This window comes from Meleagris gallopavo, chromosome 4, assembly GCF_905368555.1.
Source record: "Meleagris gallopavo chromosome 4, MGAL_WU_HG_1.1, whole genome shotgun sequence".
In the NCBI taxonomy this organism is placed as follows: Eukaryota; Metazoa; Chordata; class Aves; order Galliformes; family Phasianidae; genus Meleagris; species Meleagris gallopavo.
Genome location: NC_139407.1, coordinates 42,567,037 through 43,143,752, shown reverse-complemented (window position 1 = coordinate 43,143,752; position 576,716 = coordinate 42,567,037). Strand labels below are relative to the sequence as shown.

At 37.7% G+C, this 576,716-nt stretch overlaps 14 protein-coding genes and 1 long non-coding RNA gene across 51 annotated transcripts; 7 read left to right on the top strand and 8 right to left on the bottom strand.

The window, feature by feature from the left end:
* Nucleotides 1–43,016: 43,016 nt before the first annotated feature.
* On the bottom strand, nucleotides 43,017–47,969 carry FGF20 (fibroblast growth factor 20). The gene is made up of 3 exons (XM_085221916.1): nucleotides 47,394–47,969; nucleotides 45,241–45,344; nucleotides 43,017–44,607 (listed from the first exon to the last, which is right to left on the bottom strand). Exons 1-3 carry the CDS (start codon nucleotides 47,845–47,847, stop codon nucleotides 44,362–44,364), a joined length of 804 nt encoding a protein of 267 aa, XP_085078042.1. The 5' UTR covers nucleotides 47,848–47,969; the 3' UTR covers nucleotides 43,017–44,361.
* Nucleotides 47,970–53,628: 5,659 nt separating this feature from the next.
* On the top strand, nucleotides 53,629–102,202 carry MICU3 (mitochondrial calcium uptake 3). Of its 7 annotated transcripts, none has more exons than XR_014883136.1 (15): nucleotides 53,629–53,997; nucleotides 64,145–64,298; nucleotides 68,438–68,469; nucleotides 69,269–69,347; nucleotides 72,979–73,026; nucleotides 74,205–74,287; nucleotides 77,532–77,603; nucleotides 78,432–78,470; nucleotides 80,534–80,629; nucleotides 84,844–84,944; nucleotides 86,553–86,724; nucleotides 89,822–89,930; nucleotides 90,852–91,009; nucleotides 99,347–99,490; nucleotides 99,691–102,202. XR_014883136.1 is itself a non-coding variant. In XM_085223079.1 (15 exons), exons 1-14 carry the CDS (start codon nucleotides 53,713–53,715, stop codon nucleotides 93,899–93,901), a joined length of 1,497 nt encoding a protein of 498 aa, XP_085079205.1. In that variant the 5' UTR covers nucleotides 53,629–53,712; the 3' UTR covers nucleotides 93,902–93,907; nucleotides 99,691–102,202. The 7 variants fall into 7 exon arrangements, 6 of the variants coding, with proteins under 6 accessions (XP_085079205.1, XP_085079206.1, XP_085079203.1 ...); XM_085223079.1 differs by lacking the exon at nucleotides 99,347–99,490 and adding an exon at nucleotides 93,833–93,907; XM_085223080.1 differs by lacking the exon at nucleotides 99,691–102,202 and adding an exon at nucleotides 93,833–93,907 and having other exon boundaries at nucleotides 99,347–99,491.
* An 8,285-nt stretch (nucleotides 102,203–110,487) lies between these two features.
* On the top strand, nucleotides 110,488–144,102 carry ZDHHC2 (zDHHC palmitoyltransferase 2). 3 transcript variants are annotated; one of them, XM_085223071.1, is made up of 13 exons: nucleotides 110,488–110,754; nucleotides 121,473–121,499; nucleotides 124,457–124,551; nucleotides 127,529–127,649; nucleotides 128,532–128,601; nucleotides 130,086–130,118; nucleotides 133,481–133,601; nucleotides 133,900–134,032; nucleotides 135,353–135,479; nucleotides 135,673–135,765; nucleotides 136,938–137,047; nucleotides 138,159–138,236; nucleotides 140,699–144,102. In XM_085223071.1, the coding sequence occupies exons 1-12, from the start codon at nucleotides 110,577–110,579 to the stop codon at nucleotides 138,197–138,199; spliced, it is 1,149 nt and encodes a 382-aa protein (XP_085079197.1). In that variant the 5' UTR covers nucleotides 110,488–110,576; the 3' UTR covers nucleotides 138,200–138,236; nucleotides 140,699–144,102. The 3 variants fall into 3 exon arrangements, with proteins under 3 accessions (XP_085079197.1, XP_085079198.1, XP_085079199.1); XM_085223073.1 differs by lacking the exon at nucleotides 110,488–110,754 and adding an exon at nucleotides 118,332–118,518; XM_085223072.1 differs by lacking the exon at nucleotides 121,473–121,499.
* Nucleotides 144,103–149,640: 5,538 nt separating this feature from the next.
* Nucleotides 149,641–170,402, bottom strand: CNOT7 (CCR4-NOT transcription complex subunit 7). Of its 2 annotated transcripts, none has more exons than XM_085223076.1 (7): nucleotides 170,385–170,402; nucleotides 169,242–169,444; nucleotides 168,742–168,935; nucleotides 165,982–166,143; nucleotides 158,135–158,279; nucleotides 153,610–153,720; nucleotides 149,641–151,366 (listed from the first exon to the last, which is right to left on the bottom strand). In XM_085223076.1, exons 2-7 carry the CDS (start codon nucleotides 169,356–169,358, stop codon nucleotides 151,238–151,240), a joined length of 858 nt encoding a protein of 285 aa, XP_085079202.1. In that variant the 5' UTR covers nucleotides 169,359–169,444; nucleotides 170,385–170,402; the 3' UTR covers nucleotides 149,641–151,237. The 2 variants fall into 2 exon arrangements, with proteins under 2 accessions (XP_085079202.1, XP_085079201.1); XM_085223075.1 differs by lacking the exon at nucleotides 170,385–170,402 and adding an exon at nucleotides 170,223–170,363.
* Nucleotides 170,403–170,479: 77 nt separating this feature from the next.
* VPS37A (VPS37A subunit of ESCRT-I) lies at nucleotides 170,480–183,094 on the top strand. 2 transcript variants are annotated; one of them, XR_014883135.1, is made up of 12 exons: nucleotides 170,480–170,757; nucleotides 173,468–173,542; nucleotides 174,404–174,518; nucleotides 175,391–175,491; nucleotides 176,370–176,586; nucleotides 177,617–177,687; nucleotides 179,752–179,879; nucleotides 179,972–180,030; nucleotides 180,117–180,185; nucleotides 181,241–181,432; nucleotides 182,070–182,150; nucleotides 182,363–183,094. XR_014883135.1 is itself a non-coding variant. In XM_085223070.1 (12 exons), exons 1-11 carry the CDS (start codon nucleotides 170,630–170,632, stop codon nucleotides 182,148–182,150), a joined length of 1,188 nt encoding a protein of 395 aa, XP_085079196.1. In that variant the 5' UTR covers nucleotides 170,485–170,629; the 3' UTR covers nucleotides 182,363–183,094. The 2 variants fall into 2 exon arrangements, 1 of the variants encoding a protein (XP_085079196.1); XM_085223070.1 differs by having other exon boundaries at nucleotides 170,485–170,757; nucleotides 181,241–181,384.
* A 4,358-nt stretch (nucleotides 183,095–187,452) lies between these two features.
* Nucleotides 187,453–229,708, bottom strand: MTMR7 (myotubularin related protein 7). Of its 2 annotated transcripts, XM_085223068.1 has the most exons (14): nucleotides 229,382–229,708; nucleotides 214,566–214,688; nucleotides 213,701–213,863; nucleotides 211,819–211,976; nucleotides 209,935–210,063; nucleotides 207,414–207,548; nucleotides 203,120–203,252; nucleotides 198,882–198,991; nucleotides 195,919–196,044; nucleotides 195,182–195,231; nucleotides 193,584–193,784; nucleotides 192,552–192,692; nucleotides 190,587–190,713; nucleotides 187,453–190,134 (listed from the first exon to the last, which is right to left on the bottom strand). In XM_085223068.1, the coding sequence occupies exons 1-14, from the start codon at nucleotides 229,403–229,405 to the stop codon at nucleotides 189,775–189,777; spliced, it is 1,980 nt and encodes a 659-aa protein (XP_085079194.1). In that variant the 5' UTR covers nucleotides 229,406–229,708; the 3' UTR covers nucleotides 187,453–189,774. The 2 variants fall into 2 exon arrangements, with proteins under 2 accessions (XP_085079194.1, XP_085079195.1); XM_085223069.1 differs by lacking the exon at nucleotides 195,919–196,044 and having other exon boundaries at nucleotides 229,382–229,703.
* Nucleotides 229,709–248,209: 18,501 nt separating this feature from the next.
* SLC7A2 (solute carrier family 7 member 2) lies at nucleotides 248,210–291,586 on the top strand. 3 transcript variants are annotated; one of them, XM_085223061.1, is made up of 12 exons: nucleotides 248,210–248,342; nucleotides 271,692–272,079; nucleotides 273,164–273,319; nucleotides 275,092–275,257; nucleotides 275,811–275,947; nucleotides 276,416–276,638; nucleotides 279,780–279,916; nucleotides 282,829–282,931; nucleotides 283,600–283,799; nucleotides 284,067–284,233; nucleotides 285,192–285,300; nucleotides 286,010–291,586. In XM_085223061.1, exons 2-12 carry the CDS (start codon nucleotides 271,707–271,709, stop codon nucleotides 286,195–286,197), a joined length of 1,959 nt encoding a protein of 652 aa, XP_085079187.1. In that variant the 5' UTR covers nucleotides 248,210–248,342; nucleotides 271,692–271,706; the 3' UTR covers nucleotides 286,198–291,586. The 3 variants fall into 3 exon arrangements, with proteins under 3 accessions (XP_085079187.1, XP_085079185.1, XP_085079186.1); XM_085223059.1 differs by lacking the exon at nucleotides 279,780–279,916 and adding an exon at nucleotides 279,240–279,379; XM_085223060.1 differs by lacking the exons at nucleotides 248,210–248,342; nucleotides 279,780–279,916 and adding exons at nucleotides 266,916–267,043; nucleotides 279,240–279,379.
* A 1,748-nt stretch (nucleotides 291,587–293,334) lies between these two features.
* On the top strand, nucleotides 293,335–313,083 carry PDGFRL (platelet derived growth factor receptor like). The gene is made up of 6 exons (XM_085223065.1): nucleotides 293,335–293,667; nucleotides 300,983–301,277; nucleotides 307,832–307,983; nucleotides 309,263–309,556; nucleotides 309,876–310,015; nucleotides 312,325–313,083. Exons 1-6 carry the CDS (start codon nucleotides 293,613–293,615, stop codon nucleotides 312,511–312,513), a joined length of 1,125 nt encoding a protein of 374 aa, XP_085079191.1. The 5' UTR covers nucleotides 293,335–293,612; the 3' UTR covers nucleotides 312,514–313,083.
* A 3,317-nt stretch (nucleotides 313,084–316,400) lies between these two features.
* MTUS1 (microtubule associated scaffold protein 1) lies at nucleotides 316,401–428,409 on the bottom strand. Of its 4 annotated transcripts, none has more exons than XM_085223056.1 (16): nucleotides 428,023–428,409; nucleotides 397,803–400,016; nucleotides 395,393–395,591; nucleotides 384,413–384,595; nucleotides 379,852–379,983; nucleotides 377,709–377,813; nucleotides 376,385–376,432; nucleotides 344,714–344,931; nucleotides 333,485–333,551; nucleotides 325,395–325,609; nucleotides 324,759–324,864; nucleotides 323,697–323,770; nucleotides 323,499–323,594; nucleotides 320,808–320,924; nucleotides 319,444–319,541; nucleotides 316,401–318,623 (listed from the first exon to the last, which is right to left on the bottom strand). In XM_085223056.1, exons 2-16 carry the CDS (start codon nucleotides 399,855–399,857, stop codon nucleotides 318,407–318,409), a joined length of 3,930 nt encoding a protein of 1,309 aa, XP_085079182.1. In that variant the 5' UTR covers nucleotides 399,858–400,016; nucleotides 428,023–428,409; the 3' UTR covers nucleotides 316,401–318,406. The 4 variants fall into 4 exon arrangements, with proteins under 4 accessions (XP_085079182.1, XP_085079181.1, XP_085079183.1 ...); XM_085223055.1 differs by lacking the exon at nucleotides 428,023–428,409 and adding an exon at nucleotides 427,813–427,952; XM_085223057.1 differs by lacking the exon at nucleotides 428,023–428,409 and adding an exon at nucleotides 427,813–427,952 and having other exon boundaries at nucleotides 395,393–395,588.
* Nucleotides 427,822–453,913, top strand: LOC109367352 (uncharacterized). Of its 3 annotated transcripts, XR_014883134.1 has the most exons (4): nucleotides 427,898–428,116; nucleotides 429,263–429,415; nucleotides 432,132–432,198; nucleotides 452,114–453,913. It is a non-coding gene; the product is annotated as an uncharacterized LOC109367352 (long non-coding RNA). The 3 variants fall into 3 exon arrangements; XR_014883132.1 differs by having other exon boundaries at nucleotides 427,822–428,116; nucleotides 429,263–432,198; XR_014883133.1 differs by having other exon boundaries at nucleotides 429,263–452,251; nucleotides 453,313–453,913.
* On the bottom strand, nucleotides 441,107–467,949 carry FGL1 (fibrinogen like 1). Of its 4 annotated transcripts, none has more exons than XR_014883131.1 (9): nucleotides 461,069–461,221; nucleotides 458,312–458,387; nucleotides 453,907–454,087; nucleotides 450,280–450,439; nucleotides 449,576–449,673; nucleotides 448,339–448,427; nucleotides 447,602–447,789; nucleotides 443,482–443,891; nucleotides 441,107–442,908 (listed from the first exon to the last, which is right to left on the bottom strand). XR_014883131.1 is itself a non-coding variant. In XM_085223066.1 (9 exons), exons 3-9 carry the CDS (start codon nucleotides 458,375–458,377, stop codon nucleotides 443,732–443,734), a joined length of 942 nt encoding a protein of 313 aa, XP_085079192.1. In that variant the 5' UTR covers nucleotides 458,378–458,387; nucleotides 466,971–467,023; nucleotides 467,753–467,949; the 3' UTR covers nucleotides 441,107–443,731. The 4 variants fall into 4 exon arrangements, 3 of the variants coding, with proteins under 3 accessions (XP_085079192.1, XP_085079193.1, XP_003205837.2); XM_085223066.1 differs by lacking the exon at nucleotides 461,069–461,221 and adding exons at nucleotides 466,971–467,023; nucleotides 467,753–467,949 and having other exon boundaries at nucleotides 441,107–443,891; XM_085223067.1 differs by lacking the exon at nucleotides 461,069–461,221 and adding exons at nucleotides 466,971–467,020; nucleotides 467,753–467,949 and having other exon boundaries at nucleotides 441,107–443,891.
* Nucleotides 467,950–468,203: 254 nt separating this feature from the next.
* On the top strand, nucleotides 468,204–506,278 carry PCM1 (pericentriolar material 1). Of its 15 annotated transcripts, none has more exons than XM_085223043.1 (40): nucleotides 468,204–468,346; nucleotides 472,458–472,587; nucleotides 473,124–473,369; nucleotides 474,387–474,659; nucleotides 475,225–475,395; nucleotides 478,683–478,860; nucleotides 480,082–480,191; nucleotides 480,485–480,701; nucleotides 481,925–482,123; nucleotides 482,400–482,576; nucleotides 483,274–483,431; nucleotides 483,643–483,857; nucleotides 485,444–485,595; nucleotides 485,677–485,806; nucleotides 486,480–486,611; nucleotides 487,205–487,395; nucleotides 487,892–488,086; nucleotides 488,635–488,857; nucleotides 488,968–489,113; nucleotides 489,996–490,186; nucleotides 491,138–491,315; nucleotides 491,980–492,335; nucleotides 492,819–492,977; nucleotides 493,729–493,785; nucleotides 494,960–495,132; nucleotides 495,213–495,341; nucleotides 495,828–495,948; nucleotides 496,239–496,376; nucleotides 496,617–496,750; nucleotides 497,479–497,613; nucleotides 497,778–497,975; nucleotides 499,613–499,672; nucleotides 500,951–500,992; nucleotides 501,672–501,810; nucleotides 502,372–502,520; nucleotides 502,830–502,905; nucleotides 503,598–503,851; nucleotides 504,053–504,145; nucleotides 504,262–504,385; nucleotides 505,951–506,278. In XM_085223043.1, exons 2-40 carry the CDS (start codon nucleotides 472,492–472,494, stop codon nucleotides 505,974–505,976), a joined length of 6,141 nt encoding a protein of 2,046 aa, XP_085079169.1. In that variant the 5' UTR covers nucleotides 468,204–468,346; nucleotides 472,458–472,491; the 3' UTR covers nucleotides 505,977–506,278. The 15 variants fall into 15 exon arrangements, with proteins under 15 accessions (XP_085079169.1, XP_085079173.1, XP_085079166.1 ...); XM_085223047.1 differs by having other exon boundaries at nucleotides 487,889–488,086; nucleotides 503,694–503,851; XM_085223040.1 differs by having other exon boundaries at nucleotides 487,889–488,086.
* A 1,917-nt stretch (nucleotides 506,279–508,195) lies between these two features.
* On the bottom strand, nucleotides 508,196–523,294 carry LOC100550389 (general transcription factor IIE subunit 1-like). 2 transcript variants are annotated; one of them, XM_010710151.4, is made up of 5 exons: nucleotides 520,214–523,294; nucleotides 513,419–513,880; nucleotides 511,891–512,092; nucleotides 511,147–511,373; nucleotides 508,196–510,777 (listed from the first exon to the last, which is right to left on the bottom strand). In XM_010710151.4, the coding sequence occupies exons 2-5, from the start codon at nucleotides 513,867–513,869 to the stop codon at nucleotides 510,386–510,388; spliced, it is 1,272 nt and encodes a 423-aa protein (XP_010708453.1). In that variant the 5' UTR covers nucleotides 513,870–513,880; nucleotides 520,214–523,294; the 3' UTR covers nucleotides 508,196–510,385. The 2 variants fall into 2 exon arrangements, with proteins under 2 accessions (XP_010708453.1, XP_085079190.1); XM_085223064.1 differs by having other exon boundaries at nucleotides 513,419–523,294.
* Nucleotides 523,295–523,449: 155 nt separating this feature from the next.
* ASAH1 (N-acylsphingosine amidohydrolase 1) lies at nucleotides 523,450–538,782 on the bottom strand. The gene is made up of 14 exons (XM_085223063.1): nucleotides 538,604–538,782; nucleotides 533,980–534,026; nucleotides 533,710–533,800; nucleotides 532,816–532,902; nucleotides 531,819–531,897; nucleotides 530,888–530,962; nucleotides 530,039–530,084; nucleotides 528,489–528,633; nucleotides 527,263–527,317; nucleotides 526,993–527,074; nucleotides 526,282–526,413; nucleotides 525,953–526,076; nucleotides 525,373–525,429; nucleotides 523,450–524,296 (listed from the first exon to the last, which is right to left on the bottom strand). Exons 1-14 carry the CDS (start codon nucleotides 538,766–538,768, stop codon nucleotides 524,207–524,209), a joined length of 1,275 nt encoding a protein of 424 aa, XP_085079189.1. The 5' UTR covers nucleotides 538,769–538,782; the 3' UTR covers nucleotides 523,450–524,206.
* Nucleotides 538,783–544,275: 5,493 nt separating this feature from the next.
* FRG1 (FSHD region gene 1) lies at nucleotides 544,276–552,130 on the bottom strand. The gene is made up of 9 exons (XM_003205790.5): nucleotides 551,978–552,130; nucleotides 551,797–551,864; nucleotides 549,728–549,850; nucleotides 548,753–548,810; nucleotides 548,454–548,568; nucleotides 547,969–548,073; nucleotides 547,139–547,230; nucleotides 546,051–546,161; nucleotides 544,276–545,163 (listed from the first exon to the last, which is right to left on the bottom strand). Exons 1-9 carry the CDS (start codon nucleotides 552,037–552,039, stop codon nucleotides 545,127–545,129), a joined length of 771 nt encoding a protein of 256 aa, XP_003205838.1. The 5' UTR covers nucleotides 552,040–552,130; the 3' UTR covers nucleotides 544,276–545,126.
* Between the last annotated feature and the right edge of the window lie 24,586 nt (nucleotides 552,131–576,716).

Here is a 576,716-nt window from a genome sequence, read left to right as displayed (position 1 = left end):
AAGGTTTCCTACATTCCTAATTTGTCTTAGGGATAGTAGAGGAGAAAAAAGTTTCATTTTGCATTCCATTCACAGTGCTGGATACAAAGGATGCAGGTTGTTGCACAAATGCTAATTGAGCGATTCCCTGGAAAAGCAGCCCCTGCAGCTCACATCATCCACTTATCTTGATGAGAAGAGGCATTTAGACTGTTCCTTAAATAAGATGTCACTGTAGCAAAGTTAGCAAAAAGCTCTTGAATCTTAATAGAAAAATGTACATTTGTAAACTGTCATGTTAAAAATATACTAGATATATATTCACATAAATTATGTCTCTGTACTTGATTTTTCACTGTGAAATGTAAAACATGCTGACAAATTCTGTTTCTTAGGAGAGGTAGCCTGTGTATACTAGGGTCCTGATGCTGTTTTCACTGAATCTCAGAAGAGATGTCCATTTGATTAAAACGAGACATGCAGAATTTCAGGGGAAGGCAAGGCAGTTCAGTAAAAGGGAACCAGGATAGCCAGGCTTATAAGACTTAGTTAAGTGCTTAAACTGTTGTAGAATCAGGCCAAGAGCCACAGGATATAGAAAGTAAACTGCAGCAAAAGGCTCCAGTAGCTACAGTTATAGACAGAGTAAAATAAATACTAAGATTTTGCACATTCCAACAGCAAAAAAGAAGAGTTTAACTGCTTCTAACACAAGGAGTCACTGGCACTAGGGATGTATACTTTCTAGAGCAGGAAAATTTGGAGGTAATAATGTTACCAACACAATGACTTTCCCTACTATCAGCAGACTTCCGATTCCAAACTTTAATTCAGTTCAATATAAGTGTGATGTGCCATGCCATACAACTTCCTTGTTTCTGAGGACTCTGTCCAAAAATGAGAATGCTGCTTTTATATTTTTTTTTTTTTCTCATAAAATCATAGAATGGCCTGGGTTGAAAAGGACCACAGTGACCATCTAGTTCCAACCTCCCTGCTATATGCAGGGTCGCCAACCATTAGACAAGGCTGCCCAGAGTCACATCCAGCCTGGCCTTGAATGCCTCCAGGGATGGGGCATCCACAACCTCCTTGGGCAACCTGTTCCAGTGCGTTACCACCCTCTGGTGAAAAACTTCCTCCTAATATCTAACCTAAATCTCCCCTGTCTCGGTTTAAGACCACTCCCCCTTGTCCTGTCACTATCCACCCTTGTAAACAGCCGTTCCCCCTCCTGTTTATAAGCTCCCTTAAGTACTGGAAGGCCGCAATGAGGTCTCCCCGAAGCCTTCTCTTCTCCAAGCTAAACAAACCCAGTTCTCTCAATAGGTGCTCCTATTTTCCTATTTTCCTATTTTGTCAAATAACTAATTGCTGGAACTCAAAGACAGCTTGGAGTAATTTATTTTTTTGCTATAGTGAAGCATGGAATTGATATTACTCTCAAAACATGTACATCATCTACCAACTGATGTAAGCATATAAAAAAAACCTAAAAAAACCTAATTTCTTAAAAACCATTTTGATATAACACTGCAAGGGTCTGATTTTTTTCATAGAGTGCAAGGATATAGGGCTGTTCATGCCTGAAACTAGCATTTTCTCAGGATAAGTATTTTTTATGAAACTTCAGCTACATCAATTATAGCCATCCAGCAACATGAATATAACAATATTTTCTTTTCCTATCTCTCTGCCTCTTTATATGTACATTCACATATATGTCTCCAAGACAAAATATATATGCATCTCACACATGCCATTTTTTTCAGTTATCCTATCATCTCTAGACTTTGAAATGAGTGCTATAAACTTGGTATGGGAAATCCAGTATGACATACAGATGTCTCATAACCACAATGGAAATTCACTAAACTCTGAAAAATCAGAAGACAAGGGAAATCATTTTAGTGATCTACAACATACATTTGTTATCATTTAGCCACTACAAAGAACACCATGAAGTTATGCAAGAGAGCTAAGCCAGTCAGTTTACACACAAGAAAGTGGCACCAAATCCCATTCTTGCTGACTATAAAATGGAAACTGGGGATGTAAAACACTGTATGGGTCCTTATTAGAGTAGATGTAGATTTTGAGTTGTCATTTTTTGCATTTAACATTTCTGACCTAATGTCAGAATACTGTAGCTCAATTACTCTTTTTAGAACCAACTACAGGCTTAGAACTGGGCTGAAATAAGGTAGATCAAGATTGCCTGTGCAAATTGACGTTACTGACGCACATAAGAAACATGAAACTATTTGATGCACCCTGTGATTATTATCCATTTTATATCCATTCTCCAGTTTAAGTTCATGCTTGAACTTCTCATTTGATCAAGTAAATTATTTTCTCATAAGAGCTAGATGCTAATTTTAGGTAAACACATTTAATTTATCAATTTATATTGTAATAAATATATTTATATTGTAATATATAATAGGAAAATACATATAGGAAAATATATAATAGGAAAAATAACTCCATTATTTACTAGGGTTGTTGAATCCTTGGCTAGTCCTAATGCAAGACAGCTACTGACTTTTCAGGGGAAGATACCATTCAACAAGGCAAGATCAAGTCACAAGAATGTGACTACAGCTATCTACAGACCTAAATACCAATTTCTACCCTTTCATTTTCACTGAAGCTTTGAAGTAAATACGAAAGGAGCCAGAACTGAGAAAATTACCTGAGAACTGAAACATTTTTGACATAAGTCTCAAATGCAGTTCAAGTCTCTTATATTTTTTTCTTTGTTGATCTAGTTTTGTTTCATCTCAGAATGTGAATGATGTTAGTGATGATGGAAAGATTGGACAGCTGGCCTCAGTTCCCCATTTTGGATACAGATAGAAGTACTGTGAGAAGCTTCAGAGCCTGTGCAGCAGAAACTTTTAACTATTTCTTGCTGAAGAAATTGTGCAACAGGAATATTTCTTTTCCACTACTTCAGCAGGGCTAAAAGAGCTCCTCTCTAAGTGGAAAGGCTGTAATTTCAAACCCATGTGCATCAAATGTACTGAATTTGTTGGGTGAGAATTTCATGCTTTTTTTGCATGAAATTCTCAGATCTCCTTACTTCCTTAAGGCCCAGGAAAAAGTTGCTGATCAATCCCTTCTTTGATCCACTTGCTAAACATAGAAGAAAACACGTGAGTTCTTCATGTTTTTTTTTAAAGATAACCAAGAAGAGTATAAAAGGAAGTCAGACTTAGAAGTCAAACCAATTACTTATTTCAAGTATCATCCCCTAGAAAACAGCTTTTAACTGCCCCTCATCACCCACGTGATTGTTTCCCCTATTAAACTACTTTCAATTACAATGCAGTTAGGGATAAGGGATTGTACTAAGTCTGGACTTTCATGTTTTCTGCCTGAAAATCTTTAAAGTACTGAGGTATAAAATATATAAGAAGTCAATTTACATTTTCCACTACCAAAATATCAGTTCTCAGGGAGGTAATTGTAGACACATTTTGGTTTCCTCTGTTCCATTTGCATAACAAGGAAATGAAAAATAATCCTAAAAAAAAACAAAAGCATCAACTATGATTTATTATGATTCAGATAGAAACATTAGTAAGTTTCTGTGACATCTTTCTCATCTAGCTCCTTTTTATAATGTTACTTCTGAAGCCAATTGGGCAGGTGCATGGTATTCAGCCTCATAGTGTGATAGCAAACAAGATCCAGAGTATGTGAGCAGATACTGTAAGCCAACACTGACAGACAGAAACTTAAAAGGGATTAAAAAAAAACCCTTTACTTGCTCACAGTGGCCTCTTGCAGTCAGCATCTAAGGGCCAGACACATACAGTTTGATAGAGTGAAGAATGAAATCTGTATTCTTTCATTTCTTCATGATGCCAACATCTGACATGGCAAGCATTCTGAGATTGTGATAGAGCCTTTTCCCAAGCAGCATGTTAATCATACTTCAAAAGAGGTGTGACTTTTTTTTAAAACATGCACAATTAAATATATACATGCTTGCCACCAATACTTTGTCCATACAATGTATGTGCATTGTGCTCTTATTTTGAATTACCATCAAATCGGTGATCTCCTAGAAACCTTTATCCAGCAACAATGCAAACCCAGAAGACCAGTTTCAAGAAAAGTACTGTAGAACTATAGAAGAATACGGAGAATGACTGACAGCAAATGGGTGAATTAGCATATTGGAGATCTTCATTGTCCCTGGAAGGAAGAGGTCCTTGCCACATGAAGGATCAGACTAGGAAAGAAAGTCACATGAAAAACAGAAGCCAGGCCCAAAGACAGAAGGAACTGAAATACTGTATCTCCACAATACAGCATCCAAGGGCATACACTTCATAAGATGCCTAAAACTAAAGCTAAACATCATAGGAGTTGTTTTCCATCTGGTCTACAAAACAAAGCTGTTTATCTATTCTATAAATTCTAGATGAGTTTTGACTTATTAAATTGGCAGCACAGCAGGTTCACTGATGCTTGCCAATGCACTTATCATTAAATCTGCTTAGTGGGATACATAAAAATATAACCTTATACAGCTATATAACAGCTTGTGTAAAAACAGAGCAGAACCAACTCCAAAACATTTCTCAATAGTAATTGATCTTAATTTTTTATATATAGAAATAGTAAGTTTTAAGATCAAATGTGTTTCTGAATAGAAATCAAATACAACATAATCAGTGAAGGACTTTTCCTGTAATTTCTGTCTTAAGATAATACAATTACAATAGATCTTATTCATTGTGGATCTATTCCAGACAGCTGTAAGTGCTCTAAATCCACAGACATTTTCTGTAGAATAAAAGACTTAAATTAGAGTTGACCTATTCTTGAATAAAAGGCAATCTAATATGAAATCCAGACATTTTGATATAAATTAATATAAATATTCAATGCATATTTTAAAACCACATACACATTGAAAATAGCTATTTTAGCAGTCATCTTGAGCAAATTTGCATTTCCCCAATTTTTGCATTCAGGTTTTTTTGCAACGAACATTTTGGTGGTTACCGATTTGATGGTAATTCAAAATAAGAGCACAATGCACATACGTTGTATGGGCAAAGTATTGGTGGCAAGCATGTATATATTTAATTGTGCACATGTTTGAAAAAAAAAGTCACACCTCTTTTGAAGTATGATTAAATCTCTAGGAGTCCTGTTTTTTCTCTCACTTCAGTTCAAACTTATCTGGCAATAAATTTGACCTCTTCACTTCTTTGTCTTTTCTTCTTTACTATGTACAGTTCTACCCCCTACCTATTCCTTGTTCCTTCAAACATTAAGTCATCTTAGTCTGATTTTGTGGATGCAATTTCGCTTTATAACTTTATTTTCTGCCATATCATATTATTCCTGTCATACAGTGTTGCCTATTGCAATGTTTAGTAACAAAAAATTTCACTAAGAAGAATCCTGAGAAATAGATAATGTAGTATTTCTGATCTAACGCAATTTTTTATCATGTTGACTGATGGCCTGCAGCAGCAGCAGCCTACAGCAAAAATAAGTACATAATTATTCACTCATGAACAGCTCAGCATTTCTTATGTAAGTTGTGTTTCATAAATGATAGATTTACATTTTATCAGCTAAGGCTCATTTGCCTAATACTTTCTTTACCGAATTTGTGCCTGTTTGTATTCCTTGTCTGAGCTGAACTTCACTGCTTGTATTAACAGCCTCGATATGACAAAATAACTAAGACTTTGCCTTCCTGTAGGTGTTTACATTCATTTGATAAGGAAAAGCACGCTAAATACCTATGTTAACATAAGCAGGTGCTAAAGAGGGCCAAAATTCCTAATCATAACTGCCAGTACAGACAAAAAGAAATTATAGGAGATAACTTATGGCCAGAGGGAATAATTTTTTCAAATTCTCAGTGCGTCCTCTTTTTCCTAGTCTTAGAATCATAGAATAGATTGAGTTGGAAGGGACTTAGAGATCATCTTGTTCCAAACCCCTTGCCATGGGCAAGGGCATGTCCCACTAGACCAGATTTATCAAAGCCCCATCAAACCTTGCCTTGAGTACCTGTAGGGAGGGGATACACACAACCTCTCTGGATAACCTGTCCCAGCATCACATTAACCTCAGAGTAGAAGAATTTCTTCCTAATATCTAGCCTAAGTCTATTCTCTTCCAATTTATAGCCCCTTGTCTATTGCTATATGCCCTTGCAAAATGTCCATCTCCAGCTTTCATGTACGCCCCTTTCAGGTACTAGAATTCCACTATATAGTCACCCCCCAGGAGCCTTCTCTACTCCAGGCTGAACAAACCCAACTCTCTCAGCCTGTCCTTGCAGGGGAGATGCTCCAGTCCTCAGATCATCTTTGTGGACCTGCTCCAATGTCTCGGCATCCTTCTTATGTTGGGTGCCCCAGAACTGGACGTATATTCCAGGTAGGGTCTCACAAGTGCAGAATAGATGGGCAGAATTGCCTCAATTGACTTGCTGGCTGTGCTTCTCTTGATGCAATCCAGGATCTGGTTGGCCTTCTGGACTACTAGCGCACATTGCCAACCCATGTTGAGTTTCTCCTTAACAAAAATATGGTATGCTGTAAAACTTATTTTTGTGCACTGTGGCAGGCTGCTAAAGCTAAAATGCAGTAGTCAATAGTACAAGCTTCAGCCTATAAGAATAATTCCAGTCTTCTGCTATGTTATTTGAAAGATGACTACTGTAAAATAGATTTATTTCCATGGAACAAATGGGCCTTGCAGGCCCAAAGTTACAGTAAGTTGCACAGAAGTGTATAGTAAATCACTCCAAAGGAAGCAACTGAGGACAGTCAATTCAATTAAATAAGGCTCTGTTAAATCTTCACAAACTCAAATTAGCATTGCTGGCACTGCTATTAGATTTTGTAACTAATTTCAGATCTTGTATTACTCTCGTGCCCTTGAAAATAAAACTGCATCAAAGTCCAAAGCTCTAAATGTGAATTTAAACGTTCACAGACTGCTCAATTAGTAGCTGACTTAAAAATAAACACCTAGCCTCCAAGCTTTTGCTTGAACTGGGTGTGCTCCAAATTAGGAGTTCTTGTTAAGCTGACTCTAATTATCTGGGAATCAAAGCTTCTTTGTTATAAAGGATATCCCTCATTTGAAACCTGAAGTTTACAGAATAAGAATTTTCTTTGAATAGATTAGTGGATTTATCAAGCAAAATTATTTAAATATTTTTTGCATTACTTTCAGTTTAGCTTTTCTGAGTCTTCTTCCAGTCCTTCACCAGAAGTTGGCAACTGCCCTCTGCAGTGCCCACGGGTATGGATTCCTGCTGTTGTCCTTGTGACTATATATTGCAATCAGGCAATACATCATGTAATTTCACTGATTCATCTGAAAATTAACCTTGCAACAATGGTAACTGAAAAATAAGCTTCAAAAACTCTCTAACTGCTCATGGGAGGTGGCAGGCATGTGTAGCTTAGAGATAAACAGTAGAACTGTTCATTTCAATGACAGCCTGAGATTTGTCAGCTGAAGATGTTTCTCAGGGTGCAGTTGTAGGCTGATATGAGTACTGATCTCTAAAATTAATGCATGTCCTATCTTCTTATACCCATTCTTGAAACGCATTTATTAACCTCAGGTAAAATCTTGCATAGATTGCAGCAATCAAAAATTAGGATTATTAAAAAAAAGGGATTTCTATTACAGGTGTCATCTGAATTATCTATTTCTAAAATGGTTTCAAAAATGTTATGCTTACATTTGAACTAAAAGCAAATCAAGAAAACAATCAGGCACATAAAGAATCCTAAACAAAAATTCCAGTTGACTTTGTTAACATGCATCATCCTGGTTTTATCTGGATGTCAGCTATATGATCAGATACATAGGAATTATGTAAATTCACTCATTGATTGAATAAATATTCCCATCTCAGAAGAATTCCAAATGTAATCTGGAAGGTCTATTTTAAAAATTCTAGTGGCATTTCTCAAGAAAATAAGAATCAAAAGCTTTGGAAATGTGCTAAAAGGCAAAGTTCTACTAGTATGAGTACTATATTGTATTATGGAGTGAGTGTTATACTGACTTCTAAATTCTCTCTCTAAAGAGAAATGAATTTAACACTAGCTTCAAATGTGCAAAATGAGCCTCATACATCTTAGAGCTAAAGAATAAATACCGAGGAACAGAATTCCTTTCACTGACTTGTATTGCCACAACTACATAAAATTCCATTTAAGAGTTGCCAACAGAAAAATATTATCTCTTTCTCCCAATGGTGTTTTATAGCAGTTCTTAAAAATGGAAACATATCTGTCTCTAACCTATATATTATTTCCCGTGTTGTCATGAGGAAGCATGAAAATGGATGACTATATATCGCGCTGAAGTTTCCTACCTCCTGCATGTGAGTAATAACATCTTTTGGCCCTGATTTACGGACTGTTACCCCAAGGAATCCCTGCAAATGAAATGAAGGTGTTTTTTTTTTTCAAAGACATTTATTGCACAACCTGCTTATTTTCCTGGTTTGTAATTTTCTTGAATACTTGTGTTCACATGCATAGAAATGTATCTGATATGGAAAAAAAATATGGCTGTTAAATATTGTATATGGTAAGCTAAGTATGGAATAATTTCTATAAGACCATTTCCTGTTCTCGCACAATTCTTATTAACAGAATTGAAACTTTCTGTGGAGTTCAAATGTATGTAGAGGGAAATCAAATCCACTGGACAGAGAATATATTCAGTTCTGACAACTTCCAAAAAAATATTGTATTTTAAGTACTCAGAAAACCCTGAAAAAATATGACTGTAAGCAGATAAGTGCCTTTATAAAACAATACAGTATTTGGCACACATACACCAAAATAAATTCAAGAATAGAAATAGTACTTTATAAGAGCTGAATCTGGAAATGAACTAGTAGAAAACATTTGAAAAAACTAGTCTTGCATCAGGAAACTGGTCAAATTAGAATAGCCATTAAAAAAATGTTTGCAATTCTGCAACTGCAAAACCTGCCTTGATTAGAAGTAAATTGAATAAACACAAGAATGGTTAAGACATGCACATTCACTGGAACCTGCAAACAATATGACAAAAATTTGGAAAGCTGTGCATTGCATCGTTCATCTAATATGATAACTCAGAAATACTATTATACTATCAGTATAATCTAAAGCTACCATTCTGAAACTAATACCTCATATAAGGCTGAGTATCATTAACAAAACTCTTCTTAATAAAGAAAAAGCAGTTTGGAAAAAAACAACACAGAATTGTTGACAGAGTATTATTTTAACAGAATTCAAGGTTTGATTCATTTAAATATCCTAAATGCTGAATTAAAATCACACAATTTTTTTCCAAGTTTTCAAAGCCTTATGACTCCTTCTTCAAATCCTTGTCAAATAAAATTATTTGAATACTTGACAATTAAGAAAGAGAGCATGAGGTAAAAGAAAAAAATGATATAAAACTGAATTGAGCAAAGGCTACCCCAAAGATGCCGGTTTTCATATTTCATTTTCAAATCTCCATTTTCCTTTATTTTTCTGAAATTGATGTAAAATGTTCATCGTTGTTGTACTGCTGTTAAATCCACTGGCTTAAGCATGAAACTAAATCAGTTCAGAAAGGATAAATATGCCTTTTCTCACCCTTCACCAGTGTTAAATCTGGAACATTAATGTAGATACTTTCTTCCGTTCTTTGCCTTTCAAGATATGAGTCTTAAAATAACTCTGTATAAATAAGAACAAGACTAATAATGCTGTTTTACTTCATAATAACCAGCAAATATTCTTACAACTATAATAAATGTGGGCCTTCTGTTAAGTTCTGTCTTTGAAGAGAATTTCTGTCTTGGAGAGAATTTAGTCTTCAAAGGAGGTTGCAACAAATTGGCTTTTTGTTCATTTTAGAACAGTAAATTTAACACTATGGGGAATTATTAACAGTTAAAAAATGGTTGAGCATATCTTATAGATTCATTAAATCTGAAGTGTTGAACCTTGTTATTTCAAAGAATCAGCAAAAGAAAGGTTCTGAGAAGGACACTTTGGCAGTAATTGACCAAACAACATTATATGAAATGGCAGGAAACCAGCACCTGGCAACAAGCCAGCTTCTAAAGTTTTCATCAGCTGTTTTAATCACCAAAGATTATTATTCCAGTTTTAAGAAGCTTATGTGATTTATCTCCATGGGTTTGACAAAAGAAAGTCAGCAGTCATTTTGAAAGAGGCACTGCTATTTTGCTCTCTGATATTTTAGACTGTTGGGAAGTAGTATAATTCATGTGATATACTCTGTGAAATCCCTACATTCCTGATTGTATAATCTCAACAGAAAAGCTCTAAGTGATGATGCCCACATAAACTGTGTGTGAGAGATGAGACATAATGCAAGACCAGTGTTCCTCATTCTTTTCTACAACATGTAATTACACATTACGGAAATGTACAAGAATCTGAGAATGAAAAAGAGCCTCAGTCCTCATCTGAGAGAGGTTAAAAGAAACAAACACCTTCTCAGTAGACATTTATTCCTATTTTGAAAGCTTAACGCAAAGAGCTAGTTTCAAAAATGCTTGTAACATAGAAATAACTGGTGCCTTTGTGCTACGGAATACATTAGATTATGTGAAATACATTCATTGTGACAGACGCCACGTGTTGGCCACAGAATAGATACCACGTAGGTCTAAAAATGCAGGATGATCACACTTCTGTTGCAACTGGCTTGAACCCTGCCCTGATAGACCATCCTGATTTCACCCCTCAGGATTTCTAGAAGGATGAGACAGCCTCCTCCTGGCACACTAAATCTTCTCTTTGTCCCAATTAAGTGATACTAATGGTGATGACAACGACTCTGACGCAAATAAAGCCTTCACGTGTCTTCACTTGTATTCTCAAGGCAAACAGCCGTCTCTACAGTCTAGTAAATAATAAATTCCCTAGGATAGGAGATTTTCCATACTAGCGTAGTACATTTTTCACAGACAAAGATAAATGAAAACAAGAGTAAAGGAAGTATTCCACTTAAAGCTTAATCTTATTATCTGATTTAGAGTCCTGAAATATTATATTTTGATACCAATAAGCTGCATAGAAAAATCAGTGTATTGACTTTTGGAGTCATAAGTTCTCCCTAGGCAATCTCTGGTATTCATTTTCTAGCCCAGCAATTTAGAGGATGAATTTGTCCAAATTTTTACAAATGGCCTTAATGACTTAGGAATGTAGTTTGAAGAATGGAGGTTTCAGAGTAAAGCTCTCATACTGAATAGGAGAATGTCAAGTTTTCCATTTTAGCAAGACTGTGGGGATGAAGGCATATGGAAGTCAGGGAGGTGATATAGGAGAACCAGTAGGGTTTCACGAAGAGCAAATCCTGCTTGAACAATCTAATGGTGTTCTATGATGGTGTCACTGCATCAGTGGACAAGGGAAGAGCTACTCATGTCATCTATCTGGACTTCAGTAAGGCCCTTATGCACAGTACCCTGCAACATCCTTCTCTGCAAATTGGAAAGATATGGATTTGATGGGTGAACTGTTCAACTGTTCTTTGATTTATGTACAAAACTGATCCACATTCTTAAAGGAAATGGAGAATGAATAACTAGAAGCTTGGCCTTCCGTATTAACCATCTTTCTGACAAAAGCTAATTACTATACTAATTGTAATTAGAGACCAAGAACTATCTTCAATTTCCTTCAGGAAAAGTTAGCCATCTACTGTTTACAAAGTAGGCAATGGTAAAGAAGATTCCTTCTTGTTTTATTCACTGTTAACAGGAGGTGTAGTGGCAGAAATTTTCTAAGCCTTTTGACATTCTTCCAAAGGACAAGTTTATGTTGCTAAATACTAATGAATTAGTTATGGATTTTTTGTTCCTGGACATGAAGCATCACCGGTAAGCAGTGATGTAAAGTTTAAGTTTATTAATAAATAGCAGATTTAGGGAATTACTAACACTAGTTAAAATGACCTTACTGGCTTTTTTGCTGCTTCTTCCTTCCATCAAGTACTAAGTTTTCCTCACTGGCATTTAATTTTTCATAAAGGAACTATGTTACTGTAATTACATTTCCATCCCCCAAAACACTAGGCTTCAACTTAACAAGAGAGCTTAAATGTAAATTTAATTCAATTAACATTTATCCTTTTTTTTTTTAATGATATCAAGTCTGAAATGAGTAATTAAAACATATTAACATTCTGCTAGTAGCTGCTATTTAACAGAAAGTAATTTGCTTGAGATAGTTTGAGATGAAACAGTGCAAATTCATGTACAAAGGACATAATTTCTATTTTTAAAACTGTAAAAGTTTTCTTGTATACATCAATGTACTACAATTTGTTTTCATTACTTTCACATCTGATCTCTCACAACCATAATCATCTAGAATTACTATTAAACATGCACATGTTTTTAAATGAGGATAATCTTACTTCATTTTGAAGTAGATAGGGCTAGACATTAAAGTCTGCACGAATAGCCAATTTCCTATTAGGACTGAAGCAAGCTACCTGTCCTCTGAGGCTCTGATTTTCCAGCTGTCATCTTTCCCAGCATTTGGGCAATGAAGGAATCTTTTGTTCTACTGAAAAGTGGCACATTGTTCCCTGCTCAGGTTCCCAGAGCAAAAAGTATAAGGCAGTACAATGAGCTTCTCTTCGAACTGGATTAATGTGGTGGTTTTTTTTGTTTTTTTTTTTGTTTTTTATGTAACATTTTTCACTGACTGAAACTTTACTTGTTAAGGTGAAGATATTTAAGGTTGGTGTTAAGGTGTTGTATTTAAGATCTTGTGATACATTATAAAGACTTCTAAATATTTTTAAATGAAAATTAGTCTTTAAGCCCAAAATAATCTCTTTATAAACATGGTTATAGCAGTAAACTCAATGGCTTTATTTTTCTCTAGCTATCTTCACATTTTGTTTATTTCAACAATAATATATCAGGCTATTTTCAGACATTTCCAAAACACTGTTTAACTACTTTTATTTATTATACTTACTAAACTGAAATCCTAAGCCTGTGAGTTTTTTTGGTTTGTTTCCTCTAAACTTCTTCAGAATTATTTTATAAACTTTTAATATACTTTTTTAATCTGTCCAGTTACAGGAAGGGGTTTTCTCACCACCTCTAAGTCAGTATGACGTTCATGAAACAAAAAGAACTATAAAAGTCAATTGATAGGCTGTGGAAGAAATTCCTTTTGAAATGCTCTGTCTTAATTTTTTCCATTCTTGGGTACGTGTTCAGCTTTCTTCAAGATTTTGTGAGGCAGAACATTCTAAAGGTAGAGTTTTTCCTCAGGAGCAACTTCCTTCATTCTCAAGGGAGAGAACATTTCAAAGCAGAGATTTAGTAGACGAATAAAGTAGCATCGTATCAAGGGGTTGAAAACGTGTAACTCATGCAAAAACTGACAGTGATTCTGCATTAGCATTTCTGCTTGGGTCAGGAACATACTTTCGGTGCAAATTTCTTAAAATTTCTCAATTAATATGTTCTGCTTTGCCCTCAGAGTTGTTTCAGACCACACAAAATGGATCCCTTTAGATGAAACTAAACCAGGAGATATGCATCTTTTTAATTTTAACAATGGTCAACGTGCTCCAATCACTAATAGGCATGTAGAATAGGAGACCAGAATACAGCTAGTCTGAAATAAAAGCTCTAAAACATTGGTAAATCTCTAAATGCTGTCAAACTGAAGCTAATCCTGAAAGCAAAAACCTGACATTTGTTAAAGATATAGTTAGTAGAAGCAGAGTTAAGAATAAGCCACCTCTACTTCTTTTCTATCTGGCTGCTACTTTCTCCTGAAAGAATCATTACTCCCCTCAGACCTGGGGTCTGATCACGCAAGGATTACGTGGGCTGCTGTGCTGACCTGAAACACAGCTCTCAGAAGCTGAGGGATAGACTTCATTCTGCCAAAAGGAACGCTGAAGCAACACAACAAGCAAATGAGAGCTACACCTATGAAGCCTAGGATATTCTGGAAGTGCTATCTACATTTTATCAGAAGGCACACAAGCAAGGAACAGCCTGTGGACCAAAGTTGCTTAAAGCCCTTTATCTCATTTCCATCCTACTGAACTCCATGTGAACAGGTGCACACAGTCTGCATTAAAATGTGTTGTATGCAAAAGCACTTGCAATATAAGTTCTAGTTAAATGTAAGCCATCAGTTGGGACTGTAAATAGAAGTAGGGTGAAATAAATCATGTTTAGTTAATGTATTCTGAATAAAATATTAAAAATAACATTTGTAGTTATCAGCAGGCCTTGGTGAGTTGTTCTTAATTGTTAATACATGCATTTCTTAGCTGCAGATTGATCATACGGTCCTCATCATCATTGCTTTGCCCATTTTGTCCCAGAAAATAGCACAGTGTGTGGTGTATGTAAAGCAATCAGTTCAAAGTAGCAGTGCATTCATCCTGATTTCAGTCACTTGAAAACAAAAATTCTATCTACTTCATTTTATCAGACTTCCCCTCTGCTGCTCTCTGTTGCACAGAAACAAAATAGAACAGAATACTGACAGAAAGATTAAACCTCTGCTGCCATAACACCAACATCCCCCTCTGATGCTGTGGGCCAGTGTAACAGAACAAGAAGGATTACTTCTGAAGAAGCACTTGTTCTTTCTCTCTCTTGAAAAAGACATCATTTTTACTGGTTTTATCCCATATTGTATATTTGACCTGGTTTCGTTTTTACCAGATATTTAGCATTATACTCATGGGTTCTTTTTGTTTGGGATATCATATATGTAAATTAGAAACAATCCCAAGTAACAAAAATAACCTACATGGCTGCAGTTAATAAGTTTCACTAAGAAATATATTAATATCACAAAAGAGAGCTCAGGTTTTATGAAGATGGCATCAATTTAACAAATGATCTGGGAGCTGCTTAGAGATTTTTCAAAAGCTGTCAATTACCTGTGTTGTTTTGTTGTTTGTTTTAAAAAAGTGCTGCAGTTCTCTGTATATCCTCAAGGTGTAGCATTTTCACAGTTCATGGGGCAGCTATCAGGTATCTGGCTGTCACCACTGAAACACTGTGTACAACACTACAGACTGCTTAGCAATAACTTGCATCTGAGCAGCGCAAGCAATTTCAGATGATGCATAGATGCTTTCTATCAACATGGAATCTCGCCCCACATCTGTAAATAACCCTCTAATTTCAGGGTGGGTTAACCAAGCCCATTTGTTTTATTTTTATTTTTAACTTCAGAATTATTATTTATAAAAGCAACCCCATCAAAGTATATTCACAGAATTTATAATACTCTTCTGAATATATTGCTGGTTCAGATTTTGTGAAGTAATACTGTAGTGGCTTTCCTAATAATTTATTTAATGCTAGTTTGCAGATGTATGACATATGCTATCTGAGAAACTAAAAAAAAAAACATCTTGATTTTGCCAATCTTCTTTACACAATATCTCACACTAGAAGAATAACCTTGTTTTCCAGAGAGAAGAAATGAATCATAGAGGTTAAGGAAGATAAATATTTTTAGGTGTCCTCTAATTTCATGTGACTGAGTGTTTGGATACCTAAATGAGACCTCAGCGTATTGTTCTCTTTCTGTAATTAGATGCATACACACAGTGCACTTTGCTAAATCAAACCTGATTAAACATGCAATGCATTTCTTATTTACATTAATTACTAAAAGTACATTACTTCCAGTTGGGTCTTGTGGGGAAAGAAGTGTAGCACTCTATTCTTTCTCTTAAAGATCCAGATTTTTAGATGGAAATTGTGAGCAATTTGACAGATGTGAATTTATTTTTGCTAATTAATTTCATGGCTAGCCAAGTTGCAGAAAAAAAATTGTTTAAAAGTTGTATAGTAACAAAAGCTAATGCAGTATGTGTATCTTCCTGACAACCAATAACACCTTCTGTTTTTGTTGCTTTTTTTTTCCCCAATTATTAGTAATGTCAACCATTAAGAACTTTTTTTTTTTTTTTAATTGGTGGACAAAATTACTTAAAGAAGTTAAAGAAATCCCACAGTATACTGCTCTTCTATTGAAAGATCCTAAGGGATACATTACACCCAGCCCATCCATACTCTGTACCAGGGCCTGAGAGTGATAATGTTTCAGTAATGTTTTATGCAAATACGTAATATCACAGGTAACTGTTCTATGCAAATTCTCCACACACATTAATATTTCCCTCGAGCTTGGATCTCGTTTCCAGTTAAACCAACTTTTACTGTTTGTACAGTCAGAATGATTCTTTTACTTCAGAAAGTGTCGTGTAATTTTTATACTTCTTCATGATATAACAAATGAATGACAGTTTTAATACAATCCTAATATCATCATTGGTACAAATGGAACAAAGTTGGATCATAACTGAATTGATGTAAGGTTCTTGGTGAGGTTCTCTGTAAACAAAATTCTGATTCTCGTGAAGGAGACTAATCAGAGCTCATCCTGCATACATATTCACCTTCCCCACACATACGTGACTGCTTATAGCAATTAATAAAGAAAAAAAAAATTAATCCATGATAGATAGAACTATAGATTTACAAAATGAAAATGGAGCAAGATTATGACTTTTCCATGGCAATATAGCAACTGTAACACTGCAGTATAAAACTGGATGCTGTTCTGAGAGAGTCCAATCACAGATAGCGAATTACCTTTATAAATGAAAGATAAATAATCTTACAGTGGGTCAGTCCTTTTCAGTTTGTGTTTATATTTATTTTTTTTTTTTTTAGAGTGGTATGAAATCCAAGTAGCTTGAGAAACTAACTTGATTCTAGGCAATATTATATTAATCATCGATAAATCATTTTAGAAGTCCGACGTTCATTTTCTACTACCTAAGCACACTCCTCAATTTCTCCTTTGCATTCTGTGTTCTTAAAAAATATTAATTTGACTACAAGAAATAATTTACTGGAGAAATGACCTAGTGAAATAGAAATGAAATGTGATATGCACATATCAATGAAATCATCTTGGTTTTATGATGGAAAAAAATGAAAATGGATGAAAATTTCTAATTGCAATATTGTTTTTCTATGCTTACAGTCTCAAGTGAGATACTTTTCTAGAAAGGTTACTGGAATTTTATTCATAAGAGAGGCATTACCAAGGGTAATACATGCCAGTAGTTTCCAAAGTATTACGTTTTGATGTAAGTTTTTTCGTATAAGATTTTCAAGGCCAGGTTGGATGAGGTCAGTCTGATCTAGTAGATGGCAACACTATCCATGGCAGAGGGGCTGAAACTAGACAATCTTTAAAGTTCATTCCAACCAAGCCACTCTATGATTCTATGGTTCTATTATTTGTTTTTACTTACATCAACTGAGATGTGTGTTTTTCCACAGTGAGAAAAGTTTAGTTCAAGTTCCAAGGACATAATTAGCGCTGAAGTAAGCTAAACTTCAGAGTAAACATACAAATTCAAGTGCTTCATCCAGGCTGAATCCTTAGTTACAAGCTGGGTCATGTTGCCATTCATACTGGAGCTACAATTCCCCAGATAGCCAGTTTGGGCACTGTTAAGATTATACTGTAGCTCCTGTCTAGAAGCATACTTCTGTTTTCTTCATAAAATTCAGATAGCGGGTAGTATATCTCATCTGAAAATAGCATAACCACTTTTTCATATTATTTAAGTTCTGAGTTTTTTGTGATTTCTAGTAGAAGAGAATTCATAGATGTTGCACTTTTATATAATTGATAACAGTATTTCTGGTTGTTAGAAAAAAAATATTCCCCATTATTCCTCTCATTTTCAATTCTTTTTGCATCACTACACAGAAATATTTTCAACTTCAGGAAAACATGCCAGAAATATTAATTGAATTTTCAATTGGTTTTAAGAACACACAATTAAAATGTTAAGCTTTCAAGAGCATTTGCACCAGACTGTAACATGTAAAAATCATACTATTGATTTTAGTGGTTAGTAATTCTCACCACAGTGTAAATATTTGTGCTTTTAATGAATCATTTTCATACTTGAAAAGCATCACTGGCCTGAATATGGTATGCTAACAAAAATCTCAACTGAAATATGATAGACAAAATAGGAATGACAGAGTTGAGAAAACAGTTAAATGCTGAGTGGAATCAAACAAATTTATTACACTATAGCTGGAAGAGTGTCTAAATACAATTTTATTTAAATACATACAGCTTCTAGACAGAGTCTAGTGCTTTTCTTCAACAATTTCAGGCTTAATAAGCTATCTTTTCTTAATGATCTTAGGAAACTCTACCAAGGACCAGCAGTTCTGCATTAAACATCTCTGGTTTACTTAAAACTTAAACATTGTGCAGATAGCTGCAGTAATGGCTATCTCAGCTGACCTACCAGTAACCCCTGTTTTGACCTGTACGAATCACCCTCTCTTTAGAGGGCAAGAATTTATTTCAATTATGGGGCTAGCTGACCCATCTGTTCCAATGGAAAAGTTTCAGGTAGAAAACATATCCAAGTCTTGCCTGGGTTTTTACAAGCCAAGTTTCTTTGATAATTTGATTCTGCAACAGTCTTGATTACCATTTTCTCAGGAGAAAAGGGGAAAAAAAAGAAAAAAAAGAAAAAAAGAAAAAAAACAAAGTTAGTGTAATAATTTGAGCCATCTAACTTGAAAAAGTATGTTTTTCAATTGTCAGTAGAAGAGAGAACTGCAGTTGAGATGTTATGTTATACTTCCCCACAGAATTCTTCTAACTGAACATCTCTGAAAATCCTGTATCCTATGATTTGTACTATTTGCAGAATTCGTTACCAGAATATAGTTAAAACATATAAACATCTTTTCTTCAAAAGATAGCAGATTCCTTACTGTGTCAAGAAGAACGTTCCCTTTTGCAGCAGTGTCATTTTGACCAAATGAAATTCATAGCCAGTCAAGATCAAAAATTTTATAAAGTGCTAAATAGACAAAGATACTTATAAAATACATATTAAAGAGAAATCATCATAAAATGGTTTGGGCTGGAAGGGACCTCAAGCATCATCAACTTCCAACCCTCTGCACAGGCATAGTTGCCGGCTGCTGGATCAAGTACTAGATCAGATTGCCCAGGCCCCATCCAACCTGGACTAAGCACCTCCAGGGAAGAGGCGTCCTCAGCCTCTCAGGGCAACCCATTCCATCATCTCCCCACCCTTTCAGTAAAAAAAAAAAAAAAAAAAAAACACACAAACACACACAACAACAACAACCTCCAACTCTTTTACTTCTCAGTAAAATAAACTCATGAGTAACAATACCAGCAAGTCTGGTGTTACATTTCTTGATGTCTAACAATGCAACCTTATTGGAAAATAAGTGTTTTGCAGGCAAGAAATTAATATATTACTCCCAAAATTGGCAAATAGAGGTAAATATACCTGCTCTTGGAAGTATTAAAAAAAAAAAAAAACATTTTTGTTTAAAAAACCAATAGACTAAAGCTCCCTAATATTTACCTAGTAAGTGTTATGATAGTATCTTGGCAAAACATGATTCCCCTGCTGTCTTTTAGACGAGGTGTCTGGAAGCATAAATATGTTGCATGCTGTGCAGGAGGGATAGTGAGGCAGAGGATGTAAAACTGCCCATTTCTTACAGCAGTTTTGTGCCTTGGTCAAAAAAAAAAAAAAAAAGCCAACCAAAAATGCATTTCAGAGTACTCTGTGACCCTTCTGAGTTTCAAAACCAAATCCAAAATGCACATATTTCTTTGCTTCAAGGCCCTATATGCTACTCATCCTTTAACTGAGGTACTTCATTTACCATTACTTTAAGTAATAAAGTTCCTACTTGTGTAGAACAAACTTCTCATACACATGACAACTGTTAGGAAGACTTACGTGTATTCTTAGTTTTACAAAGGACTGCTCAATCTCTATGAAGGGCTGCTTTCTGACATATGTACTTTAAAGGAAGTGAATTCCTATTACAATGAAAACACACTGGTTGTCAAGAACTAGGACAATGAGTTGGTGTCTTCATTACCCCAGAAATAAAGAACTAGTACTGTGCCAAACAAATGGTTTCTCTTCCAAAGCAAACTGAGCAAATACCCTTACTTTTATTAATAGAAGATGACATGGTATCACTTTCTTCTCTAGACTTGCTCAGCACTGTGGTCATTAGGATAATTAATTTTTACATAAGATGTTTCATACATGAATACAGCAGGTTTCGATTTTACTTATAAATCAAGTCAGACTCTTTTTTTTTCCCCCCTTACATTATCTCAGATTCAAAGGCGTTTAGGGGACTTTTTATTGCTCCAGAAATAGACTATCACTGAAGAGACCATGACTCATGTCTTCCTTACCATAAACTGTCTTATTATATATAATATGATTAAATCCTTCATATTTCCCCCATAATAAAATCTTTAAAATTGTTTTTTCCTCAAACTTCTGTAGTAACTGGGAAATGGGAATGGCTACGTATTCTCAGATACTTTGAGAGATCTTTGTTATCAAATCAGCAACTATAACATGTTTTTGTCCTCCCTCACCCAAGATTATTTTTGAAAATTTCCCTCCTTTATTATCTATACTTCCAGTTATTTTTTTAGCTGGCCCATGCTTTAATATGTTCTATTTCATAAGTGGTTTCCTACCCCATAACACCACTCCAACAATTTAACAAGAAATTAGTCCTGGCTTGTTACCATACAGGCTGCTACCTCTGAACCATTAGGAGAAAAGAGATCAAAGCACATTATATATTGCAACAATTAAACCACACGTACTATGGTAGTATTCATCCAAAAGATGAATGTAATAATTTGTTTTGTTTATTTTGCAAGCTACTTTGTAAGTTTTGTTTCTGCAGATAACACATGTAAAAATGCATTTAAATAATTTCACATGCTTTGTGATACAAAAGGTTGATATGATGAAAGTGTTTCTTTAATTCATTAACACAACTGCTAAGCATTTTATGAATAATGATGTAACTTGGGCAGCATGATACAGAGATTTGATATTGTGGTTTTTGCATTTGAAGGATACAAGGGTCTTCTGATGCTCTCAATCGTATAAATATTTTTTTTGCTTTCATTTCCATAGAATGTAGAGTGGAATGCAAATTAGATGGCAGTAAAATTTTTTAATGTCATCGTTCTATGTGGATACATAAATCTCACTGAAATGCTACAACGAAACCCAATGGATGTTTGTTTATGGTTTTGGAGTTTTTTTGCAGGTATAACAAAACACTTGCCAAAGATAATCTGAAGTGATCAACCACAAAAACCACTCATTAGATATTAACAATGTAAAGGTAAATAACTTATGCACCTGCCTTTGAAATTGACAGTATAAGAACATGGGTGATTACTGTATGAGGCCTGAAAAATTTACACTAAATATTTACTGTTAACTGTTAAACCTGAATGTTACATAGTTTCCCAGTATTCAGTAAACAAACTGTTTTATAATGTTTATAATTATAAAACAAAATGTTTTATAATTGCAAGCATATTGGATATGTTTATCATCTAGCAGTAGGAAGTTTATAAACAGAAATTGAAATTGAATAATGATTGAAAATTATTCACAAGTGCATTGAGGATTACTATTAAAACTTAGATCTGGAGGCAGCCCTGTACTACAGAAAGAGGTAGAAAAAGATCAATTTCATTTTTGTCAAAATTTCATCATAATTTACATAAACTTCCTTGTTTAAGGGCATAAATATTATCCATTGGACTGAAATATATGAAATGATTTAAAAGGTATAATAACAAGAAATATTTATTACAACACATTGCTCAGACACGTGCAAACAAAAATTCTCTTTTTGAAACTAGTTTTCAAAGTTCCCTGTTTTCTGCCATACTAGCTATTTTGGAAGTTTGTTTAGGAGTTTAGGATAAAGTCAGAAGTAAATTCTGTAGCTCTAGGATCTTTTCAGCTGCTCACTGAAGTATCATTGTAGGGGAAATATGTTCCAGGTGCTTCTGTTCTGTTCTGCTCTCTGTCTATTCTCTGCTCCCAGATTGACTGAAGTGAGTAGCAGCATTTAAAATCTTTAACCTTTAGACAGTCCTAAAAGCATTCCACATCCTCCTAAACATCACATAAGCCAACGTAGTCTTACACACACTAGACCCATAGCCACATCTGATTTCCGGCAAGCAGATCCTAGCTTGGAGGCTTTGATAGACTGTTAGAAATGACAAGGAAAACAATATAAATGCTGCACATAGATTAGCAGATCATTATTAGCCCTTTGCACACTAAAAGTAAAACCTCCTTGATCCTAGACTATAAAAAGCCTTCTGAAGCATTTTCAGCTTCTCTTTGATTCTTAGCCCAAGCTTTAATTTTCTCACAGTGCTGAAGCTCTGGGTTTCATTAGGGATATCATCTCAAATTCCTTTGTGCCTCTACTTGTTTGGAAGTGTTACTTCCACCCTCTCCTATGAATACTATGTCAAAAGTTAAACAATGATATCAAAATGCTTCAAACAATGTCTGTTAATGATCATTGTTTGGGGTTTTTGGTTTTGGTTTTTTTCCACATCTCATACAATTTAGTTTTAACATTCCTTTGTAATGTAACAAATTATTATGATTTATCATAAAACAAAGATTTGTTATCACATTAGCCTCAATTTCTTCCAAAGTTTCTATATTTTGATGCATTTCCAGCTCGTTCGTCCCTTGATGGAAGGTTATCTTTGGTTCAGTATTACTTTTGATTTGTGTTAATTGTGAATTCCATTTGTGCAAACAAAAGCAGAAAGATTCATTCCTTGCAAATGTGCACTTAATTAAAAATATTATGCATTTTTATATTCTTAGTACCTTTAAATTACTGTTTATATGTAATGTCAGAAAAAGAAATCGGATGTGCAACCTATTATTTAGGTTGTCTGATACCCTAATATGAAATAACTATATGCTAAGCATACAATACTACTACTGTATATTGAGAAAAGCTCAAAATAACCAATCAAACTCCAGAATTCCAAATTTTCAGAGCTACTTTACAGTACTAATAAAACAATGATGAAAACTCTCTGGCTTTCCTTGACTTTCGATCATCAGAACATCTACTAATCCATCGACAGGTTTCTGACAGTTCAGTCTCTGAGTTTCTACTTACTATCTCACCAAACCCTAGATGTTGAACTATGAATTTCTTCTAGTGTTAGAAAGTATTAATCATCCTTCCATAATCTAGAAAGAGTCAGGAGGGTAGGAAAAGAGAAATACAAGAACACTGCAGTCCACACTGATAGCAAGGAAGGGAGAAGGTAGTTTAGATTCTCAGTCTGATTTTAAAGACTTGAACCAGACAGAAGATTTTTAGCGGAGAAGAACAGGATGAGAAAACAAAGAGCACTACTCTTCGTAAGGATAATAAACATATTGAGATACTTCTTGCTTGAGATAGCTGTACTGTAAATGCAAAAAATAATTCTCAATGAAATTTTGCCTTGAAAATATGCCTTTATACTAAATATTGTTTCTTGAAATCTTCAGTTTCAAAGATACGATTTGTTAAAATATACTGCTTGCTATGATCAGGACTGAACATGTGTAATGTATTTAAAAAAAAAAAAAAAAGAGTAATTTCCATGATATTATTATTGCTCATGGTTAAGTTTGAATCTGAAGATATTTTAAATCTTTATTTGTCTTTTGGGAATGAACAGTTTCTGGAAGAGCACAGCTATTTCTGAGAATAAATTTAAATAACAACAACAACAACAACAACATTTCTCTGAGAAGTTCTGTGCTTGTAGCTTCAAGAAAACGTACAACAAAAAAAATGAAATGGTTTAGGTAATAGTCATGGTGTGAGATGCACCATTTTCTCAGTCTGAAAAATTCTTATTACAGCAATTAAATTGTAAGCCTTTTAAAGACATATTTTCAGTGGTTGATCAAGATTTCCATAATTCCACCTTACTGAGAAGACAGGTACCCAAAGATGCAAGGACAAAATAGGACTTTTTTTTATAATTGCTACAGCTAATTGCTTAATTATTTGTCACAAGACCCTAGAGTTGAAAGCAAAATAATGGTTTCTCCTGTCCTCAAGTGCCTTCCAGCTGGCTCCCAGAGGAGGAAGGAAAGCAGAAGAGTGACAAGCATGGACAGACAGGTTACAAGTTTGAGAGTGTTTGCAAAAAGAGAAAATTGAGGATTGAGTTCTAGAGTTAGGGAAACATAAGGGCTCAACAAGAAACTTTGATTCATTTTACAGAGTTTTTTTAATTTGGAAAGATATTGAGGAACCAGTGGGCTGGTTAAGACACATACAGAGAGGGAACATGGTGAAAAACTCTATAAGTATTAAGGGACCTACAGCCATGGGGAAAGAGTGAGAAACCAAAAAAATAGGTAGAAAAACAGGGTCAAAGTAACTTCAAATAATAATAAATATTTTCTTTAAAAAAAAAAGAAGTATAATGCCAGAAAAAGAATACAGGGAAAAGCTTAGGAATATTAACATGGGAAAAGAAGCCCAAGGCTGAGAATAGAAGGGTAGCACAATCATGGTTTTTGTTGTTTGGTTTTTGAGATTTTGTTGGGAGGGTTTTTTTTTTGTTTTTTTGTTTGTTTGTTTGTTTTTTTGAAGAGGTGGGGAAGGAAAAGGAGATGATAGCCTACTGCAATAAATCACTAAAGGTAATACTACCTTGGTACTGATTCCCATAAACAGAAACATCCTACTATGCTTCTATTTATTGTCTTAAATTGAGGCGGCATATATGAGGTCAGGGTAAGAAAAAAAAAAAATGCATGAAGCCAACAGTCCAGGTTTCACCTGATAAAACATTTTTGAGGTGAGTAGCTATTTATTTAATTGGGAAGATACATCTAAAATATGTTAGAAAGTGAGAAAGTACGATATTTGGGCTTTCAGAAGAATAGAACTGAAAGAACTATATTTGTCCATACTAGCTTAAGCCCCTGTTTCCTTGTATTTAATTCTCTACACAAGGTGAATAGAGCCCTAGATCAGGTTTGGGCTGTATAACAGAGGAACCTGTTGGCTGCTGTACCTTCCCTTTTAGAAATGATTAGAAAGTTCAAACTACAAGATATTTCAGAAAAAGAAAGAGTATTGATGGAGCTGAACACCTTTCTGGCATACTTGATTTGTCTTTATATTTTCATTTGACACAGTTACATGCCCAGTAAGAAACCTTATATGCATGAAAGAGTTCAGTGCTTGCTAACTTCATTTGCATTGTGTACAGAATGTTTTATAGTATATAAATATTACAATATAAAAATATATATATACACATATTTCTGAAAAATCGTTCCACGTGTCTCAGCCTCGGCATCCAAAAAGTGACACATCCTTAACCTTACACTCAAATTCTACCACTGCAGAAACTGGTTGTTGGAAACGTACTTTCAAAAGGATAATAAGTTCAGGAGCAACCATAAGGAAATTAACTAGTGTGATAAGAGAACCAGAGAATTTCCCAGAAAAAGAAAATGAACGCTTCTGCAGACAGTTAAAATTTTGGATGGCGTAACATAAATAAGACCTAAGGCTAAACCACATAGTGAACAGGATGAAAAGAGATGTTGGATAACTATTATGCACTCTGTAAGCCAGAGGTCTCATGGGAGAAAAAAAACTGTGTGTGATTGTGTAATTAAAGATTATATCATAACACATATGAATAGGATAATGAAATAAGATTAGGCAGGAAACATGCATTCCCATCTGTCATTCTTTCCCAACTTTTAATGTTAGTAAACCTATTATTCCAAATGCTTATGGGTTTTGTACAGTGATAGCAGTTAGAAATAATTTTAAAAGAGATAAAGATTACTATTTGCTCTATAAGAAAAACCTAGTTAGCTTTGTTGTTACAAATAAAAAAGAATATCATTCCATAAATTAAATAGGTTCAGAACACTCACACATAGCTGAATACACCTGTAAACGCATCAAAGAATTTTCATATTGCAGTTCTGTCTTACCTATATTTCTCTTCTCTGCAATGTTGAATGAAGGAATTGAAGAACAGATCAGACTGTAAGTCACTGGGAAACTCACTGCTAACCAGCACTTAGAAATCTAAAATGCAATCAGATCCTCATTACCCTCAGCTGTGTTTTTTATTAGTAGCCCTTAGATCACTTTAGGAGCTGCAAATGTTATGCCCTAGTTTTCCATATTTTCAGATACTGAATTTATTCAGTCTTTAAATCTGGAATGTGATTCATTGTAGTTGTTTCTCAGCATCAGCAATTCAGAAAATTTTCCTAAATATTTGTGATCAGAACTAAGTGTAACAGAATAATTTTAGACCTTTTTTTGAGCAAAAGAATCCTTAAAAAAAAAACTAGCAGTGAAATGGAAGTAGTGATTTCTATCAAAACTCTGGTCAGGGCTACAATAACCATAAGATAAAACAGTATTCGCCTTTTGGAACCTGAGCTCAGTCTTAAAATTTTCTAATGCACTTTTACTGAAAGATAATGAAGTCATTCCGTGTCAGTCATGTTCAGACATGAAAGTAATTCAGAGCACAGCATTTGCAGCTTTCAGTTTACGTTTCACAGGGCAATAAAACATTTTGCTAATAGAGAACAATTGTTAAACTCTCCTGATTATCAGAGGAGAGGGAGGATTCCCAAATGGATTTCAACAGCAGACATTAAATCGGCAGCTGGTCAACATTACCAAAATGAATAATGAAGTACCAGTAAGGCCTGAATGCATTCTAGAGAAGCTCTGATGTACCAAGGTGACTTCTCTGTTATAAAAAGTGATCCCTTCAGTGTCACCGACCTGATGATAAAATAGATTTTCAGTGAAGTAGTGAAGTAGTATCATGAAAACACAGAATTACTAGTAGTAGCTACTAAAAGGATTTTAAAAGGGAAATGAATCATAAATAAAATCTGCTTTTTCCATGGCCAAGTCCAGTATTACTGTGATGAGATAATGCAGTAAACGTCAGAAGAAAATGACAGAAAATCAAGTTCAATTCCTCCAAGCATTTTGAGTTTAAGATATAGCTAATAAAATCTTCCACATACACGGTAACATTTGGGTTGATAATTTGTCAAGACTACAGGATTGGTTTTGAGTGCAAATAAATTTCTTTACATAAGATACATAACAGTTTTCCATTCAGCTCTGTGGCACAGAGAGAGAGTTATACAACATGAATTTGCATAAGGATATGCTACTGTGTTTTGCAGAAACAGCTTTAAAAACACAGTGATAATCCAAATTTCTGCTCTATTATGATCAAGCACAGCAGTACTTGGTGTGCTGTCTTTTAATGTATATGAAAGAGTTTGATTGTTAAAGAGAAGTAAAAACCGGTTGTGTGGAACAGCTGCAAATATGCACATTATGCTATTGAAAGCATTATTTCAAAAAAGGGAATGTACCTAGGTGTTAAAGAACAGAATGCCTGGCAGAAAAATATCCCTATTTTCTTCTTGCTGATAAAATATAAGAAAGTGTAACTACTGCTTACAAAAGCTGTTGGGATGTGTCTAGTGTCAAAGTCAATAAGCTATCTGGAATTCATTCAGAAAAAAAAAAAAAAAAAAAAAAGGAAGATTCCCTAGTTAGCACAACTTTGCTCCAGGTGCCTGGGAAAGAAAGTAAGTGTTTTGTTTCCATTTTATGTTACTCAGGCATGTCAGAATGCTGTCCTGAAAACTCTTTCCACCAACAGGCCAATAACTGCAATGCAAATAAGAAAAATTCCTTAGCAATTGGTCTGGGAGCAAATGGAAGGGATCATTTGGGGTATTTTTGGTGGTGGTCGTGATGGGTGTTTTTGTTGCTGTTGTATTTTGACAATTCTAATTATCAGACTAGTTCAAACAATTTCAGGCAGGTTTCTTTAGGAAAATAGACTGGTCTTAAATAATAAAAAAAAATTGCATATGTGAAGGATGTTAGAATTAGATTATCTTTTTGTATATTTCAGTTTGTTCTCTAGTAACACACTGATAATTCAACTAAAAATGAATCCCTATCATAAAGCAGAAATATTCTCCATTTGGTGAGCGCATCTATCAGATTTTCCACCAGTTTTAGACACCAATTCTTATTAGTTCAGAAATGTACAATAGGCATTAAATGCATATACTATATTTGCTGATTTATTTCTCACTGTTTATTGCACATTTCTCTAAGGGCCAGCTTACTGTCCTTTACCTCCTCATTACCATTGTTTTGTAAATAAAATACTGATGTAATATAAACTATTGAGTTAAAAAGGACCTCCACCTCTTAGATTGACAGGTAGAGCTGTGCTAGCATTATTAAACTTAAGACTGATAAAAAATAAATTCTGTTTTCTACTATTTAGCCTAAACAACAAAGCAAGGGGGGTTTTCCTACAGATTTAACGTGAAAGTCCCCAGATGACAAACACAAAAGCCTAGATATCAAACAGGATGAAAATGTTGATGTTCAACACCTGCACTGCATGAGGGCCAAGAAGTAAGCTACAGAGTTTGCTAACCAACACACCTGCCTGACAGTGTACTTTTTAACTCTTTCCTCTTCCATCTTAAATTCCTTACTTAAAGTAGGAGAGGATTCTAATAGAACAATGCAATCAAAAGGGATGTTATGGCCCAGTTTTAAAGCAGAATGTACATTCTGCCTTATTGTCCAGATGTCCCATGTGAACATCTTATTTGTATTAAAAGGCTATTGAACCTGACAGGCTTGATTCATGCCTACAAAATTATGAGCGAAAAAAAAAGTCATATGAGCTATATGGAACTGTTTACTATGCCTATCAAAATGTTTATTTTAATATGTTATTGTATCCAATAATCTGACCAGATGTTTGCTGCTTAAAAAAAAGAGCGATCTAATCTTTCTCTTTTGAAGGTGCTGCTGTAAGATGGTTAAAGGACATCTATGTACAGCTGATCTCAGGTATGTACCAAAACTACTTTTGCAGTCTGTAATCACTGAATATTCGTTCTAAAGTGCTTGGGACTTATGTGTAATGACATAAAAGCATGAACAGGGCCAATACTGCAACAGTTATTAAATGCTGTTATTCTTGAATCCTTCAAAAAGAAGAACATTTGAAAGCTTTCTTTCTTATTTAATTAATGCTAAAAATGAATGTGAAGATATTATGTCCTCCATCACTTCTAACATAATACACACAGGCTAATTTCTGTTGTGGACAAGGAGCATTTGCCCAAATATCTGGCTGAAAACTGGTGTAACTATGATTTTATATGTAATTGCAGATTGATGATGGCTTATGCTTTCTTCACCATTCCATGTAGAAACCATTCTGGTATCTTCAGCTATTGCCTGGAAAGTCATAAATTAATTCAAATCAGCAATCATGTACAAGAGCAAAATGGGATACTGCATACATAAGATACTTCTGCCTCATTCAGCAGAAGGCTGAGGCAGAAACTGTGGACTCCATTTGGTTCAGCTATGGCTGTGTATGCTATGTGTTTTCCCCACATCCTGCTACTCCAGGGTATGATCAATCCAATACAGCAGCAGCAGGGTCTTTGACATTGTTGGCAGGATGAAGAGCAGGTGATATTTTGAAGCTTAAAAAGATGTGGCCCTATTTAGCACGTAGTACCAGGAATTCTGGTTGGTTTGAATGAGAGGCTTGTTTGCATTTTTTTTCATATTTGCCTTCGTTTTAGGAAAAAAACTTGAAGAGCACTCAAAAGTGATAAGAAAACTGAGGCTTGAATCCCATGCAGTTGTTGTTACATGATTTAGATTTGTATATCCTTGTACTAGTTACAATGAAATACAGAGAATTTTTTGATGTTTTGCAAAATCATTGTTAGTCAACCTTGCATCTTTTCTCCATAAAATTAGTGTACACAATGTTGAGTTCTGGAAAATGGTACCTCGAAGTTACATGGCCTAAGAGAACAACAGTGCAAGAAACCTTGTTCCTTTAAAAGGGTAGCAGAGGTAAATATGTATTTATAAAACAAGCAAGTGCACTCTAGGAGCTAAATGTTCAGAGTTAAAATGCACTCAAGTGACTCCAGAGCAGATAGAGCTTAGCTTTTCAGAAGTCAAACCAGGAATCCTGCCTAGAGTCCCCCAGAAGGAATGAATTGATCAGAGTTTTAGCAGAACACCTGCTGTCAAACAGAACAAGGACAAATGTGGAAGTTAAAGATATCTGGTGGAAGATGCTGATTTCAGTCCTCCTTTCTTACAGAGTGTATTTGATAGAAACTCCTCAAATTTTTTGAGCATTGACAAATCAAAAAATGTTTTTCACGTCTCACAATCCCAGGGGCAAGGACACGTACAATTTTAATGCCTTTACTTGACCAAATAAGTTTCAAATTTTGGCATGGTTCCAGCAATATTCATTTCTTGTTACAAAAGAAAATTACCTTCCCTAACATTTGACAACACTTGTATGGAATACAGAAGAGTGGTAAACAGTATTTCTCTTGGCCTGCCATCTCCAAGCTCATCCTTTTAACCTCCATTTGAACTTTTGCAGTAGTTAAAATGTAGATTGATTCTTTAAACAGAGCTAAAATCTACTGACAGGGTTGGAGTAAAGGTTTGACCACACTAACAGGTTTTAGTGTCTGATACTTTTGATAATCTGGCTCTGTGTGTCACAGGTCTCTCTGAGCGGATTCCATCTGTCCCATAAAATTATTCATTGAAACATACCCCAGCCCTTTGATCTTCCTTGTGTGAAGATTCTCATGTTCCATAAAATCAACAAGGTGTTCTCATTCACTGAAAAGCCAGATCTTGGACTTGTTGATTGGTGAGACTACAATGTTTGTTAGTGTGCGTATCTTTCCCCTCCTTGTTTCTGTCAAGGTTCAGTGACCCCAATAACAGAAGTGAATATCAAAGTCTTTGTTATTATGACATAAACAAGCCTTTGGCCATGTAAGCATAATATCAACTAAGTCTGCAAATTCATTATTGCCCTCTGCGCTAGAATACACTATAGCAAATTAATAGAATTGTCAGTAATGTTATTTGTTTGTCTGTAGCGAAATGTTTCAACAACTATAGGTGTTCTTCATGATGGAGTTTATTCTGTAAACATGGTGCTTAATAGGATTACTTGAGATTGGTATTGCTATAGTGGAAAGCAGGTTGTTTCGTTGTTTTATTTAGTGTTTTTGTTGTTGTTGTTGTTGTTGTGTTGTTTTTTTTAAATAAAACACAAGTTAATATTTAGAAATAAAAATTAGCACATTTTTAGGTCTCATTATCAAGACTGAAAGCCCATTGTCACTCTTGTGACTACCCAAGATATCTACACTCAGACATTCATCTATCTGATACATCTGAAAAGGAACCTGAAGGCATAGGCTCTCACAGCACCAAGAGCCAACTCAGACCCCCATGAGACCCCAGAGTCATCACAATGGGAGATATTCCAACCAGGGCTGGCCTCCAACTGTTTTAGTAAATGAAGAACTGACAGTCTTCAGGGGACCCATTCATCCTGTCTTAGCATCCATCTGGTAGAGTTGCAGTATGTGAGTACTTCCATGCAAACAGAGTTAGGACAGGATTTTTCCTTAGTGAATTAAGTTCATTCAGGAACTACACTGCATAGCTGCAAATAGATGCAAATAGATATAGGTGTCTCTATACCTTCATCCCCAAAGCTCATTTGTGTCCAAATTTGCAAAAATAGCATCTGGCATTGTAAACGCAGCCAAAGACAGTCTGACATCCAGAAAAAAAAAATCTGTTTTTTTTGAAATGAAACTTCATTTACTACGTTATTTACTACATTTGTTTAGGTCACAGTTTCATTTAAAGAACATTTGCTACATACAAGCCTTTTGCCAGTCACTTACCATATCATCAGTTAATTATAACATTAGTGTTATGATGAACAAAAGTCCTTCTCCTATTATTGTAAATGCCATTAATGTTGAAGTTGTATTAAGTATTATACCACCTGCTTCCAGAAATATGACAAAACTTTTCTACATTTTCATGCAATTTACAGTTATCTCATTAGATGGCAGTGTAACATTCAAAACAGGAGTTTTATTCTTTCAAATACATGAGTATTTAATTCTCACTGAGAACATGAATGGTCAGTGATAAATATAATCATCTTCTAAAGGTAAAGTTACTTTCACGTTTTGGAACGTTCCAATCTATTTCCTGGAAATAAATCTTCAAATTAAATGTTGTGTTGATAACTGAATCAAGATTTTTTTTCTGTGAAAAATGTGTGCTATAATTTTTAATAAATAAGATATTATTTACTGTCAGTTAAATGCAAGACCCTAGTCAAAGACATTTGTGTTGTACAACTCAATATGTTGAATGGAACAGTGATTTTAAACAATGTTTATGTCTTCTTGATCCTGCTGAGAATCAACTCAGCTGCAGATAGAAGTTGAGAAATACATTAGTATGTTGCTCCCAGCAGCAAGAACCTGTGCAATTCTGGAAATCTAGAGAATTGTGTATGATTTGAGAATTAAATGGAGGTGCTTATTCCTGCTTCACAGCACTGGCCAATTTCCTTCAACATAATATGATTTGTGCTGCTACAATGTGCAGACTTGATATCTTACTTTTCAGATCTTGTTTTTCTAGAATGCAAAGCAATCTGAGGACATTTTTTCTCCTAATTCCTTTATACACTTTTTGTCCTGTATCTCTGTAACTACCAAGGAGGATGCCATGGTTTTATGATTTTGGAAGATGGAGCATTAAAATAATTAAAAACTTCCGCACTAAGGGACACTAAACCTGAGAAAGATAATACATGGTAAAAGCTATCTTACAGAATGTTGGACTACAGCGATACTATAAAAATGTCAGCTCATTTCCCAGGAGCATTCGAAAAAACAAAACCAAGGAAAATGATAGGAATTCTTACTTACAATACAAAACAAACAAAAAAACCCTCATCCTCATGTCTCTGAATATATATGATATATGCATATATATTGAATATATGTGATATATGCATATAGTAGATTTAGTTTAATCACCAATGACAAAAAGAATGAAAAAAAGTAAAAGCTTGTAATAAAGATGCACAAAGGTATTTATTCCAACTCAGATGAGAAATGCTAAACCCCTTCCACATGAAAAAGAAGTTAAAATGAGAAGACATTGTTCACTGTATTTTACAGTTTATGAAACTGAAATTCTGTGGAGAAAGAGAAAGAAAGATTGGAAGGAAAGAAGGACTGTGGGACAGAAGGGAAAGAGAAAGAGAGAGGAAAGCAAGAGAGACATTTCAACAGTGTAATTAGACATGATACTCACTGCCATAAGCAATGTTATGTATTAAAATACACAAGTTCAGAAAAGTATAGATAAATCTGTTGAAGACAAAGAACATATAAATACAAACAACTAAATAGAAATGCATCACCTCAGGTTCAGGAAATCCTTGAGCTAGAAGAAACTGTAGGATGAAAGAGTGGTGCTGGGGAAATATTACTGTTTTCTTGTCCTGTTCTCTTCTTATTCTCCTCACATCTGCCATTGGGCAATTGAATCCATTTGATAGGACATTAAGATTGACTGATGCATCCTTTGGTACCACTGCTAACAGGAAAAACAACTGATCAGATTTGTTCATGCTTTGTTTATGTTTCTGTTCATGATTCTGCATCTGAGACGAAGAAACCTAATTTCCACCTACAAAGTGCTTTCAGCATTTTGAGTCAATCCACTCATGCAGATCTATACTTTTTTTTTTTTTTTTTTAAATCAATAGAGTTTCAGAATTGCTGGAGGAAAATGATGGAAAAGGATCACACTAATCTCACTAGTCTTCAGCATTTCTTTACTGTCAGCAATTCTGATAACAGCAGAACATGCATTGGGAAAAAATCGTTCCCAGCTAAAAATGCTTTACATTAATGTGCATGCCTTCAGCAAGATCACTGATGTCCTGTTTCTTTCAGTTATTCTTTTCAAGGTTACAGAACTAGTATTCCAGGTGCGTGATAAGATCAGCATCCTCTTTAATCTTCTACTGTCCTTCAGTGCGCAGACTCCTTCTCTGGAAATATTCAAGACCCGCCTGGACTCCTACTTGTGCAACCTGGTGTAGGAAATCTGCTTTGGGAGGGGTGTTGGACTTGATGATCTCTGGAGGTCCCTTCCAACCCCTACGATTCTGTGGCTCTGTGATTCTGTGACTTCTTAGGCACTAAGCTAAAGTAGACTGCTTTTGTCTCTCTGTATTCCTTGAGGGATTTCTTTTTTTCAAATACTGTCCTATGTGATGAGCATTTTAAGAAGCTCTGGTTCTTTAAAATTCCATCTATTCTGCTGGAAGGTCATGTTATCAAAATGCAATGTCCTTCACTGGCATTTACCCAGAAAGCCTGGAAAGCGCTGCTATGACAGGTAAAGTTCTAAGGCTTCAGCAGCTATTTAGCAAAACCCTGTTTCAGACTACTGGTTGGTTTTCTCTGGTTTCTCTGGTAGAAATGTTTTACTGCTTCCCTGTCTTGGTTCTTACCACATTTAAAATGGCATGATTATTTCCTCCTTATTTTTCTTTTCAAACTATTAAGATTATAGAATTCTCATAATTTAATTTTCTGCTCCACTTTATCAGCAAGATACTCTGTTCCAGGAAATTGGAAACCATCAAATCAATGTTACCATTAGGCCCTTGGGAACAGGAAGACTATACATAATGTTGTAGATTGACATAAGTCTGCAATAAACAAAATAAAAGAATGCAGTGAAAATAATAAAACTTGGCAACAATAACATGTAAAAAATTACTGATTTGCAATATGTTCCAGTGTTTTTTCATCTACATATCAATTAACTGTTTTTTTTTTTCCCATGATAGCAGACATAGAACGTTTTTAATGAGGTCTTTGAAAATGAAATCCAGAATTATTATTACTGTAGTAGCAATAAGGTATTGCAGATTATGTTTTCTGAGTTTGTTAAGATGCATTACAGGTGGCTGGAGTTCCCATTGCACCTGAAGCACCAATGGCTCCACAGTGTGTGTGGATCATGCCTTCATCTGGAAACAACTTCTGGCAAAATTTGTTTTCTCATTGGACATAATCAGATATTAATTCTTACTGAAACATAGCATTGCCACATCCACATTTACTAACATATTAATGTTTCGAGTTAAAAATATATGTATTTGAACAGAATATTTTGTGAAAATATTAGAAGAATATTTATGCGATACAGAAGCAATAAAGAATTAAAGGAATTTTAGAAGTACAAATTGTAAACGTGAAAAACTACAGGGATAAATCTCAGCATGTAACTAATATTACATTTTATCCGCGAGCAAATGCTTGAGATCAGGAAAAATACATATTACAAAAGCTTAAATTTTTGTGTCATCTTGTGTCTTTTGTGTCATCTTGGTGACCAAAAAAAAAAAAAGCCACTAAAACGGTTACTACCATAGAATCATAGAATGGCTTGTGTTGGAAGAGACCTCAAAGATCATCCAGTTCCAGCTCCACTACTGTGGGCAAGGTTGCCACACTAGTGACCTGAGATCAGACTTCAACACCTGCACAAACAAAGTATCTGCAACCACTCTGGGCAGCCTGTTCCAAATTTTATATTGATCAGTATTCTCTATCTGATAAATTCATGTTTCCCATACAGTTTTCAGGCATGAGAAAACCCCCTCTCTGTTTGCCAGTAAACCCCCTTGTCTATCTGTTCAGTTGGCGAGTAAAGCATCGAGTACTCGGAGGAATGGGAGCTGGACCACACAGGGCCTTGGGTGCCACAGTTCAGAGAAAATGGAAAGTGGTGTAATTGTACTGACTGTTTTTGAAAGAAGAAAGCCCATGTGCCTTTTAAGGACAGACAGCCAATGAGATTTGCTTCAGAGTAGACAGTTTCTGATCCTGTTCCCCAGCTCCATCACCCAGGGCTAAATGCTGGTAGAGCAGTTTGATCTCTGGCTGCTGTCGCTGCTGGCTGCACACACACCTTTGCTGCTCAGCACAGTGTCAAGCACTCGGCTGTATTTCACACCTTTGCTTTGTCAATATCATCTGCATCTCTAAAGCCTTCATTGGAAAGGAACACCATTTGTGCAAAGCAGAAATGGGGCTAGGAACTGCTCCGTCCTGTTACTCTCAGTTTAGCCCATCCTGTTATTCTCAGTTCTCTGGACCACATAGCAATTCTCTCTTAGGAAAAGAAAAGCAGAAATGTTAGACAATTGCTGAATTAATTAGCTAATTATTCCTGTGTATTTCCAGAAAACTTATAAGTATCCCTGTGAGCTGTTATATCTATTTCTGTCAGGTAGCATGCAAAATAAATCTTATCCATCATAAGTCTGTAACAAAATATATTCATCTGTAATATCATTACACAGTTATGGATTTTTTACAGAAAAGCAAAACACCAGACAATTTCCTTCTCTTTTTTTAAGCAACCTGCAGGAGAACTTGAACAACAACAACAACAATATGAATTTCAAATAAACCCCAAGATCAAAAATCTCTCTCTTTTGGTTATTTTTACTTTGCAATCAGATCTCTTATGCTGATTTGTATAGGTTGCCTATAAGAGATAATGCACAAAAGTCTGTCTTCAGATCTCTGATAGGAAATCCCCACTGCAGCAATAAATATTCTATCTGCAGCAGGCAATTGGCAAGCTACCTTGATCATGATAGTCCCTGGCTGACAATCACACAAAAGTGAGACCAGAAAGTATATCTTAAATGTTTCAGCATTTGGATTTTCCTAACTGCTCCTTTCAAGTTCTTTATGAACAACTTGTATATAGATCAAAACATGCTAATTTCATCATTGCTGGCCAGCATCATAAAAGAACCATGTGAAAACATATGGGCACACTCACCAACCTTTTAAGCAACAAAATTGTTCATAGAACTATTGAAGTTTCTCCATAAGATAAAAGAGCTTTGCTGTTTTGAAACAATAGTACCTCTTTTTTTTTAATATGAAAACATGTGAGAGTGCTATCTGTCATTTATTATCTGTCACTTTTTCATTTAAAATACTGTCAAGAGACTGCCTGAATATGTAAAGACAACAAGAGCTAGTGCAGTGCAAAGCCAAATAGGTTTAGTTCTTCACACTGAATGCAGTGCTAAATTCCCCACAGCACAAATATACAGGGAAGCAATATCTGGTTATGAGATGTAACTTATTTTTCTCTCTTTTACATTAATGGGCTGCAAAGGATTTCAGAGATACTCAGGGAAAGAAAATGCCAAAGAATGGCCAAAAGTATGTGAGAGGGGGTAAGAGCATTAGGAAAAGACAGACTCATCATATGAAAAATTTTCATCAGAGTAGATGGAATGGCTAAGGTAAACTCCGCTAATAACCTGTTATTAGATCAATTTAACTTTTCAAGGTATATATTCCACAAATAAAACAAACAAAAAATATCTACATATTCTTTATTATGATTGTTTGCTTAACATCATCATCAGAACAGCTGAGAACACTTTGCATAGCTAAGATTAGCAGATACATTCCCAGATAAAAGAACTTACTTCCTCAGTATGGTAAACCTGTGGAGTTAACTGAGGTTGTAAGCCACAAAACCACAATTAATACACAAAGGTTGTTATCTTAGATTCGATTTTTAATGACAAATCAAATGCAATGTGGTGCTTGCAGTGGTACTTGAATACAGCCATGAGTCATTTCTAGGGACAATTTCATACTTCACAGTGTTCAGTGCTCACAAAACTGACTTCAATAAACTTAATGATTTTGGGACAGATACCCACGGAACCATGACTTAGAAGAGAAAGTGTGAGAAAGTACGGTGCCAAACAGGGTTTGTAGTTTAGCACTCAGCAGTTTCTATGTATACATGAAGGTAATTTCACAGAACTGAGAGTATTCGCTGACTACTTTGTAGACTGTTAAGCACTGGGTTCTGGTTCACTAAGGTCAGTTTGGACAAAGCAGTCATCACAGCAAAATCTGACTGCTTACTCAAAGATGAATAGGACAGTAAGAAAAGCAGAAAATATTTTGAATTAACTGTAAAAAGCAAAATTAAGAGCAGCTAAAGCAGTTTTCATACAAAAGAATATTCAAGTCTATCTTTTAAAAACTGCAGTTCTGTAAGTTTGGCAAAGAAGACCAGCAGCATAACATAGCTCTGAAGACTATGACAATGAGTTTCCTGAAAAGGAAGAACCACCATTTGACATTTAAAAAAAAAAAAAAAACAGTTCTAAATTGTATCTGGAACATAGTAGGCTAGAAGCATACATCTACATCATAGTGTTTAAGGTTACCAAAGGGATTGACCATTTTAATATGTACCTTCTGCAGCAGGTTAAATTTCTAAAGTTACAAGACTTCTCTACATTCGTTAAGCTTAACAATTAGGAGCTATTTTCCCCTCAGAGGTAGTGAAACCGAAGTATAAAGACTTTAATACGTAGTACCAAAGTTGAGTAGAGGAATGGGCAGAACAAAAAGCAGTGTAGCTCTGAATTTTAATGCTATCACTAAATTATGTGACTATCCAGAAGAACAACAATAGAATTTTGGTCAGCTGAAACTAAGGAGTTTCCATCTGGACTTCAAAACCTGATAACTCACATGAGCCGTACAATCTCTAGTAAGGAAGGCACTGTGAAAATCTCAGAGCACATCTCAGTGTTCTAATAGTTCTGAAAATATTCCCTTCCATATCAATTTCACCTCTGTTTTGTTCATTGCAAGTTCCATCCAACTGGCTTGCATCCATAACTCTACTAGAAAAGAAAATTATGTTTTCCAGCTGCATCAGAATAGAAGACACAGAATTGGCACTATTGGAATATTGATGACTTGATAGCCAATATGATCCTACCCAGAAACTTCAGCACAATGAGAGGGTCAGTCAACTGTTAAAAATTTAGGAGTAAACAGTTTCCTATCACTTCTGATACCTCAGCCATGTACAGATTAAACTTCTTTAAAGCAAATCTACCCACCTTGAGATCCCCAGTCATGTCAGCGGCTCCTTTTATCAACTTAACTTAGAGATGGCTGGAAGATCTATCTCACGAACAATAAAAACATGAAGTTGTTTCCTGAAGGACTCAACTACTGAGACTTATTTCCAGGAGCAAAAAAGACACTGGTCTCTGAAAAGTATGTTTTGCAGATATATGCTAGAGTAGATCTGCATATATAAAAAGATGTGATTTGGGAGGCAAATGAGAGTTCACTTGGGCTTTATTCGTATACCCAGTTAAAATCCACGAAATTAGTATGTGATTTGGGTGATTTTAAGCTTTAAGAAAGCATATTCCTATAACCATACAAAAAATCATAATTCAACAATCTTATAATTCAATATTCCTATAATCATACAAAATATATCAAGACTTTACAACAGAAAGTTGTTGTTGACTTCACTCTCAAAAGATTACCTTTCTCACACTTAAACTCCTTTCTCTATGAACTGCATTTACTAAAGATTTGCTATAAAAAGAGAACAGTACCACTGCACTTTCAACCTGTTTGAAATATCGAGAGCAAGTGTCACCACAGATCTAACTCTGTATTTTCTCTTTCTCCTGAACTTCCAGAATGGTTCTAGTGTCTGATCATGTTGCAGATGAAATAGTTATTTTGGCAAGCTGCCAACCAATTTCTGTTTGAAACTTAATATCTTTCCAAATGGCAGTAGGAGTAACTGTTTGACCTCTTCCTTTTTTTTTTTTTTCCTTCTTTCTTTCTTTTTTTTTAATCTTCTTTATTATTATTATTTGTGTACAATTTATTTGTAACATTGCCGTGGTTGAGTGTGTTCCACCTGAGAAGATTTTATAACTTTCTGGTTTTTAGTCCAGGAATCTCTGACTACTAAGAATCCATGGAGGACCATAAAAACTACGGAGAAAACGAAACAAAACAAAACAAAACAAATAAACAGAAACTTATTTTAAGATAGTGCCATGAATGAAACTTTTCTGATTAATCTCTTGATTATATATATCAATTTCAAAATGTGTTCTTCCTCTCTCTTCAGCAATGTTTTTATCATCTGGTACAGAGGAAGCCACATATACACCCAGATGTATACTATCATCAAGCACACTAACAGCTACAACTTCACCACAGTAGCTGAATATATTACTGGGGGAAAAAAAAGAAAAGAAAAGAAAAAAAAAAAAAAAGCATCTAATTATGGTATCTGTGAAGTTAATAGTTTTCCTCACATTTTTAGCAAAAGGAGCAACTGAGAAGATTTCCAGAAGGCATTCTACTGCGAATGTTCACTTCGCTATGTTAAGGCAATAATGAAAATATATTTACAGTGACTAGAAACGTCTTACCTCCATTTAGTTCATGGCTGTACGGAAAAAAAGAAGTATGGAAAACCTAATGGCTGGTAGTGGCATAACTAGAGCCACCATAGTGTAGTCCAAATATGATTACATAAACTTTAATTAAAAAAAAAAAATCATATCCATAACTCATACAGTTTCTGTTAAAGAGAATCTTTGCTTAATCCGTGCTTAAGTGAATCTTTAGAAAGGTACTGAAGAAAGATTGGATGGCTATGAAAATTACTTGACAAAGCACATTAAGAAATGAAAATTGTTGTCAATAAAAGCTACAATGAAAATGCACTTGTTAAATGGCTTTTACCCATCAGCAAGTAAATTCTGCAAAAACCTGGAGTGCTGGCAGAGCACATGGCCATCACAGTGATTCAAACTTTCAGATAAAAGCAGTGAAGCCAGCTGTCACATCTGTGCATGAGAAGTAGTACCCATAAGCTTATGGCAGAAAACATGAAGATACAGACTCAACCAAAGTGCTCCATGCAAATATGAATGGTTCAGACCAATGAAATAGCTGTGCTTTCAGAAAAGCAGTGCACTTTTTCCAGTTACATCAGCTCATATAATAAAAAAATACCCAATTCCAGTGGCACTTGTGTTCTATCTGAGCTAGATGACTACCACAAAAGCTTTAATGACTGTTAGAAATTCTAAATTCTGCATTCTGATCAAGAATACGAAGATTAATAAAAGTAATAAGTTCACTTCAAATATGCTCCTAAGTGGAACTCATACCTGGACTTCAGAAAACTTCATATGTGGCTAGTAGTAGTTATTTCTGACAGAACTTGGAAAAGAGAGCAGCAAAAAACAAAATGTATAAAGAAACATAGAACTGGCATGGAGCACCCAATTCCCAGCTACTTCTGAGACCAAAAGACCAAATGTTTTACAGTTCCTATGAGAACCAGTGGGAAGGAAAGGGGAGCTGCACCTGCTACATAAGCTATGTAACCGCCTTGAACTGTTCCTCCTTGGGAAAAATGGAAAAGTAGAAACAGGGCAGACAGGGCAGGGACTTATTTCAACATATAACATGTCCCCTTAAATCTGTGAGAAGTCTGCCTTTACAGATTTCTTCGAACTTTTAACAATGCTGCTTCTTTCAGCTTACTCTATTCATAACATTAGAACAGCCCTTGACTTTCAAATTGATAGTTACTGCAAAATAAAATTTGTTGCGAAGTAGGCCAATAATTCTTCTGGTTAAATAAAACCAAACTCTCTATCTTTATCCATTTGGGCACCCTTCATTCTCAAACTGAAAAAAAAAACAACCAGACATTAACTTCATGTGAAGATCATGATGGGAAGAACATAACAGAAAGTAGGAAATGCTACAAACAAAATGGGAAAATGCATTATATTACTTCAGTGGAAATATGCCAGTACTGCAAAAGGAGGCTGTGACAGCCTTCCAGTACTCTGAAAGTTTTACAAATTCATTTTTCACCACAGTGCTTGCCACACAATATTTTGATCAAGGGTTATTGGCATATATCTCAAGTTGCAGTGGGATAAGTAAATGACCAGCATACATCACTTTCCTCCTTCACTGGTATACTGTCTAGCTGTTGGGATGCAGAAGTTTCAATGGAAGACTGTCCACCACTTAAAGCTATCCTCAATTACCATTCTACACCGTACCACTTCTGTGAAGAAAGATGTGCAATAAAAATAATGATTAATACAATTTTGCTATCTTCAAAGTACTTTTGAGGTAGTTACATTAAGAGATAATTGCTAATCTAAAGAACGATGACTATTTTATTGGTATGAGTTGAACACTGAGCACATTTGCCAGAAATGATGAGGGTTATCTCCTGAGCAGCAGCCAGGAGTTTGTTACTCAACTTATATGCAAAAAAGTATTTTTTTTTTTAACTTGCAGAGGAAAATTTAAGCTATTTAAAGTATATGCTTTTGTCTTTGCTTGCTGATCAATTATTAACAAGACTCAGAGTCACCCCAAAATGGTACTTGAAACACATTACAACATTGTTTTAGTAAACTGCATGTACTCAGTAGATCTTCCACTACCTGTTTTTCAGAACATTTTAACAAAACCTTTACCCTTTACACATCATTAGCCATGAAGTGTTAAAACATTTTTCTCCGTATCTGCAATCAATATCTATTTAGCAGAAAGTAAAGTGATTTCATGCATATGCTCATCCACTTCTCATTATAGATTGGAAGAGGTTCTGGTATGGTAATGGCTTTAGTAAGAGCATTATATGCTGGAAAATGTGTTTTGTTAATATCTTTATTTGATATAAATGATGCACATGCAGTACTTGAACCGTACTGAACTCAAATGAGTTACTTTGAACTGGAGTCTGTCAGGAGGGCTGGCACCTGAAACCTGAGAGTAACTCTGGCAAAACACACATCTGGCTGCCCTCTCCAGGTCTGCCTTTCCTCCAGTCCCTTTCCTGAACCCATCTTTTCTGTGGAGGTGCCAGCCATCTGACAGCAGGCTACAGCAGAGCTAGGTCTAAATTATACGGAGTCTGTCATCAGCCCTTAGTAGTCTCACAGAGTGGAGGCTCACCTGTCAGTCAGCATGCTAAGAAGTTTATGCTTCAGAACCAACAGTCCTAAATTAAATTAGCACACTATACTTCTATAGCTATCACTAGCATGGAGTTAGAGCTTGTCTGCATCCAGGCAGTATTTACACATAAACTGATGTTCAGATTATTCCCTAAATTAAGAATTAGGCTAAAATAGTAATCTCCGCAGGTCACCTGTACTCAGGAGAGAAACAGCATTCACTCACATGAAGTTATCCATTCAGCAATATCAGTCTTCTTACTCACTTACTGTTTCCCCTTAAAATTATTGACCTTTAGTTAAAACATTTTATACAGTCATGAGAATCCTACAAGAAAACTTGATGCTATGCAGAGGATTCTAGTCATCTAGTCATTTGTGTGTTAGTAAAGATAATAGCAGTCAGCAGAAAAAAAAAAAAAAAAAAAAAAGAAAAAGTAAGAAAAAAAGAAAACAAGTGTGATCTAATCTAAATCAAGATCTTGAGAGCTACTACTACTACTTGTTCTTTCAAGGTAACTGTAAAACACTTCATTATTGTTTCAGGTTTGCACTATTGCAATATAGTGCACAAAGAGACTCTTAACTTAAAAATGACAGTAAACCAAATAAAGTGAAATCATTTTTAATTCCCTTTTTCAAATGTGCATTTGAATTCAATACAGATCTGTGAGGCACTTTCATAGGTCAAAAAAAAAACAAACAAAAACCAAACAACAACTGAATATTCTTTCCAAAACAAGGTTAGTCATAAGGCTATATTTTGTGCTCATACCATTGCTTTATCTGTAACTAATAGACAATGAAATCTGAATATTCAGGTTTGAGATGCAGTGTCATGCCATTTTTGTATCATGACACTACTGTGAAAGTATTGGCACTGTAAATGATTTCTCATTGGGGTTAGGGGCTTGTATTCTCTTCATATCCCAGTAAAAAATAAACTCTGTAATAAATAAATATATAAAATAAATATATGCTATCTGAAGTTGTATAAATAGGTCCATCCAGAAGAAAAGTTCCAGCTCTGACTATGATGCACTGACATCTAAAGTCCATCACTGAAATGAAGCCACCAAAACTTTGCATGCAGTTCAAGATAATTGGTGTTTTGTTTTTCTTTTTTAACTGTATTACAGTTTATTTATCTTTATTTCTTCCAGCCATTGTTGGATCCACATGATGTAAGTAGGTTTTTTTTTTTTTTTTTTTGATAATTTATGGGCCATAAGTAGTCCAGACAAAAATCACCAAGAGTTTATAATTTTGAAGAAAGTCACACTCCAACTTCCCTCTTGTTACTGGTTGCTACACAGTTCAGCAAGTTTGAAGGAGGCTGGTCAGCAGTTAGTATTAAGGCTTTGTCTCCTAAATGCAAACTTTGGAAAATAGAGGTCTATCCATCACAGAGTAGCTTCTTCAAATCTCTTGTGCCAGTATTGTCATTTGAAAACAAGCAAGACGAAATAACAGTGGTTTGATTTTCTTTCCAAATGTCCCTCTCTCCTCAGCTGTATCCTAGCACATCTTTATACAGTTCTGGAACTCTTTCAGGATCCACAGGTCTGGGCAGGAAATGCGTGAACTTCTGGTGCCTTTTGGACCTTGCTCCATCTCTGGGAGTACCATCTTTGTTAAGTGCTACAAAGTATCGCCGCCCAGAATCTCCATGTTTGTACACGTTGGAGGAGTAAGTGTTATACCAGTTTTCCTCAAACTGTTCCCTGAAGATGCACTCAGAAGTTAGTTTCTCCTACACAAAGGAAGAGCATAGAAAAATAAGTCAAGGTATTACTATATACAAGAGCACACTTACAAAAGAAAATGATAAACAAGATGTCTTAATGTCTTAGGCTTGTCCTGCCTGTTAACAAAACAAATCCAAGAGGAGTATATAGACCTGACACGGAGTCTAGAAGCTTAACTTGTCCTTTATTCTTCTAAAAACTGGACCTGCACATACCCAAATTTGGATTTAAACACATTATATAACACACTAGCCAAGAAGTCACTACTTATTTACAATTTAACTAAAATTCAATTGATCCACAGTAATTTACTGAGTAGATCTAGAGATAAGACCCGCATGGGTTCTTTGTGGTATGTTACTATTCAGATTTTAAGCAGGAGGACAGGACTAGTCACAACAAAAGGAATATTGTCACTTGTTTTCATTTTGTGGGGATGATGCACTCTGTGCATTGCACAAAAGAAAGCTACCTTCACCTCAGTTTCTAAACTATGTGGTCTAGCTTAAGTGCAAGCAGTATGTCAACAGGTCAACCATTCCATATTTGTTCAGATCACTGATTTTTAGTGCTTGCATAGCCCTAACAAATGAATCAAAATCTCAACATGTAGAAGCTGACATGAAAGCAATACTTACAGAGCCATAGAGTTCTCCCTTCTCATTCATTCCAAGGTAAAGGCCACTGTCTACGCCTCTTATGCTGACCAGTCCCACTGCTACACTGATGAATTCAAGGATACCTGATAGCCAAGAAAAAAACAAAAAAGAGAGAGAAAAGATTATTTTAATTCAACTTGTGACAAAAATGAATAAAATCATTTTTAAAATATATGTGGAAAATGTGTAAATAATGTGGCCTACTTTTTCTGAAATTTCTACTACCGTATGGAAACATATACAATGTTCACATGAAAGCAGGCTGAGAAGCCTCATCCAGGTAAAAGAATCCTGCTTTATTTGAAGAAGCCTTTTTTTTTTTTTTTTTCACCCTTAATTTTAATGATGAAAGGTTTTCATTCATCACTCAGGCTAAAACCTTTGGTACTATGTGGCTGCAATCTATAATGATTAGATGCTGTTTGCCAAGTTGCCTGCTCAAACATCAGGAGATAGCTTTGGATTACCTGAAAATATACTTTACTTTCTCTATAGCATTATCTTAAAAAAACACTTCTATTACTAGACCATTTGAATAGAAATCAAAGTACAGATGGAAATTTTATATAACAGAATCTACAGGAAAAAAAGAAAGGGTGGGGGGTGGTAAAAAGTATTTGCCAGAGCTCTTATCTAGCTATATGGGTCCACACCTCTTGACGCAACCTGCTATCTTCAGTGCCAGCTTTTTGTGTGCATGAAATACGGTACTTATTTGGTTGTGTTTGAATTATAGCATTACTTATACTACATTTTCCCCAAAACGTAATACACGTTAACAATACAAAGTATTCAGGAGATGAGGCACTATTTGAAGCCTGCAGTTTGGCAAGTGTGTGCCAGCCCACTTAACCAATTGATATGCACAGATTACAGTGCATATAAAACATGAAAGAAAGGAGACGTGTGAACCAGCTTTTTGGAGTTGTTAACAATGTAAACAAAGCCTCAGAAATAAGCTGCTCTGGAATCATACCTAAGATTTTGCTGCAGATAGAGTGGCAAAATTACAAATCAGTTTTTAAAAAATCTCCACCTAGGGAAAGTGATTTTAATACCATATTTGCTTTTGACCACATCTTTTTGTCTATTGTTACTGTAGTAACGATCACTCTCTCATTCAGTACCATTTTTCACTGCAAGGCAGATGGACTGCACAATAATTTAAGATGTTGTGAATTTTAATTGAGGTTTGGCAGGTTTTTTATTTACCTCACCAAGGACCAAAGAGCATAAATCCTTTACAAAGAGTGATCATTAAAAAAAAAATCTCTATTGCACATAAATCATCCTCGTGTTCCAGTTCCTAAAGCACAGAGCCCCATAAAAGAGGTGGAGGTGTTTTGTCTCTCTAGTATCATTTTCAAAGCCACTCTTTTTCTAAGCTCTAATAAGCAGGTGATTCAGCCACAAAGCAACCACATCAGACAAACCTGCACAGAACGGTGGTAGAATAAAGGAAGAACATTTCTAAAAAGCCTAAATGTTTGATCTGAGGCTAGTTGTTTTTTTTTTCTTTTTAAACACAGCCTTATTTCATGTTTACATGCTGTAGGAAATCTCCCTTCTGAGAAGAGCCCTACTTGACTGCTGCTCTTCTACTTCTGAAAACATCCACGTGTTATAAAAGCAATTAAGAGCCATTCCAGCAGATAGTTTTGGCTGTGGGGAGGATGATAGGAAGCTCTTTAATCAGCTTTTTATGACTGCTGAATCAACACACACCCAAACTTAAGCGCAGTTGACAACGGCAGGTTTGTTCAGATGCTTTATTCCTACAATTAGTCCTTACGATTTACTCTTAAATCACAGGAAACATTCATATTTTGGGGCTCAACACCTCGTTTTGGTTTACTGACAGAGAGAGCAACGAGAAGTACTCCTGGTACTCTACTTTGTCCTTCTGTACCACAAAGCAGCCTCATGCCACAAAAGGGCCACTATGAATACATTATCCTACCAAGACTCTAAGCACCCCAGAAACGAGCACAGAAAGTTAGGTCCCATTCTCACCTGTCCCCTTAAGCCCTCTACCCACAGACAGGGCAAGACACCCTGCAGGGGCTTGGCAAGGCACCCACCCTCCTGCACTCTCGGACATCCCGAGCCCCGCGCTCCCCCCCACCACCTACCGAACAGGCTGTGGTCCTGGCGGGTGCCGCGCACGCTGCCGTCGGGCAGGATCTGCAGGTGGAAGCCGGTGCGGCAGTAGAGCTGCCGTCGCCGCAGGATGCCCTGCAAGTGAGCCAGCTCCGCCGCCGCCGCCGCCCGCTCCGCGGGACCCCGCTGTTCCCCCAGCAGCGCCGGGCGCTCCCCAGCGGGCGGCAGTAGGAAGTGGGCGCCCACCGGTTGCCCCAGACCGTCCAGGCCGCTCAGGAGGGCCCCCACCTCGGCCAGCGGAGCCATGGGGGCGCGGAGCGAGCGGACTAGGACGCGTCGGCGGGCGGCTGCCGGCCTCTCCCGGCGGGCATGTGGGGCTTCGCGGCCGGGCCCCAAGCATGGGGAGCCAAGCCGATGCGAGGCAGAGCGGCGGGTGGTGTTTATACGCCCCGCGTGTATATATATATACGGCGGTCCCCCTGACATATGCTAATGAAGCCCTCCGCGGGGAGGCCGCGTTTGAAATTGTAAACCCGCTCCCCCTCACCTCGCACCTTCTTCCCATCTGCCCGGCGGCGGGGAGGGAGCGAGGGAACGGAGGGAGGGAGCAGCGAGCGCCGGGAGCCTGCAGCCCGGGATGCGCCTCACGCGCAGGTATACGCGAACCTATGCGCCCGTGTATGCAGACGGGCACGGCGCTGGGCGGTGCGGAGGGCACCGGGACCGGCACCAGAACCTGGCTGGGGTGCGCGGGCTGCGCACCGCGGGACAGGTGCAAGGAGAGGCGGGGGGGGGAAGCGGGTGAAAGGGCGTTACCTGAGGGCGAGGCCTGCCCAGACACACATGAAAGGAAAGAAGCACAAAGATCTGACAGTTCTACTCCCTGTTTCTGAAACGCTAATAAAATGCACAGCGTTACCCTTGCCTTTTATCACTTCAGTTACAAGGAGGGGAATTTTTAAAGAAATTGGCATAGTCAGGGAGGTGCTTTCCCCTCTGCAAATTTTCCCTCATACTTAATTTATTAACGTGACACGAAGCTGATCTATAGCGGTTGGGTATCAGTCTTTAGAAATATTAATGGACAGGAACGTGGTTTGGGAGAAATGTTTTTGAAGCCTGCAGACATGAAGGAAAAAGGACCAAGAGATGGCTCAATCCATCCATCCGTGCTGGGGCCCTGCAGCAGGGTCATTACCAGCACCAGGGAGCACCACAAAGCAACAATAATGCCATGTCCTGATGGGTCCCTGGTGTCTTTCTGTAGTTTTGAAACAATCTAGGGTCTTGCTGTCCTCTTGCAGCTAGAGCTTGTGCATTTTTTTCACTCAAAGCAAAATGGTTCACACATGCAAATATGTTCAATATTAGCATTGATAAAGCAATGGTGTATTGATCCTAAAAGCTTGACTGTTGCATACCTTGCTGCTTTTTCTTTAATATCTAATGACTTCTGGAGCTCAAACTACATGACCCGTCTTAGAATTTGCTATGTAAAGCAGTTCTTGCTGCTTAAGAGCAACATTAAAGCAAAGGTTTAGAATATAAAACGCAAAGATCTTTCACAGTTAATTCTTTCAGAAATTTGAGAGAGCTACTTGGCATTCTAAGGTTTCATTCAAACAAAAAAGTTGCAGAGAATCATGAAAGATTAGTTCTTCGGTCTTGCTCCGTGGTCCTTTCAGTCGCAGTCTGAATCTGAGAGATCAAATGGATTCGACTGCTTAGCTTTATTTGCTGTGGAGAGTATAGGGCTAATTAATTGGCAGGTGCTTTAAAGCAGGTAATGCTACACCTTTTCATCATTGCAGTCCTAAGTACTGCCCCTGTGTGCACCTGAATTATAAAAAGGCTGCTTTAAAGCAAGTGATTTACTGTGGAGGGACTTAAAACTAAAAAAAGCTAACGCAAAATACAATGATCAGATAAATCACCTCAGAAGAGAGAGAGCAGGCAGACCTGCTCTGAAGGCAGTTACAGGTAGATGTTATATTATTTTACCTTCAGATAACAGAAGCCTGTCATGTGGTGGGACCCAAAAATCTACCATCATCGAGATTTCAAAGCACATCTGTGTAAACATTATCACATCAGTGTAAAACATCAACCAATGAGCTTTCTCTTTGAACCAAATCTACTTAATTGCAGTGCTAAATCAAAGAAATAGATCAAAGTTGGATAATCTATATGGCACCTATTTCTCAAGTAGCCTGCACACTGATTACTCAACTATACCTAAAACGTTTGAAACAAGCATCAAGCAATTTTATTGACATGATGGGCAGGTCAAGATCAAACTGCAATTAGTTCATCACAGCTGCTGTTGCAGGACATGCAATTGGATGGTACTGCTATATACAGGAGATATATTCTCCTGAGCCAAAAGGTGCCCATTATAGAAAGTGCTACCAGGTCCCGGTGGGTCTTTCTATATCCTACCAAGAGTAGAGGGCTCTTCTGGTCAGATGACACTGCTGTCCCCAGCTGTGAAGGATTTTTTTGAGAAATACATCCTTATCTGCCACTGCTGGAAGGTCCTTATGACTGAGGTTTTCCTGTTATATAGTGGAAACATTTAAAGTTGAGTGGAAAACATAACGTCGATCTTTTCTGAGTGGAGTCTTTAATGTCTGGGCAGTAACCGGTTAGCTGTTTTAAAAAGTAACAGAAAAGAAATGAAAAGATAAGATTTTTTTCTGCTGTTTGCATTAGTCATGTGACAGGAAAAGGTAGCACTGTAGCACTGGTGCTTTTCTTTCTTTCTTTCTTTTTTTTTTTTTTTTTTTTGGTTCCTTCTGAGACTATGCCATGGGAAGTTAAATAATTTTGAAGAGTTTTTAGAAGAGTGCATTATTGAACATAAAGCATACATTACAATCTAATCAACACTACGTATACTTCCTAGGGGCTGCACTTTCAGTGTCATTGAACAAATACACGTGTGGTGAAGTTCTTATTTCCACAGCAAGTAGTGGGGGCTTCTAAAGACAATATAATTTCTGTATACTAGCTAAGAATGGCATATTGTTAGAGGCAACACGTGGTGGCTACCAAGGGATCAGAGAAAGCAACTGAGTGAAACCTTTGATATGTGGGCTGTAGATACATATGTGTATGTAGAAAGAGATCTATGTATCTATCAAGTTGGTCAGAAAAAATTGTTAGCTGTAAACTTCATTGTGCAACATGTTATGCCATTACTAATTTTAGGACTCCCTTATAACAGTGCTGTACAAGCCATAAACTTGTACTCATACCATAAAATAACAACTAGGAGAAAGAAGGAGTGCAGGTCATGAGTATATGAGAAAGCAAGCACTAGGAAGAACAAAATCCACTCAGCATAACAGAAAGAAATGTGTCCAACTGGAGATATCTGTGTATCATGTTAATTTCCAGGTTATTCATAATTCTACCATTCTGTGATTCCTATATTTAGACAGGAAAACATGGCCAGCTAATTTCAACAAGGACAGAACACAGAGAACTACACTACACATGCATAGCGAAAAAATCTCTGAGAAGGTAAAATTAATGCTGAAAAAATACAAATTTCTTACAGAAGTGCAACTTTTCCTGCCCTTTCATTGTTTGTTTGGGGGTTTTGATATGAGTATATATATCCTTAAGGATTTTTAAGACTCATTATGACATTGCCTATGTTTTTGTAGATAAAGGTGGATAACTCCCTCTTAAGTGGAATGGGATATAGAAGCTAAGTAGTGAGCTACCTAGGTAGTGAGAAATCTTTATGTCCAGTTACATTCACTGAGAATGGGCATTATCCATATATTCCAATTAAATATCTAATTTGGAAGCTTTTATATCATCAGTTCTCTCAGCAGATCACTAAACTAAGATTTACTTATATGTGATGGCTTCTGAACCCATGCACATAGGATGTGCAGACAGCTTACTGTTTTTGACTTACTGCCCAAATAAATTGCACTCTTGTTCCTAAGCAAACGCCTCACCGGAGAAGCTTTGACTAACATGCTCGGACGTAAGTAGTTACAGATGTTTATTGGGTTTTTTGAAGTGAAAAAAAGATTAGCCTAAGGGTGTTATTGAAAAGTCATTAAATTGTGGCTAACCAATTTCAGAGAAACAATGTCATCGGGGAGATTACTCACAGTTCTCATCTATACTTTCAAGTAACTCATCACTCATTTGGCTAACAGACTTACTTAGGGACATTACATTGACCAAAAGTGATTTCTTTTCCAGAAATGGATTAGATGTCATCTCTTCAGGTAGCTGTCTTTCTAGACCTATCTCTGAGATAATTCAGCCTTGGACATGCTTGCAATTGTATGAACTGTCAGATTGCCCGTTGTCAAACACAGTTCTCCTGTGATACAATATGGTAATTACTGAAGTTTTTCTTAGAAATTTTACTAAATTTATTAAATGAGGTGTAGTTCTCATATTTTCTGAAATATCTGTATATGATTACATAACAAATTCATATCTTATTCACAGTAACATACAAAGACAGCAAAGACCTAGGAAAACAAAAACAAAAACAAAAACAGTACAACTGACTGAAGCTTGGGAAGAGTATACTTACAACAAAAGACAAAAAAAAAAAAAAAAAAAAAACGAAGCTGCAACTGACCCTGGGAAAAAAACTCCTTAGGACTTGAAATGTCTGCATGCAACTTATGAAATTTCCACACAGCATAGCGGCAATGCATACTGTGCTATGGAGAATGATGTGTCATGAAATGCTTGACAAGGTCCTTGCCCATCAGCCTTAGCTAGGGACAAAACAACTTCTTATCAGCGACTCTTTTTCAGTACTTGGATATGCTCAGGGCCATCCATGGCTAAGAATATTTAGCAGAAGTGAGGCTGCATGCATTCTGTCTGTGGTTTTCTTTGGGAGCTGATGGGAAGGCCTCAAAGCAGTGTTACAGAAGGGTGGGAGAAACTGAAGTCTGGAGTTACTTCGAAAGGAATGGGATATATGCTTGAAAAGTGGGTAGGGCAATCCCACTTTTCTGGGAACCTGAGGAACAGAGAGAAGTATTGGAGGGAAAGGTTAGATGGATGCAGGAAGGCAGAAGTTTCTAGGGAATCAAGTAGTTAAATTGAGTCCCAGCTAAACAGTGTGATAAACAACCAAAGAAAAGGGACATTACCTGGCTCAGTCAACCTTGCTCAGTGAAAGTATTCTTTGCTGGCTAGTTTCTTAGCTCTCTGCTTCACATTTCATCTGCAGATACTGTGCCTCTTGCAACCAAGTACCTCCTATGGACATTTTATAGTACAGATCCAAAAATACTGGACACTTTGTCAGCTTCCAATAAATTTAAAAAATGATGACTTAGTATAACAGATGTTGGTATCACATGCAACACTACTTCATTTTGGTTTATGTGAAGTGTCTCACATTATTTTAAGTTTCAGCAGACTACAAACCTTTGTATATCTGCACTAAGATTTTTCAAGATTTGCAATCAGATCAGGACATCGGTAATTTTAAGGGACTGATGGACTCCCAGGAATCTTCATTCTAGTTAGTATAACTAAGATCATTGAATGTTTTTGATTCAGCAGTAAAACAGCGAACAATTATGATGCTATTGTCACCTCTTCAGGTTTACGGCCCAAGTGAGGTATATTCAGGAGTTCTTTCCTCCTTAAAGATATTGGTTTCAGGGTTCTACTGGGGTGTATTCCCAGGTCATCCGGGAAGACCTCTGAAGTGTAACTACGAAAACAAAAGGGAAGGTTATGGAACGAGCTCCCCAGGGCAGTGGGCATGGCCCCAAGCTGCTAGAGTTTAAGCAGCATGTGGACAACACTCTGACATAGGGTTTGAAATTCGGGTGGTGCTGTGTGGAGCCAGGAGTTGGACTTGATGATCCCTGTTAGTCCCTTCTAACTCGGGATGTTCTGTGTTTCCATGGCTCTATGCCATAAGGCACACATACGAGCTCAGTCCCCACTCACGGCAGTTTCCACACATGGCCCAACAACTTTGGCTTAGCCTACCCAGACTCGGGCTGACACGAGTCTCCTCACTCGGTCTGACAGCCTCTGATCCCACCGACTTGCTCAGAGCCCACCACTGCCAGAAAGCACCTGGCTGCCAGCTGCTGCCTTGCTTTGAGGCCGCCCCTCAGGCACCAGGACCACTGCAGAAGCTGTGACCGCCGCGCTGCCGCTGCGCTGCCAGAGGAGGCAGGGGAACATCTGGGCAGCGCTCCGGTCCGAGGTACCGGCGGGCGGAGGCGGGGACTGGCGGGGGCTCTCCCTTCCCCACCCCTTCCCCGTTTCTCGCGAGGTTTTCTTCGGTCGCCGGCGGTGGTTGTGTCCGCCTGTCACCGGGGCGGAGCGGCGGCCATGGCCGCCCTGCGTACCCTCGTGCGGTGGCGCCGCCGCTTGGGCTCCGCACCTAGCGCCCCGCCGGCGCGGAGGCTGTGGGCCGGCGGCGGGGCCGAGCCGGCCGGGCCGAGCAGGTGGCGGCGGGAGCTGGGCTGGGCTGCGGGGGCGGCTCTCGCCGGCTACGCGGGCTATCAGCTGTCCGAGCGGCGGCGGCGGGAGTCCTCCCGGCAGCCGGCAGCCGCCGAGGCGGGCGGAGCTCGGGCGCTGCTCCCCATCCCCGTGGCGGCCGCTGCTAAGGAGACGGTAGGTGTGTGCGCGCCGCGCCCTGCCCGCCCCGCGGCCTCGCTCCGTGCCGCGCCCGGAGCTCATCCCGGGGCGGCGCGGGACCCCGGGGTGCTGCCAGCCGTGTTCGAGCGCGGATAGAGGAACGCCGTCCCTCTTCCTCCCCTGCCTGTCATCCGGCATGGAGCCGGTCCGCTCTCAGAAGGAGGGGCTGCCGGACCGCTGGACGTAGCGGGGCTGCCGGCGCCTGCGGGCTTTGCCTGCGCTGCGGGAGCGTCAGTGCTGTGCGCGCTGTTCTCTGCCTCCGGAGCTCCTCGCCTTTATTTTTATCGTAACGTAGGGTGGAACCCTGCTGGTAGCACAGAACCTATGCGTTCTGTTACTTGCGCTTAGAACAGTTATCTTTTTAATATCAGACAGTCAGTCTTGCAGAAGGTTTGTGCAGGGCTTTGTGGGAAGCAGCAGTGTCGGTAAGGTGTGCTGTGCTAAGGCTGGGCTGCTTCAGCAGAAGCGGTGCCTGGCCGGCCTGGTAACTCAAAATAGTGGTGTGAACTTGGAAATTTTCAAGTAGGGAGAAACTCTAGCACAGTGCTGTTCTTAGCAAACGATAATCATTTTGTTTGTTTTTAATTATTATTTTTATTATATGTGTCATATTTTTTAAAAAGTCAAGAGCGAAGATTAGTTGATCTCCAAGGATGACATCTTCTCAGAGTGCTTATCGGTGTTGCACACCGCCTGCTTTCTCAACATCAGATTTGTTACGTGTGGGAAGAGGCTCAGTGTTTTTGCAGTGGAGGCCTTGTGCGGTTAATGCCTCAGATTGCTAGCCAAGGGCAGCTTCTGTGGGCAGTATTGCTCCTAAAGGAGAGGTGAACCAGGTACTTTTGACTGAGCATTTGTTGTTTTGAGTGTGCTGCTAGGGCTCAGAGAACCTAACAAACTCTTTCAGTCTTTCATGCTGTTTTGATTGGACAAAACACTAATTCATTTGATTTATCCAGTCTTAAGTTTTCAACTTTTTTCGAGGGAAACAGCTATTGCATCCTAAAATAGCCACTAAGTTTAGTGTGAAATGTAATTAGGAATTTTCACTGACAAAATTTACAAAATGTTGAAGTTGTCAGAAGTTTTAGAAGTCAGAATTAGCACTAGATTTGAAGCAGTGTGTAAAATAAAATGCATCTTTTGTGTGTACTCTAAATGTTTTTGAATGCTATGTAGCTGAATGTGAAGCAGGAGGAAAAAAAGTTACATATGTTCATATGCAGAATAACTGTAATTAATTTGGTTTTCAGTTTGAATAACAAAAATATTTGAAGAAGTAGGTTGAGATGTACCCACTCAGTTTGTGTAGCCAGACTAAATGCACAAAGACTGACATCTTGAAATACTTGACTTTATGTTACAGCTTTTTTTTTTTTTTTTGAATGATCTCACTGATTTCTGAAAATTGGAGATTTGAGTGCCCAGTATTCCTGAAAAAGCATCCTTTCAATTCCTTTTCCACTAAAGACAAGGATCAAATAGCTGAAGACTTCTTGGGTTGAGTTAGTGATTTCCTCTCCTTTTTTTTTTTTTTTTTTTTTTTAAATTATTGATTATGTGATGCAGAAGGATTTGTGTGGCAGTGAAGATCAAAGTTTGATACTGCATCTATCTGTTAGAGATACAAAGAGTTTTCTGACCATGAGATTCATCTGCCATCTGTACTCCATTTATGATTACCCTGCAGATCTGTGGTGTCTTTCACTGCAGGCTTCTAAAATACCTCCAGAGGTGACATCTCAAGGAAGAAAAGATGCAAATATTGTGTTCAAATTGCACTGAATGGTATTCATGATATTGTGCAATGGTAATATGCTGCTCCTCATTTTCTCTCTACTCAGATGATTTTTCCAGATGCCTTTTACTTGGATCACTGGAAGAAGCAGCTGATATCACTGCTCTAGTGAGTGACAGTAGCTGCTAGAAGGAATTACAGCGAATGATTTTTGCTCCACCTCTGGGACTCCATATGGCAGATAGAAATGCAGAAGCAAATTGGCTAACAAAATGAGTGCTGTTGGGTGAAAAAATCTTTCTGAAACATTAATGTTGGATAACTGAATTTGTAATGGTGCACAGTGAATTTGTAAGTGAAAACAGTATAATAATGCATTCAGATATTCAATTACTTGTAATTCTCTTGACTGCTTTTGATGTTTAAAATAGATAGGGATGAGACAGCCATAGCTAGTCTTTAATTCACGTGTCTTCCTTATTTCTTGAGCTGGCTTTTTGTGGAAATGTAATAAGCAGAATGACCTTGGTGTTTCATCTAGGCAGCTCCAGCAGACAGCAGAATAGGTTTCTGGTCATCCTAGACACTGAAAAGGATGTATGCATGTTTGTTTTTAACCCACTTTGTTTTGACGTAAAAGAACAGCTTTCTTTTTGGAGGCCATCTGCCTCCAAATAATGTTCATGTGGCCATGTGGTAAAGTATTTTGAGCAGGCAAATCTTATGCAGGTAGTGTATATGCTTGTTTGACCAAGTAGATTATTGGAGGTATTATGGTAGAGAGTAAGATTTGCCACAGATGCAGCATGAACCTAAGCTGTCTCTAAGATTCTTTTTTCCCCACATAGTTTTCTAAGAATAATATCAGTCCTGAGGACCAGGGGGCTTATATGTAATTACATGGAGTAAAATCTTGGATATTCTAAAGAGCAATGGTTTTATTGTTGTATTTGTTACCAAAGTCCACAAAGCCTTCCACTTAATTTCCAGTTAACTCCTATGTGACATTTCAAAACAGAAGTAAAATTCTGCACTCAAACAGACAGAAAGATTCAGTGAAGACTGGAAGAGCTACTTTGCAGGTATGGAGATGCTTATTCAGAACAGAAACTTTTTGAAAGAACTGTTATTTTGATACAGATTTTCTGTACTGCGATATTGACCCAAGAAGTGTGCTGATCCTGAAGATTTCAGACAACATACTTCTCATGAAGCCTTTACCTTGTCAGGACAGCTGTGTACCATGCTTTTTCACCAAAATATAACGGTATCAGAAAAACACAATCCAGTGTCAGAATATTTGTCTTCCACTTCCTTGCTTTCATATTCCTTGCTTCCACTTTCATTTCTATAGTTTACTAATATTTTCTTGGAAATACCAACGACATATTTAGCATCCCCAAAGAGATCTTTTTTGTAACTGTGTTGTCATTCCATAAAGATAGCAAATGCCAGGTCCAGACTTCATGAAACAGCCTCTAAGAATCGCTTACTTCAGAGGTGATTTAGAAATCTAAAAAACGGTTGAGGAGAGACAGGTACAGAGAATTTACTTTATCAGGTTTCCTGAAGGCACACTTCATTTCCAGGAGAAGCTGCATGCTTTGGATGTTTCTAGAGGCTTTTCTTTCCCTTCTACCTCAGCAGTAGTGTCAAACTGTCTGAGAAAGTACTCAAAAGGTCAGGTTTATTTGTAGCAGCGCATTTCTGAGTGGATTGCATCATATATTTCCAACACTGTCAAATGAAAACCAAGATGTTAACTCCAAAAAATAAGACAAATTCCCTTAGGGAGCAGGCTGTTTTGCCTGCTCTAAGAGATGCATTAAGGATCGTTTTCACAAGGATCACTTGTAGTTAACTGTTTTCCATACACATTGTGTGTTTCATGCAGCAGGTCAATTGCCAAATGTGGAAAAGTGGTTGGCTCTTTGGCTGATGTTGTCTGAAGCTCCTCACTGTGTAATCACCCTGATGAGGCTAGTGCTTGCCAGCCAGCTGCAGCAAGACTTGTGTTGAAGGAAAAGGCATGTTTATCTCTTGGCATTACTTCTGTTTTCCTTAAGACGTTAAAAAGGTATGCTGTATGTTTGGGATACTGCATGTTTCAGTCTTGCAGGCAGCAAAACATATGGACCTGTACAGCAAAATGTATATAATAACTGAAATTTCTGGAAGAACTTCTGGAAGAATTTCTGGAGTTTGAGTAAGTTGCATGTCAGACTCATGTAAGAGGGACTGTTGGAGAATATCTGAGTGAAGTATTTATTTTGGAAGATTTCAAGAGTCGCTTGATTCTTGTGCTTATGGATAAACACCGTTACCCCAAGAATTTCCTGTAACAGTATTTTATTTGAAAAGGGCCGTTTTCTCAACATTTAAAACACAGCTTCCTATGCTTATAAATATTTTAATATAATAATGTTCTTATCTCAGAGAAGAGGGATCAACTAACAGAATTGGTGGTTGTTCTACATCTAAGTACTCTACTAGAAATATAATTTCTGTAAGCATCAAAACAGTTTTGTCTTCTTCTGGGATTTTCCCACACTGGGAACATGATGTTTAACCTTTTGGCCACCCAGCATGAAAACAAAACTGTGCTACTTTTATCTACATGGGAGCATATTAAATAAGCCTCAAGTCAAATCTAAGTGAAGGAAGTTAGGAACAGCAGTGCTTTGAAAGCCTTTTTATTTTAATAATTTGCACAGGTTCTCATTGATGGAAGACAGATTACTTGCAAGCAAAATTCAAAGAAACGCACTCACTTGAAATAAATTACTTAAAGATTAATCTGCTGTAACATAACATACTTTTGACTGCAAGCAAAGGTACTTTTAATAGCAAATATTGGCTTTAAAATAGGTTCACCTTCATGTCAGTTGGACAAAAGCAAAAGAACACTAATTTGACTTGGAATACATCAAACTGGTGGTTTTTTTGTGGTACTGCTGGAGCTATTTGCTTCATATATATGCATACTCAGTATGTATATTTTTATCTGTTTGTAAAATATTTTGCATTAGTTGTAGATATTCTTAGGATCTGAGTATTGGAGTATTATTCTGGGGTTTGATAATAGATTCTTTGGAATTTTATTTTATATTTTTTTTCCAAACAGTAAATCCTATATCTGGTGTTTGAGCTTGTCTCTGTGGAAAAGTTAAATCTTTGGCCACAGAGTAAAACTTCTGAATTTCTTAACTAGATGTGAGACCAACACTGGGCAAAGAGTGTTTCTGTTGTGTTTTTTAGTAAAAAAGGTAATTATGCAATATTATTTCTTCTACATCTTACTTCTACTGAACCTTAGCAGTATAATTACCATTTACCAATATTTTCAAGTTTGAGGTCATAGCTACTGCAACGTTTTAATTGATTTGATGTCACTGTGTGAGCTCATGTCTTGCATTAGGCCATCTTACAGCAGCAGAGTTACTGCATGGATTTCACTGTTAGGCCATACGGGTTAATACATATTGTGCCAAATTCAGACAGATCAGAGATCTGACATAAGAGAGCCAGTAAGGCAGATATGGGACCAGAAATGGAGATTCAGCCATGCTTTAAGGAAGTGTGAGTAGTATGTGGAAATCTTTGGTCAGAGCACTGGACTTTCATGGCTGTTTGTCATCTCTCTACTGGTGGTTAGTACGTGAAAGATGAACCAAAAATGGGAATGGGTTTTAGACAGCAATTTTGCTTGATAGAAAGCCTCACTTTCATTTCTGCTGTGATTAAATGGAGAAAATACGGATGGATATTACTCTAAAAGAGGTGCTGCAAGGAGTTTGTTCAAAGCTGATTGACATCAGAATGTTGGGTGACCATAACGAAGATTGACCTTCTGAAGGACTGCTGCTCTGTGAGATGTGGTGGCATTGCTCTTACTTTATCTCCTCTAAATGTGACGCTTCTAGAAAATTGATCTTGGGAATTATATGAAATCTTTGAAATTATCATGTTTTCATTTGCATAATGAATTTGAAACTTTGGATGCCTTTAGCAGATACTTCATGCTGTTTGTAATATGTTTGTAGCAGAAACTGTCAGTGGAAGGCATGTATAATTGAAGCATGATACTTCCATTCGGAGAAGTACCTTGTCAAAATTAGTTTGGTCTTCAGCTTATCAAAACATGGTAAATAAAAATTAAATTGATGTTAAAATGGACTTCTGGAATATGTTTCCCATTGTATCCTTTGTCTGGTGCTGGTTTGTGTGAAAGTCATTTAATTCGTTTTAGGAAGTGCTTTTGAATATCTCTGTATATGTAGGCATGCGTACGTACTTTTATATGAAGGGAATGAACAGCAAGAAATTAGGCCAAGGCAAATTTGTTTGGCTTTTTTTTTTTTTTTTTTTTTCCTTGGCTGATATAAATTAAGCTGTAATCTATCTGGTCCTGATTCTGACGAAGGCAGGTGGAAGCTGGGACTGTACATAGCAGCATTTGAAAATGCTGCTGTTGGATTGGCACTGTGCTTGAGAAAAGGCATAACATAAGGTGTGGGAGGACAAAAACCAAGCAATGAGAGACTGAATTGGAAAGAGGAAAGGCAGAAGGATGTGAGCTATGAGCTGTTTGATTACAACTCTCAGTGTGTAGGTTTTTGTGAGACTGTGAAGAAGATAATGCATTGTTTGTGAGAGCTCTCAGGCCCCTCTTGCCCCATTATGTCCATTTCTTTTATGAAGGTGGAAGGATGGGAATTAATGGCCATCAGCTACATTCTTGTTCTTTCCTGCTAGTTCAGTGAAGCAGGTTGGTATACGTGTGCAGATAAACAGGAGCTGACCTGCTACTTGTAAGATATTACTGCTGTTGGGAGGTGCATGACACTCTGCTTGAAGGAAGTGATTGTGTCCAGTTTTCCAAAGGTAACATGATATGAGATCCTTGTACTTATTAGGAAAGTCTGCTAAGAGGATTATAAATAGAAGCATAGAAAAATTTCTTCTGTTTCTCAAAGATATGTACTTTCAAGAAAGTTTTTGAAGACTTGGTGATTACAGAGAGCTTTAGTCTATTTGAATTTTTAAGAGCTTATCCAGAAGTTGGAATCCTATTGAATGATGTTCACTCCTTCGCCAACAGTACCTTCCCTTAGGTACTCAGTGTCTGCTTTCTGTGTCTTGTTCTTGTGTCTATTAGATTTGATAATAGTGCTGCTATATACAAGATTGCCTAACCTGAACATAAATGTGAAATAAATTAATTGGGAGAAAATCATGATATCGCTAAAATTCTCATACTTGCCTTGCTGAATTATGATTCCCCCAGCGTTGGGAAGAACACTGAGGACATATTTTGTAATTGTGTTGAGAAGAATTCCTTAAATGAACGCTTGGAAAGATAGGGATGGAGGTAATAAATTAGAATGTCTTGACTTTTTAATTAGCATATTAAGAAGCTCATAGTAATTACAGAGTCTATGCAAGACGAAGTTGCTATAAGTTTCATGAATGAATAACAGGAAATTGGGGAAAAAAATAGTAGTATTCCTGTAGATGGTTTTACTTAGCAGTTAGCTAAAGCTCGTACCTGGGGTCTTCGGCAGCCAAACCCTGCTTAACCTCAACTTGAACATTTTATATATGAGTCAGTGATCTAATACAGAAAGTTAAGTATACATTTTTTTTGAGTCCATGTTAGATCAGTAGCATAAACAGCTTGTTCTGATTCTTTATTTTGAAACTAGAAAGTTGAAGGTACTGGTGTTTTTATTCATCAGAATAAAAATATACTGAAGCCTGTAGTTTCCTTATCATGCTAACCTAGAGTAGGTGCAGGTTGCTGCTGGAAGAAGTGTCATGCTTTCATGATTTTCTATCAGTATTCCACATCATAACATCATGCAGTGCACTGGGAGTTAGAGTTAATGCTTAGTCCTGTGGATTGTTGATCTTTCTGGTCTCTTGGTCTCAGAAGAGAAGAATGAACCACAACTTCCAGAATACTTCATTTTTCTGTTTCCATTTTTCTGTTTGGAGGGAAAGATAAAATGAACTGGGAGTCATGAGACTTCCCTCTCTGCTCTCTGGTTGTTTTGCCAACAGTGTTAGAGTAAGGACTTTGGTTTCATAACTCTCTCTTTTGCATTTTATTTGATTTATTAGCTTCAATTTCAGTAGTATTATATTGTGTTATCTCACATTCTGCTGCTATATGTAGTAAATTAAGTTGTTTTTTTTCTTTTTTTTCTTTAGTTTGTTGCTGCCACTTTCTTTTGTCCAGGCCCATCTCCCTACCTTTTTCCTTTCCACCTCCTCCCTTTCCTAGGACGTAGGTCTGTGGGTCCCTTTGCCCCCTGGTCACAGCCGAACCATATATTTTCTTTTCTGTAATCTGTAAATTGCTGTGTTTTGGAACTAATACTCTTCTTGTTGGATAGACTGAGTAATGTATCTGTCTAAAAATAGCACCACCAAAACAAAAGTTTGTCAGACATATCCAATTCCCTTGTCCAGTTTGACACTTAGCAAGTAGAGGATACAAGTGCCAAAGCAAAGGCATAGAGGGTATTGAGTGGTATGGCTTATTTTGGTGGCTGGCCAGTATTCGTATTGAGTTACAGTGACACTTATCTAGAGCGTAAAATACTTGCATTGTTATATAGCCAGAGGGGAAATGTAGATCGGCTAAAATGAAGCAAAAACTATGAGTTTGGAGTACTTAAATGAATTAAGTTTTAATATGTTTTAATTCCATGTTTGCAGTATGATGGTTTATATTAGCATAGAGTACTTCAGGTATGTTAAAGTATGTCTTTAACATATTCTCCAAGTACTTACAGTCATCAAAAAGTGAGATGATGTTTCTTGAATGATGCATGATCTGCAGAGTCACCCAATTATGCATGACTGATTATGGCTGATTACAATTGATTACAAGTACTGTACGTGTAACATGGCCTTGAAGCAGTGTCTTCTCTGAAAGCTGGCTTTGCAGAGATACTGCCTTATTATTTATGCTTACAACCTGCATTTATTCAAAAGCATGTTTGTGATAGCAATAAAATAACATATATATCAAAAATAAGATAGATTATTAACCTTCAAATACAGGGGTAATCAATTATCTTGCTACAACTCTGCTGAAACAATTAAGTTGTGTAAATCCCACATGAAGGCATAGCTTGAATGCCACTGGACTGCAGAAGGATCAGTAAGACCATATTCAAACAGCGAGATAGCACATGAATGTTTTGACTTGCAAATGGGTATGTCAGAAGAGAATTCTTTGAGGTTGTTTTATTTTTTTTTGGGGGGGGGGGGGGGGGGGGGGGGGGTTGTTTTGTCTTGCCTCTAAGGATAGAGCAGCCTTCCAGTGCCTAAAGGAACCTACAGTAGAGATGGGGAGACTCTTTATCAAGGAGTGTAGTGATAGAACAAGTGATAATGGCTTTAAACTAAAAGAGAGGGTTCTCTAAAAACACGAAAAACATTTAGATATTTTCTTAGTGAAAAGACAAATAGATATTAGTTAAGTTATTGCTACCATTTGCCTCTTTTTTGCTAATTTTGATACATGAAGTATTTTACATATACTGTATAAAATGACAAGAATAATGATGACAATGGCAGAATGGTTATTTCACTGGTAAGATGCTGCATTCTTCTTTTTACATACTGTGAGAAATTACCTGTGTCATTGCTTGTCCTTTTCTGAATCAGTTTGGTTTTGATATTTTTCATTTCTGTTAAAATAAATACATAAATAAAATTAAGAAACGTGCATTTTCTTCAAGTTCTTGATTCTGCAAAGGAGCTTGCCAGCTTGTGAGCTGTAGAAAATTTTCAGTTAGTGGTAACATATTTTCTGTTTAAATCTTTGACAGTATCAAATAAAGATGTAACAATTGAGAGTTAGTTTTGTACTACCAAGCTTACAAATAGCCAGTGCGTAGCTTTGATTGCAGTGGATACTTGAAACAGTAGTAATCACAGAAGGTTTGCACTGGGGAGTACTGTGGAGATTTTTTGCCTATTACCATCAACAGCTGTGCTCTACATGAAGAAGCAATTAAAAAGTATTTTATTTTCTTTTGGAAATATGAGACCACAAATAATTTTAACAGAGTCTAACAGAGTCTTTTTAAGTTACATAGATTTTTTGAGTTAGCGTTACTTTCTTTTCTATGAACCTAAGTTTTTGTTTGTTTTAAGACCATGAGCTTAGCTTATGTGATGACTTGCTAAAATTGTGGAAGAGTGAAAATGATAGTGGTGACATCCTCACTTAAGCTCTTATTGAATGGATAGTATTTGGATGGATTTGACTTAATGGATTATCATTTTTTAATTTAGAGTTTCTTTGTAGGGAATGGCAGTGGCAATTGTAAGATGATATATTTAAACTGTTTCCTTCTGTCCTTGAAGGTTACAGAAAACAGATCAGACCTTGAAGATTTACACCTTTACGCAACACCTCGGGAGCAGCGGTTTCGTAGGTTTGCCAGTTTAGAATTTGAAGGACAGCTGTATATGACTCCATATGACTTCATTCAGGCTGTCACAAATGATGAACCGAAACGTAAGCAGAAGTTCTATATTGATAAAATTTCTGTGGACATGATGGTAATGTATGTTATTTTTCCATTTGTTTTTGATTACTACTGTTGTTTGTGATTGGTATGTAAAGATGCTCAGTCTTCACCTTTTATTTTTCATGGTATTTAAATGCATATAGTCAGCATCCTGATAGTTATTACTTTGTGAATTGTTTTCCCCCCAAAGTCGTTAGATAAATGTTCTTGTCTTAGAGGTCACACACAGCTCAATAGGTGTGAAAGGCAAGTTCATTTTTACCTTTTGCTTTTGGCTACAGTTCTGGATTCTTTCCAAGCAGGACAGTTGTGCTGCAAAATTTCCTTCCTTTGTGAACTTTATGTGAAAAGCAGGCAAGAAACCTAAATAATTAAGAATAATGTTATTTTATAGTTTTATAGCTTTTGCCATTCTAAATCATCATCAGTATCATTTGTTTTTTGTTGTTGTTTTGTTGGTTGAGTTTTGGTTTTGGTGTTCTGTTGTTTTGAGGTTTTGTGTGTTTTGTTTTGTTCTGTTTTTTTGTTTTGTTTTGTTTTCCACTACAGAGATTCTACAAGCATATCAAGGTATTCTAAATAACATACTTTGAGTAGGAGTTTCAGTCCTCAGGGGATCCACTTTCTACATTTAAAATTAGACAGAGGCTGCCCTATGTATCAATCAAGTTTAATGAAAAATAAACTATCAACTTTAGCTCACTTAATCAGTTTATTTTGCTTTAAATATCAAAGAGTGACCAAATAGAAAGGTGAATATTATAACCTGTTGCTGATCTTGTTTGATTTCTGGGCCCTCAGGCTTTTAGTGCATTGGTAGCAGCATACAACTTCTGAGAAAAGTGAGTAATCTTTGCTCAGATGTGACATATATAATACCTCATTGCAGATTTAGGGAAGAAAACTAATATATAGAGAACAGTCAAAAGAAGGTAAATCAGTCAGAGGAGAGGTTAAAGCTTCTACAGATTTTTTTCCCTTTATTTTCTTAGCTGTAATGAAACAGGAAATATTTCAGCTGATTGTGTCAGTAATCAAAACTCCCTTGACTTTTAACTGAAGATATAATCGCTTTTTGTAATAGTGAAGACAGAAGATAGAGCTTAGATGGTGAAAATTTGAAAAACTAAAACTCCTACCAGGAAGCGAATCTTCATTCTCCTTTTTGTTCACCAGTTGAAACAGAGAAGGTAGATCTCTTTTCACAGACACTAATGTAATTACATGTCAGCACTTCATAACTACTTCTTCAGCCCAAATCCCCAGGTGATCCTTTTTCTGTGACCAGGGAGTTGGGCTTCACCAGCTTTTCCCCAGTCCATCTCATAGCAAAGCCATGTATGGTTATGGAGCATTTGTGGCATGTACTGGATATCAGTTAAAAAAGCACTTCAGCTCAATTTTATGACAGTGTATGAGTGGTAGACTAGTAAGACTTTTCCACACTGATTAAATTTAGGCTTCCTCGTCCCTCCTTCAGATTTAAAAATAATAATAATTTTAAAAGTGTTAAGATCTCAAGAGTATTCTGTGTGTGTCTTGTCAGAGGAGAAAAGATAAGGAGCTCAAGCAGTGAGGAACCCTTCTGAGTTCAATGTAGAAGACCTGGCTTAGATAAAAGTCTTTCCCAGGCATCCAGTTAATCTCTGAGACTGAAGGCAAAACTAACCTGTATGCCTTGAAGTTTTGTATGCAAGTAGCAGAGATTACATGACAGAAATGATTAAGGGATGGTGTAAGAGGCAGTAACTAAGTAGAAGGAGATGACTTCATTATGGTGGAAATCATATTATCTGAGTTACTTCGGCAGAACTGGGCTGAATTTTGGGCAAAAGGCTGACAAATAAGAAGTAATAAATGAAGTAAACAGCCTGCAGGTGTTGCCACTTACAGATTCTGATCTTTGAATATTTAGTTTTAATTTTTGTACTGCTTTGTCAGTTTGGGCAAGTCTCACTTATCTGTCTTGCTCTGTTGAAGGTAGCAAGTTTAAATGAAGTATTTTTTTCTGAATAAAATAACACATTTTGTATTTTTGAATCATTTTAGTCTTGTTTTTAATGATAAATAATTGGATCCATGCAAGCCAACATATTAAAATATCTATATATTGCAATTAAAAAGAACATACACTTGGACTTCTTAAGGATTAAGACTAGAAAGCAAAATCACCCTTTGAAGAATAGTAATAGTAGCTCTTTATGTCCGCTTTGTAGAAAAGCTAATAATACTAGACCTGAATAAGATCTGTGATGGGGTGAATGCATCTATTGTGATTGATTTACTTTGGAGATAGAGTCAACTCTACAAAAGTCAAGAGGGCATTCACTTCCTTTTTTGATTAAACACTAACTAATATGGTAAGAGTACATTTTTCTTTTATAATGTACAACTTTCGACTCTGGGCAGCTGTTATAATGACACAGAGTAAATGGTATAATTAGCTTATTGCTGATGACTTCATAGTAAAGATTATCATTAGGGAAAAATTGTATTTTTTCCCTAATGTGGGTAAATTTTCTGTACCTCTTGTGGTGTTGAAGTACCTCTTACATTTCAGGTTTTTTTATATTTGTACAACTGCAAGAGAAATCTATTTTTCCCTAATCATGCTTGATAAGTTTTTTTTTTTTATCATCTGAATATGTATTTGTACATTTAGAAAGCCAGTTAAAAGAAAAGGAAATATATTTTGTTCCTTTTAACTCTTGGTAGATATTAAAAGAAAAAAAAAAAAAAACTAGCCTGATACTGAGCTGTAAAAAGTATGCATGTAGATGGAATATTTGTAGAATATGTATGTAGATAGAATGTCTGGAAGGACAAATCTAGGTATAAACATATGGGAAATTATCTGATTAGAAAGCTAGATATATTTATTTTTATGGTAGACATAAACACAAAGCAATTAATATGGTGAAGGAGGTTACTTTATTTGGTTTTATTTAGTATTTTGAGACAAGGCTTTAATTAATAGTAAATAATCAAACTGAAAAGTATGTAAAATGCTGTTAGTCGATAGTATGTTGTTACTTGGTATAGTACACCGTAGTAGGGGTAGGATTTGCAAACACTCTTAGTGGTATTACTGGGATGTAAAACTGCAATTTCAGACACTTTCTAACTATGAACTAGTTAGTGAATGGCATCTGTCTCATGACTGTTATTTAAAGAAGCATGGGGGCCATCATAAGAAAGGGATTTCTAATTCTACAGCTTGTTTTGCTCTGTAATAATGAGCCTTTATCAACCAAGAAGTTATGCATTTTACCACATAGCACACAGCTTTTTGTACTTTTGTGAATTTTCATATTCACAGTGCTTTAATTTAATACTGCAAAGATTTGAGAGGTTGGAGATAAATCTCAGGTTCTGCATTATTGCATGTTTCTGGACAGCGGTTTTCAAATGCCAGTGTATTCATCTGCTCCTGGATATTTCATTTTAAGGCTTTATGAAAAATATCAGCTCACTCTTATCCATTATCAGCTTTCAGTTCTGATAAGCAATTCCTGTTCTGAAACTTTCAGATTCTTTGTGAAAATTTCTTAGAAAAAATAGAGCTTGACAGCAGCTATAACAGCAAGCATGAATCTGAGTGATTAGGAGTGGCTAAAAGGAGCCCTAGCTTCTGGTGATGTTTAAAGGATTTTTTTTTTCCTACATTTTCTTTGGAATGTACAAATAGTGAAGTAGGGACAGGAATCTACGTCTCCCCTATGATTTGAATAATACTGCTGTTACTAAATGATAGTTCAGACTGTTGATGCCACAGGTTAACCAAATGCATTCTATTTCCTGTTTAATGCTTTAATAGTTTGTTATGGAGGTAGAAAATATTATCTCACTGAACTGGATTTTGATAAAAACTATTCATCTAAATTGATTCTTGACAATTAGGAATTCATGTATGTGTTATGCTACTTGCTTTTTTAATAACATAATAAAAATTTTTTGGAACCAGGCTGTAGCTTCAATCTGAATGCAGTAGGGAAAATACCTTTTTTTTTTTTTTTTTTTTTTTTTTTTTTAAATAGAAAATGGGGTATGAATGCATTATAATTGTAATGACACCGCATTAGACATAAAAAAATTCAGTTATACCAAACTTTGTTTTTTGTTGCAGGCACTAAAAAGTGGCGATCCCTTTCCAAGCAGGTAAGTAATAATTCCTATGTTATCTTATAACCATGCATTTTCATGATGTGAACTTAGAGTGGCAGAAAAAAGCGAGTTTTTAACATTTATTAAAAAAAGAAGTTTTAATTTCTTACTTTTCTGTCACTTTAGACACATTTGAATCTAGAATATCAATCAGGCACAGCTGCTCAAGCATGTTGTGTTGGATTTACTGACTTCCTCAAACCTCCGTCAGTTTCTTCCTCAGCTCGTATCTGACTGAGTTTCTTTATTGTCTAAGTGTAGCAGCTGAAATACTAATGCCATTCTGTACCTTTTGTGGTATTAAAGTGCCTCTTAAGTTTCTGGTTTTTTTATATTTGTACAACTGCAAGAGAACTGTGTCTGTGTCCCTGTATCGAGAGTAAAGTATATTCTTATTCGTGGGTGAAGTTTGCTTTGGTTCAGGTCAAGTATCTTTAAAGAACATAAAATGTATTTGCTGCTGAAGTTACTCACTGCTGCACATGTTCACTGAAGCCAAGGATGAGTCTCCTGCCTGGACTTCAGTAAGATTTTGATAAAAGTTCTATGTGTCTTTCCAATTCTGTAAACAATATTCGTGTGAGTTTTCTCAGATGAGCAATTTTTGGATTAATCATATATGCAAAATTTGAGTACTTCTCAAAGTCAGTATGCTAAACTGAAATTAAATTAAATTGCAGAGTGGCAAGCATTTCCTTTCATATTGATTTCCTAGCACTTACTCATAATCCACTAATGTCATTGTTTAATCATTTAAATACATGTCAATATTTTTCTAATTTTATTTTTTTAGGAATTGAATCAGATCCTTATGGAGACACCACCAGTTTGGAAAGGGTCATCCAAACTTTTCCGTAATCTTAATGAGAAAGGTGAGGAATAAGAATTTATTACTAATATGCAAAGGAACTTCTTCACAGTGAGGGTGATGGAGCACTGGACCAGGCTACCCAAGGAGGTTGTAAATTCTTATTCTTCGGAGATATTCAAGACCCATGTGAAAGCCTACCTGTGCAGCCTGTTGTAGGGGCCCTGCTTTGCAGGGGGTTGGACTTTATGATCTATGGAGATCCCTTCCAGACCCTACAATTTGGTGATTTTCCTGAACCAAATTGTCGTATGTATTAATTATTGATGCTGAAGTAGTGTTGTGCTTTAACCTGAGTCACGTCTTCAAAAAGATAATTGTCTTGTTTTTTACATTTTACTGAATAGAGACGTTCCCTTTAATCTCTGCAATGTTTTAATCATGTCAGCTTACAACTAACGTCTTTAAGTGAATTGGTATTTTAGAATACATTAGACTGATTTTGACTATTTCACGTTATTTGTTCCAATTAAAAATTATATGTAGAATGTAGACAGAATATTCCAATAAAGACACTAAATGTCTTCACTTTTTTTAATTGGTGCAATGATGTGGTTATTTTAAAGACACTAATGGCCCTGATATAATTGAATAAATACCTTTTTTGAAACAGTTTCAGAAATACTGTATATTCATGTAAAGTCAGAAGATTAAGGTTTTGTTAGCCTTTAAAATTCTTACTATTGATAAAGGAAGAGCCACACTTTGGGTTTCATCTTTTCATTTATTTATTCTCTTCCTTATTGTGATTTATCACTTCAAAAAGCTGTAATAGTTTGTGTATGAATATTCAAAAGCTGTTTATAATAAATAAACCACATATTCTTTTGCTTATTTTCATTATGGCAAAGGACTATTGAAAATTTCAAAAGCAACCACAAGTAATTGCTATAAGGAAAAACAATATAGATGTATAAAATATTCATACCAGCAAAAAAATTCCAAACAAATGTGTGCGTTTATTTGATGCATCTGTTTCACAGAGACACAGAATTGCAGAGGTTGGAAGGTACCTGTAGAGATTGAGTTCAACCCCAGACTACATCTTAAGACTGTTAATGGAGTCAATAAGCCCCTACTCTCAGAGCAGCTCACAGGCTTGAATTTCATGAATTTCTAATTGTAAACTGTGCTTAACCCTTTCTGCCTTGAAGGAAACTCTGCAGCCAGTGCTACAGAGAGACACAGATACTGGCATATGTTTGCATTGTATTTCTTTGCTCTAGGCTGATGTCAGAACAGTTCAATCTTGAAATATTAATTAAATAAAAATTCAACTTCAGATTCTGTTAAGTCAATACATAATTAGTTAAAAGCAAGTCTGTAATAAAACATCTCCAAAATATAGTCTTGATTCAACAATACTTAAGTTTTATGTTAGTGAAATTTGACAGAAGCTGATAGAATTAAGAGGATCAAAACTAGTGTAATAAAGTTAGTGCTTGCATTGGTTTTCAGTACACTTTACAAAGCAAGTTAATTGTTACATTATCTATAAAATGCAATATTTTATATCTAATACAATAGATGAGAAGTCCTTCATAAAGTCATTTAGTAAGTTGGTGAAAGGAATGAGGATAGAATTCAAGTCTCCTTCGTTCTGATTTAATTTCATTACAGAATGGCATGAGTGCTCCCAGATTAATCTTACTCATTTTCTTTAAAACATGCACGTTTTAATATGAAGCAAGTAGTAAAGACCTATATCAATGTATTTTGCCATAGATTTATTTGAATTAGTTGCACTGCACAAATTTATGCCAGCTGTCCTTAGGTCTTGCTATGTTTTACTCTTGAATGACCTTCTATTCTTTCAGATCTTGGTATAAGCTTTTCTTTCTGTTCAATTGAAATTACAGAGCCTCTCTCCCATAACAGTCAGTGCAGTCAACCAGAACTATCTGTCTACAGCTACCATATACCAGTACAAACAAAAGGAGAGAATGCTTTCAAGGCTTTTTGTATTGCTCTCTTCATGCCTGTGGTGGATGATCTGACAATTGCATTTCCTTCCTCTGTTTTGCAACAAAGAAAGTGTCATCAAACAAACAAAAAATCATTTTTTTACATTTATTGTATAGACAATGACTGTCTATTGAAGAATGTCTTATATCACTGAATGAGGACCAGTGAGGTGTCTAATTTCTTGATAGGTGCTTGTCCAAACAGACTTCAGTAGGTATTGTCAAAGAATTTCTGCAAAGTACTGTATGAATTCTAGCTACATATTGATACACTGCTGTGTTATTGGAGAACATAAATGAAGAAGTAACTGGGGTGAGTTTTACCACTGTTCTTAAAATCTTCAGTGCAAAGCTGGAAAGGCAGAAAGTCCTTGTGAATATTATTAAAATAAATAATTAACTTGGACTTTTTGTGCTATAAATATTATTTTTAAAAGTTTCTTAATTTGACAGCTTTTGAAGTACGGAAATTAAATTTGTTGAATAATTGTGAAATCCATATAGATAATACAGTGTCTAAGGTTAAATTATATGTGTTTGAGTGGGGAAAAAAAAATCATAATACTATTTACATTGCTTTCTCTGGATATAATGCCTCCTATTTATTTTTGTGAAAACCACAACAACTACAAAGAGCACAATAGCACTAGTTTACAGAGCAAATTCTCAGCTACAAAACACTGTTTTTCAACGTAGTCACCAACATTAGCTATGCATTTTCACCAGCAAAGAATAAGAGCCTGCATGCCATGCTGATGTCATGGGCATCATATTTTGAACTTGATTTGGAAAAAACAGCCAGTAACTGCAGGATTCTGCAACATTATCTTTACACCCAAGAGCTAGGGGAGGGGAAGCAGTATGGCTCGTACAGTACTGGACATGCTGTTTGAATATTGACTTCAGTTCTATCTTAAATTTTGCCTTCTTTATTTCTGAAAAGAAGCGCTATTCAATACTGTGACTGCCTAGTGACATCTAACAAAGGATGAAAAGTTTAGACAGAAGACCCTTATGGGTCTTTTGAACATGGAATACAATAGCACAGATTCCTTTAGGCTTTAAACACATTTAATAGAATCTACATATTTGTTTAATAAGAGCTTTAGTAAAAATTACAGGTGATTATTGTGAAGGTGTGCATATAAAGAGAATTCAAAAGAACAAGCTGTGCTTTCATCAGTAATATTAGGCCAAGCCTTCAATTAACATAGGACATGCTCCTACAAAGCACATAGTAAAAATCAAGAGCTGTTTTCAAACAGTATGCATCAGGAGGAAGTACTGTTCAAGTTTTCAGAATAAATGTTCTCATGCTGCTAGAGTGTTGTCAGTCATTATTGGTGAGGTTTTCAGAGAGTCAAATAAACCATGAATCTAATCAGCTTCTCTTTAGTGAGCTATTCTCCACTGACTGTAGTTGTTATTTTGCCTTACTTACCGTACTTACCACCAAGAATACTCAAAGGTAAACTAAAAAGACCAACAGACAACAGAAAAAAGAACCTAAATACATCAATATTTTAGTCAGCTAATGCAAACAAAAAAGAATTTGCATATCCACATGTATGAAAGTGCTCGTTCTTATACATAGATTTAATACATTTGAGTTTAAGATGTGAAGACGATGTAAAACTAATATAACATCATTTTTTCTATTGATGTTTTCAGGTGTGATATCTTACACAGAATATTTATTCCTCTTATGTATTTTAACAAGTAAGTATTTGAAGGAAAGGCAAACAAAAATCCTTCCTTAGAAATTTTTAAGCTCTGAATATATTGCTGTGCATTAGAATATTGTTTTTTGTTCTCTCCTGCGTATTTCAGTATGGAAAAGATGTATCTTTGTTTGTTTGAACCTCTCCTGTCCTACAGGAATCTTGTGTTATGCTTTACGTCATTTATTCTTTAAAACACCTCTTACTGACTGTTGAGAAGGTTGAGGTTAAAACCCTGTTAAGAGCCCAAGTTTATTTTCTTATATTCCAATAAAATTTTTAGTTGTCTATCCTGAATGTACTGAATTTACTGTTCATAAAGGACATTGAATATATGGAGAAGAGAAAACATGCATCATTATTGTATTATTTTACATCCTTCTATGTAAAGGATGATATCAATGACACAGTGATGTCAATAACATCTATTTTATTTTAGAAAATCTGTCAAACTGATTTCAATACTTGTGAAACAGAGCAGGAACTTTACGCTCAACCCTTACAATCCATAGTTGCTGCATTAATTCTTCTATCGTTTCCATGTTGTCTGGACTAAATTTGGGCATAATTCATCCATCTTGCAAAGCATGTTGTCCAAAGACTTCACATATGTTTGCCATCAGAGTCCACATGTTTATGAACTGATTTAAAATTTTAAGCTGATCTCAAATTTTTGTGACTTGACACATATAAACAAGAAATTTGAGTCTGTTTCAAAGTATCATTTGTTTTGACATGTTTTTGCAAAAAAAAAAAAAAAACTTTTTCAAAATGTCTTTTGAAAACTCTTTGTTTTCATAGAAAGTTTATTTCTGCAACTTTATTATATTAAAAAAAAAAAAACAGCCAACAAAACATACCTGTAATCATGAGCTAATGATTTCTATCCACTGCTGAACCACCACTACTTCTAAGTATTTTTCTTGGATTTTTCATATTCTGTTTCTACTGTATAATCTGTGACTTTGTGACCATCCTTTACATTTTCATAATATTAATAATATTTTATATTGATGTTATGACTTGCATTTACTCTGTACACAAATTTACTAATTTAAACTAGCTGAGGATGTTTGTTTGTTTGTTTTTATAAAAGATGCTGTATAATTTCTTAGGGTTTCATACATGTGTTTTTTTCCAATTAATGAAGAAATAATTATTTTTGTTTTTTGGCAGAGCCACATGCAGGTTTTAGAATTGCTTTCAACATGTTTGATACTGATGGCAATGAAATGGTGGACAAAAAGGAATTCTTAGTGGTACGTATAACTTCAGTGTTTGAACCTTTTAATGTTTTTATATAATCTTGAAATTCAGTTTTTGTTGTGATTGAGACACGTGATGATGGCAAATGTAGTTTTGATATTTCTTTAGAAATTAACTTTTAAAGATTCTTGGTTAGTGGTTTACACAGGTTTTCTGAAGACAGCACAAGGCCTTTATTTTCTACTGAGTAAGTACAGACAATTTCTGTATTGTTTCCAACTCAAGCTATGTGGCTTAGTCCAGGTAACCTGTGCTAACCTAAAGAATGTGGAAACTTGGAAGAAACTGTTCTTAATGCACTGCATTTTCCTCAGTTCTCCTTTTCAAGAATTTACAACCAAGTGAGTGAGATCTGAGGTCAGGAACACTTGTTTTTTTTTTGGCATAGCTCCATTAGAATAGGTTTCCTTTACTTTGGAAGCTGTCACTTCCTGCAAAGTATGGCTTGCAAATCATTTTTTCTCTTATAATATTAAATGTACATTTGTTTCTATTTGCTTATTCCTGGAAAATTGAATCAGGAGCCTTTGCCTTCCAGAATCCTCTGCTGAAAATGAGATCAGGGAAATAAGTGCGTAAAAGAGGGAAGTAAGAACACTTCAGAATGGATATTTACATCTGTCTTTCTAGGTGTGCTTTTATAGTCCTGTTTCCTGGATAGAGCAAAGGAAGATTTTCAAACATTAGACTTACTGATTTCCTCCTAACACCATATTAAACAAATTTGTGTAGTAGATTAAACCTGACTCTAATTCTGCTGGATTAGTGTGTCAGAAAGAAAGACAAAAGAAAGACTGTAAGTAGAGGATGTCTGTGTAAAGAAAAGTAAATATGAAAATGAAAGTTGTGTCAGTGATGCTCCAGCTCAGATATAGCTAGCTGCAGGGTATATGTTTGTCATCTGTACTCACAGTCCATGGCTCACAGTCCATGTGAGTCCATGCATAATCTCCAATGTACTTGGAAGCAGGAGACTGTAAACGTAGCCGTATGAACTTTATGTAGCATTTGCAAAATACTTCTTTGATGACAATCAGCTATCATAAATTTGGAAGTCAAGGTAATACTTTCTAGGGAATGGTGTAGAGACCATCTGTTACACGAATCGCAAGAAAAAGCGTACATATAATAAGGAGCTGCAAAATACTCATTGTTTTCTGATAAAAGCTTTAGTGGTTTTGTAAACTAATTCCTCACGTGTTTGTGCTTTTCTCTTTGCTTATGTCATAAGGGTGAGGTCAGGGAACAGAAGGATTGTGTTCCCTTGTTACAGGAGATCTTTGGTTTGCTGCTTTCGGCAGTCAATCTCATCCATAGGAACAATGTTCCTATGAAAGTGCTCCTAGATCCTTTCACATTTGGTTTTCTACTCACTGGTATCCTATAGCACTCATTCTGAACAAAAGATCCATTTCTAGAAGTTTAGCAAGTGCTTTAATGATGAATGCAACAGAATCCTACTCTCTTTGCTCCAGTGGCAGGGAAAATACATCCAAGGATGCATTGCTTTTTTCCCTTGATATTTTCTTTTTTTTTTTTTTTTTTTTTTTTTTTTTTTTAGTTTTTCAGTTACTGCCACTCTTCTCTTTTTCTCTTTCACTTGATGGCTTGTCACTTCACTTTTCACTAGGTATTTTCTTTCTGCTTCTGTCTTTTAATTTACTTTTCTTCTTTCTACAGTTTTAGGTTGCAAACTAATATTCTGTAATATTCTAGGCCACCTAGGTAAATATCCTCTCATGATTCTCCTGGTCAGTGTGCATTGCAGTAGTTTGTGCCTGTAAGTTTGCAAAAAACATGAAAAGACAGGCCAAGATCTGTAAATCGATCCTCTACTTAAAAATAGGTACAGTGACAAGCATGATATTGTGGTGTGTGTTTGCACTACAGACAATTTATAAAGATATGGAAATCCATAAAATATTATTTTCAAAAGCATTTGCACTTCAGTCTCTAAATGCTGCATTCATTTGGTTTTTCACTGTCATACCTCAGCAGTAGCTTGCTGATCCCTTTATCTTAGTTATCTACTGTCTCTGAAATATTTTATTCAATTGAATTTGGAAAAATTTTTTTCAGAGTTTTTCAACAGATTGCATTTTACTGATCACGTTCTGATCCATGAGGATCTCTGTATGCATGTGTTTTTATCTCGTGGTAGGTAGAATTCAGTCTTTTTTTCAGCAACTGCCACAGTTGTGCAATTAAGTTACGATTATTTGCACACCATGATATTTGGTTCTGAAAATACCATATTCTGGATGGAACAAATTTTCAGCCGTAGTGCATGCTCTCTTTGGCTCATTTTGTGATTAGCACATGCTAGAAGTGGCAGTATAACATTTTCTGATGCAGTTTTTGAAAAGCTGAAATTCACTGGTAGATGTCATCAGAGTACCATCAGAGTAGTGCTCTGTCTGCTGTGAAAAATAAATAACGATACACTTTTTTCTAATGGTTTGGAAATATTTAAAAGTATTACTGTAAACAAAAGCATTTAAAGACTATGGATACTTAAAAAGATAAGTACAGATCATAACATGAAGACTGTGATTTCCAAAAATAAACGTGTATTTTTTAAATCCTGTGTTTGAGGTTGCCTCAGAAGTCACTTTTAAAGTTCTTAATATAAAGAGATTTGGAAAAGAAGTATTTTACAGGACTCGAAAGTCTTCTTTGAACAGACTTGAAAAAACAAAGGTACTTGATAAATTACTCTTGAGGAGTAGTTTGTTGCTGCTTACAGAGAATGTTTCGCCCCCACCAGGTGTTTCCACTCCATGCTTGTGCCAGCAGGAGTAAGAACTGATCTGTCTAGAAACTAACATGTAAAAAGGATTGATCCAGCTGACTGCTTAGCAGCACAGCTGTATTAAATAGTACCTGACAACAAAGGATGTGCTTAGAGGAGGTGGAAAAGGCTGGAACTCCCCCTTTTTGTAGGCCAGTACAGATGTAGTTTGGCTAAAATACAAAGCTAAAGGGGATGTTCTGAGTATTGTGCTTCCAAATAGAGTTAGCTTTATTTTGTGAAAAACAAAATCCTTTTGCTTCTCTGTGTTACATTTAAGATGAGAGAAGGAACATGAAGGCACAAATGTAAACAAAAAAGCGTAATTGATATTTTACTAAAGAACTGCATTTTCGTACTGCATGTTATTTTACCTATGGAGAATGACTGCCTTGTATGTAAAATAGTCCAAAAGCTATACAAGAACAAAATTATTTGTTTTGTAGCTACAGGAGATTTTCAGGAAAAAAAATGAGAAGAGAGAAAGAAAAGGAGATGAAGAAAAACGTACAATGTTGGTAAGTAAAATTAGAGTAGTTGCAGCTGGTAGTCAAATTTGTTATCTTTAGGGCAGTGATGTATTGTGCTCACTTATCACTTTTCTTTTTTGAAACAAATTCTTATCATAAGAAGAACAGTTACTGCAGTTGTTGGGAAAATACTGAAGAGGTTCATAGAAAACAGAGTTTTAGAATATTCTATTATGTCTAAGGACAGTAGCATGGATTCCATTTGGAATCTATAAATTTAAGAAAACTGAGTAGTAATGGCTTTAATGGTTAGACTTTATATTCATAATTATTTTTATATTAAATGTCGTTTGTTACCAATGCCAAATATTTTTAGTTATTATTATGTGAATAGTTTTTTTGTGGAACGTTAAATGCTCATTTAATGTCAAATTTGTGTCTAGCGTGTGCGTGAGAAAGGTAAGTCAGAAACAGACAAGATTGTGGTTTGTCTGGATGATGGCAGCAGTGGCAGAAACTTTTACTGATGTACAAATTTCTGTCCAGTTTCTGTCAAATCCACAGCAGAAAAATAACAAATGTTCCTTTGAGATTTTCACATGTACAGCAAAAATTTTTCAGTTTTGGAAAAAGTAATGATTACAAAATGAAACATTCCACCTGACAATGTTCTATTCAACTGTCTACTTCTGTTTAAAAATTTAAAGAATAAGATGAAAAAGAAACCATTTTCTATCCACTGTCACCTTAAAAATAAGTTTTAAAATCTGATATTATGTAAAATATATCCTAACTTATTCTGTTGTCTTTATTTTTTCTTTCTGTCTTCACACTGACATGTGATACTTGGCTTGGCGCATTTTTGCTGTATGTCAGCGTATTCAACTTTATGGATATCATACTCCTACTAACAGTGTATGTACTTTAAATATTTTTAATTTATGCAGTCTTCACCAGTGAATTGAAATAGTATGCTTTAAGGATATTTACTGCATTTTTCCTTTTCATCAAGTCAAGTACTAATTAGTACTTGACAAGTACTAATTACAACTGGCAAGAGAGAAAATGGATCCTCGGGTTTTTTGAAAGTCTTCAACAGAAAAGTAGTTTCCTTTTCAGTTTCTGTTGATGATCTGCAGAGCAGAAGATACTGTAGACCAAGAAAGTGCAGCTTTAAACTGTCTGGGAAATGGCATAAGTGATGCTTTAGGCCCTTTTCCTCATCTGTGAAAACTTTTGTAATTAGTTGAGAAGTGTCAAGACTTAGCAAAAAAATGCATGCAGTGCAGATTCCAGTGGTTTAAATATTTTTGTATTCTTGTTTGCTTAGGTTTATTGTTTGAAGTCATTTTCTGGTGCATACTGCAGTTGTTGTTAAGACTAGTTCTGCATGTGTTGCATGAATGCTTTTACTAGCCAAGTACCAACTGAAACATGATAATGATGATGAGATGCATGTAATGAAAATATGCATGCCTTAAAATACTAATTCTACTGGCTAAAAATAACAAGTTTAGCAAAGACTTAAGATAAATATATTACAGAATTGTATGCATAACAAAGGAAAGTGTTGTTCCTACCCGTGGCTTAGAAGATGTAAAAGGGATAAGTGTTAGAGAGAAACTGAAGCCCTAAGGGCCTGATCCTGTACACACTGAAATAAACCAATTTTTTTATTTGAGCAATTTAGAACTGAATATATATACTAAGCAAGGGCATAATTCCCAGTAGCTTGTCATATTTCTTTGATGATAATTCACAGAAGAGTTGAATGGAACTGGATAGAGGAGAAAGTAAATAACAACTTCTAGAAGCAGCAGGCAAGTTTAAAAAATACGTTCCAGCAAATATTTTGCAACCAAGACTTCACTTCTCAATGTATATTATTATTTCTATTTTATAAAGTTACAAATTGACTTGGTGCGGAAATATCGCTTGCCTCTGTAGTACTGAACTTTATTGAAAAAAAAAATGTAAATTATATAATCAGTCATATACATATTCATTTATTTATATATGTAAAATACTGCTGAGACAAATTAGTTTGTGACAGTCCCATATGTACTGAGCCCCACTGCATTATTAAAAGCTCTTAAATAATTCCTTTGCTCATGTAAATATATCACTAGTGGAAATATGGCAGGTGTATTGAAGACCTGTTACGTGAGGTATTGTTCTGAAGAACATTAAGGGAAAATGGAAGAGTAGAAATCATACTATATTTCAACTATCTAGAGAATTCCATATATTTATATGTTTGGCATTGAATGAAATACACAGACAGTAAACCTTCAACTCAATGCTAATGGTATTTTTCATGATAATGATATATTACACATTTCTCAGCAGTCCAGAGCAAAATGGTAATCATTTTTTCCTTTGGAGAGACTATATGTTTATTTTTCATTTAAAGAAAGTAACTTAGTTCATTAGATGCACACAGTGTTTTCTTGATATGTATGTTACAATTAAAGTTGGGCTTATTAGGTTTGATTTTTAATTTTCCTCGTTGTTATAAAGATGTCATCCTAATGATTCTGAGAAATTAATTTAGTATATCTTGCTGAATACTGGCTTTTATATTTTGACCAATAAGGAAATAAATTTAATATCATAAGAAGGTAATACATTTTGGCAAAACAAATGTATGAGGAAAAAAACAACGGCAAAATATTAAATTTAGATGGACATTTTCATATGTACTTATAAAAATATAATTCTGATATGAGCTTTCTCTAATTTGTTTTGTTTGGGAAGATGGGGTCAGGTTATACATTTTGGCACAATATGAGCTGCAATATGAGTAAAAATCAAATCTCTTTAATAGACCAGTATTCTGTTGTACAAAGTGATATAAATGATGTAGAAATTTCCTTTTGTTGGAGCAAAAGAATTGAGCCATGTTTCTGAGGATCATTTAGAGAAGATTTTAAAGTCTGTTACCTGTTATTTTATTATCCTTCTTGAAACTTCTGCAGGTTCTTAAAACAGAAGGAGAGGACCTTGTCCCCAGAAGCTACTGGGATACTTTGAGACGTAGCACAAGCCAAGCTCTCTTTTCAGACCTTGCGGAGGTATAAGGCAACCTCTGTCTCTGGTCCATAAACATATTGCTATTTTATTTATTTTTCTTCTCATTATTTTCTTATTCTATGTGTTTTGTTTCTTTTCTTCATTATACTTCTTTTTTAAAATCTGAATGTTCTCAGATGTAATGGATTTGGTTCTGTGCAGTACAATAACTCAAAGCTGTTACTCCAAGTAAAGATAAAGTTGTCTTTTGAAAGAGTTGGAAAATCAACTCTTCAGTCATTATTGTAAGGAAACATTTCCTAACAGTGATACTATTTCATGGGGAGGGCAGTCATTCAGGAAACCTTTGTCATTTAGGCTTGTTCCAGCGATGAGACAACAATGAGAGTTGCAGCCTCTTAAGCATTTAATCTTTAGGCCCTTACTGTACTCTTTAATGTATGTTATCCAAGCTTATCCTCACAAAAATAGTTACCCATTGGATTGAAACAGAAATGTTTACAGTATAACGTGACATATATTTGTCAATCTTTTTGAATATTACAGAATCATTATGGAGCACTAGCGATATCCCTGAGCTGCCTAATTCATTTCCATAGTTCTTTGAGTTCTGTTAAGATTCTTGTTTCATGACCTGTTTTGGAATAACTAAAGTGGATATGAAGACTAGATATGCCTTGTATGGTGAAGTTGATTGCTTATCTAAATGTGGCACTGAAGGATATACAGCAATCTCTTCACTGAGTGTCAAGTGTCTTCTCTTAAGGCGCACGCTTCATAAGCAGGATCATAATGAGAGAAAACATGGAACTAAAAGAAAAACCTCCAGGGTAAAACAGTTCTGTCCTTTGCTTTATAAGCAATGTATGTTTCACATTAAAAGCAATTAGTGTCCCTGTTGTTTCTCTTCAGAAAATATTTTATAATCTGAGGACTTATATGAACCTTGTCTAAATTCCAAGCTAAATTTTCTTATAGCCCCTTTACACCAGTCTGTCATTACTTAATTTCAGTAGGGCTTTTTTGTATTCTTTGGTGTTAATCTTCTTCGTTATGGTTATGTCTATAAACACGATCATAGCTCTCAGTTTTTGTTATTGTAGGCTAAACAAAACAAGGTCATTGATTGTTCTCTTAAGATAGAACGTATATATTCCGGGTATCAAATGCATTTTCTTTGTATCCCTCTCAGCTAGAATTTGTTAGTTTTTGCAACATAAATAAATAAATAACCTGAATCTAGTGATAAAGAACTCAATTTTAAACCAATATTTACAGTAATAATTCATAATAATGCATTAATAATCCTCCAGTAAACTAGAATAGCTGATTTTTCTTTCCTTGCTTTTAAATTGATGAGCTCCCGGACTATTAATCTATTTATTAGTCCTTATTTAAGCCACCTAATATTAGAGTCCAGAGCATCAGTGCTCTGTCTGTTGAGCTAAGGGAGACAGAGAGAAGAGAGAGGGACTCTCATTTCATCGGCTATTTAAGGAACTTGGGGAAACGAATTTTCTGAATTGTCTTTATTCTTAATCTATAGCTGACATGAATTCAGTCCCAAGTATAAATGGCCTTATACTTGGTAATCTCTACAGGGCTTTGATTTGGAGATAATTTTTACACTGAATGCCTCCGACTGATGTCTGTAAATTAAAATGTCATTGAAGCTTAATAAAAGCTATGTTAAACATTGGTTTAAGTTGTTTGTAAAGTGTATAACAGGTCTTTCAGCTCACTTATAAATGATTTTATGAAGCAAAATCTTAAGTCCTTCATTTGCTCCACTGAGAATTTCTCACTTCTCACCACAAGTCTTTATCTTTTAAGTTTGAGCCAGCTGGCTTTCATCCATATTCTTATCTCTCCCAGGTACTCTCATCTCAGTGATTCTGTAGCCATCTGTACTGAGTAGCCTAAACCTAGCTGACACTGGAGTCTGTGTTGTTTCGTAGCTTTTTTAGAAGGTCTTGTCTAAGTTGAAAAAGAGAGTAAATATGGTTTGCTGTTGTGAGAATCAACTTACAAGATCTTTCTAGGAAAAAAAAAAAAGGTTGGTCTTCGCATTCAGTTTTTTTGCAAGGGCAGTTTACAGTATTGATTCTACTACCTAATTTAGCAACTACACCATCATGTTGGAATATTCCATTTACTACTGAATATGGCTTGTAAATTTGTTCTTAAGTTGCTGACTAAAACTGGAAATGAGTAAGGTTGTGATAACTATTGAAAAACCAAGGACTTGCAGTAAGAAAACTCTCATTATTTAAAGCATAATATTCATATTTCATTCTTAGAATATGGTTCTGCAAGTGAACCATCACTCATGAGCTTAAATTAAATTTAGTAGACCTTTAATCAAAAATGTGAATTTCACAGAATACAAAATCAAACAGGCTTTTATTCTTATTTAAAAGACTTTAAAATATACTTGATCAAAATAGTCTCATGTTTTTATATATGCAAGCAGGTGTGGTGTGGTCTTTTCATTTTCACTGATGTAAAGTAGAAAACTTATTATTAACAATAAACAATAGCTTTAAATGACTAAAGCTTTTTCATTTGCCCTTAAGAGAGAGAATTTATATAGTGCTATCAAGGCAAATAATGAGATAGTTTTCAGTTGTCTGCAGTTCTATGCAGCAGTACAGAGGGTTGAGTTTCTGGGCTGAAGTTTTTAGGGTTTTTTGTTGTTCTTTTACTGAGGCTGACCAAATGGGAATTGTTTAAAAAAAAAAAAAAAAAAGAAAGAAAACACACACACACACACAAAAAAAAACACACACAAAAAATCCTTATGCATTGTATGTGTTAAACATATCAGTGAATGCAGCGTAAGATGAAAGATGAAAGGCTGTAATTTAACATTTGATATCTTTTCAGTGTACTTGAGTGAAATTGTTTGAGTGTACTTAGAGATTTAATTGCTTAAAAGACATAAGAAATCAGGGTATCTGTGCGTCAGTGTCTTGTGTCCTGTAGTATAGGATAACAATATTAAAAGATAAATAGTGATAAGTTTTCTGAATTGATTTGCTCACTGTCTTAATTGAAGAACTTGAAATCTCTCTCTGTATATATCCTATGTCATCCTATTTCTCCCTGGAGAAGAATATGAGAATAAGGAGGAAGCTGAAGTAATTGAAATACAATCTTGAGAATCCCAAACTGATGATAGTATAGTACAGAAAAGTTTTTCTCTTATTTCTTTAGCTCTTGGATCTTAAAAGGAAAATGTGTTGTTAGTGCCTCATATTTTTTCTTATTGTCCATAACTACGTACTTTTAATGGTAGAATACTATGGCTTGTTTAAGACCCTTATTTTACTGACTAATTTTTTTAGCTATTCAATATCTGAAGAGTCTTTGTAAAAGAGGTAAGATCAATGCATATACATCGATGCTGTAGGGATATTTATATAGTAAAAAAGTTAAATGCACGCATATAATAGTCATGTGGTTACAAATGCTCAAAATTTGTTTTTTCTACTCTTACAAGTCTGCGTGTTCAAAGTTGATATTTATTAAGGAAAAAGTATTGCTACACATTAAAAAATAATAGTAATTGATGTCTGATGCAGAGACAATGTACTTTTAGGAATATTTTTAGGTGAATGAATTAAAAAAACTACTCTATGGATTTATTTATTTATTTTTATATTTCTTTGGCTTTTAATATATTTGACAGTAAGATTTGAACAGTAGTCATCTGCTGTTTATGATAATGAATCAAATAAAGTACACCTTATTGAGAACTCATGGAATATAAAGTCCCATAGTTAGTATAAAATAAGATATAAAATACAAGAAAATATAAGATTATATGAAGTAAGTTTTTAAATATCTTTATATTTGCCCAGTAGAAAGAAGGGGAGATTTTGTGCAAAGGGAGTTATTCTTGTGATTTATCTCAACTGATTAGATCAGTTTTTTCCTTAGGGGTTTATGGGTTTTTTATGCTTTTTTTTTTTTTAATTCATTGCAGCATCCATGATATTAGGTTGTTGTTCTAAAGTGTTTTCTACTGAATGCAATTAACAGCTCAATGCTATTTTGTGTGGGAAAATGCTATTTTATATGATTAAATTAATTTAACAAACTTTAATACTAAAATCTTTTTAAACACTATGAACATGAAGCATAAAATCTTTTTATAGAAAGATCTATTGTGTTGGTAGACATTTCAAATTATCATTCTGTAACTAATCCAGTCATGTTCTTTGATACTTTTTTTTTAATTCTAATATTTAAGCGTACTGATGATATTGCAAGTTCACTGTCAGATACAACACTGCTTGTACACTTTTTTGGCAAGAAAGGAAAAGCTGAACTGAACTTCGAAGATTTTTATAGGTAAGTCTCAATTTTATGAATTACTTTTAAAGAAATGCATGATTGTTCTAATTAATGTGTAGTATATTACCATACACATAATTTATGCATTCATATATATAATGTATATAGGATATAAATTTTATTTTCCCCTTGTGCTGCACATAGAGTAATATAATAAAAGCAACAATGAGACAGAGGTATGGTCTGTTGTTTGGTGGTCCTGTGTCAAGCCATGAGAATGATCCCTCAATGATTCCTGTGGGTTCTTTCCAACATGGAATATTCAGTGATTATGTGATTGTATAGTAAAAAGCCCTGCACCAATGCTGCTTCCTATGTACCAATATCTATTGTCTTTATAGTTTATTTTATCTGTATGATTTAATTAATCAGATGTTTGGGAAATATTTTCCCTTAATATCATGTATGTTACAAAGAATATATGGCTTTTCATACTGTAGAAAAAAACATGGATTGTCGAGGGAAATCATGATGTTGTGAGTTCAAAACAAAAAACAGAAAATAGTGTTTTTTTCATGAAATCTAGTTACAGTGCCCATTTATCACCAGAATGTACTATGAATGCCACGGAGGTCAAAACCTACTAGTCATATTCACAGAAGAAGATCCATCAAGTTTTATTCAATGCTACTTTTCCAGGTGAAAAAAAATCTACGAACTGGAGGCTCAGGGAAATACTGAGCTTTCCTTACACTTTTTCATAGGTATCCTTTTGATTTGAGATGATTTTATTTCTTAAAAGTCAAGTTTGTATTAAGAAGTAGCGTTACTTCTTAATATAAACACTGCCCTCTACAGTGTTGAGAGGGCAGGTACTTTGGGAACCTGTAAGAGGGAAGTGGTATAGGTTGTGGTTGACAGTCAGTGGATTTAAGCTCCAGGCCAGTACCGTGACCAGAGAAACTACTTTTGTCATTGGTAATATAGCTAGGACATAAAGCAGGATCAGGGAAGTTATATTTCCTTTTATATATAGTTGTAACCAGCTGTTTTGTTCATTAACCAGATTTGGTGTCCAGAATTTACCAAATATGTTGTTAAATTAAAAAGATTTCATAGAAATGTCATAAGATTAGTGAAGTGTTGAAAAGAAAATAGGTGAGATTGAAAGGCTGGAAGAGCTGGCTCATCCTATTTAGGTTGTTAAAGAAAGAAAAATAAGATTAATCTCAATCTTAGTTAAATAAATGGGGAATAGATTTGGCAAAATTACCAACTCAATGGTATTTTCTGTCTAGCACATAAAATTAAAAATTTCAATATAAAATTAAAATTATAAATTAAAATATTAGAAATTTTCAGTGACCCACTGAAAACATTTAAGCAAACACAAGCTGGAAATTACGTAATCCTTACATTTGTAATTTATTTTCATCCTTGCTAAAACTCTTCATCTCTGAGTTAAGATCGTTGCATTGATTTGAAATTACGTCAATATGGGAATGGATGAAATTAACAAATGTACATTAGTGCTACAAAAAGGGAAATAATTTGTATCATACTGTTTGGCTTTGTGTTTTACAATTCTTTTAATGGACATGCTTATACAAGAATTGTAAAAATATAAAACTTTATTGATTTTCCATATTCATGTTTATGCTTCAGATTTATGGATAACCTACAAACTGAAGTTTTAGAAATAGAATTCCTTTCCTATTCTAACGGGATGAACACTATCAGTGAGGAAGATTTTGCACATATTCTTTTGAGATATACCAATGTAGAAAATACATCAAGTTACTTGGAAAACATGCGCTGCAGGATTCCTGAAGAAAAGGTAAGTGTTTAACTAGGTGACTTGGTTCAGCTGAGACAGAGTTGATTTTCTTCATGACATCTGATGTGATGTTATGTTTTGGTTTTACAAGAAAAACAGTGTTGATAACGCACCCAAGTTTTAGTTGTTGCTGAGCAATGCTGTGGAGAGCCAAGGATGTTTCAGTTTTTCAGTTTCTTATGCTGTCCTGCCAGCAAGGGAGCTGGCTGAGTGCAAGGAGCTGGGAGGGTACAGAACCAGGGACAGCTGGCATAAACTGGCCAAAGGGATATTCCATACCATATGACATCACGTGAAAAAAATAAAAAATAAAAAATAAAAATAATAATAAAAAAAAAACCGGAAATGGAGGGGTGTTGGCTGGGGAGGCTGCTGCTGCCTGGGGACACACTAGGTATTGTTGGCAGGAGGTGAGCAGTTTTTGTGCATCTCGTTTTGTCTGTTTGTATGCATACATATGTGTGTATGTGTACATACATGCATATATGTATACGTGCATATATATGTGTATACACTCCCACACTGAGAGATGGGGAGTGAATGAAAGGTGGTGTGGTGTTTAGCTACTTGCTGGGTGAAACCACGCTAGGACAGTAGTGGGCCACAGCATTTTGTCCCAGTGTTATCAAGATGGAAACATAACCTTGCTGGACTGAAATTCTGAGATTCTGTCACTGATTTCTATGGCACCAGGAATTTATTCTATTCATAATCTGTGCATTTTACATTTTTCGGGTTAATTGCTGACTAAAAAGTAGAACAGTAAAGAACATTAATTATGTATGTAATTTAGTTCGTTATGTGATTTAGTAATATTTTTAAGCTTTATATTACATACCAGTTCAGTTTAAATGACAAAAAAAATAAGACTCAAACAAACAAACAAAAAATATTCTAGCAATGAGGTATTTGAAAAATCCTCTTTCCCCTACTTCTCTTTTATATTGCCACCTGAGTAACATCTTTTCAGAAATAACATTGACACGCTTTATCTGGCTGTATTTATCTGTATTATAGTCTTAACAGTGGATCACTTTATATAGTTATTGATGGCTGTGCGGTTCTTATTAATGATTGGGGAATTGAAAGAGAATGCAGAACTGTCTCTTTTGTACCTGATTAGATTTAAAAGTATGATTGGGAACAGAGTCCCTGCTTACTGACCCTCTCTGAGTTGCCAGTCTAGCTGTTGAGGAGCTCAATTCTAAGTACTCTGTAAAAGGACTGCACAGCTTTTAATATATAAAGCCAAGACTGTGCAACGGAAATGGTATAAAGCTGTTTTTTTCATGGTTCCTTGTTGTATTTTGTTTAACATTAAAATTAAGAAGTATAAAAATGTATGTATAAAAACCTGGAAAAGTCTTGTATAGCAAGAATTAAAAAATAATGGCAGTCATTAGATAAACATCGCTTGAATGATAAATCTTACTACAGTTAAGTACAAATATAGACAGTTTCTTTTAAACATGTCTTCCAATACCACTGTTCCAATACCAAGTCTTCCACATTAGTTTCCTCTTCTTGATCTCTAGTGGGCTCATCAGTTAAGAGTAACTTTCAGTGCTTTGCCACTTGATTAGAAGCTTGCTTATGTTGCATTCTGGAAATATCCTGGCACTTTACCACTGCCATATATCTAAATGTCATATGCTGTACATCTATTAATTAAAATAGGACATTGCCCTTTTTCATAATGCCATATCACTGTTTTGGTGAAAGTATTGTCAGTGCAGTGGAAAAAGTTAATTTCTGTGGCAACCATCTTCCTTGAGAATGGGACTTTGCCTCGCATTGCCATAGAGGCATTGCTCATATGTTTGTGCCTTTTTGCACTTGAAATAGCATTGTAATTCCAACATTATAAAATTACTACTTTTTTTGGTATATTGATATTCTGCAAGACTAATATAAACCAGGGGATTCCATTTGAAAGAAAATGGGTCCAGCCTGTTAAATAATAAACAGCTACTTTCACAACTGGCAGTGTTAATCTTTCATAGTGCTCTGTGTAGCAATCTCTAAAGAAACATAACAATCACTTGGCATACGTGTAGTCGTGTTAAAATGTTCAGTTGGCATGCTGCCTGCTAACTGTATGTTTTCTTCTTTTTGCTAACTGGATGCCAAGCATCTAGTGATTCCTTCTGGCACCTGAAATTAGTACAAATACCAGCTCCTAAAGAAATTTCATGAATTTTAACATAATTTGTGCATTAATATAATGGTTTTCTCTAGTAAAACACGATCTGTCCAAATAATAAAATAAAAAATAAATAAACCACATCCATTTTTATGTACAAAGAATGGGAAAGGATGAGATTACTACCATTCTAGCATTAATTCAGTCCTGGCTTAATCCAAAGTCTCTGTTTAAGGTTCTTTCAATATTGATACAGCAGTAAATTATCATGTCTTTGGATTAGTAGCTAAGACAAAAGAAAAGAAGAACAAATACCACAAGGAAAGGGAAAAAAAAATGCTCATTTAAGAGCTTTGCACTTTTATAGAAGAAATTTTGAATTCTGGTCGAAATTGAATTTTTTTTTTTTTTTTTTTAATTGAAGAGGCCCTGCAATATAAGACTTAAGAGCATCAACTGAAGAGATCTATGTGGCTAAATCTGGATGTGTAAAACCTTCTCCTTAGAATTTAGTGCTTACCCTAGGTCATATTTATTAATTCCACATACTTTTGTGAGTGCACATACACATCAATAGCAGTGGTTTGTAGTGGTTCTCATTAGTAGGCATTGCTATATGTATACAGACCTAGACTCATTCTCAGTGTTAATTGGCACGTCCTAATAATCCTCATGGAATTTTTAAGATAGCCCTAAGTAATAGAGAAATATTTCTGACTGTATTTTCAATAAGAATTTGCTATTCACTGTAGTGGAAAATAGGAAAGACATCTTTCATTCTTTACAAGATCCAATTCTGTACTTCACTGACTTTAGTACGAACATGTTTATTTCAAGGATTGTAGTATCTGTTCACAAATGAAGTAGATTTATGTAGAAACAAGGTTTGTTTATTCCCTTGTTGTCACTACTGATACTTTTAATCATGCTAATACACATTCTTTTCTTCATTAGGGTATCACCTTTGATGAATTTAGATCATTTTTCCAGTTCTTGAACAACCTAGAAGACTTTACAATTGCAATGCAAATGTATAATTTTGCAAGTCGTTCCATAGGTCAAGGTAAGTATTTATAAAAAGTCAGATAATTTTAGACAATTTTTTTGACAAAGATACAGAGCTGTTGACTAAAATAGAGAGGAAGATGTCTTTTCATTCCTAGTTTGTACTTCTAGCATCTCGGGTAAAATTCTGAAAAGGCTAGGACTCTTGCTTAGAGAGAAGTCTCAGTCTTAACAGATACAGTAAAGCCTTATAAAGTCATGTGAGTGCTGGATAAGCTGAATGCAGGACAGTTTGACATCAAATCTTGCAGTACAAGAGTTAAGAGGCAATTGGTGACACTAGTAAGAGATCAGCTTAAAGTGAGGGCATCTTTTCATAGTGGGTCTCTGAACCTTACTGTTCAGAAGTTTGTAGAAGGAAACAGATTCAGAAGGTTGAAAGAGGGACTGATTTTTTCACAAATCAGTAAGTGGGAATTGAAAGGTGTGTGCCAACTGAAATCCTTAATGCATAGGGGTGTGCAGATTGAAGTGGTCAAGCTTGTGTACTCACCCCAAGTAGCATCTCAGTGAGTCTGACACATTAGCACCAGTGTAGCCCTACCTCACGGGGCTTTACTAATTAAATATATGGTTTTCTGTGTTCTATTTCCTAAGTTCTGTTTCTTTTGTTCTGTCAGTTAAGTAAATGCCATCAGCATAAATGTAATGTAAGTTTAATTATAATAAGATTTTCTGGTTTTATGATTAGATACAGTGTAGTATATCTGCTGCTGTCTTCCATACAAAATATTTGATATTGCGTGCATTATTTTATAATAGCTGAGAACTACTTGTCTTAGACTCATGAAATTCAATTCTGTTTTTCAAATTTTGTTATTTTAATGCATAAGTGTGAAAACTTAGTTTAAAGGATTTCTTGGATTTCAAAGTTTAAATTTCTGTGTTTATTTTTTCTTCTGATGTTTTCTTTATGTAGATGAATTCAAGCGTGCTGTTTATGTAGCCACAGGTGTAAAGCTTTCACCACATTTGGTGAACACAGTATTCAAGATTTTTGATGTCGACAGAGATGACCAATTGAGTTACAAAGAGTTTATCGGCATTATGAAAGATAGACTTAATCGAGGGTTTAGGGTAAGGATTTTAACTTTTATATTAATTGATTTTACTGCTTACTACTTCTTATTTTGATCTGTGGATATGTTGCAAACCAATGGTTCTCCTAAAGCAGTCTGTAAGATAAATACCTTCTGGCATTCTTGGTTATTTTTTTAATCAAAAAGTAATACAAAGAACACATAACATATAGTACATTAATCAAACAGAGATGATCAATTCACTGCATACTGTATTCTGTCATTTCTTCTGTATTGTGCAACTCATAGATTGGCATTAAGAGCTCTGACAAGGATACTGATAACAGCTGGGTTATTTTCAGGGAAGAAAGAATTTGTCTTCTAAATTGGTTCTGCTGAAAAACACTACATTCTGGTTCAAAGTTGCTTTGATAACTTAACCCTGTATCTATCATTTTAAGTTGCAAGAAGTTCAAAGGCAGAGAATTACTTGCAGAAACTGTTCATAAGGAGCTTGTGTACAACTTTTTCCTTTAGGTGAATGTATAGGCCTTGCTGCCATCTTCAGGTTCAGTTTAGGAAACTGTATAGAAGCAGAGGGAAAAAAAAAGTATGAACAACAAAAGTCATAGTTCTTTGTCCATATAACAGCTGTTAACACTTTTAATCAAATGCAAAGTGCTGTTCTTACCTACAGCTTAACCTGCTAGCTAGACATAAATCTTGAACTTTGATTTTTCCAAAAGGAAAATCATAGAAATGATAATTTCTATAATTCACATTTCAGTATATTACTTCTGTAATGTAATTTTAGTGACACAAAATTAGCTTTCTACATGTAATTTTAAAACTTTCCATGCTGTTGAGTCTATTTAGATTACTTTTTTTTTTTTAATATTATAATCTAATTTAAAAGTGTGGGTAACAACCACTGCATTTGTGATGAGCTTATTTTCTTGTTGGTCCGCAAATCCTTTTATTATCGTGTGAGAATGATAATTGTTTCATAACTGTTTCAAGATGTTCAGCTATATGTTTTAATTGTTTCCCAATTGTAAATGTGCCACTGTATGTTAATTTAACCAGGACACAGTCTGCTTACTAAGCAATTATTGTAAATGTTTTACATGTTTTTTACTCCACAAAATGCATGAAAGAGATCACATATAGTCCCTGAGAATCTATGTCATCCAATACTATTTAAACTTATGCATGTATATTACTTTTGCCTTGGCCTCTTTAAAATATTCTAGTGAACTCCATAAAAAGCTGTGGAGAATTCACAAGGATGTGTGGATGAGTAGCACTTTCCTTCATAAATCATGTCTAGTTTTATTTAGATTCTAGATATCTCCTGGATTGTGGAGAAGGAGATACGATTTAATCCTATTGTTCAGTGACCAGGAATACCATATTCAATTTTGTTTTTCCTAAACATACCAACAGTCAGGCTTTTTTGATTATTCAGAGATCATTCTTTAGTATTCCAAGACAGCTACGGTACTGAACTTACCAATTGTCATTTCAAGTAAGATTTTCTCACACAAAGCTGATTTTTCTGGGAGTGTGTAGTGGCCTGTGAAATGAAAACTGTAAAAATCCTCCTTTTTATTTTAATAACACCTTTCTCCACCCATCTAGTTTTAGAATGAGGACTAGAGAAGACACAGTAACTTTTTGCCCAGAACTAATTTGTGGAAAGTGTCATTAATTGCATCCTGTTGTTTGTACATGAAAAATTGTAGAATATCTAGTGTGGCTAAAATAAGCAAAAGTTTACTTTTTAGCTCCTACATTGTGGTGGGCTCAAACACTGTCTTGTGCTAAATCAAAACTAACATATCACTAACAAATCTTTGTTAATAACTATGTTTTGAATCTGTATTAAGATTTGGTCAGTTATGTTATACAGATGAAAGAACATTCTTTCCATTTGTGCAGTAGATTTTAGTAACATGGAAATTTTTGCCTTGGCAGAATTTAACCTTTTTATGAAGTGTAAATGCCTGATTTTAATATTAAGTAACTTACAATTATTGTCTGCTCAGATCAGTGTAGTTCCTGGGTACCATTCTAAAAAATTCTAAAAATAACAGATTATAATAGATCTGTAATTTGAAGTAATTCAACTTTTTAAATGGTTTTATTAAAATGTTTGCCCAGAAGAACCTTGAGATAATTACAGATTTCACTAAGACCATGTGTTATAGAAAAGGACATTTTGTAATGATATACTAAGGAAAAGATACTTAAAGCAAAAGTAAAGTGTTACACAGGTGTGGTGAAACTGGGATTCTAAAAGATCTGCATCCTATTTGTCCTATTTAAAAGCATCGCCATAAATTTATAAACTTGAAGAGAATCAAGTACTGCCCCTTACAAGAGCATCATAAATATTCATTTTAACATATACCTGTGATTTGAAGTATGTTTTGAGAAAATAAATGTCTTCAGGAGTTTATTTGAAAAAAATTCTCTTTTGGAAATGCAGTATCATAACCTGAAACTTTGCTTGGTGTTTTGAAACAAACTGGTATATTAAGCTGCCATCAAGTGGTCAGTCAGAGTATTGCCGTAAACTTGCAGAAATATGCAGAAATGATTTGCTGATTGGTTTAATTTTTTATTTTTTTTTTTTTCAGTTTAAACATATGTAAATAGATTCCCTTTCCATTACAAATTTCTTTTTCTTACCTGAAAGATTCGGACCATAATGACTAAGTGATAACCATTTTACCCAGAACCTACTATACTGTTTCTTCTAGATATTTGTCATTTAAAGCCATTTTTTGTATTTTCATGATACTGTTGTCTTATGCTTATCTCTGGCTGCCTTCACGTGTTGTCTGCACTGCGCACTTCTCCATCTTCTGCTCCACAGGGCTACAAACCTATACAGAGGTATACTACTTTCAAATCCTGCGTGAGGAAGGAACTCTATAGCAGATAAATTACGGTATGTGTTAGCTGCCCAGTCTGAGTGTGCTGGCATGCTTGCAGGAATGGCTGAATGTTAAACTGTTGCTGCTTTGTTTCCCATTTCAGAATTCAAGAGTAGGTTATCTGATCGTAAGCAATGTAGCAGCTCAAAATGTTGTGTTATGTTTTTGACTGAAGTGTTAGGATTTTATTCTGGAGTTGACAATAATTCATGCTGTCAGTGTTTTGTGAGCCAAGTGCAATTCTGTGCTATGTTTAGGATAGGGAAAAGTATTCTTATGTAGTTTTTGTTGTTTTTTTTCTGTCTGTCCTGTGACCATCTTTTCAGTAATTTCTGAACTACTTCTAGCTAATAAATATTTACCAGTGAAGATTGGAAAAGCAGGTTTTTCTCCTTGAGAGACTGTTAGTAATTGGATTCTACTTTGATGTATACAGATGCTTCCAAAAGCAGTAATGTTTTTGCATTTTGCATTTTGCATTTTTTCTACAGCAGCTCTTTTAAAAACAGGCACTGTGACCACACATGACCGCCTTGGCTGTTTCTGTATATCCACCATGTGAATATTCAAATTAAAATGTATTGTGAAGTATAAAAACTACAGTGTGGATATTTTAGGGTCACATTGCGAAACTATCAGTCACACTGTAGATGCAGCAGAAATGTATCAGTAGACACTTGGATATTAAACTCCCTTACATAAAGCAAGAGTTGGCTACTTTGCAGTTTACAGTTTTGGCGCCAGCACTTTTTTCCTCATTATAGGCTTTGCAGCAGTTTCTGTGAAGTCTGTTGAAAGTTAATGTAGGTCCCATGTTTATCAATGGGAGGGAACAAAGTGAATAGGCCAGAGCAGCCAGTGCATCTCATGTGCTTTTGACCCAGATAGTTTTGACTGCAGGTTCCCCAAATGTCTTAAATTCTGAGCTTACGCTCAGATTCTGAGTATTAGGTTCAGACTTCTTGTCTAATAACCATCTTTAAATGCCTCTAGTTTAAGTCTTTCTTCTCTAACTTCGAAAAGCAGGTAGTCTAGCTATACTCAGCTGGATTTTCTTGGATCCTATTTATCTGAGGTGATGGCTCTAAGGATGAGAGGTGTTTTTCTTTTGTTGATCTCTGTGTAAGGTGGGTAAGAGGGAGGCAATGTATCTAAACCATTGTTCCATTTCCATAGTATAGCATGCCATGTATCCCAAGCAGCCATCTTTGGAAGTCTTCATACTATTTTTTCTAGAAATTCTCATATACTTTGAACAGGATGATGTTTTGAAAAACAGCAGTAAAGATAGCTTGGGTTATATCATGTCTATGTGCCTGATTTGTCTTCACAGAACAAGACAAGAATTCCACTTCATCTGCATACATTATACTGCTACCTAGAAAAAAAAAAAAGATAGTATTAGTATTTCTTTATTTTCATTACCTAATAATATGTGATCAGTATAACCTAAATATTGAGGCATTGTACTAACACACAAGGAATAAAAAAGAAAATCTGATCTTAACAAACAGAACATCTTGTTTCTCAGTTTGATTAATGGATGACTAATGAAATAGTTAAAACAACATTTTAGTAATCCGACTTAACAATCACATAAGAGGAAATTAATGGCTTCAGATAAATTTTTGAAATAAACTTTTGACTCTTACAGAATTTTCTTTCTTCCTTTCCCACATCTTTAAAACTCATAGCATTATCGAGGTTGGAAAAGACCTTCAAGATTACAAAGTCCCTCTGAGTTCCCACTAATTCTGCTATTTGTTAGGTTGGGGTATTTTTACATTGCCAGGTACAGTCTGCATTGTAATTACATATTATATGTTGTTTAAACTGGAAACTTTTCAAGATAATGAACAGCTCTGGCAGGAAATTGTCAAAATATTGTATGGCCATGATGCTTTCCTAATAATTTCAGTGAATAATATGTGAGTGACTGGAGCAAAATGGAGTGACATGAAAAAATCCAATGTCTAATCATCAAGTATAATAAAATCAGCTTGGTGTCAAAAAGAGAGACTGTGATAAAAGCATAAAGTTCAAATGCCTAAACACCTTGACAAAGACCTGAATTTAGGCAATAAATTAATTCATTTGCCTGTTGAGATGCAATGAATTGGATAAATATTTAAATAAATTTATACAAATGAGCACACACAAAGAGATTTATAGTAGGAGATTTTGTCACTCTGCATAATACACAGTTATTTTCAAGGAAAATTTTTTAAATTGAATAATGTTATGTCTACAGTATGTGCTGGGAGACAGCACAGAGAAACCAAATTAATTGAGTGCTCTAGCATGGTTACAGGCAGCCTTACAGGCAGTAGTATAGAGGTGGCTAATTAATTTAACCTGCTCTTCTTCTTCCCGCTTGTAGCTCTCTTGGGTGCAGTAACAAGAATGCTTCTAGTATGTATCTGGTACCTATCAGATACCTGTTCCTTTTTCAGTGAAGAATGCAGTGTAAGCCTCTCTATATATATAAAACTCCTTCTTCCCTGCGGATATGTTTGTCAGCTACTGCTCATCACTTGAGCAACTGCTCCTTGTCTCTTGTGATGAATTACATTAACATATCCTGTTAGCTATTCTGAGTTGTTTAAAATGATACATAGTTTATAATATTATTTTTTTTCAAATTTGCTGTTAATATTTCTTAAAGTTTCTAGCAAATGTCGGTTAATGGAAATGGAAACTTAAAGCTAAAGCATGAGAAGTTATATCCTTTCTATGGTAAACTTAGAACTGATGAAAGAGATTAAGATAGTTGGCATGCTTATCACTGATTACACTGTAGTTTGAATTGGCACACTGAAATGGTGTAAAATAGTACATTGCACTCAGTGTCGTGTATCTCCACATTGCACTAATGCTGTTTACTTCAAAGCGTATAGAATGCTATACCCTTATAATAAATAATTAAAATCTGTCCTTGGGGATCAACTATACAAGCTTGGTGTGGTCCAAGCAGCTGACAATATTCTTGCAAAGCTTGTTTTCCTACATTGATCTTGCTACAGGGCACAGAACCTGACTTGGGATCAGCAGTTACTCTCCTATAGGGAGAACATGGAAATTAGCAGGGAACTGACAAACAGAATTGAGAAGAGAACTCTGCTTTGAGAGTTTTAAGAAAAGGTTATCCAAGAGAAGATTATTAAGCACCTCTTCTACCGGAGATAGGCTGAAAGAGTTGAGGATCTTCAGACTGGAGAAGAGAAGGCTCCAAGACCTTGTAGCAGCCTTCTAGTACCTGATGGAGGTCTGCAGAAAAGCTGAGGAGGGACTTTTTATAAGGACATGTAGCAATAGGATGAGCTTTAAACTGAAGGAGGAAAGGTTTAGACTAGATATCAGAAAGAAGTTCATTGTTGTGAAGGTGGTGAGATGCTGGAACAGGTTGCCCAGCAAAGTTGCGGACAGCCCGTCCGTGAAGGCATTCAAGGCCAGGCTGGATGGAGCATCCTGATCTAGTGGGGAGGTATCCCTGCCGGTAGCAAGAGGGTTGGAACTAGATAATCTTAAAGATCCCTTCCAACCTAAGCCATACTATGATTCTACGAAGACATTTTTAACAGAGCCCTTTCAGAGGTGATTTCTAAAGCAGGATGTAAGAAGCCAACCTCAGTAGGAATTCCAGTCCATTTAGAAGTACTATTTGCTAAACTATTTATGTGTTCACTAACTGTAATAGAGATTTAACGTAATTCCATTTTTGCTGACTTTTACGTTACTAAAGATAAGTATTCTGTCATAATTGTAAAGAAGTTGAGATGTATATCCCAACACATTCTTGAATATTTTAAGATTTTTGCATTACAATAACTGTTTGCTAGATAGTCTTAATTCTGTTGATTTTCTAAATCTTCAATAAGTTCTTTTAGGCAGTAATAAAATAATAATAATTAAAATCAAAAGGTTAGGAAGGGGACTACTGGGGAAGAAAATCTCATTTTGAGAAAGATGTGGAAGACTTTAGCATGAATTTAGAACCTCATTTGAATTTCAACAGTAAACTGCTATCTTGTGTCTTCTGCTATGTCTTGTGGTTAGTAATATGAAAGCTTTTCATTTCCATATTTCTCTAATATGCGATAGTTGAATACATCTATCAGAAAAAAAGAAGTGACAGCTTCTTTGTTTTTATTTAAACTTAATTAATCTCTGAAATAGATGAAGAGAGAAAAGTGTGATAGCCACATCTTACTCATCTTCAAATATGACTGGAAGTTACAGAACTCAGACTTTTGATGCTAAAAGTGACTAGTTCCTTAAGAACATATCTGGATACAGTGGTAGAAAAATGTTCCAGTGGAATGTGAAAATATCAGCGAATGTCAGCAATGTGTTACTTCTGTAGGTTTAGTACACGGAGAATAGACACAATAATGACACATACCTTTAGAAGTAAATGAACAGTTCATGTGGTTCAGTGTTTCTTTTACTGATTTTCACAAGTATTCTTCTGAACTTATTTAATAAAATAAAAAGGAAATGCGTATCTTAGAGCAGTGATTAATCAACTGGATGTGTTTTTGTTAAATAACACACTGCATTTTGCAAGTTATGCATTTTTAATAAAATTGATCATAAATCTCAACTGAATTACATTCTTGTAAGTATTGTTTCTAATATTTCATTTGATGCTAGTTATATAGTGTGATTAGATTGCTTTCTGAATATTTACAACTTCTGCATAATATTCTGTGTTTTTAATTATACAAGATGAGTAATAAGAATATATGGAATGTAGGCTTCATTCTGTAATAGTTACTTTTAATATACTGTGTTGACATAGTCTTTTAAGCAACTTCACACAGCTTAACCAAAACCAGCTATTAGGCAATCTTTCACCTTGACGCTGTAACCATTTGCCTCCAGATACTGATAGATTACAACATAAAATTATTTGTAAATAATTTATCTACAACAAGCAGGCTGCTTTGGAGTGATGTACATAATTTCTATTCCTTCCTTATCCTGTTTCTTGTTCTAATATTTAATCCTGCTCCATCTTTGTGTATGTGCTATCAAAAAGTGTGGCATAATGGGAGAAATAAGGAGATCCGGTGATTCTTACAGACAGCATACAGCCTAGTGAGACTCCCAGGCCAGGTGTGGGCCGTTATTTCTCTCTATTCAGTGTTCGCTTATCCATAGAATCACAGAATGACCTTAAAGCTTAGCTAATGCCGAGCACTCTGCCATGGGCAGAGACGCTTTCCAGTAGATTAGATTGCCACAGGCCCCATCTTGGCCTTGAACACTTGTAGGGATGAGGCATCTGTAACCACAGCGCTTAATGTTATTGAGTTCCAATGCAGTTTAGGATTTAAGGTGACCTAGTGCAAAGAAGTATTCATATAGTCTACCTAGATTTTATTTGGCTTTTCATGATGCCTCAGTTTCATGAACATCAGTAATTTTCTATTTTCTTTATTTTGTGCTAGAGGCGAACTTCTTACTGCAATGTCAACACAGAGAAGGAAGAAACAAAACTATACAGAGTAGGACATACTTGAATGAAGAGGAAGCTCTCTTAAAGCTTTTGATATAAATAGGCTTTTTGTTGAGTGCTAATTGTGTGCTGTGAGGTGAGGATGTATTTTTAAAACCTACCCTACATATAGATTTATAGACCTTATTTTAAGTACTTCTGGGCCACTGAAGTATTTGATCTTCCATGATTTTAATACTAAAACATATATCAAGTCTGTATGAGTTCGAGTAAAATTTAATGTATTATTTAGTGAAAAATATCTTTTTCCAATTGCATGTTCTTCACTTTTCACAGGAGAGTCCCAAGTATGGTTGGAAGGAATATTACTCTTGTGTGATGACTGTAACCAGTGAACATCTCAGAGATCTATGGAAACAATTTCGGAGACGAGATATGCTGAGATAGAGAAAGCAGGATTATGTGCCCTGGTTAGAACTATATTTATTCCTATAAACTCTGGTTGAAGAACAGGCTAACGCACGTAGATCGTGAATCTTCCAGTTGCAGTAGAAAGCAAAGGACTGCTTCTCCACTAAAAGTATAGAATTCGTACAACCACTTTTCAGTATGTATTTCATTTAAATGACAAGCTGTATTCTGATTGGCACAAGTCTTTTTCATAAGAATGCATTTTGAATATTTGTTGTTATTTTGAGATATGTTTCTCACATAAAGGAAAACAAAAATAAGTATTACCCCCGACTTAGCAAACATTTCTGCAATGGAGAGAAACTGCCTATATCAACTTACACTGTGAATTTGCTTTCAGAAGAACACTACTAGATGTTTGTGCTAAATTGGGAATTAAAATGTTTTATGTCGCAAATTACATATGAATTGAATGTATAAACTACTCTTGGAAGTTAACAAAGCTGTTATGGTAAAATTATTGATTATAATGTGAAAGATAGGTATTTACCTAAGAGAGGTACTGTATGAACTATAATGTTCAGATTTTCTAAGTCTTATTATTATCTTTATTAATCTAATCCTTTAAAAATTGTACTGATTTTAAGATGTCTTATGCGTAGTATGTTGAAAGGAAGTAAAAATATTCAAATTCCTATTAAGTAGCACACCTTATAATATTTATTATAAACCTTATTTCCATGTGTATATTCACTTACATATTTCTGGTAGAGTAAAATTGTGTTTCTTGTGAATAGTGCACTTTTATATGAAGACGTGGCATTGAGTAGAAATTATAGTTGTCTAATTCACTACTCTGGAATGCAGCATCTGAGAAATAAACAACTCGTGTTTGTGCCAAATTAAAAAGCAAAACAAAATATGAGTGCATGCAGCAGCACAGAGCAATACTTACTAATATTTAAATATTTCAGATCAAATACTAGATATAAATTAGGCCGTACTAAGGTGATGGAGACTACAGGCAGTCAGTAGCCACTTTACCTTTCATGCCCTGTATGTTTAGATAATAATGAAATAGTCATAAAAACATTGTTACATTTGGGTTTTCCTTTTAATTTTTTTCTTTGCTACTCTGCAGCAGTATTTTTTCCTTACTCCCTTTCAAGGTGACTATTATAAAGAAACATGAACACAATTTTTATATTGTTATTGAAAAGGTGGGCTGGATGCTAAATACATCTATATTTGTATAGGAACAATCTATGCCTAGAAATATTTCAAACTGAACACACTGTGGGGAACCTGCTTTAGCATGGGGCTTAGACTCAATGATGATCTCCAGGGATCCTTCCAACCTCTACAGTTTGTGAAATCTTTTATTACTCCAAATGATTATAAGCAAACTTTTTGAAATTATGTTTAGTGCACATCGTTCAAATATCATCTTATATCACATGCAAATAGAATATATAGCATCCATGTAAGTACAGCTGTGTTCAGAAATACTTAATAATTGTAACAATTATCTGTTTAAAAATCAAAACAAAATGAAAAGCAGAATGTTCTTTAAGAACTTTCCCTCTAGAAAGAAAAAAAAGTGCTAATTAGAAGTGCTAATTAGTCTTTTTAAATGTAGCTTTAAAGAAAAAGTGAGTTCAGAAAGCTTTTGAAGCTCACTATTTTAATTTACATTTCACTATAAATACTAAATTTCCACTCTGACCTCCTTAAACTACTGACAATATGAAAAGAATCAGAAAATATTTGTATAGGGGTTCTTGAATTGGTACAGCAGGACACGGATAAGATATAATCCCTGTCTTTGATTTAGGGAATCATAAGTATTCAATGTATCATCTTGGTACGCAGATCTGTCTCACTGCTTCTTGTCAGTGCAAGTAAAACCCAGTTTGCTACTTCAGTGATGAAGGACAGAAATGGGAAGAAGGATAGGGAGTTATTGAAGGAGATCCCCTCATTCCTCTTCAGTCTTTACTGCCCTCTCACCAGTGATCCTCCTGCTGGAATAGGCAGAGTAGCACCATCATCATTTGTCTCCTTCCTTACCGTAGGCAACAGTGCATTTTGCTTTTATGGCTGGCTTGAGACAATTTTGTCATTTTTCTATATGTTTCCTAACTGTAGCCACAGAGTATAAAGTAGAATGTGAAAAATGTCAGATTAGTTTTTAATAATATTTTTTTCATATTTAATAATAATAATAATATATGTAATGTAGAATATGAATATGTATTTTATTTCAAAATAAATGCACTTGAAACTAATCTTCATTGCAGTATATATTATTAAAATTGCATGTTGTTGGTCATATGGCCTGCTTTCCTATACTTATTTGGTCTCCTATTTTCCACCTAACAGTGGAAACTTTGTTTACCAAACAGTCTCAAATAAATGGTCTGTCATGTTCTGGGGACATGTCTGGAGTTCTTTTGCCAGTAACTGTTTCAAACTAATACTTGTAGAAGAAGAAACATCAGACCAAAATCTGACTATTCAAAAAATGAACCTAAAGCAAAACTATAGCAATACCATGTCTGAACTCCCCTTAAAGTTGAGCCAGAGCTAATATGTTTTCTAATGTATGTGATGTCTGAACGTACCATATTTTCCCCAATATTTGAAAGTCCATGAAAGCTTCTGTTTGGCAGCCTGAAGCTGTCAGCAGGTGGTGCCCTTGCATAGATCAAGTTCTTCTTATGCACAAAAATATAATTAAATACATGGGGTGTATGTTAATCCTGAATGGGTAGTGTTAATTCTTTACCACTACCTTGACTTAAAAATTCCTCCCACAGGAGAACATTACTGTTAACTAGAAGAGCTGCATAGAAAACATTAGTACTCACTTGAAAATTGTAATTTAAAATACCTCTTATATATATGTAAACACGCATAGAAACAGCAGCACATTAAACATATTTGAGTTCAAGTAAAATGTTTCTATTAAATCTAAGCAAATAAGCTATTACTTTTGGACAGGTGTTTGGGGTTTTGTTTTTTTGTTTTGTTTTGTTTTTGAAGCACACAAAGCTGAGTTATGTACTTACACGTCCACTTTAATTTAAAAAATAAATGAAATGAACATCCTTGCACAGGAACTGTTCCAGCTCCTGTTTCATAACATCCGTTGCGAATTCTTCAAATTCTTCATTTACAGACTTATAATCCTCCTTCATTTTAAACAGCTGTAGCTTTTTTAATAACTGGGTTTACTGCTAAGCAGTGCTAGGTAATTTGCCTGAGGTGTAATTTCTGTTATGAAAGAATGAAGCCACCTCACTCTAACCCTGATTTAGAAGCTACAACCTTGATTCAAAAGAGTATATTGCTGACTGCAGTGCTGTAAAAGAAGAACAACAATAAAATCAACCTTTCAGGTACGGTATCAGTATCTCAGTATCTGCCACGAGATACTGAGCCTTAAAGTAGTCACATACACTTTCTAACAAGTGCTTGTAGAGAATTGCATGAGATCCAGAAATACTGCAAACTGTTTTAAATCAGGAAGCTAGCTGAACTAGTTAACCAGGCAGCCCTGAGTGTAGGGGTTCACTAGAGGCTGCTGACAGCAAATGTGGAACTGCATGTGGGCTGCCATGGGTTCAATGTGTTTGCCAGGAGCTGAAATGAAGAACAGAATGATGGTAGTCTGGATTCAGAGACACGTGCTGCTGTGTTAGGTGCTAGCAAAGTATGCTTCTTGCCAGAGGCAGCATAGCTTATGAATAGAGTGTACTCCTGCACTTGAAATCACACAACAAAGCATGGCACAAGGAGCAGGAACAGGAATCCAGGAGTCCCTGTTTGTGGCAAACGCCTTGATAGGCTATCAAAGCCTTATGTTCTCCATCCTGTCATTTTCTGTATGGTTTCATCAAGATGGTGAACAAATTGCCAAAACCTGGCTCACAGACTCTTGGGAAGAGGAAAGAAAAAAAATACTGTGCTTTGCACAGAGACGTATTCAGTGGCTCTCTGGCAATAGAAAGCGGGAATATGGGCTGGTATCTAATTCCTGGACAATGTTCAAACATAGATATGTGAACAAGGCATGGAGCTTCTCGGCCCTGTCAAGGCATTACCTGCGTATAAACAGGTTTCAATCGCCTGCAGTAGAACCCCGATTTAATAATAAAAGCATCTGTATCATACGCATGTTTGGTTGTCAAACTGATAGTTCTCTACTAAGATGCCAAAGGGCAGAAACCAACAGTGCCCACAACACATGGTGTCACTGAGATAAGCTGTCTTACAAAGAGATCTTCAGGGGCATTGCACTCCACAGGGCTGAATTTTTGCATGGTTTTTGCATTGTGCAGAATCCCATTGGCCGGTTAGAAATGGTATAACTTTTTCCTATTTTTCCCACCTTAAGTGGCAAAAAGGCAAAACAGTAGACAATGAAAACTTCAAAATGAATAGGTTTAAGGGAAAAGCAACACAATTAAAAAATTACTGCCAGGAAGTGACAGAAGATTAGATATAATAAGCCTAAATGCAGCTTTGGACAACATGCCTTACGATAGACTCTGCAAATACTGTATTGTACCAGTCCAGGAACAGCATTCAAGAAATCACTAGGAAGGATTTCATTACCTGAAAAGGAGCTAAGTGAGCCTCTCCTGTGGAGAGTATGAAAAATGAAAAAATGAAAAGCTTACAACAGCAGTCAGGTTTGGGTATCCAAACAACTGCAAATTAAGTACCTAACTAGGGTGAGTGGAGAGCAAGAGTGAACACCTTTGGGCAAGCCCTTCAATAAAATAATATCTTATGGCTAGAATGTTTAAGACAGGAGTGGCTATCAAGTGGCTCATTTCCATATAGCTAGGAGCCATGAACCTAGGTGGTACTCAACTCCAGCTGGGATGCAACGTGCATTTGCTAAGGATGTCTCTCATGAAGAAGGCACTACTGAAAGATTTCTTTTTCCATATGTGGTAAGTGTGCTACCACTCATAGGCACTCTGGAGAGGAGCTACCAGCACATTCCCTATCATGAATGTCAAAAAACATCCCTGCAGAGCTACTAATTAGCAACGTGCACCTATGTCAATGGGGATTCCTGCTTCTACCTGCCTGTCTGTGCATTACACTGATATGAAAGCAAAGTTACCCTCCTGTCCTATTCTCCTTCCTCCTCTTGTTGCTTCACTAAATACGTGGGACATCTGGTGACTGAGAAACTACTCCATCATATCAGCTTGCTTACACAGACAAGATGTTAATGTCAATAAACCATAAATTCCTGGTTTGATTCACTGGAAGAAAAAAAAACACTTCTTCATTTAAAAGCATGTTAGTGTGTTTATTCAGCACTAACAACATTCTGCATATACCTTGTTTGGGAGTTTTTAACTGACCAAATAAAAAAGTTATATTTCTAAAATAGTGTGCTTAAAACAATCAGAAAGTTACTATAACATTGTAGGAAGAATCATGCTTTGTGGCTTGCAGACAGTTCTAGCATTCAGTAAATCTGTGACAATTTAAAATGAGCTCACAATATGAAGTCTTATTTTTCCGCACTCAGTTGTTGTAATGGTAGTCTTAAGAGTTCAGTGGATTTTTATAGCTCTTACACATGTTGTGCTTCCAGCTACTCGTCATAACTCATGATTGGGCTATAAATGTGAACGTCTATGGCCATCTCTGGATATTAAATCCTCAGGAAACTGAATGGATGCTGAAGTAATTCCCAACCTAAGCCTGACAAATGCTCTCTCACTGCAGTATTTGGGTATTTAAAACACATATACATTAAGGAGAACACTGCCCATTTACATAATCATTGTTCTGGTTATTTTCTTTTATGGCTCATTTTACTATTTTATTCTTATTGGTTTGAAATTTTATGACCTTCCAAACTGTTACAAAACAGAGCTCTTAAGGGACTCTTTATGCCAAATTATCAATTACAGATTATTTATCTCCACCACATGAAACGTTCTCCCTCCCTGATATTACCTTCAATTTTGCTCTACTACTTCACAAGATTGATTAGGAACTGTTTATCACATGTTAAAATACTTTCAAGATGCTCGCATAATTTCACAAGATGTGTACAGACCCTATCCTACTGTTTGCTCTAGCTGGATGACTTGCTAAGATTAGAATTCCTAGTTCAGTTTCTCACTTCTGAAGTGCACCAGAATGCTCTTAACAGCTACCCATACACAACAGGCATTGTAGAAATGCAGCACGATCTGACAATAATGTGAAAGAACTCATCAGCAATGACAACTGTGGTGTGACTTTTATCTCAAGGTGGTGCTTTCGACTTGCTCAGGAATATTTTTAACCTAGACCTTTACAGAAGACATGAAGATGGTTTCCTATGGAAAGAGGTGCTATTGGCACCCTCTGCTTCTATACCCAAAGCAGGAAGCTCCCTGTCAGAGCCAGTGGAAGATGAGAATGCCTGTTTCATTATCACCATCTGATAAGGACCTTGCCAAGTGAGATGCTAAGGGAAAAAGGGTAAGCTAAACACACTGAGGCCTCCTCTTCAAACCCAGCTACCCACTGTCCAGCTCCCAACATGACAAGACAGTCAATTGCCTTTGCTTTCTGTCTATATTTGTGTGAGCAACAGTACACCATGGCCCAAGTAATTGTGGAGAGGCTGTCAGTCAGGAAACCTATCCATGAAGACCTAACCATTTAGGTTATCCCACGATTTACTTTCACCATAATGCAATAAATCCTTTTAATATGCTCTCTTGAGGTTTTCTGTTGCTAAATAGCCTCTTTGATGGCTTCACCACAGCATGAAGAGGGATGAGGAGAAGGGAAGGTTTTTCTGGAGAGTGGTATAGCTGTAGAACCAATGGGCATGGAGTCAGAGGGACAGGCACAGGGTGAGGACAGAAAGGAAGAACCCTCTACTGCACTCTGATCAAAAGATGCTGCAAGATAATGAGCATCAGCCAAGGCAGGCTTATCTGATCTTGACCAAATTGAAGTGAAGTTGGCCTGTTTGTTTCACTAAACAGACTAATTTTGAATGACAATGAACATGATTTTGGAGCTCTAGTAAAGAGTATGCCATATTAAGAAGAATTAACAGCTATTAGTATACTAAATAAAGAAAAAAATCTCAATTATTGTGGAGTCTGCGCAGTGAGAGGAGAATTGTCCCATCCACGAAAAATTCAGAAAGCTGGACTACAGATGCCCACTTCCATGGAGGGGCAATAAAGAGCCTCTGACCAGAAGTTCTACAATGTAATTTGAGGTCTTTAAAGAATTAATTACTTGGTTATAAAGTCTTTACTGCTTAGCATGTTTCCCTGTCATGTGTTGTTGTATGTCCTGCATCATATGCAGCATTTTAAAATGATGTATGGGAGAATTCTAATGTCACAAAAGTGGTTTTGCCAGCAAAAAGACATCAGCATGGCAGATGCTGTCTATGCACTTTGGGAGTGTTAAGGGAACAGAAGACAATGCAGTACTGTTCCTTTTTTTCTGTATTCTTCATAAAATCCATGAGGGGACAAACAATTCAGTATTGGAACATTCGTGAATTAGGTCAAACATACAGCATACAGTGATTGTTTAAATAACAACACATAATATTTAAAAAAATTATGATACCTCTAAGAAGCTTTCCATAGACCCCAGGTATGATATGATGACCTACTCATCCTTAAGCATACAGTTTCTCATGGTCCAGCCCTATATCCCTGGAAATACACAACACCTCAGGCACCTTTTCTAAGAGAGGTTACTGTCACTTATTTCCAAATAAGTGTATGAAAAGCCACAAATGGATTAAATTACCTTCACTTCTTATAACTTTTGCCAATAAAGCACGGGGCATGCCTTCAGGCAGTGGTAATTTTACTCTTCATACTTTTAAAATCTGTTTTGAATAATTATGGATATTTTCATTAAACATACTCAAATCAAGTCCTTTAAATCTTGTATTAAAACTTTTGGCTTGACAATGACTTGCATAATTAATTAAATTAAATTCATTAAATAAAACTAAGTGGCTTTATTGTCTATGTCACATTGGTTTTGGTCCCTATCCTCTTGTTTTTTGAAATATGTGTATGAATACCACATTTAGTTTTTCAGCACCATTTGCTATGTTTTTACCTTTATAATTTAATTCGTTCCCTTCCCTTTCATGTTTTAGATTGCCCCATTGCAATTTATATTAAACTCTCAAAGTTATTATAAGTAAATTCCATACGATGCAGAATATTTTCTTATCATTACATTCCAGTCTTTCCACAGCACAGAATTTTGTTCCTTTCCTTTCCTTTCCTTTCCTTTCCTTTTCCTTTCCTTTCCTTCCCCCTCCCCCTCCCCCTTTCCTTTCCTTTCCCTTCCCCTTTCTTTTCCTTCCCTTCCCCTCCCCCTTTCCTTCCCCTTCCCCCTTTCCTTTCCTTTCCCTTCCCCTTTTCTTTCCTTCCCCTTTCCCTTCCCTCCCCTTTCCCTTCCCTCCCCTTCCCCTTTCCCTTCCCTTCCCCTTCCTTTCCTTTCCTTTCCTTTCCTTCCCTTTCCTTTCCTTTCCTTCCCCTTCCCTTTCCCCTTCAGTAAGGCCTTTGACACTGTCCCCCCACAATATTCTCTGGGGGGAGAAGCTGGCTGCCCACAGTTTGAATGGGCGCACGCTCTTCTGGATGAAACACTGGCTGAATGGCTGGGCCCAAAGAGTTGTGGTCTCCCAAAGAGCGTGCTCTTTGTGTGCTCCCAAAGAGTGGAGTTAAATCCAGCTGGTGGCTGGTCACAAGCGGTATCCCACAGGGCTCGTTACTGGGGCTGCTTCTATTTAACATCTTTATTAACGATCTTGATGAGGGGATTGAGTGCACCCTCAGTAAGTTTGCAGATGACACTAAGCTGGGAGGGAGTGTTGATCTGCCTGAGGGGAGAAGGGCACTACAGAGGGATCTGGGTGGACTGGATTGATGGGCCAAGGTTAACTGCATGGGGCCAAGTGTCAGGTCCTGCATTTTGGTCACAACAACCCCAGGCAACCCTACAGGCTTGGGGAGGAGAGGCTGGAAAGCTACCTGCTGGAAAGGGACCTTGGTGTACCAATGCACAGTCAGCTGAATATGAACCAGCAGTGTGCACAGGTGGCCAAGAAGGCCAATGGCATCCTGACTTGGATCAGGAATGGTGTGGTGAGCAGTACCAGGGAAGTCATCCTGCCCCTGTACTTAGCATTGGTGAGTGCTCGAGTGCTGTGTTCAGTTTTGGGCACCTCAGCACAGAAAGGACATTAAAGTGATGGAACAGGTCCAAAGAAGGGCAACAAGGCTTGTGAAGGGCTTGGAGAATATGCCCTATGAGGAGAGACTGAAGGAACTGGGGCTGTCAGTCTGGGGAAAAGGAGGCTGAGGGGAGACCTTATTGCTCTCTTCCAATATTTGAAAGGTGCTTACAGCGAGAGTGGTGCTGGTCTCTTCTCACTGGTGACAGGATGAGGAGAAATGGCCTTCAGTTGCACCAGGGTAAGTTTAGGTTGGATATCAGGAAATACTTCTTTGCAGAAAGGGTTGTTAAGCACTGGAATAGGCTCCCCAGGGAGGCAGTTGAGCCGCCGTCCCTGGATGTGTTTAAAAACCGTTTGGATGTGGTGCTCAGGGACATGATTTAGCAGAGGGTTGTTAGGGTAATATGGTTAGGCTGTGTTAGGACTCGATGATCTTTAAGGTCTTTCCCAACCTGATAAATTCTATGATTCTATGATATAGCAACTGTACATTGATGAGATGGTTCCACTGAGCCATTCACCAGTCTTTTTTTTTTTAATGGGTGAAGGCAATCTCCTGCCATGGCATATTTTATAGCTTTACACTTTCCCCTCAGTGCGTAATTCTGTATTGCTCATTTACCCAGTAAGCTGAAAGGCTAGCTGAAATTCCCTTGACTAATCTTGTAATGACAAGGGCATGTGGTTTTGCACTGCATTAAAAATGCTGCAGATATATGGCCAACTCCTTTTTCTGTAAACGTAGTAAACATGCCAACAACTCATCCTCATATTTTGTAACCTGTTGGCATACCTATGTCATATTTTATGTTGTTTTTTTTTTTTTCCTGTCTCGCATCCTGTTTCTGGTCAACAGCAGTTGCATTGCCATTACTTTGCTGTAGAAATGGTCTCATGCGTGGGACATTATGGAGTCTTTTTCCAAGTGTGGACACGTCCCGTGCCCATAGCTCCCCACACTCACTGCACTGCCAGCACTCTGGGAGCTTCAAGCAGCGTGCAGGGACAGGGCCCTTCCCAGCATTTGTGACACACAGCCAGGATTCGGCTGTGCATCCCGTAAGGCAGTCTGGATTTCCTGGGACACCTCAGGGCTGTTTGATGACGATGCCCGTAACTTTGAGAAGGGTGAGTCAGCAGCTGCGTTCCGCCAAGCATCCCGTGCCAGCACCGCGCGGTGCCGGAGCTCCAGCAGCCTCCCAAAGCCTGCTGAACGCCTGTAGTCATTACCGATCAGCTGAGGTTTTTCGCTAACTGTGAAACACTGCCTGCAAACCGGGCAACGCTTGTCCAAGTGTTTTTAAAGCGTTTCCAAGGGATGTTAAGTATCACCAGTCCTGGGTGCAAAAAGATGGTGGATGCACCATAAAGAACCACGGGATCCACCGCCCCCCCAAGCCTTGCAGCACCCAAGGCTGAGCCTCCAGCCCGTCCCGGCGGCGACGGCGATGGGCGGGCAGGGCCGCCCCACGCGGGGGAGGAGCGCGGAAGGAGGGACCCGGCGGGGCGGGGATGTGCGGCCGGGCCGCGGGTCGCGGAGTGCGCGGTCGGGATGCGGTGCGGGGGGATGGCGGCGGTGGCGGCGCCCTCGGCGCCTGCAGCCGGGGCGGCGGGTGGCTGGGGCGGCGTGCGGCGGCGCTGCCAACGGCTACTCTACTGGGTGCCCGTGCTCTTCATCTCCAGCATCCTCTGCTGGTCCTACTACGCCTATGTCACCCAGCTTTGCCTGCGTGAGTGTCGCCGGGCAGGGAGGGAAAAGGAAGAGGGGGAAGCAGGGGGCTGCACGGGACGGGCGGGTCGGGGGCCGGGGACGCTGCCTGTTGTTTGTCCGCTCCGCCGCCACGCCCGAGGTAGGGGCTGCAGCTCGTGCAGGCGGCACGAGCGCAGTTAGCTCTCCTCTCTCGTTGCACAGCTGCGTGCAGGAGTAGGGAATCCTGCCGGCCGGCACGGAGAGCTACCGGAGAGTTCCCGGTCCCGGGGCGGTACGGGCAGAAGGTTTGGAGTGGCGGGGCTCTCCGTGCCGCTGGTCGGCTTTCCAGGAGCTGCCACGGCTCCCGGCGAGGACGTGACGCCAGCCGCTGCCGTGCCCTTAGGAATCGCCCGGCTGCGGCTCGACGCTCCGCGACCGCTCGGACGCTGGTTACCGCGCACTGGTGCGAGCTGGTTGGGTTAGGGCACTTGAGCCAGGAGGGTCTGTTACACATTAAGCTAGCTCGGCTCCTTGAGCTGACTTCAGTTCCTGCTGGAGTGCATCTTGTACAAAACAATCTTTAAATTTTAGATGTGTCATGATATTTAGATGCTTCGCGATTTTCATGCAAGTGTTCCATGGCATGAAAGAACACAAATTATTTGCTGCTTCCCCTCCACTCTGATGTTGGAGGTGAGGTTCAGGGACTGTCGATCTGCTCAGCCAGGGAGTGCCTTGGTCAGCTCAGTATGTTTGTATGGATGGCTATGTAACTTTGCTGGACGTCAGCTGTTTGTGTTAAAAATCACAGCAGTCTGGTAACTAATTGGGATATATGTGTGTGTGTATGTATGTATGTGTGTATATATATATATATATATATATATATGTTTGTATATATATATTTGTTTTTTGTTTTTTTTAAGAATGTGATGAGAGGGCTCGTGCTGTACTGGTGCTTGGCTGCACAGCTGGGGCATTGCACCAGTAATGTTTTCTAGGCCTAATGCCTCTCTTTGGGTGAAAGGCACCAGTACTTTCTGCACTGGGGATGAGCTTCTCATAACTTTTTTTCTCCCACTAACAATATTCAAATTTCATAGAATCACTGAGTTTGGAAAGACCAGTAAGATCATCCAGTCCAACTGTCAGCCCATTATCCCATATGCGCTAATCGTGTCCCTCAGTGGCACATCTCCATGTTTCTTGAACACTTCCAGGGACGGTGATTCCACCACCTCCCTGTGCAGCCAGTTCCAGAATTTACTAAAAAATTTTGTTAGTTTTAAATTCTGCTGTTCGGCTAAGGACTGGGATTTGGGTACTGCATCCTGACAAGAGGAGTGAAGGGCCCTCTGTAGTGTGGGGAGTTGTTGTCCTGCAAATGGCGGGAAGTGGCCGAGGGGCTGTCAGGTGGCAGCAGGAGGGTTGGATACATCAGGAAGCAGTGACCCTATAGTTAACATCTGTCCCAGTGCACGTTGTCATTGATGCTTAGACAGTAGAGTTGGCTTAAAGCTTGCTGTAAGCTATGGTATGTAAGTCCTTAACTCTGCAATGCAAAAGGCTTCAGATGGGAAGGAAGGGAGAGGGGGATGAAAGTTGCAGGTATGGAAGTCCTTTCTATGGGCAAAGGCATTTCTTTAAACTTTCTTTCTAAATCTTTCCTGCTCATTTTTTCTGTCTTACCAGTGTTGGAATTCAGCATAGTAGTTGCCTGTGACTAGCACTAATTTTATCTCTTATCCATATCTGGATGTTGTTCCTCATTTTTGGCATGTTAAGGCAAAACAAACTTGTGTCTTGTCTCACTAATGAATATTTAGTGTAAACAACAGACGGAATAGCTAACAGCTCTGAGAATGAAAGCCAGCAGCAGGAAAGGACTGTAAGCATTTCAGGCCTTTGAAGCCAGTCTTTCTGTTCTACTCATCCTCTGCTCCTGGCAGCTCTGCCGGCTCAGGGGATGTGTGTAATGCTGATTTGATTGCAACTTGCTGTCCCTGCTGCAAACAACGAGACAATGTACAGTAGACAGCATCAACCATTGTGTAGCAGGTCTCAGTAAGCATCACTGCACATGTGAATGGTTTATTTGAGCTTTTAGTGATGAGATTTTCAATGAGTGGTTTGGATGTTTTTGCAATTTTGTCTGTGTTGAAGGCAAACATTTACATTTTAAAAGGAAAAAAAAAGTTCATGAGATGTTTCCTTTCATCATTAAGACTGTTAGGGATTATAATTACAGCATTGAGTAATGTTTTAGAAGTGGATAGGGGGGACAGGAGTGGAGAGTAACTGTATCGCTTTAGAAATTATGGGGGAGAAGAAGGGAATTGAGAACTTTGACCTGTTATATTACCATGATTTTACCTTTAAGATAAAGGAGGAAGTTCTTGAACACTAGCAAATGTTTATCCTCTCCTGCTAGCTATGGAGTACAAGAATTACATGCGCAGCTGAGTCCGTTTTTAATAGTTGCAAAGCTGGAAGTGGGTTAAACACAAAATAAGTTTACTTTCAAATAATCTGTAACACCAGTCTGTGATAAATGCTATTTGTTACAGACCTAAAGTACAATATTGCTACTTGCTGTGTCTCTGTGTCACTTTGGGGCAGGATGTGAAGTCATCACTGAAGGGCTGAACTGATGTGATGTGTGGAAGGAAACATGCATTGTACTGGAAACTTTATTTCTTTACAGCAGTCTCTAATTTTTCCTGGATGGTGAAGATAGACCTGTTTCTAGGATCAGCAGTACACTTAAGTAAAATGGGGCTTTTTTTTTCTTTTTTTTTTTTTTTTAATTTGTTTTAATGTAATGGCCAGTTGATATCTTTGAGCAGTTTCTCCATGGAAGAGTGAGGTGTATCTATGTGTAAGTGCTGGAGATGAATGTTACATCTTCCAAACCATCAATGCCATTTTCAGAATCAGCAGAAAAAAAGGCAAGTGTCTCAGCTGAAAGGCCATGTCAACACAATGAATCATGGCATTGCATACAGATATGAAGGATAATATTATTTTTCAAGTTGGTGGAAGCATGCATCCAGTAGTATGCAGCTCTGAAGATGAGAAATGAGTGAAGAAATGAGTGAGAAATGAATGAAGATGAGAAATGAGTGTTGAAATGACTGCTTATTTTTAGGAATGAGAAAATACAGACTTTCAATAGCTTAAAACCAATCCTGTCTATTTACTGGAAAAGGCTGCATGCTGTAGAGGGTAGGTTTAGGTTTTAATCCAGGATTTCTTGAACTTATTGCCTCTGATTAATTTGTAGTCTTTGGTTAAATCAGATGAAGCTTTGTGTGAGATACCACAACTTCTCAAATGAATTTCTTCCATTAAAATTTTCCTTGTGACCCCAGATTCTCACACCTAGAGATAATGTGAATGCAAAATGATGCTTGGTTATAATATACAATAATCCACTATTGGTTGGAGAATATGCCCTACATGGAGCGACTGAAGGAACTGGGGCTGTCAGTCTGGGAAAAGGAGGCTGAGGGAAGACCTTATTGCTCTCTTCCAATATTTGAAAGGTGCTTACAGCGAGAGTGGTGCTGGTCTCTTCTCACTGGTGACAGGACGAGGAGAAACAGCCTTCAGTTGCACCAGGGTAATCTCACTGTTTTCTACCTCCTGCCATTTGTCTGTGTATATCTGGGCATGCAGAAGTATAAAATGAAAGAGATTTTCAAATGTATCTCTTTTCATTGCTTTTATCCTCTCTGTTTGCAAAATTTCCAAAATTTCATAAAGAGTGATGCGCTTTAAAAAAGAGAAATTACAGGATATGTACCATTAGTACATTCAGTTTTGATAGTGAAGCCAGTGAAATTTCAACCTAAGTTACCTGGAACAACAGCATGAAGCACGATTTGAGCCTTCCTTTTCATCCATATGTCCATGCTCAGAAAATGCATTTTGAATCCAGTAAATTCTGCGTATACAAATAAAATTTTTCTCATGTCTTCCTCCTGTAGTGCATCTCCCATTAGTAGAACAATAAGGGGTTTTGAGCAGTTATCCACTTTGTGCTTAGGGTAAGGTAGAACCTGTAGTTATTCTGCTTCTGACAGTTGTTTGTCAGAAATGTTCCTGACAATGTTGGATATAGAGATATATATTTTTTTCCCTACAAGTTGTGATTTGAAGTTATACATAAGAAGGAAAATGTGGAATATTGTCACCAAAAACCATCTGTCACAGCAATTGTGCTGGTGAAATGGTTGTCCGGTTGAGTACATGTTGGTTTCATGTATTTAGCTTTGATCCATTATTACATTATATTGATTTTAAGGATGATGCTCTTGGTCAGGGAATCTCATCTTGAAATACAGCCTGAATTTGTAACTTAAAAGGAGGTAAACCAACATGCCACAGAGCATATACAGATCATAGAAATGAGCAATACGCTTTTTTTTTTTTTTTTTTTTTCTAATGACTTCAGTGAAGGGAGAGGGAAAAGAATATTCCCACCTGGCTAATGGTTTTGCTGATTTGGGAAAGTCTAAGTGACTTCAGCAAAGCTGAAGGGAGAGGCAGCAGGTCATTAGCAATCCAGTCTGCAACCTAGTATTTTGGATCTGAATATGGAAACTATACTCTGCCCATTACTACCTGCAGTACAGAACAGCAAAACATGATGCAGCGTCCTGCTGCTAAAGATGTCAGTGAAATGGGTGGAGGACCAGGCTGGTTAGCGCTGAATGGAGGTTTCTGACTGGATGCAATGTCAGTGGAATGGAATTATGGAGGGATGAAAAGCTTAATTTTCACAATTTAGAGGCAGAATTAATGCATGCCCTAGAGACATGGCACAATGTCATCAGGGGATCAGGAGCACCAGGAAAAAAAAGGAAAAAAGTGGGAGCCCAAGACTTAGTCAACTGGATTTGAGCTCTTTGCTCCATATGTTCTCCAAACGGATCAAAGGATTTGTGGTACTTACTACTCATCTCTTGCAAGCATCTACTGCTTACACTTTGCTGTAGAAATACATGGAAGTTATAATGTGGTTGAATGTTGACAAATTTCCTATCTGAACATTTGCTGATAAGGTAGCAGAGGATTTTGGTTAAAGCATATTATACATTTATACATATGTGTTTTGCAAACACAACTTTTTTGTTTTTTTTTTTTTTTTTCTCTTTTGAGATCCTTGGTTACTTTTAGGAAAGTTTAAAAACTCACAGCTGAAGGAAAATTGGCTTCCGGATTTTAGCCAGCACAATTCTCGTGTGTTTCTCATCTTTACTTTGATTTCTCTCAGAATTTAAAAAGAAAAAAAAAAAAAATTCCACTTCTGAAATTGAGTTAAAGTCTATGTTAGTTAAGACTGATATTTCATCATGTGTAGTGCCTGCTGTATTACCTCTAGTTTTTGAGCTTTGAAGGTTAAACTGTGGCTATAAATTGAAAATCTTAGATCTGTGATGAAGATGTAATTATCAAATAGGATTGTGTCTTTGGTTAAAGCTGTAATGGTGCTTGACACATAGCACCTTTTAGAGATGTATTCACTGGTATGTGTTCTTTCTTTGCTGTAAAAAATCTGATCATACTAATTATTTAAGAGTAGTCTTCAGATATTCTTTGTGGCTTAGAAAGTAAATAAGTCTGTAGAGGTGAAAGATGAGGTCCTTTCTGGGACACGCTCAGTTTGCAAGCAGTGTTTTTTTTGTTGACCCTATATAAAAGACTGTCAGATAGCAGCTGCCTGCTGAGTAGAGGACATTGATGTATTTTAATGGGCACAGTGCTAGGGGTTAAAATGAATCTACCGACACATTCAGAAATACTGCCAAATCCGAATGTGCAGATTACTAAGGACTGCTTAAGCTGACCTTAAATCTCCTGAAAACTGTTCAGTTGCTTTTGTCCTTTAATGAAGACTGGTGACTGGTGAAGAGTCTTCCCCTTGTCATTCTGCATCAATGCAGTTCACTGGTCTGTCTAGAAGAGTAGTAGTTTGTATTACTGGTACTGGCTTTTTTTTTTTTTTAATTTTTTTTTTTTCCAGACAAGGATGGAATATTTGTCACAACAAATAAAACATTTTTATGTGTACGGAGAGTTAAACTGCATCTATAGATCAGTATTTACTGCTTCAAATGTGCTATAAAGATGAAACACATACTCAGTTTTGTGAATCAAGTCCAGGACGTTAAATTATATAAAAGTTTGGTAGAAACAACTGTTCCTAGGTGTGGCTGTGGAGTCCCAGATTTAAATCTCTCTGATATTCCCATTCCAAAGTCTTAAATATTTTATAGATGTGGAAGCAAGGTTTTAAATTTAAAAATTAATTCATTGCTTTCTCCAATTTTTTTCGATTTTTTTTTTTTTTTTAATCTATTACATAAGCTCCTCAGGATTTGATTTGGAGTTTAGAAATCAAGGTAGATTTAATGCCGAAAAACTGATGCAATTTTTAATAATATTAATTTTTATTTTTCTTTACTTTTGTGTTTTATGCTAGCAAGATGTCTTCCCCTGTGTGGAAGTACCTGGAGATGGATACTTAATTAATTTTTCCATGAGGGAGAATAAAAATTCTAGAGAAAATGAGCTGTGTTTTAAGAAATGGGAAGTCTAGTTCTAATGTCATGTTAAGGCCTGACTCAATGCCAAGTAACTTGGCAGAGTCAAAGGAGCATGCATGGGTTAACCTTTTACAAACAATATGTAGGGTCTAGCAGCCTTTGTAAAGCTGTCTTAATGTTGTGTGACTGGACCTGCTTCAGTTACTCAGAGGCCGTTTTACTGGTCATTTTCCACCTCATCCCAGCCTGCTCTGTGCCCGAAGTCCTGAGGCTGAGGTTCTTTGAGGGTATCTTCAGTCCTGTGGAAGCAAGCTCACTAAGGCTGTGCTGTGACAAACCATATCAGCGGTCTCTGTACCCAGCAATGTGGAATCTTCTTCATAGCAAACTAATTTGATTAAAAAAAAAATCTTTATTGTGAGGGTGCCAGAGCACACAGACTGCCCAGAGGCTGTGGAGTCTCCACTTAAGAGATCATCCAAAGCCCCCTGGATATGGGCCTGGGCACACTGCTCTGGATATTCCGGCTGAAGGAGAGGGACTTTGAGGTCTGCTCCCCAACCAGACTGCGGTTCTGTGATAAAGGAGATATACAAGGCAGTTTTGAGATAATTTGGCTATCAAGGCAGCATCCCTAATGTTTGGAAACCTCTCAGCTAACAGGGGATTAATTCTCCAGGCTCTTCTGTGTTCTCTCCATTCTTTTTTCCTTTTTTTTTTCTCCCCACCTATATTCTGTAACATAACATTCTGTCTTCAGTCCACTGTTACTTTTTTGCAAGCACAGACAACGTATTGGGCAGTGTAGACTACTGAGTGTGATGTGTCTTTGTGGATGGCATGCGAGAAACAAGGCTTCTGGCGCTAGAAGTTGGCATCTACTTTGGCCAACATCCCACGTGTATCCCAGCCTGCTCCCTGATGCTGTGGGCTGTGTAATGAAACAGAGAGGCTCTAATTATGTGATAGTCTGCTGGTACTGAACCGTAAATGGTATCCTGGCAGTGTAGCAGCGGAAGGCTAATTGCTAATGAGGCTGGCCCTGCGGTATCGCAGATGAGCAGAGCTGTAACTTTTTACTGACTACTTGAAGACAGGTCATGGGTTTACAATTACCTCTGGCTCTGAAAATATGGAAACTGCCATACCACTTCTATTTCAAAGGATTTTATCCTGCTTCCTCTGAAATTGTAAAAATTGCTTCACAATTGGACTTGGTGTGTCCTTGGTACTTATTTTTGGTCACTGCAGCTGTAAGTACTTTCTACGCTTATTATTTCCATGCTATTTGACTACCACTAAGTGAATGTGCAGCGTTAAGCTCATATTTATTAATGACCATACATGGTCTGACCTACTTTTTTGTGCATTACCAGCATTGAATATAACCCCTAGGAAGAGAGATGAGGAAACCACCAGAAAGCGTAGTATAAATGATTCACAAAAGACTATATAATCAAATACTGTTGAATAATATTGCAAAGCCAGATCACTATAGCTACTGAAAAAAATGGAGAATAAATTTTTAATAAATACACACAGGGTGCTATTAACAGGTGGGGAAAATAGCAAATGTTTCTTTGTTCAAATTAAAAATCAGTCAGTTTTTTCTTGTTAGGAAACAATTTTTCCATGTACTTAAATAGCATGATTTTTAGAATTGTAAACATCTTCTAGTTACCCTAAGAAGATTTTGTATTGCAGTCATTCTACAAAAAGTTTTTCACAGGAGATTTAAAGAAAGTTTGATTTGTAAGGGCTGTTCATTTTTCTGATGGTTAATTCCCCCATATCTGGGGGAAAAGAGAGTTGTAGCAAATCTTATTTCATCCCTGATCCTGTGTTACTGCAGATACCTGTTCATTACTTTCCCACAACTTTATGCTCCCTTCAGGGAGCCTTTCTCAAAGGTGATGTTAAAAGGTACAAGCAGAAGAGTAATAGTTTGCTCTGTGAATAGTTGCAGGTTGATGGATATCTTGCATATTCCTCTGCATCACTGTCAGAGGGGATGTTTGCCTAACTGTTCAATCAGACTCCTTGTAAACAGCGACATTTGTGGAGATAAGGAGTGGTGCAGTAGAAGATGATGGCTGCTCTCCAAAGTTGACCCTTCTACTTCAATCTTGTTCAGTGGGGGCAACTCAGGAGTGCATAGAATAGGTCTGAGCCTTACCAGTGGGTAAGAGAGAGTACAGTGATGAGATGTGTCCAAAAAGCTGTTTCTCAGTCACTTGTAGGCACTTAATGTTTAGCCTTCATAGTCTGCAGCTGCTGTCAGGAGTATTTGGCTTCCAAGCTAGATATTGCAGATGTTCCACTGAGCAGATGCAGACTCTGAAGTTTAATCTGGGAGGTGTACAGAAATTTTGAAAAGCTGTAAGCTTGCAGTGATAAAGAAATTACTAAATTGGAATTTGTCAGATGAGTTGGTCCCTTACTTGGATACATGCAGAGAGCTTTTGTTGTGGGCAGATGGACAATCAGCATTCAAAGTCTCTCTGTCCTTAATCAATAATTGTAATTTGTCGCCGTCAGCTGTGCTATTTTAGGGATGAGGATGTGTGGATGAAGAGAATATGCTTGTCTGATGTTGATTCAGTGTTCAGAAAATGAGTCTCAAACAACTTAACTTTGGATAAAATCTGTTACCTAATGGGGTAAAGGGTGGTGACAAGTGCTCTCAACTGTGCTCTAAGCCATTCCCTTGTTAGGAGGAAAAATAATACAGAGGTCAGTTGAATTACCTTTAGTTTGAAATTAGTGCTTCTGTGCTGTATGTCTGGCTAAGGCTTTTTTTGTTAGCAAAGAGTAGTTATTCTGAGAAGACTAGCAAAATTTCCATTACAGACTGTGATGGTATGGTAATGAAGGTATGCAGAATCCTCACCAAGTGAAATCAACATTTGTGAACCGACTTTCTGCCCTAATTTGAGAGCTCCAGTGCTCTTAAATTAACGTGTTAACTCTAAAGATGTCTTTCAGTTCCTTCTCGTGGTTGATTATTTACTTAGTTTTGGTAGTTTTTGTACATTCTCACTCTGCAGCATTTTTGCTTCTTAGAGTCCTATGTGTAGGTTCCCTCAGCTTCTTTCTAGCAGTTATCTGGGTTGATATCTAGTTTATCAAGCTGTGCTGTCAGAAGGTTGTGGACAAACTAGAGTTTTCTTTATAATTCACAACTTTTGTGGTGTCTTTCTAACTTCTGTAAGAACTCTATACACATGGTTATTTACTGTTTTCACTCAGGTTAGGTAGGTGCTTGTTTAATAGAATTGTAGTCAAATATCCATTTCAATAGACCTGGAATAATTTAGTCCATCCAGTCCAAACCCCTTATCAAAGCAGGGTTATATGTGAGATCAAGCCAGGTTGTTCAAGCTTGTATCCAGTCTCCAAAGGTGGAGACTGCAATGGTGTCTGGCCAACTTGCTTCATCAGTTAAACTGATCTCAAAAGTTTTTCCTTGCATCAAATCTGATCCTCTCATTTTAAATTATGGCAAGTATTCCTTGTCTTTGACCAAACACTACTACATTAGCCCTGCTCTGTCTCCTCGATGAATCCCTTGAGGTCCTGGTGGGAAGATTGGGTCCTTCCAGAACCATACCTACCTGATGCTGAACAAGTGCCAATCATGCAGCATCTGCTCAGAGGACAAGTGATCCAGTCCTACCAGCCAGCATGCTCTTCCCTGACTTGCACCTTGGTTGTTTTGGTGGGCCCAAAGCTGGGGGCAACGTTCTGCTTATAGTCTATTATGGTCTATTTTGATTTTTGTGCCCTGGAGATCTGAAGTATCACTGAAAAAACCAGTTCTGGAGTCTGAAACCTCAACCTCAGAACTTATGTAAATAATGAACATTGTAAAGACCATAATAAATAACTAGAAGAGCAACAGTTAAGGAAATAACTGCTCTTCAAAGATAGCTTCTCTTGGGCTAAACTTAGGCAGCTTCAGATAAAAGGAGGTGCCTTGGAACAAAGCCTGTGAGTAGAAGACAGGAAACCTTATAAGCAATTAAATTTGGTATTAGTTCTTTACCCATATTTGTGATGAATATATACAACTGCCCTGTAGAAGTGTGATAGTATGTGGTCTTAAGCTTGTATCATTTGATGATGATTCTTCCCTTTTCAGTTGAAAAACAAGTTACGTCATTTGCTATTTAAACATAATTTTTACTTTTTCTTTCTCATTTTTCAGTAACAATGACAAACATTGGAGAAAAAGGTAAGATTTTTGTTAGCTGTTTATAAGTGGAATTCATATATCAGGACGATATAGTAGTTTGCCAATAAATTGAGATGCACGTCTAGTCAGCTTTAAATGAGTTGTTTGTTTTGTTTTAATGTTCCTCAGCTCCCTTTGTTATCCTGTTACTGCTTTTGCTGTTTGAAGTAGAGATGAGAAGAAGAACTTCTTATTCTTCTTACTGGCTTTCTGAGGAGGCAACTAAAATAACCATCATATTCTGTTTTGAACTACTTTTTTTTTTTTAATTCACAACAGGGTAAGCACATGTAAAATGAAGGCTCCTGACAATGAGCAGTGTTTGTGCAGGGTACAACATTACGTAACTGAGGTGAATTTTTCTCTTCAGGCTTCACTTTAGCCAGTATCTCTGAATTAGCAGAACCCTTAAGATATGTAACCCTTCTAAAAATTAATAGGACCGCCTGATTAGCTATCACTGGAGCTCCTACCCAGAGTCATTGAAACTGCTTTTCCAGATATTATTTTAAAGCTATATTGCAACTTGGAAGTGCAAAGTGTGGGGCCATAGAGCTTGTAGAGGAGGGGAATAGGGTTATGAAGCACATGGTGTGCTGCTTACACTTGTGTAGTTTCAGCAAGTTAGGTCATTTGAGACTCCCCCACTTAGTAAAGGCTACTAAAGAAATATTACTTGAAAAACTTTTTTTTCTATACAGTGATCTTCTCCATGCGCGGTTATGAGTGCATACCCACAAATCTCAGCACCTGCATTCTTTGAGACAGCTGCAGCTTCTTGCTGCTCCTTACCAAAAAAACCAAAGACCCATGTGTTGTTAGGCATTGCCTGCAAAGCAAGTTAGAATTATCAGAAAAAGACATTAAATTTCCTTATTTTTAGCTGCTCAGAACCTTGGGAAAAATTTCACTTGGCCTGTAGTCTTTTCTGAAGTGAGAGCTGGGTAGGTGTGGATTGCTCTGTATTATAGTGTTGTAATCTTCCAGACAACATCAGCTATTTTTAAGTGGGTTATCTTCACGCGAGGGGCACACTTTTCCCTTTGTTTGTTTTAAAGGAAGAGTGTAAAATGGAACTATTTCTGCCTGAATGCTGTAGTAGCAGTGGTTAGCCTAGGCTCCATTGCAGTGTGTGAAAATGGTTGCTGGGTGAACTGGGAAAAATGATGGATCAGGATCTCAGCCATACTGGAGAACTAAGGTGCTTGAGTCTTGTGCAGACATTAAAGGGAATAATGCCTTTAGGCTATTTTTAGTTCATATGTATGAAAAAGATACTAATTGCAGTTACCATTCTTGCAACAATAAATTATAGATGAAGATTATTAAATGCATGGTGTACCAAACTGATCAAATGCTCTGCATTGCCCTCATTTTATACCACGAATTTACTGTTTTAAATAATACTAACTTTGATTGAGAGAATCAGGGTTTTTTTTTTTAGAATTGATTAAAAAAATGTTCTGCTAAAAACATGGACTGTTTCTGACAGATGCTTGTACAATAGTGAAATAGTTATTTAGTGTAATCTGTACAATAGTGAAATAGTTTAGTGTTATCTGGGATGTTGTGGTTGTTCTGGGTTCCAGATTTATTCCTGACTTACGCTGATGAGATTCTTTTTCTTTTTATAAATAGGACATATGGCACTGTGCAGTGTTGCTCTTCAGATTTTGTTGGCTTTTGTTTCTTATTTTTGTAACTGTCTGGCAAATGAGAATAAATATTTACCATGTTGCCACTTCTTTTGAATAAAAACATTAGTACCAGAAACATATATTCAAGAGTTACTCTGGAGGCAAAACTACAAATAACAAGAACATTGAACACTGCTTTTCCTTCAGTTATGTACAGCATCATACATGCATTATGGAAAATTCTCTAATACTGAATAGTGACATGTAGGCTAACTATTTGGAGACAGACTGTGTAGTGAAAGTACACGGGTCTCCTTTTACGATGCCTTTTGACGATCTTATAAGTTTACAGCAGCTGCATAAAGAATATGTGATAGCTGTAGAATCCATGTAACCTTATACTCTGTATAATCTGAGTTCATCTGTACAACAATTTTGCACTGCTGTGTCCTGACTGGCTTTTATTTGCCAATTCTGTACCAAGGAAGAAGAACTGAAGGAAATGTTCCTCCTTGCATAGTAGGGCAAGTAAATCAGAGAACACAAGTTCTGGACTTAGCATTCACTGTAGTGAATTGATGGCATCGTTGATGACTTCCTGTAGTAATGTGCAGAATGATTGGTACATACAGTGAGAGCTTTTGAACAGAAACATATATTGGTCCATGGCAGGCTCTTTGAGTGGAAGTTACATTCTCTGTTCTTGTAAAACAGACCAGCATGGTAAATGTTGCCTGGCTTCTGTGGGTTTTCTTTCTTTCTTTCTTTTTTTAAGTAAATCCCTGAATATATCATTTGTTGTGAAGATTATAAAGTAGTGGGCACTTTAATTTAAAGAACCTGGAGGACAGCACGGCTGTTTCTAAAAAACTCAATCTTAAATATCTAGCAAAACATGTTGACTAGTTTTGGTTACTATTCAGTTATCGTATGCACACTAAGTCTCCTCTCACTGTAGTTGTTTAGACATTATAACACCTTCTTGTTTAGGTGTCTATAATTACCATGTGGTTTATGAAACAGAAGTTAATTAAGTAAGGCTTAACCAATGTGTAAAGAGTGAGTGCTTGCTTGGCACTAGTCTGTTAACAGTTCCCCTTAAACTTCTGAAATATGTGTAGCCTGCAAAATGGCTTTCCCCATGCAGTCTGTATTTGTCTCACATAAAGTTGCAGTGCAGTATTTCTGTTGCAGAGCTTTTGCAGAGCTTTTGTATTTACATCTGTTAGAGCAAATATCTGTGGTATGTTTCATATTTGTCTGCAAGTACTAAAATATCACTGGTCTGTTGGTATTAATTCTGTTCCTTTTTGATTTTAGTTGTGTGCCTGGTCGCTTACCACATATTTTTCATGCTGTTCGTCTGGTCATATTGGAAAACAATCTTTACTCTACCAATGAATCCTTCAAAAGAAGTAAGATAAACTTAACTTTCATTTCTGAAATAGCTTAGTCAAATGACTGATTTTGTAGCATTTGAATAACTTAGTCTCTGATCTCATGTGGTTTTTCACAATAGAAAGATACAGCTAGTAATTACAGCTTCTTATCAGGAATAAATCAGATTGCAAACAGCATCATAACAAATAAAAAAGACACCTCTAAATGTTAAAGATATTTTAATTAATTTTTAAAATGAGATAGTATTTATTATATTAGAAGAAAAATCCCTTCAGTTTGGGAAAAAAAAAAAGGTGTTATTTGAACTAGCAGCTTAAATCTCTATAGGGCCATGTATTTTTATGTGGAGGAAAAAATAATTTCTGTGTGCTTAAGATGCATTTTGAGTTGCCTGTCAGCATTTGTCAGTTGTCCTCTGAATGCGAACTGCTACCACATCTGTTGGGATATGAAGGATTTTGACTGTGGCATGAGCACCCAGTCAGGCAAGCTGATGGTGGAAAGCCAGGGTTGACTAAGCAGGAGACAAGAAGATAGAAAAGCTGCATGGAAGGAAGGTCTAAGGTTGATAAATACCCCCAAATCAATGTTCAGCTGGTACAGAAGTGTTCAATGAGAAAGATGTAATTGTCTTGAAGAACATTAAGATACCAATTATGTTCGATGTCATATATCCACAAAGCAGTTGCTTTTAGTTGTGTGACATTGATTTTACTTCCAAAAAAAAAAAAAAAAAATCTTCATAGTCTTAATGAAGTTATTCCCCATGTAGCTTGGTACAACCAAAACAAGCATTTAGCCTCTTCCATTCTGTCTCCATGCAGACATACCAGCTTCCTCAGGAGTTGCCACAGAACGTCTCAGCCAAGAGGAAGCATTCTATGGCTGTTTTGGAGTTTGAAATGCTCATAAAGCCATTACTTCTTTTGGACTCATAGCTTTATCTTCTACAGCTACCATGCCAGTGTGATATAAGCAGGTTGTGATTTCTACAGTTTGTTTTGCAGAATAATTTTCATTCATTAAAAACAGAAATAGTTGTGAAGACAAGTAGACGATTCAAAGCAGTTGACATCTTCCTTGAATTTCACACTGCAGTCTTTACTACATCTTGGAGCAGAGAGCGGGGGAATAACTTAAAAATGAATTTCATTTAGTTATTATGTCACAAAATATATGCATGTACGTGGTGACTATAGTGGTAAATCAGAAGGCTTTTCGAGTCACTGGTCTGATGTCACTAAAAGACTTCCAAAACACCTTGACAAATCCTCAGTAATGATGCTGAATGTTGGGTAACAGAATGTTACCCAAGCACTTCAAATAGCATATTGAAAGTAATGAAGCTAGGTAATGGGAAGCAATGTGTGATGTTTTTGTGTTCTTTAAATTTACACGGTGTTGCTGACAAAGTGACATCTCATGTTGTTCCATGTCTTTTTGCTAATCCGCTAGTGCAATATTTTATAAATTAATTAGCGTGTTTTGTGATGTTAAGTTACTGTTGGCTTTCAGTTTATAGGATGAAGTCTGTACATGCAAGTGGATACACATCCATCTTATCTGTCAACTAAAGCAAATACTCATTTGAGGACTAAAAAGAAAGTAAAGCTTTTGAGTTTTATTCTCGTGAATACAGCAGCTGGTGTAAACCACACAGCCTGCAGGCTACTTTTTAAGTTTGTATCAAATTTTACAAATACAAAAGAAGTGTTAAAGTATCAGCACTGTGGCTCGTAATTGAAAATATTGTTAACCTGACACTTCTGAATTTCAGTGTGTTATCATTATCCCTCCCATATTAGAGATTGTTGCCCTGAGTAATGCTTCAAACACACACAGTACTGTGCTGCACTAACTGCTTGAGGACAGACTGTGCCATTTTTTGCCTGCATGCACCAGCTAAAGCAGGCATTGTGTGGCAGTGGGAAAGAAGATTAAAATCAATTTAGATGCTAGCAACAGGAGTGCATTCTTGCTAGTTAAAAATGAAAGGTGATCTGATAAGCTCAGGCTAAAATGTGAACCAGTATCTTCTACTGTAAGACCATGATATCATCAGGAAAGTAGAGTGATACCTTCTCTATGGAAGTGAAAATGAGTTCCTACCTCTGTGGTTTTTTTTCTGCTCCCTTGGCTTTACGTGCACTACTTTCATTTAGGGGAAAAAAAATCATGTTACTATAGTGACTAATTCTTAAGCCTTTCTGTAGACATAAATGCTAGTGATATCAAGGACTTCTGGATCTGCCCATTTCAAGAAGCTGCAGCAACAATGCTGGCTGTGACGTGTTGCAGAGGACTTAGAAGTACAGCAGATTTGGGCTACACTGCGCATCTCTTTCAGTATTTGTAACCTCTCGACAGAGCTGTGTTTGTCTTTGCCATTTCCAGCAGTGACAGTTTCATGCAGGGGGTGTTGAGATTGAGATTCTGCCATGCAGGATACCCAGCTCTTTCCTGTTCCTAGCTAGGCTGAGGTAAAACCACAACCTAACGCCATCCTAACAGCCACACTCCATTGACAGGGTAAAAGGGAAAATGCCAGAAATCTGAGAAGAAATTCATCTATCTTTTCTGGTATTGCTAGCAGCATATTTTCTTTCAGTTTAAGTCATCCCTAGCTTATATTCATTATCTAATGTTTGGTATAATGGAAGCAGGTTAACTACTTTTCAAAGGATTTGTAATTAAATTTGATTGTGCTAGCTCTTGATCTTGCCCTTGATGAGTGTCTCTTAATACTTCTGGGAGCATTGAGCATTATATCTATTCTAAATCAGAAATAACTTTAATTTTGTCTTGCTTCAATAATTAGTCAAAAAATGCCATCAACTAAATTAATGCTCTTAGGAACAATGAGTTATTTGCTGTAATACCTTGTACGTGCTGCTAATCCACCTTTATATAGCGAATGTTTTTTTTAGATCTCTACAGGTACTTAACTTGAAATTTTCTAATTTTTGTCTTTGGTTTTAAAAATTATGTCAGTTTCATCTGTCATACTCGGACAAAGAATCCCTAGAAAGGGAGCCAAGAGGTGAATCCCAGCAAGAAGTCTTACGACGAGCAGCCAAGGATCTTCCCATCTATACACGGACAATGTCTGGAGGTAAATAGGTGTCAGGAGACCATGAAAAGCAGGTGTCATGATGTGCTTGGCTGCCTGAATTAATTTAAAATTATTTGGATGGTACAGAAGAACTCCTTTTCATAGTTCATAAGCCTAATAACTTTAATGTAGTTCTATGCAGTTACATTCATTCAGTAAAAAGTGTTGGAAAGTAAATTGCTGCGTACAGTTTCTCATCTTACAGGGTACTGACAATACCTTGCTAAATGTTTGCAAACTGAAATTAGCTAATAGCTTGTAATACTAACAAAATACACGATGAAGCTGTAATAGTTTAAACTGCATTGATTTAATGTCTTCATTCATGGGTTAAAAGTAATAATAACAAATTAATCATTAACTGTTTGTGGTATGTAATTAGACAGATCACAGAAAGAAACAGTTTCTGTTTTACTTGATAGTTGTTCACTGAAAGAACAAATGATATTATAAGTTTGTGAATGTTTGAGACTAATGATACTGTAAGTTTGTAAACGTTTGTTAGCTGACCAAATGTAGAAGATAATCTCATAGAATAAATTAAAGTTGTTTAGAACAATAGCTTAAAATGGCTTTTTTGTTGAACAGTCTGGAAAGGTTTTATGATCTGGCTCTAGAAAGTATTTTATGGGTTTGATTGGTTGGTTTGTAGCACTTATTTGAGTATTTTTGAAAAAACCCTGATTGGCATAGTTTAGAGATTGCAAAAATGGCATTTTCGCTTCGCTCTGCTAGATTCAGCAGTACCTAAAGGATACTTCAGGGTTTGCAAGTTCTTCTGATCTCACTGCAGCACTTTCCTGAGACCACATCTCAGCTCTCAGGAAACAAAATGTGTATTAAGATCTAATCTTGTGACTTTTTTTTTTTTTTTTTTTTTAGCAATCAGGTACTGTGACAGATGCCACCTCGTAAAACCAGATCGTTGCCATCACTGTTCTGTGTGTGACAAGTAAGAAAATACTTTAAATGTGTAGCTTTTCTGAATAATGGCTTTTTGGCTTGATGCAGAATTTTACATGCAGAAGCATTTGTTTTTTATTCTTAGATTTTACAAGTTTAATGTTTCATCAGATAAGATTTTTTTAATCTTATTTTTTGTTTTTCAGATTTATTTTTAAGTTATTACTGAGGAAGCCTGTAATAAAGTCTAATTCATTTGGTGACTTCTTGATGCCAAATTGGATTATATGATCTTACATACCATTTAATTAATGGATGACAATTATTAACTAAGGAGCTTTCCTTAGGAATGTAACCAAAAGTAGCTGATTAAAATTTGCTTTTTTTGCTAGAATCTGAATAAAGACCCCACTACTCATCTCAATCTAATCATGTTGTCATTTACATCTTACCTGAGATAATAAACTTAATATCCTACTTTTTATTGGATAACTTGAAAGCTATTTCTGATTAAAGAAGGAAACAACCGAGTTGCCTCCTTTTCTAACTGAAGAAAGTTTTTGTTCATACAGTGGAAGGAAGCTCACCTCCATATTCCCCCCGAAGTCTAATTACTCTCTCTGTCGGCTTTCATTCCTCTGACTTTTCTCCTGTTAGCTTTGATGTCTGTGGGCTTCTCCACTCTTGTGGCCAATTATCTGAATGTCTAAATTGAGGAGGAGGGGCTTCTTCAAAGACTGATTATTGTTGCCTTAAGGCTATTCCAAATACTCTTCAGCTGCTTATGTATCAGACCTTGAAACATTGCAGTGAGGCAGACCAGACTTACCATTTTGCAGAGGAACTGAAAGAGTTGGTGACTGAAGGCAGAAAGAGAATCATGGGTGTGCTGTGTGTGGTGGTGACTGCAGTGTAAGAAAGGAACAGCTCCACATCTAAGCAGAAGAAAGTGTTTTCCCATGAAATGCCATTAGTTAATACATTTTGCAGAATACCTTGATTTCATCCTTTAAATTTCAATCGCTTCAGTTATGTCTGATTTTCTTGTACATGTTTTATTAATGGAGAGTGATTAAGTGCAAAAACATTTTGGATTTTTTATACGTGATAAGTTCTTAGAATGCATACTTGGAAATACTTGGAAATATTCTTAGTTGCATTATGAAGTATGTAATAATTGAATTAGCCTAGTTTCTAAGTCTTTGTTAGAGAATAAATAATATTTGAAAAACTTACTCAGATAGGGGACCAAATCTTAAAGCTGTTGCAGACAGAATGTTCTTGCGTCACTAAGCTCTTGAAAAAACAAGTGTTTTGAGTACTTGCAGGTAAACTGTATTATGTGAAATTTTTCAAGTCCTCATTGCTTAACAGAGTAGGTAACTAGTAATATGCTTAGGTAATGCTGATCTATATTTAAATAGTTGAATTCTGAAACATAACTGTGTTTCTGATTTTCTTTTTTTTCTTTTTTTTTTAATATTATTTGAAATCTGTTGTTTTGGTGGTGGATTTTTATTTTTTCTTTTTAAGATGCATTCTGAAAATGGATCATCATTGCCCTTGGTGAGTGTACTACATGCTCTTGCTTCTTATTTTTTGATTTGGTAAAACAAGCTTGTTAGGGATCATAGGTGGTGTTTCACCATTCTTAGAGTTGGATGCTAACATGAAATTACTAGTCTTGCAGGATAGTTGGAATTGTTTCTTTTTTAAACCCTTTGCCTAGTTATGAGATGTGAAAAGAAGTTTAGATACTATTTTTCTGTTCAGTAACTCTATTTCTGTAGTTAGGGTAAGGAAGAATTCTGGTAAGAAAGAAAAATTCCATTAAGAATTTCATATTTTTTTTTCATGCACTTTAAATATTGTTGAGGACTTAATTTCTCTAAATGATGAAATAATACCCTAGGTTGAAAACCAAGAGGAAGTGCTGTGCCCTGCTCCCCTTACCAAAGTGACATTTGCACTGCAAAGTAGAGCTCCTAGGACTGCCTGTGTGGGCTTCCTGGAAACATCTTGTTAGCTCTTCAGTTAGAGGGTTCTTTGTTTGCTTGCTTTCTTTTGCCTTCTCTTTCCCTTTCACTCTTCCTCCCTTTTGCAGGACATTGGCCTACACAATGTTTTTTGTTTTCCTGCCCTTTCTCAGCAGCTCTTGGAGCCAGTGAGTGGGGATATGGAATTAATTTGCTTTGCTTTGGCAGGCATCTCACAGAAATTACTAAAGACAAATGTTAGAAAGGTCCAAATTGAGAACACTTCTATTTTAAAAACCCATCTTTAGGGGTTCTGTGGATGACTTCTTCAACCAAAAAAAGTAAGGGTTCAAATCAGTATAGTAGATAGGTAAGCTTTTTTTAATTATTATTATTTTTATTTTTTTTTTGTGGAGAGAATTGGAAAGAACCCTTGTGATGCTTAGGGGAGCAGGGAAACAGTAATGGGAATTAGTGTTTGAATATTCTTCTAGAAGTAGGATTTCTGGAGAGGACAGGTAAAGTAAGTAAGGGAAAGTAAGAGAAAGCATTTGGAAGGAGAGGTAGTAATATGGCAGAGGGTGACAGTCATTTTCTTGCCCCAGATCAGCCATTTCTTGATTTCTGGGAGGCTTTACTTTGTCCTATACTCCTGTGCTAAAGGAAATGTAATAAATAGAAATATGGAATGCTAATTTGCCTTCAAGCTACTATAGAAGGTCTAATAGATGCAGAAATAAAATCATTAGTGATTTCTGAGTGCTCTTGCTACTCATGTTATAGATGGAGCTGTAGACAGAAATGTGATGGCTTGAAGCATCTTCAGAAGATATAATTTGATATATAACAACTCTAATGCTAACAAGGTGCATTATGAACAATTTGGAGATTATGAGAAACATATCTCCTCTGTCCTTTGAGTTATTTGAGAAGAATTTACTACTCAATTTCATGATTCTTCTTGTTAACTGAGTTGCCTTGTAACTTACTTTTTTACCTGGCATTTCTAGTAAACAAACTCTTGAGTTAGAAAGGATCTATTTTCTACTTCAAATGGAAGCATTTTCAATTTTATCTATAGTCCAGATTGAACCTAGAATGTTCTTTTGAATAAATAGTTAACTGCAATAGAACACGGTTATTTAACAGCCTGCGTGCTAACAATTTTATCCATCCTCAAAATATTAGGCTTTGTATTTAACTACTGTTCTTGTTTTTTATTATTTATACTGCATTTGCAAATAGAATAGTTACAAAACCTTGATGTTTACTTTCTTGTTTATCTTTTAGTGAAATATTCTTTTCTAGTAGTAACTCCTCAGTCTGGGGCTTTGTCAAAACTTAGAGAAGCAGGATGATTTATGAAAGTTTATTTTAATGTGCAAAAGAACAACGAGAGAAATGTTTGATTCAAGAAACGTTGTTTTTGCCGAGCAACATTTCACACGACAGTTCTTTTCTCATGCTAAAAAGTGCCATAAATACTGTCATTAAAAAAAAAAAATGCCACAAGAGTAAACAGGGTTATCATAGGAACCTTGAATCTGAATAGCTTGCAGTTTATCATGGAATTGCTAACTTTGGCATATATAATGAAAAAACACTTCGCTAGAGAGAATTGTACATTTATTTTCCAGTAAGAATCATGATGAACTTAGAAACGTGTCTTTGTTGGTTTTTTGTTTAGAACAATCTCTTGCAAGTCTTACTTAATTGTCATTGATACAGATGCTTAGCTATTGTTTTCTGTTTAAACAGTGATACTAAATTTAATGTTTACCCAAGATGGCATGTTTTGTTAAAACAAATGACAAATAAAACCCCACATCCACTGACTTGATGGATGGGTACCAGTGGTGTATAGATAAAGGTCATTTGATGTTTTAAGATTTTTGCTCTGTTCTAATTACTGTTTATCCTGCTGCTAGCATCACTATCTCTCCAAATAAGGGAATACTTGAGTAACCTCTAGAGGCAGCTGAAGCCGAGCCTCTCGAAGCCTTTTTTCATTATTTTTTTTTTCCAGAATTATTTTTCAACATAGATGCTTTTGGGAGGGTAGTTTTCTCTTAATTATCTAATATTTCTGACAGTTAAAGAAGGAATGTGAAATTTTATTTATTTTAACTCTCTGGAAAATTCTGTCAAATCTAGCAGTGCAGTGCAGTGATAGGTTTTGTTAGCTTCTTCATGGAGCCAAATAACAGAAAAAGGCAGCTGTTTACCGATAAATTCTCCATGGGCACCCATTCAGTATTTTTCCTTAGGTAGATGTAATATCATTACGTGTTTGATAGAGCTGTAAAATTCATAATACTTAATATACTGGCTTTAATGGGAATCTGCTACAATACGAAATGAGCCCTCAACGTATCTCTTTGATAGCATATATAAGTAGCTCATCATCACGTATAACTTCTTTAGAAACAGGAAGCAGGTGAACTTCAAGCCTCAAGAATGATAAAATGAGATTTATGTTAACATTTGGATGTATTAACTTTTATTAATCTCTTCTTTTTGCTGTCATGTTGTCTCTGGTATGGAAAAATTTCTCTGCAATTCAACAGTACTATTCCCCTTATTATACATCAGTTTAATGGTCAAACATGGATACCTAAGTCTGTCTATAAACTAGAAAAATAACTAATTGTGATTCATATTTACATTAGATGCTAGGAACAGATTTCATTCAATAAGACAAAACTGAATTTCGGTAATCTGTTGAAAGCTATACTGCATTGTGGAGTACCTCATTTTTTTTTTGTTGTTAGAAATACTACACTGATCTGGAAATTAAAGCTAAAACACATTTCAGTAGCTTGAGACACCGAATCTGGGTCTACAAGTGATATTACTTTCTATGAAATAAATAAGTTTAATCTTAAATTGGAAGAACGCAAAGCAAATAAGTATCTTTACATTCTGTTTTCATTTTAACTTTTTTGTTATTAGGGTGAACAACTGTGTCGGATTCTCCAATTACAAATTTTTTCTTCTCTTCTTGGCTTACTCTCTATTGTATTGCCTTTTCATCGCTGCAACAGATTTACAGTATTTTATCAAGTTTTGGACAGTAAGTACTGACTTTATTTTTCCTTAAAATACACAGATTCAAATGTCAGGTTCCTGTTGTCAGTATTTGTACTAGCTCAAGAAAGGACCAGTTTCTTTAACCTACATGCAGTCGAAAACCAAATTGCATGGCTGCTATGCATAAAATGTGCATCACTTAATTATTCAGGCTCTTGTTGCATGGTATGTTTCTGTCTGCTTTGAATTGGATTTGGGTGAATAGAGAATTATTAATAATCAAGTTAAATAGCCATTTCCTCATTTCTAAAAGCTTTTTTTTTTTTTTTAATTATTTTTAGAATGGCCTTCCTGATACTCAAGCCAAGTTCCACATCATGTTTTTATTCTTTGCTGCTGCTATGTTTTCTGTCAGTCTATCTTCTCTCTTTGGGTACCACTGTTGGCTTGTCAGCAAAAATAAGTCGACTTTAGGTAAGCCTAATGCTTCTGTGTTTGGCAGCAAAAAATAATGAACAGATGGCTATTATATCAAAGCAGGTTTTAAGGCATTGCTTCTACATTTAGTTGTAAGTAAACTCAAATATGTGAATGACAGTTTAACAGTTACATATTCTGATCACCACATACATGCACAGGAATGACTCTGCATTATGGATTAATTTTAAAAACTTCAGAGGCCTGTGCCTCTGCTATGGGTGTATTTACAACTGTCAGATGTCATCATTAAACCAATATCTCCCACCACCCTGATGTGTGGTTATCAAGTCACACCCGTCCTTTATTGTACTGTGGATTGCAATAAGAATATCAATTCACTGAAATTTCTAGATCTCTAAGTGCTTTCCTGTTGATACAAGCTGAATAAGAATATTTACTTATTTTCTTTCTTATTTTCTTTCAGTTTTCTTGAGATTTACAAATTAGTAGAAGATGAGAGGAAAACTTTGAAGATATGTTATTTGGAGGAAAGCTTATTTACTTGAAGGCTTGTGTAGAGTTTGTGGGTTTCCTCTGCATTCTGGATGACTTAACACCCCTTACCCTTGGATAGGGAAGCACTGTGGGAGCACAATTCGCCCCATGGATCGAGAGCAGTCTGTGTGAACTGTGCTGTCAGCACCACAGGACATGCTTTATATAGCCTACTATATATATAGCCAATTAGGGGAATTAAATGGCTATCAGTCAACATGTGGAAGGTGAAAGAATTTTCTGCCTCAGGCACTCTGCAACACTTGAGGCTATATTTAGCTCTCTTCCCCTGAAATTTAGAGTGGATATGCATGGGGAGTAATGTGGGCCTACAAGTAAAATGCTTTCTTTATGTAGCTGTAAAAGCATACAGAATTTTTGTACCCCAAAGTGTAAAAAGCTACTAACATAGGGTAAGCTTCATTTCTTTTCCATTGCTCTTACTGTAGTAAACTCTTAGTTCAGTCTAGTTCTTTTCTCTGAACATTGTGGTGTATCCACATAGAATCACAGAATAGCTCATGTTGGAAAAGACCTTAAAGACCATCAAGTCCAAACTTTGTGTAACACATTGCACCAGAAACAGCCAGTTACTCACTCTTTCTCACTTGGTCAAGGAGGAGACTGGCAGGACACTTGCACCCATTCATGCATACACAGCAGTGTGTAGCAGTGACTGTGGATTCCATGAGCCAATTGGGTCATTTGAGCAGCCCAGCCATTCCTCTCTGCTGGAGATATATCTGTATGAAAATTGGTGTGAAACTTAAATGTGCTTTGTTGTGAAGAAATCTAATGGATTTTTGCTTTATCTTTAAGAGGTATTCAGAGCACCCATATTTCATCACAGAACAGACAAGAACGGTTTCAGCTTGGGCTTCAGCAAAAACCTAAGACAGGTGTTTGGTGATGAGAAGAAGTACTGGCTGTTGCCTGTATTTTCAAGGTACACTCATTTGTTGAAACTGTTCGATGATCAGGACCCACAGGGAGTGGGCCTTGTTTCTGTTTGTTTAATTTTCTGAAATTAGATATGGTAATGTTTGTTTTGGAGGAAAAAAAAGAGTTCTTCAAAGTATTTTTTGTAAGCACTAGGCTAATTCTGATTATTAATTTTTTAATTTTTTTTTTTTTTTCAGCCTAGGGGATGGTTGCTCCTTCCCAACTTGCCTTGTTAATCAAGATCCTGAGCAAGCCTCCACACCTGGTGGTCTTAATTCAACATGCAAAAAGTAATCTGCTTTCTGTTATTAGTTTCAAGTACTTGGTATTCTGTTTTATGCCAGTGCATGTATAAATTGAACCATGTTTTCTGTGTAGATTTTCCTATCAGGAGTACAAGTCAAATTTAAAACAGCTAAGTTGTAATTGAGCTAAGCCTGAGACTTGTATTTAAATGTATGGAAATCAGAGGTTTTTTTCCTCCATTCACGTGTCCAGTCTGTCTCAGTTCAATGGCATCCCACAACCTGTGAATTTTCCATGCCTGCCTCATTGGTGTCAGTATGCTCTGTTCTGCACGCAAGTGGTTACTTGGTCTGCCTGATAGTGTTACTGTGCAAGGCCTTTGGGGAAGGCCAGTTTCTTTGTATCTGGTGCAATATGGTTAGTGTACTGGAACCCAGACCTCAACATTTCTGTATGACAGGGAGCCCTAAATTAGGGAGTGGGAAGGAAACTATGTTTTCAATTTACGTGTTCTGTTACTGCTGATAATCAGAAACATTTTCTTAACCTTTATCCTTCATGGCCGTGATGTCCTTAAAGTATGAAAAGCATGCAGATGTTCTTGAAACCAAATGAAAATTTCACAATAGCTTAGTAAATTACATTGCGACTTTTTAGTAACATTTACATGATGAAGCGAGATGAGGATAGTAATATGAATACACTGACTAAAAAGGGATAACAGAATCATATTGTCAGTCTTTTATTTGCATAACAAGTATGTTACGTTTCAGTTAGTTGTGCATTGACAGACCAGAAATGACATCCAGCTGGAGAATGTTTTAAATCTTGCCCTAGTGACCGAGCAAGGGAGAAGGGAACCATAGCCTAAATATGGAGAGAGATTTTGGAGATGTTCTCTCTTCTGTTATGGTGGCAGGTTTGCTGTAGTGGGAGAGAATATGGGTAGACCATATTTGGAACTAATGTGTATAAATATAGATTATCTGTCAAAGAAAAAATTATGAAGTTTCCCTGTTCTGTGCTAGAGAGTTGCTTTTCAGATTACACTTGTACCTGTGACAACTATACTCAATATATGTAATGATAGAAGTTCAGTGATTCATCAGAAAATAAGCAAGGTAAGGGAAGTAAAATACCATGTATGATAGACTGTTTGAAATGTGTGGTAAAGAAACGGAGTTTTACAGCAGTGTTCTTCTTAATGACATTACAGTGAGAACCACCTGTTCCCTGCAAAGCCACTACGAGACTCCCAGAGTCACCTCCTTACTGATACACATTCCTGGTTGGACATCGGTGCAAAGGCTGAAAAGAGCAAAGTTGGTAAGGAACTGATGTATGCTGCAATGCTTCGCTCTATAACAAACTACCTTTGGCAGATACAGTGTAAAAATGACCGCGGTCACCCTGTTTTCACATTTCTTACAGCTGCGTCACTAAGCTTATTTTATACATGTTTGTAGAAAGTTGGACATTTCAAGCTGCCATGCCTTTCCATGTTGTCTCGCTCCAATTTATAGGAGGGAGAGGAAGTTCTTTGATATCTGTATACCAGCGTGAGATTAAAAAACAGCGGTTCAAATGTTGGTCTGACCTGTTTATTATAAATCCTAATCAGGGAGACGGGGAAGGGAAGGAGGGCAACTATTATGAATTAGAGTGATGGAGAAGGGAAGGAGGGTGATGGAAAAGATAGGAAATAAGCAAGAATTGCTTAAAGCGGGGATAGTCACCACCAGGATCCAGCAGCGGTCCCATTGCATGTCATCCCGATGGACTGAGGCAAAAGCACAGGGGGAGAGCAGCAGCAGTGTGGCTGGCCTTGGGAAGCAAGCAGGTAGCAGGAAGAAGTCGCAGAACCAGTCCAGGAGGGAGAGGGGCAGGTCATGAGGCTTCTCATGTCAGAAACCTCTTCTTCATGAGGAATCTATTGCCAGAAACCCTTCTTCTTTGTGAGGGAATTGTTGTCAGAAACCCAAACCTCAACGTTGTTAGGTCCCCTTTTTATCCTTCTGCCATCGTGGCATTCCTGGACGCTTGGGTAGGAGTCATGTGCAGCACCTGCTGAGATGGCCATCTTCCTCAAGGTAAGCCCGCACGAAAGACTGCTTCCTGGCCATTAATCTGCGGCTTATCTCTCTCCTTGCCCCTAGCCTTGTCCATCAGACATAGGATTTTGCAGCTTTTGCCCAGGACTTGCTTGGACTTGAACCTGTGTCGCCAGCAAGCTTTGAGACAATGATGTAAAAGAACAATCTCTTACACAGGTTAAACCTGACAGAGAGGTATTGAGAGCGCCAGCACTAGTGGGTACCAGTTAACATTTGCCGTCAGGCTGGGGATTCTTCTGAGGATAAACTTATGTGAATATGATGATGCCTTGTTGCAAAAGCCATGTAAAAAAACCCTTTTTTTTTCTCTTTTTTCTCTAAAGGTATGAGCAATCCTGCATTAACCATGGAGAATGAAACCTAGCTTCCCTAAAAAGAAACATCTGAATATTTTAGGAAAGGTATGTTGATATTCTGTCTGTTTAATTTTCTGTTCCATGATTCCTTACCACTGGAAGAATGCACAGAAGTTCCTAAAATAATTCCTGTCTGTTTACTTTTCCTCTCAATTTGTTTTACCTTGAGGTAGGAGCACATGAATTCATGGTTTTAAATTAAACCTCTAATGGGTCATGCTCACAAAATATTGTTCCACCTTTATGCTCATTGCTTGTAGGTAGTATTCCAAAATGTTGTTATTCCCTTTCTCTAGATAGATAATGACACTTTGATTTTGCAAGCTGCTCAGGAAATCTTTCTAAAGTTAACTTTAAAACTGAAGTTACTCCTTAACAACAGAACACAACAGATGTTCTACTAGGTGATTAAGAAAAAATAGGTTTGTTCTAAAATGTAGAACTATTAGCACATTGATCTATGCTAGGTACTGAGCTGTATCCTGTCTAACAATTTAAAAACTAATGCCAATTTTAGATAAATGGTTGTGTTTAAAAAAAATTAAAGGTTTCTTTTGTTTCTTGCATTAATACCATTTAAAATAAAAAGCAGGTTTGAGAAGCAGCTTGCAAAATCTTTTCTGTACGGAAGAGGAGGATACTTCAATAATAGAAAAGTGGGAGAATGACCATAGTTGATCATTATATTCCCTTTAATATTTGAAGACTTCTAAGTCCGCCGAGTCTGTGGAAATAAACTATTTCATGTTTCAAGTTGAATAAGATTTCCATTTAAGACTCTTGCCCTAAAAAAAACAAATTCAGCATACTAGGTAATTTATGATTCTCCAACAGTATTGGAGGATTCATTCCAACAAGGTCATTTCCATCTCTGCTATTGAAGCCTTTTTTCAGTCATCCTCAAAAAGTATCTCAAATGGATGTTCTTCACTGGTGCATGACACGACTTCTGGACATGCTGTCAGGCTGCTTTCTGCAGAAAGGTGACTTCTGCAGAAAGCATAAGGAATGAAAACCATTGGGGAAGTGCAACTATTGCAACTACCAGCCAGACATGGTATTACACTACCAAGACAGATAAGAGTGGTAGGTGTACAAATACAAACAGGTGGCCTCTAGCTTGTAGAAAAAGTTCAGTAGTTAAATCATCGGAGAAATTGGCCTCACAAAGGACAAGTCATACCTGACAAACTTGGTGGCCTTTTGTGATAGAGTTACAGTGTCAGTGGATAAAGGAAGAGCAACTGATGTCATCTATCTGGACTTTGCAAAGCGTTTAACGCTGTCCTGCATGATGTCCTGGTTGCCAAATGGGAGAAAAATAGGTTTGATGAATGGGCCGCTCGGTGGATAAAGAATTGGCTGATGGTTGCACTCAGAGTTACAGTCAACAGCTCAGTGTCCAAATGGAGACTGAAGATGAGTGGTGCTCCTCAGGGATCAGTGCTGGAACTGGTATTATCTTTGTAGGTAACACGGACAGAGGAACTGAATGCACCCTCAGCAAGTTTGTAGACAACACCAAGCTGAGTGGTACAGCTGACATGCTAGATGGAAGGGATGCTATCCAGAGGGACCTGGACAGGCTTGAAACCTGGGCCTGTGCCAACCTCATGAAGTTCAACAGGTCCAAGTGCAAGGTCCTGCACCTGGGACAGGGCAATCCCAAGAACAAATACAGGCTGGGCAGAGAATGGCTTGAGAGCAGCCTTGAGGAGAAGGATTTGGAATTGTTGGTTGATGAAAGACTCAGCGTGAGCCGGCAGTATGTGCTTGCAGCCCAGAGGGCCAACTGTATTCTGAGTCACATTGAGGGAAGCATTACCAGCAGGTTGAGGGAGGTGATTCTGCCACTGTGCTCTCATGAAACCCCACTTAGAGTCCAGTTTTGAGGCCCCCAACACAAGAAGGATGTTGAGCTGTTGGAGCAGGTCCAGAGGAGAGCCACAAAGATTATCAGAGGGCTAGAGAACCCCGCCCCATGAGGACTGGGGGATCTTCAGCCTGGAGAAAAGAAGGCTCTGGAGGGGGGACCTTATAGCAGCCTTCCAGTACCTGAAGGGGGCCTACAGGAAAGCTGGAAAGGAGCTTTTCATAAAGGCATGTAGTGACAGGACAAGGAGAAATGGTTTTAAACTGGAAGAGTGTAGATTTAGACTAGATACTAGGAAGAAATTCTTCACTTTCAGGGTGGGGAGACACTGGAATGGGTTGCCCAGTGGAGTTGTGGATGCTCCCTTCCTGGAAGCACTCAGGGCCAGGGTGGAGGGGCTCTGAGCAACCTGGTCTAGATGGAGGTATTCCTGCCTATAGCAGGGGGGCTGGAACCAGATGATCTTAAAGATCCTTCCAACTCAAATCATTCTATAATTCTATGATTCTTTTCTTCCACTTGCTTGGAGATGCTATTCCAAATAAGATGGCAAGACTTAGAGCAGTAACTTATTTTTTTTTTTAAACTTTCTGTAATCCTAATGATGTATTTTGTGTTTTATGTTCTGTTCCAGTTCAAGAAAAAGCTGTTGGTGAAAGGAAGATGGATTCTTCCAAAATCAGTCCTATTGGCCAGCTGCTCCTGTCTACTCCTACGTGGATGTGCTCAGAAAACAAACTGACAGATGATTAGCTGTCTCCATGCCATTGCTTGAAATATGAAATTGCTTGAAACATGCTATTTTGAATCACGTAAAGAATGTTTCAACTTAAAATTACTATTTTTGAATGGTGAAAGGTGATTCTGAGTACTGGGGGAGGGAAGGGGAATAGTGAGTTTACTATTGTAAAAAATTCTGTGGCTGGTTTTACTTCAATATTCAGCACACACAAAAAAGACCTCCTTACATACCAGCCTAGGTTCTTGCCCTGATTTTGAAAGTTCAGCTGTTAATTCAAATCACTGTAAGTATTTGACTTACATCAAATGTTTGCACTGCTGGCTTGATCTTGATAAAGTGGGAGAATAATCATCGTTGATTATGGACAATTTAGTTGCTTGGTGAACTGCATCTTCTTTTGAGTGCTTATGCAATTTTCTGAAGATAAAGCAACCCAAGTGAAGGTCAGACTGTCCCTGGTACTGTTTTGGACAACATTACTTGTTAGTTACTTAACTATTTAAAAGGTTCCCTTTTAAATAACTTGAAAGGTTGTGGACGCTGGGAAATCTCCTTTGATAATTGAATGCTTGTGAGTCTCTGATAAGTGAGTGATTAAAAAGCCCACATTCAGAAGGATATTATGTAAGTGAAGCTGCACAGGACAATCCTACGAAATTGGGATTTTATTCTCCCAATTAGAGCCTTCATCCCTTTAAGAAAAGGAAGGCTGGCACCTCACTCGAACCAAAAGGCATTTGGTTTTGTTATTGATGTTGGTTTTGTGTGTGTTTTTTGTTTTTTAACAAATCTGTGTTCATGATGGACATTGTCTTTCAAATTTCACTTCTGCTTAATTGATGGCTGTCTCCTATTTTTTTACTTGTTCTTTAAGGCACTGCATTTCTGACTGCATAAATTAATTAATATCATCTGTGATCAAGGAGACATTGTTGTAACTTATGATATTTGCAGTTATGGGACAATGAACATTTGACTGTAATACCAAAACACCAGACTGCTGCACGTAGGAAGCCCCCCCTCCATTAAGCTGGAGATAGACAGCAGCTTTCTTAACATCTGAGTTAACCAGTCAGATAATGAAAGATAAGATGTATTACCAACTGCAAAGCCAAGGAAGTTTCTGCAACACAGATCTAATTGTCTCGTGCCTTTTGTATACACTACATTTATGGTATCAGAGTTTACATTTAAATGCAAAGTATTTGTTCTTCTGAAAATAACAAGAAGGAATTTAGTTATGCTTTTCAGGTGGAATCACAGTGTAAAGATTCCAGTTTGTTGAAGAAGAGCAAGCCCATTTAGAATACTGGTAGCAAGACTAAGTGATGGATCTCTGAAAGGAAAAATCTTTTCATTAACCCTTCTACAGGCAGGTAACTTTCTTTTGTTTCTTCTGGGATTACAACTTAAGTGGTAAGTGCTGGAGCACAAATGTGGCTTTTTTTTTTTTTCTTGTGAGGAAAAAAGTATAGCTTTTTTTTTTTCTTTTACTCTCAAAATATTAGCAACTGAAACCATCTGATTCTTGCCAGAAGTGCCAGAGTATGGATCCATTGCTGTAGAACACTTTTTAAAAACTAGCATTTAGGTAGCACATGGTTTACATGATGCCTGCAGACATCCTCGTAACCAAAACTTTTCCACAGCTATTTATTTGGTGTTGTCTTATCAGCTTAGTTTTTATTAGTGTTTGTTTAGGGGTAAAGGGGAGAGAAAAAAAAATATATTTTTGACACTTCAAGTTCTCTGGCTGTATAGTCTTGTTTTTTTATGCAGCCAGGGTGATTTGTTGTGGAGCATGCATTTGAAAAGAGTAAAAAGTTGAAATTCAGCTTTAATGTAACCTGCTCCATATTTTTACATAAAGACAAATACAGCTTTCTTCCCAGCAAAATTCATAATGGGAATTGCTGTAACACAGGTGGCAGACCTGCCCTGTGGCAGACAGCAATCACCCTCCTTGGATGTGCTCAGGGCTCTGTGGGGCAGGAACTGATGTATAGAAATGACAGGGATCAGGAACTGTCCAAGTGTCTCAGCAGTCACATTTAGAAAGCACAATAACTCTAAATAATCTTCAGTTTTGATGTAGCCTTCAGCTGTCCCTCTAGGAGAAAAGTGAGGGAGAGCATGTGAGGCCAGGGAACAAACTGATGAAGGGAGGGGATAGGAAGATGAGACATGAGGATCATTCAGTTGTGGTCAGCAGATCTGAACCAGAGGGCTATACCAGATCACAGGCTGTTATGAGTTATGCCCCCATGAACACTGATGGCAGCTGGGATGAGAGCAAAGCCCATCATGCTCTAAGGTGTAGTTTCTGATTCAACTCTATTTTTGGCTTTAAATGCCCCAACAACCTATACAGTACATAGAGAAGTGACATACTGTCATTGAGCACTGATGCTATTCCAATGCATGTGGGAGAATATGTGAACAGGAGCAAGAATGCAATGGCGTTTGTCCACTTACTCTGATTCTCCTGTTCTTTACACTGTTATTGCTAGGCACTTTACTATAGTCTTCGAGGTGATTTCTGTATTTTTTTTTTTAAACTGCTTTATACCTACTGTACAGTTAATCAACTTTTTTGCTAAAAAAAAAAAAGCCCTGATATTTGTCTAGAAATGACAACCCTACATTTCAGGCTTCTTTGGAAGTTAGATGAGTTTGACGGACTCATCTAATGAGCCTGAATCCCTCAAGACAGCAGAGTTTATTTTGTATACATGTAAGCAGTCATATGAATCACTAGCCACCCCCACGTGCTTAACAAGCTTCCTTAATTTGTATGTTAGAACAAATGCACTACATCTCTACACCAGAAGTGGCACACAAATATTATTTATCAGGTACGTATAGGGGATGCAATGCTCAGAGTCTTCCCAGATAATTATTTTACTAAGACTGAGCATATAGATGTTGGTTGGTTCCTTCAGTTGAGCAATTAGACACACAAAGCTGCTGCTGTGCACTAAAATGCAGACTGAAAGGTCGGCAGTTTGAACTAATGAAACCCTGGTAATTATTTCCAACTATGTGTACTTAAAATCGTGGTCTTTAAGCAAGGCTTTAGCATGGGTGGAAGAAGCAAGATTGGTTTTTTTAGTGCATGGTATGCTACAGCTGTTCTTAGTCTCACAGCTGGACTAAACTTTTTTTTTTCACCTTGATTCTGTTGACTGGTGTGTTGGAAGTAGAGGGAAATAAATTTCCACATATCTTTAGTGTAGAACTTTACCACTTGTTAATGTATTGCTCATATAAATAAATGCTTCATGTTCAGCAAATAACATATGTAGTGGTCATTCATATCCTATTTTCACCAGTCATCATGAGTACTACAGCTTCATTAATGTAGTTACTATAACTGCCCTCTTCACCAAGGCTCTTCACAGGAACATTTATGTGAAGCAGAGGCTGCAATGAGCCTGGTCCTGCTCAGCCACGGCCTGCAGCATGCACTCAGAGTTTTTCCGCTCTTTCTACAGACTCTGTGGGTTTTTGGCTGAAATCCTTGTACGTGAGTAACCAAACCCTGTACAAAACTTCTCATGCAAAACAAGATTAAAGAAGAACAGACCGTAATGCTGTATGGGTGATGGGATGTCACTGCTTGCAGCTATCACTTTTTCAGTAGTTATGTGGTAAGAGGACAGAAAAATCAGCAGCCTTCTGGGGTGAGATTTAGAGCAAATCATGTATGACTTAACCCAAGGAAAGCCTTGCTTGTTTGTTCTTTGCTGTTTAATTTTTCCCTTTTCTGGTCACCCATTCTAAATAATCCTTTGGTTTCTCAAAGTTTTCCTAATGGCACTTAGTCCTGGTATAGAATAACTCAGGCATCCTGCCCCTGTAGTATTTGGGGCAATGATTACAGGCTTTTGCCTAGATCCTCAGGCTGAAATCTTCTGAGGCAGATGGGCCCAACACTTTGCAGCAGCAGTTCGGAGAGCACACAGGGTAAGACACAACCCCCTTCCCACCCTCCTCCATCTTCACAACCATAACTGACTGGCATATCTGGAACGGACCCAACACCTCCTTACAGTCACTATTTTTAGAAGCCCTTTTCCCCTTCTCAGTTCATTTAAGAAGTCCCAGTTATAAACACAAAATACATTAATTATACAAGCTGTGTTTCAGCCTGTTATTTTTCCCCATACTAATAGATATTAAACTGGTCACTAGTTCAAGCTGGCAAGCTGGCAAGCACAAAACAAGGCCAGAAGCTTAGTGATGGTACAGACGCATTACCAAAATACTAACACAGATACTATTGTGCTTCAGAGCATGCAGAGAAAACCGTGAAAGAAAACAAGGAGCATGCAAAGTTAATCTGTTATGTAACAAAATGTAAATAAAAGATACTGAAACCAATGTAATGCCTTTAAAAAAGCAACAGAAAAAAACAGCAAACTGTTCCAGATGGTGAGGTGATAAATGCAATCACAGCTCAAAACTACTACCCTAAAAAAGATATAGCATGTTCTATGTAATGCCACTTGACCCTCACAATTCAGCTGTTGCTGATTTCCAGTTCCCACAGAAGGAAAGGCCTCTTCTCCCCTCCATCTACTTCCCTTGCATTATCAGTTAGCTGAGAGCAGGAAAAAGCTCACTCAGGCTAAAGAAGTCTTCCCCTTGAGCACAGGCAAAGAAAGTCTATGCTGGCAGGAAAAGAACAAGAGAAGCCTCTGCCGAAATCAAATTTTTACATTTGGCATTAGAAAGCAAATTACCAACCTGAGACATGGAACAATGGAGGAGAATCCTCCTCATTTCTCTACCACAACTACTAAGGCAATAGGGAAGAAAACACCTAAACAAACTCCTGCAAACCAGCCAAGGTACATTCAGGTTGAGGAATACCAGAAAAACAACTTCACGTTATGACTGGGGAAGTAGTCCAAGACAATTTGCGTTTTACTCTACATTTAAAAAAAGACAAGTTGTATTATTTGTGAGATTTTGTTCTAATTCTACAAACGATATATCTCATAAATTTTATTGGATTTTTATTGAATTGGATTTTTATTGGATGCTTTTGGCTCCCTTTGCATCACTGACTTATCACAGAGCTTGAGAGCTCTATTTAATTTGTTCATGTGTAAAATAATAACTTCACAATTCCTTTAACTGCGCTGAACAATTAATTAACATTAAGAGGAATGTTAAACAGCTGGTGTTCATTGAGAAGTTCTTAAAAATGATTGAATATGGAATTATTTTCTTCCCTTCGGTGTGTTCAACTAGCTTAGACAAGTTAAGAAACCAGGTGAAAGTTCAAAAACAGAATATCTGGAAATGCACTTTTCTCAAGTAAAAACAACACTTGGCAAAATGGAAAAAGAACAGCTAAAAAAAACACATTGGAAGAACAAGAAGTGATATACATTTGGGAGCCTAATGCAGGCCTCAAGTTTGTTGCATTTCTTCCCCCTCTTCCTCTGAATAGCACATTGGTTTGTATGTAGCATACTGAAAATAAATAAAGCCACCAACACCAGGCCTTATAAAGCTACATTTTCATTCTGTCAGTGCAGCTCAGTCCAATGCAAAGGAAAAAAAAAAAAAAAAAAACACCAACCTTAACATGCCCCTTCACAACGGTAAGCACATGGAAACCAGTAATGAGAAGAAGGTTCAACTGTGTATTATAACTGGTATGCTGTGGTTCTGTTGTGATTTCAGTATAGTGCTTCATCACTTTTCTAAATAAAAAATCCCAGACTATCAAGCACCTTCAAATAAGCTTAGTATTGAAACAATAAGTTCTCATGTGGAATACCTAAAGGAACCCTGTCAGAGAACACTGGACTCCAATGTACTCATTTTGCAAGCTGATTTAATCAGCCTTTCATCAGTTTTTTTTAAAGTGACCATAAAAAAGGAAAGCAAAAGTATTTCACATCGCTGAACAGCAAATACCACTCAAGAACATTTAGCCAACATGATTAAAAGCAAGATTTCTTAAGCACTAATGCTTAGAACCTAGGAAACTCTACTTAGCACTATATAATGAAAATACAAAATCTTACCTTCCTCTCAAAAGATAGGTTTGATTCTGTAACTTCCATTCTGAAGTACACTGTTACTTAAGTCAGTGTTTAAGGTGGTCCCCCTAGCATGAAAATCCAATACCATCGGTGCTGTGTAATTAATGGAAATACAACCTATAACACCGCAGAAGTGTTTTAACTGTGTTTATGTAGAGCTTTACATTAAGTATACTTGTTAGCAACCAGCTTATTCCACTGTGACTAGAGCCCTCTCAACATCTTGCTCAGATCCATTCTGCTCTCTGCAATTGTTCAGGCTCCTCCATTTAAAACAGTACTAGAATTATCTTTGATACAGTAATTTGAAGTTAAATAAAACCAGATAAACAATAACTGACTCCCAGGCACAGTTCACCCTTAAGCTCCAAGAGCTCATGATGCCCACTGTCACGCACAGTACCAGTCATCTCTTATTTCAGCCAAACACAACATTGCAAGAGCATGCGAAGAGGAAAAGCACAGACCTTACACAAAACTGTGTGTTTACACCAGTTACATCTTCCAGTCCATAAACTAAAACATGAAGTAACCACTACATCTTCACTGCATGGCGTGTCCTGTGGGTGACCAACAAGCAGCAAATGTACCTCATGGTTGCAGGACTCTTCTACTCATGCCTTATCTACTAATTCAGGAACCAGGTTGGTTTAGTTAGATATACTCTAACACTACCAGATCTCATTTAAGTTAACACTAGGAGAGACCTGTGACAACGTTGTCTAAACATAGCTTCTGACTGATCTGTGAGCAGGTGTCTCACCTTCATAAATCCAGGCTTCTAATCATCTTCTTATCCACCATGTTTGGAAATGGTTTCTAGGATTAGCTGCTCCATAACCTTCCCAAGGACCGAGGTGACACCAAGAGGTCTGCAGGTCCACAGGTCCTCTTTTGAAGGCAGGGATGACATCTGTTCTCTGCTCCTCTCCAGGAAACTACCCTTACACTACAGTGATAACATTCAAGCTTGTTTGTTGCTTTCTTAGCCCAACCACTGTACAGTTAGTGTCTGCATTACTCCTGAGTGATCTGTCCCTGCTTCCACAATCTGTACTATTTCTTTCTATATCTCAGTTCAGTCAGAAGCTCCACGTTCACCACTGCATGCTTCCTGCAACTTTTACTTGACTTTCTGCACAAGAGAATGAATCATTCTTGAGCTTGAAGTAACCAGATTCAGGAAAATAAAGGTACAGGTCATCCCCAACTTCATAACAGAAAACTGTTCCAAATACTCAAAATCCGTTTCAGACCCGTTTTCTCCCATATCAAAGATTCTTCTTGCCTAGTTTCAATAAGGAAAGGGATTAAATGCTTGAAAAAGAAAAAAAGTGACAGAATATAATGTTCTTGGAACATCTGACTCCAAGAGCCAAAAATACAAGTGAGAAAAAGAAGTCAAATCAGACAACAGCTTTCGATACTGCATTTCTTCTGACAAACCTCCAACAATAGATTTTAAATGGACTGGGAAGAGGAAAAGCCTGCAAAGAGAATTTCTGTCTCTGAACAAAAATGTACATGTCTAGACAGCTGGAACTCTGCCTTTACATTTATTTTCACAAAAGCAATTAATTCTGTCCACTTTGGAAACAAATTGATATTTCAGGCTCCACAGTTTACAAGTAACAGTCCTATACATAAGAGGAGATGACCTTTTTTTTTTTTTTTCTCCATAATCTTGACAAGTCACCATGCAAGTCACTCCTTAATGGAAACTAAATCTAATTTTGTCACAGAAACAGTGCTGCACAGATGCCTCCCAGCTGTAACCAACTCTCATCACCCTGGATCACATCTGATCAGACAAAGAGTTCTCACACAGAATAAAGCGTAACCTTAGTTTAATGTTAATAAGTGTCTTTTAAGGGCTTTTTTGTTTTGTTTTGTTTTCTTCCGCCAGGAAAAAAACTAAAGAACACAAATGCTTAAAGTCAAACACCCCATGAGAATTTTAGGTTAGGGCTTACAAAAATAGCCTGATCCTGCAGGCTTATGGTCCTTTGCAGCTGGAACAGGCAGTGCACACCTGCTGCTCATCCTTGGGTTTAAGTTCTTCCAGCAAATGGAGTCCCAGCTCTGCCATGCCCATAACTGGAAGCAAAGCAAGGCACAGAGTAGCATGCAGGATGCACAACAGTCATTTGAAAAGCATATCCCACTCTGATCTAGAGCTCTTACCACACACACACCTTCACAAACCTCTAAAAACATCCCTTCACCTACACCTAAAAAATTATTTCAAAACAAAACCCCAAAGAAAAGTTAGAAAAGTCATTCCCTCCGAAAGTTAATTATTTTTACCTCTATCAGCTACTGAAGTTGAAAATAAATGTATTGATTTCACAAAGTTTTCAGTTGAACCTAAATATTAAAAGGCAGTTTGATGCCACAGTAAGAATGCATTGTCCTTCTGTCAGGCAGCACCTATCTTCTTGTTAGAGCCAAAGACAAACAAAGTTAAAAATAAAATAACTCTCCCTTACCTATTGCATAATGATATCAACAGAAATCATCAGTGGGGTTTGGTCACTTCAGGACTAAGCTGTAGTTACCACTCTAGCAATGCAAGTCAGTGGAAATCAGTGCAAAGAGAACTCTTCTCTGGATAAAGCATCAATCAGCAAGCACTGAACTGTATCATTTCACAAACAGAGGAAGAGAACCATCATGTTCAAACAAAACAGCATTATTGACTGTAATACGCACATTCCAGGAGGAAAAAAAAAAAAAAAAACAACAACGAACTTCAACAAAACCACCAGTCTCTTGTTATGTAAGAAAACATTTTTTAGGCCTTTATTTACAAAAGCTTTAAAAACAAATACCCTCTGTTATGCAAATTATTTGTTGTTTAAAAAGGAACCACCCAGTTACATTGTTGTAACTCAATGAAAAAGGTGTTTGGTGCTGTTTGTTATTTGTCTTTGCAGTACAAGGTAAACAGAATAATTGGCGAACATTTGGAGTTTTTCTGTGATTGATTTCCGTGCAGAACACGCACACCCTTACGCGCGCACGCACACCCAGGCACACAATGTCACACTTTCCATCATTTCAGGCTTGGATTTAGCTATTCAATACCAAAAATGCCTCCTGCACAACTGCTCTGTACACATGGTAAGCAGAGATAAGAACATATTTTAGGGTCCTTTAAAACAATATATCTAAAATATATTGCTAAGATATACTCAAAAATAAACTAGCATTACAATCCTCAGGTAACTTTATTTGTTCTGAGTTATCTATATTTTGTTGTTTTACAACAAATATCTGTAACATCTGTCTTTGTAGCAACTACAAAAAAGCACGATTTAGTTGTCCTGATTCAGTAATCCACTTAAATAGTATTTATTTTTTTTTTCAGATCTTTGGGTTTTATCTTGAACTAAACTGACTTCCAAAAATTGTCAAACCAAGTACATAATAAATATGACTTCATAAAAAAATATTTGGAGTATACGTCACTAGAATAAAAGTTAATCAAGGGAAGTGCACCATTACAAAATTCCTACTATTCCAATAGCCTTCAAATCTCAGCTTAATGGTAAGATGGTAAAGTCAGAGCTGTTCTTTTCCTGAAGGGGTGTAAAGCTGTTTTCTCAAGCTTCTTTCCCTCCCCACAGAGCGGATCTAAAGCAGCAGGCCAACCAGCAGTTGGCACGTGCAGGATGTGTCTGATGGCAGAACATTAGTAAAACAACAGCAGTTACTATGGTTTCAGTAGTTTGTTTTGCTTGAATGAACGCAGGTTATGCAGCAAATGTCATATTCTATGGGTTGAAATACCAAAAGATGCCAAAAATACAGTGTGAAGCTGCTGAACTTGGAAGATTCTTGTTTCCTAGCTAAGGGCAGAAGAAAAAAAAAACTTCAAATGAAACAGAGGATTGAGTCAGAGTCGCTCTCTAAAGTGCAAATTTGATGGTCCACAATCTTGAATAGCTAAAACGCCTGCATACTGGAAGGAACAGACATGAATGGGAAGTTAGTTACAATCAGCATGAGTTAATTTGGAAAAGGGAGGGGAAAGAGACAAAAAACCTAAGACCAAAGACCAATATAGGTAAGTTTACCATACTATTCATTATGATTTAGCTTTCCCCTTCTCTCTGCCACACTGATCCTACACACACTTCTTTACAAATGGGCTAGTTATGACTCCAAAAGTAACCCATAAAATTCTACATATCAATATTAAGATCAAAATCTGTGATAGGAACAGTCAGGTTTAGTACATAGAAAGGCAGAAAAGAAAGTGTGCTGAGAAAGGGGGGGAAAAAGCCTTATTGTCCAAGGGGTTCAACCAGAGATAAAACGTATGTACAAGCATGTGGAGCTCAAAAAGATGGCCTTTCATTTCGTGTCATGACTGCTTGTTGGCTTCTTCTTCATAAGCATTTCCCGTGCCATTCTGTACATAAGATGACCCCGAACCAAGGCCATACAAGTGGCCACAATATTTGGCATCGTCAATGTGATCTTCAAAGAACATCTGAAGTGTTAAAAGAAAGACACGTATTAATGCCACCAAAAACACCCAGTTTACACAGAACGATAGAAAGGTTTAAAAGCATTACTGTTGGTTTTAGCATTGCATATCACATCCCAAGATTCAAATGACATAATTAGCATAACAATACATTTAATCTCAACACACGATCAAAGCATGCTATACAGTGCAATTTTTTCAAGTAAATCAGTCAAGGAATACCATCAGTCACTCTGTGCACCTCACATGACAAAACCACCACATGTTTTGGTAGTTTGGTGTCACCTCAGCTACTACTTGCTTTTCTGAAGGTGCAACAAAATATTTCTCCAGCAGATTTCTTTTTGCTTTCTCACAACAGATATATGTTTAGTATTCATTGCAAGTGCCCACAGTTTACCTGCTTATCACTGTGGGGGGTTCCATCATACCTTGTATTGAAATGGATTTACACTACAGGGGTGTGAGGTGAGAATGAGGAGGTACATGTTCGAGCACAGGAATTACGGAGTTTAGGAAATGTATCTTCCTGCATTTCTTAGCTACCTCCTCTAAGAGGGCAGCTTCATTAAAAAAAAAAAGCAAAATTGAAAGAAACTTTTTTTTTTTTTAAACTAAGACTGCATTTATCTAGGACTTTAAAGTCTAAATTATCAATAGAACCTTTCAGGTGCTGTACTATTGGAATTATAAACAGAGAAGAAAACCTCTAAACCACAGCTTGCTGTTTCAGCATCAATATTTATATATTTCTGATGGAAAGAAAAAGATCTGAACTTTTTGGCTGGGACTTGAAAAGCCAGCAAGTTGAAGTTCTAAAAGCAATTATTTACATTAACAATACCATTTTGTACCTTTAAAAACATTGTGAAACAAAGTTTTTCACTCCAACATATATTGCTAAACAATGAACTCAACTGAAAAGGCTTTAGAAGTGCACACTAAGTATATTTACTGCTGTTGACTAGCATGTTTTTACTTCAAAATGTTGTATTTTAAAAGAAATCCTGAAAAAATAATCAGTCTTTGTTGACTTATTTAAACAAATGATTTGCACTAAAAGCTACATTTCTCTGAGTAAGAGCTTAGACAAATTCAGGCAGATAATTTGTTTCTTCAATAATCCGGAATTTGTTACATGAGATGATCGGTTTTGAAAGTCAGCACCTTAGGTACAATCAAATACTTTCCTTTATTTGCTTTAGATTTTGTTTCGAATACAAGAGCAACAGATTAACAATAGCATGCAGATTGCAGTTAACAGCACCTGTGGGGATCACAGGTGGATCATAGCAGAAGCAAAATCCTCTGCTGCACCTGTAGCCCATGAGCAGCTCCACAACATCAACAGTTTCAGGAGAGAACAGTGTTGTGATGAGCAAGCCAGAGCACATGACAGCACTTATATTTCACCTGCTGTCTCACCAGTAGTTGTTAGAAACTCATGGCCAGCTTTTTTCCTTTATACAAAAGGCCATGTTACAGAAAGCAGAACCCTCAGCATGCAATACTAAACCTTATAAAAAGATGAGGTTTGCTATTGTCATTATTAAATACACCAAATTCCTGTCAGAATGTCACACTCAGATGCCCTAGCATTTCTCCAGTGTAACTGCTTTCAAGAAGCCCATTTAGAATTTGTTTATTCAGTTCATGAAAGATATCCTAGTATTCTCCCATTGTATCTGCAAATACAAATAGCAAGGACATAAAAAGCTTACAAGACTTGATTTCCCTTTCTGCAGAATTTTAATTGACTGACATGTAATGTTTTACAACATTGTACCTTCCAAGTTTTAGCTGAAAGCAGCTAGCACAGGCAGAGCTGCTCATTCCCTGCTGCTAGGCCTGTCACAGGCAGCAGTGAACACCAGCTGAGTATTACAGCTCAACAGAAGCTCTGCAGAAAAGCAGCCTGAATACAGTCACCCAGAAAAGCGTCTGGCTCCAGCAGCCACTTTGCAGAAGAAATTCTGCAAAATAGGTAATGGAAAGAAAAGAAGGAAAAAACAGGCATACAATGAAAACAAGAAGTGATGCTCACAGTAGCTAAATGGGGAAACAGTAGGGCTAGTTCACACTTAGTGTGGGGAAAATACAGCCTTATATCTGTCAAGAAAGCAGTGACCCCTGAAGCCCCGCCCCTTAAAATCACCTTAAAATACATCAGACTTATCAGAATTGGCAATTCCATCTATTACAGCAAGTTACTACTATGGAGACAAAACCAAAACGCATGCACCTACTTCTCTCATTTTGAAAAAGGCCATTCCTGTGAGTAAAGAATCAGATCCTGCCTGATGTTGTGGTCCTATCCTTTCCAGCTCTAACTGCTCAGCCACTTCTTGCAATCCACCCTGAAAATGAAAACATTTGTTAACTGCTGAAAAAAAAAAAAAAAAAAAAAAAAAACACCTGAACGTCAGTATTTGGGAAAAATTTGTTATATCAGACTTTCAACTTCAGTATATTTTAAACGCTTGCACAGAGGCTTAAATTGTCTGTCTGGTGGAAGATTAAGCTTTCTGTATCAACAGTTGTATTCAGTTCCATCTCAGAAGAGCTTAAATCAAGCTGTGTCTGTGTCCAACAAAACTCCTATTTGCTTCATGTTTCATCCTCCCCCGTGAACAGACGTTGATACTTCACAAAACAATCCCTTCAACAGGCTGAAAGGACTGGCGATGCTGAAGAACAAAACAAGGTGTTCCTGTAACCCTTCTATTTGAATGGAAGTTTAAATGGTACAAATGTCTTACTGCAAATACCAGAATTCAAGTTCCTACAAATGGGTGCTTAGATAAAGTATCTAGGCTTCCTCTGAAATACTTGTTTTCTCTTCCACTTACCTTTCAACAGTTCAGTTGAGGGTTTTTCACTTCCTTTTACAAAAACTAGGAATATCCTTAAATATCTAGAAAGCTACAGGAAATACAAAACAACAACAACAAAAAAAACAGTCCATCTCTACAAGACATTCTAATTGTCTTTAAAATTTGTTTCATTAACTGCCATAAGAGGGCAGGAAAAAAGAACATACAAATGATGAATTTCTGTTTTGCAAGTTGTTTTTTAACACGATGAAAGCCAAAGACATAGTTAACTTCCTCTCAGAGATGTATATTTAATAATAACACCACATGGAATGAAATCTACCACTTACAAAAAAGAGCATAAGCATCCCACATGCAAAAAGGAACCATTTAAAACTCAATATCTGAATGCTGACACGTGGTTTAAAAGAACATACTGAAAAGGTACAGAAATCACTGCAAACCTACCTGCTCCTATAAGATAAAGCTTCAAAAGTTTAGAAGCTTATTTTTCTATTAAGCTTAGATTGTGTTGGAAATCTTCCAAGTTGTAGAGCAACTAAAGTAACTTTTCATTTTAGTGGCTCAAAAATGATAATAACCATTTGCAGAAGCAAACAGTCAGAAATTTACTTTGGTTTTACGTATGTATGTCTATCCTTCAAGTGATCTGCATTATACTTTAACTGTGATCTTTGTAAACTGGAGGAATATAATTTTATACTTTTTAAAAATCACTAAGTGTTAAAACCACTAGAAATGGACTAAAACACATGGTACATGCTTTATGGTCTAAAGAGATCAAAAACCAAGGAGAAACCTTTAGCAAAACTATAAGCCTTTGCAATGTGAAAACATCACACAGAGGAAATGATCTTAAATCTAGACTGCCTAGTATCTGAGGTCACCTGTGTCCTCAACACCTTCAGCCTGTTTCAACCATAGGCAGGGAAGCAATAAGAGGTAAAAGTGTAATAATGTTAGAATTGATACAGTAATAGAAATCTGACCAGAGGTCAGACCTAACATTATGAAAATTTCTATGAATCTTAACACAGCACATTTTATTTAAAAAAAAAAAAAAAGCTCAAGTAATAACATTCCCAAGTAACACCAAGCAAACCAACACGAACCTCTGGTACTGGCATGTCTAACTTTTTTCTAGCTTGAACAGCTGAGTATTGCTTGCATAAATTTGAGAATTAGTCTATACATAATACAGTCAAGCACTGAAGCTTGTTTTCTTCATTTGCTTGGAGACAACATTCAAACACTGCATATACACCAATTCAGTTGTATAAGTTATACCCTTAAGGAAGTTCAGGGATGATGAGCAGATCTCAAATCAGATCTCAAATAAAAGCATGTTCTCTATAATCTAACTCCCAATAATTAGCTACTGGTACTAGCAACAGCAGTCGCCTTTCCAATTTGCTGTTTCTAAATTCTTGACTTCCCCAAGCTGCAACTTAACATTGCCTCATCATTATGCAGTGCTAGCTGTTAGGCTATCTGCATCAGCTTCAAACAGCTTTTAAGAAAAAACACTCAATCATGAATCAGTACTTTTTACACAGCGGCTGCAAACTCTGAAATGTAGCAAAATGTATAGAAACAGCAGCAAAGCAAAGAATGCTTTGAAAATAATCCTTCCAATATATATAATTACTAATAGATATATTTGTAAATACTTCATTACAATCACCTCCAAAGATTATTAGGCTACTGAAATTTTCTTTCAGGAAAGACCTTCACACTCCAGAATATTTAACTTGTGGGGAAGAAAGATGGTAGAAAAGGATTCAGAAGAAAATGAAAACAAAGGCTAAAAATCTACTTTAGAGTTGCTATTACTGCAAAACTGCATGGAGTTGTCTACATGAAGAGATTTTTAGAGGCCAAGCAGGAATTTAACCTATACTACACAAATACCTCAAGTTAGTCACAGTCTGCATGCTTAGTACACTAATAACGTCCATTTTTATTAGAGTAGCATACTGCAAATTCATTACAAGAGCAGTAAACAGCTTCTACATCCTCAAACATATTTGTCTTATCAGTGCTAAAAATTCATTTTTGGTTGTGAGGGCAGAGGTAGGTGGGAAGCTTACAGTAAGTCAGTGTTTTTGTATGAAAATAACTTACACAAGTCAATAAAGGACAACTGCACAGCAGTTCAATTCTCTGTCATTTAATAGAGATTGAATGTGACATATGTTAGGAGAAAGTGCATGCAATTTTAGAGTCACAATATGCAACATTTAGCAACTTTTTTTTTCAGACAGCTGCTCTCAGTACAGTACAAGTCCACAATAATTTCACTGCTGGTATTTAGAGTGGTAGGACAGCCCCCATCCCCTCCTGTTTTTACCAGTCTGCAAGTTAGAAGAAAGGAACAAGATTTGCTGCAGGAAAGCTGACCTACATACTAAACTGTGGAAAAGACACCCTTGTCCTTAAGTTTTGCTGAAAGACGACTCATGAAGGTTTTTCTTATCTTCCAAAATACATTTGAAGATCTAAACAGTGCAGGTTACACATAACTGTCTTAATTAGATGACAAGAAATATAATTCTCTCCTGCCCAAAACCACTTGGAATATCACCTGGAACAGGGATATGGAATGTCACTTTGCTGCCTTTCTCAGGTCACTGAAGTAGATGATACATACTGTTCTTAGTAAGCGTATCACCACCACACAAAGATAAGAGACATTTTACTTCACTGGGAAGTGAGAAGGTTATTTTCTTTTGTTGGTGTTGAGTTTGCTGCCCCTAACCCTTAAGAGACTTCTGAAGCTTGTTTTTGTTTCCCTTCTAGTTTCTGTGAAGAAAAAACACATCTAAAATGTTCTCTAATATCCAGCCATCTGCCCAACTGATTATCCCAAAAACTGGATGAAGACTGGTAAGTATACTTTTCTTAATAACCAAAAGGGAGATCTCCATTTTCATCAATTTGGTTAACAAAAGAAGTTACACATCTTTGTAAGCTACTATTTGAGTGACACACTAAAATACCTCAAGGAAACAAAGGACTATTAACTCCACGCAGACCACTAGTTCAGCATGACAAAGTGAAACGCCTTAGGATTTAGTTGTACTACAGTCAGTGCTTTTTTTTGTTCACGTTCTTTTTAAGAAAGCCTAAAAAAAGTCGTTACTTTCCATAAAACCAACAGTCATTTATTGCCTCAGATGAGCGGTGCACTTCATTCCCGTAGCAGTCCAGAATCTTAAAGTTCTTTAGCAAGTACAGTTGTTAACAATCCCTGTAGCATCTTTCACTTTGCTGTCTTCCCCTTCAACATACTTTGTTTCAATTCATTTTCCGCTTCAATTAAGTCTCCAAACATCAGGCCAATTAGCAGCCCCGCTGGCCTGACATGAGAGATTAGTTTCTAAAACTGCTTTTTTTTTTTTTTTCTCTCCTAGAAGTCACGTGTTGCTCTTGAGCATACGCTGCTCTTTATCTTTCCTTACAGGGCCATCTGAAACATTCTTCACTCCATTCCTTTTCCCAAGAGACTTCCACAGCATCATCGTTGCAATTACCTTTGTGAAGATGACCGCAGCCCTTTAGTGGACTGCACAATGAGGAAATAAGAGTATGTGAAACCCATCAGTTCTTATCACTCAAGAAGTGAAGGATTAATCCCAAATGCGAGTTTATCATCTGGCAACAAAGACTGGGCATAGCTACAAATACAGTATCAATGCAAGACTTTTTAACTGGTAAGTAGTTATAAAAGTTGACATGCATTTCCACCTGCCTCTATCAAAAGACTTTAAAAATAAACACACCAAGTTAGAGAACAGTCCTGTTTAAAGGATATTATCATAGCAAAAGCAGAAAAGCAGAAAACCAGAATACAGAAGATAAGCTCTCAGCAGAAAGTATTCTGTCCCCCTTCCCCCCCAGAAAAGTGCTGGGACTGAATCATTAACAGATTACTCACCTTCAGATTTTTGCAACTCTTCATGAGATACTTTACATCATAGATGACAGGGAAAAACAATCGCAGTATCTCAAAGAAGTCCAGCTCTTCTTCCGGTAAATTAGAGTTGGTCAGGATTTTTATTAGATAACCAAAGTCATATCCACTGCAAATTAACAAATATAACAAAAATTGACAATACAGTCAAATAACTTTGAAACATTCTTCACTTCCAATATCAACACTATTAAACATTAAGAGGAAGGTATTTTGCCTAGTTCAATGCAACTTTGACTCTTATAACAGAGTAAGAATTAGTTAAATGGCCCCAACTGCAGCTTCCAGAGAAAACAATTTATTCTCAAGCGACCGCGTGAAGCAAAAACATGATCTACTTGCAGATCTGATTAGAATATTTGATAACAAGAACTTAAACAGAAAGACTCCTAGCTGGTTCCTTGGACTGAAAGAGAGGAGAAGGCTTCTACTTCAAAATCCAAAGGAAGGACAAGTTTTTACATGAGTCAACACATTTTTACGCCTGGAGGTAAGTTTAATCCTCGGCAGTGAAGAGCAGGCAGCCATTCAGCTTTCCCAATTAAATCAGCACAAAGTTAGACAGCTAACAACTTTCAGTAGCTTGTAGACCGTGACTCATTTGGAAAGCAATGACAGAACAAGTTGGAAAAATTTGTTATGTACATACAAGGCTAGGTAGGAAAAACTGAGGTTTTATAGAGTGTGCATGGTGAAGAAGAGCTTGGGAAGACTTCCTTCTCTTCATAATTCTTTACTGAAGAAAGAGAACATAGGAAGGGGGTGTGGTAGTAAAAACAGAAAGCATGAAATAGCCTACTTTTACAAAGGGTTACAAGATGAAGCAGAGGATTTAAAGTACACAGTAAGCAGGACTGATAACTACTTATCCTTTTTCTTAGGAAGACAGAGTTAATAAACCAGATTATTCACGATCTGATCATAAATCTGATCCTTCCTAATCCCTCATAATTGCAGGATTGCAGTATTATGCATTGAACCAGACAGGAAACTGACACGTTATCTTCCATGTTATTAGGTTAATGAATTATATAGGTTCCTAGACTTCGTTGGTGTCCTGAGTTCAGGTGGGACAGAGTTGATTTTCTTCATAGCATCGGTATGATGCTATGTTGTCACTTTAGGAGAAAAGCCACACTGATGTTTTAGTTGCTGCTGAGCAGTGTTGTACAGTGCTGTGGGAATCAAACATTGCTTTTGCATTAGAACAAGTTAAGAATTTTTATTTAATGGTCTCCGCCGCCATAGTTCTTTTCGGGGGGTCTCTGATCCATCACTTATCCTCTAAGTGAACCTCCCCCAGGAATGCATGCTCAATGAGACACCTTGGAAGCAGCAAGATGGTGACTGACTGGTGACTGACCAAATAGTGCATGAATCAACAAGTGTCAGAATGTAATTAACAAATGTAAATCTTTGGTAAGATTATGAACCTAGAATACCCAGCCAATAGGAAAACAGGGGAGGGAGTGGGCACGGGAGAGACAAGGTACAAAAGCTCTACTGCTGCGTTCATAGGTGCGCTCCTGCTTGCGGGACACCCACCATTGCAATCGCAAATAAAATCTGCTTCTATCAGAGATACCATCCTGACAAAATTATTTGGATATTTCCAACAGGGTCAAGGATATTTCAGTTTATCAGCTTCTTGCATGGTCCTGCCAGCAAGATGGACTCGGGGATACAAGGAGCTGGGAGTTGACAGAACCAGGGACAGCTGACCTAATCTAGCCAAAGGGATTCTCCATACCATATGACATCATGTGAAAACCATTAAATTGAGGGGAGTTGGTCAGGGGGCAGCTGCTGCCTGGGGACTTGCTAGGTATTTATCAGTGGGCAGTGAGCAACTGCATCATGCATCACTTGTCTTGTGCATGTGTGTATGTGTAACTAAGATTTGTTACTTCTCTCTTCCCTTTCTGTCTTAGTCAACAGTTTTTATCTCAACCCACAAGCTCTACTTTGTTGGTGTTTCATTGTTTTTCTTTTTCCTGCAATTATGTCCCTCATCCCATCACAGGGGAGAGGAGGAAACAAGTGAAAGGCTGTGTGTGGTGCTGAGCTGCCTGCTGGATTAAACCACAGCAGCTGGTATGCAACTTTAAAAATGACTGTACCAGCAGGAAAGTTCAACTGAAGGCAGTGTCAGCTTATGCTGTTTAAGGAGCACTCACAACGCATTCACAGTCTAATTCAAGTGAACGAGTGGCCACCCAGACATGAATTCTCAGTTTCTATCATGTTCATTCTTGGTTGCAGGACCATCATACCCTAGAAGAATTTTGCAACATGGTCCAAATTCTTGACTGGGGTCTTTCAGCATTAGCTGTGAGATGAGCTATATGTATTGTATATGACAATACAATTAATTATAATAGTTACCTTCTACAACTACCTGAAAGGAAGTCACAGCTAGGAGGGTCAGCTTCTTCTCCCAGGTAACTAGTGAGAGGAGAGGGAACGGCCTCAAGTTGCACGAGAGGAGGTTTTGGTTGGATACTGGTGGTAGATAGACATCTGTACTAGATGATCTTAGAGATCTTTTCCAATCTTAGTGATTCTATACACAAATCAGATAAGAGCACTGTACTACTGATCCTGTACTGTACTACATCCACTTAGACTGGTGACTGCTGATGAAGGCTTAAAGCTTTAGCTTACATACTTGTAAAAAAGTTTGCTTTTTGTACCTTTTGTATATGACTAAGATCTCTACATCACCTTGATCTTACAAATTTCTAAGCAGAGAGCAGAAAGTCTTGAACACACAGGGAGCGTATGTATTGTTTCCTAGAAGCCCATTAATACAAGATAAGCAGATGATATAGACTAGTGCAGCTCTCCCAAGGGAGTTTCCAGTATGCTAAACAGAAATTTCAAGCGGAATGAGTCCTGTGTTGCAACTGCTGCTTTAAAGCTGTGCTGGCAGCAGACCAAGCTCCACAGCAGCAGCCACCAGTCAGGGAGCAAAGGAGCCAAAGATAAAGGTTTTCAGTGCACTCTTAGGATGGAAAAAAAACTGTTGCATACTATCAAAACAAAAGCTTGGAAACTTTATTTTATTAGATCACCTACGACAGAAGGTTAGTCCTCCATGGAACAAAGTGGGAAAAAAAAAAAAAAAAGCCCCATCAGTGAAAAAACTAACAAAATTGCTCAGGATTAAGTAGACTCTTAATCCTCTAGAGACTACAGAGCTTATTTATAAACTCAGTGAGTTCCTGATATCTGTTTTTCTTGCGACTCAAATATAACAGCTGTATCAAAAATTTTCCAGAGAAAAAAACAATACCAGTGCTCACCCTTCTTTGAACAAACTGTATTACTGGACTACTAGAAAACATTTTCAATTTCTATAAGAAGGAAATACTATAAGAACAGAGGATTCATTTAGTATCTGTACTGAGAAAGAGCAATCTATAACAAATTTGCAATTATGATAAGAATTTTTTTTTCCTCCACAGACTGTTGTAGATACATTCCTTTGGAAATCCTCACACAGAAAATTGAACATGATAAGTGAACGGTGAATTTATTTAACTGAATCCCCCTTCCATTACATGGCAGCATTTGTTAGATATCTTTTCATGGATCCCAAGCACAAGCTAGTTTTAGTCAGCTCAACCAAGTTCTCTCATACATTTCTGAAAGTTCCTGGTGCTTACGCTTACTCCTGTTGTGCTCATAACAACGATCAGAAAACCACACATTACTGATCACAATGCAGTACCAAGGCATACAAAATTTTGTTAGTATACTTCTGGGGTTTGATATGCTCCAGTCATCTGTACCTACAATGACATAAGAACTACCATTCTAATTCAAGGCTAAGATATATTTAGTTGAAACATTTTCAAGTGGCCACTGCTGAATAACAAAAGGGTAAGGCAGCTCACAAAGAGCAATTATGCAATTACCTGCTCATTAGTGAAGTTTTCTTCGAATACAATAACAGGCAATTAGTGGTTGGTTTATACCCCGGAGCAGGGAAGCTTCCTTTCTTAAAAAGCTTTCACTGTTTCTAATACAATCACTTAAAGTTGGTAAGTGCAACTATCCACAATCCCTGGAGCTATACAGTACCATAAGCACTTTTACAACCACTGTTTTTCAATCAACATGGACAGCTGTAGGCAACAAGACTATCAAGAGAAGATCAAATGTGACTATGTTTCTTTCACTCATTACCCGGAAAAAAAAAAAAAAAAAGAAAAAAGAAATCAGATCGACAATTAACAATGAACTTTACCCAAGCACCAATCTGAAATAAATAATACCTGACAGGACTGAAAAAGCTTCACTTCATCATATAACTACCTGTATTCATAAAGAAGTGAGCCAACAGGTTTTAAGTTTAACTAAAAGCAGTTAGACATAAATTATTAATGAAATGCAATGGCTAGGAACTTCCCAGCTTCTCAAAAAACATTTAAGCCTAAGAGACGTATCCACAGTACCTACCTCCCAAGGAATATCGAGAAGACTGCACACAGGCTTCACTGCATCAGCAAGCCAAACACCCCAAAACAGAATGTGAGCTGTTGTTTTACAGCTGGCTAGAATTGCTAAATATCCACAACTGTCTTGACTGTGACAAGAATTATAAATTGAGGGCCTTCTCTTTTTTTCTCATCAACTCAACTAAATTTTAATACACTAAACATTTAATGTAGTCTCCTGTGAAGCTACTGTATGTGAAAATTGGTGACAGAGAAAAACTTTCTTCAGTCATGTCTAACAAAACTGCAGATCCACACAAATTTGCCAGTAGGTCAGGATGCCAAGACAAATGTAGATCAAATACACGTAGAAAGCATGCAGAGAAAGCTATTTCAGAAGCTACTATCTTAGAAAAAAAAAAAATTACATAAAAGAGTTCCAGAAAATTGAAGAATGGAAAATAAAACCAAAGCAGGTAACCTCTCACTCTAAGAAAAAAGTATTTCCTCCTCTGTCACTGTACTAAGAGACTTAAAAATTTTGGGTGTTAGCAATAATCAAAGCATTTTGAAAAACCAGAAGCAACAGCAGTCAGCAACTACCAAGTACAAACTTTTCACTATTCTAAGAATTAATGCACAAAGAGCCTACATGAAACAAAGCTTCAGCTGAGCTGTCATGCTGTTTCAAATTTACACTAATAGAACATAATCAAAGATACAACTGCTTACTATTCTTTGCAGCATGTTTTGTGACCCACATTCATTTCATAGTTGAGCAAATCCTTACCATTCTCAGAATTTCACCCACTACTCCAAGGTTTTCTGCTTAACATCAACATGCTCTGTCAAATGCAAAAGCCTTTAAATACTTTCAGCAGAGCTGTGGACATTCAGCGTTTGGGAATTATGAGGATGTCTGAAGAAGATTTCTAAAGACATTTTCAGTGAAGCCCACAAGAGATACACTTTTTAGCAGATGCAAATGATCATTATTAAAACTATCCCAAAAACCTGAGGCAAACTGCTAAACACCCCATTACTGCAGTTTATACTGCCATCATTAGCATAGTGTTGTCAACAATCACAATAAAAAAAAGCAACATTTTAAAAATAATATCTAGTGAACAAGTGACCTTTGCACTCCTTTGCTAGTACAGGTTACATTGCATCCTTGAAGTTAACACTAGGAAAACTTTGTAGCTGTAGTTGCTTCTATGTGGCAATGCCTTTTCATACACAGGTTGCAGGCCTGTATCTCATGTACCTCAGGTCTTCTCCTGATCTATTCAAGTTATTCTGTTGTTGTCAATTACAAATTTGCAGATAATAATGCGTTTAAGATGCAGAAAGAAACTTAATTCATCACCCATTTAACCATCTGTGCTTATTTTGAAACAGTTAATGGCATTCTTATTCCACCATTTTCACCAAGCTGCAACTGTAGTTGCAAGACAGAGAGAGTAAGATTATTTAGGAACGAAGACGTAGCATAAGCAGATACAGCCCTGAATGGAAGACACTGTAAGTGAATTAGGCAACAAGCATACTTACAGATTATTTTTTTTTGAAAGACAGTCTAACTGGAGAAGTGTTTCTACTAAGCAATATTGTTTAATTATTTCAGACAATCAGACTTGAGTTTTTAACAGCCCTATACGGAATTTTTTTTAAAAAAATATAATTATTTATAGAAATCTTTTGAACTTTACTGAATCTTAGTGTAAGGCCATTAAGTCATATGCAGAGCACCACAGCTTTGCTAGCTGTCAAGATGCATAACAACATGCCTTTCTAAGTCCCTATTAAGAGAAAGCATCTTCATTTAAGTTTATGTTCAGATGGAACATCTGTATAGTTTTGTTCTTCAGTTTTCTTTCCACCAAGAAAAGCATACAAATACTTTCCTTGGTATGTACAATTTTTTGTTTTCTATCTTACATTCCTTGCCAAAGCAAGCCTTAGTTTTCAGTTGCTTAATGACTTAAATACTTCTGATTAAATACTTCATCCGCCTTTCTCTCCTCCAAGCTCCCTTTCTAACATTTAACAGTTAAGGATAAGGAATTTGGTCTGTTGTTTCCCCCCCAGTTTTGACAACAAACATATTACCACCTAGCAATGTAGCACACATGATAAACATGAATGACTGCAAAGAAACCTCCAGTTTTCAGCTAAAAAACTTATTCTACTTTTGTTGACTTGCTTAGCAGACAGCATTCAAGATGTCAACTTACATTCATTACATAGCAATAAGCCTCTAAACTCACAGTTGCCTGTAAAAAGTGCAAGCTATCCCTGGCATTTAGCTCACTGTGCAATTACTAATGCTTAAGTTTTAAAGGTTTAAGTCTTATTAACAGAAAAATATCATAGAATCATAGAACTATTTGAGTTGGAAGGACTTTTAAGATCACCTAGTTCCAACCCCACCGCTATAGGCATCTCCCTCTAGACCAGGTTGCTCAGAGCCCCATCCAGCCTGGCCCTGAGTCCTTCCAGGGAGGGGGCATCCATAACCCCACTGGGCAACCTGTTCCAGTGTCTCCCCACCCTGAAAGTGAAGAATTTCTTCCTATTATCTAGCTTAAATCTATCCTCTTCCAGTTTAAAACCATGTCTCCTTGTCCTGTCACCACGTGCCTTTCTGAAAAGCTCCTTTCCAGCTTTCCTGCAGGCCCCCTTCAGTACTGGAAGGCCACTATAAGGTTGTCGTCCGCGTCCCCTTCCCCCTTCACCCCCCAAGCCTTCTTTTTTTCCAGAGCCCCAGCTCTCAGCCTGTCCTCATATCTTGAGGGATTCACATAGTTCTGGGATTCTCATTTCTATTTCTACTTGGAAAACATGTTCCTGTGATGGAATGAATGGCAAAGTATATTCACTGCTGCTGCTAGAATTAAGACTTCTATCAGGCCTCTCCTAAGCTGAAGAATTTTTGCCTGCCCATATTAGCAGATTTACAAGAAATATAACTCTGCTTCATAAAAATCTTTACTAATAATTCTATGGTATCTTTCATGAAACAAACCGCATTTGCTTAAAAACTGCTTACAAATAGCTCGTTTTTAATCACTGCTACTATTAGGTACACATGTGATATTAGAGACGCAATGCCACCTGCTGGTCTAGGAGTTCCATGCATTGCTTGCTCAAAGTTTTGCTGTTAAAAAGCCATCATCTATGCCATTAGCATCCCACACACTCTACTTTTCTAACACACAACAATATCCTGCATAGCTGAAACAGTTCTTTAAGTCTTACCAATCAAGATATATACCATACACCAGCAGATGTCCACCGCTTAATACGTGAGACATAAAACCCAATTATCAAAACAGACAACTCAATTAGTTAACGTGCAAAATTTACCTGTGAAATGAAAGCCACTTGACTCCTTCACATAGTACAACTCCTGATGTCATAAGCAGTTCTGCAAAGTATTGTGTCTCAATTCCTTCTTCCTCATGCTTTTTAAACTGGATACCAGATGTTGTTAACAGTTCAATAGAGTCCTGTGCATACATATCTTCTCTAAAAACAGAGAGAAAAACACTTTTACAATCTACAGACCTCGCTGATTATAAATTTGGTAACCTTTTTTCCCCCCCTTATTCATTACAGAGACATTACTAGCAATATAGGACCAGCAACTTGAATTTCTTCAATGTTTATTATAAAAATGACCAGTTTTCATAGCTTTTGTTAACTTTCATTAGCATTTCATGATTCCTAGCACCTCCATTCCAGACTCCTTCACAAAAATCTACTTCCTATTCCTCTTCTCATTACACAGAACTCCATTTTTGCAGAGTCTACAGAGGAAAGTACATGTAAGGATACAGTTACCTAACAGTTTAAGGTAACAGATCCTGTTCAGTAACAAAATAGTTGCAGCACTGACACCTGCTATATTACAAAATTAATATCCAAATTCCAGTGCTGTATTTGTTCTGTGTTTTCCATCCACTTCTTGCTATCTGTAATTTAAGCTTGTGTGAATACTCAGACTCATGCTCATTAAAACCCCTCATTACAATTAGAAATCCAGCACTTGCCCCATTAAGTCAACTCTTGAAATCCAGACAGCCTGCCATTTTGTTCTAAATCAACTTCTCTTTAACAGTCAGATTTTGAACCTACAGTTTAACAATGAGGGAACAAAAATTCCAATATGCCTTACTTGATCCATTTTATCTCTGCATTTGTTCCATTTACCACTCTCAATTTTGTGAGCTTTTCGTTACAAAATACCAAAGTGGATAAAACTTTAAAAGTATCATCTGAAGTATAATTTTCAAAATCATTGGAACATATAGAACAGTTAATGGAAAAAAAAAATGCAAAGCTGGCTCTACTTAGACATTATTCATATTACTGTCTATAACATACTGTTTTACAAAATCTCTTCACCATATAGTTTTCCATTTTCATGGGGGAAAAACCACAAGAAATAAAACAGATATGACGATCCAACTGGACTACTAGGTTCAGCTGCAGACTTATATTTCTTATTCCTAAAAGCAAGTCATAACTCATCAAGAGAGAAATACATTCTCAGGACATGTTGTATCTTTTTTTCCTTCTCTCCCACACAGCTGCTCATTAGTTCTCCAGCTTTAAGGCATCAGCTTCCCAACACCTGTCCATTTCCATAACACATTACAGAACCCATGCAAAATAAACATGCCTATCATGCTCAAAATAATTCTAGTTTGTTCCTCTGTACTAATCAGGTAGATAGTTTATAGAATCAATTATGCTCCTTAAAAATATACAGTGACAGGAAATGGTTGGAATAACACAAAAAACAAACAAACAAAAAAAACCCAACAACCCCAAACTTTCTTCTAGGAAAAGTGTACAGTCACTTTGCTTTAGAAACAGAACACTTGGAGCAGTGCCACTTCCCAGAAAGGAAGTTTAGGAACACACACACATACTTTGGCATCCCTATTCAAAATGTTCATGTTTTATGCAGCACTTATTTCCACTTATATCCTCCCCACCTCCAATGAACTAGCAACAAGTCAGTTGAATGACACTCTAGATACTACTTTACTAAGCCTTCTTATTTATGCAGCATCTGAAACAAATGAATGGAAAACTACTTTTGTTTTCAGCTGCTTGATATTAGCAGACCTTAGAAACTTAGAAAATAAATAAAACATAACCCAGGCTCTTCTTCCTAGTTTGAAAGTTATTAATTCATCCCTCTTCCTCCTTCTACTGCACTCAGCATCTCTAGCATGTTCTTCTAACAGATATCTTCCATGCAGCACTCATACAGCCAAGTTTAGATACACCAAAATATCAAATCTGCACTTCCTTTTCTTTCAAGAGATGCTTCAAACAAGTCTAAGAGCGTGTTGTTCTCAGACTAAACTTATTTGTGATAGGCATTGCTTGTTTAGAATAGTAGAAAGATTAAGAGGGACAGCAGCAGATTTCCCTCATAAGAATCATAATTACTTTTAAAATAAGTCTTTTTATCTGGGGGAAAAAAAAAAAAAAAAAAAAAAAGAACACACAAAGGCTTCTTCTCTGGGCTTCTTTGTATGCTGCAATTTTAACTCATGCACATTGAGTGTTTCGATGATCAACCCAAAACACTGCCAAAAATCGCCAACCCTTCAACAAATTTAAATTTCGTGCTTACTCTAAAACTTTTAGCAGGCCATATGAGAACCTGTCAGACCAATTATGTCTACTTATGGAAAACGTCAAGACAGGGCCATAGCTGCTTTAGTAGCCTTGTCAAGTACTGCCAGATGTAATCAGAACCTTATTTAGGCATCTCAGCCCACTGGGAAAGTCACATTCATACTTAAAGGCTTATCACTAATACAAAATTAGTTCTGAAATGAAGGCCAAAACACAGCTCTGACAGACCATAAAAAAACAGCTTGCATTTTTTAACAACATATTAACAAGAAGAATCCAGAACTGAAATCTCTGCAAGACAGACTATACTGAAATAAAGAAATAAAGTGCATGCGTTTAGCTAACACAAGTCCCCCTCACATAAAGGATTCCAGTCAGTAGATTAAAAATATTTGTCATGACTTTTATAACCTAAATTTTCACTAAATCAGAAATACACATCCGACAGTATAGAGATGTAAGACTCACGTTAAATTAAATTTAAAATTAAATTGCCAAGTTGAAGTTCCTGGAGGGTATTCCCCTTGCTCATTCATAAACGTCAGTCCTAGTTGAATTATTTTTAGCAAATCTACATTGCAGCGTAATAATTGGTATTGATAGTCTGCATTGCTTCTGAATTCTCCAATAGGCCTTGCAACTACTCCTGGAAATTCTGTATCCTGTAAAGAGAAAAGCATAACTTTAGTAGGAAACACCTATAAAACTTCACACTTCCTGTTTTTAATAAAACATTTCATGCATCAAAAAATTCCATAGCTGAAGAATGTTGTGCACAAACAAAGCTTTAAACACAATACAGATGGTGATATTAACGCTTATGCATTAAGAACACACTTTTTTTTCCCCAATAAAAAGTGGAAAAATAATTTTACTAGCATCAAGTTCACTAACATCAAAAAAGATCATCATGCTTTTTTTTTTTTTTTTACAAGAACTTTTTAGATAAACATCAAGTGTTTACTTACCATAGCTACATAGTTATACTTCCGTATAACTTGACGGATTTTCTTCATCTCTTCATCCAAGTTACAAGCCCAGACCTCACAGATTCTTTGGCTATGGTCTACGGTAGCTGCTGGCATAGTGGGGGGCTTTAGAGACCATACATCAAAAGTTACACTTGACTGAGGATCAGTTTCATAAAGAGAACCTTACTTTTCTTTTTTACCTAAGAGACAAATAAAGCATTAGGTTGTCATTTCTCAGTTATCAGGAAAAGATGCTTTAACAGCAGGTACAAGCTTCACCCTTCAAAGCAGAGCCACCAGAACCACGTGCGTTTCAGTTACGTGAGTTTCTCACCCCAACACAAAACCCTCAGAGTTCCGCTGGTAACTGTACTTGCTGCAAAAAGCCAGGTCCGCTGGCAAGCCTTTCTAGTACAGTGGATCAAAAGGACACCCGGGCCCACAAGCGGGTCAGAAGAACGCGCTCCTTCGGGCTCCACGGCTGCGTGTGGCACCAAGCAAAGCGCCTCCCAGCGTTCCGCCGCGTTCGGAGAGCCGCCGAGTACCAACAGGCGGCCGGTCGGGGCGCCGCACCGAGCAGAGATGACGCTTTTCGATCCCTGGGGCACGAAGCGAGCCCACCTCCTGCCGAGCGCGGTACTGGTCACCGCGGACGCGCACGGACACGGCCCCGCCACTCTCCCAGAAGCGTCGCCAGGGAGCCGAGGCCTCCCACGCACCCCGAGCAACCTCCAAGCCCTTTCCCCGCAACAGAACGCCGCGACGCCCCCCACGCCCGCCCGTCCGGCCGCTCCCCTGCCCCCTCGAGGCCGGCGCACCCCCAGAAGGCCGCGCGGGCTCCCCGATGTCTCCTCCGCCCCCGGGCCGCCTCAGGGCCGCAGCCCCACCGCGTCCGCGGGCCGAGGCCTAGCGGGGCGCGGCTCCGAGAGAGAACCGCGGGGCGCGGCCCCCCGTCGCTCCCGCCCGCCCCTCACTCACACGCTGGGCCGCGGGGGGGCCGGGCCAGGTCCTGCGAGGCCCCCGCGGCCCCCGCCGCCCCGGAGCCGCGAGTGGGCGCGCAACACGCAGAGAGCGCAGCGCCCGCCGCACAAAGCCATTACATCATCGCCGCGCGCCGCCTCGCGACCTTTCCCCCCTCACCTCACCCGCCGCGCCGCCGCCCTCCCGCGCCGCCGCTCGCGGGGCCGCCAATCGCCGTCGGCTCCGCCCCGCTTCTTCCTCGCCCCGCCCTCCCTCTCTGACGGAGCGGCGCGCAGCGATGACGCTACTGGCGCGCGGCCGCGGAAGTAGAGGGGGAGGAGGCGGTGGCGAGGTGCGCGTGCGCGCGCGGAGGCCGGGCCGAGGTTCCGCCGGTGTCCGGCCGGCCGTCGGGCCGCGGCGCGGCTATGAACTGGCTGTTTCCTCTCGGTAAGGGCGGCGGCGCCTCCTCGTCCGCCGCGCCGCTGCCCGCCCTCACCAGTCTCCAGCAGCAGAAGCAGCGGCAGATCGAGTCCCTGCGCGGTGCGCACGCCTCGTGAGTGGCCGCGGCCGGGTCGGGCGCTCCGTCTGGGCCTGGGCGTGACTTCGCGCCCGGAGGGCCCTCCTGCCGACCCCGGGCCGGGATCGGGCCGAGATCGGACCCGTCTGTGTGAAGCCCTGACGGGTCCTGCCGGCCCTCGGCCTGCCCGGGGCGGGAGAACGGAGCGGCTCTGCGGGACGCGGCCGGGAGGCGGGGGGAGCTTCCCGGGAAGGGGTTAGAGGAGCGTGCTTGTTGAAAGCGAAGGGTGAAACATCCGGTGTAAAGGTTCTGTCACTCGAGCAGCAGCAGCACGGCAGCCCTGCTGGCCCTGGGAGCTGTTCTGCTGAGGCACAGCTTTTCTTCGTTGAGAACGGACTGTACGAGAGGCTTGCTTTCCCTGGATGCTCGCTGCAGATGTAGGCAGGGTTTTTTCCTGTGCAACAGCCACAATTTTACAGCAATAGACCTTTCTTCATTCTGAGAAATTTCTGATGGCAGAACTGCTAATCAGTTTCACGCATTCTTGATCTGCTAACTGTGCTCGTCTCCTTTTACAAAGATATCCACACTTCAGAACTCTCCAGTATATTTTCAGTGAGCATGTAAGCGGTCATTGAGCTTCTGAGGAAGCCAGTCCCACTGAAATGGTTTGATAGCAATCTCCAAAAACAATTTGTAAGAAGGAAAGAGAATGTTTTGTGTTGTGTTCTGCTGACACCAAGGGTGAAAGAGCAACTGGTTGTGGTTGCAGACTTACTAGGTGCAGACAGCTCCTACTGTGAGTTAGCACATAGGAAGCACAAGTATGAAAATTTTGCTTATTGCTGTTGTTTGCTTGAACTTGAATGTGTTCAGAGCCAGTTTCACAAATATTTTGGAAAAGTGGCTCACTCCTCTAAGAAGTTTTCTCTTGGGTATGCAGCACCTTACTGAACTAGATGATTTTGTTGGGTCAACCTTACTGAGCACTATATTCCTGCTCTTTTTGTTGTAGTACAGAGAAGTTCACCTAAAGTTACTGTTATTTAAAAAAAAAAAAAAAAAAAAAAAAAGTTTTCTTATATTTGCTGTGTTCGCCAAAATTAAGAATGTGTAGTTTTTCCTGTGCACCCATTTCCACTTGGGAAAGAGATGATTCACTTTATTGGTTGAAGAGTTTGCTTGAAGAAGGTTTCAGCTCAATGAGGTAATTCGTTTTTTTTGTTTGTCTCCCACTTCTTCTCTCCTTCCCCAGTTCCTATAGGCTGTGCAAGTGAGGGGAGCACATTTATATACCTGTCTCAAAACAATCTTGTGTCTGGCTCTTAAGGTGCTGACATACCAGTGTCTTAAGGGTAGGAATGTGTGAGAGATTACAGTGAGAATCCTTCAGTTAAGAAAGAAGAATGGTGATTCTTGTGCATGGTGTACCAGAGGAGAACCTTCAACTCTTGTTTGTTTGCAGCTGATGTGTGATGGTTTCCCCAAAAGGCATGAGTTACCACAGAGAGAGAGTGGATACTGAGTTTCTTGGGAGAGGAATGAAGTCAGGCTGGGGAACATGTGATGCGTAGCTGGATTTGTAGTTTATTCTCTTTATTCCTGAAGCTCTGAAAGCCAGAGTTGTGAATTACGTGTGCAAATGATGCTTTGAATAGATAGGAAACATGCCTACCACTGTAATAACATAGATTTGCAGATAATGATGGTTGGGTTTTTTGGGGGGAGGACGGAAGGAAGTAATTGTACAATATCTGGCAGAGAAAGTAGGGGTATTCCTGAAATTGGGTGCAAAGAAGCTTTTAAGGAGCACCTAGCTATCATTATTACCAATCCTAGCTGTGTTCCCTCTGCTTACAGGGAGCTTATGGCAGAGGAGTATATTAGTAACCATTTGAAGGCAGGAAACATATGTGGCAGAGGAACTGGTCTGCTTGAAAGCTTTATTTTGACTGAGGGATTATAAGATGAGGCTGATTTTCTGCCCTTTCTTTAAAGCGAGATCTCAGCCTAGGTATGTTTATGTTGTCAGGTAATTATGCATCCGAGCAAAATCTCCTTCTCCTTTGCATTCTTTGGGATGCCACCTTTTCAAAACACTTTTGCTATGCATAAAATCATAGAGTGCTTTGAATGTTGAAATCACCTTTCTACTAATGTAGCTGATTTTAAAGATTTTTCTCAGAAGGAGCACATTTGAATTCAGTTTCATAAGTTTTTGTGAGAAGATTTTTCACTTGGTTTCAAGGAGTCTGTCTCTTGATTATCTGTGGATGAGGGCCTTCAATTTTTGGCAAGTAGCTTTTCTCCAGGTAAAAGTTCTTGAAAATATCACTGTAAGTGCACAAGACTTGGTGTATGCAGACAGAAATATACCTATTAAATAATTTATTATTGTATTAAGAAAGTGTTATTTGTGCTTTATACGCTGGTTTGTAGGCAAGGTAGCAATACCTTGTTGTGCATGGGATGTAAAATAAGTTGGGAGTGTTGACAGATCGCCATTGTTCTGCCTGTTTTAGTACTGTTTCTGATAATGCTGAGGTTTGAAGTTTTTTCCTTAGTCTTCATTATTTCATTATAGTATTCTGAAGCATATTGGCTTATTCCAGTGTTTTCAGTTTTATTCTTAAAAAGCTTTCAAACTAAATAGAAAATGTCTGAGGTTTTGCCCGTTTTTAGAGCATAGGTACCAAGGCTGTCATACTGAACATCAATTGGATACTAAAAATTTCTTTTTTGACAGCATTGCAGAAATTCAGAAAGATGTGGAATATCGACTGCCATTCACTGTAAACAACTTGACAATTAATATTAACATGTAAGTAAGGTGGGATATCTCTAAATGCATGTCTTAAAAATTATAATTTTCTCATCAAAAGTTGTAATGGAACATAAGTATGTCTACTTCATAACTAATTGAGGAACTATTGCCCCAATTTGCCTTAGTAGTCTTGGTAATCTGACTGAAACTAGCTCTGTCCACGATGCAGATGCTCAGGTCAAAGCGTAATTATATTTTGCCATGCTCAGTTCCTAGGATATCTGCATAATTTTAGCTGAAGGTGAGCAGTGGAAAACTCTGAGGATTTCTGAGTCTTTGAGTCCCTGACAAGTGAAAACAAATGGTAACTGACTGATCCAATGTTAACTCCTGGTATCAACTTTTACCACAGTGAAGCTTCTGGATCATACTTTGAAAGTGGTTTGTTGTAATATACCCTGTGAATTTGTTTGTGGTGAGGGGGTGCTTCTGCTTTGGTAAATGTTGATAACATTCAATTCTCAAGTTTTTTTTATTACTCAGCCCCACAGTTTTACTGACTTACCTGCAAAGTTATGCTGCATTGCCTTTAGAGTAATGCAATTTGTATGAAAGTATTCTCAACACATGATAGCTTTTTCTTTGTCGGTGGACATAATTGCATCACTGTTCCTACTGTTCTTGTCAGTAAATGCTTTCCTGTTCCATGAAAATGTAGTATTCTAATCTCTGTGAAGTTTCATTACTGACTTCTGATTTTGTAACTGAATAATCTTCTCGTGTACTTCATGGTGAATCTCTGTAACGGTTTTCATAGAAGAGTATGGTTATGTGAATTACCGTGCTTCTTCTTTGCATAAGAAGCCTTCTTGAAGCACACTTTATGGGGTGTAGTAACAATTATTCTTGTATTTACAGCTTGCTTCCACCTCAGTTTCCTCAGGAAAAACCAGTCATCAGTGTTTTCCCACCTGTGAGACATCATCTAATGGACAAGCAGGGAGTATATGTGACTGGTCCATTAATAAACAATGTATGTATAGTTTGTATTTCCACATATATTAATAGCAATTCTAGTACACTGTGGTAGATTATTGACAGTACTTCTGTTGGTTTAGTTTTTTTTAAAAAGACTAATGCTGATCCTAATCCTTCTCAAATGTTTTTGGTTTGAAAACAGAGATTCAGTACTGTTCATATGTATATGTATCCTGCTGTTAATTCTCTTCTTACTGCTATTAATGAATTTGAGTATTCCACAGAGTTAAAATTAAGATAGCTTAGAAAGTTCCTGTCTCTTCTCGTTAGTGCTGATAGCATGGTTCATGTTTCTCTATAGTGAATCACAAATTAGTAAGAAAGATGTTTTTAGACTGTTCTGTTACCTACTTTTTTCAACCCTAATCCTCTTAGAAGAATATCAAAGTTTTGCCCTAAAAAGCAGGACTTTCATATGCTGTTCTTTTTTGGTTTTCCTTTTTTCCCCCCCACCAACAGCAGTGTTGTTGGGGGAGGGGTCCAGGTTTGTTTGCTTGTTTAGAGTGACATTTCCTGAATGATGCAACTTATTATGCGTTTGATCTCTTATGTAAATCTTGTGGGCTCGTTAATTAAGTTTTCATTGTTCATCAGAAATTTTGTACTTAATTGATTCTCTGTTGACAATGGAGTATGCAAAAAAGTCTTTCGACTTTTAGTTTCTGTTCTGAATGGCTTTGCTATTTAAAACATTTGGAGGTTGTGCATAAACAATTTAGAATAGGCAACACGTTTCTGAAGTGGCTTTCAGAACTGCCATGTGGACATAGTAAATGTTCATATTCATCATATTTTTTAACTGTTAGATATCAGGAATAATTTTTCTTCTGTATCTAGCTTTAGTAATTATTTTTTCTTTAATACTAGTTTACAATGCACTCGGATCTTGGAAAAATTATTCAAAGTTTACTGGATGAGTTTTGGAAAAATCCACCAGTCCTGGCTCCTAGTTCAACATCATTTCCATAGTAAGTGTCTATAAAGATGCTGATATGTAATAGTGTATAACTAAGTTAGTTTAAAAAAGATGAAACCAAATATTAGGACGGCGGGAATATTGTGGTAAATTTACTGGGAGACACATATTTGCTGCATCTACACAAACTGATGTGTATGCTTGATGACATAAAGTATTTTGCGAAGAAATGGTAGACTTGATTGGATTTATATGCTCATGCAACTTTGTGCTTCTCTTTTCTTGAAAATGCACTAATATTTACAATAGATAAAATCTTGAATTTGCTTTACATCATCATCTGAGTGTTGTTTCTTTGTATTTTTCATAATGTTCCAGGCTTGGAAGTTGTTTTCCATTGCGCATGTGTAACTGTACAGTTTTAAATAATATACTAAATATGCAGAGCCTGAGACAGCCTTGTCTGTACAACAGTGCTTTTTATGTCTGACAGTGATATTTGGATTAGATGAAGCTGCAGCTCTGAATTTAAAAGAAATAATGTTATTGGAAAGTAGTTACGAATGTGTTGTCAGAGCTGTTAAATGCTCCATTGTAAACAAGAACTAACGAATGACACATGCATTTCTCAGGATTTTAAGATGTATATAATTTAAATTTATGTTTTAAGAAGTGTTTGAGAAGTTTTGTTAGAATTAAGAGTGTGTGATTTTTTTTTTTTCTGCTCTACAAGTAAATAGCTCAATAAAGTTGTATGTTTGTTGCACAACTATATCCTTTTTATGTTAGAAGTAAATATGAGCAGAAAATGCCAAGTTTATGGTCTTGAAAATTCAATGGTGTGTCTTGTCTGTGATCTAGCAATTATAATATCAGTGATAAGAAAAGTGTTCTAAGTAGCTGGTTGCTGACTGGTTGTGTTGGTTTTAGCCTTTACAGCAAACCAGCTGGAATGCCTCCATATGCTCCTCAGGGGTTTCCATTTCTTCCTCCATACCCGCCTCAAGAAACAAATAGAACACTGGCACCTGTGCCTGCTTCTGAATCAGTTTCTTCAAGCTACACTACAGAAAAGCCTGCTGCTCCCTCTTATGGCTTGATTGCTGATCTGCCACTACCTGTTCCAACATCAGAAATAGTGCTTCAGGTCTGTGTATTGAGATTTACTGCTTAAGCCATCAGACATTGGGTGCAAATCTACTGAAAGGCACACGTGGCATTGAATAAAACTCAAATAATTGTTTTGTTGGTGCTTGGCAAATGAAACTGTAATTCTGGTTGTGATTAAGGTTTGTTAGAAAAAACTTGAAGCCAAACATGTTTTTGAGTTTCAGTGACCTAGAATTATGCTAATATGGTTTTTGAGGTGCACTCTCCCCAGCAGCTGTGACTGTTAATCTAGATACAAAAAATGAGGTGCTTTTCTATACAGGATTTCCTGCCCAAAGGCTGTCTGGTGAGAAAAGTGTGCAGTGTCAAGCCTTCGTGTGTAGAACATGAAGAGTTTCTCATTTTTCTGCTTCAAATAGCATCTCTTTGTGGATCTGAATGTCTGAACTTGCACACTCCTCAAACTCCTGCAATCTGGAGGAATTTTTGTGAGTGCCTTCCAAAAAGGAACTTCATAGCCAAATGTTGTCTTCTACTCATCACGAGAATAAAACTCTATCTTTAGAAGCAAAAGCTTCTCTCATCTTGGAAACCACAGTTCCAGTTTTGTAGAAATTAAAATTTCTACCTCTGAAGACATATTTTTATTTATTTATTTGTTTTTTCCTCCTCTGTAAACTTTTTATGAGGGGTAGGAGGGAAGGACATGCAGGAAATCAGAATGTTAGTTTCTTTTCTCTGTTTTCAGTTCCCCGAGCTATACTCCTCTTGTCTGTTTCCTCAGTCATTTGACTCTTACGAAATTAATGACTTAGCAAAATGCAGTGGTTTTTTTTTCCCTCCAAAATTGACCTTTTTTTGACATGCCACCTCAGACATTCCTTTGTATTTTGTGTGATGATTGAGTTGAGACTTTCTTTGTTTGGAGACAGCATTACAGTTGCTTATTACTTTTCCTATTTTACTTGTTCCTGGTGAACATTCACCTCCATTTTTGGATTAATCAGGTTATCTACCAACAAATCACTCTTCAAAAATCTGCTAATCATTTCTTAACTTCCATTTAGGTCGGCCAGAACGGATTTACATACAAGATGCCTGATGTTCCTGATACCTTTCCAGAACTTTTGGAACTGAGGTAAATAATTTTTCCATAGTCGTTGAAAGGCAATTATGCTGTGTGTGATTTTGGTCATAATTCTGCATATATCACAGAAATGTCTTTGTAGTAATGATAAATAGGACAACAACCAGTTACCAAAATTGTACAGTAAGAAAGTGAGCCAGCCTTGTGTTCAGACGGGCTTCTATTTTAAGGTTTTCTGAACAGGAACAATACTTCAACACCAGAAAAAAGAGCATTTACTTCTGCTTTCCTAACTATCAATATTCTGGTGTCTTCAGGGGTTCACTAGTGACTTAATTGCTGCTAAAACAGTAGGTGGAAATTTCTAGATAGAAAAGGGACAGGGAAATGGACTTGAAACTAGTTCAGAAATGACGTTCTCTTAAGTGATTGGGCTGTAGCAAAAGGTAAACAGTGGACTACTTTGTGAGCAGCTCACTGTATGCAGCAGGGTTAGATTAGGTAAATCCAAGTGGTTAGTTGCCAACTGTCCCAGGGCGAATCACCTCCTTATATAAGTAATTCATGTACTTGTTATGCAAATATTTTCATCAAAATATATTTTATCATGTTTCAAAAATTGTGTCAATTATTCTTCCCAGCAGCTCCCTCAGCTGTAGTGAGACAGTCTTCTGAATCGGTTATCTGGGATTGGATACAATACTAACTAATTACAAATTCTGGAAGTTTTAGGAAGTCAATTTATTCATTTTCTGGCCTTGCTTCTTTATGCTGTCATCATAGGTTATTATCAATGTTATTGTCAGTGTCCTATCAAAAAGGAAAAGGCCTTGGCAATGAAAACTTCTGTTTGTTTGTTAGTTTCCTTGGACAGCTTCTGAAGAGCTTGTGTTAAATTTAGCTAAGTTAGTTATATCTTGTAGCAGCATCCTTAATATGTAACATAAAGTTTATACAGGGTATGAGAGGGTTTAGTTAGGATTTCTCAGCAATATAAATGTATTTAAAAGTCATGAACGGTAATGCAGTTACACCAAGTAGCTTTATTGGGTAGAGGTGGCAAGGCTTTGGTAGATGGGTGCTGCACTGGGGTTCTCTGTGAGAATGGGTCAGGTTCTGCCACTGTGCCAGACAGAGCAGCTATGCTCCTTCAGGACAGCTGAGCTGATCAGCAGAGCTGATGGCAGCTCTTTGAAAACATCTTTAAGAAAAAGCGAAGAGTTGTTAAAGCAATGAAGAGCTGTAAAAGCAGCAAAGAGTGAGGGGTAGGAATAGGTTGGGAAAGTGTGAGTCCTGAGAACAGAAAGGTCAAGAAAAGAAGGAGTGCAGGAAGGACCATGGAGCAAATATTTACCTGCAGAGAACCAAAAAGCAAGTCAAAGCAGTCCATGGAGGACTCTATGCTGGAGCAGGTAGATATGCCCTGAAAGAGACTGCTGCTGCAGAGACCCCACATTAGGAGGCTCTCCTGCCATGAGCTGCAGCCCATGGAGAGGACATACACTGGAGCAGAGGGAAAAGTTGAGGAGGGAGCTGCAGAGCATAGTGTTAAGGTCTGACTACAACCCAAATTTCCCTTGCGGTAGTGGGGGAGGGGGGTGGCGGGGGGAGTTGGGAATAAAAGAGTGGAATTGAGCCTAGGAGCAAGTTTTTATCTTTGTTCTCAGCAACTAACTCAGCTGGCATTAGATTAAAATATTTTTTTCATGTTGAATGTGTTTGGCCTGTGACAGAAATCAGTAGGTAGTCTCCCTGTATCTGTCTCAAGCCATGCACTTTTCCATCTTATTTTTTTCCTACATTCTACTAAGGAACAGAGTGAGGGGCAGTTGGCTGCCAGGTGCCAGTTCAGCCAAGGTCAGTCCACCACAGTAGCATTAAAACTGCTTTGAAGTAAAGCTTAAAATGCATCTTAATGTAGAGGTTTTGAAGCACACTGCTACATAATAGAGCTCGCAATCCAGGAAAAAAGGGTAAAAAGCTGTGGCTGAGAATACTGTATCTGTGAAGTTCCCAGTGAATTCCTCAAACTTTTGTCTTTTGACAGAAATGAAAGACTCTTTGTGTAATGCTTATTTTTAACTTCAGGTATGTTTTCTTTCTGTTTGAATGTAGTATATCAGAGCTGACCAGTATGAATGAGAAGGAGGAGGTGTTACTGGAACAATTTGTGAATCTACCACAACTGAAGCAAATCATTACTGATAGAGATGAGTTAGTGAAAAGCATTGAAGAGCTGGCAAGTAAGATGTCAAAAAAAAAATAATATTTGTAGCTCCATTCTGAGCACCGAATCCTTTAAAATAATAATAATAATAGGAACTTTATTTTACAGAAAAAAATTTGTTGCTGGAGCCCAGTCTAGAGGCAAAAAGACAGACAGTGTTGGATAAAGTAAGTGAATAGTAAAATCTTTTTAAGAAATTAGTTGCGATATTTTGCTTTTTCAGTGGGAAAACATTCTTTCTTCTTTCTTTCAGTATGAGCAACTCACACAGATGAAAGCAGCCTTTGAAAAAAAGATGCAAAGACAGCATGAACTTAGTGAGGTATAATCTCTTTATCTTAAGAATGCTTCACTAAACTTAAGATTTGATTTGTATCTTTATCCAAACAGAATATTCTGATTAGATTCTAATTTTATGTGCAATAACAAGATTCACATTAAAGATGAAATAAAGTAGTATGAAGTTCCAACCAGTTTGAGAGCAAAATAGTGTTAAAATTGCACTGCTGTTTTTTCTTACAGTACTGTAGAAACAAAGTTGGAAGGGCATATGATGAGCCTTTAGAGCTGCTCTTAAGTACTGTGGCATGGAGTTTTAAGAGTAAAATTACTTACAAAGAAGCGTTTAGTTAATTGTGCCCATTTGACATAGCAAACTTGTAAAGCTGTACCTGATTGAAATGATTAAAACAATTGCTGTAGAAACTTAAATTCTGTGCTTCACTGCATATGCTTACTTTGTGCAATGTGTTGCACATGCTGTTGAACTGGCTTCTGGCATTGAATTCCACGCAGTGCTGTTTCTTAGAGATTCATTTGGTCACTTAGACTTTCTTGTAGTAAAACATGTGGCCACAAAGATGATAAAGGACCTGGAGCACCTCTCTTATGAGGACTGAGTGACCTGGGTCTGTTCAGCCTTGAGAAAAGGAGACTGAGAGGGGATCTGATCAATGTCTTTAGGTGTGGGAGGCAAAGGGACAAGACCAGACTCTTTCAGCATTGTGCAGTGATAGGACAAGGAGAAACGGCCACAAATTGAAGCACAGGAAGTTCCACATGAATATGTGTAAGAACTTCTTCATGGTAAGGGTGATGGAGCATTGGAACAGTCTGCCCAGAGAGGTTGTGGAGTCTCCTTCTCTGGAGGTGATGAAGATCCAGCCTGGATGCTTACCTGTGCAACCTGGTCAAGAGAGCCTGTTTTGCATGGGGGTTGGGCTAGATGATAGCTGAGGTCCTTTCTAGCCCCTGCGATTCTGTGATTCTGTATTATTCACGTATCTCATATTTATATAGCCATCTATCTTTTTTTCTTCTTGGAAATGTGGATTTAGATGGGCAGTGCAATATTAATAGAAGTTTTTATTTTCTTAGAGTTGCAGTCCAAGTGCTCTGCAAGCCAGACTTAAAGTAGCTGCTCATGAAGCTGAAGAGGAATCTGACACTATTGCAGAAGACTTCTTGGAAGGCAAAACAGAAATAGATGACTTTCTTAGTAGCTTCATGGAAAAGAGAACGGTATATAAAATACAAGTCATTCTAATCTGAGAGATATACAGAATATAGGTAATAAATTAAGACAGATTTTGAGCAGTGTTATAATTCAGAGGGTGCTTTAGCAAGCTCCAAAAAGTTTCATTCTATTTAAAATAGAATCAGCGTTCTGGATGCAATAAATTTAAGGCAGGAATGAAAAGATCTCCTCCACTAGATCTCTGCCTGTGCTCTTGCAGGTATTTTTGTGCCAGTTTTCCGTGTATTGTCTGTAGATATAGGGAACATAGATGTGTAGGCAATTTTATATTTGGGAAATTGATACAGCATGACATTATAATGAATAACATAATGCTGAATTTATTAAAGTTCTTTAATTAAGTCTTTTGATGGCTATCTCCAAATAAGTTGCAGGTTCAAAATCAGTGCTCATATAGTGATGAGTGCAACTTACTGTATAATGCACCTTTTTTTAAAGGTACCTGATAAATGCATTTCATAATAAAGGAAATGTTTTTCATGTATGCGATTGTGGATGGAACAATGTTATCACTATACATAGTTGTTCAGCCTTAAGTTGGGAAGGGAGGTTCACAGGTCTTTCCCTTCTTAAAGAGCCTATAAAGTAGCTAAGTCATTAAAGAGAATCTGCAGTATGTGTTGTGCAAAATTCCTTTCAGAATTGACTCTCCTGTCTCTTGTTTTCCAGCTCTGCCACTGTAGACGAGCCAAAGAAGAAAAACTTCAACAGGCAATAGCAATGCACAGCCAATTTCATGCTCCGCTATAGGTAAACTGCTGTTTTAATATTTGTGATGAACTTTTTATTTAATCTACCACATTGTTACATACAAATTGCTAACTGCAATGGATTTGTTGTAATGCCTAGAGTTTTAATAATGCTTTGCTTGGGAATAAAGTGTGCTGCACCTGTTCACTGAAATTTAAGACACTATTCCTGGAGGAGTTAATATATCTAATTATGGAAATCTGTCTTTACAGGTTTCCTGCAAACTACATCTGCCAACAGAAGAGTGAAAAACCCAGTAAAGCACACTTTTTAATAACTATTATTTGCAAATAGGCATTTCATCTTATGTGGTTGTATTTATAGAAGAGATTGTATACAGAGCTGGGACTGTTTTTGTACAAATTAGAATGTCTCTTTATATTCTCATTGTACTCAAGAATCCTTCTATTGCAAACTTTGCACTAATTTCTTGTATTTATTGTTGATAGTTCTTATTATATTTAAGTTCCTGCTGCTATACCCCATTCTTCAAATATTAAATATCGAAATATGTAATTTTGACTAGCTTTTTACATTTTTATAAAAGCATAATTCATATCTTTTGTATTTTGAAATTTAAATGGATTTGGCTTGATCTGTGGAAGAGTTTGAGATAAATGGTGATAGAGCTTTGGAAACTGAAAAAGTTCGTAATTGGAGATAGTCAGTAAATTCACAAGCTGTTTTTTCTTGAAGCCAAAATGTTTAAGAACAATTTTTGTTACTTTTAAGTAATAACACAAAACTAATTATAGCCTGTACTCTGTTTTGGATAAGCAGATCTGGATTAAGCAAAGGTTGTGTTGGAACAAACTATATTGGAAACAAAATGGAATGAATGATCTCTGTGTAGATTTGATATGTTGCTCCGTAGCACCGATGCACTTGATTTCAGGTGTGGCCTGGTACCTAGCACTGTAATTAAACACAATTTCATCTAACAATTTCATTTTCATGTTTGTTTTTACTTACTGAGAAATGAGTCAGATTACCTTCTAGTTTGTATTTTATGCAATACGACTATGTGTGAAGAACTACAATACAAAATTTAATTCTGAATTTCTTTTGAAGTAGCAGTTACTCTCTTATTTTTAAGCAACAAAGGAACTGATCTGGCTACAGTTAGGTTGCATATTTTGTTAAGGCCAATGATAAATTTGTAAGTGAGCCTTAAGCCTGCCCTTTAATCACTGAATCTTGTCTCAGGTTAGACAACTTGTTTGTTTCTTTTTTTAGTGTAAGCATGTATTAGATGAGAATGGCTAGGACTAAGTGCAGTATACTGTAGGACAAAAATACAACCCCTAAGCACATGTATGTATATTCTCTCTTGCTCTTGCAAAAAGGCAAGATCTTGTTCTGGTCAGTGAATTAGATTTTTGTGGAGGTGATGAAGTTCCAGAACAGCAGTACTGTTCTTGAAGAGAAAGAACTGAATAAGTAATCTGTCAGGGAGCCTGCTTCTTCCTTATCAGGAAACAGTTTGGAGATAACCCTCTTAACTAAGATATTGTTCTATTTTACCTAGGTAGGGCCACAAAGCATCAATGAGACAGATTCAAGTCTCATTCTAAAGCAGGTCATAGAATCATTAAGGTTGGTTCAGGAGAGTACTTTCCTGGATCGCTATCAGTCCTAAACTCAATACTGGCAAAATGGGACAGGATATTTCTTTGGAACTGGAAAAAAATGAGTAAATTTGAAGTTGAAAAAAAAAACCAACAAGCTTAATTGTAAGAAGTCAGTACCACAGGCTAGTGAATCTTCAAATGGGACATTAATATCAGTCCTGTTGTACTTTACAGTATTGTGGTTGTCTGTCTTAAGCTGCTGCCTTTCACGGCAAATGTATTACTGCTGTTTGATGAGGTTGTGGTGTTGTTTTTTGTAAAGCTGGCCCAAATTCTGAGATTGGCTATCCCAAGAAAAATACAACTATGGTCCAAATCAAAAAAGATACATAGGTGCCTGAAGAAAAAATTAATTGTAAGTGCCACTGATTAAGCAATAATGTACAGAATATCTTAAAAGATAAATTCCACTGACTGTGCATAATAGTGCTTTTTATATTGATATAGTACTTCTGCTAATTTGATAACTAAAGCCCTAATTCAACACAAGCTTGCATGCACAAGGTTTTCAGGAGGCTCTGGACACAGATCTCCCAGTAATGTGATTTCTGCAGCTCTTTCTCAGTTGGACAACTGTTTTTCCTGCACATTTCATAATCTTATGGAATTGCTGCCTTCTGTTGAACATTACATATTACGGTGCTCTTCTGTAGTGAGTGAGCTCTCCAGCCAGGTCACTTTCAGAGAATTTGCTTCTCAAACTAGTAAGAGTTTTCCACACTAGAGCCTTTTCTCTTAGGTTAGTTCTGTTTTCCAGGGGATCACACTTAAAAATGTAGGGTTTCTTCATACAGTCCTTCTGATGGTAGTGAAGGAAAATCTAAAATGTCAGTGTTCCATGCAAGTTCCTCATACAGTGTTTCTTTTACAGGGATGTGAAAATCTGAAGTCCTTTGTTTTCTCCCTTTTTATTTTCCCTCTCATAGTGTTGTTTCTATTTTTTAGATTTTTTTTTTTTTAAGCATTTAAAAATTCATCTTTTAGGAAAAAAAGCTCAGAACACCCTGAATCCATCAGTGGTGTACTTAGTCAATTACAGATATCCTGTAAAATAAATAGGAATGACCAGCCTGCTTCTGGCTCTTACAGGATATGCCAGTCTGCTGCTGTCTTTGTAAGTGTTGTTGCTTTTTATTTTCTTTTGTTGTTCTTTTAGTTCAATACTAGTTGTGCCAATGCAAACACTTCCTTAAAGCTAGCCTTCTTAATGTCACCAGAACACATAATAAAACACCGATTATTAGTCTGTCAGAGGTAACTGGCATGTAGCATGCTGATAGTTCATAGTGAAGCACATTCCTTACCTTATTTTGCAGAAATGTGAGGTGTATTTGTAAATTGAGCTTTAAGCAATTCCCTATGAAGCGTAAGAGGATCGAAGCTGCTGTTAGATGCATATCCTACAATCTTTCAAAATGTGGTCAGCAGTCTGGATTAATAGGTTACATACAGTGACTGGTTTCTGAAGACCTTCCCCTGTGTCACCTCCATAGTGAGGTGTTTTGCCAAATGGAAGAGTGAAATAAATAAGAAATGTGAAAGTAAGGAGGTGACTTCGGTGTTTTTGGTGTTGCAGTAGTTTAGGATGGGAGCGACGGCCCATTCTGTTTTGTAACTGCTAATTGAGCCTGGTTGTGCCTCTTAGGGTATCTGATCTCACTGCAAAATGTTTTCCTGTTTTTTATTTTTCTGTAGTTGATTTCAGTCCTCTTGGCAAGAGACTACTTAAATCCAGAACTGATTGCTCCATATAGCAATTGTAACTCAGTGGTATTGCAGACCAGAGAAATTTTAAAATATGTCTGAAATCAATTAGGTTTCCTTTTAGGGGGAAACTGCATATAACTGCTGTTAATGGTACATTCTGTTGGGGATTATAGAAGAAAGCTTTCCTAGATTTCACAGCTTATTTTACATGCTAAACCCTTCTGAAAGACAGGGACTGTCAGATACGTACAGCTATGCTAACCAACGCTACAAGCAAAAGGCTATATAAATTAGTTCTAAGTAATATCTAATCTTTAACTGTCTTTTTTGCTCTGTACATACTGCTGCAGCTTTGCCACTTTGGACCTTGATCGAATGCAGAAGTTAAAAATCTTTTAGTCTTGTTTCTGACTGAGCTCTTATTAGTCCCACTGAAGACTAGGAATGGTCTCTTAAGAGAGAGAAAGCTGAAATAAAACATAGGCAACACAGTTAAAGTCAGATATTACAGCCTTATTGTGTACATTACTCTGAATAATAAATACTGTTCTGTGTTAAACTTACAAATAAAGGCTTTGGGATTTTTGACAAATTTGGTAATTGTCTTAAATTATGGATAGAGTTGTGCATTTCAGATGTTGGGCTGGAAATCGGTGGTGCAGAAACTACTCAGAAAGACAAACTTCCATTCTTTGTATGCAGTGTTTTGAGCTTTTTTTGTTTAACTCTTTGAACTGCAGTAATTCCTGGAGCCTTCTTCATTAAAAAGGGTTTTGAAAACCCATATTGCAGCTCTAGTTCAAGCTTTTTTACATGTTTTGGCTTGGTCAGATAGCCCTAGAGATCAAATATAGTAATAAGCTACAAAGAAAGACTGTGACCAGTAATAAGTGAGTACCGTAACACAGTAAGAAAAGAACTGAACTTTTCAGTTGCTGAGAACAGTGCATTGTTCAGAATACTTCTGCAACCCATAAACTTAAAAACAAGTCCTTGCTTCAGTTCAGTCACTGGTTCTAGTGAACCAATAAAGTGTAGTTTAGATTCTTCTACAGAAAGCTTCATATTAGAAAACCACTAAATTATTTTGCTGGCTTCTGGTGCCTTATTGGTACCAGTATAAATAGTATAAGTTAAATGCTTATTTTAATATTCTTTTCTATCTCCCAGTTCTCTGACAATGTTTCTGGCATTTCTCAATACAGGTTTGCCATACTCCTGTTGAAATCCTTATCTTCTAGGCAAAGGCCACCTCTTTATTTGGCAATACAGATAATACAATAATTAAAACAGCAATAGCATTTTCTATGCTAAGTAAACTTACTGTAACTTCCAAGAGTGTAGTTCACCCCCCACTTAATTTTATGAAGAGCTTTTGGTAAGATCCTTCCCTCTAGGCTGTTCCCTCCAACTTTTTTCATCTTATTTATCAACTTCTCAGAATCAGTTACCAATTTACTACCTTTGTTGATGTTGTGTGTAAAGCAGCTGGTCAATACTTTCTCATTCTGTTCTTCAGCCAGAGATCTTATGTGATTATTTGATTCACTGTTTGATCCTGTTAACTTCAGTGTCCTTTAGATACATATTTTCCTACTAAAGAACACCATGAAATGAGGCTAAAATTACACTGCAGAAACCTGTAATGCTCTTCTAATCCCTTCTTCCCAGCTGTTTGTTATGCTCATGTGTGTCCTATTACAAATTACAGAGGGCTTACGCCAAATTTGGAAGAATTTGCAACAGAGGGAAGATCCCTGCAAGGCTCCAAAAAAATAAAGTTGTTCATAGCGTGGTTTTCACATCCTTTGTATTCTGCATTCCCTAGAAAAATTAAAGGGATGTAACAGATTCCCATGTAATAAACTCAAGTCAATTGATAGCGGCTTAAACAACTTGATTCAAGGGTGAAAAATAAAAAGCCACCTTAATTTCATCCAGGATTATGAAGTAATGTAACCATCTGTCCATGACCTACGTATTTATTTGGAATTATTTCTCAGCACTAATAATGTCACAAATACATAACATTGCAATGAAAACAGTAGTAAGTAATGCAAAATTCCAAGGATTCAAAGACACATCACAGCAGACTGCTAAGCAGAAACTTCATTTAAAATGTTAGCATGTCAATATTTCAGATGTAAAGCTAGTTACAAGGAATTGCATAAGCAACATGAAGATAGTACTTTGAGTTTGCATATATTCCTGTTCTGCATTTGTTTCTAGGCATGTCTAATACAGTACAATACCATGATATACAATTCTGCATTTTAAAGATGTGAAATAATATCACCTACTCTCAAACTCATTTTTAGGAAGAATAGTTGTACGTATTTTGTTTTCAATGCTGACTTCACAGCATGTGTCTTTACTTTGAGAAAACCCATTCAAAACTTCTTTTAATACCGTAAATTTGACAGGCTACGTTCAAAATATGAAACATTTTTAAAAGTACAATTAAAATCAGGATATTCGTTTAATAAAAAGCCATGGAGATTAAAAACCAGAAGGCTGTAGATTTTCAGCAGCATGTAATTTATCATAGCCCTATTTTTAATTGAGTGACAGTGATTTATCAAACTGAGGCTTGGCCTTCCCAGCACAGCAGTAAGATAAATCTTGCTGTTAAGAATTGAATTATTTGTCAAAGACAGTAACTTCCTTAGGATATTAATAATACTGAAGTTTAGCTACCCATTTTTAATAAGAAGTTCTTAGAACAAAATGAAAAGAGATCCCACAAAAGCAACTGGATTAATAAAACCTAAAGCTTCTAAATTGAGGTATTTTATATAGTTCAGCCTGTAAATCTGTACTTCAAGGAGAAGTACAAAGTGCAATCAAAGTAAACTTACATTACTACCATGCTTTGCTTTACTGGAGCTCAGTACCACATCAGTGCCTCCAAGCCAGTAAGAGCAGACACAAGAATTTTTAATTCCTTCCTATTAAGGAGGGGAAAAAAAAAAAAAAAAAAAAAAAAGACTTGGAAGCACTACAGCTTGATGTGGAGGCCTTTCAGTGTGTTTCAAAACATCCTTAGTGGTTTACTTCCATATCTATGATTATGAAAACTATTGTACCTACTGTTGAAAATTATTAAGCCAAACTTGAGATTATATTTTCCATTGTGTTGTTCCACTCCATTTTTAGTATTAGAAAAGAAAAAAATAATTCTTTGAATTAGTCATTTTCTTAAATTAGCACTACTATGCTCTTTTGAGGTTGGCAAATGCTAAAAAGAGAAAAATTGTGTGCAGATAAAAACACCTTGGTTTCGTATTTTAAACAAAATTTGGAAGAAATATTCTTCATAGGAATTATTGTATGGCAATAAATTTTAATTCTGAATTTAGAGCAATGCTTTCATAAATTACTTTTATGAGTGAGTTTGGACTCCTTATCAGTTGTCCAGTATGTGTGTTTTACTCCCACTGAAATAGCACTGATGATTAGGAGTCAAAATAGACAGGATTTTTATTATGTTTAGAATTTTGCGGCCTAGCATCATTCATTTTAAAGATACTCTTTCCCATAAACGCTGTTATAAGTATTGTTACTTTGATTGAAGTTTTGCTCACAGAAACTCCTGAACTTTCAACACTGGTTGAGAATCAAGTACAAATGGGATGCAGTCACATGCAGCAGCTGCAGCTTAGTAAAGAATCTTTCTTTGGGCTCAATATGCATTTGTCCCCTTCAGCAAGCATGTTCATTTGCTGGGTTTACATTGCCTTAAAGGACTGTAGTAGGAGAAAATGGAAAATAGTTGCTGGAGTTAAAAAAAAAAAAACAAAAACACTGCTCATGGGAAAAGAAAGGAATATAAGGTATGTCCAAAGGCAAAAAAACTCTACAAAAATAAGTTTTGACTACTCGTAAGCCTAGTGCTAATGAACCTGCAGCTTTGTCCATACATAAAGTACTTCGGAATTTTGTGTTTCTGGAGAATAACTATTAATTTGTACAATAAATAATTATGGAAATGTACAGGGTAAGGAACAATTATGTGCACCATTGATAAAGTGAAAAGAAACACCACATCGGCTTAAATAAATATTCATCATCGGCTTAAATAAATATTCGTAACATCAGAGATTAGCATTATGTCTTTAATAATGGCTTGTTCTGCTAAATCTTTACTTACATAATTGCACAGTTCCCTTTCTTTGGATTATTTCTTCAGGCCACAGACAATTCCCATTCTTCATCTGATTAAAAGTTGTCGCTCCAGACCATGAAGGACTCAGCTGCATCTTGATCCTTGCTGCTGTGAAGACATTTCAGACTGCCAGGCATACAGCTTCATCTGAATCCTTGCCACTGTCTTCACTAGGCAAACAGCCACCCGCACTTGGGGACCTACAGCTTAAGTCCTCCACACCAGATTCTTGGTCACTGTTAGCTGAGAGGTCAGGATCAGAGCTTTTCAGGTTGTCCTGTGTCAAAATCAAGGCTGAATCTTCTTCATCCCCTTGTGAAGGGCTCCGGGATGGGAATGATTTCAGATCATTGCTGTACTCTTGGGGAGTGTTAGCTAAGCTGTTGTTGGAAGCAGAAAGCACCAACTCCTTGCTTCGGTCTTGCTGCTTACTCTTGACTTTATTACCATTTAATTGCAATTTTTGAAGATTTGCCAATCTCTGAAATAAAGGAGAGAGTATATATTATATGCACACATTATATTTAGGACTCAGTTTCCCTTTTAAGTGTCTTTACCTTTTGAAAAACAAAGAAAAAGAAACTAAGTTAAGAGCCCAACCCAAGTGACACCCTATAAACCTATTTGTGAAGTATGCGGAACTGAGTTACTGAATGATAGTTGTTGAATATCATTGTCCTGAAATTTATTTCAGGAATAGTATTTGTACACCAACACATGATTTTTTTATTCCTTAAAGATAGAAGTCCACCTTTGTGTCTTATGGATGCCAAAAGCAAAGCATTCCTAGCAATTTATGTGAGGACGTGGACAGTAGCTGAACATCCTCATGGCAGAAATGGATAAGGCACGTAGGAGACTCTTCCACCTGTGGAATTGGGTTTTGTTTGCCATTAGCTCTGAATGTCCCAGATTTTAATAAGTGCTTATTACCTCTCCTAAGACTGCCAGTTCTTCTTCCAGCTGCTGAGTCTCCTCCTTCACTGCCATCAGATAATCAATGACTGACTGTCGAGGATGCAGCCCCTTTTCAAAGCGGTTGTACATACCACTCCAGAACCTGAAATTGATGGGTAGATCAGTAATTTTGTGAGATGGCCTCAGAAGACATTTTTTTCAGCCTTTTTTCCCAGCTGTCACTGGAGTGTGTACACATGTTGCATACATTCATTAAATATTTATTTGGTAAGGTTTATGGTTCATTTACATTAGGTCTGTGCTGAAGATGCAAATCAGTGGACAGAGCTTGAACCACTTCTTATACACAACAGAGAGAAAGGTGAATGACTTAGGTCACACAGCTTTGAGTGGCTCACTGATTCAGGCTTTCAGCAATTCATGTCATTATGGATAAGCAACGGCACAGCCTATCGGAGGAACAAGTATCCTCCAAGAGTAATGCAAACTTTTGCTACAGTACTTTCTTCTATTTACATTGTGTGCACTTTGGAGCATTGAACTGTTTTTCATCCATGGGAGAAAAGAACTCAAACTCCAGTCTGTAGCTTGCTATAGCACCAGAGCACATGGCCAGAACCTGACTTTGCAAGTGTAAGTAGTTCACCAGACAGGTTAAGTAACTGAAGAGCTGCCCTTGGATGTAGCAGTCAAGAAGCTATTGAGTGACATTATTTAAGTCAGATTCTCCCCTAAGTTTATCATCTGATAGCTCATGTTTGGAAATCCTCACGCAACCAAATAATTCAATTAAGATCAACTGGATTACTCATCCAGTGGAGTATCAGTATTTTATAAATCTCACTGTACCAAAAAAATAAGATTAATGACTATTTTTAAACTCTTTTAAAATGGCTATGACCTGGGACAGCAGACATGAAAAAAATACAGTTCCTGTCACCTAGGGTATTTATTTTGGCAAATGATTTTACTTACTATTAGAAAACAAGCTAATTGGTTTTGCTTAAGTCACATTTTTTGTGTATTTCTAATCAAGTTCTCTTTACATTAAGATTAATTGAACTATTTATTACTTGAGTCAGGATGTCAATACCAGCACTGCAAAACTTAGTGGGCATTATTAAATTTTGAAAAAATCTTAGTAGTATACACAACAGGTTTTACTTGATATTTAAGTATAATGACAACATGGAGAAAGTCTGCCTTTTGTTTTTGTCCGAATGCTTGGTTTAGCAATTAAACTGTATCAAATTATGATTGCAAAAATGATTGCAAATGGAAGAAGTTTAAACAAATTCAAATTTAGAAAACATTGATGACAACAGAACTGAAATAGCTGCTTCTCAGTCGAAGATGTGAGTAACCACAAAAATAGGACACACAACTATCAATATAGCTCTAATCTTAAGCTTCTTTTCAGACTAATACTTTACTGTGGAATGCTGCAGAGGTGTTGGCTGACTATGAGCATGCAAGGAAGAGACACATTGCATCTGAACCTGAATTCAGTCTCCATACATTTTCTAATGGAATCATAAATACAAAGGCATTATGTTCTGTACTAACACATCTGTGACTGTATGCTGCCCCCCCCCCCCCCCCCCCCAGCCTTCTCCTTTTGGCTTGGCTGTTATGCCCAAAGCCTAGCTTAGGGCTGATAATGCTGTCCTGCTAAATGCTACGACTATGAGCCAATCATCTTACCCTATAAATAGCGAGCAGCTTGAGAGTCCCTTGAGCTCTAATTCTCATAACCAGACTTCATGTGATCTCCCCAGTTCCTTCTAAATACTGAGATGCTTTAGTGACTGTAGTCACAGGGTGTGTTAGGTGGAGTAATTATTGGAGATAACTTATTGGGATATTCCTCTCTTAAAATTAAAAAAAAGAAAGTGCTGAAGAAACCAACAGAGTGGAATGCAGTAAATATGCAAGGAGTCTGTTCCTTGACAATTCTCAAAGGCAGAGAATATTACCTACTTGTACAAGAAGTTGCAGGGAGCCATCTGTGGGTGCAGGGTCCCCCAGGTTTGACTGTGATCTGGTCTGTACAAAGGATTCAGGTAATCTGCACGATTTTTCCACAAGTGAGCCCACAGTGAATATGTTCTTTCTTGGATTCTGAAAAAATATAGTCAAGTATATAAACGTGTCTAGCATGCTACAGGTATTGATAAAGCTCTGTTAAGGCATTCCAGTGCTCTGTTTGTAGTTAGCTTTATACTTCCTTAGCAGAATTAGATGTAAGTTACAAGGATAGGGAGGCCTTGGTGAAACTGGAGGGAGTCATTTATAACTCATGCTGGTCATACACACTTGGTAACCCTGATATCTGTATGAATGCTAACTGGCTGCAGAAGCTGAGTAGTCATTTGTTATCTCTATCCTGAGTTAAATTTAGCCATGTTAGGACTTGTAATCATGTCACCTGGCACTGACAGTTGCTACACAAAATAATCTTTACAAAAATAATCTTCACAAAATGATGCTTTACAAGGGAGGATCATGATTCCGTCAGGCAAAGAGACTTTCTGCTTCTTTTTAAGCTTCAATGCTTTTTATGTGGATCACAAAGGTTGGGTTACGGACACAACTTATGCCATATGATGGTGGAGTTGAGTGTTGGCCAGGAAGCATGTAGTATCCATATACAGATTAGAACACAGAAGAACAGTGACTCTTAAACTGAGAACTTAACTATGGTTAAAATCATCTTCTGATTTCTTCAAAGCTGTATGGATAGTTGCCTTGTATATTGTTAATGCAGTGGCTAAAGACCTAATGCTCTCTCATCAGTTCTCTCACTAATCCCTGTTATGCACACTATGGATTATAGTCACAGCAGAGTCCCACTGCAGAGGATCAACTCTTTTGGTATTAATGTGTCACTAGAAGATGACAACCAAGAATAATACGCTGCACCTTGAGCTGTATGAAACCCTGCACAGCTTCCATACAGTAATATCCACAGACCTCGACAGAAATAAAGGACTAAAGAAAAGGCCTTCTTACTTCAGCTCTCGTCTCTCCTTCTGGCTGTTACACAGGAAATTACCAAACTGGCAGGAATAGATGTGGTGTTGTATGTGGATCAGGAATCTCTCATTGAACTCAAAGGCACAAGGAAACTGTTCCATTAGCTGCCAGACACACTCAATGAACTGGTCAATAACAGGGGATATCTCCTTTGGATCTCCATCTAAATTGCCATATCTAAAGCAAGACAAGAAACATTCAATTATAACCCGAAATCCTCTAGGAAAACTGAATTAAGGCTAGTGAAAACAAAACTCTCATTTTCAGCATACATGTATATTGTAGCTATTAATTTCTAAAATCTCAAGTATATTTTTACTTACAAAAATGATGCAAGACTCATGAAGTAGAAGGAAAGCAGAACTTATCAAATAGGAACAAAAGATCTTACAGGTATGTTGTTACCTCGCAGCTAGTTACAGCTGGCTGCTGCATAGCTATGTTTCAGCCTTACTACTAGACAGTTGTGCCACAGTAAGAGAAATCATCCTAAGAATAACTGCAGCAACTTCAGCTAGCTGTCCTGGACAGCCTCTGAATGGTAGACCACTGCCAGACCCAGAAAACAGAGCAGGAGATGAAATGAATAACTTTGGCAGGAAATAGTTTAAGGCTGCCCTCTCTTAGTGACCTTTTTAGAAAGTGGGAAATTATTTATGTGCTACTGTATCTATCAAGTGAACAGGAAACTTTCTATCTGTAAAACTGTTGGAACACCTTGCTGTAGGGGACCTTGAAGAACAGAAACCTGAAATATAAAACACAGAAGTAAAACAGTATTTCATAAGTCCTTCTAATAGGAAGGAGTATTTTTAATTATTCTGTTTGTCTAGTACATATATAATGCGTGTCTGTGTGTATATACAAAAACACGACACATATATGCCAATGCTGTGAAAATCCATCAACATCTAAAATTGAAACCTCTACTTCTCCTGCTGGAATTTCACAGGTGTTGTAGCATTGCACAGATTTCCTGAAAATTTGTTTTGTTTCTAACTGCAAGATAAATTTATACTCATATCAATCAGTATTATGTTAGAGATGCCCAAGATAACTTGTCAGATAAAGGAAATCCAAAAGTCATATATTTGGACATTTCTGAGCAAATGCTACTATTTTCATCAGAGAAAAAAGCATAATAGGAAAAGTATATCTTAGTTATAGGCATGTCTATGAGTTATCTATTAATACTATTAATACTGGAAGATGGACGCTTTCCTGAAATGGGAAGTCTTGGCATTGCTGAAAGATTTGCTGGGTTTCAAAGGCATTTTACAAGCCACATATTTTTCTCTCGCATACATCTCTCATTGCACATAGCAACTGCAAGGCTAGCACTCAGTATTCCCAACAGCAATCTTTGAGTGCATATATAAGAAATATATGAAAAAAAATGTGAAAATATTTCACTTCAATTTTTCCAGGTAGCTAAATTATATACTGGGAGAAAATGTGGTGATATGCTCAGGGCGTTTTGTTGATATGCTTTGAATGACAACAAGTAATGGAATGGCAGTGGATAATGACAACATAAAATACATATAGAGAGAAAAACCTTTGCATGGCCTTACCTGTGGTTAAATTTGTGGCCAAAGGAAACCCAGTCTTTTTCAATTAAAACCTAAAATGAGAATATTGCCTTCAATGTAGTGGAGCAGAGCTGACACATGTGGAAGCAGGCAGAAGAATGGTATAAACAAGCAGTATTAAAATCCCAGGTAATTTTCAGAATAAGCAGAAAAGTGACAAGCCAGATATGATGTAAGCAAGCAGTATTGGAATCTCAAGTGATTTTTACAGTCAGCAGAAAAATAACAAGCAATGTGCACCACTGCCAGCTCAAGAGAAAGTAGCATTCTTGACCGATGCAGGTAGGATGCTAGTGTTTCAGCACAACTTAAATTAGTTTAATTCAACATTTTCTAAAAATAGAACCTACGAATGTTTCAAACCTCTTTTTAATATGTGCCCATTACCTTAACGACAAGTGCTGGTTTGCTTTGAAAAGGAACAGATTTTTCAACAAGCTTGTTCATTGCAATCTAGTGTCTAGGGAGCACACAATTTTGACACTCACAAATTCATGATGCCTGAAAATAACTACAAACTCTTGCTTGCACAAAAAAAAAAAAAAAAAAAAAAAAATCCTTAGGGCTTCAAGAAAGTTTTTTGATCAAGGTTAAGGAGAAAAAAAATAGATGTGTACCCAGCTCAAAAGGCATACTTAAGGAAATTTATTTTCCATTAGAAACAAAGTCATTCATCTTAATTCTCTAAAATGATACTCTCTGAAAGAGAACCTGCTTACCATGAATCCCTTCATAGTTCTGTAATGCGGATCCAAGAAAAGGCTTGCTACAGAGCAAACCTGGGCTGTTCTATCCCAGCCATCAGAGCAGTGAACAAGCACACTTACACCTTCCTCAGCCACAGCCTGAGAACACAGAAAAAGTTGGAGATTTCACAGACAGAGGAGAGGCAATGGTAAGAGAGGAAAAGTGAGACAGCACAGTAGGGAGGGCATTCCTTTGGGAACTGGGAAAACTCATTCAATTTTTTATTCTGCCACAGACTTTCTGAATGATGTTGAGCACAATTTTTCTCATTTGCAACGTCTTTATATTATCCTATCCTATGCAGCATGGTGGCTGCAGTATCACTTGTTGATGTACAGGAGAAAATGGGATCCATATCAACAGTGATTATACTAAAGGAGCAGTGAATCCCATCCCATATGTCAAGCAGTCCTTCTAATTGTCTATTCTGGCTTCGGGTTACTTTCAGTAGTGATAGTGAAGTTGTTTTACCTGCATGGAATGACTAAATATGCCTTTGGGCTATGTAAAAAGAAGAGGAAGAAATAACCTTTTGACCATACCCAGGATGGAGAAGATCTGGATCGGAGTACCAGCTCACCGTTCTGTGAATGCAAGTGAGACCTAAATACTGGATCTGGGAACTTCAAGGAGAAGATTATAAAAATCTCATTTATAACATGTGATAGGCACTCTTCCCTGATTTCAGATGAGAATAGGCACATTTTCAAAAATATACCAACACAGTCATCTGGATGATGGCTACACTAGTTCCCAGTGCAGAAGGCCAGCTGTGTACATGAATACCCTGACCACACAGATCACAGGACAATTAAAATACATCAGTTGTTCAGAGTGGACAGTTACTTAAAGCCAATTCAGCTACTGCTAATGCTCTCACTCGCAGCAGCTACAGAACAGCCATATTTTCATATGATTCCTAATTTCTCTCCTTGATGAATATGTCAATAATGGTAATGTCTGCCTCTGATGCCAGATGTTAAAATGGATATTATCACACCATACTGCATTAAATACGTGCTTGTCATGGTTTGGCAGAATAAAAAAACCAAAGCCTGTGGCAGTGGTGAACATTTACATCTAATAAACAAGATTGTAACAATCACTTTAAATTAAACTCTGGAGAGAGAAAATATACATAACCCAGGAGAAACACATAAAGAAGGGATTATACTAAATTCTCCAGAGTCTCGTGCTGCATTATTTTTGGAAGTTGAGAGTTATTTTAAATTCTAAGGAGTTTGGTATTTGTCATTTCTAAGGAGAATTATACTTAGAAATCAGAGAAATAAAATAGTTTAGGAAAGACACTGCTTAGGAAAATAAACGTTTAGATTAAATGTGGGCTTAAAAGGGAACAAAGAGTAATAATAAATTATCTATGTTTATCTAAAGAGACAAGTATATTCTTCTAAAATAGAACCCATGTGGGCAGAAGACCAAAAACTGAGAACTGGGAACTGTGCAAATAAGAACAAGTCAAAATGCATGCCCAAGGAAGCATAAGACTAGCAACCATATGGAGAAAGAACGCATTTTTTCATACATTAATACTGAGTCACTGAGGAAAAAGCTGGCAAAAACTAATTAAATGACTTGATGTCTGTAAGCTAGTAGTGCTGGGAGAAAATATGTGCATTTATCTTGCAGCTGGTGTTCAGGTAAGAAATTACAACTGCTGAGCAGGAAGAAGCAAGGCAAGAGAAACGAGCAGATGCTGAGGTGAGAGATCCATTAAGTTTGTCCTTATATTTCTAAATGGAAGGTCTTGTAAATAAAATGGCCTGCACTAAAAAGAACTGTTTAGTTCTTATTTATGTTCTTAAAAAATAAGAACAGAACCAGTAAAAGATGCTGGTCAAGGATGGAGATAATAAAACTAAAATTACTTTTAGTAGATGACAAATATCTGTATTACTTGAGGGGGATTAGAAGAAATAATTTCTTATTAAAGCTAGCACTTTTTCTCTGAAGCAGTTACCAAGCATTTAAGAGTACAAGTCACTAGAGAATTTGTCCATTGTAATTGACAGGTACTGGTTTAGGAAGTGAATTGAAGTGGTTGCTAAATAACTCAAGAGATAATGTTAATATTCCTTTAGGACAAATATAATGTGAAGATGAAGTCATAGAGAAGAAACCTTCAACAAAGCAGCAGTGGAGAAGGCAGAAGCAATAGGGAAAGTAACAGTGACAAACACTGCTAAAATCATAGTGTCTGGAAGGGACCTCTGGAGATCATCTAGACCAACCCCCTGCTAAACCAGGTTCCCTACAGTAGGTTGAACAAGAAAATTTCCAGGTGGGTTTTGAGCATCTCCATAGGAGATTCCACAACTTCTGTGGGCAACTTCTTCCAGTTCTCTGTCACTCATGAAGTAAAGAAGATTTTTTTCATGTTCAGATGGAACCCTTGCGCTCCATTTTATGCTGTTGCCCCTTGTCCTGTCGTCTGGCTCCATCCATTTGATGCCCATTCACTAGATATTTATAAGCATTGATAAGATCTCCATTTAATCTCCTCTTCTCCAAGAGGAAAAGTCCCAGGTCTTTCAGCCTTTCCTCACAAAGGAGATGCCCCAGGCCCCTATTCATCTCTGTGGTCCTCCACTAGATTCTCTCCAGTAGATCCCTGTCTATCTTGAATAAGGACATTCAAATATACGGCAGTACCAAGATACAGGATAGTAGAGACTACAGTAGATTTGAGATCTCCAGTGCAAAATAACACAAACTTTTTTTTTACCCTATTATCAAAATGTCCGTGCAACAGCACCTAAAGATTGTTTCTCCTCATATGTGAGGCATCACAGGAAATATTAGTTTCAGATACAACTTCACTGAAGACAACAGAAGTTACCCACAGACAAAGAATTTGGTCCTCACTTTCTGTATCTGGTCAGCCCAAGTTCTGTTTTTGTGTTCCACACTTTACCTTTGCAATAAAGATGCCGGCATCCATAATGGCTTTGATATGCTTCAGCCAGCCGGAATTTTCAAGGCCCCACAGGAAGTCACTCATTGAAGGCGATTTCATTTCACAAACTGTAAAACAAGCTTCATCTTAAATGCACAGTCAATATAGTCCCTTATGCTTTCAAAACTTTACTATTAAAGTAGAAGTAAAGTATTTACTATTATTACTGTACAGCTACAAGATCTGGTTTAGAGGCTAGTAGTAGCAATGTTAATGGGAGGAAGGTTGGACTAGATGATCTTGCAGGTTGTTTCCAACCTTGAGATTCTATGATTCTATTACTTTCTCATACATTTGAGAAAGAGGGCTGTCTACAATTTCCCCAAGTACATACACTTCAGTTTAAAATAAGTTGTTGGGAAGCCTATTGCAGTCAGTTTACCAAATACATCCTTCTGAGCAGCACGTTTTCCAAGTTGTGTTGTGAATGTAGTTTTCAAACTCTTTAGAGAAAGGGACTTCTATTTAAACTGAGGGCACAGAATCAGAAAATAAACACATTCCTGCCACTGGATGGGCAGACAACCACTGAATCATGCCCCAGCCTCCTATCCCATCCACATTTGCTGGTGAAGATGAATTAAGAAAGTGCTCTAAGAACAGCACCACTAAATTGAGCCTTTGGCATCACCACATACAGTGGTGCTTCAGATAAAGCAGTTCACTCAATGGTTCCTTGTCTCTCAATTAAACCTTATTAAAATTTGACATGCAGCCAGGAAACACCACCTTAGGGTGAGGAAAAGTCATAACTCGACAAGGAAAACATTTTACTGAAAACTTTTCTAGCTCTGCACCATGTTTAAAGAAAATAAATCTCTCTCTGCTTTTACAACATTAAATATCTATCCTACAATATTCAATTGCATATTTTTTAATATTACAGAGTTTGTTACATCACAAGAAATAAAAAAGGCCATCCAAATCTAAGTTAGATATTTGATTCCAGCAACAAACACCCAGCAATACTTGGTGCGAGATATTAAATTGACCACATAAATATATTATACATTTATTCTGATCCATGTACCGTTATACTGTCACAAAGTAAAAGACATTAACTGACGAAACTTATTTAAGGAGTACAGTGAAACAATGCCTTTTTTAAACTGAGTAAATGTATTACCTGTGAATTAATAATGTCTTACTAGATCTCTAAAATGCTTCTAAAATGCTCAGTTAACTTTCATCTGTGGCAAAAATTCCATTTCTTTCAACGTGACCAACATTTCATTTTACAGGACAAATTCAGAGTTTATATCACATCTGAGTGTATCCAACTGTCCTCAGTCCTTTTAATTCAGATTCAAAATAGCCTAATATGTCCATGTGAAATCTTGCAATCCTTGTATGTAGGGTCTCTTCCAGATGGTGATTTTAAAAGTCATTTTTGAAAGGTATTTATAAAAATGCATACATAGCAACACTAGAGCAAACAGCTTTTCACATGATTAATGCTTCTGTGCAGATGGAAGCATGACCTATTAGTAGCTCAGTTTTGACTGAAGCTGCTGTCTCTGTTTACAGAAGTCCAAGGTAAAGCTAAATAGTGCTTTGCTCATTCCCACTGCCAAATTGGAATCAATATTTACCTACCACTTCACTGAGCAAAGTTCAGAATGTCCTAAACTAAAGGCACACACCATATATTTCACATGATTTTGGCTACTGATCTGTACCTTAGTACTGAGTCCAGATAAGAATTCCTAAGGGAAAAAAAAAGGAATTTTCATCCCAATAGGGAAAAAAAGAATGGCACCGGCACGAAAAAAAAAAAAAAAAAAAAAGAAAGAAAGAAAAAAAGAAGACTTGGAACCCATTTTTGATGAGAACAAACAAACAAACCCAACTTGATAGCAGAACCTGGGAGAAATAAGACCTTCTGCACCCATGCCATGGGAAAGAGCATTGGCTGGGCATAGAAAAATCAAGACCCTGTGGATAGAGGTCATCACAAATACCAGACAACAGGTCAGCACTTCAGTCTTTTCAGTGAGAAGTTCATGTACCATATTTCCTTCTAATACTAAGAATTATGCCCTGGAAGTTGTGCACAGGATCAAAATTAATACAGGTGCCATCACGTACACTTCTATTTAAAGAATAAAATTCTATATTATACAAAGCAGTAATGAGGCAGCAGAGACCAACAGTGAAACAATTGTTTTCTTGAAGGAAATTTCAGCAGCTTGAAAAGGATTTTTCTTCCATATTAAAGTGAAATCCCAACTTTTTTATATGTTCTAAAAAAAGATTCATTATTCAACCAATTTAATATTTATATTTTAATTCACGAAAAAATTTTGTTAAGATTAACATATAGGAACAAAGTTATGTTAAAGTTAATAGAAATAAGTTTATTAGAATTAAAGTTAAAATCACAAATGAAAAAAAAAAAAGAGAAAAACTGTCTGATGCTTTACATGAGAGAAGCCCTACTTATGCACTCAACTGCTGAATCATAAGATTCAGCAAAAGCCTCAAGTCTTGCAGTATTCACTTCTTTAATTTCTGATCCTATATGAGACTTCAACACAACAAATACAAATCCAACAGAAAACAAAACAAAGATGTTTGCAACAGATGCTAGGAAGTTCTGCCCCAAGCAAAACTGTTTCATTTCATTTATTGGGAATTATGTTGTTACCGCTCAGTGTGGGCCAGGAGCCCAGCTCATGAACTTCTGGTCTAAAATAATACACAGCACTATCATGTGCAGCCAGGCCGGTTGTTTACTGCTTCAACCTTGCTGGTCTCAAGCTGAGCAAACAAAGGGATGGGTTTGTTCAGCCGACCTCTGTTCTAGCCAAACAAGGATTTGCAGTTTGCTAAAAAAAACTTTCTATTTTCCGTCCTGAGACCTTATATTTCAAGTAACTAAGCAAGAATACATCATGATGTACTAACCATATCTTAACCTAAAATCTTCTGTATGTCTGAGTACACTCACATCTGCAGTGCACAGAACAATGGGCCAAAAACCCTCCTCCTTCATCTGAACAGCATAGTCATTGAACAGGGATCACAGAAGTCCACTCAGTCTGACTTAGAAACATTTGTGATCAAAGAGGACAGGACAAAGTAAATTCCTGTGCCTGCCTTCTTTGTTAGTCCCATGGAAGGGTAGAACTTGGCAGAGACACTACATCCATGGAAAAGCAGTAATCACATCAGCACTTCTCTGGGGAGTGGGCAGTTCCTCTTGGGACGGCCCATTTCTACAGGAAATGAGGAGCAACAAGAGACTGTTCACATGCATCATCCTTTGCTTCTGGTTTTCAAAAATTGCTCTTATGTGGAAACACAACACACCTCTTCCTACGGCCTTCTTAGATTTAGAATTCACATTTGCACATGGATGATGAGATACAATAATAAAGAATAAAGGGGTAGCAATAATAACAATAAAGAGGTATAGGTAAAGCACTGAGGATAGCTAGATCATGCTGGCTGAGGAGGTGAACATTCAGAAATCTTCTGTTGATGATATACATGAAGTGAATACTGAGACTACGTGGGCTGGAGTGATCATTTATTATTTGCCTGTTAAAAATCAACAAATTAACTGTGGGTCAAGGATGGCTTGTTTATCCTTACCCTTTTCCAAAAAGTCCTCTTAGCAGCAATGTAATTCAAATAATAAATGGCAATACAGATGTGCTGCTTTATACACTAGTTATTTATAAATGTTATTAATTTCTGTGGGATTATGAAGGTGCTGAATGGTTATACATATTGAGTATTTCATAAATAGCCCTAGAAAATGAATAAATCTCTGTTAAAATTTAAAGTACAAAGACCAAAGGGAAAAAAAAAAATCAAATCATTATGCTTTGAGGTTGTTTTTTTAAAGTCTTTGTTAAAGACTTTTTAAAAGTCTTTTATGTTTTCTACCACCATTGTAACCAGATATAAGCAATTTTTTCATTGTACCATCAAACTGTAAACCACAAAGGAAGAAACAGTAGCAGTAAGATATTAAAGTCAAATTACGTTTGTCATTAATGTAAGTTTTATCTAGATTCTACTCATGAAACAAGGAGTTTTTTGGAATTAGGAAAATTCTCCTAAATGTAATGATGATCAATGTCAGAAGTCCATGAGCTAGCAAGTAAAGTTTTCTTTTATTACTGATTTCAGAGAAGTTCTAGTTTGTGTCTAATCTTTTCCTTTGGATTCAATAAAAACAGTTATACCTTCAAGCATTTTCTGCAGGCTGTTTCTCATGACATGGATGTTCTCAATGCCTATGAATTGAAACTTGATGTTGGAGTAGTTGTCTTCATTTTCATATCCCTTGCCTGCTGCTCGGTTTGCCATTGCATTGAGCTGAAAAAAATTAGAGAAACTTCATGAAAACAAGTATAGAAAATATTCTTTTTAAAAGAAAGCTCATGGTCTACTGCAATAAATCAGTTATTTAAGTCGGGTGTAAATAGGAAGCATTTATCACAGTGTCAACACAACTGCTCCGGCACTGGGAAGCTGTTTACAGTATATTGCAGTATGCTGGGTCACTAAGGCTCTGATCTCTATTTCAAACACATTGAGTGCTAATTCAAACACAAATTAAAAAAACACAGCTTACAAAAGGCTCTTCTGCAAGACTGTAGAGTTTTTAATTTGTTTTTAAAAGGCTATTTTGATTTGAGGTCAGCATTAAGTTTACCAGAGTATATCCAGAAGGTGGCAGTGTCTAATCTGTCATGCTACTGTTCCGTGGCACACACTGTGGTGTATCCCACAACAGACCAGATTAACCAAAGAGTTGATACAGCTTCCTTTTCTGAAGCCTAGAGTAATTTAGAAAGAGTAAGACTAGTTTTCCCAAGACTATAGTGTCTTGGATCCAGTTGAGACCACCACAAAAGACAAAATCACCACAAATATCTTCATCTGCAATGCAGCACTATCAAATATTTTGCTTGTGCTGCAGAAAAACAAACAAACAAAAAAAAAAACAAAATAAACATTGAAATGGAAGCTGGATTTTAAATGACTGCTGTAGAGCCTCTGAATTTCACAATAAATGTCAAGGTACCAGAAGTAACAAAATTGTCAGCTTTACAAGGCCATCATGTCTCTAAGCACAAGTAAAAAATTCTGTTCAAAAAAGACCCCATTTAAATATCAATGGACATTGCAAATCCATACTGAAAGGCACCAACAAAGCTTTTGGAGACACCTGGGAGGTATCACTTGGACAAAAAAAAAAAAAAGACTGGCCAATGTTCATGAAAAATCAAAAGGAAGGGTCTCGTGTATTGTCTACAGGTAAGTGAATAGGCAGATGACTCCTTTTCCAGTCTGTTTCCTAATACAGAGGGAAGCACTACTGATTTGCTGATTCTGTGGTTGTTTTTGAAGTTCACAATCATATACTTAAGTACTTGGCTAAATTCTAATATGAAATGTGAAATCGGGTTTTCTCTCATTTCTCTCATCTTAGCATTTTCTAAGACATCCATTTCCTTGAGTAGAACAGTAGAACTTAGCAATAGGAATAGTTACCTTTGTGGAGGAACATTAGGAATTGAAACACAGAATGAACATTAACATAACACAGAAGAAACTATAAAAATAAGAAACTAGTAAAAAAAAAAAAAAAAAGGACAGCATTTTCCATTTACTTTACTCTTATGTAAAACTTCTTTTAGCTTGTAGCTTCCAATAAAAGAAACAGAGAAGGAAAAAAAATAACCATAAAATTCTACTCCACCAGCTGGTGGTTTGCTGATCTTTTTGACTGTCAACTAACAATTTAAAAAAGACAAACATTGCTTGTGAACAGCCATTTAAGGACAGAGTCCTCAGTGTGACTTGTTAGAAAGATTACAATTATCTGTTGACTCCTAATCTTTCTGTTTTGAAGCAGTCACCAGTGCTCTAATATAAGCAGCATGAAGATCTCTCTCCTGACAAAAGCATATAGCGTCAGGAGGAAAGATCTGTAAGCATGAATAAGACACCATGAAATCCAGAAGCTCTAACTGAAACACACCTAGCACTTAACTGACCTAATCCTCAGCAATGCACATGCTATAAACTGTTTCTCCTCCAGCAGAGCAATTGTATCACATAAATCCTTCATTAAAAGAAATCTGAAATAGACTTTTTAAAAGTAAATAAATATAAGGTCAAATTTGCAAGGCTTTCAGATGCTCATTCATTTTAAATATTGTCAGTTGCCAAACTTTGCAGCTGCCACAATATTTACTAACAGTTTTTCCCCATCACCTATCCAAATTCCATCTGTTGCTTCTAAAGCAGTTGTTATTCTCTAAGTTGTGTCTGTCCCTGCTTAATTTCTGTGAATATGAAAATACAACCTCTAAAGGGAACAGACTTCACTTGTCAGATTTCCTGGCATCTTCTTTAGCGTGGAGGGTAATAAAATTCTATCTAAGAAGATTAATAGAACTGATTTGTTTCACTCGTAAGTTTAAATTAACTTCTTCTGTAAACACATGGAAGAAGAAGAAAATGAAGATGATATCCAAAGTAAAACCTCTGTGCTAGTCATCCTGGTCTAGTTAAATGAATATCATTAGTAGCCAAGTCACAAAGTATTTCTTAATAAATCCCATCAATGAGTAACCTACTTAATGAGAGAGGAGTACCAAAGCCAGAGAATCAGAGAATCATAGAATATCTTCGGTTGGAAGGGACCTCAAGGATCGTCAGGCTCCAACCCTCCCACCACATGCAGGGCCACCAACCTCTCCATTTAATACTAGACCAGGCTGCCCAGGGCCCCATCCAACCTGGCCTTGAACACCTCCAGGGACGGGGCATCCACCACTTCTCTGGGCAGCCTGTTCCAGCACCCTACCACTCTCTGTGTAAAAAACTTCCCCATGATATCCAACCTAAATCTTCCCTCCCTCAACTTAAAACCATTTCCCCTTGTCCTGCCATTATCTACCCTTGTAAAAAGTTAACTCTCCTTCTGTTTGTAGGCTCCCTCCTTTAGGTACTGGAAGGCTGCATTGAGGTCACCCCACAGCCTTCTCTTCTCCAGGGGGGTGCAGCAGCTCTTAGATAATTTTTGTGACCCTCCTCTGAACTCTTTCCAACACCTCCCTGGTCTTGTATTGGGGCCCCAGACCTGGACACAATACTCCAGATGGGGCCTCACAAGGGCAGAGTAAAGAGGGACAATCACCTCCCTGTCCCTGCTGGCCACCCCACTTCTGATGGAGCCCAGGATACCACTTGCTTTCCAAGTTGCAAGAGCACACTTCTGGCTCATGTTCAGTTTTTCATCCGCCAGGACCCCCAGGTCCTTCTCTGCAGGGCTACTGTCAAGGATTTCTCCTTCCAGTCTGTGTGTACGCCTGGGATTTCTCCTGGAATCAATATTATGTTGTAACCATTATCACACGTAGAACAACTGTTAACCAAGCATTATTTAGGTATCCAGGCCTGCATTTCCTATCCAAACCTGCTCTGAACACAGCAGCACTAATCCTTTCCTAGTGCTCACCACAATTACAATTTCTGCAGTACTACCAGTAAGAAGGTACCGCCCTCATCTTCCCAATTTAAAAAAAAAAAAAAAAAAAAAAGAAAGAAGTAACTGCAGGTCAAACTGTCTTCCAAATTACAAAGTGAAATGAGATACCCCTGACTTTGTCTCCTTCCCCCATTTATAGCTTATCTTGTATCTACTAGGGATTAAATAGAGACATCTCCTCCTTCACATGCTTTGTTAGGTTCAGCAGGGAAGAGCATGTACCCCTGCTCCCACCTCCAGGCACTGAATCTTTCCTAGTCCTCATCACCTTGAGCTGTTTGCCAAAGTTGCATACAAGTTGTATTACCTTCCAAACTCTTCTTGATCATTATTGTGTCTCCATGTTTCTGCATAGCATAATTCCTCTAAGTTTTAGTCTTAGCCAAATATTTTAGTCAATTACAGACTTAGATATCTCGATAACATATTTCAGATTATCTTCCTAAAATACGAAAATGCTAGAGACTTTCAAAGAAGTCTCCTCAAATCTTGTAACCTGAATAAGTGCATTTTCCTTAGCCTCATGCATACACTGAAATTCTCCCAATAGTATGAGACTGCACGGAAAATTTTAGTTTAAGTAGGTAGAGGTTCAGAACATTACGAATTACTATAAACACAATATTCTAACAGGAATTATATTTCACTAGCCTCATCATTAACACCGTTAACTCCTGTGTGTGTGAAAATAGCCTTTTATCAAATAATCTAACAGTTATTGCTCCAAGTTATTATTTCTTTTTCTGTATCTTAACATTTTGATAAGAACAAAAAAAAGAGAAAGACGCAGCATAAACAATGAACTCTGAGAGAAAAACAGGAGCAAGATGCTAGTTAAAACATGCCTGATAAATCTTGATTTAACATGTGGAGTTACACAGGTGCAACTGTGCCAGCCGTTTGGGCTATGAATCTTCTCAAACACATCAGCTCAAATTCAGCCTTGCTATAGGCAAGAAAAGTAATACACTTACTTTAGGCCGAGTGTCAACAACGTATATAAAATCACTTCCTGGGTTTGCTTTTCTAATGGCCTGAAGCATCTGTTCATCTTCAAGGCATCTAGCACTAAAGCCAGATAAAGGCTGGCTGCTCCTACATATCGAGGCCTGCAGAAAAACAAACAAGAAGTCAGTAAACTTATTAAGCAGAAATCAATTAGCAACCCAAAACATTTACTGAAGAAGCTCATTAGATGTTTACCATAGAATTATAGTTATGTGGGAATGGTAAAAAGAATTACATTCTTTTCAGAAAGTCAAGAAAATATCAAGGCAATAAAACCCTACTGCCTAGGTCTTGAATCAAAGTTTTAGAATTATTTCAAATATAGTATTTCCCTCATGTGGATTATCTCCTGAAGACAATCTCTAGACAATAATGAGTAAAGCAGTGCAATCACAAGAACACTGACGTAACAACTTAAGAAATGGATTCTTCTGCACTGTCAGTCACACTTCAGTTATGATATTAATTACATCCAGCTTACACCAATACACTCTTTACTGAGCACTTTGAGATACAAGTCCAGGAAACAAAAATGTGTACATACTGTGCAGCCAGATCACTGATGTGCTGTATTTTTAGCACTGCCTCTGGAGAAAGACTTCACTGCACAGGAAGTGAGTCAGGCAGCCTGAGTCCTGGAGCAAATTTATTAATCAGTGCTATTGAAAAAGTCAAGAGAGATTCTCCCCAGACACATCAGAATCAGGCCTCCAGATGAAACTTGGAAAGAAGGAACTGAACTTGGAGCAAGGAGATTATATTTCCCAGTTTCTGCTAGGCTGTGAGCAGCTGGAGCCATATGGGCACAGGGCTGATGTAGGCACTTTCTGTGCACTGAACATGAGCATGAAGAGAATCTGCGTGCATGAACCCGTGCAGGCCGCCCAACAGATTATTTATTACTGTGAGAAGGAACATGCTCACTTTCAGCCATGCTTTTAACTATCAGTACTTAGTAAATGGGATCTTTAATATATAAAACTGTGGGAGCTTGCTTAGATGTCAGTAATAGATTCTGCCATCAAATTATTAGTTATCTACTTTTGCCTGCTGATCAGTGCATATCCCAGTGATTTAATACGTGCTAATACCTTCTTTGAATGATGAAAATTGTACATACGGCTACTCACAACCTATCATTTTAATAGAAAAAAGACATTTCTCTCTCAGTCATGAGGTATCATACCTGAGGCAGATACATACGTCAAGATTAAGACTAAAATTAGAGTTGCAGACTAAGGTTAAGGTTCAGGAAACTAGGGGCTAGAGCTCATTACATTACAGCACTGCGTGTGCTCAACAAACTAAGATATGTGCTGGCACCAAAAGGAGAGAATGGCTTGTCTGTCAGGCTTAAATCACATATTCCCCAAGCTCATGAAACAGCTGCACTGCCAGTAGCACAGAACCAGGAATACAAATTGGCCTAATGATCCATTAGATATCTCAGAAATCATTACAAATGATCTCCATGAAGAACTTAACCCAGGCCAATTGTTTATGAAGAGCACATACATCCAAAAAATTTCCGAGGCTGTGTTTAAGAGTAGGGCAAAAAGATCAGGTTGCTTTCAACTGCCCTGGCTAAAAAGATACTTTCAGACTTTGATCTCGGTGTAACCACAAAGATCCTGAGAGACACAGACACAGAGTAGTATCACAACATCATTTGAATCTGTGAATAACCAAATTGTTATGCGACCTTTCCAGGCATGAAAGACTGAATGAGCAGCACCCATCCCGCTTCCCAACCTGCTGTTACTGGAGTTATTCAATGTCTACCATCACAAAACTTACCCTCCTCTTGCCCATTCCTCTATTACCTGGCAACTCATGCCAACATCCAAACTCACACGGAGGTACTCCAACATTCCTTACCTTTCAAGATCAAGGAGTGAACACAATACTTCAGACCCTAGTGGCCTGAACATGAATCCTACCTTAACCTGAACTCCAGCCACAAATGGAAAAACCATCTAGGCTGAAACTGTAGAACTTACCCAAGCTGGACCACTATATGCCGGAACTTAGTTAATCCTTTAGACTTCTTTCACTAATATTTGGAAACATCCAAGTGTTTTGAATGCTGAGTATCTGTATTCAAACTTAGCTGATTATGCAAAGTGATTAATTTTGAAAATTTTGTTCTTAATTAAATATAGAAGACAATATACCATTTATGTGTAGACTGCATTAATTATTTAAATCTTCATATCTTCCTATTTTGTAATCAAATTCTTAGATCTTTGCTGAAGAAGAATTCTGCTAAAATAAGTGGTAAAGAAGGAGTAAAAATATGTCTCATCCCACCCTTCTGAAGCTTAAACTTAGGACAGGTAACATTATAAAGAAAAGACTACCCCCTAACCACCTTTTAATTTTATTTTTTTTTTTAAAGCAAACACTGACTTCTCACAGAAGCTCACTAGAAAAATTACAAAAGCAAGGTTAAAATTTGCGTATCGGAAACTACAAACTCACACTTACATTATTATCCTTGCAGTAATAGGAAAGAGCTGGAAAACGCCTTCGGCTCCGAAATTTAGAGCTCCCCACTATGATGTGTGCAGTTGCAGACTTTGGTACGTACACTTCTGTAGGATAGGAGTCACAGACCTGTGAAAGGAAACACCAGTTACTTAGTCTACTAAATACAACTAATGTTAGCCAGCTCTACTCTACTGAAAAAAAAAATATGGAGGAATTCTAATCTCAGAGAATATTTCATTGTACAACAACTGTACATATCACCTGCTGTATGGGAATTGTTGATCACAGCCTAAACCACTGATTGACTACCTGAGGCAAGCAATGAGTCAGCCACAGGAGCATAGGTGAAGACAATTCACCTGTGCTACCGGAAGGGGTGGAGCCTGGTTCCACCTCTCCTAGATCCCATTTAAGTGCTGACTGCCACTGAGGAAGGATCTCCTTCTGGATATTGCTCCTTGTGGAGTTTACTGCAAGTTTATGTTACTGGTAAGTATTTCCATTTATTTTGATTATTTTTCCATCACAATAATCTTACTAATCCTAACCTTTGTACGCTTATTTATTGTACACCTGCATTTCTCAAAACAGTCTTTTAAAGTTGGAAAGTGTTGATTATATTTTGCAAAGAACAAAACTGAAGCAGAAAGGTTGAAGGGCTATGTTTCCAGGTATTAATTCATGTCTTACTGAAAATATAAGTTCAGATCAGAAAGAATCTTCATTACATACAGCATTAATACAGCAACTGCTGCTTCCTCCAGAGCAGAATTTGGATATGAGAAAGGAAAGGGGTGAAGTTCTCAAACATGAGAGAGGACTACAGAGCCAAAATTTCCAGTGAATATTCAGTATGTAACATAAAAAAAAAATTAAGGTTTTTGAGAAAAGGATTCCATCTCTATGAAATGACAGCACCCCAGCCAATTCCTCCCTTCTGAAAGGAAACCAATGATCAGTCAAAAAAAAAAAAAAAAACTTGCAGAGACTGGCAGGAGATGCAAAATGAGAGGCTTTGGTTAAAGATGCTACTGTGGTGAATTGGTTTCTATTTGTGATGTCACTTCTCCTACACTTTATCTTAAGAGAGGTCATATATATATTTTTTTCTGCTTATATTAAAAAAAGGAAATCCTGACAATGCACTCAACCTTTTTGAGGGCTTCACAGTCCTTGCTTAATATGAAGACACTAAAAGCAATAGAGTAAATGGAGTGTATGGGCAACTTCTTTCAAAACGTGTTTTGAATTAGTTATTATAGTTATATATTTATATAGAATTATATATATTATATATATAGAATTATATATAGTTATATAGAAATATATTATTTCTCACAATTAATTAACATTCTGTGGACTTCAATTGTACAGTACTGAACTAGGCAGGGCACACTGAACAGGGAAAAGATAAAGCCTGTCAGATGACTATGGAAAACACTAAGCAGTTAACCATAGAGGCTTCAAAGGATTGTGAGGGTAGCCACTGACAAAAAAGCATGGTTAAATTCACTATTTCAAGGTGCTGGGTTTTTTTTGTTTCTTTTAATGTCTGTGCAGTAATCTTACATAACCCTATGTATCAGAAAAAAGCTCATTTAGAAACTTAGGTATGAAATGCTAACAATATTACTAATAGACAAATAATAATATTTAAAACTTACTGTGGACAAGTTACACATACATTAAATGAAGATGCATCCTTTTTCCTGCTATTTGTGTGCATTTTAATGTGGAAAATGGGGAAGAGCTGCACCTTACTACACATGTGTACAGCACTGAGTGTAGTACACAAGAGTTCTGCATCTGAGTGCTAAGAAACAGTCAGACTGCTGATCCACTCTAAGGTTTCCACGACACTAAAAAAGAATCACAACTCACTCCATAGTCTCTGTTTACATCACTAATCTGCCAGTAGCTGTTTGGAATACCCATCCGGTTATATTCTTCGTTGAGGTCCACAAGCTTCCAGCCTTTCTCTCTTTCTTCTTTATTTAATTTTGGATTGAATGAGAAACAATACAACTCCTCATATTTCACTGAAACGAACAAACAAAAAAAAAAAACAAACAGCAAAACAGTAAGATATCTCAGATTTCTGATCAAGAAGACACATTCAAAAACAAAATCTGGCACTGCCCCTAATGTGGTTTCTCTTAAAACTAACATGAATTGTTTCTTGAAATCTTACATCCTGTCTTGAAGCTATTGTCAAACAGACTTTGAAAGTACTGTGCTTTTTTTGTTTTTGTTTGAATAAATATATGTGCTGTATTCATACAGCTACTAAAAATACTCTGTTTTACTGGACATCTTATCTACCTATGCAGCACAATCTTCCAAAACTAATAAACTCAAAAGTCTTTGTGCTGAAATAGAAAAGTTTCCAACAGGTTCAATGAAATTTTAATTCTATGGACAGCAAAATTCTGCTCTTCACTTACTAGCAAAGGCATTTGAGATACAGCTGTTGTAGTAAACATAAAAATAGCATCTGTTAAATCAATCATTTCATCACGACCATAAAACCATTTAAGTAGCTATGCCACCTGTCACCCTCAATCCAGAACTATATGGTAAAATTTGCTTGTACTCAAGTTTTTAACTTTTCATTTTCAGGATACTTGTATTTATACTAATGAGTGACTTAATTGTGGTGGCAAATGGCAGTCAGACACCATTGCCACTAAATGCCACCTGTCACTGATACAAATAACTAAGCATATAGCTTGAGAGGAAAGTTCTTATTGCTACTGAAGATACTGTTATATTACAAGGGTATGTTTCACTCTGTTGCTTTAAGTTCCTCAAAACTAGGACAATTTGCCTCATTGTTTCTGAGTTTCTCTGATTATTTAATCTTGCATAGCGTAACAAGTCAGCTGCAGTTACATATTACTACTACTACTATTACTGCTACTAATCTAATTATAGATGTCACTGTATAAGTTCAGTTGCAGTGCTGGCTGACTGCTATTTTTCCCACTACGCACAGCAGATAAAACTGGTGTTCTCCCAGCAGGACAAAAAAACTAAAGCCAGTTCTTTCAGTTTCGTACAGACTATGGCAAATATTTCTGTAGCTATCACTTAAAACAGGCAACGTTTGTCAGTTGGTTCCTAGAAGAGCAACTACGTCACAGAGGATCAAATATCGGATTTCACTGAAAAGAGGAAAGCTTTCAAAGGGACCCTGATCAGATTTAAGAAACTCAAATAGAACACATTCTAAATCTAGATAATAGTAGGCTAAAACACAGGTAGTCCAGTAGACTAGATCAAGTACTTGCTGCAATACATTTCACTGATTTTTTTTTTTTTTTAACAAGTTTATGCACAACACAGAAGGGAGAACTCAGATCTTGATGTGGCCACTAAAGATATCATAAGATTTTTGTCATGGTAGGAATGTGAAATTTCACTAGAGTTAGAGACTTGTTAGTATTTTCCTAAATTCACAGTTACACAAGGCAGTACCTATTAATAAAATAGCATTATGATATGTTTTACAGTCAGTGATCCCCTAGACTATCACTTTCAATAAAAGTTCGTGTCAAACATAATAAATGGCTTATTCCACAATAGCATGCATTCTCCATTGCTCCAGAGTGCTCTGTGCTCAGAGACCTCTCCTTCATCATGATGCATCCATAATGAAGTCTTCTCTCAAACTGAAAAGAAGGAAGATGTACAGCTACACTTCACCCATTACAATATCCTTCAAGAGAAGGATTCACTTCTGTGTCACGTTTCTTCCCCATACCTGGCCGTGCCAGACGAATTAGAGAGATGTAGACATTGTGGCAGTCTCGCTCCTGAGGGATGACCAGCTGCATAACCTGGAAGTTCTTGCAGCGGATCAGCAATGGGGAACCTGTGGCAGTTGTGGCCTGCTTCTCAATGGAGGAAATTTGGCTGTGGAGAACCTGCAAGGGAATTGAAAATGGTTATGTCAAGTGATTCAAGTCTTCAGGAAGAAAAACAGTTGCTTGTAAAGATCTGCCAGGACATAAGAACTTCCACTGCTTCCTTTCAGAAAATCCTCACACACGTCGTCTTGCAGTTTTGTTCCTATCTCCAGCATTAGGCTCCTTCCGGAATGTTTCAGCTGCTCAGACATTAGCCTAGTCATGCTGTCCAAAGCCTTCTGTTTTTTTTTTTTTTTTAATGTATGCTAACAGTCATCAGAAAAAGAGCTCTTTTGTCTATCTGTACAGTGAAAAGATGAACCAGCATCAGTTATATAAAACTAGCTAAAGTCTCTTGGCTAAAATGTTGGTCCTGCTAACTGACAGAATGGAAGCACAGAGAGATGAGCTGACTAAGCCCAAGCAGTAATTCACTTTCTAAACAGCTGAACTTGACAGCAGTGGTTCCTTGGAGAATCACAGTCAGTATTCATACAGTAAATACCCTTGCAGTACCCTGTGTTACAATATCCAGAACCCACAGAAATTTTTTTAAGAAATTATCAAGTTGCAAAGGTTTGGCATTTCGGACACTATCCAGTAATAGAAGCATCTGTATAAATTAATCTACTGCATTTAATCTACTAGGCAAGTTATTTTCAAGTTACCATTAGTAAATTGCCAAGCACTTACAGCTAACCAAAAAAATAAAAATCATACCCAGGTTTCTTTACGAGTTTCAGAACCATTTTCCACAAATATGACGTGAGTAGCTGTTAAGTACAGGGTTCCCACTGCAGCTTTTCTTGAAGATAAACGATCAAGTAACCGCACATTTTCCACCTAAATAAAGAGACGACAGATGAAAAAAAAAAAAAAAAAAGAAAAAATAGGCTATAGCATAGCATACTGTAGTGACATATCAACAATCATATTTTGTCCATTACAAACACTGTGTTGTCATGCTAAGATAGATGTTTACCAGCTAAACAGCACACAAATATATATGAGATTGAGCTACTTTCATAAGCAATAGAACTTAGGATTCATGGGACAGTTCAGGTTGGAACTCAGGAAGTCTTGAGTCCAATTTGCTGGTCCAAGCATGTTCAGTTGCTTAGGTTAGATCAGGTTGCCCAGGACTTTACCTAGTTGGGTCTTGAAAATCTACAAGGATAGAGTCTGTCCAACCCATCTGGGTGATCTTCTTCGTTTCCACTGTTCTTACAGTGAAATTAATAGAAAAGCATGCCACAAGATAGAGTAGTAGCAGAAAATCTTCTGAATCCACTCAGTGAGGGCCACTAAGATAATTGGAGGTCTGGAGCACTTCTCCTGTGAGGAAAAATTGAGGGAACTGGGATTGTCTAGCTTAGAGAAGAGAAGGCTCCAGGGAGACCTCCAATACTTGAAAGGAGCATATAAACAGGAGGAGGAATGGCTGTTTACAAGGGTGGATAGTGATAGGACAAGGCGAAATAGTTTTAAACCGAGACAGGGGAGGTTTAGGTCAGATATTAGGAGGAAGTTCTTCTCGCAGAGGGTGGTGATGCACTGGAACAGGTTGCCCAAGGAGGTTGTGGATGCCCCATCCCCAAAGGTATTCAAGGCCAGGCTGGATGGGGCTCTGGGCAGCCTGGTCTGGTGGTTGGCAACCATGCACATAGCAGGAGGGTTGAAACTAGATGATCACTGTTGTCCTTTTCAACCCAGGCCATTCTATGATTCTATGATGAATCCTTAAGTGCTATGTGTATTAGTTACATTTTTTTAGCACTGGGGTCATGCCTACAAGGCTTTTCTGAGGAAATTATTTTTACATATTGTTCAGATACATATCCTCCCCTTGAACCAATCCTTGATCCTTCCCACTAATATCAGCTGGAGGGTTGCAGGCACAAGGGCATAGATGCGCATCCTGGATTTTAGACTGTACTATACATATGCCACACAGAAGATGTGGGAATAAACTGAAATTCTGGGAAAGTCACACAAGGGAAGTAAATTGAAACTGACAGTTATAGGTAGGTTCTTGTTTTTGTTGCTATAGGAGTGATCTAGCTAACTCCCCCTCCCAGAAATTCCAGTGAATGCTCAAATCGTTGCTGGTTTACAAGAGAATACAGAATGGTCAAAAATAAATCAGACACAGAATATCTCAAAATTAACAGTCAAGCTTGAACCAAATAATGTTGGAAGGCTGCCTTACTACTGAAAAAAAATAAAAATAAACATACTATCTCACACATAATATGAGAAAGCATAGCTAAAACCATCTGAATCAGAAATGGTGTGTGTGTGAGAGCATGAAAAGATGCTTTTCCCATAAGATATTCCCAGGACCATATGAAATGACTATCAGAAAAGTATTTATGTATGAGAAAATTTGATTATATTAAGTGATTTAACTCCAAATCTAACTTAACATTAATTTTTCTCCCCTTGTGGTACCTCTGTATCCAAACAGATGTTACTAAAAGAGTTCAAAGAACTTCCCACTTGGTAAACCTTACCACTGCCCTGTAATAGCATGGTAGGACCTAGCATCCACTCAAGCTTTTCCATAATCAGCAGTGACACAAAGAAAGCTAAAGAAAAAAAAAAAAAAAGAAAAAGAAAAAGAAAAAGAATAGGGAAAAGTAAGAGGTGGAAGTGGTTGAGTGTATTTCTTCAGTGGGCCTCACTCAGGCTTGCAGACAAGTCTCCAGTTATAGTTCATAAAATGTTCCAAAGTTTGTCCCTGTGGGCCTACGAGGGCTGACAGCAATGGACACATCTGGAAATGTTTGCCTTCAATCACTTTCAACTGGAATTAAAGACTTAACACCCATGGTTTTGCCTCCTTGGACAAAAATGGATGTTCTCTCTTTGCAGCACTGCTGACAACAGGTATCTATGGCTTTTACACTGTCAATATATGGTATACACCACAGTTTATAGGCATTTGATCTGATGCTACCTAGTGTTTCTGACTGATAAGCTAGAAGGATAAATAGATTAGGAAGGTAGATAACAAATGGATTAAGAACTGCCTGAAACAATCAATAATTTGTTAACAACAGCCTTTGTGTGTTTCCTACTGCAACCATTTTAAAACCAAAATTAATTGCTTTTACTAAAAAAACATGCCCTAGTTCAAACACATTAAATCAAAGAATGCTGATCACCAAGATCATACAATGTGTGGTAAATTATCAAAATGGTTTTATAATGCTGAAATCACACTGAGAATGTGATTTTCACTCAAGCAGCAACAGCACAGCTCTGTGCAGCCTTCCCACTGCTGCAAGAGAGCTTCAGTACACTGCTAATCTTCTCTATGTCTTCTCTTCGACTCTCCACTCAAGACTAGCAACAAGTTCTTCTGTACAGCCAGTTATTTTCAGGACCTGGATCTCATAAATGCTGAAAAGATACGATTCCATTAAAATCAGAAGGGTTCTATTCTTGTGTTTGAAGTACAAAAGCTGACTGTGAGTGCTGCTCCTAGAAAATGGAAGAGGGCAAAAGAAGGTTAAAGACTTCACTACTCTTGGATTGAAATGAAGGCAACTTTGCATCAATTTCCTTAAAAATAGAGTGGGGTGAAACAAAAGTAAAGAAAGAAGAAAGAGATCTACAAAGTCATTTTCATGTTAATAACACAGACTGCAGATTACATTCACAGAAGCTTCCCACAAGACTCAGAAATGGGATATAGTGATTCACAACAATTTTTCTCTCTGTTTTTAAGTAATTCTACCGAAATTACACAGTGAGCAGAAAGATGCCATCACTTAAGAACTGAACATTTGAAACATATTATCTAAACACATTGCGTTATTTTAAAAATAGGAATAGAGATGTTCTTAAAACAAACAAATGAAAAAAACCAGTTTGGTAGCAAAATGCTTAAAAATTAAACAATTAGCAAAACCAAGTTTCCTTCAAGGCCAGCTATAATCTGCTTTAAACAAAAATAAAGCAGATTGAAAGCATGAATAGTCTTTTCCCAGGACCATCTACTTCAGAGGTCACATACTGGGATAAGGAACATAGCAGTAACCCAAAATATTCAGTAATAAGACAAAAAGAAGATATAAAAGAGCATGGATCGTACAAACCAAAGATTTAGGCAGTGCCCCAAGTCTAAGAAGAACCCTCTAATAACGATAAAAATGAGATTCATCTGGACAAAACCATGTCCCTGCCATGCAGTCCTGCCAAGGAGGGCACTGCTCTACAGGACCTGGTCTTGCACAAGGAAGTGGTCACACCAGATACCACCCCACAAACGGAGATACTTTAGGTTGTGACACAAGAAAAGCAGACACTCACAAAGCAGGGCAGAGGCTTGGGGCTGAATTTTCAGGTCTTCAAATTATATCTTCTTCCTCCTCATCAATCAGAGTTCCATAACTGATTTTCTGAACCCAGATGAGGGAGAAGGTACCTCACCATTTTCTGGAGGCCAGCCAGCGAGGGCCTGCTGATAAAGGCTCAGACTCAGACTGAGTCTTCTCCAGTTTTATCTATGGTTTGTTTGATTTATTATTCTTAATTATTCTGTATTATCTCACGTTGCTTTTATTAAATCAGTTTTCTCCTATCTCAATCAGGTTTCTTCCTCTTCTTTCCCAACCCTTTTCCTGAGCAGAGAGAAGGGTGTTGTGTGATTAACGCTTCAAACCACAACATAAGGTCATAATTTCTGATAGCCCTAATTGCATTTTAATTGCATGAATCTGTCATACAACATTGGTACTTGCAACACCTGGTAAGAGTGATCCTCAACTTTGTTAGTTGCACCATAGCATTTTGCAACCAACATGGCAAACAATAAACATCGTTACTGCTGAGAAGGTAAATGAGGATTTCTTTTTTTTTTTTTTTTTTTTATAAGAACTATCAATCATAACTCCCAGTAATCTTGAGCCTTCTTGAAGGAAGCCCTGCAGGCCATCAACACTATCCCCTACACATCACTGTTAACTTACATTTATCAACAATTATTTTTGTTACCAGCATCATGAGACATTGCTGTATGCCCCTACAGCAAACTTTCATTTCTCCTATGCTGTGTAATTTCTCCTATGCTGTATTTGCCTCCTCTGTCATCTCCTCCCCTCTCTGTATCTTTCAAAACTGTTGTCAGTAAAATATTGCAGGCTCTTATGTATTTTCTTGGGTCTCTAGAGAGGAACATCCCTCACTGTAAAAATGGACTTTATTATTTGTTACCTATTTTTTAACTAGTTATCACTGATAGATCCTTATGTCTTCATCCATGATATTAAACTTCTCCAAGAGACTTTGATCTGCATTTTGTCACATGTATACATCCTAGTCCAAAGAAATTTTAAAAATTCTGGGTTTCTCTTTTTAATCATATATTTCCATGAATCTAAAGATTTAGGAAGATTTGGAAGAGCAGCTCTTGACAGTTTTCTTGGATTAAGTTTAGCTGGGTTTTTTGTTTGTTTGTTTGTTTTTGTTTTTGTTTTTTTTTGTCTTTACTGGGACGCTTTTAGGAAACACACCATGGTTACTGGCTTGACAGTTTTCTACTTGACCATGGTAATTTTTCACCATTCATGGTTTACAGTTTCTTATGAAATCTCTTCTAATAATGTGTTTATTGGTGACAAATCTTTTGACATGTTCTTGATAGAATAGATATGGCCCTAAATACTTTTCCTACTTTGATCACTTACTAGCCTCTGTCAAGATTTTGCCTATTAAAAGACAGCTTGAAAAAGGCTTTACTACTAGATTTTTGCTGAGTTGTTCTTCCAAATCTCTTTTGGCTTGTATTATTTTGTTTGTATATTTAATTTATGTTCCATTTTCTTCATTTAGGCACAACTTCAAATTGAAAGAAGCCCTTTTACTTCTAAGAAAAGAAGTTATTAAAATAAGAGACATCCTTTTACTCCCTTCCCCTGCTGGTTAGCTATGCAAATCTTTTTTTTTCATCCTTTAAAGTCTTTTGCTGGAAGTTGGCTTACAGTGAGTTCCCGTATTTAAACAATCTTCATGACTCCCATAAACATTTCAACTTTTGGCTCTCATTCTTTCTAAAAAGTTTTCACGTTTTTATGTACTTTCCTCTTTGAAGTTAAATATTTCCATGTTTAACATTTCCATGGGATATTCTCCCACTTCTTTTGCTATTTCAGGAATACTTAAAGTATATTCATTGAAGTCACACAGAGATTCCAGCTGTATTTTGAACAAGGTCTTTCTGTCACTGCTTAAGATCAGGTCCCAGATTTATTTAGAATTACACACTTATTTTTTTTTTTCCTGATATAAGTAAATAGTAAATCATTTACAACACCTACAATTTTATCCAGAATCATATCCTCAGCAGTTATCCAACACCTATTTGGCAATGTTTCCCATTGCTACAGCATTTTCTGCCTCTATGCCCTGCTTGATTTTGTCTAGGCCATCACAGGTGATGTGACAGCAAAGTTCCTTGCCTTTCCCATGTGACTTGCCACTGAGAGCAGCCTGTCACGTTGATTATTATTTTTTAATCAGTTTCCTAATATGTTTATTACATCACCATTCTCACTTATAACCAGTAAAACACTGGTCTCCACAGGTTTTTCCAAACTCAATATTTGTACAGAAACACAGACACATTTGGACCCGTTGACTATGATTTAATTTTTTTTCTTCCTGTAGTTAAGTATACCTCTTGGTAACTTCTATTTTTTTGAGAATATAGATTTTTTTTTTCTATGAACAGAAATTTTATGACACATTTCAGCATCCAAAATATCAGATGTTTTCTGCATTCTAACAAGAGTTTCTCAGTTTTTCTTCAATACTTACAGGTGCAATTCCTAATTAGCACTCCTAGAAAGTTTGATAAAGGGCTGTTTGTTAGACAATGCAGCTGGCCAAACTTTTAGCTGGCATTTATTTCCAATGGCTTCAATGAATACAGTAAGTACAATGAAATCCTCAGAATTTGGCTTGATAAAGATTAGCATAATTCATCAATCTGGCATAAGTCACCTGCAATATATGCCAATCTGTGATGGTAGTATGAGAAAAATAAAGTACATTTTTTAGTATCTTGCCTCATGAACCACTTCATCATATTGAACATCAATTTCAACAGGCAAGTGAACTGCTTAAGTCTACCTGGATTCAAACCCAGCATTCTGATTTACTGTATGCAAGCAGCACAAAGAGCTTTCAGGAGCAGCAGGGATCCCTAAGATCGCAGAAGCTCATTCTAAGATGCTTGCAAACCCCCAACTGGCATACTGGATTTTATCTGAGCTCCGTCTGTGTTTCTTTGCCTAGTTTCCAGTTACTCAAACTTTCTGGAAAAGTAGTATACAGAAAGAAAAAAAAGGGAAGAAAAAAAGTAAAATAATGCCATCTTCAATTTTAGATTTCATTCAGCTTATCAAAAGATTCAGATAATGAGCTGTCATCTTCATCCTAATCAGGAAAAGTAAGCCAAGTCAATCACCTTAAATGGTCTACAGGGAACAGGAATATGTTCATTAAAAAAAAAAAAGCAAGAACAGCCTGTAAAGCTTGGAGAGCTCAAGGAGAAAAATACAAGTGCTAACCAAACCAGTCTGAGGAGTGGTATCTAAGTAAAAACATAAATTATTTGAAGCTGTTGCCCCCATCATTCACTTTTGCATAATGACTGTGGTTGTCTGGATTTAAAGAAAAGACTGCCAAGAAATTTACTTCAACGATTACAACTCCTCACATGGAGGCCAAACCCACTTTTTTTCAGTGCAACACAGACAACAGAAAAAGAGGAAAAAAAATAGAAGTTAAAGAGAACTCGAATTAAAAACAGATGGAAGGCATTTTTTACTCAGAGAATAAACACGACAAATGGCTTGCCAAGAGGTCATTCAAGAAAAAGATGTATTATTAGAAAAAAGCATGGGTCAAAGCTTTATTCAGGCACAACCTTCACCAGTTTCAACGGGACTCCCACCTAAGGAAGAACAACAAAGATATGATCCTGAAAGTGATCAGAAAAATTGCTGTGCCAAAACATTATTTCTAAAATTACCCGCATACCCTAATTTGTTTCCATCTGTAGTACAGATTTCTTCTTGGAAAAGCTCTGGCTGCATAGCCTATTTTTAAAAGATTCTTGAATATGGTACCTTCATTCTTCAATTTATTTAGGCATTTCCAAACACTGGACAACATCATAAAATTGCAGAAGTTACTGATCCTTTTTCATACTCCATGTGGGAAAGCTCTTCCAGATAAATGCAGGATCTGCTTTTATGTGGGGCATAGACTTGAGTCTGGGGAAGACAAAGAAGCAGCAAGACAAGCAAAACTGTCATGGAGGTTTACTTCCAGCACAGACGCTCTTTGTCTGTGGGTTTCCTTCCCATGTAAGAGCTAAGCCTGCAATTCCTGAATTATATACTGCAATTTCAACTGCACATGTGGAAGAATACAGGTGGAAAACCTATCAGGCATCTAAGAACAAAACTGCTCTACTCCTGCCCATCACCAAGCAGGATCTGTTATTAATTCTTCTGTTTTCTACCCACCAAAAAGGAGGAAAGCTGTGCAAACCCTCACAGCGAGGAGGATGCTACAAGTTAAAGATAAGCAGGGAATCTCCTAGCTCAGGCCACATCCTCGGGAATTTCTTTCTTGTTCAATCAGATAAAATGTATTGCTTTGCAACAAAAGTCTAAGTAAGTGTCAGATAAAACCTGATCAAATACACTGACACTGACACTGAGAGTACAAAAGTGTGGGGGAAGTTTTGGTAGTTCAAGGGTACAGCAAGTCAAATGATGCAGTGACTTCAGTCACTGATTCTTTGAACTTAAGTGAGTTTCCAAGGTTGTGAATGGTGTCTACCACCAAAAGAAACGTTGAGTGTGTGTTTGTTTTGGTCTGGAAAGTAAGAAAAGAGGGAACTGAAATGAAGTTTGGAAGTCACAGTACACATCAGGAAGGGCCATGGAAACACTAGAGCATTATAACAAATGCACAGGATCCGCAAGACAGGTCAAGCTTCCATCATGGTCTTGCAGGCTGTGTGTGTGCCAGCTCAACAGCCGCTATTTCATAACAGTACTGCTGAAAAGCTTGCTCCAGTGCCAAGGAATGGGGCTAGCTTAGGGTAGCAGAGAGCCCTAGAAAGGATCCTTCTTGTCCAGCCATGACATTTTCTTCCCTTGGGCTCCTAGCCCAGGGGCTGCAGCTGTTTTCCCCGCTCACCTTGCAGTGTTACACATACAAGGAGAAACCAAATCCTGGGAACTAGCGACACGGCACTGACTGACTTCAGCACTGCAGGCATGCAAAAGCTGAAGGAAGAGCTTGTGCAAGCCAAAAGCCTGAGCCTAATGAGAAAAAAGAAGCACAGCTGGTATGGTTTGAGGCCAAGTGGAATATTTGAGCTTTCTTCACCCTGGTTGACCTCAGCTATTCAAGTGTTTAGCATAATTCTCAAGAGTGGAAAAAATATAACATGCTAAAGACCAAATGCTACAACTTTAAAGATGTTTTTTATCCATACAGGGAGATTATAATATTGTACTTGCTAAACGAAATATAATATATCCTTTTGCATAGTCCTGGAACAAGAAGAATGGAAAACAGAGCTGTCAATGAATTTTAGCATTTAATGTGATTTCTATTCCATTTCAATAAGAATCATAAAAACTGTTGTTGATCCATGTAACTTCTTTGTATTTTCATCATTGAAAAGATTTCTCAATCTGTAGCACAGAATCAGAAGGCCACATATATAAAGAATAATAAAAAGCCAAAAATATGAAAATAATTAAATTTAAATAAAGACACCTAGGGCAAACCTGACAGGAAGGGGGAAAATAGTCAACAAAAATTTAAGCAAGCCTAATTCATTAAATGACTGAAGTAAAGCTGAAATAATGGAAAGTAGCTGAAAAAAATTTAAGGAATTACTTGCATATTAGCAAGACACTGAGCAAATTACCTAACAAATAGTTTGATTAAAAATATCTGATTGTTGTGATTTATAAAACATGGAAACTAAACACCATATTATCATATGTATATGAGTAGCAATTCTATAATGGATGCAGTGAGCTGTAGCCTATTATAAGAGTATAGAGCACTGCAACATGGTGTCTACACCACAATACAAAGACAGAAATTACCAAGAAAAGAAGTGAGCAACTGATGAATTTCCTAAGTCAGTAAATCTTAATACATTTTCCAAAATTGTTTAGATTTACCTCTGAAAAAATATACAGAAAATTCTTGTATATGGCTATAATGTATAGCAGGGAGGAACAATTGTGCACTGAGCAATGAAGACAAAAAATGCAAACCAAAGAATTTCTTGCAGGCACATTGTTCTGGCACCTTCAGTGCCAACTTTTGTTTTGTTTTATTTTTTTAATCAGCGCTACACCTAAAACAGAAATAAAGTGCATATTGGGAATAGGCACATACATAAAACTCATGTTTCAAAAGTGAAAAACACATCCAGAATCAAAGGGTTCTAATCCCAGAGGTAATGTAAAATAAAGAAAGCCAAGTGAAAAATAGAACTGCATGCACAAAAGCCAAAGAGCTGAATCCTGAGCCTTTTAAAACCAGAGGAACACCTTCATTGCCTTAAATAACCTTTGGATCACTGGCTCCATCAGTGTTCCTGCATCAGCTCATAAATTTGGCAGCATTTTCCCGTATGGATGATTCTTTTCTTCACTCTCTACTAAACTGCTTTTCAGTTAGCATTCTGAATTAGATGTTTTGGTATTAGATCAGAAGCACTATTATCCTGATCTAGCACAACAGCTCCTTCACTCACTTCACAAGGGTCAGTGTGCTCCTGGATTCACCCAATTAGATGTAACCAGTCAACACTTAATTAGTTATTATTTAAATGGTCAGCTGTCCTACAGGCTCTTACTGCTACACAGGCACAGAGTTTTCAGATAATAAATATATGACATGTTTTAACCTATTTCACATGGAACTTTCAATAGGATGACCAAAGGTTAAGAACAGACAAATGGATAAAGAGAACCAAAAGTAATGTTCTGTTTCTTTAGGAGAATGTATATTAATATATCATTGTGAGATATATGAATCAGATTACAGAAACAAGGAAACAGTTATAAGAGTAGTGACCAGATAAAGTAGATTATTTTAATAGAAAATGAAGAAAGTATTAATGCCAAAGTTTCTGCACCTTATTTACATAACTATCTTAGAAGCTGATACACATGAATAAAGGGTAACTGGAGACTATGAATCTTCTCTAATGAGATTCCAGAAATTCTTTTGGCTATGTGTACAGATCTTCTGCTCTTAAATCATATATCTAAAGCTTAGCATTAAAAATCTCATTCCATAAGTAGCAATGCCCCAAAGTAACCAGAACTGAATAAATAAACTTTCCCCACATAAGCAGAAGAGTGAAATTTCAACTGAAACTGTTCTCAAAAGTTTTATCTGTAGTCCTCTGTAACAATCGTGTTACTTGAACACAGGATGAAGGGTATTGTCTATTGTATCTCCAGAATAACTCTGCTGGGCCAAATACATCTGCAGTACAAATGCATTCTGCATAGCTGGGAAAATTCAGGAAAGAGAATGGCACAGGGGACTTTTGTGACTGAGGTGTGCTCATCTGGGCCAAATCTGCTAAAACAAAAGGAAATACCACTCAGTGCTAGAAATTAGCTTGGGAAAGTAAAATACTTGGTAAGATTCTTCATCATCATGAGAAATAGCAACGTATCTTACAGTTTTCCTGAGAAAGGAGTCATTGAAAAGAAATACCTCACTGTAACATCACAAAAACAAAACCACTTGAGCAACTCAAACAAGAGATACTCAAACAAATGAATTTCCAAGTTAATTCCACTCAAGACAGCTGCTATACCAGATGTAAATATGATGCATTTTTTATTTTAAGAAGCCCATTCAATAATCCTGCTGCCAATACATGAAGACAAATGATATGGAACAGTGGTAAATAAAATAAAGTGATTAGCAACAGTGCCCAAAGTCCCCCAGTGAAATAAACATATCTTTAGAGCCCTTAGCTGTCTACTTGTTCATGGTTAAACATATATCTACAGATGTTAACAAGATTTGCTTCTTATCTGTGTGGAAGTATTGTTTATTAATTTTTTTATCACTGTTATAAGCAGTTCATCAAGTTTTGGGTTTTGGCAGTTATCCTAGACAAATCTTGCTGCTCAACCCATACTAATGGCTGACAGTGGCTTTACTCATTTTTAAAAGATTGTTGGAATTATGCATAACTTAATTTAGCTATGCGTGACAGTTAGTAACTTTTAAATACACTCAAATTACAGCCTTCATAAATAGGATGACATTTACATTGTGACATTTACATCATTGCTGCCTCTATGTATTTGTACACGCACTCTCCATTCCACCTTTAACACCATGGTAGAACAATGGCATTTAGTACATAAAAGACTGTGTTTGAGACTCAGCTATATACTGTCCAGAAGGGCTAAGGAATACCATTTAATAAAATAATGAAGAAAAGCAGTTTAGCCAAGTGGTTTCTATTTCTGCTATCAACTTGCTATTTTTGCTTACCAAGGAGAGATAATAGTTAAACTCTTCAGAACTAGAATTTAAGGTATTATGCCTTTTGGTGAAGGGCTAGGCAGTGTACCATTAGTAAAAGTATGTAGTTATGTCAATAGCACATTGGAAGAACAGAACTGCTGAGAAGGGGAATACACACATTTTGAAAGACTCAGAACAGATTTTGGAGTGGGAAATCCTGCCGGAGCCCTGTGATGCTGTCGCAAAGTACGCAGTAAGGCTGACCTAGAGGGCAAGATATATTTAGAGTTCAAAAAAACCTTTTGACAATCAAAGATTTTTAGAGAAACTAAGTTACCATGGTACTGGAGGAAAAGTCCATTTACAAACTGAAAGGATAGGAAGCAGAGTAGGGCTTAATGGCATGTTATGCAGGATGGAGGCAAGTCAGCAGTGAAGCCCTACAACTTCTGAGACTGGTTTCACTCAACTTTATCAATGCCCTGGAGAAAAGCAGTAAAATCCTCAAGTCTGTGGATGATAGTAAGCTTTCTTAAACAGTCAAATGCTGTATTTGTGGCACAAGAACTTCAGAAGAGCCATGTGCAGGCAAAAGAAACACAAACAAATATATATGGTTTAGCTATAGGGCAAAAACCCTACACAACGATGGATGGATTCAGAAATTATAGTTCTCACACAGAGAAGAGGTCTAGGGGTCACTGCTAACATTCCTCCAAATTTACCAGAAACACGCATGCTATGATCAAGATTTATGATTAAGGCTTGGAAAAGGTGAAAATAAACTGTTATTCTCCAAATCAGCAAAGCTAGTAGCAAGGAGCATTGAACTAAACTTCTACAGCTGTGATCTTTTGCAACTTGATCCCACATAGGAAAAGGGCGTTAGCATGTCCAGAAAGAGATTTGGCAAACACATGCACAAGAGGTCCATAAAGAGACATGAGTCAAACATGGGAGAGATGGACTTGACTGCAACAAATATGGACACTGCAAGAGTGAAGAATGTAGCCAGGATCTCCTTCCACCACTAGAAGATACAGAGCAGTGACCTAATGAACTATTGGTCCAGACGACATGGAACTCCTCTCTGCTAATGTTTATTTCTTTTACTTAAATGACAGCTATGCTATATCAGATTTATTTTAATATATGTGAACTATCATTCACTGCTGTTTTATTTGAACTAAAATAAAAAACAATTGCTAATTATTTTCGCAACAATTGGCATTACATTTTTATTTCCTTTTGAAAGAAAAGCTTTTACTTGGGACAAGAACTTTGTTTTAATTTTGTATTAGTAAGTTCACTAATTTTCTAAGTATGGGATTTATCTTGACTTTCAAAATGTCTGGGAATCCTGGACAGTCACATTATTCTGAAATAAATACCTCTACATAGTAAGGCAGTTGCTTATCAAGCTTTTTACTGGATGAAATTGAATGGAGTTAGGAAATGGGACACCAGAGACTAACACTCAATATAGTGACAATATTTCTATTCTTAGCATCTCTGAGATTGGAAAACATTTAACGTAAAATTTCAAATTATCAGTGAAAAAAAAAAAAATCAGTAAAAACAATTAAAAATAGACATCACTGTTTCGGTGACTGATTTCCTGTTTTTTTTGTTTTTTGTTTTTTTTGAACAAGCACATCAAAGATACTATTTCTGCAAGGTAAATGTAGATACACTAAGGCATCACTGTATTTGGGAGTAACTTGAGGGATGTATTTCAACACCTACTCATATTTAATATCTTGGCTTTTCTGTATTTGTAGAAGGATTTTTTAAAGGGTTTAAAGGCACCTTTACATCCTGCCTTCTAAACTGCCTTATTCCAGAGACATAACTTCCAGAATAACTACACATATAAGGAGATGCATGGAATAAAGACTGCACAATAGCTCCCACTGAGTATGATTTCCAGAGCAAGTTCTGAAATATCAGTGCTGTGCTTTCTTATAGCTGTCTTGATACTAGGCATATGCAAAACCCATTTCTGCAACATTTGAAGGCACACATTTGCAGAAAAACTAACAGAAAAGCTTCCATTGTCCATAATAGGCTTGGGTCATTCATTAAAAACAAGCATGAAGACTTATTTTTAGATTTTTTTTTTCCTTATTAATCTGCTTTCATTATTTTTCACATCCATGCTTTCACCATTTGGCTCATGGTCAGAAGCACCTGTTCAGGCAACTTCCACTGACCATTTCCTACCCGTGGTAAGATGATTCTTAGTGTTCTGACATTCTGAGATAAGAATCTGATGATTCTTATCTGTCAGTGTTCTGACAGTTTTCCTTCCAAAAAAAAAAAAAAAAAAAGCCACTGATAAATCATGAAATAAGAAGGAACAGATGCTATAAATACATATGTTCATTTTAGCACCTAAAGACACAAAAATCCAAGTCAAGTAAGGAGTCTCATCTGAAATTAGCATCATCATGCTACACTGACAAACAAACAAACAAAAAAAAACCAAAATCACACAGGCACAAATCAAATACAAATAACTTTTTAACAGCTTTGAGAGGCAAGGGGAAGGAAACAAAAAAAAAGGTAAAAATATATGCTATGCCCGCTTCAAATTAGTATATTGTGGGAGTTCATTTTTAGTCATTATTTTTATGTGTGCGCCAAAACTGCATCTCATTTTATTGAGCAAGATGGAAATTCTGTTAACAAACACAAGCTTCTCCTGCAGAAAAAAAATGGACTAACAGAAGAACTATAGCATCAGTCTGCAAAAACTAAACAAATTCATCACCAGAGCTGACACTGGGACGAGCTATAGGACAGCACACCTCCATTCCGATAACCTACCAGACACGGTCGGGGTCTGTAATTCACTAAGGCGACTCAAACCCCCAGCCCAACCCGCAGCACCCCCACCCCGGGGCAGCCGGGTGGGCTGCAGCACAGAACGGCCCTACAGCCGCAGCTCTGCCCTCCGCGAGGCTGCTCCCGCCCGGACCCACCTTGGGCATCCGGATGTGCTCCATGGCGGCGGCGGCCGGCCCGGCTCCTCACGTCAGGCGGGCAGCCATGCGCACCTGGGCTCGTGCCGGCCTTTCATATATATATGTACATATATTTATATATAATATATTAATTTTTCCCTGCGCTTTCTGGCGCAGATAGGATTAAAAAAAGGAAAAAAAGAAAAAAGAAAAAAGAACAAAAAGAAAGGAAGGGCTGTTCAGAGCAGAGGATGCGGCTGTTCGGGTGCCGGCAGGTCAGCGGCTGGCTCCACCTCCCGCAGCCGCCATGCTGCCCAGCGGCGGGGATGCTCGGCGCGGCCCAGCTCGGCTGCGTCGTTTCGGGGCACGGCGCGGGGGTCTCTTGGCAGCTCGGTGTCTGGAATTGCCCCGCTCGATGCTTTCTGTGAGAAGGACCAGAAACAGCGAGGGGAGCTCTGCCTGAGGTGGCCTCCCCCCATCTTTTCTTATTCCCTGGTTCAGTGTGTGCAGTATCTCCAAGGCAAAAACTGCGCTACATGAAACTGAAGCACAGAACTGCGTCAATCTCAAGCTCTGCATGTCTGTTTTTCAATAATTCACAATGTGCACAAGGGGAGATTTTTTGTGACACGTAATTTTCAGTCTTATGCAATAACTTTATTGTGCTATTGCTTGCCTTGCCTGGACCATCAGATGTGGTACCTCCTGAGGCTAAAATAGATGTTTTAGGGCTGCTTTCCTCAGGTTACTTGGGCAGACATAGAGAACATCTCTAAGCAGCTTTTCACAAATAGGCAGTTCCGTTTTGGCTAGCCACCTCAAGGGTCAGGAATAAGTGTGAAGACGTACTGAAGCACACAAAGCCTGTGGCAAGAGAGAGCTGTGCTTCAGAGCACCAGAAGCTTCCCACACATTCTTGTCTTGCTTGCAGAGAACAGAGCAAGCTTAAGCTTTTTATGTGAAAGCTAAAACTTGATATATAAATGACTTGAGGCCACCAAAAATTTTTACTGTAAGGGAAAGGGAACAATGGTTATAATGTTACTTGCACAGATCCTGCTGATGTTTCTCTAGTCCTGTTACCTTTTTGCTAGATTGTCCAACATCATGAGTTTTTTTGTGCCAACTCTTTGGTTAGAGGAGACAGAAGCTGTGCTGTCAGGAGTGGAACATAAAAGTCATGTCTGAATTTGACTTTTCTGTTTCCTTCTGCCTCTCTTTTCACCACTTCTGCCTTTTTTTTTCTCCCATAATTCAGCTGTTGGTATTGTACGGAAGTGGATAGTTTGCCCATAATCTGAGACACCATCAACTGGACGAAATCTATTCTCTACTGAGAGTTTTTATCTTTCCATTTCACTTTGGTCACCCTGACTTGATACAAGAGTTGAAGATATTTTCTATTTGAAATTTCACTGGATGGCATCCATAAAAGTGCAGGAATTACATAAAGAGTCGTTCATTCACAAGACTCAATTGGTGGCGTATTTTGCTCTCTTTTTTAGGCCTGAGTTGTAAAAATCAATTAAGAATTAACCAACCATGGAATATATTTCCTTTGTAGCTATAAACAAATGTGATTCATGTCATATATTACCATAGTTTGGCATTTGCTACTGCCAGTAAGTGAAAATGGAAGAAAGTATGGTCATCCTTTCAGTCCCTGGAGATACTTGCTTTTCCTTGTGGTTTGTTACTGCCGAGTTTAAGTCCTGCTGTTAGCACCTGATGGTGCTTCATCTCTGCTTCAATATCTGCAAAACTAAGGCATTGCTCAGAGAACACTGAAATCCTGCTGATAGCAATCAGTTGCTCTGCCTCCAGAGTTTTTTAACTGTCTTGGACAGATAAAATTATTCTTGAGCAAGTATGGCTATAAACAGAACTGGGGTTTAGACAAAAATTCTACCTACTGCATTTGTCACAGAAAGATGCAGTAATCACAAGCTTTTAACAGTTCTCTTACATGAATAATTCTCTTTCCATCGTGGATGCTGTTATCTTAACAATCCTGAAAGTAAAACTTTCTCCACAGAAGTACAGTGAGGCCAACAATGAAATATAGTACTTCATTGTCTACCATTCTGACTCAACTAAGATGTAGGGACAGGAAAATTGAATTGTTATTATTAAACAGTTTTTGATCTATCTGCTGCAACTACCAATAAAGTTCTTGATCAATGCCTGCTGAACGAAGGCCAGGTACTGAGGGCTAGAATGACACCACTGTATTTGTTTTCCATGTCCATAAGCAGGAGAGATAGGTTTCAGCCCAAGCTAGTAAAATCTGAAAGCACACATTTAACTTACAATGTACTAAAATCTCTACCATAATCAATGCAGTCACCTGAATGCTCAAACATTTTCTGTTAATTAAGATGTGGACTTGAATCATCGTATTAGATCTGAAAGGCTTTGTAGATTTATTCGTGTTTTGCAAATATACTTTACTAGATTGCTGTTGGCTGCCTTTTAATATAATCTGCAAATTCTAAGTATAAAAGTATGTACTTATATTAATGCTTATTGTCAAGTGTGATCTACAGATGGCTTTATGAACATATAGACATACCTTAAAAACCATCACACTGAGAAGAAATAAACATGAAACTGTTGGTAAAGCAGCTTTATTTTTGGGCAGCTATATTCAATGTGACAGAATTGTCTGCCTTACAGCCTGGTATGTGGGATGAAGACATGGAGGCTGGTATCACGCCATGTTATTGTGAGCTAAAGGAAGACAGTGCTAGTTTGAGTGCAGCTTTTGGACTGTGGATAAGGAATGGAGCAAAAAGAATCCACACAGTTTCTGAAGGCATGTCACCAAAGAACTTCTGCACTTAGAGCAAGAGGTTATTTGCTGGCATCAAAGCTCTTTCCTTCAGTGAAACACAGAGTTTGCCAGGCTGGAGATGGCAGTCGGGTGTTTTCACTCACTCGACAGCAGTCAGACACTGTAGCATCAAAACTCCTGTTTCCCTTTTACCTTTTGCCTAATGACAACAGCCAAAGGTGAAATGCATGCATGTGATTTGTAGGTGTCTACAGTATTTACACCTTGGATAATCAGTACCACGATTCAGAAACAGTGTGTCTCTTTCTGTGTTTCATAACTTCTGTACTTTTAGAGGGAACATCCCAAGTTTCTCCTGGCCAATGCACTTAGACACACAAACTTCTCACTCAGTTAATCTAGCAGGAGCTGCATGTGACAAGGTAAAAACAAGTAGCTTTAACTTTATTCTTTAACTCAGCTGTTACTTGGCTTGACCTTTTAGATTTCCTTCAAGAATTACTCAAAGCAATCTTTGATTTTGCCCTGTTTTAAAATGTTCTTGCATGGTTATAAAAACAAAATTCACACAGGAAAAAATACCAGCAGTCCCCTGGAGACCCACTCAATCCTGTTATACAGATAGCCCAACTGATATACTTCTGGCCTGAGATGCAAAACAGAGAAATAAAGCAAATAAAACTCTGAAAGAGCTCGAATAGAAGTCCAGTTGCTAACATGAGGATTTCATCAGTTGAGGAAACAGTTATGGTTTTGACAAAGAACTAACATTATTTTAAATGAGAACATTTCAACAAGATCAAAACAGTTAATCCAACTACTGTAAAATGCTATGTTTTTCATAACAAAACATGTCAGCTGACAGCAGTGTTGGAGGTCAGCTGTGATATACTTGAGCTGGTGTAATTCAGACCAGAGAGGGTAAAGCAGCTAAAGGAGGAGGCCATTTAGTAATATGAATATTATAGGGTAAAAATGAAGAAAAGTACTTCTCAAGAGGGCCAGGACACAAGACAATTAAGAGTTCCTAAACTGCTGAAGAAGTGTAATACTCTTACCCCATTCTGCAAATCTGTATTCATCAATACTTCTACCTACCTGTTTTGTCAGTCAGCTCAGTGAAAAGCAATTGCTTTGTCTTGCCTTTTTCTGATCCTACGCAGGACATTGCTGTAAGGAATAGCTATACTGAGAACCTTTAAGAGAGCACCCCTCTTCCTATTAGCTGTGACTGGTACGTCTGAGCAAGTCTACTCTCAAGTTAGATCCTCAGCTACGTAGAAGAACTTGGTGAAAAAGCTGATTTTATTTATTTATTAATAACTTTCTTTTAATTAAAATCTAATATAATCTGCTAGATGTGTTTCCTCCACTCAGAAATTGAGATTTCATATTTTGCTTTACTGCAGTCAGGTATCAGCCACAAATAACCGAGTGATTGAGTTCTATTTGAGCAGAAGTATTGGGAACTATCCCAACTTACAGAGTCACCAAAGGATTTTCCAAATTGTGGTGCCTGTAATACTCTGACTACCTTTACTGTATCTCATGCAGAATCCTAGACAGGAAAAACTCATTAAGCTGATTAACACAAACAAGCAACCTAGATTCTCAGTTCTACTGAAGCATTCAACGACAAGCTCAGCAACAAGTTAGAAGAAGAAAGTAAGAGAGTAGAGCTCAAAGCAGGTCATAACTGTGTGTTTGCCAAAGCAGTATTTTTAGATAAAAAATAAATTTGTGTTATAACAGTTTTCAAAATTTATTGACTTGTGGGACTGTATTAATGGTCTGCCTAGAACATTTTTCCCAACATGAAGAAAAAGAAATGGAAATAGTATATTTGGGTCTAGAGGAAATAACAAAGAAAAATAAAAATTGGATAACAAAGGAACAGAATGCCATCATCTTATAATTACCTAAAACTATGTGTGGAAGTAGGAGCTGAACTTAATGATCCTAGTGAGTCCCTTCTACCTCAGGATATTCTGTGATTCTTTGAACATCTATGCAGAAATGAAAGTGAAATGATTCCTACCATCTTACTGACAGTCATCACAGGAAGTGATCAGAATTTGTTTTAGCTGAATTCTGCTGCTTGAAATCCTTCAGAATGAAGTAGTGATCTCTTCGCTCCTATTTATACTGTATCGCTAATGAGAGAAGCTGACACTGAGAAGTGGTCAGTGAAGTCTTTCTTATTTACATTCCGTGAAAAGGAGGTTCAGATCACACAGTCCTTTTTCAGCTACTGACAAGCAGTTTACATTTTGAGAAAAAGCAGACTAAGCAGGGGTCATAGAAACCCCAGTGTTCAGATTGAAAGAGTGTTAAGATTGAATTCCAGTGTGCTCTTCCAGAACTTGTCCAGATTATTATTTGAATTCACTTCGCTTTGTTTTCACCAGATATGTGTTTTTCAGGGTCTATTGCTACTTACTGAGTTTTGAGGGAAAAAAATAAATGTCGGAGTGGATTTTGAAGAAAACTGTGCTGAACTGCTTTTGACATTCCCTATCTGAAAGCTCTGTAGTATGAGTTCCTGTCTAACTCCTGTCAGTTTCCAACTCTGTGTAGTATTAGATTTATGTTCTTGATTGCTGTCAATTATTTTCATGGATTATGTATGCATGAGAAGACAGTGCTTGCTGTAATTTGTTCCTAGAGTGGAATGTCCAGAGTTTTGTTCCAAGGTACTTCTGCCAGCTGGTCACAGTCAGGATGTATGAGCTATCATGACTGGAAGGTCTACACATGTAACAAAAGGATGTAATGTTCAGAAAAAATGTGTGAGGTGAGATGAATCATTAACTACAGATAGCTACAGATATGATTATACATAACTGCTCGCTCTGAGGCTTGTGGTTTACTAACTTAGTGATTACAGTCAATGCATAAAGCATATGACTTTGCTATATTTTTCCTGCAGGCCACCTCATCAGCCACTGAGCTTTTACTACCCAGCTTGCATCTGTAATGGTTACCTATGTTTACACAAGTCTCAGAAAAAGCCCAAACATTTGCCTCTTGTCTCAATAGTTTTTCCTTGTTCTTGGTGCCCACACAGGGCAGGTATCTCAGTGGCCAGGCTCACCAGCCACCTGCTTCTTGCATGTTGTATGTCACCAAGTTATGTAAGAGTAATGCTCCAGATTCTCATACTTTCTATTCCTTCCTTGTACTTCAGATATGCCACTGCTTGCTCTGCTGTTTTGCAAGCCAGGCAACGGCACCTGTCACAACACTGTTGTCCTATGCTATCCTTAAAGATCAAAAGGTGAGTCTTGGCCTGGGTTTCATCTTGAAAATATCCTTCCTTCATGAAACTAGTGGTGGAACTGCATCATTTTAACTCAAGCCAACTGACAGTGTCGCAGATAAGGAGACTCATGCCTGCAAGACTCTATGGCTAGTCAGTGACTGCCCTTCACAACCAATATAATCCCTTGCAAGCATTTAGCTCTTTGAAAGGGTGTGAATGTCTATCTGTAAAACTGGCCATCCAATTTCTCCATTAACATGGCAGTCTCCCATGTGACCATCATGGAGGAGCTGGCTGCCTGTGGTTTGGATAGGCATACACTCTTCTGGGTAAAACACTGGCTGGACGATGAGGTTCGAAGACTTATGGTCAATGAAGTTAAATCCAGTTGATGGCCAATCACAAGTGGTATCCCCCAGGGCTTGGTACTCCTATTCAACATCTTTATTGATGATCTTGATGAGGGGATTGAGTGCACCCTCAGTAAGTTTTCAGACGACACCAAACTGAAAGGGAGTGTTGATCTGGAGAGTAAAAAGACACTACAGAGGGATCTGGATAGACTGGATCGATGGGCCAAGGTAAACTGTATGAGTTACAGTGTGGTCAAGTGTCAGGTCCTACATTTTGGTCACAACAACCCCAAGTAAACCTACAGGCTTGGGGAGAAGTGGTTGGAAAGCTGCTTGATGGAAAGGGACCTTGGTGTACCGATGGACAGTCAGCTGAATATGAGCCAGTAGTGTGCACAGGTGGCCAAGAAGGCCAATGGCATCCTGACTTGGATCAGGAATGGTGTGGTGAGCAGGACTAGGGAAGTCATCCTGCCCCTGTACTCAGCATTGGTGAGGGCTCACCTCGAGTACTGTGTTCATTTTTGGGCACCTCAGTACAGAAAGGACACTGAGGTGCTGGAGCAGGTCCAAAGAAGGGCAACAAGGCTTGTGAAGGGCTTGGAGAATATGCCCTATGAGGAGAGACTGAAGGAACTGGGGCTGTCAGTCTGGGGAAAAGGAGGCTGAGGGGAGACCTTATTGTTCTCTTCAAACACTACATAAATACACTGGCAGTGTATCCTCCCCCTAAGGAACTCCCACTGTGTTGAAGAGGCTCAGGATTCCACCTGAGAAGCTGATCTTACAACACTGAATGAGCGAAATCCAGACTTCTACTTACAGGTTTTCCAAGAGAATTCAATGCTTGATATCTGTTAGATATTTGTTTATATATTTTTTTTTGTCTGTGAGAATTTATAGCTGTCGTGTCATCTAAAGGATGGAGAACACTATAGTTGGAGATGGTTAGCATAAAAAAATAATAACTGAAATACATTTTGATGATCCTTTTCATAAAATCTGGTACTCTGCATGCTATGAGAGCTCTCTTGAAATTTGCTTTTAATGAGGCAGTTTGAGGCACAGGAGTTTTTTGTGTGTTTGTTCTTACTGGCAGTTGCATGCGAAGGAGCTGTTTTAACTATATGTGAATTTTCTGATCTGTATGACTTTAAGCACTGTAAACTTTTAAAGGTTTGGGGGAAGGAAGGAAACAAAGGAAGAGCTATATTTCTGATATTTTCTTCCACTCTTTCGTCTCTTGAGGTCTGTCACAGAAAGAAACAGGGGCAAGGCTGAGACCTCTTCTTCAAAATGGTTTGCTAAATTTAGCCTTATTTGGAAAAGATGCAAATGAGAATTAGGATGAAAGCCGCTATGCAGCAGGAGTCCTAACAAATGTAGCAGAGAATTGCTGGGAAGGAGTGTACCAAAGCAACTTCCAAGCTGTATTAAAAAAAAAAAAAAAAAAAAAAAAAAAAAAAAAGACATAAGTAGTGCTAAGTCTAAAAAACGTTTCTGTTATTGTTGCTGAATGATACATTATATAAGACAGCTGCAAGTCTTCGTTTCTCTGAACAACCCCACACCCTTCTTCATCCTAAGCTGCTCTTCCACTTCCATGGAGATATTATTTCTTGACTAAGAACCTAATTCTGCAATACACTGCACTCATCCAGACTCAAGGGACTTTAAGTAGGAGGTTAAAAGTGATCAGCATTTACAGAGGGTGTGCACCACCTCACAGGACTGAATCCTGAGTAAAAGACACTCTTTCTTTCCTGTGACTAATCTTGCAGTTAGTACACGTATTTCATAGCAGAAAACTTCTGAACTGGTAGCACCGCTTTTATAATACATGCAGCTTTTGATAACTGTACCTTATTACTTGCTACTAGCAGTTTTTACCTAACATCTGTCGCAGCAAGTGATTGGTGGCTGATCCTCATTCATCAGCCTTTGTACATCCTGAATCAGATCACCAGGTACTTAGAACAGGCTTCAGGGGCCCCTCCAGTGCACCTAGCTTATGCTGCCACTCTGATTCAGCTCTGCAGGAGCCAAGAGAGGAAGATCAGTTTTGTCAGAAACCTGTAGTATGAATGCTCTATCTACTGTCCACTACAACTTAAAAGAGGAATATCATCCATCCACCTCTTGAAACCGCCAGGTCACACTCCTCTGCAAGCATTCTGATAATGAGCTAGGAAAGGCTTGGCGTCAAATTCAGTGAGAAGCAGGCTGCAGCGACAGTGACAGTCAGATGTTTTTGGATGACCTTCACCAATTTGAATGGAGCTGGCTCCCACATTGCACTGCCAGATGCACTCCCATCCCATATGTGAGCTAGGGTCCCTATGGACCTACAACTGAGCCTGGAGAGGCTAACTATTAATGTTCAGCAACACTTTTGGCTTCTATACCGGGCATGGGAAAGTCCACATTGGATAGGCTGATGTGTTGGAAGCATGCCTAGCAATACAGAAAGCCTTAAATTTTTGTTAGCTTTTAAATTCTATTCTATTTTTTAGCATTCTTGACTTTTTGGCAAATTTCTGTGTACTATGATGGTAGATTTTTCCCACAAAATGGGAGAGAGATAAGAAGTGCAGTAGGCAGGAACTATGCCTGCTCTGATTTTCAAAAACAGTCTGCTCTTTTCGTTTACATGTCAAGGCAGTAACTGGGGTTCAGTAACGATCTTCTTCTTGTTGTTCTTCTGTTTTTAAAGGTGCTAACCTGCTTGCATTTCAAATAATCTGGCTTCCTGTGGTAATGAGGTTGGTGGTGTGTGGAGAATATGTGTGTGTGTGTATTACAAAGAGGTGGAATTCTGACAGAATTTAGTTCCCACAAGTTTTGGCTGCTGAGCAGAGGAAGTGAGAGATTCACCTGAACAAGCAGCAATGTGAGCAGAGGTTCTAGTAGAGATCAGGGAACCTGTATGTGGGAGATGTTGTCTTTCAAAGCAGGAAAAGCTGCACTGTATTCAGCAGAAACTTCTTACAGAAATACTAAGTTACTCAACCACTGTGAGCTTAAACACTTACTCTCTGCAGATTTGCACCCAGAGAGTTGGCTGCTGGCCAGGTAATACCAGAGAAGAAAACTCTGGCCTAGTGATGCAAATGAAGAGCTGTCATTTGGCAGGGAAAATCTGCTAAATTCTCAGATTAAAGTTTTGTATTTTTTCTTTCCTGTTTTTTTCTGTTTTTTTTTTTTTTTTTTTTCTTCTTCTTAGCATCAGGATTCTATAGATACAGCGTGTGTTACTGTAGATTTCCTTTTCCTTCCTATCCGAAGCTGAGCATTTTTTCAACTCTAAAAGATTAGTTGGAGCAATCATATTTGTAGCCAGTATCCAGCAGTCACTTGCAAGGTTGCTAAGTTCTTAAACAGCTTTTCAAGCTGAGCTGCTAATCCAAATATTTATAATGTTGTTACTACTAGTTAAATTCAGTTCTGTGTTGTGCGCCTTACTTTCTGTCTTAATACTAACACAGTCTTCTTTTTCTGCATTCCTTCTATTGGGAAATAAATCCAATCCATGTGTGCTAATTCTTATATAAATCATATATAAAAAAAATTAAAATACAAACTGCTTCTAAATCCTTGCACTTAGGCCTAATGTTTCCCAGGCAATTTTACAAACATCGTGCTTTCCAAAACTACCTTAGTAATTAAAAATATATTTAACCTTTTCAAAAGACAAAGAATTGCAGAGGATCATGTTTAGTCCCCATTAGATGATCTTCTTCACAAATTTAGCTAGCTCCATTTTAAAAGCAGTTACTTTATTTTCCCCCTCCGCACCTCTCTAATGAAGTATTAGATACTGACTTATATGTCCCAGCCAAGAAGTATGGTTGTACCTGCATGTTCCTTTGCCAGTCCATATATTTCCTTTCTTTCCCTTTGAAATGTATACTGCAAACTTACCTCCCATCAGCCTTCAATTTGCCAAGATAAGAACTCTCTTTTGGAAGTATTTATGCTACAGATTGCAGTATGGTGTATATGCACCACAAGACAGCTTTTGATGGGGCAATCTTCCTGTGAAAGCCAACAGTTCTGTGCAGTCTTATTGGGTCTTACATGTCTTACATGGAAACTCTTTGCAGTTTCCATGTATCTGGTATGCTTACTGTACCATGTTTCTTGTACTATCTTTTTAACAGGTGTAAATATCAACCAAAGAATAAGAAATTATAATGTAAATTTAGACACACATCTATAATGCAAATATGCATAATTTTTTATGTTTGTAAAGTCCACTAACCAATTAAAATGGCTAAAATATTGATTCGATTATGATGTGAAAGAAGATCTATATAAAATATTGCAAAGTAATTTGTATTCTAGGACAAGCAAACTTAATCTGGAAGATAAGAAAATGTGTGTTGAGAAAGTTAAGAACATCCTTCCTCTGAGTTCTACAGAGGCTCCTACAAATATGAAAACACCACTCTAACAAGTGAACAAAGTCAAACGCAAAATCCAGTGGCAGTTATATGATATCTGTTTCTCTGAGGAAACAACTTCAATGAGCAAATGTTTTAAAATATGAAGAGAAATTATGTGCAATATCCATAACATGTTACATTCTTCCTTTCCACTTAGAAATCTAGTTTTGTCTCATTAGCAACTATCTGCAAAGATGTTCTTTTCTTCAGCTTCAGGGTATGTATGTGTATATATATGCATAATGTATATAAAGTATACACATACAAACACATATGAACAAAGACATACACGAAATACCTAGTTGTACAATTTGTGGCATCTCTGTAGTCAATTACAAACCTCAGTTGTAAACATTTGTTTTCTTGGGGAATATTTCAGTAATTACTGAATGCTGTTGCTGTGCAGAGATGGAGCAGCGTGCTGACATGGTTTCCCAGTGGTTCAAAGGGGACTGAATGATTCAGACAGCTTTCTTCCCACCACACTAGGCAGAACTGAACTTAAAAATGTGTCAGTATATATTTATACGCTTTCTTCTCCAAGGGCAGAAGGGCTGTTTAAGTCTTCCACATCTGGCTGCTCTCTCCCATCCTTTTCCTGTGGGAAGTCCTCTCACATCTTTGGCCACAGAGAAGGGGAAGACTAGCTGTGTGGGGAGACTACACAGCAACCCGAAGGTCAGTGGAATCTTCCTGGGAAAACAGATTAAAAGTATTGCTTTACTCTGAAAAGTGATTTTGTAAAGATTTCAATCAGTGCTATGAGTGACAGAGACATGTTGAGTCACAGGAACAAATTTAGGAAGGCTGGAGTTCTAGTAAGTAGGATCTCTGGGATACAGCATGAAACTGTGCAGAACTGAGACTAATACATTTGCTGAAAGTCAGTGTAAGAATCTATTAATCAATGAAGACCAATGCCACTGACACTAAAACAAATTATCTGACTGAAATGCATGGAGAAACTCATGTTTCTCACAATGTGACTATATCACACGATTGGCACATAGTGCCAAAGAGCCTGACCAGACTTTCAAAGATCAAGTTTGCATAGTTTGCATGTCAGGAAAAAAACTAACAGACATAAAACTCCACGTGAATATTTACAAGAACCCAGAATCAAAAACTTGTTTGTTAAAAGATAACCTGAGAATCTTTACAGAAATCTTCATTCTCAAGTGTGAACCTTTTGTTCACGCGTTTTGGAAGGTCAGTGAGATAGCATCTATATCTGGTTATTGTAAATCAAAGGCAAGGTATTTTCTCCCACTCCACACTGAAAATTTGGACTCTTCAAGGCAGTTCAGTATCTGAGGTCATAAAGACATACTGTCTCTGGGCTCTGTTGATGCTGGGAAAGAATGGCTTATGGTTCAGAAGCTGAACCATAGCATCAGAATTGATACTGGCAATGCACACCATAGCATCATTTTTGCAGTGTCATAGTTAAAAAAGAGTTCCATTTTAAGCCTTATGATTTCACTTCTGCTGGAACACATTGTTATTCTCTTTTTGCTGGTCTCCATACCTGATAAACCTCCATTGGCTGACACTCCTTTTGTGCAGAGCTTCACTGAATGTAATACGTATGTATGTATGAATGTATGTATGAATGTATGTATATAATACATACTTATTTAAGCAAACTAAGAAATATCTAAGTATCTGAGTAACATAGTGATTTCTGAATTCAACAAGCCCTTCAACACAGACTGCAAAACTTGCACTTATTTCATGTTTTAAAAATTCTTAAAAACAAAATCACAATCCCATCCTAATTTAAGAAATTACCTCCTCTACCTCTAGCAGACAAATTAAAGTGTCACTTTGATGCACAGCTCATGTGGAAAAGTAGAAGAGATGAAAAGAATCCAACCATCACAGTCTCATAGGGCAGATTTCATTCTTTAAATGTGCCAAAACTCATGCTTCCTGGCTCAGCTTCAGCAAATTATCTAATATATCTTAGTGAGGCAACTCATGTGATCCATTATAGCTAATCAAACCTTAAGTACTCAGGCAAATTCCAGCACCAGAAGAGAATGAGTTGAGCCTGTGAACAGTAATTGTGTACAGCAGACTAAAGCAGTGGTTAATATGTAAGCAAACTGCCGATAACTATAACTAAAAGTATATATTTTTTTGCTGATGAGGCCGGGCAAGTTTCTTGGCATGTGCACCTTCTACTTTTAGAAGTTTAGTTGACATGGCCCCAGTTGCTCAATTTGCCATAGGTTGCTGGAGATACTTGTTGGTTACCTCAACAGTGTTCAGGGAAAAACAGAAGATGATTGCAGCTTTCCTGCCACTCCCCCTACACTCCCCTTGGTACACCCCCTTGAAGTCTCAAATGGCAGGCCTGCTTTACACAGCTGAAAATCAAGCACAGCCAAAAATCTTTCCTACTGTTATGGAAAAGCAATAATTCATCTCTGACTCTGCATAGCCAAGATCTCTAAAGAAAATAAACCCCCAAACCGATGGAAAGAATAAAAATGGCCACCCACTGATCATGTAAATACACTGCTAAACCTTATACCTTTTTTTTCCTGCAAATGAATAATCAATTATTTACAGATATACACAACTTTTCTGTGATTTATTTAAATGTCCCTTTGTTGTTGTTCAAACATAGTGGTTTTTTAATAAGTTATTAACACAAATTAAAAATACTCCTTGGGTTGTGTTTTTTTCTCCTTTGCAACCTCTTTTCCTCCATATTTGTATTTGAGAAGGTTAAAGGACAATCTGTCCTGCATAATAAAAGTTCTTATTTATCTAGTGACCAAATGTATTTCAGTCAGCTAAAATGTGAAACTAAAATGTTCTGCCAAGTAATTCTGTTATGACCTGATGGGTATTAACCTGCTTAAAAGTGAAAATGCCTTCATTTTATCTGAAGGAAGATACTTAACAGAGCATTTAATGTCTCTGGGAGGCTGGTAACTCCTCTATCTAGTTTAGGGTGATCTTATTCAGAGACAGTGACCTGTGAGGATTACCAGTTAGTTAGAATCTTTGAGGATCACAGAGTCATTGCCTCTGGATATCACTCAATTCGTGATTCTCTGGACTTGGTCATCCCGCCAGTTTTTACCCAGCAAAGACTACGCTTATCTAAGCCATGAGCTGCTAGCTTTTCCAGGAGAATGCTGTGGGAGACATTATCAAAAGCTCTACTAATGTCTCTGTCCACAGCCTTTCTTTCATCCTCTAGTGGGTTACCTTGTAGAAGGAGGTCAGGTTGGCTAAGAAGGACCTGCCTGTCAAGAGCCCATGTTGGCTAGGCCTGATCCCCTGGTTGTTCCTCATATGCCATGTGATTGCGCTTAGATTATCTGTTCCATAATCTTCCCTGATTCTAACATTTCACCTACAGGCCTGATGTTCCCCAGATCTGACCCTTCCTGTACATGGGTGTCACACTGGCAAGACTCCAGCCATTTGGTACCTGGTTTACCAGAACTTCAGATAAATGATGGAAAGCGGTTTGTCGAGCACTTCCACTAGTTCCCTGAGTACCTTCAGGTGGCTCCATGGACTTGTGACTGTTCAGGTAGAGTAATAGGTTGCTAACTGTTTCCTCCCATATTCTGCTCCCCATCCCTGTCTTTCAGCTCAGGGGCCTGAGTACTCTGAGGATAACCGATCTGACTATTAAAGACAGAAGCAAAGAAAATATTGAGTAGCCTTTTTCTCATCCTTGGTAATAATGTTTCCCACCAAACCCAATAAAGGACACTATTTTATGCTATTGATTAGGCAGAATAAAATTACTTAGTGGTTCAGATCAATGCTATTCAATAGCACTCAGAAGATTTGTGCATAATGTATACAACTTATTGATAAGCATAAGAATGCATGATCAAAACTTCTGTCCTGCTAGACTTGGCAAGAGTGTGAGCAAGTATCTTTCTTGTTGCATATGTTTTGGTTGAATTTGTTTCCCACTAATAACACAGTTTCTCTGAATAACTAATGTGTATCATATATATATATATATATATATTTGGCTCATGTTAATGATGGCAGGCTGATGACATTCCACACCATACCTAAAATGTCCAGAAAAAACGAAGAGAAATTCCACTGAGAATAAAAGTGAATCTAGTCCACCCATACGTGAACACAACATGATTTTAACAGAATGATCCATAAGTCTTCAAACAGTCACTCTTTGGAGATGTTTCCATTCTTTTTATTTTATCAGACCATCTTTATGACCGGGTGAAATAACAGCCACAGTATAAATTCAGCATCAGAGTTATAGATGCTTGTCTTCACTCAGATATACAGTCTGAAAGAGTTCTCCTGTACAAGGAGAAAGTAAAAACCTAGACAGATTTAAGACAGAATTTGATCTACTTTTGCAAGGAGCCATATAATAACCCAGTCCCAAGAAGGATAGTGAAGACATTTACATATATTTCCATACTGCAGTCCACCAGGACCTGACAGTGCACTGATGGCAGCTCATTGACCTGGTGTCTGTTTACCTGCAGTCATGGAGGTATGGAGCTCACTGCTGACTCCAAACATGCCTGGGAAGCTTTGGTAAATGAATAAAAATTCCCAGGTATGTCTGTAGTCAGCACTGATCTCCATGACTATGCAAGTTTCTGATCTAGCCTGTATAAAGCTAGGCTATGCATATATTTGGGAGCATCAGCTTTGACATACATTCCCAGTGAGGCTGTGAAAGCAGCAAAACAGAATAACTGCTATTTGCTTTAATTGCAGGATACCTTAGTACATACCAAACATTTTAATTAGAACTGATATACATACAAATAGCCAGGGATACACTGAAGGCTGACAATCTGAGTTGGAGTCCTTCAAAAGGCAAGCTGTTCCAACAGCAGGGAATTTGCTTCAGTTGCACAGTTGCTGGGAAAGGACTTTCCACTGAAGAAAAAGAAAGCTGTGGCTGAGGAGGAGAACCAGACCTCCCAGAAACATTCATGCTGAGTTTTGTGACATTCTGCCTTTTCATAAAAGCAGTTATGGGTCTGTCAACATTTCAAAGCCATTGCAGAGAATGAGAGATCAGGCAAATCCACCCCATTTGTTGATGGAGAAATACAGTATAAGTAAGGATTGAGAAACTATCTGGCTCCTTCTCCTGTTTTAAACCATGGCATTTTAAACCCCACTTACACTGGATTTAAATATTTCAATTCACCCTTTAAAGGCATTTTGACAGAGAAAAATGCACTCAAACACAGCAGTTTCAGGTGGAATCTTCATAGAATAAAAGTCCTTTCATCTAATAGCTAAAACCTATGCTACTCATTACTTGACTGCAAGAAATATGGTTAGTCATCATGAAAAGAATTGAATTTAAAACTCCTCACCAGAAGGCCAAATGACATTTAGACCTAAGCAAGAAACAAACTGGAAAGTATTAAATCTGCAAATCCTTGAAAGAAAAAAAGGAAGAAGGAAGGAAGGAAGGAAGGAAGGAAGGAAGGAAGGAAGGAAGGAAGGAAGGAAGGAAGGAAGGAAGGAAGGAAGGAGGGAAGGAGGGAAGGAAGGAAGGAAAGAAGGAAGGAGGGAAGGAGGGAAGGAGGGAAGGAAGGAAGGAAGGAAGGAAGGAAGGAAGGAAGGAAGGAAGGAAGGAAGGAAGGAAGGAAGGAAGGAAGGAAGAGAGAAACTGGTCCAGGCCTCCATGGACTTTTCCTGTGTCCTTGACAGAATGTGGAATTAGCCTCTTCAGGGCATCATATGGATGCAGAGTGTGTAGAAGTAGGGCTGGTATAAAATCCTTATGGAGCAGGCTGGCTTAGTTTTTTTGTGAAATGTAAGTAACATAACTAGCTTGAACTGAGGGTAGTTGACAATGAAATACAATCACTGTGTTGGTGTTTTTTTCATATATTTTCTGAAGCAAATCTTAAGAACTATTGGTAGAAATCTACAGAAGTTTGGCCCAGCAGTGAAATAGAGAATGTGTGAACCACTGATCACACCATATGCAATATAAATGATACAAAATTTCTTGGAAAGTTGGAGCTAAGCAAAAGATACAGGTTTAAAGATGGCACATAACAACACAAAGACAATGGAGAATTTAGTTCACAAGTCAACCGTATCACTGAGCTCTGGTGTTTGCAGAACAACAGTTTTCTTAAAGACTACAGAAGGAATGAGTATGTGTAAAAAAAAAAAATATATATAATGTATATATGCACATATGTACACATCATATACAGTGACAGAACATTACAGAAGAGAGACAAGCAGATCCACAGCCAAAATTTTTAAAGGTATTTCCAACAATCTAATGTAGGCAGACCATAGTAGGGAAAGGTCTTTTGTAAGTAGAATATATGTAGGGAGAAAGAGATGATGACTGTAAGATTTATTCCGGCTATTCTTAATGCTTGCTATTCTTAGCAATAATTCTCCTTAGCCAAAGACTATTCTTAGGCTTAAAACAAGTTTTTTAGAATATCTGGCCCAGGGGAACAATTTGAATTATTTAGGCTGAAGAAGGGGAAGCACAAAACCTGTCCAACCTATGGAAACACAGAGCTACCAAGTCTCAGGCATCTCTAACAAAAATGACAAAACTGATAGGAAGAAGCAGAGTTTTATGGAGCTGATGGAAAATGCCAGAATGAAAAGAACCAGAATTGTATGTGTGTCAGGCCTCATACTGTGGCACTTTTTTGGCTATGATGTGTCACATAAGTAACATCCAAAGCATGACATGTTCGGAGAGCTCCAATAGCTCTTTCCCTGTTCCCAACACTCCCTGGTGCTTGGCCATGAAATCCCACATGGAGCTGTACATGATGTACTTTCCTACCAAGCATGCCTTAGAGCTGCCCTGTGAAATATATCCAGTAAAAGTTTGTAGGCTCTTCAGCAGTTTGAAGGGCTGACAGTGGTGCAGGCTTTTCTCCCATCAGCCAACCTGATGCCTTTATCAAAGGGAGAAGTACAGGTTCTCTAATGTTTGTCTTATAATGTTTATTTTGTACTTGAAAATTGCATTATTTCAGTAATATATAGTTGTTCAGGTTATAGAAGACTCAAGATACAAGAACTAGGTGGTCAAAGAAGCAGATGTAAGTCTCAGAGTGGGGAACTGTTTTGTGACAAGTTCTTAGGTAACAGAAGATAGATTGTTTGCATAAGGTTCCTGCTGCAAGGATGCTCCTAATTGAATCATAGAATCACCAAGGTTGTAAAAGACCCCCAAGATCATCTAGTCCAACCATCTCACCTACCACCAGTATTTGCAGTAAGATGAGAACAGGTGTTTGGTGCTGCTCTCAGCAAAGCATCCCACAAAAGGATCTTGAAAAAGACCAGAGTCTTCAAATAAAGGACATACCAAACAACAACGGAGGGTTCCAAGACCCCCACCACAGAAAGACTGAGGATGTGTAAGGAAGTGGAACCCTATTTTAGTGATTTTGGGGGAAAATATTGAGTATGTATGTACTTTCCAGGAAAATCTTTATGTATGTAACAGAAGTAATGTTTGTAAGCTGAAGATCTCTTGCGCCAGCTGCACACATTAGGCAGAACAATCCCCCACGCATTGTGTGCTGTGATAAAGACTGCATGCAGTTTAATACCACATCGTCCATGAGGAGTCTCATTCAAATTGGAGTGGGCCCAGTGTCAGGGCAGGCACCCCTACACTGTCATCCATTTAAAACTGTGTGGGAAACATTGTTTCTGGAGGCAATTAACCCCCGCAGACAAGCTTCTAAGAGGCAGAAGTGCAAAGCATTCAGGGCGAAATAAGGTCGGAAAACACTGGTAAAGAACTAGAAAAGTGTTGGCGCTAAGCGTTCGAGGCGTGGGCACCCACCGGAGGTTGGCGGCGAGGGGCGCTCAGAAGGCCCAGAGGGACGCGGCCGGAAAGCCGCTCAGGGAGACCCCGGCTCCCCGCGGCGTCATTTCGCCGCTCGGCAGTGCGGGAAGAGGGAGGCGGCCTCCTGAGGGGAGAGGAGGAGGGAAGGGCGGGAAGGGGGGAGTAGGGCGGCCTCGCACGTGTAGGAAGGCCAGGCATGGAGGCTTTCTGCTTTCGGCCCTGGGAGCCCCGCCGCTAAGCCTATATCTCCAGCGCAGCCCTTCCCGCCGCCGCGAGGAGCCGTGCCCGGGTCCCGTAAGTGACGCCCTTCCTCCGCCTTTCCCTCCTCGGGAGCGGGCGGGCAGGCAGCACGGAGCCGTGCTGCTGGCGGTCTCCTCGCGAACGGGGTTGGGGGAGCGTCTATGCCAGGGACCTCTAGCCTGGCGGAGATGCGGGCACGAGGCAATCCTCGTCTCCGCCAGACGGGAGGCTCCCTTATGCGTGCGGAGGCGACGTGGCGCGAAAGGGAGACCAAGGGCTTTCTTACAGCTGCCTTTAAAGTCCACTGTGTCTGTGTGGTGGGTGGAGAGTGTATTTTTGCGGGTTCCTCCTGCCCTGTGTCACCTTCCCCACTTGGCTGCTTATGGCTGGGGGGGTGTGGGCTGTAAGACCTCGTGGCTACCTGAGGTGAAAAAGGTGGGGAAATCCCACTTCAAGGGAGAGCATGGGGGGAGTGTGGGTTTCTGCCAGTTGTAAAGCAGTTGTGAAATATAAGGTTCTGCTGGCTTTGCATGTTTAAATATAGAAATGTGATTTAAGCGTATGTAATCCAGTGGGTGACACTCCTGGCAGCTGGAGAAAGCTCATCTAGTGAAATAGTATTTGAAATATAATGTGTCTGAAGCAGTAGATCAAAACCCTCGATTTTAAAATATTGGTTATCACTTTTGATTTGTGATGCTGTTGGGTTGGTTGAGTGCTGTGGATCCGATGAAGGTCTTGCCTCAGAGGGAACTCCATTAAATCAGGGGAACAAAATCAGTGTTGGGGGATACCATGTGGCTTGGTTCTGACAGGGAGTGTACTGTCTACTGATTGCTGTGCCAGTGTTTAATGCTTCATTCCATCAAAAGCAACTCAGCTGTGAAGTTAAGAGATTTCCTGAAATTCGGCTGAGGGCTGTATCCTGTCGAGACTGAAGGTTTCAGGCTAACTTCACCATTCTGTTTCAGGTAGAATCACAGAATCATAGAATGGCTTGGGTTGAAAAGGACAACAATGATCATCAAGTTTCAACCCCCTTGCTATGTGCAGGGTTGCCAACCACCAGACCAGGCTGCCCAGAGCCCCATCCAGCCTGGCCTTGAATGCCTTTGGGGATGGGGCATCCACAACCTTCTTGGGCAACCTGTTCCAGCGTGTCACCACCCTCTGAGTGGGAAAAACTTCCTCCTAATATCTGACCTAAACCTCCCCTGTCTCAGTTTAAAACTACTTCGCCTTGTCCTATCACTATCCACCCTTGTAAACAGCCATTCCTCCTCCTGTTTATATGCTCCTTTCAAGTACTGGAAGGCTACAGTGAGGTCTCCCCGGAGTCTTCTCTTCTACAAGCTAAATAAGCCCAGTTCCCTCAACCTTTTCTCATCGGAGAAGTGCTCCAGCCCTCTAATCATCTTAGTGGCCCTCCTCTGGACGCATTCCAAGAGCTCCTTCCTGTACTGGGGGCCCCAGGCCTGGACACAGTACTCCAGATGGGGCCTCACAAGAGCCAAGTAGAGACGATCACCTCCCTCTCCCTGCTGGCCATCCCTTTTTTAATGCAGCCCAGAACACAGTTGGCCTTCCGGGCTGCAAGCGCACACTGCTGGCTCATGTCCAGCTTCTCGTCTACCAGGACCCCCAAGTCCTTCTCCGCAGGGCTGCTCTCAAGGAGATCTTCCCCCAGTTTGTATAAATAACTGGGATTGCCCCGACCCAAGTGCAGCCCCCTGCACTTGGCCTTACTGAACCTCATTAGGTTTTCATGGCGCACTTCTCCAGGCTGCCAGGTCCCTCTGTACATTAATACCCAACCAGTATTTATTTTAAAAGCTTTCAAGCCATTTCTCTTTGTATTCCTCCTTAATAAAACCAAAACAGAATACATTAGGAGGTGTTCAAATGTTTCGAAAATGGGGAATGTAAGACAAGGGATCACAGTATATAGAGCTTGTTTATATTGAAAGAAGCTGATGATAGTTTGTTTACCCTAGAAAGACAAAATAAATTCTATGAAAAGTTCATGTAGACATTGTGCAGATTCAGTACAAAGTGGATCTTGGATCTGAATTTGGATTACACAGTGTGGAAAATCTTTTGAATTCTGGCTTGCATTACCTACCTGCTCCTGTAAGCAGTTCATTGCTGTAGTTGGCTCCACTTGATACTAACCCTGTCTACACAATGCTTCTGAACCCACTGGGCTCTTGTATAGACAGAGACAGAAATAATGACACCCCGTAGATATGTAAGTCGCTATGACAATATATTTTTTTAATTACTCATTTTTAGCCTGTTAGTATCCATTGTGCTGAGGGCTATCCATGCATGGAGTAGTCTTTTGTCCATCTGATGTTATTTAAAAATAACTTGGGATTCTTTGAATTTGAATGAAGACTGGTCACTTTGTGAAGCTCAAATGCAATGAAGTTTTCCTCCTGAAAGTCAGTAAATTGGCTAGAGTAAAAATGACTTCAGTAAAAGATGTATGGAAATTTATGGAAAGGTAATATGAAGATTTAGTTCCTCCTTATATGCCTTGCTTGTTTTTTTGTTTTTGGTTTTGTTTTTTTAATTCAATTTTGCAGTAAACAGTGTTTAAAACAGAAGGAAATTAAGGAGAAGGAGCAAATGATTAAAAAAAAAAAAAGCTGAGCTAAATCTTATTCCCTAAGTTATCGTAGAGGTTTTAAGATGGTAAAGTTCTCTAAGCTTTGCTAGTATAGCTTTTGATCATTTTCATCCAAAGTGATCTGTAAGATTCATTTTGACATCTGCCCATTATAAGACAAGTATCATTCTGACAAATTAAAAAAAAAAAAAAAAGCACACAGGTTACTTTCTTTTGTTGCTGTTCTGTTTTTAACTCCCTTGCTCATAGGAGGACTTAATTCAGGGTAGAAGCTTTCAGGGGGTCTTTTATGTGGATAATAGTAAGTTGGATGTTAATTTAAAATATATTCTGTGTTGTTTTAGCAAGCTTCCAATTCTGTCTTTGACTTCTTGTTCCATTTTGATACTGACCTTATCAATTTTCTGCCATTTCTTCTTTTTCCTTCCACCAGGTTTTTCATCAATGACATGTTTGGAAAATATTCTATCAACTATAAACTTTTGCATAGAGAAGCCAGTGGAAATAAAACATCAGGACAGGCCTGGGAGTGGGGGACAGGAGGGAGTGATGAGAAGAGAAGCCAAGCAACAACAATAGCTGCTTCTGGTGTAGCAGCTTTGAATTCAGTAAAGTAGTGGGTCTTTCATTTTCCCTTTTTCCAGGGGAATAGTAGATGTTACAGTCAGTTTGTGATCAAACTCAGTGAATGGTATATGTACATCAATGAGAAACATCTGTGTAGATGAAGTGAATCAGGGAGAGGGAAGAGATTGTTGAGTATTGCAGTTTCTTGGCCTTAAATTTCTTTGCTTTCTTTCCAAAATTGTAAACTTTTGAGATCTTAGTTCTGGTATGTCCCAGACGGGTGAAGATCTCTTAATGCCATATTGCCAGAAATGTAGAAAACTTTGCATTGCCATTTGTATGCATATTTGTGACTATAAATAAGAACATCATTCACATTATTCACTCAGTTTTCTACATAGTAGAAAATTATTTTAGATGCTATTGAAATTATTAGAAAGCATGAAAAAAAAAGAAAAGGCGGTGTCATGTTTCTGTATCTGAAAATTCTATCTGAAAGTCCACCTTCCTAACACTTTTCCCATTTATCACTCTGCCTTTGTGCTCCTCCTTCACTGACACCATACAGTTCTGATCCTGTCGTGTCAATTCTTCAACCTTCTATGTATTGTCCAGTTGGGATAAGAATCTTGCTGTACGATTTAGTAGCCAAGTGATTTAGAATCAGTCCAGTGGCAAAGCTGCTGGAAGCAAATGGTTGAACTTTCAGATAATGACAAATGTGTACTCTGCAGGAAAATGCATTCATTTGAGTATCTGCCACTACAACTCCAGTGAGATTTATAAAGTTTACTAGTAAAAATGGGATCTTCTGGGATTTTTAAGTTTTATCACTGAGGACAGTCATCCGAGAGCCACGGTATTATCTTGCCTGATTTCAGTGGCGTAATTTAACCTAGTAGATGTGCTTTTAAGGAAGTGCACTGAATGTTGTCATTGTTTCCGCAAGTTCCTGCACAGAATTGCATAGATGTATAATAAGAGATTTCAGAATGTATTTTGGATATGGATGGAGAAATGTATTGCATGTTCTACACTATACAATAAGCAGCTAGCTCAAGGCATCTTGTAATACGTAGCTGGAGAAGAAAAGCATGATGGCCTTGAATAAAGCATTCTACTTGCAAAATGATTGATGCAGACTTTTAATGTCAAAATTTGATCTGGAGCAACTTTTTACACAGATGTCCTTTAGTTCCATCAGTCTCACTTAAGCTTGAACTCCAGTAAAAATAAGGGTGTGCAGTTTGGGGGTGTCTTAAAAGTGGAGTCTAGTGGCTGGTATTGGGTCTAAGTATACTGGATGCGAACAGGGGAGAGTTGCTGCTGGAACAGCATACAAAAAAGCTGTCATATGTGTATTTTACTTACCATGGCCATTAAGATTCTGCCCTAGACTGTGTAGGCTCCCACATATGTGTGTTGCTTCACGGAATTGCAGGGTTTGGAAGGGACCTCAAGAGAGCATTGAATCCAAATCCCCTGCTAAAGCAGGTACCCTAATACCCTACAATAGGTTGTGTGCATTTGTATGTCTATATGTGCATACCCACTATATGTTTCAAAGAATTAAGCATCAAACTAGAGTAGAATATTGGCATGGTTAAATTTAAGGATAGAGACCTTATATTTTATCTAACTTCTGCACCAAAACGTGTTATGAAATGACAGAATTCTTTATTAGTGCCTCAGTGGCTGCATACATCTGGTAAGTATAAGTTAACCAGTCACGCAGGAGAAGGGGAAAAAAAAAAAGAAAAAGAAAAAGGAAACAGTATATAAACTATCACATTGTTGTTCTGGAGTCCACAGAGTCCTTCCATTTGACTTTTTCAACCACCTTTTCCTATCAGAACTTGTAGTTAATATAGCTGATCCATAAAAACCTCCATGCAATTGCTAGAGAAAGGTAATGTCTGGTGCTTTGGTTCCCCAGGACAACTCATCAGAAATGCAGCAGAGTGAGCACAACAGCTGCTGTTTCTGATAAGTAATCAGAATGGGCAGTCAGTGTTGGTGAGCCACAGTCCACTGTGCCAGTAATGGCAATGTCTGTTTTGCCCCTATGATGTATTGCTGGTTTCATTAAATTAGCTCATTTCTGAAAATTGTTTTGCCATACGTACATAATACCAGAAAGAGATGGTCCCTGGAGATGTTCAAGAAATGTGTAGGTATGGTATTTGGGGACACGATTTAGTGGGCAATATTGGTGGTAGGTGGGCAGATGGGCTAGTTGATCTTAGAGGTGTTTTCCAACCTTAATGACTCATTCAGTTGTGTTGGTTGCTAGAATTATGGTGAGCTGTAGAAAGGTCTGTATCTGCTGTGGAAAGGTGTTGCACTGGCAAATTCCAAGTAAATAAGTTTTCCTTCCGGATCTTCTACAAGGCATTTAATTTCAAATAATTCATCAATTTTGAGATTAAACTGGAGGAGAAAAGAAACTGCACCAAATCATTTTACCATACTTTACTATTGTTTTCGTATATAATACACATCTCTTCATCTGTGCTTTTTGCTTTTTCAGAATAAAATGCTGTTTTCTGAGAAACATATGGAATAAATATATTTTTGCTGTAAAGTACGTTCTTCTTTATATTACTTTGTTTGGGGATGGGAGGTTGGGTTCAATACAGGCTGATCTTTACTTTCATTGCTCTGAAAACAATGAGCTGGTGGATAACCTGTTTTGTAGCTGTGTGAATTCATGTAGCTAATCCCTGGTCCTAGACCATTTTGTTTGAAGTTAGTTATTTCTATGTTTGAAGTTTGATTGCAAGCTGTTTGACAAGATGAGAAAGTGACTGTGTTTATTTTATTTGTGCAGTACCATGTGCATTGTGGTTATGGAATAAATAATAATTTAAAAGGAATTTAGAAGGAAGGGATTATTTATTGTCCTTTCTTCAGTTTCATTAGATTGAGAAACATCTCCATACTGGTTAAAGAAAATGTAGCATTTGGATATTGTGAAGATATCTGATTACTCCCACGAGGACTTAAATTAATTCCTTTCAATTTGGTGTTTATGCACGATTTGTTATAATACAGATTTTATTTTGCTCTTGCGTATTTTTGGACCATCATGCAATTGAGAGAAAACAATAGGATGTGACTTGTCATGAAGTGCTTTCAGCACTGTAAGTTAGGTGAAAAGGCTTGTGGAAATATAGAATTAGTATGAATGTGTGGTTCCTTTCAAAGGTACGCTATTTTGGTGGGCTTTTTAGGAGAAGGAATTTAGATAACTAAGCTGTATTTTTGATCCTCATCAAGTTAGTCTAAATTGTTTAATGGTTTCAAGTGAGTATCTGCACGTTGTTGGTAGCAGCACTTAATTACACTCTTCTGCTGCGAGGATGTAAAGAGGGGGAAGGTCTTTCAAGGGTGTTACTGAAGAACTGCGTGTCATGAAACATCAGTTCTATTGTGTGGAAATTGAAGGCTAGAAAAAATTCTTATAGCTTTTTGCAGTACTTGTTACAGAGTATTAAATTGTATGTTCTGCAGTTGTTTTTTGTCCACAACAATGTCTTTAGAAACTTTGGAAACAAGAGATATATTATACCTGAGCATTACTTTCCAAACTGTATCTGTTTCTTTATGTAGACTTGGCAAGGGGCATTGGGAAGTTAGGGGAAAGGAGGTGGAACAAGGTTTCTGCAAGTGGAATAAGGCTTTCTCCTGTTCCATAGGGAAGTGTTGGGTTTGGAGTTACCTTCTGGCCTGTTTGTGCAAATTACTTTCATGGCTTTTTCCTTTACATCAACCAAGGCCTGCAGAGACTCCTTTATATTTTTAAGATGAGAAGTTTTCAGGAATTAAAATATACATGTTTGTACATAATTTGGGAAGAAAAAAAAAAGAAAGCAGCAATCTTTCTCCTAATTTGTCCCATGAAGTTGCAACTTTTGTTACAATGGTAGAGCTTGATCTTGAAAAATACCATGTGTACCATATAGTAGCAAGTTATTCTTGCTATGAGACTGTCTGGTAGAATGACTGTCTTCCAGCAGCAAGGTACTGTCTGTTTTTTTGCACAGTGGAAATGGAAGTAACTGGGGGACAGATCAGCCCTGTAACATGCTTTTACTAAATGAAAGAAATCTGTTCTAATTGTTTCAACATTTATTCTTAGTCAGACACTGCTTCTGAGTATCCAGTCCAGAATTGTTTGCAAGCTCCCATGCATTATCCAACTACTAGAAATATTTTATGAGACTATTTTAATTTATTAGATGCATAGGTCTAATTCTGAGTTAATGAGTTTCAACATCAGACTTAATAACCCAATTTTAAATCTAATTGTCCAGATATAAACTTTTATAAGCCTCCCAGAAAGTCTGTAGTAGTCTTTAAAGCCTTCTATGGTGTTTAATTGCCTGTGTACTTCACTTCATTAGTTGTCTAAGTAAATAACTTTGATTTGTATTAAATTTAAGATTTTTTTTTTTTTTTTCTGTTTGACTGTTTTTCTGTCCTGTGTGGTAACAGATGGGTTGCACTTAGTTCAGTGAACCAGATGCAAAAAGAGCAGAATTTGCAGTAAAATAATGTTGATGTTGTGTTTTCACCCACACACAATCAATTAAGTCAACTTTCTGATATGTAAGGCGAACTTTTACACAATTTTGTTGTTACTAATTAGAATGTATCCACTATGCTCTGGGAAACAGGTAGCTTTCTCCATCTTGATGTGCTCACAGGTCTAGTTTGTGCATTTCTTTCTGAAGCAGTGTCAGCATAAGCAGCTCCTGTGTTCTGCTCCAGGCTGCTATCTTTTGTTCCTGCTTCGATAACCACCCCTCTGTGCCTGCACAGTTGTTTGTGATACTGTGCAATAAACTGGGTTAAGAAAGGTTTTGGTTTTTTTTTTTCCTTGAGATAATTTTGATTAAGGATCAGTTCCCTCTTCCATTTTATCATGTGACCACATACATGGCTGCGCTCTACCATCCAACTATGGATGCAGAGAAGAGACTAAGCAGTAGAAACTGCTTAAATTGTGCTGCTACTACAAGAAAGTACTGAATATGCTCTACACAGCTGTATAACATAGAATAATTTATCTTCTCTGGTTTCCTTCCTTTTTTCTTTTTCTTTCTTTCATTTTTTTTTTTTTAATCTGGAGGAAGCATTAACTGCAAACTTTTGGTCACAGGAATGTTTTATCCCTCAAAATTCAGAATTAAGTTTGGGCATTTAGAATCATACTTCTGTGGAGTCCAATTCCATAGTTTAATTCCTTTGGATAGGAGCTAGAAGAAGTAATGCATTTTAATCAAGAAGATGGCACTCACCAAATGCATCTTTGCTGGTACTGTCTTTTTTATTTTTAGTGTCTGGAAGGAAACTTGAAAATCTGAGAAAATAAGATTGCATTTTGTATTTTGACTTCTGCTGCGTACAGTGAGACAGGACTCTGAAAATACACAGCAGGATACTATGCAACACTGAATTTCTCAACTTTGCTGAATGCAAACCCTTGGAAAGATCATCTGAATTGAGAGGGAAAACCAGTTGTTTGTAGGGCGGCTTCTTTCTAAGGAGACAAGCTTGCAAGGGTTGTACACGGATTCTTCACTTGATGGTAAACAAACCTCTTGAAAAGTTCACCAAAAGTCTGAAGAACACCACCAGCAGCAGTGTATAACAACTTTTTCACAGTGCTGCTTCCGTGAAGTGGTGTTCTTGTAGACAACTGACATGACTGCTGGCTTGAAAATGAATATTTGCATTTCTCCTGGAATCTTGGCAAGCAGGATTTCAAGTAAAACAACAAAAATCTCTCCACATAACACAACTTGTCCAAGTTTGTGAATTGGAAATCCTATAGAAGCCATCTGCCTGGATGTAGAATTTGGTCAGCCAAGGAGATTGTGTCAGGCTGCATATTTTACCACAAACTCCTATCCTAGGGGCCCAGAAGATGTCCCATCTGAAATACTGAAGTCCTTGACATTAATTTTTTTTGTGACTGATGCAGTTCTGATGGAGTTCATTTGGCTTCATTCAATGCTGTGTCCCAGGTTGATTACTGGGCAGAAAGGAAAGATAAGTTCTTGAGTACATACTCTGAGGTAGGAGCCATCACAAGAAACATATCTTCCAGCCTCTGGAGGCCAAGTTTGTCATTGTACCAGCCTTCAAAAAGTGGAGAATTGGGGCTTACTACAGAGCAAAGCTCTATAGCTGTTGAAATCCTACCCAACTCTGCAAAATGAGAAGCAGACTGTACCATACATTCAAACTGGTATTTCAGAGTACATCCCCACACCCAGATGTATAGAGAGCAGCAGCTGACTATCCTAGTCAGAAAAAAATGAAAATCACAAAAAAGCTTTGTCCCATCCTTCATTGATTCTTTTACTGGGTTTTGTTACTGATTTGAACATTTAGAGAGGTTTGTTCTTTTTTGTACATATTATTGAAGATTGTATCAGAAATGTGGATCTGAACCTTCTGCCACTTCTGGAATCTTTCTCATTACTTAAGCTAGTATGCTAGCCTTATATTGTGTTCTAGACTATGAAAATTTCAACAATGCCATGCAGCAGAATTCTACTTATAAAAGATGACAGAAAGGGCCTTTTTAGTAGTGGTAGAATCACAAAATGGTTTGGGTAAAAGGGACTCTGTTACAAATTAGCAAGCAAGTCATCATCCAAAGAAAAACAATCCAAAGAATAACCAGAGGGCTGTTGTTGTACAGCAGTGGGAGTGTGACCTCTCTCTCTGTGACTTGATGCTTGTACAGTATAACAGTGAGCTTTTGGATGATAGGAGGAAGGCGGTGCCTGGATGCCTGCCTCGGCCTATTTGCTGTGCTTGGATAAGCAAATGACATGTTTTAAAACATTTGAACAAAGGTGTACAGCAGTAGTATGAAATTTATATCAAGAAGGAAATGGGAGGTATCTACTTCTAGACTGGTTGGAGTGTGTTAGGCACTGTTGTGGAGCACGTGTTCCAATTTCCTTTGCTCCAGAAGGAAGGTTCACTGTTGTGCCACAGAATGGGACAAACTGCAATGAATGGCCATGAGTACTAAAAGAATATCTTTGAAAATATGCATCTGATCTGGACAAAAGCAGAGTGTATATATACCAGGGATAACTTGGCTCTGCCTATACCTGCTGCAGTCAGATCACTTCACTGATTGTGATATAAATACGGTTTCACTTGTACATGCCTCTGTTCTTTCTGATTCCATTTCAAACCTAATCTCGGTTCTTAGTTCTTCATCTAGTCCTGATCCAAATGTGTCTCACTGCTGCTTTCTAAGTTCTGGGGCTGATGGACTTATTCTTTGTTGATGGGAATGGTAGGAAGTAAAAGCAAGATTCTAGCACTGTTTGATTACCTATCTCTGTTTATCTTGGCAGTAGCCCATCAAAAATGAGCAAAGTACGGCACTGTAAAGTCTAAGACAATAAAAACTCTTCTAGTGGAGTGCTCTTGATGTGTATGAGTGCTCTAATGAAATGTAGTACTCAAAGAGGAGAACTTCCTATTCTAGACTGACTGCCCACCTTCAACTGATGGAGCATTGTCAAAAACAAAGCATAAAGTTATTTTTTTTATGGATTGCATTTGCTGTGTAATGCAAAACGTTGGATCTGCGTAACCTAGAAAGCTCCAAAGAAAGAACCCTTTAAGAATTTAGGTAGGGAGCAATCCTATTGAGTTCTTCTTTGGCAGGAAGTTGACTAAAAGTATTTCTGCAGGAAGCAGTCAGCCAAACTTGAACTGCAAGGCAAAGAAATCCAGTTCCTGGCCTGAATCAACTGAGCGATATTTGAAAGGCAAACTTTACAAACTGTTTTCATTCTTGTTTGAATGTGCTTATAACAATGGCTGTACTGGAGCTGACAGTTGGGAAAATGGATGACACATCACTAGGAAGACATGCAGCCACCATCCCACATACTTCACTTGTATTTGGTTGTTTTTCCTCTGCCTTTCTCATACTGTTGGTTTTTCTCAGATTAAGCTTTTGGGCTGGCCTTGATTGTGAGCTGGGTGTTACTGCAGGATGAATAATTGCAGTCATATTTTTAATATTAGCACAGCTGAAAAGCTTTTTGTTTTACTAAAAAGTGTGTTTATGGAAACAATTTTTGCCATGTGGGTGCAATCTGTTTTAAATTCAAGAACTTTTATAACAAAGCTCATAATTTTGAAGGATTTCAAGCTTTTGATTATGTAACTGAATTTTTGGATCAGGGATAAGGAATTATTATTATTATTATTTTTTTTTAAAGAAAGAAGATGACTCTTTCACTCTTCCTTCCTCTCCTGCTCTGGAGCTTAAACAGCTTGGCAGTGGTATTTGAACGTGATTCCAGTTAAACCAGTTTTGAAACACAGTTCCAGGCCAGAATGGAGTAAGGCCAAAGTATGCTAAAACTAAGTTTGAAAACTTAATTTGAAGCTAAAATTGTAGCTGTAGTGAGAGAGACCAATGTTGAACTCAGATGAAATGTTTGTTTCTTCCCTCTCCTCCTTTTTCTCCTCTCTTCAGTTAGGCAAGCTGTGTGATGCTGCTGGAAGCTGCCTCTGACTTTTCATGAATCTCACAACTTTTCTGCCCCAATCTCAGTTGCAGTTACATCACTCTTTGAGGAGTAGCTGACTTTTAAATTGTATTATTTTAGCTGAAAATCCACTTACCTTAATAATTAGCTTGTGTGGAGTCTATAGCACTGCAGATATCTGACTTTTTTTTTTTTTTTTGCTGTGCCATTTCTGGTAAAGCAGTTGAATCAAAGGCTGTTTCTATCTCCCTTGGAACCTAGTGTTGTACAAACAGCTATTTTCAACTGATTTACTTTGTCTGCTGTTGACTTTAGAAGTACCATTTGCAGTTTGAAAGGATGACTGCAGGATATTATTTTTCAAGTCTGAGTAAAAGTGACTGTGCATCTTTTTTTTCCCACAGTTAAAATGTCTAGACTTTTCTGAACCTTTGTAAAGCTGTTATCCAGACAAATTAGTTCCATGAATTTGAACCACATCAACCTCAAGAATTATCCAAATAACTGGGGTCACCAAGTCATTTTACTTTTAGCTATAATACAAAACACTGCTAGTAATCTGAAAAGCTGACAGATATGAAAAAAAAAAATTACTCATCAGCTACAATCTTTTTTTTTTTTCTTCTTTTTCTTTTTTTTTTCTTCTTTTTTTCTTTTAGGATAGTTTTCAGTTTATTTGAGTGTTGAGATATTTCCTAGCAGAATGGGTAAAATAATTCAGGTTGTCTTTGTGCATCAATATTAATAAGCATAGATGCCATGAGGAATCCTTTGTGGCTGAAGTCTGAAGCCAAACATACGAGTAACAGTCATTGTAATCCCCAATTATATTTTTGGGAGATGTCCAGTTAATTTGAGGGACTATCATGCTCCAAACTGCCAGTAGCTTCTCTTTAGATATTTTGTACTGTTTCAGAATTTGTACCAATACCAAAATTAACTCTTCCATATCCTAGGCTCTTCATCTAGGTTTGTGTATGCTTCCGAATGGCCTTTTATCCAGCATGTACTTGTTTTTATGCTGTCTTTGTATGCCATATACTTAGTCTGATAAACTTTAAAGAAAGAAATCCTCTGAACACTTATCACGTTCACTTGAAAGACGTCTATGTACTCTTTTACCCAGGCTTCTCCGAATGTGCTTTGGTTTAGATCCAGACAGTCAAGCCTGTGAACATTATTTTTGTTTGATCTTCTGGTCCTTTGTGGGAGAAAGGGGAGAAAATAAAGTAGCATGAATAAACCATGATAAGCTGTTTCAGAAAGAGTCAGACTCATTGTTTTATCAATTTCCCCAGCTGAATGTTAGCTTTCAAGCTTTGAACCTGCTAACAGAACACAACTGTCATCGTATGAAATAGCTTTCTGGGATGTTTTTTCTGTTTGTTTTCAGGGCCAACCTTACAGAACTTTAGGAACAGGTAGAATGAAAGACAATTGGAAATTACTTCAACTCTTGAAGGGGTCATGAGATTGTCATCACATCACTGATCCCAGTGTGTATTTTACAGTTGAACACCTCTGTGCTTTTTCAGTGGTGTTTTCTGAGATCTATGTGTAGGTCGTGACAAAATTTCAAATGGCACGCACACATACAGCTATCACAGCAGAGAGCAAAGTTGTATTTTAAAAAGAAACAAACACAGTGGAGTCCTTATTCATAAAGACTAGCTGTCTTTGATCTCTTTGATCTCTGAGCTCATTTTTCTCCCATTCCCAAGTTTTGGTTTAACAACTATCACCATTTCTATATGAAACATTGCAGTCCAGTGGTAAGCCAACTGTTGTCTTTTGGAGGGAAAGTAAGTTTTTCAGCTGTGAACAATTCACCCACTTACTTCTGCCTGAACTAAAACATCCTTTTAAACTTACTGGTAGTATTCCCAGCTGTTGATTAGTTGTCTGCAGTTTGTGGTAGGTTTTGTAATTCCCATCAGAAAACCCATCTTTTTAAGAGCGGTTTTGAAGATAATGTAACAGTTCTATTACTTTAGATATTGTATTCATTTCTCTTTATGATTGTAAGGAATTTCAGAGAAAGTGAAACATGCCTTGTGAAGTTTTATCTCTACTGCTTAGAAGATTACAAAGTTTATATTCAGCTATACTTACTAGAGTAAGTGAGTTGACTCAGAAAAACCCACAAGCTTATCTCAGAACTGTTGTGGTTGGAAGGGACCTCTAGTGATCATCGAGTCCAACCCCCCTGCAAAGCAGGCTCCCTAAAGTGGACTGCACAGATAGGTGTCCAGGTGGGTCTTGGATATCTCCAGAGAAGGAAACTCCAAAACCTCCCTGGGCAGCCTGTTCCAGTGCTCTATCACCCTTACTGTGAATTCTGTCAACATCCAGTTCATGTCTAAGGATCATAAGTGTGAGTTAGGATGGCTGGTAGTGCTGCTGGTTTCACTTGAGCTAAAAACTCTACTGTCATTCAGAGGGAATGTAAATGCAAATGCTGTGCTACACAAGAAGAAGTCATCTGTGACAGGTTTTTATAAGTAGCTGAAAAATATCAAATTTCATTAATTTTGTAATCTTCTATATGTGCAGGCTTTGGGAATAGATCCATGACTAAATCAGTAGAAGAAGCCAAATAGTTCTAAGTAGATCTTATGGCATATCTTCAAGGTTAATTTTTGTCTCTTGCTCTAGCTGGAAATTCTGCTGTGCATGGAACTATAGCACCAGAAGACATGAAATATCTTTAGTATAACTTCCTAGATCATTGCATTTCAAATAGCAACCTGTTTGCTGGATTTGGCTCTTTAGAACTGAGTCCGTGCTGGGCACTTTCTTCTCCTGAGGTGAGAAAGGAATGGTTTGTGGCTAGATCCTTCTTCTACACCGACACTTTGAACTCAAGTTCCTGTCATTGCCACCAGAGTTCATGAGAAATCAAGGGAGGAGGACAAAATTATTCCTAATTGTGATCCAGCCATAACAACAGTGGCTGGGCCACCCAGAAATAAGCCATCCTTTTGGATAGTAGATGCTGAAAAACAATCCAAAAAATACCGTGGTCTGCACTCAGACACACACATGTAACACACACGCACATGAACACACATACAATATTTAGAAAGAAAGAAAAAAATCTCCTTAGTGATAACTAGGCAAGTTATCTGCAGTGTCTGGAGATTGTGGGGCCCGATTTTTTTGCCTGTTTTTTTTTTGTTTGTTTGTTTTTGTTTGTTTGTTTTTCGTTTGTTTGTTTTTAAGCACATAGAATCTCCAGATTAGAATAGAATCTAGTTTTTTATGGAATTTTCCCTCTGATTTATTCACACCATGGCTGGAGATGAGGCTATTTTTTTTTCCTGTACATTTATAAGAAGTATGTGAGAAGTAGAAGAAGAAGTAGAAACAAATAAGGGCAGTAGTATCTTTTTTCACCTCAATCGATGGATAATAAAAAAGATGAAAGAGGTGAACATTTTGTTAAGGAACAAATATGAGATAATTTTCTAACTAAATATGCTTTATTTTTTTCTTGGCTGATGGTCAGTACTTGTTAGTCAGAGAGGCAAATCTGAGGGAATTCATAATTATCTGTGTGACATCCTTTGGTCAGAGATTGGGCATGCCTTTCAGATTCATCAAAAGTGGCCAGGGAAGAAAGTGATGAAGGGGGGGGAGATCATATTAAAAGTTTATTGAGATGATCTGTGTTCACTGTGAGTAGAATTAAAAGTCATAAACTTATAGAATATTCCCAAGGCTCAGAAGAGAAAAAATTGAAAAACTGGATTTCACCAGATCTCCATGTGGGAGAGAAGATGAGCTGTCCCTGCAGTTAGTGATGAAAATAGTAAATAAAACAACAACTTTCTTATCATTTCTGCAGACATTTTCCAGCATAGGAAATTATTGCTAATGTGATACCTCTGGAAATTTCTAATTGAGAGATCTTAAAATAAAATCCAAATATTCCCTCAACAATAAAAAATCAAAATAAACTGAGAAAGAGATTATGTATTCTTAAAGATTCTGTATAAAAATATGTATACACAATCATAAAAGGACTGGACAATTAATTTGTAGTTGGTTAATTCAAATAATAAGAAAATAATGTGCTTGTTATCTGCTTAAGTTTCCATAATAAACAAATGTACATGCTCACTAGTTTGTTACTACACATTTGGCATTTATCTTGGAGTGATGTCATAAATGGATTTTTAAGTTTCTTTGCTTCGATTTGAGATGGTGTGAGTTCCACGAGCCTCATGAAAAAGTAGAATACAACAGTATTCAGTAACTTACATCTCAAAAAATGTTCAATGCCTTAGTATTTTGGATTCTGGTCAGTCTTGCTTCTGTATGTGCAAGAGAAACATTCTCAGTAAAGTCTTAGAAGTCTATGTCACTAGATGCTTTTTAGCAGAGGTTTAATCTGCTATGGATAAGATATGCCTCTAATGGGAGAACACTGCAGTAAGTGGGAATCAAGAAAGGCAGCAACTGGGCATTTTAAAACCACTAGAAGAATCTCAGAAGTTTCTGGGAGATTGATTTAGCATTTTTAAAACTTGTATGAATTAATACTCCAGAAATTTAATGAATTTCCTTAAAGCATCCTGTGGAAGCAGTTGTCCATGTAGACACCTGTGACTGAGAGGCTTGAATTCCTAAATATGGGTCATCCCAGCAGGTAACATCCAAATGCTGTCTACTTTATTATTTTGACACAGAAAAGATGCCTGCCGGAACTTCATGAATCCTTTTACAAATTCTAATACATCTTCTCATATCCTGCAGGAGCTGCATGATTTGTAAAAACCATGTCATGTTGTTCTTTTCTCGGGAATATCAGAACTCACCTTTGTTACAGTTGGCTCCAAAGTCCCGACTTTCAAGGCGAAGTAGCAGGCTCTATTTGAAATTTCTATTTGAGGGATTGTAATGGTTTACTTAGAGCCCAGTCCTGCCAGCACTTTTGTTCATGTTTAACTTCCACACATTATGAGTAGTCATATGGGCAAGCACATGGATATGCTTTTGCCGAACTAACACCTCCAGTTATGTAAGAAGGCATGGCTGTTTGGCCTGAAGCTGTGAGGCTGTATCTGTGAGACAAGTCAGAGACAACAGCAGAGCAGCTTTTAACCAGGCATAGTTTGTCATTTGGACTCCTACAGTGTTTTGATTTAGTCAGTGCAAGAGTTTCTTTTCACAAATGAATTGGAATTATTATTATTTTAATCCCTTGGCATACATTTCTGCATAAATCTCTGACATTAACTTCATATTGTTTTGACACCAGAAGAGAAAGTCCTAAAAGAGCCTTCTGTTGGAAAATAAAATAGTTCTCTCTTTCAGTTCATTCCTTCTATTGTGGTCAGCTGATGCATAGCAAGAAGAGAATTTCTAAGCGAATTCTTTATGGCAAGAATCTGCTGCAGAAACCCTAGGGACACAAGTCGGAGAAATGTTGGATGAGGCACTTTGGATGAATGCAAGAGTGATATATTTGCTAAGGAGCAGAAAATGCCAGGACCAAAACTCCCCAAAGCCAGAACTAAAGTCATGTTGTAATGTTGTTGGTCAGAATACTGTATCTATAGGGTTTGTCTGCATTAGCAGATAAATTAGCTTCTGGCTTGTCCCTAGCTTGTGGTCTTCCAGTGTAAGGGATGAGGTGGCTGGAATGGAGGTCAACATGAGGAAAAACATGAGTACTGATATTGCTGCAGCTTCCATGAACAAGACCTTTTCTACCTACATTTTTTAGCACTTTAAGAAAGGAGTAGCCTTGGATAATGTAAGAAATGGCACCCTCTTTTTGGAGATGTATATCTTTGGAGGTAGGAGAGATAAGGAAAGGTTGTCCTGTCCCTTACATTTAACCACAGGAAGTAGGACATTTCATGGGAAAAGAATATGAGCCCTTCACACTCCTTCAGCAGGGGCAGATTTACACTCAGGGAAGAGTGAAAGCTGGGAGCAAGTCGCAGGGGCTGACACAGTATATACATTTTCTTTTCTCTATATTTTTATGGCAAAGATTTTTAAATGATGAGGAATTTAGAGACTTTCTTTGCAAGACTTGTCATTTCAGTGTTCTCTGAACAAAAAGAAATACTGAAACATAAATATTTAAAGACAAACAATATACTGTGAATAATATTGACTGGAAATCATACTACCTGTTTGGGGTATGGTTATCTGCCACTTGAAGTAGTAAAAATACTGCTGTGTGTTATCCTTGGAGTTTACTTTATTATGGAAGGTAATTTTTAAGAAAGTAGGATTATTTATTGATTGTGTCACAGGAATATCTGGACTATTCTAATTTCATCATTTTTACATTTCAAGCCATATAAAGGAGAAGAAGCTATACAGTGTGTGTCCTGGGTCAGCAGAACGGTCTCTAACCAGGCTCTGTAAACAGAGACTCTTCTGTCTTGTTTCTAATCACAGTAATAGTTTTCAGATTAATGATGTTCTTCTAAAATACACTCAGCAAAAGCTATTTCCATGCTTCACTGTTGGATTCAGGTCTCAAAGCATTACAGAGTGTTGCTCAAAGTGTTCAACAGACTTCAAAGTCAAATTATTTGTAACGAGAGCAGCAAATGCGAAAGCTTTTTTCACGGTGGGGGACAAAGTAACACATCCCCATTTTTCTTGTCATTCAGGGTATTTAAAAAGAGTCCCTTGGGGATGCATGGGGGGTACCTTCACAACCGCGTGTGCTTTGTATGTAGGGAGATAGGTGTGTTTCAGGGGAGAAAACTGCGTCCTCATGACGTTACAATGTTGAGAAAGTGGATACGGTTCATCTGAACAGCAGCAAGACTTTCTCCCTCCCTGCCTACACTGGGCAAATCACTCACCAGCTCCCAGCCTCCAATCACCTGGGGCTGCAGAGCCTCCACCTCCTTCACAGCAGCTCACACACCACATTTAGTTTGCTTTATCACATATTTCAGTAAAATCACATATTTAGGACTACAGAAGTTCAGGACTGGGCAAGAGAAGCAGAAAATTGTCTAGCAGAAGTTGCTCTGTATAAGGTTTGTAATGCTGAAAGAAGCAATCTGAAAACATGCTTATCATATGCTTATCATATGAAACATTGCCTGTTAACATATGTGCTTTCTGAATAGCAATACCTGTGCTATTTGGTATTAAATTTAGCGTACTTTACATTGTTGTTATGTCTTTGAGTGCAAATTAGTGTCTTATATGTGATTTATGTCTTCCTTCTCAGTCTGAAATCTGTTCCTACTTTTGGATGATAAATCTTTCATTTTCCATTTATGCATATTCTGTTACAGATGCTGCTTCCCAATTTTAGGGCCTTATGAATTATTTAGATAGACTACTTTAAATATTCAAAGACAATAGAAATTCTTTTATTGTCTTGGGCACAAAGTCAACTTCTAGGACATCAAAAAGTTGCAGCTGCAGTCGAATCATAGATTGTAGACATGCTTTTTGACTTTTTTTTACTTTCATATTTTATTACACCGGATCTAAGCAATGCAACACTGCAACTTTGAATAAGGTCTTGCAATAATAAATGTTGCAAACAATTTTTTCTGCTAAATTCTACAGATGGAATACAACTGGCACAACTTACAGGTTTTTGCAGGAAACTGAGGCTGAAGAAAGATTCTGAATTAATCTACGTATTTATTTTTCTGCAGTTCGAGAATGTTACAGACAAGCTAGGATATTTGCTTCATCATTTATGTGCTATTTAAAGTGTTAAACTACTGCACCTAACACTTACCATATGTTATAGTATATAATAGGAAATTAACAATATAAATTAGAAGTAAATCATCTTTAAATTACTTTTGCTTAAGGAATCTTTACATATACATAACAATCAACTTTCAGAGGTATTATATGGCTTTATAATACTTGTTTGTAGGAGAATGTTTACCTTTTTAATTAGAATCTTTAACGGAAATTTTTGTACAAATATTGGTTTGCAGCAGCAGTGCAGTGGTAATTTAATCAAAAGCTTTTTTTTTTTTTCCATCTGAAGCTTGGATTTGATATGTACTGACTTAACTCACTTATTTAGCGTAATTAAAATGTTATTTTTGAATGAAAGTTTGGTACAGCACACACTGACTTTATACAGTCAGGCAGTTACTTTTATGCTCTATTATTATCCACCTATTTGTGTTTTGTTTTGGAGTAGAAAGTTGATAGTTTGTGTAGGTTTTACAGACTGTGAAGTATCCAGTGCAGTTTTAAAGACAAATGGAAACTTTTTAGATGGACACTTTGCCCTTGCACCGTGTTTGTAGATAAAACTTTTTTTAGACCAAACTTGTGCTGCTAGAACAGCCTAGCACCAGATGGCTGTTAAATGTTCCTGATCATCTGTCTATCCAATTGAGTTCATACCAGGTATGAATTGTATGACTGGACTCAACTGCTTGGGATTGCATTCAGATGAGAAGTGATAAGGTAAATTATCGCTTTATAGCCAGGAGTTCTGTGATCAGGAAAGACTGAAATTAAGAAGCTGGTTCTGTCAGCAGCTACTGTAGAGAGAAACAAACAAGATAATAAAGAGTGAAAGGGATAGGATAAGAATCTCTGGTTATTCACGTACTCCAACAAGTACTGTCTGTGTCCATGAGACATGAAGAAGCTTTCCATTTTTTCTCGTGTTAGATCTATCCAATTTCCCTTCCCTTCCCTTGTCAAAACAAGGTCCCCCTGTCCTGTTGATTTCTTTGTTGTAATGCAGTTAAAAGAGAAAAACTGTAAGCTGTGACACAAACAGCTGTGGACTTCTTTCTAGGAATGTATCTGGGGAAGAGAGAGGCTTGAATGTGGACTCAGCATTGATCTTCAAATCTCAGGCAATTGAACCGGGGTCTCCTTTTTTCGGAGGACTGTTGAAGACATTTTCTGTGTTACAGAGTAATCTGTAGCAAAAGAAAAACTTAATCCAGGAAAGGTTTCAGGAGTGCAGTGACCCAGAGTGAGCAGAGTCTGGAGCTGCCATCTCAGTTTGCTTCAAACAAAGGCATCTTGCCAAGGTCAGTGACGAATGGACTTCATAGATGTTTGCTTGTGACAAATGTCTCTGGCACAGATTTGAACAGGAGAAGAAATTGGATCTGCTTTTAGTCTTAATAGGTATCTTACTAGAGATAAATGCCTGTAAGCATCAAGCTGAAGCTGTGAGGAAGCCTCTGAGAAGAGTCAGAGCTGCTCAGCTTTGTGGAGACAGGCCTGAGGGGCCCGGCTGGAATTGGTGGCAGCAGGGGTAAAGAGGTTGCAGAGGCCCCAACATGTTTTCAATGCAGCAGGATTAAGGTACTTTCTGAGCCTGGCTGCAGTCAGTGTGAGGTTGTCCAGGACAATGCTGCCACCAAAAGGCACTCCCAGCCATTGCTTTCTTGCTTCTTCTGTAGGTTAGTGGCTGAGCTTGAGGTGTTTTTAGCTGCAGTGCTGTGGTGAGATGTGCTTGTTCAGTAGCATATGTCCTTAGGGGCCCAGCTTATTCTTCCAAAGCAGGTAATGTACATTGTTACAGGAGACACCTTAGATGAATCACTTGCCAGTGATTTCTGAAGGCACTTTGTTACCACCTGTGCCATTTAGGCCTGTGTGGAGACCAAATAATCTCATCAGTTCTTCAGATATGAAGTGATCTGTACTGGACTCTTCCATTGTCTCATCCAAAACCGAATGAGGCCATGTCTGAGGTAGTGCTCTGTGCTTGGGGCAGCAACAGAGGTTATGAAGTAGCAGTCAGACATTCATTTTGCATACATAGATAGTTAGGAACCAGTGTAAGGCATTCAGAATTGCAGTGGTCATCTAGGATATGTGTTTTTTCAGGGCTAAGAAAGATGGATGTACCTAAACTATTATGTCTTTTGTGTGTGAAGGGTTTTTTTGTCTCTATGAAGTTTGTGTCTTCTACCTTGTCTTTGCTTGTGCTGCAGTTTCAAAGAAGACTAAAGAAGAAAGGGTGGGTTGGAGTCAGAAGAGGTGTTTCACCTCACTGACTTGTGGTCGGCAAGAACCAGCCTCCTGTTCAGAAACAAAGAATCATGGAATTTGGAAGGGACCTGGAAGATCACCTAGTTCACCCCCTCCTGTTCTTTCAGGGATCAGAGAAAGTAGAAACAGAAAAAAAAAACCCAAACATATTTTTTCAAAAAGATTACCTCTCAACAGAGAAAACCATAATGGCACCCAGCTGGCCACTGTGATAGATGACTTTACAATCTTCAGGGTTTATTGTGAAGTGCAAAGGAATGGAGTAATCTGAAATCCATTTGAACAACAAAAGCCTTGGAAATTGTTTAATGTTCAGAGAACAAAGTCTGCCAGAATAGCTTTTCCCGTTAATGAAATATCAACAATCTATTTGAGGGGGAAAAAGATCACTCAAAAAAAAACCAACCAAAAAACAACCAACTCAAACCAAAACAACAAAAAAACCTTTCCTGCCTCATCTCCTTTGCTCAGTCCTGGGACAGTCATCACCTTTCTAATGAGCACTAAATGTCTGCCTGGACTATTCAAGTCTGCTTACTTTAATTCCAACTTCTTTTTCCCTGAAAGTTGAGTGGACACTTTTTTTTTAATGAGTCTCTTCAAAGACTAAAGCAGGATGACAGTGTACCTGGGGGAGTTGCAGGAAGAGGAGGAAAATGTTTCTGCTCAGATTTCTCTCTCTTTAATATCGAAGGGATTTTTTTCAGGCAGTCATTCAGAATGGTAGTTTTCTTGCGTCTGAATTCTTGTTCCAGGAGCAAATACTGCCATAGTAAGACATCCCTCTTGATGGAAAATCATTGCTGTTGGTGATGAGTAGAAATGCCTGTTACTGATCCAGAAGACTGATACAGATGGAGGAATATATGAGCAGAATACACTTGTCTAAATGAAAAACAGTCCCTGCACTTAGGAGGGTTGCGCTAAGCAAATCATGAGCACAACATAGATATTCATGATATGGATTGCAACAAGTCTCAGGAAATGGCAGATAGCTTCACTTAATTCTTACCAAACTCTTCTTACCTTTCTGTTCTTATTAGAAGCTTAGCAGGGAGAGTTTTATACATCTCTTTTAAAAATAATTGGTTCTGGGAAACTTAGTTGATGTGAGAGGGAGTAGAAACAATGCTTTAATCTTTCAAGCAGTTTTTACCAAAGTGAATTCTAGAGGTAAAAGCCATATATTTGAATCCAAAAGGGAATATCCTAAAGGACATTGCACTGGCTGCATCAGAATGCTGTATTTTAAAACTTTAGGTGTTTATTGTCTTGATATTGTAGTGTTACATCCTTAAAATCTGTATTTATGTTCGTGTTGATCCTTATCTTGAAAATCCTAATGATGTATGAGTTAATAGATGTCTGTTCTGGTGCTGTTTTAGAAATGATTAAGAAGAAGCCAACAACAGATAAAGAGAAGCAATTTCTTCTTTTTACTACAGCTGTATAGCAAACCAAAACTATTTCTTTTCCCCTGGAGAAATAAGTCCTAAGTATAACTGAATCCCTCAGATGACTTGTGGGAGAAAAGCACATGCTTGTTCATTGTCATAGAGGAGTGTAAATATATTTGTAGGTGTGATTAAAGTTCTTCATATAAATGCATTTATTTATTTAGCTGGTTTGCACAGTTACAGTGCCACCTGCAATGTACTGCAATAATATATTTTGTTTCAGAGCTCTCCATCCACCATGTTGCCCTGTGGACCAGCTTTGACCTTTGTTCGGTGTCTGGTGCGTAAGAAGAATGTCAAGGGGGAAGGTCTTGAGGACTCGTTGTGCCGATGCTTATCTACGCTGGACCTTATAGCACTGGGAGTTGGAAGTACCCTTGGTGCTGGTGTCTATGTCCTTGCTGGAGAAGTTGCCAAATCGAATTCTGGACCTAGCATTGTTGTTTCCTTCCTCATTGCTGCCTTGGCATCTGTGATGGCAGGTCTCTGCTATGCTGAGTTTGGTGCTCGTGTTCCCAAGACTGGTTCTGCGTATTTGTATACTTACGTAGCTGTTGGTGAACTGTGGGCCTTTATCACTGGTTGGAATCTCATTTTATCCTATGTTATAGGTAAGCCTAAGAGCAAACATGGGACCTGAGGCTTTCTGAGAAAGCAGATATCAGAAAGGGATTTGTTTCTTTCTGTCTCTGCACTTAGCTACTGTTGCTTTTCAGTCCTACTGGGATCAAATAACCAAGGTCATTTGATTAAGTTATTTCCTTTGTAAATAGAGTTTTTGCAAGATGTGTCAAACAGTAGTGATGATGAACAAGAATAAACGTGATTTTACTGCTGTACTGATCAGCAAGAATAATGTTAGTAGAAAACACAGCAGAAACATTTAACTGAGCCCACTCCCATGGCTATAGTATTTCCCTTTAAGAAAGTCATGATGTTTAGTTCCTAACTTGTTACTATTATCTCATACTAATTAAATGTTCTGTCTTGTGATCTCATAAAACACAAAGTTGACCAGGTCTGAATAATAACAGTGCTTATGTGGGAGATGTTAAAAGAGATGCTTCAGTGCTTTGGCAAAGATGACAAATTTGATTTAGATGTGTTTAGTACCAGAAGTGCATGTTCCTCTGTATGGTGTATAAGCATTCCTATCTGTATATGTATACCTAATTACAGGAAGTGCCCAAATCACTTCAAAATCAATAGACCTGAGTGTTGTTTTGTAGTGCATTCCTGGTAGGAAAGTGGTAAGAATAAGGTTTTATTTAGCTGTAGTCACATACATTCTTTACCAGAGGAGAGTACTAGTCCTAAATACTAACTCTAGTAATATATATCTTCCTAGTGTTTTTTTGCTTTACTTCCTGATAGACAATCTTTCGTTCATGTTATTTATTAAACCATTGTTTTGTATTGTTTAACATACACAGAATATTTTGACTTTTGAAGTAAGTGTCTTCCAGAAAGATATCAAATATAATATTTTTTGCAATATCATGGGAACAAATTAAGTATAGATTTGTATATTTTAGTTGCAGAATAGCATGCTGTCATTTAACTAGGTGGAAATCTATAATGTTAAAATCCCTACTTAAAAGTAGCAGCATGTTTAGTTTTATTTCCTTTTCAATAGAGGTAACTGTATCTCATTGCATTCATGCAAAACTGTAAATATGCATGTATTTTATGAAGGTACATCGAGTGTAGCAAGAGCCTGGAGTGGCACCTTTGATGAACTTCTTGGGAAACAGATTGGTCACTTCTTCAGAACCTACTTCAAAATGAATTACCCTGGTCTGGCAGAGTATCCTGACTTCTTTGCTGTATTCCTTATATTGCTCTTGTCAGGTAAAAGACAAATATCTCGTTTATGATGGTTGTAATGTCAGAGTGTTTCTTACAGTCAAAAACAAAAAAAAAAAATACCAAGCCATAATTTGTGTTGTATCAGAAATGAGTAATAGTATCCGAGCAGTTTAGATGAATGTTTATGCATTGACAAAATGACTCTGGGAATTGAATTCGTATGAAAAAAAATTTTTATGCATACTCTCCTTTCCTTGAAGATGAAACATAGAATAATCACTTATTGATAGGTTTTATAAAACCTACGACACACATTGATACAGGAAAATCTTCTGTCATATTTTTAAATTATAAGAACTGATACCACGTATACACTTTTTGAGGCATCAGAAATTTCCAAAATACTGCAACTTTTTTTGCATGTTTTCATTTGCCTTCCAAAAGTAAATGTTCTTAAAATTAAGTGTAGGAAATGCTATGTGTGTTTTAAAGTGTATAGTTTGTTTTAAACAACTAGAAGTACTTCATTTTTCAACTAGAATTGTTCACTAGAGCTTTTACACATCCCAAATATTAGTTGTGTTCAGACTCTCTTTAGATCACATAAAAGCAAGAGCTTTTCTTCTCTAGAAAGTTAAACTGATGCGTATATAAACACTTATCCTCTTATTCTGTTACAAGTGTTTTTGGACTCGTTATTGGGGAAAACATTTCTGTTCAGCGCCCGATGCTACAATGAGTGACCAGTGCATCTTAAGCTTTTAATAGGTTTCTGTACATGAAAGATGAGTAGTAGAATAACATAGGAAACTTTAATTTGTGATTGTACTTGTATCTGCAGTTCATTTCTTCCATCTGGTTTTTGGTTTTGTTTGACTTATGAGAAGAAAAGAGAAAAAAGAAAAGAAAAAAAAAAAAGAAAAAAAAAAAAAAGAAATTGCTTAAGTCTCTAACTGAAAAGCGTTTGAGAACTACATTATTTAAAAGACAAAATTCATTTAGATTTAAGATGCATCTATGCTGAGTTACACTGCAGTGTACAGATTCCCAAAGTGACTCAACACCCATACTTCCAGAAATTGTAGCCAAAATAACACTGATGCAGAAAACTTGAGCAGCTTCTATGATAAGTTCTGTGCTATGATGAGATAGAAAGCATCTCATTAGCAGAGTCAGAAATTTTTTAGACTTTATCTTGATGATTTTCTGAGTTAATCTCTAATTAATGAGGGAAAGCATGTATGTGATATTAGTGGCAATTAGAGAAGCCAGAGAGACTTTCCCACTCTATTCAGTTTCTTCTGGTCTGCTTTCTAGCTCTTACTCTGTTAAAATATTGGTATGCTCACAGTTGTTAGACAATCGGATCCTGATGAAATAACTTTCCTATCATTTAAATGGACTAGTCTGGAACTCAAGGCAAGCATATTTTGTATTATACTTTTTTAATAGAATCTCTGTAAATCAGAGATACATATGAGCTGGAGGCATGCATTTATTCTGAAGGATTTGTTATTTAGCTTTTTCCATTGTATAATATAGAGATATGAACTAGAATCCCAGAAAAGTAGTAATAATTGCTCAAAATACTTGTAAATACTTCAATAGCACAGTTAAAGAAGGTTGTGATTTTATGGTTTCCAATACACTTGTCTGTTGCCAGGCTGTCAGTTTACTCAATTTGTGCTAAAAGTATAAAATCTATTGTTGTTTTTTTTAATATTATTTGTTGCACTGACAAATATATCCTCTTGAAAATAATTTTTTTTACTGTATGTGACAGTTCATGTTTAAAAATTCTTTTTGTTTTATAGGTCTGTTATCATTTGGAGTAAAAGAATCTGCATGGGTGAATAAAATTTTCACTGCTATTAACATCTTGGTCCTACTCTTTGTTATGATTTCTGGTTTTGTGAAAGGAGATGTTGACAACTGGAGAATAAGTGAAGAATATCTCATAGACCTTTCTGCAATAACAGAGTAATTACTCTTAAAATTATTTTAAAATTACTTTTAAAAAATGTCTCATATTCTAAGCAATTCTATGCTATACATGCTTTTGTACTATTGCAGGTAATCTATTAACAGATAGCTCGGTTGTTGGGAATGATAAACTTCTTATTCCCTTAGAAAGTGTTTTTATTTTTTTGTTTGTATTTTCCTTAAAAAAAAAAAAAAAAAAAAAAAAAAAGTCCTGTCATATTTCAAGACTTTTATTTGTGGCCATTTGAGAAGTTACTGTACTGGCTTCTTATCCTTAAGCCATGAATTAATTGCAGTGGGTGAGTACGACAACGAGTGTTTCTTACACGATTAGAGATTTTAATGCCCTACCACAAACAGCAAAATGGGTAAGATGATAATTATTAGATTCAAGTATCAATCCATTTGCTGTTATTTTTGTCTTACAAGTTTTCACATGAATGTATCTTCTCATGCTGTTATGTAAAGTGCAGGGGAGAAAGATGCATATGTTTGACCTACCAGTAATAAAAAATAACGTGTTTTTCTGCTGTATTTTTATTATTTACAGGAATTTTTCATCCTACAAGAATGTGACAAGTATATATGGGAGTGGTGGCTTTATGCCATATGGTTTCACAGGAACATTGGCTGGTGCTGCAACCTGTTTTTATGCTTTTGTAGGATTTGACTGCATTGCAACAACTGGTACAGTATTTATATGTGTGTGTATGATAGCTTTTGGGGGGGGCAAAGGGACATAGTCTGTCTTTTTTAGACTTTTTTCCTGCCTAAATCATGTTAACTGGCCACCGATTTTTAAGAGTTTTCTGATATCACTTCTAAATTATATATGGACGATCAGGTTTGAGTACTTATAATGTACAAATTATAGGAAAATAACTAGAAATGATGGGTTTTGCCAATTCTAAATATAGAATATATTTTATATCCATTAATTATACATTTTTTTTTAAAAAAGCCATTTCTGGCAACAAAAATAACTGATCTTAACTTGTGCAGATTTTAAAATTTATTCTGTAGATATGATTCTGAGGGTTTAGGCTTTCAAACATATTCGTCTGTGATAATATCTTGTAAAGATGAATGAAATAGTAACAGTTTTTGGTGCTTGTGTTTTTTTTTTGTTTTTTGTTTTCTTGCTTTTGTTTTCAGGAGAAGAGGTCAAGAATCCTCAGAAAGCCATACCCATTGGGATTGTGGTGTCCTTGCTCGTCTGCTTCATGGCCTATTTTGGAGTTTCAGCTGCACTGACTCTTATGATGCCATATTATCTGCTAGATGAGAAAAGTCCTCTGCCAGTAGCATTTGCGTATGTTGGATGGGGTCCTGCAAAATATGTTGTAGCAGTGGGATCCCTCTGTGCTTTGTCTACAAGGTAATGACTTTGAGCTAATGGATATTACAAAACATTTAAAAATAAATTAATGGGTTTATTTAGATGGCTCACTTCATGAAGAGGATTAGCATTAGTATCAAAAGCATGTTTTAGTCTTAAGCAGATTTTCTTCACAATATTTTCATTAGTTTATGTTTCTGTTTAAGCTTTACTGTTACTGAACTCTACCTCTTTGACTTTTTGTCCAAAAATTATTTATTAAAATAAGTATTTTCAGACACATGACCTGCAAGTTACCTCTGTTAACTGATGAAGTATACTTCACTGCCTATGTCCTGTATTGCAGGCCATTCTCAATCAATCGACAAATTTACAAAATCTGTGTATTTGCAGGCAAAATTGAAAAGACAAATACCTAGCTTCCCTTATCATCTTCATTGCCTGTTTTTCTTCAATAACCAATCTGTCTTCTGATATCATTCCTTCCTGTGATTTTTTTAGGATTATTTGAGATGTAGTTTCTAGCTGTGGGAATAGGGTAATTTATTTCCTGCTATAAAACTGTGAATGTAACCTGTTATTTTAATTAAGAAGATCAGGGAAAGCATACAATATATAAGCATGTGTTCATATATATCACAGCCTAGTTGTAATGTGGTGTAAACACTTTCATAGAATAGAATATTGCTTAGTGCTTGAATTTAGGGATAGAAAAATGCCGATTCCAGTCTTCTACTTGAGGTTTTGTAGGTAAAGAATCATCCAAGTGAGCTTCAATGATATTAGTACAGGCTGACATTCCACAAAGAAAAAAGGCATACCTGCTTAAGCAGGAATACTAACAGTACACTGAGATAACTTTGGTGAGCATCAGCATGATGAAGATGGTCACACTAGGTCTAGATGATGATTTAAAGGAAGGGAATATTCTGATGTATAAGGTGGCAGAAAAAAGAAATAGTTTCAGAATGACATAAAAGCTTATGTGGCTGACTGAAGAATATAATTTGTACAGTTCATTCTGAAATTATAGTTTTTTTTCTATCTATTTGTCATAGGAGGCTCTACTCAAATTTTCCTCTATGCTGATAAGTGCAAACTAATACTGGAAAACAAAATAAACCGAGAGAGTAAAACACTGTTTCAGAAATTTGAATTCCTAATCTGTTTCCGATGTATTTTGAAGTGTTATATTTCCTTGTTTGGAGAGGTTAATCTTTCAGTCTATTGATTTGTGTCAGTTTAGAGCAAATCAAAGGATATCATATATATATATATATATATGATATCATATATATGATATCATATTCTTCAGTTTAGAGGTATAATTAACAACAACAACAAAAAAATTCAGATCATTACTTTTAGTTCATATGGTTACTGCTAATTGTGTTATGTTGTGAACTTGTATCTTCTGGTAAAGATGTCCATTTCCATTAGTATTTCCATTATTTCTTTGAACCCACTTGAAGAGAAGTATGATTAATACATTGTACAAAGTCAGAACAGCACAAATTTAGTTGTGGATTTTAACAGTATCTTTATTTGAAGAACAAACTGTTGCCCTGATTTAGAAAACACTCATTCTCGAAAAGAACATTTATACATCAGTTAATGTGCATGAGATTATCTCATGTGTGTCTAACCTTAATGCTTGTGTCTCATGAGCTTTACCAGAGGTACTCAGCATCTGTGGTATGTAAAATCTGAGCCTTCTTCAAGTGGTTTAGTTGACATCCTGAAGTACCTAAGGCAACCGTTCAGCTGGTTAAATGCTAGTATGCTGCTGCAGAGGTTGTACTGGCTATGAATTTGCCTTTTGTCCTTTCAAAGTTTTTTTGTTTTCATAATTATGATTATTTAATTTTGAGGGAAAGAAACCATCTAATGTAAGAAGCCTGTTTAAAAAGAGCTTTGAGTTATTGACTAATTGAATTAAAGTTTAAAAGCTCTGTGTGCTGCTAATAACAAATCTAAAATAATTACTCTTCCCATAAAGGAAACAATCTCAGTGAAGCTTGGCTTGAGGAGCTTTAATGGAAAGAGACAATGTGCTCAACTGTAACTGTTGGTGCTTACTTTGAATTACTGTTAATCAGCAGCCTCACATGGAAATGTGAAGTGTAAAAGATGCTGCTAATGCTTATTTACTTGCTGCTGCTGACTGACAGACTTTGTTGAGGAATACTAAAGCTTAATTGCAGTTAGTGTGACCTGAAATATGTTCCTGGTCCACTAATACCCAAGAACTACAGTGACGACAAGAGTTATTTTGCTAACCCGAATTCTCTTTAATGAAGAAATTCCAATTCCTAAATTAAAATCAATCAAAGAAATATACAAACAAACAAACAAACAAAAAAAAAAACGGCTATCAACTTTATGGGGAAAAAAAAGACATTTCTATTTCTGTCTGATCTGTAGTATCTTTGACTATGGGGCTTTCTGATTTTGTCTTATGATCATAAGATTCTGTACATGACATTAATTAACATTGTTTATCTTTTCCATGATACAACTCTGCTGTCTTATGATCATAAGTTTATGTACATGCCATTAATTAGCACTGTTTATCTATTCCATGGTACAGCTTTGCATGAACTGTGTTTGCTATGTTGCATGTGTTTGCTTTTTACTCAGTCTTCTTGGATCCATTTTCCCAATGCCACGTGTAATCTATGCTATGGCGAAGGATGGGTTGCTTTTCAAATGTCTAGCTCAAATCAATTCCAAAACGAAGACCCCACTAGTTGCTACTCTATCGTCTGGTGCAGTAGCAGGTGAGACTAAGAGTTGATCCTTGTAAAGAAAGGTGCACTGCTAAGCATGTTGCATATGTGGAAATAGAACACTGTTGTGCAATTTTGATTTGCTTTTCACTGATCCAATATAATTGTCACCAGGTAAAGTAGGCTACTAGTGAAACTTTTCTTTACCACAGATTTTGTATTTGTTTGCTAATCTCAAGAGCTTTCAAAGCTTAGGTTCAAAATACAGACAGAGCATAGAACAACACTTATCAATCAAACAGAAAACCAAGAGCAGCAACACGGAGCCTAAACCAAAACTGAAGCAGAACCCATTAACTCTTCCAAGCATTCTTTTAATGTAGTTGGGTTTACCAGTAAAGCACAGTGCTTTTAATAACCTGTATTTGAACTATACATTTTTCTGTTCTAGTCTTCTCGGCTCTATGTTCCCTTTGCCCCGAATTCTGTTTGCCATGGCACGCGATGGTTTACTCTTTAGTTTTCTTGCCAAAGTGAGTAAGAGGCAGGCACCAGTTTTTGCCACCTTGACAGCAGGGGTCATCTCTGGTAAGCTCTCAAAGCCCATATTTCTTAAAACTGAGATTTGAACACTCTGTGCACGTGCATGGTAATTCATATTTTTGAAAAAGGGCTGCTTGTTAATTTCCCTTGCATGTAAGATGGGAATAAAATCAAAAGGTGTAAGAACTCTAAATCATACCAATCCTGATGGTGGTAGTCTTTAATGTCACAGAATTCAAAGTGATTTTATTTATTTATTTATTTTTAAATATTAACTTCTTGTACTGTGAATAAGCTTCTTACTTGATCTGAGTCCCTTAGGCTCTCCTTTCCTCATAGGGTTTTCTTGCCCAATGAACGTAGATATATGTCCAAAACAGTAATGGGGAAAGCAGTTGTCAAATTTTTTTATTGTGAGACTAATCTGTATTTGCAGTGGGATCAGCTTTTGTGTAAAATACATACACAGATTTTATTTTCACTGTCTTCTAAAGAAAACCAGTTCTATTTTGGTACAAGCTTACCAAATTAGAGTTGAAGGTTGTATATTTATACACCCACATACATTTCAGCAAAACAGCATTTTGGGAGCTGCTGCCAACTGCCAACTGCTATATTAGTTTTACAAAGAGAAATTTTTAACACACAGCTGTTTCACTTTGGCTATACTTCCTGAAGTGGCACTGCCCAAGTTTCATTGAGTTATTTTGGAGGGATGTCTAATTATCTGAGAAACTGGAAGCACTTGATGTATTTACCTTCAAGGCAAATAAATGCCTTAAAACAAAAATATGAAAGACATATAACATTTTAACATTTAGCAACCTGGTTAACAATGATTTAAAGGGAGTTCAGAACTAAGACTAAAACATTCTATTTTGACTTTAAATTTATGTTATGGACTTTTTCCTCCATAATAATTTGGTACTGCAGTTATAAGGGAAAGAAAGAAAGAAAGCCATGTTACCTAGCGTGTAAACTAATTGATATAGCAGTACAGCCTTGATTAGCTGTGCAACAGCAGTCATGTGGACTTGCTTTTAGACACTGTGGGGAATTTGGTGTATGAATAATTTATCTGAAGACAGCTTAATCTATTTAAAAAAAATGCATATTTGGTAACTTGTGGTCATAAATAGTTTTGCCAATGTAGTTAAAAATAAGTGCATCAGCTCATATTATCTGATTTTCCTCTTAAATCCTAGTATGGATTGTTTGTATCCTAGTATCCTTGTATACTAGTATAGATAGCTTTAAGAAATGTTAACCTTTATCCTGCTAGCCTTTTAGGTGCTTGGCCTCAATTAAAGTTACCAGGTCATGACTAAAGCTGAGTCAGTTGTCACATGCTGTTACCGTGACTTACTTTTTCTCATATCCTAACCATGATTCTGAAACTCTGCACATTGAAAAATATTTAGCTGCCCTTAGTTCCTTAACTGTAAATTTGTCTGGCATCATTACATAGAACTTGAGCAGAATTAAGAGAGGTGAAAAAGCTTTTTTTTTAAATTCTCTTAATGAGAAACTTACAAGAATTTTTCAGTTTATCTAGTGTATAAGAAAACAACCTTGGCTACAAAGTAGCCTTTTGAATCCAGAACTTAAAATTAAACATAGCTACTTTATACTTGGTTATTACAAGTTCTGTTCTTCCTCAGCTTTGCTTACCTACACATTTTGAGAATTCAAAGCCATGAGATATTCAGAAATTTGCCACAGATATGAAGTTATGACTTCTTACAATAAATGACTTCTTGGATTTATGAATATCCACCCTCTCTTAAGAAGACAGGATGATTTTCTTTCCTCCCTTCGAAGAGGAGATTAGCAGATGAAATAGAACATCTATAACACAGCAGTCGTGCTTTTTGAAGTCATGTTTTTATCAGAATCCAAAAAGAGGGGAATGTGTGTTTCTGTGTTTTTGTGCACAAATACACCTGTCTACACATATATTAAAAGTATTTATAAAGTAGATATTACGTATAAGCCTTTCTGAATATAGAAAAGTTTGTGTATGCATGCATGTACAGTATATAAAGGCTCCATTTTATTTTTTCTTTTATTATAAGATTGGTGATAATTAAAAAGATAAAATATTTAGATTATTTATATATCTCAATAGAGTGAGTCAAATACAAATACTTTAAGAATTTTTTGACCATATATCAATTAATGCTAACCTTTCATTTAGTGTCAGTTAATTTCAATTAATTGTGCTAATTTCTCTATGAGTTCTCTATGTGCCAACAGCATAGACAAAAAAGAACCTCCAGATGAAGGTGACATTAGCTTTTATGGATGAAATGTCTGCCATAATTACTCAGAGTACCATGGAAATTTCTATTTCAGTGATCTTAAGAATATTATTTCTTGTGAGATTTTGCTGTCTTTCTTGAAGGCCACTTGAAAGTTTTTGTAAGATAATTAAAAAAAAAACACAGAAAACAAACAAACAAAAAAACACCTGTTTTCTTATAGACAACTTCATAAATTTACATGGAGACTATTCTGAAATCAGTGGAAGTTTTACATACTTACTGGGTTGCATCATTGTTCCTCTGTTTTGCAGTGGGAGCCATCTCTTAACTTTTATGAGATTCTTTCACAGCATCAGAATCTTTTCTATAAAGATGTATTTTATTGTGGCCCCCGTTCAGCAAGCCGCATATGCAAGTACTTCTGTCCAAATAAATCCAATACAAATTGCTTGATTATGCAGAATGACTGTATGGCCCATCAGTGTGTTTCTCTATATGAATGAGATTCCCGACTGTAGGAAATTAGGTTCAGGTACGTTGGCTATGACCTCAAATGTGTTTTTAAGGGTTACTATGATTTCACTCATATTGCTCTCAGTAGAACAATTTGAAGTTACACTGGTGATGGACTTTAAATTCTTGACTTAGTATTGTAAGCCTCATACAAATTTTGCATTTTCTTTTCTTTTCTAGCTATTATGGCATTTCTGTTTGACTTAAAGGCTTTAGTGGACATAATGTCTATTGGCACACTTCTTGCTTACTCACTTGTGGCAACCTGTGTCCTCATTCTTAGGTGAGTCAAAAACAACTTTTCTGTTTTACTGTGGTTTATATTGTGTTGTTGATTATCTGAACAGGAGTCACATCTACAATGGATGTTTTTTGCTTTATAACTAAATGTTTGATAGCTATCTGTATGCATATAAATAACTGCTGAGAAGCATTTACCTGTCAAAGAAAACACTGATATATTGTTATATCAGTATAGCAGTTAGTCACATCAATACTTCATGTGAAATCTAGACACCTTTTCTTTTCCAGGAGATAATATTTTGATACAAGTACAATCCATGCTGTACCTACATCACATTGTGGTGACTGTATGTGAAAGATGGAGGTGTTAAAATAATTGCTTTGCGTTGTCCTGTCAGAAATCAGTAAGGCCAGAAAAACATTTCAAGATCTGTACACATTCAGTCTTGCACACATTCAGTCTCATGAGGCTGTCTCGGACCTGCTCTGTCCTCACAGCGGGGGGGGATTTACCACCCCAGTCCCCACCTAGAGGTTTAGGGATGCAGGGCTCAGGGACGTGAGGAGACTAATCATATGCTCTCACATATTGGGTAATTCTCAATCTCTACTGCAAAGCAGTTAGTACTTAAATGTATTCCTAGAGGCATATTCCTTCAATTCCCAGAGTAAACTTCATTATTACCCCATCTGTTTTTTTTTGCACAGGTACCAACCCAGTTTAACCTATGAGCAACCCAAATATTCCCCAGAAAAAGCAGCCTTGGCTGCATCAGAATCTGCTGTAAGTGAATCACAGATAAATATGATACAGAAGAGTCACTTCAGTCTTCAGACTCTGATTAATCCATCCAGTTTACCTACAGAACAGACTGCAACTACTGTTAACTGTTTAGTGGGTCTGTTAGGTAAGTAATATACAACATTAATGTAAGTAATGGAATTTTATTACAGACAAAATTAAACATTCAGTAATAATATACCTTTCCTCAGTCATCATTAACGCATCATTCTGGATAATGCTCTTATATTTCATGATGGAATTAATCTGTAATCTCGTGTATTTTCCATTACTTGATCATTTTCATAGCATTTCATACTGAAGTTCCCCTATCATTCCTCTTAAAAGTCACCTCCTCTTCAATGCTATTTCCATCATTTTGTTTTTCACACAGCTTTCTTGGTTTGTGGCTTGAGTGCACTCACTACATATGGGACTCATTTCATTGCTAACTTGGAGCCCTGGAGTACTGGCCTTCTTGCTGCATTGGTGGTGTTCTTCATAGTTACCATTCTCCTCATCCAAAGGCAGCCTCAGAACCAGCAGAAAGTGGCCTTTATGGTGAATAAAATAATAGCTCTAATGGGAGGTTTGGAGGTATTCTAAGAAGTGGGACAGGGGCAGAGGGAGAGAGAGAGACAGCCCTTTTTCAGGTAGTCTTTCATTAATGCACTGCTATTATCAAAGTTTGTTTTTTATTGTGACTGTAAGGGTAGTGGATGCTCATAGCTGAATTGTGTATAGATCTTCTCCAGATCTCAGAACAATGGAAAGGATTTTGCTGCCCACAGATTGAATGTATGACACATATATGAATATGGCCATACAAAAAGGGTGAAGCTGTTGGATTGCTGTTACAACTAGTGGATCTGACAACACAGATTTCTAGCTTTTCTTTCAGACACATGCCCAGAGAGCACACTGTTACAGCACAAGCAAATTTAGTCCTCAGTTTGAACACTTAGACACTAGAAAACAATTCAGAAACTGACTAGTGTGTAGTCAGATTATCTGCATTGTCTGCAGTGATTTAGAACACAGTGCAATTCATACCTCCCTGAAGTATGGCCTTTCATTTTGAACTTTCACTTATGTTCTAAGGTCAGTTAGTTAAGGAACTATATAATGGAAACAGTGAATCATGGTGATGAAAATAAAAGAATCTGATGGAACTAAGGAAACAATTTGGAAAAAAAGGAATATATCTATAAAGATGGAAATAATACTTTTCAGCTGTACATGCAGGACTTCATTAGTATGCATTGAAAGATTGTCTTCACAGTTTTAGAGAACATATTTTAAGCATAAGTTACTTTAAATGTTTAAGATATGTAGAAATTCATCATTAAACACTGAAAAAGAAAATTTTAATATACTTCAATAAGAAAATGTTGCTATTCTTTTTTAGTGAGATTTGTCACCCCTAGATCATGTTGTATAACTCACATATGACATAAGTACTTGATATATGCAAGAAATGATATTTAATATTATGAATATTTTAAATATTTCCCTCTAGGTTCCATTGTTGCCATTTTTACCATCACTCAGTATCCTGGTAAATATTTATCTAATGGTACAGTTAAGTGCAGACACTTGGATCAGGTTTAGCATCTGGATGGCACTTGGTAAGTATATCTGCTCATTTAAATCTCCTCCTTTGTTAGGACTGATGAATCCTGCCTTAGATAATTCAATACTTTGCCTTTAAACATTGGAACAAAAGTCTATGTTTTAGTAAAATCGTTTAGTATTTCTAGTAAAAAAAATAAATCACGCTTTAGAAGGGATATATATACATAGCCAAAACCGTGAAAATAGTTTTGAGGTAATAGGAAGAATCAAAGTTATAGAATTAATTCCAGTAAGTTACAATACTTTTATTTCTTGTCTACTTAGCTAAATGTGTGCTGAAATCTTTTTTGTAACAGTTTTCTTTTTGCTATATCAGACATTCTCCTTTAAGATATGGAAAACTGCATTGATTTTATGTAGTCATAAATTAGAGATACTAGTTTCCACGACTTGGCCTAGGGAGCCTGCTTTGGCGGGGGGTTGGACTCGATGATCTTTAAAGGTCCCTTCTGACCCCTACAATTCTGTGATTCTGTTAGAACAATCAGTTATGCAAAAATGATGCACTGGAATTTAGCATCTCCACTTCCTGTACAAAGAGGGAAGACCTGAAGGTTGAGCTATCATTCTTATACCTGGCTTTGGAAAATTTACTCAGCCAGACAGTAAAAAATAATGACTTTCTGATGCACTACTTGCCTAAAAACCCTATTAACCTTTTTCTTTTTTTTTTTTTTTCTTTTTCCCTTTTCCTTTTGAAAGGCTTTATTATTTATTTTACTTATGGCATCAGGCACAGTCTTGAAGGTCATCACAGTGATGGAGATGAAGACTCTTGTTCGGAAAATAGTGGGTTGCAAGAAAAGAACCCTGTGGAAGAAGTGGATGAACCTGAAAATGCAAATGAAAGCGATAAATTTCTTGCACGTGAAAGGACAAGTGAATGTTAATTTATGCAAACAAACAAGTCTTTTAAACCTTTAATTGATATTTTACTTGTGGACTGAAATTTCAAAAGCTTTCTACCAACATTGTTCCTCTTGAAAGCGTTTACTACAAGGCCTGGCTGATGCATTGGACAAGCTGCTAATCCATCTTCATCATTTCAGAACTGACAGCATGGAAGTTAATATTTAAGTAAAACAAACAGTACCCTTTGGCAAGCAGAAATATGGATGTATTGTTTGAACTGATGTACACAGTTGCTGGCAATTACAAAATATGAAGAACTTCAAAACTACTTGCAAGAAGTTCAGAATATTTTATACTGCTTTGTGAACACAAGTGCCTTTTACATGTCCTCCTTATTTCTCTTACATGGTCTGGTGTCCCAAATAACAATGCAACTAACTCACTAGTAAAATACCAGGTACTATCTTTTGTTGCTTCAGAAATCTCATGGGAAAAAAATTGAAGATAAGCCTGGAAAATATTTCTGAAACAAATGATAAATTGACAGACCTGATGCTTTGTAAAAAGTAGAAAATAATGAATTTATATAAAAATAGTAAAGAAAGAATTCCTTACCCTTACTAATTAGTAGCCATTAAGAACTCAAATAGAAAAGATCCTTTAAAGGCTTTATTTCCCTCTAAATGCTGTTCAGGATTTTCACTTCTGTCTTACATGAATTCTTTTCACTTCAGAGATGCTCTTTATATAAAATAATACTTCCAAGAGGGATTATGTTGTTTTCTGCAAAAACTTCTCTTCAGAAAAATTATGCCCCAAACCCCTACCTTCTTTTCAAATAGAAGGGAAGCTGAAAAAAACAACAAACCCAGGCTTTGGAAAGAATCCTTTTCAAAATAGTATTTCAGTACTTCACCAAGTCATAAAAATATGTTAGCACAGCAATTTTTTGTGAGCCAAATCTAAACCTACAAATCCATTCATGTGAGTAGAATGTCTAAATGCTAACTTATGTATGTAAAGAACCAAATAACTGCAACAGTGCTGTGTGAACCATTATTTTAAAGATAGTGAAAATGGACACTTCTTTCAAGATAAAAGTCACATTACTTAAGAAGGGCACCCAGACATTTTAACAATTTTTCTCAGCAAATAATAGTCTTCAGTCCCTTGAAGGATTCCACAATAGGAAATTATTTTGCAAGAAGTCATTTATAAAAATAACTTCCTTAATGTACAAGATAATTGTTTTGTACTTTTGTACTTTGTCATAGAAAGTTTTAATCTGAAGCATAATATTGCCAGTAATAATAATTGGTATTAATCTCCGTTGTTAGGTACAAAACATTTTATATCCTGTCAGAATGATGTTGGTTCACAGTGAAAAGCACCTTTTTATAATAGCTGGAATTAAAAAAAAAAAAGAAAAAAAGAAAAAAAAGAAAAAAAACAGACCAGTTAAGCTGCTTCTGTCTCTCTCTGTTTCTGTCTTTTTCACAGTGATAGATTCTTGCTTTTTAATCTAAAAATGAGTTTTGTTGTAAGCCTAAACGTAGAAGGCAAAAAGAAGAGTGCTTCTTGATAGAGAACCTTGAAGTATGCTGATACCCCATGGAAGAATGAGTTTGTAGTTTAAAGCCTGATGCCTTTCTTCCCAGTTTGAACTGGGAGGAGAGCATTTTTTGCAGCACAGGTGGTTTGGCAAGGATTTGTACTAGTTGCACTAGTGGCCTCTGCTGGCTGCTCAGCTCAAGGAGCAGCAATCTGAAAAGATCTTCACCACTGTTTGTCTTCTGAGGCATATTCCTGGTTTTATAGCAATCTACAGGAATTCACCAGAAAAGATTTGCTAGAAGATCAAAGCAGAGCACTTGTAGGTGCCTGTGTTTTTCTTTCAAAGTACAGGATAATGAGCACACAACAGGAAAACCACCTACCTTTTAACTGATGTTCCAGCATGTGCTGCTGTTGTCCTAAAGTCTAGTGGTCCTTAAAAATGGATGAAACAGAGGATGAAGAGAAACTATAGAGTAAGTGACAATGCAGTTCTGTTTCTTAATGTATCATAATCCATCCTAATACAGATAAGTTATAGCCACTTCTTTGCGCAGTTTGTTTTACAAGATGTTGTTAAAGAAACACTAAAATGTCCTATTAGAGTAATACAAGTAAATTATGGCCTATGTAAAATGTTTTGTTGAAAGAACTAGATAGTAATCTTCAAGGCAGTGCTTAGAGCAATTGATAAGATTCAGAACCTTTCTTCAATGAAAGAAAGCCGTCTGTTCAGTTAGATTTGCCATTTTACTTGTATTTCTCAACTGGGGCCCATTGTTAAGAAAGTGACAAAAGAACTATGTGTTCTTGTTTAAAATAGAAGATATTTTATGACTTTCTAGGCTCCAGTAAGGTAATCCTGACAGTTTGAAACAAATGTTTTATTAAAAAAAAAAGAATGTTTTCAATACCATTGGTATTTGAAGTAGAAATACTGATGCTTTTCCTGATTTGTAACTATTCTGTCAAGAGCACAACTTCTTCTGTGGCTATTTTTTAGAGGGCATGCTTACCTGTCCTTCCCAGTTGCAAAAATGTCCTGCTGTTAGGACAAGCCTGCAGTGCTCAGTTGAATCTTTTGCACAATGTTTTTACAAGCCTACAATGGAAGACAGCTCTTTTAAATTCTTTACACATTGTGGTGTGTGGGAAGCAGAGACTTTTTTCTACAGATGCTGGTGCCACAGAGCAGGCGAGTCAGGCTCCTGGACTGCAAACTGTGGCTGTTCTGTGATGTCCAAGGAAGATCCCATTCCCTGTCAGCGCCATCATATAGAACGAATGTGTGCCTGCCTGTCTATATGCTTGCATCAATCTGACATTAGCCCATAGTGATTTTGATGTACTGATTAGAGTAATTTCTACACTGCACTGGAATTTCCTTTGAAGGGAGACTGTCAATGTAAGAAACTTATGACTAAAGTCAGCACCAGCTAAGGCTTTTGGAGACAGATGAGAGAAAATTTTCAGCTTATATGTATTTTGTATATAGTGTTCATTTCTGTATTATTAGTCCCCATAGTTATAGTAGTTAATTATATGAAAATAATGTGATTGTTACAAATGCTGTGAGGGAGACTGGGAGCAGCTGCAGCAGAGGAACTATCCAGTTAACTAACGAGATATAAAACAAAATTAAAGGAAAATCATCGGGTATTCTCAGTTGCTTTGACTGCACAAGGCTTTTCATATGTGTGTATAGTTAATGCCATTAATAATCCGTGGCTAAGAACACTATAAACCAGAAGTGAGATATTTATGCTAATTTTCATGTGCATTTGTATGTGAAATCTTGAAATTCCAGATGCTTTTCTGGGATGTTAGGTGGAGCAGGCCCTGTGAAGGACAGCCATGCTGCTTCTTATGTAGGGGGCACATGTGAAACCAAGCCCCATTTTGTTCTCGTGTTTGCTATATTTGCCAAGAGAGCAGCTGAAAGCACAAGTCCATTGGAACTAAATTGTTATTTTTTAACATACACATAGTTGTTGGTACTGTAAATTGTTCTGTGCAAATAATGATGGTATGTATTAATATATATAAATATTACTGGAGGTAGCTTTTTTTTTCTTTATGGAAATAAATCCTTGAAAAACAATATTTGCATTGGTACACTCAGGATATGCCTTTAGATATAGGAATTATTTTTATCAAATTTAGGAAAATAAAGTATATTTAAGGGAGAACAAGTAAATCTTTGTTCTCCTATAAGGAGGCATAAGAGTTACAAAACATTTCTGCATAATTCACGTTACCTAAGGTGACCTTCATGCGGTATTCCAAATTCTAGCCCTAATTCTGCAACAGGAAACGTTATGAGGTATCTTAGATTTCAATCGTCTGTTATCCCAGACAAAACTATTCTGTTAATAATAATGTGCTTCTTCCTGCACAACAAATACGAGGTAGATTCCTGAAACCCGTCACACTGTGTTTAGGTCACCTTGTGTTAAGGCTGTGTATGCTGCCTACTGTTGGAGAATAAAGATCAGTACTAGCAGTACAGGGTTACTTATCCATATTCTTATGAACTTGAATATGCCATGCAGAAACTTCAAATGATACAATTACTTTAGAAACAAAATATGGTAAAACTTATATATATATTTCTGTATTTTATTAGATGATGAATGTAAAATTCTAGCCACCTTTTCCCCAAAGTTTATGGAAGGATATACAACTATTTAAGAAATAGAATGCATACTATTTTCATGGAGATTTTTAATAAGTGCCAAGATCAGATGTCCTGCAAGCATCCTAGCCTGGGCGAGATCCTGACAGTGCAGGAAATCTGCATGGGACTGTGCAATCATTAATTCTGTCAGATGCCTTTGACATTGGGGTGTGTTTTGAACAGTACAAATTTAATTCAAATGATGTCTAGCAAGCAATACTTGGTTACACAAAAACAAATTAAAAGCACATTTTGTTGTAAGGCCCTGGTTCTTCCCAGGCCTGCCAGGAGGTTGTACAATTTGCAGTATGCTCACTGAAAGCACTGGAGTTACTCAGTGTTAAGCAGAAGCAGCAAGTGGTACTTCACATAATGTAGGATTTTGTATTCGTTTTTAATTTTCTGTACCTTTAATAGTTCTTTCTAGTATATATTTTAAGGACCTCTGCGTTTTTCATAGTTGGACCTTCCTAAAGCAAAAATATAGCATCCTCACCACATCTTGATCTGTTTTCCACTTGATTTTAGAAATCAAATTCTTCAGCATCAGCTAAGCCAAAGGATTTCTGTGCCTAGACATGCATTACAATGAGCTATGTGTATATATAATTGTTATTTCTATTGTCAGTTGGACAAATTCTGTTGTCTTTGTATGTTTCCATTGAACCTTGCATGAGGCAAACTCCACCCTCAGCAACATAAGTTTAGCTGCAGTCAGGATTTGAAAGTTTAGGAGGGCTTTTTTTCTTTTGTATTAACAGAAAGCAAAGCACGAAATATGTGTTACATATCTTTAAGAATAGTTATGTGCGCTTCATTTTAAGAAATTTTTATATATGTTTTAATTTTTCTTCTTGTTCACATGTAAGCTGTAATGATTATGTCTGTGTGATGTGCTGCTGAGTATTTGAAATGTTGATGGAATGACTGTGATGCATCTTAAAATACAAGTTTCTGTTTGAGTACTCTAGCCAAAATGAAAAGTCTTGAATTTTTGTGAATGTCAAAGTGCATATATTTAAGAACATGGTGCTTGTTTATTCACTTTTTCACTAAGAATTATAATCAGCAATATTTTTAGTTACTTTAGTTTCAAATCTGATGGAAATTATATTGCTTTGTAAGATATGCTTCACAGGATAACAACTATGCATTTGTCCTGTATTTTTTAAAAATAAAGCTGAACATCACTTGTATGTACTTTATACAACACCTCTGACTTGAATCACCACTGTAGTTTTAGTAGATATTAAGTAGTAGATTCTAAAGTAGATACAGTGACTTAGTAATCATTTGTGTCATCTCATATCATGACATTATACAAATCAGAACTCATAATAAATAGCATGATAACTTATAGTTTTTATGGAAAATGAAAAAAAAAAAACCACCAACAATCATGTTGTAATTTTAAAGCCTTTATTTTTCTAGTGGTCTGAAGATGTGCATCATAGTAGTTTCCTACTCACTTCCTACAATGATTTGGGTGCTGTATAATCAGTGAACATACAGACATTATAGTTATGAAATGTACCAGAGAATTTGACTAAGCAGGTTATTACACCAAGAAAAAGAACAGATAGACTGCTTACCCTTATCCTAAGCTTGCTATAAAACTCTAAAGGAGAAATCTCAAAAAAAGATCCTTCCCCATTTACAGTCAGCTCTTAAATGGGTCTAGGAGAGGTGGAGCCAGGCTCCATCCCTTCCAGCAGCACAGGTGAACTGCCTTCACCTGTGCTCCCGTGGCTGACTCATTGCTTGCCTCAGGTGATCAATCAGAGGTTCAGGCTGTGATTCAGCAGTTTCCACATAGGCACTGTGAGTTCCAGTGCCAAACCAGAGATGATGCTGGGCTTGATTTCCAGAGGGAGTGAGCCCTCAGGTTCCTACAGCACCAAGCCTTGTCCTGGCAGCAATCAGACTCAGAGCTGCATGAATGTTATCTCTCTTTTCCCTTTTTGGAGGAAAAAAAAAGCAACCAAACAAAAAACTTGGAGTTCTGTCATCTAGTGCTGTGTCCTGAGGATTGAAATGACTGAAAATTAGCAGTTCAAAGACTGTCACTTAGGACATCTACTTACATATAATGTAGGAACGTTGAATCTGGACAATAGATAATGATAGCCTTGAGATACAGAACTGCACTCTCAGCATGAAGTTGCTCTTGTTTTGCAGATATTTGAGTCACCATCTTTGTTCATAGATTTAAAAGAAGCTGTGACTTTGGTCTTCTCAAGGTGCACTGCAACTCTTCTGATATTTATAAATGAATATAACTAGTTCCCAGTGAGTATCCATTAAAAATAGGAAACTCAGAATGTATAAATACGCTTTCTTTCTTAACTGTATGCCTATATAGCAAAAGGTATGTATCAATCAGCTTGAATATGTCCTGGAATGAATGCAGATGGGCTACTTTCTCCTAGTGCTAATACTGTACTTCTCCATATGTACCAGTATGTGGGGCTCTGTCAGCATTACATCTTTGACCTAGTCTGTGTGTGAGAAGTGAAATTTGACCTAAGGAGGCATGTAAGAATTGCGATTACAGCAGTTTTGCAGATGATATGATGGAAAATAAATGCTCTTCAGCAGAAGAGAGGCTATGAACATTTCCTGTGCATATTTACATTTTATATTGTACATCTTTACTGAGCCATCATCTCCATGGTTCACTTTCTTTAAAACAAAGAGTGATAACGTTTTCAGAATCGGATACTTGGTGGTATTGTAGTTTTTAAAAGTGGAAATAACCTTAGCAATAGTAACACCCGCCATAAAGCAGCTTCTCCTGAGTCTTTGCTATAACAGTCTGGAATGAAACTGATTTCACAGTAACTTTTGCTCCCTTCAGCCACGTTGATCAGAGCCAGGCACGCACCTGCAGGGCTGCCTCTGAGGCGGCAGAGATGCAGCCTGCACAGCTCCCACCTGCGCCCGCTGACCCAGCACGTTTATGACTCTGCAGGCCGAAGACAGCTTGCGGTCGGTACAAGCCGCACGCGGTAGAGGTGGGCTATCCCGCGTGCGACCTGCTCCTCTTCCCTCAGTGAAGAGCCCTTCACCGCCCGGTGTCGATCAGCCGAGACGGGCGCGCCCGCTGCGGGCCGGGCAGCCCGTGGCCGAGGCCCCCGCTCCCTGCACCGGCGGGCTCCTCCCCGCCTCGAAGCCGCCGCCGCGCCTGCCCCGCCTCAGCCCGGTGCCTCGGCCGCTCTCGCCATGCGGCTCTGGGTGCTGTTCAGCCTGCTGCTGCTGCAGGAGACGCTGCCGCACGGTGAGCCGCCGCGACCCCATCCGTGCTGCCATCGGCGGGCCCCTCCCGGCCTCCCCCGCCTCGCGCTCCGCTGCCCCCGCCCGCCATGTCGGGGGCTGGCGGCCATCTCGGGGTGCGGGGGCTCCCGTCTTGCGTGGCGGGATCTGCGGGCTTCGTCCCGCTGGCTGCTAGCGAACCGGCGTCTCTGGCAGGAGATGCGGTTTGTTCGGGGCAGGGAGTTGAGATGGAGGTGGCGGGAGGCGTCGTCGACAACAGCCGCTACCTCTTCGTCTTTCTCACACACGGCGCTCAAAGCTGGCGATCGAGTCCTGTGCCTGTCCTGAAGAGTGTTGGCGCTGCGCTCGGTGCTCCATTTCATAATAACAGTAATGTCACTTAGGAGTGAAAGAATACCGCTTCAGACCCCGAGGCGTTTCTACGCGCCGCTGGGAAGAGCTCTTGTCCCCGCCCGGGAGCAGCGGGGTTCGTCTCCCACTCCACAGCCTGTGAGGAGCTCTCGGTGCAGCCGGGAGTTGGGTCCCATTTGGTGCTGGCGGTGGAGGATGGAGCAAGGGCTGGTTCGTGTCTGTCAGGGACGAGTTGTGACTTTTTTTCTTTTTTTTTTAATTATTCGAATTCCTGTGAGTTTTGTGTGCAGTTGGTCTCTTGGTAGGAAGGATAGAACTTTGTTCTTAAATCATCATCAGGTTGTGATGAGTTCTTGGCAGGGAAGGGGTTAGCTTTTGGCTGGGGAAGGAAGCTCCTAACCAAGCCTTGGCTTATTTAGACTTTAACATCAAGAGAACTTAGATAATTCCCTACAATTCATGATGTGGCTCTGGCCAGTGGCTTATCCTCTTCTGAAGCTGCCAGCTGTTATGTGATCGGTGGGATGTGATGGAGAGAGAAAACAGGCACTGTCTCCTTCTGCAGTTTGCAATATGTTGTCAAGGAAACCTCTGGGAGCGTCGTCAGGGCTTGGGGCAGGCTGTATGAAACTGGGGGTCTGTGGAGAGATCTGGGCTCAGGGGTGCATGGGGAAAGGAAAAGAGGCACCTCCCTCGTGGTCTGGGGAATACAGGCAAAAATTACTGCAAGGACATAAAAATACTTCATCCCAAGAGCTGTTAAGCTTGTCTGGGGAGGCTATAAAGACTCTGTGAGAAGTCAAAATGCCCACAGCAACCAGGCTGGGGTAGGAAGGGGCTTCCAGAAGACCTTTCCAGCATAGTTTTTCTTAGAACTGTTTGTAAAGGAATTACATCCCAGCCAAGGAGTTGCTGTACTAGTACTGTGCTGTAGAAGAAGATCTTGACTTGAAAATCTGTGGGTGTATGTTGTCACATCAAGAAAAGTGTTTTCTATTTGAGACATAGGCAGCAAAAACTCAGAATGAGAAATGAGTTGCAACTTAGGCTAAAGGTTCTCCAGGCTTGCTTTCTTGTCTCATCTGCTTTATAGTGAGGTTTAGCTGCGTGCTTCCTGCTGTGTCATCCAGAGATTCATCTATGCAAGCAAGTAATGTGGTATGTTTAATTTATTCAAGTTCCAATAAGGCATTCTGATTTCAGAATAGCACTCCTGACTTAGCTTATGGTAGCTTATGAACAGTGAAATATGTTCTTCCAGATTGTCTGTGCTGTCAGTACAATTGCTGACTTGGATGATCTGTAGATCATCGGTGTCCAGCCCGTTGACTTGCCTGCGCCACGTTGAGTTAAGAGGAATTAAGAGGAATTGTCTTGGGCTGTGTGTAAAATACATAATATGCTTAATGTATATAATGCGTATATTAAAAAAAATAATAATAAAATACAAAAAAAAGCAACAAAAACAAAACTATTGAGATATTTCACCTTGATTTTTGTGAAATTAATTTGTCTGATTCAGTGTAAGTGGTTGCAATTCTTTGTGAGCTCCCAAGGTGTTTGTCAGATATATATTTTTTTTTAATGAAGTTGTACTCTTCCCATGCTTCATCTGTGAAAGCAGATGTTTACAAATCTAAGTACTGCCAAAAAGTAGTGACGTGAATAAGGCATGACTGTGAAGTGAGAGGTATCTTTCTCTGGTAAAAGAGGTCATATGGAAGTGTAGTAAGGAGGCATGATCGGATTTTTGAGTTGAATATCTGATTGCAACCCTATACATTCTGTTTGAAAATTTGCAGGTAATGTATGTCATTTGAAAATGGAGTTGTAAATATATGAGGGGGAGGAAAGCGTTGCTTTTTTTTTTCCTTTTGCAATCTTGAAACCTATTGTCGAGTTCCTTTATCAAAATGGAACGCACAGGTATGTATTTTTCACTGTTCACAGGACGCTGTTTAGCCAATGTATCAAAGTGCATACGCGTGCTGTAAATCCAGCTTGCACTGCATCCACCCCATGCCCTGGTTTCAGCTCAGTGTTAATGGTGCACTGATGTTTGGCTGCTGCTGAGCGATAGGTGAGTGCCACCATGCTGGTGTGGGGCAGGCAGGGCTGGGCTGCGTGCTGCCTGTGGGCTGGATGTGACTGCTCCTAGAGTGCAACAAGGAGAGCTGTGTCCAGCCTGTTTTGTGCTCTTAATTATGGCCACAGAGACTAAATCTGATCCTAGTCTTGGGGTTAAGGATTATTCTTTATGACAACCTGCTGCTTGACTTTCTTCAAGGAAGAATTCACTGGTAGTAATGTGAGTTGAAAGCTCTTTGATGCTGCCAAGATGTAGCATGGGACCTGCCTTGTGAAATGGGTATGTCTGGTGGGTGGGGAGTACAATTGCTCTGCTTCCAGGGTTTCTCAGTGGATTGTTGAAGACCACCATAGACATTCTCTAGCTGTAACCCAAGCAGCTGTGAAGCTGATGGAGCATGTGTGTGGATGTAGACGATGCCTCAGGTCAACACTGGATGCACTTAGCATTCTAATAATTATAACTAATAATTATAACTAATAATTATGACTAATAATTATGAAGTAATTTTTCTATGTGGTGTTCACAAGGACGAGGGGGTGAGAAACATTAAAGAATAGGGTAAGCTAAATCCTTTGAGCCAGGAGAAGTGCAGTGTGGGATGTTTCTGAGACATAGTGATGCACTGTCCCCTGTGTGAGCATGAAGGGTTAGCTGGGGATCTGGAGTGTACCGCTGCGGAGGAAATGGGTGCAGTGCTTCGGGGAATTGCTATTTGGAGCAGATCAGAGGTAGAAAGGAAGGATTTTCTCAGTGTTTTTCTGCTAAGTCTTATCTTTTTCCTTAATCTTGTATTTTAAATAAGAAGTACCTTTACTTACTTGGATATAAGTCTTCTGAGAGGATGAAGTACCCCAAATGTGATGTATTCCCAAACCCATGTAAATGGACTAGTTGAGTTTGTTCCTTTCCCGGGAAAGTCCTGTAGTTTGGGTGCATGAATGGAGGACTCTGGTAGGTTCTTTGTTTCCAGATGACTTTGGTTGCCTGTTTCCTTTACAAACAGACTGCCATACTAGTTAATGTAGTTAAACGGCACACTGAGATCTGGACCAGCAATGAGAGGGCGCTGATTACAAGGCACAGGAAGCAGTGATATTGGTGGATATCAGGGCAGACTCTAAAGGAGAGTTAGGAAGGAGCATGGCTGTGGCTTGCATGCAAGGTCACATCTCAGGGAAGTGCAGAAGAGAGGCAAAGCTTCAGCATGGGAAGACAAAACCCCCTGTAATTATAGTGCTTCCTGAAATGTCCCGCTGTTACCTGTAGGGAAATACCAGGTCAGAAAGGCAAAGTCTCAGTGTTCTGGGGAGAGTGGGATAGGAGGAAAGTGTTTATCTAGTTCCCAGTGAGCCTAAACATGTGGAACAGAGGGAGCCTGTGTGGAAAGGAAAAACTTCATCTAAAGAAAATTAAAACCAGGCTTCTGGCACTCAGCATTGGAGCACACTCACAGGCAAGCCTTTAACAGTTTCATAGCAGCAGTGTCAGGTGTGGAAGAGGACTGTGTTTCTCTGGGGGTCCCTATGGGGACAGGGTGTTGTCAATCACATGTTGAGATTGAAGTTGGCAGAACAGTGTGGCAATGGCATGTTGACAAATAGTCTGATTTAATTAGAGTTAAAAGAAGGAGACAGAAACAAAGCTTGTGTGTTTCCAGAAGTGCAGTGGGGAGATGGAATGGATGGCTTGGAATGGGAATGCTTATGCCTTGAACATCAGAGCACAAATTGTGCAGGGAAGAGGAAGGAGCCTGCCCTGAGGGAGAAGTGGCAGCTTCTTTTGAAGAATGCTGTAGTCTCAAATATGGTGCCTGGTGAGCTTCGTCAGTAAAAGCCATCTGAACCAAGATAGAAGCATTATGAAGGAAAAACAGTGTGGTGTGCCCAAGGGGATGGCTGATTGTTAGGGAAAATGGAGCAGCAAGGACCACAGATAGCAGCACAAGAATTACTAGTTGGTGCAGGCTGGCTTGTGTGCACTGGGATGTGATGCCGAGTGTGATCTGCCAGGTGCTACAGGTGGTGGGCTCTTAGGGCAGCTGCTTGGAGAAGAACAGCAGCTCCTGACTTGCTCCTGAGCAGTGCTCACGATTGGATGCAGATGTTGCTTTAGAGCAGCCAGACTGTAGTTTTAATATTCTTGCAGGAATAATAAAAGCCGAAGAGCAAACTGTTGCATTTAATTTGAGAAGGGGGAATAACATAAGACGAGGAGGCTTCTTAACTCACATCTGAGTTAAATATAAAAACCAAAATAGGGCAGACAAAAAGTTTGAGAAACAGCTTGCAAAAGGGAGAAAAAGCAACCGTAAATCTTGTTCTCCTGATGTGCTGGAGTGAGGCAGGAAGAGACGGCCATGAACTTTGTGAGGCCCATAGGAACGGGCTGCTACAGAAACCAAAACTGTAAATTATGCACCTAATTGACTGTATGCATCCATGTTCTCTGTGGAGGTTCTTGGGGAGGTTTTACTGGAAACTGGTGATAGAATGAACACAAACTGGAAAGTGCAGTATCTTACTGAGTGCTGAAATACCATCTCTGAGGCAGAATGTTTCTCTGTGGAGGAATCATTAGAGGACGTCTCTCGTTAATGTGCCAAGAAAGTTGATTCAGAGCAAATCAACAAAACATGTGATTTTCAACATGTTCATAAATCCACTTTAAAAAAAAAAAAAAAAAAAAAAAAAAAAACCTGTCAGTAAAGACTTTCAGAAGGATTTCCAAATTCTAAAGCTGGGACTTAAAATTTTGTGTTGGAAGACACAAACAAAAGAATGACTCTAATGTTGTAAGCAGATTGATGGGTTACTGTGTAGGAATTACTGCACGGAAGTTGTTACTTCCTAGGTTGATCTTGAAGTTACTCTGTGTTACTCTAGAGAAAGGCAGCTCCCAGTGGTTGAATTGCTTTCTGGAAAAGCAGTAAGCCACTGAGCTAGGAACAAAGACATCACCAGTTGTACATCAGTGATGCGACCATATGTTGAACCTAGTGTACAGCCTGCTTTTACCTTCTTTCCCTTACACAAAGATGATGAAGTTGAACTATTTCTCATATGTATGGGTTCCATAAAAAGAGCAACTAAATGGAGTAGGGCTTCCCAGTCCAGAAGGGATTTGTTTGAAGCATTCTGCCATGCTGCAAAGGCACAGGTGCTGCTGATAGTGCAGTCAGTACCAGCTGTAACCCATGCTAATCAGCATACAGTGAGGCTGACTTTAAGTCCATAGTGGGCTTTTTTGTTTGATTCGTGTGATAAAATGCCAGAGTACTTCATATGGAAAAACTGTATTCAGCATGAATTAGCTGTCAGGCACAGTTGTAGAGTTTTTGCTGCCTAAAATAAGAGTTTTAGGCTAATTCACAAAAGATTCTGCCTCCTGCTGTCAGTTACAGCATAAAAAAATCTTCACGATTGATTTACTTAATTATTTTAGAGGCTGGGATTTTAAAGACTGCTCTTTCCACCTTTTTTTAAATGTTGTTGTTTTTTGTTTTGTTTTCCCCTTCTTTTTCTTCTCTGTTCTTCTTAAGGCTTATGTGCACGTGGCACATGGTGAGAACAGATAGCAGCTGTGTGTGAGCCTCTGAGATCAGTCACTGCACTGCTGGGAAATAAGTTCACCTTTTAAGCAACTGCAGCATGCATCTTAGCTCCTGCTGGACAGGTACACTTGGGATCACTTGGCGAGCTCATGCTTTTCCAGAACAGTTAATGTCATATATGGGCTTATAAACAGCATAGAGACCTGAAGATAAAAAAGGTGAAACGAGAGTTGTGTGTGCTTAGGAAATGTTTTTCACACAAATATGTATGTATATGTAACTGGTCCTCTGAGAAGTGATCCTCATTCTCCTTTGCCCAGCATCCAGCTGAGACTCTGAGAGATGCAATTCTGTTGTTACATATTTGAGTTGTTTTTTCTAACTCTCCTCTCAGAACCATTTTGCAGAAGTGCTTTTTGGAAGGGACTTGCATGTGACAAAAGGAATCTTTATTCACTACTTAATCATTGGTTAGCTTTGCTGCAACACTTCAGCTGAGTTAAGGGGTTCTAGAACAAAGATGATTTTCATTCACTGTAAATGTTCAGCCTGGAGACAGCTGAAATCCCTGTTAAAAATTATATTTTAAATTATAACTTTGTGTGAATCAGATTAAGATAGCACACTTTTCCTTTGCGTTGTTTTAAAAGGCTGCTGTTGCCTCTGGCAGGTAATGGAATCTCTTCTGCTTCTGTTTCCATCTGCTCAGTAAAGGTAAATGGCCATTATAGAGATGTGATGTATTAGATGCTACTTTCAGGTGACTTAAATACTATTTGTAATTTCACAGTACTTAACCTAAAAGAAAAACAAACCTGCATTGTTACTAGCATTGTGAAAATCACCATTAGATTCCTTACTTCCCAGTGTTTTTTTCCCACATCTCTCTTGCAGCAGCATGACATATTAAAAGATTATATAGGACTGATGGGTGTGTTGCATACATATGAAGATAGGACACTTGTGTAATGCTGCACAATAAATGATAGTGATATGAGGTAGCGTAGACAAAAGTAAATGGAGAGAAAAGTACTGTATTCCTTTCCCTTCCCATCTGTGAAGTCCTCATGCCTTACATATTTGCCTGTTTATGTGACCTGTAAGTATAGATTTTCCACATGTTGTTGAAAGCTCTTTTTTTCTGTCCAGGGAAATGAGTCATGTCACTGATTTCAGAAACTTATGGAAATTAACTCTCATTTTTCTGAATCCTTTATAGGAAGAACAGAGTATTGATTATTTTCTTTAATAATAAAGAAAAATTATTTGCAAAAAGGCTTTTTTTTCCTAATTGGTAACACTGCTGCCTTTCCCTTATTTTACCAGTTATTGGACAGTCTGCAAAAAGCAAGCATCAAAAAGAACCAGGGGAAAACAAAATCAAGCCTATCAACAAAAAAGTAAAACCCAAGGGCTTAAAAATGAAGGAAAGGGAACCAGTCGACTCTTCCTCCAAGTCCCAGTCCATACTGATGCAGGTGATGGATAAAGGCCGTTTCCAGAAACTGACTGCCACTTTAAGCCTGTCTGCTGGACAAAGCGTAGAACTGCGATGTAAGGGGAGTAATGTGACTTGGAGCTATCCTTCATACTTGGACACCTTTAAAGACTCCAGACTCAGGTAAGCTATTTTTCCATATTCTGGGGGAGAAAAAGTGTTTACAATCAAAGCGTTTCATGTAGTGGTTACTTGTCTATAACAAAGGATAAGCAACTTTCAGTCTTCTTCCCCCTGTGGTGTACTGTGAAAGAGTCTTGTTGCATGTGAAGTGGATTTCCTTTAGACGAATCTAAAATGATCCAGAGGGACACTGTGTGTTCCAGCCACTAATAGAGAGCTACATAAGAGTGAGGCTGAAGGAAAATCCTGAAAATGTGTGAGGGTGGATGTCAGGTACTGACTGCCAGTTCTGATGCTCTACAGAGACCTGCTGCTGTTGAGATGTTGCTAATGTAGATATCAGCTGAGACAAAAAGGTTAATTTCCTGAAGAGGTTAATACCCATGTCTCTCAGCTTGCAAAACAAAAAATATACCAAGCATCACTCTAAGGACCAAGTGGGGTTAATCTTTCCCTCTTCTATCAAAGTCATGCATGAGTGCTGGGGGAGTTGCAGGAGTCGTAGTGCAGAAGTATGACAGCGCTTAATGCTGAGATAGATCGTCACCTTTGGTTTAGGAAGGCTTTTTCTTTTGTCTAGTGTCGTCTTAATAGATACTGCATACACAGCTGTAAGAGTAGGAGGAGGATCTCAGGACTTTCTCCCTCTCTCTGCCTCACCAGCTGAGTGGCCCTTTGATCTAAAATCTCCAAAACCGTACGTTTGTTGGCCTTCCCAGTTCTCGAGCATAGTACACGCATAGTTAAGTCTAGGTTCAATGTAACAGTCTCTTTCTGTATTTGAAAGAGGAAGGACTTATAAAGGAGTTCAGGGATGTCTGCCACTAGCACTTATTTTGGCAAGAGCTTGTTTTCCCTGCTTGTTTTGTGGAGATTTATGTTTGAGTATCATTGAAGGACAGGTGGTTGAGAGACATAGGAGTACTGTGGTTGATGCCCTAAGAAAGAGCTGTAAAGAGACTTTCTTACGTTGTTAGGTAAGAGCAGTATTAGTGTGAGGGAAGTCCTATTGTCCTTTTGTTCCTAAATTAAGTAAAAGTTTGTGGGCTCTTTGTAAATAGCCAAGGTTATCTGAATCTTTGTGACACATTCCCCTTTACAATCATGAAGATACCTTCAAGTCACAGTCAGTTAATTACTTTCCACTTCTCTATTCAAAGAATTTTAAAGGTTAAAAATTGACAGGTATACACCGTGGTCTGTCACGTATCCCTTTGAAATTCATGAGCTGATTTGCTTGTTTCCTGACACCTAAGGAGTTCCAGAGTAAATTGGCTGAATAAACCTCTATAGTGCGAGGCTTCTATAAATTATAACAACAAGCCTGTTTCTGCTAAGGGTTTATCATGGCAGCATCTCTCAAAAGATCTTCTGGCTGATTTGAACAATTGTGTTTTCGTTTGCAATAAATATTTTACTCAAAATATATTGTATATATATTTAATATATTAATAGGACAAGGGGGAATGGCTTTAAACTAAAAGGAAGTGGATTTGAGGAAGGAATATTTTACTGAGTGTTGAGGCAGTGCACAGCTGCCCAGAGAGCTGTGAGTGCCCCATCCCTGGAGGCATTCAAGGTCGCGTTGGATGGGGCCATGGGCAGCCTGAGCTGGTGGGGGGCAGCCTTGCTTAAGGCAGGGGGTTGGAACTGGATGGTCTGTAAGGCCTCCAACCTAAGCCGTAGTATGAAACTATTCCAGTAGGTGGCACACGTCAGCTGCAGTACGGGCCTGGCCTTCTAGCAGGCCAAAGAGGAGTGTGCAAAATCCTACTGAAAGGGAGTGCCATGCATGTGATGATAGTTTCCATTTTGAAGTCTATCTCATGCTTAGAAGGCGTGCATATAGGCTACTCGCCTGCACTGGGCTACATATATGGCCCTGTAGACTTCCAGGTCTCAGTATTAACAGCTGCATTAAAGAAGACAAGAAGTATTCACAGTTCTTAGAGAGGAATCTGAATTTTGCTTCATTACTTGTTTTGACTGCCTGTTCTTCTCTTGCACTATTCTAGCCATAGAAATGGGGTAAAAAAAATTAAGGAAGGATACATGTTTTCTAGTTTTATAATTTGTTATTTTGCAGTTTGAAGTAGCTTGAAATTCTTTACCTCTCTGTTCTCATTCAAATTCACAGTAGTATTTTGTAACAGTAAAACAAAAGTTAATAATTTCACAGTAATAAATGCTAAGTAACTTCTTGACTGGATGCATGTAACTTGCTTAAGTATTTTATTTTAGAAATATGCTAGGCTTCTATTTAAAGATCTATACTGAAATATTTTTAAATAAGTTATTGAAACCGTAAGACAAAGTTAAATTGAACCAACTATTTTAGTTGTGAGCAGAAGACCCTATAAGTAACTAGAAAAACTCAAGACATGGATAAGTAGCATGCTTTGGACTTACTGAATGGGGATAATTTATGGAGACATTGACAACCAAATCTTGTGCAATTACATTTTCATTATGGTTTTTATGATATCTTTTTTATCTCAGGGTGTTTGCTGCTGTGCTAACAGATGTATGCAAAATAGTCTGCTTTATAAAATTGTATTCCTTGGCTTTCGAAAGCTTTCATTGAACATAACTGAAAACATCATAAAGTCCCTATTTAATTAGCACAGCTGGCAATGTTTCTAAGTGAGCTGGCAGTAGGAAGCATTGTTAACAAAGATACCATCTTCAAGATGAACTTAAATCTTTCTTTCTGTGAGACAGAAGAAACCTGAAGGGTCCACAGTGGTGATGGTGTGTTGGCCAGACAGCTGCTGTGCTGAAGGTGCTGAGATCTGCTGCTTTGGGATAAGGAGGGCATTTTAATTTGTAGCTACTTAAATTTAGCATCCAGGTAATGCATTTCTTATGGATGGTAACGAGAAGAGGTAAAAGCCACCTGTTTTCCTCCATGCCATGCTGATTGTCTCTTTATCTCACCAGTATAGAAGGTAAAAGACAGCAGCTTGGAGAGCAGTGGGTTTTCTAAGAAGAAAGAGGTTATCTTTACAAAAGATATTCTTGTAATACCCATGGCTATGGTTTCTTTGAGTTTCTTTTTGCAGGTGTACTTTACAACTTTGTACATAAAATGGTTTCGTTTGGCACTGTTGAAGAGGTGAGTTTTTAATAGGTCTCTAGTTGCTGACATGTCCCCAAATTACCATGTGGGGCTTCCTCGGGAAAGAGGCTGAGTGGAAGTAGGAGGAGGACTCTTTGGCTGTTCCTTATCTGAATAGGAATCCTCTTTCCTATCCTGCCTGGAGGATGCACACGGAGACTTAGGAGACTGTAGCAAGCAGTGCAGCTCTAGGGAGAGAGCTAAATTGTGTAGATCTGCCTGTTAAGTTGGGGGCACCCACCAGCTTGCTTCAGAACTGGCTTATTATCTGCAGTGCCCACCCTGTGCAGCAGGAGTACATCCTTGTGTCTGAAAGGTTTGTGTGCCAGCTGAGCAATGCAGCCAAAATGGAATGGCTGCAGTGCTGTACGGTGGTATGTAATAGATCAGTGACTGCAGGCCCAAACAGAAACTGCACCTACGGAGTGTGAGAAGGATCAAAACCAGAAAGGAGTAAAGAAAAAGAAGGGCAGGCATGTTTTCACTTATGTTTGAGAGCAAAAAGCTTCTCTACTAGACAGAGATGGTCTGGCGTCAGTCTGTGCCATGTTTAGAGCGTGGGCCTCTCCCATCTCTAAACATGGCTGTATTTATTTCTGAATTTCATCTGGTAGATAAATCTTTGTGGAGGGAACTGCTGCAGTGGAAGAAGCTGTGGCAGAGGTGGGTATGTATTGTGTGAATATTGGTACCCAGGCTCCAGGTATTGAGAAAATAGAATGTTGTACAGGGCAGAACTGGGCTGCTGTGAATTAAGACAGGCTCACTGACTAAGTGGTTTGTTATCTGTGTCTAACCAAGTGTCACTCAAGTACATGTGCTCTGAAGTCTGTAAGCTGTCAGGTTTTTCTTCTTGCCATAAACAGTAAGGATGTTCTGTCCCTCTCCTTGTGTTTTAGATAGTTCCATTGTGGCAGTACCAGTGTAGCTGCTTGAGTTTGCTACATGTTCTGAAGTGGAGCTATGCACACTATGTGTTGTTTTCCTTTAGCTTTTTCTAGCTTCTAAACTTGGCACAGCTTTTCTGGCAAAGGTCTTTTGAACTTAAAATAACTGAAGCTTAAGAAGGTGAGTGTATGGAAAAGGATTTTGAAGGTTTGTGGTGTTTTGGTTTTCTTTTTCTTTGAATGGTCTCAAAAAGATTCTGTATAGAGCGTTTTTACTTTGTGATATGTAAAGCATAGCAAAGCTTTTGAGAAAAATTTCTCATCATTTAAAATACTAATGAAATGAAAGCTATCCTAGAAGTACAGATCAGTTGATGAATTTGCCATTTACAGCTTGCTTCATGTAGTCTGTTTTGTCTGCTTAGCACGGCTATGTCACATGCCTCAACATTTCCACTCTTTCAGTTGCCAGGTTATGTTAGTGCATGTTTGTGGAAGTACCTCACTGGGCTGTTTCCATTGATTGCTGGATAGCTTGTTCCCAGTTAAGTAGAACACACTGTACAATAATCAATTAACTCTGACCTTGTTTTTCTCTTTTTTGTCTGTTGGGATTTCAAGCCATAGTTCAGTGGCTGCATTAATGGCTGCAGGCTAAATGTTCTGGCCTAATGGGTTCTCTATAATGTTGCTGTTAGTGGTTGCAAAATATATTGTGCCAGTGTAGCCATGTAGCTTATGAACTGTGAGCTGTGGATGTAAATAATCATAATCTAGGACACTTCAGATTTCTCTTTTCTTCTTCTTGAGTCTTATACACAAGAGGATCTCTTGTACAATTAGGAATTGGTCAATGTTTATTGAAGAACTGAAAACATTTGTAATGTAAGGTGCATGTATTAAGAATGAAAATGTTACTTTTCCCATTTTTCAAACTGGAATCAGATGAGGTCATTTAGGACAAGTGCAACGGCAAGTAGGAAGCATGTTTTGCCTGTTTTTTTAGGCAGCTCTCAAAACTGCTATGTGATGGTTGAGAGTAAAAAGCCTGGAGGCTTTGGTGGGAAAAGGTCATTCTCACCCTGTTTGGGCTGCTTACTTGGTGTGTTTTAATTTCTAAGCTCCCAGCCTTGGCTGAAGGTTGAATGTTGGGTTATGTGAGCCTTGGTTAATGCATACCAGCTGTGAGTGCAGTCTCTTAGCAGAGTGCCCAGGGAGCTGGAAATGTCAGGAGCCTTGTGTAGCTGAAAGCAGCAGCAGCCTCTTCGGTGACATGAATGTGAGCAGTTAGCAAGAGGCTGCCCACAACCGAGATAGTGGGCTAAGAGGTCTGCAGTAATGCTTCAGTAACACAGTAACAAGGTGGTTTGGAGGAGAAAAATGCCTTTAAAGCTTGCTAATCCCCCAAATAAAGGATTCAGTAAGTCCTGCCTCTGCCTTAAAAAAAAAACAAACAAACAAACAAACAAACTGTTGCATTAACAGAAAGAAATAGGAGGTAGGTAAGTAGAGAGAGAGCACACAGCTTAGCAAGAGTACAGGAACTTCATGCAAGCTGTGTCCAGAACCAGCCTGAAACGCTGAAAAGGAGTTTGCTATTAAATGCCTCAATCTGGAAAAGTCTCTCCTGACTTGATTACAATAGAAATGACCCTAGAATTCAGTGTCTTGCGAAGGAGAGCAAGAAACCTTTGTGTTCTGAAATGCATTGCTGCTGCCACACGTCTGTCCTGACAGGGTCCACCGACCACTCGCACTGTGGGACCCATCCTTTTGCAAAGCTATTATCTGTACAAACAAATCAATTTACAATTTCAATCCAATGAGAGACGTTTGTGGAGAAGGAGGAAAAAGTGGCTGAGTTGTTTTTTTTTTCTTTATGTAGCTGCCTCATGATACTGCCAGCATACTTCCAGCAGTACCCAGGGGTACTGATGTAACCAGGGGATGAAGAAGAAACACAGTGACAGGGTTGAAATGAGATGGAGTGGAGCAAAATGAGTTGAGATTGAAGGTGTTTGTGATGGAAAGCTGGACCACTGTGTTAAAGACAGGGAAGCGTTCATGCTGAAAAACGGCATAAATCGTTGAACAAGCTGTCATTAAAGTGGCTGCCGCTCACCAGTGGTGAAGTATACAACTGAAGCAATGCTGCAGCTGAAGTAAATAGTATCAGGAAAGGAATGCGATTCACACGGCTTAACTTAGAGTGTGAAAATATGGGATATATTTAGACAACTGAAACAACATAAACACATTGTCTAGGGCAATCACAGCCCATTTTCAAAACAGGGATTCTGGAATGAATTCAGGAGTTAACTACATGCGATGAAAGCTTACCATTGCTCATGCATAGAGTTGAAATAAAAAAACTGTTCATGTGTGGGTCTTTGCTGGGACGAAGGGGGATGTTGCAACACAACTCTGTAGGAGAAAAATGTGTCTGTTGCAAAATAGGAATGAAAAAGAAAATTAAAAGTATAAATGATCTGACAAAAATGTGCAAGGAAACACACGTGTGCTTGTCTCTGCCTTTTGTTTTTCTTCAGTATAAAGCAGTTGGACAGGTATGGTCAGCTGATCCTTACAAACTCCACTGCAGCAGACACAGGTGAATATAGCTGCTGGCTTCAGCCATGCAATGGTAACAAATGCAGGAAGGATGAGACAAAAACAGGTTCAACGTACATCTTCTTCACAGGTAATTAATTATTTTGGGGATTATTAATATATAATATTGTGAAAATATATTTGCTAGTAAGTAATAAGTCTGTATGAAATCTTTTGTTGTCAAGATGTTTTTCCCACAATTTTAGGGTTTTTTTTAAATAGCAAATGTTATGGAAGGAAGTGCTGGTGAAGTTTGCAGACAGTTGCTTGCTTTGTGTGATTTGTTAGTCCACTTTCCCTATGGATTATGCTAAATGCATACCTGAGATAATGCATAATACAGTGAAATCAAATACCTCTGAAAATACTGACATGTGCTGAGAACCTCCTGCAGAATGAATCCAAAGAATGTTTAACTTATGAAAATGTGTTTTGATAAGCAAAATAACAAAGCAAGTCTTCTACAAAGAGTTATGACGTTAGGTGACTCCATGTACTCTCTCCTAACCCCAGTATATTTCCAGTTACCTGCAGCTAATTTAAAATCTTGGCCTTGATCTTGGTGAAGACACAATTTCTCCCCAGCATCTGTGTAGCACATTGAGAGGCAAAACACCCTGCAGAGGTGCACTGCCCTGCGGAGCCTGAAATCAGCTGTATCCTCAACACAATGAGGGTTGGGTCATCATAGAGTAGATAACTGTGTGCGGTTTACTGCTGCTTGGTGCAAAAGAGTGAAAATCAAATGGTTAATTTGTTCTTCTAATGGAAATACTTCTCAGTGTTAGAGAAACCTTTGCTGCGTTATTAGAGCTAACGCATTTTTAGCTAGTGAATATTCCAGTCCCAAACGTTAAGATAGGATTGTTTGCAATAGGTTTTGGAGCTAAATAAGACTATGAGGCCGTACTGAATCCACTTATCGGAAATGCTTCATGTTCCAAGGATACATTCCTTCAAAAAGGCTGAAATAAATTTCTGTCATGTTACTATGGTAAGTGCTTAAGCTAGAAAGAGGAAATTCAACTTTATAAGGAGCATATCAAATATGGAAATACTCTGTCTGTCTATAAGTACTGAATATTTCAATTATTTGGCAAAGAAGTAAATTTTATTTAAAATCATATGTATTAAAAGGCTATGGCTGCTCCAGATATCTCCTTCTAATAGTGCTTATCTTACCTCATTATTTTTGTGTATGTAATGCTTTAAAAGTGGACAAGTAAACAAAAGTAAATCCAATGAATAGATGGTTTTTTCTTGTGTATTTGAAGCAAAAAGCTTTGCGTTCATTTTTAACGTTGCCCATTTTCTCTTCTTGCTGCTAAGCCAAGATCTAAACGTTATCCTATTAAATCTCTTTTGCATAGATAAAGAAGAACTTTTTGTACCTACTCCCAGTTATTTTGAGATTGTCTACCTGAACCCAGATAAACCTGCTGTCATCCCATGCCGTGTCACTACTCCTTCAGCAAAAGTTACTCTACACAGGGAATTTCCAGCAGAAGAAATTGAAACAGATGAAACTAATATTATTTATGATGCGAAGAAGGGCTTTGTCTACCAGCACCCTACTTCTGATCATAGAGGTATTGTCTACTGCAAAGCAGAGTCGCAGGGAGCGCCTCAGATTTCCATCAAGTATCACCTACTCTATGTGGAAGGTAAGGTGATGTTTCCTATATGCTTACATTGATTCCTGTTTCTTCTGCTGGCACTAGAAAACAGGTTTTTAAAACTCGATTTGTAAGATGAGTGAAGTAGTCACTGAATTTTGAAATCTTCATTAAAACTGTATGTGATAAAATCTGATTGGTATGAGCTCAAGCAGTTTCCCAGTGTAGGGTGGAAAGCTGCAGATATACATCACTTACCTTTTTCATTAGGTAATTTACATAGTCACATTACCTGACTATGTTTTATCCATAATTTCGTATCAGAAAGTGACTGATTTCCTGTTTCCTAATGCTGTTCTTCTGTCAGTCCCCAAGGGCCCACCCTCAGCCACAATTGTGGCATCACCCAGTAGAGCCAAAGTCAGTGATGGTATCCACGTAGCCTGCACTGTCCTTGGGGAGCCAGATGTAGATGTGAACTTCAGCTGGCAGTACCCAGGGCAAGAGGTAAGAGACGTCTGCTGTGGCTGAAATGCTTTTTGTTCTTCATAAGGGCAATACTTTGGAATGTGGGAAGAGTTTGGCAGAAGAGTCCCTGTGTCTGGAGTCCATATGAAGTTGGGAAGGAAAGAGGCAGCATTTAAATAACCAGAGAAACTCGCAGCTGTTGGAGTAAAAAGAAAAATGCTGGGGAAAACTGAAGTGTCTCCAGGTCCAGGGAAATGACGAGCAAGTTTTGTGTGCTTTTTTGTTTATTATTATTCAATTTTTAGCTAAACACCCACTGCCATCCTCTGTATTCAGCATCTAGCATTATGTTGAGTGAAATGTAGCAACAGATTGCAGTGTCAGTAGCCTTCAGGGGGAGCTTTTATTTCTGAGAGTCTTCTTAACAGTTTACTCTCAGACAGGGAAGAGAAGAAATTCTCCTGTTGCTCACGTGAGCTTTGTTGGCTGATTTTATTTTTTTTTATTTTTTTTTTTTATTATCAACTTCCCTTGACTTCTGTATATTATACCGTAGTAACTGGCTATGAACCCCATTTTACATCCTTGGTAACTGAGAGTAATTAGAGAACAAACAATTGAAGGAATTTGAGGCTCAGCCTGGCCTCTTAAAACTCTGTACCTTGTCAGTATGTACCCCTTGCTGCTTCTGAATCTCTGTCAGTTGAATGGCTGTCCAGGTATGGTTGCTGGCTGGTTCTGGCCCAGTGGTTCTACTGAACATTATGCACGCTACAGTGCTGCCTTTCCAGCCCTGGTTCAGTACAGACAGCTAAACATGTGAAATACCTCTGGTTTGCTCTAGATACCATGCTCACAGTGCAGGGCACGTGTGCTGTCAGTAGAGGTCTGCACCTTTCCCCTGTTCCCATATACAGGAGTTGAGAGACAGACTTTGGCCATGCAGCCTGGAGCAGGTCTGTGTGCTGATCCACTGCTAGGATTAGCTTCAGCTGTGCCTGGGTATAACAGGGAAAAGTCTTGATTGGGTTTCTGCCCCAACAAAATGAATGGCAGAGTAGCAGCACTTTATACTTGTTGCAGACTTTTCATAGTAAGGCAGTACTCACATAATGCAAAAGAAATACTCTGAGAAAGGTTCTCAGTTCCATCCCTCTGTTTTTAAGAGAGTTCCTGCAGCAACTAACTGGTCAGTTACTGCATCTCATCTCATTCCCATTCCTCTCTTCTTACTTTTCCTTTCAGACATTTTTTCTCTTGCCCCTCCCTGATGATCACATTTGCCTGCTGGGAACGCATACCGATCCACTCCTTTGTATGCTTCCCTGAAACTATCTTCAAAGTAGAAGGCAATTACTATGAGAAAAGCTGGGCCAACAGCCCAGCCAAGCAAACAGAGTCTGCCTTGCATGGCGTTTACCTTCACTTTTAATATGGTCAGGAAAGATCCCCTTGCTGTATTCAAGAACTAGCTTAGGCTTGAATTTCAGTGTGCAGCAGTACTTGGCTGTAGGCAATACTTGGTTTTCAGACTGCAAACAGGAGGCTACTGCTTTGCTAAATAGTGTTTTTAAATTTTGTTTGGTTTTTCTTGTTTTTGAAGGTAGTCATTGCTACCTGTAAGCATCTGTCACTGGCTAGGCAAAGCCTGCCTGCACTGTGCGCCATCCCTGAGCTTCACCAAGACCAGCAGCTTTTCCTGTGCTGGTCATTTTGTGAGTCAAGATTGTAGCTTTGACTCCAGATAAGTGTTTAACTTACTATTTGCTGTTATTAGTTTCAGCCTTGTAGATCCATATTGATAAATGGCTAATCTGCCTATTTCATTAAGCACAAGGAGGTGGTTTCCAAGCAGAAGGCTTTTTCTCACCAGTTTTATCCACAGAATTTGTGTAGGACAAACCAGTGTGGATAAATCTGCTGCTGTTTGTGATGGAGGCTGGAAGAAAAGGCTGTAGTGGCTCTTAAGGCCAGCTGCTCTTCTCCATTCCTTTGCAAATGCAAAGGTAAGATAAACAGTCCAAAAGGGCATTCACATGTGGAAGAAATATCCTGTTATGAACAGAAGAAAAAGTATTTTTAAGGTGTATTTCTAAGTATCCTCACACATTTTTGGCTTTGAAGTTGTATACAATTCTTTTGGAAAATATAACATGAGAATTAATGTAGAAGCAGCTGTGGATTGTTGCTGTTTATGTTATTTCATACAGCATTTCTGAAACTAGAGGAAGAGGAATTAGTTATACAATGTGATTCAAAGCTACGTGGACTATCTGACTTCTTGTCTGGGAGTTTGATAGAATAGCATCACTAAATATGCTTGCTTTATTTCTTTCCTCTTTAAACAGCTGGAGAGGCCTGTGATCACACAGAATTTCTGGAGACTGATAAACAGAGGGACTGGACACACCACAAGAATCTCAAAGAGTGTTCTCATTATTGAGGATTTTGAAGCCAGAGATGCTGGAAACTATATTTGCATAGCTCAGAACCTACAAGGAGCAACAACAGTGGCAACTAGAGTTGAACTAAACTAATGGAAAGGCTTCTGGACTCGTAATGAACTGTATGTTGCTTTGCATTTTAACCATTTTGGGCTTTTTTTGTTAATGTTTATATGAAAGTTTTCTCTATTATATTCTTTTCCTATGTCAGTACCTTCCACTTTCACTAGAATGCCAGGCCAAAACTTGGTGCCTTACACCTGGCTGTAATCAGTTGTGAGTTAGCAACACGATAGATATACTACTAAGTTTAATACTATAAAGCATAATCCACTTGAAGCCTGAACATGCTTATGGCTCATTGTACTTGGGAATAGATGCTCTTGCATTTTCCTTTGCATGTGGCCTTTTTCCTCCAACTCTTTTACAGGATTAACCTGCTGGATGGTTTTGCCTTTTTCCTCTGTGAAAACTCAGAGGATTTGTAACATCTTCAGAAACCCATCAGTGCAGGTGCATCTCTTCTGGTGCTGTGCAATATAAAATGTAGAATACTGTACATGTGTAAAACAAAAAAAGCAAAAATCCACAAAAAAAAATTCTGATAGAACTAGCCCATAGCAGTATTTTTTAAAAACAATTAAATTTCTTAACATTATAGAACTCAGTGTGCGTGTCCATTTCCTATACATATATATATATATATATATATGCAAAATTCTCAGTCTTGGGAGAAGATGAGTAATAAATGTTTTATGTTACCAGAGAGTGTCTCCAGAGACTTGCAAATGAGTGACTATGGTAAATGTTGCATCCTTAGAGTTCAGTATGTTGTTCATTTGCACTGCATTCTTCAACAGATGTAGCAATATAGCATTATTACTTGCTAAAGTAAAAACTTGCATTTATTTAATGGCATAATTTACAGACTAAAATAACATAATGATTATAAAATAATGTTCAATTATACAGCAGATCTTTTCTCAAGTTGATAACTTCAACTTGACTGTGTTACTTTACTGAGGAAGAAAGATGTTTGATTCAGACAAAACGGTATCTGGATAGATAAGCAATTGCTTCTCACCACAGACTGCTGCTACAAGGAAAGAGCCCTTCCAAGAGCAAGGTAAGATTCCACAGTCCTAACATTGTTGGGCGTTTCAGCAGTAGTTTTTTTTTACCCCCCTAAGGCTCACAGGATCTGTATAAGCTAGAACTTCTAATACAGAACTGATGGGTAGTGCAACTGTGCAACAAAAAGTATCTCAATGCAAGAAATTGTATTAACAGGGCAAGTGGAAAAACAGCTTGTTCTGAACATGAGGAACCTAATCAGCAGCCAGTGCCTTGCTTACACGCTTCTAAACATCTCAGCCTACTTGAACAGTATTCCTAAGGATTTTATTTGGTGGCTGCTTTGAAGCAATCAATCCCTTTGCTCCAGGTAATTCAAACCTGTGAGCAAATGTATACAGCACTGTTTTGAGTGGTGACATCTGTAAGTGCAATTAACATAAGCAATGGCAGTGTATCTATCCATCAAGTCATGAACCTAATTACTACTGCAGCTAACAGAAACAGTGGACAGAGTGCAGGAACCTAAACAAGTGAACTAACATGATGTCAAGGCAAGCCTGAAATGGCTGTGCAAGGTCTCCTGAAGGAGGCTACAGAGGGAACACACCCCATTATCCATAACACTGTTGTCCTCAGGAAGTAAGGTAGCTACAAAAAATAATACCCCACGCAATTGGACCAACTTAGAACTGCTTCCTGTGCATTCCATCTTCTCATTGCTATTAAAAGAAGTCAGGAATGTTACATTGCTACTGAAATTACCAAATAGTTATTGTATAATTTTATGGTTATTCCTGAGCAAGGACTTTGTACAGTTGTTCTTTTTTCAAGACAAGGCTTTAATCTCCGCAAAGTAACTTTAATGATCTCTGAGCTTCTGGATGGGGCTGTGCCATGTTTTCATTCCTTTTTAGCATTTTCATTTACCAGGAAAACATTTTGCTTTAAACTAGAGGAGCTGTGTCAGCTTCTTACATTTCAAGATGTTCCTGAGCCTTAAATTGGACAATTAAATTTTCTCTCTCTCCCACTTGCTGGATATTTTAGTGACACCTGTCCAGACTTGTTCAGTTCTTCATCGCTTCCTTGGTGACAGTTTGACAGGAGAGAAAAAGATCATGTAAATGCATCAGTGGTCAAGTAGCATCCCTTCAGTTTAACTGTTACATGGGCTGAACACATGAAGGTCTCAGATCCAATTATGTCCACAGAAGTCTTTCTGGAAGACTTTTTTGTTTTTTCTTTCCTGCAAATATTAGAAACATTCCCTGCACTATTACAAACAATGAGAGGAAATTACCACGTATTATGACAGTTCTTATTTCCCAAAAGCCTCATGGGCAGTCTGATTCTAGCTTGATGCAAATGCATACTTCCACTTAAATAAACAATGACACAGGCTGAAAGAATGAAGCCTGAGAAATGAAGTCTAAGTGACCTGTCAAAGTCACATGCCCTGACCTGCCAGTGTTGCTCTATTTCCTTGCCTTAGCCTTGCTTTACTGAAGCAAGGCAGCAGTAATTACTGACAGTATTTCTTAATGCTTAAAATTAAGTCACTGTTTCAGCTTCCTGATAAACTTTTAACTCTAGCTCAGCCCTAAATTATTTCCTTGTCATCAGACAATTGCAGTTCTGAAGAACAGTGTTTACTGTAGAAGGAATTTCCAGCACAAATGGCCTGATACCAGGTTGCATGTAGGTGCCCTTAAAGTCTGCCATGGGAATCACTGTCTTCAAGGAGTAGAAGGAAATGAGTCAGCTTAGGTTTTACCACGAGTACGGTGTGATTCAAAACCAAATACCTTTAAGGTATGAATAGCTGGAATGACAACAAACCATTTGGTACAGATAAAAATGTCATTGTGATGATTTTTCACGAAATTTTGCATTAGAGATAAGGTGGAGTATCTGAAGAAAAATCAGCAGTGTAACTGCTCTGATAGCTCTAGTCCTTTAGAATATATCTATGGGAAGCAGGTTTTAACTTAAGTTTCTATGCTAAGGAGACGGTCAGAAATATGTAGAAATTGCTGGACTTTAAGGCTTTATTTGCCTTTGCTAACACACAGTATCTAAATCAAAGCTTGAAATGTTAATACTCAGTTAAATAGAGATAAGTACTGAAACACATGAACAGAATGCTCTTTTCTGACCAATAGCACACATGGTGAACTGGTAATTCTATGCTCTGATTTTAGTATACAAATACTACTTCTTAACAGCATTAAAAATTCTGGTTGCAAGCAGTTCAGAGATGAAAAGTGTCCTGTATTGCTGACTTACCTCACTGCCCCCAACAGCCTTTATATTACTTCATATGCCATACTTACTGTTCTGTCCCAGTGCACTGGAAAAGCCTTCCCCTTCTCCCTAGTGAGAAGGGGTGTAGACCTGCCTGTACTCTTCTTCTGTCCTTGTTTCCTGAATTGCTGAATTCTGGTGTTGCTGAATGGTTTTGTTTTGTTTTCTTTTTTTAACAGAAGAATCCTCACTAAAAAAGAGTAAGTTTAAAAGGAGTCTTTTGGGTGCCTTTAGCAGACGCATATTCACAGTGGGTACCTATATTTACTCAAATGTATGAAGTATTTTATCATTGCATAATTCTGTGGATTCTGTGATGTTACCTAGGCGTGTGCTTGTGTTGTTGTGGATTTTTGTTTTTTATTTATTTATTTTGAAACAGCCACCTCAAGCTGAATAGCTGATAATTATAAGCAGCTCTGTGTAACTTCCTCTTATCAGAGTGGCAGTGTAGAGTTACAATTTCTAAGGCTTAGGTGAACATTAATTTTTGCAGTGGAGCTTTACTATTTCATTTCTGCTGTGCTGAGCAGGTACTAAGAGATATTTAGAAGGATGTTCCTAGATTAGAGATCATTTGACTAACAGACGCAGGAAAAAACCTTTCAATTAGTACAAAAATTTATTTTTTAAGCATTCAGTTCAAATACATGTGATTAAATCTCTTTGACCATAGCAGATGAGTGTTCCAGTATATACCTTAAGTTTTAGCCCACAGAGGATTTTCATAATTAAATTTGAAACCCCAGAAAATTAAAAGCATTGAGATCACTAACAGTGGCAAGTACAGTGCCTTAAAAGGGGGTTAAGAGAGTGTAATAGTCTGTAAAATGGACCCTTAACTTGCACGTAATGTAAGATTAAGTAAATTGAATGATGAAACATTTTTGTTTCATGAATTGACCACAAGTTTAATATATTACACATTTACTTTTGTATGAGCACTGTTACCAGTCTTGTTTCTACATTCATCATTAAGATTGAAGTCTTGGGTAACGTGGCTTGAAGTGGTTCTCCAGTTCAGTTCCCTAAACACTTTCCATCTCCTCAATTTCTGTTCTCAAGCTACTGGAAAACATGGGTGAACATGGTTGTATCTTATTGTAACAGTCAACTGTAGAGCTAGCTGACAGCATTAGCTACACTGTTACATAACTTATGGTGGTGCTGGAAATGGCATCGAAAAACCCAAACCCAGTGTTGTAAGCATGGAGTTTGGAATACTGATTTGAACCTGTGTTTAGGAGATATGATGTAGAGATTTTAAAACAGGTCTAACCGAGGGAGTAGCCAGGCTATGTGATTACCTTGGTGAAGCTGAAACTCAGCATACGACATTTCTGGACATGCTGACACCTTCAACCCCCAGGTTCAGCAGGCAGGACAAATTTTTCCCCTACTCTACAGCACTTCCTGTACAGGATCTTTTGCCAGATGAACTGGCAAACAGTGATACCCTGCAGTCTCAGAGAAAAGGTGTAGCAGACTTAGCAAGACAATTACCCACAGCTATCACCTTCCCTGTCTTCCATACACGAACTGAGTCAACTCCAACAAATGTTAATACAAATGCTAATACTTAAAAAGTGAACGTGCCACCAGGTGCACTGAAACTCACAGATTACTTAAGAATCTTATTGAGAACTTGAGCACTTAATTATTGCAGTTTTCTCTTTGGCTTCCGAATCTTGTTTTTCTTTCAACTGATGGTCTCAGCAACGGACGTGCTGTTTAAGGATTCGTTTTCAGCAGGTAAAGTGATAGGTCTGGGCACCTAACCCTGCCCCTGTACTGAGAACTTCAGAATCAGTGTCCTTCAAGGTCAGATTCTGAGTCTGTTGACTTGAAAGACAAAATCTACTGCAACTAACAGCCTCTTCATAACCGATGCTCTTGTGCATGCACGATATGGCTACAATTCAGTTTGCTTTTAAAATTCATTCAAAGTTGCATAGAAAGGTAGGCCAAGACACGGAGTCAATGGACTAAGCTTTTCACACTATTTTTTCCTCTGAAGACAGGAAGATGAAGGAGACTGACCTACTGCACCAGTGGCTGTCTCTCATCATTTTTGTGAGAGTACTCTTGGCTAAAAGCGTGCGCTGACACCATTGTTAAGGAAGTACATGTCAATCTGTAGTCTTCAGCTTTTATCCTTTATTACATACACAGCAAAGAAGGCAGCATTAGACACACGCACGGTGTGTTACATCCATTCCATCCACAGCACACATGCGCACACGCAAACAAACAGCCTTTAAAAAAAGTGTCTGTGATAAGGAACATATTATAAAGGTTGTGATCTTTATCTCTAAGCCCCTGAGCTTTTCTTTATGGTTAGGTGAAAAGGCAATGAAGAAGTCTTTCCTTGCTCTCTAAGTGCTTTGTGCAACTCTGTCCATGGAGGTCATAAACAAGTCTTTTTGGGAGAAGCTACGTGAGTCTTACTCCCATAGTCTCAGTCTCTTATCGTCATTTTTGCACCAAGTTTCCAGTTATGTTTAGTTGTCATACTCAGCTAATATAGCTCTTGCTCCTGCAATTAAAGTTATGATCAGTTCTGCAGACCACGAATGAAATGCAATCCCCTTTCTTTCAAGAGATGTCATCTTGGTGAGACTGTAGGACTAGAGAAGTTACCAGAATTTCGTGGGGACTGAAGAGGCACAGATGGAGAACTGGGAGACAGTTTTCTTGGGCTGCATAGGTCACCGTTATGCAACTTCCACAGAAGTTCTTCATTTTCCATTGACAGCCGTTTGTTGACTTTCGATTCTTTCTCTAGGGACTCCTGTAAAACAGCTTGCTCAGTAGAAAGTTGCCTGTAAAAGACAGATTTACATCAGAGCATGTCACAGAGTTGGTTATGGTATTCATTGCTCAAGAATAGTTTGAACTTGCATAAAACCCTGCTTACAACTGAATTACTTCCTTAGGATGAGAATGAAAGGAGGATTTACCATGTTTGCAGCCCTGTGGTATTTACATTTGTAGCTTAGAAAAAGCAGGAGGAAGTTCCAATACGGAGCATTCCTGAAGGCCAGTAAATATGACCAGAAAAAGTACCTGAAAAGTGAGACTTGTCCCACTAACAATGACATCTTCAGTGGCCATGCTCAAGCCTTGGGCTCTTGGAGCAGGCTCAGCTCTACACAGAAGCTCAAACAAAAAAAATCATTTAAGTAGCACTTGAAGTTAGGAGAACCTGAGACCCATTTTATGCATCCTAAATATTGCTGTCATTGCTAACTAAAACATACTGGTCTTTTCACTGATCTATATTGGGCACAAATCACTCAACTGAAGCAGTTAAAACTTGAGTCAGGTTTAACTGAGAGGTCAGTAGTACTTGGTGAGCCTGCAGCAATCTGCTCTAAGATGGTATTGTCTGAGATGCTTCTTCTCCCTGAAATGTTGCTTTGGAGTGCTTTGATGAGCCTTACTTTACAGTCTCTTCCTGTTTGGTTTTCTACAGAAGAATGTACAGCTATAAAAGACAGAAGTGGAAAAGGAAAGATTTCTTCTACAGAAAACTACATAAACCTAGACACTGATATATATTTACACGTTTTTCTTTCTTGTTAGAGGAACATCTTCCCCAGGTTAATGAGCATATCTTAAAAGTTCTCAGATATTTTTCACCTTGAAAGTTCCATGTGCTTGTCCATCCGAGCTTTTAATTCTTCATTTTCCTGTTGAACCTTCTTTAATTTATCCATTAGGATGGTGTTGTTTTCCACCTTAGAATAAAAGGTGACAGTTTAAAATAAAAAGTTATACACATACATTCAAGATATCAACATTCTTAGCACAGTTTACAGACCTTGTTACAATAAAGGGAAAAACAGGCAGAGTGACTTTTGAGTAAGAGGAGACTGACCTGCTATCATGGCTTAATATTTTGAAATAGTCAAACAGGTCTACTTACCTTATTCTTGTGTAACGCTGGCATTGTGCCACTTTTGCTGATTAGATGCCAGAAGAGAAGCTGGATAAGGTCTATGCTACTCGACTAGCAGATTCTAGTAACTTCTGTGAGTTACAGGCAGCAGTTCTGTAAGCTGCTGCAGACTGGAGGCTGCCTAGAAGTACCATGCTAGAGCAAGAAATGGAAGAAGTTCCCCTTTGTGCACAACTCTCCCGATTTTACTCCATTGTTGCAAGATGTTACCAATAGTTATGGAAAATAAGAATTTTTAAATGGTTGTACATTCCAAGGGCTTCTCTGCTGTGCCAAACTTCTGTAGAAAAGATGAGGGTTGACAAGTAACATTCTAGCAATTGTAGATCAATGGCACAGTGCAACATATGATGTTGTGCAATACTCAACAAATAACATGAATGTATTCCCTTCTATCCAAACCCTTCTGTATATTCTCATTAAAATATTGCTCAACCTGTTATTACAGCTGTTCCAAAGCTCCACTCAGGATAAGGCCACAAACTAGATATGCCAAATAATGTTAAGTTCTGCCCCCAAAATTGCTGTTTCATGTGGAATTATGCACAGGCTGGGGACAAATCCCCACAGCTGAACAAATACTTTAAAGCTGTTGAGCTAGTCGACTTTAGATGAAAATATGATCTCTTCTTGTTTAATTAATGTAGCTACCATGTTAAGGTTTTCCTAACAGTGCAGTCTGTCTTCCATAATAGTTGAGTAAATGTGAACAGATGAGGATTTTTTGTTTAGGAGATGGGGTAGAAGAGAGGAGAGGGTGTAGAAGAGACTCTCAGATAGCTCCATACTAACTTGCTATAGTTTGTGCAACTCGGTAGCTGTCTTAAGAGGTGGAAAGACCACTTAGAGCATCTGTTTCCCCCTTGCTACAGCCCAATATGAACAAAATTGTACCTGCAGTGGGAGTGTGCCCCATTATTTTTGCATGCTTCCTTTTAAACAACAAGAAAAAAATCTTTGCATGTGAGTATGACCAGCCTGAATTCATCATCAGAACACAGCTAGAGAAACAGTCCAAAATTGCCAGACCCCAAGGGAAACCCACCAGTTTGTCCATCTTCATTAACTTTATATCTTGCTGATGGAGTTTCTCATTCTTGATCTCCAGCACTGCTTTCAAACTTTCCAGCTCCTGTTCCAGATACATGATCTGCGGGTTTTTCTGAAAGATTTCCACAGAGTTTGCTTATTACCTTAATTTCATGGATGATTTAAGTGTTTTCCTGCTATTTAAGAAAGAGCAAGGAAATAAAAACCGTAATGACAGTTATTTGTTCTAGGTGAAATCAAGTTTGACAGCTTTGCATAAGAAAAAAATCCGGTGCCGCTTTCTCATCTGATTTTCTTTGTTCTTTGTTTTAAATCAACAGTTGCAGTTTCCCTTAGCAGGTGTTCAGAAAAGACTTTGTACATATGTGAAAAATCCTCATGAGTCAGAGGATGGCACTAGAGCTGTCGCAGCCCAACCTGTTTTGTGAGAGTGCTGAAAGGCCCCTTTAAGGCGAGGAGTTCCAAAATTTATTCTGCATTACTCATAACCCATCCCAGGAGATAATAAGAGTAAACATTTGAAGAGTTTTTCAGGTGCTGAAACGGTTCAAAAAACACACAAGCTTATAAAGCCATACATTTGGCTGTAGCTAATTTTCACTGTTTTCTACCTGAAGGTACATAGTTCGTAAGAAGAAATCCAACATTTTTCATTTTACATTCTTCCAGAAGGCCTGGCAATGCAATTGCATTTAAAAATCCTGCACTGTTTCATGTTTGTGACTTATTCTACAGTACAGTACATAAGACTTAGCTTTCTTGAGGGGTGGGAGGAAGAGTGGGGACAGACAGTCTGTTTTTTTCAAAGATGTTTCTTCCATAGTAAGGAAGCATTCAAGCACTGTAGAGTAAATCACATGCTTAATATTTCAAAGGCAAAGAAATAATGAGGAGAAATAAAGTTCATTTCAAGATAGTACGAGTGGAAAACAAACACAAGTTAATCAGTGGCTGAGTCTATCTTTAAAAGCAAACAATTTCTCTTAGCATGTTTTGGTGGAAAGCTGAGGTACCATGATGAGTACAGCTTCACTGCTGCATCAGCAGCCTAAGGTGTGCAGGAGATGCCTGTAGTTTTGTGGGATGCAGTCCACAGTACATGTCAGAGCCCTGTGCCAGAATTAAGTACAGAACCACCACATTTCACAGTGACACAAAGGCCTGATCTAGTCTGTGTCTGTTCTGCCTGCTCTCCTGTCCTCCTCTCCTGCCTACTCATAGCAGAACACCAAGCCAGATAAGGTTTTAGCAAAAAAAAAAAAAAAAAAATAGGAATATCAAGTGATACTACTTAAATACTACTGGAAAGCTAGGCATACACCTCTATTGTCAAAAGGCAGTCAGAAGTTCTAGCAGCGCAGCACTAGGGAAGAGTATACCGAATCAAACCAATATCTTCCCATGCAGAAGCCTGAAGCTTATGAAGCTTATCTGTTAGGATGCAAAGCATATTTGCTGCGGTGTAAAGTCACTTAACTATTGCTCTAAAATAACATCTGAGCACAGCTAAGCAGAGTGTTCTCTTTGGTATCACCTCTCCCAAACACAGCAACACTGCTTGCAGATTCTTCTTGCAGCTCTACCCTGCCATTAGAATAAATAACAAGAGGAAAAAAAATGGTCCAGTGAGAATTAGAGCTGCTTCTAGTTGGTAAGCCTGCACTTTTGCACACAAAGCAGACTTTTTTCTCTGGCTTTTTCCCCTCCCAGAGCTCTCTATGTTCATGTTTGGTTTTCCATCCAAAGGGCTCCCTGTAGCTGGGCCAAAGGTCACATTACTGGAGTTTTGTCCTGCCATTCTCTGGTCTTCCTCTGTCCCACTTCCCTGACCCTGAGCTCTATTACTGTTTATATTTTTTTCCAAGCATGTATCTGTTCCTCTTTAGCTTTATTTGAGTGTTTGACCAAGTCAAAAACAGGGTGAGTACTAGAAGACACAAAGTAGCAGAGGCATATAAATCAGCTTTGTCCAAACCCATTGTAATTAACAGATTATCCTAACAGGTAAAACACAGACTGACTACACTTGCAAGACTGCCCATTTAAAGCAGCAAAACTGCCAAAATCTGAGGATCTGCCACTAACAATTCTAAACGTTTTTTTTAAGCACGGAATTTCTTTTTGTGAGAAAACATTACTACAGGCCACACTGAAAATAAACTAGAAAGTAAGCATGTCTGTTTCTAGCCATCTCCAAATGCATGAAAAACTTCTCTCAAAGCACATTTCTAATCCTAGGAGCATCATAGATGACAACAGCCTTGGGAGAAAGGTGAGAATGAAAAGTTTATCTAAAGGATACACCCGAAACAAGCACAGGTCATAAGTTCATTAAAGACTGAAGTACAAGAAGTGAATTTTGTAGCAATGATACAAGACAGCACCATCATGGTGCTGGTTGAGCATTTATCAACTAACGAGAAGCAAGCTGTGATACACCTGCATACACTCAGGTTTTCAGATTCACTTAGGCTTTAACTTACACACAATAGATTTATACCAGTAAAGTTAATAACATTGTACTGCTTGACAAAAACTTCTGGTAGGCAATCCATTTACATACAGTATTAATGTGTATCGGAGCTCTCTATCAGATTTGATTACAGACCTTTCACATCATGCAGTAAAATAAACCCGAGCATAAAAGATCTGCCTGTCTGCTTTACTTTTGGAGATCTGGACTTACAAGACTGGCTTTTTCTTTGGCTGTTTGTTTTTGCTCTTCTAATTTCAGCTTCTCACTTAAAGTGATGTTTTCACATTTCAATTCATCAATTTTTTTCTGAAATGAAAAGACAGAGCACAGTTAAGCCAAGAATTCAGTGCACATCTCCAAAATCCCATTTAAGTTTTAGATCTGCAATGACTCAATCCCCACATGTACCTCTAGCAATTCCTGCTTCTCCTTAAAGGAATCTTCAAGCAACTTCCTTTCAGATTCATGGGCATTCTTGAGCTCTGCAACAAATGATTTTTGTAGATTTTTAATACATGATGATGGTTTTATTTTTTTTTTTAACAAGGACAAATAGCCAAAACACATATGCACAGATGCAGAGTCACTGCCAACAATGGAAAGAACATTTATCACAAACCATCCCAAAGCCTATACAAAGTATCAGATTTATCACCGCTTCAGATTTGTGGGTTGTCCTCTCACAAACACATTTCATTAGTTGAAGCATCTCAAGTTTGAAAACACTCATCTACATGCAACAAATGGATGAATTGAGCACAGATCCACATCTGACAAAAGCTGAGCTTCTGAAGGGAATTAGAGGCAAAAACTATATCATGCATCTCCCAGGCATTTACTGAAAAACATTTCCTTTCCTACTTTGGAAATATCACGCAGAAGAGCTCTTCAATTACGCTGGAAATGCCTTTAAGGAGACAAAAGGATCGCTGGAAATTTGCTTGTCAGGTGGAGTCAGAGGGAGGATGGAAACCATCACCTCTTAAATCATCTAGACACAATGCAATTTAAATCTGAACACGCCTCTTCCTAGAAAAAACTTCACTCTTCTAAACAATGCACAATATTTCTCAACTTGAGAAACATTCCCACATCAATCTGGACACCACCTAACCCTACTTAATGTTCATCTCAATTTTGAGGTGCTCCTTTCAGAAGTGTGGGGGTGGTAGGGAAAGAGTTGCTCCTTTACCATGACATTTTGAGGGCAGGCTGTAATTTAGATGCATCTTTTAAAAGTCATCTCCACTCTTAAACTGTTTTGAAAGTTTCATTCAATGATGATGGAAGCATGGTTATTTCTGTATATAAAATAAACTTGTTCAGATCCAAAAGGAGGAATTCAGTCAGCATTTGTAAGGATAGCTGACCAGCAAGAAGGAAATGTACATATTCAAGTTTAATATATTTGAATATTTTTGTTTGTGACCAGCAGTACTACGTTGTATGGACTTAATACAAAATACTTGCCCGAAAAAGAGGATTCATATTTCTTTTTCAGCTCCTCTACTTTTTCTGAGTGGCTGTTTTCAAGTTGCAGCTTTAAGTTTTCATGTGTGACATTTAAGTTGTCCACCTGCAATATGACAAGATGAGTTTTTCCCCTTAGTGTGACATTTTAACCCTTGCTTAAAATATTGTTACGGTGGTTTTTTGCTATGCTTAAGTCTAGGCAGCTCTTAACAGATGGTCACAGGAAAAGCTAAGCCACGTACAACACTTAATAGATGAGAACAGTTTACAGACACCAACAGAATGTATGTGTCTCTCACACACACGGAATTGCTGCAAAGCAGGTTCCCAAGCCAGGTGTGGTTTTATAAATGTTAAAACTCAAGCTGCTTCAAAAGTACCTGCAGAGCTTCAGACGTAACTGAAGCTTGCAGAATGCTGAATTTCTACCATGTTAAAACACAACCTTAAGGCTTGGCCAACTTCGCACACTAACGTTTTCTTTTGTAATTGCAATCAAGTAGAGTTTCACATTAGATAAAATACATTCAGTAATAGCCAAAATAAACAAACAAACAAATCAAGACTTCTTGAGGGCTCATTTGTAGCAGAAAACAATTGTTGAAGAATATTCCTACTCCAAATACCACAAACCTGCTCCTGGAGCTGCGCTTTGTACTTCTCAGCTTCTTCAATGCAGATACTTTGGAGCTTCTCACATTCTGCGGTGTAAAACTGCTTGAGCCTCTCCTCCAGTTCAGCTAAATCGCTGTGATGCTGCTCATTTAATTTCTGCAGGAATCCTTCATAGGTAGCTTGCAGTTCATTCCTGTCTCTCTCCAATTTCTCACAAGCTGCAGAAGTTGTTACTGAAGATGGCAAAATTAAAAAAAAAAAAAAGTCATCTGGTCAAGTTCATTGCTAAGTTCACAGTCTCATTACAGGTATTAAGGATGGGAGTATGCCTGCATGGGAACAGAGGCATACAAAGACAAGTATCATTTATCCATGAAACGAGTGCCACCTCCAAAGACATAAGAAAAGACCTTTGCAAAAATACTGAATAGATTGTGTCTTATGCTAAGAATTAATTTAATCTAGTTAAATCAGGAACCCACACATAAAGCACAAACGTGACAGTTTGTCATGACATAGAAGAATGAATGTCTCACTGGAGATACCAGAGTGCTCTAATAAAAAAATTAATTGGATTTGCTACTTCACCTAATTTAATCCCATTTCAGGAGCTATTTGTCAGAGTACTTCACTTTCTGATGTATAAACCACTTAGCTAAATTGGAATGTCTTAACATCCTGAAGGCCATCCATCCAGCATGCTACCCATGCTCAACTGTAGAGCACTGAGGCAACTGCAGACTGCCCTAAGCAGAGTAATACAGGAGCACCAATCTGAAATGTACTGCTAATGTGCGTGCACCAAATAGATTTAAATATGCAAGACAGAGAGCAGTTCAGGCCCAGGGCAGAGCATTAAGGAGGCAAACTACAGAGTACTTTACAGTTCTCCATACATTTTTATTAACAAAGGTAAGTAAAGGAAACTGCCTGGGTTTCTCTCTCCCTATTTACTGAGCTGATTAAAAGTCAAAACAGAAACTTGTGCTTTAGAGTTTGAAATTTAGTAGTCACACCTCCCACCAAAAGTGCTGGAACTGAAAGAATCCCTTTTCTGCTGTTAATGCGATTGGAACAAACCCCTCGTGCAGCTGCACACAGGGGCTGCAAGCAAGGTGAAACAGGACCGCTAGCAGAATCACGAAGTCACCAATCTCAAGCAAAATCACTTCTGTGCAGCATTGATCACTTTTGTTTAAAATAAATTTTAAAATTAATTAATCAGATGAGTATCTCCTTAAGAGAAAAATCAACTAGAACGTTAACATGATCTTGAATGAAATGTAGGAGCTTGGCACACTGCCCAAACAACATAAACTGTGGAAGCATTAGAAGATTCAAGAATTTTGGTACAGGCATTACAGGAAATTCTTATCATAGCTTTGTTTGGGCACTAAGATACATGGATTGTAGATCTTCAAGGGCTGAGTCCCAAACCAGTCCTGGCTTTAGCTGTCCTGAAAGCAGCCTGCCTGAAGTTGGGCATGTGTCAGATTTGCTCTCTGCCACAGCTCAGCAAAAGCAAGGGAGTAAATGAACGGTACCTTCACTCCTTTAAGGAAAATGCAGTGAAGTCCTTGCACTACTGCGATCAATTGGGGCGTGCACTTGAAGTGTAAGAGAAAGCTGTACTGCATGGAGATCTCTTTGCATCTGTATCTGCTTGAATTACTGGTGCCTTTTTGTTCTAAGTTTTTTTTTTTGTTTTAGAAACAAACAAACCAATCAACCCCACAAGAACCCAGCTGCTTCAGCTTTGTGCAAGTGTTCTGTTGGAAAGCTCTGCTGAGCAGGATAGCACTAAGGCAAGCTGTTCAACCTGCCATTGGCAATGATGCAATGAAAAGCTCAACACAAACACATCACAACATTCACTCATGATTTCACAGCTTTCTGTACCATCACCAAGTAAGATTTTTATTTCCTTATCTTAATTCTTTCCATGAGTGACAGTCATAAACAGATTCCTTAGGGGAAGGGAAGGAGAAAAAAAAATGAGCAAACTCCTATCACATCACATTGACAAAGTTACTGTGTATGCTTTGCATTTTCAAGCTTTTGGGGAAAAAGAAGTGTCATAGATAGGGGACGTTCTTTGTAATGCAAAGAAACAGACAGAGAAAGGCAAAGAGCCAAATGGAAACATCACTCAACCAGCAACACGCAGAACGGATCTGGCCATTTACCTCTGAATCACAGCAGCACAGAGGCAAGCAGCTCACATGCCTCATTTAAAGCAATTGTAGTGAACTGCTTCAGATGATCCACTTCCTTTAAAAATGGAGTCATCCAACTCTCGACTCATAAGGCCAGAGCCACTGCTTTGCCTCTGGTGAGCTAAAAGAATTTGCTGCCTCACTTTGCCTTGTCTTTAAATGTCAGCATAGAGATCTTCAGATGACGCAAAACATTTCAGAAAAAAAAATCAAACAGCAAACCCTGCCTTTGTCAAAGGGAACAGCCACATCAGGTCTTGTTCAGCCAGTTTGCAATCCAGATTTATGAGAAGATCACGTTATGAAGATAAACAAAAACTAACTTTTAAAGTCTGCACCGGCAGTTGGAAGTTACCTTGAAGGTACCTCCTGGCCTTCCCAAGGCTGAAGGCTTTGCACGTCCCTGCAGACAGCACGTCTTGCTGCACCCTTGCCATGCAGGTAAGGAGCAAAACCACCAGTGGGCTCCCAGTACCACGAGCGCGCAGTGAACTGCATGTGAAGTTCCAGCAAAAGCTCCAACTGAAGAATTGTTCTGAAATTATGAGAAGCCCTCTAAACAACAATGATCTGTCCTCTTGCTCAAGACTCAAGTGTCTGCAGCATTTTGCACAGCTCTGTTCGTCTCCACACTGAGTAATACAATTTATGACTGCACGTTGCCTTATTTTAAGAAAGTGATAGGCCATGCAAGAGGCAATCGATCCCTTTGCTTGGCCACTTGTGCACAACAGGGAATAGTGCAAAACTCCTGACTGACTTTGATAACTCAGTGCAAGACTTCTCTCCCAGAACTGGTGTTTAATTTTGTGAAAAAGAATTGCAACTAGAACTTGCACGCTTCCAGTAGCACATAAAACTCCATTTCAACTTTTCATGAAATTCAGAGACATTCTGAAGTGCAGGATGCTTGTTTTTTGTACGTTCCTCTGCCTTCTTATAGCACTTCCCTTCACAGTTCCACATCTTCCTAAGGCCACTCATTACAAAAATAAGACCACAGACTTTGAGTAAAAAGCAACAGGAGATTCAAATGGTCTGGCAGCATTTGAAAGAAAAATCAAGTCAGTAAATCAAGCAGGGTTTACTTCATTATTGATATAGCAAATCCATTAATTTTTTTTTTCTGCACTTGGTTGTCCCAGTGAACGATCCAAGACAAACCATCACCCTTCTATTACAACAGCACAGAGCAAGATTATTTCGTATTTCTATGCTTATAACACCTGTTTATTACACAGTGCAATATTACACAGTGCAATAAGAATGTGGTTCTTTTGGGCAGAACCACCACCACCTCTGGCAATCACAGGAAGTTTCTGAAATTTGGTAGCAGCATATCTTCTGACCAGAAATGCTGCTTTCAGCTTGTGAACTTCACACCTGTATGGAGATGTGAACAATGGCCAATTCCATCCTACATGTGTTCACTGCACAGCTCTGTATGTCAGCTATCTGAACCCCAGCCTGGGGGACGTGGAAAACGGGCACCAGCAGCACCTTTCTGCATGAGAAACCACAGCCAAAGAGGTTGCCCTTTTTTCATAAGAACCCCAAAGAAATCTCTCTCTCATTTCCAGCAAAAGCAGCCAAGGGGTAAGCCTTTACAATTGCACAGCATCTAATTCTTACAAAATTTAGTTTGTTTTTATTCCAGTTATCTAACAATACATCACAATAAACCAATTCAGTCCTTATGGATCAAGTACTTACTTACAATAAAACCTTTCTCAACTTACTCTACTCTCACTTAAAAGCCACTATAACCACAACTCAGAGGAGATAAAACAGCTTACCTAAATCAAATCACTTTGAAGCAAAAGTTATCATCATAAAACTGTCCAAGTCACTCCCTGGCCTAGCCTTGCTTCATGAAACAAGAAGCCATGGGGCTGTCTGACATTCTGAAGCAGAGATTGCTGAAGTAGCAAAATGGTGGCACTTTGATAGGTGTGGGGGATGTGAAATGAGGATCATTGACAGAGAACACCAAGCATTTAACATGGTGTTATAGTGCATAACATTTTATTGTTCTAACATTATTAATCACATAGGAGTATTTATGTGTACATTCTATTGACCAGCAGTTCTACTGGAGACACACAAGCTTTTTTCCTTCTCTATATAAAAGTTTATTATAATAATCATCCAATAATTAATTTGTGTTTTTGGCAGATTCTTAGTATTGGAAATTCTTCCACCCAAGCATGCTTTCAGTTTATGACCAAGTTTCTCTGGGTGTTACCCATGGCACAGCGTCAAGCCAAGTTTTGGGCAAGCTGAAATGAGCCAGGTGAACCAAGAGAATGCTTTAGGGCACACGGAGGTGGGTAAGGCTGAATGCTCAGATGAAGTACGCAGGTATCTGCCAAGAAAAAAGCTCCTATTCTTTAGTACTACAAATACCACCACAGTGTCAACAGGCAGGGAGACGCATGAGAAGAAATGCTCCTTCACCCAGATAATTGATGGAAACGTCTAGCTTCTGTTAAACCTTTTTTAAGAATTACCCAAACCTGGAAACCAAACCATATTCACTTCATCTGCCAGTGATGATAAACCCAATAGCCTTTATATCCCAACCTCCAAAGCACACTTTAAAGGTCAATTACTTATAAAAAACAGCATAGAAAATTACATGAAAATATTTCTGAAGAAAATGCTGTTTATCAACTGCAATGCAGAGGAGTCCAGTATGGCTGCACAGGATACATGCACATCCCTTCTGCCCACTAAAAAGACTCTTGGCTGCAGGTCCAAAGGGGCCAGCAGCCGCTGTGCCAGCCCTGCAGCAGCATGGGCCTGGGCTGCAGCCAGCAAAGCTGCAAACTGAAATAATCCAGAGTCAAATTCACTGCAAGGAGCAGTTTCATGTCACTGTGGAAATACGCAGTTCTTGCTGCTTCTACTTACATAATTCAACAGGCAACTAGAAATGGTTTATATAGCAGCTTGTACCTTAATGAGCAGGGAAATTTAAGTAACGAGCAGCATTCAGATCTGCTCCGGGTTCGTAGGACCAAAGCAGTTACACTGAAATCTCCCCCGTTCAATCTCTGAGGCTGTGAATGGATCTGGTCTCCTTTGAAAAGCCCTTCCCCAACCAACACCATGTCCAACCCCTCACACAGTGCCTGGGGAATGCCTTCCATGCATGGTCTAACAACACCACAGCTGTCTAAGCGAGATCTTAGGGCTGCAGCAATGCATGGTTCAGTCAGCCCACACTGCTAATGCTCCATTTGCACACTGTCATTAAACAAGAATGTATTTGAATAGGAAGCATATTATGGAATTACAGAATTTTACAGCAAGCCAGTTAGTTTTACAAGGTAAATAAAGCAGCCTGGGAACATACACAATTAAATTCAAAAAAGACAGAAACCAAGGACTCGACACTGTAAGGTGTGGGCAGCAGCAGATTCTGTGCTCCTCTCAAACTTGGCAACATCCTGCATGCAGCCTACATGGAGCTTGACACACCTGGTTCCTCTTCCTAGATGGCCTATTCCCACACTGTGAACAACATGCCTTACAAACACGTCAGCCTGGGACTCTGTGAAACCTGTAGTGTGTGTACAACCAAAAAAGATTCAAATATCAGCCTGTGCCTAACTGACACCATCAATCAAAATTCTCAGTGCTTACCTCAAATAGCCTGTGGGGAACCTGAAGTACAGCTGTACACATTTAACAGTGGAAACACAAAGCTGATTAGCAGGTGTGCATTTAAACAGGTTACTGTCAGCTAAAGCTAACACTGCAAGAATGTTTTTGCGAAGCTGGTCAACAAGTGAGGGCCAGCTGGCTTTTTTATTTAACTACTTTAAACAAACCAGATAGAACTGAAGACGTGTCAAGTTTTGCAGTACTGCAGTTAATACATTTCCATCCCATGCTAAGAGATACAGACAGTCTACGTGCATGATGGAGTTAAGACACAAGACACTGCATGAAGATAAATGCTTCCCTGAAATTACAGGCAGTTCGGAAACCTGAGGCTGCCCTCAGCTGCTCTGCAGAGCTGGCACAGAAGTGTTACCACTGCAAGAGGACAGTGGTGGCCCTGGACAGCATCACCTACTGTCAGCTCTGCAGCTAGGTGCCATGCAGCACAGTGGGGCTGATTTGTCCAAAGCTGTCTGGGTACCCTTTGGCAGGACAGTGCATTCTTGTAGTAGGAACCCCTTCCCAGATCTTTGGAATGAATTAAGCTTTCAGAAAACAAACAACAACCAAAACCCTAAAAAATGGGCTTAACGCTGGTTAGATTTTGGCCTATCCCTCTAATCCGAATTTCCCCTTCTTGTTAATTGACCTGGATGTGGCACTCAGGCAGATAAAGGAAAGATAATGCTGCAGATGCAACGACAGGATAGAGAGTCCTACTTCAGAAAGATTTCTGTCAGAGCAAGAAATGTTCACGATAAGGTAAACAAATAGATTTGCTCAGAAAGTTACATACTTTCATATACATACACACACACACACACATACAGAAAACAAATCTCTGTCTTCATCATCTTCACAACACAACTTCATAGGTCACCCAAAAATGCAAGGAGTCTGTTTGCACAGTGCTACTCTCACTCTAATTTTGTCACTTCAGAGTAGCAGATGTGCTGATGCTGCAGTCAAGGGACACGGCCTCCACCTCCCCCCAGCAGCCCCTTCCCCTTTGGTTGTTCTGGCACTCACCAGGCAGGCAGGTGAGCCCAACCACTAGCTTTCCCAAGTGCTGACACACGGACACAAAGGCAGAGGGCTACAAGGCTCTCTCACAGGCAGCTCCTATTGGGACAGGCCTGGAAAAGGTGCAAAACTGCAACCCTGACACTTTGCCACCAGAAAGGTTAAAGGCTGCAGCTTGACAGATGCCACCACGCACTAAGCTCTAGAAAAGCCTCCACTCTTCAGCACTAACTTCCAGCAATGAAAACACATCTCTGAAAGGCGTTTTGTATTTTCAGTACACTCACATACTTGCTTGGTCTGCAAGGCTTCCTCTGTTCATGCCACCACCCGCCAGGCTTTCAACTCTTTCAATAGATGTGCTGATGGAGTCGCCCACCCTGCTAATCAGCACTAATAAAAAATCTGATAATTAAACATACACCTGTGCGCAACAAGGCCTACCCACACAAGACAACCTGAGCTGAGACAGCTTCCAAAGCATGTGAAAATACAAGCTTCCAACTCCTCGGTAATCAGTCGTTATCTAAAACTACTTCACACAAATCACTGTTGCTTCCCAAGGATCTTTCCTTTGTAAAAGGGTTCCATAACAGCAAAGGTGAGCTGTCTATAAAATGACAGCTTCATTTTCAAGCACCATCAGTTTCAATTTGATGACTTCTTAGACTCCACAAGATTATCCTGCTTCCAGATCTATGAAGTTGCCATTAAATGCAGTTAAACCAAGCTTCAAAGTTAGCAAAACCAGCCCTTGCACATTACAGCTCCATTTCATATTACAGCTGTCTGCTAGGCTGAGTTTAAAAATTTAATCTCATTAGCCTGATACCATTTCATAATAGTTTCACATTTATTCACCGACAAGCAACTAACAAAGATTTTGTGCAGTGTATTTCACAGATTTATAGATTTCTGCTTCATATCTCTAAAAACAGCATACAAGTTGGGTATCTAAGCAGAGGGCACAATGTGGGACAGCCTCCCAGGTTCAGGAAGGGAGCGCTTTGTCCACCAGATGCAGATTCCATGAGCAGGCAAAAGCAGAGTGATGCAGAGCAATGCAGCAGTGCAGCACCCAAGCAGAACTCAGCCAGGGAACTCACTGCCTGCCATTACAATGCCATGGCATCTCTCTTTCCATATACCTGGTTTGCTGCAGTTCTGTTTTCATTCAGACTTGGAAAAATAGGTTCTTACCTAGTTCTCCTCGCAGGTTGACTAGTTCTTGAGATAACTCTTTATGTTGTTTCAGTGCTTCCTCCCTCTGCAGAAGGAAAAAAAAAACAGAGACAAACATAAGTGATCCAAACAGGGCACCTTCCAATAACTTGCATGTGCTCTGTAGGAAAACAAGAGGCAGGAGCAAGAAGCCAAGCTATGAATCATTTAGGATAACAGTCCTGCTGTTACTAAATACACAGATGTCCTGTTGTTAAGCAAGTTATACTTTAAAACAGAGAACAGTTTTTTCCAGGATAACACTGCAATTAAGATCCTGCTTCACAGCCATTAATTACATATTTTATGATGGGTGGAGCAACATAACCTTACAGCACAAACCAAGCGATTGCTGACAAGGGCACCGGAGTACGGTGAAAGAGGCATGCACTGAGATAAATATCTGAAGCTTCCTTAAGGAAAATATAGGCACGATCCCCAAACTTTGTCAAGCGCTCCATCTGCCCCCGGCAAGGTGCGTGAGGGGCTCGCAGAGGCATACAGAGGCAGCCCTCCCTGCTGCCCTCCCTGCTGCACCGGGGCGGGGAAAAAAAAAAAAAGAAAGAGACAAGCCCACCCCCACACCGCCGCCCCCCAAAGCAGCCCAGCGCGAGGAGCCCCCCGGCAGCGTTACCCTGGCTGCGGTGCACTGGGGGTAGAGGCACAGCCTGCTGCTGGCGCAGCCCATCTCGGGGCAGCCGCAGCCGCGAGCGCCGCCAGCCGCAGTCCTGCCCTCCGCGCAGCCGAGCCCCGGGCTCCGGGCGATTTCCCGGCGGAGGGGAGGGGAGGGGAGCGCTGCCCTTCCCCTCGGCCGCGGCAGCCCGCGCGCGCCCCGTGGACGCGCCGCTGCCGCCCTGCGTGCGGGGACGGCGCGGGGGAGGCCGGGCAGCCGGCGCACGCCCCGAGGCAGGCTGGCGGCGGAGCTACAGCGCAGGCTGAGCCGCGGCTTTGTGCCGCTCCTTCCGCCGGGACGCGCCCGGCGCAGCGCGGCCGTCCATCCCGCACGGGAGCGTCCCGCTGCTCGACCCGTGCGGTCGGGCCGTCCCGGTGAGAACCGCGGGCTGAGCGCTCGCTTGGACACCGACACGCTTGGAGAGGTTAAGCAGCCGTGCCGTGGCATCGAGCGCTGAGACGCTTTTACACCACCGGACCGAGGTTAAAAACCTCTCCTCGTCCCCGTGCTAAGCCCCCTGCTGAGCAAGGAGCCCTACCGGCGGCCCACGGTGCTGCCCCGCTCCCCGTCGGGAGGATGGGGGTCACTGCTCTGCTCCCTGCAGCCGTGCCCACCGCAGGACCAGCACTGCATGCTGCAGTGAGCCGAGCTCTGACAATGCCAAGCTTTCCAGCAAAAGAACCACTAAAGCATTTTCCAAAGCTTCCTTCTGTAGTAACCCTGTTCATTATTAAATCAGCGCACACTTAGGAGGTTGGGTGTTCTTTACCACTCCCTTCCAGCTTTGTTTGTACACTCACTTTTTATCCGAATTCTAAAAAATAACCATCCTCGAACCCAAGTTCTCCCAGCCTGCCTGAGTTAGTAGGACAGCCTGATTTTCCTTCCCCTCAGCCTAACGGCCGGACCACAGCAGCCTCCTGAGAGATGCTAACATTTGCAGTGAATGTTCCCAAAGGCCCTCCTTCCTCATGGTCCACAGGACATTTTGTATCCATTTTAATTAAAACAATCTGATGAGGAAAGGACACAGATATTAGAATATACTAAGCACTGACCAGAGGCCAAAACCTTAAAATAAAATGAAGTATCAACTGCTCAGTTGACACACATATAAATATGTAATATATATATATTACATTTCTTGCATTCTGCTGCTCTTGCACCCTTCTGCTTTTTACTGGTGCTATTGAACACTATGCCCTCAGCCTCCCACTTGCCCATTTGGTTTTCCAAACCAGGAGATCCATGCAGACTTTGTGACCACTCACAAAAGTACATTCTCAGAGAAGGCCAGCCATGCACTGCCAGCCTAGGGGATAGGTTGCCCAGAGAGGTGGTGGATGCCCCATCCCTGAAGACACTCAAGGTCAGGCTGAACCAGGCTCTGAGCAACCTGATCTAGCTGCACGTGTCCAGCTGCCCTGCAACAAAATAGGGAGTAGATGATCTTGAAAAGTACCTTCCAATTCAAAGAATTCTACGATTCTGTAAAGAGGCAGTCTGAGGTGGTCATACAGTTAAGCAGCCACATTCAATAATCAGATTGACAAGGAATTCATTTAGCACTACTATCATCTAAGTTGTGAAATAAAGCTCCAGATACAGGGGTCTTCCCATGAAAACTCAAAAGTTTAAGACCTGAGATTAAAGTGTAGTAAAATACTGAAGACCACTTGAATGATCCATTGAGAACCATCTTCAGTGTTTAGTTTGAAGACAGGCACTTAGGTACTTTGTGCTGGAATATCAAGCTACCTTATAGTTCATATTTCACAAGATTCTAGATGAAAATCAGTATTAGAAACTGAAAGAGCAGATCCAAGAGGCAGGATCAAGCAGTTCCGGCATTTCTCCAGATAAATCTGGCAATAATAAAGAGCCTTTTCTAGCGAGATGATCCTTGAATCACTATCAAAGACTCAAGGAGGGTCTCTGTAACAGTTCCTGGCAAAATATATGAACTTACTGCAAGATCATGTAGAATACACTCAGGACCTATTTTTCTCATTTCAAAAGAATCTGTTACAGCTGTACAAGAATTTCAGTGTAGCTTTTGCAAAAGCAAACGTGGAAGCAGTATGAAGCAATGAGAATTGAGCTGGGGGATAAAAGCTTTGCCACAGGCACCACTATTAATGTGCACTTCTCCAAGAAGATGCTGCAAAACAGTTCTCAGCATAACACTGGAGCATTAGACATTTCTTGTTATGTGAAAGATTACATTAAAAATCCTTCACAGTTCTTGAGAATTAGTCAAGAAACTCCAGGGAGAAACGTTCCCAACAGCAAGGACACTTGAGTTATCCCACTGTGATCAGGTGAAAACATAAAAGCAGGAAATATGAGGAGGTACAAGGTAGAAGGAGGATGTGACTGTTCCAAGATGACAAAGTCAGGAACAGAATAAACTACAAAATTTCTTATTTGGATTTTTGTTACTGGCAATTACAAAGCGCAGTTACAGGCTTAAGAGTGTTTTTCCTAGCAACCAGCTGTTTTCACTGCAGTTCAAACAGATCAGCCTAGTAGCATTTTAGACAAACAATGGAGAGAACATGTCAAGGGCAGAACAGTTCCCATTGCTCTGCCTCCTTCAAAAGCAGAATGCTCTGCAGAGGTCTACATTCCAGAGTGAATAAGAAAGGTACCTAACACCAAGCACACCAACAGCCGACCTTCTGGGCCATGCACATATACCAGATGTTCACCTGTGACAGGAGATACCTCCAAGAGCTGAGGTACCAGCATTTCCAACTGACAGGTATTGCTCAAACAACCCACACAGCAACTTTGCAGACCCCAGATCACAGAGTAGGCAGTTTTTGGCAAACTGGCAACTCCTACCATCAGAGCATTTCTTTGTGAGGCTGTGCCAGGCCAATTGCTGTGGGTTTCTCAACCCATCCCACTGCCGGCCAGCTGGTGTGGAGCTCCACATTCACACCCTAGAGAGCCCCATGTTGGCCGTGCTCCCCTAAAAAGAGGGCTTAGGAGTCCTGTTTTCCTTTGGCAAGCTTTCCTCCCAGGTTAACAATAGCAAGCCCTTCAGCAGCTATCAAATGCAAACAACAAACTACAGCAGAATTTCAGTCTTGAGTGCATGTGCCCAATAAGCTAATGTTACCTATTAACCACACACTGTAGTCTACATCTTCCATTACACTCCTTTTTGAAAAGGAAATGTGTGCTCCTTAGGAGTTGTACTTTAAAAAGAATCACTATTACTGTGTTTTTTTGTTTGTTTGTTGTTTGTTTTTAAATATCAAGCAGAAATGTGGGATCAACAAGCAAATCACAAACTACTTATCACATTTCCCTTATCTACCCCATGCAACGCATCATTCTTCCAGGATTTCTGCAGCATTTCCAACTTAGCAAACTTCAAGCAACTGTCATTCTACGAAGTCCCACCACTAAGTTTTTCAATTCTCAGATTAATATTTCCATATCTTGCAAAGCCTTGTATTGTAAATGTTCACTTCCTGGTTTGAAACAAGTACTGTGCATGGCTCCAACAGAACACTGCAAAATACCAGCATATTTACTATAGAACAGCCACATCCAATGTTCAGTTCTAATTATTTTGTTCTGAAATATTTCAAGAAACAAGGTGGTGCTGTGGGACTCTTTTCATGATAAACATCCCTGCTTATTCTGGGATATTCTTCTCTTAGGGATGTGATGGTCTCTGCCAAGAGAAGAGGGAGCAAAGCTGAGATGATGCTATGATGGCATGCACAAACACAGGAAGCTTTTGAGTCACACTTAAAGGCAGCAATCATACCTGCTACAGGCAGAACCGAAAGGTTGGAAGCAGCTCTGATCTGAATGGCTATGCATCAGTCTTCTAGCTTTATCTCTAATACACCTCTCCTTACCAAGTCATTTCAAGAGTTGACATATATACGGGAGGTGAACAACCTTCAACATATAAAGTACAGTGGCTGTTTTATAAAACATTCTATTAGAAAAGTCTAAATTAAACTTGCTCAGAATGCATAAGACAGAAATTCATCAAGAGTGGCAAGGAACAGAAGCATTTCTGTGCTTTACTGTCATACATAGGATCAAATTAATTTTATTCCAGGAAACGAAGGGCTGGTTTTGAAAGCCATCTGATATCAAACCACAAGCACTTACTCCTGAAACTGTATTCAGAGCGAAACATTGACTATCTTAAATAAATAAGTAATGTTTATTTGCAAGCAATTCTGTAATGTTAGTGCTTAGACCTTATAGGACACTGACATTGTTTACAGAGAAACAGATTATCATTTAACTATTTTTTAATACTTGAGCGGGTTCAGTTGTCAACAATTGCCAGCACAGAGTGAATCGCTCTCATCCAAGCACATACTCCTTTTGACCAGACAAAGCACTAGAAAGTGAAGCCTGCTCCATCCTTGTGCTGGGGCAGCCATGAAAAGATCACCAGCCATAATGTAGAAACTGAGTCACACCTTTATGTAAACTCCAGACACACGTGTCAGCAGCTGTAGCTCAGAAGTAGTTAGGAAGGGGTAACAAAAGGTCATTCATATCCGCTTTGCGGTATTAAATTAGAATTGATTATTTTGGTCCTTACATTAGAGTACTTCTACCAGTTCCTGCTCCTGCTTTTCTGGCAAAGCCCTGTCCTCTAAATAAATCTCAGAAGCAAAATCAAGCTAAAGAAGTCAGCTGAGGAAGTGGCACAAGAAACAGACCTTACCCTCTGCCCCAAGTGCATTTTTGAATGGAGGAATAGACTATTACTGCAATTACTGAAAAAGGCATTAATCATCTCAAATCAGTAAATCTAGCATGAAATTACTACTTTCAATTTATCCCCGACATTGTTAAGCGTGTTGCCTTTTTATGAGACAAAAGAAGCAATAAATTTTCACCTGTCCTTGACTTATTGCTTCAAAGAGAATTAAATTAGGCCTCAGATTATGCTTCCTTGTTAAGTAAGAGAGACTTACTGTAACTTGCAATATTTGACTTCTCTCGTTTGCTAGGTACTTTTATGGAGAAAGAGGCATTCATTCCCTGATGTTTAGTATGTGAAACACTAAAGCAGAGAACCAGCCAAACAGGATTCCCATGAATCCTGTATTTAACATGGGTATTACAGCTGTGGGCTCTTTGTGCTTTTACAAACTTTAGATGGGTTCTTATCATATGGGAACTCTGTCTTCCCATTTTAAAGAAGTGATGTCTTTACAAAGTTATGTCTAGATACAGTAACATCCACTATTGAACTTTATAGCCCATTTTCTTACTCTAAAAGATTTCTGAATTGTGATATCAGTTAAAACATGTCATACAGAATGACTTCTCTTCCCTGTGAAAATTCTAATCTCATAAGCAAGTAAATTACTATTTGAGTAACTGCTAATTTCATTTTTCAGCATTTTCTGAAGCTTGTCTCAATTCGTCTGATTCAAGCATTAGACTAAGTTTCAAGCAGATACCATGCAGCTTTGACAAATTATACTGTCATAAGTTCTAACATCTATGAAATTATAATCACTTTTGGTTTTTTAGAATGTTAAGATTCAAAATTGTACGTTTGAGCAAAACATTACAGTATCTGCTTTAAGTCCTTTCAAGATGTTTAGAATTTCACCTGCAAATACAGTATAGAAAAGCACAAAGATGTTACTTTATTTCTTTCACTAGCCCCTCCTTTCATTTCACATTTTAGGAGATACATCTAGCTTGCTACTTTGTAATTAACCTTGCTTCTTCTTAAATAAATAAATAAATAAAAATTAGGAGAAATAACAAGGTAGGGACAGAAACAGGCTTCCTCGTGGAAGGCAATGCTGGGTGCCTGAAACATCAAGCCTGCTTTTAAGTTAAAGACTTGTTTTCTCAACTTGTTAAGAGTAGCAAGAGGACAGGACTCCCAGTTCTCTCCATTGTCCACTCAATACTCAACCACACCTGGACTAAAGTGTCCTCCAAGAAGCTGGAAAGTTAAGAGCTCACAAAATTTCAAAGTTGCAAAAAATATTCTGTTGCTAAAAACAGTTTTATCAGTTAGCAGCTACGTATTACAGAGAACTTCAGAATAATTTGAAACCTCCTTGCTTTCCAACAGGTCCCTCTAAGATGACAAACACTTCCAGAGCCCAGCTCTGGAAGGGGAAGATACTTTGTATTTTTTAAATCTGAAGAAACACAAATTATCTCAGTTAAATAGCCCCATTCTCTGTTTTGAAGAAAGAGACGTCCATACTTCGGAAATCCAGACCTGAAGAGCAGAAGTGCATTTTGAATAAGCATCCCAATGAAAACCAGACAAGTTTGATGTTAGGTTCTGGAAGGTCAAAATTATAAAAACTCACAGACAAGCAGCTGTGCTTAATGGCCCTGCCAACATTTTTGGTATATAAATATGAAATATACGATTGTTCCAAAATTATTCTGTTTACCACTAAGAGTTTTGGTTTTAGTGATGGAATTCGTACTTCAGCTCTGTAAGAAGGATACACATTTCTCACCTAATGAACATTTTCTGTTACACTTCCATAAAGGCCAGGAGAAATTATTCTGATGAATGTTTCTCTGTGCACAGAAAAAACTCTTCAAGTACCAGAAAATTCTCAAGAAAACTAAATACTTTGACTCTTACAGTCATCTATGTGTCAGGACAGGCCAGTTACAGTAGCTCATACAATAATGGTGGTCTTTTTATTTCCACCTAGAGATACTAAAGACCATCTCAGCCACACAATTTCTAGCTCATTACCTATGTTGCTTCCTGCATCATATCCACAATTAATGGTATCCCCATATTACTGTCCACATTCCTTAGCCCCACAAATCACATTCCTCCTGTGATGGAAACTTCTTAAAGAAGTCACCATATTCATTCCAAAGTAAAATTTGAGTTGTAAACTCCAGTCTTCTCATAAGCATGCCAAGAGAAAAACAGCAGTAAAGCTTGATTTCTGTTCATTTCTGTATCACAGGCACAATTCTGAAGCTTACTTATATTACTAAATCTTCTGGGAGCTCTTGAAGCACTTGAAAAGATTTATTTCTTAAACGAGAAAAACAGAACTGTGTATCAGTAAAACCTTTTTTTTTTTTTTTTAAACTTGAATACTTCTTTAAATGGCAGTTAAGATGCATGCATTCAAATATGAGTCAATTCATGCTTTCAGTATCAACAAAACAGTTTAGGCAATACATTTCCTCTTCACTTGAGAGGTAAGTCTTCCTTCAACAGCTTTAGAAGAGACAAAACCAGATTTTAAGACCAACTCAGTACTGAGCTGAGAAAAACAAAGTGACAAATGAAAACCACAAAAAGCCTCCACAGTAAAACAATACAAATTAAAAAAAAACAAAAAAAACAACCCAACAATCCCAAAGCTGTGGTGGTTTAACCTGAGCACACACTGCTGCAGGCCTCTCAGGCCTACATTCTTACCTCACACAAGCACTGGTGGTTTCTCACTGACACTCCTTCCCAGAGTTCACAGGGGAACAGCCCATAAAACTCCGAGTATGGACAGCCCTATAAAGCCAGACCCATAGTAGTTGTTTGGTTGCTTTTTTGTTTTGTTGTTTTCTTGTGCACTCTCCCTCCCCCCAACTTCCTGATGGGGTTCCTGAGCTGGCTCTCCCCAGCCTGGTGGGCACCAAGCTGTGCAGAGTGAGTACAGATTCCACAAGCTGTGCCACAGCATCACTTTCACTAGATGTCTTAAACCATACTTTGAATGTTTCAGTGTACAATACAGCAACTACTGAAGGGACAATAAAATTCAAAGTTAAGATTCAAATGCTGTGTTGCATAATTTAGAGATTATGTAATTAAAGTTTAATGGAAGACTGCTTTCCTTTGCACTTTGTAAGCCTATTGTACATTCACCATTTCCACTGTACTGTCACTTTTCCTGTTTGAACAATAAAAAAAAGGAAGAGGTCATGGAGTTGCAGGAACTACCATAGGTTTAGGAGGGGAATAGCCATCTAGACAGATTAGCTTGCTTTTGTGATAAGACTGCAGTTTGACACATCCTTTTAACACTGCACATACAATTATCTAACAATGGAAAAACTTGGTACAGTTTGATGTTCTTGCCAACTTGCTCATTGCGTTTAGTCTGCTATCAGGGTTTCAATCTAGTGAAAATTCATTGCAATAGGAACTCCTGCTCAATAGAAATTGGGTTTTACAACATGACCATTGTGGACTGGCTCATCTTGAAAACACTTGCTCAAATTCAGAACAGTCTTGGTAAAGGCACACAAATCATCTGGATAAACCCTGACAGCTCAAGTGGTAAGGTATTATCAAAGCCAGCTGTTAATATTGACAGCTCCGTGATAATGCTTGTAGCAAACACGTTTGAGCTCACACAGAGTTTTGTGACAGATTCCTGCTCAGCTGGAAACAGCACAGCAACCTCACACGATCTCATTTAACCCTTAGCAGCCTTGCAACTTCACTCCAGAGGACTGACTGCACTTCTGACATAAGTCATTGCCAGCACATTCTAATTTTGTCAGCGGCTATCCCATTTCAAATGAGCTCATAAAAAGCAACTTTAAACTTTTGTGCAGAAACGCATCAGGAACTCTTGAAGGAAAAAAGGAGAAGTAGCAGCAGTTGAATCACCTCTCCTACTAACTTCAGCTTTGTCAATTCTTCCTTCCACAGGGAATACAGTAGGCTGAGGTAGGTTTTGTCTGAGACTTACATTTTTGAAGCAGTGTAGCAGCACAGCCCAGCTCTTTTCTCTGACAGCACTGCCTCTGACCAGGAAGAAGGGTCCATGCAACTAATCTGGCAAAGAAATGCTCTCTCTTTGGCTGGGGTAGCTTTCTGGTAGCTGCAAGCTGATTCAACCTTCTGCAGGGGCAGACAATCACCAGAGCAGCCAAGACTGGGACCTTCTGCTGACAGCATGGTATTTCATCAGCTCAGGCTGCTTTGTGTTACTTCATACTTGCTCAAGTAGAAGGAATGGAAGCACAATCTTGTTGCTCAGCTAAGCGTGTATATATATATACATATATACATATACATATATATATATGTGTTTATATATGTAAATATACACACACACACAATAGTATATATTGTATGTTTGTATGTATATATATATATAATTTTCCCCCCTCTAGAAAAGCTGCAAGCTACTTTTGTAAAGGCTGAAAATACTTTCTGCTTGTTCTGTGGTAGTTAAGGCAGGGGCTTGCAACTTGAGCTACACTTAACTGAAAATTTCTCCCTTGACTACTTGAACACATTTGCAAACTACATCAAAAAATCTTCCAAGATCTACTTCCAAAAAAGAAATGCATGGCCATTTGAGCTTAGGTTAGCTAGGTGGAAATCCACATTTCATCAGAAAGGAATGAGAAACAAACAAAAAACCCACTACCCTTCACATTTTTCACTAAAATACAGGAATTGTACAGAATGCTTCCCCAGCTAACTATCAGATTTCAAAGTATTGACCATAGCAGAACAGTCCTTCTCACTCCTACGGTAAATACAATAAGACTGGGACCATCTTACTCTGGGAGAGAACCTCGACATCAAGAAGCGAAACAACTAAAAGCACATATATGTCATTTTTAGCCCAGTTTACAAGTGCACAGACTCAGCTCTTCATGATTACTCATTTTATATCATTAAAAAGAAATGACATTTCTTCTCTTTCCACCCACAAGATAATACTGAAAAGAAAAAAAAAAAAGCTGCAGCAAAATTACTTTCTCCCATACAGCTCTTCTCTTTCCTGTCTTAGACACTTTTAATAATAATCATTCCCATTATTTGCAAGGAAATCATGCTTAAACTGTAAACACATTGTAAAACAGCCTGAAAGAAGTATGTGCATATGAAGATTTCTTATGTATTCAGATAAAGATACACCAAAAGTATTCCTGACATTTAAGATGTTGCAAACACAATATATTTGAGACAAAAGCCTATGCCAAGACTTTTAATTTCACAAAATTATCAAAAATTAAAGTGCTTATTATAAATTAATTAAAAGACCGAGTAGAAGTTTAGCAGGAAAAATTTCACCATTTCAGATTAGATGACAGGCGTCCAAAATTTCCGTATCAAATTGCTTCGAAAATATTAAATTATATTAGAGAAAGATGTTCCAATCCAGAGTTTAACAAGAAAAAAAAAAACAAAACAGCTGCTCTTACTGAATTGACCAGATTTGAACTAGAGGAAAAATAGCTTTCACTATATTAAATGTGCAACTTAATCAAATTATTTCTAGACTACAAATACATATTAAATTTTTTTTAAAAACCACACTAACACCAAGGCATTCTCTTCTAACAGCACCATTAAGTGGAGGCCTATAGTTAATATGCCTATAGTTAACTGCAGTTGCAATGTAACACAAGTTAAAAAAAAAATTCTAGGAGGAGGAACAAACAAGAATGCAGCAACTGGAGTGGAAACAGACATTTATCAGTATACTGATGTATTCAAAAACCACGGTTGAAAACAGTTCAACAAACTAAAACTAGTACGCAGATCAGTTCTAAGTTTTTACCTCAGACTGGAGGTGCTGGATCACAACTGTCAATGCTTCAAACTTCTGGTTACTGCTTGACAAGAATTTCTTGAGCTGCAGGATGATTCCACTTTGGTTCTCACATTTTGTTTTGTACTGTGCCAACTCAGCTGTTTTTGTGCCAGTTGAATGCACATCTGTGGAGGTTTGGGTCTGTATGCATGAGCTTTTAGGACTCCGCTGTTTGCCCTTGTCAACTGAAACAACAAAAACAACAGCAATTAATTAATATACACTTCATGTCTCACCAAAGAAAGATAGGTACAAAAGAAAATACTGCCTGAAACACTAACTAGGAGAAACAGTTAGTTCAATACCACAGAAGAGCAGACAATACCATCTGCTGGATTAGGTTCTAGCACCGTTACCTCACATACAACACTTTGCTCTTCAATCTTACCTTCACATATTCTGTGGCTTACCTTTCAGCATACTATTCACACAGTGCTTTGAATAAATATTTTCATAAAACACAAGATTTCTGTTATCCTACCTATACAGTGACTTGCTGCTTTCTTAATAGTCTCTTATTTTTTTTTACAACGCGAACTTCATGTTTTCTACACTCTGTAGAATGTAGCACTGAATACTAAAGCACTTCTTCCCTACTTTCACTTATCTTTTCCTTCCTTTCAAAATGTTCACTGCAAGAACTCCACCCTATAGCTCAGGTTTGAGCTCCGTTAACCAAAGATCTGTCGACTTCTTCTTAGTGTCAGCAATTTCATTCACAAAGATGGTACTTTAAAATGCTCTACAACTTGAAATATATTTCAAGAATGCCCTGCCACTCCTTATAGTCCAAGAATTACATTCATAAGTTCATTTAATACTCTTAGTAACAGCGCAACCTCAATCACTTCACAGTACACAATCACGTAGTGTCAGAGGAAAGAAACCACATTACATAATCCAGTCTTCAACTCATAAACACCTCAGATGCTACAGGTTTCTCCTGCCTTTGGACTGAAAAGTTAGCACAGCACTTCCCCTTTTGATCATGCATGGAACAAGCAAACACTTTTGCAATAAAATGCTGATGCAACACACATATATCCCTTGGCATTTTAATGAAGACATCTACGCAGTTTCAACTTAACAAGATTTCTTTCAGATAAAGTAACAAAACCTGAGAGGTGAGATTTAGAGGAAATAAGAACAGGAATGTGTGGAGATTTAAAAAAAAAAAAAAGAGAGACAAATTAATGAACTAGAAGTAGTTGCTAATGAATCCTTTTGAAGCCCAAACATCTGGTATGAAGGTTGTCAAGTGACACTTGAATACTCCCAGCAGTGAAAGGCTCAATCATATAACTGAAGACATTAACTGAGAACCAAAGCTTTATTGTTAATCTAACCAACACATCATCTATTGCATTAATACATCAGTCTTGCATAGACTTCACTCATTTTTAAAACATGTGAAATAAAGTTTCCTGTTCAAAATATTTATGCCATCCGCACCTCTCTTGCTGAGCAGGGTGCGAAGGGCCTTCACATTTTCAAATAAATCCACTGTAGGCAAGACTTTCTGCCTTCCCTTTTAGTTAGAGAAATGTCAGCACATTGTTTTTGTAATGTTCGCATACTCTTGCATTCTTGGAAATTTTACTGCACTCCTGCTTAGGAGATGCTAACTGTTGCAGAGTAAATTTTCAATTAGAAACACACATTGCAGATTAATAGCAAAGCAGTTAAAAGATGTCAACATAACCCAAATCAAAAGCCAAATTCTGATCAGTAGAATAAGCAGATCAAGCTTATTTGCCAGTTCTAGGTAGCTTATTTTTACCATCCTTTTAACAAACATGACTAGTTATTTTCTCACAGTACAGGCACAATGCCTTTTGAAATAGATCTCTTTACATGAAAAGAGGGTTCAAATTTGATAGCCATCTTGTTAGATACCCAACAATCTCACATCAAATACTGTGTTAGTAGCAAATACCTGTCAGCTTATGAAGGCTGTTAAAGAAAAAATAAATTAGTAGAGACAATAATCGAGGGGGGAAAAAAAAAGCAAACCAACAAGGCAGAGACTAGAGAATAAACACCTACATTCAACCCTTCCCTAAGTAGCTCATGTACTCCTACTCTCTCATTTATTCCACCTCCCTCTCTGAAAGCTCTCCTTACAAAACAAAGACAATTCAAGAACTATTCCTGATTTAAAGGGGCTTGATAAATTCACTAATACAGATACTCATGTCATTACTTAATTAACTATATGAAATGACAAACATCTATTTGTTACGACCCTGACAAAGCTGCTCTAAACTCCCACAAAGGACTACAAACAAGATATACTCAGTAAAGTAGTTATATCAGATACAGTTACCTAATGAAGTTGTTTTTATTTAAATACATTGGTACAGCAGCTAGCCACAAGCAACACAGGAGTCAGACATCTGCTGTTTCCACAGTTCAGCCAGCCTTCACCAGTTTGCCAGTCTCACATCACTGGTTTTACTGCAGTGCCCAGAACACCAAGACTATTCAGAAGCGTTTATTCCAACATCCACCCAAGCCAATTCTACTATACTATACTAAAAAAAGCTGAGCAAAAAAACATACACAAAAATTCCCTGACATTCCTGTTGGCAATTTTATCAGACGTACGCTATGCCCAACCACTTCAAATGTTGAAAAGTATTTCTCAGCTAGCATGAAACCTCCATAGCACGAAATGCCTCTGCAGATTAACACCAGCAGCACTCCAATGCTTATTTATGGCCCATGTACCTCTGGGCAATGACAGATTGTTTCCAGATTTGTATAGAAGGCATGCTATGATGTCAAAACAAAAGCCATGCCTTCATTAAAACAAAGCATCAAGAGTCTAATCACTGATATAACGTATCAATGACAGACTCTGAATTAAAGACAGTATCAGTTACCAGCTCAAGTCCTCGCTTTGCCATTTTTGACTGCCACCTTTAGACAAGTCAGACTTGTAATGCAAAATGTTTTTCCCCCCTCTGGTTAGGTTCTGGACTCTTCTCCAGTAGACAAGAAAACATTGTATCAAATCTATTTGAGATGCTCCATTTCTTAATATTGGAAGTCATAGATTCTCAAGTTTTGCATGCAGCACAGTATCCCTACAGAGCCAACAATGCGGAGTATTATCCTTTCTCCCCATCAAAACAGAAGCAGTAATTTTGCAAAGATTGAGCCTTCTGATTACTGAATCATTCACATCTTTTTTTGCTAGCAAAAAGAATATCCAATGATCTTGCAAAGGTTCATAAATCTTCCCACTCCCTGTGAGGTCACTACATGGACAGCAGCTGCAGACTTTTGTTCTTTGATGAGAACATTAGACCCATCCCTTTTTTTTTTTTTTTTTTCGGAAAATAGTTCTCCTTACCATACACAGATTCTCTGGTTCAGATCTCAGAGGAGATCATAAACAAGAAACAGAGAACATTAGTTTGCTTTACATTAAAGTGCTTCAGGACTGCACAGTACTTGAAGCAGTACTTGAATGGCCAGCTACCAGGACTTGCCATGTACTGCTGCTATCCCAAACCTCTCTATCTTGTGCACTGCTGGTTTACCAGGTGAAACGTCTGTCACTCACTCCTTTGTTTGCAGAGCCAAATCAAAGCCTCCCTCTGCTTAATGCATAGCAGGGTAATGCCCACATTTTCTAGAAATTATTTTCTTTAGCCAGAGATGCGATTTGTCAAAAACATTCCAAATACCAAAAACAAACTACTTGACAAGCACAAATAAGAACAACCTCACTTCTCTCCTCACACTTTTGCAATCACCACTGTCTTACCACTAAGCACGTTCTTTTCAGGTTCCTCTTCCAAACTATCAGCTTCCACGGGCTTTTGAAAATTCAGATGTGTCTTGTGTAAGCATTTTTCAAAGAAAAACCTTCGTTCAACATTTTCTTTTGTGGGAAGATGCAGGCTGGTAAAACCTTCCTGTCTCTCTTCCATCTTTTGGAAAGCCTTGTCTACACATATTAAGTTGGTGCTCACTTCTTTGATCAGTAAGACCAGATCGGCGTGAGTATTTAACCGAGCTTCCATCTCTTCTCTTACTCGCTGGATTTCCTCAAGTACATTTCTTATATCCAAGTGACTAGATTTCATCTCTGCTTTCAGCTCCTCTTTCACCTGCTGTTGGCTCCTCTGCAGTGCTAGCACTGCTCTGATTTCTTTTTGAGATGTTTCCATGTCATGCTTCAGTTCCTTCTGTCCAGCTTCCATCGACTCCTGACAAGCTTTGACTTCTGCCAACAATGCAGCAAAGCACTCCATCCTGATCCTACCAGTCACAGGACTTCTTCCAGTGTCACAGCTTCCAAGCAGTCAGGATCCAAGCAGTAAGGTAGAAGCAGATTTCTCAGATAGCAAGACAGCTATCACATGCCCTTTGATATGGTCCTACCTCAACTTACAGCTCACTTCAGCAAAGGCACCAAGTAGAAGGCTATTACTAGGTAAAACTAGTACTCCATAAAATACTTCAGTAAGCAAAGCTGTAGAGTCAAAGCTCCGTTCTCAAAACTTCACCGAAGCACTAATCAGTTTAATTGGCCAACTGTGCCACACCCTGAATTTTTTAAATCTTTTGCTGACATCACTGTCTGTGGGACGTCACTCCCAGAAAGCCACTCCCAGCTGTCATTTAATCTGTACATCAATAAAGAATGCTTGGGCATCAGCTACCAAGGTTGTTGCAACGCAGCATATAACCAACAATAGTTGGTTATTTCAACCATGTATGCAATAAAGTGGTTGTGCACCCATCCTCCTGCTAATGTTTGCAATGAGACACAATGAGCAAAGCAGTGAGGACCTTGGCCATTGCCCCACTTCCACTGAACACTCTCCTCATTACTACAGCTGGTAATGCTCATATAGCAATCTATGGAAGAACCCAGAAACTGAGGACATTCTCCAGTTCACCAACAATGAACACTTAACGACAACATAGGAAAACTGATTAATAACTTACTCTTGGTAGGTTAAGGAGAAGACTTGGAGATCAGTTGTGAGTTAACTTCTCTCTGTAGTAGCTAAGGCTTCTGAATTTTAAGCACAGAACTCAAAGTTTTAAGCTCCATGTAATAACAGGAAGACTAATAATACCATGTTGTTGTTTTGTCAGTGATTTAATTACTCAGTTATTTGATTTGGTTTGAAAAAATGACCACCCAGTGTAGACCTTAGGCTATAGAAAGTCTCTACGTCTGCCTTCAGGTAAGTGACCTGACGTTCAGAGTAACACCCAGCATTCAAAGTGGGTTTCTCAGCATCACTGAAGTTAAAAGTTGACAGCTTTTAGATACTATCTTTGTAGTTTGTAAGTTAGCTCCAAGTTGCTGTTTTTTCCTGAAGAAATGATCCCATAAACACCCCACAGCAGAGGATCTTTGCTGTCCATAACAAACTGCAGCAAACCCGTGAGCATGGTTTTGAGATGGGAATCATTACAAATAATAATGATAGTTTGTGCACAACTGCAGGATTTCTGTCTCACCACAGCGTTGCTGACCAAAGAACCAATCTGGCAAGTCCAGCTTCGAAGGCAATGTTACTCCTCACTTTCAACTTAGCCTCTTATACAAGTCCAGGCACACTCGTGGGAAGGAATCAGAGACATCCGCACGCAGCTTGCAGGCACTGCCCAGCTATCTCAGAGACTATCATAGCTTCTTAGCAGACACATAATACAGGCAACAGTCTGGTTTTTCTTTCCCTTAGTCTTTACTACTAGAAGGTCAGATACACACTTTCTGGTGGCACACCTGTATTTAGGAAACAGGATTTTCCCAGCTCAGCTACAGGCCATATGTTTCCTCTACCCCCCCAGCTCTATTTCTAGCTGGACAGCCACCTTGAGTGTTCCTGAGCACTAGTGATCAAGCACAGCCAGCACTGAAAACCAGTACACAAAATAGACTGCAAAAGCACAATCTGAGTTTTGAATCCAATACTTGTGACAAAATGGATTAGGCAGGTGGAAAGAGACATCTAAAAAACTCAGCAGTACTTCTGCTTTCCTAGACTAAAATCTGCAGTAACTTAGGACAGCACTATAGTCCTTCTATGCCAATCTTTGCCACACTTCAGCACTTCCTAAAAATCTCAACAATACAGATGAATTACTTGCACAGACCTCGTCAGATGCCTCCTAGTAGGAAATGAGAATCCAGATGAATTGACACCAGCTGGTTCAGTGAGGATGTAAGTGGGAAATGGGTCACATAATGAGTGTAAAAGGGTGTTCCCGAGCCATCCAACTTCTGTCTTCTCCTGACAGCTTCTGGTAGCCAGCACAGTTACTGTTTGTACCAAATGGAATAGCTTGAAGCATTCATTTTCCAGTAACGTTAAAGCCATAATTATGTGAAGAGGTCATGCAGTGATTTCAGCTGCATAAAAATAATTATTTTGTATAAAAAAAAAGGGAGGTATCCAACCAAGACTGTCTTTAGTCCCTCTGTGGAGAAACAGGCTCCTCAAGATGGTGGCAGAGCAGAATCCTAAATGAGACATCAAGGGCAAGCCCTTTTCTATTGGCTGTATAAGGAAAGCCTAGCTGGCAAGCCCTAAGGGATTAAATTGTATACATGACTGTCATTTCTGTTCAATAACATCAGCAACAAAGGTTGAAATCTCCTTTCATTCACCCAACCCAATTGCCGAGGCTTTTCACTTTATTTGAAAACATTAATTCTACCCAGAATGAAATCCATGTGCTCAGTATAGTTTCCCCTCAAATTAAGGCATCTGATCACTAAGCACTGTTTGGTGACTTGTGAAAAGCACCTTCTTTATGTAACTTCTAGGCAGGTTTCCTTTGGTTTTCTCCAATCTGGAAGATGGTCTTCAGACTCACCTAAAATTTAACCTGTGGATAGATGTTACAAAACAAACTCAAAGTGCACTGATTTAGCTGGTACTTTGAATTTTACAGCCAGCCTCTCAACAAGCATATTTTGGCAGCCAACAGCACATGCATAATAGCTTTCACCAATGCACAAGTTTCTCAATTGAGAATTTACAAGCTCAGAATTACCAACTCCTGCACATCAGCTTCTGTTCTACCTAGGCTGCCTTTATCCTTGACACATCTCAAACATCTTAGTTTTCTCCTGTTCAGGGAAAAAAACCAAACAAAAAAAAAACCAAACCAAAAAACAAGATCCCAATGAGAGAATGAGCGAAATTAAGCAATGACTGGCATTCAAGATTTAGTTCTTTTCTTTAAAAAATGTCACAGAAATACTTCACACAATTATCTACCAAACAAAACATCATTTTCTTTATAGTTTTAATACTATGATAATAAAATCCATGAAGTTAAACGTCTGGAAAAAAAAAAAAAAAAAGACCACACAGTTTTTAAGTTAACAAACCCACTAAATCACATTAATAGCCATATTTTACAACGTTAAGTAACATCACATATTGTTTCATGTTCTATAAGGCTGATCAGTTTGTACAGCCCTGATTGGAGTCAGGCCTGAAACAGCAATCAGATATTTTCATTTCTCATACATAAGAAGTATCTACTTGCAACAAATTGCCAACTTTTCTCCTTTCCAAAAACTCTGGTTTACACCTAATTATAATTGAAAACTGGAACAATCACAGAATCAAAGAATGTCAGGGATTGGAAGGGACCTCAAAAGATCATCTAGTCCAATCCCACCTCACAATGAAATACAAGAAAAAATAATCAGCAACTACATCAAGCTTCTGCAAATATACCAATAAGCACTGAAGCTGCTTTTAGCACAGCCTGAAGAACCAGACATACAATACAGACTTCTATTCCAGAGACTGCATCTTTTCTTCCTGTTACAAGACTGGTCCCGTCAGCTGCAGTCCCGTGTCAGACCCATGGGTCTGACTCCAGAATTTTTCCTTCAGGGGTTACCATATCTCAATCTAGCATCTGAACCAGTCCATAACTGAGTACATAACTTTACTTTTTATGTTACTCTCTACACAGCTTACTCTGACACTTCAAAATAATCCCTAAAACTCTCCTGTTCTCTTCCCACCTCCTGCAAAGCATGTACGTTATTTGAGCAATGGAACAGACCAATCAACAACTTGATCTTGCCACATTAACGTTTGCCTCATGACAAGCTACGGCATTTCAGAACATTCCTACAAATAAGGAAACTGCTGGATTAAATCTGGAGTTATGTATATGTTATATAAGAGAGGAAATGGAAATTTGGCTAGCTGTAAGGTACAATCCTAAATTATTTCACAACTCCTGCTCTGAGGTATAAACCCAGGAAACAGTTTCACACACATTCAGGGAAAGCACAGCAACACTACTGTGGAGGGCCCGAAATCCTTTGCTTGGGTGAAAGTCTTCCAACCTCCTGGCATTTGCACAGCTTGGTCAATTACAATTTTCACTTGCGTTCAGCTTGGCAAATAGTGAACGCCTTCCTTCTGTGCCTCTCAGAGTCCAGGCAAGCAACCACACAGATGCAGACTCCAAAGCAGCCAGGGTTTGCTTGCAAGCACAACCTCAGGCCTGTATTCATCAACTGGGGCAGGCAGCCCTGTTCATGCCGCAAGCATATCAGTCTTGAGCCAGTTCTAGTCAGTGGCAATGTTTTAGTGATGTGCCTAGCTAAATCTGCCCAGCTGAAATTCTGCAGGTCCTGTACTTCTGAAGTTCTCCCACTAACTTACATAGCTAATCCAGACTCAAGCAGCTGTAAGAAGGCAAATATCACTTCCCATCTTGCAGCTCCCCTCTGCATCAATGAGGCCTGCAGCCTGGCAGACAACTACGCACCTCCTAATGGAAAATGGCAGTGCTCCCATTCCTTCACTCTTACTGCAGCCTCTTGAACTGTCCCTCTGCAAAATCAGGCACAAACATATGCCAAGAAGCATCAATTTATTTAGCTGCCATCAAACCTTTTTCAAGGTGTTCTGAACAAACACAACACAAAGAGGCTTTTTAAAAGGTTGCAGTAACTGAATAAAATTTAACTGCAGGCAGGTAAAACCAAACTTAGATGCTTAGTTTGACTCAGTAAGATTAAACCTTACACATCAGAAATGGCTTTTTTTTTTTTTCCCCCAGAGGTACAAAGATTTCTCAGCATTATTTTCTTTCTTTCTTTTTTTTTTTTTTTTTAAACACTGGTACAGTCTGGAAGAGGAGTGCAGAACCAGCACGTATTACTCAAGGTATTCAGTCAGAAGCATTGTTTCTTAAGTCTGTATCTGTACTTTCATGCCAACTCAGCTGCTGAGGTATTGTATTACAGCACTAACTTCCAGCCTCAATGTGATTTTAAATCCATTCTTTTGTTCCTCTGCTTTCAAGCTTAGAGTCGGATATGCTTATTCACAGGACCCTGAAAAGGAGAGAGAAGCCTCAGACGTTGTTATACACTTCAAAGAGCCCTATGCCTGAGTAATGCTCAGCCCACGTATCTCACAGCCACTCTGGGTTTCAGTAAGGACAGAGCACGTCCCTTGAAGTAGAGCCATCAGCATGTCAAATGCATCACTGTCCGCTACAGTCTGATTAGTGGGTAAGGGACCAAGAGCTTACAGACAATGCAGGAGTCTCACAGCCTGAAGCTGTTTCTTAGAAACTTAATGCATAGCATGTTGCTTCTTATTAGCATCCTGTTTGTTGACACAACAGTGCACAAACTAAGGGCACCATTTTATTATCATGCACTTCACAAAGTAAAACACCAGTGAAAGGAAACCTACAAGTACATGCAGTGGAGGACAGAGAGAGAGAATAGGCACTTCTCCTAACTGAGTTTCTGCCAAAGGCTCAGAAACCTCAAGCATATCTTAATTCAGTGCAAGGTCTTTTCTACAGACAGTTGTCAGCCTGTTTGTTCCTTGCTAGGTAATTTGAAATGTATCTCATTTTTTGGCTTTTAAGTGATAAACCACAGTGTGTGGCAAACCCTCTGCCCCACAAAGAGATGGTCTGAAATTTTTCCTGTTATCTTTTTGAGAAGGAGAGATAATCCTCCTCCCTGCACTGAAGGAAGCAGCCATGAAACTAAAGCAAGCAAAATAGTAAAGACATAAGTTTGTGATACTGCACTAACGCTCCTCATTATATCATCTTTCCAGTTCCTACCCCAATACTCTCACTCACAGCAGCCTTTGAAGTGGGTCCCTGCATACACTCGCCTATTAAAATTAACTACCCATTAAAGCCTCAGTATTTCCCAACCAAAACCATACCCTCATGGAAGTGATTAACACTGATGCATCTTAGTTTTATTAAAGTGTCACCAGTCCTACAGAATATAGCTCTTGATCTTGTATAGCTGTGTTAGGCTTCTGCAAGACAGTACTTCTCCTCCTAGAAGAAACATGTTAATGATACACAATTTAGCTTGCCAGTAATTTGGTATGATTTTTTTTTCCTATACAGATGAAGTGTACAGAATCTCCAAGTTGTGTTAGCCTTAGTCACATCCTGAAGATTTTATTTTTTAAAACCTACAATGTTATACAAAGATTTTCAAGAAGCTGCACTATGACATTTGTAAAGATACCTAAACTAAACATACAGAAGTGTATCAACTTGTAAATTGCTGGTGGCTTTTAAAAAAAAAAAAGCACAAAGAAGAGTATTATCTCACTCATGTCATTACTGCAATTTCTTGATGAACCAATTTGTTTTTACAGAGAAATCTTTGAAGGAAAGTCCAGCAATAAAGATTCTCTTGAATCATGCCCTATGTTAAATTATTAAGATGCATGTCTTTGTCGTTCCTGTTTCTTTTCCAGTGTTGCTGACACCAAATTTAGTTTTTAGTACAGATGATGTCAAATGGCCATGCATTTTGTCAACTAATAGTGCTTTGACAAAGTTAGTGAAGATGATAGGAAAGAAATTTTAAGAAATAAAAAGCAACATCAATAAAAATCCAAATTAAAACACTTCAAAAACAAAAAAAGCAATATCCATATTTTCTAACAGATTATAAGATTGGGGGCTATGCTTTAGAAAGGACTTAAGAGTCCCAAACTTGAATGTTAAGCGTATAATTAATGCACTAGACAGATGTCTGCTATTTAAATACACAGTACCAACACAAATCTGACTTACACTCTTAAATACCAGCGCTGTGCCTTTCATACCTTTTACCTTACGAAACACAAACCCATTTTGCAGCAGCACAATTTCAGTTTTGAACAGAAGCACCTTGTGTATTGTGTCTTAACATTGCATTTGTAATATATTCAGTGAACATGCTTCCAGGAGCTGTAACATCTAGAACTGAAACAGATTTTCTTCTTACCAGTATGTATCACTCATGTACATCAAACAAAATTATTAGTGAAGTCGGCCATACATTCACAGATGGCTGCAAACCAAAAAAGTTTGAAATGCTGTACAACTTAAACAAGACAACTCTAACATGCACCTGCTAGATCAGCAATGTACCAGGCCTGAATGTTATTTTTTTTCTTTAAATAACCAAGAACAATGCTGGTGCTTGATTTTTAGCTTGTTCTGAACTATGACAAAGTCTGATGCATATTAGTTAAGCATGCAATGCTATGTACATAAATCTGAGAGAAAAAAAACAAAATAATAGAAAACCTAAAGCATAGATATTTTTATTTAAGAGGGGCTGGCTGCATATGCACTGACAAATCAACTCTCACTGCAGTATTTATTTTTTCAGGTTCACAGTCTCATCAATTTTTAAGGACAAAAATGACAAAAGGACAGAAATAATTGCACAAAGCTGTATTATTGTGTCCTGCAGCCTTGGTCAATAAGAACCAAGTTGAAGTTTTTGAAATCTCTCTCAATTTATTAGCATTGTTTTAGGCACGTTGCTATATTCAGTTCATCAGATACATCACAGGCAGCCTTTATTGAATTCTTTAGCTCTTGAAGGAAAGAAAAGAAAGCACTATATGCAGAAGCTAGCAGTTATGCTTATGTAAAGAGTCTATAATTTATTAAATTTCTACTTCATGTGTTTCTCCAGAAAAGAGGTAGCCCTCTTTTCTGCATACTCTCTTAAAATTGCAGCTGAGCACTGTCATCCCTGGCATGCAATTACTAAGAGAGACAAGTAGAGAGACAGCAACCCTCTGCTCCTTCACCTTTTCTCTCCATTCCAACCTCCTATACAAGAAGTTGCTCCTTGTTGTCTGGTGCCCTCTACTGCTTAATCACAGCTACGTATATTTGATCTTCATATTGCAGTTTGTCTACAAAGTTAAGCCCCAGAGTCAACTGAAACAAGGAAACCAATCATGATTAGTCCACACCACATGCAAACCCTTCCCATACACCATTAATTGCTTCCCCAATACAAATCCTAAGCCTTTCCTTCCATCTCCACCTCCTTCTTGAATACACTCAAGACTGCTAATTTATCTCCTTGCAAATATTAGGGTAACTTCACATCTGAGAAGAGCCTTCCAGCAGACACAAAGGAAGGTGCAGTTGCAGAAAGAAGCCAACAATACATACATGCCTATATGCACGTGCATGTAAGAAATGCTCAGAGAACACCAGAGAGAAAAATAACAAATCCAACCTTCTTGTAGCTCCCAGCTCTCACATATTATAGGGAGTTCACATCTGAAGTACAGCCAGAAAGGAATCTGAATTTCAATGCCTAAAGAATCTCACAGCATTTAGCATAGTATCACATTTGAAAGACACATTCTACTAATGTACTATGGAGCCCTACTTTGTTGCCATAAATGAAAAAAACAAAAACAAAAACAATAACCCCAAACCACACAGAAAATAAATCAAAACCTAATTTTGAACTTTAACTAAATCACCAAATTTTAAATCAGTGGCAGGTACAACTGGTGAAATTAAAGCAGTAATTCTTTCTTTAGATAGTGTATGGTTAGTTAGCTGCCAGAACACCTCTCAGCTCAGCTTTGCACTGATCCAAGAATTCGATACTTCTCACTCAGTACTCCTGAACCACTGGAAGTTTTTCAGAGACCAATTCAGGATCAGTAGCTAGCAGGGAAACAATCTTTCCTTGAAAAGAACTGTACAATACATTTTCACCACTAGATTAGCACACAAATAAGCAACATCACTTTTTGTGCAGTATCTGGAGTTATCAGGGATAGAGAGAAAGGAGTTTTTTTGTCTGAACTCAGAAGCCATTTGTTCAATCACATTCATATGAGCTGATGTTATATGACCGTAACAAACACTAGTGGATTTGAGCACGAGACTGAAATGCTGCCTAAAGGATGTTATGGATGAAAAAGTAGGACAGGCAACGGGAATTTAAAGAACTTCCAGAGCACTGGTTATATTTTGTGTTATCGTCTTTGTGCCAAGATTGCTTCTGAATGTATCCAACAATAGCTTCCTTTGTTTGTGAATCTCTACATCCATTTAACGACAAATACATCCAAAATCACACACAAATTCACTGATGTTCTTTAAAAAGCAATGTGAAAACAATTTTAAGCATATAGAAAGCACTATGATATTTTATCTATCAAAAAATGACCAAAGAGTTCAATTCTAATATTTTTCTCATAACATCATAGAATTTCAGGAATTCAAGGGACCTCTAAAGACCATCTAGTCCAATCCCCCTGCCAGAGCAGGAACACCTAGACAGTAGGTCATAGTTTCAAGTTACAACATAAACATGTTTGAATATAAAAACAGAGTATAAAAGAATTCAGAGGTCAAAGTAGGAGTCCTGCCAACAGATTAAAAAAAATAAAATTCAGTGATGATCAAGCTTAATGGCTTGAAATGAACTGAATAAAAATTAACTTTACAGTAGCTGTTTGACTTTCAAAACCCCTTTGAGAATCAATCCTGGAGCTCTTAGGAACTGGTTATAGAATGCTAACGTAGCATTTTCAACATTGGCCACTGTGGCATCACCCAATGACCCTGTTTCAAGCAGTAGCTGAGTGGTATTTAACCACAGCCCAAAACTGGCAGCCCAGCACACTGCGCCTCCCCAGCTATGCTGATTTCATTTGATGAAAGTTTCAAGTTCAGCTCCCGATTAGGTGTTTTCCTATAACTAATAAATAAATAAATACATAGAAGCAGTTACTGGACAAAGAGTGGATGGAAACAATAATACAGATTATTTGTAGAGGACTGCCCTAGTGTGTCTAAGAGATCATGCAAGGAAAGGTCTGTTACATTTGTATTAAATTACTGGATTATTTATTTCTATAACTGTTTCATAGCTCAGGTAAGAATCTTAGATAATGTAGATCAGAAATGTTTTTCTAAGGCACTATAAATGGCATCCACAGGTATCCAGAACTCCAAGGCTGCTTATATTTTAAGAAAATATTTACATAGTGAAAGTAATTTTCACTTTCATATTTATTACGTTCTACTTTATAATGTTCTACTTTATAGTATAAGCGCATGCACTATTTCTCCTTCTGATTACACAGATCAGCACAGTTAACATGAAGTGAAGTCTCTGGAGAAAGAAAAATGTACATAGCCATTATAATTGGACATAAGCTCACAGCTTCAGGAGAATCTCAGGAGGTGGCAGCAGTATAGCACGTTCTAAAGAATACCAGCATGGGTTAAACACATCTAAAATTAACCTCAGAAAAGTACTTCAATGCTACCCAACTGATAAAACAGAATTTGCTGTTCAACAGAATAGAAAAGCATTGTAAGAGAATCACTTCAGACAAAATCATCCATGCAAACTCAATATTCACTCATGCTGCAGTGAAATTATGAGACAGAAAGCATGACATGTGAAGTGCCAAACTCTAGCTCTCATGTGCTGCTGGAGAGTGCCCTTCTCCAAAGTTACAAAAAATGTACTTACATAATCATTAGCAGTTGTCACGTTAATAGTTAAGGAACTATTTGTGTATTTCCTGTTATGACAAATAGTTTTCCTGTTACTAAGCAGCAAACATTTCTCCCAGAGACATGCCTAAAACACTGCACACCACTGTCTCAGGAACTGTGCCTGGCAGCAACCCAGCGGAGCCCACGGAGAGACACCTTGCCAAGCTCAAAACAAAGAAAAGAACAGGGCAGCTCCCAGAGCTTTTGTTAGCCACAGGATGCAAATCCCCACCCTTCAAGGGGTGTGCAGCCCTTCCACTGTTGGCTGCACAGACCTGGAACCAAGCGACTTTTCATTATAATGACTCTTAACCAAAACATGCAATTGAAGGCCGCTTTGGCAAAGGCTGCCTAGCAGGCACCAGCGCTCCCATCAAGAAGGGAATGCTTGCCATGCCTGTCATAGGCTCATTCCATTCCTGTCCACTTGCGAATATTCACCGCATTACTCTCTGTGCTTCGTGTTCCCCTGAGCCTCTTTAAGGCAACAAATAACTACGAAGGAGGCAGACTTCCATTTCTGCATAACTGAGTGAGGGCAAGGAAAAGCTAAAGTTTTGTGAGCAGTTGATACTGCAGATAACAGTGGTGTCTCCAGCGGATATATCTGCAACGCACTGCAAAGACTAAAACTCCCATGTAGTATTAATGCCTGTGCAAGACCACAGACTACAAAAACCTCTGCCTACCCCACTAACAAAGGCAGCAAGAAAAATACTCACTTTTCATTTATCTCCTTTTCCTTGGCCTACCTTCTAGCCCAGACATTCCTCCCAAGACACAGGATTACACATTTAACAGGCTTAGACTATTCAATTATTACTGCAACTTCGTTGGTTTCTTCCCCCCTCTGAAAGCAACAAAGCTATGTTTCAAAAGTTGGTTGAGTAGGTGGTGTTCATTAATACTTTAACAAAGATCATAGCATTGATTTTAGACTGGATACACAAGCAGCATGTACACACGTATACAACTAAGAAAAACAAAGTCTTCTAGCTTGCTGTTTTATTTGGGGCAGAGTAATGTGAAACAAGTATTATACATTCAGTTGATTTATTCTTCTGCTGGAAGCATTTCCAATGTTACTGTTTTACTATATAATATTTGAAAAGATTTAGCACAAAATAAATATTCTACGTTTAATAATGTGTTTCTGATGTTGGCAATATTCACAAGCAGAAAAAAAATTAAGGCCACTGAAATTTTAAGAGTCTAAAAGCAGTACTGAAGAAGAAAAGCTGAACTTAACTCATTAATAAATATTGTTTGTAATATTTCTCAGACTCTTCTACAGAAGAAATTCAAGTTCTCTTTAAGACAAGGATGAGCATTCAAATAAAGAATTTTCCCACAGATGTTCCCAGCTGTCCTGCTTCCTGCCTATGTAGAACTATTTCTATAACATCACTAACAAAAATGTTTATCCAAGTATCTTGAAGGGGAACCCATACTGGTCGTAAGTGCATTAGTAGCACAGTACCATGTCAAAAAGAAGCAAAAACAAATTTAAATGGGAAATAAACACAGGTTTATTACTTCTTTGCTTCAAATACTAGACACCAGTTTAGATGATTCCAATGGAAAGTTCATAAACAGTAACTGTGGAGAACCATCTCAGCCAGTCTCAAGCTAGGTAATTCAAGGTGGGCTATTTTTGTGTTTGAGTATGTGGACAGTTAAACTTAACAGTTTGGTGGTTTTGTTGTTGTTTAAAAAAAAAAAAAGATTAAAGCTGTACATAATATTCTTGACTAATTTGTTTTTCAGAAGATCACATGCTACTTTCTTCTCCTTTTAAAATAGAGATAATACAGAGAAAATAAAGAAACAATCCTTCCATGCCAGCGAAAAGTTAACGGGCAAAAAAGCAATTTGTGCAGGCCATTAGAAAGGTGCTGTGACCTCACTAGATCTAATCCAGATCACTAGGTGAGAATCATGAAGCACTGGTTTACTGCATTACCGTGACATAAATAAATTATTTAACAAACCTCCTCTAAAAAATAAGACCTAATTCAATCAAATCTTTCTGACACCAACATGACTCCAGTGAACTACAGACTGTAGAAATGCTAAGAGGAAAGCAAAGAGAGTAATTTTAAAAGTAATTTTAGGGAAGGCTATTAAGGTTTTTGTTTTTAATGTAATTGTAGCTGCCTGTCACTTCCAAAACCAAACCCACTTCACAGCAATGTAAGTTACAGATTTTTATTGTTATTTTTATTTTTTTTAAACCTGTGAGGCATATCAAGTCGGAACAAATTTAGCATATGCAATGATACTAGCAGAGATATCTTGTTAGGCCTTTTGCATTTACTCTCCAATTAACTGTCTTCTGAAGCATTAATTCCAGTCATTTCATGTTGACAAACAAGTGAGGCATTCTTCAAAGATAATTAATCTGTGTAAATAAAGGAGTAACAAAACCCAGTAACACCCACTATAGTTGAGAGCCAGAAAGCAGAGGCTGCTTTCCACAGTACTCTGCTTCTTCCTAAGCTTTTCTGAGCAAAGCTCCTTGTTTACATTCACTTTCATGCTTTATTAAAATACATAAAGTGTAAATGTTGGCAACCCAATCAAATCACTGCTTTGACTCTGGTGTTTTGTTCTCATTTTTTTCTTTTTTCTTACTAATTAAAAAAAAAAAAAGCTACTATTTTTTGCTGTCCAGTTTGTTAGAGAAGAACTGGAGTTAGCTTTGTTTTATACCTGGCTTAGACGAAATTTGTAAAGACTAAAATGTTGCCAGCGCCAAAAATGTAAGAGTTTCACCACTTGAAAAGATCCTCCATTTAGCTATCTTTTACATGCCTACTGAAGCTATGATCTATTAAAATTAAATCAAGCACACCAGGCTTGATTTAATTTAATACACAGTTCTGAACAAATGAACTCAGGAGCTAAGAGTCTCAGACTTCAAGACTTTTGCTCAGAATAGACAAGCTATTCTCATTCCTGAACTATTTCCTTGTTAGGTGACACAAATATTTAGCATCTTCACCCTGTATCAGGTATCTCTTGCAGACTTTCAGATTTAGAACACTTAGGAAGGCACTCAATGTACCCAACTCCACTATGATTCTGTAGGAATCTGCAATACTGGCCAATAATTGGTACTTCAGTGATTCTTTGGAAAAATGAAAAGTTAAGCAATTCATGATACCTGAGGCTTTCAGAAACTTCAACATTCTGTTCATGTTCTGTAAAGCACTGCTTTGCTAAGCTCAGGCGTAATTTCATGTGTGTTTTAATGAGGGCCAAAATCCAGACCTGAAATAATTACCTGCTACAGGCACTATCATCTGAACCAAGATTTAGGGAAGATACTTTATCAGAAATGGTTGTTAGTTGCTCAATAAACAGGTCTGCAATGTCTGCCTGTTGCTAGCAAGAGGGAAAGGAAATTTTCTAAGCTGTGTTTGTTGTAATGACATCAGATGTCTTTGGAGACACTTCTAATTCCCAAAGAATTAAGTGTAACAAGGTTTACTAAGCAATGAAAGCTACCAGAGGGATAAGAACACTAAGTACAGTTTGCTTAAGGGAAAAAAAAGAATGGTACCACGAAAGGCTTACGAAAAACAGAGACAAAAAATTTACCACATAAGCAACTGTATAGCTCATTATACAATGGAAAAACTCTGAACAAAAGGCATAGGAACTCTGATCTCCATTTGCAAAACTGGTTCCTTGTGTAGAATTTTATCCTTATGCAAAAAGAAATGCAAATAACTCAAAATTAAAAATTTTGAGTCATTTGTAGAGAAATGCCCTTCTCTGGCAGTTTTTACAGAACCACGCACAGATGATGATTTCATCTGTCACATCATTGATGCATGAAAAGCACAGAAAGATTTTAGTCACTCTTTGGTAAAATATTTATCAAACCATTAAGGATTTTTTTTAAAGCAGAATTTACATTTTATCACTGAAAGTTTGGTTCATATTTAACCTACGTTTATCCAATTGTGAAGTGTTGAGGTTTTTGTTGCAGTTGCTTGTAAAGCTTATTTGTAGAAAGTCACAGGATAGGTAAAGTAAATGTTTCCTGAAGAGCTTCAGTGCTTTTGTATTCCTGAAGAGGAGGCTCATTACACATAGCTAACAATGCAGCTGCACTGCACTTCGAGTAGCTGCAGAAATATCACTTTGTGATATTTTCCTCCATTTAAGGAGGAAGAGACCTCTGTGTACAAAGAGCCCAAAGCAACATAGAGCGTACAAAAACGGAAATCAGATACAAGGCACCAAGCTGGATGACGTTAATATATAGTACACCTCAAAGTAAATTTCTTCTAGATTCATTCAATTCCTAGAGAAATAAGTCTATTTTTGTTTGTAACTTTCTTAGATATTTGAACTATTGCAGTTACTGTAGCATCTCCAGATGAACAAAATGTAATGTAATGTAGTGTAAATGCACTTAATCACAAGTATGTTTCGCTATGGACACGATTAATCTAGACTAACCAAACACCAGTGTAAACTGTACTTCCAGCTACAACCAGAGAAGAAACTGGCAAACTGCTGCAGCAAGAATAGAAATTCAAGGAGTTCCATCCATTTCATCTCAATAGTGCTTACATTCAAGTTCACAAAGTTACTGTACCTCAAACTATCAGACAAAATGTAACAGATGAATCCAATCGCTGCAACTGCCACAAATTTCTCAGTACAGTCATACAAGGCAGTTTACATTAATGTGAAAGGGAACAATGAGTGAAATCCATGATTATGCTTAGTACAGTCTACAGCAAAACTCAAAACGAATGATGCTTATGCAATGCCCTCTTTCCCATACATATTCACACTCCTGTATGAACCCTGAAGTTCTTTTTTTCCAATTATTCTGCCTTATTTGTTGACACAGTTCCTATATATTCTATTTCTCATCGCTAACGTGACCTTAGAAAAGCCACATCTTTTTAATCCAATTAAACCACTACAAGAAGAGATACTCAGACCTATTCTGTAAGCTCCCTTTTTTTTTTTTTTTTTTTTTTTTTTAAATACCAGGCTCCTCCTGGTATTTAACAAAAAGAAAAAAAGAACCTTTCAGACTGTCACTGTCAATGGAACTGTCCTTGTCTGATCTATGTCACTGAATTTTATGAACCTGAAATAATCACAACCTAGCTTCCAACACATTCCACTGTTTTTAAAAATACAGTATGTATGCACACTTGGTCTCTCCACTACAGACTATGACCTGGTTTTCAGATGCCCTACTTTGGTACATTCAGCACTAGCTAATCACTGGTCAGCTTTCTGCTGGCATGCTGAATACCTGCAAGATGCAGATATAGTAAAGCAGAAGGGGACATGAGGAAAACATTCACCCGAACCTTTAGTTCTGTAACTTTAAAAGTGCATCATACCCAAGGTAGAGAAAATATACGGAAGGTCTATTCAGCACTTCCTAATTAAGAAAGTACTTCTTAACTGGAACACAGGTCTACCAATGTAGTTTTTACATGCTGTATTTAACATTCTGCAGGCAGTTTTTACTGTGATATCCAATCAAATGAAAAATAAGTGGGCTGTTACCACTATAAAATTACCTTGAAATACGGCTTGACATATTTTTATTTTTTAGAATGATACAAAATTTCAGTAGCAGCTAATGAACATATGGAAGGAAGACTGAACATCATTTGTCCATTTCTCCCTTTAGCATTTCTATTCCTGCAGCATGTGCTATGTGAAAATTTCATATTGTTAGCAAAATGAGGGAGTCTTTGTGCATATACCTACATCACTGATATAAGGATTTTTAGCATTAATGTATTTTAATCCTGGCTAAAAAGCCAAGCTGCAAACAAAAGCCCATATTAAGTTTGGATAATCAGTATAGATTATGACCATAATTAAGTTTATCATCCAGGACAAACTCAGAAACTGAATTTATTTCACCAGGAATAAGTAACAATGGGCCAAATTTTTTTTAGGTTGCTATATAAAATGCTGGGATAGCAAGGAAAGGTGGCTGGCAGAAACTAAACTCCAAAACGGACTAGCCAAAAACAGCGGTGCTCAAGGAAGAAAGGAAATCCCTCACAGGATGAGTTTGTGCAAAGAGTTGTGCAAACCTAGTCTATGCAGCTCTAAGTAAAATGCAAGAAAATCACAAACTATGCAATAGAGAAAAGACTTACGTAATATGAAGGCTGCTATCATTTTCTTTAATGTCATTTACCTTAGCTAAGAAACAATCACCACCCTCCACCAAACAACATATGTATTCCCTGGAACAAACCTCAGCATCCATAATTATGTTCCCATTCCACTTATTTGCTTTATCTAATATTTAAAATGAAGAATCAGGTCATATGCAGCTGAGAATTTTTTAAATATTCATTTCTGAAAACACAAACACTTGTCTTGAATGTCTCTAAAGAAAACTTCAGACTTGTTATGCTTGTATCAAGACAAACAAAGTTCTCGTTGTATTTGCAGATAAGACATTCAGCATGACAAGTCTGACAACAGATATGTACTTACAAGTATTTCTCACAAACAGACAAAGCCACTCTGAGAAAGCCTGTTTTGTTTCCCACTCCTATCCCACCTCCCACTCATGGTACAGAAAAGACAGAACTCCCAGCAGATAACCATCAGAATGATCAGATAAATATTTAATTTACTAGGAAGTACAAACTTCCTAGTTCTATTTTTGGATCTGAAGAAAGAAAGAGCAAATTCTGATTTGCATTCCATAAACAGAATATTCATCTTTAAAATGAGCAGCTCAGCATGAATGCACACAGAGCTCATGCTTTCCACTTACACAGAATATGAAACTATGCTCATAAGTCAGACTTCTAAGTGTAATTCAAAAAAACTTTTATGCCCCAAATGGTTATTTGCTAAAAATAAACTGCTGCTGAAGTAAGCAGGATAACATCCAATGCATGCTCTAATTGCTATACAAAAAATACAAACCTGTGTGAAATATAACAGTGCTTTTCTTATAGCCAGAAGGGAGACGAATGTTTCGGAGTAATCCCTTCGCTGTCAGTCGTATTCGCATGTTGGATAAGGAAAATTTCGGGGACCATAACATGTCTTCAGTGCAATTAGAAGATAAGCAAGCAAGAAACAGCCTCCATGTAGTGTTACATACTATACTTTTAAATCATTGCTGGCAGAAGTCAAGCAATTCTTGCTAAAGAAAAAAACCTTGAAAAAATAATCAAATCTCCATTCCTTTGCCCTTATTCCTCATGCACAGACAAGCAAAAGCAAAAGCAAAGGCATACATCCACAGCATAAATACTGCTGGCAGCTTCTCCCCACCAGATGTTGTAGAAACAAAGCTTGTCCTCAGAATAAAATCGACTTAGTGATTTGGAAAACAAACAACCTCCGAATTACATCACAGTGTTCACGCTTAATCTGCTACAGGACTCCGTGGGACTGGAAGCTACAGCGGGAGGAAAAGGGAGGAGGAGATGGAGGAGGAGGAAGTGGGTGGTCTCCCCAGATAAATGTATCATCCAGCAGTGTCACAGACTGTGTAATTGTTCATCAGAGACTATCGGGGAGACTACTTGAGTACTCCTGGAGACATTTGGCAGCTCTCTTTCCTTAACAAGAATCACTTCAGGCTGCATTTTTCAACCAGTTTGTTACAATTGACAGGAATGTATCAAGATACACTTATCAGCTAAGGCTTTCTAACCAGTTTTTCTTCTAGAATTAAATATGTCAATATTTAGCATCTTAACTAATCCACAAATATATCTGTTCTGTATGAGATCTGCTTAAACTAAACACTATTCAGCTTGGCAGCTCAGCACTGCAGATGCTTCCATTTATCCAGAGAGCTGCATGGAAACAGCCATCTATTTCATATCAAAACAGATCACAGCCAGCTGAGTTTGAATGCACCTAAATGCTGCTGGGCAGGCACAGAAGCAGGGACCACTCGAGCCAATGCAGAATACAGGGCAGTAAAGCGAGACGCCTCCTCTTCAGTTTGCTTGCAGCTTCTGGTGAAGAGAATTCTTTTTTATTTATTTTAAAGAGACAACAAAATCAAATACTTTCTCACTGATGCCCCACTCCTACCATTTCATCAGGCTACAGACAGTGCTCTCTAGCATCCAGCCCTCAGATAGTTCTTCTAGTTTCAGAAGCCATTAAGCTAACTTGTTCTGAAGCACATATCACCCAAAGCAAACATAATCAAACTGACAAATCTCATCCTACTGGTGAGATCCTCTCCTTACTAAAATGTGATAGGTCTGTAGCAATGTCTTACTTGCTCAAAATGTACATTTTTAATCCTCCAGTTGCTAGAACTAAAAATAGCATTATGCTGTTGTATTCAAGCTCTAGATCTCTCTAGTGTCACGCAAGGCAGGGCAGTAACAGTGAAGCAGCTCACTAAGCACATCTAAGGAACTGCAGCCCTTCATCCAGATATCAGATCTGCTAAACCAACCTCCACTGCACAGAGTGAGAACATTGCTCAATGTATGGTATATCAAAGTATCTATTTCCCAGTATGGTGATGCACCACTGGCTTTGAAGATGTAACACTGCATCTTCAGTCTGCACAAAGTCATTAGAAATGAAGACTTAAGTATAAAGTAGCCTTTTTGTTCAGTTCCCAGGGCAGCCTCTGCACACAGCAGTGCACGCATGATTTTATTACAATAAAACCTTCACAGACTCCTCTGAGTTTGAAAAGCTTTGGCACTAACAACACGGGTTCATACATCTTTGTAATGCCCTGCAATTGCAGACCTTTCTTAATTCAGCATAGCCATCCAAGGGAAGCTATGATCCCTCCTGTGCTGGAAGATTATGGGCTCCTACGCTTGGAAATAGCACACTGGTAAGCCATTAGGCTTGTTATAATACATTACTTGTGTACTCACCATAGCTCATTAGGCCACCTCTTCAAATATTAGATCACTATTGCAAAATCCTCCCTTGAAGAAGACATCATAAGATTTTGACTTGGCCAACAGCCAGCTTTCCAATGCCATTCAAAACCCAATATACCTGGTTTTCCTCTCCTCTCTGAGCACCCACAGGAACTCTCTTCTGTCTTCCTCTCACCTATCATGACTCCCCAAGGGAAGTAAACGTGTCTCTACCCATTTGGATTTGATGCTGTCTTCGCAAAGATTAGATTAGAGTCTAATCACATTCAAAAAGAAAAATCCACCTAAAAAAACCCCCAAAACCTAAATTACCATCACTCTCTATCTTTGCAACAGTGCCTGGGAAAAAATGTTCAAGAACTCCTCATCAGCCTGTAAAACAAAATTAGTAGAAGTACCCCAGTGAAACCTTAACTTCCTTCCTAGGAATAGGAGCTAAAACAAAGAATCTCTAGAGGGCAAACATGATGTAATGAACCGTTTTGAAGACAGAGGAAGGAATGAATCACACGGCAAAATATGAGCAACTAAAAGCTCAATATAGACATTAAAGCTCTTGCACCAGACACCAAAGCATCTTTTACAGAGACACACAAGTAATACTTTCCAAGTTTTAGCTTGATAGAATTAGGCCATAAAGAAACAGATATAATATAGGTGTTTTTTTTTTTTCTGTTTTTTTTTCTGTTTTTTTTTTTTTTTTTTAACTAAAACAAAAGAAGCCTTTTTAGGCTTTAGGAATGCTCTCAAATCCCACAACCTAAAATAAGACTGTTTTATGCAGTTGAATGACCTGACAGAACCAACAAAAAGCACTAGAGCAATGTCAGACTCATCTAGCATGCAACGTTCAGAGAGCTGTGACAAACAGCTTGCGAGAAGACTGCCCATCCCTATTTGAATAGCTTCTATTAGAAATTTAACTCAAAAGGGTTCCTCCAATGCAGTGTTTGCATGTCCGTCTTACTCTATTGTAAACTTCACTGTGGTGACTGCACATCTGTCAGTGTTGTTTTCTTAGGAAAATGGCTCCTCCAGATCAGTATTCGTGCTCCTATGACCATCTTGTGTCAACAGGGCACAGAGCCAGAGACATGCTTCATGGGATCCAGGCACAGCATGACAGGAACACGTTCTTTATATTTCATACATAATATGAGGATCTGAGAGATCTTCTACAATAGATAAAGCTCATGGAAAATAGCACCAGAAAATAGTTACATAAAATAGTAAGTGATACAGAGCACAGACAAAGGAGAAAAAATACTGTCATTTTATTTACTAGCGCTTCACTGATGTCTTTCCTTCCTGGGCAAAACAAAAGACTCTGTACCATTACAATCACATAATTCACTCTAGGTTGCTAAATGCATTAATACCTAATGACACAATCAGATTGATGGTGGGGAGAGATCTATTTTAATCCTGGCAGATTTAGTGCATCTGCCACTCCCTGGGGAAAGCTAGCAATGTGACAAAAAAGCAGAGGACACTGGTATCCGCAGGCTCTAAATTCAACCTTGCAAGTCCAAGTCTCCAGTATCTGGACACATTTTTCTTGCCTCCGTTTCTTATTGCACCACTAGGAAAGCCTCTGAGCAAGGTGAGCATCTCACAGCAAATGAGTCTAAATCAGAGGCCAGACCTTTACATCTGAGATGCCCAGGCAGAAGACAAATGGCTCCATGTCACAAGACAGCACAGGCAGTGCTGAGCAGATGGATATTACTGGCATGCCTTAATTCAAGAATTGAGAGCTGACTGCTTATGCAAAGGGAGCAGAGAAGCAAAAGGCCACTAAGAGTGTAAAAGGGTAATGCATGACCTAGATTTTCTTTCTGGAAAGATACCACTCCCTCACCAGTTCCATTTGACCATTTTGCTCCAGCCAGTGCTCCAGCTCAAAAAACTCATCTTCCTGCAGGCAACAATGCACACTGCCATGCTCCACAGCTTGTAGTTCCAGGACATTAAGCTCAAAGCCTAACCTGAAGAAGAAAGCCAATCTCTTCCTGCCACAGAACTGAGGAACTGAAATAGTAAATAGTTTAGCTTTCTTCTTGTACAAAACTTAACTATTATAAATTCAGCAGCTTTTCAAACAGAAGGTGATGCTGCAGTGAATTTCCAAGCAAACAGATATAGGAATTAGGCTAGTATGCTTCTCTTTCATGCAACAGTGGTGACATTTACGTCATCTGCCCTCTTTCAGAAAACACAATGGCAACAAACATCATAAGAATAATTTCATTTTTAACTTCCAACTTAACAAATCTGCAAATTGTTTCCCATGTACAAGATGTCCCTTCTAAGATGGCATTTCTGTTAGACTTCCTCAAAGTCTGTGCTTCACTACTTCAAAGCAAAACTGCAACTAAGCTACAGTGAAAAATACCACTCCTACTAGAGCAACATTCCTTAAAATACGAAATTTCAATGATCCACTCAGATGCATCAGAAAAAAAAAAAAACCAAAAAAAACAGCTATTTCAGTACTAGAGACTTATGCTCATACAGAGGCTGTACTATTAAGTATTTCAACAACTGTGAGAAACCTGCATCTCTGTGTTCATGAAAAAGACACAATCATTCCCACAGCAGAAAGTCAGAAAATTTCTGCATTAACAAGAGTTTGGAACATGGCTGTCCTAAGCTAGAGACCAATTTTCTCACAGAATTTTTAGAATTAAACAATAACAAACATAACTGAAATATCTGTTACTTAAGAGAAAGGGTCTTTTCTAAAAGTGCTACCAGATGAAATAGTCTTGTAGCATGCACACCATTTGGGTTATGCTACAAAAGGCCTTTAATAAATTAATTCTCACAGACATAACTTAATTCTGCACTTCTGTAGAGGTAAGAAAATGAACCTGTTTTTATTGTTGGTCCACATGCAATAGCTACACTACTTAAACTATTCTGCTCTATGTTTATATGAACATTATCAGCTTGTAAGCATTCTAAGGCTAATCAAGTCATTCATATAGTCCTCATAGTTCACATGGATGGAAAACATTAAAAAAAAAAAGAGACCACAGCAGTCTCTTTATTGCAGCTATAAAAGCAACAAACAGTTCAATGCACAGCACTAATAACTCCATGAAGTTTAAACTTGATCTTTTTGTTACGTGTCAAGAGATAAAGAAGAAAAAGTCCTACAATTTCCAAGCTGTAAATATTATATGTGATCATTAAACACATACTAAAGCTAATATTGTTAACTGTTTCAACTATATAGAGAGTTTATGAAATATTCTCAAGCGTTTCCCAAATTATTCTGAAGGTAATTTATTTCTCAAGCCCAGCAGGGTAGGCCATTAGAAGACACTGAAATGAAAGCTGAATTAGTTCAAAAACAAGTTTTGCTTTCTACAAGAATGCCAGACTACACTGAGTCTTTTTTCTTAAATGGATACACGAAACAATTACTTACACTACTGACATATAGGTTGTTACAAATCCTCAAAGAGAACTGCAATATTCTCTATCAAATCTTTTGGGTTTTACTTTTAAAGCAATTTATGACCATTGGAATTTTAGTTTTTATATGAATGACATTTTTCTGAACTGAAGATTATTACACATTTAATAACCTTGCACTTGCAGAAATAGATATTCAAGAAAAATGAGGTATCAACAACCCTGGTAACATTTATATCATATAGCTGGGAAAGTGCATTGAAAGTGAGTACTAAGGTATAGCCAAAAATAAGTGCTCAAATTAGTGAGACAAACTGTCCTCTGCATGTTCTGTCCATACCCAGTTTCATGACCTATAATTAGAACTGCCATCAAAAGCACTATTTTTCCTACCATGTTTTTAGCTCTCTTGAGCTCCCTGGTCTTGCTCTACGACCAACTACGAACACTTCTGTTTGCAAACATATCAAGGTCTTTTTAAGTACCCATGCAACTCTACTAGCACAGTTTCTCTTACAAATTTCAAAAGTTTGTCTCCAGACAAAGAAAACACAGAAACAGAAACAAAACAAAAACCCACACCATACTAAGAAAGCCCTTCAGATCTAAGAAGAAACAATGGAGAAACAGAGCTAATAAGCTGCTCGACCAGACATCCCTCATCAGTGGGGTAACCTTCCATTACCACGCTGAAAACTACTGATGGTAAATTAAATCAAAGCAGTCGCAGAAGATCTACCTAAGCATGTGACATTCATAATAATACTCAATCAGCTCTCAGTTTAAGTTTTTCTGATTTTTAAAAGAAAACTTGCACATTTTTAAGAACGCTTATACTTGTATTTACAAATACATGTATCATGATGTATTTTAAGACTTTCAAGGGGTTTTTTGCTTTGTTTGCTTTCTAGACACCAGAATTGCAAGTATTTTAAGGGTAATCTTTCTATCAAGGAATATCTGAGATAAAAAGAAACAGGTGTTTACCTTCTGTTTCCTCCAGACTTAAACAGGGAATGAAAGAAACTGAATCTCTAGAAGTATTCTCTATAAACTTTGAACTACAGTATTGTGTTAACAAATGCATCCTATTCCATTGTATGAGTTTCAGTGAAAAGCCAGCAGCAGCCACCTGTATCAGCCTGTTCCAAGAGAGATCTTCATGAACTGTTAAAAATCATACCAACACCATCATTCATTTTTGCAATTAGCCACCTGACTGAAGACATTTCCTCCCCAGTGTTATATTTCTCACGGATGATTTAATTAAAACAAGCAGTCTTTTAAACTCTTAGGTGGCTAAGAAGACAGAGCATCATCTTTCCTGATGCAGCATGTACAGCTTCTGAATGAAGATTGTTCTTCATTGCTTCTCCAGCCTTCTTTAGTAACTGGTTCCAGTACACATGCTCTATCATAACAGAGATAAGTATGACATAAATCACACTATTCTTATCTGATAATACTTAATGGTATTATCCAACAGTTGCCCTAGCTTTCCTGATAACACTGCTGTGCCATAAGCATAAATTATCCATGGTATACCATATGTCCCTTTCAGAGTCACTGAACAGAAGGATAAAGGTTCCCAACAAAGATTTGCACACTTCATTCCTAAAATAATAGCTTTATTTTTGGAACTGCCAAAGACATTTACTTGCAAAACAAACAACAACAACAACAACAACAACAAAATCCAAAAACCACCAACAACTATACCATTACTTTCTCTAAACTTCAGTCAAGTATGCAGATGAGATTTAAATATTCCCTTCCTATGTACATTGCAGTATACTGTCCAGGTATTAGAGGTAGATCACTGTTCCTACAGGGAGACGTGGAGAAACAAAGGAAAGAGCACCAACTGAAAGCATTTTAAAGGAAGTTTTGTCATAATTACAGTAAGATATTACATTTAGCATACAAGTACACTGTGATCCAAAATTAGCAAGTTAAGAAGTAATAAAACATTTTGCCCAAGAAGTTCATTTTCCCTTGGCAGTAAAGCCAGTGTTATAAAATAAGCCATGTAGAAATTTACTGGTCCACTGGAAGATCACTCATGAGAAAGAGTTGAGAAAAAGGACCCTTGTGTTCTACCAGGAAAAAAAAAAAGAAAAAAAGAACAGCAGCAAATCACTAGTCTCTCCAAGCCTACAGGCATGCTAACAGCATGCTGCATCTTGTTTTTCAAGCGTATCCTGGCATTTTGCAACTTCTTTCAATGACTGGAAAATGAATAATAAGTACAATCTGAACAGAAATGATACTGTATAAATGCTTGCTATTTTTTCAGCCTTGAGAAAGTATTAACAGGAACTTGACAATTAATGCATTGATAGGGTAATCAATATTTTCCCCCCTATAGACTCCTGCTTTGTGACATTACAGGATTGACTCTTCATGCGGAGCACGTGCAAGAAATAGAAGTGAGGTTCAACTCAGTCACTGCACGAAGCTAAAAGCTGTAGAATCAACTAACGAGTTAACCATGAAATAAGAGAACAAAAGCTTTAACTAAATACAGTCATTAGAACAAGGCTGCATTGTGATATCAAAGCAACTAAAAGAAGAAAAAAAGACGTTGGGCTCCATTCTTCATGGTACCAGCTGGCATTACTTCAGTTCATTTCAAAAAAGATCATTTGTCTCTTCTTAAAGTGTAAGACGTTGTACATCAATATCCAAATAGGCACACAATATTTTTACTGTGTAGTTAAAAACTATCTGCAACTGTGAAGATGGAAAAAAGTCTTGCTTCTCTATCAGAAAGCTTGTTTACATAAATAGAACATTATACTAATGCTCTATATAAGTTACAAAGCTATTAACTTGAAAGTCTAACAAGTTAATCACCCAATTTTGGAAGCTGATTCAGTACAAGAAACAGGTTTTGTAAGACAAACACTAAAATGCAGCTACTCAGCTGGCAAAAGCAAGATGCTAAAGAACATTCGTTGAAAAAAAATCACTAAACATTATGGCTATTTTGGACTCCACAGTCACATTCTTAATGCATCAATATAATGCATCAATAGTACTTCAAAGATATGTAGTCACATTCTCTATTAGCTTAGAAAAGTTGGACCACAAAAAAAAATTACACTAAACTTGCAAAAAGAGTGAGAGCACTAACTGGTTTTTTTTTTGCATAGGAAATATAGAAAAAGTGCTGTGACAGTTGTAAGAAAGAGTCATATTTAAGTTTCTAATCCAGAGACAATACAGCTTCTCCGTTATCACAAGTTATCTTAACCTAACTAAGCAAAATATTCCTCCTACCAGTATCACCTTCTGCACTTTCCACATACACAAGCTCATGTTTAGATATTGCACTGTCAGGCAGTATCTAAATGTTACTTCAGGCAAATATCAGGTAAGTAACAAACAGAATAAACACTCTGTCTTATTGTATGAGCAAAGAACTGACTTGTAATAATGAGAGATCTCAAGCAAAGCACTTGGTCACGATTGCTAGTCAGACACTTGACATGCAAAAAGGTAAGAGACAAAACATTAGACTCACACGCATGCATTAGTCAAAAACATACTACCACAGTACCCAAGTGACAGGTCAGAATAGTTTCACTCAGCAGTTCCAGATTCAAATTCATAACACCTGATTAGTTACAGCACCTCTTTGAGAAAGACATCTGCTACTCACTCAGGGGACACAGGGCTTTCCAGTGAACCTCACTATCTTTCAAAAAGCGGTTTTCAGTAATTTAAGCAGCTTTTAATTCAGCAATAACTCACTGATTCTCAGGAAACTAATTTTGACTGCATATTCTCTTGAAAAAGACCTAGAAATTTCTGCGAATAGAAATCTGAAGGCCTCTCTCTCTCCTGGCAGAGAGAAATTAGCACCAGGTGCCCTGACTGGCATAACCACTGAAAACAAATACAAGATGAAGTCCTTGAACTCCACCAGATTTTGGAACACCATCTGCCACTTAATCAGTTGCCACTCCTCCCTTGCCATCCAAGCAGACACACGCACTAACAAGTTTGGGTAATTTCAAGTGCAGTCTGCAGTGACAGAAACATACGCAGCTGAGACCAACAGGGTAGCTACCATGAACCTTCCAGAAAAACCTGTTATTCTGCATGATTATTTATGTTAAAGCCACAACACATGAGTTTCAATCACATTACTTACCTCAGCGTGGCTAAACAACAAAATCTACATCTAAGTTTCATGACCACGTTTTTTTCCCTCCTGTTGTTAGTGTTAAACCTTCTTATGCTTCACTGGAAACAGAGAATGACAGAACAGACTGCATATTCTAAAAACTGGGTAATCAGAAGACATTAAGTAGACAAAACAAGACTTCACCTTCTATCAATTGAAATCAGAATCTGTGATGATTCACAGAATTTGTTGCAAAACTGTTCTTCCAAGAAAAGAAATAATATACTAACACAATGTGTAAATCAAATTTAAGTTCCACTTCAGAATATGTAAAAATACTTTCAGAGAACTCACCAGAACCAGAAGCCGACAAACTTTGATGTCTGTTTTTTCCAGGAGTACCTATGATGTTCAGAATAGAAAGCAGAATTATGCTTCAAGTCAGTAAAGGAGAGAATTCCACTTTTGAATCTCTTTCTACATAACTTCCCCATGATCTAGGTAGTATTAGTTTCTGATTGCATGTTTGACAGAAAGATTTGATATGATACAAAGCTAAATTATTTGGAAAATGAATTCCTATCATGTCAAACATTTTTTTCTACTTCTATTATCACACTTCATTTAAGCCAGGTAGCACTGTTTGTTTATTTTATTATCTTAAACGAAAGAACAAAATGAACAGATAATGGAATAAAAAAGGCAACAATAAGATATGATTAGTATGGGTAATTACTTATCAAATAAAGCATCATAATTTTTTCCAGCTATATACTCCAGTTAGTTTATTTACATAACGCAGGTGCAAAATGTGCTACCTAATCAAGTTAAATATAAAAGAAAACAGTGAGAAGGTTAATCTACCATTACTGTATTGTTTTAGTTTTAGGTGAAAAATGAACTAAGAACCTCATTATTTTGAAGGATATCAATTTAAGGAAAACACTTTTTGCTAAGTTTAAGCACAAAAGTTACAAGCAGAAGTTTACAGAAGGCCTTTTTATAACACCTATCACATTCAGCTTTCTTCTTTCCCATAGTAGGCATGTCAAGATTTGTATCACAACTGTACTTGTCTCCCTCAACCTGAATCCTGTGAGAGCATCTTTGCACCCAAAGTGCAAAGTGAAAAATTTTTATAATTTAATTTGTCTAAGGAGTCAGATATATCCTTTGATCCGATCTGATTTAAAAAATGACTAATTCCAATTAAATACTGAAGATAAAGCAAATATCTGATACTGAAATACAAAGTTAAGTACATACTACTCTAAATAGTCAAAGCTGATCAGCAAGATCTCACAAGAATATTGCTGAAATTAAACAGAGAAACTTGGGAATGTCAGTCTGAGTTTTATGTTGTAAGTACATGATCTTATAAGCAGGCTACAGAACATAATTCAACTTGATATTACCAAGTGCTTCACGTCCTCATAGGACTTGCAAAAAGTCCTGTTTAAAGCAAGCAGTTTAAAGCAGGCAGTGTACTTGAAATACAGTGACTTTTACCTCCAGATAAACAAACATATACCAAGTATCTTGTAGAGCCAATCTCCAATACCATGAACTATACATTGGAAAGAACAGACTGACCGTCTCAATTGCTCAAGTTATAGGGCAAAGCTCCTCTTTTGCAAGATGGATAGATACAAGAATGTAATTGAAAATATAACTTTACCCAATAACTGATTGCCTCTAGCCTCACTGACTTTCCTTGCTGAGTGCAATGGCCCAGCTGATTTTGGTGTGCATTGGTTCAGGGAAGCACACCTGGCCTTGGCTCCTAGAAGAAGAGACTTAAATCAGGTTTAAAAGTACAGCTATGTCAGCAAATAAAGACGTATCTAACATCACATATTTACTATCCCAGATGCATGAGTCTACTCAAATAAATATAAAAAGAGGCATTTTCTAGAAAATTTAAGGCTGCATTTAAACTCAGCTTTGTTTTTACCAGAACCCACTACTGAAGCAATAAAATATAATTTTAATAAAGCTTATTAAAATAAAGGAGAAGAAAAAGTAAGGAAAGACTTCACCTCAACACTAACATAGTATTACTTAAGTCACTTAAGCAGTGGCAAACAAAACAGCTACAGGAAAGTTGGCTGAAAGGGACCTCCGGAGGCCAACTCGTCAGTTTCCCATCAGAGCAGAGCCACCACCAAGATGAACTTCGCTGGCCATGACCGGCTGAGTCCTGAAAACTTCCAGGAATGGAGATCCTATTGCTCTACTGGACAATGTGGTCCTGTACCACTTTTCCTCGTAATTCTTCCCAAAACGTGGGTCTCCCACTCCATAATTTGTGATTATTACTACATTATCTGGTACTACTGAGTTTAGTGTCATCATCCTTGTTCAAGTAATTGCAGATTGTTACAATACCTCCCCTTACTCTTCCTTTCACCTGACTAAGCAAGCCTCACTCCCTCAACCTCTCATCGCAAGTCATGTGCTCCAACACTGTCTTTCCAAGTCTGCTGTTTCCAAATAACCTTCTTGAAATGGGCAGGCCCCATAACAGAGCAGCCCAGATGGAGCTTCACAAATACCAAGGAGAGAGAACACCAACTTCTGGCCTTAACGCTCCTGGAGGTGCTCAAGGCACACTTCCAGCACCCAAATCACTGAAGTTGTTGAACAATGAATAACTGCATCTTGGGCCTGACAAAAAAAAAAAAAAAAAAAAAAAAAGCACTGACTTGTCAGGCAGTCATATAATTTTTGTTTGTTTCAGTGATTTACAGTTTCTGGCAATGTCTGCCTCTTATCACTGTTTACTATTTTAAAGCACGTCATTATAGCATGACATTTGGCAGGCTTAAAACTTAAGCCTAAAGCAGAAGCATTGTATTTAATTAGGTTTATCCAATTACAATAACCAGTTCACTACAAAGATGGTCAGAAGCAAGCTGATTATAACTAGGATTTACAGGACAGAGAGCACAAGCTTATTTATCTGCTCCCATTATGCCTTCAATTTTGGTCAGAGAATGAGTTGTCAGCTGCTGTTTGTGGCTTGAGTGGAAAAGCACTGATGGCTTATAGAGAAGTCCTGGCTCAAACAGGAACAGGAACCAAAACACTAATATAAAGTCAGAAAGCGCATTTTAACTAAATTTCCTTTATCACCAAGGGATGAAGCACAATTATATATCTTCATTAAAGCAGACCTCCACTTCCTCTTAGTCATCTAGGAGAATATCAAGAAAAAGAAGCATGGAGAGGTAAGCTGTTAGCACAGTTCTTTCCTTTGAATGATAAGACAACGCCATTCATTCAAGAAGAGGCATCATCTAGTAACATCTCATTCAAAGAGTTGCACCATTCTGTAAGGTCCTTTCTGTTCTGACAGGGGCAAATGTAATTTCAAGTCTGCATGAGGAAAAGCACAACCATATCCAGAGGATAAATTCAAAGTAGATCTACCCTACAGATCAGCAGCAGCTACAGAGTCTGTGCCTGAGCTTTGTGACAAAAAAGAAGGACACTAGAATAAAGTAAAACTTAAATAATGACACCCGCAACATAATGCATTTAGTCCCAATTACCATGCACAGCCTTATTGCTCTAGTAAGCCCTCATCACAGTGCAGACTGCCTCCTCATTTGCCTGAAATAACCTATCAATTACAACAACTCAAAGAATGTTTTAGCTTTCTTATGAAATCTTATGAAACTTGAAGCACTGATGTGATTCTACTTCCTTGCAGTACGCTACTGCTAAACATACATTGCTTCAGGTGGCAGCCAGGTGCAAAAGGTAAGGCACTACAACAGCAGTAGCTTTAGTTTCACTGTAGCTACAGATTCAGATACCTTTTGGAGTTGCTTTCAATGAGAGTAATCTAGGTCTTGGTACTGCTTTCAAAGAGACAGATCCAGAAGTTCCATTCTGGCAGGTTTTTGAAGGCCATTCTCCATTCTTGATGATGACTGTGGCACTTGTAGCTACAAGAGAGAATGATGGAGAATTTGGTCAAGAAAGTAGCTAGCTTGGAGAAAATTAAATCTTAAAGTAAAACCATTTCGTTATTCAAGTTAGAAGAAATAAAAGTTGGAATAAAAATACTATGAACTTTTTTGTTATTTTCTGTAGACTGATTAACTGTAACAGATTAGTCCCTGGATGTTGCAAACATACACTGGACATACAGCTTTGAACCTTGCACAGGAGGTATGTATATGCAAGAGAATACTGATAACAGTACATAAACAGAAGCCTTACCATATCATACAAAGAAAATGTGGAAGATGTTTCAGTTTGACTAAACCAAGAAAGATCATCAGTCTGAAGTCATCCTGGCCACAGAATTCATTGGTGTGTGTGTTTGTTTTTTAACAAATTAAAAAAAAAAAAAGAGAACTGCCTAAAGCAGCATCTTTCCCTTTTCCTTCTCATTTGAATAGAGAGATACATGCTGCCAAACAAGTTTTAAGAAAAGTTTCTGCAGTACACATTCATAAAAGTGATTTCCCCAATGGCAAAGGTCCTTAGATGTTGACCATCCAACACATATTTCTCTCACCAGAGGAGAGCTGTAGCCATATAGGGAAAAAACAAAACAAAACAGAAAAAAGAGCAGATAGACTCAATTTAAGAAAAGCAGTATATTTTCTGTCTCATGTAAAAAAATTACATTTCCAACAGAGCAGTTGCTGCATAAGATGTTTACCTCCATTTCATTGGGTCTTCAGAGAGGTTTGGTTTAGCGCCACAACAGAAAGTTTTAGCTGAAGAAAGAAAATTGAAATGTGGGGAGAGAATGACTTATTTTAGTTTTGCAGCAAAAAATATGAAAAGATGTCTGAACTAAATACTGATTGAAAATACTTCAGCTCAAACAGCAAAAAGTTACAGTGATAGTCAGCATTCTGAAACATTAAGAGTAAGAAGTTGACATCACACTTACCAGAGCATAAGCAAAAACTAAATCACTCTGGAATAGGTGCCATGCTGTTTTTTTTTGTTGGTTTGTTTTGTTTTGTTTTTTGTTTTGTTTTGTTTTTTGTTTATTTACTTCAACTACTCATTAGGGGAAGCAGGGGGAAGAGAGAATAATAAAAGGTGACTCATATAATAGCAAGTTTGCCTCAGATTAGTGCTTTATGAAGCTGATTTTAAGGTAACTAGAAGTACACATGTAATACTATTCATCAAAAGATCAAATGCAACCTTAAGATTATTTTCATGTTAATTTAAATACACTAGCATCATTCATCTAAAAGTTAAGTCTTTCCAAAAAATGCTTCTTGACCAGAAATCAGTACAATATTTACAACAATAATATTTATAATATTATTTTCTTTCCCTTCTAGGCACATGTGACAAAAGTTTTCTATTTTTTTGTTTTTAAAATAAAGGAGATAAATTTCCTCTGAAAGTACAAACACTAAACATCTGCAACAGAAATTTATGCATGAGAAACAATTTGCATAATACATCAACGCTGCAGTTGGTAGAATCTGACCCTGTTCAACAGCAGATGATTTAAGTTAACTTGTTCTAATGAAGTATGAGCTCTGAAGCAGTCCATTTTTTTCTGGGAGCTACTAAATTAAGAACTTTAGCTCAAAGTTCACTGCAGGCAGCTACCGCGTGCCCATAAACTGCTGTGCTACTTTCCAATTATTCACAAGCACACCATGGAAGCAACACTTTGGGGATAAGAGCACTCCTGGTGCAGGATCAGTAAGGCACCATTCACTACATTGGAAGCCGTGGAGTCAGACAACTGGATTGTGTGCAGAAGAAAAAGGCAGACTTGCCTTTTTCTGTGAGTAGATACTGCAGTCTTGATGAGATACCAACAAGTTTTAAAATGGTCTCATCAAATCTAAGAGCTAAACGTTTCAACACAACTCAATAAGTGCTCTTTTTTCAGTCAAATATTGACCGTATAGAAATGTAATTCAAAGTAAATTGCTAGAAAAAACTTTTAACCTCTAAAACACAACTTCTTTATATGCAATTATTTTAATGCAAGTCAAGTTTCTTCTCTTAACCTGAGAGTTTAAATGTTTCAGTGTGTTCAAAATACTAGGATTTTCAGGTCATGATTGAAATTGCAGAAGCTTGTTAAAAATTCATGGTTTTGATGCTCAAACTGATATGCATGCAAAGTATGTTTTTAATATCAATAGCATTTCAAATTTCATTATTTCCAAATTTCTCAGATTGCAAGAGTCCTTCTAGAGAAAAGAATTACAAAAATCAAATGACCATTAGACAGAAGAGTAATGCTGCTGAAATGATCAGTCCAACAATATCTCATAACAAAGGGCTGAGCTGACACAGCAGGAGGGACACTTTGTTTTATAAGTTTTTTTCCCCACCAAGATGAACACCTTAAACAAAACAAGCAAAATGGCTTTGTAAATTTAATGCAGTTGAGAGGACGACAGTAGTTCATTACAGATTTCCTGACATTCACAGCACAAGACTATATTCCTGATTTTGTCAGGACACACAAATCTAATAAAAGCACTTAAATAAAGACTTTTTCCTGACATTACTGCATAGAAGACTAACTGAAAGATGAGGAGAAAAAAGGAATAGCAATGAACATAAAACAGAGGAAAAAAGTAAACTTACTTTTTCTCTACAATTTGAAGTCATATATTACACCATATTAATGTGTAATCATATATAGCCCAAATTCATTATACACAAAAACAGATTATCAGACTGAAATAATTCTTATGAAGCTTAGCAATTTAACCAATGAAAATCACCTCACTGAAAAATCATCAAATCAAAACATTTCATACATTCACCATAATCAAGTTACGAGCTTTAAAGAAGAAATAAAAAGAAATACAACCTACTTCTTTTCCCAGTAAACGAGGTTAACAAAGGAATAATACAAAAGCTGTAAGATCCCACTATCAGCAGTGTCAATAAGGTAATATCACAGTGGCTTCCTGAATCAGTTGGTGGCGTTAGTGTAGAATTGATGAAAATATCAGGAGAAAAATTAGTTTCTGTGCAACTGCGGAGTCCTCCTGGTATAGTCATTTAAAAAGGATCAGAGCAAGCTTGAAGTCAAAGCCAGACTGCAGCCATGTTCAACCTCTCATTTTCCTCTTGCTTGCTCTTTGTGAATCGGAGTGGAAAAAACTGTAAGCTTTGAGGCAGTGGACAAAACAGATTAAAGCAGCTAGCAAATCATTCTAAATAAGGAGTCCTCATTTGGATACTTAATCTGCATACATTTCTTTGTTATGAAGCAATGACCCTCTCCTTTGTTACATGTGGAGTAAAAGGAAGAAAGACAAAGCTGCTTGGGAATTCCAGATACAGTTCTAAAACTGAACAGCAAAAGTCAACATGGCTGTCAGGGCAACAGAACCAGCCTGATTACAGAGAAACATGCAGTGCATATTTTATTACGCATACTCTTATTCCTTTGAGGAATATGCTAGTTTTTCATTTTTAATGAAGACACTACAGGAAATAAAAAAAGAACAAGAGAAAATTTAGCTATTATATATGCATGCGCATATTTAAAGCAAAGTTGTATGTTAAAACATGGTTGTTTGTTGTTGGTTTTTTTTGTTTTGCCTTTTTTTTTTTTTTTCTCCAGTCCATCGAAGGCAGATTTCAAAAAGAAGGCTGGTACAAAGCAAATGCCTTTGCCTAGTCTCGCAGATGAAATAAACAATGCAATTGTAGCAGCACATTTGAATGTACTCATTTGAATATGCACAGCTGGAGACACTGATACATCTGACAAAGTTAGCTGAGAGTTAATTTCTTCACATTTTTACCCCTATAACTACCACAACAACTGGTTCAAATCCTGGGTAGAGCTTCAAATTTAAGTTCATTAAGAGGCTTTCTCCTCTGTTTTGACCAGGATGGACTTGCTTCAGGCCACACAGCAGTGCTTAGTTACAATAGAAATCATACATTACATTCAATGTTGCACCTGCTAAAAGCATTTTTGCCTATCTGTTCATGATCTCATCTTCACATTTTGTCCTAGAACACTAAAAGCTGACATGATCTAGTTCAACACAAGTGTTTAGTATAAGAAGAAAAAAAAAAAATCAAACATACTATTTCAAATATTGTGACAAAAAATTCAGAGTTCACACTTATTTCTTACTAAACTTATCAATTTCTACTCAAGAACACCCATTGTTTTCATTACGTTTCTTGACAAAAGAGGAGCTGTACTGAAATCTCTATTCAACAAATCAAAATCCAAAGCTCAAAATTCCTTCACATGGTATGTTTGCAGAAGGAAAGTCTTTAGCTAAGAGGCAAAGAGTAAGATCTAAAACTAATAAGAAGTAAGACGAGAATTCATGCAGGATTCCTTTTAAGGGGACTTTTCTAAACAGATGTTGTCAGATATTAGTTTAAATTACTTACAATTACTACTGGAAAGACTCCTCTCACTTGGAGTGCTGCTGAGTGACGAGATACTAGGTGTTCTTTCCAGCACTGATCTTTTGACAGGCACTTTGGATTTGGAGAGTAGTTTAGCAGAGCTAGCCCGGGAAGCTGGAGAATTTTTCACAGAAGCATACTTCTCTCTCGGCGAAGATCCCAGACCTGTCACATCACAGAGGGAAGGATAAAGGGAGGTAAAAAGTGAAAAGAACAAAATTAGAAAAAAAACTTAAAACAATTACTTCTTCTACATGTATGCCTACAAATAAATATTTGCACATATTAGAAATATACATATAAAGACAATTATCTCATATTTACATGGTAAGTAAACGTATTTAGTTTTTAAGCTCCCCTTGACACAAATGCTGGAAACCAGCAAAACAGTTCTGAGTACCCCAAAATCCTCTTTTTACCTTCATACTGACCTGAGACTTAAGTCAAGAGTCGGTCTTTTTAAGACTGGCTTTCAAGGCAGACATTTGCATGCACATAAAAGCTTACTACTTGCATTCCACTACCTCTGTGTATTATGGTTAGCTGTGCTGGCAATTCCATGAAAATATTAACCTTGCCTCAAGATGACCTAAGACAGATTCATTTCTTCCCACTCCCAAACACATACTGTTGGTTTTTTTTGTTTGTTTGTTTCCCCATTTCATGGAATACTATATAAGATAGTCTGCTTTTGAGGACAAACAACACAAAAGTATTAAACTGTGCTCATTTCACGTAAGTATACCTTAAAACTGACTACTTCTACAAAACTAGTTAAACAGTACATCTTGGAACCAAGTTCAATGGTCAACTAGTGCAAACATTTTTGCATTAACTACTGCCCTAATTTGAGCTCACTGAATACAAATGCCCAGTATCTAGGTTAATCAAGCTATTTAGAAATGGGAAGTGAGCAATCTTCAGACAGGAGCTTCCTCTCATACTGCTAAAATTGCGGTTGCTTTGTTAGTAAGAACATTTCAGATTAGTTAATTAACTTTCAGTTTATTCCTCAGAAGTGTGCATCTAGACCAAAAATACAACAGTCTAGGAGAAGTTATGTATACACAGACTTGTCTTGCACATAGTGAGCTGACTATTATCAGCTCTGAAGTAAAATTTAGATGTCAAGATCTTTCTTTATATGGTCTCCAAATAATGATGGAAAAGACTCATTATTTTTGTAGAGAAATCAAAACAAAGAGAGAAGGAAGATAGATTTAGGTATTTTCAAGTATACAAATTACCTAAATTCCTGACTTTATTGCTTTTTTAAAGTCTCATAGACCAAGTTTATCTTGCTCAGAAATAGATGAATTTTACTTTCATCAGTTTTTCCATTTGAGTATAATAACCCTTCCTTTTATTCTTGCCAATAGTTACATTTTTGCCACGCTGAAGCTATGCAAGAGAGTTGAAATATGAGAAAAACAGCAAATAATTCCACCTTATTCAATATCAGTTTTGCAACATAATCCCCCTTCCTGAATACCAGTGATCAAGAAACCAACAATTTGCACAAGTCCAAGAAAGCACGACATTAAGGAATTACATGAAGATTTAGGCAACAGAAACATGTTTGCATTTCAACAGTAGGTGGTGCAAGAGGATTAAATAACATGCCTAAAATCCTCTATCAAGTACACAAAAATCTGAAGAGTGTGAGTAAAGGAAGATAGATCCACGCTACTTCCTGCAGTTTCAATCAGTTCAGTAATAATACAGAAAACCTGCCTACTAAAGATGCTAGATATACTAAGATATACTAAAGATGCACTCAGATATGATTTGATACCAGTCACTGAATATGACACATGAGCTTCCCTTAGTCATTAAACATGCTTAAATGTCAGACCTCCTTTAAGATCTGCACTTTTACTGATGCTACACATGGTTTTCATCCAGCCTGGTATTAAATCAGAGACAAAAACAGAATTCCCTTTATTTTATTGCAATGGACATCTGGACATATCCAGTTCATCAAAGAGCATCCAGCCTATTTTGTGCTATGAGAACACTGTTAAGTCTCACATAAGCTGAGCCTCATTCACAGAAGTCACTTCAAACAGGCACTCTAGGCAAAAACCTCTAAACTCGTCTGATAAAACAGATAAATGAATAATCAGCACTGATTCTGGATTTCACAGAACAAATCTGTTCTAAACTAGCTTTCTAAAACTTTGCATGTAAACAAGCTTATTTCATTAATGGATCAACATACTAGAAAACTAGTTAATCCATGCCAGTCAAAAATTCCTTTTCTAAATGGCCTCTCAGCAAAACAAGGTAAAAACTAAACTACACAACCAATCCCTCCTAATCACTGCGTATTCTAAAACAAAACAGAAGGCTGCTGTACAAACACTGCAGGTTAAGTTTGTATGACTTCATATGTTAAAGTTTACATTTCAAAAGGCAGATTTTGGAACAAATATTGCTGATAAGGTACATTCTGTTGTTTGCTGTTGTGCCAGGTTCCAAGTTCATCCACTTCAAAAGATACAGGAAAGAAATCCTGTTTTCTTCGGTCATTTTCAAGAGGGATGGAGGCAAGCATGTGAAAATACACATATGTAATTTCCAGCCAGCTTGGTTTCCTCACTGAAACTGGAATGAAGCAATTCACTAAATCAGCAGTGGAAAAAAAAAAGCTCTTTCAGTGGGCTCTAGGACATCAAGTTTCAGAGCAGAGTAAAACAGATAATTTTTGTTTTTTACTTGGTTTCTGCTGCTTGGTGCTTTCCCTCTAGGGCTTTCATTAAAATAATTACAATGTACAAATAATATTTTTCGAGAGCCCTCCTTGAAGAATTTTAGTCATGACAAGACTTAAACAGTAACTCTTGGTGTTATTTCAAGAAATAACAATGATTCTATAAAGTACTTTGAAAAGTACCATTCCCTAACCAGAATTAAAAGAAAAGGTTTTGAAGATGAAGATGGGAATATATAGTATACAAACAAAAGTACTAAAAACATGCAAACAAGCACAATATTTAGTGATCTATTATTATAACGACAACAAGCAATAGCATCAAAGTAGCTGGCTTTCATTTATTTGATCTAGTCACTGAAGTAGAAATATCACATTCCTCTACAGTGAAGTAAAAAGCTGGCAGTTCTTCAGAAAAAAAAAAAAATCTGTATGCAACAACTGTGTTACAGCAGGGATGTTAAAGTATCTCTAGTATTGGTATGGAAATAAGCAAGGAACATGGGTCATTTTTCAAGTAGTTCTGATTTCATGTCCTCACTCAAATAAGTATCCCCTCACACAAATTCTGCATAGGTGAGTTATTGTTCAGAATAACTTAAGGTTGGAGCCCAGAAAAACTCCTATTAGGAAAATAAACATATGCCAGTAGTGGCTAACTTGAAACAGCACTGACAACAGGCAGATTTTAAGGTTAAACACGTATTCATCAGTTTGGAGATTTCAGATCCAAAGTTTCAAACCCTATCAACACATTTCACATCTAGAACTGAGCACAGAGCAAGTGGAGCTATACAATACTTGGAAATTAAAGATCAGAAACCTTTCCTAAACAGACACTTAGGGCAGACTTAAGTGCACAACAGGTCTTTGAAAAAAAAAAAAAAAAATCTTTCTTTTCATTGTTGCTTTTGTTTTTTTATTGTAATGATTGCTGGTCTGGGGCTTTCATCATCATATTTCCTGAGCACATAAAATTTTAGACTTCTCATTCCTTTCTGACTTTTCTTCTGCAAGTGTAAACTTCCAGAGTGTGCTAAGTGTTTCAGCTTGTAAAAATAATTTTATGCACCACAAAAAAAGCCAAATCTAAGTGTACAGAACAAGTATTTTTGTAAAGCAAGGAGACAAATGTTCAAAAGAACACTTTGGTGTCTGCTGAAAGGAGTAAGTACATCATGCAAAGACAAACTCAACTTTGCTACTGTTTCTAGCACACTATTTTTTCCAGAGATCTGAGTGCTTCTGGTTGTTGCTTTAAATGCTGCACAGTAGCAAAAGTACTAATAAATTTCTAATGGTTACGAGCTTTATCAGCCATTCAGCAATATAAGTTGTGGCATTACACACAAGTCAGAGTTACTCTGAGGAATAAAGAGTGTTTGTAGTACTGTCTCTCCCTTTAAAAGCCTCAAACTACTACCAAAACTGCCAAAGAAAAGGTGTTATTTATTTTTCTAGTAATATTGTAGCTGCTAAACATAAACACAGGCTAAGATAGCAACTGTGAGATTACTGATGAGACTTCAGATATTTACATTGGAGAGATTTGTTTAGGGGACTACAACTGATCATAGAACAGTTTAGATAAAAAGCAAGATTTAATTCTCTGTCTGATATAGGTTCCCACAACATTACTCTATTCACCTGTGATCATTAGGAATGTGCTCCTCTTTGGCACAGATATCAATGAACCAGCAGCACTTCTGTGCCCCCAACACAACAAGACTGCTAGCAATCATCTGGGTAGATATTCACATGTTCCTCCCTTTGCAGTCCAATATTCTCAGAGTAAGATTGGAAAAAAGAGATCAGTGCTATAATGCACTTTGTTATTGCTAACTGTTGACACAACCAATTCTTTTCATTCTCTCAACCGTCTTGCAATTTCAGTACTGTTTGCCATCCAGCTATCTGCCTCAATTTTATGTTTTGCTTTTGTAGACTGAACTGGAACAGACCCATGAATAACCACAGCTTTATGGCTGCCTGGTTATGTCCTACAACCAAAGGCAAACCCAGTCTTCAAACAGCAGCCCATTTTATGCCATCTTCCAGGTGCAATTGCTACGGTGGTAAGACTTGCCCATTCCAACACTGCCAGGAGACTGTTATACACTGTTTGCATCCTAATTTAAATAAGAAGTTCCAACTAGTAGCTTTAACATAGCTTCATCAATGAAAGTTTCATCTATTTAGTACTAGTGCTAGTACTACTTGCACAGGGAAGAGTCACAGTAACGTAATATGAAGAAAGAGGCAAAAGAAAACCACCAACTACACCCAATTACATTTGTCACCATTTTCTAGATCCCTGGATCACACGCCCCTTTCATGTTGCGCATTAAGAATTTGTTGAGAGTTTATACCTTTTATATCCATATTATCACTACATACTTTAAGTTTTCTTTATCATGTAGGAATTATGTACTCCATGCTTTGCATGAAAAGAAAGCTCACTGCAGCAAAATATAATTTTTTTTATTTTTATTTTTTGCTCAGAAAGACAAGGATTTCTGTTTCTCTCCTCCTGTATACCCCACATAAGGAGAATTCAAAACTAAACAGTAAAGGTGAAAAATTATTTGAAGATTCTCAGCATGTCCTTGCAAGTAAATGACTAGGTACAAAGAAATTCCCCTGCAGGGAACTGGTGGGCACATCACTCCTAAAGGAGAATATACTTATACCTACATACACACTTCTGACAGCATTCACATGTGAATTGGTAGTATCAGTCTCTTCAGGTATGACTGTGCTTCTTGCTTCAGATATACTTAACTGAAATCCCAGTACAGCTAGTAACAAGTTATGTGTAAAAAGTCTGGGAACTTCTATGGAAACTGAAGTCCCTACGGATGGCACTGATGGCATTGGAAAGAAGCTGAAAGTTAACAGATACATAACATGTTCAACATCATACTGGAAATACTATGGTCTTTGGAATAAATACCATTTAAGTTTACACTCAAACCTGGCCACCACCACCACCTCCTCCTCTGTTTTTTCCTCTGACTCCAAAAAACTCAAAACACTACCTTTAAGAATATCAAGTCAGAGATAAATCTATCAACTTGCTTTTAAGTTATTCACTGTAAAAGATCTCATACTACTTCACAGTCAAAATAACTCGCAGCTTCTACTCATTTCTCATAACCCATTTGACTTATAAAACTTTGTTTTTTAAATGCTGAACTATACATACATAATGCTTACAAAACATTAATAACTACTGCATGATAAGACCGCTCCTTGTTAAGGAAATTAAACAAAAGAAAATAGGCGCAAAATTATAGCAAGATTTTCTACTAGTGTATGCAGCCAAAACTAAAAGCAAATTCATTGTGTCTAATTCATATTAGATCATTTTATGGCTCTTTTCTGGCTTCAAAATGTAATTCAACCCTTCTGTACCTGAATGACTGCATCTCTCTCTCATTAATAGACAACATTTCTCTTGAAGACCAGGTACCTCCTTCCCTAGATATAGCTTGTAGAAAAGCAAGCTCAAAGAAAAGGAACAAGTAGAACAGCTTAGAGGAGTCACCTGCTTAGTTGGTCAAAATCACAAGGCAAGTCATGTCAGCTATGAACCTACTTGAGGCAAACTTGAGTTTCTTTCTATGGACATCTGGCAGCAGTGTCCTTTCAGTAGGGAGCATTCTCCAAGTTCCCGTTTGTTAGGGGGTTCTGTCTGGATAACACTGAGGACAGACTGAAGCAAGTTCTGTGTCATACTATGGACACATCTACCCTCACAGAAACCCATGTATTAATTTCCTCCTTCCCACACTTCCAATGAGAGATATGAGAGTTTTAAGTTCATTTAACATAGACTTTAATTAGTCTAATGAAACACTGCACATGTATTAAAGAAAGAAGGAACCAATTATAATGAAGTCATGAGTGTAAGGACAAATGATGACCTTGAACCAGTTATTCTATGAAAAACCTGCTTTGAAGATCCATAAAAGAGGCTGGGTCTTCAGAGGGAGACAAGGGAAAGCACATGAAAAGAGTGGCTGAAATTAAATTTTAAACCTTATTTGCAGACTCTGGTGCATTTCAGATTTGTTCACGAGGAAGTATATGGATATCTTTACAGGTTAACTCCCCCAGTCCAGCTTTTTGATAAAGACCTAGGAGTTTCAGGCCAGGGAATCTGGAAGTTGTGTTCGCTTTTTGAAATATTTTGTTTCCTCTTGGCAGCACATCAATACAAATTTGGAGAGTCAGATGGTAGATAGGAGGAATGATAAAAGCTGAAAAGTGATTTGCAGTTACTGTGTTTGGTTGATCTTCTGGTTCAGTGTCAGCACAGAAACTTAAGACTGTGGGAATGCTTATTGAAATGAAGTTGTTTTGGTTCTGCTTCAGTGTTTTGTGAAAGGCTATACCAAAAAATCCAGAATTATCAAGTATATATACATGTTTCCAAGCTGCATGAAAATCCACTGAAACCATTTGGTTTCAATTTTTCTATCTGCAAAGTGTTTCTTTGTGAAATAAATAGCTACAACACTCAATAATGAACAGTCTTAACCTGCTTTAACTTCAGAAGCTTCCCTGAATTACACTTTTAAGTGCAAGATTGAGCCAAAAAACAACAACAACAAAAAAAAAACAATAAAAACAGAAGGAATTTAGTAATTATGAACAAACAAGATCAGTATTTCAAAATATCACTGAAATCTTTTGTGGTTTAATGCAACTTACGTGTATTTGCTACAGAACAGGAAGAATTATTCCCACAACCCAGTTCAGTCAGTTGCAGCACATCAGAGAAGTCCTTCAGGATGATCAACAAAAAAGGGTTCATTTATCCAAGATTCTCAAGGAAAAATATAATTCAAACAGTTGAACTTCCCTTAATCCAAGCTTTCACTACTCTAGTTAAGTGCCATGAAAATACCAGCAAGAGAGGAAAAGGAATACCACTAGCTTAAATTCACACAGAAGTAACTAAATATCAAGATAATAAATCAGATGTTACTGACATGAATCACGGAAAAAATAAAAAAGGTACCTAAAACATCAGAAATAACTGACAGATGATGAACTACACTTTAGAAACAGAGGCAAAAGACATTTTCATTCCAAAGATGATTTCACATGGCTTTCATTAATTTCTGGAAGTCTTTAACAGTAAGCAGTAGAAAAATATTTTAGTCTTCAAATAGTGTCTAGTATGTATAAGATATGACACAGCTCTTATTGCTGAAGAAATCAACAACAACAATATGAAGTTTCATACAACAGAAAAGAAAATTCAGCTAAACTTTCAGCTAAACTTTCAGCTACAGCAGAAGGGTAGGTAAAATAGTAGCACATCAGAAATTATAAGTGCAGTTAAAGCTCTGCTCCTTTATGAACTTACTGGTAGTTTGCAGTCAGCAGCACAAGGAAAAAAAATGCAGTGGTAGGCATTTACGTTTTGTATCTAAAATAAATCTCTTGTATTCCTATTTTATACTGTTCAAAGCCAAACAATTTCTTGAGGTTCAGACTGTCACAGTGCTTCACATGCATTTCCTGATACAGGCTGACAGCAGAAGAATTTGGAGCAATATTCTATAGAACCATCAAAGCTCCTTGGCTTCTACAGTTCCCCTCACATCTCCCTTCAAGTCAAAAGAAGGTCTGAGTCTTTCCAAACCATACAACCTCAACTATTAGCAAGATATTACTATGCCAGTGTGTTTATCTATATCCAATTAGAAGGCTGCGCATATTAGCTGGGATTAAAAACAATAGTTGCTTTCATTTCTGGCCTGATACAAAATCCTGAACTAAGGTTCCAGAATTACACACACCTTCCAGTAAGGATCAAGTGACTCAAACACATTACTCTGTTTTAAATTCTGATAGTTATTTTTATTAATAGAAAAAGAGGCATGCTGCTCGTCTGTCATCCAGTATCACACAAGTCTTCATGCTCCACTGTGGAAAAGTTATCTACAGGGAATTATGATTTTTGTCCAAGAACAAGTATGAGATTACAAGTCATTCTCTCTTATGGAGAAAAGGAGGTGTCTAGCTTGCATCTGTGACTCAAATTTCTAGATTTGCAAGTCACCACTGTTGCAGAAATGGAATTTCTACAGTTTTCTGTTTACCTATCAAAATGACAACGATGCAATCTATTGCTCATGAGTTCTTTATTACCTTGAGAACATGCATATAAATACATTTTGGACAGGTGGACTGTTTGTCACCCCCAGCATACATGTGAGATGACACAGCTAGACCATCATGTTTCTCTTGCGTTCCTTCCTATTACCCAAATATACCCAAAAACTGGTTAAGAGTTAGTTCAACCAGACTGTTAGGATTTGGATAGTTAATACTCATCTTGACAAGCACCAAAGTCTGAATTCAGTGCTGACCCAGTTATGGGCAATGTGGGCTAGATTGCATGACCTCCAGAAGTCCTTTCCATCCTGGATTTAGCCAGCCTGCCTGTAACCTACAGAAATCCTAACAGGAAATAACGACAGCTACTGAGCAAGTTACTTATCTGTGCTGCTGGAACCACAGTGAGGTACACTGTTTAATAATTAATTGTTCAAATTACTTAAACTGAAAGAAATCATTATTCCCTACACTAAGCATCAGCTACACTAATGGGGAATTGTTTCACTCACAAGCTTGGCCACAGTAAATGTATGTACAATTTTATCTCAAGAACTTTAAAAACAGATCTGGTAAACATCTGTGGACAGGGCTTCTTCACTTGAAAGGTATGGTCTGATAAAACAATGGGACTTTTATAGTAAAACCAAGCAACTCCTACTTCTCCTTATTCTTATTTCCCCCCACCAATGCTCTCATCATCCGATTCATAACAATACTATGTTTATCAGGGAACATCTAAGAATTTCCTTGGCAAGGGATAGAGCAAGTCAACCTGATGAAGTTTAATGTATCAAATCCTACTTTGTAGCATAAGCAAAATAAAGGGTGAGATGTACTATGAACTGTGGGCATTGGTAAGGGAATGGAATAAGGCATTAAAGAAAATTCTCCCCAGGAGTAGAACTGAAGCTCGTCTCAACTGATCATAATGCAAAGGTTTTAAATGTTGTGGTGCTGCTTTATGCTTTCATCTTAAGCAGCCATTTACCAACATGAAAAATTCAGAAGGTGCTCTGACTTCTGCAGTTCTAACATACGAGTTATGGAAAGATAGCTAAAGAAATTTGTGGGGAAAAGGATTTTCACTCCAACAGCAAACTACTCTCCCTCCATTTAAAAAAAATAAAAGATGTACTTTCAGAAGTAGAAGTTGTATCTATAACTAGCCATGCTTTTCATTTTTTTTTTTCCATGTATTTCTAGTAATAGTTCCATAAAGCTAAATCAGAGAACAGAATAAACCCACTGTCTTTGAGAGACTCATCCCTAAAGAGCAATAAATACAGATTTTAATCACAGTTTATCACTTTTATATAATTAAGTGAAGTATTTTGGACTGTTGTATAACAGATCGGGTGGGTAAAAAAAGACCATTTTACTGGATGTCCTTGAGTAAGCACAGTTTTCAAGCTACAGTGTAGCCTTTTTTTTGTAGCGTAGTCATTTATAGCCAGGTTGCCTTCATAATCAGATATACTTCCATATTTAGTTTTTAAAAAAGCACAATTTACAAGAGTATTTCCGAATCTCTACCATACAACTACAGAATGTAGTTTGCACACACCAGAACAGCAGCCTAGAATCTACTGTTGAGATCCTTTTTTTCCTCTCAGTATAAGTCACTGAGTTAAATTAGCAGTTGAAGCAGCAGTCTCTAGTTTTGTTTTATCCTTTCTAGAAACTGTAGAGCTATATCAAAATTAGGTTGAGAAAATATGGTACATACTGAACTGAGAGCCCACTCCCTTCGAAGTACTATAGATGCTTATTATAAATGCTTTGTACTAGAGCTCTGCATTTTATCCTTTTCAGTTACACATCTTTTGAATAATTTCAGTTTTACTTTCACAAAGGTCTTTTATATAACCGAACTATGAATAATATTTAGATACCATTTTCCCTCGTAAACACCTTCCTTACAAGATGAGATTTTAAGATGATTAGATAAAACCCACTTTTTTAAGCCCTGTATTAACAATTCCAATTAATTCACATTTAGTATCAAAAATACAACTCTGTACCATCAAATGAGTTCTGTCTGAAAGTATATTAAATGCAGTATCTTAACTTAAAGAAACTTTATGTAGTAGCATCCCAATCAAAATTCATCTTACCAGAGCTTGATGATAGAACCGTTCCTCTCTGAGAAGGTGCTTTGATTGTGCAAGTATTTTTATTTTCACTTCCCCTCCTCAAGGGAAACACAGATGGCACCATTTTAACCTTGGACACTGATGCATTTCGTAGACCGACTGGGCTTTTCTTTGGTGTATTTTTGTCTTGTGCATTCTCACCTTTCACAGAAGGCATCTGCTTTAAAACAGATGATAAAAAAAGCAATAGATCATGACTGTGAGAAGCTGAGTACCACCCTTCCTGGCACCTGTAATGAAATACTGACCACACAGGTAAGTGACACATTTAGCTGTTTGCAGGCTCCACCAAAGATGCAGTCAGTCATACCACCTGCAGTTCACAGCTTCAAGAACCCTCTCTTAAATTGCTTTCAGCAACACAAAACTAGAAGTTTAAAAACAGTTATTAATAATGACAGAGATTACTTTATGTCAGAATTCCTTCTTTCCTTGTTCCTCCATGCTTTAACTGAGCTGTTTATATATGACTGCACCCAAACAAGATTACTTTTTTTAATCTTTAAACCAAGCAGCTAGTTAATGAACTAAGTAGTTGGTTATCATGTCTATCCGAAATGTAACAGTCACTGTCATAGGTTTCCCTGCACAGGTTTTTGATTATGGCAGAGAAACAAGCAAACCTTTCCACATTGAGGAATTTAAGAATATATCTGAGACAGATTTAAAGTAACCATTAGTATTCATAGGTAGCGCTTTATCTTTTATACAGAATTCTTGTTCTAGCTCATGTATGCACTTGTTCACAGCTATTCATGCTGAAAAACCATGCCTACAGATGTAAGCCTATGAGCATGTACAGGTGTTCTTGTAGTTTTTTGTGACTCAGTGCGATAAGCAATAATTTGGACATATTATGCGCTTTCCAGTTTTGATTACAATCCCCATTTTCAGAAATTAATTCACACCTTACAGAAGAAAATGTACAAAGTTCAATCTAGCTGATTACTGAGCATTTTAGATTATTTGCTCTATGGAGTCACTGAGTCTCAGTAGAATAATTAGTATTGCAAAGGCATCCATCTCTGAACAGGATGAATTGAAACCATTCTCTTCAATCTGTGGTTCTGAAAGTAGTGGACAATGTAGCACACAAACTTTAGAATACTTCAAAATTAGAAAAGAAAGTTCACATTATTAATTTCTTCTGTAACGCTTCAGAAATGGACAGCTGCTTCCATTCTACCTACAGTACATTCCTTATACTGAATTTTAGTAAAGCTTTTTTTCCTATCGAAGCAGTGAAGACCAACAAAAATTCAAACAACTCCAGGTTTCATTAGTAAGTACACTGCCTCCATTTCACTGAGTAAATTAAGATTTTCCCAACTCAGCCCTGAAGCTCTTTCCTTCTTTCCCACTGTTCCTTTTCTGTGAAACCTCTTTCAGACTATGTGAAAGCGGCATGTTTCTCCTGACAGGTAGCTGACTAGTCCAACAATATTTTCCAATCCATCATGCATGCATACCTTCCAGCCAGGAAGTTTGTACCTTCCAGTTGGCTTACTCTCCCAGGAAAAGGTATGTGTCTTCTGCATAAAGCATAGTTCCTAGCTACTCTTAACTATTCTAATGAGTTCCATTTTTACTTCAAATAAGAGAACTCCCAAACTATTCAAAGTAGACTGTTAAATTAACAAGTTAAAAATGTTTCACCAAATTGCTGGTCTGAGAATTTTGCATTACTTACTAAGATACGCTTAACATTTCTATGAAAAAAATTTAAAAATTATGTTTTAGAACTAAATTATGTTTTGAGAGAAAAAAGATTATTGAAAACAGAAGTTTATCCTTAAGATAAACTTAAAGTACTCAAAATTACAGTATCACTAAAATTATACTGATAATGTGCACATTAAAGTTACATTTCTAAAAATCACAGAATCACAGAATTGTAGTGTTTGGAAGGGACCTTTGGAGATCATCAAGCCCAACGCCCATGCTGAAGCAGGTTCTCTACAGCAGGTTGCAAAATCTTAACAAGTGGCAATATACAGTTTTGCTAGTTAGACTGCATTAAGATGCATGTGCTTTTATTAGAATAATAGAATCCTGACTGTATTGCACTAAAAAAAACTTTAGAAAGAAAATTTAAACCATGGAATAAGATGAAGGTTAACAACACTAAAAAGCACTTGAGATCAAGTGCTAATTGCTTACTCCAAAGTTCAACCAGTTTGCAATTTTTTTTTTACTTTTTCTCCCCTTTTAGTAGGAAGAGACTGCACCCCAGAAATCAATGTTACAACTACTTTTGTAGACACAAAACCCATTCCACAGTTTCCATCCAAAACCCATTCCACTGTCCAATATAGAAGCCCCTTTCTTCAAGCGTACAAAACATTTAATTAAATAAAGGAAAAAAGCTTACCACAGGAACTGAGTGCAGGACAAATGTTTTATTTGCTACATCTTCTAACAGCGGCGCTTCCAGAATTCCTATGTTGCAGTTTTGCTCTTTTTCACTTCTGTTTGGACAGATGTTTTGAGCACATGGCTGCACTAAGGAGTCTGAAGTGTCCATTTCATCGTTGAGCATCTCTTTTGAGTCTTCTCCACACGTTGGAAGCACAGCAAAAACCAAGGAGCGCACTGAATTGGTAGCACTCACTTCACCAGTGTCTTCCAGATTCTGCTTCAGCGCAGGTGTCTTTGAAGTCCTGTGGGAAACGGTTCGTGGATGTGTTGCGGCGTGTACAACCTGGCTAGCAAAGAGGTGTTTCTTAAGATGCAGCTTATGGGGCTTATTCACAGGCAGTTCCACTTTCATATCTTTAGTTAAATCTATTTTCTTTTTCAGCACTTTCACAGAAGGGGACAGTTGCCTTGAGGAAGCAACTACTGAGGATGAGGAGGCGGTTGATTTTTTTGGTGACTGAGGAGACTGTTTTAAGGGCTCACTCTCTCTTGACTGTAGTACAGGCCTAGACATCACCTTTGGCTTCACATTTTTGAAATTAGGTTTGGGAAAACTAACAATCTCACATTTCCTTGATTTGGTTATTGATGACACAATAGGTGATCTGCCCACTGTTCTTCCTGCAATTTGACCTGAACCAGTTTTAAGTGAAGGCCTTCGGTTATGCTCTCCTACAAGCATCTCGTTTTGTCTTAGTTTAGAAGACTTGTCTCTGAGTTCTGCCACAGATGCAACTGGAAAAGTTGTGGGTTTTGTTCGCTCTTTAGGAGTTGAAGTAAATAGAGCAGTATCGCTTTCACCAGCCACAGGACTGAAGACCAAAAAAGTTGCTTCACATTTCAGTTCTGGTTTAACTGTTCTCTTTAGTTTTGGTACACTGCAAGGTAGCACTTCAGACACAAAAGTGGTGTTGTGCTTATACCGAAAAGCAGCATTTCCAGGGATGTTTTGTTCTTTGGTTAAGGGTTCACTGGTTTTCTCTGATACTTGTTCTCCAATGTTTTCTACGGGTAGAAGGTACACATTATTTCCAGGACTATCCACACATGTCTGAGCAATGGAATTCCTGGTTTCATCACAGTCAGCAGTATTCTGCAAGACTTTTACTTGCTGATCTTCACAAGTGAAGATGTATGGTGATAATTCAGCTTGTTCATGAGGATTAATACATCCAGCAGCTTGTTTTCCAGACTGTGTTGCTGTTTCCAATTGTTCTCTGTCAATGTTACTAGAATTTTCTATATCGAGTTTAACACCTGCAGAGGCAGGATAATATACTTCAAAATCAGCAGAGGCCTCTAGGCTTCCTGAAGCCACTACTGTAAAAGACAAATTTGGTGTTTTTTCTGCACCCAATTTCTCTTCCATATCTCCTTCATCAGAAGGGATTAGCATTTCCCCCAGATGCACATCATTTTGATCAGTTCCCACTGTTCCACTTACAATGTTAGTAACATCACATGTGCTCTGGTGACAGCGTACCCTGTTTTCTATCATGGACTGTGTGCACTGCTCTGAAGCAGGATGCGGTAATACACAGTTTGATTCAGTCTGACTGTAAGGCATTGATTGTTCAGTACTCTGAGCTTGCATTTTTGTCATAGCCATATTACCTTTCAGGAAGTTTGTTGTTTCTTTCAAGTCACAATTCAAAGGATACATACTAGTCTGTTCAGTCAGAGAAGACTTGCATTCAGTATCTTTATCTCCCAAGAGAATGTCTCCTGGGCAGTTATATTTACCAGGCACCCTTGGCAGATGAAATGCTTCAATACACTGCTGTTTTAAAAGAATACTTCCAAAGTCACTCTTATCTTCAAGAGCAGCATCATCTTCATTCTCAGTCACTATATTTTGGTCAGTTGAATCACCATGTAACTTGGCAGCACAATTCTTTGAAGGAAGCGTAGCTTTGTCACACATGTAGTCATTTCCATTTTCATCCCTCATAAGTAAGGAAGACTTCAAGCCATTCTTTGCTTTGTCGTCTGACCTTTCAATATTCATTTTGAAGGCTAGATTTTAAACAACTTTCATTTTATGCTTATTTAAAACCCCAGAGAATTTTGCAGAATAAACAGCTTTTCCCTGGAACATGTCAGCTGTATGAGAGACATTTAAAAAGCAGTTTCTTGTTTTTGCGCTTTCCAAGAGGATTCAAAAGTTCTAGGATTAAAATAAAATGAAAAGTGATTAGCCAAACCAGGATTTTAAAACATTAAGCATTCTTAAGCAGTTGGTGCAGCCATTTTGACAAACTTCGACCACTCTTCCCAACTGAAGAACAGGGAAATAAGACAGGTGTTGAACATCTCCGCACACCTGTAGTGATTTATTCCAGCTCTCCTATCAAAGAACAGGAAGAAGGAGGACACAGGCATTGAAAACAATGGGAAACAGGTCAGGGTTTTAACTAAAATGCAAACACACGTGTGGTATCTTAAATGAGGATATGGACATAGTGACATATTTGAAACACAGTGAAAGGAAAACAGCAGAACATGACCATCAGAATTATGCATTTAAGAGTGATGAAATAATGCACTCTCATATAAGAAATACATCAGAAGTCTGAAGTGACTTGATTGCAACTTAAATACAATGAGTAGCAGAACCCTAACGAACTGAAACTCCAGGAAAACAGGAGAACAAAGATACTTAACTGTACTACCAACCATCTTTACAGGGGTGACACAGAGTATATAAACCATTTTAGAAACCAAAGCAAGGGGAAGAAAAACACTTAGAGAAATACTCCTAAAAATGTAAAAATAAAATCACTGCAAAAGATAACATCAAAAGATAAGTTACTAATGCAAGAATTTATCGTTCAAAAAGCTGGCATTTTCTTACAAACCTCATTTTCTTTAGCTGGAAACATACAATGAATAGTTACATTCTTTAAGCTTTTTTCAACTGAGCAAAAGCATCAAGCTTTTCAGACATGCTCTAGGGCCCATGAACAGTTCTGAGCATAAAAGTAGCACTCCAAGTAAGACTGTTCTTGAATTACATGAGTTTGTACGCTCATGACAGACCAAATGCAGAGAGACTTCTAGGAAGAAAAGACCACAGCCTTTTCTTTACACGCAACTTTTTACCTTCAATCTGAGACAGATGCTTAAAGACCATGGAACAAGAAAATGAGCCACCAAAATAAAGTAGTAACCCCCTCCCTGCTTCCTTTTCTCGATTCCAAAACAAAAATCACTGAGTATAAAAATCTGGACTAGATAGACCCTGCTTAAATTCTCCCAGTTCCTAATAGCTCCAGATCCTTTGACTGCCCACTGTAATTCAACCCCTAAGAAGCACGAGCAAAAGCAGTACCCTCATTTCAATTCTCTATTATGAAACGTGAGGTACGTTCAAGAGTTCTCCCACAGAAGTCTTCCCTTGAGGCTGGGCAAGAACCTGTCCTGAATGATTTTCTGTCAAGTGAAGTTGATCACAAAATCAACTGCTGAGAAACGTCTGGAAACTTTGCTTCCGCTGTTGTTTTGATATATTAAAACTAGTTGTTACTTGTTTGGAGGCTAACTCATAACACACCATGCAGCTTGCCCAATCATGCAGCAAGCAGTTAAAAGGTTCCATTTCGATTTAGCATTTGTTGAGATGCAAGGACCATTCTCACCTCTTTCAAGCGCTTTCACACAATAGAAAGTAGGGAACTCTAGTATGCCACTTCACAAAGCTGAGGTCTCAAGAAAGTAAAGAATGATACCTTAGCTTAATTTGGATTGCTGATTTGCCAAAATTTGAAACAGGAGTATTGAACTAAACTTTGATACGATCAATGCTTAAGAAGTCCCAAAAAAAAAAAAAAAAAATAGAAGTAGAAATTGAGACTGAATAGAAAAATCAAGAAATTGCTTAAGCTGAATACGCATATGTGCACATGTACTAATAGAAATCTGCTCAGTCCAGGTTCCCACATAATGAGAACATACACAACAAGATACCACTGATACAACTATTTTTAAAGCAGCTAGCTTTTCACTACAGTAATCAATACTTTCAACATCAACTAGTTCTGCTTCATATCGACATTTGGAGTTTAAAAGTAACTTTCATAAAAACAAGGCTTAAAAGACTTTCTAAGGCTTAAAAATAGTGTCAAACAAAATCTGTAATATAAAGTTAGCTCTCAAAAATTAAGATTCTGTAGCTCTGTGGACACTTCAATATGTTAACCAGGTCTACGAACTTCCAGATGGTCAGAAATTCTTCTGATTTAAGAGCTACTATAGACAAAACAATTGCCTTTCCAAGCTACGTCTTTCCAAGAATACACTGCTCCTGATGAACTGAAAGAGTTAGGGAATTCTCTAAACTAAATACTACTTCCGAACTCTGAGTTTAGTTATAAGACCTCTTGGGCTTTTCCTTTCTACAACAGATATATAAGACCTCAAGGGAACAGAAGCAATGCTTTGGAAAAAAAGGGAAGCCAACTTGGAAAGCAGACTCTTCTAAAAAGACCACTGTCCATCTTCTGGTGGCCCCAGATCCAGCATACACTACAACATAAAAAGTAGAGCTCAGAGCAAAGATCTTGCAGCTTCTATTCATCTACATGGAGTGTTGCTGGGCTGGGAAAGTTTGAACGTGTGCTACAGAAGTACAGGGGACAGACAACAAGTGTCTGCTAGTACAGTTTTGGGTAAATAAGAATCAAAACAATATGAATTAATATAAATAAATCAAGCTGCAAGATCCCAAATTGCTACAAGAATGCAAGCCAGTTCAAAAGTGTTACTCTTAGAAGGTTGACAGCAATAATGACGCTTTTCCTGGTGTTCCATCTGGAACTGGATGCTTTCGCCCACACAGTCACCATGTTTACTCAAACCCACCAGCTCTGTTTGCACAGCTTGTACCAAGGGACGCAGGGGAGATCTGAAAGAAAAGGGTGTGCCCCTACAAACGGGAAAGCAGCCTGGAAGTGCTCCAGGCAGCTCGCTGTACTTGAATGCTATGCTCAAGGCATCTTCAGTATCCATACTTCAGCAGAAAGCTGTATTACACTGCCACAATTACCACTCAGAAGTTGGGAATTATTTTAAAATACATTCTGGGAGAACTCTGCATTCAGAAGACTGGTCCAGTGACTTTTCTTAAAAGTAAAGCAAGTGCTCCTCCTACTTAGCTAAGATATTTGCTAAGATATTTGAAAGAAGTCTCCATAACTGGAACCTAGCATTTGAGGATCTGGAGGTACAGCCACCTGACCATGAAGTTCTGTGTGTTCACATGCCTTTCCTTACACTGTTTTACAGCAGCAGGAAAGGTGAAACTCACAGATGTAAGAGATAAGCACACACAAGCCGGTGACAAATCCTATCTATAAAAGCAGTGCAAGTAAGCAAATGTATTTTATGAGTTGTGATTAAGTGCATGATCAAACAAAACCAAAGCTACATCTTTGAATGGGCAGATCAGAATACCAACAAGCCTCTCCCTCGAATATTCTGGTAGCTTCCATTGCTAGGACTCAATCAGGCACTCATTCTTAGCTCCATTAAGACAACATTCATGGCTAGAAGCAGCATGGAGTTTTCTATGGAGGGTGCAGTACACAACTGCAGTGCATGGTCACTTGTGCTGAGAATTATCACTGGCTCGGCTTTTGGGCTATTGCTACCATAAACAAAGCCACTGCACAGTTTTCCATGAGATCAATATTCAGTCTGCCCCTCTTTAAGAATTTCCAAGAACAATGAAGTTTTTACTTCCTGGTTAAATTAGTCTTCAATTTTTCAGTGAAATGTTCCTGAGTTTTCAAGGAGGTGGTTTGTTTGTTTGTTGTTTTTAAATCAGCTCCCATACAATCCCACACAAGGATAAAGTTTCAGGTCAAAATGAAAGCAGGAAGCTAGAACTTAAGACAATATGCATTTATTATTATGGCACTCCCTTAGCAGATCAAGGTCCAAGTCCTACTTGTTGACAGATCTGATTGAACAGCTGAGCACAGATTGGGTTGATGTTCACCAACCCCAACTCAGTGTTCCAACTTATTTGGCTACATGTGGTTACATATACTGCTCACCTAGTCTAACACCTGCATCTTGGATAAACTGCTGATTTCTCCAGTGCTGCCACTTAAACTCTATACAGAAGCAGGAACAGGGCATCAGTACAGAACAGCTACTACACCTGGGATTCTCACCACAAATTCAGGAGCAGGGGAGAGAATGGGGGTGCTGCTGTGCACTTCTTTAAAATATACATGTATTTTGTGTGCATATATACACACACACGCATACACATGCACATATGTACAGAAAATATAATCTGCAGGTCTACAGATTTCTGTTTAAGCAGACTTTCTGTCTACTGCTAGACTCCTCTTGGCTGAGAACGACACGGCGTTCATAAAGCAGCAAGTAAAAAAAGGCAGAAGCTCTCTGCAAGAGCAAAAACACCAGGCTGCAAAGGTGGTGGCTGAAATACCAGGCATAACTCTGGAGAAAAGAAAATAATTCTTGCCTCCTAACAATGAGTCATGATTGACATGCTCAGCAAGTCAGAGCAGAGATGGCTTTAACCATTACCACTGAAATAACTCCTACACTAAACATTCGCCTTTTAAAATTAAGTTCTAATGCCAAATACACCACAATGCACTAGGCACCATACACTGAAACTACTTTAGGATACAATGCTGACTTGAAATTTTTCGTGCTCCTGAATTATTTTAGATAGCATCTATGCCTGTGCCCCTGGGTTTGGTGTAAAAACTGCCCAACATTTAATGGACACCACCAGTATTCTGGCAAGTAGTAAGATTGTGTCATTGGAATGCGACGGCTGAGGCCACAGCAAAACTGATGAGCTCCTGTTCTTGTGTCCTTTTCGATCTTCACCTAAAGCTGGGAGCCAGTTCAGCAGCTGGCTATATTTAACAACGATACACTGTGTGAACTAGTTTACTGAGCATTTGGAACACTTCCAACATAATCTGTGGTGAAGTAAGATACAGTAAACCCAAAAGTATTATTTAGCTCTAGAGGATTATTCTGCATAACAAATCTATAACCCAATTAATTATCTGAATAAAGCTCATCAATACATTCCCTAATAATTGAAATAGCAGCATCCTTGTCATGGTACCATTTTGCAGTGCAGATTATTCATCAAGATGCTTAGGATTTCCCAAGTTAACCAGGTCAGAAGTTTAATCAGCTCCCAGTTTTTGCAGATACAAAGATGCCTGCTGTGCAGAAGTGGGCACTCATTCAGAGAAGACTACAGCCAGCAAGGGGAGGTTTCACATGTTCTGTAAGAAATTCTACCACCAAGTCAGGAACACGCTCTTGCACAGCAGGAGCACCACAGCAGGTTTTAATTCTGAAAATGCTGTTATTTGCCAGTTAAAGCACAGTTGTTCCTATGCATTTTATTATATTCAAGGCTACTAATTACATCTTCGTGAACAAAATCCAATAAAACTTGAAGAAATAGGTTAATAGAAATAACATTTTTGCAGCCAAATAGGAAATAATTCCAATGCAACGACTAGAAGTCCTAAAGGTGTAGTGGTTGCTGCAGATTTTCAGAAATCTAGTAGCTGGATGCTACTATAAACTTTATAAACCTTAACAACTTAACTGGTTTTCCACCTGCAATTTTGCCTAGCTGGCATCTGGAGTAACTGGGCAACTCACAATTGTTCCCAACCCTCTACTCTGAAGAGAGAGGAAAAATAAACAAATCTAATGCATTGTTTTTATATCTTAAAAAAAAAAAAAAAAAAAAGAAGTTCCCTACAGAGGAAACTTTCTCACAATGAGATCAGTTCTGCTGCTTGAGTTTTGTTTTTATATTTTAACTCTTTTGTAGATTTCTTGTTTATCTTTTGGTCTCAGAACATACAAAATTAAATCCAACAGGGCCCGGCCCTGCAGAGCAAAGCACAGTGCTCTACCTCTGTAGGGCAGAGGTATTAAACAAGAAAAATGCCACGCCAGCTTTGCAGAGCAGCTTGGATAAAACAGCTCAATTGATGCAACACGTAGGCAGGGGGGGTGCAGTCACACCGCCGCTGCCCGCGGCCCTGGAGCTCCTGGGCCAGGTGGGGAGAAGGGAAAACTGCGCTCCTGGGGCAGGCTGCCAGGACGGGTCTGTTTGTCTCGCCCACGCAATGTGGGCTGGATTCAGACTTGTGGGTTGGATTCAGACTTGCGGCCTGTCGAGCCCGTAGCTGCAGGGAGGGGGCTCCACGTGAGTGCGGAGCTGTACGCTGCTGCACACACTGGCATCAGCCAGACTCACTCCAACCTACAGCTTGTCCCATCAGTCCTTCAGAGACCTCTCAGTAACGCTACAATCTCACAGGAAATTATAACGTGCTAAGACACGTGTTGTGTAAATCCATTATTATAAAACTTCTTGCTTGAACTTAGGATCAAATACAAAAGCTATAGTAAGTGGCATTTATTTTGTTCTGTGTTAGAGCCAAATCTCTGCACTTCCACAGGAGAGCTGAAGAACTGTTTCAGCTTCCAAGTGCTAACCTCTGAAATAATTCTCCCCATTCAGCTATTTAGCTGACTTGACAGCTTCACAGATGAGCAAAGATAAAACCAGGCTCCACAAGAGAAAAGGTACAAGCAGACCTCTACAGACACCCTGGAACTACAGCTTTACATGGCCCAGATCATCAGCTTTCATTTTAGCTTAAGCCTGACCAGAGTCAGTGCTGCAGGCCTGGTGCACATCCATACCTGCTGCTCCCAAGTCCGCAGGGGATGCTGGCAAGGTGCTGCTGCTATGCTACAGTGAAACTCTACATTTGTACTACAACACGGCCATAATCCTAGAGTAACTGACAGCCTAACAGCACTGAATGTTGGACAGGCAAAAACTGATCCTTTGACTGGCTGATTGGCTTTTTGGGACGTCAACTCTGTCCTTTTTGCAAAGGTTGATCACACATTAACTTCTCCCCTCCATCTGATGATCCGCTGGTATGCACAAATCCACTCTCTGAAGCCTCTCAGACTTGGTGTCCTGCTTTAACTATCCAGTCTGCAGTACAGCTAGCCTCACATTTAACCCTTATTAGCTTTGACTTCACCAGTTTTATGAACCTGATGAAGAAAAGCCTGAATTACATACAAACAGCAATAGCAGTGTGATTATTTAAAGGACACTGATCTCATCCAGTACACTTTTAGTATTGATTCTACAGCCAGACACTCCATTTGTTAGGAGGCAACTCTGCCTCCTGGATTTCAGCTTAAAGACAAAATACAACAATTTTCACACTCAAATTTGTTACAGCATACTTTTTGTGAGAATGAGGAAACAAAGTCTGAAAAAAATTCCTAAGGTATACTTATATAAACTGAACTTGCACAACTGAATACTGTCCTATGAGCACTGATCAACTTTCTCAACATTATCTCAGTAAGTTTAAATTCGCAGGACAAAATTATGTTATCTACAAGCATGAAGTTTGCCAAAGCCTACCAACAGTGTTGCCATTTCTAGATATCCATCTAGAAACCCATGAATTCATGGTACACCAACTCATTTCCAGCTCTGTTAGGATACTAAATGCACATCTTGTTGACATAAGTACTCTGGTAAAAGAGATCCCAGCATGCTGCATAATTCTGAACTCAGAGGAACTGCCTAGGCAAGGGAAAAAAACAAAATAGAGAAACCCCAAACCACAGACACATACCCAGAGCTGAGTAATCCAAGAAAATAAATATGGGGAAAAGTCATGAAGCTTCTCCTGGTAGGAAAATACATCACCCTAATTGCAGAATCCTGAAAGAGAAAAAAAGTTGAGCTAAAGAATTCAAGAGACCTCAACTCCCTGGTGCTCTTATTTTCCATCTCTCTAATTTCAGGAGTCCTCTGTTCCTCCTACACCAGGTATTTGAGGACTTCCCCAGAATAGAGGGCAGTTTCTACCTTGATATTTTCTCCTTCAAATACACCACTTGGGTTTTATTTTCTGCGAGCAAAGTTGCTCATACCAGAGGTGCTTTTACAAGTCATTTGGGTATAATACTGCTCACAAATATCAACTGTAAGCAATTAATGCTGCATAAGGAGCCTCCTCCAAAGAAAACTGCCTCACAAGAAGTAAGGATGGAACAAACTGCCATTTGGAATTCAGGCAATTCATTTTCTGGAAAACTATATCCAAGACTTCAGAATTGCAAAGGAATATGTATGACTGGACTGTTCAAAAAGTTTTTTGAAAAATTACTGAGGAATACCTGCCTATCAAGTAGATATAAGAACAACTGGATGCACTAAACTTCCCTGGGCTGGATTTCTTACATCTGCAAATAAGTTCCTCCTCAAAGCAAGGTAGGCTGCAAGCAAGAAGGGAACTGGGGCATGCGACGGGGACAACCTTTAGTGTTCAGAAGTTATTTCCACTTCTGATTGTCCATATCACAAACTGACCAGTAGCATGGGTCCTTTGTTTCTGACTACAGATAATGATCTTAAAAAAAAAAAAAAAGAAGGAAAAATCTGCAGCTAGCCTGTGTTTTTTCTAAAAGCAGAAAAGAGAAAAGTCTTAATTCTCAACTGATCACATGACAGGTGAGTAGCTTTTACTGAGGTCTAAAAATCAAGTTGTCAGTCAGACAAGTCTTCCACCTTAATACACACTGTTAAATCAAGTACTTTATTCACCTTCTTCACAAATCACTATTACAGAGAACATCAGATGGGAAAGGTAGAACTAATCATTATATTAAGCTGTACTAAAACCTGAATTGTTTTACACTGTATTCTCCTCATCCAAACCAGAACCAAGATCAACTGCTTGCTTAAGCTCCCAGTTTCTAAAGTTTTAATTTTTAGCAGTTTATCACCCACATCTGTTTAAACAGTTGCACAGAATCTGGTCTGTTTTTCTACCTATCGTGTCTCTGAATTCCAAGTTTGTGTGCCTATTAGGACCAAGAATTTACAGAGGCTTTTTTTTTTTTCCTGTTGTTATTTGTTTCTTGGTTTTCTTTTTGTTTGTTTATCTATTTGTGCTTATTTTAACAAGCCTGCTTATCATCAGCTTCCATAAGCAGAAGAAAAACAGCAAACGTCAGTATTCAGGTTTACTTATATGTCAGGTGCTTCAATGTTTCTTCATAAGAAAGACACAATGGAAAAATATATTTAAGCTCTTTGACAAAGTAACCTCAAGTCTAATCACAGCCACAGATTCAGGTTACTTGCAGGAGAACTTGATGAATTAGATGCTTATATCTGTCTTATCCTTTGAGACAAATGGGTAACTCATTTACATTCTACACATACAACATACCAGTTCTGGTACAGAACTGAAATACTACTTCTGCAAGGAACATCAACCGCATGAATCGCTCTGTAAGTAATACCTCCTATTTATTTAAATGCAAACTACAACAGATATAAAGAGCACATTAACACTAGTTACTGGCAAATTCTCAGCCACAAAACTCTGTTTTTCAACATAGTAGCTACGCATTTTCACCAGCAGTGAACAAGAACCTGCATGTTGTGCTCATAAAAATCTGCACCTGCAGAAGTGGCCTACTGTCACTATGCACCACTCACCGCCTCACTGTGCTCACATCCACTGTTTGCTCTCCAGAAACATTCAGCAAGCATCAGTGAATGTCAGTGGTGTGATTTTTTCTGCATAGAGTAATTCAGTTCCACACCTTTGAATCATATGCAATTCTATGTCAGACACCATGTTGTCAGATTGCCTCTCTGCTGCTATCAATCACATGGCAACAAAATTTAATGCAACACTGGCAGGAAGGTTCAATCTCTACTTCCATACCACCAACATCCAACTCCAACATTGTGGGTCAACATAATAACATATGAGGCATTACTTTTGGAGCAGTTCTAATCTATTTGGTAAGATTCCTGCTAGGTTAAACATCAAGTATAGTATCTGTACGCAAATCAGAGATCAGTAAGTACAGAGACTCTCTAGCTGACTACAGAAGAAGCGCTTCTATTTCCAGCAAACAATGTCACAGCACAGCCTGACTTGAACTTGGTTAACTGAAACTGGAGCACGAGCAACCATGAGGATCAACACCCCCCTAAACAAGAGCCCACACTTGCACAGAATCTTTCATGGCCTGGAGAGATTCATCTTGCACATACCCTGAAGGTCAATACATTCAAAATATTCAGTATTGGAGGGGAACCAAATGCCAGCTTGGAGAACATTCTTTGGATCTCATTGCCAGACCTCCCTCAAATAAAGGCTGCCAACTTCTCGCATCTTGCATCACATGAGCCAGAGATCTGACAGCCCCCTCGTGCCATTCCACCCTGCTGCCAGGATGCACAGGGCCAGCAACAGCTGGAGAGCAACAGCTCCTCAGAACCTAAGGATGTACCTCAGCAGCTGCACAAATGCAGCTGGGGGAACCAGAGTTCCCTGCCCAGATGTAGCAGTAGCAGAGACAAACAGTGCAGCTGCAGTAGCACAAGGAGAAAAATTTGGGAAAAAAGAAAAACAACTACAAATTTCAGTTCCTATCCAGACTTGCCTGCCAGGTTATAGTCCTATTTTAATGTTCCAACACAGTAAAAAATTTTACAACTATCTACAAACTAATTCACTGAGTAGTTTCTTCAGTTGTGTCTCAGGAGCTGGCTCAAGTCCTATTAAAGCTTCAGTTAACTTTGGAAGATGAATTCAGATCTCTTGTGAAAAAGTTACTCAGAGCACAGCTGCAGAGATGACTATTAGAAAAAAAAAAAAAAAACAAAAAACCTAAACAGTGTATGAGAGTTACAAGACCACTTTCTGCTTAATACCTACCATTTTCAGAAAGAAACAAGATGTCATTGCTGTCATTTTTATTTAGAGAAAATATATACAGAGAAATACCAGCCATGAGTTCCTTCTCCAGCCAGAAGGTGCTTGCAAACATTTAGATACTAGTTATGTGCTTGAGTGGCAGCAACAATTTCCTACACAGAACATATGCAAATATACATCACCTGCTTACACCAACTAAAAACCTCGTGGCAAAGCACAAAACCAATTCACAACTGCAAGCCTGGGAGCCTAGGCTGGAAGACACAGGAGTACATTTGCTTTTCAAACACCTGAATGCATTACCATAGCCTGATTTGAGGCAGGGTTGGCCTTCTGGAAAGGCACAAGGTGTGCAAGGCTCATGCAAGTGCTTTTTTCTTCCATGAATCAAAGCCAATTGCTGGGCAGCAGTTAATACCATGCAGTCATTTGGATCCCATGCTCATTTAAATCATGATAAGAGGAAGAAATCTACCAGTGCTCACCAATTACCAATCTCACAAGCTGCTCTTTCACTCCCATTTGCTGAGGAAAGGACCAGTTCAGCAGCACATTAGCCAGCTGTGATAAAGTTTTTTCTCCATTAATAAAATAAAAAGCCTAGCAAAATTGTTACCAGTCCTACTCTACAGCAGCAGAAATCCAGAGGTAAATATTGGAGGAATATAAATACATGCACAAAAACTAAAAATAAAAAATAATTCCTCTCTTCACAGAATCACAGAAGTGTAGAGGCTGGAAGGGACCCCTGGAGATCATTTAGTCCAACCTCCCTCCTTACTAAAGCAGTATCCCAAGAGTACACCGCACATGAAAGTATCTAGGTGGGTTTTGAGTATCTTCAAAGAAGGAGACTCACAGTACTTTGTCACCCTTCCTCCTCTGCCATTTCAGAGTAAGACTGGGGGACAGTGAAAATAACGTTTTGAGAATAAATATATTAGGCAACCTAAGTAATTGTAATTTTAAGATGTTACTCTTGCACAACAATCCTGCAAAAGTTGCTTCTGGGATTTTGTTAAAAGGAATTTCTATTGTTATCAGAGATCTGTATCTGATTGCCACATCCAGTCTTTCCTCCTGCACAACTGTTTCAGGAAGAAAGGTTAAAAAACAATGCAAAAACAAACAACTGAAAGAACGCACACAACACAGAGAAGCTAAAAGTAGAGGTTACAGCGAAGCTAAAAGTAAAGATTAAGCCATGGCTGTTTGACCAAAATCCCCTGAATCACCAGCGGAGAACAGTGCCAAAGCAGAGCACTGGCACCTGAACTGGGGCTTTTTAAGCTGCCACCAGCTTGCCTGTGCCTCCTGTTAGCTTTATTCTCAAGTATCGAATGCTTGTTTGTAGGTTAGTTAGTCCTGCCTAGAGTCCAGCTCTTAGAACAGAGCATTGATTAAAGTTTGATAACACAAAGTCACTGTGTTCTTTAAATAGTTAAATATCTTTTGGATTATTTTTTTTCCCCATTTTAGGTACAGTCTCCCTCCCTTATAGATAAACGTACTATATTTTCTTTACCACCTTTAAAAGTTCAATTGATCTTTCCTTCTATTCATAAATCACAAATACCAATAGCTCCTATTTCAGTATTTTAACTTAGCTAAAGATAGCAACAGACAGAAAAAAAATGCTTTAATAAGCAACAAAGATCACAGATCAAAGATCAGAATACAAAATTGCAATGACAAGCTGGAGACCTATTATTATCTCAGACTCTCTATTTTAAGAGCTGTGACTTGATTGTTCTTCCCAAACTTTAACTGAAAATGGCACATTTTACTTGTTTTGCCAATACATCAACCCTCCTTCCAGGAAATAATGTGTCAGCAACATATGGAAACTACTTGCACGAGTTTTTTTTGGCATTTCTCCCGAAGCCTGGCATGGTTTAAGCATTAATTGTGGAAGCCACTAATACCTCTGTTTTAGCTGTTAAATTTAAAACATCAGGGGAACATTAAATCAATGACAGTATGTGATTACCATTTGATATAGCTTACCAAACCTCCCTCACCAAGGCAATCAGCTTCTAAATAGTTTTTGTAACTAAAGGGCTTATTTCAGAGTACATTTAAGCACAAAGCTTCAGGAAGTACCAGTAATCTTACTACCCACAATAGCAAACAATAGACAGTTAAGAGCCATATATAGGAGTATGCTTCTGTATTTATAGAATTAGCAACTTCTAATTAACGCATTAGGAAAGTTATTCGGAATACAGTAGCATCTTGTAGTAAGGCTACAATAGAGAAAAGAAAGGAACAGCACAACTTACTGAAGACAAGGCCCAAGCGTTAAGAGAGATGACTTGAGACTGAGTCATCAGAAACTTTCCTCAGTGGCATACATCAGAAGGCAAGCAAATAGTAAGACCAAGGAAAAAAAAAAAAAAAAAAGAAAACAAAACATAGAAGCTGGATTTTCCAGAACTCTCCCAAGAGATTTCAGCTTTCAAAGATCAATGCATCCATGCAGCAATAATAGGCTCCAGCTAAAGAATTTTCCTTTGACTCTGCCAGCAATTTATCAAAAGCTTGCTGTGTGCTAGCAGCACTTCCTAAAGCAGGTCTGATGAGGATGTCACAGACCAGGCAGGTGATACTCGCGGAGATGCACACACTGCCACTTCATACCACGCATACAGTGAGGGACAGGAGTGTTGTGCAGCAGAGCAAGCAACCAGTTTGCCTGGCCAGGAGCGGAGCGAAAGGCAGATGGACTTGCCAAACTTCCCCTTCTGTTACTTAGTGACTTCTGGAGAACCTGATGAGCCAGAACACCAGGAAACCCTGTCATAGGTGGGTGGGTGGAGGAGCAGGAGGGGTAAGGAAAGAATTAAACTCCAGAAATCTGAAGGTCAAAGAATTACCTAATGTAGCATTAAGTTTATCTCAAGAGCAGATTAAAGTTAACCAGGCAGGATGGGGAAGCACTGCCCCACGCTCTGAGTCTCCAGGAGAAACGCACACAGTCACGCAAATGTTTCCCACAGCGTCCCTCACCACACACCACAGGTTACAGCAAACAGCTGCTCCAGGAGACAATTCCACATGGAACAGCCTGCAGAGCAGCTTGGACAAATTTTATTTTAGCCTTACTGTAGACAGCCCAAGGAAAGAACAGTTGTTTGGAAACGTCAAATTGCAATACATCAAGTCATTATTCAGTTTTGCCCTAACAGAACTAACAGCTCTCCCTCACCTCTTTTAAGTGACATAAACCGCAGTCACTTATCCACGTCTGCTACAGGCAAGGCAAAAAAGAATGCGACGCTTCCAAAAACTCAGCAGGAGACTTTCCTGTGCTGAATTTAACCACATCACAGACTTACCCTAGAAGTGTATAATTTGCTGTTACACCTATTTAATGTAGCTTTTTCAATTAATTCAGTGTTGCAGGGAAGAAGAATAATAATAGTAAAAAAAAAAAAAAAAAAGGATACATTAGCTATGTAAAACAGTGTCAAAATTATTTTCAACCTCTACAAGTATTTCTTTCCTCAGGCTATAGAAGAACTACAATAAATATAAACAAATACAATCTAACAAAGTCAATTTAAATGTGAAATTATGACAGTTGTATTAAAAAAACCTCTACCGTAACACACTCATCATTCAAATCAAGACATTCAAGCAGCATGTGCTTACTGCCAACGTGTTAAAGAAATCACTGGCTTTGGGTGCGCACAGTTGAGGAGTTAAGCATTCCAGAAGAATTTCTCTTTAAACAAGATACAGTGTTTTCTGTCAGTATATTTAAATCACACAGATCTATGCTGGCCAAGGCATAAGAAATGAAAGCTTCTAGAAGTCTTATAAATGCTCACAAAATTAAAGAAATTGGAAAAACAGCCTCTTATACTTCTGAAATATTCAGTGGAATTAATTTGTTCATCATCAAATGATAGAATGAACAGGAACTGTTAGAAGTAATGCTGAAGTCAGGAATCAAAGGTACTGAGCACAGAGTGTAATATTTATCTACCACCAACAGCATACAAGAATTGATGCAATTATCTTCCATTATAAATGGCAATGGATGAGGAACCATCTTCAAGAGTTGGTAAGGAATAAGAACTTTCTAAAAAGAGGAAGACAAAGATTGTCACACTCCCACCCCAGTCTTCTGCAGATGCTAACTGAACGAAATACTTTCTCCTATCAGCAAACAATAAAACTTAAAGCTGACCCGTGTTCCTAGAGGACATAATCTCTATCAATGAGATTTGTAGTACTGAAGTGTTTCCAGATGTCAAACTAGTTTGGCAAATCCAAGCCTCTTTCTGTTCTTGAAAGAACCCTGCAGAAGTTACCCAGACAGCAATAGGCCCTGCACTTCATCTGACAGAGCGTGCTGCAACTCCACTATGTTAGCAGTGGCAGAAGACACGACCAGAACAGCCAAGAAAACACAGGAATCAGAAGGAACCAAAGTAATAACCCACTGAGGAGGAGGATATCCAGTTAGAGAAAGATCCCAGCAACACCACAGGCATTCTGCTCTCACATTTTGAGGGTTCTATGTCCCATGGCTGCTTAGCTAGGACACACAGCAGAGCAAGATGTGGTGTGTGTAAGCCCTGCATCCATCAAGCACACCACTTCAAAATAAAACCACCATTGGCTGAAGTTGGCATGGTCAGGCCTCTTCTGCTTTGCTGCAGCCAGCTGGTATCACCTCACATTACCTGGCCCTCCAAGGTTACAGCTTCAAGACATCCTCACTACCTAGTCATGGCATTAAGTGTTTCCTCAAAAAGCCAGTGTGCTCAGATGGTGCTGGTCTGCATCCATTTGATGCTGAGCAGTGTACAGGTGTTTCTCATTTTATCCTCCCTTAGCTTACAAGAATTTCCCCTCATGAGGATTACGTGCTTTCACTCTGTTTAACTACAGCTTGAACACCTCCAGGCAGAAATGGAATCACTGACCACTGTGCTCCCTGAGGTTTTCCAGTGGAGGTATTTAGCATCTTACTTCTTGCCAAAACACAGATTATTTTATTATGCACTTGTAAAGCAGTCAAAGGTAAACAGATTTCTTTCTTTAGCCCAGTGTGCCTGTTCCTCTGAATAACCACCAAAGGACAAGAAAGAAGATGCTGGTGACAAAGGCACATCTGTCTTCCCTTCATGGGATGGGCAATGAAACAGATATTTAACTTGATTTTTATTTCATTTATAATCAAATCCCAAATACATTCAGCCATCACAACATTGTCTACAACTATTAACATGGATGATAAGAATTACTTACTGAGTGATTCTGTAATTCTGTAGTTGGACTCAATGATCTTTAAGGTCTTTTCCAACCTGAGGGATTGTATGATTATACTTTATACTAGTTTTAAAAGACATAGCTCTAGCGTTGCTCACATGAGGATGCTTTCTGGCACTGCGCACGTCCACTTAGACACCACCTCTTTAGGCTACATAGGTCACAACATAATAACATGATAATTAACATGTGTTAATTCTGTGCTTGCCATTTGCAATATTTTTCTTTTCTTTAGGATACGCATACATGAGTTTAAACAATTAACTGTAACAGTGGCCCAGAGTATTCCACTTCCACGCTTGAGGTACAAATACAGTTTAATTAGAATTGAACAAAATATTAATCATCTGGGAAGTTACAGCAAACTTAGGTATTTATAGCTTAGAAGTCATGAAATTTGTGACTATTTTCACTTAGAGTTCTTTAAGTATCAGGTTTCACATCCACACATGCTGAAAAATTCATGTACATGTTTAACTTGAACACAAGAATTGTAAAACAAAGCAGGATGAGGACAGACAATTCTCTCTGTCCAGCCAGCCTTATCTCAGCACGCCTTGCACACTGCATCATTCCCTTAAGTGCAAGGAGCATCCCATCACCAACATGGTGTGGCTGTGACCAGGCCACTAATAGAAAATACTTGGGATGCTTGGCAGGAACCATGAGTTTGCATCATCTGTCACTGCAGCCAGGAAAAGCTCCCCAGAGATGGATGTTTTCAGCAGAGTTCTTGGTACACGTGAGGTCAGAATGAAACCAGATCAGAGATGCAGTCCTGGGGTCAAAGCCCTTGCTTTCCTCCCAGCAACAGGGAACAGAGTCCTCTGGTTTAAAGTAAAGAGCATCAGAAATATGAGGAGCTTGAATGCAATTGCTTTTGGCTTTCTCCTTCAACTTTTTCCACTTCAAGTCATAAATACCAAGATTCCTAAATTAGGTTTGAACTTTATGTTTATTAAATCACTGTTCAACCCTGGCACTTCAATCCAAAGAGAGCCAAAAACAAAAGGTACCCCAAGTTAACATGTCTCCTAGATCTCAAAAAGTTTTAGATTCCTACATACAGATTGGTGCTTCTCAGGATTACTTTTCACTAGCTTATTTTCCTGGACTTAGACTTACAGATGGCTGCTCCTATTTAACCTAAAGAGGTCTGTAAAACATTCTGATGCCATCTGTAAAAATTCCTTTTCCCTCAACTAAATAGGAAAAATCAAGTCAATCGTCCCCTTTTAGGATGCCCTTGTCCAGGACTAGCCTTAAATTATAGCCTTTGAAGTTACTAGATCACTGCACTATTGAGCAATTCTTTTTTTTTTTTGGCTACACTGGGAATGGTAAGAGTTCCAGGGTTAGGCACATGCTGTTCTACTTCAATGGCAAGAAGCCAAATCCGTTTAAATATTTAAACATTAACCCCACAGTTACAATTACATTAAAAAAAAAAAAAAAAAAGCAGCCATGATTCCAGAAAGATTAAATTCATTCCACAGACAGCATCTTGAGTACAAAGACCATTTTTGCCACTCTCTGAAAATGACATCTGGAAGAACTGAGAAGTATGGAAAAGTTATCAGAGTATTCATTATAGTTTCACTCACAGACTTCTTTTCTCCACAAGCATGGACACAAGCACATTATGTGACGTTTTCCCCTTCCGGCTCTCTATATTAATCTCTTGTACTTAAAAATGCTACTGTTTGGCGCTGGGAAAGCCAGAGTTTTGAAGAATTTCACATCTTCTCTTCTGCTTATCCTTCATCAAAAAGCAGTTAGCAGTCACCAGTATTCTACTCAGCCAGACAATGAAATAAAGCAAACACCAGATATTTCCCCATAAAAATAAAATAATAGCATGAAGACAAAAAAAAAAAAAAAAAGCAAACAAAAACACAAGGCTGAACTCCTATCTAAATTTAAGAAACAAATGCCAGACGGCTCAAAGCTGAACAAACAAGCACAAGGTTGCTACTTACACTTTGTAGCAGGTTCTATGATTATCCAGTTATTCAGTGTTATTTTGTATTGGACGGCTACGCCTCAAACAAACAAACAAAAAACCAAAACACCAAAATATTTTTAAACTTCTCTGAAATGCAGAACTAAAGAAGAAATGTAATGTTCAGGAATGTAATGCAGGGGGAAGAAGCCAACAAGTTCCCTGTGCAAGTGCTTTGTAAACCCCCACCTCTTCTGCTCTCTGAAGAGCAGGACACTGAGAAACCTGCTGTTTATTTTCTGCTGACTGCATTTACATTTAAAGCAGCACAAAATTAGTTTTATAGGAATCAAGCACACAATTAGTTTTACATAAATCAACCGATAAGCAAATTAAAACAGCTAACCAGAATAGATTGCAATAGACTTTTTTTTTCCTCCGTAAAAACCATTTTTTCTCCCACTTTTTCCTACAAGAACAAAGCCCCAGGCCTCCCCTCTGCAGTATGCTGGCACTCGTTGTGATGTTTATAAAAAAGTAAGCGGTTTGTAATTGTAGCTTTATTCTGACATGAATCTGATATAAACAACACTAAATATAACTTATGTGGATACTATGGAATGACCTTTACACGACCAGACTTCTTTTATCAATGATATCCATCCCATTATAAATTATAGTACCAGAAAATCAATCCCAGAGTCCATCATAGATCCCACGCTGCTTTCAGTAAGGAAGCACCTGAAACAGGCAAAAGGCTGTGACTGAATGACATGGTAGAAAACAAAGCCCTCCCACTCACTGAGCACTGATAACAACTCTTCAGAGGAGGGGGAAAAAAAAAAAAAAAAAAAGCAAACAAAAAAGCCAGCACATGCTTACTATATTTAGAAGACAACTTACCTAGAGTGCACCCCACATCAGAATAAACACTGAAGCTGTGCCACATGCCAAGCCACACAGACCAAATGTCAAACATTCTGCTAGAAGGGCCACTTTGCCTGGTGCAGCTCCTCACCCTCACTCCTCTCAAACAGTTCTGGGGCTGTTTGTCACATCTCTCAAGGCTCTGCAGAACTTCTTTTGTATATTAAGTGCATTTTTAGAAATGCCTTAGGCTACAAATCACTGTACTGTAAGGATCACACTGTGGCACAAAGCTCAGTGACCCATGAGACATGGCATTTCAGCTAGCACAGAAAGAAAATAGTGATTATTATGAGGCCAGGACAGACAGTGAAAGCCATACATGGAGCACAGCACAGGCAGTCCAAGTAAGATGGTAGTATCACTGCCTGGCAGGAGGAGCAGCCAGCCAACAGGATGTAAGGCGAGTAGGAAAAACACTGTTTGAACGTAAAAAAGAAAGAAAAGTGGGGTAAGGGAGAAAGCCTGTGCAGTACTAAGGTAATGGCTAAGGCTTCAATTCTCTTTTTGGTAGGAGCAGCTTTCAGCAAGACTTCAGAAGGCCTAATGACATAGTATCCTCCTTTAGGAAACCGAAGACAGCTGCCATTCAACCATCACCTTGCAATTAAGTTATTAAGTGAACAACCAGTTCAAGGCAGATTTCCTAACATCTTACGTATTGAGATGCAGCACTATTTAGAGTAGAGAAGTACGAACAAATACTGGTTATGCCTAGTTCAACTATTAGGAAACATATGAGAAGCCTGTGACACAAACAGATCTGTTTTATAGGGCACTGCACTAAATCCACAGCACACAAACACAAGATAGATCAGGGCAAGGAAAGACAGGTAATGTTGCATCCTAACCCAGTATAGAAACAGCTCAGATATCTTGGTCTGTGTGCAGTAAGTTAGAAGCAAACTTTCACCACATGCAATATACATTATTAAGTGCGTGACCAACAGCCTTTATAATCTACTGAGAAAGCTATCAAGCTCATGAAGTTTATACCACTTGGTGTTAGAACATCAGAGAGCTACAAAGGACTAAGAAGTCTTGTGTACTGCACAGCTCCAAAGGAGTACCAAGAAAAGCTATTCATTACAAGTCTGTACACAGCAAGAACATTTATGCTGCAGCTACAAACCCCAGCACCTTAACAGAGGTGAGCCTCCTAACAGCTTGGCAAGCTCTGCCTTCCTTCCAGGCAGATACTGACGGTGCAACCCCTTAAAGGCACCCACTGCCTAAGGCCACCAACTCATGCAGATTGCACAGCCAGCCATTATTATCTCCTGGTATCAAGGCTCTGGCTGATTAAAATATTTTAACAGGAGACAACACCCAGACAGTTTGGTTTCATAATACTCAGCTGTAACAATTCGTGAACAGGTCATAGGAACAATGCATGAGCACAAAACGTACAGGCACAAAAAATACAGATGCACTATAGGGGAGATCTGCAGCTTTGAGACACCTTTATACGGCGAATGAAAAAGAGTAAGGACACAACCAGACCAGAATATGTGAAAGAAATTGCTTTAATTTAGAGAAAGCTTGTGAAGGAAAGATTCCAGCAATCCACCTGTAGATACAAACTCAAAGAACCATCACCTGCAAGTAAGCATCAAATAGAAAGGCACTTACTGCACTCAACGGCATGGTGAATATTTTATTGCATGATGGCAGAATAATACTCAAAAAGACAATGTTGTGATAACATATGCTGCTCTGTGAACTATAAATCACATCAGCAGCTTATTTTCCAGTCCTGTTATGCTGCTTATTGCAGCTGCTGGATAATTCAAGAGACATGACAAAATGAGATTTTACAGGCAATAAAAATGGTCCACGCTACTTGAAAGACAGAAGAATAAAGCGTCCTAAGCCTGGTTTGTATCACGAAGTGAGGACTATATGAAAAATAAAAAAGCTTTCTTGCAAGTCTGCAACGCTTTAGCTCCCACAAACTTAGATATATCCAAAGTACAACTGAGAAGGTGCATACACCATACAGACTGCCTAGTTACAAATGTTGAAAGCATACCTGGAACAGTGAGGTATCCAGAGGTTATAGTATCAAGAAATACTAAGCTTCTACAGAAGTCTCTTACATATCTCCAACACAAGTATCAGGTCAGCATTGAGGATAGCCAAAGATGCTCTGCAGAGGCCAAACTGGCACGAGCCATACAATTAGGCCGCACTGCAACAGTGAAGCATTATAATCAATAGGCTTCCCAGATTAGATAATAGTTTATTATTACTACTCCTGCGTAATCGAGGAAGAGTTTTAAGTAAGACTACTAGTGGAAGAAAATCAGTAAGCAGTGCATAAGCCACATGAGAGTACTGCAACAGACAGAGCCCACTCACAGTGCCAAGAACCACTAAGCCAGTACAGCCAGAAGTGGCTGCATCACATGGCTGTAACCAGTGATAGCAAGGGTGAAGTTTACGCTGTCATGCTCAGCCAAGACAGACTTAGAGAAGATCACATCAGTGAGGAACTCTTCCCATACTCAGTCAGGGGTATGGAAGAATCCACAGGACACCAAGAGCTTCAGCTGAGAGTTAGAAATAATGACGTACACACATTGTCCTGAATGGCTGCTCTAAGCACAACAGCTACACAAGGGCTAGATGACTGCTACTCAAAAGATGGAAAGGAGGAGACAAAGGAATGTTCACTTTCTTCTTTTCCTTCTCCCTAAAGTAACCGGGAAGGAGAGAAAAATATACATTCAATAAGAGCCATACAGTAATGGTTTAACACCTACACATTTTCCAAAATTGGAAGCTGCTAAGTCTCTCAAAAGAAATCACAAAGTCACATTAGGGGATGGGTGAAGCACCACCAACCTACCTACAAAAAAGACGACAGAACAGGAACACCTGTAGCAAACTGCATTCCACCTCACAGCAAGAAATAAATACTTCGTTAGAGACAACAGGCGAGTCTTTGTCAAGAACACTAAACAGTCATCCAGTCTCCAAAAAGCTTTTTAAAGAAAATGTTTAGATTTCTGTGTAAAATAGCAGTGTGCAAACACAATTTCAGCATTAATTTCGTTGAATAGCTTGTCAAGATCACTATTTCAGTCCAATTGCGAGCCTAAATAATAATTTCTTTAAGGAAGATGTAAGGTCATGTATGAGTTTACTTTACTAAGCTCCACAAAGTGGAAATCCTAATGCTGCATAACCAATGCTGCAAGCTGTTCACAAAAAGCACTCCTCTCAACCTAATGGGTTCTGGTTTTATTTGAGCTTTAATTGCCAGCTACTCCACCAACACAAATCAGCTTTCAAACATCTGGGCTGACAAATCAAGAAGGAATCGTTTGGTTTTTAATCACATTTAATTAGTCCCATTTCTGGAAGAAAATTAAACAGATTTAATTGATAGAAGATGACTTCTTAGGAGATGTGTTCTGAAAAGAATGACTTTTAAGCTAGCTAAATCCAAACAGCAACATTCAGGTATGAGCAGAATAAGTGCAAATCAGCAGAAGATTTGCCAAGATTAAATAAATCCTAGTAATGAAGATGCCAGAAGAGTTCATGCTTTGTGACAGGTCCACCTCCATCAGAAGAGTTTCATCTCCAAGTGACATCGTACTGCAGCTGAAATGATATTCCCCAACAGCACTGCCTTTAGCAGAAATAGGTGTTAGGTCTTTTAAACCAAGCTTCAACTTATTCTCATTTTTTTTCCCCCCAAAAGAATACCATTGAAATTCAACAACAGGACAGCTTCCTCGTATTAAGAAGGTTTTATGGCTATTCATAATTTAAATGTTAATTTAGTGTTTTAATGGCAATACAAACAATCCTAACACTGGAATTTGTATTACGTATCCATTTGGTGTAGGCATCTCCCAAAAGGAATGCATATCTTAGTTACCTCTACATGTTTATGGTTCATGACTTTGTCATAAGCTATCTTTTATCAAGCCTTTTAAAGGCCAAAGTAGACACGAGGAACTACACTAAGGAATACTGCAGCTACAAAGAAGTAACACTAAACAATACAGAATTAAAGATCTCAAAAGTAACAAACAACATCTAACTGAAAAGCATGTTCAGTTTTTACAAATTTTAATCAAGCAATTCCTTGTACTTCTCTGAAACTGGACACCCAGCTTACAAGTACTAACATGCTGTGTGCACAGCTATTCCTCCACAGACTGGAAACCTTACTGAATAACATCTAACATGGGTTAGGCGAGAAGTTCTATACAAAGCTTGCGTAGCAAGAAGCCAAGTTTACAGAATTCATAGTTGCCACTTTTCTGCAGAATAATCATTCATCAAGCAATTTGTAATTAAGATTATGAAGCAGTTTTCCCAATTTCTCGCTATTTATCCACAGATCAGCAACAACCAAGTTTCTTGTTAATCCGTCCCAGAAGGCTAGGAGACCTCCCCTAATTGCTAAAAGCTATTGGAAGGACATCAGACAGATCTCAGCTTCAACTGGATGAAAGGACAGGCCAGTCACAGGAAAGGCAGCTACACTCAGACTGAGTGTCTAAGGATTCTGATGGCAGGAGTTCACATTTAAAGAGCTGCCAAACCCCTACGCTATAGTTCTCTTGTAACTCTGAAGCACGCTAAAGAGTGTCCCTGCACAGTGACAGGATGCATAATCTTCAAGATTAGGGGCACCAACAGCTCTCTTTAGGCCAATTCCCTTGACACTCTCCTTTTGCTGAAAGCGGGTAGCAGTACCAAAACCTGGAAAATCTCAACTTTGAATTTCCTCAAATGAGAGAAGCACTTGACTCATTAGGAGCATATGGGTAAAACTCAAAGTAACATAAAAAAGGTACATCATGTTTACTTTGATAACAGGCACAGAAACCATAGCTGATGGACAAGTTTACTCACAGCCCTTCTTCTTTCAAAAGAGTTTCTTTTTACCTGTCCTTGCACTTTACCACAACTCTATCGCTGACACACAGATTCTTAGTTCCCCTGGAATAATGATCATACTTTGTAAATTCTTCAGTCAAGATCATTCAGTTTGCTGCCAATCAATGCTAGGAATAAGACCAGTCAGCATGTCCCTCCAGTAGCCTCAGCTGTAACTCAAACAGGAGACGAACTGAGGTGAAAGACTAGTCTGAGGTAATCCTCACACCAAATATACTCATTCAAGAGTATCACCACAGACATTCGGGAACATAATGACTAAAAGCATTTTTCTTACTAGTCATGTAGATTTGGCATTGCAGCTGATCCCATAAAGGAAAAAAAAAGAACCATTTCAACAGACACTCCATCAAGAACTCAAAGATGCCATCAAACAAATATATCAAGCCAAGGACACAACCATATGAACCCCACATATTGCCAGGAGATCAGAGGAAAATAAACAGTTACTTTAAAAGTAACTGCACTTCCTCCTTCCATAGCTCTGGTTTTGTTTTTAAAAGAGGTCTCCACCTTCTTCACTGATTTGAACATGTCAAACACAGCAAGTAAAGTGGCACTAGAAGCAAGGTTTTCTTGTTTCTTCTTGTTAGAGATAGTATAGAAAGCTACAACAAAAGGTATTACAGTTATTAGCAATTATCAGCCATTACAATGAAGTGATCCACCACACACACTCCAGTGGTTCCACCCTACTGCATTAGCTTTGCTGCGCAACTTATGGTTGCAGTTGGTCAACGCAGAAAGCCAACAGCCAGATGCACATCCAGCAGGATCCGCAGCACAAGTCAGTTCACCAAAACCCACTGTGGGTTCTAACAGCACAGCTGCTAGTGTTTTGAGTGCACTGGTTTAATTTCCCTGCAGGACTCTTAAGTAATCTTCCCTATACACGCATGGTTATGTGTATCTGTGTCTATTACACGCAAAAATAAGCTAGACTCATTTTTATTCAGGTATTTAAGAACACAGAAAAAAAACAATGGTGAAACCTCCGCAAATATTTGAAGATTGCTGAAAACACATTGGCAACTTGGTATTTAGATTGCGGTAACCAGGAAAAGGTGATATAAATTTTATGATAAAAAAAAAAGTTTAACCAAATGGCAGAGCCAGGAAAACCCAAGTACAGGGGAGTGAAAGCAGAGACTGGAGAGCTAACAGAAGTGGATGATGCAGAGCCATACTGGCAGCAGCTTGAGTTATTCCTGATCCAACAACTAAATACTAACCAAAGCAGTTTAAGGGAAGTAACTTAAGTGGAGAAGTGCCAGAATACTTAGGGATTAAAACAATTAATCAAAGGGAAGGAAAAGTTAATGGAGTATAACATGAGTTCATACCACTTGGTGGAAAGTTACATTCTGAAATAACTTTTTGGTACTAGGAAAAAAAAGAAACCACTAATGTAGAAATTTAAGAAAAATTCAGTATACTATCTTGTTATTTGGAGGACAGAAAACTATCAAATAGCACTGACTTTTTTTTCCAGAAAATATAAATATGCATAGCCAATGTATTCTGCAGAATAATCTCAATGACAACAGAGGAAATAAGAAGGCAGTAAACAACTTAAATTTTCCCATGCCCTTATCAGAACAACTGCTGAGTCTAAAAACATCCTCACACGAGTTAGAAAAGGACGAAACTCCACAGTGCAAGTACTCCCTCTAAAAAAGCTAGGCTGTTCTCATAAAAAGTGAGAATGTTTAAAAGAAGCTGTACAACGGCCAGCTACACTTATAAACACTAAAGAAGCTCTGACTCTTGTTTCTTCTTTCACCGGAGAAAGCAAAATAAGGAGCAAAGTAACTTCACCCTGCTTCAGCCCCACTTCTGCACAGCCTGAGCAGCACAGAAACTTGTCAGGTAGCCCCCAGAACCCGTGGGATACAGGCAGCTTTAGAAACACTTGATTTTCCTGATTTAACATTAAATGAGGTTATATTACAACAGTGAATTAAGAGAACAAAATGAGCCAAACAGAGAGAGTGCCTTCTGGGTAGGCAATCGCGTCAGCAATTTCTGCTTGGTCAATATCTAACATGGTGCTTTCACTCACAGGGCGCTCAACATCCAACTACAAGATGTCTCCAATCATAAAGCACTACTGGCACACTTTAACATCCCATATGAATGTTAAACATATTACATTTTATGCAAATATATGTTACACAGACATAAAATCATGTAAATCAACGCTCATCGTCAAGACAGCTAAACTGCATTCCACAGTTTTATTACAAGTAACACTATTTTGCTGGACTGCTGAGATCATTAGTTACTTGGCATGTTAGATCTCAGCTCAATGCTAAGCTCTGAAACTTACAAAAAATACCATATTTGACATTTTCCATGATAATCTGTGCAAGAATCTTTGCTTCCAAAAAAAAAAAAAAAAAAGCTCACTTCTTCCATACTTGATTGCAGATGGAAGCTTGAAGCCACAAAATACAAGAGTTAGAAATAAGAGCCCAAAATATGTCATTACTTTGTTCATTTCTCACTTTGCCAAGGCATTTATATCACATTACCACAGTCAGTCTTAGAGCCAAAAATCAGCTCCTCAGAAGTGACTATGCAAAAAAAAAAACAAACAAAAAACCAGGATGGGGCACCAAGTTATGCATTCAAAATAAATAGTAAGCCTTCACTTAAACTGCTCAGAATAACACTACGAAACCAGTCTTAAGGTGGCGTTTAGGAAAAGTTTGACATTCAGTCAAATATTTTAGAACTATGGAACCTTTATATACAGAATCACATTTATACTGTGTGGAAAATGATGCTGAACAGAGTTTTAGCATCAAAACCATCTGATCATTTCTACTCTGGCCACAGCTACAAGGCAGACTGATCTCAGCCAGGAATCACAACTCGGCAATATTTTTAAAAAGGGACCATGTGAATTTTAAATACAGCCTTGTTACCACGCAACACAATTAACCTTTATGAAAACAAAGCTCAAAAGCAAACTACTGCTCACCCACAGTAATTAGCATAGAAAACTAATTGCTGCTATCAGCTCACGTGGGGCAGCCTCTGCAATGCATCGCTGTACCTCCACAGAAGTACAATGTATGTCAATGGGAACAGGCAATTTTCAGTGCCTATTTTACTTAGCGATCCAGACTGCGGCCATATTAGTCACCACCACCCACTCCAAAAACATCAGTGACAAAAAGCCAGCAGGTTGCAAAAGTAAGTTGCATTCTATGCAAAGCTTACTCCTCCAAAGAGTACAGTGTGCTCCTTCAGAAAAAAAAAAGATAATTATTAAACACGAACATCTGTTTGTAACCTCAGTATCACCTGATTTGTTAGGTGTGGTGCAGTATTAACAAAACTTCACATTATAGCTAGTTTTAAACTATCACCAAATTTACAATGAATTGGAAACACCCATTAATTATTTGCTTTACCTGCCACAGCACGAGTGGATCTCTTAGACAAATCCCACACGCGGGAGTTAGCACCGAGCCTGTCACACCTCATCTTGTGAAAACAAATAAAGCAAAGCACCCCAGCACAACCTTCACCACGGTGTCAGATGCCAGAGCTGTGCCAGCAGCAAGGGCACCCGTAACCCCGATGAGAAGGGGATGCTCGGTTTTCTGCTTTGCGCCATAACTTGAAATAAACGGGGAGGCAAGAGGTGTTGGCGTTGATTTTGGGGTTCTTTTTGGTGTTTTTTTTTCCCCCCCAATAAATATTAGCACCGCTGCCTCAGAACGGTGGAATCGGGTATAAACTCAGCGTCCTTCACAGGCACTCTCCCGTCCTCTGGCAGCACAGACGGGCGCGGAGCAGCAGCGCACACCCTCGCGCCCCCTCACAGCCGCGCCGGACCCCGCAGCGCACAGCCGTGAGGGCTTCCCCTCAGGACCCACCTGCGCTGCCGCCGGGTTGCGCACCGCGTAGTGCGAGCGCTCGGCCGCTCGGCAACGCGGAGACGGCGTGCGGGGTGCCGCTGCCCTCCAACCCGGCCCCGCGCTCGCAGCCCGGCCGGCCTCGCCCCCGCACCGCACGCGTTACGCCGAGCTCCCGTTAACCGAAAATTAAAAAGAAACTTTTAAAACCTGAAGTACTCGCGCCGGCTCTCAGATCGCTACCTCCTGCACTCAGCTCGGGCGCTCCCTGAGAAGTCCGACCCGAGCGGCGCGGCGCCCGCCCACCTCCCAGCGCACCCCGCAGCCGCACCGCTCCGTCGCTTCCTCCCGGCCCGTCCCGTACGGCGAGGGGCCCCGCACCGCCCTCCGGCCGCACCTGACGCCCCTCGCTCCGCTCACCTGGCGCCGGGCCGCCCCTGGGCGGTGCTTCCGTCGGGGGGCGCGGAGGGGGCCCGGTCGCACCGTGCCGCGCAGATGGCCGCGAGAGGCGCAGGTAGAGAGCGGGAGAACTGGGTCAGCGACTAAAAATACTGCCCGGCGAGCAGGGAAGGAGCTCCGAGACGCTCTCGCCTCGTTGGAGCTTCTCGGCGGTGCCGGGCCGGGCGCAGCGGGCACCTTCCCCTCAGGCGGCGGCGGGAAGAGCTGCAGCGCGAGCGGAGCAGCGCGGGCTGCGAGTGACGGCCAATGACTGCAGAACTCCTCTTTCTTTTTTGTTTAACCGCGCGTGGCTTCGCGCACGGCGCGTCAAGTCATGAGAGCGCGCGAGCAGCTGCCTCGCAGGCCCGCCCGACAGCCCGGCCCAGAGTAAATCATTAACCCGGGGCAGCGGAAGGGCAGGCCGGACCGCATTCCCCTCGCCTCGCCTGGCCCAGCCTGGCCGGGACGCGCGCCCTCTCGCAGCCCCGCTCACACCTGCTCGCCTCCTTGGGCCCGGTGCTCCCGTCCCAAATGGGGCACCGTGGAAAGTGCCTAGTCGTACTGCAAGGCCAGCCGGGAGCTGCACGGGCCGGAGATGAGCTTAATGGTGTGCAGCGGTGCTGAAAGGCCTGAGCTGCATTTTCTTAATGGCATAAGCTGCTAGATTTGTGCTGAGTTTATGCAAAACAGGATACGAATGGAAACAAATTTTATGCATTCAGTGACAACTGCTACAGCTTTAACTGCCGTAGAATCATAGAATCATGGAATTGCTCAGGTTGGAAAAGACCTTAAAGATCATCGAGTCCAACCATGACCTAACCACACTACCCTAACTCTAACAACCCTCTGCTAAATCATGTCCCTGAGCACCACATCCAGACGGTTTCCTTTTCGCACCTCGTGTCACTTGCTCTTTGTGCTTCTCTTGTGTGAGTGGTGGCAGAGCCTGCACTCCCTTTTCAGGGGTGTATGGAGGAGTAACTGCAGCTGTGTCCTGTGCCACACCAGAGGAAGGAGAGTGTCCGTGCATCAGGCACTCCTGAGTCCAGGGAAAGGAGTGTTGTGTCTCAGCACTGCTGTGAGTGAAAAACTGTTTCTTGTTTTTTGTTTTTGTTTTTTAAATCAGAAGTGATGTTTTTCCTGTGAAGGATGTGGACTGGGTGAACAAATGCTTTGTGCAGTATTAATGAACATCACCTGTTTTCCTCATGCCTTGCAGGTTTCAGCGAGTGTGTTGTGGCTCGTGTCAGACTCCTTGACCGTGTGGAGGTGCTTTGGAGACTAGGAACCAAAGTTGTGTGTGCAGCCAGTGAGTCTGCCCATAACATGAGATACAGAGGGAAAATCATTCACCTTTACAAATCTCCAGAAGGTAAGCTCTGCCTATATAACGTCTGGGTGGAGAAGCTTTCCAGTGCCAGTAAGGCACCCTGCTGCTCATTATGTGCCCAAATAGGAATCTGTACAGATTTGGTGACTCCAGAGGAAATGCTTGACATCACACTAATTCCCTGACCTTCCTTCCATCCTCCGCTACTATATACAGTTGCTGGCTATTTATATAAGATGAATATGATTCAGAATTGAACAAGCCAGGAAGACACTAAATCCTTCAACCTACTAATTAAAACAAGGGATACAGCATGATTACTTTGTTCCATCACCACATGAAAGAAGACTATTTGTTTTTACTGTGGTTAGCTTAGTAGTAACAAACAAAATATTTTATTCCTATCCATAAGAAGCGATCTTGCCCATCTTAATGGGTAAGTACATCCAGAATGGAGTCAGCAGCAGTATGCATGGGGTTTGAATTTACATGTGACTGCAAATCTGGTGAGATGGATTAGACCAAGAGTGCTGTCAGACTACAAGGCTGAGCATTGAAGACTTTGACACCGCAAGAGGGAATAATGTCTGTCTTTCAGTGAGTCTGTACAGTGCTTCAGCCCTTGGAAGGCAAACCCTTCAGTACTGCAGCTGAAGCACACTGTCAGGCATCTGTTGCTGTGGCTGGACGTGTGGAGCAAGGAACATTGTGAGATTTTTGTGGTGTCATTAGATTACTGCTCATGTGAAATTGAGTGATAGATAGTTTACATAGCCGGCCTTTTAGCAAAGTTCACAGGCATGGCTCCAACTGTACATATGGAAGCTAATCTCGGTTACAACTTGAAAATGCCTCTGTCTTTGTTACTGTGGGAATGGTCTGGAAAGTATCGACAGATTGCTACATCTGAAAGCTTGTCATATTGATCTTTATCCCATCAAAAATCACAGTGCTTTCACTGTACCCTGTGACTGTTCCACTGCAACTTGCTCTTTCATTTTTCATGTTCCAGTTATTTGTCTAGGCCTTTTGTACAACAGTAATTAAGGAAAAAGAAATCAGCTTAAAAAACAAATATGAATTTTAGATTCTTCTAAACTGAGATAAGAGTGAGGGAATTTGGGAACAGTTGCATTGGCATTCCATAAAAATCTTCCGTAATTCAACTTGGCTGGAATTCAGGTTGAGAATGATAGTAGAAATCATTACATAGAGGAAATGTTTGTCAGATCCCATCAAGAAGGATTTCAAATAAATGGCCAAGGATTTTCAATGCCAGGAAAGAGAAGAAATCAGCAAGGCCACTGATATCTGTAAAAAATTATTTATTTGTTTGTTTGTTTGTTTATTGCATCATTTGCCCTTGGAGATCGCTTTCTTGGGATTCCAATCAAAAGCTGTTGGAAAACAGTTATTCTGATCACAGCCTCACAAAACCCCTTTCTTCTGTTGTTAAGTAGCAATTAAATGACTTCTGATTTTTTTTTTTCCTCCTCAGTTCTTCTATAACTTTTTTTCCTGTAAATGTATGATGAAGAATGAAGTATTATGCTGCCTAATCATTTAAAAGGAGGGAAGGAAAAGAGAAAAAAGTAAGAAAGGCACAAAAACCTTAAAAAAGGAAGAGAAACGAAATACAAATGATAACAAGGGGAAAGGCATCCAAAACTACGAGGAATAAAGTAAAGAATTAGAAAATCCAGAGCAAAGGATGAAGAAGAACATAGGCTGCATGTCTGTATTCTTAGGCCCCACATGTACTTCTGAAAGGGCTAGAAAGATACACTATGCTGAGATGGTCATATGGCTGTCTTTAATAATAGATATGATTGCAGCAAGTGTAAATATATTGAAATAGTACTAGGTAACTTGAGCATCAATAGCAATAAAAATGCAGCAGCACAGGGTGGCCAAGTCAGAGTTCTTCTGGTATCCAGTGTAATGGATGGTTTTGAATACGTTATTAGGGAACTACCTTTCTACTCCTGACTCTTAATGGTTGGTTGCACTGTACTTTAATATTATATGGTAATTGGCTAAAAAAAACTGCCTTGTAACAGGGACTGAAATTCAAATTTCCCCACTCCGAGCCATAGACTCTAATTGTTGCGTTGCAAAATGATGCTTTGCTTCTCTGTCCCAATGAGTGTGGATTAGTTTGTTCAGAATAACAGCTTTCCAGCAGGCAGAATGAAGGGTATTCCACCAAGGTAGCCTCTGGCCTGGTGATGAAGGGAATTTCCTGGGAAGTGAGAGGTAGGCATTCAGTATTGTCCTCAATACTCTGCAGTTTCTAAGCTGCTGTCTGCTGGGCCTTCCTCCTGGCATGCTTTTGAAAGATACTGAAGTCCAAGTGCAGACAGTGCTTCAGCATAACTCAAATGCTGTAGATGCCAAGAACATTGTAACTTCAGTATCAGGAGCTGGCAGCTCAGGTGCTTCTTACACTGCCTGTTAGAGATTCTGGTCCAAGGTACTGGTGCTTCTGGTGTGGGGGCACCTGCCTCAGAGCTGTGGGCTAGGAAACCAATGCCAGAACTTGAGAGTTGCAGCTCTTAACACTGCAACAGATAGTCTGTTGTGGATAAGACTTATCTTTGCTGTGCTTGGGAGAGCACTGTGTTGTGGATTTGTTCTTGTTCAGTGGTGTGCTCACTGGTAATTCATGGCATTGTGAGGCAGACTTGTGTCAGATAAAATTCCAGCATGCTGGAGGTAAGCATACTCTGTTGAGATTTTTCATTTTATTTTTTTTAAGGTGGGGAGAGGGCCAGTGGAGACATGTAATGAATGTCAATAACTATATTCAATTTCTTTGGCAAGTGGTAAGTACTGTTCCCGGTCGTTTGCTCTTGCAGACTATGTTTAAAGTATTTCATAATATAAAGCAAACCTTTCTGGAGGCCAGTGCCAATTTTGGTTGAAGAAATGTATAGCAGCACAGTTGAAAGTTTTCATTATCTTCTTACACTCAATTACTAATGAATATTCTTTAATTTTTTTTTTACCACACGTTTCACATTCATATTACATTTTTTTTGCCTGAGGCCTATGTGAATAAAACAGTGTACTTCCTGTTTTGACAACATGCTGATGATGTATCTTAAGAGAAAATCATTAGGAATAGCCCTGCTGACAGTGTTGCTGGATGGTAACTTGCACTGAATCCTGTAATTTTACTCGTGATTTTACCTGTAAAGGCAGGAAGTAAAAGAATTGTCTTGTAAGAATCTTTAGTATTTCTCATCCACGTTTCGAAAGTAGACAGGCTGTGGGTATATCCACTGGTGAACAGTTCACAGATCTCTTTAATCCCTCACAGATCTCATTAATCCCTTAAGTAAAAATTTTTCTTCATATGGTATCAACGAAGCAAGGTTGAGTCCTATACTTATAAGCAGCATTGGTGAAAAACCAGAAAATATTTTTAAAGCTTTAAGCATTAGACAGTTGTACTTCACTTGATTCCCTAATGTAATAAAATTCTTCCTTTCCAAGCCATTATCAGTGAGACAAACCCGTGCACTGTATGTGTTATTAATTATTTATTCTTTCCATTTTTTCCTAAATGCACATTAAAGAATTGACTTGTGGCTTTTAATACAGTTCTGAAGAAGAAATTCAATCGATAATCTTTGGAAATTTTTTTTATGACAAATACAATTATAAGAAAGACAGTAACTTTAATCTTCTGTGGAGTTAAGATAACGGTTCAACTACTTTACTCCTATTAGTATTTTGATAAATCTAGATAGGGATTGTTTTTTTTTTTTCTTCTTTATAGTAATGATTTTTTGACAATTTATATATTGTTCTTATAGATATGTTAATTACTTTTCTATTATTTTTTCTAGTTGACATAAAATGACTACTTTTTCCCCCTTGTTTCCATGGTTTCAGTTTCATGAGCTTGTGTAACCATGTGCAGAATGATAAATTTACTGTTTTGTACATGCAGTTGTTATCCTTCGATATTTTCCACGTATGTTATTTTTAAGCTAGCTTTCACATAAGGAAATGCATACAAAAATTCCAAACATGGCTATTTGTGTATTCTGATAGAAAAGCAAGCAAACAAAAGGTTATATAGTGAATGGAGGGCCCAGCACACTGCAGAATTTTGAATGCATGTGAGTATAATTGCAAATTTAATTGCCTTTGACAAGGGAATGAGAAGGGATATTACAGCTATGTGAGGGCATGGCTAAACCTTGCAGAAGTGTACTGGTTGGAATGGTGGCTGCTAGGAAAGGTTAAATTATGGATTGTATCTAAAAGATGTTTGAGGGATTAATATACTGCCAAAATATGAAGATCTGCAGTCGTACCTGCTGAGTTCCTAAGAGAATAGTGAAATTCTTTGTAGATATCAAGAAACCATTGAACAGAAAGAAAATTAAGAATCTTTATTTTCAGCCATTCTATGGGACCCATTGCAAGTTAGAGGATAAATGGAGAAACTGTCCAAACAAGTTGCTGGTGGAGGTATTGCAGAAGTAGGAGAAAGTGGTTTCATTGCTGGCCCACTGCGGACTTAGTGCTTTGAAAAAATAAATTTTGCTGAAGCAAAACCATTTGTATTCTTATCTGTAGCTGGTTAGCTATTTAAATGGCACTGAAGATTACTTCCTTCTGTGACTTTCCTATGATTTAAGGAACAAATAAATAATACTGCTATTGCAGCATCTTCCTCATGTGAGGCTTGAGTGTGAGATTTAAGTTAGTGGGGTTTAGCCAGTATCATTTGCACTGGTGGCAACTGTGCACATGAGGATGAATAGGCTCTTCACCAGCAGCAAAGACCTGGTGATGTGACCTGTTCTGACAGGAGAAAAGGCTAAGCTAACTTACGTATAGCAAATGTAAAGTAATGCATGCTGACAATTTCTGCAGATCAGCTGATGTATTACCAGTTGTTAGTATGGGCTAACTTCATGGCAATTCTGAGATCACAAGACAGTTTAGTGCGCCACGCTTCTCTTAGCTTAGACTCTGCTCTAAGAGTAATGGTCTTTCTATAGGCTTCTGTGGATTTCAGATCTCTATGCATGCAAATATATTGCACTATACACACAATACGTTGTTACTGCAAATTATACCAGGATTCATACTGGTTGGAGTAGTCCCATGTCAAACTAGTTATAGTGTATGTAATGGGACAGAATCAATAGAGAAATAACAGTAATTGTGATAAAGGTAGTTCATTCCACACAGAGACTTGCACCATAAAATAGGGAGGAAAAGCTTGAAGTCAGTTCTGTGTGGCAACAAGATGTTCCCATCTGAACCTTAGTAAGACAGGATAGAAGGAAACAACGCTTTGAGGAAGCTGCACTGCAGCAGCCTTTGACAGGATTTCACAGTGCTTACTCAAAAGGGAACTGTTAAAGGTGAAGAGCCAGACAACTAGAGAATGAAAATGTTTCCTCATCTCTTTTCCCATCCTCCTGAGTATAGACAGATGAATTCCAACATTAATGAAAGGACAGCACGTACTTTTGATTTTGAGGAATACTGAATGCTGTTCTTCATGCATAAAAATTGGATGGGATGGGAAAATACACACAGAATTTAGGGTGAAATAATCCAATGGGAGAAAAAATCCTTTTTTACATTTGTACTTAATGTGTTTTAGTCCATGCTTTTGTATTGCAGCATGGATCATTTAGAGGTATTCTTACACTAATTCATGTCTTAACCAAACCTTATTTTTCTTAGAATAGGTTTGATTAAGTATTATTTTTCTCCCCATTTCAATACTTGTTCTAAATAGTCAAAGAAATGTAGCTAGGGAAAAAAGACTTTGACTGCAATAGCATGGAGACTTGTTCTTGGCATAACTTTAATGGCCAGGCAGACCTTAGAGTAAAAAAATATATATTCCTGTCAAGGATTTCCCTTCAAGCCCCTTGACTTTCCAAATTGGGCAAAATATATTGTTGAGTCAGGTGCATCTGAAGTAAAAAGAACATTCCCATCTTTGGAAAATTTCAAGTAAATAAAAAAGGTATTGCAAATATTATGTATATACAGCACTCCTCACCTGAAATACAGTAGGATTCATCTAGGACATTGTGTTGCTATTTCATACCAAAAAGATAGTGTAAATAAGTGGTTTTTTTGATAGACTAGATAAGTTTTCGATTAATGTTTTAAGCATGCATTATTTTGTCTATTGTGCTGTTTTAAAGATTAATTGAACGTATAATGAACTATAACAAGAAAAAAAGTTCAGCGTGAAGTTATGAAGTCATTAATGTTAACACTGTGTGGGCAGTTTCTTTCTTTCTTTGTTATCACTTCAGTTCCTTTTTCTGATAGCCCGGTAGTTCCGGATAGTAGGAAGAAAATTTAAGTTGCAGTAGGAATTAAATACTTCATTGCTAATTATTTGCTTTCTCTTAGCTAAACTTAAGGCTAGCATGTAAGTTAGCCACCAAGATGCAACATCAGAATCTTCTGAAACAAGTCAGTTTACTTTCAAAAGTGATTATAAAAAACATGCATGTTTTTTATTGTGATGAGTTTCTGAGTCAGAGCTGGCTTGCGCTCCAGAAGAGTACTCATCCCTGCTGTCCCACACGGCGCCCTCCTTAACCACAATCTCTTGCTCAACCTTCTATTAGTGAGCATTTGTCAGCTTTTATAATTTTCCACAATCTGAAATGCAAATGGTAGCAACAAATAGCATTTTATAAGCTCGTACATATTATTAGAATTATCTGAGGAATCCTCGTATGTCTGACTGTTTATCTCATCATATGATACGTTATATGCATGACAGAAGACTGTAAAATGCCATACATAATATGGATGGTATACACATTGACTTCTGGATTTTGTTTGCAACTTACTGTGAGCAGCTTGCAGTGGGTTTTAAACGGTTATAACAGGAACTGCTCACATTAAGAGTTACTGATCCTCTCTCTCTCTCTCTCTCTGAATATTGATATAATGGATGGTGGTGCCAGCTAAAGCTGATTACTTCCTGCTCTTTAGTCTTGCTGTCTTTGTGGGAACTAAAGCTGCAGATTTCCTTAATTAACATACCGGTGAAGAAACTGAAGACAATAATTGTAGTGGAGACGACTTCTACTGTCAGCACTTCTTTCCTTTAAATACAAAGCCTGGACGTTAGCTAGCAGAGGTAATTTTTCAGAGAGGACTTTGGGCATTTTTACCCCAATATACTTCCATAGTACACCTATCCCAGAGACCAAATTCCTTACCCTGCAAAAAGCTTCCCAAACTGAGGCATTATGCTACCTTAAACCTTAGACATTGCTAATAAACTTGTATCCAGGTGAAAAATCTTAGGATTCCTGATTATCACAAGGATCAGACATAACTAGCAGCCTAACCATGAAATGGAATGAGATTTAGTCTTGAATGGCATGTTTCTTCAGCAGGTTTCAAAGTATTCTGTAAAACAGGTAAACCATATTTCTCTCATACACAAGTAGAGAATATCAAAGGGTTCAGGGACTTGCTGTGTGCTGCAGAGAAAATCAGAGGTGATGGGGGAAACATTTTTACTCCTATAGCTGTGTATTGAATTTTAAGTTTCATTTCTTCATGCATTTGCTTTTTATTCTTTATATTAAGAAAATGAGATCCATGGATCAGAGTGGTCCCATTTTTTCTCTGCCTTTCTAAATGCATATGTCCCACAAAACGTATTTAATTTGGTACTTGTTCTCCTCCCACTTTAGTTGGATTCCTAAATGGGTAAAATAGTGAAATAAACAATACTGCAGTATTTTATTTTTTTCCCTTCAAACAATAATACAAGTTTTGCTTAAAATATTTATTTTTATCAGATAATCTAAGAAACACATTTATTGCTGAGGATTTATACCACACTTCCAAGACTGAAACTTGTTTTTTTAATAATTAAACATGAATACACTCCAGTGAAGGCTTTCTCTGGTATCACATCAGAGTTGCTTGCATTTAAATTAGTGGGTCAGCAAGACAGGACAGTAGAACCTTTTATTAGCAGCTGACTTCTCTTGAGTCTCATTTTACATTTTTGGTTCCAGCACTATTCAGCTGAAAGAAGATATTGTAGGTAAAATAAAGGAGGTAAATAACAGAGACAGGGCAGCTGCCAGACATCAGCTTCCACTGAGTTCTTCAAAAATATCTGTATTCTCAGCGATAGTGAGAAGAATCGTAATGCAGCATGTTTCCTTGTGAAACAGGTAGTCTTTTGTATTCTCTTGGAAGAGCTTTTCATAAGTTATGTCTGTGGAACAGAATTCAGTATTTTTTAGGGCAGTCTTAGATGAAGACGATGACCATCAAGGGAGAAACAATGGTAAATGTCCATATAAATTAAATTTCACTTGCTGGAATCTTTGTGGTACCGTTGTTAGCCAAGGAGGTCCATATTTCCCTTCCAATCACTTTGTGATGTACCAGAAGACCTCACAAGTGAATTTGGTAACATTATTATTCTTTCAGGGCGTTGAACAGCCTGATGCTCGTTCAACATCTTTTAGCAATGGTGTTTGAAAAGCTGCAGGATGTCTTCATTTCTCTTGAATTTTGTTTTTGAAGGCTAATTAGCACAAATGACAGAGACATTATGAGATGTACTCAGTGAGCATATAGCCTGCTATCACATGTATCGGCAAGTAAGTCAGAGATGCTGCGTTTTTCTTTCTAGCCCTAGTTCTTTCCAGCTCTGACTGGACATACATGAAGATTTTTTGTCTGGGCAGCATAGGAAAAGGTTGTTGATATTAGTATATTCTGAATTACAGAGCATGTACAAACTTACAGGGCTGCATTCCCTATAGAATGATATATAATGAATATGTATTAGAACTTCCTAATGAGGAGGTAGAATACTAGAAAGGGTTTGTTGTTACAGCTGTGTTTTCTTTGGGATACAATGTAAATGATCTGCTTGAGGAGCAGATTATAGAGCTAATTTATCCCTAGTGTAACTTCACTGGACTCAGTTGATTTGCATGGGATTTTTTTCATCCTTAAGAAAAAAATCAAACTGCAGATTATGTGACTGGATAAGCATCCAATATGTAATGCTTTAATGTTTATTTTCTTGTTAGTATCTTGTTAATATGAAACTTTTGTTCCAGCTTTAAAAGCTCAAATATTTTCATTTACTGTTGGGACTTAAAAAGAAAAATAAAGTAGAATTTAAAGTTATTACTATGGATTGCAAATATTAATGACTTTTTTTTTTTCCCCAATCATAAACATAAAAAGGAAGCCCTTCCTTCACTACCATAAAACCTTTTGCTTAGAATTTATAGGAGTGACTTGGTCTCTGTACCTCTGACTCAGTACAGAGGAAAAGAAAAAAGAAAAATCAAACCTATCTGGAAGAACACACCTCTGAAGCTGTTAAGCCTCTTGTCAGGAAGAGGCAATAAGAGGAACAGATGAGAACTGCACTGAGATCTTTTTAATCATGCTGCATAGTAGAAATAGAGAAGATTCGGTGACAGAGAACTAACCAATTTAAGTGAGAATTACTGTAAAAACCTCCATGGCATATTTAAAATTCAAATTTTAACATATTTAATCAAATATTTAATATTCAAAACTATTAACAAAAAAAGGAAACTCAATAAAATCTCCTTATCACAAGATAGAATGTATGTATATTTTGCAAGCGTTAGTAATAGTAACTTAAACACTAGCCTATCAAGCAAGATTTGCAAGACTTCCTAGCAATTACGTAAGGCATTTGCTGAGTACTCCCTGATTGATTTCAGAGAAGGTGCTTTTCCCAGATAGGTATATGGCATTTCTGTAGGAGGTGGACTTACTGCTCTCCCTGCAGTTTGGCACAGGCACTCTCACTTTATCCTGCTGATATCACAAGTTCTTAGTCACCTGATCATGAGGAACACTCAAATGTACCATTTGTGTTACAATAGAAAGATGGGATCCACTCCAGTAAGGTGACATCAAATTCAACAGTAGTTGAGATAGGATCTCTTCATATTTTTCAGAACAGAGAAGAGCAGAAGAATCATAGCAGGAATACAGAAGTACAGATACATTAGCTTAGGTACTGTGTGGAACTTGCAGATTTGTTTGTCTGCTAATTCACCAAAATATACGATCTATATTTGAAATGGAAGGCATTCACTTTAACACCTTTGATTTGTTTTCCTGTAATTTAATTATTTACATAACTTAATGGGGAGAAGTGCTAGTACCAGTTTAGAAACGTAGCATTTGCTTAAGAAAATACAACATGTACAGAGCACCATCTAGTGCAGGATATCACTAACAAAGCCCTTCTACTATCACTTGTCTTCGTTAAGCTAATTTGTTATGGACCATCATGTTAAAGAAAGAGCCAGCCCTGTGGCTCTTATGGCAATATAATTACTTGGGGACCTTCAGCTATGGCAACAAAATTGGAAGGCATTCAAATTTAGATAATCTTTTGTGAGAACGACATACTTCTAAGAGGAATCTGCTTATCTTCATGCCCACAGTGCTGGGCAGATACTCTCATTACAATAAATACTGTCCCATCTAGTTATAAATGAGACAGGACATTGATTCCCAGAACACTTTAGTGACCTAATTGCCATTTTAGATTCCTTAGGTGCACCAATTAGCACTTCAAAGCCTTTGCTCAGCTTCTGCAGAACCTCAGTGTTCCCTAGTGTTCCTTAAGCCCAGGTATTCACCGGTCATGACAAATGGGTGAGATTAAATATTTGATTATCATTAAGAAGAAATAAAGGAAGTTTAGATTCAATAGGAGGCAAGCAAAAGAAACGGACAATTATTACAAATTGCTGAAGAAGGGCAGAGAAGAGCAAGCTACAGGGTTGGGTTTTTCTTTTTGCAAGGGCTGTGTATCAGTTCTTTTGTAAGCAACCAAATACATGAATTTGGCTCCACAGTTGTTTAATCAGTATTTGGATAAATGTTATATTTCTGATGCAATCTGTTTAGTATTAGGGTTGAATTAAGAGGAATTGCCTTAGTTAACTGAGCACATAAGCAATGTAAGCTGGCTTTCATCCTGCACTAAATAAAGTTGAAATGGGCCACAGGGACTTGGAAAGAATGATTTTGGATGAAATACAATGTTTTCAAGCCACCATCACTGTCAAGATTTGTCTAATCTTCTTATGAAGATGAACAAACATTGTAATGTTTCTCTTTGTACATTTAAATTCTCTCTACTGCATATGGAGTTTGACTGAATGCTTGGAACACTGCTAGTTCCCCTGTTCTCAGACGTACTCTGAGGAAAACCCTAGTTTTTAACAGCTCTGTTTTTGTGTGTGTGGTTTGTTGTTTTTTTTTTTGTTTTTTTTTTCTTTCTAAGCAATTAAAACAAGACAGAAACAAGTGGAAACTTTTGAAAATCTAGATATAGAATACTTCCCTGGATACTTTCTTTGCTCTTAATACTTTCACAAGTGCAAAAGAAAACCCACTGCTAAAGCTTAAAAATACACACACACACACACACACACACACACACACACAAATTTTCATTCTTTTTGATCAAACGAGAATTAAAAGGAACTTGATAAACCTAGCAAATAGTTGTTTGAGCTGTCTTTCTGAGCATACAATTTTTCTAAAAGCAATGAAAAATAGCTTTGACAGAACAGAACATTATACTTAAAAATGATGTTCAAGAATTGGTGTTAGGAATAACAGTTTTGGGAACGCATACAGCAAAGCTGAAGAAAAATTTCCACTGTAAATAAGTAGGCCAGATTTTAGTGCCTCAGCTCTTTATTTGTGCATACTGGACATTTAAAAAGAAGTGCTATAGGACAAAGGGGTCTTTAACCATTAATTTAAATTCTCTACATTACAGCTCTTATTGTTTTGATCTCCAAAATGTTTAGCAAATGGAAGGAGACAGACAGTTGAAAATACAATTATATTTCTCTTGAACAAATATTACAGTTGCACTTCTGATCACATTGTTCATTATTAAATCATCACAGACAATATATTTTACTTGTTATACTCTTGATTCTTTTTCTTTAGGGTTAAAGATTTATATCAAGTGGTATGTATTCATTTTCAACTATTTGGGAGTTACTATGTTGTTCCTTCTAATGCCTCAACAACAACCTCACCTTTATTCTGCTATCTTGTAAGAATAATGATTCCCCTAGAACAAGTTTATACCTGCTAAGGAAATAATTACTAACAGCCCATGTCAGGCTGTTTATACTCACTCTTTGAAAGTAAAGAGTTTGTATATTTGAGAATTCTGATCATTTTGAATTACATCATTCACATGTTTTTTATCTAGCCAAGGTGATCTACTGCACAAGGAAAAGCCACAGAGAGATGGTAGGAATTAAATACTGTATTTGTGTACCACTAGCAATATGTGAGGTGCTTTTCGAACAGCTAGGTAGGATGTCCTTGTTCTGAAGAATATCCAGTCCAAACAAACATACAAATGCATTTTAAAATGAGCAAAGATTTGTTCCTCCTTAGTTTTTATGATATCCAGTAGAGAAAAGGAATAAAATTTTATATCAAAATATATCAGCTGAAGGATATCATTAACATTCTCATAAGTAAAGGAGGAGGAATTTATGCTGAAGCAAACAAAAAGCATTACTGCAGATTACTTGAGCACAATTCATACGTGTTAGTAAGTCTGTCTTTAATTTCAATTAAACATTATGCGATTTGTCTTAATACTCTCCAAATGAGCCAATTTTTCCAGCTTTTACAATTTCTACATAATGTCATCCCTGGTTTTACAAGGAATTAATCTTTCTCCTTTTATAGTAGCATGATTTAAAAATGATTTAATACTGAATGCTGAATATATGCATATATAGATATATGTGCACATATATATGCACACATACTTAGGCCAGGCTGCCTTCCAGTTACAGAATTACATTTCATTAGGTAGCTTCCTAGAGAATGTGCCTGCTCTTCTCCATGGCAGCATACATTCACCAGTTGTTTTTGTTGTTACTGACTGCTACAGTCAGTTTTGGTGCTAGGCACCCAAGCTATAGCTAGGCAAAGTTTCCCTTGCAGTTTTTGTTGTACAAGGAAAACATGGATCTGTAACTTGAGAACAGGAAAGGCCCAGATAGCCAAGAGAACAACTGAGGAAAAAGGAGAAACTTGGAAGCATAAGAACTTAGAAGTGACTGAAAAGGGCACTCAAACAGAGCTGTAGAGATTAACAAATACATAAAAAAAAGAAAGGTTTTATGAACTTAAGTACTAAGAAACTTTAAATGCCAGATTTTTAGATTGCATTTGAAACCTAATTCCCTCTATACATTATGATAGTCTACACTCAAAGCATAGCTTACATTAAAAATAGTCAGTCTTTTGATAAAGATGTTAGTATACTAATGTCCACAATATCTATCTGGTTACCAAAAAGAAGAATGGCAGAATTACTAACCATCAAAAAACGTTAGGTTGAAGTGATATGATCATCTCTATGAATTCAAATGATTCTTGGCTGACGGCATCCCTTCTCTTCCTCCAGCTTCCTGTCTCATTCTTTATTCTTTTGATGCATGCTATGTACAAAACATGTTCAAAATAAATTGGAGGAACTTACAGACAACCAATTTCTTCTAAAGCCTTGATTTGTTCTTGTATGGGAACTGTCGAGTCACAGCCTGAACCACTGGTTGAGCACCTGGGGAAAGGACCCAGTCAGTCCTGAGAGCACAGATGAAGGCAATTCAGCTGTGTGACCAGGAGGGATGGAGCCTGGCTGCACCTCTTAGACTTCATTTAAGGGCTGATTCTGCCAGTGGGAAAGGATCTTTCTGGAGATCCCTTTTTGATGAAGCTTTCCCTGTAAACCTGGAATCTTCTGATATGGATGAGCAATCTTCTTCCCTTTCTTTATAGCACCTTTCTATCATGCCAGTCCTTCCATCATGACACCTTTGTTGTATGCCTTTCCCATTGTATTGATCTGTCTAATTGCTACAATTCTGAAGAAGCTATTTCCACAAGGAAGCTAAACTTAAAGGTTCTATTTAAATTGCCTTTTTGGATGCAATACAATCCATTTCAATTTTTGAGACATAATAGTGACAATACTTTTTTTCTATTAAAAAAGTAAAAGGATTTCTAGTTACCTTTCAAGACAAATTCTCCATGTTGATAAAGATATCCTTTTTCCTAGGCAAACTCTGCCATAAAAAAAAAATAATTCTATAGGCACATTAGCAGAAGTATTTGTACATATGGATTCATAAATCATATCTTCTCATGTACATCTCAGAAAACTATTACAGAGGAATTACTCTAGATTTATATAGACATTGGTAATAGCCCATCTGTTTTACTTTGGATCCATTTGCTAGAAGATGAATCTTAATAAAATATTCAAACAATATTTGGTTCAAAGTGTGTTGGTCTGACCTTCATTACAACAGATTTCAGAGAATACCACCACCCATGCCAAGTATACCAAACTATTCCATTGTCTGTCTTTGCAGTATAGGGACCTTTGTAGTACAAACCATTCAAGTTGGCTGAGTGACACCTGGTGGAAAAGTAAATAAAAGATGAATAAGATCCCCATCTAAAAGTTGCAAGCACTTCCATTTCCCCACAAGTAAAAAAAAACAAACAAGAGCACTATGTTGCTAACAGCCCAGTCTGACATTGCAGAGATTTACATCTGTGGACTGCATTGCCCCTACACACAAACAGTTTAATTAGGGCACAATTGCAAGTACTCTTAACATCCTTGAAACAAAAGTTATTTCTGTTCTACAAGTTTTCTGACATTAGTGGGTCTCTGAGTTCTGCCAGTTAATCTGTCTTAGTGACAAATAATTCCAGAATCCTTTAGGTCACATGTAGCAGCAGAGCAAAACTCTGGGAAGAAAATACTGTGCTGCTTATTATTGTGCCAGAGCAGCCCTTCTGATATTATGCAGTTACCCACATAGTGTTACATGACAAAACATGAATACTACTATCAGTTTGCCTTTCAAACTGTTGATTTCTATTTAAAAATGCATTACATCTCACAGCTTTAGTTTAAGAGATCTATACCACTTCCATGAGTCATCAGAACTGGTATTTTATCTGACTGAACTAACTACTGTTTAACATACTGAAACAAATGCTGTTACAGGTTATTAAGCATGCTAAGTGAAAACAAAACTAACCAATCTAGCAAAACCCCCAAAGGCCTGTCTAGCTACCAGCTCAACCTTGATACTCATTTGGTTTCTACAAGAAAGTACTAAGTTTACTTTCATGTCACCATATGGAGAGCAAAGTTTGCTTCTTATGCAGCACATTGCAATGAATCTGCCTAACTTACCTGCTAGTTCAAAATTTTGTCATAAGCATTGTTAATATCTGGTTGTTAGACACCACAGTATTTCAAAAGCAGACTTCAGAAAACATTGAAACAAAACAGTCCAAATTAAATTTATGGATATTTTTACTGGCAAATCTTGGCTTTGCTTACACTTTAGTAACAGTTTTGAAAAATGAAATAGAAAGAGTGATAAAAGCCTCACAGGAAAATTCTCATGCATGAATGCTTATTCACTGCTTATAATTTAAAATTATTTTTGTTAATAAATAGGTTGAAAGCTTATAAATCGCAGATATCAAAAGTGACTTTGGTTTTAATAATGATGAACTTGTATCAGACCTAACAATCTTTTTAGCCACACAAATTCTGAATTGAGACAGCACTTTGTTTAAACACTTCAAATCAAAACTGATTTTGTTAGAAGAATTGTAATCAATAAATCCTCTTTTACTTCTTTCGATGGAAACAGTCAGAAGTTGATTTTGTCAGCAGTAACATGAGCCCATAAGAACCCTTAATTAGTGCTAGGAGGCACTAATGGCAAAAATATATTCTGTAAGTCTGGAGGCAGACAAAAGCAACTGGCCATACTGCAAGAACAGTTGGCATATGACTACTGATACAATTTTCTGAAGCAAAAAGTCAACAGTCACCTTGAAGTTCCTTCATTCTTTCCAACAGGCTAGTCAACAGGCTAGTTTTTAAAGCCTAAAACCCTACAGCAATAGTTTCAAAAGTACAGCCAACTCTCAATTATCCACTGAAATTTTATCTGAGTTAATGTATTAAGTTTGTGACAGATACAGATAGATGGAGTTGGTTCCCTGAAGAATTATTTAAATTTCTGCCTGGACTTATTGACTCCAGCACAGCCCTACATGAATGTAGCTATGCTGTCTTCAGAAGATTGGTGAGACACAAAGCCTGATTGAGACTTATGGCCACATCTTGATGTCTGCCAAGTCTACTGTGGTCATCCATGCATTCTGCAACTAAAACTGGGAGTGCTGGAGAGAGAATAAGCTCATGTACACATGGGTTTGTAAGCTCTTATTTGGCAGTTCTAAACCTACTGATCTTTGCATTACCCTGGAAGAAGGAAAGCTTATGAACTAAGTGTAGCACCAGAGAGAGCCTAGCACACAGGATACCAAGCCAAAAATCTCTGGTTACAAACAAGTGCAGAAGAATGTTCTCTCTGCAGGAGTCCACAATAAATACAGAGTTGGATCAAGAGATAAGAGCTATTTTCTATGCCTCACTTGTATCACATCCCTTGGTATTCATATTATCTGTGTGTTTCTATATTTCATTAGGCTACATAGCATAGAGCTGGCTACAAAAAAATACCTTCACAGCTGGGAGCTCCTATACAAACCAGCCAAGAGCACTAATTTCTTCTGTGTTTGCTAATCTGTGCATGACATACTTGTGCTCTGAGTGCTTTCTTTTCTTTGAGCCTGCCAGGATTTCAGGATACTACAATTCTCTAATATTTTGCAGCTTTCAGTTTTCTGTTAAGCTTAACAAAGTCAGTAGCAAGACACTACTACTACAACTGATTTTCATTATCCAGATATAGTCTCACTTTAACTATGTCAGATACACATCCATAATAGGAACTAGCCTGGTAGGAGTCAGCTATCTTTAGTTGTTATGTAACACCAACTACAAGGTATTAATAACTGTCAAGTTCTGTTGTAGAGCTACTTCTGCAGAGAGATCATTCTTCTGTACAGGCCAACCTAGTATTAAAAAAATTAAGTTTTTAAAAGACAAAAATAATGTCATTTAAGTTAATAAATCTCATGTCATGGTACCACAGTTTTATACTATTCAAGTTGTGGACTCCTCTAAATTTACTGATATCATCAGTAAAGTATCTCCCACAGATTATTTTCCCTTTTAAATATCTTCTTTTTCATGAAAACTGCAAGAACATTTGACTACACGTGAATATTTTCTGTATGCCTCAAACGCTCTGCCGATCTACCACCCCTAAAATGTATTAAAATTATTAGTTGTGAGCTAGAAGCTACTTAATATCAGTAGTGCTGGTCACAGACAACTTATAGGAACAGAACTTGGAAAATAAGGAGTTAAAAGCAGGAACAACGGATGACACAGAGAAACAATGGAGTTGATTCAGCCTGGCAGCTCTTGCCCAGTGAACTGAGATCGAATGAAAGAGTAGTGTGCTTTTCTGAGCTGTATTTTAAAGCTGTCTATTACCCAGATAGATCATTTCTGTTCATATATTATATGGCTATATATATGGCTATATTTTATATGTGAAGTATTTGAAACAACAGAGCTGCCTATGTATATGCTGCTAACATTATCAGTTTTAGTCTTCCTTTTAGAATTGCTATTGTATAGGTAAGTAGGGTTTTAAATTTCTTTTGATGAAACCTCTTTAAAATTATTTTCCTCTCAGTCCAGTCATGTGCACTGACAGAAACTGAGTGAGAACATTCCCATCTTGATATAGAAGGAACAACAAGAATGAAGTGTTAACAGATAAAAATCTACAGCTTGTTAACCCAGCACTAGCTTAACTCATCAGCTATTCAGCAGTACTGCCACATCTGGTTTAGTGAAACAAGGAGAAATACAAGAATGAAGTACAACAGGAACATATCTGCATGACCTATTTGTGTAAATGTTAGTTACCTTAAAGGGACAGAATTGTCTCCTTCTTACTGTCTGATAACAGAATGACCTATGACAAATACTATTTCATAGATAAGCTTGGCCAGGGCAGTAAGTGAATCTCAGTCCTAACAGCACTGGAATCTCTGCTAGCAGTCAAGGATAGATTGCAAGTATAATAAATAATGATGTCTACTTACCTTCTAGCAGATATTGTATGAATACACATGAAGTAGAAAGACAATGCAAATATAAAATCAAAATACCTGTTAAACCACCAACCAGCCTTTTCCTCTTCAGCACAATTGCCTTCGTAGTTGTCATTGTCCCTGTCTCTAGTACTGAATTTCATTCCACGATGATCAGCCCACCATTTCACTTCAGGATGAAACCCCCCAGTTAGGGAATCACCAGCTGTACCAGAGTATTCACCACAGCTCATCTGATAGGAGTGCTAATGCAAATTGTGAAGAAGGAAAAAAGAAAGTAATCCAATGTGTCTTTAACCTTCAGTATGTAAAGGAGTAAATCTGCAAAGAAACTAACCTGTTCCATTTGCTACTATTTGTATGCCCAGGAGTGTCATGCCACTCAAACACTGTACTAGTGAATAAAGGAATATATAGATGCTTACCAGGGTAAAAACAATTCATAATTTTATGTAGAAATAACAATAAAAGCTATTAGTTGGTTTGGAGTACATAGAGAAATTATGCACCATTATTGCTGATAATAACAATTGAAAAACTGCTTGCATCCATAACTGCTAAAACTAAAAAGCTAAACTAAAATTCATACAAATTCCACAAGGTATGAAATCAGTACATCCATATAAACCACTATTGTGACATTTGAAAATTCCAACCATTTGTAAGAAAGAATACTTGTTAACAAGGCTCAGCATAAATCTTTATGAAAAGAAAGGCACATGTATGTTTATTGCCTGCTTAAATAAAGTCACATTTTCATTAAAACCACTGGTCATTATTAATGATTTTATTACCTTTTCATCTGCAACTCCAAATCTTGTATATTGTGCATAACGCCGTTCTCCTTCAAAATCACTTAGATCAATTCTTAAAGTATAGTTTCCTTAAGAAATAAGGATAGAAAATATTTTTGTAAAACTAACCTATCTTGCTAAATACTCCGTTCTGAGAATATAGTAGAATATTAAAATACTAATTGTTTTTTTAGTATAAATCTTATCTGTATCATTATATTCTTTCAATCTTCTTTCATTTTGGCTTTTAAGGTACATCTTGCTATGGTTTTTTTCATTCACACAATTCATCTTGTAAAATTGTAGGTTTATTCCAACATAGATTTTGGCATGTAAACAAAAAAAGGCTTTGTGATTTTATGTTTTATTAAGGCATTTGAAATAGTGATGAAAGCAGAGTGAGATTCAATAAATATGCGTACACTTAAAACAGTATTTCTACACTCTGAAAATAAGAGTTAAACCAGGATCACATGCTGGTGTAAATCTTCAGAGATCACTGATTCTAGCAGCTATGTTCATTTACAGGACCTGAGAATCCGGTCCTATATATGTAAGTGGAAATAGAAATGAGTGTATATATATCTCCCACCATACTGATCTAATGTTGTACACTTCCATGAGTCCCAAAGCCTTTATCTATGCTGCAATATAAATTGTAGGTAATTTTAACGTGCAGCATATTTGAACAGACCTGAGCTACCTTAAATATACAGTAATAGTAAAGAAACAACAGCAGTGATCTCCATGCACATTAGCTGGTTAAGTCAATAGATAGCTTTTGTATATTCAGCATTCTACAGGAATGCAAAAGTTGTTGTAGATTGAGTAACTATTAGAAAAATTGAAATAGCTTTTCAATATTAGACTAATCAAGATTACATGCCTAGATTTCCCTCACATAATACCATATGTGGCAGTCATGTAAAGTTCTGACTAAATGAATTGGTACAGCATAGTACACCAAAACTGTTACTCATCCTGACTGCAGAATGGTAGAGAGAATTGTTTTAAGGTATCCTCCTGTCTACTGTTCCCTGTTTTGAAGGATTTCCTTGTATTCAATTGGTCCAATGAGAGCTTTCAAGCTTTCATTAGAAAATATTTTAATTTTTTTAAAACTAAAGTTCATACAGACTAACAAACACAACTCAGGATTCATGCTAACAATAGGATGGCCTGGAAAGAGAAAAGGAGCAGAAATAATAGAAAACTGTTATCACAGTACAAATCTTACCTTGATTAGTCAAGTAATGAAGATTCTTATTTCCAAGCCAATATTCACCATTAGTCAAAACAAAATTTCCAAAGCCTTCTTCATAGTCAGCCCAGTCTCTGTAGATCAGTATAAATGAGTACTTTAGTAAGCAAAAAAAATAAGTTTGTTTGGGTATTTATTTTGTCATACAATCACAGACCACAGAATAATTAAAGCTGAAAGGAAACCTAAGGACACTATGGCAAGGAGCCTATTTTTCTCAATCTCTCAAACAGCTCAGTTCTTAGTGACCTCCTTGTAGACACAGGCTGTCTGCTTTTAGATTCTACTGCAGCCATCCCTTCTCCAGGCTGAACAAGCCACTTCCTGTCCTCATGACAAGTGCTCCAGCCCTTGATCATCTTACTAGCCTTCTGCTACTTATTTTTCTGTCTTACACTCTGCATACTTCAAGTCCAACAAGACCAATGCTAGAATAAAAGTTTAAAAAATTACATCTTAAATACTTCGGTAACTTAACGTAAGAGTTGATCTGGATCATACAGACAGTTTATGATAGAGCCAAAAATGATCTCATCTGGAGGCTGTCCCACTGAATCACTATTCCTCCTTTTTATCTGAGATAGTTTATCCATATAATTCTGAAGTTAATAACTTATCTCCTTCTGGTTTCTTGTTTATCCAGTTTGTTTCCAATTTTAATGACCAAATCGAGTACTTACCTATTGAAATTCTGGCTGCCATCAGAACGTCTTTGAAAAACAGTCCAACCACCCCCTTCAGACATGTCACAGAAGGCCAGGAATTCATTAGGACTGTGGGAAGGTTTCATCTTGTAAAATCCACTTTGCTTGTGACCATCACTGTAGATTTCTGCACAGTCTGTTCACAAAACATCCATTGAACACAGTTTTTAGTTCCATACTTACTAGCAAAACCAGAAAAGTCAATAAGGGAAATCAAGTCATATCAGGTAAGAGGCACATACGAAAAAAGCTAATAGAAAGCAAATACCTCCACAAATACATTTTTATGACTTTAATTCTTTTGGGTTAGGCGGTGCCACTTCTAATTTACAATGGTATAATCCACACTAGAATCCTGTTACAATCATAATTCTCCTACATATAAGCTACACAATCTTCAGAAACAAAGATGTGGACTTTCTGGATGTAGAAGTACAGGAGAAATGCCAAATATGAGAGTATGGAATTACCAGTGTTAGAAAAAGGAAACAATTACCAGACCTAATACTGTTGTCCCTTGTACCACACAGGTCCAAATATACACAGAAGTCTATCCTACAAAAAGTGTTGTGTGTGTCTAAAATGTTACATTTGGCTTTATACCATTTTTCAGTCTGGTCTGCAATGGTTTCAAGGACAAATCACCATGTAAATCAGCATTTCAGAGCTCATGAAAATAACAGTACCGTAATCATACCATCTTATCTCTTTTCCCTCAAGGAGTTTAGAAATGAGAGGAGTTATTTGTTTATATGTAATCTACCATCAAGCAGTCACACAGGAAAGTAGTATAGTTTTCAACATTTCTGTTTTTCCTGGCAGAAGTAAAACTGATTAACTGTAAGATTTGCCCTGAATTCTTTAAGAACATGTTGGCTGAACTTCTAGGCTAGTTTGGAACTTTATGAACTACAACATTTCTTCTCAGTGAAAACATCAATGAAGATTAGACATAGAAAATATAAAGAGCTTGTAATGAAAACAAATAACTATGCCAGGATTTGGACAAATTATAACATAAAAAAATATTATTTAAACGACAACTAAGATGTCTTCGCAGAGACATTTTGACTGGATTACAGAAAACTTTTCTTGCATCCATTATTTTCTCAGTAGGTTAGCAAAATACTTAGGAGTATTTTAATTTTAAGCAAGCGTATTTACTTTCTTCCCCCCAAATTATCCAGATCTACTGACCTTAAAATGTTACAGCAGCCTGAATGAAATAATGCATTATCAACAAGGGAAAGCATTTACTAAGCTATTAGGAAAGTGAAAAAAATTATCAACAGAAACTAGAAATAACTTAGATCTGTTATCCAGAATCAATTTAAAGAAAACTGAAGAATACACTTAAGAAAGGACAAAGACCTTTCAGCTAAATGTGTTTTTAATATATATATTTTTTTCCAGTAACAAAGAACTCAGCCATGTCAACCATAATAACAAACGAATCTTCTGGGATGCTGAATATGTAATTAAATATAGAGATAAAATTCAAAGTCAGACTTACAACAGCTTTTAATTTTACTTTAATGGTGCTTTATTACGTGATGCTTTTTTATATGCCGTATTTTCTTCCAGAAGCAAAAACACTGCAATTATATTCAAACCCATGCATTGAATATCTTAGAAGTTTAGACTCCCTAGCACAGGACAACTAGAAACCAACACCAACCAAGAATCAGACCACCCAAAGTCTACTTACAACCCAATTATTGTTTGGATTTAAAAAATATATTATTTTAGAAGAGTTTAAGTCTTACTCCAGCTATGACAAGTTAACACACTTTGCCTTCTTCCACTGTAGAGGGACCCAACCAACATCAAAATGCTGTTGAGGATACAAAACCAACTTAAATCCTGGACTTTACAACTCTAGAAATAGTGATGCCTTGAGCTGAATTTAACTCGGTCACACCATTGCAACATAAAGAATATAATTAAGGTGAGTCCAGACACCATCATAACAAGCTCATATGGATGCTTTCAGGACTTTACAGGTTAGAACTCATATACCTATTCTGCAAAAAGACTCTATGCCAGCTGACTTTCTGAATTTGGTCTTAGATGTTGAGCATCTTCTATTTAACTAAGCTAATTTAACTGCTGACCATGTGTCCATCCTTTTCATTATCTTTCCTGTATTGCAGGGACATCTTGTCTCTAAATGAGATAGTTAATTAGCAGAGTATGGAGAATATATGCTGAAGTATTGCTCTCTCATACAAAAAAAAAGTCTCTAGGTAGTCTAAAAAGACTAAAGTCTCTTATTTCTTTATTCCAATTATATTTCAATTAACTTCAAAAATTCTTTCTTTAAATTATTCTGCAAGTGGAATCAAGCCTTTGGCTATCTCTGTCAAAAAAAGTTGTCTTAAAATCTATCCAAAAAACCAACCATATGAGTAGGTCATATATAACACCTCCTGTGTAATATAATTCCATCATGATATTTCATTTCAAAGAAACAGAAATCAAAATGTGGATTTTCTTGGCCACTTTAAAGGTATAGCTCTTTGTAGCAAGTATAGCCTTCTGTGTTACCATAGATGTCTGTGTCTGTACAACTCCCATCTTGATAACATAAGGAAGGTAACAACAGCTGACATGATAGAGATGTGAGTGTATGCTGTCTCAGAAAAAGATATTGTACTCACACAATTATTGCCTCTAAACTGATAATGCTAAATAGTAAATTGCAAGTAATGATATTTTCTGAAAATGACAATAAAGCTCATTAAACAACCAGGAAACTACCAGATTATTCCCAAGAAAAGTGAGTCAGCTTGAAATGTGTAGATGTGCACAGATGAGGGTAAGAGACCTAGACAACTAACCAGTTAAGCCAGATTGCACACTTCCAATAGTTGTCAAGATCAAGAACTACCTCCAAACCTAATCCTTCCCAGTGAACAGCACAAAAAAGCCTGTCTGCAGCCTACTGGATTGACATGGGGAACAATCAGTAGGATTTTAGACCTCAGATGTTCATATGTGAACTTTTAGGATGTTTTCTCACTGAAACATGGATTAGCAGACTGCAGGCTGCAAGATGGTACACAAACCATTGCACTCAGATTTCCATCTCCAATGAAGTGTGTGTGAACTGGGGAACCTGCACTTCCAGAGGAGGTCCGAGTTACCCACCTCTGCAAGAGCAAGTGTGTGCCTGGGACCCTGAGAATGTGTAAATGTGAACTGAGATAGACCAAGAGTTTTAAATCCTATGTGTTAGAACTTCTTGAGATGAGTTAAGGGATGTTTAAAAATCTGTAATAGTTTACTAACTTCTGTAAATGCCTGTTATTGCCTTTTCTCTGTTTTATTGCTGATAATGATTCTAAATGTACTGTTCAATGATCATTCTTTAATTATGCACTATTAATTAATTAAATTAATAAACCTCTTCAATCCTGACTTCATTTGTATCATGAGATGGAAATATTTTCCCCAGGACAGCAGGCCTAGGTAAGAGATGAACACTGTGCTTGAAACAAACAATTTTCTGTGAGTTGTAAGACAATACATCAATGCGCCTGATTGTGCTAAAGCTTCTGGGTATCACTACAATGAACGGAAATGAATAGCGTCATTTCTAACCTGAATACCGTCTTTTTCCTCCCAAGTCAATGACACTGTTTTCATCTCCTCTGTCACTGTACTGTATCTCTTTCTTCTCTAAAAGCTGTATAATTTTTAACTGCTGCTGTTTCACACGATGTTCCAGAAGTCTCACCTGGGCCTGAAGTTGTAGCTGCTCTTGAAAACAGTTCTGTAGAACCTAGAGAGGAAAGCATCTTACTATAAAAAAAAGTAATTTTTTTTGTTGAGTTTAACATGTGAAAAAGAAAATAAAAACTAATATGAACAAAATACTTTTCTACAATTCCCTGCAGACCCTATGTTGACTTCCACCTCAACTGTTACCTCTGTTTGAACTGATTTGGTATTCTAGAGTGTACAGCCATAGACAACTTCTCTTTAGAGATTCTGTTACCAGTCCTCACTGGTAAACATGCAGATGGGACTCAGTATACTACAGACCTGAATCTATTGTAATGATCACTTACTTTCTGTCACCTTATCATCTACACATATTTACTATCCAGAGAGAAACGCTGCTAACATTAAGATTCTAGAATTCACAGAATTTTAAATTCATATTTATACTATTTCAACTTTATTGTTCATTTTTAAATGCTTTTATGTTACGTACTTCTTATGATAAGAATGGTAAGATCACTGACATAAATACTGTAAAATTTAGAGCTCCTTTGGCTTGCTAAAATAAGTAGCCCCTAAGAAACTGCAAATATATGCATGAAAACTAACAGCTTAAAGCTTAAAGTCAGTATTGTACTGTGCCTTGTACACATAATTTTGTCATGCAAGAGTAGGGAAGATGTTGCAATTCTGATATAATCATACCTTCTAATCACATGAGCTAAGGATGTAGGCCTCTAGCAACTGCCATCCATGTGGAAGATTACAATATGTTAGAACACTGCCCTATCACACTTAAGGAATAGGTAAATCTGAAGTAGCATACTTATATCCACTGGCATCAGTATTTTTCCATCATGCTCAGGCTTCATTTGTTTTTCCACAAACACTACCACCAGTGTTTCTTGTCACTTTCTTGCTGCTGTGATTTTTTTTCCTTCTGTCTGATACACCTCTGCACATTTCTATGCAGCAGAAACATGGTTCTGGTTGGATATTTCCCTGCAGTAACATTAGTAATTCTCTACAGCTCCAAGAATAGACTCTGTGAATTAGCTAACAGTATTGATAAGAATCTGTATTTTATTTTTAATTCATGTGGAATTTTCTCATAATTTATTTGTGGCACTAGTTAAAAATCAGGGGAACTTCTATTACTGTCATGTAACATACACATAAACTGTCACTATTATGATGTCATTTCTGATATAACATGTTGCTGATGTCTAAGATAATTTGTTTTTTTGAATACTAGAATGCAATTCACTTTGAACTTATGAAATTAACTTGATAAGTTAACTACAGGAGGTGGTTAGATAACACCAGGGAGGTGGTGAAGTCATTGACCCTGGAGGTGTTCAAGGAACATTTGGATTTTGTGTTGAGGGACATGGCTTAGTGAGTACTATTGGTGATATATGGATGGTAGGACTGGATGATCTTGAAGGTCCTTTCCGAACTTGGTGATTCTGTAATAAGTTTCAATAAAGTATTTGAAGCTAGAAGTATGTGTCTATGGTTTTATTAAAATAGTTCAAAACCATCATGGTCCACTTGACTGTAATATTCAGTCTCATAGAAAAAGTGTGTTGATCATGTATGTTAGCTAGACAAAGTGATCTTGAGTATAGGCCTCTGCTGTAAGTACTGCTGCAGATTATCATATGCTTGCTAAACTGCAAACTAATATATGTGGTAGAATAAAAGAAGAGAGTATATACAGGTGGCAGGACAAGGCAGCATGGTTACCTGTCAGCAGCTGAGCTGCCCATACTAACCAGCTTTGACAGTAAATTTGCCTGCAGGCTTCAACTATTTGCTACTGTATCCTGAGAAGCCATTAAATTCCTTAACCACAAGGAGAAGTTGTAAAGTGAGAGGCGCAATTTTTTAAGTGACAGTGTTTTTTTAGAAGGAATTAAAAAATTCATCTAATGATCTAAAATCCCTAAAGCCCCATCTTATTTAAGAATACTCCGTTCAAGATCTACCTCCACCATGACACTGCCTCATGTACCACTATAAAACACCTCTAACAGACTATAGTTTACTGCTATTCCTTTTGCTAGATATGAATCAAATTAAAACTGTTACAGCAGTAAAATACTTTAAAAATTTGAATTTGATTGTCACTGTCTCCAGCAGACAGTAGAGCCTACTGTATAAAAGTAAACTGAAGATAAATTGTTCTGTTTCACTGAAGCAACTGTTTACACTACATGTTGAGAAGCAATTACCTAACAGTCACTGACAGCTCTGCTTGTAGACATGTAGTCTCAAACTACTACTGGGTATTCATAATCTTCATTTTATGTCATAGTTGCATAAAATATTTAACAGCTATAATCTTCTCATTAAAACTGATGGTATAGAATAGAATAACTTATAAAAACCATGAATACACAGGAACTTAATTTGAAGTGCTTTTGTCTTTTATTTGTAGACTATAAATGAGCTGAAAAGAAAGTTCTTGGATAGTATTAAAATGTAAATTTTTAGAGATAAGTTTTAGAACATTCTCAGCTTTACTATTAGTAACTACCTATAACATTTTAACTGAAACATCGAAAGAAAGCAAATATACTTCATAGTAATGCTTTTTCCTCAGAAATCATCTATAAAAAAAAAAACAGTAAATTTCCTCATTTTACAAGCAAAAACAAATTACAGAAGCAGATACTTCCTATTCTAAAGCTAGTGAGACAAATAAAAAGCTTCCACAAGGCAGAGTAAATGAAGCACTATAAAAGGATAGAAAACACAACAATAGTAAGGGAGCAACAAAGTCCCAGACTGCAATAAGTAAGGATGGGCACAAATACAGCAATTATAGACAACTTACCATTAGAAGACCTTAAACAGACAAGGAATACCAACAAGATACCCATGCTTCCACTGCCAACCCTTAAATGAGGTCTGGGAAATGGTGGATTCTGGCTCCACCCCTTCCTGTCACTCAGGTATATTGCATGCACCTGAGCTCCCCTGGGTTGGTCCTGCCCTCCCACCAGGTATTCAATCACTCTTTCAAGCTGTGACTTTGTATTTCTGCTACAATATGCCAAGCAATTATGCTCACCCAGTTCTAAGTTCAGTAGTCACATACACCGGTAATTTTGAATCAGCGATTCAATCTCCAAGGTCTCTGACAGTTAGGATCTTGATATCAAAGTAGGAAGGACATCCAAAACAGATACAGAATTAGTGACTGTAGCAGAAATGCTAAGTGACGGCTTGATGCAGTGATTGAGCACCTGGTGGGAAGGCAGGGTCAACCTGAGGGAGCTCAGGTGCATGCAATATACCTGAGTGACAGGAAGGGGTGGAGCCAGGATCCATCCCTTCTCAGACCTTATTTAAGGGTTAGGAGAGGAGGTAAGGGAGTCTTGCTGGGGATTTGTTGTATATCTGAGGTTTCTGAAGGTAAGTAGCTTTTTTTTCCTGTTTCTTTTCCCTTTGTGTTTGTATTTGGGCTTCTTTTTATTTGCTGTAGCTAAAAGCTTTGCTACTCTGCTATTGTCATTGTACTTTCCATCACATTATAGTATTACAGTGAGGCTATAAGTGTTTTGAGGGAATGAGCATGTTTTAGTATTTCTGTTGGTGAGGTGGAAGAAGGCATAAACAACTTTAGAAGATAAAATTAAAGGAACTACAATCATTGTTTTTTAGTACAACTTATAATGCAGTATAGGATCAAAAAAAGAATGTAAAGCTGGGGATCTTTTTAGATGAGAAGTTGTATGACTAATCAATCAGATTAAAAAATAATAGAAATATTCATTCTTTATATCAATATGCTATTTCTGCAGCTACCAAGCTCATTACACATCAGCAATTTCTGAGTTTTGCCTGTCTGTAGGTATAATGCTCAAAATTGAAGGTGTTACTTTGAGCTACCGTTACCACTAAATGGAACAACTATCTTCAGTGCATTTTCTTACAGCTTTTATGCTAATGCATACCTTTATAGTGAAGGAATTCTACTGTTTCCTTTTTCATACTAGTTCCAACAACAAACAAACCAAGTTACTTTATTTGATGCTCTTACCTAATTACTTATACCCTGTTGTATATTTATGCACCCATTTCTGTTTTTTGTATCAAAAACTCATCTCCACTAAATGCTAAGGTTATCCCCCCAGTTCTTCAGATTTGGTTTGTATTATCTTTTAAATCAAAGATTCTGCTATCAAATCTAGTTGAGATGTATTCTAAGAACTACAGAGAACAAGGTATGAAATAGTTAAAAGCAAGTCTAAACACAATGAATAGAACTTACAGAGCTTTTAGTGGCAGCTGTCAAGCTAACTGCAAGGAGAAAATCAATCACTATTGAAGTCTTCATTCTTTCAAAGCTGTGAAGTAGAGGATCAAAGGAAACAGTAGTTAATATAAGCATTAAAGCTAAACATTTACACTTGATATCTTTAAATGTTATTGGAAATAATCTAATTAACCTGTAATTATATCCCTATATTTTACAAATATAGTGTATATTTATGCTTTTACAATGTGTAAATACATTTACAATAGTGTGATCAAACACAACTTAGAGTGAAATCAAAAGCTATTCTTTTAGGCTATTATGTATCAGAGGTTTCTGCTTATTTCAGGAGTAACCTTATTGAAGGTTACAAAGAGACACAAATTACTGTGAAATAAAAGAGAAATAGCTCTTTAAAATATTCAAAAAAGCCGGACAGTATTCCTTGTTGGTTTCCTAAAATTAGGAGAAAAGCCTCTCTTACATTTAAGTAATAAAAATCTGAATTTAATTAGTTATCCTTGAAGTAAGGAAAAAATGTCTTGTGTAGCTTCTGTGTACCAGGAAAATATGGAAGTAATTTTTCTATCACAGAGTAATTTCTGGATAAAATGTAATAGTCAGCAGCTTTTAGTCTAATGGTGACAAGGATCACATCTGTCAACTGATAGCTATGTATATTTTGTATTGTATGACCTATTCATTTTAAATCCTACTACTTCATATGCAGATTATTTTATATGACAACAAACACCACTGTATCTAACTGCTTTACAAACATTAGCTAATATAACTTGAAAAATTTCCAGAATGTAGATTGTCTTTCAGTTCGCAGATGACCAAGTTCTATTTGCATAGATTATACACAAAGCAATTTTAATTATTTAAACCGATGCAAGTGATTAGATAAGGGATTTTTTTTCTGGTGAGATGAATTTACAAGAATTGTCTGGCATTGTCTTCTGTTATTAATTTGTATTTGAGTTTTATTTTTGGTAATAAAACATGCCTTTTCATGAATTATGACTGTAGTAATTATGGCAATGCAGCTGTTGCCACTGTTGTAATGACATCGTCTGATGTGGTAGAGTAGTGACCAAACAGCACGTTAACTGTCTGGGCAGGCTACAGATGACCTGTATTTGATTATTTCAGCCTCTACTCATGCATATCCGGTTAAGTATGTCACATCAAATCTTGTATTCATAGGGTCTCCTGTGTGTCTCTCACCTTTCCCCCTCTCTTCTTCCCTCCTCTGGACAGATACAGAACTAATGTGAGACAAACATGGATGTAAATACAGGATGAGTGGGATTTCCTGGCCTGCTCTGATACAGTACAGAACACCAAATTTTTGGGCTAGCTTGGGAAATGCCACTCCAATAATGAAGATTTTGCTACATGCAAAATGTTTAGTTGATACCCTAAAAATCAACCTTTGAAAAATCAGGCTTTAAATCACCTCAAATTTATTTTATCAATTGTATATCAGCTGTCATTTCATTAACTGTAAGTGTTCTAGGGAGAGTTTCACACTCTGACTACATAAAGCATCAAAGAATAGAAAAGAAATGGAAGGTTATAAGGTCAAATATTTTCATTCTTACAACAAAACAGTACAAAATTAATGCTCTACTTTTTCTAATCTGTGGAAGAGAGAAGAGTTGTAAGATCTGTCGCATCATTCACTTGGAGAATAGACCTCCAAGAAACAAACAAACAAACAAAACCTACAAACGATCCCACCATAGAGAATGGAAAACAATACATTAAAAATATTAAGGAGTGTTTTTTCTTCAATAAGAACATCCAAACCTTAATCCATGTCTCAGATGAAAGCAAGTGCATACTTAATTTTTCTGTGTTGCTGATGTTGGCTAAGTCTAAAGGGACAGCTTTTGCTGAGATATTCAAAGCTTTTGTTATAAAAATAGTTTGTTTTATAAAACCAGTGTTTGCCAGTTCAAATAAATAAAAGTAACTTGTGCTGGAGATACCCATTCCTATCAAAAATATCTCAGATAGTAGACGTGAGACTTAATTAGCACACACAACAGAATGCAGAATCTTACTGTAATGTTTCTGAGTTGAAAGCACGAGCCCTTAATAGCTGCCTTCTGTAAAAGGGAGGTTTAAGGGCAAGTCTTGTGAAACTTTACGATTTTATCCATATCAAATTATATGTATAGTCTAAGACTACACTTGGAGTATGTACTTTTATGATGATATGAAAAGATTTCTCCTATAATTTTCTAATTTATAATATAATTAACTCTCTCTCTGCGTAATTAAAGTTGTGGAAAAGTACCTCTGAAGATTCCTGCATTTTTGTGCCTGGGCTTTCTTTACAGGCAAATGTGAGAATCTGTCTGCCAAAAGGACATCTAATGATTTGAAGCTCAAGCCTGTCTAAAAGATTAAACTCATGCACAAACTTTGCTTTGATACTACTACAAAAATTGAGCCTATTTCCTTATCTGAAAAAATGGACACTCATTCATGATTTTATCCACTTCTAGGCCTGGAGAGCAACCCTTATTCAAGAGCTATACATTATTATAAACTAAAGAACTACAAATTTGAATATGATGTTTATTAACAACCTAACTAGATAGCACAGCAAAACAGCTAAATACTACTGAAGCAACATATTCATCATTAGCAACATGGTACGATGTCATATGGCCTTTACAAATAAATAGTTTTAGTCCATAGCTATCCAAATTATGCTAAATTCTTTCTTCCTCCCCCATAGGTAACTAAAATATTTACCTTTATCCTCTGGAAAGAACTCAAAGCTGTTAAATCTTAAGCTGATGCAAAGAATTCCAGACCCCTTCCCAGACTGCGATTGTTTTTGCTATTAAATTCTCTAGTGCTGAGGCTTACATCTGCTATGAGTCAGCGGGCAGGAATGTTTCTGAGGAGCTGCAGTTCTCAAGACTGATTGCAACATAAGGAGAAGATGATGATTCTGTGTCTAACACAGCAATTCTCCACAAAAGATAACAAATAATTATTTGTTTTCTTTCACTGCTGTTATCCAAGAAATTGGTCTCAGAATGACATCCAGCTTTCCTGAAATGGAACCTAAATCTCTTAGGCTTCAGAGCTAAAAGGTGCTTAACTGACTTGACTATTAATACTCTCAGACTATAACTTACTGGTTAGAACTGATATAATAAAAATCTGCTTAGAACAAACAAAAGAGAAAACAATACAGACAAGGCCAAGGAGAAGAGAGAATCCTGTATGATGTAGTTACTTTTTAGCTGAATTGAAAGGCACGCAGAAGAGTGACTCAGTGACTCAGTTGGAAAACATCACTTTGTATATAAGCATTTTAGATCCAGATGAATACAACAAACTTTTTGAAAATGTAATTTCTTCTGAATATTGCTCTCCAATTCTGCTACTTCTTTCCCAATAGTTCAGCAAATGTCTAAGCTTTCTGGACTGCTTCTAGATGAAGTGCGCTCTTAAGGAAATACAGAACAATAGAAATAAAGAGCTTTACGTTCCACAAATACTCTCTCAACTTTTGAAGATTAACACTTGTTGAACCTTCAACTTTTTTGTCTTATCTGGAACCCCATTACCTGGCAGTATCTCTCTTTACTAATTACATTACATTTTAACTGAATTAAGTTTAAGTAACTGAAACAAACTCCTCATGAATGGCCAATGCTAAGAATCATTAAAACGAAGTGATCAGCAGTTAATTTTCGTGGGGAATCTTCCTATGGTTATTTCCTTTAGAATGGAGTATTGTAACTGTTCGTAGCATGACTTAGCTCATAAAAGTATAATACTCAGTGTATAGGCTCTAAGTGAGAAAGTGGAAAAAGGCATGATGTTTTCAACTGAGATTTATTAAGTATTCAAACAAATTACTGAGGACTAAAAGTAGATTGTCTACGGTTTAATGTTTTTTAAACTAAGTCTAGATAGCTAAAATCTATGGCTGTGGTTCAGTTAAACATTACTAAATCCAGAGCAAGAGCTATATACAGCAGCAAGTCAAATCCATGTTATTCAAGAGGTCTATAAGCTACATATCAACTGACTGATTTTACAAGAATAAATATATTAAATAGAAGACTCCTTAAGAATATGCAAATAGAAGTAATATAAGCACAAAAGGAAAAGACCTGGCTGCTCACACAAACTTCCTTTGGATTTGCTGCTCTTGGGAGGGTTTTCACAGAAGTGTAGAAACACGTGCAAGGATTATTATTTTTTTCAGGTTTTTGACTAAAGTACATTTAAAGAATAAAATTATGTTGCTCACTTTAACGCTAAATCCATGTGCTTATTATCTCCCCAAGTAAGGCAAAAACTGCTGTGTTAAATCCTTTTATTTTGAAAAAATTTTTCAGTAAATAGCTAACAAAGTAATGCAGTAGACTTTGCTCCAAATATATTAGAACTTTCAGCCGTGTATTTCCTGAGATATTTTACCTGTTAGCAGTTCAACAGCTTATAAAATCAGAAAATATGGGATAATGTGTTCATATCACTCTTTTCTCATTCAGTCTTAAAAGAAATTGCAAGCTCATGAGAAGCTTTTGTGCTATAATCAAGCACCAATTTTCCATGATAAAAACTAATATAGATGTTAAATGCTATTTATAAAATTGACTTTTATCTAGGAAAGTTTTAAATCACAAACATCACATGTACAATCTTTGACCCTCTCAAATTTCCAACAATGACATGGTAACTTCGTGCTTGCCAAAAAAGTACTTCCATTCCATCTGTTACAAATTAATTTGTTTGTATTCTTCAGGATTGTTTTGTTTAATGCTAAGGGTAAAATAGAAGACATGTAATGGACTCCATTTGAGGTTTGACTCAAATTACATCTGAAAACATGCATTCAGCATTACATATCCAACAAGGGGCAAACGGTCTTTCACATTTTCTAAACAGTAGCAACAGTAAAGAGAAGACTTTTAAGTGTCTGCTTAGTTTCTCAGTTTAGCCGCCAGGCTTTTTCTGAATATGGTACCTAATTATCCCCAATAATGTGTAAACATAACAATTTTTTGTTTGTTTGTTTTTCATTTTGTCACTGCAACAGAGCTGAAATCAAATATAAGCCAACTTCAGCTTTATGCACTTTTTCCTTTGTATGTTTATGTTTTTAAAGGTGGATTTTTTCCATCGACTGACTCTAAAATTGTCTCCCATGTTTATAATTAAATCTGGTTCAGTAGTTATCGTAATTGATAATGTGCCAGTTGCCAGAATATTGTTCTATCTTCATGTTGTAATTTAATTCAACAAATGAAAATGCTGCATAAGAGGTTTACACAAATTTCTCATGGCTGTCCGCATAGCTGGCTGCCATGTTAAATGGCTTCCAATGTTCCAGAGACCATTGATGAAGGTGATTACAATGCCCTTCACTTGTGTGAGGCTACTTTAGATTGTTCAACAGTTGACTTGGACTGTATTTACTGAAGATTAACTTACAAGTTCAATGAGTAAAATAAGAAAAACTACAGTGGTTTTAGTCAACAGTTTGGCTTGCAATAAGTTATAGCCACTGAATTTCTAGAAGTTAAATATACTTATTAGTCATTTTATGCTAATTTGGAGCCACGTGAAAAAACAATGTCATACTAACTTCAGCATTAATAGATTCTCAGTGATCCTACTTACTAAAGCTATTCAGCACTTCAAGATTCCTATGGAATAATGTAGAACAACTTAAAGGAAATCTTACTTAGTTAAAAGACCGCATCTCTCTTACATGGACTACTCATTCACATGAAAGATGGTTATACCAAAGTATTAAAATAACTATACAATCATATAAGATTCAAGTGACATGCTTGTGAGGTGTTCATGATGGGCATTTCTGATGCAATTATTTATAGGAAAGCCTACGATGTTCTGTTGTACCAAACATAACAAATCATCAAAATGCCTCAGTATCACTGTTTACTCTTCTAATTCTCCACGTATTTGGCACTACCATGAGTTCTTAATTACTTTCTTTCCCATGGTTGCTCTGCTGACAATTTTTTCCTCTAATTGTCTTCCTCCAATATTTTACTCTTCCTCTTCCTTCATTCCAGTGGTGTGCAGTTCCATGAGGTAATATCCCATGCCACTTCAGTGGTGCTTGGGCTTCAGGAAAGCTACCTGAATCTGTGGTCCACCAGAGGCCTCAGTCTTTAGAGCAGACAGTGGCTATGTATTGTTTCATTTTCCTGTCTGCCTAAGGTATGTAATGCACTTGTTTATGCATTACAGTTAACTATTCTCCTCAAATACTTTATAAATAATTTATAAATACTTTGCTTTTCAATACCAGATGAATGAGAGTGCTACAGGCCAATACTTTGCTTACTTTTGGACAAATAAAAACTTAACAGCTCTTAATTCTTTTAACATGCAGTCTTCAAAATGGCTTGCCACAATTCTATTGAGAGCAATGGAATACTCAGAAATACAGAAGTTAATTTATAAATTTCTACAGATTTCATCCACGGTAAATTAATTGCAAAGAGTGACCAGGACCTATGACTGTGTTGTAAAGTACATTAACAGATCTAAGTTTTGTGTAACTACATGATGAGTTTGAAATGTTAGGACAATGAATGTGATTCCCTGATGAGGCCAAGAATTGAAATGACAGAATGAACTTATTTTTTGATGTACTGTTCTAGTATACAACAATAAACTTCAGTCTTTAAATAATTAACCTCATTTTGTGTAGTCTTTTAAGAAAAAGTATAAAATTTAGACATGATACATAAATAAGCAATAAATCTTCATTACCATGGACAGTATGTAAATTCAATGTAACTAAATGTTTTATAACACTTCAAATATTGGGTAACCTTAACATTTCTCATTAAAAAAAGAAAAAAAGATGAGCAGTTCATCCCATAGATAGTAGCAACAGCAGTATTATTAGCGTAGATAGAACATACAACAGAAGTTTAAGGTGTAACGAGCATCTAGATCTGTACACATCTCAAATATGAATTAAACTGCTGTGTGGAAGAGTATATGGTCAGCAGGTGACTTGCTGGAGGTATTAGTGCAAGAGCATAGAAGAATATTCTTGTCCTTTGATTCAATTCAGAGGGAGAAATATATGTAGAACTTCCAAGCTATGCAATCTTTTAATCTTTTTTCACATATTTTTTAGGTTTTTATTTTTCCTTCAGTCTGGCAGGTAAACATTTAGATAGTGACTCCAGAAATCTAAATAATATGGACAATGTTGTAATGCACAATGACCAATCCAGATATTATGAATTGAAGGCTGTTCCTCCTTACTTGTCTGAGGAATCTGCAAAGATGCATAACTCAAATCTATCATTTCAGAACAGCCATTTTTAAGTGCTTTTGCTAGCCAGGGAATGAACTGCAGATGTTATTACTGAACCAGAAACAAACAAAATAAGTAGATGAGACTGTCATAACTAAGAGTACAATTGGGGAGTACAATTCTCCCCAATTACTCCTCTTCACTCTCAGTTAAACTCTAACCCTACTCTTCTTGTCGCTAGTCTTTACATGTACATATTTTGTTTGCTTTCTTTCCCTTCAGTATAGAATACAGTAAAATTAACAAGGTAAGGACAGTAGATATGCAAGGAAAAATCACCTCTCTGACAGTCAAATTTAATTAGAATTGAAAGCTACCCCAAAACATAATTTATTCAGTTTCTGTGAGGGTGCATTTGTTAGTGTGTCTGCTGATGGAAGGACTTATAACAGAAATCTTTGCAGGAGGAATTAGTGTCATTCTACAGGCTTATTAGCATAGAAATGGGACATCCCAAGAAAAGTGATTTTTTTTTTTGTTTTGTTTTTAATTAACAAAACATTCTACAAGCCATGTTGTATTGGCTCACAGTTCTGTCCAAATTCTGAGATGTTATTTTAGGACCGTAACAGAGAACAACTTAAAATAATGCTCCTTGTAGTGCAATCTAAGGTTCTTGAATGCTTTTTATACCTATTATTACCACCTGCAACAACAAAAATGGTGTTGTGGAGCTGGTACTGTTTAATTTCTTTGGAATTAGTTATTTATTTATTAATTTTAGTAAGGAAAAACTCACAGCCAATTCCAGAAGAGAGACAGCAAAGTAAAAAGAAGAAAAACATAATTCTAATGGCAGATGGAAATCAGTACAGTGATCCTGTAAGGGCTTAAAAGAGACACACTACCAGCATATTATGTATAATTGTAAGGAAGGGAAAACACACAGCTATAACATTTAGGTCACAGTAAATTCTAGTATCTATTTAATTTATTGTTTTTTTTGTTTGTTTTCCCCTTAACTTGCAATTCTTTATCTGCATGTATTTTAAGAGTAACCATAGTAAAAAATACAACAGTAGTCGTTCTACTATGCAATTTTTTTTTTCTTAAATTCTGCTTCCACCTGCTGGTCAGTGGACGGTATGCCACCATGACAATATAAAGCCAACAGCAGCCTTGCCAGTATTGTGCTGAGTATCCAGGCATGGTACCCCACGTCAGGATAAAAGGACATTGGTGAAGTATAATACAGTTCAATAACATCTATTCATTACATACAGAATTTCTCTGTTGCAGATTCTTTTTGAAGTTATTTCAATTACAGATATACAGTCATGTAGCCAGTGGTAGAAATTGGAGCAAAATGCTGTGCTGACTCACCTTTCACACACTATCTGTTGTCCAGAAGTATTCCTTCAATTCCCAGGCAACTGCTGGAGAGAAATATATATATATTTATTTATATTTATAGAAAAAAAATCTTTATTTCACAGACTTTATTCCTTTACTAAGTTATAGATTAATGTGTTGTTTACTTTTTTCTCCCTTGGATCAAAACACATTCATACAGGTGATAACGCATGGGGATTTAACTATACTTCCAGGCAATATCCTGGGCAGACTCTAGCCCAGGATGAACCATGAGCTTAGGCAATACTTCATATTTCTTCTCTGGAAGCTCAGCATAATGTATATCTTAAACACTGTAGCTTGCTTTTCCTATTGTGACAATGGGACACCCCCTCCTGTCCACTGTAAATCACTCTGCCCACAAGGCAATCATTCAAAGAAAAAAAAAAAAAATAGGCAGTATTTAAACTGATTGTTTCCTTTTTCTTTTTCCCCTATGTTCCCCCTTCTCCCAAAGAACATTGTTAAGAACCCAGACCTGCAAACTACAAGCACTAGGGCAAGTAGCTGAGGAAGTACAATACCAATGCAGGAAAAGCAGAAAAAGAGGTGGGATGGATTTTAAGGATTCCCACCTTTCCACCGTTGTATTTCTCAGCTATGAATTCTTACAGGTGACCAAACAAATGCAGACAGGAACACACTCTGTAAGTCGATATTGCCCTAAAGAAAAAGGACTCTGAACGCTTTTCACGGCTTGTGGTTTTGATGTTTTTATTCTACTAGTCTGCTAGCCTGGTAAAATCACTTACAGAGTACACCACCGTTTTCGTATTTCATTTTAGAAGCAAAAAGTGGCCGATAATACGTCAGCAGGCAACCTCCGCGCCGCCAATGCTGGATACGAGCTAACTCAGTTACGGTCCTGAGCGCTCTCCTGACTGAAAAACTACAGCTCCCAGGAGGCGTTGCGCCACGGTAGCGTAAGCACGAGAGCACTCCCTGGAGCATTGCATGTTGGGATTTGGAGTTCCCGCCGCTATGCGCTGGGGCGGTTCTCAGCCGATAGCGCCGCAGGCCTGAGACTCGTAGAAGCGCGGGAAGAGCCAGCCACGCCGCTCAGCCGTCACGCGGTGCAGCGCAGATGGCGCTTGCGCAGCGCGGAGGGGCATGAGCGAGCCGCGTTACTAGGTAACCGTGTGTATCCGTCCGCGGGGGCCGCCTCCCGTTCCCCTGGCGGTGCGGCGAACAAGATGGCGGCGGTGGCCTTTGAGGTAGTGCTGTGAGTCCCTCGGCCTCCGCTCTTCTTTGCGGCTGGAAGGTGAAGTCTTCGACCGGGCGGCCCGGCAGTGGTGAGCGGCGGTGAAGGAGAAGCCAGGCCTGGGTGCCTTCCTCTCCGCCGCGGGGTGAGCTGATCCTCTCGGAGGCCTTCAGGCGGCGCGGGTTTGTGCGGGCGGGAGCCGACTGGCGAGGAGGGGGGCTTCGGCTCGCTGCTCGTGGCGGTGGCGAAGGCCGGGGGGAAACAGCGGGCCTGGAGACCCCGCGGGGCGGCAGGTCGGGCACGCCTGTCCGCTCTGGGGAGAGGCGCGTTGCCCTTTCTCCAAGGAGACGCTGGCGGGGCGTCGGCAACGGCCGCGGTTTTGCCCGAGGCGCTCGCAGCAGAGCCCGCCTTCCTCGGTGCCGCGGGCTCCGGCGCTGTGAGGGAGCGGGCGGCCTTCAGCGTGCCTCACGAAGGCCCTCGGCCCTCAGGCAGCAGCGCTGCTTCGCGCTGCCCGTGGCGGCGGGACCCGCCGGGCCCTGAGCGCGGGCTGCTGCAGCGAGTGGTCCTTCCTTGGTCCGGGTGATCAGGTCTGTGGCTCTCCTTGGTTCCGTGTGGGCTGTGCTGTGCGGGAGAGAGCCTTCTCTGCCGTCTGCGTGTCGGCATTACACGGTTGGCAGTACTGTGTAGGTGTTCGATGACTTAATGCTAAATTGCAGTGCTCAGTGAGGAGTGTGTGTCTAAAAAGCTGAATTTTAAGATGTACTTGATATCATCTTCCATCTTCATGTGATGGCTTTTTATGATTTTGGGTTTTTTATTTAGCCTTTTCCAGCTTCTGAGCACAAAGGAGAGTATTGCTCACATCTCTTGCAACTGAGGTGAATGCTGTAGTAGAAAAGAGTGCCAATAGCGAATCCACTGCAGAAAAAAAAAATTTTTGCATTTCTTCTGTATTTTCATTATATTAGCATGTCTTCTTGTGATGCTTCTGGCAATTTGCACGTTGCTGTAAATTGCAAAATGTGTGCGATTATAATTGTGTAGATGGTTTGATGTGTAAATGTTGTGACTGTAATCTTGTATGCTATTTTCTCATTACTGTAGTAAACATACTTGAAAGGGTTTTCATCTCCCTGGTAAATATTGCGAGGTATGCACATGCAGAAATAGAGAGAGCTTTCTTGTGGATTCCCCATTGTCCAAGGAGCTGAGACTGTTACTGGGTTGCTGCTTGCAGAAATAGAACAATGGAAGGACTCTGAAGTGTTTATAGGAGGATTTCATCTGGAAATAACTGATATACTAGAAAGTAAGGCAATACACAAATTAGTGAAATATGTTGGGGATGAAAAACAACACTGCTTAGGTGAGAGCTTCATCTCCAAGAAGAAAGCCGGCTGAACCTCTTTAATTTATTACTGCATTGAGAAGAAATCAGCATAGCTCTGTGAATATGAGTTTCCTTGTGTATAACTTGTTTGGGAATATCCCAGACGATAGTAAGAATGTTTAGAGACTTCTTGTCTGAGAAGAGCACAGTGCTGTTAAGACATTTTTCTTACAGTCCACCTGCTGGAAGCAGTAAGGTTACTGTGATTTTTGAGCTGTGTATAGTGGGGTACGTTGGCATGTACCTTACCCTTATATGCTGAGAAAACTACTCAGTGTTACATCTAGAATTAATCATAGAATGGCTTGGGTTGGAAGGGACCCCAAGGATCATCAAGTTCCAACCCCCTCCCGCAGGCAGGAGTGCCATCTGCTAGATCAGATTGCCCAGGGCCCCATCTAAACTGACCTTGAATACCTCCAGGGACGGAGCATCCACAGCCTCTCTGGACAGCCTGCCTGTTCCAGCACCTCACCACCCTCTCACTGAAAAACTTCTGCATGATATAGAATCTAAATCTCCCCTCCATAGTTTTAAACCATTTCCAGTTGTTCTGTCACTATATACCTGTGTAGAAAGTTGATTTCCCTCCTGTTTATAATCTCTCTTTAAATATTGGAAGGCCATTATGAGGTCTCCCCACACCCTTATCTTCTCCAGGCTGGTGCCTAGAGCAAAGGTAGTTGAAGATAGTTTTTGTGAAAATTTTAGATTAAATAAGTATAGATATTTTTTGTATTAAATGAAGCTTAATATTTCCACTTCTCTCTTTTTTTTTTCTATTTGTCTTTTGTTGTTGTTGTTTTTTTTTTTTTTTCCAGTGGAAAGTAGGAAAAAATTATTTTACTGCAGTTTTAGAAGAATTATATAACAGTATTATGTGGAAGTGGCTTACTGAATTTGAATGTAACCCCAGATGGTCTCTAATCTTGTCATGATGAACTCATTACGCTTAGTGGCAGAGGTCATCACAGAGTGCCTGTTCAAATGTTGGGTCTTGCACATCTGTGCAGCTGAATGGTTTTTCTATAATAAAAAAGTTCTTAGAAAGGCATAGCTGTTTTCTAAAATAAGCCATATTGATAACTATGGGTTTATTTTGAATAGTCGTCATGTACACTTTGTGTTGTTAGAAGAGTTTCCCTGTGAAATTCTCATAAGATGCTTGCATTTTTACATGAAAAATGTGAAAGAACATCATGTTTTTATTTTCTAAATTAATTTGGCAGTTCCCCTAAGTGAAAATCGCGCAGAATGTGGGGTTTTATAGATTTACCTTATGTTTTGCTTGTACTGATGGCATGGCTTCTATTTGCTTTCCTTGAGCCAACAGCCAGAGCATATGCAGCTGTTTGATTAACCAGATGGGGGAGCCGTTCTTATCCAAAACTCATGTTTTTTTTTTCCTTTTCAGATTTTGTTTGTTGGCCAAGCTAGCTTGTACGTGCAACTCTCTAATTGTTTCATCACAGAAGTTAGCAAATCCAAGCAAAAAAGGGTTATGAATGAATGTGCAAGGACAGTAAGGAGCAGATGCATTTCCAAAGTAGCAGACTTAATTATATGTGCATTGTGATTCTGATAGTGAGTGTAGAAGCTAATTACTGTCTGTGTTAGCATGGCTGAGTTTGACCCACTTGCAGATGTTGTGGTAGAATGGCCATACCTTGTAGATCCCATTTTCTTCATGATACGGTATTTGGTTGGGTTGCGGAAAAATACCGCTTTGTACAACTGAACCTACTCAAAGGACTGTACTGTGGGATTGTGGTGAAATCCTGTAAAAGTTAAACAAGATATGTGCCTTTAAGCTTCATTATTTCTTTTTTTTCCTCGCTTTGATTATGCAGATACTAGATAAGATGCAGTAAAATGCAAAGAAATAAAGTTTTTCTTCATTTTCCAGTTAAAGGCAAAACTAGAATTATGTTCCAACTTTGTAGTTAATCTTACTTTGAGAAAGTAGTTTTCTGCGAGACTGTTTTTCTTCTGTGTCTGTAACAGAACTTTCTGTTACACAGATGTTATAAAGAACCAGTTTGTAGCACAGTGGAGCTGTGTTAGCAGCAGTTAAAGTTCACTGTTCTTATTGCTGCCTGGTGATGGGTACAACTATTGAGCAGCCTAAGCTAATGTCTTTACTACAAAGGAATACTTTGTTTTTGGTCTTTCAGCTTAAACAACTTCATTATTTGTGTCAAAACTGGAAATAAATGTGAAAAATTCAAAAATAACAGATTCCTTTTGCTGCACAGAAATTCACTGTTAAAGAGAAGATCAAAGTTGTAGGAAAACTATTTTGTTTTTGCTAAAAACTGTAAGGGTATGTAAGTGGTATGGGACTCCCTGCTTAAATAACCTTTAGTAGGGAAAGTAAGAATGCTTTTATTGATGTCTGCTTCTTGTGTGTTTTATCAGCAAATATTGTCTTCACTATTTTGCTGTTAGCATCTTAAAATTGAAAAAAATATCGAAGTTCAACAAACAGTGAGCAACTTTGGAGGCCTGGTATTAAATAGATGTCACTGGACCTAGAATTGCAGGCTTGATAAATCTCAAAGTGATCTTTGCAAGAACTTGTGCAGGATACTTTTGAAGTGAGAGATATTAAGATCTTCAGAAAAAAACACATTTACTTCCTAAGAGCAGTGATTTATAAAGAAAAGCTGGAGATTACGAAGTCTGTGAAAAAGGAACAAAAAACATACACAGCATCCTCCCAGCTACTTCTTTAGTTTAATGACAATATCTGTACTACGTTCTTATTAGTAGGTTTAGGTTGTTAGAATATGTAATTGTCATATCAGAGATCTTTGTGCAAAAAAACTCTACATAAACTGACTTTAATGCAGCTTCTTTCTTTCAGCTTTTTCTTTTAGATTCTTTTTTGGGTGCTTGTCATGGCAACAGGAGGCGGCCCATTTGAAGAAGGCATGAATGATCAGGACTTGCCTAACTGGAGTAATGAGAGCCTTGATGACCGGCTGAACAACACGGTATGATTCACCTTAGCTCTCAGTTGTTGTTTTATGTGGTGCATTGAAAGAAACAAGTAGATTCTGTTATGGCAGGCAACAGTGCCAAACTAAGCACTGTCTGTACAGCTTTTCAGTTTAGTATCTATGAAATCAAGAAAAATAATTGAGGTATATGTATGCAACTGTTAGGTAGAATTCGGAGATTGTACAATCCATAAATGTATTTATGGGAGGTGTTCTGAATAAAATAAAGTAGCTAGACATACAGGCATGCTAGGTATCGTTAGAACTGAAAACTCTTATTCCTAAAAGTTCTAAACTGCCTAAGAGTATTTGCTGAAGAAGAATTTTGGCTTTATTTTGCACAAATTGGAGGCATTGTAGGATTATATGGGTTAGAAATTGCCTGACAAGTTTCACGCAAGTGGCAAATAAAATTATTTATGATTTTTATTTTTAAAATAGAAGTAAACTCTGTTTCAATAAATTTAAAAGTTTACTTTTTGTCTACATGGATAGGAAATATGAGTTTTCTTCTTTTCCTTTGTCTTAAGGACTGGGGAAGTCAACAGAAAAAAGCAAACAGATCATCAGAAAAAAACAAGAAAAAGCTTGGTGGAGAAGCTGAAACGAGGCTTACTAATGATATATCTCCAGAATCTTCACCTGGAATGGGACGACGGAAAACCAGAACTCCTCACACTTTTCCTCATGCTCGATACGTGACCCAGATGTCTGTTCCAGAGCAGGCTGAATTGGAAAGACTTAAACAAAGAATAAACTTCAGTGATCTGGATCAGGTTTCTAGCTTTCACTATACATGTGACTACAGAAGTTGTTCATTTATCTCTTAATACTTTGTCATATGAATAAAGCAGGCTTTCATAGTGCATAGCTTAAATGCACTGTGGGAGCCAAATAGCAATTCTAGTTCTTAACTTGAGGAAAGTTCAGAAATTTGGCTTTTCTAGGCCTTAGGCTCTGCCAACTGTCTTTACTTTGTTCCTCTCAATCATCAACAAATGTTGCGTCCTCAAACCAGTATTTTTTATTCATCATACTTGTCTGTCACTTAAAAGTCTCTGTTATTTTATTCTGAAAGTTTGCTCTGGAAGTGGCATAGTTTATGACTCTGAACACTGTTATCACTGCAGCTTAAGCAGAGGAGAAACAGCTGTAGAAGTTGTACCTCTGTAATGTGGAGAAATGTATGACACAAATTCTTTAGCCCTATCTGCTTCCTTAGGAATATTGACATGTTTGGCCCTCCCTTGTCCAGTGCATTGCAAAGTTGGAGAGGTTAATTTGTTAGCACAAATTTATTGTTTCATTACTAATAGAACAGAAATTTGTTAATCTTTGCCAAAGTTTGTTATTAACTTGTTAGAGTTGTAATGATTATGTTTGAGGTGTGATTCATTAGAATATAGAGCCTGGGCAGAACTTCCTTCAGAAATGTATGTTACGGGATCAAGTAGCTATTCAGAAGTTTCTAAAGAAAAGTTTGAGATAGCATATACTACAAGCTATTATGTTACTTAAAAAAATAATATGTATGTATTCTTTCAAATGTACTTGAAGAAGTAGGGTGCTTTTCACTATAGCAAAGGTGGAGGCCAGAGCAAGGATGAGAGCTAAGCTCTCTTGGAACTACAGAGCTCTTCTGCTTTTCAGATGTTCCAAGAGTGTGGGTTGCTCTCTGAAAACTATATGACAAAGATTACTGGCACTGTTTAGCTGTTGTCTAGTCAGTAACTTGTGAGGGAACTTTAAGATCACAAATAAACACAATTATTCTTTGTTCTCTTTGTTCATAGAGAAGCATTGGAAGTGATTCTCAAGGCAGGGCGACTGCTGCTAACAACAAACGTCAACTTAATGAAAGCAAAAAACCATTCAACTTCTTGTCACTGCAGATAAACACTAACAAAAGCAAAGATCCTGTGTCAGGTCCCCAAAAAAAGGAAAGTGGGGAGCCATTGCAATGTAAAGACCTGTTTGGAGCTGCTCTAAACAAAGATTTCTTGCAAAATGGTCAACTGTCTGTCCAAGAAGATGGAAGAGGAGAACCAGCTATGGATAGTAGCCAGGTACTTGTGTAGCCTGTAATGTCTGTGGAATATGGGCTCTTCAAAAGGTGTCAGTTATGCTAAAAATTTAGAAAAACACACTGAAAAATAATAGTATAAGTGTTGTAGTTTATTTGGAATTAGAAATATTCTTCCCACTGTTCTAACAGGCAGATTGAGGAAAAGATTGAACTAAAAGCAATGTATTATCCTTTAGAAATCTAATTATTAGAAGGAAATAAAAAAAGATGTATTAAGAAAGTAAAAGATTTATTTGATTCTCTGTTATAGAGTTCTAAGAAATAGTCTCATAGTTGAGTATTTTCATGTTAGTACTATCAGCTTAGTTCTGTTTAAGCTGATGTCAACAAGAAGCCCTGTACTTCAGCCTTACAATTTCATGCATGCTTTTATCTATTCTTGAAGGCTTTTATCTTTTAACCACTTACATAAATGTGCCTATATGATTGAAAGTACAGTGTGTAACTTTATTATTGCTACTTGGCTGTTGCTTTTATCTTGTTTTGTGCATTAAATACCTTATAGCTATTGCTGAATGCATTCAGTAATTACAGTGTCTTTACAGATTGTCAGCAGACTAGTTCAAATTCGGGACTATATTGCTAAGGCCAGCTACATGCGGGATGATCTTGTAGAGAAAAATGAAAGATCGGCCAATGTTGAGCGTTTATCACACCTTATAGATCACCTTAAAGAGCAGGAGAAATCCTATCTGAAATTTTTGCAAAAGATGCTTGTAAGTTTGAGAACATAATATATGTTTCTGCACTGTAAGCTTCAATTTATTATTTTTTTTTAAAGAAGTTGACTATTTCTGTTTCAATGGTGCTACTAGGGGTGTTGGTTTATGAGATGTAGTACCTTCCATAATTCATTTTTACTGCTCCATTTATATAGCTTTTTATTTATGCCACTGAAATTTCAGGCTAGAGAAAATGAGGATGATGGTGTTTGGAGTATAGATTCAGCTGTGAGATCTGGTTCTATAGGTGAGAGCACATCGCTAAACACTGATGTGCAAGCTGAGGCATCAGATACCATGGTAAGCTGCCTTTTAGTAATTTAGTAATTAAAATGCCAGAAATGAAGTCTTATGAGTGTTTGTTGTTTTTTGTTTTCTTTTGGTTGCTGTGGCAGTGACGTGATACGCAGTTCAAGTTAATAAATCCCTTAGCCCTCTGTTCAGGAGGTGTGTGCAGGGTTTTTTCAGTATACATGGGAAAAACGATTCTGTCAAAACAACGCAACAAACTTGATGAGTTTTTTTTAAGATAATCTTTAACCTTTCCTAAAAGTAGATTAAGAGGTTAAATATGTATTTTGGCGGAAGGATGCATGCATGACATTGGTGTAGGAGTGAATAATTTTCTATGCATCTTTTCATCTCTTAAGTTTTTCTGTTGATAAGGAAACTTGCTGTTGTTGGGTAATATGAGAGGGTTATAAATGAATTATTAGTGGGCCACTGGTTAAGTGTCTTTTTAGTAATATGGTGGAAGTATTGGCTTAACTCAGAAGTTTCTTTCCTTTATTTGGAGGGGTGGGTACCTTCTAGAAAATATATTCTGAATTACTTCTGAAGTACACAGACCATCTCCTCTCCTACCTGTAGAGTCTTTACATTGCAAACAGTTCTTGTTCTAGATAAGAAAGCATTTTAACAGCAACTTCTGTTTTGCATCTTTCAGTACTTTTCTGAGGAGAATTAGTAGTTGGTACTGTTGTTGCCAGTTAGTACTTACAGTGCTCTGCAAATGATGAGCGAAGTGCTTGATACAAAAACAGCAGATACAATCCTAAGGAGTCTTTGTAGTTATGTTTAGTTCTGGAAGAACTCTGTCACTATAAGAGAAGTACAATTATATGCATGAAGTGTATGCATTTAACTTCATAAAATCTTAAAAAAAAAAAAAAAGTAGAAAAGGACTGGTACAAATTTTAAGATAGATGCATGAAAACTTGCATTTTTCTTCCTGTCAAAAAAGGAGTTTGTTTTCTATTTGATACTTCATTTTGTAGCTAATTTCTCTTTTTATGCAGAATGAATGCTCCTGCTCTATAAGGTTGATTTCCATCTGGAGCTTCATTGTTAAAGCTCTAAGAAAGACTGGAACTATCTTTGCTGTTTAGTAGGTTTTATTTGATAGTAGTTTTCAATATGTGACAAGATAGAAGTGATACGTTTGCAGTTTAAAAATGTGTGTTAAGCCGGAGCACGTGTTCAAAATGTAATATGCTTAACTGTTTCATAAAGGAGGTATCTTCTAATATGAGCACTTGTCCCTGCATTGACGACAAACTAGGGGCATTCAACTTCACGAGAATAGGTTACAGATGCTGATGTTACAGCAAACCCAAAAGGAAAAAATGTCCAAGCTGCTCTGGCCTTGTAGGATTTATAGCCAAAAGCAGGGATTGTCTTCAAGGGTGCGCTTCAAAAATAGTATTTTAGCCTCTAAAACAGGATTTATATGTGCTGATTTTCTTTCATTTTTGTTACTGTTAACTTGCTCCAAATGTATTTGTTACAGTAAATGTTTCTATTTGGCTTGCTTACCTGTGTTCATTTGCCTTGCCACTGAGTTTTCTTTAGCTGGAGCTGTTTTTTTTAGAGGTATTTGACAACTTTCTCTTCTGAAATCTTAATATTGGCAGAGAAAATAATACCTGTAACATGTAACTATATCTACTGTAGGGAAGTTGTTCTGATTTTATGCGAGGTTAGATAGCTCTTCCTGTTTTCCCAGAAAGAGAACAGCAAAACATGTAAATCAAATACTAATCAAACAAAATGTAGAAGTATTAGGCTTGAAAAATCTTTTTTGTTTATTCATAAACACAGGTAAATCTGGTGTTTGAGTTAGTAATTTAGTGAAACTTGGAGGTACATACTGCCTTTCCCTCTCTTCCCCTCCTTCCTGTGTTGATTTCATTTTTCTGTATTCTGTTTTCCCTTTTCTCTGTTTTATATATGTAAGATAAGAACTTAGAAAGAATGTTCAGCTCAAGCTGTATTGACACTTCTTTGAGAAGTGTTGAGTTCTGCATGTTTTGTCCTTTATCTTCTGGGCAGCTGACTGTTCTTTTTTGCCCAGAGAGATTTAATAAGACACATGCTTCTATCCTGACTGAGTACTGGATTTGTTTTACAATGAGAATTTTTTACTTCAGGAAATCAACATTGCATGAAAAGATGTTGATACTTTCAATATTGTTATGTTTATGTTGACTCTTAGCAAAAAGGAGGCAATCTTTTCAGTTTTTTTGTCTGCATAATATGATAAATCAACTCAGACAGAAGCAGGACCTTTACTGATGGATGTCTCCTTAAAACACTTAATTCCTGAAAAGGTTTTGAGACAAATTTCCAGCTATTAATTAAGATGGGCTAAGGAAAATAACTTTTCTCTAATGTATTGTAACCATACAGCATGCTTCCATTCCTTCAGATTTGTTTCCAAGTGCTTGGAAATATGTTATAGAGGGAGTTCTGAGCATGTCTTGTTTTTAAATTGATTTACCCAAGTCTGAGGTGATCTATTGCCTATGCCAAAAATACTGAGTACAAAAGTGAATACATGTTATACATTAGAGCAGAATAACTATGCAAAACTTTCTACTTAAAATACATTTTAAGCTAATAAATAGTTGGGGTCTTGTATCATTTGAAACACCATGATGCTGTGCCTTACGTTGCTTAGCTTTAGCATTCTTATATTAGTGCATTGCTATGATTTTATGCTTCAGAGGACGGAGGGATGCTTAGATTAGTCTTTGGGGCTTATTAAATGGCTGACTATTTCTAAAGAAAATGTAATCCTGAGAGTGGTAAACATATCTTGATGATACAGGTTTTTTTCTTTATGTCTAAAAGTCCTTGATGAAGAGGGCTGAAAAGTGAAACAGTTTCACCTTTAACTCTTGCCTGACTTTGATTCAGTTACATTCTTGCTTGTACCTCTAGCAGCAGTACTTTCCATATAAATTATCCTGGTTATGGTAATATTCTTCTGTATTTTGCAGGCCAGAGATCCTCAACAGGAAGCTAAAGAGGAGTTGGAGAACTTGAAGAAGCAGCACGATTTACTGAAAAGGATGCTACAACAGCAGGAACAATTGAAGGCTCTTCAAGGAAGACAGGCAGCTCTTCTTGCTTTGCAGCATAAAGCAGAGCAAGCTGTTGCTGTTGTGGATGAGTCTGGTATGCAAGCATCTCTAATAGCTATTTTAACTTGCTAATTAAAAATGATTAATGCTAGAATTGTAGAGTACGTATTAAAAGTTCTTTTGTAATTCTATTCTTTGAAGTCTAACTGCAGGGCTATAATTTAATGTCTTTTTTTAATATTGTAAAATGACAAGTCAGTTAAAAACGACACAGCTGATTTCTGTTGTTTACTTGTAAAATCCTAAATTTTTTTTTTCCTAAGAATTGGACTATCATGTCAGGTTAGGAGTCTGCCTCTTGTCTCTGTTAATGTATCAGGCATTTGTAGGAAACTGGAGCATATAGAGGGTGTTGTCTCCCTTGCTGCAGCCTTCTGGGCATAGGCAATTGGTAGTTTGAGGCTTTTATTTGCTCTCTGGTTGGTTGGTTGTGTTGCTTTGGTTTGTTTGTTTGTTGTTTTTTAATGGGTGGCTTCTAGACCATTTAATAGCCACTGATAGACTAATGGTTTATTCAGAAAAAGGAGAAAGCAATTACACAAGCAAATATGAAAATAGAACTCTAAAATTGTGGGATGCTTTTGACAATAGAGCACCACCATTATAACATGATCTTCAATTTAAAAGCATTCTTCTAATAGGTCTTAATATACTCCTAGCTTTTTAAAACCTGTCTTTTGGACAGAGGCTTCTCTGTGATATGCTTAAAGGTTGCCAATAGAGTTTCTCAAAAGTTCTATCTTGAAAGAGCAAACAATTGCACTTGACTTGGTGTGCTGTTGCCGTATGAGTTATCTTAGACTTGTTCATTGCAGTCTAGTTCTTTTAACTTAAGCGTTAGAGTTCTGCATGTAACATCATTTCTTCCACCCCTCCACAAATGCTGTTATGTTTTCTTTGGAAATTAGGTAATCAGAGTTCTGTGTGGTCCTAAGAAATTATGTCTTTGCATGGAGCAACTTTGTATTTAGGCTGCTAGAGTTCTGTGCCTCTTCCTCATAAAAGTTGTCATAAAGCTTAACTAGAGGGCAAGCTGGAAAACTAGTTCTTATTGCATTTGTTTTTTTGTTTTTTTTTGTATTTTAAATAGCCATATTTGTAGAAATATAAGCATTGATACCTAAATTTTACAAAAAAACAAACTCTTGTTTAAGGTTCCGTATGCTTACAGAACAAAGCGTTTTCATCACATGGTCTTTATTTTGTTTCTGTGAACAAGTATTTACATTTTTCCTCCTTTTTTCTGCATGCCCAGTTGTAACAGAGACAACAGGTAGTGTTTCTGGAGTAAGCCTTACATCGGAATTGAATGAAGAATTAATTGACTTAATTCAGCGCTTTCATAATCAACTTCATGATTCTCAGGTCAGTGTTTGTGTTGCGCACTGAAGTTCTACCATTGTCTGTTTTTCTTATTCTTTTGAACAGTTAAATATTTGTCTTCTTATTTTTATTCCTCTGCTGGTGGAGTAATTGGAGTTCCTCCAAACCTGCAAGCTCAGCATCTTTGTGTTCCTGAGGGTTATCTATTAGCTAAGTGATGAAGTTCTTTATTCTGCTGCTGAGCTCATTAAGTCTATAAGAGCCTTTTTGTTCATTAGAATTTATTTTGCTTTTTACTCGTGGTGCTTTGAATTAAATGAAGTTATTCTTTTTAGACTCAGTCTGTACCAGACAATAGAAGGCAAGCAGAAAGTCTTTCACTTACCAGAGAGATTTCACAAGGCCGAAACTCTTCAGTGTCAGAACACCGGTCAGATGAAAAGGCACAACTTTTCAACAAGATGCGAATGTTGCAGGGGAAAAAGCAAAAAATGGATAAACTATTAGGAGAACTGCATACGCTTCGTGACCAACATCTAAATAATTCCTCCTGTAAGTTTATTTAAATGGAATTATCCATTTTCAAGAGTACAAGTTTAAAAACACACAGCGTGTGTGTGCCTTGCAGTTGGCTAATGAATGATCACTATAGTAGGTGATAAAGCTGTGATGGGGTGGGCAGTATTACATAATTGGTTCTTAGTGCAGTAAATATTTCATACTTGCTGGAGAGCTTGACAAGCAAAATAGATAGCACTTAGACATTGTAACATTATTGCTGTTGATTTGTGAGGTTGTGATAACTAAATTTTTTTTTTTCAAGGCTTATCAGTGACACTTCCTATAATACACTCCACAAATCAGAATGAGAACGTTCTGTATATTATCACAGTACTTCTGTATTTATGTATTGCGTGATTCTGTTGTTAATAACACCACCACATGGTGGGATCTGATTTTTTTTTTTTTTTTTTTTTTCCACTGTCCAAGGACTTTCTTATCCACTAGTCAAATGCACTTGAATGTCAGGTCACGCCAGAGGAAGTCACCTCTCTGAATGGACTGGATGTTTTGGCCTGTTCCTCAGTTGATTTTTCTATTCTTGAAGTCTCGCATGTGGGCCTACTGTTTGCTTTACATTCCTGTTTCTAGACTTGCATTTGCCCTGGTGAAGCTTTGTTCTATGGCTGGAAATTGGGGAAAGGCCAATTATAGGGTAGTCTGATTAAGAAATGAATCTTCCCAGCTTGCTCCTGTAGAAGAGCAGACTGGTTTGATGCTTACGTTTCTAAAAGCCATTCTTCTCACTTGTACTTAATGTGCACCATCTGAGTGTATTTGGTTATGATTTTTATTTAACTGGATAAAGTAAGCATATCTCAAGGCTGTTCTGAAGCATGTGGCTGCAAGAGCTCACAGTTAGGGAAAAAAAGTTATTAGAACTCTTCATCGTTTTAAATGTTTAAACGTTAAATTTCATCAAAAGCAATTGAACCATAAGTTAGTCTGTGGGGACATTGACAGCTTGAAAACTTCCACTTACGTTTGATGAAGCTAAAAAGAACCGGCGTAAGTATTGTTTATGGAAGCTGCCTATTTTGGTTGGCATTTGCCTGTCATGAAACTTAATGCAGAAGTTGTTCCTTGAAGTAAAGAAGGTGCTAACTGCTGTTTTGAATGCTGTTAATATTTTCTGTAATTACCTTTTAATGTAATTTGGTTAGGTAGGTTCCTTTTTGAATGCTGTTTTCAAAAGATATGTTTTTTCTCTGTAGTTTTTCCAGCTTCAAGCTCTCCTCAAAGGAGTGTTGACCAAAGAAGTACAACTTCAGCTGCTTCTGCTCCTGTCGGCGTAGTAACTGTTATCAATGGTGAATCAAACAGTCTGGCATCTGCTCCCTATCCTTCTGATTCCCTGGCTTCTCAGAATGAGAGTGAAGAGGATGACAATCTAAATCCAACAGAAAAGCTTCAGTAAAAAAATATTTATTTATTTGCCTTAGTGATTTTTTAGCATTGAGTTTTAGGTGTGTTGTAGTAAATACTGTATTAAGAAACTGTTTTGTGTTTTAATTTACTTAGTAAATGGTCTGAGACAGTAAAAGGCTGCTTAGCTTCAAGCAGAAGTTTATTACAGCTAGAAAAATTACAGTAAATGTTAAGAACTATAAATGTACCTATCTGTTTTTTCAAATTTCATAGATTTGATTAATACTGCCCTGTGTTCTGTTTTCTTTTTTTTCCCCTCAGGAAGCTAAATGAAGTTCGTAAGAGACTGAATGAGTTACGTGAGCTAGTTCACTACTATGAGCAAACATCTGATATGATGACAGATGCTGTGAATGAAAACACTAAGGAAGAGGAAGAAACAGAAGACTCCGGAAGTGATTCTGAACATGGGGATCCACAGCCTGTTACAAATATTAGGTGGTTATATATTTTGTCATCCTCCGTCTTTGTAGCTAAGTTGTCATAGGTTTCCTAAAGCAATGCAAGATTTCAGTGAACTAGAAGTAATCAATTTTTCACATGAAATTTTTGGAAAAGTTATTCTAAGTGTTATTTTTATGTAGCTTACACAGGTTAGTAATAATCCTGTTCTATAGCAAATGCTGATCTGTAGATTCAAGTACTGAAATGTGTGTGAAATTCCACTGGAAGATGAACAGTCCCAAAGCTAGGAAGTTCAAGCAGAAGCAACCTGCAGTGTATAGAGACGTTCTGAGCTATAGTAATAGGATAGCTGTGTGCATCTCTGCAGAAATAAATACTAACCTGGTTATGAATCATACAAAGCTATTTATATAAATGTACACCTTGAAGTCCTCTTGTAGATTGATACTGTTGCAGTTTGAGTAGGGAAATAATTTGTAGCTGCTTCTGATTTTCATATATTTGTCTATTTTTTTTAAGAAACATGTCTGTATGAGAGATGGATATTGAGCATTCTCTATGTCTGGACTAATTTTGCAAGTGAATTTTAGGAGGTTTTTTCTTTTTTTAATTACAAAGGATTGGGAAAATAAAGACATATTCATAAAAGTGAGTTAATAAAATGGCCGAAGTAGTATTCCATCAATACCAATTCTTAAGAAGTTAACATGAGTAATGCATTTCACCCTAGAAACCCTCAAGGAATCAGTAGTTGGAGTGAAATAAACAGCAACTCAAATGTACAGTGTGGAACTAATAACAGAGATGGAAGACATCTTAATACAGACTGTGAAATAAATAATCGATCTGCTGCTAATATAAGGACTCTAAAAATATCTTCTACTCTAGGTATGATCTAAAACCTTCTAATAATTTAGGTCTTAGTAGATACATGATTCTGATAGCCATGCAACATTTGGGAGAACTTTGTTCAAAGTGTTCGAGTCTTAAGAGTAGGCTAGTATTTTTCTGAAGTGTAGTACTTAAATAAAAGTAGGCATTTCAGTAATGTAATTGATACTGTTTTGTTTACTCCCCTCTTCCCTCTCCACATCTCCAGACTGTCATAATAGGGAGGATGACAAAGATACTGACCTACCACAGGGTGAAGATGATGAAGTGGAAGAAGATAGAGCTAGTGAAGATTCCATATCTAGTCACAGAAGCAGCATGGGTGATGTTGCAGGAGATGCTGAGTTTGAGCAGAAGATTAATAGGCTTATGGCTGCAAAGCAGAAACTTCGACAGTTGCAAAACCTTGCTGCTATGGTGCAGGTATTCTATGACTATAAATCCATGCATGAAAATGTAACTCATTATTTCATGTACTGTGGAACTTTTAGTGGGGAAAAATTCTGCTAGTCTACTATATAGAATAGACTGGGAAAAAGGAGACAGTGGTTGATTTGTCTGAAGTTGAAGGTGACACCGAGTTCAAATCTGGAATTTTCTTGAGATGCTGATCTAAGACAAGAATGACTATAATACTTTATCTTGGCACTGGCTTTTATTAACAAAAAAAAAAAAAGCCAACAAAAGCAAAACAAAATAGGAAGTCTAGTATTCTTTAAATTATTTTGATTTGTGATTTTAATGAATTCATTTTATAATAAATGTTTGTTTTAGTTTTGGAGTCCTAGGTTTTGCAGTGTTATATTGGATTTGATTAAAATCTTCAGGTGTATTTGAATTGTTGCAGTATGTTGGAGCTGAGATGTTTGGGGAACTTGTTGTTTATTAAGGATTTTGAGAGCCAGCTATAAATTTGACAGTGTTTTTAATTTGTGGGTTTTTTTTTTATATTCATTATTTTTGTTAAAAAGGGCTTTTCTTGAATCTAATGTCTCTGTGGAAAACTTGGATTTAAAGATTTAAATTTCATGTCTGCATACTGAGTGTATGTAAGTATGACAGACTGTAGAGGTTTTAGGTAAGAGCTGTAAAATCAATTTTAGTACTTTTTTTTTTTTTTTTTTTAATAATAGTACCAGTATAGATGGTGTATAGCTATTTTGAGATTACATTGCTGTCAAAATTCCCAGCATCTGGATTGGGCTTGTTTTTTATGATCACAACAAAGATTTTTAACTTTATAGTATTATGAATCAGAACTAAAGAGAATATAGTATCTTAAAAATAAAACACAGAAACATGCATTCAGTCTTCATATTTAAAAGGTTTGAACCTTTGTGCTTAGTAACAGTGTTGTAGATCTGGATGGCTATGTGATGATCTTTTCAGTGGGTTCTGTATTCAGAAAGATTGTGCTGAAAGAAGAATGCTGTGGCTACAAGAATTTTAAGATTTAATTGAGAACTTAAAGTGAAAAAGCTGTGACAACAAAAAAGGGGAATAGGAAACCTTGCAGAAAATTGTTTCTAAAATATTTTTAAAAAATCACTTTTCAGAGTAGCTTCAATTTTATTTTAAGCTAATAATACTTCATATAATTATTATTATTACAGTAATTAAGAGCGTTCACCTCAGTTGTCTTCTGTTCTTCTATTCTCCTTCCACATCTTTTTCTTGATTTGCTCATGTATTTCTATCTTCTCAGTCACTGGTGTAAAATACAATTCAAGTGGTTCAGGCTCCCAGAATGAGACACATGTTATTTTGTGTTTATATTAATAGTTTCAACAGTTTGAGCTTTATAACTTTGAATTATCTTGTTAACATAATTTAAATTAGCTTTAAGTCGAGGTAACATGAAGATAATGACCTCTTACCTTTAGTTTGAATGGTAGGATGTTCAGACTGTTTAGTTTGGGGGAAAAAAAAATTGCTTTGCTAAAATGAACTTCTTATACTCAGTTCATCAGTTCGAAAATTGTCTGATTGCTTTCTTGTCTTCCTTTCAGGATGATGATCCAGAACCTCAAGTACTCACTGGAAATGCATCTAACATGGGTGACTTTTTGGGTGAGATGGAAGAGATAAAGCAACAACCAAACAATGTTCGAGTTAGTACGAATAAGTTGCAAAAAGATGTAGGGCTGAATGAAAAAGCAAGGTATGTTTTTGTCTGAGGACCATAGAATCTTTCTTTAGATGACTTATTGCCAAGTAATATGTGGGTAACGTATCCTTGCAGAGAGAAGTTTTATGAAGCTAAACTTCAGCAGCAGCAGCGGGAACTTAAGCAGCTACAAGAAGAAAGAAGAAAACTGATGGAAATTCAAGAAAAAATAGAAGTGTTACAAAAAGCTTGTCCTGACCTTCAAGTAGGTAGACTTTCTTTGCTTTCTTAGGCTGTTGAAGAGTGAAACATCATTTTCACACCATTTTTCGCAAGTAAAAAAACTTGCGAAAAGTTTAAAAGACTTGTTACTAATTGTGTTCTACATTAAGAATATGGATTTCTCAAGCTAGAAAAGAGCTCTGGCTATCTAGTTCCATTGAAGTTCTTGCTCAGTGATTGTTGTATCAAACTCTATTTTCACTGTTCTTTGTCCTCGAAAATTGCAGTGTTAAAGTCTCCAAAATGGAGGACCTTCTATATTATTTTTAGTTTGGAATTTGTCTGTCTACTGTATGTGCTAGTCACTGCATCTTCATTCTTATTAGTCATTCGCCGGTTCTGCTGCTGTCAAACAATACTGTGTTTCATAAACACGATCAACACTTTGCTGTATTCAAACTGAACTGCAGTACTGTACTTTTTTCATACTCTTTAAAGATGATTTTCTATGAAATGAGCAGTAAATGATCAACATCGTGTATCTACAGCATTATACAGTAATACATTAGATTAAAAACTAACCTCTGAAGTAAGTGCTTAATGGATTTTAAAATCCAAGTTCTCACTGAATTACTAAATAATTCTGCTATCTGAAAAAGCCTGAATTGTAAATTTTAGAAAGTTAAGCTGCTCTGCCATTCTGCCTTTTCTTTCAGTCTGCTGGCCTGGGTAACAGTCCAGCAAATAGACAGACTTCACCAGCAGCCTCAACTCCAGCCATGAATGAGTGTAACACAGCTGGCAAGCTTTTACTTGATTTTGGTGAATCTGTACCAGTAGGCAATGAGGTATTTCATACTTGATATTCTGGTACTTTATGTGGAAAGGGGGGAAAAAAAAAAAAAAAGGAAAAAAGTTCTAGGAAACTTGGACACATTATTTTAAGTACTTTATGGAGAGAGTGTAGTATAGTAGCCATGATAATGAAGTGTACGTAATTGATTTATTTCATTTCTGGAAAGAAGTAAATATTGATAGTGCTGTACTTTTCTTCATGCTCTTGGAATATTTTTTTTTTTCTCTCTGATGTAAGTGTAAGAGGTCAATAATGTGCATTTACAGCATTACATAATAATATATTTGATAAAAATATTTTTTTGTTCCTTGACTAACCTTTGAAATGAGTTGTGATATTAGAAAGTGTTCTGTGAAACATGCGCTATTTGTCTTATTTTAAAAAAGTTACTGTCCTCATTTGTTTAATTATCTTTTTACATTTTAAAATGACTCCTAAGACGGCTCCTACTTGGGAGCATTTTTGTAGTGTGATTAATACCAGTACCTGGGCAAAAATGTCAGTATAGTATCAAATAGTGAAATTTTAAGGTTTTACTTTTTTTGTTTGTTTATATTCTGATGCGTTCCATTTTATTGGAAACAGTTATGGTCTGAGATGAGAAGACATGAAATTCTAAGAGAAGAATTGCGACGAAGAAGAAAACAGCTTGAAGCTTTAATGGCTGAACATCAGAGGAGGAGAGAACTGGCAGAAACAATATCTACTGTTGCTGCATCAGTTAAAAGTGAGGGGTCAGAAATTCAGCATACTCCCCAGCAGAGTAGGACAGAGAAGTAAGAACATGAGTCCCTCTTTGCTATCAGTGGATGCTTCTGTTGTTTCGTGACGTTTTGGTCTTGAGTTACTTCTCATTTTTGTCTAAGAATTGTGGGGTGATGGTATAACAGCATTAGATGGATTTCTTGACTTCTAAAGTCAAGTTGGTAACATCCTATTTCTGTAGGGTTGTTTTTTCCCCCAGTGTATTTCTTCTCCTCACTGAAGAAGAGAGAGGAATACATGGAAAATGTCAAATGCATAGAGTGTTATTTCCTCATCTTTACAACATTTGTAGAGAGAGTAATTTTCCAAAACAGCATGATATTTTACTCAATTGTTCTGATATCAGAAGAATACTAGTTTCATTTCTGTTAGATAAATGAATTTTGGTGCATCTTTATTAATTGGTGGACTTGTAATTGTCAAGAGTTTACCTTAATAGTTTGCTATAAACTTAAACAAACAAAACATCTTCTTTCCCAAACATGTCTCATTTTCAATGTTCAGTAGGACAATGGCTACCTGGGGAGGTTCTACCCAGTGTGCACTTGATGAAGAGGATGGAGATGAAGATGGTTATCTCTCTGATGGACTTGACCAGGCAGAAGAAGAGGAAGACGCGCCAAGTATAAATGACAGCTTTTCCATTTATCCCAATAACCAAATACCAGAAAGTGTGTATTATCTTAAAGGAAATAAGGATAGGTAAGTGGCATTACTTGTTAATTTAATGCTTGTGAGGGTTTTTTTGGAAGGGGTGGAAAGACCATTGCACTAAATACAAAGCACCCTACTAGATCAAAGTGAAATTTCTTTGTGTGCTAGTGAGATGTATGCAGTGGCATTTTCTTGTCTTAGCCTCTGTAGCTACAATGTGTATGACAAATTTTCATTATTCTGTGTTCCTGTGTTAAATATTGCCTGCTTTATATTACCTTGTTGTGTAGTGTTATAGCTCCTCATGTTGTGTTTCAGTCAGCAAAGCAGAAGATGACTTATGTGAATTTTTTGCTGTCTCTTCAAAATCAGTGATTCAGAAAATTATAATTAGTTTCCTCTGATTTTTATTAAGGAAAAACAATCGTAATCAGTGCTAATACATGAGACATTCTATTTGGAACCACCTTCTTACTTTATTATGTTGATTGTTCTACATACAACTGAAACATTGATTATTGAAGCATCCCTAACAGGAGGGTCTGAAATGTCAGCTTTTATTCTCATTCTTCCTTTCTGCTCCTTCCATGTCTTAGGTGGAAAAATTGCCGTCCTCTTTCAGCAGATGGGAATTATCGACCAATGTCTAAAACTAGGCAGCAGCAAAACATCAGTATGAAACGCCAGGAAAACTTTCGGTGGATATCTGAGCTTTCTTATGTGGAGGAAAAAGAACAATGGCAAGAACAAATCAATCAGTTGAAGAAACAACTTGAATTTAGTGTTAGCATTTGCCAGACTTTAATGCAAGATCAGCAGGTAGGCATGAAGAGCAGTTAACTCAGTCTTCTAACTCAGTGTTTTCCTACATTTTCTGAGCGCTGACTTCTAGTTTTGGTAATTTGATCTCATTTGTTTTCTTTCCACAGACCCTCTCCTGTTTTCTACAGACTTTGCTTGCAGGCCCATATAATATGATGCCCAATAATGTTGCATCTTCACAAGTACATCTAATTATGCATCAGTTAAACCAGTGTTATACTCAACTGTCTTGGCAGCAGAATAACGTCCAAAGGTTTGTATTAGGATTTAGCTGTATAATTTGAAATGCTTCAGTATATGCCTTTGGTTTTTGGCAGATGATCTGGATAGATTCTGGATTCTAGCTGTCATGGAAAGATGCTGGAAAAGCTTTGTCCTTGCTTAGATTTTTCAGTCATGATTTGTACATAGTAATGCTCCATTTGAATGTACTTCTTACATCTTCTGAAAAAATAATCTTTTTGAAGTAAATAAATAAAAAACAGTAGGAGTTTCATTTCATGGTATGAAATTTCAAAATCTTCATCTCTGTTTTGTGCTTGATAAGTGATATGTAGTTACCAGCCCTTTTTGCATAATGTTTTAAAGTAATTTAGATGGCAGTTGCTGCAAATACTTCGCTTCTTCTGTTGTTTCCATTTAATTTTGTTTCCAAAGTGCTTGCTTCTTGCTGAGTGACTTTTTTTTTATCGTTCTCACAAGCATGCTTAATTTCTGTGGATGTGACCACAACGACAGATCTGTTGCTCAGGATTAAATAAGAGCTATCTTTTGACTGGTGAAATGAATTTCTTTACATATGTAGTGAAAACATAGTTTGTGTGTGTAAATGGTGACATGGACAGATGAAATAAAATCTCAAATTACTGAGTATAGATTTACAGTTTTTTGCCAGGCCGAGCATCAAGGGCGCACTTAGTGGCTATACTTGTCTAGTACCAGAATTGCTGTTGAGTCAAGGAATTTCAATTTAAGAATTGCTCATGTTACTACATAATGTAGTTAAGCTCTATTGTGATTTTTTTCCATGGTGTTGTCTACTGCTACCATCCTTCTGGTTATTGTATTTCTATCAAGTTATTTTCTCTTGTGCTGTTTAAATTTTGAGACACTCTTTTTCCTCTTTGTTTTCAAGATTGAAACAAATGCTAAATGATCTAATGCACCAGCAAGAACAGCAGTGTCAAGAGAAGCCATCAAGAAAAGAGAGAGGCAGTAGTGCACCACCACCTCCATCTCCTGTTTTCTGTCCATTCAGCTTTCCTCCACAGCCTGTGAACCTGTTTAATATACCGGGATTTACTAATATTTCTTCATTTGCTCCAGGTGAGTATTACTGCAAGTGTGAAAGATATGATTTTTTTTTTAATTTCTATTCTCTCATTCAGTGTCAATTTAATGGAACTCTGTCTTGTCCTTCAGATTGAAATTGAAGTACTTGAAGTTACAGTATTTATATGAGAAGAAGTTTGGATCTCTTTTGGTTAGGACTTGGAGTGCTTCTTTTGAAATATGGCAAAAATAGCAATGTGTTACTAATTTTTGTTTGTATCAGAAATGTTGAGTAACTACTGATTTGGATACAGTGTTCCTAATCTCATTACCAAATCTTTTACTGTTTAACTTGAAATAGGGCAAATAATGCATTCTGTTGTGTCTTTAAAAAAAAAAAAAAAAGTGATTCCAGAATTGTCTTAAATAGTAATATATTTTAGCCTTTTCAGAAAATCAGCATAATCTGAAAGCTACCAGCTATGTCTCTCAAATTTATTTTCTGTTTTAGAATATATTTTAAATTACACAATCTACACAGAAGAGTAATTATGTTCAATTTGTTACTTCTATGAAGATTCTAAAGTTAAAGTAAGCGTTATGTGTTCTTTGACCCTGTGAATACTTGCACTGTTGGAATTTTCCTGTGAACTTGGTCACTGAAGAGCTGGTAGTCTTCACACACAGAACTCTGGTTTTTTTGTTTTCTTTTTAGGAACTTAAAAATTTTTACTTCACTTGTAGAAGTCAGTATTTTTGAAACGTCTTCATCGGTACGCTGGTGTGTTTGTAGTGGTATGTGTAGTTTCCAGTGATGTTTGAAACCTGCATCGAAGATAAATTCTCATAATTGCAACCTTTTCAGGGCGAGAGTAGTTTTTTCTTATTTCCCTACCACCTTTTTTTTGTTTCAGCATTACATGGTGCCACTCAGTATCTCAGACTTGACTTACAGTATGTGGATAAATGATGTAGTAACTTACGGCATTCTTGTTTATTTTGTAGGTATAAATTACAATCCAGTGTTTCCTTCTGGCTTTGGAGATTTTGCACACAGTGGTTTCCCACAAAGCAGTGAGCAGCAGCAACATCCTCTAGATCATAATACTTCTGGAAAAACTGAATATATGGCATTCCCCAAACCTTTTGAAAGCAGTTCCTCTAATGGAGCAGAAAACCAAAGGTATGTTTTGTCACAGTGCAACTCTTCTGTAATCTCTATTGTTACACCTTGTTTCAACCCCACAGGACTACGGTTCTTTTTGGGAACTTATGTTTAAAGTAAGTTAACTTACAAGATGAGCTTTAATTTTGAAGCTTCAAGATGGTTTTCTTTTTTTTTTTCCTCTTCATTTGTGTTCTGTTTTTCTGTGTATTAAGTCATATATTGTTTCAGGAATATTCCAACCTTAAATGTAGTGTTGCAGTATTCTGTGATACATTTTTGTCTGTGGAGGAAGGTTTCTGTTTTGAACTTGAGCAATCGAAATAACAAGAAGATACAAATAGCTTCAAAGTGATTTTATTTTTTTAATGCTACTGTAGATAGTAATGAATATTGTTTAAAGAGTGTTTTGTCTTATAATACTACTTGAGTGTAACTCAAGGTACATAACTATATTCAGGTTGCAGTCAGTCAGAAATGTGAATTTTTTCAGATGTCTTTATTTTTCCATTTGGAAGGAACTTGCTACATGTTTTTTAATGTTAGTGTTCAACTGATGACTGAGTAACTACAGTAACTTACACTACAGATGAAACTATTTGTTTGTTTGGTAATACATGCTGCTTCTGTCTGAGAAGGCAGGTTGTAATATGTTGTGTTATTTTTTTCCTTTTGATGGAAGGAGTCATAGGCAACCTGAAGATGAAGTGGAAAAAAGATCAGCTTGGCTTAATGATAGCCAGGAAGTGAAAAAAGATGATCAATCTCAACTGAAAGCAGGCTTTCCAGTTTCAGTACAGAGCATTGCTTCGGGTCATAAAAATCAGTCTGATACGAGCAGGAGAAGAAACTTTGATGAAGAGTCTTTGGAGAGTTTTAGTAGTATGCCTGATCCAGTTGACCCAACTACTGTGACAAAGACATTTAAATCTAGGAAAGCTTCAGCTCAGGCAAGCTTGGCATCAAAAGATAAAACACCCAAATCGAAGAATAAGAGGAAGAATTCTTCTCAACTAAAAGGCAGAATTAAGAATACTGGTAGGTTGCAAATAATCTTACATGCTGTGGCAAACTGAACATGGATTGCAGTCTCTGCATTCCAAAGAATTTACTATCCGTAAGTGGTATTTTTAGTGAGTTCTTGAAATACATGTTACTGAAATATGAATTCATTTTCGTGACACAAAACCATAAATTAGTAGGAATCCTGATTTGAGTACTTAAGTGGGTACAGATGCAGTAAGAGATGAGGTGCCTTCCTCTTCATTAAATCTTCATGTTCTGACTGGATGACTTATTGAGGGAGGTATTTCAGTAAAATACAGAATCAGTTTAGAATGAGTGGGACACAGCTAGTACATAGTACTGCTGCAGTCATTGAGAATTTAGTGCTGCTGTATTACCTCAGCAAACAAAGGAAAATCTGAAAGATAATTGTTTTTTCATTTTGAAATTGCCCCTCAGTCTATGTATGAAAGTAAGAAAACACTTTGTAATTTCCCTTTCCACTTGCTCCCTAAGGTTATGACAGTGCGAGTGCTTCTAGTGTGTGTGAACCCTACAAAAGCACTAAAAGTAAACACTCTGAGGAGGTTGTTCATGCAAAGGTATTCAGCAAGAAGAATCGGGAACAACTGGAAAAAATAATTAAGTACAGTAGATCTACTGAAATGTCTTCAGGTATTCTTTTCTGAATTTCAGTAATTGTTGTGTAAACTTTGTATAACTATAATTAGTTATGACTTTATTACTTAAAAGTAGTGTATTATGACAGGATAGCAATGATACACTTTAGCACATGTGGATTTTGCTTTTTAATTTCTAAGGTTACAGCAAATGTAAATGCATGTAATGTTTGGGTACTGACTGATGTGTGTTTTCTGTAGATTGGGCGCTTGATTAAAATATTTAGTAACAAGCTTTAACTTAAGACAGACAAAATCCTAGTTGATCAAAAGTATTTCTTATTTGTGGGCATTTCTATGAACAGCAGATGAAACTGTTTACAATTCTAATGACATCTGGTACTGCATGATTGTTTTCTTTGTGCTTAAAGAAGCTTGATCAGGTATCATTCAAATTAAATCATATCATGTAAACCCTTACATTTTTGCCATCTGCACTGCTTTTCTCGCATCCGTGTCATAAAAATACTCTTCTGTGTCCTTTTAGATTCTGCCAATACCTTGTTTGAATCATGCAGATATTTTAGTCATAGTAGCATGATGGACAGCTTTGTCGATGTAACTGTGTCCACACTGAGAGCTGTTTACTAGTGTTTACTTTACAAACTTTGCCAGTTAAGTTTTCACAATAAGCAGCGATGTGGTTTGGATGATTAAGCAGTCTTCCTCCTGCTGTTTTGTATAGACCCTGTCTTAATTTCTGCGCGTTTTTGTGTTTATCACTGTCTATCCCCACTTTCCTACAGCACATGCTAGGAGAATTCTGCAGCAGTCTAACAGAAATGCATGCATTGAAGCACCAGGTAATGCATTCATTGCTTAGCTTCAACAATGTCCTATTATTCTCCCCCGCTGCCTCCTGCCCCCCCTTAGCTTTGGTCCTGTTGCTCAGACTGTTTAGCAGATGTTCAAAACTAGCACAATTGCAACACCTTCTCTATAAATGAGGCAAGAGGGACTACTTGTAATAAGCATGGAATGCAACAACACAAACTGCCTTGATAACATGGATGCATGTTTGCCGTCAGTCAAAATTATATGTGGAAAATACTTTTTGTCACAGACCCTAATTTAAGTAGGCATTTTTTTGTTTGGAAAGTCTGCTGTTACAATTTAGTAATGGGCAAGGGGAGCAATCTTTAGTGTTTTATTACACACTGGAAAAGCTTGCCTCTGGGGTTAAAGCTGGTATACTATTGGCAGATAATCAGATTTTACAGTAAAATTTTCTATACTGCTGATAATTTAATTAACTTGAATACTAGCAGATGTGCATCTGTTAAACTCTGAGTTTTCCAAATTTTAACTTTGTTTGTTTTTCCATTCAACATTTGCCAAAGTATGTTTGTATTAACAGAAGAGTTTTTTATTTATATATATATATATATATATACATATATATACATATATATATTTATATAATATATATATACACATATAAGGATGATACTTTTAATTCTTAAAGGAATTTGAGACTAACTGGGAATTAGAGCTTACTAGAACATTGTGTTCTTGCAAACTTGTAATGGTGCTTAGAGGTAAGAGGTTTTATGTAAATATCGGAAATGCATGGAAATACAAGATTTATGTGTGGGAGGTGTGGGAAGTTTGAGACCTTTGGATTTCTTATTTGACGTGCTTTAAAAGTCTGTGTTCAGCACTGAATACCTTTCAGAATTAAAAGCAGCATTGTGGCATGTGCAGTGTTCTATTCAATAAAGAATTCTTTCTTAAGGTACTGTTTGGAACTGTAAGAACAAAGCGTGATTGATACAAATGCTGTGTTTTGTACTTACAGGATTTGAGAATTATTTTGTTATGTTCGAGTCCTTATTGCCTTTAGGAGATGAGTAAGCTTTAAGAAAGTATCTGTGTAATGGAGATCTAATTCTCTTATATAACAAGCAGGTTTTTTTCAACTGGATTAGTGTCAAGAAATGATCTTTTGATGATTTTCTTTATTATTATTCCTTGTAGAAACTGGAAGTGATCTTTCTATGTTTGAAGCTTTGCGGGACACAATTTATTCTGAAGTCGCAACTCTTATTTCTCAAAATGAGTCTCGGCCCCACTTTCTTATTGAACTTTTCCATGAGCTACAGCTGTTAAACACAGATTACCTAAGACAGAGGGCCCTATATGCTTTACAGGTATGCACAAACTTCAGAGTCTTGTGTATATGTTGAAGAAATTGTTGATGTTCTTTTTACAGTACTGTTATTTTTTTCAGGATATAGTGACCAGGCATTTATCTGAGAACAACGAGAAGGGGAAATGTATAAAATCTCTAAATACTGCAACATGGATAGCATCAAACTCTGAACTCACTCCCAGTGAAAGTCTTGCTTCTACAGATGATGTAAGCTTTCATTTCAGAAGCTAGTTCACTGTCAGCTTTTCCTGTTTTCAATTTATGTACCAAAATATTCTTAGTGGTGACTGTAATTGTCTAAAATTCATAAAAGCCTTTTGCATGGTAGAATTCTTTACACTAAAAATGACTGATGTGTAAGGGAGGAACATAACATGGAGAACGATATGGACAGTATAAGTTGGAAACTGATTTTCAAAAATAGCCAATATCCTGTGAATACAGTCAGGGCAAGTACTGATTACAAGGTTCCCAATGAATTTATTATTACTAACAAGACCTCCACCTAGTTTCCTATTTGCTTATAGTTGAAGTATTTGAAAAAAAATATATCCTGTTTTCAGGATATAAGACAGCCTGGTGACAAGCCCTTAATATCACAGCATGTGGCTAAAAAAAGTTGCTGGCTCATTCTCACATCTGTGAGAGTATGGTGCATCCCTGCTTTGTTCTCAGCTGATGAATGTTTTTTAGGAAACGTTTGACAAGAACTTCCCAACAGAAGCATGTCACGACTGTGAACAAAATGATGCAGACAACGGGAGTACTATGTCTACATCTTCACATTTTGAACCCTTTGCCACTGATGACCTTGGTAAGAATTGTGTGATATACATCACAAGTATTATTCCTTCACCTGCTCTCCAGAAATGACTACATTTGTCTACTCGAACAGTGTACTTTCACGATCTAATATGTAACCAGGTTTTAATGCAGCACTTTGAGCAATTAGGCACTTGATGAAAGTGTGTGTAAAAGAACATAATAGCAACTGCAGTTTTGTAAATTTCAAAACCTACAGCTTTAAATTTTTATTGTTGTATTCTTGTCTATTCTTTGAAAACTTTTTATTTAGATTAAAAGATGTTTTTATTCTAAATATAGGCAACACAGTGATTCACTTAGATCAAGCTTTGGCTAGGATGAGGGAATATGAGCGTATGAAAATTGAAGCTGAAAGTACTCTTGGCTCTGAGGGCTGCTCTAGTAATTTTCAGGGTGCTACTGCTGCTAAATTAGAAGGTATGCAAATATATACATATTTTACTTAGTTTTAGAGAATAATTATTCTAAATATCAAGAGTAATTTGATTGGCTGAATTGTTTTCTTCTTCATATTGAAAACAAAGTTTTGCAGGTTCTTAATGTACTCGAGTAAATATAATTTATTCTAAGGGGAAAATACATATTTTTGAAATTAATATTTCTTTAATAGTAATGTTAAATGACTTAGATGTGTACGCCTTTTTTTTTTTTAATGAGGCCCCAGCACGAGTGAATGTCTTTCTGTGCCACAATCAAGTGAAGTTTCTGCTGTCCCATGTCCTCGCATAGACACTCAGCAGCTTGACCGGCAGATTAAAGCAATTATGAAAGAGGTCATTCCTTTTCTGAAGGTAAGAACTATTTTCAGTAGTGTGTACTAGAAAAATAGGAAGAGAAGCTGCACACTTGCATAGAATACTGTTGTTTATATTGAATTAGTAGAAAATGTGATAGCCTTTCCATGTTTTAAGACAATAAAAGTAGCTTTCAAATGTTAATATTTTGTCTAGTGTGTTCTAAAGCAGGCATCTTTGCTTCCATTTTGTACCTGTGTGGATATATTTCAGTTTTTGAAAGGCAGGACCAAAATATTGGATTTATGTTTGAACAAGTTTATAAATAAATAAAAGTTGTTACTGTTAGGATATATGGTTACCGTCAAATATCTTTCAAATTTCCACTTCTGTATAAAATTGATAACACATCTTAGCAACAGCTGCCAATATATACTGAGTTGCAGACATTGCTGAGAAGGAAATAAGGATTAAATACTCCAGTGAAGGAACTGGTAAGGCTTCTCGATTACACAGGGCTGGTGGACTTTTATCTCATGAACAGAGATTTTTGTCTGTAGCTAACTCAATTGAATAGAAATATTTGAAAATGTATTTCTGAAATACTTGCTCAGAAGAACTGAGATAATTTTAACTCAGCCTGTTGCATATGATGTGACTTGAGATACTTTTGAAAAACAGCTAAGTTGTTGATTTTCATCTTTTTGGTGTTTAAAAAATCTTGGTATTTGAGATGATTAACTTCTTGAAGTGTTAACAAAGCTCATTCTGTAATACTTTTTTAGGAACACATGAATGAAGTATGTTCTTCTCAATTACTGACATCAGTAAGACGTATGGTCTTGACTCTTACACAACAGAATGATGAAAGTAAAGAATTTGTCAAGTTCTTTCATAAGCAACTTGGCAGTATTCTTCAGGTTAGTAGTTTTTAGTTGGCATTTATGGTACCAAATTGTTTGAACAAGATTACAAACCACTATGTACTTAACTGATTTTGAGAGTTACTAACAGTATGACAATTAGTTAGTGTTTGAAGTGTGAAAGCTTGTTTCAGAAACTGAAGATTTATTTCTTTTCACAGGATTCCCTGGCAAAATTTGCTGGTAGAAAATTAAAAGATTGTGGGGAAGATCTTCTTGTGGAGATTTCTGAAGTATTATTTAATGAATTAGCCTTTTTTAAACTCATGCAAGACTTGGACAATAACAGTATTTCTGTAAAGCAGAGATGTAAACGCAAAATAGAAACTACTGAAGAGATACAGTCTTATGCTAAAGAGGTTTGTCTTCTTTCCTTTTTTTTTTTTTTTTTTTAGCTTGGCTTTTCTAAGTTTCTTAAATGTCTGTTTCCCAAATGTTATATATGAGGAGTGGTGGTTGTTTGCTTGAACAAACCACTTCTGTGTAGTCATAGTATTGATTGTATAGAAACATGAACTGTTTTCCTCTTTAAGGGAGATTTCCTGTATTACAGGTTACTGTCTACCACTTAAGTTTAACTGTGTAGACTTTGATTCAAGGAAAATGGTATACGTGCGCATCAAGCCAAGTCACCAAGTAGTCAAATTAAGTATTTTAGCATATGAATGTACCAATTCATCATTTCTCCATCTCTTCTTACAGTTTCCTTGGAGTAGTTTAATCAGCAAGCATCTTTTCATAACATCTGTTCTAGATAAGTAGTCATGAAACAGCTGACTTGTTGGCATACGTAGGAACTATGACTTTCTAGAATTACTGTAAAATATGTCTTCAGAAACACATGAGAAGATGCAGAATATGAGTGCATATTCTGCACTAACAATGCTGTTTTTGGTTGTTTTTCCCCACTTCAATATTGTAAAGATGTGTTGGCATTTCTTAATTGCAGTATTGCAGTTTTTAGGAACTCATTTTTAGTTATGTGAACTGTTTACAAAGGAAGCACTAAAACATCATGTTCATGTAGCTCTTAATTAAATCAATATCTCGGTGTTTTTTATTGTGTAATATAGTTAGGACTTAAGTGTCCTTTCAGCCTTCTTTTAGAAATGCAAATAAAAATTCCTTAAGTCAACAGTAGATAATGTGAATCTGTCGTGAACTATGAAGTCCAAGTAGTTTAGAGCATAACATCAGCTAAAGTTAAGTATACTTCAACTTAGACATACTAGTACTGTACTACTGGGAGATTGGCTTCTGTAAGGAAGTCTATAAGAGATGCTCTGAATCGAGAGGGATTTGAGTATGATTTCCTATGTTAGGTGAATTGTTTCTTTGTTACATGAAAGATTGGTGTACCCCATGCCATAAGAATGCACGGAGGCAACTTAGATCTGGCATTTCTTTTATTCTCCTGAATTGGGATTGTGGTCAGTGCTTGTGTTGCTGCTGAAGTGTAAGTTCAGATTCAGTGCAGTCAGAAGTGAGCCAGAACTGGCAATCCTGGCTGTTCTGTACAGATCTATGTAAATACCTCTGTACAGTTTTTCAGAGTTTTCAAATCCAGGATCCTGACTGAGGCACATCTGGTTTTGCTCTTTTTTGTGGCTGTCGTGAGTCCTGCATAGTAACTGGTTTTAGATTCAATGCTTAAAAATATAGGTGGCTGTCTTGATCAGAGCTGGCATATTTAATTCCATAGCTTAATTATGATTTAACCACAGACTGGAGAAACAGCCTGTGTAAGCATTCTTTTTTTTTATTTTTTTGTTTTTTAAAAAGGCCAGGCATGCTTATAATGTTTTGTGACTCTTAAATTGTGAAAATGTCTGTGTAAACATCTCATAATATAGAATTCCTTGTTGCTTTCCACTGTTTAGACATAGCAGTTTTTGGTAAGACTGGCATTTCTGGCCTTCCAGGAAGCCTTAGTTTGGTTCAGTATTTTTCTAAGTTACTTCAGTCTAGAACTGAAGACAGTTTGTATTTCTTCTAGGCAAAAAAAGGTCTCCAGGTGGATGTTTGTTCATCTACTGAAGATATCGATGAGGACAAAGTATGTTTATGCTTCTCAACTGTATTTTATTCCTCAGATAATTTCACAGTTCACTTAGTGTTTTCTATCATACAAATCCAGTAGCTATAAGCAATCAATTTCTCTTAGTGTTTGTGAATTTATAAAACATCTTGGTTTTTATCTTGTTTATGATATTTTCAGTGGTTTACTTCATTGAAGTAAATGAACTTCCTTTTTTTTTAATTGAGTTGCCAGTATGGAAAATGACTACAAAAAAAAAATCTGCCTTCACCAGTTACTCTGTGTGCCTTAGTAAGCATAACTTGTACACTGTCTCCTTAGTTATTGTGTAAAGACTGATGCATCTCTTATAAAATATTACCTTTTTATCTTTCAACACGTGCATTGAGATCAATAAAGACAGATAAGCATCTTTAATATGCTAATTGGTGAGCTTTTGTGTAGAATGAGTTTCACTTTAAAAGTGATAGTTTGAAAGTCTAAAAAGAACAAAGTTAATATTGAATGCTATGCAACTGGAGTGATTTGTGTTACTTTCTTATTAGCTTTAGGCTAGGAGCTTGCTTTATTAGTATTCTTTTTTCTATATTATAAAACAGCTATGAAAGTTTTCTTTTTTCCTTTTTAATAGGATTTGATCTGAGGCTGTTCCCCCTATTCTCAACTCAAAGCATTGAGAATTTAGTTATTCCTTTATTCTTTAAGTAGCAAGGACAGTGAGCAGAGATAGTTCTTAACTATTTGTAGCAACAAGCATTTTCTTTTTTTAATCTTGCAAGTAATTTTTTCACCTCAAGGAGGAAGGAGTTGTTCTGCCTTATGGCACAGAGTGGTTGAGGTACTGAGTGGCCTGTATGTTCTCCAGGTTAATAAACGTAAGGAGCTAAAATATTTCCTTTTCGCTTTGTTTAAAGATCACTTAAAGTCATTGTGAATGGGAGAGAGATTTCAAATTTGTATCCAACTAAGGATAAGATATAACTGATGTATGAAGTAGTGTTGAAAGCTTTCCTGTATGGGCACAGAATCATAGAAACACCCAAGACTGGAAAAAACCTCCAACGTTATCCAGTCTAACCGTCCACCTATCACCAATATTTTCTACTAAACCATGTCCCTCAGTACAACATCTAAGCATTTCTTGAACACCTCTGGAGTTGGTGACTCCACCACCTCCCTGGGCAGCCTGTTCTGGTGCCTGACCACTCTTTCAGAGAAGTTTTTTCCTAATGTCCAATCTGAATCTCTCCTGTCACAACTTGAGGCCATTCCCTCTGGTCCTATCGCTATTTACAGGGAGAAGAGGCTGACCCCCACCTCATCACAGCCTCGCTTCAGGTAATTGTAGAGAGCAATAAGGTCTCCTCTTAAGCCTCCTCCTCTCCAGATTGAATATAGGTGCATATATAGACTTGTATGGGCATAGGGTGAGTGCTTTCTTCTAGAGCTTAGAGCTTCTGTGATACTACTTTGTAAGTAAAATTGGAAATTTGTGTATCATTGTTTTTGCTTGCTTCTGTGTAAAAGATTCCTGTAAGATTTGGAGCAAAACTCCAAGCTTTACTTGGGACTTGTACAGAATTTTCTCACTCAAGATATTTAAAAAATCATTCAGCAGAGGAACTGCTGAGTAGCTGTCAAATAAATGACAACGAGTATTTAGGAATATTCCTAATGTATACTAGAGACACTTTAGTAGTGGAGGAAAATCAGTAGAAGGTAACAATGACAGTGTTTCTTTCTTCCTCCTTTTAATGACTGAAAGAAAAATGTTTAATTCAGTTGCATCCCTTCTGGTGTGTCTGAAGTGTGTGGTCTGTCATAGTATGATCTGATGCCTTTTCTGAAGTAGCTTTGCGATACTTGTGTCATGGCTATCTGTCCTTAAACATTAGCTTTTAGTCGGTAGATTTTTTTATTTTTGAGGGGAAAAAGAGATTGCTCTTTAGGGCAGGAACCATAACTTAATCTTTAGATAAACAAACATGAAATTGCACAGTATTCCTTGTTTTCGTAGGACAAGGATGAGACTGAAATCGTCAAACCAGTACAGGGCTTAGAAACGTATGATGGTAATGAAGTTCCTGAAAGTATCAAGTCTGATGCTTCTGACCAAGAGGAAGATGAAGAAAGTGAGAGTGGCCCAGTGGCAATAAGTAAGTGTTTTCTATGGCTCATTATCCAGTGCTTTCACCACAGCTTTAAACAACTAATTTTACAACAGAATTTTTGTTAAGCGCTTCTTAGTAACAGCTTCTTTCACAAATTTTCTAGACAGATCTCTTCCAGTAGAAATTCTCCAGTACTGTATTTACTAATACCTTGTTAAGAGTTAGATGCTTCAACTAGAGGAGCTTTTGCTCTTTGTAATTAGTAGAGCTGAGGACAACAGCTCATGGTTTGGTTTCCCTTATATTTCCATTCTTCACAAATAATTTGTTTAATAGGTAACACACTAACACAGTAGTGAGTGATTTTTTTGGCATCTTGGCTTATGCAGATCATTTGGATCTTTAAAGTATATAATCACTATAATAATATCAAAGAATACTTTGAAGTAAGTACTAATCAGTGTAGTAAATCTCAAAATGGATTTGGATTTGCAGCCATCTTACTCTGTCAGATGTATCAGTGAGAGTTCTTATTGAGAAAATTGAATGAGTTAGATCAGTACGTAATTACAGTATGAGGATGGTTTTATATTTATTTACCTTTAGGTTTATCAAAAGCAGAAACCCAAGCTCTCACTAATTATGGCAGTGGAGAAGATGAGAATGAAGATGAAGAAATAGAATTTGAGGAAGGACCTGTTGATGTGCAGACATCATTACAAGCAAGCAATGAAACAGCAACTGAAAATGAACAGGTATCACCAGGGTTGTAAACACAGAAGAAACCTAAGCTATTGCATAACTTTTCAGAAAAATATCTTCATATAAATCTTTTTTCTTGTTGTACTGTTTTCATATTTGTGTTTCATATGGATGTATTTCATATGTAAATACTCATAGCGTATATTTGCATGTGAATACTGTGAAATATGTGCACGTATTTAATACTAGTTAAGAAAAAAACATGGAACTGGTGTTTCTAGCAAAGAAGAGTGCATTAGACAATAAACTATGATAATTGATCAGGAGAATTTGTTCTAAATCATTTTCACCTTCTCCAATAGACTTCAAGCCAGGAACTGAGTAAGACAAAAGGCAGTGATATTTTATCATCTGAAGAACAGTCTGTTAATGTTAAAGGTAAGACCAGTGTGAAGCTAATTGAGAGATTAACACTTCCATATGAATTTGCATACTTTGAGAGTTGTCTCAGACAGTGTCTGATATATGGTACTAAGAGGAAGATGATGAAACTTGCATGAATTTACTAGGCTGGGTTGTTTTTTTATGGAACGATGTCATTTAAGTAGATACGTCTGTGTTGATATAGACACAGTAAATCTTCTGAAGAGGAAGCCTGAAGTAATCATAAGTACATAAGTGCGTTACATTTGATGTTTGACACTAGCATGAATTCCAGATAACTGTTGCAGCCACTGACACACAATTGTAGTTGAGTAATTTGTCTGTTACAGTATTTTGATGTTTGGATTTTTCTGGTGCTGTTTTTTTCCCTCATTCTACCATTTACTAGCAGTTGAAATAATTTTATAGTTTATAAAGTATAATGAGATGTAGCTGATTAAGAACTAAAAAATTATTTTCTGTCAAGACCATTGCCACCAGGTTGTATGGATGTTGCTTCTAACTGTTGTTACTGCTTCCTTCCCCTCTGTCTTGCTGTTGAAAATACTAGTATAGTTCACCTTCATGCTCATTTGTAGCTATAAATCATGATTTAAAAAAAAATGTGATCTTGCATGCTCAGAATATTTTAGTGTCTCTAAACATTAAAAATAAAACTTTAAATTTAAACTTAATTGTGGCTTTAGGTGAACAAGATGCAGCTACAGTTTTACCTCATTACCTCAATGTGGTGGAGAACACACCACCTTTAGCAGTGAATACCCCAGAATCATTTATTACAGCCAGTAAGAAAGCGGAAGAATCAAGCTCATCTTTACCAGAAAATGAAACACAAATGCTAGATGCAGCATGTGTAGTAAACAAGTCCTCTGCTGGAAGTTCCGAAAGCTCCATGGCTGGCAGTCCTGACACAGAGTCACCTGTGTTAGTGAATGAATATGTGAGTATATTTCAGTTGACGTGTATCTAAAAGAACTTTTTTTTTTCATATTTCAGTATTATTTGTAGTTTTCAGTCTGTACATTTTTGATCTACAAATTTAATGTGTGTGTTTCTGTTTGCACTGCTTAAAGTGTTTAAAAATCTTTATTTTGAGTAAAAATAAAACAGTGGCACTAAATGTCACTATTTTTATTAACAGGAAGCTGGTTCTGGAAATATAAGTCAAAAATCTGATGAGGATGACTTTGTGAAAGTTGAAGACTTGCCCCTTAAACTTGCAGTTTATTCAGAGGTATTTTGCTGAGTTTTGTTGGGTTATGATTTAGAAGTGTGTGCCCTAAATATCTTTCTTATCAGGAAGCAAAAAGAATTAGGCAGAACTGAGTTTTGTTTTATCTGTTATAAAAGGCAGATTTACTGAAGAAAATAGCAGCAGAGGCCCAAACCAACAGCTTGTCTGATGAATTATTGGATGGAGGTGGGCAGCAAGATCGAGAATTAGTTGGAGATGCCCAGACTCTGAAGGAGCCAGGTAAGGATTACTTTCTAAATCATCTCCACGTGTTGGAAAAACATTCTGAACACCCTTAGAGTTTACATATCTTGTTATCACTGACTAAAGATAGAAATAACTGTGGGACTGATAGAGTACTTTTTTTTTATCATTACACATTAGAAAACAATTTTATTGGTATGAACAGATTTTGCTTCGTTGTCCCTTATATTCATTCCTGTTAGATTCTTTGACTAAACATCATAAAAGTTAACATTTCAGTTACACTATGCAATTTAAATGTTTTAAAACTTATAAATCAACATTTATATTTCTTGTTATAAGTTTGGTTTTAATATTTTACATTTTAATTGCTAGTTTCTAATTCAGTAATTCTCAATATAACTTGCTGGCAGATTGTTCAGTGTTTTTTGTAATACAGAAGTTCTACTGAGTTTACAGAATAGCAGAATCTCTCTTTGGGTAAAATGAAATTATTTCTGTTATAAGGAATACTGCAAGTTAGAAAAACTCTTAATGTGTATGATGACAATAAATATTTTCGTTGTCATTTTCATGAAACTACTTCTGCAGCTACAAAAACTTTATAGTAATATAAGTCAATCTATTTATAGTTTAATATGAGGCTGATGTTATGAAATGTTATGGTGTTGTTCCAATTATCAGAGGTGAGATGATTCGTGATTAATGGATACCTGATGTAAGTCTCAGAAAAAGAGTCAAATATTTGCCTAGCCAATTTATTGTTATAAAAGTTTTGGTTATGTAGAGCTGGGGATAGGAAGTGGGGTGAAGAAAACAATAATAAAAAGATTAGAAAATAAAAGCGTTTGTTACAGGAATGCAGAGATAGTTACTACCACAGTGTCACAGTGTTCCATGAGTTCGGTCAGCAGCAGTAGAGGGTTGGGGCACAGATTCTCTCTCTTTGTTGATTGCAGGCTGAAGGGAAACACAAAAAGGGAAAAGCATGCACATATTTTTGTGGAGTGTGTGTCTATATATACATATACACTGTCCAGCTCTTCTTGGGTTGCGTGTAGTGATGGCACATCTCATACAGGTGTAACATCCAGTGCAGGCTTATCCATGTCAGAGAAGCCAAGGCCTCCAAGCTAATCCCAATTCCTCAAACAACATAAGATGACGAAAGCATTTCTCCACTGCAGTTGTATTGACAGCATGGTATCTTCCAAAATAGAGCGAAGATGCATCTTCCATTTCATACACTGCCTATCACCATTTTGCTTGTCATGATTGTGCTAGCAGAAGTCCATCATTTCAATCTGGTGAATATGAATGCGGAAGCCTGATGTAGTTACAGTCTGGATAAAAATGCTGTGCAACAGGAAATCTGTAGCTAGCAACTAAGACAGTGTTTATCTGTGTGAGTGGGATATATCTGTAGCTTTTCTTTAAGTAGGCCATGATTTAAAGTACTTCTGAAGAAGAGGCGAGGATCAAACATTTCTTGTAAGTATCCATTATTGATCATATTCCTTATTGAGTTGAAGTGTGGTTAGGGTTCTGTCTGTTGCTTTGTTAGCTTCTAGACAATAATGAGTATATTCTTTATTTTACAGAAACTTTTGGAGCTCAAAGTGCATGAGAATAATCTGAAGATACCTGCATATGTGAACTCTATACAAATGCATATGGAAAATCAGCACTAATTTCACAAATTCTGAAAGTGTATAAAAATGTAAAATAGTTTTTGACACGCTGCCTCTTAGAATAGGTAGGCTAACTTCTGCCTGTGGCAGTTTGAACAGCTGGAACTGAATCTTCTTTTATTCAGTTTTGCTGCACTGTTCTTTTTCTGTCTTAATCTTTTTTATTGTGACTTGTTTAGTAATTTTAAAAATTTGTTCAAAATTGTAGTTTTAAATAAAGTTTGGACTTGTCTGTAAATTTGTCTTCTGGAAAAATTTCCTCAGGCTTATAAAATGATATGAGGAGTTTGTTGGAAGCTAACTGACCTAAGTGTTGGTGTGTTTATAGTTTGCTGGTCCTGTTCAGAGAAACGCTGTTAGTTTTCCTGGGAGAAGAAACTCTTGTCTCACAGTTTCTCAGTCTTCTGCAAGCATGACTTGTAGATAGTCTGTATTTCCTCCTTGCCTTATAGCCTAAGTATAGCTGGTCTGTAAAGATTACTCTAGTTCATGGCCTGTGGAATTAATGTGTGTCAGCACATTTGTCTGAGGTGAAGTAGATACCCTGTTTTGTTGTTAATTGCAGAAAACATCTTTTTTTTTTTTTATTATTTTATTATTTCCAGTTCTTTATTATTTCTCTTTCAATATGAAACAGGATAAACTTGGCTGAAAATTTTAATATCCTTTCACATGTGACACTTAAAATTGCTGTAAGTGAATACCTGTAGAATTTTTTCTTTAAGTATTTAACTTTGTGAATGGCTTTGGATGTAAAAAGGAAGATGTATAGAAAATTACTATTAAAGTTACAGTGTATTTTAAAAAATTAATAAATAACAGAAAAAAGTTTAAGTTGGCATCTAATAAAGTCATGGCAAAGGCAGAATTAGGGTTATAGAAAAGTAGATTGAAAACTAAATCAGAATAAAAATTTTATTTGCTCTTTCATTTTCCTACTTATATCAGAATTCCCAGTAACAGGAAGTCATAAAGTTGAGCTAGAAATAGTTTATCTAGTGCAATGTAGTGATCCAGTTCGCCATTTGTTAGGACAAGACTGTTTTCAAGACAGTCAAGACAGTAATGATTTCCTTAAGTTCAGAATTTGCTTCCTTTTTGGTTAGTATTACAATATGGCTATATGGTAGGGAAGACATTTTACTAGTAGTGAAGGTTCAATATACCCGAAGTAGCATGAAGTTTGAATAAAATGAGTGTGATTCTACTGTGATTTCCCTTTTTCTTATTTTTTGATTTTGAGCCTCACCTTTTATGAATGGATTTTGAAATGGCAGATCAGAGATAAGAGGTGATTGTAAAAGCAAAATTGTACATATTAAAAGGTTTAAAGACAATTTAGTTACTGTGCAAGCTTTAAAGTCACTATGATGCTGCATGTGAAGGACAAGGGAGGTACAGTCACATTGCAAGCTGATGGTAAAATTTTGAGCAAAAACTGTGATTGGATTCTGTGAAGATTATGAACACTTATTGAGACAAAGGGGTAGTACAGGTGGGCCACTGGCTTTGCTTTGATGAGGGATCAAATTGCAATTGAGAAGGTGTGCATAAAATACATTGTAACTTTGGAAAATAAGGCAATGCTTGGCAGTATTAGATAAAATTGCAATTATAAAAATTGAAGCAGAAAATTATCCTTCCAGGAAGGGTGGTCAACTATAATAGATGTCAAAACTAAGGAAGGATGTCTAGATGTACAGATTAAATATAATTTTGAATGAGACAAGATAAAGAATAGTACCTTACCCTAAACACATTCAGCACTAACAGTGCATGCTGTAATGCTCATAGAGAAGAAATACTGATCTAGTCACACCAGCAGGAATGCTAACACTGCTGTAGGTGGGCATAGCAGGGACCAATCTTTCAGGGTCTTTAAAATAAATGACCTTGTATTCAGGATAGCTCCTTGTAGGGGATCTTGCCCTAACAGCTTCAGGAGCAATAAAGAAAGCTGATAGTGCACAGTGTAGGTGAAGTCTTTAGCTGCAACTTCAGGATTAAACATTGTTTCAAAATCCGTGGAAGGAAATGAAGAATTGTTTCTGATTGTGAAAATAAAGTTGATGATAGTGATAAGCATCAGGAAGATGATGTGTTGAGGGGAAGAAAATGGCAATAGTAACCAACCAAAAGAAATAATAGGCCAACCTGAGACAAATCATTCATGAAAGTTCTCTTTATTGTATGCTGATTACAGATGTGAGAGTAGCTACTTCTGTATAGCTTTGCCAGAGTCAATTCTATTATGATGTCTCTTCTGGGAGTTGTAATTGCTTAAGGAAATCTTGGTTACAAAATCTTAATTTGAAGTACAAAGTATTTCATGTCAGACTTTATATAGAGAGACAGCATTTTTTGTCTTAGTTACTGTTAGTAATTTGATAGGGTTGAGGGTCTAAAGGTTTTTGTGCTTGCTTAAAGAAGCCTAATAACAATTGAAACTGCCCTTGTAATTGTGTTACTGTTCCGAGCACTAGTACTGTAACACATAGGCTGTGCTTCAGGCTAACTGTCCCAGTTAATGAGACACATGAGACAGGAGAAAGAATTGATACTCACTGTTTTCAAATAAGAAACTGTTGTCACAGAGTAACTCATCCACTATTGAAAGTTTTTTTCAATAGTGGATGAGTTACTCTGTGACAAGAGTGAAGCCTCTGCCATTCTTCTTCCTCTGACACTGTAAGTCAAATTCTCTTTATAATAATCCATCTACCTTTGATATTCCTTTGTTCACACTTTCTTCACAAAATCCTAGAATACCTACTAGAATACCTAGAAGGTATTTTTGGAGATGACCTTGTCCAACCCTTTTGCTCAAGCAGGGCCACCTGGAGCCTGTTGTGCATGACCTTATCCAGACAACCTTAAAATCTACAACACAGACATTACACCCTATAGGGAACCAGCACTCAGTCACCATCAGTATTTCCTGATGTTCAAACAGGTTCCTCTACTCCAGTTTGTACTCTCATGTTCTACTTTACTATTTTAGCAAGGAATAATTATATTTGCCAAAGGAATTAATCTTATAGTCTGATACCAATACTTCTACTCTCATGTAGTTCCAGTCAAGTAGAATGTCATTCTTTCCAGTAGTATTAGAATCTCACTTAAAATGAGTGCAGAAGAGTATGAATGGAAATTTTAGCTTGATAAACTGCTTGCATAGCAATCTGCACCAAAATGAATATTACAGTACACTACCTATTATAGGCATCTTGAGGGAAAAAAAAGTGTTGAAGGCAACTTTCGGGGCTAAATGGCTGTCTTGCAGCTCACACCTGCTGTATAGCCTTTTGCAAGGAAATAACTGTGAAATGGTAACAGACATTTTTTTGAAACTGTTCACAATTCTGAATTTCATTGTGCTGTTATCCCCTTAGAAATAGCTGTATAGAATAATAAGTGAAAAGCATTTTTAGGTTTTTTTTTCATTTTGTAATTTTTAAGATGAAAGTTAACATACCAGAACTGATTTTTCTTCTATTGCTAAGAAAATTTAGTAGCAGTACTTTGAACTGAGGGAAATTGCTCTAAAATGTATTACTACTGCATAGAGAATGACTTGCAAGCCAATATGTAGAAGGAGAATGTACTGATACAGAATGAAACCAAACCCTATTAGAATGATTCACTTTTGAAAATTCTAGGAGGAAGGTACTGTACAATCAATAGGTGTACAGAGGTTAGGCTAAGTAGGATTATCGCAGTGGAAAGATAATAAATGAAAAATGCTCACCGATGTTGTAGGGTCGCAATAAACTCCATGAGGAGCAATCTCCAGAAAGAGATCCTTCCTCAGTGGCAGTCAGCTTTTAAATGGGATTTAGGAGAGGTGGAGCCAGGCTCCACGCCTTCCAGTCACACAGGTGAATTGCCTTCACCTGTGCTCCCACAACTGACTCATTGTTTGCCTCATGTGGTCAGAGGTTCAGGCTGTGATCAACAGTTCCCATATAGGCACCATGACTGATTATTATTTTTAATAGATTATGACATTGCTTTTGAATCTTTATTTTAATCAGATCACAATATTCAGTTGCATTTTTGAATTATTTATGCTCCAGAATTAGTGATTAAAGCATTCACAAAAAAAATTTAAGCACTAAAGCAACAGAAAACCCGTAGTAACGTTGGGCTCTTTTTCTGCAATGTTAGTGTTTTGAATCGTAGTTACCTCCTACAGGTAATATTTCTTGCTAACAAAAGGCATTCAAACAAAACATAACTCAGTGATAAGTGTAAGATCCTGAGTTAAATGATCAAGCTAACTGTCTTAATCCAAAAGACAACGTTATCCGTTCTATACAGGCATGTATATTCAGTGCAATAGTATTTACTCAAACACAGACTGGAACATTTCTTGTCCAACTTTTATATAAACTTCTCTCTCTTCATTTGTCATGAGAGACACAAGCTCTGGATTTTCACTAATTTCATGATATGAGTAAGGCTGAGCAGCTACCATTAAAATAGGATCTGGTGATTCTTGCTCTTCCTCTTGTTCAAACTTGCTGCCTGCTAATTTTGTTGTTACTGTACTTGAGTGTTTGGCATTTTCAGACTCAGTATCACTGCCTGATTCAGGTAATTTGCTTTTGACAGCAGGAGCACAGTCTGTGCTGGACAATGACTTCATGGTTTCGTGGATGAGAAGAGTCTTGATGATTTCATTCTCAGTGACAGTTTCTTTAACAGTTTCTTCTGCTTCTTCAGAAGCATTTGTTCCTAACACATGATACATTAGAGCTATGAATAATTTTGGTTACCAGATACTATGTAAATGAAATATTTTTTCCTACTTTTTAGCATTTTCTAAAGTGCAGGCATTTTGAAGAACTTTCTGCTTTACAAGTAATACTAGTGGTGCCCGATTAGAGTGAGAACATTTCAGGACATGGTACTTAACTTCTGGCTTTACGATTATTATCTAAACCAGTCTAAAGAATAATTTTCAGAAACTAAGTTTTGATAGTCACTAGACCAGAATTGGAGGGCTGTTGTATATTATGAACTGATTGCATGTCATTTTCAATAGGAAAAGTACATTTAATTGTAGTAAAGCTGCTGAACTATTTGTCAGTGCTCAAAACTTACCAGGATTATTGATGGTAGCTGTTGTTGCTCCTTCCACAGTGCTCTCTGACATCCAGATAGGTCGCTCTTTAATTGCTTTTTCTTTCTTTTTCTTCTTGCACTCAGAATCTTGGACATCAATAATTAAGTTTTGACTATACGTATTGCCAAAAGAAGAATCTTTGGTGGCCCATTTTTCAGGTCTACTGCAGGGTTCCAGCATGCTTGAACATACCTTTTGGTCAAAGCTAAATGATATGTTATCCGTTTTGGATAGATAAAATACAAGCAAGATCCTCATTTCCCATTCAAACCAACCAACAAAAATAAAACAAAACAACAAAAATCAAGCTTATTAGTTGCCTAGCTTTAACAGGTTCTCTCTAGTTTTAGATAATTTTCATTCCCCCTTACCTCATAACAGAGCCAAGTGATTCTGAACCACTGATTTTTTTTGCATAATTTCTGTAGTAATGCATCTCTAGATAAAGGAGAGTAACATTACTTTATCGTGGAAAAGGCTGTGAACTATATTCACCAAAGGAGAAGTCTAGAATATAACTCCTTAAATAAAGTAACAAAAATAAAGCTGTAAATTTATAACAATTTAGATGCCATAGATAATACAGGCTTCTTCATTAAGGAGTTTCCCATTATGTACAGTCAAATAAAGCAGCCTCTAGATTAGATATTTCAAAGATGGTACAACTGGAAAGTTGCTGAAGAGGCTTGTATTATTAGGAGATAGGAGAGTTATATTTGTACCTTTCTGATATCCCTGGGATTGCTGTTGGCTGAGGTTCCAACAAGTCATATGGCAGAACAGTATCTTCTGTCTCACGCAGTAGCACAAAGATAGGTTCCATCTGCTCATTGAATTTTGCTAGCAAGGTTCGAGCATCTCGCTTAGGCAGCGCTGATGCATCTTCCTCTACTTCAGTATTGCAGTAAGTACAACGGAAAGTCTCTGCAACATTATGAAATTTATATAAAAAAAAATCTCACATTCATAGAATACAAAAGATAAGCAATAACTTGTTGAGAAATTCTACCTGGACAGTTTCCAAAATACTCTAAACGTTACTAGAGTTTTTGCAATTGTTCATTTCATCCAAAGGAATTCAAGTTCTGAATAAAAGGTTTTTTGTTGGGGGTTGGTGTGTGGACAGGTGTGGGAGGGGGAGGGGGAGAAGAAAGACTTGTAGTTGTACAAGACAGAAGAACCTACAATTAGGTTGGTTAGACTTGCAGTAGCATTAGATACTAAGGTGGGTTTTTTTCTCCTCCTTTTATGATCTTTTTCTAAGTTCACAAACATATGAAAAGACATTTGCAAGCATAAAGAGCATCTGCCGGTTTTAGTTTGAAGTTTCACAGTTGAAAAAAGACTTCATTAAAACATACTAAATCCTACATTTGTGTCTAAATGAGATAATCACCAGCCTTCATCTTTGCGTTTCAGTAGCACATCACTGTCTCTAGGATGATAACAAAGCAATAATTTGCCAAATGGTAGCATGCTAACTTCACCTTTGAAATTTCAAGTTAGTCGCTATAAAGAATCGGTTATTCTCACTGGCTTTGGCATCCTTTCAAGGTGCCATGACCCACATGTTAGCGTCATAGCTGCATTTTGAGTAATATATTGCAGTACAATTCCATTTTACCTCCTTTTGAATAAGTGCTCTCTAGTTATTTTGATTTTAAGGAAGAGAAACCCCTGGACTCTGATGCCACTTCTGCTATGGATGTGTCACATTGTCCTACAAGGAGCCTGAGCTTCTGTTTCTAGTACAGGACTGGCAGAACACCTCTGCTCTGCTGACAATCTTTGCTGTGGTTATTACAGTAGGTGACTGCAAAACTGCTTTAGCTTTATCCATCTTGTCCAACTCTTCCATCAGAAACATCAAAGACACAAAGATTAACTTAAATTCAGAGTAGAGTAACATAAATATGTATTCATTTCCATATGAGAAAATGGAACTAAAGACAGATGAGTAGTTCTTAACCCAGGTAGAGTGTCTAATTCCTAGCAAGGTGGAGCCTAAATCCGGTTCTCAACTTGGCTCTTACATTCAGGATTATTTTCCCCCTTGTTTGGCCTATTCTACAAAGAGAGCTTTTCCTTTTACCCTCATTTCCCAGCTTTTTCTCCTGTCCTGGTCTCTTGTCCCATCAGCAAACAAGAAGTAAACCCTAACAAATACGCTTTCCTTGCAAAGGTCTCAAAAGAGCCAATTTAATGTTATCACAGTTATTCTTCAAGATAAAATCAAATAATTAAACACACCTGTAAATACATCGAAGAGTTGATTGACCTCCAAGTCTGTGTATGTGCTAGAACAAGATGGACATTTAAATGAGGACCTGGTAGTTGAATCCCGCTCATCTGCTTCTATCTTCCGCCGCACATGGTCCAGTTTGTATTTTATCACATCCACCAGCACCTTATAATTGATGTAATAGTAGTTGTGCCTTGTGCTCTTCCCATTAGGCCCTGTTTCAACTCGCATACGCAGCTTCACGAACTTGTCTGCCTTGAGTGTGTTGAGAACAGTGCGCAGCTGTTTGCGTTCGTACTTGAGCAGCTGTAACAAGTCATCCTCTTTCACACAGGGGTAGCGGGTCAGTACATCCATGGCCAGGGAGTACTCTACTCCATAGAAACCCCTCACTATGTATTTGGCCAGGCGCTTTAGGGCTGCTGGGACTTCTGTGGCAACATTTTGCTCTTCCATCATGAGTTTTACCGCTGTAAAAGAAAGAAGTGTTGCACAACAAGTTATGATAAGCCTTTTTGTTCACTGTCATTTGCTCTTCTGCAAGTCTTCACTGAATAAATTAATATAAAATCCTTTATCTGCACCTATGGGTGGGGTGGTATCAATAGACAAAGATTAGGTATTCAGGTACAGCAATTACAACTGTAGTATTCGTAGATTCTGTGAGTTTTTACACAAGAGAACATCTAGGAAAATAGGTTTACAGAAGACAGTATCTTCATGTCTAGGCATGCCTGAAGTACTCATTTTCACTCATAGCTAGCCATGAAAATTACAGCTCAGGATGCAAGCCAAGTGGAAAATCTATAGTTTAATTCATAATGACATAAAACAGATGTGGTTCTATCTCCCTGTGTGAGAGAGCTACAATGGGTATTTGAGTACCTTAGTGTGCTGCTTATTATGTTGTTTGTTTGATTTTGTTTGTTTGTTTTTTTCCCTTGCTAGTTGTGAGGGTCAAGCAAGGCCTAGAAAAAGATGTTCCATCTTGCCTGGCACTGCCCTCATTCAGCACAGTATTAGGACTAAGCCTACTTGATCCAGTGCATCAGGAGGTGGGTTGGGACAGCACATTATGGCATGTAGCAAGTTGTCAGCACTTGCACTGACATCCGCTGCTGAGGGGCACCTTGCTCAATCCCAGGTGATTGTGCATCACTACGTAGAGCTTGCAGTTACCCTTCAACAGAAATCATAGTTAAAAACAAGAGCTATAATTAAATTTACATCTCATAGGGAAAGCACTGTCTTGTCACTAAATCAAGTATAATCCTGGTGGTCTAAGGTTAGAAACCCAGAAAGAAATGGCACTATCCTGACCTAAATCTCCCACGGGAAGAACAGGGAGCACTGCATTAGGCTGTTCAGGGAGGAGACTGAATGTCTGGGCTTCAACAGGAAAGGGTCTGAGGAGCCTGACCTGGCTTTGTGGTTTAATGAAACATTAATGAAACATTAGAGGTTGGACCAGATGGCCTCCAGAGATCTCATCCAACTTAAATTATTTTGGTGTGCCCCAGAAGAATTAAATTGAAGCCTAGTAAGGAGACTTTCAGAATGTCAGTTCCACCAACAGTCCGCAGACTGTAAGAACAGTATTTCTAAGATTTTTCATGAAAACCTCAAGGAAGAAGCAAATTTTTTTCCTCCTCTCCAGCTCTACTTTCCTTTCTTCTTTGTCCTCATCCTCTGAAAACGCTCAGCCAAACCATCTATCTGACTCACTGACTCTATGTAGCTGATAGGACTGGACAGATAATCCCTTTCCCAGGTAGGAAAACACAGGTCCTCAAACTTTGATTGAACTGAGTCTCCCAGAACTAAATCCAATTCTAGCTGCCAGTCAAGCCTTAGCATAACACCGTCTGTGTACATGTGTGATGTCTGCACTGGGGTAGGAATAGCCTCTAGCCATCTCCACCCCTGTCCTTGGAAAACTCAAGTCACTTCTTCATTTAGAAAACATACAGGCCTGAGTACAGCAGCTGTCCTCAAGCCACTTGATCAGCTGCACACAGTTGGCAATTTCCATTTCACCACCTGCAGCAAGGTCTGTTTGCTCTTACAGCTGAGTAGGCTTTCTTGTTTTCCTTTTAAAGTCAAGATAAATGTATGCAGAAGAAATAATCTTTGTATAAAGTATAGCTGAGAAGCTGCAAAAGCACAGAAGCTGTTAGTGTACCAGACAGCTTAGATTTGCTGGACTCCCACGTCTGCTCTCTGGTGGGAAAACTCCTCAAGTGCTTGAACAAAAAATGATTTCTGGAGTACAGAAAAACAGATTTCTTCCACCCAAGAATATGCGAACTTATGCTGATGATTTATTTCTCTTTCTGACCTCAGATTTGGAATTTGTTTCTGTGCAGTGGCTTTTATTCAACAGGAAGGAGGGACAGTGTCCCAACATCAACTTCAAAGATCAGGAATATGACTTTGAGCATCCTCAGGCTCTGGAGAGCACTGAGCCTTGTCCTTGCTGACTAATCCACTGAGAGAAAGCACTGGGACCTTCACTGTGCTCCCTACAGAAAAGGGTTATCAGGTATTTTTGTAATAAGGACCAGCCCCAACAAAGAGCAGAAGTCCAGCCTCAGCACCTGGCTTGGAATCTGGTATCACTCCTGTGGTGCCTGCAGAGGCATTAGTCTGGGCTAGTATCTCAGAACAGGCTAAGATACACATTTATTTTAAAAATGCCAATTAGATTGTGTTGCTTTAAAAGATTAACAAAACCACGTTTATATCTACTCCTTGACTAATGTGGGGCAGAACCATGACACTTCTATTACAAGCAGGTCTCACAACAGTTTTTTTTGACCTTAAGTCAAATATATATATGTATATTAAAAAATAAAATAATATCTAAAATAATATCTAAAATAATATCTAAAATAATATCTAAAATAATATCTAAAATAATATCTAAAATAATATCTAAAATAATATCTAAAATAATATCTAAAATAATATCTAAAATAATATCTAAAATAATATCTAAAATAATATCTAAAATAATATCTAAAATAATATCTAAAATAATATCTAAAATAATTTCCAAAGGAACAGGGTAACGAGATAACCTCATTAGAGAATATGTCGGACCTGAGTTGTAAACTTGGGGTTTGCTGGCCTATAATTCTTATGATTACTTATCCCAGACCTGTATCATGTACTTGCATAAAATGCAGAGATTTGAATTGCACTGAAGTGTTTCCAAACACCTTAACGTTAACAGCACTTCAAGTCCAGAGTCTTAAAACCAGGAAAACTATTCAGGGAAAAAAAAAAAAAAAAAAAAGAAAGAAAAGAACACCATTTCCAACACTCCCAACACCAAACCAAAAAAACCTCAGCACTTCCACAACAGCCACCATTGTCCATCACCTGTAATATAAATACTGTGAATATATTCTGCAAAAATACTGATAAAAACACCACCACCACATAAACATACTATCAATTTGCAGTAGAAATTTAGGTATTCAAACTTTTGGTCAAACATAGAAAGCAATGGCTTTATTTTTACAAGAATAGCTGAATTTCCACTGAATAAATAGCAGGCATTCTCTCCAGCTCTTTGCTATATCTGAAGTGATGTTCTCCAGGCCCCATTGATAAGCCTCCTCGCCTTCCAGTTGACAAGCCTAGAGGCTCGCACTTCAGGAGAAACTGCTGGTTTTTAAGAGCTGCTGTCTGCAGGCAGCAGATCTCCATTAAGAAGAAACAGAGATGACCCTTATCAAGGATAGAAGAAAGGAGAGCAGCTTTGCCATGGAGACAGAAGGGCTTTAAGCAGGAATCTGCTCCAGAGCTGAGCTGCAGTCACACTTCAATAAGAGACAGGTATTTTGCTACTTGCGTGGATCATTGGGAAGTAATTTTTTTTCAGTTGGTAGCACACGTAGACAGATACCTTTGAAATCATGGCCTAATTTCTATTGTTAAGTGCTTTTAAAGCACTTTTATGAGGGTGGGATTTACTTTTTTTGACCTCTGTTATTTTAGATGCTGGAGCAGCTCTTCTGTTTGTGATTTACGTGGAGCTATTATAGCTTCAGAAGAGAAAATACACTGCTTTGTTTTTGCCATAAGCAAGAATAGGAGCTATCTTTCAGACCATCCTTTGTTTTGGGAAACCTGCACAGAACTGCTTGCTGTGTTAACAAGCAACTATCAAAAGTAGCATTTCAAGTTCACAGGCATCACAGAGAGCAGGTTGTACAAGGCTGATCTACAGCCACTTGCTTAGTTAACCTTCTACTTGAAACTATCTGAGCAGACAAGCTATGCATTTTAATTTTTTTTTTTTTAGTTAGACTTTTACTTCAAAAGCTCTAAAGGAGAAAGATTTATTAAAATAGTCTTCTGTTAAAATTAATGTAATCACATTATTTGCAACTAAATTAAAAACTTTTATCATTACCTTCTTTGTATATGCAGAAATCTTCAGGCTGCTGCTATACAAGAATCACTCATTTCCTAAGAGCTCAAAGTAGCTGCAAAACGAGCTTAAGTATTTCCCAGCCTTTTCCTACACCCTTCTGTGATCAGCCCCAATTATCACCCAGGTGGAGCAAGAGTCCGCAGATCACATTTCATTAAGAACTGAATGAATTCACTCCCATACACATTGCATCACAATAAAGTTACAAATCTGATTGCTCAATGCTACATACCTACAACAGATCAGGACCAAAATTTTAAGTGACTGCAATCTGTGTTTTCATTAGCATGACTTTACAAGACTACAGGTAACATGATAATTAACTCATTTTTGTTGTTGCAAAACAAAAATGTAGCCAGGGGAATTTACATAATTTGTGTTTAGGAGCTTTCATTGAAAATATTCAGAAAATAAATAAAATACATATGTTTAGATTTTGTGGTTTTGGCATGTTCTATTTTAGGTGGCTTCTGTCTTCAAAGAAATGAAAAATATTTTTCCACTGTATTTTTTCTCAAGATGATAAAGTTATACTTTTATTTCCTTCTGTAGGTGAGAAAACCACGTTTAAAACAAACGCTAAAATAAGACTGCCAGACATTGTTAGGACTGTAATCATCAATTTGATCTCCAATCTGTCCATCATGTATGCGTGCAGTGGAGGTTGGAACCTTGTGGTACATGATGTGTGGTATTGTGTGTTAAATTTAAAATGCTTGCACAGAACAGTTGAGCGTGTGTATGTTTTTTCGTACTGTGGTTCTTGAGCACACTCCTTTGCTATGATGTTCCACTAGAACATGCAAAGGTGCAAGACTGCATGCTGGTACTTGTTGCGTTTTGTCTGTAGGAAAGGTTTATAATGAGTAACGCCTGTGGGTTTCCTTGCTAAGTGTTTTCAACAGGGAAAGTGCTCTGTAGTCACAGACTTTTATTCGTGTGGCTGTCCTCAGCCTGCATGTGGAGGTGTGGAAACATGGCATGAAGATGTAAAACAGCTTTCTAAATTCAGGAGTGCCATGGTTAAGCTGTTAGTGCTGCTCTCAGAAACAGGAAATCACAAGCACCTGGGCATGCTGTGGCTGATAAGGAAGGCTTGCTGAGTAAGGACATCAGCCTGCAGGCACTAGAAGTAAGTGTGCACATCAGGGGCTCTGCTCAGCCCTGTGCCTGCATGGGTGGGGGTGTTTCTGTGTGGGCTTTTGCTAAGTCCCCTATTGCATGCACACTCAGAGAAGGAGAAAACGTTACAAGTAAAGTAGCAATTAAAAAAATGTGGTTTGAGTGTTTCTGAGTGCCTGTAGATCTGGCACTGAGGATCGTGGGAAACAGGATTTGAGCTATTAAGTTGTTGTGCAACAAAGACAACTTACTGAAAGCAGGCGCTTGAGACACAGATAAGCAAAGTTGTTTGGTTTTGTTTTAGGCCTATTTGAATAGTGGTGACGTTTTTGTAGAGTGGCTCTGGCATTGTTGTGCTTGGGGCTACTTGAGGAAAGCAAGGCAGGTTGTCAATTGAGCAGTCCGAGATGGGAGAAATAAAGAACATCATCAGAAGCTGAATGAGAAAAGTAAGGGCTGCTGCTTTGTGGAGCAGGATCCCCGTGGAGTAAATGCACTACGTTTTCCCTGTGGTTGGTGCACCTGACCTTGCAGGATGTTGTGATGTGTACCTTGGGCAAACATGAGCTTTACAGGTTGCTTTTCTGTCTTCTCCTGGCCCACTACCTGCTATTCTGCCTTCCTCTGGTGTTCTGCTCCATTCTACATCCTTCATGACAGCTGATACCTGACTCTCCCTTAGTTTATAAAACAAAATCTCTAGCCTGTACCTTCAAGTGCTGTGAAATGACAAAACACCAAGAAGATGCTAAGAGACTATATGTCATCTGCTGCCCTGTGCATGCAGTTGTTAATTGCACCATTGCCTCTCTTTTCTTGCTGTCCCATAAGTCTCTGCTTAGACAACACACCAGGTGTTAATGTTCAACACAGTGTGTTTGTGAACCAATCAAACCCTGCCTTGAGATGGTTCTTTTTCTTAATGGGTTTCTTAATGTACTCTCCCCTTATTACTGAATTATTGAATCCACAGTGCCTGAAGGCATGCTGGTATCAAACTAAATCAGCTTTTAATTCTTTTCAGAGTAGTGTACATTGTAATCTTTCCCACATCCAGAAAGATAGAGGCTTATGCTACATATGGAGCTCTGAGCTATGGAATTTTGATTGGGATTTTTTTTTCTATTTTTATTTCTTGCACTGGGTATTGGCCTAATGGAAAAAGCTTAGCAAGATTAAGAGAATGACAGAACTTTAAAAGTGGAAAACTCAAAGCAAACGGAATGTATGGAGTTACCTTAAGTACAAAATACTCGTCAGAGGTGGGCATTCTTACTGGGACTCTTCTACTGCTCACATGTAACCCTTGAGCTAGAAGAACAAACTTTGCAAAACAAGTTAGACTGAAATGGTCTTATGTACACTTAATGTAATTCAGATCTGATTCACTATAATGCAGAAAATGGCATGAGGGCAGAGCTCCAGGTACTCAGGATATAAACAAAGCAACTCCTTTAGAATTAATTTTGTCTCTTTTAAGTAACAGTGTTTGGGAGCAGACTGAGCTACAAAAGACTTATAATCTTTCACAACAAGATACAATGCTCTGAAAAACCAGTAGGCAGGCTAAGAGGAATCAGCTGAGTGGTCTGCTTGCTTCTTGATCACTGAATCATTTGGTCGATTTGCACGTTGTGTTTCCAGACAGTTGTAACGGTTACAGGAAGCTTTTTATAAAAGACATTAATATGTGGAGACTTCTTCCCAAGGCAAATTGTGGTTTCTGCCACTGCTTTGAGCATTATTCTTTCTGGCTAATCTCGTTCTTCTGGTGCAAAAGATGGGAGGCTTTGCTGCTTGGAAAGATTTGGTGTATCTTTTTCAACCATAATTCTGGTCCTGCAAAACCAGAACAGCTGCTGATCCTCAGAATAAACAGGTCATTTGCCTGCTGTTACCACTAAATTGAAAACCAAGGTTCTGAGCTTGTTTGTTTGGGTCTTCTTTCTCCTCCCAGCAGTGGTCTGAGGAGCTGTGTGAAGGGCAGACAGGTGTCCATGTACTGCGAAGGAGAATGAGGTGGGTTGTGGCACTTAGGTGTTCTCTGCTGCTCTGTCAATGCCCTCCCCATTGTGCCTGCTTTCTGCAATTCAACTTCTATTTAATCTTACTCTTTCCTTGCAAGTACTTCCTTGATATCTATGGGAACTGCTCTGGAGTTTTGTGTCTAAGCACAGCAGAGCCAAGGAAACCTGTGTGACTCTCTTGTACTCCTTGAATGAAATACGTGCTTCTCCTCAAACAGAAGCAAAAATTCAAGTAAATAAACTAGAACCTTATTTAAACTTATGAAGAATTAAACTTAAAAGGAAAAAAATACAGATGGTTGATTACTAACCTGAGGAAAAACAAGCTGAAGAATCAGATTGTGCTTTCTGTGGTTGTGAGGTACCTCAACTATAAATGTACAGTACTTGAATATGAGGAAACAGATATGTGCATTTTCTATTTAAAAAAAAAATAATCTTTTTTTTCTTTCTTCAGTGAAATGGCCTTAGCTTTCATGACAGCAGCTAGGGCAGCTGGAACAAGGGAGAGGCAATAAACTTGTTCTAAAAACAAAATGTCTTTACTTGTAATAAACAAACGTAACTTCTCTGGCTTGAGATAACCTTTAGAGCAAGTGCTTTCAACATCAAGAGGTGAAGATTAAATCAGTAAGCAATTAATAACATTAGTCACTGTTGACATTAAGGCAGATAAAGTATAGCATATTTGCTTCTTTTTTTTAAAAGCTTTTAATATTTTTGTCAACAGGAGACAAATGTATTTGGGCTCTGGATAGATATCCATGGGATTTAGCTATGCACCTGCAATTATAAAGCAATTTCCAGTGTGGAAATGTGGATTCTCTTGCACAAGGGGCATACCAAAAGCACATTAGTTAATGACTGTAAATAGTCTACACTGCCTTGCTCCATACACTTTAAAGTGGGAGAGGACTAATTATGGAAGTAAACTTACCACTTATTCTTAAATGACAAAGTAATTTGATTATGCCTCTTATGCAACTAATTCTAAATAAATCTGAACATCCCCCCACCAGATTAAAGTGTGAATGCAGTACTGTCACTTGTCCTTCACAATAGGCAGGTACAGACTGTAGTGCCTAACTTGGTTTGTTTTATGTGAATCATCTGACCCAGTATCATCTGACTGCATTTTAAACTACACGTTATTTTTCCCCTAATCTAAAATGTGATTTTAGCTTACGTAGGTGCAGCAGGCATTATTTAGGTGAAAAATAGACTATGGTACTACAATCATGCTAATGTGTTTCTGCTTGCTTACATTAGTTGGAAAAATATTAGGTATGTAACTAGTGTAGCCCTTTTGTTTTTAAGCTTAGTTTAAATAGCGGGATGTGGATTTCTGCGTGGTGTAATGTGCCAGTGCTTTATATCCATTTGAATTTCTTCTTGCTGCACTAGTGCAGCCATTTTTCTATGGCTTAGGACATTAGTACTTCATTTGACCAGATGCCATGCTTCTTCACATACCAGCTGATAGAGTTATAGGCAAATAGCATTCCTTTTGTCCCTCTTTCTTCCACTGTTGATGGAGGGAAACCTTATTAGAATTGACTGCTGTAAGCTGGTAACATGGTTCTTAAAACAAGGGATGACTAAAGATTAGCTTTTCTATGCATATTTATATTTAAGAAAGGCAACAGTACTAATTAAAACTTAGCCAGCCATGCTTTTGATGAAAGTTGACTTTGAATCTCAGATTTATGGGCAATAACTTGTTTCCTTTTCTGTAGACTTGTTTGAAATTACTTAGAAAAAATCTTATACTAGACTTTATTGTTTGGAACAGAAAACTGATAATGCCCACTGTTCCAGAGCTCTGCACTACACATGTACTGCTCTGAATATTCTGGTTATCAAGAATCCAGCTGTGAGTGGATGTCATCAACTTACACATTTTAGGTAGACTGCCTTATGCAAGACAGTCACTGTAGACACCAAAGAGACAGCAAACAATTCCTTTACACCGATGGCAGGGATAAATTCATGGCTTTGCTATCACTTCAAATAATATGAATAACATTCCTTCTGTAGTGTGGCAGAAGTACTACAAATACAAGAACCAACAGGCCCCTATGCTTATTCGCCAGTGTTTTCTCTTTGCATATTATAAAACAAGAGTTGGTACTGTGTTTTATAATTAGGTCTAGCAATGATCTATTGCCATATACAGAACTATTAATGTATTCTACATTATCTGCTTCCTAAGATATTAAGGTATCTGTACTTCTCCCTGACCTTTACTTAAATTTGTGTTTCAGCCAACAATACAGTCTGACTTGGCTTTTCATCTTCATCCAGTTTTAGTAGTTGGTTACTCATAACCGACAGATAGTTTATAGTTACTCAAAATCAGTCTATGGGGAAGCAAATGCCTTTTCTGCCATGCGATGTGTAATGTATCTGGTGACTTCCAAACAGGTATGAAATCAGTGCAAGTGTATCAGTCTGAGAAAGAAGTTCTTCAGAGTATTTATTATATTAGTTTTTTTTTTTTTAAACAACAGAAAAATCTGTATTAAAAAATGTATCTGTTAACAGGCCAAGAAAGAATTTCAGCTAAAGATCCACAAATCAGTGAACAGACACTTAAGACTCAGATCTACTTTTAAGATATTTCCACAAGAGCTTGTTTCTGTGACTAGATATGTATTCCTGGTAGGTTATTTTGTAATAGGGCATTTTAGACATATCTTCAGATGGGAGACCAGAACAGGAGCTATTCTTCCTAAGTGCTTGGGAAAGAATTACAGAACTATATTATCACAGATAATCTTCTAATATATAATTCTTCTTGTGCTTTGTAGGTGCCATTTTAACTCATTTGTGCTTTAAAAGTAGTTCAATTAAAGAAACAACAACACATGAACAAAAACAAAACAAACCCCAAACCAAAATAAGACTACTGTCAACACTGAAGAGATCCAGAGCTAAATGCTGAACTCATGTTGCAGAAATAGCTGAAATCAAACCAGATACACATTATTATAAGTTTCTTGCCTGCAGAACTTCTGAGCAGAAAGCAAGAAAGTCCAATGCAAGACAGGTTCCCCCCCTCGTTAGAAGCCCATTGACATTTCTATATAACAGTTACATTTCTGAAGAGAGGAATGAGGTTGAGGAGTTTTTTTCCAGAAGTGTTTTCCCTCGGAGGGCCTTCAATTCAGACAAGCACTTTCCAACATAGGAAGGGTACAGGACTACCAAGGACTGCAGGGATCTGGGCATTCCCGCAGGTAGGTCTCTGTGTGACCCTTATCCACCTCCATCAGCGTTGTGCACACTGTCAGCTGATAAGCAGGTGGGAGGAGAGAGAAAAAAGCCTCATTAGAGGTATTACTGAAGAAACTCATCTCCAATCTAACTAAAATGTACACTTATTTAGCTAATTGTGGGTCTAATCTCTAAATCTGTTCAACAAATAACAACATGCAAGTACAAATAACTTGTGTCCTCAGCCAAGATTGCCACCTTTGCTGAATACAGTAACTTTTTCATTTTAGAAGTCCTTCATTTAAAAAACAAAACACACAAAAACAAAGCACATCAAAACTTCAAGTTAAGACTAAAACATCTTATGTTGCCAGAAGAACATGCCTGTGGTATGCTTAAGCAGTGTATTAATTTGTTCCATGCAGAACATGAAGGCATGTATCTCAGATTCCTTCAGAGGAGGATTCTTCAGGTGTCTGTAATATAAAAACTGCCTCACACCAGTGCTAACTGTAGATAAGGAATGGGCGCAGGCTACTCAGGGCTTTAAAGCTGGGCACTGGGAAAACAGTTATTCTGAAGTAACTTGGAATTTTCATGATTGTATTTGCTTATTTCACCTACCAACCCTCTCAAATTCTACTACATAGCACTGTGAATATGTATGGGGCTGAAGGGGAGGCAGAACTGAAATGACCTTATAGAAGGATGTACTCTTCTATTTCCATTCTTGCACAATCATATGGATGTGGAGACCTTCCTGCCTATCTCCATGCCCCTTATCTCTTTTGCCTTTTGCTCTGTCATTCCAGTAGAGTTCCTCTACTCTTATTACAAGCCAGTTTAATTGGGATCAGGATGAGAGAACCTGCTGCTTGATAGCCTCCTTTCAAAATGAGCATACCGGTTTGGTGAAAGGTTGCCATTAAAGATTTTTAGAAGGCAGACCATGTTTATTTTGACAACTTATAAGTGAAGCTAGAATTTAAAACCTTAAGCTTGGTTTACAGGACAAATTCAGCCTTTCTACAACCCATCACTATGGGAAAAACTGAATGTACCACTGACCACCTCCTTAGAAACGTGGCAATTCCTGATCTATCGTCCCCCTTCACCCTCTGCTCTAGACTTTCTGAGAAAACAGAAGCATTACCTTATTGAGGACAGGCTTCGTAGAGAGAACATCATAAATAGTTGGTAAGGAGATGTTCTGAAAGGAAGTAATATAGTGATGTTAATGGACATTAACCTGTTCCCTAGCATTGTGTAAATGCTGAGAAGTGCAACTTTTGACTTCTCAGTAAGACAAACCTTTAGGAATACATAATACTGCAAGGACTTGTGCAGCCTACATTTCCATACTGCTTCAGGCACCTGAGCATCAGAGCTGCCTGACTGTGTGTGTATGTATGTGAATTCTACTAGTAATAAACAGCTCAGGCAACTTAATATTTCTCAAAGTATCTCCTGTTTACTTCTGCATATGCAAGGGGATAGAAAATACTTGTAGGAAACCCACCTAGATAAAGCCTAAAACAAAACAACACAGTCATATAAAGAGCCGCCAGGTATCATTAACCAGAAATGTGGACAAATTACAAAGCCATTAGCCACCTCCATCATTGCATCTGTGCTTGCAGATGCCCTGGATGCTTCTGACTCCTGCTAGATTAGAGCTGTAGCTTAAGCGAGGGTTTCCAAATAGCAAGATTAGATATTCAGAGGATGTTTACCTCTTGTGATGTCTGGTTCAAGCACTTCATTGCAGGCGTTCTACGATTATCCAAGACAAGTGGAGGCTTCCAGCGATCATAGTTTGTTTCTATCACATACCACGTACCTTTCTTTATATCAAGGCTGGAAAAGAGGTGTACACTTGTAGGTTGCTTCTCTCAGTATAGACCCTAAAACCAGATTTTTTTGGCAGATATATATATATATGATATATAGATGATTCTAAAGAACTAAGTTCTCGCACAATAAAAGGAAAAATGTGACAATTACTGGTGGGGCCTGTTCTCTTCTGAAAAGAGGAGCTGGGTGTTAGGTTGAGCATACTCACTCCCAGATATCCAGAGCAGCTGTCCTGGAGCGAGTTATCACACAACCTTCTCCAGAATTTTTTCCCCCGAGTATAAAATAAGCTGGAGCCAACAGTCTTGTTTTTGCCAGTTTATCTTTTGCATCCTGGTAACTGCAGATAACAAAGTAGCATTGGACTATCAAAGGCTATAAGTGGTTGTCATACTGAAGAAGTAATCTGGGCAGTTACTCCTTTTTTCCCTTTTCAGGCATCACACGAGAGATTATATTACACTGAAAGAACACATTTAAGTAAAAGCTTCTCTACTCAGTTTGTACTTAAGGTTTGGTTGTTGAGAGGGTGTTCTTAGCATATTCCATGTGTTGAAAATAAACAAAATTATGATGTAATGTACTAGTGCTACATTCCACTAACTCATTTTCTTTGTTTACTTCCTATTGTATATTACTACCTGTTGGATATGTCCTGATGCAGGATGCTGGTACACATTCAGATGCCAGTAGTTTCATTATGGAAAAAAAAGTCTCAGAAAGCCATTTTAAAAGTTTATAGGAAGTCATGCGCCATGCTTACTCATCACCAGAGTATGAGCAAAACTAGAATTATTTAATGTTAATACTTCTAGGAATATATCTGTATCATTCGATACTAAGCATGTACCTACAATTTTCACATCAGGTGCAAAAGAGTTTATAGTAAAACATCTACAGGGAGGAAAAAAAGCAGTACCTTGTAGCATTCTCGAGTACTGATCTTGTAAGAAAGCCCATCCACATACCATCTCTTCTACCAAGAAACCATTCAAAGATACCTGCAAAATATGACTGGTTAGCTTCATTCCTGCTATTCTAATTTTCACAGCCTTTAAAATGAATTGTTCTTTATCCTACTCATCTGGAATCTTTTCACCATTTCTGTGACTGTTTATTTAAGGTAACTGGTATGTCTGAGGTCTGGAAATCTTGTTCTGAAATAATGAACAAAACAAGCATTACTCACCAATATAACCACCATCAAGGCTGAAACGCTCATTCATTGTCAGAGTGAACAAATCCTGAAAAGCATTAAACAAATCAGCCTCCATCACCTGACTATTAATATCAGAAATCAGCAAAAGGCAACATTGCAGTTTATATGATAACTGAGCTTCTTGTTCATTAGACTACTCTCTTTTGAGTAAGGGGCTAGAAGACCAAGCCCATGTGTAACAGAGCCTCATTAATCTCTGCTTGAGTAAGCAGAAATAACCATTCACAATTTTCTGACCTAGTATAACACAGAAGTGTAGTCTGCTGGCTTGCTAAGCAAGTCAAGCCAGTGGTCATCTTTCTCTTGGTCCTTGTTGCATCACTGAATTAGCAGATTTCCTCCCCTTACTGGATGTAACCTTCTTCTCAGACCTCTGAAAACTGCTGTAGTTTGAAGGTGCAGTTTTAAGGTCCAGTGCTAAGTAAACCCTAATATGCTGCTGTCGTTCACGTGCGCATGGAGCTGTATGCAATTCAGCATGCACTACTTGCAACATGGAATTTTAACTCCAGACTTCTCAAACTAACGTTTCTTTCAGAGGAAAGTGTAATTCAGCTGCACCAAATAATTTTCAGAATGGAGTCTTATCAATCTCCTGAGATCAAAAGATAAGAATAAATGGATACAATGCAGGGGTGTATGCTAGAAATGCTCTATTATTTAAACAGTGAACTCTAATAAAGGGCAAGAGCATACAGCATGTTGAAATGAAGGTGCTGTGGTAAGTTGGAGACACAGTGAAAGTTCTCTGCAGCTAGTTTATAAGGTCTAGATAGTATCTAGACTTCAGGTGTCTATTAAAAAAAAAAAAAGTGCAGGGGTCCTCCAAGAAGGGCTGAAGAGGGAGAACTAAAACATCACAAATGCATGGTTTCTCCTCTGGGATCAGAGTGGTATCTTTCCATCTGGTAGCCAGAAGCAACAGCCACTTCCGTATATCATATGCTCTTCCGTTTGCTTATTCAGAATTCAAGCATACTTTTTAGGATTCATCCAAAAACATTTTGTTTAGGCAATCTCCTTTTACCAGGAACAGTGCAGCACTGTTTCCTTTTAGCTTTCTTCAGATCACCCTACGGTGCGCAGGAGCAATTAAGAGTTCATAAATCAAAACATCCTAGGACAGATAGTTAAAGCAAGAAAACCTCCAGGTCTGAAGCACTATTGAGAAATGGAGAAGCTTCTCCCATACTTACTGGTTTGACACCTGACACCATTCCTATGTATCCTGCAAAATTTGTAGACCTAAACACTGTTTTGTTGTTTCTCTGGAAGTCCAAGTTTACCACTGTAGGCTTTAGTTCCCGAGTTACAGTCCAGGAATTATTTTTAACATCCCACCTGTGGAAGACAGAACAGCACTGTAACTTCTATCCCTCTGTATCTTCTAAAACTTCCAGTCACAAAACACAGATTTCCCACATGTGATGTTGATCTTACACCAACAAGCACTGTTCAGTAGTTACCTGAGCAGCACAAGGGACAACTATAAAGTCTAAATGCATAGACAGCAATGAAAAGAACCACATTTTATTCAGACCAGCAGCATATATACTACTCAGTAGCACCCTCAGTACAGCTGGTTTGTTTTGAAGCAATGATAGCTTCTGAATGATAGCTTCATTCTGTTCCTACTGTCTAGTGGAAGCCGCTATTGGTTCTGCCTGTGACACCAAACCTATTGTATTCTGAAAGCATGTGTTGTTTGTACTACAGCAGCAGGAGCCTGTTCCCTCAAATTCTTGCATTTCAAAGGGAGAAAACAAAACCAAATACAATTGGATGTGCTCTCTTTAATGGGAAGGTCCAGTTCCAGTTTGTAAGATAAGCCAGAGCACTCTATGTTAGGGAGAACTAAGGAACACTTACAGACAATTCTCTGGAAACAATCCAAGTTCTGGGAACAGCTTTGAAAAGTTGCCTCCATTTCTAGGGAGCACATTCCCAGTCTTTTGGACAAAAGGTTCAACATAACTAATGAAGGGATGGATGCAGTCACAGTTGACAGTATCTGATTTTTTGATAGGCAGATTAGAAATTTAATGAAGATGAACGTGTAAATTCCATCTGAGCATTAACATTCATCTGGGCAAGTGACATTACAAAATCCATATAAATATGTATTTTTAGAAGTACATATAAATATACTTGGAAAACAAAATGAAATTCCCAATCATGAGGGATAAAATGAAAACTAACAGAGGATCTAGTGCTGCTCAAGAGAATTTGTATCACATCAAACGTGAATGCCAGATCGGTGAAATACGTATCATTGGCTTCTGAGCAGAAACAATGGGAAGTGCCAGTGGAGCACTGCACAGTGACTAGGGGAGTCATCTGAAAAAAAGACAAACAAACCCAATCCAAACCAACCCTCATTTCACTGCGCACACCAGAACTGAAGTTTCTGTCTGATCGCTGGAAGGGCAAAATACACTGTGCCTCTGAAATAAAGTTACACGGACTGTTCTCTGAGGATTTAACTGGAGCTGAGGAAGCACTAAGTAACACTGAACACAACTGTTTTCCAGTCATTCTTTGGAAGTGTGAAAGCAGTTTGACATATGATCAGCAAAACAATTCCTTTGTTCAGTTTAGCCTCTCTTCCACAATATACAAAGCAGACTTGTTGGTCACCATTTTAACAACACTCAATTCATCATTTACACACAAAGACGGCTCAAAGAAATTTCTTCAGTTGTTTTTCTTTTATTTAGACCCCAAAGGCATAGGCTGAGGTACTTACCCAAGAAAGAGTCCAAAATCCAAGTTTCTGGCATGATACAGCTTTCCTATATTAAAATAAATGAATAAATAAATATATGCACGTAAAATATTCTAAAGAAAGAGACAAATATCAGCTTAGAAAAAGATAGAAAACGCACACAAGCAATAAAATACCATTGTATAACTGCCCTTTTTTAAGCATAGAAAAATATGTTTTGTTTTTTCCTTTATATATTGAGAAATATTTTATTATAATTGATATCAACTAACTTTTTAAATTGCTGTCCATCTCAGCTTTAGACACTTTCAACATTCTTAGTGCCACAGTAATAGCTCCAGCTTGCTCAGAAACTGAGGCTTTTGTAAGCTTCCCAAAAACCCTTCAGAAGTTTTCTAAATCACAAGAGATGTGGACAAGAGCTGCAGAAATGATTTGGAAAATGAAGTAGTCTCCTTTCTTAGAACAGACTATCCACTTTCTCTAGCACCACACACAGGCAACAGCTAGAAACCAGATGCAAAATGGGTTGCACCAGAACCCCTCATGACTCTGAGAAAATAGCAGGTGTGTGATTGGTGTTTCTTTCCCCTAGCAAGACAAATGCCACCCACTACAAAAAGGAAATAACTAAGGAAAAAAAAACCCACAACTTCTTTGAAGGTACTTTTTTTCCTTAACTTAAGGCTCCTGTCACTCAGCCTTAATACATACCTCTTTGTTATCATACCTGTTTATTATAATTGCTTTTAGTCTCTTCTACCACATCTTGTTGCCTAGAGCTGAGAAGGACCATGTTCTGCACATTTTGAGGCAGACCCTTTCCTACCATATTACAAAACTAGAAACACTATTTTGAGATTGGATTACCTGTGCTATCTTCTGCCACTATGGATGTGCACACAGTAAAAATTTCATAGAAGATGTTAAAAATAACAATCTCCCCTGGAATAAAAGGAAAAAAAAAATTAATTTGAAACTTTTGCCAAACCACGAAAAAAAGAAAAAAAATCTACTGCAAAGTTCAGTATTCTACAGCATTTCTATTAAGAGACTGTTTTAATCCCATTTGATCTTTGAAATGATCAGTTCAGCAAAAAGAAGAGCTTCCTGAAAGGCCTTCTGCCTTACTATAAAGAAAGCTGACAGCAACTTCTCTTTCCAGAGACTTCAAAACAAGCTATAAAACTCACTTTAAAGAAATAAGCTGTTGTATGTACCAGTTTTCCCATGCAAGAAACAAGGATATTGTTCATACACAAAGGAATCAGTGGGACTAGGCACATGGACCGACCTTCTCCGTCAGGACTCTGAAAGAATTCAGTATCTACTTCCTGCCTGAAGCTACATTTCTTTTGCAGAACGTGCAGAAGAAAGGCATGAAGATGTTGTAAGAGTCACAAGGGAATGAAAGCATAGCATGAAACAGTGCCTTGCCTTTGTGTATCGAAGGCAGACAGTGAGCCGAATGGGAAACCAAAAAGAACCAGGGAATCCCCCAAAGCTTGGGTGCACAGAAGGAAAAGCTATCTCCAGCTCCCAAAGCTCAGGGGTCAGAAGCTATAGCTGTACAGAGAAGATCCAGCCTGATAAAAGGGTTATGATGTACTGACATTCTCTTCTAAAATACTGGTTTCATTTAGTGTGGGATGGATTGTATTCCTTTATCTACTTAATTAATAATTTACTTGTTAAAGACACAGCTGAGTACAGTTATACTGAAAACAGTTAAATACACTAACTTTAAATGAATCTAGATTCCTCATTTTCACTATGTTAATAAAGTGGTGGAAACTATTACCCAAAGGAATTCCAGATGAATTTGCAATCCCTTGGAGCTCTTCTTTGAAAGGATAGGGAAATGTATCTGTCAGATGAGACTGAAAGGAAAAGTATTGCATGTTGACTGTGTAAGTTCATGCTATTTTGCTTGAAAGAAACCTTTTCCCAGTAGGTACCTCCTGAGCACTGTAAAACTGAGTATTTAATTCTTCTGCAGTTTGCAGAACTTCAGGATGTTTGTAGAGTACTTGGAAGAAAAGTACATATGGAAAGTAAACACAGTTAATCAAAATATTGACATGTGAGCAATAGAGATTATCACAATATCTAATTATTGTTAGCAGCAATAGACAGAGTAGCATTAAGCACGACTCTTAACATTGAAACAGCTCAACTGGAACTGATCATGAGGTTGTCAGCATTTAAGAGAATCTCTAAAGTCATGACATAAGTACACGTCATGCGCTAGCTTTGTGTCAACCCCTTGCAGGCACACTGGGATACTGCAGCAAACCAAATGAAGCAAGGCCAGCACAATCTGAGGCTGCTGCAAAGAGAGATGGAAACAGATGTGACCTTACACCATCTCCAGCTCTACACTGTTTTCTACAGTAACAATCCTATGCCAAAGCCTATTTTAATCAGTCCTGACTTCTTTCAAACCTGGCCAAAGTTGTCTTTGTAATCAGAAATTTTTTAGAGTTTTCAAAACCTGCTTTTATTCTACTATTTAAAAGGAGCTGAACATGACAAACAAAATTCCAGTAAAGTATTTTGTTACAGTGATCAAGAAAATAGCAGTCCAACATGACTAATCCAAATTTGAAAAGTTCTCAGAAGAGATGTATTTTGGGTTTGGTAGGGTTAACTTAACTCTTCAAAATAACATTTCTGTTCTGGATAATCTAAAAGGAAGAATTGTTACATATAAAGTTTGTAACTGCCAAATTTAGTAGCATTTTACTTCTGGTAGTCAGATCATACAGTCATAAAATAATTCAACTGGAAATACTTACTATTTTGTGATCCACTATATCAACGATTTTGCCACTAGGGAAGAAGGTGTTTGCTATATCCTTAATGTTCTGGATTACGGCCTTCAACTAAAAAGAACAAGGGCTTTTACTGAATCGAAGATCTCAAGCACAAGAATTGATAGAATACTGACAAAACTTTCACATACTTTTGAAAATAACATTTTACTGAAAAAATGAATTAAGGAAAGAGCCAAATGTGGCGATGTTGCTGAGAAAAAAACACCCCCAATTGCCCGTTTAAGAGTCAAGGCCAAAGTCAGCAGTGATAAGGAAAAAGCCCTAGCCTTTATGGAGAAATTAAGCATTACTGAATTGAATTTTCAGTAGAGGAGCTGTTCTACGTAGCCTGAAACAGACATGATAATTTCAAAAGATTTTTCATCCTGTGCAAACCCCATCTCTGCAACCAACACCCCTAAGAAGTGTGAGATATTCTTCACTTTCCTCTCTCTGCCATTTCTTCATCTCACCTTATTTTAATAGAAGTGTGGATGTACGAAGGACTAGGGATGCTGCTTCGTTTTCAATTCTGTTTACTGAGGCTGTTGCTTTGGTCTACTCCTCTCCCTGTGCCCTCCCCATGCTGTATTACTTCATGAGTAAAGAGCTTTTATAAATAAAAGGCTGCTTTATACCAATTCTATGCCTCTGCGTTCCAGCTGTCACTGCCCCTTATTCCTGATTCTGCTAGTTCAAGTGTTGAACAGTCAAGCAATTATTTTATTCTATAATCATATAAAAAATGTGAATTAGATCTATTAAATCTTTAAGACCATTTCAGCAGAGGTGTTTCTTCCAAGCCATTTCCAAAATAGAAGGGCACACGCTAGTTTTATATATGCTAAGCTTAAATGCAAACTCTGCTTTTCCTACCTCTGTCTTTTTGGCACGTATCAACTCATCCCATCTTTTGCTGGGAGGCAAATCAAGATTTATGATGTATGTGGGTACATTCCCTTTGAACCTAAATGAAAAGTAAAAGTGCAAATTTAAAGGCTTTGAAAATGCATTTGACAAAGTAAGTGCTTTTCACTTGTGACTGCAACCAGAACTGTCTGTAACGTGAACAAGTGACAACAAAACTCGAGCTACTGATGCTTGTAAATCAGTAAGTTATTAGACAAGTCCAATCAGATTACTTACGTTGGTCCTGAAGGAGGGTACATTTTACTTCTGCAGTCTTCTCCATACTGTGAAGACAGTAAAAGATTACTGTTGAGATTTTTTTTTTTTTTTTTTTTAAACACCACTATTCCAGCAATTGTGGTTTGGACCTTTAGGACAAACGAGTTCACGACAGTTTGATAATAAAAGAAAAGAAAGTCTTGGGACTTGAGAATAAAAGAGGTAGTGGACAAGCAACCACTTCCCTATGCTGACAGCACTTCAGATAGCTTGTCTGATGCACTCCAAGGCAAGCACAAGTTTATGATAAATACACAAACCCATTTTTACTCTGTGACTCTAACACGTGACTGGCATATGACTAAGAGCATCTGAACAGCATTTTCTACAGAAAACCTCGAGAAACTCAAGCCTCAGTATGGGCCAGAACAGTTTGTTCTGCTTAATTTCTAATTTCACTTTACAGTGCCATTCATAAACATGTTCAGTGTTAAGCTTCATTTTGTAGCTGGGACTGAGAAAGCACACACAACCATGGGCAAATTATGCCCACAACCAAAATCCTTTTGTTTTTTTTTCAGATGTACTTTGGGGAAGTGCTCCTAAACCAGTGCTAAATATTATTAGAGATACATTTCAGAACGACAGCTAAGAGTTAGTTACCCTCATCCCCCAATGTATGGCTAGTTAAAAATTAGTTTGAGGATTATATATAGGTGTACTCCAAGCAAATGCAGGGGTTACATAAAACACACATACACCTACTTACACGTAAGTATGTATGTGCCATAAGTATTGCTGCACATTCTACTCATGAAATACAAATGCAGATTAGTTGTGCTTGTGCTTCAAACCAGCACAGGACGTGGCCCCCAGGCACAGCTCGGAGCTCGAGAATGCAGTACAGCCTCTCTCTAAGGAAACACACTTATATCATTGTCTACATCCATGCAGTGAGATAGATCAGAAATACCAACTTACAGATATCCTTCCCCTACTTCCCACCCCACCACTGATTTCCAATTCTCACTTGGCTGTAGTAGTTTAAATGACTGATGTGTCCATCCAACACATCCCAGCCAATAACATCAGAGGCAGGATCTCTAGCAGCGATGCACCTGTGACAGATAAGCTAACTAATGTCCATGCTGTTTTGGGGCTAATCACATTACTGGCTTTTAATGCCATGATCTAGAAAACATAATGCCTCACACAATGCCACAGACTTTAAACGCTGCCATAATTTCTTACAGTGGGGGATGGGAATTTTGAAATCCTATTCTTTTTTTTCTGCATTATCAGTCTTCTTTCCGTGAGCTTTCCAGTGGCTAGGAGAAAGCACAAGATGAAGGCTGGTGTTCCCTCACGTGACACACGCGTATAGAAGCTACGTGCTTCCCGGATTTCAGTGCAGCGCCGCTACAACCTTTGCTCAGCTGGAACAGAAGGCTGGACACAGGAGGGCATTGCATTTTCAAAACAAGGAAGTTTCAAAACAAGAAGGGGAGGTGGAAAAAGCAGATGACTAATTAGGCAACAGAAGTCAAGAGACTTCGTGCAAAGGCCAGCAAATACTTAACAGCATTAATGCAACAGCCTTGTGAAATTTTCCATCCTGCAATACTAAAATACATTAGAAAAAATAACTGCACAGATTTGGACCTGGAAAAATTTGCTTATTGAAAGGCAACAACCACAACAAAATGAATCAAAAATGGTCCCTTTCACATTCAGAATACAGGCAGTTTTCAGTAGAGAGGACCAGGCACAAATACTGCAGGCTGGACTGGTGCAAGGTTAGCGAGAACACACGGTCATGTAACATGCAGCGATCAACTGCACACCAATAGGTTTAGGTTAAGTTACATATTTAATTAACTTCAGCTTGGGAGTCCTGCAGTCTAGAAAGGCTGCTGATAGTTTTGTCAGTTTGTATGTAACGCTGCTGGATCCTCCTACCCATACAAGTTCGGTTATCTGTCAGTATAGTCTGTGTATACACTGGGCAAACTGTGACGCCAAGGCAGACTGATTTCAGACTACTTTATATTCTGGGTACTAAATGTTATGTCATTCCCATCTCTCTCCCATGCGACTTTAATCTTGTATGTGAAGCTATTTTTGTTCTCCCAGTCCTTTGCAACCTAAGCCACAAAAGAGGAAACGAGGAATGAGGTGAGGGAATGGACAAATGAGAGACACAGAGAACAGATATAGTATCCTCTCCTAATAGCTCAACAATTTTAGACTCCTTACTATGTATAAAGCAAGCTTAACAGTCCCCAAAAAAGTCTGTTAGCTCTGCCTGATACACCTGACGAAAGCCAGGACTATTGACAGCTTATCTAGAAAATCTATTATATGCTGACAGATAAAAAGTAATTTAAAAGGATGTCAAAACAATCAGAAAACAAGAAAGAATTTTATTTCTTTTTTTGAACACGTGTTCTGACAATGGACAGAAAACTTTTCTGTTCTTTTTTCCTGAAGATTAACTGCAAACTATTTTGACAAAGTTAAAAAAACAGAAAGTCAATTTTTTCCGAGTTTTCCACTCTGAAAGGTCCATATCACAGCCAAATACTCATGAACGAGTGCACAATTTTCCTATTTCTTCTGAAAGATGGAACACTCAGGCTGTCCCTCTACCTTCTCTAAATCACAGCCAAAACTCAGTAACTAGCTATTAAACCAGCTAAAAACTCACAGCTATTTGTTGCTTGAGGGATTCTTTACACGACCAGAAAAACCACCAGGCCCTTTCTATGACCAGGTTGAAATAAGCAGCCATAAAGTCACTGCCGTGTCAATGAGATCATCTTTTCTGCAGAGTCTTGACACTGCAAGAGCAGCAATAAACACTGCCTGAGAGAAGCACAAGCAGCCCTGCAGCACCAAGGAGGGAACCACCTTTAGCCACAGGCTTTGTAAACCAGAGATCATCTTGCAGGCAAAGCCAACAGAAGCTCCCTCACACCAAGAGGTCACTGTGAAATTGCTTTACAAACACACACCAAACCCTTCAGGAGAAATACATTCTTAAATGGTGATTAAATGATCTCTGTTCCTGTTTTTATTTTTTTAAATCAGCTTTTATGAGGAGACTCTATATCCTGATTATTTGATGTACAGCTGACTACAGAATCTCTATGTACATATCAATATACATAATAACGTACATAAACAGATGCTTTACAGCACAATACAGTGGGGGGAAAAGACAAGATGGAAATATTAATAACGAAAAGGAAAATAATACAAAATTGTTTTGTTATAATCTATTCTATGGAAAAAAAAAAAAAAAAAAGTAAAGCAGAACAGGAACTGAGTAGCCAACAAACTATCAAGGTAAATTGCTACCTGGGAAAAACAAATAAATCAATTACTAGCAGTTATTATTCACCACAATAAAGAAAATTAATATGTGGTTTAATGACTGCTGAGTAAATATTTCAAATACTAGCCTGACTGCTTTCATATAAATAGGCTGAACGTAGCTTGTCCAGTCTAAATGATGCTCCAAGCCCTTCTTTATTATCCTAAAAATGTTTTTGATATAGGTCAATTCCAGTATCCTTGTGAACATTCAGTGTTTCTTGTCTTCATATTTTAAAACGGGTATGTTTATGCTATGAAATGCTGTTCTGTAGTTACAGGAGGTGGCATTCAGTCTCTTTTAAACAAAAGAGCTTGTTCTATTCTGCATCTTCTGGTCTGTGAACTTTTTTTCTCAGCTCCTCTCCCTTTAAAGGGCAGTGCCAGCCCTGTGCCGTGCTGCAGCAGTCCACGAGACACTCATCTTCCTGAAGATGGGAGTCCTCTTGCAGCACTGATGAAATGGGAACTGAGCCAATTTTAATCGCATTTTAAAGAAGACACGCAGTATGGCTGAGGAGGCCTAACCAAAAGCTAAAGGGAATGGAAGTCTGCACAAGTCTGCCCAAATCCAAACCAAAATGCCTCACAGCTGGCTGCACGGCAGCACAACCTGGACACTCAGCAGGTATCGTATCAGTGCAAAGCTTCACCAAGAGCAACCAAATGCAAACCCAACTGCAGCCAGCAGGAACTCACTGCTGGTTGGCCCTCACCTCCTCACAGAGGATAATAAGGAGAGTAGGCAGCTGAGGAGAGGAAAGCACACTGTAGTTCTTCAGGAATAAAAACCACAACATGGAACCAGAATGGCCCTGTTTGCACGCTAAGGAGGTGGAGAACAGCCCGCTCTAAACAAGGAAAGCCGACTTACAGAAACGCTTAAATACTTCTGAAATTATTATTTAAAAGAAAAGCACCTCACACCTGCCCGCTTGATGGAACGACCATAAAGGCAGTAAATGGACCGAACGGCACACACGCTTCCAGCCAGTCCTTCTTAACTTTCAGTTTGAAAATCACGGTTGCAGCGTACGCTGCAGTACATACGAGACACAGTCGTACAAAACGCACTGCAGCAGTAAATAAAGCCGAGGCTGTCTGCCACAAGAGCTGCGTAAAGCCCGTAAAAACGAGAGGGCCGAGGCCCAGCGCAGGTGCCGCCGTCCCGGGCGCTGCGGCTCCCGTTCCCGAGTCCTCGTGCCGTGGAGCCCCGCTCGCCCCGCCCCGCCCGGCACAGCACAGCCTCACCCGCCCCATCACTCACCGGGTCCGGCGCCACGACGAGCAGCACCAGGACCATCAGCACAGCGGGTGGCAGCAGCGCCCGGCGCCTGCCCGCCATCCTCCTCGTTCCGCTGCACTTTCCCCTCGGCTCGGCTCGGCTCGGCTCGGCTCGGCACTTCCCGGCTCGGCTGGGAGCGCCGGTCATGCGCGGCGCCCACATGACCGCCGCGGGGGTGGCGGCGGGCGCTGCCGGGCGGGGCGGGACGGGACGTCTCGGCACCGCTCAGCGCTTGCTGCGTTAGGGGTGCTTTGTGCGTGTCCGTGCCCTGCGTGGGCAAAACTAAACCTCAGCTACCTCCCTAGGTGGTGGGAGACTTTGCGGTGCCGCCAAAAGCACCCCTCTTTTTATTTCCTTGATGGGCAGAGGACTTTCAGTCGTATTTCCACGGGAGCAAAAACAGCACCGATCCCAATTCTACATCCATCCCACGGGAAATGAGAGGTTGCCGCAGTATTAACATTTTGTGCTGAGTTTGATGTACTGAAGTAGCTCATTAGCTTTCAAACTATGTGCTTGTAGCAGCGATAGAGGGTTATTTTGCCTAAAAATTTCTCATTAAGGCAGTAAATAGAATGATACAAAGTATTCTACAGATGCTGCATCAGCTGAAAAGTGGACAGGCCTACTGCAAGCCCACACCAAAGCCCCAGAAGGTCCTCATCAATTCTGGTTCCAAGAAGGAGGTGTTAAAAATAAAGCACGTGTAAACTGTCTCTTGAGGTTCCAAGCATAAGAACTGCAGAGCTGAGCAGCTGCAGCGTGATCTGCTGGGAGCTGAGTGAGAGGGAGCCTGCTAGGAAAGCTGAATCCAAGGGAAGCTTCTCTGCAGTTCCGCACAGGAAAACATGAAATAAAATTCTCTCTTAGGCAACACTCAGAGCAAACCTGTGGCACCAGTTTTCACTTTGTGTAATTACTATGCGTGTTTGAGAGATTCTTTGAAGCAGGCAAGTTTTATGGTAATGAGATGCAAGGCGGTCACCTTCCTCAGGAAGAAAGTATTTTCCCTGCCTTGCCTGCTTAACGATGCAGGAAACCTGCAACTGGAGCCATTCTTGGCACCATGAGAAACGGAGTGTTAGATTTATCAGTCTAGGCATGCTACCTGTCATTCTTCACTACTACAGATAAATGGTACATTTGTCATAATATGAGGCACAAATCACGTATAAGTATTAAAAACCTTCTAGGAAGTCTGTGGTTTAGTTTACATCTTGTGCTTTATCTGGTGCCCATGTCAGGTTCTGTATGCTACATCTACTTAGGCACACAAAAAAAAACCCAAGCATTTGTGATTTAATTGGCTATGCAATTCCCATAGAAACCAGATGGTGGCAAGGAAAAAAAAAAAAAAACCAACAAAACACCATGTCCCTGGCAGACAGTTAACTGGAAGATGGCATGACATGCACAAATTAAGAAATAGGAAAGGAAAAAAGAATTATAAGGCATTAAAGCCAGAGGATGCACAGCAGTGTGTAGGAAGGAATCAGCTCAGAATCTAAGCTTGGAATTGCACAAACCATTATGCACTGGGGGAATAAGGTACAGAACCAACCAAGAAATTTAGGAAATGAGAAGTACGGAGTAACACAAGGAACTTGATGCTTCCATGGAACTGTCTTTCACGATTAGAAATTGAGCACTTTCTATAGGGCCCAGCCACATTTTTTTATTGAAACCAAAAACCTGTAAGACGGTTTTCTAATTACTTGCAGGTACCTGAACATATTTTTAACGTATTTTTGTAGTCTATGATCACCAGACTGAATTGGGTCTTTTATTTTCTAAACTTGTGCAGCACCTTCTGCTCACACTTCATTTCTGGAGCAGACAGTTAATTTAGATACTTTCTTACCTTCAAGACATTTTTAACTCTGAAAAGTCAACAAGGACTTCAGAAAATGACAACAAGCTCTTTTTGAATACAAAACTTAATTTTAAAAAAAAAAAAAAAAAAAAGCCTCTCTGTACTTCTGGTTATTTCACCAGTAATAAAATTTGAAGCTTAAAGAACAGTTCACATCTTACAATACCAGTGTTTTTCTGACTGGCCATTCTGCCAGGTTCCTATCAGAACACCTGGTCTCCAGGGTCTGCACTACTTTAGGTCCTCCACTTTGTTGTCTAGGCTGATTCTAATCAATTTTCCAAAATCGAAGTCAAAAGAAAAACAGTTTTAAGATTTATGGTTTACTCATTAACTGTACTGCTTGAAAGGTTGTGTCATTACTTAGTGACACCATCAGTACTTTGTATCTATCCTTCTACTTTTTCACATTCATCCCTTCCGTACCTATCCACATACCAGATCCGTCCATTTCTCCAGAAATAAAGAGTTCACAAGTGATTCCCTTTTCACTGCGTTTCAGTTCAAGCTCTTTCTGCTAGTACTGCTGCTAGGAGACTCCTGCCAGAAGACAAGATCACCAAGAAAATCCTTGAAGGTCTCAAATGGGAAAATATACCAATGCATTGTTTATAGCAAGAGTTTAAGACATGATGCTATTTGCTATTTTGTCCTACCTTTGATTTCCTTCTCCTGAGACTAATATTTCAGCAAAAAGTTCAGATCTCCGCTTCTGTACTATTTCAGGACACCTTTCATTTCCAGCAGTATTCAGTATATCATTAGTACCATTAGTCCCAACACAGAGGGAAACACTCTACCACGACACTCTCATTCCACCAACTCCCTCCCCCATCACTGCCAGTCCATTGCTAAATCCAGCGATCCCTCTTGTACTTGGGACAGTTTCATTTTATTTGTTGTGACATTTCTTTTTGCTTTGCTTCTTCCTAGCTCTGTAACAAACTTGCCTCTAAATTCTAGTTTTCTTTTACTATCACTTATGGTTACTTTCAATACTTCCATCATGTAGGTGTTTTTTTTTTTTATATAAATATATATAACTATAAATATATTAAAAAAAATCTGTATATATATATATTAGTTCTTATATTTAAATTACTAAACATGAAATGGAATTCCTTTCCACAGATAATTCTCAGGCTTTTCTTCAGCTTCTGAACACTCCTTTCAGCACTCTTTCCATCAATGCATCAGATTTCTGCTTCCAGCTGCCTCTGTATTTGAACAATCACTTTATGAGTTGTAACAGACAGTTTTATTTAAACAATATATTCTTGGAAGGAAGAATAAATGCTGGAACATCAGCCAACTTTCAACCATCAGCATATTCACTGTGGTTGTTGATCAAGGAAAACTGCAATGAAATGTGAAGTTATTGACAGCTGAACATTATTGAAAGTAACAGTGAAAAACAAAAAACCCGTCACAGCCACTTTATATTGTCTACTTATCTAACAGCTCAGTAAACAATTACCCTGGTGTAAAGCCTGCTCCTAGTGGTGCAACCTGCTTCCCACTGCTTCTGGAAAGTTTTGTCAGTATGCCACTTCCAGGTCTGTGATGCTGCAACAGTTGTACAACAGGTTATTTACATTTCCAGACAGAGGCATGAGATCTACAGCTACTTAATGAGTGTTGCCTGATTCTTGGTGCTGGATCAAATTTTGGAGCACTGGGTAAAAATGAATTACATTTTTTTTCTATGGCAGCAAAACCCACAGCTATGCTGCATTTTCACACAGTAATTCTTCAGACTCTGGCCAGAAGCTTTGCCAGCAATCATCTCTTTATTTCTAGCTTTCCACCTTCTGCCTGCAAATTCAGTGTTCACAGCTCTGGCAGACCTCCTGGCAGGTGCAACATATCTTTTCTAGCAATTACAAGAACTCACAATATGACCTTTGCTCACTATGAAAAAGGTAGCAAAGCCTCTTCTCCACAAAAAGGGAATCACAGAGCATAGACAGACACTGCTTTTCAAAAGCTTCTAAGCTCAATCTCTTTGACCTCTTCTACTACTGGTAAATAGCTAGCCATGCTCTGTGCTTACATGGCTCTCTTTCAACTCTTAAAAGAAAGACTTTGCTTGTTCTCGCCTCTCTTAGAAAATTGGGGGGTAGCTACTTTTGACACAGAGCTCCCTAGATACACCAACTTTTCTCTCTCTCAAAACTTCTAAGTGCCAGACAGCTTTCTCACTGAACAACGTAATTGTACATTCTGATTCCCAAGTCTTAAAGTATTTAGCAGGTAGCCCACCATTGACAATAGCTACTTTATAAACCTTTAGTTTTTCTTGGAGACATACCCTTAATACCAGCCAAATATTCACATGTGATACAGACAAGACTTTTATACCTGGGTAACTGACATGTTAAGGAATTTTAACAAAATTCTGGAGATACCTATAAAATTACAAGCAAAAATCAGTTCTGCTGATTACAGTTTTTGCAACTGTTTTAGTGTAGTCTTACTAGAAAACACTTCAATGTTCCTAACAATTGCTTTCTTTGAAAGAATGTGCAGTTAATAGAAACTGATAAGTATAATTTTCAGCCATTCCTGCTACATGTTAAAGAGTAATCTCAAAGTTTTGTACTAGAACTAGGAATAAAATGTTAACAATTTACCATTATCAAGTTAAATATCTTCATTATAAAAAGGCAAAGTGATTGATGGATTAGTTTACATGGTCACCTGATACTATTGCATTTTTGTTAACGGTGTGGTCTGAAACACAATAAGGAATGCAATAAGGTCTGAAATGCCAGTGGGGGAAAAGAATTCTGCAGAAGATCATTTAAGTTCAAAAAGCAGCTACTCAAGGATCTCCCATACATGTGAAAATTTAGAGAAAAATTCTCGCTTTGTGATTTAGTCTGTAATTGTAGTTGTATTTAATTTCTCTGCTTTCTTCGTATTCTATCAACATTAAGACGCAGACTCTCACAAAGCAGCTGGAATCATAGGAAAGTCTCCAATAACTTGTTCATATGAGAAAGTTAGAAACAATCATCCCAACAGTTGCACAAACCAGCTCCGCAGAGGGGACACAATTCATTTCTCAAACTAAAAAGGGAAGAAAATGCACTCATCCCAAAACACATATTTATGCCAGGAATTAGTGAACATGCTTATTCTTGAAGAACAGATATCAAATGAATAGTATGTGTAAATTCAACAAAATCTCTATACTCAGGCTGGAAAGAACTAAGTATGAAAAGCTTAGAAGACTTCTTCAGAGAAAAGTCGCAATTTTTATTTGCTTTTCTGAAAACATGAATTAAAGAGTCTTTACATCGTATCATCAATTTGCCCCGCCCATGGAATTTTTCTTCTTTTGGTACCATAAATCCTTCTACTCTATCTCCTTATTTTCTAAATTCCTGGGGGGGAAAAAAAAAAAGCTTTTATTACTGACCTTGGCTAATCTTCTCATTCTGGCTGCTATTTCTTTTACTCTTGAAAACTTAAATAGTGGGTTTAAACAATTACTTAAACTCTGTGCTTTTTCTCAAGACCAGCCACCTGTAAAATTAGAACAATTTAAATTGCCATTACATGCCTAGCCTTTATTGGTTCTTGTGCTTCTTAGTCATCACTATCTTGCATTAGCTCACAACTTTATACTATTTCTGCAATTCATACTGACAGTTAGAAAGTGTTCTGTGGAGAGCTCAAATTACTGCCATGTAATTTGATGTAATGTAACAATCCTCAACATGTTACCAAGTAGTCTTCATGAAGTAGATTACATAGAAAGAGAGAGTAAGTGATCTGAGGTAGTTCCTATAGAGATGTTTTTATTGAGAAACTTCTTGGTAATAAGAACAGACATAGGAAACCATATTTTATACAAGATACCAGGAATACACATTACACTATGACCTTACTGATGTTTTATTAAAGATTATTTAAAGTCTATGCCCTAAAGAAACTAGCAAGTTTGACTGAAGTTATCTTTCTCCTCTTGTTAAATGAGGAGCCTGCTAACAAGACAGTCAGTCCCTTTTCTGACAAGACAATTGCATTTCCATTTGCTATAAGGTTGACTTGTCCAGACTTTCACTAGTACCTGGATTTTGTAATTTAATCAATCTGAACAATGGGTCTGTTTCAAACACTGCTTTATGAGTTCTAAACACTCTGGTCCCTACCTCATACTGCATTGGATGCTTCCACAGAAGTTCTACTCAGTAACTGATATGATGTATTCTATTTATTTCCTCCTGCTTGTTTGAGGCATTTACATATTTATTGACAGTTCAATGCATTAACAATATTCTACTGTTGACAACTTTGCTGTTCTCATCTGCCCTTTATCAGTCTCTGAACTCAGGTTTCTTTCATCAACCTTGGGAGATCAGTGGATCAAATAACTTGTCTTCCATTAAGTAATTATCTTACTGTTTCAATAGCATGTAGTTGTAGCACAATATTAATAGTAACTATTATTGAAATTTGAGAATAGGTTGATGCTTATTTACAGCTCTTAGGCAGTCCTTTAAAAATAACATAATAAAAACATCAGCAAAACAGCTTTTGTAAAAACAATTATAAAAGATTTTACTTGTGTTCTCAGTATGATCATACAACCAAAGACGCAGAAGAAAATGGACGAACTGGTTCTCACTTGCAGTATCTATCTGCTTTCACTTTTGCTCGCCTGCGTGGAAAGGGGAACGAAACAAAACATTAAAACTGACCGTTGCATCTGAACGTTTTATTTACTCTAAATCTTAAGCAGCCATCGAAAGCAGCTTTCTGTTTCGTTTCTCAAAGCAAACACAAAAAAACAACAACATTAAGGCTTCGCCAGTTAACTTTGTTTTCTTAAGGAGCTACAACTGTAGTGTGTAACATTAACCTTGTATGTCCTTTCAAGTCAGGACCTGTGTTCTGCCAGATCACTCTGAAGGATAGAATTCAAACTGAGTGAGAGCTGGAACTGATACTCAATCTATGACGGCTGTGGTGAATTTTTTCACACCTCTTACAATTACAAGTTCTCAGAAGCAGTCTTCTGCATTTTCCACTTAATGAATTAATGTATGAAAATTTATACCATACAAAACATTTTAAAAGTTCAAGACTGTTTCTGTATTCTTGGCTCCCCGGGGAAATAAGAGATTTATTCTCACTAAATAACCTGAAGACTTCTTAATAAGTGCTATTTCTCCTCAAAATGCAGCTCTCCCCTTTCCAAAAGTACTATGGGTACTGAAAAAGTAAGAAGCTTAATTCTTGTTATTAAAAAGAGTCATTCCTCACCTCCTCTGTACTCAGTAAACTGAGCAAACCTAGAGATGCCCGAATGATTCAGTTCTGATGAATTTCCCAACCCAGAAATTTCAGGTAAATATGTGAAAATTTGGAGAGTAATAACAACAAAAATGCATATGACTTGCTGCAATATCTTGACCTGGAAGTGCTCATATCTGCACCTCCTCTCCGCCCTTCCCTCCATGAAACCTATCTGTTTTTTGTATCCAATTTTACTGTAACCCTATCTCCCAATAACTTTTAAATTAGTGTTATTCTACATCAAAGTACCTGTCAAGCAGTGCTTCATGAAAAGTGCCTTCTTTCCTGGCTTTTCGGAGGGCTTTTGTATCTTCTTTGCTTACTTTCAGCTTTTTGTCTTGGAAACTTTGGAATTTCTTTCTGTAAGGGGAAAAAACGTTAAGAATTATAACTTATTTCAAGTTCTGTATTTCAATAAAAACAACTGTGATGAATATCTTGCAGTAGACAACTGGCCTAATAAAAATCTAACAAGCTATCACACTACCAGAGGTGCACTAAAATGTGAAAACTACTCAGTTTTTTGGGGCACTGAGTGGGAACAACACCATGCATGATTAATGTGATACAGTTAAAAGTTCTGAAGAACATCAATTCCTTCACCTACTAGCAAAACAAGACAGGAATGAAGGTGCATTGGGTGTATGTGGCAAGGTGTTGGTAGTGAGGAGGCTGCAGGTGCGACTCCTGTGGGAAGAGGCCAGGAACTGCCCCATGCTAAACAGACCCACTATGTGGTAAACCTGAGTCTATTTAGCAGAGCTGGTGATGCCTCTGTGAAACCATCTAAGAAAGGACAAAGATGCCACACAAGCAGAGGAGAGGAAGAAAAACTGTGGTAAGTAAATGTGGTATGAACACCAAGGACAAAGAGGAGTGATCCAGGTGCCTAAGCTGATATTCCCCTACAGCCAGTGAAGAGGATCACATTAGAGCAGGGGAACACACAGAATGAAGGTGTGGAAAAGAGAAACTATCCTGTACTGGCCAGTCCCCAGTTGGGCGGTAGGTGTGGAGGAGTCTGGATTGAAGTTGAGCTTGGGAGTAGGGGGAAAGATAGGTATTTTAATTTTTGCTTGTCTCTCTTACTACCCATATCTGTAGTAAGAGGCAATACATTAATTTCCCCCAAAGTTCTCTGTGACGTTAACTAGTAAGCAACCTCCTTCTGTTTATCTTGTCCTATGAACCTTCTCATCTGATTTTATGCCCTTTTGCCTCCATGTAGGAGGAAGTAAGCAACCAGCTGGTTGGGAGTTTGACCCTTTCATCAAAGAAGCTCCCAAAGAAAAGAGGAAGAAGTTACTTAAACCTGTTAATAGCTCTCAACTACATACACATAGTTGATTTCACACTGTTTAACATTTCCTTTGTCTTCCTGGGGAACATCATCTTTCTTCTTAGTTTCTCTTTCAGCACAAGTTCGAATCTATTCATTGAGAAGAAAATACATAATAGAAAATGTCTTCTTTAGCTTGCAATTTTTGATAAAAAAAAAAAAAGACAATATATCCTTCATAACCAAACGAGAGTCACATAACTTTAAGTTCTCAGCTTTCAGACTGGTTAACTATTAACTATTGGTTAACTAGGAAAAGTAGCAATATAAGCAAGAACTTCCTATAGTACAGGAAAGGATTAAGGATAGTGCTTCAAAATACTGTAAGATGTAATTCCACCCTCAAAGAAGCACCATTACAATTGTTAAGAGTTATCAAGAATAAAATGTATTTCTGAGAGATTGAGTCCATAGTATTATTGCTCTGACTAATACACACTTCTCTCTATCTGCAGGCATGTTTTTCAAGTCCAAACGAAGTATTTCCACATCCTCTTACATGAAATCTCTGCACCAGCACCACTCTGGATAACCCTTCTCTGCTGCTGGTTCAGCCAGAATACATTATCTTGTACCAAGCAGTTCAGAATTATCTGGTGTATCAGAGAGGGTTCTACCCACCAGTTCTTTAGTGGTATAAGTATTTCCAGTAGATAGGTAAGTGCCTCAGTTTAGGCATTCCTGGAGCCTCTTTTGTGGCCAAATCACTTGGTAGCTTACAGAAAACAACTGTATCTGTATGCCCTCAGTAAACTGTAGCATAGAAGTTCTTGGGTAAGCTTGAATATCGATGCTAGGCCTGTATTAATTGTAGAATATGGTAACTACCTTTATCATTTCTTCTTCCCCTGCAGTTTTGCTTTTGGCTTCTATGTCTCCATCTTCATTACACCTGATAAAACGACTGTTTGCTGCTAGTAATGCCATTTTTTTCTGCAGAAATATCATATACTGTTAGTATAAAATTTGTATATAAACCTTAATGATAACATTGATTCCTTACAATACAACAGAAAGCTCTGTATGTGTATTCTGTTCTTTTACATGTAGACATTTAACAGCTAGTTGGCTTCTCCATTCTTAATTCCTATATAGCTGCCACAATGCAGAAACTTGAAGTACATAAAAAAAATTCCTAAAGAAATACAAAAACTACTTTGTACTTGGGAAAGCAGAAGATAAAAACTTAAAATATGAAAGATACTGCAAAAAGGCAACTGGTAAATAACATTTTACTGCCTGTCAATACAGATCGCAAGTCAAAATACAGTCAGATGCTAGGAACATTGAATGAATTATGCTAAGCAGCTTACATCTTGGAAGACAGGTTCCCATTGCTCTCTTGATCCTATAGCATCTGAACGCCCGACAACAAGTCCATCTGAATTTATACCCAGGTATTTCCCATAACCAGACTTCAGAGCAATCCTCAAAGGGAAAATGCAGGGAAACAATGAAGAACATCTTGATTTAAAGCAATTCACAATTTTCAATGAATCAAAAATATGTTATTAGTATGCAATGTATTTTAAGAAAATATAAAAACAGGTATTCATATCAGAAACAAAGAAAACAAATATCAAAGCTTGTAACATTTTGTTACAGTAGTTACCTTGTATCAGACAGCTTCACAGCAGTAAACTGTTCAGGAGGACTAGGGCCTTCATCATCTTAGGAATGAATCTTCCATTAGTTACGTAATACGTGTTACACACAGTATTTAACCTGTTAACACTACAGTTTCAAACAAGCTGAAAAACAATACAACTGCCACTGCTAAGTACTATGGAAATCTGCAATACTGCTTTTCTTTAAAAATTCCTTTAGAATATCCATATTCTTAAAGAAAAACAATGGAGGTGCTTACTTACATTCAAGTAAAACAGCACAAATATAACCCTTGTTCTAAGGAATTTACAGTCAAGAATGTTTTGTAATTCTCCAGGTGATGTGGAAAACCATAATTTCATTGTAATATTATTTTCTCAATAACAAAATTACAGTTTGTCTCCAGCAACAGAGCCCTAAACCCTAAAAAGCTACCAGCCTCTCCATTCCTCAAAACCAAAGTGAGATAATACTGTCATTGCTGGTTTGAACTCACTCTGTTCAAAACACACTGTGAGGGTCGTGGAGCATTTCTTGTCTGACTGATGGTTGAGACTTAAAGTAGAAGACAAGCTCACCCCCTCCATACCAGTGCCATACACCATACCACATTTGCACAGTGGCAAAACCAATACATTCTGAGGAGGATGCAGCAATAATGCTTTAAACTCATTTGCCTCGAGTTTCATTCTCAAATTGATACCATAAAGATTTTAAAGAATTTAATAAGTTACATTGCTTTTTATCCAGTAACAAGTGATCATCTCCAACGTGGTTCAATTTATTATAGAAATAAAACAGCAAGAAGAAATAAGTGAAACTGATTGTTAGTCATTAGGTTTCAGTCATGCTACAGCCAAGATTACTGCATTATTTGTAATGAACTGCCTTTAGCTGTAAAACTGTTTGCCTTTGAACGATACTACATTTATGCTTTTCATTACTGAAACTGCTTTTTTCCAAATTTCCTGAAACAAACCTTTGTGTGGTGCTCCAAGCGTAAACAAGCCATTATCAAGGGCATGGATGTAAGCTCCTTTATCCATTTCTATAGCTATAGTTCCTGTAATTTCACCGAAATTACTGACAGCCCACCAGTTTCCTAAAACAAACAAAATAACCATCACAGTTAATGGAGTAATCACAAGTTCTGACTGCATTTAGTTCAGGAGTCATTATTTCTGTATCTACTCACAGACTTGACATCCTATAGATAATGATAGCATTTTAAGATTTTTGTGCGTTATTTTATAATACCCAGCCAATTTAATGGTGTTGCTGCTGGAACAGGCTATCCTGCTGTTCTATCCACCTTCCTATCCCTAATCACTGGCTCCTGTTCTCCATTCCTCTGTAGTGCTGTAACACCACAGAGCACTTAGATTCATCCAGCTGATCCAGCTGAAGATAACCTTGCAAGGAAGGTGGTTTTTTTTTTATTATGGACCAGCCTCCTGCAGTTTTGCAGTTACAGCCAATTACTACATATCCAACACAACAGAAACCTTTAAGTTATCTTCTGTGAAATTACTTCATACAAATGGCAGCTCTTGGACTTATGATGTTTCCAGCCTGAACAACATTTGTACATTTGAGCTTCATAGAGTTCTACTAACGTAGCCCTGCCCACATGCATGAACTAGAATTAGTGTTTATATATTTAAACAGGTAACATATCTTTCTATTATCTTAAAAATATTTTCTGCCTAATTAAGATAATTATTTTTAATTAATTAAAATATGATGTCTTTTTTCCTCATGGTAAATTCAGCAAATCTATCTTTCTTAAGCAGAAATAATCTTCCCCTATCTTTATAGAACACATGGAGCAAATTTGCTTATCCTGTAGAGTCACAGCTTGCTGATCAGTGAATGACAGAATTACAGGTGTTGGAAGGGACCTCAAGAGATCACTGAGTCCAACCCTCTGCTAAAGCAAGTACCCTAAAATAAGTCACACAGGTAGGCATCTAGACAAGTCTTGAGTATCTCCATAGAAGGAGACTCCACAACCTCTCTGGGCAACCTATTCTAGTGCTCTGTCACCCTTATCACAAAGAAGCTCTTCTGCATGTTTGTATGGAACTTTCCTACATTCAGATTTTAAGCCATTGCTCCCTGAGCAATGCAAATTCATCAGCATATGAATTTTTCAAAATCTCTTCCAGCATTTTCTTTTGAAATTGAAGTAAACTAAGAAATGCAAAACACCTGAGATGTTTGGTGAAGCACAATTATCTTCTCATCTATGGTCTCTTAACAGAGAAATAGGCACAAATTCCCTTGCAGTGCCTTAGCACAAAATAGAAAATGACATTTATCCTGCTAGGAGCGCGGTGCTACAGTATACATCTGCATCTCTTGTGACTGAATGTATTTTAGCTGTTTTTGTGAAGTGAATTATGGTAAATTAAGGACAAACAGCACTGAAGGGCAGTCTGTTATCTCTCAAAACCATACAGTTTGATCCTCCTCTCTTAGGAAAAAAAAGTGAAGTTACAGTTGGATACAAAATAACATTTATGTCTTTGGCTTCAATTAACAGTAGCAAATTTATAGTGTGAACACATAACAGCAGTATGACAAACTAGAACAAATAAACAAGCTAACAAAAACCTCCTTCCAGAAGGACTGAAGGTATGAGTGAAGTAAAGAACTCGGGCAAAAAGTAATTACTGCTGAGTAAGAATAGAAAGCACAGGTTCTCCAAACTAGGAAAACATCAAGTAACATAAGACACGTTATTCATGTAGAAATATATAGAAGAGCATTATAAGTCTTCCTACAGCAAATACTTCTGAAAACAAAACAAAACAACAACAACAAAAAAAACCAAAACAAGATCCAAGCAAATAAAGAGCTTGAGACTATATATGAACATACTTGAGCAAAAAAAGAGGCTAGAAAGACTCTAACTTACAAACATGGTGACAAGTGACTACAAACCTGAACACAGGGTACACTTTAAGAGTCCTATGACAATCTTTTCCACTTCTGCTGTCCCCTAAAGCTGCCACAAAGTCACGTAACTCCCAGAAAGCTGCTTACCAACGATATCAAGTTGTTCTTCTGCATCCTCATCCCTTTTCCTTTTCTTGTTCTTGTGCTTTTTCTTGCTGCAAAGGGTGACGTAAAAAAAAAATAAGAGCACACCTCCGATGCACCTCCCCCGGCAGCCAGCGCCGTGCCGTGGTCTGGCTCCCAGGAGCGGAGCCACAAGCAGCCTCACCTCTTCTCCTTCGTCCCTTTGAGAACGAGCTTAGTGGACTTGACGCAGGAGTACTCCGCCATGTCTGGCTACGGCAGGCGCAGCGGGACACGGCGCTGTGCCACGGACGGAAGCCGCCGAGTGGCAAACTTCCTCCGCGCCCGCTCCGCCAGGGCTCGCGCCACGCCTGCGCTTTCCCGCCTGGTGGCAGCGCGCGCTCCGCGAGCGTGGCGGAGAAAGTTAGGCGGGGGAGTTTGCGCTGTCCGACATTTTGGCTTTGCCTGCGCTGCGTTGAGGGAAGGAGAGTTGTTTGAATCCGCACATAAAATATTTAATGTAGTTAGTGTGTATAAGTAACAAAAAGTTTTATTTTTTTTTAATTAAAGCATAAAAGAAAGAGGGCAACAAAAACATGAAACTAGCAGAATGAGTTTTAAAATCATATCACCCTTTGCCTTTTGCTTCTAGCTCTGCTTGAGTTGCCCTAGTTCTTTGCAGAGCTGCTAAACCCTCAGTGGTAGGGAACAAAGAGCCTACCAAATCCTTCTGGTGTGTGCTGGGGCTCACCGAGGTGCCTGGCAGATACTGCTGAGATGCGTGCTGTCGTCCATCATAAGGGCAGGTGCATAGCGCACCGTTTGGGGGCAGCCACCTCACCAAGTGGCAGAGTGATGGCATGGCAGAACGAAGTACGAGGCTACACTGGAGCAGAGCTTCGAGGGAAGTCCAAGAGGATAAGCCATGGAAACGAAGCTTGTAAGTCTGCCAAACGTGCTATATTTGGAGCATAATGAGCTTTATGACAGTTGTTCCCATCCATGTAGCTACTTGGCATGCCACAGAGTAAAATCCATCCTCTGGCTTTCCTGTAGGGCGCTGCCAGCTTTCTCTTGGTGTGGTAAGCTTCCCATCCTCTCAACAAATACCTTCTTCATTTGGGAAAATTCTCCCTAACACATGTATAATTGGGGTTCAAAGTAGAGCAGTCATTTGTAATGTGTGTTTTGTCATCTAGCCTGTTAATTAAAGGGGTTTAGCGTTCCAAAGTTTGTTTGCCTCTGATGATACTGGATGGTAAAATGTTAGATACCATCTCTGCCAGATCTTCCCTTGCAGACATACACAAGCATGTGCATTGTATTAATAACTTTTGATTTCTGATTTTATTACCTACTGAGGGTTGCAAAGGTTCTAGAAGTAATAAGTGAGATTCTTAAATACGGTTATGTCAAGACTTTTAAAATCACTGAAATCATGCCAGATGGTAGAACTCCACACCTGTAGCTTTTCCCAGTGAATGACCCTGGAGTTTGTTGATGACTGCAGCTGTCTTCTGCAGGTGCTTTGATTGGACCTAGGACGCTGTTATTTCTAATTGAAATGCTTTTAACTTTTATCTATGTGCCTAATATGAATAACCTCATTTTGGGGGGGCTGTGAAGTTGTATGGGAATAGTTACATCTGCTGTGAAAATATCTGGAATGGGGTTTCAGGAGTTTTTGGCAGGTCTCCCATTTTTGAGCTTTGGAGAGAAGGAGGTGGGAAAAGGTAATGACTTAAGTGATACTTGAGTCAAGCTGTTCATGTCTGTAAATTCAGAATTTTATTTATTTATTTTTGTGTGTGTGTCCTAAGTAGGCTACATTCCTGCTTATGTCTTTATCTGTTGCACTTTGTTAGTGAAAGATACTCCTCTCCGTGGTCAATCTTTGGGAAGTAGGTAACTTGAAGCAAGGTGCTGCTATATAGACAATATGTGACTTTATAGATTTATTGATTTGCTAGTCCCTGGAACTTGAATTTTGCAAATAGTTCTTCAAATAAAAACTGAAAAAGCAGAGACTAATATTACTTTGGGCAGTGATGGACTCCTTGCTGATGACTTCTGATTTCTTAATGAAACTAAAATCAGGGAATTATTGTGTTTGCAAATGCTTATATCCAGTCAGGCTGTGAAGGTCATGTATGCCTTACTAAATGTGAAGGGCCAGAGAACATCCAAATTTCCAAATAGAAGACGGAAACCTGGTTATGCTATTAGTATTCCATTCATTGTTTTAAACCATATCCTCACATATATTCTATTTTCTGTTTTCATCTTTCTAGAGGTTATTGCCTGACTTCTAGAATCATTTTGGTACTGTCAATTTAGGATTTTACAACCAGTAATAGAATAGTTGTTACTTTGTTTCCTTCCTTGGTTTTGGGGGTAGATAAAATGTCTTATTCACTGCCAAAACATTTGAGTCAGTATATTCATCTTTTTATACTATGATCTCTTGTCTGCAGGCCATAGGAAACTAAGTCAAGCCTCAGCACTAAGCAATTTTAGCAATGGTGAATGACTGTCATTCATCATTAAATATTTTTGTAGCTGCTTCTGAACAAATACACCTATAAGGGAATAGGATAAATAAGAGAGCAATTTGTATAGGAGTTAGTGAAAATGAGTGGAGCAAAAGAATGCCTGTCAGCATGCTGATCAGTCTGCTTCAAGATTGCGTGATAAGTTTTCCTTAAGTGTCTTTGGTTGTTTTGGATATTCTTTTTTTTCTTTATTTTCCTTTTCAGGCCTTGATTCTATGAAGAGAAAATCTTCAGGGGCCCTCAATTATTTTCATAACTCTGATTCTTCAACTTGACCACTTTATTTGTGATTGATTTTATTTTTTGACTGCTTAATTGAGCAGCCTTAGCATCTCGGGGGTGTTTGTAAACGCTCATTACAGTGGGCCTGTGTAGATTGATTCACTGTTACTAGCACTTTAAAGAATATAAACGCTTTCCTGGAAGGGAGGAAAAGGTGATATCTGTGTATTTTATGAAACAAGAGAGTTTTGACTGCTTCTGGTTAAGAATATAAAGCATTGTTTAAGAGGCATTTCCAAGTTCAACATTTTTAAAAATTACCCATGCTAGACTGTTTTTATTTTTTTCCTCGTTGACTTAAAGTAAACAAAAGCAATTCATAACAGTTTGTATTTCAAAGTATATGTATGTATATTACTTGATGGAAGCACGTTAGCTGTATATTTTGTTGTTTGTCCACCAGATGCTGCTGTAGCTGCAAAAATAAGTGCAGGTTAAGAAATTTCAAAATACAAGTAGTTTTATTTTTTTTACAGGTCATCCTTACATATCCTGATCCTGGAAATAATTTTTACACACATCTTACATTTATGCATTTGGAATAGTCCCAGTGAGTTGAATTAAGCAACTCACTCTGTGTTAAGCATGCCTGTAAGCTTTTTTACAGTGCGATCGTATCAGTTGTGCTTGCTATTTTAATTTCCCCGTCATGTAGAGACAGATGAACAGATAGAAGATTAGAGACCATACATTTTTTATTTTAAAAGAAATGTATATATGTATATACTTTTTTTTTTTTTTTTTTTCAGGCTCTCAAAATATATCTGGTTGTTAATTCATGTATTTTAGGTTTCTTTTTTTTAACTTAGTGAGTCCTAATGGCAACTGCCATCTCTATGGTGTATATATAAGTAGACAATGAAATCTTTTCCTCCAGGGTAAAGTGATGCCATCAATCAGAAAACTGTATCTAAAATGGTACCACTTTAGAAAAGCCATTCAAACTCTAATTTGCTAGTTAGTATTTTTGAAATTAAAACAGTCTCAAATGTACTGGCTACAATTGTTTAAAACAATACAGCAGTTCATTTTCCTTATGGAGGTGGAAATAAATGGAGCCTTTGCATTTACAAATGTAGAAAACAAATCACTTTTTTTTAATGACTGGATTTTTCTGCCAGTTTGGAATTTGCCGTGTGTGTATTTTATTTTGAATACCTAAAGAGTGAAATCATTTGCCATCTCTCATGCAGATGGGGCGGATTGGCTGAGGTGTCAATGGCAAAATGTGCACTTTCATCACTTGAGTTTAAGGATCATTACAGTGTCTCCTATAAGCACCCTGAATTGATGAAAGCGGAGAACTGAACCTGAGTTCTCGTGGGCATAGCCCAGTGTCACAAGAGCCTGGAGAAAGGCCTGGACCAAAACATGGACATTTTGGAGTTTTCTTCTGCCTATTTAAACTCACATTAGAAGATATAAAAATACCTCTCCTAACCAAATAAACTTGAATTTGCTTTCTTGGATAGCAGAGTTGACAAATAGCCTATATAGTTGTTTTTTTTTTGTTGTTGTTGTTTGGTTTTTTGTTTTGTTTTGTTTTGTTTTTGCTTTCATTTGTAAGTATGGGACCCTTGTGAAATGTCTAAGCTACTAACTGATGTAACAGCCAAGACTGATATAGTTTTGTGTACTCATTTAGGATTGAAATCTGATGTGAGTTAGAACCAGAGCAACTACATTTTAATTTTTCCCCGTGGGACAAAGTACATGCACTGAAATGTTGCAGTGGTTTCTCATAATGTTCTGCAGCAGTTGTTTGAGAGTGTTGGTGCATCCCCAGGACATGATGGTTCATACCACAGTGACATGACAGATGCATATAAGAATTGATTTGATTCTTGGCACTTCATATGCTGAAAATACTTTTTAAATAACATTTCAATTTAAAATACGACCTGAAATTACCTTTTAAAAACCTTTTTAAAATGGTAATGTTAGGTTTTTAGCACAGATAAGTAAATATTTTTGAAATGGCACTTCTACCTACTACACTATAAACTGAGCAGTAGAGTGTTTGAAAAATAGAAGAGGTTCTGAGTTTGTCAGGAGCAGGATGGAGCCCCAGCTTAGGCCCTCACTGCTCAGCGTCCCTGGTTTAGAGATCCTGTGGTTGTGGCTTCTCAGCTTCTCTTTGCTTGCTCCCTCCCACACTTTATTCCTCCCATGCTCTGTGAAATTATTGCAGCTACCTTTTTGAAACTATCCAGGCTTTCCTAAATTCTGTTTTCCCAGACGTTGAGACCACTGCTCTACAGTTTGGCAGTGGGGGACAGAGCACTCACCGAAGTTGCTTTCTGTAGGGTACTGAGGGTATGAAAAGAGAGATGAATGGGTAACCTTGACCCTCATGGAGAAAGAAGTCTGTGCAAAATACTCATAGTAAATCATAGGACAGTAATGACTGAAAAATCAAGCTGTGTTGCTTCTAGTGCTTAAGAAACTACTGCTATATAATGTATATATATATATTTTTTAATGAGATTGAAGTTTGATTCTGCAAGTTGACTATATTTGAAGTTTTGTGACATTTCCGACAAATGACTAGCATGTTTGATGCCAGTGTAGTTGAAAACCCATTCCCTTCCTCACTGGTAGTGTATTGCAGATAGATTTGTGTATAAATTAAACATGACAGGATTTTGTGGCAAGTTACCTGTTTTGTGCTACATGTTCCTATACAGACTTTTACCTCTCTGGAATGCACTTTTGTTCTTGTCTCAAGGGAGCCTCATTTCGCTTGCTATACATGGTTGAGTTTGTTATGCTATTAGGAAAGCCACTGGATCCATGGGGAAAGAAAATAAAGCAAACAGTCTAGAATAAGCTCAGATTTGCCATTTCATGTATATGCATTATTGTTGTTCATTTTTTAGCCTATATAAATATATATTTAAAATAAAAGTCATTTGTATGTAGTTTTTTTTGTGTCTTTCATAGAATCATAGGATCCTTAGAGTTAGAAGGGACGTTTAAAGGTCATCTAGTCCAACTCCCCTGCAATGAACAGGAACATCCACAGCTATATCAGTTTGCTCAGAGCCTGGTTTCCAAAAAGATTTCTTCCTTTTTGCATTTCTTCTGTAACTTTGTAAAAAATAAACAGGTGGTGTTGTGTGGTCTAGGGGGGGTTGCAAACAAACCTTCACAGCCTTCCTCCTGAGAAGGGGCTGAGGAGGAAGCTACACCATATTATGACTTCTCTGTTGGCTTTGGCCAAAGACAGTGGGGAGCAGCCAACCATAGTTCTTTTTCTTCCTCCTCCTTTTCTTCCTCCTCCTTTTCTTCCTCCTCCTTTTCTTCCTCCTCCTTTTTAAATAAAAGTGGTTTTTTTTTTTGTTTTTTTTTTTTTCCCTGAAGAGAAAAAATCCTTCTGATATTTTTGTTACCCATACATATGGGAACTGTTGAGTCATGGACTGAACCACTGATTGAACACCTGGGGAAAGGACCCGGTCAGCCCTGAAAGCACAGGTAAAGGCAAATCAGCTCTGTGACCAGAAGGGATGGAGCCTGGCTGCACCTCTATTAGACCCCATTTAAGGGCTGACCCCCAGTGGGGGAGGATCTCTTTCTGGAGATCCCTCCTTGGTGAAGCTTTCCTCAGTGAATTTGGAATTTTCTGATACAGGTGAGCAATTTTCTTCCCTTCTTTATAGCACCTTTTTATCGTGCCAATCTTTCCATCATTACATCTCTGGTGAAATACCTTTTCTCATCATATTGATCTATCCAATTGCTACACTGTGTCCTTTGAGACAACATGGATGGCTTTGATAGTTTCAATGGAGATCTGATTTGTCAGAGCTAAAAAGGGGGATGAATCCTTGGCAAGGTGTTCATTCCCAATGCTGCTGTTCTTCCTGTCCATAAAATGGTGTATTTTTTCTTTGTTATTAAGTGTTCTATCAGAATAGTCACATAATTTTTCTTTTTTTTTTTTTTGTGATGACAGGAGCATTTACCTACTATGATTGTTTTCACTGCCCGATTGAATTTGAAGAGCTATTCTAAGTGATTTTCCTCTCTTATTCTCCATAACTCCTGAATCCATATAATTTGTCATGAATGCAGATACTTTTCCCCTACAAGGCAATTTATGTTAATGCTGTGGCAGTAAATGTCTTTTAAAAATCCTTTTGTGTGGACTTAACAACTGCAGAGGTAGGAGGGAGACCTGTAGGCTATTGCCTGTGTAACATACGTGGTCTAGGCAAAAATATAAAAAAACTTTTTTCTGTGAAAGGAATCTGAGCTGTTCCTTCTCTCACTTCCTTGTGAATGTGTAAACCGTAGGTGACAGGGATTCCAAATGTGTTTTGTTTTCCTTGTTGGGCCAAATATAAAAAAGTAAATATGCTTAACTCGAGTATAGTTATGACAGTCTATCAGACCCAGACTATCCTACCTGTGTTTCATACAAAGAGCTTCCAAATTACAACAGTATTTATTAGATTTTGAAGCAGTTACAGAGATGAAAAGCAGTTTTAGAAGTTCCTGATTTTTACCTTAATCACAATTGTTGTCAGTACCTAGTTGTGCTTCTGTTATTAATTCTGCCTGGTCTAGCTTCTTGTGTTGTGCTTTCTAAGAGCAGCACAAGCAGAATAAAGCAGGTACATCATTACACTCTTCCTTCCTTTTTTACATTAGGAAATAGAGTTTCTGTGACATAACAAAATACATGGAAACTGTTTTAAACTGTGGCAGCCAGAGATGGCAGCATTCACTATTCTAATGCAGCTTGGCTTTGTTTTTCTTAAAGCTTCATTTATTTAAATGAATGAGTGATGTCATATTTTTAGCTGGCACTGAAAAAATACAACACAAACCAGAATTCCCATCCTTCATGTTTATGCGGAAGACATAAAACCTGACAGTAAGAGTGTAAAAATTTGATAGGCAGAAGAAGACTACATGTATTCCTTTCAAAAATACTGCTTTTAATGCCATTGTTGTGAGGTGGGTTTTTTTTTTTTTTTGCCTGATTAATGATTACTTTGAGTTGGCAACGTCTGTTGCTTGTGTCCTGTTACAGCTGGTAGGTTAGTGGAAGTTGAAACTGCTGATCTTCCCACATTATGATCCTGAGAGAAAACAAAAGAGAACACTTCACCATGCACCACCTGCTTTCAAGCTCTTTCTCCCACAACATACTATCAGATACATCAATGTTTTGCTTGCAGTCTAGGTGCAGCACAAAATATTTTCTCCAATTAAGCTTTGTTTTGCTGAAGGTGTCTCTCTTGCTCCCCAAAATCCCAAATCTAATTTGCTGAAGATAAAAATAGTCCTTTTGCTGTCACAGCTTCATGAAACTGTGTTGTGACGAGCGTGATATGGTTTAGATCATAAAAGGTGAAGTCAGGAAGTCTGGCCAAGGAGTTCAGCGCATCCCAGAATACTATCTGGTTGGGTTGGGGTCCCAAGGAATTATCTGGGCAGAGTTTTCTGGCATGGTCAATAGAATGGTTTAACTTATACAATTAACTTCATAATGAGTACTGAGCTATATGCATACTGTCTCTTGGCCTGTTTAGAAGGCTTATGTCCCTAGAGGTGTGTGAGAATCTGCTGTGACTTACCAAAAGCACTAGACCTGATATTTTCTTGTACCTGCTTTTGGGTGCTTGGTCTTGTGCTGGGTTGGAATGAAGGTTAGATCTGGTTGCGTTGTGTTACAGTGGAATGACTGAGTAGGGCTCAGTGCTGCCACTGTCCTTTTTGTGGATGACACAATCTGGCTCAGGTTTCATCACTGTATGAGGTGTCTTGAAATGTCATATAACCCCTGATAGGACAAGGGGAACAGTTTTAAACTAAAAGAAGGGAAATTTAGGTTAGATGTTAGGAGGAAATTCTTTACTCAGAGGGTGGTGAGGCACTGGAGCAGGTTGCCCAGAGAAGTTGGATAACCCTGGCAGGGGGAATGGAACCACATGGTCTTTAAAGTCCCTTCCAACCCAAGTCATTGAATGATTCTGTGATGGAGGTATGAAATGCTCAGCCCTGCCAAACCTGTGTGTGTGACTTGCTAGCATCCAGCAAAAAGACACTAGCAGCCCAGTTAAAAGGAAAGTTGTTCTGCCCAAGGCCTCAGCAATAGGACTGAGAAATCCATGATCATACAAGTTAACCACATGGTCCATAGTCATGCATCTTGTTCCCCCCTAGAGACAGGGACTTCCCCTCTGTTCCAACCAAGGCAAATAGTCTGTACAAGGAAACACAGACGTTTCCTCACCTGGGAACAGACTGAGAGGAAGGCAGAAACAGGTGACTGAAGTTGGAGTGGAAAATGAAAAGAAAAATGTTTTTTTTCCCCTACATAGCATGAAATTCAGAGAACAAGCTCACGTTGTTTAAGTAGAGCAGGTTTTTTTTATTGTATAAATAATTTTGGTAGTCTTATGGTGTGGGGCAAGAAGCTTATCCTGCAAGCCAGGCCACCCTTAATGGCCCCTCAGTGCTCCTTTGCTGGGACATTTTAAAGAGCAGAGGATGTTTGTGTATAGGTCAGGGAGTCTGGCTGATAGAGTGTGTTAAGACAGTCCTTATTGGTAGCAGTGTCTAGCAGTCAAGGTTCACAACCACTTAATATTTTCAAATATTGTTTGAAACACTGTTCATGGTAGTTTATTGCAGCAATATGGAAAGCTTCAGCATCGGCTCAGATGAACTGTACTCCTACATCGTGCTTGGGTTGTGGCTTGAGACAATGCTCACAGAAAGATAACAAACATAAACACTGACCACTGGCTCCTGGAGGCAGTGAGGAACAAAAGTGCCCTACGGAATCAACCTCATTCCAAGGCGATACAGTTATTAACAGAGGCTTTGGAGCATTGTAGGGATAATGTAGGGACAAATAGCGCATCCATCCAGCAAATGATAGTGTAAACTCAAAAGGGAAAACATGGAAAGAGCTGTTGGGCTCCTGTGTGCTGCATGGAACCGATTTCCTTCCTTTATCTAGACCTATTTCACCCTCTGACCTGATGGTACCAGGTCTTTTCTCTGCTTTGAGGTGGCAGGGGGTGTGCTAATGAAAGATGTCAGAAGTTTTTGGATGTGCCGCATTATTTCCTCCTCTATAAATACAACAGAACTTCCCAGCCTTGCTGCCACTGATGCGTATTTTTGATAGAATGTCTAAAAAGCAGTTACAGCTTCATATGTGATGCTAGTTTGAGACACAGTCCTCAATTTGTCCAGTTCTGCTCTCTGCAGCAAAGAGAGCTGGAGATATCAAGTTGACATTGTGTTGATTCTAGCTCTGCATCAGACTTCTAACAAGTTGCCTGCATGGAACATTAAGCTGCTTTTGCACCTTACTCTACTCTGCCCCATTGCTGAACTTCAGAGTAAGTTAACTTTTAGCCTTGGTGCCCCTGCAGAATGGCATGTCACTGTGGGAGTGTGATTCAGATGAAAGCCATCAGGAAATGACCTTTAGGTTTCCCTAAGGTTACCTTTGAATCCCTTGCTAATGGAAGGAGGAAGAGCAGCCAATATCATCTGACATTTTCATTGCCCTCTTTGATGCTGATATCAGAGTACTCATTTTGGCTGAGTACGTAATACTGTCTTATGCCTCTACAAAAATATCTCTACAGAGAGGCTAAGGGATAACTTTGGATGGACTGTTGACATGGTTTTGTCTTCTGCTGCAGCTGTGGTCTGCTCTAAGCATGAGAAAGGCAATGTAGCTTTCCTCTTGTGTGATGTCGCCTATTTCTTTTCTTTGTCCCCTATAAGGGCAGTGAAATTCCTTGTTCCCTCTACATGCTGCATGCATGCTGAGTGGTGATTTCATTCATCCCTGAAATGTACTCTGATCACAGCAATTGTACCTTTTATCTCTTCCCATCTCCCATGGAAATATTTTTAGTCTTGTTACAGACATCTCTCTCCCTCTCTTTTTTTTTTTTTTTTAACATTAATTTGGCATGGCTTCTAAATCTGTTACAACCTGAGAAGTAGGTCAAACAGTTTTTTCAATTGTGTGCCAATTTTTGGAGACTCTGACATGTCCATCTGGCTCAGAGACAGATCCCTAGTGCACGGATGATGTTGTGCCTCAAGCTATTGTCTCATAATTGTTAGATGGTGCTATGATTTTCTTTTATAGAGGCTGTATACTTTTGGATTTATCAGAGGAAATGATGGACAGGTGGGGATGGAAACAGTGTCAAAGCAAATGGGTACCCAGCTCCATTTTGAAGGAGATGTTGGCAGCCCTAAAATGCTGAGGTCGATGAGCAGGTGGAGAACTAAGTCATTAGAATACTAACACTGGTGTCTTTATGGGACTGTTTAGGTTCCAGTGAAATACTGTTAATTTAACTAGACTATTAAGTGGAAAGGATTCATCACTTCATCATACCATTGGAAACAGTGTAGATGTAGTGATAAAAGCTTTCAACCAAAATAGAAACAAGGAAAAGGAGAGTATGACTGGTTAGTATTGCTCGTATTTATAGTTGCAGCTAGCAGTGAAGAAGTGAATATTCGTGCAGACTCGCATTTTCTCTTATTTAAAGAGAAATTGTAAAGACAAAGAAGTGCTTCATTAAATGTTTTTAAAGGTTGTGAAGAACACTACACTAGTTGAACACTACTGTGTTGCTAACTTTCTCACTCTGTAATATTTTATGCATCAGATAATGATTTAACAGGATATCGCAGGCCTATAGATTAGAGCCATTTATCTTTTCCTTTATTTCATGGACTGCACAGAGAGGGTATGTATTCTTTAAAGTTCAGATCGAAAACCTATTTTGTAGCCTAGTGGGAACACAGCCCTCCAGTAGGCACTCAGTTTTTTACCACAGATAATGCATGCAGCTGATAGTGAGCTGATGCGCTTAGAGTTCCTTGGCTCTTCCCTTACCTTTTTCTGATAGAGGACCTGTAGCAGCATTGCAGCATTACTCTATTGTTGTGTTTTTTTTATTTTTCCAGTGTTGTGCAAAGCAAAAAAAAAAAAAAAAAAAAAAGTTGAATCAATAAAAGAATCCACAGTTCTAAGATAAAAATAAAAAGTAATTAAAACTATAAATTATTTATTTTTCTTAGAACACTTTGGTGGCATCATCTTTCTGTGTTTCACTTGAAATATTATTTGGATCCTCTTCATGCGAAATGATTTTTTTGAAACCTTTTCAGACTGTTAAATTAATGGATTAGTTTTAGTAGTGAACCAGTTGGAGTTAATCAATTGAGTACAACTGTACAGAGGCTCTCTAAGCTAGTATGGATTTGAAGGGTTTAATTTTAATCATAGTCTGAGAGCTACAGCTGCTTCATGTTTGTTTAGCAATAGAGTTGATGAGCAGCTAATTTGAAAGGAAAGTACAGACACAGGTGTGAAATTCCTCACGAGTATAAGAGAACTGGCTTTGGATGTACCAAGATGGTGTTGAACATATTGCTGTATGGTAAGCCAAGTAATTTTATTCTATTTTTAAAAATATTTCTAAAAGGCTTAAATCCCTTGAAGCCGCTTGACTTAAATCCCTTAACTCAAACATTCCATGCTGTTTTATCATACCACTTATGTGATGACCCAGTATGTCAGAGACGAAGATTTGATATTTTGTTGAATCGCATTTTGGGTTTATATCTTCTGGTTGTAGGACCTCAGGCCTTGTGTCAGCAGTTCTCTAAATAGGTCTTTCATATTTTCTATATGATGCTATTATGGTTTGCCTAGAAGAGCTAATAGCAATTTGGTTTGAGTATTATTGGTGTACTACTGTACATTCTGTAAGCATCCAGAGGCTGCAGAAGTATGAATTCTCTCCAGGCCTATTTGCCTCCATGTAACCTTAGGGAGGAAAAATGTAACTTCTGAGGAATGGTGGAATTGAAAACATCTTCTCTGGCATTTTCTACTCACTGAGCTATGGTCAGCATCTTTAGTTAGTACTCATTCTGATTTGTGATCCCTTTCATGTTTGTTATGATTGCCCTACTGTCCATTTCTCAATAACTATGAATCATGGCTTGTAGTTTAAATACTGCCTTTAGCAACCATTCTAGTTAACTTTATGGGAGCGTACTGGCTGCTGAATTGTGGAAGCTGAGGAGATAACACAGGATTTGCCCTGTTCATTATGCTACAAATTTGGTAAACTGTGGTAAAGGTAGCTGTGACTACACCTCACAAATACTGCAAACAGGATTGACCACTTTCACAGCTAGGCTCTGAATAATTTCTGTGGCTCTGAATAATTTCTGTGTGGGGCAGGGGTTCCCTAAGATGGCAGGGTATGTGAGATAAATGTCGTAATGCAATTCCCATTGCAGTGTGGGATTCTTTTAAGCAGACAGACCCAGAGCTCCAATTTATAGCAGACTATACACAGAGAAAAAAGCTGGATAAGATTCAAGAATATGTCAGAAGTCTGAAATAGTCCTAAAAGGTTTTAAGCAGGGAGGGTGCATGTATAAACAACAGAGCTAGCTTTTCTCTGAAGTCTAGAAACATACTCATGTAGGTGAGGTATTTTCCATATTCGCATAGAAAATAGGAAAATATTGTTTAAAATGTCATAATTTTAATGACTCTGCTTTTTCTTGATAAGATCACAAGGAGAAATACTGTGCATTGCTCCTAATAAGAATTTTCATGTGCTCCAGAAACGTGGCACCAGTCTTGGGGGTTTGAAACAATTGCCAGACAGTGCAGATAATAATTCAGTAATCTGGTTTCCTTGAATTAATTAAAAATTGAGTTTTATAAATGGTTTAATAATAACGCGGAATGTTACCAGCACTTCAGTTAGGTAATTAGATGTTAGTATTCATCTTTCTACATATGTTAAGTAAAACGAAGATATTACTGCAGTGACTATTGTGAGACTATGCAAGTCAATAACAGGGTAAGGAACTGATAAAAGCAATATTGATTTTAGTAATCTGTTGAAATAATCACATGCAGTGTATCCCCGTAGCAAACTCATAGCAGATTCTTTTGGATTTCACTGGGTATTAACTCTGTTTGAAATGAAGATGAATAAGGAGATACTTTTTCCAATCTAGGAACCTAAATTGCTGATGTTGCTGATTGATTAGATTAAAAATACTTTCCTTCTCTGTAAGAGCAGTTTCATCTGTGATAAAAATACTTTCCTTCTCTGTAAGAGCAGTTTCATCAGTGATTTCAAACAACGTGTTCAGGTACTTTTCCAGCTGTGGATTAAAAGGGTGAATCATGAATTCCACTGTCTTCATATTGTCCAACGTTGACAGAAGAGGGGAAAAAAGAATCATTTTTTGTCCTGCTTTGTTGATGTTTCTGGTTGCTTTGCTTGTTTTGCTGGCACGTTATGTTTATGACTTTGTGTTTAGAGTTGTTTTCTTTTTACAAAAGGGGAAAAACATTTTGCTGATATTTGAGTTTCACAGTGCCTGCCTTTCTTAGAGAAAAAACTGTTGTGAAAGACTTTGAATGCAGTAGTAAGAATAACATCCTGTGCCTGGGAGGCATTGTAAGCCATCAGAATCAATCCAAAAACCTTATCAAGTACAAGTAAACAATAAAATGAAACCCATTTATCTGAATGGGCAGTACAGATGTATGATCTGAGGGCTGTGCACTTAACCCTATCAAAACCAGCAGAGCAGCAGGAGAGGTTTTTTCCTTCCAGTTTTCATTTTATTCTTGTGCACAGTGTGAAGCTTTTGGGGTGAGGGCATGTGTGTCTTGTGCACATGCATCGATGTAGCTGAACTTACAATCCATCTTACATTTTAAAAAGAAAAATAAACCTTTTTTTAAAATTAAGGTTTTATAGAACTTATGCATAACGCAAAAAACATGGTGGTTTTTCACATGATTTCTAACTTCTTGTATAAAAATCAAGAAGCAATCTTTGATTCTGTCTTAAATAATCTTGCCAGTGTGGCTTTATAAGCAATAAGAAAGAAAGAGTAGATGGAGCCTGTGTATTTTTGAAGAACATCTAAAAACCCATTATGGCTTCGAGTGTAATGCTAAATTGAGAAGCAGTCATCCATTTGATCAATTCTGCTCACTCCAGCAGATACAGACGTATAAAAGACTGGATATCAAATCTACCTTGTCTGTTTTCATCCCAGGTTTGTCTCTATACGGCTTTCTCCCATGACCACAACTTCTGTCAGATTGGCTGCTTGAGTATTTAACTGCTTTAGCACCTTACACTGTTCTGTTACTGAACTTCACTGTAAATTAAGGTTTTACTAGTTTGCATGGGACTTGTCGTGATTGTGCTTTTACAAAGCCTCAAACACAGACTGATATGTTTTAGATGCTTTGCCATTACTGGATTAGAGAGTCTTTAGTGTCTTGTCTTTTCTTTTAAGCTATGGCTAATACTAGTAAACAACACTAACAAAAGTGAATTTTATAGTATCTTTTAGTAGCACTTGTAGTGTTTCTGATGTTACTGAAATGGTAAAACACTGTTATTTTTACTTATTTTCATTGAGTAAGCAGACTGCTATGGTCTTGGCAACCTGATGTAGCTGACAGTGCTTGAACATGAGGGTTGGATCTCAGGAGATTCCTTCCAACCTTCTGTGATGCTATGGTTATTTTTTAATCTCTTTAAAATAATAATAATAATAATAGATTAAGTGATCATGAAGAACTTTAGTTTAAATTCACTGGAAGAATAACAATAGTGTTTTCAATTCCAAACAAAAAATACATGTGTATTCCGCTAGAACTCCCATAATGCTCAGGAACTTGAGTACAGAGAACACTTGTAAACTGAGAAATGTATTGGGAAAATTAAATTCAACCAAGGGGACAAAGTTAAACATTTAGCTGGATGAGTAAGAATCTTGGAAATAATATAGAAAGAATGGGAAAGAACTTAAAGACTCATATAAGTGAAGATAAAAAATACCAGTAGTTCTAGGACCCCAGAGCCAACAGCATACTTCCTAGATAAAAACAGAGATGTTGAGGTGAGAAGGATCATGGAAAGTGATTGTGCAAATTGAAGAGACTAACAGGTTAGAAATTCAAGTTGCTAGTACACAGAAGATGGATTTGAGATGTTCTCCATCTCAGAATTCTCAGAAGTCTTGTAGTTCTTGGAAATAATTTAAACAAAGAAAAAAAGATCTTCCAGAGGTCAGCAGACATACAAATGAAAAAAGTATTTGAGAGGCAGGCAAAAGTTATCATGAAAACTACAGGTCAATTAAATTGACCACAATCACCTTCAAGCCTATCGACAGAAATGCAGTTTGAAGAAATGGAGTAAAAGGGGGTTAAAATGCTATGGTGGTTTTTGAAAGATAGACTGCATAAAACTAACATTCCTGTTTTCTTTTATTTTGTACTGTATTCTTTTATTTGGTACCAGATTTTCTCAACAAAGCTGGCATATCAGATATTACCTATTTGAATTTCATTATAGAATTTAATACAGTGACACTTAATGTATAATGGCTTACATCAGAGGATAAAGGGCATGAGGAAGTGGTTAACTTGAAAAGTGTGGCTAATGTTTAAAAAATAAAATTTCTGGTCTATTTATCAAGATACATCCATTAAGATAGAGAAGAATGAATATTACTGCATGATCTCTGAGGAGGCCTTGTCTGAAGTAGTATATGTTTAATATGGGTTCATCCATATTAAAATTACAAGTGTGAAGAATTGATTGCTATTAGAATAATAAAGAAGATGGAAGGAACAATGAAAGAACTTGATTTGTTTAGCTTAGCGAAGTGAAAGCTGAAAGAGGATATTCGTTTTTCTATGAATATATATTAGGTGGTCAGCAAAAACGAATTGTATAAGGTAAAGTTATTTTTAGTGGATAGTGATAATAGACAGAAAGACAGAATATAAATAGATAGGAGACAGAAATAAATGCAAGTGGAAATTGGATGAACAGTTAGCTGCTTTTAGAATGGAATTTGACAAGTTTCTAGAAGTTGTTGCAGAGTTGGGCATCCATGGTAGCAAGGAAATGACTTAATGACTCTGGGTAACTCCATGCCCACTAGTGTGCACATATACAATTCTGGTGGAAATTTTGATATAGAAAATAAAAAGAGATATTTCTGAAACAGTGCCAGAAGGAGGTAGGTTGGGGACTGCATATTTGTTTTATCATTTTCAGAATTTACCAGCTGTATCTTTTTGGTTTTTGTTATACGCTGTAATATTTGACTTCTTCGAAAAGTAGAAAATTGATAGGGCAAAAAAATTTCATTGTCTCTGCTGCTGTAGTTATTTAAAAGGCATGTCTTACTGTGTAATGCATTTTCTATAGACAACAGGAAGATGAGTATTTCTGGATTTGCTTCTTGGTTATAACCAAGTCATAAACACTTGGGATGTGGATTTGGTACAAATAAAACATCTTCTAAAATTTTGGATGCAGATGAAAAAAATGGTAGAAATCCATAGTTCATCTGTATTCAGTTACTAAAAGCTTTTGGTAAAATTTCAGGTGCTCACTGAGTATTTTGTCTCCTCCAAATAAATAGTAAATGTAACAAAGGACTTTAATGATGATGCAACTGTATGTAGCATTAGGTAATTGTAGGTAAAGCTATATGGGAAAAAATGTCTAGTGATTTAACAGAAGGTAAATGATGTATACATTTGAATTAGAAGTATCTAAAAAATGGGAATAAGCTCCATTTTGGAGTGTTAATTTCTACTCCTAACACCAAAAGAACAATCTGGGCTGATGAAGTATCCCAAGGAAGCCAGCCTGCAAAAGCACTTACGGAGCTGTGGTAGATTGACCTGAGCTTAGCTGCTGGACCACCATCCAGTTGCTTTTTCACTCCCTCTTCCCAAAAGGGCAGGAGAAGAAAAGGAGATGGAAAAGCTTGTGGGTTGAGATAATGTAAATCAGTTACTTGTTGTAACTGGTGGGAGGATGGCTGTTGCCCATAACAGTTTGTATCTCCCGCTCCTTTCTCGTGTTCTATTCCTTCTGCAGAACCCTCTTATGTGTTGCAGCTCCTGCTAGGAACCTGCTGCAGCTTCCTTCGAGGTGCATTCACCTGCTCCAGAGTGGGTCTTCCATGGGCTGCAAAGACTGCCTGCTTCACTGTGATGCTGAAAAGGAATTTTTACTTCACTGTGTCTTTCATGGGCTACACAGGCTTCTGGCACCTGCAGCACCTTCTACCCTTCTTATGTGACTGACCTTTGTGTCTACAGGATTGTTTGGGTTTTTTTTCCTCATTTTTCTCACTCCTCTGCCTCTCGCTTGCTGTGCTGCACTTTCACTATTTTTCAGATACGTTACCACACAGGTACCACCAATTTCATTGATGGGTTCAGCTTTTGGTTAAAGGCAGGTCTGACTTGGAACTGGCTGGAAATGGCATTTTACAACACAGGGACAGCAACTTGTCTCCAACTTGCCCTTGATGTGTAAATTAAATTCAGGAACACCTTCCTGGGCTGCTGATGCCTCAAATAAAATAATCAAAGCAGCCTGAAATAATAGCCTGAAAACAAAACAAAAAGACAACTGAAGTATGTAAATGTCTTCTTTAGAATTCCAAGTTCTGTTGGTTATACCAATGTGAAAAGCAAGAATTAAAATAATCATGCTGATAATCTGGTCCTCTGTCTTAAACTTTGCCATCCATTCCTAATTTGAAGCTATGACATGTGCACTCAAAAACGTTATGGTAGACAAGAATCTGTCAGAAATTGAGATGGTCCCATTGGCATCCAAAGAAATACACCAAATCAGAGTAGCTCTAGAAAAAAGATGTTAATAACACAATGCACTATTAATGCATTGCATTAATAAAAAGGTAAATTAAATACTTTCCTTGGTGTGTATTTCTGCAAATTGATTTTGGCGTCCTATGCATTCTTTTCTTTCTTGGTCAAATTAACTATTTATTGGTTATTTATGTTTGTTTGTAGATAAGGAGTAATAGTGATGAGCTATATGAGAAGCTGGCAGAAATTGGTTCTCAATTTGCAGTCTCTTCAGTACTGGGATATCTTGGTGCTGTAGGAGTGTGTGGCAAATAAACATGTACCAGTAATACTGAAATGAAGGACTTGGTTACTCTTCATTTCAAAGCTGTTAGTTTGCAAATGAAGTTCCATACCTCTCCTAGTAAATTCTTTGATTAGCTGAGACAACTGCAAATATTCACAGAAACACAGCATGTAATATATATTTCACTAAACATTACAGATTGAAAGAAATTCTGTTTTCCTCCTTCTGAAAATTTGTCATTTGATGAGGGTTAACTATCAGAAGTCATCTGAAACTAATACAGGCAAACTGAGAATTTCATACCTTTATTTGGATAAACTCTGTTTACTAAGCATGCTTATGAATCTTAACAGTTTGAAACGCATTGCTTTGGTTTCTTATCTACTTTAAGCTTTAGTTTAAAAATTGCTCTGCATGTGGCAGTATTAAGTACACAAGTTCTGAGTTAAAGGGATAAGTTAGTATTCTCAGGAGGATTACCCCCAAAAGCTCTCTAAGCTTTTGGCTATCTTATGGCACATCTGTTTTTTCAGTCGTGGGAATAAACTGAACTGTTTGGGTAACAGTTTATTTTTCAGAATGATTTGTGAATCTGAACTATAGAGTTCAAGTATCATTTTTATCTTTCACATTTTTTCTTGGGCTTAGGTACCAAATGAACAGGAATCACTGATTACTTCTGTCTATGACCTTCAGGTGAAATAACTGAAGACGTACATAGATATGCCTAAGGCTTTTAACAGATGTTTTAAACCATTATTTTTAAGGGAATTTTTAATATAGCAAATCAGTTTCCTCCTAGTTGAATGTTTAAGACAGAGGCATTTCCTTTGCTCTTTTATCAAGGTAAGTGGAAGTGATTAGAGCAAATTCTTTCATCAGTTCCTGGTATTTTACTTTTATCTGCAGTCCATAATAGGTTGATTGTGTCAGTACACACTCTAGGTCATTCCTTGATCTCTTTGGGCAGCCCTGGGCCACCCAGGTGCTCAGAGGGATGAGGTGATGCAGAAAGGTTTTTTTTAAGGCAGTATTTCTAACTCTTGCCATGTCTGGTATTTTTTCCTGTATCTCCAGCTTTGGGAATCATTACAATCTGAGCTTTAATTTCAAGTGAAACTTCTAGTCTAAAGAAAGGGAAATAATATTGCCTTTTTTTCTTTTCTGGTAACTGATCTCAATTTAATTCCATGTGTTGAAGTTACTGATGACCATGTCAGAACCCCAGAACTCCCTGATAGCTGGGCTTTGCAACTCGGGAAAGGACAAGTCAGCACTATACTGGCTGGTTGGTAATAGAAGAAGAAAAGGAGCTTGGAAGGAAAGCGGGGCCCTGAAACTTAGAAATTTTAGTATTTTTTTTTTTTTTTAAAGCATACCTTTTAAAATGGTTTTGATCAAAACACTCTTCAATTTAGACTGAAACAATTCTCTTTCAGATTTTCATGTGATTAAATTTTTGCGATTTCTTTTATTCCATTCCAATTTGGGGTGGTGATAAATCTGACATCCTCTAACTTGAGAGAACTGGAAAGCTATTCCCTACTATATCTCTAGTAACTGAATAATTCTTTTCACTTTCAAGATGAGATTTTTAGTGTCACTGCAGACTTGAAGCTCTTAGGAAAGTAGCATTGTTACTCTTGTGTTAATAGGCATCTTGTGGAACTTAGCAGGAAAAATGCAATCGGATTTATGCTCCTGATTACAGTGGGAGGAAAAAAAGCTCAAACAGAGCTTGTAATTTCAAAACAGAGGTTCCTTCAGTTTTTGGAGATGAGAGGATAAATCAACACAAGCTTGGATGTAATAACTGAGTGTTGTTTGTGACAAATGCTACGCTCCTGTAGGGAAATGTGTAGCTCCCAGTTGAAGAAAGGGGTAAATGCTGAGGGTAGATTGACCAGGAGACTGAAACTAGGAAGAAATGTAGCTAGAAATGATGGGTTTCGAAAATGAAGTTATTGCAGCAGAGAAGTATAAAAAATAAAACACAACAGTACAATTTGTGAAAATTCAATACTTTGAGTGTCTTATGGTATCAGGTTCCATACAAGTGAGCTGTCAATGTTTGAAAAGCAGGTGTCTTCAACTAGACAATGGGCATTGTTTACATTAATTGCATTTTTTTTTTCTTCAGTGAATAATTAAAAATGTTTTCTGAGTTGCTGAGTATGAACTTACATAGTACAGTGTTGTGAAGCGCTGTAAATGAAACTCAGTGGGCATCGCTTTAGAATTTTATGATTTGTTTCGGATTTTTGTGTCTTTTTTAATGTTGGTGAGTTTTATTTGTCTGCTAGTTCACTCTTAAATTTTCTGTGTTCTAGAATGTTCTAAAATGCAGAAAAGATGGCAGTGTGTGTGAGCATATGAAGGTTGAATACAAACAAAGAGGTTTTATTTGTTAGGGTTTATTTGTTCATAACTTCCATCTAGTTGCAGCCAACTGTATACGTTCATAAGTTTGCTACACTTCAGTATTCCTGGATCAGTTTCAGCAAATCTATTACAGGAAACATTTTAAACAAATGGAGACAAGCAAGACTCAGTAAACATGATAAAGATTCAGCTTTTCTTCTGAGTTCCTGATTTACAGCCAGTGCCAGCAGACACTTGTGTGATAAAGTGAGGAGGGTTCGGTCTTTAATAAAAGTGATCCAGGACTATGGAAGGAATGAGATTTCGCTTAAAGACTGAATATTTCAGTTCAGAGCTAATTCTTGCAATTAATCTGAGAAATTGTCTCCTGTTGATTTTCTGTTTGATAAGGGATTCTCTTTTGGCAATTAATTATCCTTAGAACAACCTTTGTTTAGTGCTGTGGCTATTCTTGGAAGCACAGTTAGAGCTTCTAAAATAAACATGTGGAATTTCTAAATCTTTGGTTACTTAAGAACTGGCACTTTATTTTCTGCCAGGGATTTGGACAGTCCCATAGCATATGTAACAGAGCATTCCTGTTGGTGTTAAACACTGCCAACGTTTGCTTATACTGGCAATCCCAGCTGTGTGCTCTCAAAATGGAGCATGCTGAGGGCCAAATACTGCTTGCTTTGGTTGATAATCAGCTCTGGACCAACAGAAAGGAATGATAACAGGATTTTCAGAGCTGAAAGCATGAACTGCTGCTTTTTGATTACTAAGTGACAGCTCTACAATTGGGGCTTGTATCAGCTCGTCTTTGGATTTGACTCCTGAGAGTTGCACAGGAGGGCCTGGAAAATATGCTCTCACCACTCATTCAGGATCAAGCATTCTAAACTGTTTGAATAATTTGAACAGGATTTTGCCCATTGTTTACTTTTGTAGAACAATTTCAGTTAATTGATGTTAGAATCTCCCAGGGGCATGTGATTAAGCCATTTCAGGCAATGGAATAGACCACAGGAGGGCTCTTGTGGTTTAACCTGGTAGGTAGCACAGTACAGTTTTTTGCTCACTCCCCCACTTCCTGGTGGAAAGATAATAATTATTTATAAAACAAAGGTAGAACTTGTGAGTTGAGATTAAACTATTTTCTTTTTCTCTGTCTTAGTAAGGGATTTAATTATGACAACATAAATGTATATAACTGAAGTGGTGCGCAAGCAATTGCTCAGCACCCTCTGGCTGATGCCCAGCTAGCCCCTCATCCAGTGGTAAAGAGAGATGAACTCCCACCCCCTTCAAAACTCCTTTCACAGGATCTCATATGGTTTGAGAGATTATTATTATTTTTTTTGCCAGTTTAAGTCAGCTGTCTTAATCCTGTTCCTCCCAGTTCCTTGGTCCCTTTGCTGAGAATTGTCTTGGCTCTGTACAGCACTTCTTAGCAGTAGCTATAAATATTAGTGTGATATCAACATTGTTTTTCTCTTAGAATCAAAACATAGCACCATACCAGACACTCTGATGAAAACAATCCTGTCTTAACTGAAACAAGAACAGCTGGGGGCTCTCTATTTCTATAGCTGAATGTCTCTGAAACAAACAAGAAAGGTAATTTTTTGTACATGTAGGCATGCAGATGAGCTGTTGTTTGTACCTTGTAGCTTGCGTATTGTGTATTATTCTTCCACTGGGAGATCAGATGTATAGCATGGATGTTGGAGTATGACTACATTAATAATAGAGCATCACTGTGGAGTTTCTTTCACCCACTTTAAGTCTACAAACCAATTTATCTTGTAGTAACTTGATCACATGCTCACAATCTTTTTCAGAGAGCGAGCAGTACCTCTATTTGAAGGTTAATACTGTGATATTGTGGTTCACAGCCTGATTGTGGCTAGCTCTGTGTATCTGTGAAGGCCTGCTCTCCTTTATCCAACTCCTTCATGTCACCTTTTGGTACATGGAAGAAATTCTGCTACTTGAATGATGTGCAAATTAGACTGAGTTTCTTCCCTTGCAGTTGGAAAGAGGCTTTTCAGCTTATCATCTTTCACAGATCTCTTAAAAAGCAGCACTCAAGAAACCAAGCTAAAGCAGCAATTGCTTCCAAATCATTCATTTTCACAGCAGTCTACTGCTACACCCTACTATTTTTTGCTTAAGCGTAATTTACTGCTTGACTTGAGAAGGAAACAAAAGGCAAGTTCTGATGTTTAGCTTGAGATGTTGCTTTTAGATGTGTGGTGTGGCAGTGAATTGTGTGCATGTAAATGCATGCAGGCGTACGCATTCAGTAAATTTATGCAGAGGGTGATTTTATACAAATTCTTTACCAGAGTACATATGAGAAACACAAAGGGGAGAAGAATTCAATTTATTTATTTATTTAGCTAAAGCAAAAACACCCTTTTCTGTGCTTAGAGTAACTCCTTTCCAAGGTGTGCTTGACTTGGAGAAGAACAAATCTCTGCTGAAGATGTAGCTAAATGGAAAAGGGGAAAGAGTAGAATGAGATTTGCTGCTTGAAGTATAAAAGGAGATAATGACTGGATGTCCAATGCTTCCAGTGACTCGGTGTTTTTATAGAAGTAGAAATTGTAAGGGAGACTGATGTGACCGTTGCTTACAAGAGGAGCCCTTAAAGAACTTTACTGTGCGGTGAACACATGGATAGTAGCTGTAGTTCAAATAAATATGTGCTTGTAAGCAGAGGGGAGGTGAAACAATATATATAATAGTATTTATTGCACTGAAAATATGAAAGAGTATTTTTGCAAGAAATAAGTTCAAAAATGCAACATCAAAAATTTTTAATTTTTTGAACTTCAATATTTTTAAATTCTCATTTTTGGAAAAAAAAAAAAAAGTCAAGGAAGTCTGGTCTTGAAATTCCCAAGCAATTTTTTTTTTTTGGGGGCAGTATTTTCTGGGAGGCTAATATTGAAACAGCAAGGAATAGATGACTGTAGGGCACTGATTGTAAAAAGCAAGATGAAAGAAGTTCTGACTAATAGGGAGTGAGGTGGTGCTATATATGCTGTGTGTGCAGATATAGTTACACTTGATAGAAAAATATTTCTGTAAATATTCAAACACTTATAGCATTGTAACTTTTAATATTTGTACTCCTAGTACAAATGCATATGCACATTGTATATATACAAATGTGTGTGTATATATATATATATACACAAACAGTATGCACCAGTGTTTAGATGTATAGAAACTACAGAGTTCAGCCATGCTAGGAAATTTTATTTATATATATTTATATATATAAATATATTTATATTTATTTATATATATATAGCAAAGCAATATTACTTTTCATTATTCTCTTACGTTTTTACTGGATTAGGAATATTTTGGAGGTTAATAAATTCTTGCAAATTTTAGGACTGCTACATATAAAATACTGTAGAAGTTCTGTTCTTGATGAATCCTTTTATCATGTTTATGCATACTTAGACTAATTTTTTTATGTGAATTCCAATTTCACCATTGACATTAGATTTTCTGAATCTATATCAATCGATGAGACTTGAAAACTGAAACCACTGGGAGTAAAGGTCACTTCTTTATGTACAGATCCAGTGCATGGTAAAGCTTCTTAAATGTCACAGTGGCCTTGCAACTTTGGCCATAACATAAAGCTTCCACATTTTTAATGTGGGAAATCTGTTCAGTTCCAAAGAGGCCACCTCTTTAGTTGTGCAATAGAGAAACTGACTTACATAAT

What these genes read in the sequence shown, in the direction of transcription:
- VPS37A (XM_085223070.1), top strand. Translation starts at nt 170,630, where the DNA reads ATGAACTGGCTGTTTCCTCTCGGTAAGGGCGGCGGCGCCTCCTCGTCC. An exon ending in CTGCGCGGTGCGCACGCCTC is followed by an intron (nt 170,758 to 173,467) that starts GTGAGTGGCCGC and finishes CTTTTTTGACAG; the next exon opens with CATTGCAGAAATTCAGAAAG. An exon ending in TTGACAATTAATATTAACAT is followed by an intron (nt 173,543 to 174,403) that starts GTAAGTAAGGTG and finishes TTGTATTTACAG; the next exon opens with CTTGCTTCCACCTCAGTTTC.
- ZDHHC2 (XM_085223071.1), top strand. Translation starts at nt 110,577, where the DNA reads ATGCGGTGCGGGGGGATGGCGGCGGTGGCGGCGCCCTCGGCGCCTGCA. An exon ending in CAATGAATCCTTCAAAAGAA is followed by an intron (nt 124,552 to 127,528) that starts GTAAGATAAACT and finishes AAATTATGTCAG; the next exon opens with TTTCATCTGTCATACTCGGA. An exon ending in ATGGATCATCATTGCCCTTG is followed by an intron (nt 130,119 to 133,480) that starts GTGAGTGTACTA and finishes TTTTGTTATTAG; the next exon opens with GGTGAACAACTGTGTCGGAT.
- ASAH1 (XM_085223063.1), bottom strand. Translation starts at nt 538,768, where the DNA reads ATGACCGGCGCTCCCAGCCGAGCCGGGAAGTGCCGAGCCGAGCCGAGC. An exon ending in CCTTGATGGTGGTTATATTG is followed by an intron (nt 527,075 to 527,262) that starts GTGAGTAATGCT and finishes CATATTTTGCAG; the next exon opens with GTATCTTTGAATGGTTTCTT. An exon ending in GTACTCGAGAATGCTACAAG is followed by an intron (nt 526,414 to 526,992) that starts GTACTGCTTTTT and finishes TGTTATCTGCAG; the next exon opens with TTACCAGGATGCAAAAGATA.
- FRG1 (XM_003205790.5), bottom strand. Translation starts at nt 552,039, where the DNA reads ATGGCGGAGTACTCCTGCGTCAAGTCCACTAAGCTCGTTCTCAAAGGG. An exon ending in GTGAAGCTGTCTGATACAAG is followed by an intron (nt 548,569 to 548,752) that starts GTAACTACTGTA and finishes TTTCCCTTTGAG; the next exon opens with GATTGCTCTGAAGTCTGGTT. An exon ending in CATGAAGCACTGCTTGACAG is followed by an intron (nt 545,164 to 546,050) that starts GTACTTTGATGT and finishes CTTTCCACGCAG; the next exon opens with GCGAGCAAAAGTGAAAGCAG.
- PCM1 (XM_085223054.1), top strand. Translation starts at nt 472,492, where the DNA reads ATGGCAACAGGAGGCGGCCCATTTGAAGAAGGCATGAATGATCAGGAC. An exon ending in CTTTGCCACTGATGACCTTG is followed by an intron (nt 495,949 to 496,238) that starts GTAAGAATTGTG and finishes TTCTAAATATAG; the next exon opens with GCAACACAGTGATTCACTTA. An exon ending in AACTTGGCAGTATTCTTCAG is followed by an intron (nt 497,614 to 497,777) that starts GTTAGTAGTTTT and finishes TTCTTTTCACAG; the next exon opens with GATTCCCTGGCAAAATTTGC.
- SLC7A2 (XM_085223059.1), top strand. Translation starts at nt 271,707, where the DNA reads ATGTTGCCCTGTGGACCAGCTTTGACCTTTGTTCGGTGTCTGGTGCGT. An exon ending in CATTTTATCCTATGTTATAG is followed by an intron (nt 272,080 to 273,163) that starts GTAAGCCTAAGA and finishes TATTTTATGAAG; the next exon opens with GTACATCGAGTGTAGCAAGA. An exon ending in GACCTTTCTGCAATAACAGA is followed by an intron (nt 275,258 to 275,810) that starts GTAATTACTCTT and finishes TATTATTTACAG; the next exon opens with GAATTTTTCATCCTACAAGA.
- PDGFRL (XM_085223065.1), top strand. Translation starts at nt 293,613, where the DNA reads ATGCGGCTCTGGGTGCTGTTCAGCCTGCTGCTGCTGCAGGAGACGCTG. An exon ending in GCAGGAGACGCTGCCGCACG is followed by an intron (nt 293,668 to 300,982) that starts GTGAGCCGCCGC and finishes TTATTTTACCAG; the next exon opens with TTATTGGACAGTCTGCAAAA. An exon ending in TCACCTACTCTATGTGGAAG is followed by an intron (nt 309,557 to 309,875) that starts GTAAGGTGATGT and finishes TTCTTCTGTCAG; the next exon opens with TCCCCAAGGGCCCACCCTCA.
- MTUS1 (XM_085223056.1), bottom strand. Translation starts at nt 399,857, where the DNA reads ATGAATATTGAAAGGTCAGACGACAAAGCAAAGAATGGCTTGAAGTCT. An exon ending in TCCAGCACCTCCAGTCTGAG is followed by an intron (nt 333,552 to 344,713) that starts GTAAAAACTTAG and finishes TTCCTTCTGCAG; the next exon opens with AGGGAGGAAGCACTGAAACA. An exon ending in AAGCACATGGAACTTTCAAG is followed by an intron (nt 318,624 to 319,443) that starts GTGAAAAATATC and finishes TGTCTTTTACAG; the next exon opens with GCAACTTTCTACTGAGCAAG.
- MICU3 (XM_085223077.1), top strand. Translation starts at nt 53,713, where the DNA reads ATGGCCGCCCTGCGTACCCTCGTGCGGTGGCGCCGCCGCTTGGGCTCC. An exon ending in AAGAAAAACGTACAATGTTG is followed by an intron (nt 77,604 to 78,431) that starts GTAAGTAAAATT and finishes GCTGTATGTCAG; the next exon opens with CGTATTCAACTTTATGGATA. An exon ending in AACTTCGAAGATTTTTATAG is followed by an intron (nt 84,945 to 86,552) that starts GTAAGTCTCAAT and finishes TTTATGCTTCAG; the next exon opens with ATTTATGGATAACCTACAAA.
- FGL1 (XM_085223066.1), bottom strand. Translation starts at nt 458,377, where the DNA reads ATGAAGACTTCAATAGTGATTGATTTTCTCCTTGCAGTTAGCTTGACA. An exon ending in CAGCTGCCACTAAAAGCTCT is followed by an intron (nt 454,088 to 458,311) that starts GTAAGTTCTATT and finishes TTTCCTCTCTAG; the next exon opens with GTTCTACAGAACTGTTTTCA. An exon ending in AGGAAAAAGACGGTATTCAG is followed by an intron (nt 450,440 to 453,906) that starts GTTAGAAATGAC and finishes TTTTGTGAACAG; the next exon opens with ACTGTGCAGAAATCTACAGT.
- CNOT7 (XM_085223076.1), bottom strand. Translation starts at nt 169,358, where the DNA reads ATGCCAGCAGCTACCGTAGACCATAGCCAAAGAATCTGTGAGGTCTGG. An exon ending in AGAGTTGCAAAAATCTGAAG is followed by an intron (nt 153,721 to 158,134) that starts GTGAGTAATCTG and finishes TTTCATTTTCAG; the next exon opens with GGTGGATTGCAAGAAGTGGC. An exon ending in CCTTTTTCAAAATGAGAGAA is followed by an intron (nt 151,367 to 153,609) that starts GTAGGTGCATGC and finishes TTAACACTTCAG; the next exon opens with ATGTTCTTTGAAGATCACAT.
- MTMR7 (XM_085223068.1), bottom strand. Translation starts at nt 229,405, where the DNA reads ATGGAGCACATCCGGATGCCCAAG. An exon ending in AAACTCGTAAAGAAACCTGG is followed by an intron (nt 213,864 to 214,565) that starts GTATGATTTTTA and finishes ATTCCCTTGCAG; the next exon opens with GTTCTCCACAGCCAAATTTC. An exon ending in GGCCACAAATTTAACCACAG is followed by an intron (nt 193,785 to 195,181) that starts GTAAGGCCATGC and finishes GTCTTGCTTTAG; the next exon opens with ATATGGCAATTTAGATGGAG.
- LOC100550389 (XM_085223064.1), bottom strand. Translation starts at nt 513,869, where the DNA reads ATGATGGAAGAGCAAAATGTTGCCACAGAAGTCCCAGCAGCCCTAAAG. An exon ending in ACTCTTCGATGTATTTACAG is followed by an intron (nt 512,093 to 513,418) that starts GTGTGTTTAATT and finishes ATAATGTTGCAG; the next exon opens with AGACTTTCCGTTGTACTTAC. An exon ending in ATCCCAGGGATATCAGAAAG is followed by an intron (nt 511,374 to 511,890) that starts GTACAAATATAA and finishes CATATCATTTAG; the next exon opens with CTTTGACCAAAAGGTATGTT.
- FGF20 (XM_085221916.1), bottom strand. Translation starts at nt 47,847, where the DNA reads ATGTCAGGGGGACCGCCGTATATATATATACACGCGGGGCGTATAAAC. An exon ending in CCAGGACCACAGCCTGTTCG is followed by an intron (nt 45,345 to 47,393) that starts GTAGGTGGTGGG and finishes CTTGGCTATCAG; the next exon opens with GTATCCTTGAATTCATCAGT. An exon ending in AGGGAGAACTCTATGGCTCT is followed by an intron (nt 44,608 to 45,240) that starts GTAAGTATTGCT and finishes TCCTTTGTGTAG; the next exon opens with GAGAAACTAACTTCTGAGTG.